At 37.2% G+C, this 489,402-nt stretch overlaps 8 protein-coding genes and 4 long non-coding RNA genes across 25 annotated transcripts; 5 read left to right on the plus strand and 7 right to left on the minus strand.

Moving 5' to 3' along the window:
- Positions 1-9,466: 9,466 nt before the first annotated feature.
- Positions 9,467-29,896, minus strand: GAS2L3 (growth arrest specific 2 like 3). Of its 3 annotated transcripts, none has more exons than XM_039383997.1 (12): positions 29,789-29,896; positions 28,841-28,959; positions 27,064-27,214; positions 26,172-26,300; positions 24,802-24,849; positions 23,642-23,810; positions 23,117-23,235; positions 21,281-21,422; positions 17,619-17,682; positions 16,799-16,937; positions 15,511-15,618; positions 9,467-14,795 (listed from the first exon to the last, which is right to left on the minus strand). In XM_039383997.1, exons 5-12 carry the CDS (start codon positions 24,829-24,831, stop codon positions 13,422-13,424), a joined length of 2,145 nt encoding a protein of 714 aa, XP_039239931.1. In that variant the 5' UTR covers positions 24,832-24,849; positions 26,172-26,300; positions 27,064-27,214; positions 28,841-28,959; positions 29,789-29,896; the 3' UTR covers positions 9,467-13,421. The 3 variants fall into 3 exon arrangements, with proteins under 3 accessions (XP_039239931.1, XP_039239932.1, XP_039239933.1); XM_039383998.1 differs by having other exon boundaries at positions 27,057-27,214; XM_039383999.1 differs by lacking the exon at positions 28,841-28,959.
- Positions 29,897-30,919: 1,023 nt separating this feature from the next.
- On the minus strand, positions 30,920-62,699 carry NR1H4 (nuclear receptor subfamily 1 group H member 4). Of its 2 annotated transcripts, XM_027739211.2 has the most exons (9): positions 62,562-62,699; positions 53,711-54,073; positions 48,492-48,644; positions 44,727-44,860; positions 44,104-44,202; positions 42,887-42,986; positions 41,482-41,628; positions 32,706-32,819; positions 30,920-31,386 (listed from the first exon to the last, which is right to left on the minus strand). In XM_027739211.2, exons 1-9 carry the CDS (start codon positions 62,644-62,646, stop codon positions 31,148-31,150), a joined length of 1,434 nt encoding a protein of 477 aa, XP_027595012.1. In that variant the 5' UTR covers positions 62,647-62,699; the 3' UTR covers positions 30,920-31,147. The 2 variants fall into 2 exon arrangements, with proteins under 2 accessions (XP_027595012.1, XP_039239926.1); XM_039383992.1 differs by lacking the exon at positions 48,492-48,644.
- Positions 62,700-83,929: 21,230 nt separating this feature from the next.
- On the minus strand, positions 83,930-116,490 carry SLC17A8 (solute carrier family 17 member 8). 2 transcript variants are annotated; one of them, XM_039384000.1, is made up of 13 exons: positions 116,449-116,471; positions 116,064-116,271; positions 108,701-108,953; positions 103,983-104,101; positions 98,690-98,804; positions 98,006-98,093; positions 95,046-95,132; positions 93,976-94,115; positions 92,260-92,409; positions 89,320-89,452; positions 87,954-88,064; positions 86,409-86,536; positions 83,930-85,779 (listed from the first exon to the last, which is right to left on the minus strand). In XM_039384000.1, the coding sequence occupies exons 2-13, from the start codon at positions 116,204-116,206 to the stop codon at positions 85,441-85,443; spliced, it is 1,806 nt and encodes a 601-aa protein (XP_039239934.1). In that variant the 5' UTR covers positions 116,207-116,271; positions 116,449-116,471; the 3' UTR covers positions 83,930-85,440. The 2 variants fall into 2 exon arrangements, with proteins under 2 accessions (XP_039239934.1, XP_027595028.1); XM_027739227.2 differs by having other exon boundaries at positions 116,064-116,490.
- Positions 116,491-127,741: 11,251 nt separating this feature from the next.
- SCYL2 (SCY1 like pseudokinase 2) lies at positions 127,742-164,183 on the minus strand. Of its 3 annotated transcripts, none has more exons than XM_027739119.2 (19): positions 164,006-164,182; positions 159,006-159,210; positions 152,866-153,023; positions 150,084-150,228; positions 149,300-149,449; positions 148,585-148,806; positions 147,586-147,702; positions 146,159-146,284; positions 144,466-144,642; positions 140,970-140,981; positions 140,714-140,836; positions 139,347-139,460; positions 138,725-138,857; positions 136,808-136,926; positions 136,095-136,195; positions 135,352-135,418; positions 135,131-135,220; positions 133,933-134,052; positions 127,742-133,381 (listed from the first exon to the last, which is right to left on the minus strand). In XM_027739119.2, the coding sequence occupies exons 2-19, from the start codon at positions 159,180-159,182 to the stop codon at positions 132,731-132,733; spliced, it is 2,802 nt and encodes a 933-aa protein (XP_027594920.1). In that variant the 5' UTR covers positions 159,183-159,210; positions 164,006-164,182; the 3' UTR covers positions 127,742-132,730. The 3 variants fall into 3 exon arrangements, with proteins under 3 accessions (XP_027594920.1, XP_027594921.1, XP_027594922.1); XM_027739120.2 differs by lacking the exon at positions 164,006-164,182 and adding an exon at positions 163,369-163,720; XM_027739121.2 differs by lacking the exon at positions 140,970-140,981 and having other exon boundaries at positions 164,006-164,183.
- DEPDC4 (DEP domain containing 4) lies at positions 163,572-184,009 on the plus strand. 3 transcript variants are annotated; one of them, XM_027739124.2, is made up of 9 exons: positions 163,572-164,364; positions 165,367-165,793; positions 166,326-166,474; positions 166,990-167,176; positions 167,520-167,746; positions 170,153-170,295; positions 170,516-170,641; positions 171,911-171,989; positions 183,855-184,009. In XM_027739124.2, the coding sequence occupies exons 1-9, from the start codon at positions 164,235-164,237 to the stop codon at positions 183,971-183,973; spliced, it is 1,587 nt and encodes a 528-aa protein (XP_027594925.1). In that variant the 5' UTR covers positions 163,572-164,234; the 3' UTR covers positions 183,974-184,009. The 3 variants fall into 3 exon arrangements, with proteins under 3 accessions (XP_027594925.1, XP_027594923.1, XP_027594924.1); XM_027739122.2 differs by lacking the exon at positions 183,855-184,009 and adding an exon at positions 174,384-174,774; XM_027739123.2 differs by lacking the exon at positions 183,855-184,009 and adding an exon at positions 174,384-174,774 and having other exon boundaries at positions 163,572-164,359.
- Positions 177,763-186,290, minus strand: ACTR6 (actin related protein 6). The gene is made up of 11 exons (XM_027739126.2): positions 186,065-186,290; positions 185,285-185,402; positions 183,533-183,601; positions 183,113-183,236; positions 182,146-182,281; positions 181,999-182,055; positions 181,214-181,312; positions 180,948-181,026; positions 180,106-180,277; positions 179,071-179,209; positions 177,763-178,283 (listed from the first exon to the last, which is right to left on the minus strand). Exons 1-11 carry the CDS (start codon positions 186,130-186,132, stop codon positions 178,154-178,156), a joined length of 1,191 nt encoding a protein of 396 aa, XP_027594927.1. The 5' UTR covers positions 186,133-186,290; the 3' UTR covers positions 177,763-178,153.
- Positions 185,999-187,407, plus strand: LOC113997365. Its single transcript, XR_003544088.2, has 2 exons — positions 185,999-186,621; positions 186,746-187,407. It is a non-coding gene; the product is annotated as an uncharacterized LOC113997365 (long non-coding RNA).
- A 3,684-nt stretch (positions 187,408-191,091) lies between these two features.
- On the plus strand, positions 191,092-246,695 carry UHRF1BP1L (UHRF1 binding protein 1 like). 5 transcript variants are annotated; one of them, XM_039383973.1, is made up of 22 exons: positions 191,092-191,272; positions 199,103-199,249; positions 208,193-208,355; positions 209,487-209,525; positions 212,716-212,807; positions 214,325-214,514; positions 217,505-217,645; positions 218,165-218,335; positions 219,533-219,713; positions 221,057-221,140; positions 224,392-224,574; positions 224,681-224,799; positions 226,475-226,616; positions 227,349-227,542; positions 229,518-231,016; positions 231,448-231,623; positions 232,931-233,067; positions 234,620-234,770; positions 238,657-238,913; positions 241,085-241,193; positions 241,817-241,928; positions 243,805-243,879. In XM_039383973.1, exons 2-21 carry the CDS (start codon positions 199,227-199,229, stop codon positions 241,879-241,881), a joined length of 4,116 nt encoding a protein of 1,371 aa, XP_039239907.1. In that variant the 5' UTR covers positions 191,092-191,272; positions 199,103-199,226; the 3' UTR covers positions 241,882-241,928; positions 243,805-243,879. The 5 variants fall into 5 exon arrangements, with proteins under 5 accessions (XP_039239907.1, XP_027594915.2, XP_039239906.1 ...); XM_027739114.2 differs by lacking the exons at positions 199,103-199,249; positions 241,817-241,928 and adding an exon at positions 244,671-246,695 and having other exon boundaries at positions 243,805-243,971; XM_039383972.1 differs by lacking the exon at positions 199,103-199,249.
- Positions 246,696-246,967: 272 nt separating this feature from the next.
- LOC113997360 lies at positions 246,968-261,277 on the minus strand. 2 transcript variants are annotated; one of them, XR_003544087.2, is made up of 3 exons: positions 260,812-261,277; positions 250,743-250,852; positions 246,968-248,496 (listed from the first exon to the last, which is right to left on the minus strand). It is a non-coding gene; the product is annotated as an uncharacterized LOC113997360 (long non-coding RNA). The 2 variants fall into 2 exon arrangements; XR_005564543.1 differs by lacking the exon at positions 260,812-261,277 and adding an exon at positions 255,984-256,603.
- A 570-nt stretch (positions 261,278-261,847) lies between these two features.
- Positions 261,848-486,107, plus strand: LOC113997404 (ankyrin repeat and sterile alpha motif domain-containing protein 1B-like; the record flags this gene model as incomplete). Its single annotated transcript, XM_027739205.2, has 15 exons — positions 261,848-262,060; positions 302,057-302,137; positions 306,219-306,375; positions 315,085-315,381; positions 322,823-322,898; positions 325,941-326,042; positions 334,387-334,497; positions 337,627-337,802; positions 358,768-358,908; positions 375,720-375,885; positions 401,567-401,703; positions 415,559-415,739; positions 462,487-463,067; positions 464,971-465,043; positions 485,975-486,107. Coding segments are annotated over exons 1-15 (2,546 nt in total), but the record flags the coding sequence as incomplete, so codon positions are not given.
- On the minus strand, positions 364,317-365,208 carry LOC120323748. The gene is made up of 2 exons (XR_005564557.1): positions 365,014-365,208; positions 364,317-364,722 (listed from the first exon to the last, which is right to left on the minus strand). It is a non-coding gene; the product is annotated as an uncharacterized LOC120323748 (long non-coding RNA).
- On the plus strand, positions 447,738-449,317 carry LOC113997359. The gene is made up of 3 exons (XR_005564556.1): positions 447,738-447,808; positions 447,932-448,092; positions 449,141-449,317. It is a non-coding gene; the product is annotated as an uncharacterized LOC113997359 (long non-coding RNA).
- Positions 486,108-489,402: the final 3,295 nt, after the last annotated feature.

Here is a 489,402-nt window from a genome sequence, read left to right on the forward strand (position 1 = left end):
ATATTCAGTGAAGGTCAGGACCCAGCCAGTTCCTCTCCTTCACTGATGCCACAGGAGGGAGACTGTGGCCACCTGAGTCACACACACTGATGCTTTCCTCCAAAAGCTTAAGTGTAGCTGTGGGTCCTCAGCTCACAACTTTCTGGAAACTTCTAAAACCCATTCCCAGACCATCCCACTGTAAAAGATTAGCTTTCTGAAAGGTCTCAACATGCTGGGGAGGACCTGCTACGTCTGGTCACAGCTAGAACAGGCAAAGCAGGACAGTTCTTATCCCTGGGGTAAAACTCCCCCAGCTGTAGTACCTGCTCTGTTTGTCCCAAGAGGCTGATTCTCTGCAGTGCAGAGAAGGAAGGCAGAAGAGAGACAGGAACAAGCTTGACATCAGGACTTGCCTTGCTACCTGCTCTGCTTGTTTACAAACTGACCTGAAATACTTCCTAGGGCTACATGCTCTGAAAAAGGTTCTCTATATTCTCTGACGCTGGTAAGCGGTTAAGGGATTGAGACATCTCATTCCCAAACCTAGTTTCCTTCTTTGAAGTAATTTGTTCTGAATAAACCTTTGCATTTTTTTCCACTGAAAAAATACATTTTGGGAATAGATGACATATAGCTAATATGACAACAAAATTCACAAAAGCAGACCAAGAGTACCAGTTTTTAAATAAATAAATAAATAATCTGAACAAACGAACAAAAAAAACCCAAAAAAACAAAAAAAAAAACAAAAACAAAAACAAACAAACAAAAAAAAAAAAAACCAAAACTTTTAAGTCTATATAGTCATTTTTTAGTCTTGCATATTTCTGGTGTGTTCATAGATATATTTAGCCAAATGGCATAACAATAATTACTTTCAAGAAATTCTGTTCCAGCTAAGCAAATTTGATATTCACACACAGCATAAAACTGAAAGTGCATACATGGGATTTTTTCAAAGTTTGGATTAAGCAGAAAAGCAGCTTTTAGCTCTTTACTATCCGTATGTGCCCCAATTCAAGCTTTTCAGCTTAACTCCTTGTCCAGCTTTCAAATATTGGTGTTAGCTGATAGACTGGCTGACACCTAATCAGATACAAGAAGCATGTTATATTAACAGGGATTTGAAATGACTAAATTATTTTCCATCTTTGCAATCACACTACCCTTTCCCCTTTGTGGAAAGGGAATTACCCTTTAGCTGTCTCTCATTTGGAGATATGCTCTCCAGGGTGAACCAGATTTCCCATGGCCATTATTAATTCACATCTAAAGAACTGAAATTTGTATGAACTTTAGGTAGAAAATTAACACAGCAGTTTACATTTCCTCTGTTAAAAACCTAAATCCCATTTATATATATAGTTCAGAAATTTAAAAATATTATTATTGTGCATACATAAAAATATTATGTGCAATGTGTACTCACATTACACTTGCTGACATGTGAGCAATTTCCTTTGGTTCATGTCAGGACTACACATGCACATCCAAGGATGGAGTTTTGCATTCAAACACAGAAAAGACACAGCAGACCACATGTTGTACAGCAGAAGGGCATATTCTCACTGCCTAGCTTCAGTTAGCTGCATTAGGTGGCCAGTCTTCATAATTTTCCCTAATAAGTGAAGGGAGAAAGATTGACTGGAGTAATTTGTAGTAAGATTAAAACTCAGGTCTGTGAATCATTCTTGATAACACCTTTATGCTGTCTCTATTAAGTAGAGACACAGTACAAGGGAAGTAGCTACCTAATTGAGCTGGCTAAATTAGTTTCCTGAAGACATGAAGTGTAAACAATGACCCCATGTATCCATTTTTTCATTCAGTCTTCTTCCATTTTTTTCTGGATTCAATAAGCACTTAAGATTTTATTCTAGAGAGGCAATTCCACAAGTACTTTTTCTAATTCTGTGGGAAAGAGCAGTACTAGCCTCAATTATCACAGCTTGTCCTCTACACAAGGGATGCATTAAAATCAGGACAGAGTGCAAATCACAAGCAGATGATGGAGTTCACACTGCTTTGATACAGCTCAAGGCAAAAATAATAAGGTATTAAGGACAAGGTCTCATTGCAGAGCAGTGGGCAGAACACCTGGGAGAGCCAGAATGGCCAAAGGGTTCAAAAACTTCAAAAGATTTCCTTGTCTTCTTACCTAAGGATTTTGAGACTGCTTCCTGTGGAAGGAGAGAGTGTAAATATCAGTTTTGGAAATCTCTAAAAGAAAATGGTAAGAAAAATTTTTACTCTGCTTCCACACAGGAGGATCTGTGTCAGTAACAAAAGCCTTGGTCTTCAGCTGATCACCTCAGACTGATTATCTGTCAGATGACTTCAGCTTGATTGAGAGCCCTTGCTGAGCTTTTTCATGTTAGTGCAATAAAGCAGACTGTTATGGATGTCCACTTTATCAGTGGTGTGGTTGACAGGATGGATTTTTTTTTAGGGTTATCTGTTTAGCTACACAAGATGTGATCGGAGCACTGTAAATCACTGCTATAGACATATAATAGAGTGATTGGGGAGAATTTGAGAATACTGCATGGGAAACAGATTTCATTTACAGCAATAATTTACATTTACATCAGGGAGTGCAACTTCATTTAAAATACCCACTGCAGAAAAAGCTCAAGGGAACAATGATTACAAACATCTTCCCTGAAAATGCTTAATGCATAGCCTAATGGAGTTATTCTTACTCACGTCTTTCATATCTCACCAAGATGGCAAAATCACTGCCGAAGAGAGTCTCTAAAAGCCATTTACCTCCCTCCTATGCTGGAGCTGAAATCCACTTAAGTTTCCAGCACTGCAGGCAGTGGGAATTATTCTCTGACTTCTTCCTCCCAAGAACTTCTCCCCTCACTGACCTATTGTGCCATGTACAAAACCAGGCATTTTGCTAGATCCCAGGTAGGAACACAGCTCTTTTTTTGTCTGATCATTATTCCACTTGTAGTTCAATGGCTTTTTTAAGCATTTAACATGAAAAAGTATTCTGCTAATTTTATTGTAGTTCTTTCTTGTTCATGATCTTATGTGGCATATATTTGCTAGGTGCATTCAATTAAGGCCAAGGCACAGAAGGTCAGACTTCTGACCAGAAAGTCTGGAACCTAGATGATTCAAGATGAGGAGTTATTAGTTATCCCCTTTCCCAGTAGTGGGTTATAAATGTTTAAGGTACTTCTATTAATTTTAAAAATATATGTATCAGTAAAATTTATTGGCATTTTAATAATAAGACAAGTAGTTCAAGAAGAGACTGGCTTGCTGCATTCAGCAGCCTATACAGGAAGAAATCTTTAAATGTTTTGACATCAAACAGTACCAAAATGCACAAGCTTAATAGCTTCTCTTCCCATCAGTAACTGCGATATTCTAGCTGAATAAAAGTTAAGTAAATCCTAAAAGCCTTACTTTTTACTATAGAAGTGGAGAACAAAAGATCAGACTTCACAGCAGCATGAAATTCAGTCAGTCCTCTCTATTTAACTAAATTTTCTTATCTAGAAAAAGGAGAATTTTGTTCAGAAAACAACCTTCTTGCAAGTGCTGACAAACGGATAACACAGGTTTTGCTATAGACCTTGACAAGAAATAATTGAGAACATCAATCACAATCTATTTGGAAAATTTCATTGCGTATTAGATGCAAGTTATGAATGTATCTTCCCAATTCAAGCATTCAGTCAACAGAAGTGAAGAGTTAGATGCAGAGTACCAGCTGCCTGAAATATATAACCTAACATCATCATTCACCAAACGGGTCCTGTCCCAAGAGCCTTGGCACCATAGGTCTCACCTTTGGTTGAAAGTATGTACACTCAGGGGCACAAAGGGCTTTGAATTGCAGTGAGGTTTCCTCATAGAAGATACAAGAGACTAAAGTACAAGTTAAGCCTTTAAAGAGAGACCTCTTTTTCCTGTGAGCAAAACAGACTGAATAAAGCCTTCCCATTGCTCAGAGTAGAACTGGTCCTCTCCTCAACTCAGCAACTTCTACCAATTTCCTGTCTTGCACAGACTACACACAGATCTTCACAAGCTCCTCCTAGTCTCTGTTGCCTCCAAAGGTCCAGAAGGCTCAGGTATGTCTGTTTCACATTTGCAGACTGACATTTGAGTGTAGAGCAATCTTGCTCCTCTGCGAGAGGAGCATTATTTGAATGTAATGAGCTCCATAAGGTACCACCCTGGTTTATCAGATTAAATGAGCAATTTTATGGGTAGCAAACAGAGCACCTTGGTTTTTGTTGTCACTGGGTAATGTAGTCTTGCTGGAAATTTCAGACAAATTTGAATGATTTCTCTGCTTTTTTGAACCCTCTCCTGACCTCAGCTCATACCCACATGCAGACTCCTAATGTTTTTACTTCTATCCCAAAACATGTATTTCTGTCCTGTTATTGCATCTTTTAGCCCTAAATTACTGAGCCTTAGGCAGTTCTCATTGTTTAAAAAAAAATAAATCAAAGGATTGTTTTCTGGTTCTTATATATTTTCCAAAACCTAGATTTCTACTTTGTTTTTAAAAACTCCTTTGTGTTTAGATGTGTGTCAAGTGAAAGGCAAGCCAAACACTACCATGATTCATTACCTGCTAGAACATTTGGTGATGAGTGTTTCCAAAGAAGAGTATTCCCAGAGAAGTAAAAACTGAGCTGAGAACAGGCCTGAGCTCACCTACAGACTTGGCTTTACAGAAATCTTACTCAGTCATCCAGCACCCCTAAGGCAACATCCCTCTTATTCAACCCATTGGCAGTCACCTAGTCATGAGATTGTTCTTGTTCAAAATCTCTCTTCTTTTTGGTTTTTGAGAGGTAGACATAGCTTTTTAATCTTCCAAGTGTGACAATGTTGCCTGTATCAGGGAGCAGAGCAAAGTATGTGGCTGAAGTGGTTGTGGGCTGCGACTGGTGTTCTGGGAGTGAAGAGGCAAGGTCTGAACAACGTTGTTTCAGAATTTCAACAAAGCTTTTTGAGACCATAGGTATGACTTCATGACTGACTAATATAATTGCCTTATTGAGAGAGGGGCAAGCAGTAAGAGACCTAAAATAAGTTTACATTATTTTTTTTAAGGCTTTATAAAACACTCTTGAACACAGTTCTTGGAAAACCAATCACGCAATGCCTCTGTGCAGTCTCAGTAAGAGCAATATTCTCTTCCAAATTACAGTTCTCCAGTACCCATTTACACTAGAATGTTCACGAGAAGTTTGTTGACCAAGCTAGTAATCACTGACTAAGAAGACAAATAATAAAAAAAAGGTTAATAATAAAGCATCATCTGTACGTTGTATGCAGCTGCTTTTTCTTAATTTCCTTTCTTTTACCTTTGCCACAGGAACTGTACTGTTCTCTTATAGACCAAACCCATCTGAATAACTCAAATGCTGTCTGAATCTAGCTTAATCTTTCACAGGCACAAGAACCTACTTTTGCTTGATTTGAACAGGAGCTTGTGCCAGTAACATACAGAGTAGAATAGCTAAGTTGGAATGAACCAATACCAATCATCTAGTTCAATGATACTTCCAGTGTGATCCAGAGCTTGTGGAATAGAGATACTGCGGGTTTCATTCTACAGAGCAACATACAAAACTGTCAAATAATATTGGAGTCAAACATAAGCTTGGGAAATAACAAAACTAAATTGGTCAGAATTGCTTGTAGCTCCTGAACTTAGATCCCTTACATGCATTTAGGATGAGATGAGCTGCAACTTCTGAACTACTGGTTCTGCTTCCTTGGGAGTGATAGATGGAGATGAACACGGAGGTAATACAGGAAAGCTGGATTATTTTCTCATCTCTTGCTTCAGGCAAATAATTTCTGTCTCTAGGAACAAGATTTATATATTCTTCTTTTTTTCCTTTGTCCTTTCCTGCACGATACCAGACAAATGAAATAAGCCCACCCTTTCACAAAGAGTTACTTCAATTTCTCATTATGAGTGTCTGACTTAAGCCCATTAGTCAAATTTGCAGTGCTGCTAAGCTCTCCCAGCTGTAAGTAAAGTCACTTGAAATTTCAAAGTCCTGTATCTCACTAACTACTTTAAACACTGAAGTATAAGTCAACTCTAGTTAATTAACTCAACTGAGTGGGTGCTTTAATCTCAGTGACTTTCAGGTTTGACTTTCCTTCAGTTTAAGGAGATAAGCCTGTTTGACTTTATACCTCAAGAGACACTCAGGTGCTGGTGATGAGATCCTGGAAATGCTCATGACAATGAATCACTGCCTTCAGCACAGGGTGGAAAATAAGGTAGGGGGGCACCCACTGCGGTACAGTCAGAATCCCCAATACTGAACAGCTGCTTACGCAGTCAGAGCTGTCTCTTCCGCAGGCTGAGTGAAACAGCATCCTGATGAAATTGTAGTTTATAATGGAAGTATATGTCAAAATTATAGAATCATAGAATGGTTTGGGTTAGAAGAGATCTTAAAAATCATCTAATTCTAACCCTCCTGTCACAGGCAGGGAAGCCTTCCACTAGACCAGGTTGCTCAAAGCCCATTCCAACCTGGCCTTAAACACTTTCAGGGATGGGGCATCCACAAATTCTCTGGGCAATCCATTCCAGTGCCTTGCCACCCTCATATTGAAGAATTTCTTCCTAATATCTAATCTAAACCTACTCTCTTTCAGTTTAAAGCCATTGCCCCTTGTCCTAACACTATATGCCCTTCCAAAAGTCCCTCCTCGGCTTTCCTGAAGGCCCTCTTTAGGTACTAAAAGGCTGCTCCAGCCCACTTATCATATTCATGGCCCTCCTCTGGCCTCATTCCAATGGGTCCAGGCCCCAGAACTGGACACAGTACTCCAGATACTCCATGCGTGCTAGAGAAACAGTTGCACTTACCGTCTGAATTATATTTTTTTCTAAACTGTAAATGTTTGACTTTACAGTCCTAATATGTTACTTTTACATTCCAATGTAAAAGGACTGTGACTTAAGGACCCAAGTCTTGGAGGAAACTTGTGGGTTTTTAAGCAGGAAATCCCAAAGAAACTTCTCAGTATTTTTCTTTAAACAATCAAATGCACACACAGTCTAGCATAGATGTTCCTACGGTCTTTTTCACATAGATCACCAAAAATACTTCTTCATGTATATATTTTGCAAGTAATTTGACCTAGCTGAATTTCCTATACAGTTAAGGGTGTTCTAAAATCCAGACTATACATACAACTGTGTACTCACAAAAATCTCCCAAATCTAATGTATTATACGGGAGCTTAATTCCAGGAATATAGACCCAGACCAAATTTGATTTTTAAATAAACTTATTCTGCTGCTCTTTTCTTTGAATGCAGCAATAAATAATGTCAAGGTACTGCAAGGGTCAATGCTGCAGTGTGTACACAATAAAAGTAATTTATTATGGTTTTGTTTCACAGGTGTCTATAGAGTACTGTACTCAGCAAAAATCAAAAACAAAAAACCTGTGAAGAAGCATACTGTTCATCACCATGACACACCACGGTAATTATTTCTGTTCTTCTGGGAATATAGGGAAATGTAAGTTCCAGTACAAGGTACCTTTTGTTACAGCAGCCATGCTTCAGAAGAGTAAATAATAATGATGATTATATAAAAGATCTGCAAACTACAAGATTCTGAAACTGAATTTCAACAACTACTTTTATTTTCAAATGCAAGACAGGTAAAACATATGCTTTAACACTGTAAAGATGGATGTAACTGACCTTAATATGGTTCTTATGAGGTGCCATGTGTGAGTACTTTGACAAAGACTAATGTATTCTACTTTTCCTGTGTGAATATCCAAGCATGGTCTTTTTTTGAGGAAGCGTGCAACTTTGTCTTTGTTTAGTAGGACCTCAGCTTTGCACAGTACTTTCTGACTCAGCACTAAAGACCGATTTTATATCAAAGTTCTATGCTGCAATCCTACCTCCTAAAAACTCTTAGCACAACTAATCTGTCAATATTTTCTGCCTAGCTACATTCCTTGGAGAAATGGACAGCTGCTCCCATCCTGTAAGTTTTCTCTTCCATCTGGAACATAATACTTCACATAAAGTGCTGTAATAGCTTTGATTTAGACATCAGTACTCCTCCCCAACTAGAAAGTCATCTGCTTCTGCATTCCCACCAGCTGATACACCTTCAAGTTTGTGTATGAGTTAGTGGGGATTACTGGCTAGCTAGACCTGTACTGTGAGCAGATCTACCTCTCAAATATTTTAACTTTTTTTTTCTTAAGATATCTGAAATGTACAAAATGTTCAGCTTATTTACATTTCACACAATTCATTTTTTAAAAGTTTTAGTAAGGAAGTGATCTTCAATCTCAGCTCTTAAAAAAAAAAAAGAATAATGAAAAGGTTTTCAAGAATGTATTTGCCTGAAATGAAAGGGTCTTACAGAATTAAACATTTCTTGCAGTATTTATTGCTTGCCAAGTCTGGATTTTGCTAGCTAAAAGGTTTCATTGGAATCAAAGAGAAAAGTTTTGCCTGTGGACTTCAAGAGAAGTTAAAGAGTTTACATTGCCATAGTAGCCTCTATAAAACTCATAGACACCAGATGGCCCCATAGCTCTCGCTCATCTAACAAAGAGATTTCAGTTTCCCTGTGGGAAATAGAAAAGAAGCTGTAGAGTTTGCTGTTCAAAGCTATAGTTGCTCAAAGTTTTACATGGAAAACTGCCTTGAATTTTATCAGATATATATATGTATGGGTTTTTTTTGGTTAGTATATATAGGTAAGGGATAGGACACTTACCTGAGACAGTCTTGGACTGTCTTCGTATTTTATTGGCCAGCTGTAACATCATGTCTTAAAAGAAAGCTGCAACTAACATCTCTGCAGAACTTGGTCCTGTAGGAACAAGTATGGTAGATGCCACAAGAATGTGACCAGACAAAGCTGAAGTGGAAGCATAAGTATATCTACATGATCAGACACCAGGATCGGACTGGCAGGAACTGAAGACACTGGAACAGGCAGAGAAATGCAGATATTAAAAGATTTTTAAAAAATCAAATAGGGAAGGGGAAAAAACAGTTCACTAGGTGGCTCCAGTGAGAAGACTCAATTCTCTTCTCAAAAAAACTAATTAGGTTTCTGTTATTGATAGCGACAGACACAGAGATGGGTCTAAAGTTTGCTGACAAGATGTAAGCATGGAAAATATTAGCACACAAGTGCTTTATATTTCAAGTGGAGCTGCAAATAATAAAACTCTCAGAGGTATATCTGAAAATACTTGGGCTCTCTGTCAGCTAGGGATAAATAGAAAGCCCCTTCTACACAATTAGTCATATTGAAAACAGGATCAGAATAAAAAAGTCTTGAACTCCAAACAAAGCAATGGATTTGATGCAGCTATTTATGTCTTTATCACAGCCTGAGATACTATTTATGTGGTGGTAGAGAGAAAACATAAGCCTTCTGAAATACATTCTCTTTCCCTTCCCACAAAAAGACATGAGGACTGAAAACATGTGGGCACCTAAAAAGGTGCAGTGTATGTTTATTCAAAATAAGTACTCATACAGAAGGACATTGATATGACATGAAGAATTCAGGGAGATTCTTGCTCCAAATTATCTTTCCCTCACAAAAAGTAGCACAAGCTGAAGATTAGACTTGCTATTTGGCAATATAAACATTGCAAAAAGAGTATGTATTTCCATTAGGAGGTACTTCGTTACATCTTATTCTTGGTTCGCCTCATGTTACATGACACTTATGGTTAGAATATGACTATACAGGTGAAGACTACAATATTCACAGAAGTTGGACCACGCTCAAATACACTATTTTTATAATAAAATCAAACCAAGTCTATCCATGCATAACAGGGGAATGATCTTTAGATTAGCTGAAAAAGGTTTCAACTGTAAAAGCTTATGCTTTTTATGTCATTTTGAACCATAAAAATCAATCTTTTACATGAAATAATAGATCACAAAATGAAGCTATCTGCTTCATTTTCTCTGTAGTTCAAAAAGGTAGATGTTAAAATTGCTTTACACTGAGATCCAAGAGTCTCAGTGTTTAAATTGCTACTAAAAACCTTGTAAATGGTTCAAAAAGTATTGTGGGTTGACCTCAGCCAGCAGCCAAACACCTAGGCAGCTGCTGCTCCCCTTATCTCTCTTTCATCCCCAGCAAGATGAGGGAGAGAAGAGCAGCAAAAGCAAGACTCACTTGCTGAGATAAAGACACTTTAACAAGTGAAGGAAAGATATAAAAAAAATAAACCACCAAGTGATGCAAAGGCAATCCCTCACTACCTCCCACATGCAGATTGATGCCAAGCCAGTTGGCAAACAGCCACCTTGAAAGCCACCCACCCTGCTCCTCCTTCTTTCTCCACCTCTTCCTTGTTTTTATTGTTGAGGTGATGATATATGATATGGAATAGCCCTTTGGCCAGCTTGGGTTGGCTGTCATAGCCATGTCACTCCCAATCTTTTGCCCACCCCCAGCCTACTCACGGGGGGGCAGAGCAGAAAAAAGAAAGACTTGACCCTGGCAAGTGCTGTTCAGCAACACTGGTGTGTTATCAACACCGGTTTAGCCACAAATCTAAAACACAGCACCATATAGGATGCTATGAAGAAAGTTAACTCCATCTCAGCCAGACTCAGAAAGAAACCCCAAAAATTCAGCTATTAATCTGCATGAGATATATCGTATGTAACTCACTATTTGGATGTCCAAAAATCAAAAGCAAGTCATCTATTGTAAAATGCTTTCAGCATATAAAACCATGTGCCAAATTTATCAAACCTGACAGCAATCCACTACAGTCAATACTTTTCTTGACATTCGTAGTAGTGGCTTTGACCAGTGTACTTATAAAATAAGTAAGCCTAAGGCCTTCCCAAACATACAGCTTTGTATGTGAGCTTGTGGGACTTGTGTCCACATTATCAAAAGTGATCTGTTTTCCTCCTACAATTTGCATATTGGTTTTTACTGTTTACTCCCAGCAGGTTGTAAGCAGTATGGTACAGTAGATATGCATAAATAGAATCATAAATAAAGTAAAAAAAGCTAACAAGGTGCTCAGAAAGACAGCTCAATGACTTTGCCACGCATGAGAACACAGTTCATGATGCTTGCTTACTGTAGTTCCAGGGAAAAAAAAACCAACAAACAAAACCAATAAAACCTCATAACAGCAGAAACTGTTGTCCTTTTTAGGAAACTTTCTTGTCTGACCATCCAGGAGCCAATCTGGCAGTCACACCTGTTCCTGCCCATAAATAGACTGGGAATGGAGAGAAGTGATGATCTGTGGAAGTCAGCAGTGTCTCTTCACAGACCTTCACTGCTTCTCAGCGTTTGCAGGAATGACTGTTCATTAAACCCAAAAAAACCCAAACAGTGCTACTCCCAAAGACAGTAGTTTTTAATCTACCATGAAGCTCTTTCTGTTAAAGGTAAGACATTTAACACACTGAAAGCCTTCAGAGTTGAGAGTGTAAACAATGCACAGCTTTCTGGCATTTTAAGAGGTTTACAGGCATTACCCCTCACCTCCAGAAAGTAATAGAGAAGAGTCAGTAAGGTCTCCATAAATAAAACAAAAAAGGCCACCACAGACTAGGAGTGCCTACAGAAATGAACCTGTAGCACTGAGAAAAGTATTTAATGATTCAGCCTTACATGCAAAGGCCATTCCTGCAGAGCAGTAAGACTGCCAGCACAGGTCAGTACTTGCAGCTCAGTGTTGCTGCAGCTGGAGCTGCTTTGGGGCTGCAACGTGAGAGCAGCAGCTGGTGTAGGGCTCCAGCCCAGGGGAAAATGTCCTCCCAGGAACTCAGGAGCATATCTTAACGCAGCAAGAGCTTTCTAGGAAAGCCTGGGCTCACTTATAGTCAGATTAGAGCATGGACTAAGCAAACTTGTCTCCCCTGGGTTTTAAAGGTAGTATTGCTCACTGAAGAGATCTTTTATGAATTTGAGAGACTAAGGCACAATGAGAGCAAGCAATCAAGGTCACGATTTTCCATGTCCAATTTAACATAGACCAAGAAAGCTCCACTTCCAAGAGAGCTGAAGAAGGCATATGGGGGGCACAGTAAACACCGATAACATCGTCTGTAAAATTTAAACATGAATAAAGATTCCTTTCTTTCTAATACAGGCAAGTGACCCAAATTTGGATTGTGGGACACCAGTGAACTAAAAACCGTTGTTTTGTTTGAGGTATTAGAAATGTTACAGTAGAGCACAGCTCTACTGCTTGCCATGGGCCTTGATGCAGACATGCCAGAACCACCAGAGTCACTCAGGCTCTGCCCTGGGTAGATGTTTCTTGGGCAGACTTCGCTCCACTGAAAATGAGCAGCAGCCTTAGCTCCCCTTTCCTCTCTCCCACTGTCCTAGGTACAGGGGCTGGGACCAGTTTATCACCATGTGGGTATAACCAAAACTGTGTCTTCTACACACTCTATGTCATTTGTGATGGACTGTTAATAATGGACCCTTTGCAGCAGCTGCCCAGGGCACACCTGGCACCTAAGGCTACGAGCTGGGTGTTAAATAAACCCTGAGAGGCTGTGAAGTGTTCTTTTGTTTTCACACCAGTGACTCAGCTGTGATAACTCCCCTTCGGAAAGGCATTAACGCCTTCACACCCAGCCTGAGGAGTCACCTCTGCTAATGGGCCATACTGGACTGGCATAATAGGCAGCTGCAACACTTAGACTTCAAAAATCAAAGACTCCAGAAATATCCCATGACTCACAGAGTTAAATCACCCACTGTGAAACTCTCCGCCCTGGAGGAGGAACTGTGCATTTACCATCTGAACTTGAGCATATATAAGCTTTGGGGTTTGGAACTTCTGGTACCACTCATCATATCCAGAGGACCAGAACTCCAACAGGACTGCCATTGCCACTCTCGACAAGACTGTGCTCATTACTTCAACAGAACTGCCACCATCATCTGACCTAACAGGTTTTCTTTTCCTTTTACTTTACAGTCAGGGGGGGCCACGTAGTGATCAGCACAGGGGCCACTAAACACTGTTCTGTTCTTGTTCCAGGGTTATATATCTGTTTGTGGGGGGTGAAAAACAGTTTTCTCTGTATCATTTCATTTATTGTAATCTCTTTTTAGGAAATTGTAACTCTGACTTGTGATCTCTGTTGAGTTGCATTCACTTCTACCTCCAGTTTACTTTTAAACCAGCACACCCACCTTTCTTACAGCAGGTCAGGAATATTTTCTATTCCACAGTGCTAAACAGCAAGCAAGCTCACTTCTAAATATATCCAAATAGAAGTTTCTAATCGCAAAATAAACACAGTTCTTACAGTAAGTTATGCAGCAAAATGTAGGTTACACCTAATATTTCATGTTAAATGTAGTGTTATTTAACATTTTTTTCTTGTCCTCAGTGTTTCATAAACTTATTTTGAAGAAAATAAGTTTACTTTCTGGGCTTTTTACTCCCTGTCATAACAAAATAGTGATCATCTTGCCTGCTCTTCACAAGAGGAACTTTTGACACACCAGGTGTTCCTTTGTTACATGACTGTTCCTTCGGGAGAGGCTTCTTGGCTGCTGGGGCCAGGCTTTTGTTTGTTTGCAAGTTTTTGGCTGAAGGCTGACCTTTTGTGGAAGGCTGTGCCGACTTTTTGGTCATTGCCACTTTGGCAGAAGTTTGAGGAAGTCGTACAACAGATAAGGGGGTACGTTCAGGAGGTTTGGATAAAGAGGGCCCAACCAGACTGGGATTACTGATATTCGGCTGCTTACTGACAGCTGATGATGCGTGTTTGCTTGTAGGTATCAGTGAAGGTGGTGACTTTGATGCTTTGCTAACTGCAAGGGAAGGTGCAGAAGCGGAGAGGACCGATGCACTTTTCAAATTCCTTGCCAGGTCAGAAGTTGTTCGTAGGGCTTTCTGAGGATTCTGAGACGCAGTTCCCGAGATCTGAATAGCATTTTCAGAAGGAGGTTTTGCAAGTTGCTCCTGAGAATGCGCAAACTTGGCAACAGCACGCAGATTTGTCACAGGCGGCCGAGCAGCCCTTGGAGCGACTGAATTCGCTTTGGTTTTAGTGATAGATACAGGTTTGCATTTAGCAGGGACACGCTTCTGTTTTGAAGCCATCATTTCAGCTGTCTCAGACAAATGAGACGGCTGTTTTTTAGAGGATGAGAGGGTAGGATGGAGTGCTGGTGCTGTGGAGCCCTGAGGCGGGGCAAATTTCACCTTGGGAGCATCGGGGGACCAAATACGTTTGCGCACTGTTTCGGAGGGAACTACAGCTGTTCTTGTTCCTGCACATGAAGAACTTTTGCTTACAGGCCGTGAAGAAGCAGAAGCTGGTGAGCTGCATGCAGGAGACTCCAGTTTCTTTGAGATACCAGCTAATGTTTTGAAAGGAGACTGTACACCTGTTGCTGAAGACCCTTGTAATTTGGACCTGACTGTTGATGACTTGGCTGTGGAAGATGGGGGCACTGGCACTCTTGGTGATGCCAGAGCAGGGGACTGAGGATGTTTAGATAAAGCCTTCTTGGCACCAGCCCCAACAGCTAAAACAGGAGTAGTGACTTTTGATGGCTGCTTTTGAAACATATTGACAGCTGACATTGGATTCATAACAGGAGGCTCCTGATTCCTAGCTGATGAGTTAGGGATACTGTCACTGGTGACCCCTTTCTGAAACGCAAGGATTTTTTGTTCCAGAGTTGCAAACTGAAGCACTCGGCATGGATCATATTTGAGTAGAAAACCTTGAAGAGTGTCCCAGCCTCCACCAACACGTACCATCACATGCTTGCCATGTAGCATCTAAGAATGGAGGAAGAGGGGTTGGAAACAGAAGGACAAGAGAAATTTCTATCTTGTTTTATGCAGCAATAGGTCTTCAGCTTACATTACCATCTATTGAAATTAACTAAAAATAGCACCTCCTTTCTTATAGAGAAACCTTTTAAAACAGAGAAATTATGCGATAAACAAGGTTTATGCTTCCCAATTATTTTATTAGATAGTTTCTCCTGTAGAGACAGGCATTACACATCTGCAAATAATGGAAGCATCTTTACAGAAGACATTTTAACCATTCTGTAAGCATCTTCATTTAGTATTTAGAGTTTTGGATACAGGTTTTGTTCAAATTATAGATGCCCCTGTAACACAATCTCTTAAGACTGCTGAAGAGAGTACTCAATTATCCTGAAAATTATAAACTCCAAGAGTTGAGGTTTTGAACAGCCAACATTCTCAGGATATTCCATGACATTTCCTTATTTATATTGCAAATAATTGTTGAAATTTTAAAACCACCACAGAAAAGCATTAACTTTTTTTAATGTGATTGTAAAATGAATAGTTGTAATATCAAAGTAACTACACCTACTTTGAATAGGTGATTGAATGGCAAGTTGTTCCAACCCAAATAATTCTGTGATTCTAAAACAACACCATAAAAATGAGGTATTCCACTTAAAAGCATTTCTCTCCCCAGTAGAAACATAAGTTGGAGTTCTGAAAAACAACTTACTCTTATGAAGAGTATTTTATCTCCCAGTCTATAACGTCCCTCTGATAAGTATTCAATTGAAAACCGATGGGAACAACTGCAGGGAGGATCTTCTGCTATATGTTTTACCTAGTTATTAAAATTGAAAGTATTTGTTAATATTTTGAAAGAAGCATGTGTTGAATACAAGAAAAGACACCAATATCTTCAGCCCATAATATAAGAAAATACTTGAATTCTATTCCTTCACAAGAAAATCTCAGCTACATAAAGATACAAAGTGTAGAATAAAAAATTAAAAGAAAGAACAAATTGTATGTACAGACAAATATTTTGAGTTGATCTAATCCAATTTTTATGATTTCTTCAATTTTCTGTTATTTCCACTTCTGGTATTAAGACAAGTCTATACTTCTATGCATAGTAGCCTCATTTCTAACCGTGACCTTGTAAAGACACTCTTATGGTCTCTAGAAATTGAAACGAATGCCTGGGTCTCTCTTGTGACCAAATCCATTGCTACACCTGGCTCAGAGCTACTTCACCATTCTCCCCAAATTTCTGTTAGGCTAAGTTAATCTTCTGTGACACAACCAAGAAGGAAACCACTGAAAAAAGGAGAAAGGTAGTCCCCAAATATGTGCCAGGTTAGAGAAGATGTGTCTCTTAGAGCCATTTAGAAATGTAATAAATTGGAAGGTCAAGACTATTGCCAAGAAGAAAAAACAGTGAGAGTTTTGAGAGAGAGCAAGGACTTGGTGGCTGACGTTCCCAAAGAAACAGAATTTTTACATTACTACAAAGAGGACCTTTAAAACAAATGAATTTTAAAGACTTAACATGCATTTTTAAGCAAATAGGAAAATTACTCGTAATTTCTTTTGGACCAATTCACAAGCTGTTGTGAGTTTCATCAAAGCCTGTTTTAACATTTGATAAAGTTTTAGGAAAACATCAAATTGAAGAGAAGCATTCGTTGCAGTCATAGGATATTGACACACCAGAAAAATTGAATGAGATTATTTCTTATACTCAAAGAAGCAAAGAAAAGGGAGCAGGGGAAAGGAACTCAAGGTGGGTTATATGCACCAAGGCATTTACTCCAAAACATATAGAACAGCATTTTCTTTACAAAACAAAAACAAACAAAAAAAAATTATAAAAAGAGGTGCATACACTTCTGTTTTCTGTTTAAAGAGGCTAACATATTAGATGAAAACCAGCCAATGCTTACTGAGCCAGATCATACAAGTATGAAACTTAAGAGCTTGATTTAAAGCCCATATCACACTAAGTAAGAAGTACTTACTGCCTCATGTAGCTCCCCATGGTGACAACATGACTTTGCTGTGCTAACAGGTGATGGTGGCCCAGAGGTCATCAGTAGGGTTTCTTCTAGCTCAATTTCCTTCTCTAGTTTTACAAGTACAGGAGGTTCAACTCCATACCTCAAATACCAAAGTAGAGAGTTTTATTGCTAATTTACTAAAGAAAACGGAAAGAAACTGATATTAACAAATTTGCAAAATTCTAAGTGATTTGGCTGACATGGCACAGCACTAAATCAGTCAGAGGGATAACTGTCTTGATAATCCAAAGAGAAGGAGCAGCTCTGAGTTTTTAGCAGAAGTCTTCCCTAAGGTGGCCTTGGTGTTACCAGAGAATGAAGTAAAAATACTGTCAAAATTACATCATTTAGGTCACAACCAATTTAGATAAACTATCTTAAAGTTTCCAGCTCTGCACTAGAAATAAATCAAAAGTCTAAATGTAGAGAACAAAGAGATACCTGCCAAAAAGATGAAAAATTATACCCGTTAAAATAACCTTTAATGTTCAGTGAGTTCTTCCAAGAGGTATACATATCTATAAGCTGAATGTATAACTTAAACACTCAACTATAAAAGGCAGCATGGAACAGTGCCTCTCCCTGAAAAGGTCTGATAATTATTTGAAAAAATATTCATATTATATGATGGTCCTAGAAAAGCCACTCATTACTTTTTGTGAGGAATTAATATCCACTGCATTGCACTAAATGACCACAGATTGTCTTAACTTTGTCTTAGCTTTTACTTAATAGGATGTATTCTTCAATTTCTTGTTAGGATTATGTGCAGATCACGTACTTGGATACAATGCGTCCAATTTCCAACAGACAAAGATACACTTGTCTTGGATCCTTGTGCAAAACTAAAAGGGAAGAGAACGAAGAGGAGTTACAGTTCATATTTATTGCAGCAAGGCCTATGCAATTAGGTACAGAGAAGAGAAGATGAGGTATAGATGCCTACAAATTTCCCATTTTACCCAGGGGCAAGTTACATTATCATTGACAAAGCATTATATGCTTTCCAACTCTAATTTTCTATTTCATAAAGTCTTTTGCATCTTGGCATTCCTGAAATCAAACTCCTCCTTCTAGGAGAATTATGTTTTATTTGGTTTTATGATCTTCTTTCTTGATGAGAACAGGAAAGAAAGAGATCTGAGAGCTTTCCCTACCCCCAAATACATTATCGTAGTCTTAAAGATGAAAAGCATTTGACAACTGCAAATAGGAAAATATGCTCATGCATACAGACAGATAGGCACAGGCACTCTATAGGTTAACATCCATAGGAGGATACACTGTGAAGGACCAAGTGGTTGGCTACATAGCCAGTCAGCCTAAGCGGTTTAGTCCCTTGGCTGTGAAAGAACAATCTGGGTGACTGTTACCATTTCAGTTAGCAACAGATCTTTTTTCTTATCATTTCAAATGTTCCAGGTGCCAACAGTGTCCATCCATATGGCAGATTCATCCAGTTCCACCAGAAGATACCACTTTGTCAGTGGCAGCTCCCGTACCTCATTCTATACCCTCATCATTTTACCCCCTCCCAAGCAGCCCAAACCTCCTGCCCCATCCACCAAGAGGTTTTCTTCAGAATTTGGTATCTTTGTGAGGCTGTATCTGAAAAGGGTGGGCAAAACCCCTGAGCATAAGAAGGAGGGGAGAACAATGCTGGTTTAAAATACAAATGCTCAGATTCAAACATGAGATACTAGCTGTGATCACAGAGAAGCAGCAACACACTTTCAGATATGTTAGTAGCACAGTTTTGCACGAGGCTTTGCTTCTCAAAGACTTGTCCATAGTAACTCAGCTAGTGCCCAAATCAGAGGCTGCTTCACACCCCTCAATTCAGAGCAGCTCTAGCAGCTACGTGCACTTGATCTTGTAGGCACACTAAATGATTATCAGGAGAGCTGAAGAATGAGATGCAAGAGTGATAGCTAAGCAATGTGAATATGACGGTGGCGAGTCTGGCTTTTCTTAAGAACTTTGAAATGGAAACATTCAATTATTTCTACTGTCACACTGAAGAATGGAAGAGGCAGAAGGAAAACAATGTCTGTTTTGGTTTCTTGAAAGTTCCATCTTTAGGTGTGCAAGAAAAAGCAAAAAGAAACAAGGCCAAGAACAGAGGAAGAAAATAGTTTAAAACCTCACGCACAAGCAACTATTTCCTCCTCTGTCCCCATACAAGCCTCAAAATTGAGATTCTTTCAATATGTTCTAAGAACAGTTGTATAAATGCTTTAGAAAACAGATGATCCCTGTGCTTTCTTAACTAAGTTGGAATATTGCCTAAAAACTCAAAAATCAAAGACTGGGAGAAAGGTCATTCAACTTGCCTCAACCCACACACAGCACCATTCCTTCCCCCACTACCATCAAGTATAAGAAACCAGAGAAGTTGTAGAACATTTATATGAACAAGTCTGACTTTCTTCACACCATGTACTAACAATACTCAGTAGAAACTGGAAATTCCCTCTGAAGAGAAACCTGAGCCTGCTCTATATTTACAGATGAAATCTGACATCTTTCTGATGTTCAATTTGATATTTATTGCTTTGATTTAAATAACACTGAAGTGTTTCCTAAAGTATAAGCTGAGTATGAAGTCAGATTCCCTTGTTTACATTATCTACTCCAGTTTGTAAGTCTGCTTTTTAAAAGGTCTGATTATGAAGGATAAATCTAGAATAGAAAGTTGACACAGCCATAATTTAAAAGTTACTAGAGGTCATCTAATATCTTTTCTCTGAGTGTGTGTGTTTGCTAGAAGTGTTTTAATTTGCCTGAACCCAAAAGAGAAAAATCCAAATATACCCCTAGCAGAAATCAAGATACTTATTTTGGCTTGATGTCTACTCTTCCTTTCTGCTGTCTCAAGACCCTCTTAATTTATTTCCTTCATAGTCATCTACACTTTCAGGAGGTGTTGCCATATGTATCTGACGGGAAAAAGACAACTGTTAAATTACCCTTCCCCTATTTCATTTATAAAGAATGGCTTGAAGGTCTGATGGAAAACATCAGTGGAAAGAATGTTTCATCAAGGAGGCTGCAAGTCTGCTCATTTCAACTGCCAAAAAGGCTCACAGAAGATATTTATGCCATAAAGCAAGCCTGTGTCAGGAGTCACAATCAGACTTCAAAACACTTATTTGCTGTGAGTGAAAGCCACAGCACCAGGAAATCCTGTCTGCTTATCTCAGGAAGGCTAAACAGGCTCCAGTTACCCATCCACTTACAGAACCTAAGATGTTTAAGCAATACAGTTCATACAAGGAACTAAAAAAAATTATTAAAACTAATTTCCTTACAGCTCAGTTCTACTCATCTGTTTTTCATGGCACTGAAAAAAGATACACTCACCAGACTAGTTAATCAGAATGAGACAGATGCAAATGATGGTGTTTTCTCAACTATTTTAAAAGATGACTTATCCAGTGGAGAAGGCACTGGCAGTCCAACGAGCATGCAAATGGCATTAAATGGCACAAAGACTTTGAGAAAATCCTGTGAATATTGTGACAAATTCATTTGATTACTGAAAACAAAGGTACTTTTCAATTTTTTTTACTATTCTGCTGACAGGCAGATATTTTGCTTATTTTAAAAAAATTAACAAAAACAAACAAACAAACAAGTATTGGCTTGCCACAGAAAGTTTTGGATTAATTAATTTTTACTGACATAATAGCTGGTAGAAGAGCATTTCTTTATTTACCATGTGATAGAAGTATAGTTCCTCTTAATTAGCAGTTAAAAAAAAATTATTTCATCTGTAAGTATCAGTCTAGAAGCTGTTTGTTATAAGGGACCAACTGTGCACTGGGGCAGGCACACAACACACAACACATAGTTGGCAATATTTAGTTTTATAACAATCTTATTGGATGAGAAAACACAAATGGTTTAGGGGCATATCAAGTAGGTGCTGAAGCAAATGTTAATTGCTAACAGACTGTTGCCACTTCAGGCACAACTCCCTAATGTAGTTATCAAATTTATCTGTTATGAATGCATGATTCTGAGGGATTCCTTCAACAAGAATGAGCTCTAATACCAAATAAAGGATCTCATTGTGAGTTGACTCCATGGCCCTGTGGTCTTCCCACACAGGGAAAGCAAAACCACAATTTTCTCCTCTGTTTCTCAGTGCTTCTTTTTACTGAAGGACAACATGCAAGTTTGTTGCACAGCTGTCAGCCCCCGCTTCACCCCACACAGCAAGTTTGGAAAAGCATCATGCAAGTTAGAGCAGTCACTGAATTGATTTTTCAAGTCTTTTACTTGGACACTGCCTTAAAATTAAAAAAAAAGCATTAGTAGCTTGCACGAGACAGGAACGGTCAAGAGAAAAGGTTCAAAAGACTATACACAAGGGATCTCCCCAACCAGGTAGTTATCCACATACAGAGGGAAGTAAATCTTACAAAAAGATAGATTTACCTAAACCTTCAGATTCAAATAGATAAGTCTCCTCAACTCCAATGGCCCTACACCAGTTAAGAAAGTTGGCTGTATTATCTCTGGCAAAAAAAGATCCTGATGGAGCATCCTTCTTACATGGAACTTTTCTCATAGGAAAATTCTGGTAAGGGAAGAAAACAAAAAGTACATTGTGCACATCAACATTGCCAACAGACTTCAAAGCATAGTTGCAAAGGAAAATACACCCTAAATTCAGAGTACAGAAACAGTTGTAACTATTTTGTGTTCAACCCACCATGTACTCTACCAAAAAAGCTACACTAATATAGAAGGCATTCTATCTTATCACTGTGAACAGTCACTGAGTGAAAAATCCTTAGCTCTGCAGCCTCTCCCAAAGCTGTCCATACAGTTGTTTCCCCATTTCCCCACATGCTGGGGTAGAAGTCCTACTGGTGGTTTCACAGGCCTGGATAATTATTCCCCTTTCCCAAGCTTAAGTTCACAGCAGCAGAATAAGCACAACAAGAGAACGTTAAATCAACTAACTATACTTAGCTGACAGATTTCAACATTTTAGAGCCTGTTCTAGAAAGTGAAAGGAATCATAAGGGAGCAAGGAGCAGTTTCCTTTAAAGCACTTCAGTACTTACTCGTTTTTAAATTGGTACCTTCAAAACTAAAAACGTAGTTCAAAGATACACAAGTTGTACGTTTCATCTTCCTTAAAGAGCCCTAAGGATTTGCTGGGTATCTGATGGACAATGGCTTACACAGTGAAATCCATACAAGTGTGGAAATGCATTGTTGTGTTTAGCAACAGAACCACGGGAATCACTAACATTGTGGATAACTTGCATATTTCTTGTAGACAGAGTAAGGAAGCACTGGGACAGGCTGCCCAGGGAAGTGGTTGAGTCACCGACCCTGGAGGTATTTAAGAGATGTGGCACTTAGGGACTTAGGTTTCACAGTGGACTTGGCAGTGTTAGGTTAGCAGTTGGACTTGCTGATCTTAAAGGTCTTTTCCAACCTAAAAGATGCCGTAATTCGAGGGTTCCTTATAGCTCTTGTATAAATACTGTTTGGCATCTTAAATCTGCTGCCCCACAGTTAATAATAATTCTAATCTTAGTAATTATACTGCTAACTGGTAAATATCCATTATTTAAAACTATTGTTTTACTAGGTAAACCAGTAAAAGTTAAACATTAAAAAAATGGTCTGGATATAGTGAAACAGTTCCTCCTGTCCTCCAGGGCAATTTAGCTGGTAATCTACTGTTTAACAAGCATTGCTGTAGCTATACAGGGTACTTGTACATTCAACAAATGTTATCTTGACCAGTTTACATGACTCTGTACTTCAAATACAGAGAGTTGCTTGAGATTCACATTTCAACTGAGCATTGATTCCCAACCAAAACACTGAAGCCCATCTTCAGGTATATCAGTTTGGATATTTTTATGGCTGATCTGTACACTAGAGTACAGCCATAAAACATACTACCAAGTGCCAACATATATCTCATTATCAGCCCACACTGATGTCAGAAAACAAACTCCAGAACTGGACTAAATCTTCCTCGGGCAAGACTTCTACTGAAATCAAACTAAAGACCAACCAAGGACCTTAGGATTTGATTAACAAAGCAAGAAGGTAATTTGTTGCACGAGGCCAGTTTATCCATCTACAAAAACACACTATTGTTAATCAGTCCCTGGATACAGAGGGTACAGAGCATTACTTTGGGAAGCCTCACTCATCTGCTTTCCTTTTAATGACAACTACTTACTTAACTACCTACAACTGGAGAGTTTATATATGTATTTTAAAAGTCATGATATGACTCACCCTTAAGTTATTTGAGCTACAACATTTTTTAATTGTGTTTTGAAGAACACCAACCAACTGGCAGAGTAATACCCCATTATCAAGTTCTTCTAGCAGTTGTTCTGCTTTGACTTCCATTCCTTAAAAAAAAAACAACAAAAAAGAAGGTCAGTATTAGAGTTACTCTACAGAAGGTGAAGAAGTTTCATATGAACTTAGAGGCAACTCAAACAGCGTTCCAGTGTTAAAGACTGAAAATTAGTGGAAATATATAAGTAAACTAAAATCAAATATTCATTTAATTACATTTTAATTAGACTAACAAAATTCAGAAATATAAATTAGAATTATTAATTATCCTCCCTCTAAGAGGTGGCAGCTAATAAAATCTGAAATCAAAGCATGCATTTTAATGCAATTCTCCCAGCCATTCAGACTCAAATATGCCACATCTTAATAGTAGTATAGATATTAAATGTCACCATTGACTAGAATATTGGAAAGTTCTTTGAAGTTCATTAGACAGTGATTTATTTTTAACCTCACCCAGCAAGCCAGACAGCCAAATGGACAGATCTTCTTGCATAGGCACCAAAGTTGCTTCATGCCGCACAGATATCCACTGGTCATACAGGCACACATCTGCCAAACCCGGCCCGTGTCTGGGAGTCAGAGGACTTCGGGGAGTTAAGGGAGGGTCATCTCCAAACCACACCTGCAGAGGATTTCAGTAAGCTGAAGACAGAAAGCTCTAATACTTGCAGTCAGATGACAAAGAGTCATGGTTCTGAATTACGCTGAAGAACTATTATTCAAAGCGTTCATTTCCCTTCGGACAGGTACACCAAACCAACACAACACCAATCAGATGGTGAAGCTATCATTAGTAACTCCTGCGTCAAAATACTACTGCGTTCGTTCTCTTGAATTCTTCGGATTTAAAATTACACACTTTCTTGAATACTGAATAAAGAAAACATGCATTAAATGTGTGGGTGATTTTTTTTCCTCAGCACATTTTAAGTCTTAAAATCTGAAGTTTATCATATAATTTACTACAGACTACTGATTTCTCTGATCAAACATTTCAGGGGCATTTTATGCTTAAATCATTAAAAATTATGACATTAAAAGAGGAAATCTGTTCACGTACAAGAACATAACACATTTATTGAACATGAATCCTTAGCATTTCAGGACTGCATATTTTCAAAATGACAGGTAACTTACATTTCAAGAAAAGGACCACACTGAAATTTTGTGTACAAAATTCCCAAAGACAGAGTCCTTCTGCTACTCTTAACTACTTTCCTTCAGTTCGGTGTGTGTAAAAAATACATTTATTTATTTATACTTAAGTAATTAACTAGAATGTTTTAAATATATAAGGTTTTAAAAACTATAAAGTTTTAAAAAACACTTCTTAATCACCAAACAGATGTTTCAATAATCTCAGCCTCTGACTTCAAAACCTTCTTAGGTAACAGCACTAAGAAGTGAAAGGGTCACCTGATAGTAACAGTGGGTTATTCATTTTGTCACATTACTCCACTTATAAAATGGAAAATTATAACTTTTTTTTTTTAATTAGAGGTAACTCTGGGGAGTCTAGTATTTCATCTGCCTCAGGGTAGATCTTTGCATTGAAAAAAATAAAAATATATTATACATGTATGCAGGATTGAAACACTTCAAAAGACATTTACCTGAACTGCATTCTGCATGGTCACCTGCATTTACATTCGTTTCTCCCTCTGGGAAAAGAGAATAGATTTTTAATACAGTTTGTCCTGCTTTCATGAAAATCCCAAGAAAAACTCACCAGTACTGTTTTGGAAAAATAAGAAGTCTAATCAGGAAAGGAAGGGGAAAGAGAGAAGTATCTTAGTGACTAAGGTTTTGATCCAGTCAACTTCAGTTCTCTGCCCTGAAATAAAGGCACAATTATTACAGCACAAAGTAGCAACTGCCTTTGTATGTATTAACACTACTCCAAAGTAGCTGTATGGCATTTATTCTGCCAAAGTGTAATACAAACGCTTCAAACCATTCTTGGATTTAACAACACTGGCATTCATCTTTTTCTTCTGAGTTATCACATGTATATCTTTTACTTGTGTGTAGGCAGATATATGCATCCTGACTTCACATTAAATACTCTGAAGATTATGAAAATCTTAAAGCAAGGAAACAATTTTGAAGAATAAGACTTTTTCTTACAGAATCATAGAACGGTGGGGGTTGAAAGGGACCTTAAAGATCACCTAGTTGTTATACGGATACATGAGAGAAATCAATGTTTTTAGTAAATTCTATTGGGATTGTGACTTCCCAGGCAGCATGCATACACCTAAGGTTTCAACAGACAGCTGCAAACTATTGCAGCAATATAGTTATCAGGACAATTCCCTGGCAAAACAAACCTTAAGGAAACTTTTAGAGGCAACCTAGTCAACACTTTCTCTCCTGAAGCCAACAGAGTATTTTCCAGAAATGCTTTTAACTATGGGAAAATCCAGCACAAGCTCTACACTGGCTGAGGATTAGTAAGTTTCTCCATGGAGGCTCCAGGTCTAGAGATGTGCAGCATTGCCAGGTTTGCTAGATACACATGTACTAGAAGGTATTTCTCCATCATAATTCTCCACAGTGGTACTGGGGGGCATTACAACATCAAAAACACCTGCTGTGTCTTGCAGCCAGTTAAAAGACAACTTTCTTGCTCTGTTACTCAATAGCTGCAATAAAGCATCTTACTGATTAAAGTGAAAATCAGACTGAAGACATTATCAGATGTTTTTAACTCATCTGTTTTCCTTTGAAAATAAGTAACTTTCCTCTCCTGTCCCAGATGTTTAAGTTTTGTATGTAGATGGTATTGTTCTCTTGTCTTGCAAAACCTGGCCTTCCTATGACAAAAGGCTTGAATAGCCCATCACAGAAAACACAATTCTTGTAAAAATTCTCCCCCTTCATCCTACACAAAAAGCAGAACAATGTCATTTCCTTCCCCTTTTTTCCTCCCCACACACTACATCAGATCACATGTCAGCCATTTCAAACATTTCAAACTTACCTCTGTGACTAGCAAACAAGCAACCAGTTCGTTTTCAGGCTGAAACCACCTCCCTGTAGCACAACTGCTAGCACTTCTCAGACTTTATCAGAGACACTCCAATTGGTATCTTTCCCCTTCCTTTTATTTCTAGGGAAAGAAAAAAAAAAAAAAAAAAAGACATCCTCTCCTTGATGTCATTTTTCCTTCTATGAATGAACAAGGGAAGGGCAGGGTATGTACCAAGCATTACTAATGAGCATGTTATGTTTCCCAGAGCTTTGTCCACAGGAATACATTTTCCTTTGGCATAAGAAAGCTATTGTCCCAAGAGAAGCTCAGTAAGAGGCTTCATTGATTAAAAAAATAAATAAAACAACAGCAGACCAGCCAGTAGAGATGTTGGTCTCATTAAAATAAGGAGCTTCATATAGGCTAACAAGAGCTCCAGCATATTAACTGCCAAGGGAAAACAAAAGGCAGCCTAATTCACAGGGAGAACTCAAAACAAGAACAAAGCAAAATATTCACACAGCAGCTATCACAAGAATTCTCAGCATCTGCAGTTTTGTGGCATGCCTAACAAAAGCTAGTCTTACAAAAAAAAAAAAAAGGAAGGAAAAAAGAGGAGATTGAGGAAAACTGTGGCACTTGAACTTCAAGGGCCTGTTCTTCTAAAACAAGTTATTTTGTAAACCCATATGCCAAAGGGTTCCCTAGAAAGTGAAACAGCTTCACTTATTATCAGGGCATCTGAATAACACTTAACAAAAAAACCCTCTGATGATAAAGACTACTCTGCACGAATTTTGAGTTGAAAAGGTAATATAGTAACAATTACCCATTTTCAGATCTCAAACAGTTCAGCTCTGAGATTGCAGAGAATACAGATTAATATAGGCTTACCACTTACTGGGAGAGGCATAGGATGAGAAGACCCAGACGTCTGCCACCTTCAAGTAGTCAGCCTGCAAAGGTGCAGAAGGTGTTCTGGTGAGGTGAATGCTGCAGTACCAGGCAGAGTCATAACCAAGTCTGACTTCTTCTAAAACCGGTTGGGTTCCCTGCATCAAAAAGGTGTACATAATGAAGTAAGTATTTGACACTGAAATCTGGCAGTTCCAGCTAGAACTGTATCAATTTCTACACATGCCAGTTTTATCAGCTGGCCTTCATTCAACAGGAATTTGGTGTTCAGGGATCACAGTTTGTGTAAGAAAAGACCTCAGAATGAAAATACACTGTAATATGTCCCCCACATAGCTTCAGGCAATGCCATTCCCATGCCAGCTGATATCCCCAAGGTCTCTTGGGACAAAAGACTGTATAAGCTCATCACAGCAGAAACAATGCTTTTAATAATTCTTTCCCTTCCTCTTACTCTTTCTGGGCAGAAAACACTCTTTCTGGTGATGTTTTCCCTCCCTGCTTCACCCGCTAAAACAGGGGAAACACCAGAAAGCTCTCTACTTCTGTTGCTAATGGCTCTAGGATGGAAGGATAAGAGAAGTGTCACCGAGCCACACCTTACACCTGTATGAACACAGCGACACTGATTTACTGTGAGATGAGTGGTCAGCCCCAAATGATACATTGGGAAAGGCAAGCACTGCCTTCAGCTGGCAGACTAACAAACCTCCAATGAAGGACTAGAGCTATGGATCAGTATTAGCTAAGAGAGATGAGAAAAACATTCCCATCTATTGACATGTGGGGCAGAGGGACAAGCATTTCTCAGGAAAAGGGGTGCAGACACCCCCCGGACATGACCCACACAGCCTTGCAAGACCACAGTCTGTCTCTGCTCTCCAAAAAGATGCCTGGCACTTTGCCCTCAGGGAATCTGAGAAACAGCAAAGTCAGCAAATGCTAAAGCACTTTATGCAAATACTTCAGGGTGCTAAACACATGCTCTTAGATGCTACATGAGATAGCCTGTTTAACATCAGTTGTATCAGGATTTACAGATCATTCACTGGTGCCCAACCCAAGAAGACATGCTACACTAATTACAACCCATTCTGTAGCACAAGATGAACAGAGTCCAAGTCCCATTTTACTTGACTGCACAGTTTACAAAGAAAGAAAGAAACAAAGAAAGAAACAAAAAAATCCTCAACTCCATAGGTAGCTCCAACATTGATGAAGCAGCCATTGACCTAGCTGAAGTGGAACCTAAAGGGATTCACAGGCTCATTAAAATGCCTTGGGTTAACAGGCTCATTAAAAAAAAAATTGGGTAGAAACACTTTTACATCTTCGCCCTATATTTAATATATATAACACATCATCTTCTATTCCATCAACACCCAAAGGCAGCCACAACAGACTAACCCAGAGCAGCTGGAAACTGTAGATTAGTCTTAACAGTACCTACTGAAACCCATGTTTTTAAACACATTGAAATGAAAGAAGCTGTCATTTCAGTATCTGTTGAAACCTACTACAGGATAGTCAAGATTTTATTTGGTACACGTATCCTTACATGCAGAAGAAAAGAGGTAGGCACAAGAGATTCATTGAGTGGAGCATTACTCCCTCCTCACTACAGCAATTACAGAGACTTTTTGTTGCACTACTGAGTCAGCAGGAGCTCTGCTTCCCTGGGGAGGCCTTAGAGCCATGAAAGAGAAAGAACCAGACTAGTCAGTCCAAGGTGATGGGCTTTAAGGTGGCAACCAGCTCCTTACATTCATGCACGCTGATTGCTCTCCTCAGGGACTGCCTTTCCGCACCTCTCCATGAAGCGAGTGAGCACGCAGTGAGCACACTCTCTCCTTCCAAATGGCAACAAAGGCCTTGGATACACCTGTCAAAGCAGAGAAAACCACTTGAAATCAGGGAGGAGTACTTAATCTCAACAGCTGGCATCTCCACAGGAGACATGCAGACGGCTCCTTTACCACAGGAGCATCCAGTCTGGGGAGAGGTTCATTAACACAAGGTGCACTACCCCAGCTCTTCACTCGACTTCACAGGCAAGCTCTTCTCTCTCTCTCCCATTTCCACCTCAGACTTTTGCCAGCAAAGCAGCATTGGAGGGCATCACTGCTAGATGCCCATACAGTAGGCTGCTGACTGGCAACAGACAGGAGGAGTTTATTATGACTTAAATATAAAATCCTGTCTTATTATGAAAGATCCACCCAGTACAATTTCAAATGCATAGGCCAGTTATGCCTTATAGATACTAAAAGAATACATGTACTTTTTGCCATGGCTTGATCTGATACTATGCCAAAGGTGACACACAGCATCCCTGGAACATAGCCAGCTTTTGGGCAAAGAGAGGAGCCAGACGCTTTTCGGCTTATTAAGCAATATGAATGAGTGTTCTAGCCAAGAGCACTGGGGCAAACTTCCTACAGAAACAGCACTGCATCCTCAAACGCCTGTATGGGGCACAGGAGAGACTGGTTTGAAGGCTGTTATGCAAAAACTGTCCCCTCTCTCTTCTCCAAGGTAAGTTTCGCGGCGCTTTCCCTTCCGGCACCTATGCCGGAGACGCTGGATGGGAGCTGCTGCCCCTGGACGGGTGACTTGGCTCAGCCCAACACCGGGCTCTGTCCGCGCTGCTCGGGGTCCCCGACACGCTCAGCGAGTTTCCAGCGCTGACCCTACAGACAAGTGGGACTCACCGAGAGCCGCCGTTCCGGAGCTGCGCGCCCGAGGCACGGACGCGAGCGGGACCCTGCCACGGCCCCCAGGCTGGGCCCGCCGCCGCTCAGGCGCTCCTCACCTTCCACGCTATCCTATGCGGTCCGGTCCGGTCCGGTCCCGTGTCGTGCCTTGCCTGTACTCACCAGCCCCGCCGCGCTGCCGGCCCCGCACACCGGGACGGGACGACCCCGCCCGCCCGCGCCGCGCCGGCCGCTCCTTTCGAAAGCGCCAATCAGCGCCCGGGGGCGGGGCCGCGCCCGGCCCACCTGTCCCGGCGCCAGCGATCCGCGCTCGCTGGCGGGGACACGGCCCGCGGGGACGGCGCTGCTGCCCGGGGACCGCGGCGGGCTCGGCCATCGGGGTGGGAGCAGGGAGCCGGCCACCTGCCCGCAGAGCAGCCGAGAGCCGAAGAGGCCCTTTGGCAGCCGGCGTTCTGCGCCACGAGCCTTCCGGCGCGCTGCTCGCACGGCCGGCAGCGCGGGGCTCGGCTCGCCGCTGATGATGAGCCGTCGGGGCTCAGGGCCCTGGGAGCGGACCCGGGCACAGAGAAACTACCCACCCTGCCTGCAGCCCCTGTTGGCGTCAGGAAGCCTCGCACACCATCCGGACGCATTCGCGTGTTCCAGGGATGTTGCTGATGCTATTTTTCAGAGCCATTAAGCACCAACAGTCGAAGTCATAAAGCAAAATAATGACTTGTGTCATTATTTTGTGACACACTTTCACGAAGTACAGATACTGTATAATTTTTACTTTGAAATAGTAATGCAAATGAAGCTACATGTTATATCATGAAAAGGGGTTTTGTTTTCGTGTGACTTTTCTCCATTTCATAGTGTTTCTTCTTGTGAAGAAATAACATCATGCACACCTTATATGAAAACATTTCACAGCTAAACAGCAAATGACTATGGCATTAACCATTTCATATGGTTTATTACAGTAAATATATGGAATATGGTTTTTAACAGAGGCAAAGCACAAAAAAACCACTGAAATGAAAAATACGAATGGAAACTTGCATTTCCCCATTTCTCTAGAGGAACTGTAACTCCAATCAGCTTAATCACAGAAGGAATTAACTGTTCCTCTGAGGAGCTGGTGGGCTCTTTCTGATCAGACAGTATAAATACAGAAAAAGTTATACTCACATGTGAAGATCTGGTAGCTATACAATATTCTGTGCATAGTGAACAAAATGACTTTTATGAATCCATGTCATGTTTCTATAAAAATGCATTAAAGAAGATACAATGCACTGTGGGATACTTTTCTATGAAAGTAAATGTTATGTGGTCCTTTAAAAAGATATTTCTCCTAAAATAAAAAAGTATCCATCACTGCACATCCCAGATCTCACAGAGAAGTGGTGTGAATTTGTGATCATTCACTCTCCATGACATCAGCATCTCTGCGTGATGATGGTTAAATGTCCGTAATTCTGTGAGACGACCCAGAAGACATGCAAAGTGTTGAGGGTTGTCTGGGTGGTGAAGTTTGCAGAATTTTTGTAGAATATCCAGCAGTGGTTCTTGAAGCTTTTCCACAGAATCTCTGTCCTTTATGTATTGTCGATCTGGTTATGGTTTTAAAAGGAAAGAAGTAGTTAGCAAATACATACTATGATCCATTGCAATTATTTACACTGATAATATAAAAATATTCAAATATTTACACGGACCACTGATGTTCACACCTACCAAGAATATTTATTTTCAAATTAAGAGGAAATAAAAATGCTTAACATTGTATTTTTACATTAGGGTTTTCATGTAAACTTCCCACTTCTGGCTAGGGAAAACTTTTATCTTTCTCAAAAACCAAAGTGTTTTAACTCTGCAATGTTTCACTGGGGTTTTATCATCATATCCCCATGTGGTTCTGCACCTGAGTATGTTTTGTGATGCACTGCAACAACTGAGCAACGCAGCATAAGACCTTGGAGGTGTAGTACTCCCGGGGAATTTGGCCAGTACAGAGAGGTTACAAGTGGGTCACCAGGGCAAAATCAAACATCTTCATCCTCAGATGAAATTTCTTTGTTAGAAAATACTTGTCTTTTTATTTTGTTCATATGGAAGTATGTGTTTGGGTACTTGGAGAGGGAGGAAAAGAGGAGGATGGGGGTTTGTCACTGAAAGTTTTAATGTAAAATAATTTCCTGAGACACACTGATTCAAAGAGTGATAGAAATGCTTCACCTTCCCATCTTCCATGAAACCTGATTTGGAAACCTCACTGTCCATCTTTTACCCTGAAGCATCAAGCTTCTCTTCTCCCATTCCTGTGATAGTCAGTTTGTTTGATGCACTATACAATTTCTCTATATTCTGTATGTAGAGATGGTTAGCTTTGTGTTGCCAAAGAATTAGATTTCATGGCAGAGCCTGTAATGAGGGCAGAGATGCTATCATGCCAATACTTCCAAAAGGTCTGTTTTCAACAATTTAATAGTCAAGAGGGCAACTTGCTACTGTCCTTCTGCTCTTGGCATCTGGTGTTTGTCCAACAAAGGATGAAGACCTTCATTGCTTTATTCTATTCTAAGTTATAGGGTTTCCCAATTTCCCTCTAAAAATATGACATTCCACAATTGTCAGTAGTGATGAGCATGTAACCACATGGGATTTTCTGAAGGAAGAAGCCTGTTGTGCTAAGCAGTGAAAAGACACCAGTAATTTTTTTTAAGCAGAGTATTTAACCACTCTTTTCCTTGTATGCAAAACAAAATGATGTAACAGGACATTTGGTGTTCGGATTTGTGTACTTGTTTTCTGGCTTAACAACTAAATATACTGAATAAGCATGTATGCTCACTCCATGTAGAACACAAGGTCACACTCTGCGTGCTTTCTTCCCAGAATCACAAATATTTAATTCCGGATAGGAACTTACCTGGAGACAGGATAACTATGGCTGTGAGCAGTGCATATTCTTCCTGTGTCATCTTTAGCTCTCCAATGCTTTTGTAAAAATTAAACATGGGAGTTATGAATTCATCTGAAATACCTGTGGGAGAGAAAAAAGTTATAGTATTTCTTAATTATTGAAACAATCCAATTTATTGCTATATAGCAATTATTTTTTATTTCATAATTATTGTCTTGGTGGGAGAAATTTACTACACAAATCAGACCTGATTCAAGACAATTACAAAAGTGTGAGCATATCCTTGTTTTCTAGAGCAGACTAGACATGGGCACCTACTGGTAATTCCTTTTTGCATGGTTTCAAAGTCTTTCAAATAATTAATTTTCCTCTACAGGTATGTTCATCTGGGTCTTCAGGACAAGTCTCATACATGATTTCCTCACTGTCTCATATTCTAACTGCCTCCTCTTTTCGAAGCAGTCCCCATGTTCCCTGTCTCTGCATTAATAATGTGGAATTCTCTCAGGGCATATGGTTTAACTCTAGCCCAACTCTACTCCACAGCTAACTGCCTCAGGCAGTTGCTTCAGTCATCTCCACAGAGACACTTAATTACTCCTTCTATATAGCATGAAACTTTAGTTAGGTCTAGGATTATCTGTAGTCCAAGATCAACTTGCCTGCAACTACTACTACTTTAAAGCATAAAATAGTGTATTATAAAATATAGAGCCATAAATAACTAAAATCCAGCCAAATTTAACCATGGGATTATGTGATTCTCTCACCATCAGCAAACCCTTTTGGGGTTACCAAACTGCGGCATGTCAATGGGGCTTCCTCTTACTGACTTTGTCATCAGGTCACAATGTTCTTAGTTAGCCTTAAATTACAGATGTACTCCATTCTGCTCTTTGGTGTAAAAGAGAAGTAGGTCCTGTGACATCAAAATTATTATTTTTCGAAATGATGTATGAGTCACTCAGAGCAGACACTAGATTATTGACAGCAGCTGCTTGCAACTCTGAAATGGTGGCACTGATGAAGTGTAGACATCCAAACCAGCGGTTCTGCAGCAAAAGCCTTTTGGCCTTCCTTGGCTGAAAAGATGGAAACCTCCTCTGTTGCCATACATGAGTTCCATAGGACCTCTTGTAGTTTTACTCTTATTTCTGAGCTGTTCTAGGAGAAGCCTTTATAACTTGGTGTGGAAATCGCATGAAATAATGCAGTTTTGAGTGCTCAGTACAGCACAAAGCTGAAGTCCAGGACTGGTTATGTTTGGAGTGTCTCCAATAGGGGAAAGTCAAAATGAAACTCACCAGGTGGAACTCAAACAAAGGAAACAAAAAGTCACTTGACTTAACCATGAAACAGTCACATTTTGCTGTGACAATGAATTTACTTCATCCAGTGGAATAGTTATGTGTCCCAACGGTGAAAGAATGGTCTTGCAGGGTGTGGTTTATTTCATGGCTGAGTCATGTGTTTAAACACATGACATGAGCAACCTATATTCACTTCAGATTACAAGCCACAAATTTTGGTTTTGTAATGAGTTCAACACTACTGAGTCTAAGTTAATTAAGCAGATATATATGATGCAGGTCAGCTCGTCCTGTAGAAGTTAGTAACACAGCTGGAGCTTTTTACAGAGCAAACAATAGTCAGAGATTTTAATGTTCTGTGAGGATTATGTTGTTAGTCATCAGCATTAACTATTTCAAATTTTGAACACTTGTTATTGCTAACTTTTGGGGAACCACCTGTCTCTCTCCTGGGCGATTTTAAACACCAAAGTTCCTTACAATATATAAGTAACACATACCTATGGCACATCAAAGTCTTAAAGTTTGCATGAAACTAGAAACAGGAAAAAAATCTGAGCCTTAAAGCAGAGCAAATGAATTCCTTTCATGGAAGTTAATAACTCAGCAATGACATGAGAAAAGTCCAAGACAAACTTGATATTTTTAGAAGTCTCTGTGCAAGGTATCGTGCCGCTGGGCACAATCGTTTTGGCAGCAGACAAGAAATAGGAGGAAGTGGGCTGTGACTAAGACTCCCATCATTTGCTTCTCATATTCATAATTAGATTCTTTTTTTCTCTCTCCTTTTTTTTTTTTTTTTTGAAAGTCAGGTTAGCTTTCAGCTGGATGAATTTATTGTCTTGCTGACCACAAACTCTTGAAGTCCTGCTGTTGATACAGCAGAGGCTGGGTGAAAATGATGCTGGGGAACAAAGTGAGGAATAATTAATTCAGGTCCTCACTGGTCCAAACACTGCATAAGCGCGTAGTAAAACAATCCCTGTCTCACAAAGCTTATAAGCTAACCCTAATAAACTAAAGTATGGATGAGTGAAGCAAAAAATGAGTATAGATGTGGAAACAAGTGAAATTATGGCAGAGAACTTCTCTGCATTACTGTACTCCAAACAGAGAAATAAAACAAAATAGAAGAGAGGAAAGGGAATAAAAAGGGATATTTCGGCAATGCAACTGATTTACCTTTTGACTTTTACTAAAGAGAATAGAATGCTGAAATCTTTAAACCGATAAATCACAAGACAATTATTAACAAAACCATGCAAAATGAGCAACTTTGAGACTAGGATAATGGAATTTTCTATTAGTTACTAGTTTTGTCATCATCCCATCTGTGCTGTGGTTTCCTATCATCATTTGCACATTACGCAAATTGCTCTTCCGTCACAAGAGGGGGCTGTTTTCTAATGTGATTGAAATGCTTCAGTTTGGATTTAATAAGCTCCAACAGAAAGAAAAAAAAGCAGAAAACACAGGAAACAGATGTTTGTGGTTCTTACTTTCTTTTTCTTAGCTACTGTAAAATATGTTGTCACTTCAATTCAGATTATCAGAACAAGAATTAAAGGCGACTTGGCACTTGTAATGGGAAACACTAGAGAAGAAATAAATTACGTGACTTTCCCAATGCCATTGTTGCAACTTATACCCCAAAAGTGAGAAAAAAATCAAATATATATAGTTATATTTCTGGCCTCAATAAGAATAGAAAAATTAGTTCTGTTTAACCCTCTTTATCTAGATCAGCCAAGAGCCCTGCACTGTGCTGTGCCAGGCAGGCAGAGCTTCCTGGTCAGTGCTAATAGTCCTCCTTCCTAATGCTTATTTCAAAAAGGTTTCAAAACTTTGTTTCACGCAGCATTACGGCAATAAGAACATGCTCGTCCTTCACAGGTCCTTGGGCATTATTCTGAATTGCACAGATTTCTACCTGACTACCAGCCCCACTCAATCATCTGCAGAAGATATTACAGATCATTTGATTGATTTCTCTATGTTAATGCATGACTGGCTGTAAACCCAAGTGTAGTCAATCAGAAATATGAGCTTTACCGAGTGCAGCCTTGCAGCATCAGATTAGAGCAGATTTAAACCCATGAACATTATTCATTGAGCACCCCTTACTTGGGTAATTTCATCCCCATTTGTAGGTTAAGACACAACGTTGCTTTAGACCCTGCCTTTTTTAGAGTTTCGTTGCTATGTTTTCTCTATAAAGTTAAGATGACTGATGCTTTCATAAGGTTTGCAGTTTCAGGCCATAAATAATTATCTGGTTAATGTAATCCTGGGGTAGGTGGTTTTAGTGTGATATCAAGTCAGTATTGGCAGCTTTTTGAAACAGTATTCTCACTCCTATCTTCTCTGTTTGATAAAATTGAATAATTAATCTTTTGCAAGAAGAAAGCTTGATAGTATGTACTAATTAACAGTAACTAGCGCTGTGTTATTAATATAGATAAAGAGATCTTTTTCTTGATAAACGTGGAGGTGGCAGTGGATATGAAACCAAGGGTATATTAGCAGCTGCTTTATGCAAATAAAATATTTTAATTACTTGCAAACTTACATTTTATCTTGCACAGTATTTTATCTACCAGAACTACTTTCCGTGCTGCTTATGAGCTCTCCCTTCTGAGCTATTCAAATGTATCAGTGGCCCTTGTATGTATCAGGGACCAAATTCACCCCATTGATGCCGAATAGGGGAAAATCTAGCCGGTAGAGAAGACACATTGGAGCAGTGCACATGACCTCTCTTCTGTCTGTCACCATCTTGTAGGGATTAAATGGCTAACTTAAATGAGAAGTTAGCATGTGTCAAGGAGAACTCAGAATCACGATAGCAAAACTCCATCTCCTTTAAAGCAATCCATAGGACTTCTGTGAACTCAGTATTGCAAGCAAAGAAACCTTAGTTAGAAAAAAAAACCAACCAAACCTGCAAGGAGGGTGCAAATGACATTGTCACATACCATCCTTTGGCAGTAGCCTGAGTGCTTGCAATCAGGAGACAAATTTGGTCTGGCACAGAGCAGTAGCATCTGCACTGCCTTGAGCTCATCTTTGTAGGTAGAGTCTAAATAAGTTTTTGGCCTGGAGAAGCATGCTTACATAGAAGAAAAGAGACTGAGTCCCTGAGATCTGTTCTTGTTTTCATGGGTATAAATCTACTCTGCAGATATAATTTAAATACTTTCAGCGACTTTATTTGTAATTCAGGAACATAGCACTGGCTAACTCAACGTGCAGGAAAGGTATGCAAACAGAAAAGCTCTTTCCGATATTCTGCAATTTAAAGTGGTCCTAATTTCTAAATGTTTTAGGCAGTGTGCCAGTTTTGAGTCGAGTCACAGAATGGTGTGTCTTTCCATGAGGATGCATGTGACTGTTTCAAGGGTTAGACACTTTGGACTCATCAGTGAAGATAATTTCATTTTGTTTCTCTGCACAAACCCCAGTACAATGGGGGTTTGAAACACCACCATTACTCAGTACCAATAACCAAATGATAAAAGCCAAAGACAATGGAAGTTATTAGCTCTCCATGGTTCTGATAGCAAATTTTGCCTTTGGTTGCAGGAATCTCTTGTCCAAATTAATGGGAACTTTGTATCCCCCATTCAATGGCAAAAGGTGGCCTCTTGCCAGTGGTTTGGAAGTGTAGCTAATTCTTTTTTTTCCTTGGATCTGACTGTACTTCAGCACCTGTAACCCATCCAGGAAGACAACAGTGTATTTCACAATGTCAGTTGTCCTGCTGCCAACCTAAAATTTGTGTCCAGATTCTTCCATTTCTGTTAATATCAGATAGTATCTTATTTCCCAATACTCAAATTTGTAGAACAGCTCTGTAGAATAAAATGATGAAATAAAAATCCGTGTCTGTTTATGACCACTGAAAGTTGGTATCCTTAGGAAAACGAACTACAAATGCTCACTGAGAAAATAATTCACTATCTCAGCACTGTTTTTTAACAATACTATACTGCTCAATAATGGGGAGAATTTACCTTCAAAATAACAGAAAAATATCTAAGCATTAAATTACTAGAATGTCAGCCTTTCACAAAAAGAGTCAGTCACAATGTGGTGTATGCATAATGAAGCATCTACTAAGATAAATGGCACAAATTCTCAATAATATTAAATAAAATGTCTGTATTTTTCATAAAGTCTTAACATTAGGGTGAGTAGGAGAAGATTTCAGTCACAGGAGCAGCTAATGTAATAATTTCCATAACACCTTATGAAAAGACCATCAGGGCACAGTCTCTGAGATGCAACAGGACTTGAGCAATATGCGCAAGCTAAGAAATAAAAATGCACCTCATCAGCATGAGAATGAAAATGAACGCTGATAATGCTCAAAGGTCATCGCCACCAAATCTCTGACTTCTATATCAGAAAAAAACCAACAAACCATTCCATACAATCAAACTGGGGAAGGCATAAATATTAATACAAGAGAGCAGCTTCAAAGTGGACTTGGTGGCAGGTGACATATCTGGACAGCTACTGACTTTTAGGCAGGATCACCACCACCCTCCCTGATTTTATGGATAGAAGCATCAAGGCTTGACAATAGGACTTACGTGATATTTAGGCATTTGTCTGCACCTAAAAATATGCAGACAGAAGTTCTGACTAACAGCAATATTTTGTGGCTGCTGGCGTGACAGTGTTTAGGATCTCACTAGGAGCCATGAATAATCTTGATACTGTTTTTCCATTTATCACCTATAAACTTAATTTTTAAACTCTCATTCAACCATCACTGAATTTCTTCTGCTGTTCTCTATTTTCTTTGTAAGTTTCAGTTCACTGCATTTAGTCTTTTTTTTTTTTTTTTCCAGTGAGGTGTTTGTAAAAAAAAATGTTTAATCTCTTCTGGCAGTCTTATCTCTTGGACCAGTCTATAACATAATGGCCAGCTGCAACTTTTAGTAGTGTTTGCCCTTACTGGTTAAGGCCGGAAAAGACTGCTTACATTTCTACCCTGATGTCACGTTTGGTACAGGTTACTATTCAACCCAGAGTCCTGATGTTGAGTCTTATGACATGCATATTTAATATTTTTAACATATAATACTTAATGTTTTTGAAAGCCATATGTGTAAACAACGATAACAGAAGAATTTGGATGCTTTTCTTTAATTTTTTTTAAACTTGCAACACCTGAAAATGATGAGGATTTAAGCCACAAAAATAAGCTATTTCAGTAGTAGGTATTTTAAAACTATTTTTAAGTTTTATTTATTTAAATAGGTTTAGTACAGCAATTAAGTTAACAGTGCTACAATGCAAAGATTTACAAGCTGCTTTTGTTGTTTACTGTCACAGCCCCATTAAATGCAGTCAAGGAAAATCTTTTTAAGTAGGCTTGAATTTGCACAGAGTGGAGAAATAAAATATATGGAAAAGGGTACTTTGTTCTCTATTCTGCCTTTTAATAGAAGGAAAGAATGCAGTCAGCAGCAGTAAGCTAGATAATGCATTATCCTTCCGTAATATAGGGAGGGAGAAATTCTAGCAGTATTTCCTCTTATGTCTCCAACTTGAGCCTGGCTTCAGGGAAGATGTTTTAGAAAACCTTTTCCAAGGGCAAAAAGAAACATGCATATATATATACACATTAAAAAAGTTATTGTGTTTCATTTCTTGGGAACTATTCAGCCTAGGTTTTTGGTCTGATCCAGAATCCATTTTTAATTTACTTTGGAGGGTTTTTTACCCCCAGAAAAAAAGAACTGCAGGAAATCTTTCTTTGGAGTAAACAATACCACATTTGACATGGATACTTGTCTTGACATTTTCTCCTACACAAAATGCTATTTTTCAAATCTGCTTCATAACAAGTAAATAATATTAATGCAGAATGCAATGTAATATTGCAGCTAGCAGTGTTGTGAAGTGTTATCATTAAGTCTAATACAAACTTGCAAAAAATAATATTGCATCTTATCTGGATTCAGTAGTTGCAGAGAATTAACAGAATACTTTAAAATTACGACTAAGGAAAAATTATTGGTATGACATAATGGCTTATGTAATGGTCTGGATTAAGTATTTCCTCTGCTTCTGATTTTTTTATGAACAGTGGATACCTTGAACAAGAAGGATGATACTCACTGTATAGTTTAGAGGAGAGAAGTTTTCAGTAATCATGTAGCCATATGGATTAATTTCTCTAAGACCTATTTTTATAAAAAATTTAGGTTATAAACCAATAGAAAAATCTCTTAATGAAGAGATTTGGATACACTCAATACAGTTTCCAGGAAATACATCTGGCCTTCTTGACAAGCTTATCTGCCTGCAGAACCTGGACAAGGAGCTATTCATATCACTCTGGAAGTCATCATTTCCAGTCCATCAAACAGTACCCTCTTACAATCAATCAAAATGAAAGAAATATAAAAAACTACTAAATATTGACGTATAAATAAGTGTGCTAAGGCAAAATAAATACATACCTGCAACAAATGAATTATTATTAAATCTTCTAACTCCTTTTCAGTGTTTCCAGTATATAAGTATTGGCTTAATTTTGCATACATCAGTAGTACTTTCTGATTAAGAGTTTCAGAACTGAGTTCATGTCCATTTTCATGACTAGTATTGAGTTTACATGTTCTTCTGTCTCTTCTCTTTCTGACTCTTAAAACAGAAAGTCAGAAGCCAGAATCTATAAGCTGACTCTCTGATTCAGAATTGTTGGCATATTCTGTATTCTGTGATTTGAATTTTCAATGATAGGTAGCTGAGGCTTAGACAAAGCTTGCTGGTCAATACAGAAAAATGGAAAACATTCAGTATTACATCAGTGGAGCACAAAGAATACATAATAAGACAAAATACTGCTTTGCCTGCTTTAAGGAACAAGCAATATCTAGAACCATTTGGCTTTTCATAATTATTAAGATTTATGTCTAGAACCAGTGGAATTTATCAGAGTCACTGAGCCTTTGATGGACCTTAAGAATCAGAAAACACACTGAGAACATGCCATGTTTATAATTCTTCTATACACCTTTTGCAGTGTCATTTAGTTTTACCAAACTGGCCCTAAGAATAGGTGGTTCCCTTCAGTCATCTCCAGTAACACCCTAAAATCACTTTTTCTTTCCTTCTTACAATGATTGCTTTTGAAAGCACACTTTATGTGAAAAAATTATAATAGTGATATTTCTTCTTCACTGTTCTTTCATGTCTATGATTGGAGACATGCACTGCATTTATTTGATATAGCATTATTCATAATACTTGCAATGTATTTATAAAGAAACCTTAACCTTTTGAGCTTTAGACTCAAGGCTGAGTTAAGTTTGCTCTAGTTAGTATAAAGAACAACATTCAGATAAATCCGTTTCAGTGCTAATAAACAATTTTACTAGCTTTCCAAGGGCCAAATACTGACAGAGAAGTGTAATGCTGTGGTTTGTTTTTTCCTCATTAAACAACACACTCACCACTGTTGCGAATTCTTTCTTCTAAAAGGACAGTATGTCCTGTAGGAAGTTTCCTGCTGAAGATCTCAGCTGAACGGAGGAACATGGCTTCTACTGCTGAGCCCTTCAGCAAAGCAATCTGGTCTTCATGATCAAGAGTTTGGAAGCCTGTGGAGACATTAGAGATAAGTCAGGCAGCAATGGTGAAAGTTCCCACTTCTTTCTGTCCTGAAATTCTTGCACGTGAGGTGCCACTCATTTGCGTAACCTTGATGTTGGTGTCAGTAGGGTTGCCATGTGCTGCATAAATTCTAACCTGGATTCCAGAAAATGACACATATTTGAACTTCACCAAATTGTATGAGGATTACATGTGTTTCAGTGTTCATGGTACTTTTAGAGGAACGTGATAAGCAAAATCTAGTGGTGTAGCATAACCAGTAGAATTTTGTCTAGCCTTATCCTACTCCCTAATATCTTCTTTCATGTTTCCACCAGAGCTCTCTATACGGCTTTCCCACTGCCATGCTGCTTTCAGACCTTTCCATGCTCTGATGGCAAAAATGAGCATTTGAAGCATCTAATTTTAAACATTTCACCTTGCCTTTGGACTAATATACTATTTCACACAGAAGCTTCCTGCTGTGTTTTAAATATTCATTTCTCTTTCAGTTACAAATCTCCTCCCTTCTTCACTTCCTACAAGCCTGTATCCCAGTTAACATTAAAAAATACAGTTACAACTGCAGTACCAGGCTTTAAAGCAAGCCTGTGAGACACAGAGGAAGGACCAGGAAAATCTTGGTTTTGTACAGCTAAGTGTTAAAATGCACCTTCCTTAATTAAAGGGAATCTCTACCACGTCCAGTGTTCAGTACTGAGGTAACATCAACTTGGAAGTTAAAAAATACTAGTGATAAACTCAGATTTTCAGTGTTTGTCAATAACACACAGTGCAAGGACCATAAATATTGGTGCCACCAACTTTTTGTGTGTGACTCACATTTCAGTGGATATTATGACCCAGAGGCATTGCTAGAAAGGCAGTAAAGAGCAGGAAACAGAGTCTGGCAAGTGTTAGCAGTAATTAGATTGCAGCAATAAATGAAAATAATTATATATACATATAATGTATATGTTATATATATGTAATAATTATGTGTCTCTCTAGAGACACAATCCCTTCTCTGAGCATTTTGTTTCTCAATAGGTAAAGAGTGCTACATCTCAAAGTGGCAGAGTTTGAATTATTCAGCATATTATTCTTCTGAGCACAAAGCACCTTTTCTTTAGACAGTGTCTGAACAATGTGGAGGAAGAGGAGGAATTTTCATATGCTCTTCAAAATATGCACAATTGCCAAATGGCAACTGAAAGGCATTTAAACTTTGCAATAGCAAAATTTGCCCCAAAACACTGGATATACCTGGTAGTTTTTTAGTGAATTCCACAAGAACCTGCACATGACTGGTAGCCATTTCTGTTAAAATCAGAAAATTTCCTTCAGCACTGAATTCCTCGTTTAACTGTTAGAAATCAAACAAAAAAAAAATCTGTTAATTTTCACTGACACTTCACATTTAAGAGTATAAAATATAAGAACTATTAGGCGGGACCAGGCAAGGGTTCCACCTAACACTGTAATTCGTCTCCAGTGGTTGTCAAAACCAAGTATTTTGGAAGGCCATGTAAGAAGTAAAAGAATTAGACAATGTGTCTTTTCTCTGGAATATATATTATTTTCAGTGTCTAGCAATGATTTAGGCACTTATTGATCTAGAATTTTTATGGCTATCATCATATTTAAACAAAGGCCTTGCTATAAATGAATTTGTCTATTTTGGCATTTTTTTCTTTTTTTGACCTCTTCAGTCTCCCACAGAATAAGTTCCACAAGTTAGTTAAGGCTCATTCAACCCTTCCCCTGCAAGTGACTTTGTTCTAGTTTTCAAAGCTGTTGACTTAGGAAATTATTTTCTACAGTAGTTGTCATTTTAAGTTTGTTTTGGTTGGGTTTTTTTGGTTGGTTTGTTTGGTTTTTTGTTTGTTTTTTCAAGATTGAACATTACAGTTTTATTTTAAAAATGTATCTCTTTAAAATCCTTTTTTCCTCTTCTCCCTGTTTCCCAGCCTTTTTCCATCCTACCATGAAAGCTGGGAGTTCTTAAAGGAAAATGGAATTTCTAGAGGGTATAGAGGAAAAAGAAAGAAGAGAGGATTAAACAAAAATCAAAACTTGGAAAATCTTGGAATTTGGGTTAAAAAAAAGTTAAATATTTTCAAGTTCCCAGGCTGGTGTCTTCATAGAAAGGAAGCTCAACAGCAAGTCAAACTCAAATCACTGCCTACACTAACAAGGCAAAAAACAAAGCTCCAATCAACACAGGTTAGATTTGAGCATAAACGTGTTATTCTAGAGTTTAAAGTTTTTCTTAACATTTAAGTTTGATAAAGATGTGGTCTAACTGTTGACTGAATGGGAGAGATTCTGCCCCACTTGCAGCACACTTAAACTGTAAGCTTTTACCCAAAGTTCACTCTACTACTTACTACACCTATTTATGCTGACTAAAAATATTTTTTGCCATGTAATCCTCAGCTTCATTATCCCTATCTCAAAAATGAATTCATCAATATACTTACTAGTTTTTTTGACACCTCCTGTGGTATTTGTTGTTTACTGTATGAATCCATGATATAATCAAGAAGGTTCTGCTGTTCTGGGGTAAACTCTACTTTCTCCTATACTGGCAAAAAGAAAAAAAAAAAAGAGCCCATCATGATATACAGTCATAGAAATGATCTAATATCTCTTGCTTTAGGCAAAAGCCATACCTCTATTTTTCACACTTCAGACCAAGCATATAAGAGGTTTGCTTGTCACTGCGGTTTTTGTAGAAGTGTACAGAAGAGAGGTGTATAATGTTTTTAAACTGCATGGGTTTGTGTAGTTAATTATTAGAAATAAGGAAATGTTTAGCAAATAACTAGGTATGTTCAAGCTTTATTATCACACATCACCATATGTGATATATGCCTGACATATGTACCACAGAAAAAAAATACTGTATGGATTTTACAGATGCTTTACAGCATATATAGAGTTTTGACTTCTCTACTCAAGGTACTTCCTTGGCTTGATGGAGGATCGAGTTTTAACTAATAGAGACGGTTCCAGAGAGTTTGCAATACTCTATTTTCACTATACTAGACACATTTAACAAAAACCACCAGTACTGTACAAACTATTACAAGAATTCTCTTACCCTATATATTTTAGTTGTAGATGTTACTTGTTTCACGTCATGGCTGTCATTATCTTCATTGACTGTCTGATCTGGGGGCTGCTTCACATTTTTCCGGAGCCTTTTTGACTTGCACTGTATCTCGGTTAATAGGCCTAGAACACATAATCCAACACAAAGCAATTTGATTTATATATGCCTCAGGCACTGAATAGGTACATAAGCATGCCTGTGAATGCCCTTTACACCAACAAACCCGCTTACCTGTGCAGATCATTTCCTGCATGTGTCATTATCTTTGGTCTAATGAGTCATGCTGTGTACACACTAATGAGTAGTCTAGCCCAGATGGAGCTCATCTGCAGAGCAAAACAGTTGTTTATGGTGATCCAGCATCCACACAATGAGCATGTTACGGGTCCTGCTTTGGACCAGCTCTAATCTATTCTTACAGACAGAAAACCCGTTAGTGATGGGAGTGTGCTGGATTATGCCTTTGGTTTTGTTTTATCCAAAAAAAATCTCTTCCTGTGCTCCAAGACCAGAACCAAAGTGCAATAAAATAGGAGCAATTGGAAGACTGTCATCGAAAGTGTGCTCCTCATCTGCTCCTCATCTGATCCAATACGGTAATCCAGGTGCATCTGTTTTTACACAAAGGGCACTGGATATTTTCAATAATATTTAAGCAATATTATATCTGTTGTGCAGAATCTTCAGACAGAAAGCCTGCTAAGAAGAGTGGATCCAGGGCTTTATCTACTACTGTGTCACTATAGATAAACCAACAGCTAAATACGAAGAGTAAAAAGTAATTCAGGCCGGCAAATGTACCTTTAAAATGTATTTATTTAAAACTTTACCAGTTGGTCTTGTCATTTTGCTATTCATTGTATTAGAGGACCGTATAAAACCCTGGCTTTATTACAGAGTTTCTCTTGCCGTAATGAAAAAAGATTTTTGCACTTGTGGTTTGGAGGGGTTTTTGTTTCTTTGTTGTTTTTTTTTTTTGTTCTAGGCTTCATTTCAGTACCTCAGACCAGGGAACATCCTTGAGTGGATGTCATAAAAATTATCAATTTGCTTGTGCTAACAAAAGAAAGGGACAATAGGTACCCTACACAAGCTGTGGAAGACAGTCAGAAAGCACAAATGAACAAGTAAACAGCTAAGTATTCATCTAAAAATAAACCCATCAGCATGGGACTGACTTTTTCTTTCTTTCTTTCTTTCTTTCTTTCTTTCTTTCTTTCTTTCTTTCTTTCTTTGCTTCTTTCAAGTATTCTTCCCATTCTTCATCTTTGAAAATGCAGAGCAGGAAAATAAGCTCTTTCGGTGAGTATATGATGTGGAGGAAGATACCATGTAAAGAGTGAATTTCGTTGTGAATGTTTTTAATTTCCTGTTTAAGCCCTATATAAAATAAGCTACCTGAACTGCTGAGAGAAGAGGAAATTTACATGATTAAAATAAGACCAGCAAATAATACCTTGAAAGGAAGGAATAGGAACGATGGAGATAATAATTGGTATTGAGCCATGTAATTTGCGGTGCCACACAGCACCATAGATTTCTTTTTCTAAATTATTCAGTGCATCCTTTGGTAGTGTTAATGGGCTTGTGCTTTTTTCCACCAGCTTAGGGTCTGGTCTACTGCCTTCTTAGGGAAAATTGGCTTTACATTTGCCTCAAGCATTAAGACAAATTTTTCTCACGCTTCCTGCTACTGAGTATTACCTTGACATCTTATTCTGGCTCCATTTAAGTCAGTTGAAAAACTCATGTGTGAGACAGGACTTTACTTTTTACCTCAGAGGTATCTAGGTTTCAATGGGTATTAAATTCCAGGAAGAGTTGCAGAACCAGAGTCTCCCCTAGGTAGACATTTCACCCAAATATTTGCAGTTTAGACCAAAATGACAGCAAATTACTGAAACTGATGGGTAGTAATTTTAGTCTGTCTGTACTTTGTGTATAGAGGGCAGGAGTAGGATTGTTGAGTAGCCATGCCATAAATATTTATAATACTCTACCTCCTTGTTCAGAGGGGAAAAAGAACCCACAGAACCTGCAATTACAATCTTACAAAATGTGCAACTGAAACAAAGTTCAAGGTAACCTTTTATTTCCTAGTCATATTTTTTCACATAAATGCTCTATACTACTAGAAGTTACATGTTATACTGTCCTGTATTGCCTTGAACTAAAAGCAATTATACAGCACACTCCTACTTAAAAGCCATTAAATAGTGCCTTGCCAAACATCCTCATTGCAGTGCATTAGAGCACGCTTATGGTTAAGTCATGAGCAACACGAGATACCCCACGTTTCCATTGCAGAGAGAGAGTCAGATGGCAGTGGCACTCACTGGCTTTTATTTCACATATGCCAGTTTGTGAAAATGATAGACCAGTATAAAAGTTTCATGTGGTCCCAGTCAGTATTATTTACACTGACCTGGTTTTTTTCAGCAATGGGTTGTTTCTTTTGTCACGCTGAGTGAATCAAGCTATTTCAAACCCTCAAAATTTTGGAACAATGGATCAGAGATTAGGTCCACAGGGGAGTTATTTTCCTCTGACACTGCAGGACACATTGAGTTCTGTCATCACAGTGTTGTGTGCTCACATATTTATGTATTGCTCAAGAATATGTCATATCTCAGGATCTTTGCAGCCTGTTCAATTTGCAGAATGAAAGATTAATTACATTATGCTGGCAACGCCTTCCAAATATTGATGAAGCTTATTGTTTCTCACACAACCAACAGTTAATATAGCATCTTCTGATCAGATTAGAGGATAAAAATATATTAAAAATTCCAAGTAGATTAATTTCCTGTATGAACCTAAACTGGTTTCACACATATGTATATGCTAAAGTGATTGGAACCATCAAGAAAAATAAAATGTAGTCCTATTCATGGAAGGCAGAATAGCAGATGTATACAGATTGTTTTCAGGAGCAAGCTTGGAAAAATAGTGCAGTAACTCAAAAAGGAGCTTTAAACATGTTCGAAGTTGCACTCAAATATCCCTGTCATTCTCTGTTATCCAGTTTGAAGCTCAATAAAGTTTATAAACTGGTTCATCTGAATAGAATATTTACTTTAATATGAAACATTATTAAAATCCATCAAGTTCATTTCTGGAGACAGTTCTACCTATGTGCCTATATGCAAGGCAGGAAAATCTATAGTGCCATAAGAAAAGCTAATGAGACTATAAAAAAGGGCTAGCCCTTAGCAGCCTTTTCCTGATTGCTGGGTGAGGTCTGGGAACATACACTTGGCAAGTCCACAGAAACTTCCTGCTAGCAACATTTTTACTCTTTTCTTGAAAATGGCATTGTTTGTGTGCCAAAATTTGGACTTGGCTAGCAAGAATTTGACAGGGAGAGCCCCAGAAAGAGCAGGAAATAAAAGCGCCAGGACTTTCCTGCTCTGGTTTCCCCAACACTGCAAACTCCTCACTCCTGGGAGACTTGCTTAACCTGACTGCTCTTCCCTCCCACTCAAGCAGAGTTGTAGCTGTCATCTAGTGCAGGATAGCCCTTCCTTCACCATTTGCTCAGCTCCTACACCCTTGCATCCCTGACTGCTAACAAAATCTCATTGCTTCTATGTGCATTTGTCTTTTTCAACGGGATTTGATGCAGAGGCATGGCATCATCTTTAATACACCTCCCACCTGCCAAATGACATATTTTATACCTTAATTATTAAAAACAGACTAATTAAGCAAATACAGTATTTGATGCACACTCTGACTATATGATGCAAATACCTGTATACATACATTCAGCCAACATGCCCATTTGCTTGCATTTCCTTAGACGGCACTCCTGGCATTTTCTTCTCATGTACATGTCCATCTCGCAGTTGCCTCCATTTTTACACTTGTATACTGCATTTTTTGTGATACTTCTTCTGAAGAATCCTGCGCAACACAGCAGTGACATAGATGAAAGAAAACGCTCAAAGAAGCAAAGTCATCAAATTGAAGAGCACCTCCATCTGCACTGGATTTTCTGAATGACACATGTTCTGCCACAAGTTTCTTTCAGTGTCTGAATGACTGCCCTCTTGATATTTGTATTGACAACAATATCAAAGTCATATAATTTAATAAATTAACACAATAAATCATGGCACCAAACATTAGACATTAACCCCAACTAAGGTCCTAGAATTGTGGATGTTGTGAAAATCCAGACCTAAATCTGAAACCTGCCGGTAGCAGGTTGAGCACCAGGACTAGAGCCGGAGGGTGACACCATACAAATAGCTGGTGAAAAAAAATATGAGTCTATTACGTCTCTCAAGGTATAGGATATGCAGAAAGAGTTGAGTACCTAATCACCCTTCCCACAGTTCCTGGGAGCAACAGGAGCTCCACGTACTGGTCTGCTCACCCCCCCTCAAGTTTAATGAGGAATCTGCATTGTATTGCCTATTGTACATGTACTCCTCCCCTGTTTACAAGATGTTCCAGCCTTATTCACTAAATATTGTCCACTTGATGAGTTAAGCTGTCACCTAATTCCACCTGCACAGGTAGTCTTTGTTTCCTGAATTTTTAGCATGACTCACTGTACCATCACAATCTTTTTATGTTGTTCTTCATTTAGCAGAGACTATTTAGCATCAGATACAGAGAGAATCAGTTTTCCTTTCCATATGAGGGCAGGTTTTTGAAATAAACTCATGGGAGCTTCTACTGGCACATCACTGATTTATACTGTGCTTCAAACTAGAGCCCTGTGTAAATTTACATTAACCAGAGCTATCCAAAATCTTTTGCTTTCTTATCACCACTGGCTGGTACAATAAACTCATCATTGTCCAAGCTGGCACTTTGATGCACTAAAAAAGGCACTTGATAAGACCCAAACTCCCATATTCAAATCATAGAGAAAATTCGGATGTGAATCTGAAGGATTTGTCTGTGTATTTGCAGAATGCATACAGCAAAGTTACCATCCCACTGAATCTAAGCAAGATAACAGATGACATGATGATTTTGCCATTGTCAGATGACAATTTCCCAAATTTGATCCATGTTCTTATAATTGCATAATCTCTTCCAAGCACCAATGTGTAGCAACCAGTAAAACAATTCCACTACCTGGTAAAAAAAAATCTGGCATTTCTCTGAAGCTGCAATAATTCCTGCTTGAAATCTTTTCCATGCTGTCCATTTTATTGGCTGCTTTTCAAATAAATGCAGTTGACTGGCATCAGTCTCTTTTGAAATGCAAATTACTTAGAATCTCCAGCAGCCCCAGGCATTATTTTTTCTTCATCATTCACATGGTTTTAATACATTACCGTTTACTGGTCAGGGAACGGAGAAAAAGGCCTGGATTTAAACTGTAGGTTCTTACTGTCAGTTAAAGGCAACTGCATCTGCTTTATATCATTTATAAATTCTGTTAACTTTAAATCCTGTAATTTATGACAAATTAATTAGTAGTAAATGCTGAAAAGCTCTGCACAAATATTTATGACATTCTAAGACTGATTGATGACTTTATCACTCAACCTATCCACAAGGTGTGCATTTGCTTCTTCATGGGGGAACAAAGAAAAAGAGCTTTAGTAAATGAATTTTTTTAAGATATGCAAGAATGTGAAAGAAGAATGCAAAATTATGGATACAAAAGCTAGGAACCAAAAAGATTCAAGCAGTCAAATATTTTCTCTTGAAAACAAAGGTTTTGAAAAAGTGAAATAATGTGAAATGAAAAGTAAAATAATTTTGTTGGCAAAAAGTAATCTTAACTCTACTCTTGCTTCAGTTTTATCGTGAAGTGACTCTTAAATCATCTTGTTGAACAGACTTCTTCATAATTAATTTTGAAATTAAATTTTGGTATGAATGATAATTATATATCTATTATTCACTATTAATTCAAAATGAACTTAAACTGTCTGAAATACTTTATGTATGACTATCTATAACAGGAGGAGTTTTACTAAAATTTAAAAGTAAGTCAGAAATGGCAAATGTTAAACTAACAAAGGGTGAGTAACCCCAAAAGCTGAAGGTTTTTCTGGCACAGTCTAACTTTTATCTGATCTTGCCAAATTACAAAAAGCTTATGTTGGCTGGAAATGTTGAATTCACTTTGTTCTCTCAGATAGTCATGAATATGATTAATTATGGTAGAGCGGCTCCAGTGTTACTGATGCTGATTTTTTCTTATGGAAATCATGAAAGTTGAAAGAGGACAGCTGTAAAAAGTGTAGATGAAAGCTTTGGAAATATCTCTGTTTGCCATCCTGATTGGTTTTAAATTTAAAAGTTTTTGAAGTTCACAATTGCTAACAAAGCACCTGCTCTGCTCTGACAGACTATCAAGACTTCTTTCGGCATTCCTTCCCTCTGCCCACAATGGTGGGTGTTAGTGAGGAGAAGATTAAAGCAGGGACCCTTCTTTGCAAGAAAAATTCTCAGTCTGTTGTGAGAGACATCGAGCAGCACAGGAGTGGTTTGAATACTGCAAAAACTCATAATGCAAATCTGCAATGACTCACAGGGTTATAGCATAGTTTGGGTTGGAAGGAACCTTAAAGATGGGGACCTTTTCTTTCAGCAGAACCGATTCTGTGGCTTTATTAAACAAGCACAACATTATGTCAAATTTGTTCTGTAACATCTGGAAATGGCCCTTAAAATCCAATATCGCTATGCAGGCTGAGGCTATACCAGAATGTCTTTGATACCTGTCTGTATAGGTTGTCTCAGAGATGGCCTTTACAGTAGCAGGTTTAAATATAGTGCATTGTTCCTTCTACTGTAAATGTTATATAAAATATTAATTAAATAGTTCATACATATTTGTCAATGGATGGTAATGTATTAAAAAGTATATAGCAGTGTATGCTCCTGCCAATATCTTCAGATGAATATTTTCATGAGAGACAACAAATAAGATCTTAATATTGTTCCTTCTGCCCAAGAAAGAAAACCAAAAAGAATGGAAGGTGTTGCTGAATGCATTACCCAGGAAAGAAATTTTTTTTTTTTTAAACTTAGCATATTCATCACAGAGGGTTGAATCCCATAAAAATATGTGCAAAACCTCTCCCTTTGAATAAGAGCATCCACAGCATCAATGGAGCAGAAAGGGATCAGCATGTTATTTTGGACATTCATGGAGCATGAATTAAGTCTTGTTGCCAAAAAGAAGGGCTAATCTCATACTTGGGAGTGAGACACCGACATAGGAGATAGTTCTTCTACTGCACTGATAAGAGCACAACTGAAGTACCGAGCCTAATTTTGGTCTCCATGCTCTGAAGGTAATGTATATCCATGTGAAAAATTCCACAGATATACAGGAATGATCAGAGGTCTAGAAAACATAGTATCTGCTTCATTTTGTCAAACAGAATTACCGTCCTCAGCATATCATTTTACTGAATCAGCTGGTACTTTAATAACTCCTAAAGTTTATTGTAGAAACAGAATGCATTATCTTTAAATAACTCAACTTTTACTGTGTTTGATCATGGGTACTATTCTTTGTAATTGATGTTGCTGTCATGAAACAGAACAAAAACATAAAATAGATTACCCCAATAAAGCAGTAAAATTATGGTTACATGGAGTGATTCAAACTGAATCAGTAGGGAGGTGGATGCATATCTCCTTTCAGTATGGGTTTTAGTCTGGATAGTTGCCTGGTGGTTTTTAATCTCTCTCCTAGAAACATTCTTTAGAAATTTCAAAGTCTGCAATTTTAAGTCTGACAAGTTGCTAAGACATTTAATAATGAAGTTAATAAACAGTAGGAATAGCTTACTATCAGAATAAATGTATCACTACTTGGAATCTTCACATCAAAACTGAGTTTAATCTGATTTGTAATGACAGCATTCATATGAGTTAATTCATAGTTTTTGACTTGGAGACTATTCACACAGACAGCAGAAAGGAACTAATCTCTTATTTATTGGAATTTCTGAGATAAACTGTGTGACTCTTGACTGTATTCATGTTTAGAGTGGTTGACTAGTGTGGTCTGTTGTTTCCTCACAAATGATTTTGTGATAGATAAAGCAAAAGGCCAAAATTAGTTCAAAGTCCACTGTTTGTGACAGTGAATTCCGCATAAAGATGTTTTAGTGCTTCAGTAGTTTCCATGCTTTAGCCTTTATCTGTAGAACAAAAATGATTATGAAATATTTATTCACAGAACAGAATGCAAAACTGGGGCACTATTTTTCTGTACATCAGCCTTATCACAGAATAACCATCTTCAGGTTTAATAGTTGGAATAACCTTTTTTTCCTCTCTGCTAAAATATCTGGCAATCATGTTTCCAATAATGGCAATGATTTTCTATATCCCATTTATCCTGATACCAACATGTGAATACTGTTCTTCTAAGAAGCAAGATATTTGTCCTACAAATACCACCTGCTTCCTGAAGAAGCTTTCTCCCTGGAGACAGCAGCTATCCCTAGAAGAAAGTCTAGAACTAGAAATCCTCTTATTTAACAAGCCTGAAGACACCGATCATATCCTTTGAGAGGTGGGGGCTGCAGTAGGGGCTGACAGCTTTCACTTCCTTTCAATGCACACTACAGGAGGCACCTGGGCTGGTTTTACAGCTATTTTCTAGGGCAGCCTGCCACTGAACTCCCAGCAGCCTCCATGGGTGTGGTTCCTTCCACAGGCAGAGAATGACATAAGCAGCCTCTGTGAACAGCAGAGCCAGGCTGCTAGGCTCCACATAAAAGTTGTTTTTCAGTTTACCAAGAGCTATTGGTGCTCAAGAGCCATAGGCTGGCATACTGTGATGCATAATCACAAGACAGTGGTGGAAGACACTGCCAATCTGTCTTGGGGAAAATACAGAATAGGGTACAAAATATCAAAATGTAGATCTCTAAAATGCTTAACAACTTGGATAAAATTAACAAGAAAGTAAAAAAATACTCATAAACCACTGTGCTTATTAGCTGAATTGCATTCTGTAATTGATTTCATCCTACCTTTGCATCCTTCACAAGTAAGGGCGTTGTAGTGGTACCCAGAGGCTTTGTCACCGCAGACCACACAGAGCTCTTCTCCTTTCACTCTTCCTGTAGAGTGACCCAGTCTAGGTTTTTTGGCTGCAGGAATATCCATTATGTCTGTCTCCCTGGTGAAAAAGGTCTCTGAGGGTAATCTCCTGAGTTCGTACATCCCAGGGGAATACCATTCCTCATGCTGCGGAGGGTAGAAGCCTAGGTTGGGGTAATAAGGCGGTGACGAAATCTGAGGCTGAACTTGGGGAAATGGCACACTGTTGTACTGTGCATAAGGTGACACATCTGCTTCTTGTACTGGAGAACTCATTGGTTCTGAAAGGACACCTGGAAAATAATAATGCAAAACCAATCTCTATTACTGCTGTGAAACTGTAGTTTTTAGAGAAGTTTCCACTTCCAGACATCTATCTCAAAAACCAGGCACAAACATAAAGACTGCATTATCTGAGCTCAGATTTGCTACACAAGTACACTGCAAGAAGTTTTAAAAATAACTTAGTCATCCTCAACCACTCCTCTGTCATGGGTGAAAATGTCCAGCACTGGCATTTATATAAAAAAAATCTTGAAAGATATTGTGCAGATAATCATATAATTATTCAATTTACAAGAAAGATCAATCTACACCTCATGAAAGCTAGCAACCCATATTAGGTCTTATAGCAGAATAGAAGAAATCCAAACAAATGCCAAAAATCCTATGGCATTGGTGAAAGCTAGATCAAGACTCAAACATCATATTAATCCTTATTTAATTCAGAATGAATACATTATGACAGAGAAAAGCAGCACTAGGGAAAAATTACAGGGGTGAGGCTCAATTAGAAGGCTAAGAACATGAAATAAACCTTCAAGAGGGCCTGAAAGATGGAAGTGAGGTTACCATGAAGGAATAGGGAAAATATTCCTAATATAAGTGGTGAAATGCAACTTTCTCACCATCCAGCTTCCAGTGGCCAGCCAGCCACTACAGCCTGGTCCCCAGCCCCTACGAGCCTGTGCCATTCAGTGCAGTTGTGCAGTTCTCATAGGAAGCACCTCTGTAAGCCAGCATTAATCACCTCTGAGCCAACAACAGACCTGGTAGTGGTATAAGGAGTGGCAACCTTTCCTGTAAGGATCAACACAATATCTGGAGACTACCTTAACTTTGCTCGTTAAATTTCATGTTTAAAATTGCAAACAACTCAAGTCTGCTTTTTTTTTCCTGTACTACAGGTACAACAACATCTAGTAGTCCCTGGATGGCGTAGTTAAAATCAAGCCCATGTCAAACATCTGAAAAGTGGAATTTGAAAGTTATTTGCAAACTACTTCATATTTTCTGTTGGAGAGAGCCACATCTTGCTGTTTCATGAAAACTCTGACTCCATGCCTTTAATAGTTCCAAGAAGAGAGTCTGAGAAAAATAGTGCATATTTCCAGGAAGATGACCAGTCCACTTTTATTTGAGTCAACAGCAGTATTTACAAGGAAATCTTAGATTAATATTCATTGGTGACCATCACTTAACAGTGCTTCAGAAGAATTCCAAAAACATTTTTACTGACATAAAATTGGTCCTGGGTAAGTATCCTTCACTTCTGAGGAATCAGAAACAACGAGAAAATGCTAACAGTTAGGAAGAGGGAACGTCTGCAACGACAAAAATAAATAAAATCTATAGCAGGGAATCCTTCCCTCTCCTTTGTCTCACTTCAGTTAGTGCCAGAAACTAACCTTTTAATTTCAGCTACTTTTTCACTTTCAAGGTCTCACATTTTTGATCTGCAGCCTTCTGCCCTTCCTGCTTTCACATGCTGCAAAAGCCATGCAAGTGTTTTGGATTTGTCGGGTTGCTGTCCTGCCCACAACACATCTTTGCCAATAGCAAATGTTGAGATTCCAGTTCCAGAATAAGCAGCAAGATGTATGTCAGGAAAAATGTGACAAAAACCTGAATGAGAATAATGGTCCCATATATTACTAACAATTAGTTTAACTACAGTTGCATCTGGTTGCTCCAGAAGAGGCCAGGGCCCCAAGTACTATACTGGCAGGAGCAGAGTAACAGAAGGCACTCCCCAAACCCAAGTTTATACCATTTAAACAAACAATATACACATACAGAGGGCATCTGGGACTCTATGAAAGAGCCTGGAAGGGAAGTTACACCTTCATGTATCAAATGCAAACTGTCACTGATACCTGCCAGCCACAGTGGTGACAAAAAAAGAGTAGGACAACAATGTTTTGATGTCTGGTATAGGTTTAAGGAGTGGGTGGTAGGTTTTTAACTATATTTACTTTTTGTTGAGACTGCTGCTTATTAAGACTGGTCAAGGTACTTCAGGTACAAAAACTGGCGTTAATTGTGGGGTGCACAATCATTCAGTGTCTGTTTGGAAAGGAATCTGTTCACCATGGAAACCTAAGCTGTTATTAGCTTTTTAGGAAATTGCTTAGTTGATTGAGTTCACTGAAGGGAAGTGGGACAATCCCAAAATGAAATGAAAGAAATTTTTCACTTTTAATTTTATGCCATCCACAGGAAACTCCACAGAAGCTGTATACCAGCATCCTGAAAGAGCTGGAAGAGCTCTTGCTCTGAAAGAGCAAGAAGATAAGTCAATATTCCTTCCACATCAAAAATCTTAGGGCTGGTTAAAAAACTCAGGACTGCTAAAGAACTGTAGCACATCCTAAGACAAGATTGGGTGTTTATTTAAACCACTGTAGAACTGTTTGTGTTACACATGTATTTAGAAAAATCTTCACCATCATTAATTCTACTCTGCTTCTGAAGGAAAAAAAAATACAAGTCTTAATGCATGAGGTTAAATATGGGCAAATAAAACCCAAAAAGCCTATATCACCTTCTTCCTTCTGTATCAGACGCATAGTTAAAGAATTTAGCTGAACTGAGTCCATGCCCAGAGCAAAGGAAGGGAAAAGGAAGAACAAAACAGGGTTGAGAGAGACTGCGAGAACATGGTCTTGTTTTACGTAAAAGAGACTTAACAGCTGAAACTCTGCAAAGTGGTCAGCATCCAGTATGATTTTTGAAGATAATGAGGTTGCAATTATGTAGGTTCCCCCACTTTAGCTAAAAGTTTTGAGGGGCTTTTGTTTGATTTGTTTTAAGTAGGCTTGAACATGATATACCTGTAGACCTGTACATCAGAATCTAGACCAAATAATTTCTTATCACAAAAGAAAAGTAATCTTATCTTGCCAAGGGGAAGGTACATAAGCTTTTCTCCAGAGACATATTCGTAGAAGTCTGTGATGGACTTGTCTCGTGCGACTAAAGCATAAGCAGTCCAGTAAAATCATTGGAGTCACAGTAGTTTAAGCAGTGAAACTGAAATCAGAAATGAGTGCACTGGACTACACCGACATTTTATGTTTGTGTGATCTCAGCTATTTTGAAACATTTATCTGTTTTTCTTTTTGGAAGCATACCTTTTACATTTTTAAGGAAAGACTGCTTACACACACACAAATGTGATGTTACTTACAGCTGCAGATCTTTTAGATTATGTTTTGCAAATAGATGTTTTTCAATGAAAACATTTCACAGAAATATGGAAAGCTTACTAAAAACCTTCCCATGGATATGATAATTGTCTTACAAATATTTTTCCACTGTCAAATGAAACTCATTGAAGAGTTTTGCTTTTGTTACTTTCAAGTTTACACAGAATATTTTACATAAAACTTAAAAAAATATTTGACTTCTGGAAACTAAAGGTAATTTTCCTTATAGGAACTAAAGAAAGTGTTTTCAATTTGTAGAATTATACTGAGGTTATGTATAGACTAAAGGTGGTTTTATGCAGACTATTACAGAAATTACAATGAGATCGTTAATGTAAAAGTTATTGTTCCACTAATATAAAGCTAATTGAAGAGAATAAAATTCTGGGCAGGTTCAAAATATGAACATCTGGCTCTCCTTTGATATTCATGAAGGAACATAAAGAAAAAACAGTATTCAGGATTAAGTAATTCGAAAACCATGGCATAGCCATTAACAAAATCGCAATTTAATTCCAAACAAATTATTTGCGCATCTTTTAAAAATCTTTTGGCTTAAAAAAAACCTTCTACATCCTACAATTTCAAAGAAGAGTGCAAGAATAGTGGCAAAAACATCCAAGCAAGAACACAGCAATATCCTACCTCAGGCTGGGTTCAATCTGACCATTTCTTGAAGTAAAATACTCTCCTTAAGGTGCCCAGTCTTCCTTTCCCTCTCTTTTTCTTTTTTCTTCCTCCTAAAGACTATCTATAAATAAAACTTTTTAATTCTGCTCTGTCTGTATTTTGTTGCCTTCTTTACTGTGAGAACTTTCTTTAAGATTAGAAAGGAGTGACACAGACCAGAGGTTATATAGTTTACTGATTAACTTCATTACAGAGAAACTTGTTTGTAAATGTCTGAAACAATATCCGTTCCCAGCGTGGATTTACCTGGATAAAATTTGGTTATCATTCGATGGGATTCCTTCAAGCAGCCTAGCCTCGTAATTTTGTACCTATTGTGCTTTAGTTACAACAAAATTTTTATCGATAAATATTTTGTAAGGTCAGATTAACCACTTCCATAGCACAGGAAGCATGTTTTAGCTGAATGGATTAACAGATAAGTACAGAAATTTTAAATTCTCAAAAAGAGGCCAAAGTGCTTTGGCCGTACTGGACACGTCTGTATAAGAAGATAGAATGGTTTGGGTTGGAAGGGACCTTAAAGATCATTTAGTTCCATATCCCCTGCAATGGGCAGGGGCACTTTCCCCTTAAACAGATTGCTCAAAGCCCCATCCAATCTGTCCTTCTCATTAAATTTTTTTTCTTAGATTGCCACTCTGTTTGGTTTTGCTCTTTTCAGAATTATTATACATACAAGATTTTCTGTTTTAATTTGTGTTGGCTTGTTTCCTTTTTATTTGGGGGTCAGTTATGAGCCTAATTATCTTCTCTACAGGGATGAAGCCAGATGTTGCATCATCTGCCAGGTGGTGCTAAAGACGAGTAGTTATTTAACATATCTTATGATCTTGAAGCTGTTTAATCAGTTTGGAGACTTGACCCTACTACCTTTAAAAGAAAAATAGAAAAAAGCATAACTAGAACAAATGCAGATTTACCTAAAAGGAATCAGCTGTTCGAGCTCCTCTTAGGCACTGTTCTATGCCTACAACAATTTTCAATGGCATTTGGTTGTTCTTTCATTGAGAAGCTTAGATGTATTGCTTTCTTTTCCCCTTTGTTAGGTGTAATTTTTTTTCATGTTCTTCCCTCTCCATTCCAAAACAGCTTTTAAAAGTGCTTATTCACCCAAAAATTTCTTTCTCAGCAGGGACATACGTAATGAGGGTAGCATTTCTTGTCTTGTTAATGTCATGTTAAAAGAAAACATTTTCAGGCCGTCAAAAAATGGTTTTCATTCAAACTAAGTGTATAATAGTACTGAATTACCTCTTCAGGTTCCTAGAAATAATTCTATTTCTGATATCTGAAGCTTCACACTTAATATCTTGCATACTAATAACTTCTATATAAGGTGCTTTCACAGAAAACAGAATGGAGCTATTACTTCAGAGGTGTGCTACTTATAATAGAAATGACAGTTTGAGTCAAATGTTGTATATAATTCAGGTGCCATACAAATATATAGGCTTACATTTAAGATTTGAAGGAGAGATTTGTTGTCTGAAAATTAATTCAGTCCCTTGTGAGAAAGGGCAAGTGATGACCATTGAAAGAAATAAGGTAATGGAAGTACAGGTATTTAAAACACATATTGTCCCTAATATGAAAAACTTTCAAAGGTAATTGAAAGAGGTTATCAAATAACTTTTTGCAACAGTCTTGCTGTCCCAGCTGAATTGCCAAGCCTTAGAGCAAGGCTTGTCACAGTGCTCTGCTAATGCACCTCACCATGTTCTGGGTCACAGCTTGTGTCCGGTCAATTTGGAGCAAAATGGAGAAGTTCAGATCAGTCTGCATCTGTTGTAGCTCTAAAGTGAACTACAAAGCTCCCAAAGATTTTAAAGGAGACCGGGATTTCAGTCCTAAATTACAGAGGTTAAAAAATACAGTTTGGTAGCTGTGTCACTTTCTCTTAGTTCAGGGTATGAAACTGGACCACTCTTCACAGAGCTGGCCCTGTTCAGTCCAATGGGGCTTGTGAAATAAAAACAGAGTTTGACTGAGGAAGGGAAGAATCTCAGTGAGAAAGGTCCCATGAAGACCCACACACCTCTGGATTTTCTTGTCATAGAGAGTCCCTTTCCATCACTGGGAAAACCAGAGCTGCAAGAAAGATAAAGTTGGTTTTGCATGCTGATACTATAGAGATTGTATCATTTTATGAATTTGGTTTTGGCCACTTCTTCAAAGATATATTTTCTGTAAAGAGGTCTGGGATGTTTCTAAGTCACCTGAGTAGGGATTTAGATAAAGAGAAGCAGTTTTCCAGGAAGACAGGGTGGAAGGGAACGACTTTTACTAGGTTAAAGATTCTTCCTCATCTGCATTTCTGGACCTTTTTTCCAGGGACTTATAACTGCAGAAGTGAAAACCTGTAGAACACACTGACTCCAAAGACATACAGAGATGCTTTACCTTAGACATATACTGTTAAAATGACAACGTACAACTTCCAGCTACTGAAAGGTAGGAAACCCTTCTTTTTTTTCTTTAAGCTCTTCTGAAACCTCCTGCAACTAGAAATCTTGAGGCTAGGTATATAGAAGTGCCCTGGAATTACCATGGTGATGAGGTTCACAGCACAAGCAACTCACAATTGACGTTTCTTTTGAAAGATCTGAACCTGGTGCTAATGTTTGGAGATTCAATTAAATTTGTTTTTGAGGTCTAAGGACACTCTCCCCATAGACTAAGTGAATCATGATGAAAAGAAAACACATTTCCAAGGGTTTTTTTTTACAGAATGCTAGTATGTATCTTTGAAAAAAGGAAACTGGTTTGTATAAAGGCTAATGTTTGTAAGCCAACGATTTTCACCTTGTGAGCTGTGATGTGTGAGAAGTCCTGAGAGAATTTGTATTCTAAGGGCATTGAAAAGAAAAGCTTTGTTCCTGTTTCCTTGGGTTCACAAGTCACTTCCTGCCAAAACTGAATTTCAAAAAAAAGTAAGTAATTTACAAATATAAAATTGAGACGAAAAACCAATTCCTACAAGTCTTTTGAAGAGAAGAGTCATATTTGCACAATGAGTAACTTTCTCTGTGGACTCAGTTGCATATTATTTCTGACAGGCTTTTTTTCTGCTATAAAAGCAAAAAAGACACCACATAGGAGTGACGCCCCACTAAACAAAAATCAGCTTAAATGAAACACAGCAGGTGTGCTGTGTCTCCTTCCTAATGGGTCCCCTGATTCAACCCCTTAATACATTATTTCTTTCTCTTACAGAAATGTCAGCTTGAATTAAATCTCCATTTTGCTAAGGTCTGAAGATCTATAATGAGAGACACAATCCCTCTTATGAAGGCCTCACAACTTGTAAGATTTCCCTGTGAATGGAAAGTATTTTACACATTAACATTTTTCCTAGTATTTTAAGTTACCTGATCATTACTCTTTAAAAATAATGAAATAATTGCTGATAAAGTAGATACTGGGGGTAAATCTTGATAAAAATCTGAAGTATTTCAGTTATTCAGGAGTTTCTAAATGATGACTAGATTTGACTATCATTCTCCTCCTTGTATATCATGGCCTGAGACTAGAATTAACAGGTTGCGAGGAAGTGTTTTAGCTCTTTGCATATACTTTTTTAACAACTCCAAAATATTTCTCCCACCCAACCCCAACACAGAGAGGGATAAAAAGCAGTAACACACAATAATGGAATGGGTTGTGCTTATCATTAGTGATAGTGCTTTAGTTTAGCTGTATGGAGCCAGGAGACTGGAAGTGGTTTGACTTGAGAGATGTTCCTGACTTCTGAGAGCTCTGCAGCTGGAGTGGCTCTGTGTGTCAGAGTCCTTCCAAGCCCCAGCTACTATTCTTGTTTCAGACAGATAAAACTGGAATGTTTTCATTTTTCCAGCACCCAAAAAGGCAGAATTGTGGAAACTTCTGAAGTGTTGCAGCATTCTGCATATCTCACAATACTCAATGTTTCATGTTAGTCAATGAAGGACCCAGTCAAACATAAAGCTAAAAAATGTGTTATTCTCTCTTTTTTTCTTAGTAGAAGACAGCTACCCCATGCTTACAAAATATTGACCAAGAAATTTTCATTCACTAGCAAACCCATATGTAGCCCTGAAATATTCAGTGGGACCGGAGCAAGGAGAATTTCCCAGCCTGCTTTATAAACTTTCTTGTGCACTGAAGTTAATAGGATAAGTTTTTAATAGTCTTAATAAGAAAAAGACTTTAATTTAGGTGAAATTACTTTCATAAATTTGCATAATATGGCAATGCAAATACATTGCAGGATAATTTTGTTACTAATTAACTGGAAATACATCTGCTCAGCTTGATTTAAACGACTCGCAGGAAGATAACAACCAGACTGCATACAAAGGTCTGTCTTCACTGAATGGTTTTCAGTATTAGAAGAGTGTTACAAAAACAAACTACAGGCTCTGCTATGAGCAGTGATGAGAGCAATAGTGTGTGGGATTACATTAACACCACAGATCCATTGTTATTTCTTTTGTAAGTATTGCAGATTCAAGAAGGTTGGCACATGTCTCTCACATGTCCTTGACTTGAAATTTCAGTCCATTTTCTTCTATGTTCCTGAGTAAAGGACAGCTTGCTATTTCAACCTGATTTGGTGACTTACCAAACAAATGAGGACCTTCAGCAAGAGGAAATCCATCAGCAGTGGCTAGCTGATGATGTCCAACTAAATTCATTTCAGATCCCATTTATTCTTCAATTCAGAAGGAATATGCTGATTAAAAAATAGGTTGAAAGGAGACCCTGAGAACATATAAAGCAAAAAGAATATTTAAAACTTGGTTTTGTGTACCTAATATAAGGCAGGATTCAAGAGGTTGTTTCAATATTTCCTCTGACGAACACTGGCTTGAAGTTATAATACCTAATTCAGCCTTTAAATAAAATGCTGCATTCAGCTTGTTTGTTTTTTCCTTGCTGTGGCATATTTTATTTGCCATCCTTCTGCTATTCATTTTAAACGAATATCAGTTTTTGCTCAGATTTATTCAAATATTCACAGACTGAAGCACTGGCCTGACCTGCTGAGAGCATGCTGCCCAGTCCCCCTTCCACAGAATACCAACTGTTTGAATTATTTTTTCATCACTCTTTCACCATTTCATTGCTTTCACTTACTGGAAAAGTATAATTTTATGGTTAGATCAGAAGACCATAGCCAGGAAACTTGACTTTAATTTCCAGTGACCAGCTCTTTATTTTGCTTTCAGTAATTACTGTCTGAACAAGATAAATGGTAGCAAACACAGAAACCAAAGCCTTGCTCTGGTAACCAGGCTCACCCATCTACTCCCTCTGTAGTCTCAAGCAGTCGTATAACTCTCACCTGGGGAGGCTGGGAGATGGTTGTGCCCAGTCATTGGCATATTTTCCTAGCAGGTCAGATGGAACAGCTTTCTTCCACTAAGGCTGACAGTAGCACTCTACCCAGGCCATCTTTATCCCATTCCAAATGCTAGGCTATTAAAATAGAGGCAAGAGACCTGCCATTGCCCCTACTCTAGCAGAAGCTAGAGCTAGAGTAACACTGCATCCAGGAGGAAGGTGCACAAGAGGCTCCCTTGCCCAGGTCTGGTTCATGTGAATGGAGTGGGGCAACTCCAGATTACATTTGAGGCAGGACCATCAGCAACAGGAGAACATACAGCTCCAACAACGAGATGTCTCAAGAGCTTATACAGACGCCAAGAGGATTCTGCATAAAGTTGACACAAATCTGTTTTGCTTTATTGTCTTAATTATTTATTTGGTTTTATTCCCGTGGGACTGTCCCTGGGAGCGCATTTCCACTAACTGAAGGCATTTGAAAGTTATAGCCCAACTCTGCTTCCCAGTGAGAGCTCAGCATGCTTCTTAAGCAGAAATGAAGTCATCTGACAAAAATGTGAATGCTGTAGGAGGCCCAAGTTCTGAGCAGGCTGGGAAGTAGCTTATGAGACTGGCAAGCACACTCTGTAATTATATTCAGATTTGTCCCTAAGGATTCATTAAGTTCTTTCTTGACATAAACAGCAGCCCTCTAATTAGACAGATGCATTTTAAATGTCTGCCCACAGATAACTTAAACAGTTTACTCAGAGACGTCAAAAGCTACTTGTATCACAGACCAGATAGGGTTCTTGTGGCAAACAACACATAAACACACAGTCTCAAATCCAGCACAGAAACACAGTTTTGCAACAGCAAAAAAATTCAAAGTATCTTGGATGGGGTTTGGCCACCAGCCCAGCTACCCCAGTAGGTCCATATTTACTTCCAATCATTTTACTGCCTTGCTACCACACTTGCTAGGGAAGGTATCTGCTGGACTCAAGAGGTGGGGCTGCCCACATGGCTGCAAAGGTCCTACAGTTCCTGACAGTCTTCTCATGAACCGCCTATGAAAAGCCCTTGGGATGGGATTCCTCTTGGAGCCCATTACAGGTGTTCTGGAATGGGAGAAGACAGCAGCACAGTTTGGACCTTTATAATGGCCAGCAAGAGAAACATCAAAATGAAGCATCTTCAGAGGACTTGTGAATATTTATCTGGATTTTCTTGCTGAAGATCAGAGGAGAGAGGCCATCACCACCTTCTCCCCATGTTCAAGCCCTTCAATATTTTCCTTACAGCCCATAGGAGTGCAACCCTTAGAGTTTCTTGCAGGAATTGCTCTCCCTACACCAAGTATGACGATTATGTTCCATCACTATTACTACTCCTCATGTTTCCTCCTCAGACACTTAATTTTGGTATGTGTGGACTCAGTTCAAATCAAATGTTCATGATGATTTTACACTTCCCACCTTTCTTAATACTTCGTTTTCTTTAATATATTCCACTTATGCAGACCATTTACGGGATTTCTTGGAAAAGACTATTCCTATCTCCTTAGGATTTCTGCAAGGCACAAGACATGATCACCATTGAAAAGGCTGGAAATACATTTTCCATTGCATGTATCTTTGCTATTGTAAATTTCCCTGAACACCAAACTCTTCTGATTGACTGATTGACATTTTGCTTTGATTTGCTCCTGAGTCCAGCCTGCTGTGAGCTGCCTAACCTGTATTAAATTTATCCATACAATTAATTTCACTGATATTTAAAAGCAGCAGATACTGATTTCCAGCTTTCAGACCTACACTAGGTACACAGTATAGAGTATTTAAGCAACACTTACCTACACATTTTTCAGTTCTGGGAATAGGTCACTATAGGTCCGTGTTGCAAAGCATCACAGATCTAGGGGTGGACTCCCTTCCAAAGAGCTGGTTCCACAATGTGAACTCTGTCCTTAACCTCTTCTCAGCCTCATCCTCCTGGACTCTTTCTGAGGTTAAACAACTGTCGTCCCAGCTGGCTGCAGCTCCCATGGAGTCGAGGCATTGGTCTAGCCAGTGGGATAGGCACACCTAGCAGATATAGAGAGGCACCCAAATTGCTACCAGCATGGCTGGGTGAGAAAGGATGCCCATGTGCAGCACCTATACATGGAACCTCTTGGCAGAAGTATTCCTTCCACAGCTAGAGGGGTTGAGGCATTGTTTTGACTAGTAACATATGTTGTGTTAACATATGGTTACATATGTTAACATATGGTAACATATGTTAACTGTGTCATCTTAGCTTCCAGAATGAGTTAATCTACATGAACTGGATCAATAACCAGTCTCTTAATTCAGATTTCTTTATCCACCAAACCCTATGATACGGGAAAGCTTCTTGATATTTTTAGGCATCTTTGGTATGAATAAACATTCATAAGTATTTCTACGTCATGCTTGCTTTCTTATACGAACTACTTCATTGGAGCTACTGCTATCACGATGAATCTAGACTACCTTAGCCAACTTGACTGGTACTCCACGCTAAGGTGTATAAAAAAGCCCCCACATTAGATAGGTAAAAGCTGTAATAAAGGCAAATAGTAATAAAGTTCCAAAGGAAATCAGTAGTGCTCTCCAAAATAAAAGCCCCTTCAAGAGAAAACAAGAGGCATGGGACAAATCAGAAATTTTATTTTTCCAAATAATTATGTTACTTAACTTTTGAAATAAACCTATTCACTCCACCACCTTTAGAGATTATTCTCATAGGCCAAAAATATACAACAAAGAAAAACAGGTATCAGTATGTATAAAGTAAAATATATGCCCAACTGCTTGAGATTATAGTCATCAATTGCATTTTAAGAGATCCAAATTACATAAAATTTTATTACATGTAACCTTTGACATACTTCAGAACAGTCAATCAATGCATGTTTACATGTTCTATGTTTAATTGAGAAAATCGACATGTATATTATAATACATGGGGCTTGTTTTTCCACCGTATGGATACGTACACATTTATTCAGATTTCTTAAGGATATATGTTCATTGGAGTATACAAATATATATGTATACACGTGTGCATTGGGATGCAGGTTTCAGATTTATTGTGGACTCTTATCAGTGCACTGCCTGTGCTATGGTCAATAGTAAAGCTTTCCCTGGCTTCTGTGTAAACAAAGCCAAGTCTGTTAGTAATAGAATTAAAGTTAAATCTACTGAGCTCACTGAAAATAAAGCATCATGGCCTCATCCTTTCAAGTAACAAAATTATGTTTGATCATCAGAAAAGCTCTATGACAGTCTAATTGTGGTTTACCTTCAGAAGAATGATTGAAACTGTTTCAGTTAATCAGCAAAGGAAGGCAAATCAAAGCACTTGCAAAATTTTTCACAATTATTAGTGAGGTACGTTTCTTCCACCTGTCCCATAATATTGTCCCATTCTTTACACATCTGACTGCCTATTGCTCAAAGAGAAATTTCAGTAACATCATAACCTATGGTCCAATCCAAACCATTAACATCAATGGGAAGATGGATTCCCATCTAGTTCATGGGCTTTTGATGTGGCCTCATAGCCTTTTTGTAGAATATTTAAGGCAGTGCCTCAGTTATTTGAGAGGTTGTTTTATTTACCTGCTTGGTTTTTTTAAAGTGTATCAAAGAGACATGAAAGCATTAGGAAGATTCATGCTTTCTGTTTCTAGCCTATTGCTGTTAGGCCATTTTGACAAGCATGGCACCACAGGCAACTACATAGCAACTGATGCAAAATGCAAGCAACAGTATAAGCAAGTCTGAGAACCAGAGGCAGGACTGGTGTTACTGTGTTTGTTTGAAATTTTCTGTTAGATTCCTTAATAGGGAGTTTAAAATTAGAGCAGCAAAGAGACATGGGACACAGAAAAAAACCCATAGGGCATTCTTACAGCTTAGTTAAGAAGCAAAATCAAGTATCTAAGACACAGGTAGAATTTAAAACTATGAGAAGTTTCAATAGCATTCCTGTAGGCAGGCAAGTAACTTCAAAGAGTGGGGCCAGCTTCTGACTGTCACTGGGATGACCTCCTGAACACCATTTCTCTGTGTCTTCCTTTCTCCGGCATCTTTTTCATGTCTCAAATGATAAAACTCCAAACCCTCCATTCCTAACTGTTTTTGGACTCCCATGTAGCCTAGTGGAATCCCAGTCTAGTTTGGGATCTCTAGGTTCTCTGTAACACAAGCAATAGCAATAAAAATAACAAAAGCCAAATGTGTTTCACCACGATAATAGTTGTCCAAAGATAAACAACTAGCAGGAACACTCAGATTAAAATGACATTTTATTAAAAACTAGCAATGGATTCAAATAGTAATCACTTGAAATTTGAAACACCCTTTGCCTTGTGCTAGCTATGCAAAATAAGAGCTAAAGTCCTGGACTTTGGAAGATGCACCTGGAATTTCTACACAAAATTGTCAAAGAAAAAATTACATGAAACAAATATAAAAATACCATAAAATTACATGAAACTGTTCACTTTCTGGATTGTCCTCTGCCCATTAATCACATTGAGAACACTGTCTGTTCCTAAAAGGATACAAAAATTAACAAGTATAATTTTAAAGCTAACGGACATAATTAACCAGATAGATTGCAGGAAAGACTCAATATCAAAGTTACACTTTCTTTTCCAGTGACACACAGAAGCCAGGTTTCTAAAGACAAATTTCAGCACTGTCATTATTTTTTATGACCTTACCATTTTTCCCAAGGGGAATGCCTGCTGTTGAGACATTTTTTTGCATGAAATTACTTCTCCTTATATTATTCTTCATTGAAATACTAAAGCTTTTAAAATATGATTTTTTCTGGTCAAAAATCCATGAACATCCACTAAGTAAGTCAAGTGAGAAAATTGCTTTTATACTACACAACAGCAAGAGCCATCAGTTTAAAGAATTATTACTTACTGTTTTTTTCTGGAAGACTGCGGATGGCAGGATATAAGACAGTTCTGTGCTCAGTTCAGTATCCTAATGATTCTCACATAGGAACATTTTTGTTTTGTTTTCTTTTTAGGTTTAGCAGAAGGCTGCAGTGATAACACAGTGAATCAAAGCTTGGACTCATTGGCTCAGTGCCCTAATGGACAAGGATTACTCATTAACAATTCTTTCTTTGCGAAACTCTCCAAACAAGGGCTGTATTAAAATGTGAATTCCAACTCGACCATCAGCACAGAGATTTGAGATGCTCCTTAATACTTTAATTGGGTGCAGGGGGGAAGCTAACTCAAATAGCAGGGTGATAGTACCTTGCTGCTGATTTTAACACTTTTCTTGCACATGTACATTTTTATGGCATTTTCATCCTCCTTGCCTTTCCTATCCAAAGAGCCAAGATGTCATTCCAAGATTGGAACCATATCTTGATTTCTAAGTAATTCTGTCACTCTTTACACTTTTTAGTGTACACTTTAGCATTACACTGAGTACTGAAGCAGAATGGGCTATAAATAACACCATCTCAGGGATGTAGGGACATTAAAGTTTAGTTCCTGGATCTGCCACAATCTCCAACAGACTGCATAATTTTGATTTGGGCTCATTCCATGAAGTTTTAGATGTGAAAGTGAGGCCCTTAACTTTAAATCTATTAGACTCATGCACTGTTTGTGCATAAGGGGAAGAAAATGGTACCTGTAGATAGTAAACCACAACCCGGGTGGGCTGCACTGCATCTGAAAATGCTGATCTCTTGCCATTGACAGAAAGGGGACCTTGAGCTACTATATCCCCACTTACCCAGTAGAGGAATTAAAAGTCAAGTGGAGTTGATTGAGGCTGTTCTGTTTCAACATCCCACCTACATAGGAAGGGTAATAATTCCTTGGTTTGCATTGCTAAACATATCTGGTGGGGACAAGTTGATCTGGCAATGGTGCTGAGAAAAATTTCAGCCGGAGGTGACAGCTGACAGCCTCACTCATGGTGCATTCATGACTGCCACACAGTATATGGTCTCCATCCTTCCTTACGTATTTGCACTGTCTGAGCAAGACTTAATAGGCAGAAACACAGGCTGTACCTCCTACTTGAGCAGAGAAAGACATTGTGCAGCAAACACAGTCCTGTCTAGGAGAAAGGTGAGAGCTGCTGGTCCTGAGATTACCAAGAGTAAAATTCCCTCACTTTGCCTCATTTTAAGAGAAAATAATAATACTTTTAAAAGATATATTCATCCTCAAGCTTGTATCAAGGAAATTCTCTATCCTTCTCTTGAAAGTATAATTAATAAAGGGTCTTTTTTTATGTGTCCTGTCCCTTGCACATTCACCTGGTAGCCATCCAAACACTTGTGGTACAACAGGTTTCTGAAGAGATCAGTGGGAGAATGATGCCATAAGACTGTCACTGGACACTAATACTCCCAAAGGGGTTCTGTTTTCAGGGATTTTTGCCTACAACTCATTCCAGCAGGCACTGGCTGTATGATAAGTACATTTAAGATTAAGGCTCTCGCAGTTCTCACTTCTGACTCTCTGAAAGCCATCTCACTACTGTAAACATAGAGATTTTTGTTTGACAAATACATGCTTAGCAAAATTGCCAAAGTATTTTCATATAGGACAATTCTTCCAAAACAACCCTATCCATAGGAGGCAGGTGGTCTCCTGAATTCCAAACATGCCAAAATCCCATCTAACACTTTCCAATACACGTCCACTCCAGTGGAACCTAGAAAACACATGCCAAAAAAATCATTTCTGAAGCCAATGATGGGTTTTGTCCCTTATCCAATGAAAAAGCAGAAGCAGAACCAAGAAGTCCAACAAATGTCATATGTCTCATGGAGCTTTCTGCCTCTTGGCTAGTCCTGCAGTTCTGAAACCTCTTTTTCGCTTTCAGCTTCCTGCAATGTTGGTCTGAGACAGTTGATGCCACAGAGTGTGGCTATTTAGAGGTCCCTAGAGACCAACTTTCAGTAAAGGTTCCTTCCCAAAAAGCATTTTTCTCTGTCTGGGTGCTGTTTGTCTGATAGCAAAGAGCTCAACACAAAAGAAATGGAATTTAATACCCCTATTCACCAACAAATTTGTTGCATGAAAACATTTTTCCTTTCCTTACAATAATAAAAAGGCAAGTGTCAAAGTAGTGCTTTGTCTGCTAATCAATACTTTCAAGACTTTATAGGGAACAGCAAAGAAAGAATCCACATGATCAAAAGAGATGTTGCCTGTAGCAACGACATGTGGCTTGTTCAAGCCAGGTGTTCATATTTATTGTGGTTCATGTACAAATGAGAATTGAAGAGAAAGGAATTAGAGCAAATCAAATATATCTTTTGTAGTGTTGGGAAAGACAATCTACATAGCACTGGGGGGAGGAAAAAGAGAAAAAGAGAAGATTCAAATACAGTCACTTATAAATGGAATATCTTTGAGATCACTTGCATGCTATAATTTTTTAAATTTCAGAAATTTAACTAACATCTTAAAATGAGTAAACAGTAGTAACATCACATCAGTATCTGATAAAGAGCATGTGTTCTAAAGTACATACATGCCATTGTCAGTGTAAATACATGTTCAGCAACAAAACTAGGCATACAGATAACATTCAGAGCTAGAAATCTGTCTGCCTAGAAAATACCACTTCGTAAACTTTTAAGATTAGTTTAGCTTATTCAATAAGTCTTTCCTTAATCAGAGCCTCTTCGTTATGAATTGCTCTCTGATTATTCGGTTTCTGGAAAGCGTAAAATTTATTCAACAATCCTGTGTTGTGCCCCCATGAAATCCAGTAGTCTGTCACTCACATATTTTAAGTAGAGTGTCAAGAAGGGTAAAATGACCACAGCACAATCTCTCCTAAGAGGGGGAATTCCTCCCTGATGGAAGGCAGTTAATTTTTACCTAATGTGCTCTAGCAAGAGCATATATGTTGTTAACAAGATACCATCTTACAGCCACCTGGGTGCGAGAGGAGAGCTGAGCACATGTGGAATCAGCTGCAGTATCAAATACTAAGCTTCAGCAGGGGGGAACTTGGTCTATGTCCCTCTAGCTGACCTCAACAGAAATTCAGAATGTTTTTCTAAGAATAAGTTCTGGTATTCCACATGTCAGTTCTCTCTCATTATTTTAAATTTTAATTAAGATGCTGATATTACATGCTCTTTCCCACCAGAGTTTACAAGTTTGAAAGTTCCTAGAGAAATCACAGCTTTAAGTTAAACATGCTGGTACAGTATTAGCTGATAAGAAGTTTTACTAGAGGCCTTGGACTAAATATACACTTTATTCTAACAAATTTTTTTCTCTTGACATTTTGATGTTTTACAGTATGGTAGTGATTGAGTTCAATAAGGGTTAGTCTTCATTTATATAAATATTTGGAAAGATAAAATTATTAAGGAATGTTGATGTTTTCCAGCAAGTGAAAGCACTGTCCTTTCATTAATAAGTTGTTCTCTTAAACTGAATGTCAAAGGTGACAAATGAGTTATTATTAATAAATAAATATTAAAATATTTTTAGATTTTTTTTAATTGTTAAAATAATCACATTAAGTAAATTCATTCTGCAAACTTTGAAACATCTACTTTTGTCTCAGTGTCAAGAAAAAAAATATGTGTAAAAAGACTAGTTCAGTAGCTAGCAAGAAATCATTTATTTCAGGATAGGAGAGGAAATGTAGTCTAGACATATATAAATGGATACTGTAAGCCATTGGAGGTGCAGGAGGAGCCTCTGCTAATGCTACCTGGCAAACTGGAGTCACTGTTAACCTTTTAAACTCTCGGTTCTATACTTTACTGTTCTACAGGAGGCTCTACCATACCTTGAAGCGTTGCAGGCAGATGACTGCTCTCATTATTTATTGAGAGGGAGGGCTGCAGAACAGGTACCAGACCCCCAACAGGTACCCAGAGGAAAGCCTAGGGGAATCTCCCCACCCTGCCTCAAGAAGTCCACTGAGACCACCAAGGGAACAGTGGAAACATCAAACACTCAGCAGCTGATAGGAAGCTCATTACATCTGCCTACCCATCCAGGAGAAAGGGAAACATCAGGTTCTGCTACAAGAAATCATGCAGGAAGCTGTCTTCTTCCTTCTACAGGGGAGACACTTGTACATCAGGGAGGAGCAGGAGCAGGTCTATTCCATGAAGGGATAAAACAGAGCTGAGGATAGCTCCACAGTACCTGATGGGTCAACATGCAGATAGCAACAGACCTAGAGAAGGCAACATGGAGAATCAGGATGAGGGGCCATCCAGGGATCAGCCAAGATCAGCAGGAAGAAGTAGGGCTAGATGCAGCCCTAGAGACACACTGTTTGCAGCATAGTACAGGATCCTTCCAGGAGGCAGGGCGGCAGCAGGACTGGAGATAATGTAGGTTACAGTCAAACATCTGCAGTCCGCCCAGAGAAAAATACAATCCTGAGCCAGATTATGAGACAGCAACACCAAGCACACTTCCAGCTCATCACAAACCAGGAACAGAGGGCCAGGCTTGATCTTAAATAGCTCATCATAAATAACCCCTCAGCCCACAGTCAAGGCATGTGGGAGGTCCCAGATGAGGCTGGTCAGAGTTATTAAAGCCTATTAATGCCTCAAGATCCTGATATAGAGCAGTTCTCAAAGGTTTTTTTGACTCCTCCTTGTTCCCTAACAGAATTTAGACAAATGATGAACACAGTTACGATCACTTGTGGCAGGCAACAGGAGTAGCAGCAGGACTAGCCCCTCAATGTCCAACTTGTACTGAAAATACTGAGATATTAAAAAGCCAGTGCCACTAGTTCAGCTGAAGAGTACTCATGATACCACCCACCTAAGGAAAGATGAAAGGGGTTGGAAATTGGATAATGTTGGGTCCTCAATATAACTGAAATACTACCAAGCTCAGAAAAGTACTTTCATGGACTAGGGCCCAGGTCAGTTGGATCATCCTCTTGGTTTCCACCCTGCTAACAGTTGGTACTGAGGAGAAAAGGGGATTTGAAGGCCAAGAAAAGGTATGGTGTTTGAAGAGAAAGTGAAGGAGATATTGAACAATAGATCTTGGAAGAATTAGTTTATTATTCTTTCTTTCCTAATCTTCAGTTTACATCATTGCATTCTGAAAACAAATTACTTCCCTTTTTAGAAGAAAGAAATTAAATGCGGTATAAAGTTTATTAAATTTAAACAACACATATCAGGAAATGGAGAGGTTACTTATCTCATAGCAGTATTAGCTTGGGCTCACTCTGAAACAAAGCTTAATTTATCAATATCTAATCTGAATACTGTTTTTGTCCAAAATTGGGTCATATCCCAAAATACAAATCATTTGCATTGGCAGATACCTCATTTATGTCAAATCTCACTTGGCTGATATATTTCATCTGCCCATCTCATCCCAAAACAGAAAATATATAACAAAAACAGGTTACCTAGAGAATAATGATAAAGTAGATTTCATGCATGGGCAATCTGTCTAATTCTGTTTCTTGTCTTTGGTGACCCCTCCTCCCAAACCTTCACAAATGAGGAAGTCTTACATATCCATGAATTTTAGGCTTCAACTGTTTGTCCAAATAGGTGTGTGGGATAAGGCAATTTATGTAGAAAAGGGAAAAAACCAATCTGAAGCATGGCAGTTCACCTAGTCAGCAACATAAGCCATTGTCCCTCCTTCTGCACTGGCTCCTCACAAATATAGAGCCAAATTAGAGATTTCTGTCCTTTCCCTCCAGCTTTCCTCGAAATTGCATCACGCTATTGGGGGACCATGCCTATAACTCTCTGAATTTACAACCCTTCCACCAAAACTTGTATTTCCCATGAGCAAAGGAGTTGCCTACCCAGAGAATCTGTCATGCTCCTACTGGAGATGGCTCTTTCTCAACTGCTAATTGGTGGTAGAATAAATCCTCAAGAGCCTGTGGTATTAGTTCCTATGTTTCACCAGCCAGTTTTAGCCATATTTGTATTTCTTGGACACAGAAACTGATTACCACAATGGCAAATGAAAAGGAAGGTTACAGCCAAACATCTTAGTTACAGAAATACCAGCTAGGAAGTTCTTCAGAGCAGTGATTGGACCAAGCAGCCAGCCCTGGTGTTAACTGTTTTGTGTGTCAGGAACCAGCAAAGAACTGGGTTGCAGTAGGAATCAAGATCCCTCCTACCAACCTCTTTGATGTACAGAAGAACTGTTTAACAAAAACATCCCCGGTCCATACGAACCAGCTGCCATGTAGCACAGAGAATAAAATTCCAGTTTCTGATCTTTTAAATTTGAGTGAAAAATTAAAATAAGACAGCACCAATGATTGATAACTATGGAGCTGCTGTTCTAGTTATCATGAGGACTACAGCTAACTCTTAGCTGCAGCAAACTACATATGTACTTTTTTTGGCCAAAACACATGGGTGTCTGTGTGTAAGTGTTGCTATTTCTACTCAAAGGAAACAGAATCTCTACACATGATAAAATTAATGGCACTGACAACTGAGGGGCAAAAGTCATGCCCTATTCTTTTTCCGGTAGTCTTTCCCCGTAACAGCTGCTGCTGATAAACACAGTAGTAGAAGCTGACAGAAGCATCAAAGGTACCAAATACTGTAATAATACTGTGATTATTAGATGCAACTGCTGCTGTTCTAATATCATTAAACTGATTACATTCAACAGTAATGCATACTTCCTGAAAGTGATCCTCATGTAAACACAACAACAAAAGGGATTCCTTCCTGTGTGCATGAAAATTACCGAGATACTAGCAGATGACTCTGTATGTCAGATTGTGTCTCACTAATGTGCAGCCACTAAAAATGCATCCTGCCAAATAAAAGATTGATAGAGGAGAAGAAAAATAATGCATGTGGCAACATTAGTTTTCCAGAACAGAAATACTTTTCTCCTGGATATATGACATCAACCTGGAAATGTACATAAAGCCTGAACTGCATTTTTTTTCCTCCACAACCAGGTCATACCAGAGAAGGCCAAGGAAGGGTATACCTACCTGTTACCACTTTCAATTTAGTCCAAGTGAGGTAACTCGAAGTTCAAAAACGCAAGGGAACCTCTATTTTCTGTGACAGAACTGCTGTTCAAGTGCACTGTAATCTTAAACTATGCAATCCCTTTATGCCACTGCTATAGCATGATACTCTCTATATTCAAAAATATTTCCTCTGAAGAACATCATCTTAAATCTTTTGGGAAAATTTGACAAAGCATAACCAAGCTGTATTGTAAAGTTGATCTAAAAGTGAAATTTACTAAACATATGCCTCTCCTCAGACATTAAAGATTATACTAAAAAAATTGACGGAAAAAGAAGATAATAATAAGTATCAGAGACTTTAAATAAGCAGAACAGATAAATTTTAGTACTTCAATTTACTTACAACTCAGAGAACTGGTTTTTTTAAATTCTTCTTACTTTCTAAATATCTTTTAAAACTAGCAGAGTTGATACTCATTTTATCAGTTTAATCATTGACTTCTTGCTTAACTTGTCTTGTTACCTAGGTCTTTAAAAGTCAACAGATAATAATATGAAATAAATAAAACCTTTGTCACTCATTCCTACATCAAGTTTTATGTAACCCTTCTAAATATGAGTTGCAATAGAAACCTTTGAACGGCATGCCAGTAAAACAGAGTGTATTGCAAAGAAGCTGATAAAGTCTTGTTTGGAATACCGTCAATTTATTCCAGGAATTTAACTGCAATTAACCAGATACTTTAGGCTTCTTGAATGTAATAAATCTCTGTTCTGTAAATATTCTGTTCCTTATTTCTTCAAGTGGAAAAGCTTGATCCATAATTCCGCAGACACAGTTTTTTGAGATTGCCAGTAAAAGTGGGCAGATATGATGATTTCTCTAATAGGAGCGTCAACCAGCAGGTGCTAAAATGAAATGAGACCTTGACTGCCTTTATACCCGACCTTGGATTATTTCAAGGCAGTAACTGAGGTGTGGAAAAGCACTGTTTTCTTGTACCTACCTTGATCCCTCCACTTAATATCACAATTTAACAGCATTTTAGCAATCTGCTTCCTAGTCCAGAGTTTTAGAAATTAATTTAAAATTTGATGTGTCTCCTTTTTTGCCTTTAGGTAGCGGATATTCATATACCTCCTGCTGTAAACTTAGCTGATCCCCAATGCAGCTTGGGGTGGGAGGAAATAAAAGGAATTAAAGGTCTGTGTCCCTCACAGGGCTCTGATCTCTTTGGGATCATGGAGTCATTGTGGGATAGCTCATGTCACTGGAGTGCTGTCTTGGGTGGATATAGGTCAGCAAGGAGATGAAATTGCCCTGTATGTGAGAGTAGCAAGTATGTATGGACCTCTGCCCTGGAATGGAGTCTGAGCCAGCTAAGATTTTACAGATGAGGATTAGAGGCAGAACAATGAGGGCAGTGTTGTGGTGTCTCCCACAGATTGCCAGAAGAGAAAGAAGTAGATGAGATCTTCTTCAGGCAATTGGAAGAAGTCCATATATGCAACTTGTGGTTCTCATGAGGGAGTTTAACCACCCCAATATCTGCTGGATGCAGATATCTGAGCAAGGACAAGAAATTCAAGTAGTTTCTGAAGTGTGTGATAACTGGTAACTAACTATATGTGATAAGAACTGACTGAGAGACATGCTCTGCTGGACCTGATTCTTTGGAACAAGGAAGAACTGCTTGGGAGGATGAAAGTCATGGACAGCTTTGGCTGCAGTGACAATGGTACAGGGATGTTTAAGATCTGAAGAAGCAGAAACAAGACAAAAAGCAGGATCATAACCCTGCACCAGGAGGGCAGACTTGTTTGGAAAAATCTCATGGAATATAGCCCTAGAGAGAGCCTGAAATGAAACAAAATCATCAGGTGGCCCATATGGATGAACAAGGAGTTTCTAACTAAAATCAAACAGAAAAGAAGCACGCAAGTGGTAGAAGCAGTGTTACATGATTCGGGAGGACTACATGCATGCAGAGATGATGTTAGCAAAGCCAAAGCCCACCTCACTGCATATGGTGAGAGGTGTGAAGGGCAACAAGAAAGACTTTTATAGGTATATCAGCAGCAGAAGGAAAACTAGGGGAAATTTGGGATTGCTGCTGCATGGGACAGGGGACTGGATGACGAAGTACATAGAGAAAGCCAAGTTGTTCAATGCCACCTTTGCCTCAGTCTTCACAGACAAGAGCAACCTCCAGGAATTTCAGGTACCTGAGACCCGCGTAAAAGTCCAGAACAAGAAAGACTTGCCCTCTTTGGAGTAGAAGCAGTTTAGGGGCTATCTATACAGATTGGACATGCACAGGTCTATGGGCCCTGCCAGAATGTACTGAGTGTTGAGGGAGCTGCTGGCACAACTCTGAGGCCACTTTCAATTGTCTTTGAAGGGTCATAACTATTGGGAGAGGTTTCTGATGACTGGGCAAAAAGCAAATATCACTTCTATCTTTAAGAAGGAGGTAAAAACACTGATAGACTTCTATGACAAGAAGACAGGCTCAGTGAAGGGAGAGCTTGATTTTAACAAGGCTTTCAGCACTGTCTCCTATAGAAACTTCGTGGACAAAATCAGAAAGTTCATACTCGACGAATACACAGTCAGTTGGATTTGAAACACGTAAAAGTGTCTCAAATGTTTGGGATCAGCAGCATGAAGCCCAGTTAGAAGCAGTAATTTGTGGTATATCCCAGTGATGAATACTGGGACCAACATACATCCATTAATAATCTGTATGATGGGACAACAGCTTTGCAGATGATGCAAAACTGGCAAGAACATTGATACAACAGCTCCTTGTGCTGCCATTCAGAGGGGCCTTGACAGGTTGGAGAAATGGCCTGACAGGAATCTCATGAACTTCAACAAAGGGAAATTCAAGTCCTCCACCTGGGGAGAAGTAGCTCTGAGAAGTAAGCAAATTAACCTTTGCATCTTTCGCTAAGACAGTAGCTACAGAAATCTGTCTCTTTGAAGAAAATATAACATCACTAAATAAATTAAAATGTTAAGCCTACTCCCAATTTGGGGAGCACACCAGGTGCTGAAACTAAAACTCTACACCAGTTTGGTGGATTTTAGTTTCTCATCTTTAGTTATTTCATAGTTTCTTGTGGGAAGCACTAATGAAATATTACTGAAAAAAATTCTTTTCTTTCTAGAAGGATTTGTCCCAACAATTCATGATAAGGAAATCTGCATGTGTGTTGTGTTGGGGTTGAGGGTTTGCTGACATTCAGCTGCTGCAGTAATTTGATGGCTCAAAAAACCACCCTGTGATATTTTTTTCAAACTAACATATGCCTATGTTCTCTGAAATCAATCCCAGCCATTGGCACAAACCAAAGAAAAACCTGTTAACAAACTTCTCCTACATGCCTTTTTGAAGAGATGATTATTTGTTAAACTTTGGATGAGTCTTTCCCAATAACTGGCATGAGTCAGTACTGTATCTTCTCTGAAAGATGTAAAATTCCCCAAGAATCATAGAATCATATAACAGTTTGGGTTGGAAAGGACCTCTTAAAGGTAATCTAGTCCAATCCCCCTGCTATCAGCAGGGACATCAACCAGACCAGATTGCTCAGAGCCCTGTCCAAGTTGATCTTGAATGTTTCCAGGACTGATGCATCTACCGCTCTGGGCAATAAAGAAGGGGCAAAGTGCAGAGAGGTGTACGGGCCAAAGGTATAACTCAGGGGTAGTGAAGGAAGGATGGACTGGGAGCACTGAAGGACTCTGGGGTAGGGATACAGCTTAGGAGAGAGAAGGAATTAGCTGTGGGACTGATCCTTGTTATAGGTAAATATAACAGCAGAAGATGCCAGTTGACAAGGGGCATTTTGAGCTGCTTACAGCTTTTTCATGAAATTGGAATAGAGGTGGTTGTTTGGGAGTAGTGAAAATATGGATGAGGAATGCAGAAAATTACCTGGAAAGAACAGCTATTTCTCATGATCTGAAAGTTCATGTAACCTGCCAACCAACAAGGGTAGGGGACAGAGATCCTGACTGCAGTTCCCTTCCCAGCTTCATCAGCAACTTTGCCCTCCAGCCCCATACAAGCCTGACAGTTCCCTCTGTGCTCTGGCAGTGCAGAGGGAGCAGGGCAGGTCAGCACAGCCTTGACCTTTGGCCAGCCAGGGTAACATTTCAGCTGCCTGCCGTGGACTGGTGGCTCCAGCTGCTGCTGCCAGCAGGAACCTTGGTAAAAAATGCAAAATGCTCTTTCTAGCAAAAATAAAATAAAATAAAAATAAAATAAGGAATATGCTAAGAAGTAAACCCTTGCTATTTTTGACTCTGTGTTGTCCTGGTGTCTTGTGCACCATTCCATTAGTTAGCAAGGGTCAGGAGAAGCCACATGTGGAAACAAGGAAATACAAGTTAAAGATAAGGGTCTGGTGTGACTTTTCTGCACTCTGTCGAAAGCATTTTAACAGGCAAACTAGCAGCCAATACGGGCCACTGGGAAATGTTCCCAGTGAACAGTGCAGGACAGAGGATATTCCATTGAAGTCCCACGCTGAGGGAAAACCTACCCATTGGGGTACTCCCAGTTGCCCCTGAATGCTGCACACAGCATCGTTATTCCACAAGAGTAACATTACATCCATTCACACAAATTGCCCTTCACTTGTTTGTCCTGAACGTTAATCTCTTTCACATCTAAATTCGAGTTTCATGTGAGTAGTATGACTTCCCCTTGCCCACCGTGGATCAGCAGGGACCCTGAAGCCCCTTCCAGCCCCCTGCACATTTGTACCAGCACAAACTGCAGAACTGACTGCTGTCAAGTGATAAATTAGGTCTCTCGGGACATGCAGACATCTTTTTTTTTATTACACACTGGGGAGGGAGCAGAAACCAAGCAGATGGGATCAAAGTCCCCTCCCTAAAAAATGCCATTTCCCTTGTCTTAATCACTGTATCAGCAAGTTTCTTCAACTAAGTCCCTCACTCTTCATTCCAGCTATGCCCAGCAGAGAGAGAGCACCTGGCAGGGTGATGATTGCCATCTCTAGAAAGCAGAGCTATCTTTATTGGGGGTACTCAAATACTTCCTAGTTTACAAAAGTTGTTGTCTTCCTGGTTGGTGTTCCAATGATATGTGAAACACCTCTGGACAATCATAACTGAGCAAATGGAGATTTATTTCTCATGAGTTCCAGTGTTTTTCTGATACATATTTAACAAAATGGCCATGAACTGCTCAGAGGAGCTCTGAGTTTGTCATGCAGGTAGAACTAAGCCTAAAATAAGCAGTGAAGTAGTTGTCAAAAGTCTGTACAGCACGTGTCTGAGCACTGACTTTATTGAGCAGATAAATACGGTTATACATAAACAAATGTAGTCTGCTACATTATCTGCAGATATCCGATAGATTAATTGAATAGGGTGGGGGTGGGGTGGGAAGGGGGGGCTGGGATGAGGTGACGTAGGAAGAGGTACAACAAATTAAATGGGTCAACTTTTTATTACGGTCAAGACTTAAAATACCCCAGTGGTATGCTTATGTGGAAAAAATGTGTGGCTCTTATGTTACAGATAGTTCAACATGAAGAAGTACAATCTTACTACATTTCTTACACAATTTTCTTTCTTTACTTATGTAATTTTGCATGCAGAAGAATTGTAAAAATGATAAGCAGTATAAACACCAAAACAAAAAACGGTTGAGGCAAAGAAGGGACAACTTTTTCTGTCACAGCTAAACAGTGTTATCAAATGGAAGATAAGAAATAACTGATAGCAGTATATAAGTAATTGAAACCATTTTTACAAAGAAGCCTGCCAGACTGTCTTCTGCATGTATCTATAGAGCTGCAATAGTATTACTAGTGTTGCCTTGCTAGCAGTGTTATCTAATCCAACATAAGCATTTGGAAGACATAAGGATGAGAAGTTTTTAATCTCTCTATTAATTCCTGATTTCATGAGAGTTAAGGTTTTACATGAGACCTGAGTGAATTCCGTGAACCCTAGGATGGTTCAGGATATCAGATCTTGGCCCATCCTGTAGGGTTTTAACTCAAAAATGTAGAGGACTCCAAGTTCTGTTTCCAGGATTTGAAAACTGATTTCTTAATCCAAACTCAGCCCTCCCTCTGCATTGCCTCGTAGCTGCAATTTGCTCTCTCTTTTTGTCTATTCTTCAAACCACAAGAAATACTTACTCCTCTCTCTTAAAGTATGAATAATTAAATAGCACTATAAAATTAAGACCTTTAATGGAAAAAAGGAAGAAAAATAAGGTAACAAATCTGATTTTTTATGAAATTTTATTTAAAATAGTGACTAAACTTTTAGATCTCTGTAACTACCTGTCAAGAGGAGTCAACTGGAATCATACATGTGAAGTCATATCACATTTTGCATGACCTTGTGTTCATTTTTACCTTCCTACTTTCAATTAGTTATGTTACACATGAGACTCCTTCTGGCTCCTTGTTAACATCTGGATGCCCTTGTTATATATTTTGCCCCAAAGTCTGTACATTCTTTTGTACTAAGTGATTATTTCCCTGAAGAAATTCCTACTCAGGTAAATTTATATCATTTCCATCATTAATTTTTCCTTTTTTCATGACAAGGAACATTTTGTTTAATTCTTACATAAATATAAGAGCAGTATTAATTATCATTGAACTTCTGCTAGTAACACCTAAGAAACACAAGCTGCCAAAGAAATAAAAGCTACAGCTTTTTTTGTTAAGAAAGATAACAACACTGAACAATACATTCCTGTCCTGCTTCTTCTATCCTCAAACTTGAATTCATATTCTGTGGTCTATCTTACTATTTCACGCTATGGAGAGCTGACTCCTCCTCTGGCTTGCTTAAGGTCTCTATTCCAGTATAAACTAAGTTTTGCTCCCTTTTGCAATCAAAAGCCATTTTCAAATCCAACTCTGAGTTGTATGAGCACTGTCATAGCTGAAAATATGAAGAACTTATTTTGGATGTGGGGACAAAAAAATATGCAAAAAATGTGATGAATGAAGTTTAATCAAGCTACTATTTTTCCTTAGAAAATATCTTTTGAATTGTTCACATCCACTGGCATTAGAGACATGACTTTTTGGGGACTCAAGGCTGGGATATGCCAGCTGTTTTCCTGATTCTTTAAATGTGCCAAGCTGAAACATATTTTAAGAAGTCAGTTTTAGGAGAAACACCCTCAGTGACTGCACTTCCTTAGATTCCACAATAAAATGTTATTGGAGCAGGTTGCAGATAGAGACATCCAGCAAAACTGGAGTTACAGAGTCAGTTTGTTCTCAATAAGTTGTCTGTATTCTTGGTCATACATGATTGTGGAAGCCACTGTGTAAATCAGAGTTGATTAAGTAACAGAGATTTCCAGGAAAGAAAACTAGTTTCCAACCAGTGCTGCTGTTTATGCTTTATGCAATGTACCTGAAATATTTAAACAGATGAAAAGGAAAGTGAGAAAGGCAGCCCAAACATCTGAATGTGAGTGTCAGGAAAAGCACTGTGCCATGCATATAACTTCAGCTGGTCAGAGCTGATACTAGGTCTCTGGGAGAAGCTAAATTTGGAAAAGAAAGAAAGAAAGTGGGGTTTTTTTAAATGCAAAAGCTTGTCCAAAGGTTTTTAAACCATTTTTTTCAGGGTACTAAATAATGCTCAGATGTCCTCTGAAGTCAAACTTCCACTGCACTAAATCAGTGCAGTCTGGATACAAAATGATCCTGCTAAACTGAGCTGCTCACTGTCACTTGTGACAGCTGTGGCGCATCTGTAACACTAAGAAATAGGAGCAGAGAGGCAACTGAGCTCTCATGGGCTAGTTGGCCATTTCCCAAAATTTTGGGATGTTTGTAGTTCTTTGTCATAACAACAACGTTCACTCCCTTTGTGTTCCTCTTAACAAGACAGGAAAGTTACCCTTTATCATTACTGGGAAAATGATGCTGCTTCTGAGAAAATGTTACTGTTTCTAGAATGGTATGTTGTCTTGTCTTCTCTTTCCTCTCTGTCAGATTATACTTACACTGATTATTATATTAAATCCCTTCATAATATGGTTTACTCTATTAAGAGTTCCTGTAGTAACTATATGCATGTTACATCACTGGGGAGGGAGAAAGAACCTATTTGCTCTGCACATATGTAACGCAATGGCCCTCTTTCCTTTGTAAATTGTGGTAGGCATTGCAAAATATCTTGACAGTAGCTGGACCAGCTACTGTGTGATAGACTGATGAAAATATTTGACTCAAGTTCCTGCCAATTAAACCCCCAAATGTTGACTGTAAGCTGCAAGAAATAAGATAGATATTTTCTTATACCTACTCTGAATATCAGTAGTGAAATAAGCAACTCTAGTCTAAACTAAAGTTTAGAATTTTGGAAAAAAAATATTCTTTTCTGTCTTAACAGAATAAAGTTAACAGATTTTTTTGAAGTGGCTCATTAATAAACTGCATTTTTGTCAAAGTAGGATTGAGCTGTACCATAACAATACCCCTATCATTAAATTATCTGCTCATACCAACTAAAGTCTTCACTGTAGTCAAATTTGGCGTGCATTCATTCAACTCACTTTCCATCTTATTTATGTACAGTTGTAGATTGGATTTTGCCGAGTAGAAAAGAAATAAGAGACAAGAACGAGAATCAACTAACTTCCCAGTCTCCCTTTTTAATTACATTTGTAGGGAAGATAAATAATCTGTGGATTCAAATTAATGTACAAGTGTAATTTCACTCCTGGGATTCAATTGCATTTCAAAAAAATACAAAAGTGGTTATGAGAAATATTCAAAAACTTGTGTGCATCACAGTGGCTATATACGGTACATGAGAACAATAACGCTGAAACATCACAACGCACAGCATAGGCTAGACATCATAGTTTTCACTTGAGTTTAATGAGGCAACAGTCATGATGAGAGACAAATTAAAATACAGCTTACTGAAATTATCCATTCTGAAAAGAGTTTTGATGTTACAATGAGTGTCTGAGCTGCAGCTAACTGCTTGAGATGACACAGCATACTCCACTGGTTGATTCTAAAAATGGTAGAAAAAGGCTAAAGCCACTTTATACACTCAAACATGTACCAATGACAAAAGAGAATTACTTCTGGACATAGGTACCCTCATAACTCTCAAATGGTACAGTGCTTCATTTGTAGCAAAAACAAGACTGAGGCATTGAAAAGTTACAGATCCAGAACTAAAGATTTTACTCCTGTAAGGAAGCTCATTCACCTAAATGAGGACTGTTGGTGTTGAGACCAGGAACTCTTATCAGTATAATACTAGAAAAATATATTTAAATTGCTTCACAATAATGAATTGAGTGAGAATCCTAGTCCAAACAGGACTAAGATTTCCTTTCATAAGGAGTAATAATATTGCATCACTAACGATGATTTTTTATTCAAAATTATTTCATGCCAGCACAAAATCTTTGCAGAGGGTGAAATTTTACAAGTATCCATTTTATTGCCTTATCCAGACTCTGTGGGTTATGCGCATAAAGAAGATTTTCAATCAATTTGTACGAAGAATTGAAGCAACACTGCCACTTTTGCTACATATTCCACTCCCTCTTGTTGAGTGACCATTAGTAATTAATTACAGCTGACTGTTATAAATCTGCTTTTCCCTCTACTCTGATCTTTTAGTATGGGCTAGTGTTTTGACACGGCATAAGCAGTTCAAATATCAATCTAGAGGAATCCTAAAAAGGCAAAGCAGGGTCACTCACAGCAGACTGTCACACCACTGGAGCCCCAGTGATTACACAGATCACCGTGGATCCATCTGATATGAATTGTCCTTTCTCTGTTCAGATGAGAAGATGAGGGAACTCCTTGCTCCTGCAGTCAGTCTTACAGTTTGCATCAGGCAGGAGCCCTACTGGCTGGTCAGCTAATGGGCACAGAAACACTTCCAAGGGCATACAATGGCTGGGAGAGGATTTAGTATCAATTCTCCCAGTTGCATTGCCATGAGCCCTCTTCCACATTATTAGGAGGGAACTATCACCCCTTGAATCTGGCCAAGTGGTCAGATGTTACATAATTGAATAAGAGAATAAACATGGATACCTGATGATTTGGGGCAGCTAGGCAGGAGTCGTGGGAGTAGATGCTATACAAATCTTACAGTTTCAAGTATTAAGACAAATCTTGAAAATTTCCATTTTCATAATGGTAAGAAGTCTGTCCTTCCATGTCTTGAGTTACTTGCTTTTGCTTCCTCCATTCCCTTCTCTGTACTTCACTATTTTGACTGGTAGCACCGTACATTTTCTTTGGACTTACAAAAGTTTCATTGTTCAGCTCCGTTTCTTCAGCCAGTTCATCCTGATCAATTATGCCACATTTCTCTTCATTGAGGTTTTCAGGGTCAGCCCATTCCTGCTTCTCCCCAGAAGCAAAGATGGCATAGAATATCACACCACTGTAATGCACCAGGGCTGCGATCAGAAAGACGTTCTGCCATTCTTCACGGGTCTGAAAGAATGGTGCAGGTCTCATTAAGTTTCCAGTAAAAAGAAATATTACTCTCTGAATTACACCTTGAATTAGCGTATATTGAATAAAGATTGTGATCACTGTTTGATTTCTGATGTTGTGGATAAAACAATTTATAACAATCACTGTGAAGAACTTTTTTTCTTTCCATAACAACAGCTAAAATAATAAAACTTGGGTTTCTTTGGGTTTTTTCCTCATGTTGAAGTTTCTCTCTTGCATGTGAAATATTCATGGAGTTAGAAACACAGGGATTTCTCTAACAACTAAGTTAATCTTATTGTAGATCAATGATTACTTAGGAACCCTACCAGGGATGCATTGTAGAGGAGTTTCCCAAGCCCTATAAACATTGCACAGTTGTATGGAGATATTGCAGAGACTCAGCCTCAGGGGTATAAAATACTATCTCCCTACACAAATAAGTAGTTTATAATAACTAAGAATCAGGTCACCATGGTACTATAAAAGTGAATGTTTAAGACAAACAACAACAGAAAACAGCTACAGAGACCAATGATAAAATGGAATACCCAGCAGTCTTTGAAAAGTCTTAACTTTCGTTGCACTACCCAACGCTTCTCCTAGAAAACATGGAGGAATGTTACCTTATGTTTTGTCATTGCACCAACAATGAGTGGGCACACCATTCCTGACAGTGTCCCCACGCCGTTTGAGATCCCCATCAGAATGCTGGCATAACGTGGGGCTATGTCCAAGTGATTCACATTGAATCCTACAAAAAATGAGAGACAGTGGTCAGCTATGCAGTGTTGCTCTACCAGGCCCACAGGGCTTTCTACAGCCATTATGGCTGAAGGAGCCTGAAAAAGGTAGGAACCCTACTACTATAAGTATTAAAAAGAAGAATAGTATTTTCTTGGTGATAAATATGGAAGACATTGCAACTCTATTCTTTCTCAAAGCTCCCTTTTTCCCCCAACTCTGGAGATCATGTTGTATATAATTTAAAGTTCTAAGTGCTTGTACATCACATCTTCTCATCCTGAAACAGCACTCCCAGAAAATATTTTTAATAAAGAAATCAATACCTCATATTAGTAAAATATCTTCTACCTTTTTTACTTAGGTAGTGGTGGTTTTTAACACATGCTTTTTGGTATTTTAAGTAGCAGTTTAACAACGTGATAAAAAAGCAGAATATAAACCAGTAGGAAAAATATAATTACCCTTACTAGTGTGTCTTCTGGGTACATATTTTATTAAGAAATAAAAACAAATAATAAAAATCCAATACTAAATACTCAGAGAATTGTCATGCCTTAGATAACAAAAATTAGTCATACGAATTAAGGTTGATCACAAGAAATGATGGTGAATTCCAAGTGCATGGTATTAAATACAGTAAGAAGTGAACTACTGGGTAAATCCTGCAATAAAAATTGATTAAGAGAAATGACCTGCTATGCAACAATCTCATAACTGAGTTATAAAACCACTTCCCATCTGCATAATCCTGAAATAACTGAAGACCAGCAGTTATTTTTCTGATTAATTTGGTTCAATAGATCCATCTTCCTGGCAGTCTTCTTAGAAGATGTTGTCCTTCCGTTTTCACAACAGAAGGTTTTGGATTTTTTAGGAATGATGATACTGTTGATGTTACAAACCAGCCTGAGATTGGTGAGACCCATGAAAGTGTTAGAAACAGCTGTTCTGGAGAAGGGCTGGTTGTAGGACACAAGAGAGAGAGGGCTGACCTAGAAAGCAGAAACCAGCCACTAGGGCTTGGGGCAGAATTGCAACTGATAGCCCTTGTGCAGCTATTCATTGCAGAGTAATTCTTTCCTTCTCTCTCTCTCTCTCTCTCTCTTTTTCTCCTTTTAGGGATACAGTTTAAACAAGAAGAAAATGGCAACTGACTCTGTAAAATTATATTAGAAAATAGCAGAATGCTGATGTAAACCGGAATCAATAAAAAGCAGGTTCTCTCAAAGTTTCATGTTCTGTGTGCAATATGTTTTATAGATTCTGAAGTAAATTATTTCTGATACGGGAAGAAATAGAGAACAACCCATAAGTAGCCACATTAAGTGCAAACATAATAATAGAAATTATGACAGTAAGAACAGCAAGGATAATAACATCACTTTTATCAGGAACAGTAAAACCAAGAATAAGATAATTCTTACCTGAAATGGCAAAGCCACTGAAGCCTACTGCTAACACAAGAAAGGAAATGGCCACTCCTTTTGTATGAGAGTAACCAACCACCAAAAGTAAGGTTGCTTCCATCCCAAAGCCTTCAAATGAAACACATAAGAATGAATTACATTTAAATTACTATTGGTCATGGAGATGCTAATAAGGACTATCCAGATTAGAAGCTTAAAATGAGACAAAATTCTTTTGTATCTTATAGCTATTCTTAAACATACTTAGGAACTTTGTGGATTTGCAGAAATATTTGTATATTTATTGTTTGAGAATATGTTGGGTTTTTTTACTCCTCATTCATTGCTGTGTAAACGACCCAAGCAGTTGGTGAAGTTAATTCACTGAACAGTACAGGCAAACAATGAGAAAGTAACTGTGCAAAGGGCAGAAAATTCACAAACACAAAACCATCATGGGCAAAGGAGAAAAACACTTGCCTTCAATTTCTCAGGGTTGTAGTGATGCAAGGTGCTCTTGGTAAATGGAACAAAAGAGTGTTTTACATACAAGTGTGCTACCAACACCATAGGACATCCCTGGGCATCACAGGACACTTCCAGTCTTTACTGTGAATTCACATTTTCTCATATGTAACAGTACAATCCTTCTGGTTTGTTTTTTTAATGACACTACTAATATGCCCTGAAAATACAATGAATTTGAGCATCTTCTGTGAAGATGCATAGCAAGTTGCGTGGTCTCTCTAATTGCAGGCATCTCTGTTTCTAGCAGCCCCTACCATCCATAAATAATGTAAGCCAGCAATTGACAGTGGACAACTAACTGCACCACAGGCTATCTGGCTTGAAATCTTTTCTCTAACTTAGTATCAACCTTACAGGTAGATGCCACTGATTTTGCAGTTCAGTGACTGAACTGGAAACAAGTTACTTTGTGCTGACTAAAAATGAGCCTGTCCATCCTTCAACTTTTTTTTGTCCCAAAGTTTCCAGATTAAACTTGCCAGTGAGTTCTGCTGGAAGTATCAAATGGGAACATCACCAGTTATTACAAGACTGTATCCACTGAGAAAGGGTCTCTCCAGCACCATGGTACAGGGTTAACTTTGTCTGTATGAGTTTGCAGTATGAGGCCTATTTGACCATACTACTCTATTGCCCTTTCAATTATTAACCAGACTTTTTGCCTCCTCTGTTTTTAAAAGCATGTTCATATGAATAAGGATTCATGCCATGAGACATCAGCTCTCCATTTAATGTTTCAGATTAATCAGCTGTAAACACAATCTTGAATAAATCGCTTCATTAAAATTAAACACGAATTAACTATTATATTTGTAACATACAATTGAAATATCATATTTTCAGAGTCCAATAGTACCTCCACAGTTCATGACCTTCCTTACAGTGGTGGTGGTTAAGATCTTCCTGCTCCGTAGGAAGTCAGCTAGCTGCCCTCCGATGGGTACAATGATTGTCATGACCATGTGAGGAACAGCTGACAAAAGGCCAACCTGCAATTAGACAAATGACTGCTTACTGCTCACATCCTCCTTCAAGACTTAGGGGGAAGAAATCAGGAACCATAACTTTCCTTCATCTCTTTCCACCTTATTACCATTAGACACTTTTTTATCCTAGATTCTTGTGTGGGAGGTTTGCAGACAGGTCCAACAGGAACTGCAGCTAAGACCTGTGTGACCTTAAGCTACCTTTATCCCATCTTTAGGGATTTCTAGGAGCTTGAGAGACTCCAGCAAACTTTTGTCCAGTTAATAGAAGCTTTCATCCCAGACCTTCTCAGTAACGGCAGTATATGAGCCACAGCATGGTTGACCAGTGCCTAAGGCACCAGGGAAGTGGAAAGAGTCTGGGCACCTTCCTTGATTTTTTTGGGACTAACCTGGTTGTTTTCCTTCCTTCTCCCCCTCCTGCCTTTCTCCCTCCATCCCTCCCTGAAGGAGAGAAGGGCAGGTAGGGTTTTTCTCTGTTCCTATTTATTTCCTGACAGTAGAAAGAGTGCTGCATATTTGTGCATATTTGTACATATTCAAGAGGCAGGGGGAAGAGACACAAGCTATAATAAAGATTAAAAAGAGAACTCTAACTAAAAAGTCTGATGCTTATGCTCTGATGGAGTTTTTCCTCTCTCCAATAACCAACAAAGAAGCACAAGAAAACTGCTCTAATTTATCTGTAGACATCACAAAGTCCTGTCTTATGTGTCCTGATATTGGAGTGCTCTATCTTGGTTTTCAAATGCTTTTATATATTTTTGTTATTCAGGTTCTCAAGGAGTTCCTTTCTGAATAAACAGTCTATCCCCACCACCTGCCACTATGTAAAGGAAGGAAACGCCTGCACATTGTATACGGCCTGAAGACGGTGCAGCATAAAACCTGGCAATAATTTAATAATTTTACAAATTATTAAATAAGCATATGTGTAAAGGTATGCATGCATTTTTATTCTTGTGGATTACAGCCTACAAACTGATGTTCATCTTCTTTAGATTTCCATAGCATCCCAGAATCACAGAGTGGTTGAGGTTGGAAGGAGCCTCAGGAGGTCATCATCTTCAATCCCTCTGCTCAAGTAGGATCACCCAGAGAAGGTTGCCTAGGAATGTGTCCAGATAGCTTCTGAATGTCTCCAAGGATGGAGATTCCACAACTTCTCTGGGCAACCCAGAGAAGTGCCAGTGTTGTCACCCTCATAGTATAAAAGTGTTTCCTGATGTTCAGAGGGAAACTCCCATGTTTCAATTTGTGCCCATTGCCTCTTGACCTGTGATTAGGCACTACTGAAAGAGCCTGGTTTCATCTTCCTTAAACTGTCCCTTCAGATATTTTCACATATTGATGAGAATCCTGCTGAGCCTTTTCTCCTCCGGGTTAAATAGTCCCAGCTCTCTCAGCCTTTCTTCATAGGAGAAATGTTCCCATTCCTTAATCATCTTCATGGCTCTTCATTGAATTTTCTCCATATGTCCATGTCCCCTTTGTACTGGGGAGCTCAGAACCAGACACAGTACTTCAGGTGTGGCCTCACCAGTGCTGTGTAGAGGGTAAAGATCACCTCCCTTTTCCTGCTGACCTTTCCATAATGTAGCTCAGGATAGCATTAGTCTTTACTGCAAGGGGACACTGCTGGCTCATATCTAATTTGGTGTCCAGCAGGACTCCCAGGTCCTTTTCTGCTAAGCTACTTTCCAGCTGGGCAGATCCCAGCATGGAACTGTTTCTCCCCAGGTGCAGGATTTTGCACTTTCCCTTATAATACTTCATGAGGTTCCTGTCAGCCCATTTCCCTGGTCTGCCAAGGTTCCTCTGTATGGCAGCACAACCTTGTATAACCTATCAGACACTCCTCCTAGTTTTATGTCATTTGCAGACTTGCTGAGGGTACACTCTGCCCCATCATCCAGATCATTAATGAAGACGTCAAACAGGATCAGACTCAGTACATCCCTCGAGCTACTAAATTTTAGTGATCAGCATGACATCATCTAGAAGCCTTTCCTTGAAGCAGTAATTTAGTGATAAGTTTGAGTTTACTTTCTAGAATGCACAACCTCATTACATTGACAGTCAGTCAGTTTTATGTTGGTTTTAAGTTAGTGAGGTACAGAGGGGTGCAACTCCAGCATTAATGAAAAGCATCTCAGAATAAACAAATCTAATTTTTCTTATATCCATGATCTTCATCTGTATGTTGTACTTGGCCATTCAGAGTGTCATCACTACCATGTTGTAACTTGGACACACTGTGCTCCCAGAACACATAAATAATGATTAACTTTGTTATCATTATCAGTCATAGAGTTGCTTGAAAATAATTACCACATAGCAAGTAGGTTTGTTAAAGGAATGTTTTTTTGAAAGGGAAAACTTTTCTGAGACAATTATTCTGAATTCCTCATTCATGCTCTGAAGAGGGACTGTAACAATACTGATTTTAATGAAATGGTGGTGGCAAAACATTCTGGGAATAATCTACTGGAATTATCTGATTTCTCCTCAAATACTCTGCATAGAATCATAGAAACATTATGGTTGGAAAAGACCTCCAAGATAATCGAGTCCAGCTTTTGACCAAACATCACCATGCCAACTAAACCATAGCTCTATATTTTAAGTGCCACGTCCATTCATTTCTTGAACACTTCCGGGGTGATGATTCCACCTCCTCCCTGGACAGCTCATTCCAGTGCTTAACCACTCTTTCAGTGAAGAATTCTTCCTGACTTTCAACCTGAGCCTCCCCTGGTGCATCTCCTAGGGTGAGGTCTGAAGGTCACCGCTTCATCCCAGACATTTACCTTGCTTATTGCAAATCCAAAGACTTCTTCAAAGTAAGCAGGCTGACTTATAAGGAGCAAATAGAAGGTCCAGCTTCTGCAGAAGTTTGCCACAATGATTGCGTAAACTGGCATTGAAGTGAAAAATCTCTTCCAGGGAGTACTAAATTTCTAGGGAAAAAAGCCACAAAAATTGAGTAGACAGAGGCAGAATAAAGGACCAGTGTTTTTTATTATCAAGCCTATCCAGAACATTACATGCAACTAACATTGCAGATCACTAAGAATGCAAGTGAAATATACCTCTTGAATTAATGGCAAAAACCAGGTAGAGACATTTTCTTAGAATAGTTAAGATTTTTAAGATGAATACTGCACTAATATTGCCCTGCTTACCGAAATTACACGAGGTCTTCTGGAGTCCTGCTATTGGGATAACAGGATCAGTAACAGAAGCAAAGAAAACTAGAGAAAACCTTGTGTCATTCCCCACCTTTTGGCATGATGCAGTTTGACACTTTCTTCTGAAAGGAGTGTGAAAAAAGCATTATCCAAGCTAAGAGACATAAGTAGCACAGCAACAAGCAGCTACCTGCTTCAAATTAATTAATTTAGTTAAGAAAAAAAAGCCTGTGGTAGAGAATTTAATTTCTGTAACTTGCTTTTGGCATTTTCAATTTCTATTTATGCTCCAGTACTCCATACATAAGGAATAAAACGCACTTCAGAGACCTATTCATTTGTAATAGAATTCAAATCAGAAGGTGAAATATGTAGCTATGGCAACATGCATTGACATTCTCCTTTTTTAAAAAAAAAAGTTATCTGTGTTTTACAGGTGACCGTATGCCTGCAGTTGTGTGCGAACACATGAAAGTGGTACTAGTGTCCTTTGCTTTAAAACCACCATACAGCAAGGAAAATCCATGATATGGAAAAAGGATGTGTGTTTCCAACCAAGACCTCATTGACTTCAGCCAAATCTCAGGAGCATGCTCAAAAGCAGAGCCTTGTATTTTACACTCTCAGCAAGGCTATTACCCAAAATATGTAGAGGAAAAAGCTTGGAGTTACTTTGTTCCAAAATGTTCAAGACTAAAAGCCAAGAAAGAGCAGTTTAACAAGAAACATCTTTGGTTTTTACTACTAGCAAAAATAAGTTACCTAAGGGAATGGAGAGAAGTTCGATGGCAAAATAGATTTTAGCTCAAAGTTTCCAGGATCTTCCAGGATCTTCCCAGAGAGAGGATAAGGAGCCTTAAGGAAGGACCTGAGCTGCTGTGAGAGTGAGCAGGGCAGAAAACCTGTCCATAAACTTTCAGATTTGCAATCATCCTTAATAGGAGATCAAAAGGCAGATGGATAAATTAACATCTGCAGCCAGGTTTCTTATTTAGTTAAATACATTAATGTTTTTTAGAACAAGCATGACAGTTACTCAAGAGCAGGAGACCAGAATGTGTTGTTCTCCCTTGCACCCCATGCCTTCCCTCCCTAGATTTGGGAAGCTCTATAAGCCATGGGCTGAAACAGCATTATGTGTTTTCCTGTTGCTGTACTCATCCTCTCCAGCTGCATGAACCTGATCCTGTAATTTTCATAAAAGGAAAAACCCCTAAACATCAATAGAAACTAGTTCTGCCACTCTTATGCAGCTAACAGTATCCATCCAGTCTTACGCTCATCTTGTGCAAAGTGCTCACAAATTATAACAAGAAAGGCCTTTTTTTTACTTACACTTGCATTAGCCAGGCTAGCTCCTTCTCCTATACTTGTTTCTATATATATTCTTTCTTCATTGGTTATTGTTGGATGCGCAGCAGGACTCTCATAGGCATGAAGCAACCAGAACATGTACCAAACAACCCCAAACATTCCTGCAGAGGCCAGAATAGCAAAGCTTGATTTTAAAAGCCAATAAAGCTACACTTCAGTATCCGCAAGTCTTGAAGTTTGTTTCAAGTGCCAGTTAAACCAAACCTGCACAGAAATTATGCCCAGGGAAGTAACAAAGTACTGTAACTAACTCTATGTATATTGTATGCCTGCTGGCAAAGTATTTGAGCATTTTGTTGCTTGTATTACATGTTATGCACGGGGCAGAGAAAAGGCAGAAGGAAAGCTCTGTGTAGAATCTGGGAAAGGAAAAAAGCAGACAGGCCATAACACGATCAAAATCTGCATAAAGGGATTTCACAATCAGACGGTGTTGGCAAATCTTGTGGTGTGTCCTGTATCTCCAGAGAAAACAGAGAAAACCTGTCTTAACTGGGTCGCTGATATGCAAGGCTAGGTTGGAGCCAGCTCTTCCACATACTGGAGGGGGGAAGAATGAGGCACCACAGATCAGCAACAAGGCCATACCTGTGTAGTAGGACCACTTTGTAGGGGTGGCATTGCTTTATTGAAGATGGGCAGCATGGGGAAGATTTGTCAGGGCAGAAGTTTTCAGAGGTATTGGGCTCCCCCTCGGCAGCATATGCTGTGGCGTTCACTGTTAGTGTGCATCTGGGGCAGATGCCACACAAGTGTTTGTGCTACAAAGGAACCTTTGCAACTGTATCCAGCCCTGTCACTGGGTAACCGTGGGCTGTAGCCTGGTCATGACAATTTTACAATCTTTTGTAACAGATGATTACAAAATGAAAGCTCTCAGAATCTGCAATAACTAGAGAATAAATTGGAATACCCATTTGCAACCTCTTCATTCATCAAAACAACTTTGATCCATACTTGTTAGACAGGTTTAAGTGAATAGTTGGCAGTACCAGTCTAGTGGCAGAGGTCCTTTGTGTTAAGCAACTCACCATAAATGTAGAAGACAGATGACCATCCTATATACTGTACCAGCACACCTGCCAATGGCATGGCGACCACCGCCCCTGCATAAGACCCTGAGGAGAAAATGGATTAGTAAAACGTATCAGTCATGATAGGTGTGCCCAGCTTTCAGAACAGATGATCCAGACAGGTGTTCATGGGGGAAGAACCAGAGGGACATGTTTGGCTGATTTTTTATGAACGTGGAAAATTGGATGGAAGCTCCAAAATTTTGCTTGGGGTGGTGGGAAGGACTGACCCTTGTTGGTGTGAGATCACCAGTCTCATTTTGCAGTTAGAAGGGTTGTACCCTGTAGGTAAATAAGATCTGCAAATCCAAGACTGATGACAAACCATCACAGAGGCATAAGCTGTATGTATGCACTCGAGTGGGAAATCTCACCTAACCCCATGGTATATGAGGTGAGTTTTGGAGAAGCTAATGACCCAAGTTTTGGAAGTCTTCCTTGGTGCCAAGGAATCCTGATGATTGCAGATATTCGGGGAGGCTCTTGTCATGGCTCTAGATTCATGACCACGCAAGGGCTAGCGCTGGAGAGAGTGTTCAAACCAAACCTGTGTCTGTGTAGCCATGTTTAGTTCATATCAGTGGCATAAACAAACAGCTGGAATAAATAGGCAAATATTGATGGGAAAAGAAAGGATAAAAACATGGTCTGTGCCAAGGTTTTTGATTGTGAAATATATAATAGTGGTGAAATATATTTCCAAGTGACTTGTAGAAAGAGATGGGTATTTAAGTGCAATCTGGACAGCAGGTTTCAGTGCAAGACAGTGCCAGTGGCTTCACATGTGAAGAGTGTTGCTTTGAATTATTCTAGGAAATGAGATACTTGTGGTTTTGAGAGTATTACATACTTCACTAATAAACACTTGTTAATAATCTACTCATTAGCAAATATTCCTCTGCAATGGTTCACAGTGATCCTTCTCCTCACCTCCATGTAAATCATTTTTCCTACAGCAATAGAAAAGCCCTAGGCCAGAATGTAGATAGAGAAACCAGGAACCTGGTTAATATGGGGTTTCCTAATTTTTCCATTGTTCCTATGCATCTTAGAAGTGCAAGACTCAGTGATCTGTAGCCGCTAAAATTGGTGTTGAGCTGAAGGAGTGGTGGTGAACGGTGCTGCATCCAGTTGGCGGTCAGTCACTAGTGGTGTCCCCCAGGGATCAGTGTTGGGCCCAGTTCTGTCTAATATCTTTATTGATGATTTAGATGAGGGGATTGAGTCCATCATCAGCAAATTTGCAGATGACACTAAGCTGGGGGAGTGTCGATCAGCTGGAAGGCAGGAGGGCTCTGCAGAGGGACCTGGATAGGTTGAAGAGTTGGGCTGATTCCAGTGAGATGAGGTTCAACAGGGCCAAGTGCCGGGTCCTGCACTTTGGCCACAACAACCCCCTGCAGCGCTACAGGCTGGGCACAGAGTGGCTGGAGAGCAGCCAGGCAGAAAAGGGACCTGGGAATTGTGGATTGACAAGAAGCTGAACATGAGCCAGCAGTGTGCCCAGGTAGCCAAGAAGGCCAATGGCATCCTGGCCTGGATCAGGAACAGTGTGGCCAACGGGTCCAAGGAAGTGATTCTTCCCCTGTACTCGGTGCTGGTGCAACCGCACCTGAAGTACTGTGTGCAGTTCTGGGCCCCTCAGTTCAAGAAGGATATTGAGGTGCTGGAGCAGGTCCAGAGGAGAGCAACAAGGCTGGTGAAGGGACTGGAGCACAAGTCCTATGAGGAGAGGCTGAGGGAGCTGGGGCTATTCAGCCTGGAGAAGAGGAGGCTCAGGGGAGACCTCATCACTCTCTACAACTCCCTGATAGGAGGTTGTAGCCAGGTAGGGGTTGGTCTCTTCTCCCAGCAAGACATGGTCTTAAGTTGTGCCAGGGGAGGTTTAGGTTAGATATTAGAAAGAATTTCTTTACAGAGAGGGTAATCAGGCATTGGAATGGGCTGCCCAGGGAAGTGGTGGATTCTCCATCTCTGGAGGTTTTTAAGATGAGACTGGATGTGTCACTTAGTGCCTTGGTCTAGCAACTGTAGCGGTAGTGGATCAAGGTTTGAACTTGATGATCTCGGAGGTCCCTTCCAACCCAGCTGATTCTATGATTCTATGATTCTATGATCTTTCTATATCCAGTGCTAGGGTTTCAAGGAGAGAGCACTGAGTGTGGAGAGACTTTTCTTTTGATCTGTTCTTCTGCAGAAAATGGAAACACTTAAATAATCACTAAATCCTGAAGTAATCTGTAATAAAAATAAAATTCCCATAATATGCAAACATGGGATTTTCCCTCTTGCTTCACTCCTCCTTTTATCCCTTATCTCATATTTTAGTGCTGTATTTTCCCTAGCCTTACAACTCCACCGCTGATGGACAGAATTTTTTTCTATGATTTTTACATTTTCTATTGAACATTTTCTCCTACAGACATTCATCTTCAGCTGTCAGCATTGGAAAGGGACTCAGAGAAAAGGCCAAAGTACGTGCTTGATCATAACTCAGAATGAAGCAGAACGGCTACTGGCGAGAAGTTACATCATCTCCACTGCAGTATATTGAGAAGCCAGCCTAAAGCCCTTTTAAGATAATTTCTGAGTATGTGTTTGTTTAGGAGCATCCATTCAGTATGTATAATAAATGGAATCACTAAGGATGGAGCAGATAAAAAAATACAGTGTAATTTCTTTCATGTGACACCTTTAGACCCATTTTAGTTTACTATGAGAGCCATTATGAGTGTTGGCTTCAAATGATAAAATGGTGACATATTAAACAAAAAGGACTCTCAGGTTCCTGAGCTTAGAGTACAATTTGATTGTAGCAAAGGGCAGAGGGTTCGTATTTCTCTTTCAAATAATGAAATTAATAAAATACATCCAGTAGGAATATGTACTTACATAAATCACATAAACTATCAACTTACCACAGAATGATGTGGTAGCCAACCTGCTCCTCTCCAGCGGCGGAGCCCATTTACTCCACATCCCATGGCAGGCTGGGTAGGTGACGCCCTGGCAGACATTTCACACATCATATGATTTGCTTTCACTGCATTCCGCTTAAAGTATTACAGAATCACAGAATATGCTGAGTTGGAAGGGACCCACAAGGATCATCAAGTCCAACCCCTGGCCCCTGCACAGGACCATTCCCAAGAGTTACACCATGTGCCTGAGGGTATTGTAGTTTCTCATACTATCCATACTGTCTAGCTGTTTGTCATCATGGAATGATGTAGGAAGGGTTACTTAAGTTTGGAAGAGCTCAATTGTTTAGGTATGAAGATGTCAAACCGATCTTGATTACTTTTTACTTCAGTAGTAATACATACATTCTGAGGTAAAAATGCTGTTTAGTATATGCAGTGGATGGCACAAGTAAACTAAAATAGCTCAAACTGCTGCACCAGAAATATAATTTTTTCTTTACTTGTAAGTAAACTTAAAATATAAATCAGCATGATTAAAGAGTTATCATCTAAAAATAAGTAACAAGTTAAACTGTAGATTGATCAGAAAGCTTGATCAAAAAGATCTTACAATGTTTTAGAACCAAATCTCAAAAAACAAACTATGCTTGAAAGGATCAAAATGGTGAGTACTCCTACCTCCACCAGACCTTGAAGAATCCTTACAAACATCACACAGCCATAATGCACTCTTGCTGCAGAAGGGATGATCATGTTCAGTGTAGATGTTAGAAAGATAGCTGCTCCAAATACCCTGTGGAGAAAAGTACCATGAAAGGGAATACAGTTATTGTCTATTTTTCAGAAGTAACTGTTTTCAGTTACAGTTGCAGAGACAATTACACTTAACCACCATCTCAACAACCCAAACACTTATAAAGTCCCCTTATTGTTAAAAGGGGATAAATATTCAGGTGGTCTATACATTTTCTTCTCTGAATGGAACAGATTTTTGTACATGCTTAAATAAAGGTGCTGGACTTCTATTTGTATCAAGAGAATTAGGTATGGATGTAGGTACTGGAGGCCCGGAGCTACTGTTTATATGAATCCTGACCTGAGAGAAGTATTGCTATCCCAGGAGGTACTTAAATTCTGTTATAACAAGAGGGTTTAACTTAAATTAGGTATGTCCTGGTTTAAGTGCCTCTGTGAACATGCTCCCATGTGCTGGTCAGTTCCACTTGCTGCTGCTAGAATGGGTAACAGGGCTGCTTAAGATCACTTCCTTTCCAACATCGCTTCTCTAAATAACAGCTACAAATGTCCTTTATGACTATGACATAGAAGGGACATTTCTACAAGACAAATTCTGGGAAAAATGTTTATAAATATTATATAAATATTTTGTTACCCTGCTTGGGAAGAGCACTTGCTGCAGCTGGACATTAAGTCAGTTGAGGATCTAAATGTACCTGGGGCTCAGCACCTTTGGGAAATCATTTGCAGCCTCCCAAAGGTTAGCACCTGTTAGAGAAACAGGCAGCAGAAACCTCTGTGTAATGGTAATGAACGCAAGCAGCAGTCCTGAAAGTGCAGGCTACACAGAGGTCCCTAGGGTAGCACTCAAAGCCGTGTCTGCTGCACTCACCACAGTCTGTGGGAGCTTTTCCCGACATGGACATGGGCTTTCCTGTATTTAACTGAAGAGTGGTGCACACTTAGTGCCCAGTGTCAATAATAAACAACAGTGACACTAGACATGGAAGACAGCTGGACTACAAGGCAGTCGTTTCAGTATGGCAGAGGCTCTGGGTTTGCCAGGCACTGATGCTGCAATGCAAGGGAAGAGCATCCCTGGGTTCCCAGCATGTGCCCAGAAAGGACATCTGGGAAGTTCATTTGAAAAATGAGACTACTGCATCATGAAAAAAATCATTGGAAACCAAGAAAGAGGCTGGGAAAAACCAGCTGGAACCATCACTGAAATGACTACCATTAGTAGGAATGAGCTGTACTTGCTTGATTAGATTTCACATATCTTCACATCTGGCTGAGTGAAGCCTCAGGTTTCCTTTCTGTGCAATGAATGGGGTTCATTCAATAGCTGTGTCATGAGTGCTCTGAACATCAGGAGTTCATTACTATAGCATCTGTGGAAGTTGATATACATGAGGATCCCCTCTGAGATCCTGTTACAGCACTGAAAAATATCAGAACTGGCAGTCAGTTCTCCACAATTGCCAAGCACCATTTAAATTGAATGGATTGCTACTAATCTTCAGTAGTTTACTGTCTTCTTTGTGTTGTCTGCAATTGCAAGCAGCCATGCCTGGCTCCCTGTGGACAGTCTTTGTATGGGACACCTTTTATTCTGCAGCTAGAAAGTTGCAGCAGTTGGTGGCCCTGCAGACCACAGCACAAGGACATGGGACATCAACCCAAAGCTGCCCTGCCTTGCTCCAAGACTCAAGGTGACACCCTGGGAATAAAGCAGCCTGTTTTGTTCAGGGCCCTCAATTCCTAGCAACACTATTAGCTACCAGCATGCTGCTGTTTGTGAACTGTAATTCATGTTTGTTTTTCAAACCACTCAAATTCAGTGACATTTAATAAGCTTTGAATTGTCTTGTTATGTGTGTGGCATTTCAGGAAGACAAGCTTCATTCTGATACATGAATCATATTAGACAGATATTTGATCAGAAATTTTGTGGTTTGGACAACAGCAGTATTTCTCTCCATTTTGATTTTTTCTCGCAAAGACATAAAAAAATATTATTACAGATAGCTCTTTGTCATGTTCCACTTCAAAATATTCATAAATTTTTAAAACTTTTTGTTTCAATTCCTCTTTTATTTTATTTTTTTTTAATAAGGATTTCAATTGTTTGACTTTCAGTCTCTTTTTGAAAATTTATTCACAGGAAATATACGTGATTTCATTTTTTTTTTCTGCTCTTAGTTTTTGCCGTAGGATTAATGGTAGTATTATACTGTGAGGAATCTACAGTCAGAGATCAACACTGTTTTATCTAAATTCTCTACACCTATTGACAAAACCAACTCACTACCTCAGTGACAAGAAAGTACTAAACAGATGAGCACAATAGCAAAGAGGCTGAGCAGGCTGGCAGAGAGAAGTGACAAGGGAACTATATAGAAACCAATCTGAAAATATGAACTAGAATAAAAAGGCCACAGTCATATCTTGACATTGAGAAGATTGCTTTCAAAGCCAAGTAAACGTTTAACTGAGAGATAAGTATTACTTATCTATTATGATCAGTGAAGACTTTTGCACCTTGCTTTCTTACCACTAATAGAAATATCAGGTCGGTTATCATAATGCTGTTGACTCATGGAACTACAGCAAATCATGTAAATTAATACACATGTGAAAGAATAAACTGTGAGAAAGAGAATGTGTTTAATTATCCAAACAGGTAGCTCTGAAGACTGAGTTTCCGAACTCTGCTACTTCTTTTAACGCCAGCTGTTAATATGCCTGGGTTATAAATGCATCATTTATACTGAGTTAGAACCAGTCACTCTTCTGCTACTATTTAAAAAGCTGAGTATTGTTTCCACAAACAGGCAGCACCTTTTCAGCAGTTCACTGCCATTTATCCCAAAGAAGTTGGTCTCCACTTTGATTAAAAATATTCCAGTTTCTTTTCACTTCATTCACATATTCTTCTCTCCTGACTACCATGACCCTCAGGCCTCTTTGGGATCAAAATGGACTTCTTCAGCAATACACTCCTCTGCCCAGCAGGGTGCTCTTACCAAACACCAATATCAAGAGGTGCCTTGTCTTTCATGTATACACCAAACAATGATGAAATTACATTTAGTCGCATATTTGAGGATAAGCAGCAAGTCAAAGGGATGGTGTCACTAAATGATTCATGAACTTTTTGGTGGAATGCTGACCTACATCAATTTGGATCAATGTATAGAGCAAATTATATAGTGTTAGATGGTTTTGCTGCAAAACCATAAAGCACTCAATATTTTCAGCTATTCTGAGATCCATTTGAATTCTACATTATTACAGATAATTATGTCCAATAGAGAATTGCCTGGGGTGGAGGCATCCGTGTATATTCAAGGTTGTACAGTTCAAACAGGTGGCAAAAGAGCCTTTGCCTAAATCTGCAACGTCACTAGTAGGATACAATCTCAGTTCCAGAGTACAGATGAGACAAAAGACAGCATTTGTCTTTCTAGGGATGGTGGGTTCACCGGCCCCAGAACTGCTGTTTTCCTATCCCATGTCTTAGCAAATAACCCCTCTGAAACAACAGCTTGGCACCACTGATGAATCTACCTAAGCTGAAATTGGTTGGGTAAACAAGGAATAAAGGAAAAACATGGACTTAGCCAGACCTGTGAATCCTATTACTGCAAGCAGAAATTCTCTTCAAGCTCAGTTTTTGAGCTATTTTTGTTCCTCAGCAAATTCTACTCCTAAATCCAGTTGTAGTGGAGCATTAGATTGAGTTGGAAACATTAAGGACTTAAGCACTTAAGGAAGTAAGCACTTAAGGAAGTAGTCTGCTGACAGAATACATTGAGTCACAGTGTAAATGTGGTTGATTTTACTGTTTGCAAGTAAATTAAGGAAACAAAAGCCAAACTAATAATATGCTGAATTGTTCAACCACAGTGTGCACATCTGTGTTTTGAAGCCCTTCTGCTGCAAAAGCTGGTGGCAAGACTAGAAAGGCTGGGGAAATTATTAAGCTTAGCTAATTTGTTTGTCTTATTTGTCAGATGGAAAAATACTCTGCTTAGGCACTGTTATGCGGTAGAGAAATTAATAATTGAGGATGCTAAGAGTGTTGAAGAAGCAGTGCAAACTGAACTCTGAGTAACTTTTGGTTATGGACAGAGGGGATTTGGAACTGAACAGTTTGGGCAATTCTATGGGATGACTCTGTTCTGGAGTAATTTCTGCAAGGATACATGGTGGGAAGAACATCCAGGCAGTCTTGTAACCCCTATAGCTCTTTGCAGAAGGCAGAGCAAAGTATTTTGATTTGGGGAAAAACAACATATAAATGGTATTAAAGACTTTTCCAATTCTGACAGTGTTTTTAGCTAAATCACATCTTGTTTGCAAAGAATGAAATTAGTACCAATCATCTTGTTTTTTTAATCTAAAAATCAAAAATGCCCCAAACATGCACATCTCATGAGCTTATTCATAACCAGCTGTCTTCAGACAACCTCCCTCTCTCTTCTGAGAGACCGTGTTCCAAGTTCTTAAGACTTTTTGAAGTAAAGCCCAAACCCAAAGTTACTGTTGACAAAATTAACCACTTTTCTTACTCATATTTTCTAAAGCAGTTGAATTTAAATAAAATAAAATAAAATCAGCTGACAAACACATTGATCATAAAAGAAATCTGTATAGATGCTCAAAGGTCACCAAACAGAAATCATGATGCTCTATTACAAGTTCTATGCAATCCTAATTACAGTCAGTACTAGATCCAGCCATGTCCAGGATGTTTGTGTGCACTAGGATAGATTCGTGGCTTCAGAAGACAAATAGCTCTGCAATTCCTTCATGTTTCAGTCCACATGGAATTTTTAAAGCAGAAAGGTCAGATTTTGTTGGAAAATTCTTGTTTGGTGTTAAGTCGAGCTAAAAGGCACTAAGGCAATTTCTGAAAGACAAATGCTACAACCATTATCTGAAGCACTAGGTGTGATTTTCCTAACACTCTCCAGATAGCATTATTGTTTAGAGAAGAAACTTATAAATATTTGAGACGAACCAATTAAATTGGAAGAATCACTAATAGGCCTATAATGGAAATTGAGTCCCATTTTTAATTATAGGCATAAATACTGCATGTTCAGTTTCAAATGTGCATTTCTGAAACACACTAATTCACTATTTTGCTAATCATAATTTAAACAGAAGTGTAAAACTGTCATCAGGCTCTAAAGCTTAATTCTTTTGCTTATTTTTTTCTTACCTGTTAGCAGCCAGTTTGTTTGCAATGAACCCTCCTGGAATTTGTGTCACAATGTAACCCCAGAAAAAAGAGCCATGAATGAGTCCCACGGTCTCTGGATCCCAGTTGAATTGGGCTGTCTTTAAAGGAAATGGGAAAAATGCTGTAAAATGAAGCATACTCACTGGAAGATAACTATTGTTTGGAAGTCACACAGAAGTCACACCATCCTCCAAATAAAGGCAGCCTCTTTACACTGGCTGCTTGGGGTTGCTGAGCTTGAAACCCCCAGTTAAGGTAGAAGGATATCTGATTTCCATGTGAGATTGCTGCTTTTTTTCTTAGCTTTCAGCTGAATGGATAAGAGAGGGAGAGGGTTCAGCCAGATTGTAGTTAACACTGGACCTTCATCTTTGCCACTTGCCACTGCTTCCCCCTGGGCTGCTTCATCCTGAAACCTTTGCTTTTGAGCCTGCTCAGAGTTATAAGAAGGACCTGAAGCCTTTCAACGGTACCTCACTAGGTGTTATAGTGCCATTCACACTCCCTGCTTTTAAGATGAAAACAACAGTGACCAGGTGCTGCAAACTGGTAAGTAATGTTTTCCACTGTTCTGGCACATAAGCTCCCCAGCTTGTTCTTCACTTCTTTCCCTCTAGTGACCTGCCTTGTGCTCCAACACCTTGTTATCACAGAATCTCTCAGCCTTAGGATGACTTGCCTTTCTTGGTGACTCCAGTCACATTCCAATGGCAAATCAGAGCAGGAGATTGAGAGTATGTCCAACACTGGTGGTCTTGAGCAATTCTTCTGGTGGACTGATCGTATTGGGAATGTAAGTCAGACCATTATCCCTGTGTGTCAGTGATTCATCCAATACCTGTAGTCCAATAATCAATACGAACCTTTCCTTATTTCCAGCCTAATGTTATTGCTAGATTTCAATCTATTTTCCCAAGATTATCAAGGTTGCTTACGTTCTTTGGACTCAACTCATGGTCAGACTTATCCATAGTTCTCCCTGTCAGGCCAAACTCTGACCATCCACAATCAGCACTAAGTGGCATGGGAGCAGAGAAGGTGGGGGGTGAAGGACGTAAGACCTGAAGACAAGGAAATCTGAAAATAAAACTAGGTAACACTAGCTACTGACTAGTTTATTTTTTATTAAAAGTGATGCCAGTTGTAGCGCTGGATTTGGATACAAAAGGCCAGCCACAGGCTGGTCATAGGTGGTTCCTAGACAAAAATGCCTGCAGCCAAGAGAAGAGCTTTCCTCATACTTGAATACTAAGCAGTTTCAGTCTTCTCAAAGCTCTTCCTGCATAAGGATTTCCCTGTTTTCTGATGACCTTGTTTGACATACCTTGTTCAGAAGAGGGATAGCCAAATTCCAGGGCAAAACATAAAGAAAGTGAAGAAAAGGAAGGTGGATCCAAGGTGCCCTTACTGCCCTCCATTCTGTGAGGTCAGAAAGGGTCTGGCTCAGTATAAACACACTACTGTAAGGTCAGTGTCAAGTTTTTCTTAATGAGCCCTCAGTTCTGAAGAACTCTTTTCAAGCAATAAAAAAACACTGTGTTTTGCTTCATGGTCATTTTCATGCTAATCACATGGCAGGGAAAGGTGGCTAAGTATGATCTGAGGAAGCAGCACAAATGTCCTTTGGATTCAGGATTAAAACTGTCACTAAAATGCCACAGAGAAATGACAACTATAGTGATAAACCTTAACATCTCATTTTTTGGTATTACTTTCTGCGTGTAAAAAGAACAGTTTTTCCCAGTAAATTGCTTTTTTCTCCCAAACAAACTAAAAAACAGCTCATTGTTTAACCTGAAGGGAGAAAGATGGCATTAATTAGCCAGACATGTTTACAGAGGGCTGAATGTTTTCCCTCCTCATCAACACGCATTTTGACAAGAGACCCACTTTCCTGTGTTGAGCTACACTTCTGTATAAATACCTAATTTTCTGCTGGTGATTTCCATATGAGTTTCCAGGTAGTGTTAATTTCTGAAGGCAGAAACACCATGTGACATCGAAAAAGTTTCTGATTCAGGAGATGCTCATGCCAAACAGTATAAGTTTAGACTTGTGAAAGGAATTTATCCCAATTTCCTGAAACTACCTCTTCTGAGCCTCCCAACCTATGCAGGCACATCCTTTCTCTTGCTTCAGGGTTAAGTATAGAACTGTGAAATCCCAGCAGGATCACAGGGAGCAGGGATTATAAAGAATAAATACAAATCGAGCAGCAAGTCTAAGCAGGAGCTGGTCAGAGGAAATTGCAGCTGAGGAAGAACTAGGATCATAGAACCATGGAATACCAAGTTGGAAGGTGGATCTCAAGGACTGTCTGTTTCATTCTTTCTTGGCAAAAGAAACACAATAATAAATACTGGAGTGTGATGATAAGGCCTCCTCTGTGCCTTCTTTTCTCAAGGTGACCAAACCCAGCCCCCTCAGCCTTTCCTCACATGGCAGGCTTCCCAGTCCTTTATTAATCTTTGTGGTCCTTCTCTGGATGCTCTCTAGCCTGTCTACATCTATTTTGAGCAGGGGGGACCAAACTGAACACAGTATTCCAGGTGTGGCCTGAAGAGTACTGAGTAGAGTGGGATAATGACTTCTTTATCTATGCTGGTGATGATCTTGCTGATGCAACCCAGCATTCCGTTGGTTTTCATTACCACAGCAGTACACTGTCCTCTCATATTGGTCTTGTTGTCTACCAGGACCCCTAGGTCCCTTTCCACAGAGCTGCTCCCCACTAAGAAATTCTTCATTCACTTTGGTTAATCTTTTGGGGGTTTATTGAGTCTCATTAGAAATACTCTGCTTGATAGCTAGGAAGGAGAGAGTAAAACACTGTAGGACTGGCCATGGCATAATGTGGGAAGGAAGATTCATTTAAACTCCAGTCCTAGAATCATAAGCATCATCTCTGATCTTTGCAGATCAAAAGCTCCTATCATCATGAGTCATGAAGACAGGCGTACTTTTAACTTTGGTAATTTACTATAGACGCCTTCTGAACTTTTCTTTACCAAAAGTTAAAATATCTGGGAGAAAAGCTGATGAATAATTGCACAGCATTTCATTCAAGAGTCAATATTCATGTCAATTTGTTAGGACAAAAATATTAAAAAGATATCAAAAAATAAGTCAGCAAGTAGAGCAAATGTAAAGATTCAAGTTTATAAAGTCCATTAGGATACTCAAGATATCACAGCCATATACCAAGGCAGGACAGGCAAAACTAAGGTATGAATTGAACCTGCAGTTCCTTGGGTGCATTGATAAAGATATGTAAGCATCTGCTGTGGACCACATGCAAATTTGAAAATAGTTTGGTACCTAGCTCTGTATCACCTCTAGGCAGCAGTCCACACTGCTGATAACCCCATGCCTTATTGCCTGTGACTGCTTTATGATCTGGAAAACTATCCACTGATCTGAATAGAGTGGGTGCAGCCCTACATAAAACAACTAATAATTCCTCTGGTAGCAGCATCAGAGCATGTTTCTATGAGAGATACTAAATAGTAAAAGCTTCTGCCACCACAGCAAAATCTGTCTACAACTGAAAAATCAGGGACCTGGTAGACATGCAAGCCAATTCAGTTCTCCTTTTGCAACTTACATCCTCTCTATGACGCTGCAAATCCTCAGATCAGCAAATTTGCAAATTACACTAAGTTGGAGGGGAATGTCAATCAGCTGGAAGGCAGGAGAGCTCTGCAGGGGGACCTGGACAGACTGGAGAGTTGGCCTGATTCCAGTGAGATGAGGTTCAACAAGGCCAAGTGCCAGGTTCTCTACTTGGGCCACAACAACCCCCTGCAGCGCTACAGGCTGGGGACAGAGTGGCTGGAGAGCAGCCAGGCAGAAAAGGGACCTGGGAACTGTGGACTGACAAGAAACTGAACATGACCCAGCAATGAGCCCAGGTGGCCAAGAAGGCCAATGGCATCCTGGCCTGGATCAGGAACAGTGTGGCCAACGGGTCCAAGGAAGTGATTCTTCCCCTCTACTCAGCACTGGTGAGGCCACACCTGAAGTACTGTGTCCAGTTCTGGGCCCCTCCATTCAGGAAGGACACTGAGGTGCAGGAGCAGGTCCAGAAAAGAGCAGCAAGGCTGCTGAAGGGACTTGAGCACAAGTCCTATGAGGAGAGGCTGAGGGAGCTGGGATTGTTCAGCCTGGAGAAGAGGAGGCTCAGGGGAGACCTCATCACTCTCTACAACTCCCTGATAGGAGGTTGTAGCCAGGTAGGGGTTGGTCTCTTCTCCCAGGCAGCTATCAGTAGGACAAGGGGGCATGGTCTCAAGCTGTACCAGGGGAGGTTTAGGTTAGATATTAGGAAGAAATTCTTTGCAGAGAGGGTAATCAGGCATTGGAATAGGTTGCCCAGGGAAGTGGTGGATTCTCCATCCCTGGAGGTTTTTAAGATGAGACTGGATGTGCCATGGTCTAGTAACCACGGTGGTAGTGGAAGGGTTGGACTTGATGACCTCAGAGGTCCCTTCCAACCCGGCTGATTCTATGATTCTATAATTCTACAGATTTTTAATGTGACTTCATCACATAAATAGGAATTAAGTACTTGCACATCTACGTGAATCGAGACTCATGTGTCTCCCTCCCTCAGATTTTTGCCACACTACTTCACTATGTGGCCCTATGATTTTGCAGTGGGATCTGCTCAGAAGAGTGAAAGAAAGATGCTTTCTCACCTGCAGCTCTGGTTTCCCATTGACATAAACAGTGCTGTTGTTCACCATTTCCACAATGGCAACACCTAGGTTGCACCTAATTCCGAAGGAGATGCAAAAGCCCAGACCGCTCATGATGGCGATGATGTAGCGCTTGGGCAGCCCACAGCAGTAGCATTCACACAGCGCTGGCTTGCGGGTGCTCGCCTGCACGGGCCGCCCCTCTTCTGTCAGCTCAATGTGATCCTCCGCTACATTGATGCCATCGATTTTCCTAAATGGATGAAGAAAGAAAAATTGAAAATGCTTTATTGTCTCAGTAAAATTTGCTGAAATGTGGATTGACAGTTACGTGCTCCAGTCACCTGCTAACTCACCTCCTTGTGAGGCACTTGTCTCTTGGTGGTATGATGAGTTAGTGCTGGGCTAGTGCTGAGACTACACTTCTCCATGAATGACCCCTGAAGTTTATAAATCTGAGCCATCTAGCCAGACAGCTAGCTGCAAAAATGTTCACAGGCTATTCATGAGCATAACTATGAGAACTAAATGGAGGTCTGTTGTGATGAATTCCACCAGTTCTTAGACAAGTATACATATGACAAAATTAACCATAAGTTCTAACTAGATCTACTAATAAGAGGTGCCACTAGATTTCAAGAAAAGGGTAAATACAACACAAATAATGGTTTTGTTCAGCCCAAAATATCTTGGAATTTGTTTTCTCCTGTGAGACAAAAACCAAGGCTGTACTGCAGAGGAAAAAAGTCTCTGGTATCAGAGCTCCCACTTAAGACGTGGAAGAGACAGGCCCAGACTTTCTCTTCCCAAAGGGATTTGAAGCCACATGTTCCCCCTTCTCTGAAACATCGCTCTCACCACAAGGACTTAGGCCACTGTACAGTGAATTAATGCAACTCCTATTGTTGAACATATTGCCCTTTGTGTAAAACACTCACTGTTAAATGAGATCTGAAGGAAGACAGGAACTTTCTGGGTTGTTGATTCACCATTTCTCAGCAGTGGAGGCTGAAACAGTTTTGCCTGGGATCAAATTTGGTGTGGCAACTGCAGTGCAGCTGGGAGGAACTGGGAAGGAAGGTGCCAGGGATGGAAGCTCCCCCATTTACTCGGAATAGGAGCAAATGGCACCCAGCTATATCAGCCTGTGAGAGGTTTCCCACCAGTTGCTAACATAGGAGTGCAGCTCCTCCAGCTTTGCATACCCAGCCTTTACTAGTCCTACAAGCAATGTAGCTGAGAGATTAATATTAAAAAAATTGGCATTTCCATGGCATCTGGAATTGCATGATAGTGCAATTAAAAATTAATTTGGTCTCCCAGTCTGATTAGGGTTATTAACATCATGCTGCAGGGAATGTGGAAAATCTCTAGTAGAAAAGGTGAGGTGCGAAAGAACTGAACACACCCTCCCAGATCAGAGCTAGATAATTCCTTTCCTAACATTAACTTTCCAAGCATTTGTTTTAAATACAGGATATGGGTTTTCTGACATGCTGAAACTCTTAAGGACATGACTGGCCATGAATACATGACTAGCCCACTAAACACTACCCGCTATCTTAATGTTAAGTGTTTGCTAAGGGAGGCCTTGATCAGTAGCTACACTATAAAGCCTTTCAGTTTTGGCATCACTTTGAAGAAGTGAGCTCAGAATCCAGCTCCTTTCGTGTCTACCATGAAATTACATGGAGTACTGTGAAAACAGGAACAGTTAGTTAATCTAAAGGAAGCCCAGCTTCCCATATAAGATGAGGAAATTATTTCATTCACTCTTTTCTGATAAGGAATAACTTACATCCTTCTTTCACACATCCGGCTGAGTGCATTTTAAATCTAAGGCACTTTGGTTTTCCATATAAAAATAGACTATAAAGAAATATTGACAGAACATACATGGATAGGTTACACCTGACTTATCTACACGGTAGGTGGTTGGGTTTTTTGGGTTGGTTTAATCACAGCTTTGTCCAGTTGCTGTCTAACGTACTACCCATAATCTAATAGTTAGTACTCTGTACTAAAGGGTTTGCAAATATAGGTGGTAAGTATAGCTTCCCGGGGAGCTTCTTGTGGACCTAAATATATCTTTCCAATATAAAGTTCCACTTAAAAATCTTGTCATTTTTAGGCTTTAGAGCTAACTGGTGCATCATTTGCTACATTATCCCCTTTTACATATCATAAACCCATTACTTCAGCCTTAGTCTTAGCAAAAAGAAAAAAAGCATGTTACAGGCTGTCAGCTCCCATTTTCAAGAAACACTAAAATCCCAGTGCTTGGGGTAAAAAAGAAAGTCCCATAATTATTTGATTTGATCCCTTTCTCAAACCAGTGCTCACTGCAAAGTAATCATTAGCTCATGGTCAGGCTGGAGCAGACTTTGCATTAATGCAAGATAACACAGGAAACATGATATTGCTGTGGTGTTATTGAGGGTGACTGAGAACTTATGATTCACTGGCAGGGAAACAGCATTTGTTAGTGAAATGAGAGTACAGCGAGTAATGCAGTCAGGCACTTTAAAAAGGAGACACCATATATTCCATGCTCTGTGTGTTAATATAGGTAGATGTAAACAGAACGAAATATCAAAAATAAAGACATCTGGAAGTGAAAAGACAATTGAATAAATATTTTTTTCAGTTGCTGTCATCTCAAAAGTGTTATTAACAAATTGAAAGAAATAAATTAGTTGTCTTCCTCTAAAATAATCTAAGATATTGATTGAATAAAATCGAAGCACAATTTTTAAATTTTTGTACCTTTACTGGGCTCTATTTATAAGAGAGACATTAGACTTTAATTGGTTCATTATTTTGGGCAGTTGGCAAAGAATAGACACATCATGCAAAGACAAAACATCTGTTCTGAACTGGGTGTTTTCAGCTGGCTGTCAATTCAGATAGGCATGAAAACATCCTCCTGCTCCAAATTCACTGCTGAAAGTGGTGAGCTAAGACTAACACTATGGACCAATATTGTCTCTACAGGAAAATTAATTGCTTTGCTGTTGTATTTGACTAATTAATGGAAGCAAGTTGAGCACTGATCTATGATACCACATCTATACAATATATTTTATACCCCCAAAGATTAATGCTAAGCCCTTTATAGCAGGTTTGTTTTGGAGAAAACTATATTGCAATAGCACTCCAAAAACATAGGCATTAGAGCAGTGCAGACACTCACAGAGCCAGTGTCTGACCTAGCTTTTGGTTTTATTGTATTGAACAGGTATATAATGAAGATATGGCAACCCCACGAAAAGATGAATAATATATCTTCCAATTGATCCATATATTTTGGTAGTGTCACTGAAAACTTTCACCAGTGATTTAGAAGAATATTGCTTCAGGACCAGTGCTGTTCTATAATTACCTGCCTCATGCAGAAGAGCACTGCGCTGCGCAGGAAATGTTCACTCCTTAGATGTATGTTTTTCCCTTTTTCATCAAACATACAATACTTGGCAACTAAGAAGAGCTAAGCTATTTGAAGATATCTGCTTCCATGTTTTGTGCCCAAACATCATAATTACTGTATGCAACATTTCTTTTCTTTATTGAATGGCTACTCTGGCATATACAGAATTTTGAAAGAATTAAAGACATTTCAAAAATTCTTATCAGTAATAAATAAAATCCCTAGAGCTCATTTACATTTGGCAACCTGTATTTATGGGATTTTTAGCCTAGGAGTTAGTTCTTTCTTCAATTGATAAAGTAGGTAGATTAGAATCATACAATTTAATTTAATTGGATTAAAAACTCATCAATTCTACAATAACAGGCAAATGTTAATATTTGCCATGTGTTAAAACAGACTCGAGAACGAATTTCATCAGATCTTGTAGTCTTTCACAGGCAGCTGGAGCACCATCCTACACAATACTCAAACCTCACATCTACAAATTCAGTAATTATGATGATCCCTGCATAACTTCAGAAACCTATACACTGATTACTGAAAAACATCATTTATTCAAAAGCAGATACAAAACTTCTGAGACCTTTTTTACTCTTTAGGGATTTGCCCAGGTGATAATTTTCCATACCAAATGCTGGAATTGACGCACTGGTACCAAATCCCAGTACAGACAGGCAAACTCTCTTAACTCAGTCCATGGGACCTCTCTTGCTGGTTTCTGTGTAGTATTTCCATGAAACTCATGGCATGTCTCAAACACCGAGGGACTGCAGGGCAACCTTGCAGTTTCTGCTCAGCACGGTCTCAGTGCACTGAAGGGATGGATGCCCTTTGGGTGCCGCAGCGCCGCACGTGTGCATTGTGCCCTTGCTCTAACCCCGTTGCACAAGACACCTCACACAGCTCATAAATCAGCTGAATCTGGACCCCCCACATTGTGCTCACAGTGGTCTGGAAGGCACTAAACTCTCTACTTGTATGCAAAGGGAAAATTTGAGAGTCCAGTGCAGCCAGAGAAGCCTTGCCTGATGCAAGGGTGTATCATTCACCTTCAAGTTGCAGCTTTTAGTAATTCAGGCAAATTCACCAAGCGACATCTGCAGCAGCCAGAGCTACATCTATCAGGGCCCAGACTTCATACAGCAGCCATGTGACATGGCCTATATGACTTTTCACATCAAAAGTGATATTATTTAGCTGTAAACCCACTTAGTCACTTCCCACTTCATCAGTAACCCCACGGTTGCCTTTAGCTTGTCCAAGACTCCTGAAAACCTTAAGCAGGGAGAGCCTAAGATTTTACTTCAGTTCATGACTTTTTCTTTGACTGCACTAAGTTCACAGAAGGACCAAAGGGTTTGTGCCTGCCAAGAAGCTCTGCATGAAAGGATTTCTTTTCTGGGGAACATAAGGTTTACAGAGCCACAGCTCTGATATTCATCCACCCAAGTCAATTTTATTCTTTTTTTGCTTCCTCGCTGTATATACTTAATTAACACAAAAAATTTTTTTTGTGTTAAAAATATTTTATACAAAACACTTAAAACATTTTCTAGAACATCTTCTAAGACCTCACAAAATGAAACTGCTGCCAAAGGCCTAAAGAAAGGATGTCTCTTGAGTCTCCCAGTTCAGTCCCCCCTGCTCCCTTCCAGGATCCAGACACCCTAAAGTCACCTCCTGTGAACAGACTTATTTTGCAGCACTCACAAAATAATTTGAGGTTGTTGCACACCTGTGAGGAGGCCAGTGAGTCACTTTATGCCGCCTGCACTTGAGCTCGACTGCGGACAATCACTATGCAGCAGCCGGTGTCTGGCAGCTGCTTTTGCCAGGTACCAGCTTCTGGGTCTGCTCTGTTGTTTGCAAGACAGAGGAAATGTGGTGGGAAGGCACAGAATAGTCATATTTACCAAAGCTAAAAAGTATTTTTCTATCCACTTTGCTAGTTTTGACCCCACATCAACACACTGCAGTCAATGAAATCACACTGCACAGCCTAATCAAGAATACGCATAAATATAATTTGTCATCTATCAAATGATAGAAGAGAAACCAAATTCTTTGCTGATTTACGCCAAATTAAAGCAAATTGGATTGGATAAAGAGCAAAGTCAAGGTTGCAGCTGATACATATGTACAGGCACCACCATGTAAAAACACAAGTGTATGCTCTCATTTGTAGACTAAGCTGTAGAGAATGGAGTTCAAGTTAAAAACATGCCTGTTTCATTTGTTTACAGAAACCTTCAAATATGACTGCGTATTTCCTTCAAGATTGCTAAAGTTGCAGCAATTATTACTTACATCTGACTGCAAACACAGTAAAAAAGACTTTATAGTTTGGATTATTTCCTCCACTGGCTAGTACATCTAAGGAAGGCATTAGGATATGTATGTTTAAAACAGAAAATAATTAAGCTTACAAACTGTCTTGTATCTCAATTGGTATTTGATTTAATTTGATTCAGTAGCAGTTTTGCTGAAGTTGGATGCCAGTACTTATCAACTGTGTAGGAAACCAGCATGATATCCTTGATACATGGTTACAAGAGGAGAGTAATCTGGATAATTTAAAGTGAACTCAGTGTACTGCCACATCACATACTCATTAGATAGAAACCCTACATGGTTTTGGTTAAATTTGGCCAGCAAAGTCCACAGCAAAGAAAATTTATCATTGAGTAAGTGACTTAATCTAACGTTCCTAAAGAAAAACTGATTCCCTGGAATTACTGTAGAGCACTGTAAAGGTAAAAAAAGCAAAATGTCAGACTTCATCTGTAACGTCGTAAATGAAAAAAAAAAAGTTAAGTAGAAACTGTGTAAAACACAAATACTTTGTTCACATAATACAGAAGTAGAGTAACTGGCAATCTACCAGTTCTTATTACGCATCTCTTAAAAGTGTACATTCTTATTCTCTTGCATATATGTTCTGCAGCATAGTATATGTAAATTATTACACATTTTCTTGTTATCAGAAGCATGTTTATATGTGCCAAGAACTGTATCTGGAATCAAAATAGCATTCCTAAAAGAAGGTAAAGGGATGGATATGAAAGCAAATTCAATTCAGTCACTAGAAACACCTTCAGTTCAAATGTTGTTCTTATCCACACAAAGATTTAAAACACTTAACATCAAGCATGCAAGAAATGCCACTGAACCCTCTGGCTCTCATTTATTGATTAAATAAGTGTTGTCAGTGGCCATTACTAAGAGAAATAGTCTTCCATTTAAATGAGAGATCTCTTTCCCTTTATGAAACTGGTCATTTGTTACAACAGATTTTCATCTATCTAAAAATAAAAATCCTCCATTTCTTGTTTCATAAAACTGTCAGATTAAGATGAAAATCTTTAATCTTTTCTATCTTTTTACTAGCAAACAGCTGCTTCTCCTTTTTCTCTCTCTAATTTGCTAGTCTCAATAAACACACACATACACATCTCTATTTAATATATTTTCTCTTACTGACTCAGAACAAGATTTAAAAAACTCCAAAACCTGTAATTTAGGAACATTAACCGAAAATGCCATTCAGGAGTGGCATCATTTGGGAGTGTGAATTCCCATTAAATCATTACTTTTTCTCATGCATGCTAAACTACAGAATTATTCATATGTAATTATTTAAAAGTTTTTAATTAAACAGTTTTTCAAGCTCATTGTAATATTACAACATGATTTCATAACTTATTTTCACCTTTTTTTGTTTAATATAAATATTCTATGATCTATAGTCATATGCTGTTGTAACAGTGTTCCTTCTACATCTTCTGTCTTACAGTAAGGTGTCTCACCCTCTAAACTCAGATATTAATTTTACAACTCTAAATTCTGTTTCACGTTTATACGTTTTTCTATACTGCATTTTCTTTAATAGATTGAAGCAATGGATCCATCTGGGAATTTTCTGTTGGATTTTACCTTCTCAGATTCCCCAGCGAGTCACTAATGGTGTTCTTCACCTTTTCCTTTCCTGGGTTAAAAAATCTTTCTTTCAGTGAACCGAGCCCTTTGAAAGGCATTTTGTCTTTCTTCTTCAGTAAATCCCTTATGTCAACAAGCATTCACTTCTGCTGTCATATCTCCTGATGCCAGATTCAGGAGCCTCCACAGGTCCCCTTGGCGACCTCTGCAATACCAACCAGTTGCTCAAGAAAGGAGCATGGAAGAAAAAAAAATAAAAAATCAAACCAGATCTTCCAAATCCAGAAGGGCAAAGCTCTGGAGCGAAGCCCCCTCAGAAGCACTCAGGGACTCGGCGTTGCACTCGCAGCAGCTCGGCTGTGCATCTGTGCACACTCGGTACCTGTACGGGGTCAGTTCGTCTGGGGGCTGCAGCTGGGGAGCTGGAGGTGCTGCTGAGGGCCAGTGTCCCTGGGCAGGATGAGCTGCCTGCTCCACAGGCGAACCTCAGGCTGGCTGGCTGGGGCTCATCCTCAGTGCATCCCTCCCTCTCTCCTTCCCTCCCTCCCCTGCCTCTTTCATGCCGAGATCCTGTGCAAGGTGGTGCTATAGTAACGGACACAATACCTGTCCTCAAGCCACTCCAGTTCATTAATAAGACCTCATCTATGGCAAGGGCCAGAAGTTTATTAAACATTTATGAGTCCTTTCTGCAGGGAGGGAATTATTGCAAGCTACAGTTCCCATTCACTGTGTACCCCCCACCCAGGGGAGCCCCCTCACCCCAATGCACCTGCTGGTTTGAACCCAAACTTGCCTTCCCCAGCCTGGTCATTTATTATTGATGTTGCTGGGCCCTTGGGCAGATAGATGCAGAGGTGCATTGGTGCAAAACTGTTTGAATAAGCAATGGAATTCTAGCTATAAATTAAATCAATTACATTTTTGAAACACAGTGTGGCTCAAAGAGGTGAACCAGTCCAACTCTATGTGACTTCATGATGGTAATGCTTCTCCTAGCACTGCAGAAAGTACTTAATGAAAACTTGCGTGGAAATGCAGCCTACCAGTATGCTCATCATGCCTGCACATTGGCTGGAGTCAAATGAAGAATTTCTGCTTTTGGCAAGGCTTCAGTTATTGGATGTGGGTTATAGACAACAAGTAAAGAATAAAAAAAACCACCAAAAAACAGAACAATCAACCAAAACCAAACCAAACCAAAAAACAACAAACAACCAAACAAAAAAACCCCAAACACCACCAATCAACAAAAAAACCTCAAAGCCCCAAAACCAAAAAACCAAACTATTTCATATACTCCCTTCCCTGTCAGCCCGTCCCTGTTCTTTGGGTGACGGGGAAGGCAGAAACCTCACAGGTTGTTAGAAAAAGGGAGAGCTTTGTGTTTGGCATATTACCTTACTCTCCCAAGAAAAGTTAAAATAAGAACCCACCAGTGCCTCATCAGGCCACTAGCAGGATAAGAATTGGTTTCCCCTGGAAGTCCCCAGCTGAGAGTTGCCATGTGGAGGGCAGATGGGCAGGCTGCTGCCCAACCACAAACCCCAGCTCCTGTTCTGCCTCTGGCCACCTGGTGTCCCTAAGCAAGCTGCCATGGTTCTGGTAATCCTCCTCCTGACCTACACTGACATTATCCTTCCAGGCACAGTGGCCTCACTTTCCCTGTAACTTCTGTTCAGAGCTTGGTCTATCCAAACTCTACAGACAGAGAGAAGAAAAAAAGAAAGCAAGAAAGTGATTCCTCCAGAGAAATAAGCCGTATCTGAATTGTTTTCCCTTACAAACTCCTCATTTGGATGTTTGAACTGAGTGCGTAGGATTGAATGGGACATAAATATGGGCCAAAGCCGTGCAAGGACTATACATCCACCCATCCATTCCTCTCCTGGCTCCTTGCACAGGCCCTCAGTCTCTGGGTTTTAGATGTCTCCATAATCCAAATACCAAATGTCTGGATTGTCCCAGCTCCACTTTGAGGAAGGGGATGTTGGAAAATACACTTCCTCATGGTTATGTCAGGCAGGCGAGTAGCTTTCACTGAAATCCTTTACTCCTGGTACAAATCAGGAGCAGAGAAGAGAGGGAAAGAAGAAAGGAGAGAGAGAGAAGAGAGAGAACATACCTAGGAGCAGAGAAAGTTTTGCTTAGCTGGAGCAAAACTGGCTCTGCTGTTGCAGAACTGGTTACAGTTTCTTTCTTCTCTTTGAATAATTCATATGATGTAGAGAAGCATCAGAAAACTCCAGCCTCTGTCCTTGCAGACAGTCCTCCCATAGTGAGCAGTAGGAACATGGGACCACCAGCTCCCAACATTACCTACCCACATGCCTGTAGCAGAGCTTCTCTGGGTGTATTTCTATCTAGTCGGGTGGAACAGCAACTGCTCTCACTGCCAACCCAAGGACTGCCCAGTGACTCTCCCTGCAGTACATCCTGCTGCCCTGGGAGCAGCTGCAACTCCTATTTCTCCTCTGCCTCCTCCTCGCACTGCTCAAGCTTGAATCTGGCCATCTCCAAACTGAGCAAAAGGAAGTAAATCCTCCTAATTTCTCACTCCAGATCCCTGGCCCTGGTTTACCCTGGCTCATTGGGGCCTGCAGACAGCCCAAGCAGCCAGGTCACCACTGTGGAAAGGCCCCACACAATGCATTAAAACAGTGTCTCGCACACAGAAAATGAACCCTGGCAGGTCAACTGCCAGACATCAGAGGTATGTATGGTTTTAGGGATATATACATATCAAAAATAATATATAATCAAATTGTCTTCCATTTAAACAAACATTAATTTGCTAGCATTTGAGAGAGTTTCCTGGATGTTCTTATGGCAGCTGAACACCTGAAACCGTGTAAGAACCCAGCTCTGAACTGAAAATGGTGCAAAGTCTAGTGCAAGGAATTCACTTTGGAAGACTAGAGCTCAGGTTGGAAAGTGGTGTTCAAAACCCATACCTCCCAGCAGCTGTGGAACAGAGGGTTTTAGCGTGCCCTTCTTTCCAGGGTTCTGGTCCTGCTTCAGATAAAGAGATCACAGAGTAGACACAAGAAAGAAGTTATGCTTAAAATTCAGGGCTTTATTCATTTATCCACTCATTCTCTAATTGCATGGATGTCTGAAGTCTGTCCTTCATGCATTTGGGACTGATTTGAGTAGCTTCCTCAGAGATATATCCTGGCTAGCCCCTGGCTAGGTATGTTCCCTTCGTGCAAGTAGGGCCATTAACAGAATTACACATTTCTCACAGCAGGTTTCATCCCTCCCTCCTCTTTACTCTTTGCAATTCTTCACTGCCTGCCCTTCTGCAGTGCTGCAGTAGTATCCCATTTTCAAATTCATATACTGTTTCCCTAAGGCTTAAAGAAAGGATGTTACTCACTCTTGCTTTTCTTGCGGGGGGGCAGCTCCATAGGAGCAGTGCTGCTTCTCTGTTTCCTCCTCCTCAGGTACAGACTAGTAAGCTGCCTAGATTCCAAGCTGCAGAGTGTGCCACAGCAGCTTTGCAGTGCCTTGATCCTGCTGGGGCACCATCCCTGGAACACCACCCAAGTCCCAACAAGAATGTACTGGATGAGGCCATGGCATTCCCTATGTGACTAATCTCAGTACACATTTTGGAGCATCAGCTGAGGAAATCTCTCTTCCTTAACAAGACCTAACATTATAGCCCCTATGGACCCAGCTGCCATTGTTACTACTTTTTTCTTTCCTGTTTCAAACCTATGTCCTAATTTTCTTTTCAGAAATTATACTCCATTGTGATTCTTCTTTTGCTATCTCAGACCTTCTTAAAATACAGTGTATTGTATTATATAATTTCATTTTAAGTCTGCTGCTTGCAAGCTGGAGTTTAAGTTCAAGACACAGCATTTGCCTGCACTTGCAAAGAAATATTTTGCAAAATTAAAACTTTATGGTTCTCACAACTTGTAGCCACTACTGAAACTACAGACTCATATCCTCAAAGAACCCTAGTAAGGCCGTATCAAAACTGCGTTTTAACACCAATACAGACCTAAAACCAGCATGCAGACAGCCACTGCTGTGGGCTTATATACCATCATTACCTCAGGATAATTTTCAAGAACAAAATGAGTTGTAAGAAAACTTGGAAACTGATCAAGTGCACATAGAGGAGATATGCCCCCAAAATAACTGCACCTTGCAGACACAGGGCTTGATTCAGGGTTGCAGCAGCCCCTTAAGAAAACTAAGCAATCAAACATCAGAGTTCGCAATAAACTATGTGGAAGAGTAGTTTCTACAGGTAAAAGTACACCTAGAGGCTATCGAATTTGTTAGTTATTTCTTCTGTTGAAAGGCCTCAAAAAATCATCTTTATGCTACTCCTACCAATGATTCCTCAAAATAATGGTTGGGGTAAAGTCTTAGCCACATTTAAAGGACTTTTGCTATTGGTTTCAGTGCAGACTGGATAGCATACACATTTCATATGCAGGTGTTTTTCAGACAAGTGTGCTTCTCATTAATATGATTCCTGATACAGCCTTGCAAGCAGCCATTTTTCCCAATCCTTGTAAAACATAAAATTTTGAACTCTTTACAAATTATCATAGTAATTGACACCCTGACACTAACATCCTGAGAAAGTCAATTTAACCTTTTGGTGTCTCTACTGAATTAACATAGAGATGCTTCACTTCATGCTGTGTGATCAACCCTAACAGCAACCAAAGGCTGCTGGGGTCCTCCAGTGGAAACACACACAAGTGCAAAGCATTGTCACAGCCTGGGCAGCCAAGGTCAGACTAGAATAACTTTGTTAATTTTTAATCAGTTTCTTTTCAGTTCAAGGCCATGTGATCACATCCCTGGTGCTTGTGGGCTGCTTGTTGGATCACAGTTTGTTCTTGTTATTTGGAGGAACCCTCCTTTGGTAAAGCGAGATGAGTTTGTCTTTTTAGCTCTTACCAAGAGCTCAAAGGCTAGAAAATCCTGGTGACCTGTCTTCCTAAGTGAAGATTTCTTAAAATTAAATTGAATTAAAACATTTCAATGTTTCAAAATTAAGTCTCTTCGGAAGTTTTAAATACTTCCTTTTCTTCCAAATGGAGCAAAGTAATGAAGCAGAAGTGATGAATGTTGGTTTCATCTGCATGTGGGCCTTACAGTTGGTAGCAGTGTGAGTTTGACAATTCTTTGCCCATGGACAAGACCTAACTCAGAATTTTCTGTGATTCTGTGAAAAAGTTGTCCGGTAGATTTCATAGAATCATAGAATCATTCCTTCAGGAAAAGACCTTTAAGATCATCGCATCCCCCTGTTAATCCAGCACTGCCAAGTTCACCACTAAGCCATGTCCCTAAGTGGTGCCTTAAAGGTCCACTCAGATGACAAGCATATTTTATCATTAGGCATGAAACTTTGGGGTGAAATCAATTATCCCTTTGTATAGTGACTGGTGTACTGGAGACTGTATTTCTATTGGCATCTGTAAGAGTCTCTCAGCCTTCAAGATCTACAGCATCTGATGTCAAAGATGAAAGGGGTGACCTGGGATCCCATGGGGTTAGGAATAAACGATCAATATGGTTCTTCAGGTTTTGAAACCTATGGCTTTACATCTATAGTTTACCTCCATAAATGAAGACGGATTCAAAGACTTCAGGATCCTGATTTCTATTTTACCATACATGAGAACTGAGTGCTTTCCTGATGGCTTAAATGCTTTGTGTTGAGTCTGCTCAAATCAAATTTTCAGATGCTATGTTTGATTCCCTAATGACTAGCAAAATCAGCACTAATTTCAAATGGTTAAAAAACCTCATCTTTGGTTTCTAGTTTCTGCTTCCTATCAGATCACTGATAGGAAAGGTATTTGATCACAGTTGGACACAAAATAAAAATAGAGGCTCCTAGGATCTAGCAACAAGTAAAACAATAATGGAAATACGAATTCTTATTTATCATTTTCATTACTGGAAACTGCTAATTAAGAAGTAATTTCCTACACCTTACACAGTAAGTAAGAGAGCTTTAAAGCATTTCTATGTGGAAAGTTCCTGTGTGAAGTACGTGTCTTTCTCCACCAAAAAAAAAAGACAGTTTCCACATCATTGCACTAACTAATACAAGATACATTGATGATAATTTCTGTGCATACAGAAATAGAGTATGTTTTTTTAAAAATGGGTCCCTTTTTACTTTCACAAAGCAGTATAAGTAAAGCCTTGTAGCTGGATAAGAACATTTCTATAATGTTTGCAATTTATTTGAAAGTTTCTTGGGTTATAGTGACACCTTATGGCAGTTTATTACATCCTACAGGTCATTTTGAAAATTAACATCTCTTATAACCTTTTATATACAGCCTGTCACTATCAGTAAGAAACTGCTTTGATGTTTTTAGAAATCTTTTTGTTACAAGTTACTCAAAAGATGATTCCATCTCTTCAAATTTGTGGTTTCCCTTTTGCTCTTTCTACATTTTAGAGGGGAATAGTCTTTGGTATTGTCTTCTCTTCATGTTTAACAGATAATCTGTGCCAGGTAGTATATACATATCATAGTAATTATAAATACCTGTAGTGATACCCTGCTTGTAAATAGCCTCTTGCTTGATTGATTTACCAAATTATATCACATAGCTCATTGTGTTCCTCTAATCCTAGATCTGAACTCTTTAAAAGAAAGCATTGTAATAAAAGCTAATGAAAAAATTCTTCCCTTTTAAATACTGTTGGAAAACAAAACTGTGGGATATGTAAATAAAACTGGCTTCTTTGTGAAGATCAGAATGTATAAAACCTGCCTTCCCAGGGGTCTCCCTCACACGAATTTTCTAGTGCCTAACCAGAGTTATCTCTATATACACCCTTCCCTCACTTGAAGGGCAAAGTTGGTCCCTCTGGTGAGGTAACAGTTATCCTAAAACTTACATTAATTCTTTACCTTTAGTATTTTAATAACACTTTCATCAAACAAGGGTTGAAAGTGGGCAACAGGTTTGAAGTTGCAAAGGGCTGAGAAGGAATGGGGGAGAAGGATGACTGAGTAGTCACATTAATCTTAAAAAAACAGCTGAAAATCTACATATGCTATAGTTTACTTGAAGGGGGAGTTGCACTTAGGCTGAACTGCAGTTAGGGCTTATTTATGTTAGAAAAAAATAAGCTCCAGAATACCTTTTGTGTAACCCTTTCTTGTTTAAAAATTATTACATAGAGATGCAGTTTAAAATTATAATCAACATTTTGTTTCATCAAGCAAAATCATTCTGTTTAAAATTAATATTTTAAGTTCTGACGACAGATATCAGTGTCTAAATATGTTACCTCTTACAACCTAGAAATTAAAAAAAAAAAAAGCATGCTTTTGTCAGACTTTTAAAGATATTCCCATTGCTAAGCTAGGTGAAATCACTGACTAAATACCCAGCACTGCCTGAGATTTTTTTGAAAGAGTGGAAAGGAAATCAGTTCTATTTCAATTTTAAACCCACTAGTTTTCCAAGTTAAGAAATTGAGAAACACCGACAAAGAAAAATCTTCTCTTCTCTTACAATGCATGCATTAAAAGGAACTGAACAAAAATGAAATTAAACAACTATGGTGTCTTGAAAGACACGGTGACCAGTAATGCACAGTTCAGCCCAGTGCTTTTAGTTCAAATAAATTTGTTTTAAAATGCACAGCTTTAATAAAGTTGCTTTTTAATAACTCTAATCTGTATGTATACGTATTTTAGCTATTGAATATTTTACCTACCTCTCTCCAGAAAATGTCTGCTACAGCAAAACAAAGAGTGGAAAAAAAGGGATTTATTCAACTTCCTAATCACAGTCATTCAATTTAACAAAGTAACCTTTTCCAGCAAAAATAATCATAATGGAACATTCCAATAAGTGTGTTAAGATTAAATTAAATCTGAGCTCAAGCAGCAGCCCAGCAGCAGCAGTAGTTGTCAGGACCAGTTAAGCTCTTCCATGAGACAGCATCAACCAGCACTTCTGCACAGGCACCAGGAATGTGAGCAGAGCAGTTTGGCAGGGGGTACCGTTTCAAAGAAAATAGGTCCAAGCCTATGGAGTTGGCACTAGATATTCCGACATTTTGGAGATGACATTTTCCACTGTCTTTCCTCCTTTTTTTTTTTTTTTTTTTTCAGGTATGCCCTGAAATCTGCCTCTCTGCTCTGAAGGGTTGCTGTATCACTCTGGGATCTGGATTCAGTAATCCTGCGGATCACTTACCTGCAGCTGCTTTTATCATTTCTCCTTTGGTCTCATGCTGCCTGTAAAAGAGCTAGCAAGGGAAACAGAGGCCTACTCATCTGCCCTCTCCATCAGCTTGCCAGAGCTAGACCATCAAGCCGAGATGCAGAGCCTCATGTTAGGTTCCCTTCTTCAGCCCCTGATGGCAAAACAAAAACCTCCAGATAAAACGTATCAGGCACAAAATTCAGACTGTCACTGTCATAAATTCAGCATTCCCTTACCAAGTATCACCAGAAAAACAAAATTGTCAAAGCCCCCTGCTTTTTGTTGCCCTTCTATTACTTTACACAGCCATGCGCTGCTTGGGAGCATGGATGCGAGAAAAAAAATGCAAGAGAAAGGACATGCAAGAGATGGCTACATCAGAAAGGGTCTGGAAAAGTAACAGGCACATGACCCAACAGAAAATTCTGACAAAAGAATTGCTATACATGGGATTGAGCTCAGTTAAGTTGGCAATTATGTGTGAAGAGACCTCCACTTATTTAATCTCTCCAACGTGCAGAAAATCAAGGCTTTATACTATCTATGACATGAAAAAAATAAGGAAACAGCTCCTACCCAGCTGCCAGATAACGATGTGATTAGCTTAAGAAATGTTTATAGTGCTTGTTTAAGCAAAGAGCTTCAACTGTATGGTTCTGGTTTGCAAAATGTGGCAGTGAGGATATTGCAAAGGTGTTATTTCACTGTAAATCCTTCTCTCATAATGGTTGTCAATCAGTAACAATTCACAAATTAATTCTTTAGGAAACAAAGCATATATGCACAATCAAACTGAAAAAACCCTCAACTAATTTAACAGTTTCCTGCTTGCCAGATAATAAAAAAAGAACAGATTAAATATTAATTTAATCCTGCACAGGATAATGGTGAAAATACAATAGTACTTTATATTGAAATCACTTCAATTGCAACATGACATTTAGTATCTATCAAGTCAGAAATCCACACAAAAAACTACTTCTCTTCCTAGTTTTATCCAACAGATGAAGGCTTTGAGCAATCACTGTAAGACATGATTGTTTCTAGAAATTTAAAAAAAAATAAAAATAATTAAAAAAGCTGGTGCCATGTTACGATAGATTCTTCAGATGAAATTTATTGCTGTAGTAACAGTCTCATCTGATTGCTTCATTAGTATTTTTGTTTATTTGCAGTATTTGAAGTCACTTCTGTGACATCAGCTAAACACAGCTTTGGTACTATTACGTAAATGTTTATTTCAACAGCATGGTAGGGGCAAGATTTTTATTTCTAGTTTTTTAGTTCTCTGCTCTAATGTTTGAGTTTTCTGTTCAGAAAATCAGCAGTTATTCTGCCTTGTGGTGCTTGGTTCTTAAGTAACCTGCTGGAAAGAAAGCTCTAAAAAGTTTTGGTTTTGTTTGTTGTCCTAAGCTAGCATTAAGGATACATGGAGACAGACACGAACAAATGGTGCCAGTATAGTAACTTCAGCTCCCAGTCCTTGGTTTTCAGGTCAAAGATAACAATGTTTTCATTGATGTGGTTTCAAATGGAGCTGCTTCTTTCATTATCCTTGATTTGAATGGCTAATTACTGCAGAACAGTGTAAAATTTAGTCTTTTGAATGTTGTCCAACAGGTGAAGCGTTTTAAGAAATTCCATTAAATAAAGGCCAAATAATAACTATGGCACAAACAAAAAAACCTTCAAAAATCGGTATGCAGATGTAGGCAGGTCATTAAATCTCTATAATTTCTAAGTTTCCAGCTGCTTCACATCCACAAGTCCCTTAACTTGCAGTAAGAAACTGCACTAGAGCCATAACAGTATAGTTCATAGGCAGGTGTCCTACAGAGGAAAAAAAAAAGATTTTTTTTTTAGCATTTTACAGTTTAAAATTTATGTCTGGAATACTTAGTAAGTTTTTTTAGAGCTTGAATAACTAGTACTTATTTAGCTGCTCTTAGGTTTGTGCACGAGTAGGAGTATAAACTCAGTTCCTTCTTTGTAAGTTTGGCACAAGAAATCAGAATCCCCCTTGTCACTCTCAAGAGCCAGTTTTTCAATCTACTGAGCAAGTGCAGTGGCCTCCGATAGGTGACATGAGCACAGGGAATTTCTGAGATGCAGGATAAAAGTGCATTTCTGTCTGGCAACAGGAAAATAACATTGAATGAATCATTTCTGTTTGCATAACTCCTCACAAAGAGCCAATTTCCTACATCTACTGAGCTGCATTCCTCACAGCTGCAAACTCCATAGGATAACACAGCCCTATAAACACCGATATAAAAAAGATTAACATAAAGCTCTGATATATGACAAATCTAAAAGGTGGGACTAGAGATACTTAAGTGATGAAGCAGAGATGAAAGAGTTTCATGAAAGAGTTTATGAAAATTTCAACCTTAAGCCATAACAAACCAACCCAAAACATCTGGATTTCAGCACCTGGGACCTTCCTCCAAAATAAACAGGTAAGTTATGGATCCTGCCAATATCCAGAAATAGAGGGACAAAGAGAACATTACCATAGTAAAGGACATAAAAGTCAGATCAGGACTGTGATCTGTTGAGCAAATTAAGGCAGGTCTTTTCTCAGCAGTGACAAGGCTGTAGTCACTTGACGGATACAGCTGCAGAAGGAATGGGGCTACTGTCATCCTCAGCAAGTGAAGAGAGAACTGAAGCCCCCTGATGCTACCTTCACATTTTCACCTAAACTATCTTTTTCCTTTTTTACTCTCTCCTCCCACACCATTTCCAGCCAACGATACTTCTAAGCAGATCAGATGTCTCATACTTTATCAATTTATACCATATAAAGAGCTGAGAACTATCTTCCCTCAGAGTGCTAGAAAAATAACCTGACAAAGCAGTGTATTTTGAAATCCAGGTTTAGAAAAAGGGCTGGTTTCTGGGTCAATGAGCAGTGAAAATGCCAATTGAGATTACTGTGTGGCACGAGGACCCCAGATTCCAGCATGGGCTTAGCGTGCCTTCAGAAAAAGTAATTTTAGAGACATCTAGTGCATCAGGTTTTCCCCAGGACTTTTATTCTTTGCATGAAGGCAATATGTGATGACATTTTACAAATGTCTGGACAGCAATGACTCTAAGAAATGAACTCAAAAGTATGCAGGATAAGATGCATTTCAAACTAAATATACAGTGAGAGTTTTCTGCAGAAGTTACCATTAGTTAATTTAATGGAAATTTTAAATAAAAATATCCTTCAACATGAAGATATGAAAAGTTCATTTATTTCCATAGGCAACCTAATTCAGAGTAAAAAGTGATGTGAACTTCTCAAAACTGCCACCGTATCTTTTACATATTTTTAAAGTAACTGATCTAAAAGTTGATACAAGAATAAATTTGTTTTGGAAGAGCTGTCCAATAAACTGGATATACACTAATGCCATGCTATGACAGTTCTATTTATGAATCACAGCCGACACTACAGTAACGTCACTTTATAAATCTCATGAGAACTTTAATATTTTACAATCAAAACATAAAACTGCCACTCATACAGAGATTGTACAATTAGACAAATAAACAAATATTAAATATTTTGCACATGGCCTGAGTTCACTGTAACATATTTTGATTTACAACTTCATCTCAGAAATCTGTACAGCAGTTAGAACTGTTTTAGAGAACTTAAAGACAATACAACTTCAGAGCTTATTTGTCCTGTTGATACAAGTGTGAGGCCTGGAAGGCAAGAGGATTTGTTGTATGAATCCAAGGTTTTACTGCCTTGTGTAACCTCCTTGCAAAGCAGTCAAAACCTAATGGAAAGTAAGGTACAAGGCAGGACCTCACTTGAAAATAAGCTAACTCATCTGAAATTCTCCAGATAGGTTTCCTCACAGCTATTTCAGAGTAAAAGTTCACAATGAGTATATAAAATGCAGCATATCTCTTAACAAAGAACAAAAAAGGGGTCACATATACAACAAGGTACTTTTTCTGTATTCTCCCTCCCTATATTTCTTTCATTGGAAATGGCACAAATCAGCATCCCCACCCATCCCCAATAGAAAACTCCTAATCAATAAACAAAGGTCACTCCTAAAGTCCAAAAACTTCATTGCAATGCAAGATCCAGTGTTCACAAACTTATGTTTTAAAAACTTTCTTTTTATGCTTAAGTCACATAGACATAGGCAGATTAAGCACGTACATTTATAATAGATAACACAAGTATCATGTAATTCTTAACCTGTATGGAAGCTTTATGGAATTTGATTAAAATCTAACTTCTCATTTAATTTTTGGGGTTTTTTGGTGCAGTTGAGCTGAAAAATCTAAAGTCATATAATCTACACACAGACTTGTCTATCTACAGACACCAATAACATTACAACAGGGGTTATAATACAAAAGTTAACATATGTTTTCCTTACTTTAAAAGGCCATCAGGGTATTTATTAAGGTTCCACGTAAATGTGAAACAGTTGTTGCTAAAAAGACAAAACTTAACAGAAAAGTTTTAAAGAATAAGGCTTGAAATGTTGTGTACCTACACATCCAAAAATCCAGCCTTCTACTCAGCACCTGTGTAGGCTACAACTACCCCACAACACTTCTTACTCACAGGGAGGAGATCACAGTATCTTCATTAAAACAAACTAGGGCATACTACCCATGTTCCCAGTAAAAAAATTTTTCTCCACTTCTCCCAAATAATTGGTGGACTCTTTTACCTTTCAAAAGACTCTGGTACTGCTGTCTTCCTGCATGAGCAGGTTCCATGGGCTGTTCTGTGCCTTATTCACACCACCTGCATGATGAAAAGGAACAGAAAATCTGCTCCCTCCTCCATCCTTGAAATGACACCTCCTGAAAGGGTCAGAACTAGGGGCTTATAAATTAATCTGTAACTCAGTAGTTTTAACATTCCTCTCCACCAGCCTAAGCAGAGAAGGTTTTTCAAGCCTCTTTAATACAATCTTTCCCTCTAGTAAAATAGTTTGCTTTCTGAGTTTTCAGAGGGTACTTCAGATACTTTCATACTTAAAACCAAATGGAACCAACAGTTCTAATACAGCAAACACTGCTGTCTTGGTGCAGTCATGTTCATTTAGCATACACCAGAGCAGCTAAAGCACAACTGATGTACATATGTAAGATGTGCAGCTGTTTTCACTTCTTTTCTCCTTTTGTGGTGAATACAACATAGATAAATCAATTAGAGAATAGGAACTTACTCCCTTCTATTTACCTCCCCTTTAAAATTAATGTAAAGTAAGCTATCTGGGCTGGGCACTTCAGCCCAGACTCTGCTCTAATTTCCACAGTAGAATAAAGATATGCTCATAACTTGCTGGGCTTCCACATTTTTTCCTTCAAATTAGGTTGACTAAAAAGGGCAGAAACTTAGTGTACTTTACAGTCTTGTTCAAGGCATTGTAAAAAAGAACTTATTTTTTATCAGGTTACTATTTCAGTAACAGCATTTGTAATTTCTTAATCAGATACCTATTTCAAACCTGTGTTCTCCATTTTATTTTACATTAGGGCTAGGCAGACCCTCTGCTTCCGGCCAAGCTAGATGTAACACTGCTTTCCGTCCAAGTCCAGACACAGAAGGCTCCTGGAATATCCACACTCTTTCCCAAACAACAACTTGGATGTGAAGTATAACTGCTGCTCTCAAACAACAGTATTCCCTCTGGACACAATATGAGTCTTCCAGCCTCTTGCAGGGCCTCAGGACAATCACTTGCAAGTGGAGAGATTAACTGGACAAGGTTTCCTAAAAACTACTGTAGTAGTACAGTACTGCTACTACTACACAGCTGCAGTGACTTACCTCTTGCAAGTCCTCTTTCCTCTAAGTAAAGAAGAAATAATTAGAGAACCTCACATACACACAGTTTCCTGACACACTGAGCAGGAAGCATCTACATGAGAGAGGGATTTGACTCTCTCATTTTAACTAGTTACCTTTTATTTTTAAGTAATTGGAAGATTTTGTTATGACTTTCATAAAGCACCCTTTTCAGTTTTCTTTGTTGTTGCTATTCTGTTTTGCTCATTCTGAAGATTGTAGCAAACAAGAAATCGAAATTACGTTTCAAATATAAATGGAAAAAATCCTATTGCTTGAGATAGATAAAGACCTTATTCCATTGTACTACCAGTTCATACAAGAGCCTCTTTTAATTTGAACTTGTAGGATTTTTTTGACTTTATTCTTACAAAATAGATTATGTTCTTGTGTAGTCCACGCCAAAAGCACATACCCCAAGCCCACAGTTTAGGAGGTCTACTACATGAAATCTTACCAAATATTTTCAGTTAATATCCCCTCAAAAAAGCTAAATTAAAATCCAGTTCTGAAAAGCCCACAGTCCAGGGAGCTCAGTGACTGAAGCCCTAGATCTAGAGACTGACATTTAAGACTGCCTTTGCCATAGATGTATTAATCTAATATATTGTAGAATCCTATGAGATGTTGCTTTTAATATAAACGCATTTTCCAAATAATTTAGAGAATTACAGATTCAAGTAATTCTTCAAAGGCTTGTTTCAAGTTATCTTAACAAAACGCAGATTTCAAGAGTTGACATAAAAGAAGACATTAGTGTGACTGAGAGTATAGAGCACTAGTAACAGCAAATGAACTTATATAGTTTAACAGTTCTAGTATTGTACTTAAATTTACACAGATCTCTTAACATAACCTACAATGTTTACCATGAATACTAACACCACATAAGCATTACAGTGTGTCAGGGATTGTTTTCTAGATCAGAACTTCATTGGTCCCAGGTGTTGTAAAATAACAGGACTAAGGCAGCAGCTGTAACACATAAATGATTCTTTAAGAAATATGCTTAAATGCTATTACTGCTTGGAACTGTGGAAATATAATAAAATACAAGTCACATTTACAGCATAAGGCCCTTTGGTTTCTTAAGCAGCAAATGAATGAACAGGTTCTTCAGTGAAAGGCTTTGAAAAATAAAGCAGGTAGGCTTTCCATAAAAAAGGTAACTAGTTCTTTCCTTCTCAAAATAGCCATCTGTAGTCTTCAAAATATTATGTAAGAAAGCTCTTGAAATTCTTAGGAAAGAAAAAGTTAAACCTCAACAGTAGTATCTGACAGAGCAGAGATTCGTTCCATCATGGGCAAGCTGAACATACACCTTCTGGGAAGTAGAAGAAACTACTATTTGGATTTCTGGAGAGCTTTATTGACTTTAGAGCAATACAATAAAAAGGATCTGAAATACCTGTGTATTTACCATATATTCTAGAGCTTACAAATCCATATTTGAGAACTCACTTTATGTCAATCTATCCTTCATAACGACTTGAGTTAAAACAAAATTAAATAGTTCATTCTCGTCAAGGCAATTTACGGCAGTCTGCTTTTTCACACAATCATGTGCAACTTGTACAAGGCAATCCTTTTCCATCTTCTTAATTGAGCCAAAAATAATGGATTAATTCAAGATATTTCTGTGTAACTATATGATGTGTGTTTGGTTACACAGAACTGTTTAGCTACACAGTTGTGGCAATCAATATGTGAATTTTACAGAGAACATTCATTTTGTGAGGTTTCATATCTACCATTACTCTTTTTTACACATCAGTTAGAAGCAGTATCCGATAAGCCAAAACACTGAAATATATAATAAATGTGATGAAGTCACCACATGTATTTTAAAATCCTGCTTAAGTGGTATGTTGCTTTTGCTATGGGGCTTGTAACAAGGATCTGGCATTATAAAAGAGATTGTAAACAAGCATGACCTTTGAAGCAGTGTTCTTACCCTGTCCCAAACTTGTACAAAATTTTAAAACTTCTTATGCCTGATGAATCTTGTTGTAGTTTACCACCATATTAATTATAATTATCCTATATAGATAGAAAAGAAAGTCAAAATATGCTCTCTTAGCCTCTTTCACAGTTATTGTTTAGAGCTCTTTCTATATAACATGGCTATTGAAATTTTTGGGCTAGCATAAGAATTTCCTTTTTACAAACTGTCATATGCAAAATGACAGTTTGTGCCAAATGCAGGCAACACGAATAATTGTGGAGGGTTGCATTCACTAGAATCATTATACCCAAAGCATTTTTGGTGAGCCTAAGAAACAAAATTTTGTATGAAACTTCATAGGAGTTGATTGAGTACACCTCTGAACAATTCTGATATACTTCTTTTTCAGTTGTATATATACATCCTACATTCATCATTCTCATTTTCGGTAAAGAGACAGGAAATCTTTAGCATGTAAGATGACTTTGCACTTGCACAATTCCACTGCAGTACCAGCTGAATGCAACATCAGCCTTTTTTCCAGTGCAGAAGTCTTTACTTTGCTGGGCTGAAAGTTTCCCCAAATCGTGCTTTTACTAATCAAAAAAAGATGTTAATCAGCTTACCCATGATCCAAATTTCATCAGTCTTTGAAAGAAGAAAACAAAACATTTTACCCAAAAAGATCTTTTAAGTCATTACTAGCTGAGCTGCTGTTTGTCATTGTGTTTGCTGGCTGTGCAAAGTTCTGAGGAGAAAAGAAAGGATTACCCTGTATACCAAAGCCAGGCTGTCCCATCACGTTCATCTGAGGTCCCAAGACTGAACTGCTCGCATTCGGGGACCCTGGTGGTGGTACAAACTGATTAACCCACTGGCTTGATTTCTGTTGAGCCAACTGTTTCATGCTGACTTTGGGTTTTTGGGGACCAAAAAGATTATCTAAAGCAGACATATCTGGGGGTCTGTTTTGTTGTGTCAGTGGAGAGACTGCAGATGCAGCATTCATAGGACTGTAATTTGGCATACTGGCAGTTGGTACAATGTTCATCTTGGTTGCTCCTGCTGCACTTGGACCACTGAAGAAATTCGGAGTGGCAAGACCTGCTCCCATAGTGAATCCAGCAGTCTGAAAACCCATATTTGTATTCAGTCCATTTGTCATATTTCGCTTTGTGTTGTCAACGGGTGATGAAAATCCCATTCCAACACCCATAGAAGGAACAGAAGAGAAGCTGTTTGCAGATGCAACTTGAGCTTTGTTGATAGGATGGCTAGTCAAAGATGACATGTTATCTATCAAGGTATCTGTCAAGTCTTTTGTCTGCAAAATATATAAAATGCAGTTAAATGGTCTTCCTGTACAACACTTCTCTTGCAACACTTTTAGCATTGCTCCAGTAGAACTGGCATTAATTTTTCAGAAATTAGAATTTACTGCATGGAATTGGGCAGAAAATGTAATTATACACAAGAGAAATGAGGTTTTTTTCTTTGCTACTTAGAACTAATTGTTATGCAGCTTTAATTTGACAACTAAGACTACACACAAAGTACTACTGTGACTATCTGCTTTCATGCCCCATTTCTATCCCCAATTCCTTTACATATTTACTTAATAAACTCTTCAGAGCAAAATCATTTTAATATGTCCTTTTTCCTTATCTAGAACAATGGCCTTCTGATAATAATGATACCCTAGGAAACTCTTGTAATATTGCTAATGAAGCAAACGTCAGACACAAAAATTTAATTTAGTTTTTCTCAGCTGTGCCATTGTACTACCAGAGAAAACAGAAGTGACTCAGAGAAGGAAAAAATGCTAAAAGCATCAGAGATCCAATGGAAGCAGTGCAGTAGTTTGTTCCTTCTCACCTGCTTCACTGGAGGTGTTATTGCAGTTGCTTGTGGCTTAAGAGGTTGCTGGCTTTTCAGTTTTTGTGCCTGTTCTTGTTCTTTAGCTAACTTTTGCTTCTCTTCCAGTGTAAGTGATGCCTTTAAAAGGAAAGGTACTAAGTTGCAAGAAACGGTGATTTGTACATTCATATTTGTATTGCATAAATAGCACTGTCATTTCAATACATGGTAGAAAAATACAATTATTTAGAAAAAGACATAAAAGAGAAAGTAAATAAGCACAAAATCTATTATAACATTTACCACATTACTAAAAAGTACTTAAAGCAAATAAATATAAGAAATTTGGGCAGTCAGAAATAAAAGAGATATATCAACAAAACCACTTTAGCTTTGTCTCCTTAATATTGGTCATAAGAAAAAGTGTTCTTCATAGTTTTTGGTTTTATATGGTTACTAACTTGATATAGAGCTGCAATTGACCATGAAGTTGAAAAGGAAATTTTATTTTAAGATTGCTCAAGAGCCTTTTCAGAATTTTAACTCTACTTTTGTTAATAATGAAGTATAAAATAATGAAATCATTCCCCCTTAGTCTAAAATTAGTGAGAGGATTCAGATAACTAGAAATGAAAATTATAAAATATACAGATTCTGGGAAGCCACTTCCATAATTATAAGTATGAAAAGAATTTTACAATAGTTTATGCTTATGTTTACTATTCTATCTCATGTCGTTTTTCTCTGCTTCTTGTATTTAACCCCATACTGACTGCTTATTTTCACTTAACTTTGAACTCTACAGTGAATGTTAATCTCTGCTACTACATGAAATTCTACATTCTATCTTCATTTCTCTTTGTAATTTTACCAGAAAGGTCCCTAGTTTGTTTTCCTACCTAAATCCAGTGCTGAAGTTTCATTGAAATCTATAATTAAGGAGAAAGAAAATGACCACAGATTTATAATCCTAACTGCTGCCTACTTTGTATACAGCTATTTCCAAGGAAAGGCTTCCATGGAAATTCAAGGATATAATTTGAACATTTTTCAATGGACCTGCACATGTGACTATGTATGTGCCATACAAAAGTAGTTAGTTTTTCTATTAAAGCTTTAAAAAGGTAAATATTTACACACAATTTTTTATGCAACCATATCAGCCTTATATTAGACAGCTGGACACAACTGAATTGCAAAACAAACTAAAGCCCACCTTCTTCTGTACTGATGACACCTCATTCTCTTTACTGTCAGATCCACTAGTTAGAAGGTCAGTTCCACTACTATTAAATACCTTGTCGATCTGTTTAAGTTCAAAGAAACAAAACTTCATTATTTGAAATGTTGCAAATAAAGGTAACATAAATATGAACCAAGTAATTTTAAATTTCAAATTTCTATGTGTAAGTTACATAATAAAATATTGTTGCTTACCTGATTGCTTGTACCACTAGATCTTGCCTCTTCAGACACGCTCATTTGGTTAGCTATATCCAAAGATCTACATAGTGTAGAGTATATTACAAAAAGATAACTTTGAAACCACATCCATCACTAATATAAAAAAATTTCATTACGAGACCACTGCCATTTTTATATAATGCCTTTAAAGAGACTGGGAAATGTTACTATGATGAATAGTAAAGCTCTCCTAACCATTTCATGTGGTTCTTAGTTCCTCCTTTTGAACAGAATGACCCAGACTTGAGATAGTCCAAGTTAATTTGTCTCAGAAATCTCACCTCATATCAGACTCCATAAAATAGCTCTAAGCATCTTAAAATATCACAGTCTTCTAAAAGGCTGCAATGTTTATGTTTCTCCAGTATGATTTATTTCTCAGCAACTAGAGGAAAGCAAGTTAGCATATAGAAGCAAGGCATCAAACAATACTAGTAGAGCTCAATATGAACTTTCAAATTTAATGAATTAAAAATTATTGACTTAAAATAATAAACTGTATCTGAACTGTATAGAGGGATTTTTTTCTATAAATCCACTAATATCACAATATTATCATCATTTTAGGACTAGTAAATCTTGACAACTGTGCTTATTTGAGGTAATTCTCAACTACTGAACTAAGAATTGCCTAATCTTTTTATTGTTATGGCTAGAGTTTTCTAACATTTGCCAAAAAACCTGACTACTTCTTTAATGTAAACATAAACACTTACTTCTGTTGCTCTTGCATGACATGAAGTTGTTCCAGTTTTGTTTTATGTTCTGCCTCCAATCTGTTAAGCATATCTCTTATAACACAAATAAAAGAATTGAACTGGAAAAGAAATATATAAGAAGTTCGGATTTTGGAGAGATGGAATTCAGACAGATATAACTTAACAGGTAACACCTCATAAAACCTACAATATATCATGCCAGATAAGCTGCAGATTTTTAAATAATTTATCACCTTCGCTATCATGCATTAGATACAAAACTACAAGCAGAGTGCATATTAGAACAGGGAAAAATACATTCCACTAAATAAAAAAAAAGGGACAATGCAGACAAAACCCCTCACATATGAGTATTACCAGATTAATTTTCAAACAAACAAACAAACCTACTAGGTATTCCCTTTCCAAATATTTCATAGCGACATAGTATTTTAATTTGAATTCTTATTATGTTAGTAGCTAACTGCTTTTGCAGGATATTTGGAGGGTGATAGCATTAATTTTGAAATTTTATACCAGATCCGTTAAACACACTGAAAAATAACATGCTTTAAACATACAAATGCAGTAAAACTTGAAAGGGTTTTGGTACTGTTTGTTTTTACAACAGATACAGACATCCAGTAATGTATGAATTTCTCATGACAACAGTTTAAATTTATTCTTTGATAATTATGAAGAAAAAGCAAGCAAAACAGTCATGTTCCTACCTGATTGAGATTAAGATTGTTCTCGATACTAAGAGGAATCAGATGGGGCAATACTTTTCCTGCAAGCTGTTCTTTGGTAATTCCCAACTTCTTGTGAGTAAATGTACATTTGTAAATACCTAACATACAACAGCAAAATAGCAAAAATTGTTAAGCTTAGTAAGCAATGTGAACAAACTCCAGGTAACACGCTCATGTATGTACTGATCATCTGAATGATCACTCTGCGCGAGCAGGGACAAACATGACCAAGAGAATCATAAAAAGTACTCCTTCACAACAGAAACTTATAACAACAAGAGGCTTTGCTACAGTTCAGAACAAGAGGATGTCCAAAGTCATACTTAGCAGTTATGAAACCTGTTATTAGTCAAGGTATTATTCTATCCAATTATCTGGGAATATGCATCTTTGAATAGATCTCGTGCAACTGAGTTACCACAAAGTGACAAATTGCCACTGAGAAATCAAGCTATGTTACCTAAGGATATGTTCTCTCCTGGCACACTGAAGTGGCTAGGATTAACAATCATACTGCTCTCTGATGGTATTTTACAAATATTGTTACCTAGAAGTATCTGGCTGTGTTACATTTGGGATCAGAAATCATGTATAATCTTTATCTGTTCTAAAATCTCTGAAAAAAAGAATCCTGACAGGCATGAGGGACACAGTGTTAAGCCCACAAGTTCTATAGTGTTTCTGACAGGAAGAGTCCTCTGCTTAAATAGTCCAGCTCTTGTGGCAAATGCTAAACATATTAGCATGAAAGACACAGCAGCCTTCTTCACTTTCTATGGTAGTAGAACAGAGCTGTCACCAAGACAAAGAAGGTATCACATACGAGTAAGACGGTATTATGATTCTGGAGAAAAGGACTGCCTGAGTATATAAAATTGATTTCAGTCCGCCATTTCCAAACAACCGTTCACTTATTCCCTGTATCAGAGTAGAATTCAGCAGTAACACAACTAAAGTAAAAAACACAGTGTCCCTCTTCTTAGACAGCAAATATAAGTCAAACCTGCAAGGATTAAGGGAAACAGGCAGTTCTAAATCAGTACAGATAGTACAGTTCTAAAACAGTACAGCCTCCTTACTGATTCTGAGCAAATCAAAATAATGCTGCCATCACATATTATTACAGTGTTTAATGAGGGCTGTTGCTGATACACCTCAACTGTTACAAACGGTCTTACTGACAACTTACTGACAACACTTCTTTGTCAGTAAGAGAAATGGTCACTGTCCTCCAGACTTGACCACGCGGTTACACCTCTTTCTTGGCTGTCTCTCTGGTCATCTGGTCTCCTTGAGTGCATTGAAATGGTTAAAATCACCCACCCTGAGCTAGGCAAGCACCAAGTGACACTAGAAAAGCACAACTGGGAGTGAGGTCTCCCCTTCCATAGGAAACAAGCCATTAGGTTTTGTTAGTCATTTTGTGAGACTTCACCCAGCTCATGTTCAATTTCAGTGCAAAAGGCAGCACTGTTTGTTTAAACATCCAACAAAATGAGTCTAACAAAACCTGCAGTAAAGAACAGCAGATTTGTAGACAATCATTCATAGTATCTGACATGAAAGAGTATCTGAAAGAAGGCAGATCATACATTCTTCTGAGGAAAACAGCTTCTCTGGCTCCATGGAGCACAGTCCATAAAGTGTCACAGCCCAAGAACTGCAGTGAGTACTCAGAACTGCACTGGGCCCTGAAGACTAAAAATATGTGTACTAGTGTCAGATGTACCTGCAATACTTAAGGTAACTGAACAGGGACGTACTTAAGAACCAGAAACAGGAAGTTTTAAATAGTCATTTTAGAAATACACTATGTAAACATGATCAATGATGAGGAAGCTCTCAGACTTACAACATGAAAGAACATAAGACGAGAAAGTGGGAAGTATTAATTACCTAGAATTCCCATGAGCACTGCAGGTTCCTTTGATGGAATTTGTTGTAGAAAAGGTAAAATATCATCAAGCACAAACCATTTATCCAAATACTCCAAAATCTTGCCTAAGCACACTAGTGAGTTTACCCGGACCTGTGAAGTATAAGAATTAAACAAACTCTTCATTATATTTTTGTCCAAGAAAAAAACCCCAACCTTACAAAACCCAGAAGAAAACAGGTGCTACTGAAACTACAACCTTTATATCTGAAAATTCAAGAGAAGTTTAAAAAAATCCTTTTGTGTCATGAAAGTAAAACACTTGTATATTATGCATAGTTACATAATGCTCACAAAATCTTGGCTTTTCTGCATGACAAACACCGTCAGTGTATATTATTGTGGAGCACACTTCAAAAATTTTTCACAGTATTATTAACACAATAAGATAACAACTTTAAAAACTGTTAAAAAAGTAAATGGCACTTTTGCATCGGTAAAAAGTATTTTACAAAATTAAAAAAAAGAAATCAGAGCACACTGATTGGATTTTCTTTAAAGACACAACAGCAGAAAAGCCAAAGCAATTAAAGGTAACGACATATTCTAAGGACTGAGAGATAAAATTACTAGGATACTCACAGCAAGAGAAGAAGTCTGCAAACATGCATTTTTAATTCTTGGAATTAATGAATTTTTCATTGATGGGTAATCTATTAAATTGGCAAACGTGGGAATTATGTTTAGGCAAAGTTCCTACAAAAAAAATTCCATACAAGTTTAAAAAGAAACATGTACATTTATTACAAAATTAGTACTAATTTTACTCAATATCAAAGTCAGTTTGAAATGCCTTCTTAAGCTTTCCTTTTAAGGAAATATGTTCAACTAAGCTGACCTTAATCTATCAGACTCACTTAAAAATAGCTAGAATAATAAAGCATCATTGTATGTACACAGAAACAGTCTTTAGAAAAGAGAGCATTCATAAAGTCATAATAAAATATTTGGATAGCAAGAATATCTTGTATTTTCACAAAACAACTTTACATAAAAACTAGCTTTTATTACATCAAGCTAATATAAAGCAAGCAAATTTGAATGAGTACTATCAACAGCAATACAATGATAGGGTGAAAGATAAAAGAGCATTAAACATATTTTAGCAACAGAGAAAAAATAAACACACAATTTCAGCCCAAAGCAAAAAACAAGAGACAGTAATATTAAGTAGGTTGCAAGTAAATACCTGAGTAACTAAACTACTGACACAGAAAAAACTCATGCCAGGTACTTTAAAACCAAAAATCTTTCTCCATAATATTGCAAAGGTTTTGCAAAGGCAGAAGTCAAATCTGATTATCCAAATCGTTCTTTAGGAAATATTTTTAGGTTTCTTTATCTCCCCCTCCCACCCCTGAATGTTTTTGGGTAACTGGAAGTTAATTCCAGTAGAATGATTAGGAAAAAAAAAAAACAGACAAACTTGAGAAAGGTAGAGAAAGAACAAAGAGAAAAATTAAAATACAGATACATAAAAATGTCACCAGAAGGTATATTAATATGATTTTACAGCAAATCAGGTCTTCCAAGGTAACTGTCAGCACAGATGTTCTTACCAGAAGGACCTCAGTACAAGCCACCTCTCACTGACAGGTAAGAGCATGCATGCCTGCATAGTTTCTGCTGCACAGTCAATGGAGTATAAATGCATATCCTACTTTTTGCTATGGTGGCTAGTAAGATTTTAAGATAGGAGTATTAGAACACCAGTCAAGTGGTTACCCCCTGGAAAATAAGGGAACTAAATTTTATTTTATTAAAACCAAATTATTTTATTAAAACCAAATTTTCTTTAATAAAACACTCATCTCTTTCAATATTCAGGAATATTACACAGCTTTATCTTCTTTTTTTTTTCCAATGAAAAAATACATCAGTATACAAAAAGTTGGCACATCAGCTGAAAGAGAAAAAAATGTTTTAAATAAATGCTGCAATTACTATACCTGGATCTGAATTGAAGGTGCTTCCAAAGCTCTATAAACCATTGGTAGAACGCTGTTCTTTATTTCATCTGGTGGAGTTTTGGTTAGAAGTAAGTCCATTTTTTGCAGGAAGATTAACAATATCTATTAAAAGAAGGACAATTCAGAAGCCAAAAGTTTTAACTCCAGAAGCATATATTTACAACTTAAAGTGTATTGTAACATATCATAAAAACTTCACAAGTTTTCTTAGAACTCAGTAAATGCGATCACTTACCATGTTGCTTGCCTGAAGGCATGGAAGACAAAAAACACTTTGACATATTATTGCATTTTAAAAAGAGCAAATACAAATCAAACAAAATATACATGTTCTAGACTGACCTCTCTAAAATAACAAATCCAAATAGCTAAGTAAGGAGTTCTTGTTTCTATTTACTCCATGGTCTTTTGTTAAAATTCACCCACATAAAAATCTTTATACATACATCACTGTTGAAAAAGCTAAACTTTCAAAAACCTATGACTCAAATTCTGACCTCAAAGCACTTGATTACAACTCCACATATAAAAGCTGTATTCCACGTGTCTAGAATAAATAGGGATGTAATGAAAGCAATATTGCAACTACTAGATGGCCACAAAATGCCTTTATTTTATTTCACATGGAAATTGTATATCATAAAATAAAAAATCTCAAACAAAACCCCTCACATTGCATTAACCTAAAAAATAACACTAGAATAGCACATATATATAGTGCGATTCACCTTGCTCAGGCTTAGCCATTTAAAAATTAGTCACTATTCTAAGTCACTCATCCAGGCTCAGTCTCAAATACAGAGAGTGTCTCTAACACATAAGGTTCATATCTCAGCTTGGACAGGCAAGACAACTTGCTAGAGGTGACACTGAGTATCCACTGACACATGGACCCATTTTAGCAAAACATAGTTAGACTAGATATATAAATTATGTTGAATGTAAACATATTAATAACAAAATGCCAAGTATTTTATAGGAGGAAATTAGACTTTACTTTTAAGTCTAAAAATACATAGCAATCAGTGCCTATATGTCAAACAAACGGAAGCGTCAAAATGTAGAAACAGAAGTATATCAAGAGCAAATTACAAACTTCCCCCATTTATTTGCCTTCCTTTACAGGGAAGAAAAATAGATTTTTAAACTGCAGCTAATACGTGTTTTCTCATTGTATATTTATAATTTCCTAAACTGCACACACACACAAAATCATTCATTCATTCCAAGAAAATTGCTTCTGATGAAATATCCCCATATGTGGGACAAAGAGGGTAAGACGGACAAGATCAGTTTTAAAGTTAGATTTTATAATTTTCTTCAATATAGAATTTTTGTTTGTCCTACACTTGGCTTTTTGAAACCTACATGTGCTCATAACACATGTTCTTCTCTAACAGCTCTGTAATGCTGTGGAATTACAGTTTCTATGTTAGTTACATCTATAGCTTTGGAGAAATATCATTCGATTGTTTTTGCAAATTTGGAAAGAATATGAATGAAACCTCTTATTTAACAACTAGTAAATCTCCTCTAAAATAAGAACCAAGTACTATACAATAATTTAGACTTCACAGAAGCAGTTCAGCTCTTTTCCACTGCCTGTCAATACTTTTCATCTAAGATAAAGCTGAATCATTTCTATCTCTCTCTACCTGGGTTTAACTAGAATGTAGTTCATGTTGTTCCAAAGAATACCTTTTATTTTTAGCTTCTATGGTCATATTCATTACTTTTTATCTATTTAGGTAGAAACTAAGATGCTACAGTCACAGATTCACACACACCATCTAACAAGCAAGTAGTAGCAGTTGCACTCTAAACAATAATGCATCTTTTATTAGTGCAGAGCCCAGTATTTCTCCGGGTACACTGTGGTGGACTGAATTAGAATATGGATTTACAGCACATCCTATGCTAACTCTCCATGGATTCCTGTAAATATAAATTAAGGGTTTGTCTGGGCAGCTATGCCAGAGTAAGCTACTATGTTAATTTACAGCACACGTTACTCCACACTAACCTCAAGAGTATGATATAAATGAGTAGTTTAACTAAATATTTAATTTTCATATTATAAATTTCCTCATACAAAGACATTGTGAACACTAATAATGTCTTCATACTGAATTACAGTAGCTTCCCTATGATATGTTTATTTCCTAACCCAAGTATCCTATGAAAGTCAAGCAACAGGCCCCTCACACAAATCTACATCTCAAGACAGCATTTGGAAGAAACACTGGCACATTCTCTGTCTGCCCCTCTCTAGGAGCAAACACACAGAAACTTTTTTGCCTTGCACAAAGATAGTCAGACCTAGAATTCTACCCTCTAGCACTCTGAACCTTTGTATTTTTTTCTCAAATTCCTGGTAAATTAATTTTGAAAACATGACCTAGATTACTTAAAGAAACTTTACCATATTAAAAAGACCACAGAAAGAATAGTTGAATAAGCCACGGAGAACTTAGCATTGAAAATATCAATGTAAGAATTTAATACATAGTATCTAGACAGCTACAGAAAAACTTGTGGTCAGCTCATAAAGAGTGAGCTTTGCCAAGTTTGTATTTTGCTTCCCTCATTTCTCAAGACATAAACCAGCTTTTGTGTCCATTATGCTCCTGATAAAACTTTGCTACAAACTTTTTGCAGTGAAGATCTTTCTCACAAATCTAATGTTAAAGGCAGCAAAACATAGTGTTACCTTTTAGGATGACACAGCACAAATGAGGTGTTCACTGACTTTTGGTTGGTTAAATGTTTACTTTTTTCAAGACAACAACAAAGCTAACATAAAGCCTCAGTGTACCAAAAGTAAACAGTATTAAGCAGTTCAAATTTTCCAAGGTATTCTCAGTTACACAGTTGTTCCCTTTCTCCCCCTCCTCAGTATAATGAGAATTCTTTGGTCCAGTTTTCTGAAACCCAGAAATAAAAAGTCTACTTGTTCATTTCCATGTTTACCTTGCCCTTTGGGTGCTCTACCAGGAAATAATGGCATAAAGCAATAAACCAAGGTGAGTTGGAAGGAATGCATACATGCCTTTCATCTGTGGAGGCACAATGCCTAACTTAGTGACAGAATTCTCAGGAATCATCAGGCACATGGTGATGATAAAAGGCTGTAAATTTTTGCTCCTTTACAGTAACAGTGGTGTCTTACTACTTTTATGCATTTAAACTACAGTGAAAAGAGCATAACTATCTTACATATCACATTTGACATACAGAATTAAATAAATTTCACAAATTTGTGCACAACCCTCAAACACTGTTCTTATTATCATGGATAAACAGCAATTCTAAGAGAGTGCTAGAGTTACAATTTTTTCACCCCATGATCCCAATGTCAGCAATCTGGACACAAAAAAAAAAATCATAGGTACAACTTGCTCAGATTGGCTAGATAAGTGATAAAATGCTTACAAATATACCTTCTACAATCAACCAAAACCAAGAATTGAGTGGTATATTAAATGTTTCCTTTTCTGCTTCTCTAATCTCATTAACAAATATACCCTCAAAAAATTCATCTGAAAAAGCAGAGGCTTTGTATATTTCCTGGAAAAATCTATTTTGCATGAATCAAGACTGACTGCTTGGACAACTACAGACAGGTTGGGCAATATGTGTGAAGCTGGAAAAGGCAAATAGAACAATTAGTCATTTTTCAGAAGAAAAAAACACCAAAGGGAAAAATTGTAATCTGAACAATATTAACATACCTGGATTGGTTCTTGCTGCTTAAAAACAGGACCAAGATCAGGCAGTATGAGCCTGATATATTCCTCTTTGGTACATTCCTCAGCAATTAAGAGAACATTAGGCAAGACGAAGGGTACCATATCAGGATTCACAAATTCAGAAGTCAAGCAAGGCAAAATTCGCTGAATTATAACACGCTAAAAGAAGAAAAAAATACAACAAAAAACCAAGTATGCCTCATGTCATACTGCACTGCAGTAAGTCACCACTGTGCCAGCTCAGCAGCTTCTGTATTAACCCAATATTTACAAAAAAGCAGACAGACAATTTTCAGTTTTGAAGTCTTGTTTTCACAGTATACTGCAGCTAATTTATACTGTGCTACCCTGGTTACTTTTCTGTTAGCACTCAAAACATAACTGGAGACTTTAACAACTGTGAAGCTCAACAAAGCAACGAACTGTACAACAAACTGTACAACAAACTCAACAAAGTAATAAACTATACAGAAAAAAGGACTTTCAACCACATACATGAATTAAGAAAACTTTATTCTATACGCTTTCTTTAAAAAGACCCTTAAAAAAGACCCTACCACCCCCCGAAAATAATCCCTTTTTCTGTTCCCCATCATTCACTCATCAAACACATAATGATACTATACTTCCCAGTAAAACTCCAGGTACATTCCCTAAATAGGATTTTGTTGATGAAACAGGTATTTGCACTGTGGATGTCTACTGCAGAGTCAGACATCCTTAAATGCTTTTCAAGTCAATAAACAGAAATATACAGTTCCAAGGGCACAGTCACTTCCCTCATAGAACATACTTTCAAGACAGGAAAAGAAAAAAAGAATGCCCTGAAGATGATTAGGTCAGCCCGTGGCTGTCTAAAGTTAAGTGAAATACATGCCATCTATTTTCAAATTCAAAGCAGCAACCATTTCTGATCAAAGGAGAAAATTACTAAATTAAAAAGAAGAGAGTATTAAACATGAAGTCTGAATTTTGCACTGTGTAGTGCAAAACAGAATTAAAGAAATTTAATGCAACGGTTGAGAAGCTCCCTTATTCCATTAGGTATTAAACTAATACTATTTTTCTATCACATATGCATTATGGTTTATATAAATTAAAGTATACTATAAAAGGAAAAGGAGCGAATCTAGACATAGTGTCTAACAGCACACAGAAGAAATCTGTAATGACAGGCATTTGCCTTTGAGATTTCTGGGCACTGTCAGCACAATAAAGCACTTAGTCTATTAAGGGAAGGAAGCTTTAGACTATTCAACATTAAAGTACTGCCTTGCTATGAAAAAAACTTGAAGCAATCTTATTGGGAGAAAAGGCAGCAAGATGACTTCCAAGAGCTATGATAGTACCTGGAAACAAAAAGAAAGCCTTGTAAGTGAAGACAACTTGCCTTTAAACTGGGGTGAACTACAACAGGACATGCAAATGATGGTTCCTTACACATATTGATAGCACGATTTGCCATTTTCCATTTAAAGTATTATTTAAAGCTGAGGAGTATTTCCAAACTAGTTGTTTTCTAATCTCCCTTTCTTTCCTACTGCTCTATTCTGACAGTCTCGTTGCAGTCTACTATGGTACAATACTAAAGAAATTCCAGCTTCCAAAAATCAGAATGCTAATCGATGTTCGCATATTTTCTAACTCGCTATTTCAAGACATTGTTCAAACATACCTTGGGTAGTTTTGGCAGAACCTTTGGTAGTCCTTTAAAAAACTGTGATTTCTGCAGGTTATCCCTTTGAAATAATGAATCAAAATATTGAAGTGTCATTGCTCCTACATCATCGAAGAATGGTATCTAAAGATAAGATTAAAAGTTTGTGATCTGGAGGGAGACGACACTGACACTGCTACAATAATTTCAAAATATAATCATCTATTTACATTTTCAATGCCCTATAGGAAACCTTTACAATGATACATCTGCGACTAAAAATGAGAACATTTTTAGACACCAAGTAGTATAATATTCACAGATACAGGTTGATTCAGACAGAATTTTCTTGGTATTTTTCAAAAACCCATGTATGTTATGTGCACCTAAGTTAACTTATTGTATATGAAATAATGTTTTGTCTACAGAAAAATGTAATGAAAAGTAAAAACTTCGATTAAAAGTTCTCCTAGGAATAATCATGCTATTTAATATTACAATAAGGGATTACCTATTAGGTCACAGAGATCTGGCTACCACCCCTGGAAACTCCAGGAAACCCTGGAAGCTCTAATATCTCTACTCTACACTTCAGTGTGCAGTGTACCTGTGGCAAAAGAGACTTAATATCTTTATAAAACCATACTGCTTAATACAACCATTTACAGATTTGTTTTATTCCTTCAGACAAGTGAGTTGATACTGGAGAAATATTTGCCGATGCCCTCACTTGCCATCTTTCAGCATATATGCTGACAGAAGTCATTACCTGCTCCCCCTCTCTTCTTCACTCACTATTTCTTCCAACTGTTAAAACACTGATTTCTCTCTCTGCGTACAATCTTTTTATATGACAGCAAAAGAATAAAATTATTTAGCAAAGCAAATCTATAAACAGAAACCTGAAAGGCTATCAGATATAAGAAAAAGGAGTATAAGACAAAGGAAGAATCAGGCTTTAAAGTTCCACTTTCAGATAGGAAAGCAGAGCAACAGTTTGTCAAATGAAAACTTACATTATCCTACTTGCAATTAATTTCTGAATATACTTTATTCTTCTGCATATTTAAATCATAAGACAAAAGTTAATCCTTACATTTATAGCCCTTGATCATTTTATCGTTTCAAAATCCTTCCAATACAGTTTTAAATACTGAATTGTATAAAAACATAGCATAGAGAAGCTTCCAACTGTATTGGAAAGGAGTAAAACAGTGTTGCACTGAATAATTATTCTAAATTCTGTCTCAGCACCCACTTTTTCTATATAAGCAAAGGTCAGCATAAGGACAACTTCTGGCATCAACAAATATTATTTTCGAAATAGTTCAAAAACATTTAACATTTCAACTAAAATGATTAACAAAAAACACTTTAAAATAGATCTACACATCCAACACTATTTCCCCTCTATCCTATGGCTACTTTATTTTCCATGAACTGACCTTAGTCATTTGATCTGCGTCTGGTCTGACTGCTGGAGCTACATTTAAGAGTAGCTTTACATGTTCACGCACCTCCTCTGGTATATTCTGAAGAGTAGTGGAGCTTAAACGGCTCAGCTGCGTAAGTAATTTAAGCACATGCACCATGAAGTCACAAAATCCTGTATATAACTATTTCCAGTATACAACAGGACTATACTTGATGGTTTTTCTACCCACACCTTTGATATCCCTCCCGTCTCCCCTTCTATAACCCATTTGTTTCTGAGTCCTCATAGTCTTCTCTCTGTTTCCCAACAGTCTAGCTGTTTCAGGTCCCATTCCACTATTTTCAACTTCCCATTGTAGTTCAGGTTATCAGAGAACACAAACATGGTATCTTTAAACAGGCAAATGTCATTACATGAGGTGTTGTCTGCGAACATTAAAACACAGGGCACATAGCAATGGCACTGGGCACCCAAAGAAGTTACGACAAAGGCAGGCTGCACATGAATGGACATTATGTCAGCTGATCCAATTAACTGCTTAAACCATGACACTGTCTTCTGTTAATGTGCACAGTCCACAAAGAATGCAAAATAGTGGACTATGTGGATACCAATTACAACGTCAAGTGATCAAATCACTCCAAACTCAGCCCTCTTTCAATGGTCCTACATAGGTAATTCACTGCCATATGTTTCATACTGTTCACTCCAACAAGTAAACATTATTCCACAAGACCAGTATTCAACAGGTTTACAGAGAATTCAGATGAAAAATGCAATCTGTAGTTTATAAAGTAGGTACATGTAACTTTCTCTAGACATGTTTTTATTTCCCATATTTTTCTAGGATTCTTTTTTTCTTGTTATAATGACAGTATGCAAGGCAAGATACCATTATCAGATGGTTTATGTTGAAGCACTGACACTGTGTTCTACATATTTAAATCTATTTTAAAAGAATAAATTTTCAAATATGAAAATCAATGAATAATAGTCACAAATAGAATACCTGATCCAGCTGTCTACTAAAGCTTTTATAAATATCTTGCTTGTTGACCTCAAAAATTGGTTTCCCTTTATTAAACACTGCATACATAACAGCTCCTAGAGAGTACATATCACTGGCTGTCTCACAGCTCACAGACAGAATATATTCTGGTGCCAGATACTCAGGATTTGGAAGACACAAGGATGGCAAATTTGGATCCCATTCCTTACAAGGGAACTTTGGCTACAAGAGAAGGAAGAAAAGTAAAAGAAAGTACATTTATTAGGGATTTTTAAAGACTATTTTCAATAAGAAACTCAAGCAGCAAAAAATAACTAAGCTACTCAAATCCAATTATGAATCAAACAGAATCAGAGTAAGGTAAAACTGTTAGGAATCTCTGTCTGTAGCTTAGAGTGGATGCAACAGATTAAATTAGGTAGCTTTGCATGTCATCCAACATGCAGGTGAGTACAAGTGGCATAGGCTTCAGCCTCTGTCTGAAAACACCACTAGTCTATTTTGACTCCACTGAGCCAACGCAGACTCTTTTTCTGTGATGACCAAATGCAGCAATTAAATCCAGACCTGTGCCATATGTTCAAAATTCCTGCCAACAAAATACAGAGGTGAATATTAAATAAATGATTCTGTACTGGAACGCAAGGTCATGAAACTGGTTTCAGACAAAGATCTGAATTTGAAATTTAATGATGATAAATATAAAGATTATTACCTCCTGTTCAGATGGATTTGTTGATTGGATGCAAAAATCAAAGCCCATAATTTTCCATGCTCCGCTCTTATTCAAAATTATATTTTCAGGAGTAATATTTCCATGGACCATTTTCACACTACTATGCAAAAATGACAAGCCTTCAGAAACCTGTTAATAAAAGATCGTTATTTCAGGTTAAGTATTTCCCCAAACATCCCGTAAGACGTTTATAAAAATTCTGTTCCTACGGTCACAATTAAATTCATAAATTAACTAAGAAACAATTTTTCACCACTATTTTAGCCTATGTCTCAGAAACTATGCATGGAGAAAATTAAACACAGATGGGTAATTAGCAGATGAGATTACTAACGTCCATCACAGCATAAGTGTGGTGGTGCATTCCCCCCTCCCCTCAGGCCGCACTATGATCTTAGAAGAACAAAAATGCTGTACAAAGTTGATCAGTATATTCACCAAACAAAACCTAGGAGCTACTGGTCCTCCACAGAAGGTAAAGTTTCACATAGAGGAGAGACAGCTGTAGCATGGACATTTATACGGAAAATAAAAATTAATTGAATTTTGTGTTCTACATGTCAAAATAAGGAAAAAAGAATAGTAACTTAGAGCCTCCAGCGTTAATCCTCTCTCCCACTAAGAGTGATCAGGGCATTATTATCTCTCACTTTGCAATTATTTGATTTACTAGAGGTAGACAAAACTTTGTCAGTTTACAGACTTCATAAAAAAATTATTAATACTAAATGCACATGAAAATTGTATGGGCAACCTGTCATACCTGAAGCAAACCATATTTGGTCTCCACATCATAAAGTTTGTATTCTTTAATATCAGATGGTAAAGGAGAAGGTAGGTTGTCCCAGTTGCCAAGAACATTAGCTAAACTTGCACAGACTGGTTCTGTACAAAATGCCAAGCAATCCCTGTATAGGAAATGCATTAAAGAATTTCTTGTAAGTAAATGTAATAAGTCCCCTGATTGTGAATAAAGAATCACGCAAACATCATATTATATATTACCAGTGCACTTGGTGCTACCAAAAACCATATTGTATTTCAGGTTTTGAATTCTTATAATATTATACTAAAGAGAAATATATCAATACCTGAAGTATTAAAAAAATACTAGAATTAAGTTATGTTATTCTCTAATATTCACATAAATCACTAATGATACACACAGTGCTTCATAAAAAGTTTTAACAAAAAAAAGATATTCTTGTCCTGATCCAAGAAGATCAAGCAAATAAGTTTTACTACTATTAAGACTTGTAAAATCAGGCTTTTACCCTTGCCTAAAATTGACATGTCCCTGATTGAAGCAATACTTAATGTGGTCAATGATCAGAAACAAAATTAATATAATATAAAGTAGCACCTGAATATTCTTTTTCTTTGCAAAGTAGTAGAAAAGCAGAGCTACAAACACAAATACACTTGTTGTATGAACTGCAGTTTGCATGTGAAGTGACTGTTTTCTAAGTTGTTTTATCGATTCTTTTCTTCATGTAAAACTACTGGTCTTATTTATGCATTTTTGTGCCAACTGTGTTTGAAGCAAACTTCTGCACATATAACACTGTGCTTCAAAATTCTAAATTTCTAAATTGATCCTGAAACCAATATATGTCTTAGTTTCCCAAACTCCAACACAGAGTCATTCTTTATATCCACATTCTTTATACTGGTCTGCACAGTGGTGGAGGCCCTGGACAGTCATTACAAATCACTTCCTAATTGTTTTAAAGTTGTTTTTGGAGAAAGCATTACATGGATGGTAGCACACATACATGCTTTAAGGACGATTAATTCATGAGAACACTAAATACTGCATCAGTATGAATAGAGAGAACAGACACTGAGTAACAGTAACAAAGATATATTTTTGAATATAAAGTTGCAGGCAAGAAGACAGAACCTAAATTTTTGTTCTTTCCATAAAGATATCACAATGTCTCAGCATGGATCTCCCACATACTTTTTAAGTCTTTTAATAATTAACAAGCTTGGCCTTTGAGGTAAAATAAGGCTGCTGAAACATGCAAACCTCCTATTACTCATCAGATTTTAGTTTTATCTACTGCTTCTCTAAAGGAAAAACAACTGAAAAGTAAAATATACTAAATCATAGGTGTCAGCCAACCCGACAGAACTTCTTTGCTTGGTTTCCTCCCTACCATTCTGTTAATGACATACCTTTCACTTGTCTATTAGCACAACCAGGGCTATAAAAGCTGTTTCTGTTGAAATCACAAGGAAGAATCAGAGCACAGAAAGACAGTGTCGTTCATTTTCAGTCTGACTTCAGCTTTACCACAGAGCTTATACATCTAGTTATGGTTGAGGGCACGGATGATAGAAAATACCTAGGGAACTATTAAGTGGTTTTCATAGCATAAACTCTGTGATTACTGTTGTTTTGAGGGAATAAAAAGACGAGTGTTTATTTTCTGCTTTAGAAGCTAATTAAAGGGTCCAAACCAACGTAATGGAAGGATGCAGTAAATCTAATTAAAGTAACTGAATATTGCAAAAGCTGATGTCTGCCATACAGTGTAGCTTCTCTAACGGTTCCTGAATAATATCAGAATGGAATTAATAGTAGGATAAAAAAAAAAGAAAACACTTTAAAAATAAAAATGATGCCCAAAACCACATATGCTTTTTACAGGGAAACAATGTAACAAATTGAATGTCTTGTAAATTATCTGGGACTCCTCACACTACTATTTTTAATGGGTAGCAATGATATTATGAGTTAACTTTCAACTTGTTTGTTTAATCCTTTTCTCCAATAACAAGTTAAATATAGATGAATATTGGTTACCAGTTTTGTTAATGGAATTAACTGACAAGTTGCAAGTAAACATATTCATATTAAATATTTAGTATAAATAAGGAGCTATTCATTATATAAATGCATGTAAAGATCTATACATCATTATATATATTATATAAATATAATTACATTGAATACCAATAATTTGTAGTAGACACATGCTATTAATAGTGGGAAAACTACCTACACACTAGGGTCAGAAAGATATGGTCTTTCTTTCTTTCTCTACTTCAACTGTGCAGGTACATCAGGTATCCATTTGCCCCATAAAGGAGGAATAAAGTGTTCAACAGTTCAACACAACTGTATGTTACTTGGGAGACACAAAAGAAAAAGACCAGGTACAGTGTCTCCAGGAGGAGCCCATGACGGATTTCTTCAAGAATAGGCACTCTGGGAAGACCTGAAATTCTAAATAAATCTTGTAGCATGCTTGCACAACGTTACACATACAAATATTCTAAGCAAACCTTTCTTTTATGAATCCCCTTCAAAAACCATTACATCACTTTCTACCACAGCAAGCAACCGGACGGGTTTTGTGCTTCTGGTGTTTCTACCAGTAGCTGAGCGTGCTGAGTATAGAAAGAACAATTCTCCTATGAATAAATACAGTAAACTTGAATCTCATCACATGTGTGGGTTCAGTGTTCCAGATATTTTACATCCAATACCAAAACAATGATTAAAAATGTCTCTTCTCAACTTTACTAGAGCTTACCTAGATTCTTCCAATGGATGTTGAACAGTAAGTAGTCGAGGGTGTCGAAGCCTGGTCAGCTGTTGAACACCTCGTTTTAAAGACTCAATAATCTGATCTTTTTCGAATTTTTGATACTTGTCTATTAGCTTCTTATCAAAGACAAAAACAGCCACTTCCTAGAAATAATCAACAAAAGTTAATCAGTATATTACATAGCCAAAACCCAAGCCTATACACAATTAGACACACACACAAATTTTTTGATTCAACAGTACAATGCCACAAATACAATAAACAAACAAAAAAACTTATTGTTCTTACTTTGTCCCAGTCATGGGACAGGTTACTGTATATAACCTCTAAAGTATGTACTTTAAGAGTTAAGGTACTAATGCTCCTGATTTTGCAAATAGTAATACATAAACTATACCCACTACCTACACAGTGACAAAGCAGCAGATCCATAGGACAGAAATCAGCTTGATTTTAAGTAGATGAAAGCATTTACATCAACTATGAACAGTTAAAATATTCTGAGTATATATGCAGTCATTTGACATTAAATATATCAAGTGGTGCTTTATTAAACCAGATCCTGTCTCAGTGTTCTGCCCCAAACCAGTACAATCTATATTAAACTAAACTTTCATGAGAAATAATTTATAGTCACAGTAATCTATTAATCTGATCAGACCATTCACATGATAGAACATTAAGAATTTTTTAATGCTTAAAGATGTGTGAAAAGAAGTCACAGAAATGTTAAACCAGAGAAAACCTCTCCAACCTCTGCAATGGAGTGAGAGAAAATCAAGTTTATATTTATATGAAACCTTGAAATTACAGAGGTCGATGTGAAATTAAAAACTACATTACATCACCATCTTGGAAGTCATTAAAGAGAAGTATATCGATTGACAAAAAAAAGGAATTAAAATCTCTATCATGAAACAGTGACTTTTATATGCTGCTACAACAGCATTATGAATAATAATAAATGTTAGAAACAACAAAAAAATATGAAAACACAGTTTTCAGTCCCAAGAGGAACTCTATGCTCTTCTACTGCCCATTTTATAACCATTACTCTAATTAAAATCTCACAAAAGTTACATTATTAATTTAAAAACCCTAAAAACTTCTAGAAATAGTCTATATAATATAAGAAATTCAGCTCAATACACAAAAAGTTGGTTTTTAGCTGGTTTCATTAAGCCATTAGCAGGTGAACACCTATAACTAACTGAACTAAGTACACTTTTCCTGCTTCTATCCATACTAGCTCCCTGATCCAGCTCTAAGTGTGATGGATGAAATATTAACATTGACACAAGGCAGAGAGGAACCAACGATGGGTATGAAAGACATACATTGAGTAGTACATGACCAATAACAAAATTTCAAACCAAGATGGCACTTCTGAAAGCACTTCTGTTTGATGGAAGTTAAAACAATCAGAAAGTGAGTATTTAAATTGGACAGCATAAGACATCAGCTATGGTTTGAATACTTTATGATGGCTCTAAGTTCTATTGGTGCTTGATGCAATCCTACATGGCTTGTTTGAACTCATCATTCCCTGCAGCTGGGAGGACAGAAGAGAACACAATTTGTGCTCCAGATCCCCTGACCAGTTGACCCAAGGCCCTTTGGTTCCCCTTGACTATCCATAGCCTTCTTGTTGAGACTTCGCTGGTACCCACCTGGAAACCAGTAGTGGGGAGTAACCAGTGGGCTGTACCAGACTGGGAAGTTTCTTCATGATGCCTCTTACCCAGGCCCCAGGGAGGCAACACACCTCCCTGTGGGTTGGGTCTGGTTGACATATTGGGCCGTCAATTCCTCTCAAAAGGAAGTCACCAATGACTACTATACTTCTTTTTTTCTTAATTGAGGAAGTGATGTGGGGGGTTGGTTGCCTTGCCCTAGGCAACTCCTCCATGCCAGAAGAACCTTCATCTACATTCTCATTTCCCTGACCCTCAGATTCCAGAGCCTCATATCAATTGTATAAGTGCACCGGGAAAGCTAAGGTAGGTTGGCAGGGAATTCACCTGCCACGCTGAGCAGAAACCCGTTTCCACTCCCCTCAGTCTCTAAGGTCCCCTCCTTCTGCCCAGTGGTGAGAGGGTAGGGGATTCATTATTTCTTGTGAAGTAGAGGGAAGGTTCATTTGTCTAAAGTATGGCAGGGTGTGGCTCCACTAGTCAACCTCTTCCTCAGAGTCTCTAATACTTCTTAGTCTTTCTACTTTCTACAATCACCACTAGGCTGAGCAGATTGTTGACTTGATTGTACCTCACGCAGCTGTTCTCTTTGTTGCCCTCCAAGAGCAGCACAAATTTTCTTGTTTTTCTTCGTATTTTCTGTCCTCAGCCTGCTGGGGATAGGGAAGTGAGTGAGTAGCTGTGTGGGCGCTTGGTTGATGGCTAGGGTTAACCTGCGACATCCTCCCAGACTATTTGCAATCCTGAAATCTTAATGAAACATGCACCAGTTTGAAACACACGTTGACAGTTTAAAATATGTGTCCTTATTTACCCACATAAACACCTTTCAAACTAAAGAGAATGCAAAAATCCTGCTCCTATCTTAGCCAATGCAACTACTACAAAAAGAGAAAGAAAGGGGGAAAGAGAGAGAAATAATTTTTTCCAATCAAAAAAAGGCAACCAGGTAATCAAGGCGTGTGCCCCTTTCTCTCCTGACCCCAAGAGGAAGGCAAACATTCAAAAAGACAATGGGTTTGTGTGTCAAAAGAGATGCAAACAAAACTAGAAATTATTTCTGAAGTAAAGACTCCAAAATCTGTAGAAATGTAATGATATTGGAACAATATCTCTTCCTATTGATCCCACTGGATATTGAGGAAGCATGTTAATAAAACATGTAAAATATTCAAGCACTATATATTACAGAAACTCAAATCCTGAAATTTTTAATAGCATGGAGTAATAATGACAGCATCTAAGCACAGAACATGGAAGCAAAAAAACCAACTCCACAAAATGTTTAATAAATACAGTTCACCATCTATCCTGCGAACTGAATTAATGTAGCGCTCTCGTGGAAAAAAATCAAATTTGATCATGTTAAAAACTACATTGTAAACACAAAAGCAAAGGAAATTTAAAGGTAGCAGTCAAAGTGCTTGATTTTAGAAATTTTATGTTTGCTTTCTCTTTCATTTTTGTCCTCTGTTTTACTCATATGCACTCACACATTTTTTAAATGAAAAACTAAATGTAACTCAACATGCAAACACGATATTTTACCAAAGCCTCCCACTGAGATAAGCAAAACAGTCTCTGAACTAAAACACTGGAAAGCATTCCAGTATTACTCTGGTCTTTTGCCAGAAAAAGATTTTCCTCCCTCTTTTGGGGGCTTTATTTTCTATAAGCTTGTCAATGTTTTTTTATAACCCTACTTTCCCCCTAGTTTCTTTCAGTCATAAGGTATGCAATACAACTATTTCAATTTTAAAATTTATCAGCCTTTAAAGTTTGAACAGGAAGCTTTAAGTTCAAAGTTACTATATGCACAGGCAAAACAACAGAAAGTTGACTTACCTACCTACCATAATACATTAGTACTACCACAATAAAAGTTAAACACAACTACAGTAGTCTTGAAGTGCAAATCATTATTTAATGAATTCTGCTAGTTTTACAACCGAGCTGCCAACAAGAACTTGGTGACCTCACCCCATCTATTCATGAGTGCACTTTCAGACACAGAAGCAGAAGAAACAAGTGCCATATTATGCCAGAAAACATATAAAGACTAAGTTAATTAATCCAAGATGAGCTGAAATGCATACTGTAAAATTATACGCCTATATATAACCAGAGAGTCATAAATCTTTCAAACAAACAGCAGCAAACCAGCTACAGTATAGAACCAGATAAACATGCACACAGGTAAGTAATTTCCTCACATTCTGTTAGGTTCAGTCACCTACAAAGTAAGCAAGAAAAGACAAGGTACATTAAAAAAACCCCACACAAACATTCAGAAATCCTGGAGAAACAACTAGGCAGGAACCAGGACGAACTCAGAAAAAAAGAATACAATCATAGATATCCACTGTCACCGGAGATGGAATATTTGTAACTGTCCGCTGACAAATTCATCCCGAAAACAAAGATTTCTGATGGGATCTGCTGTACAGCTAAAAACTCCAAATTTAGCTGTTTTATCTGGCTACAATGACTTAAACTATTACTTGTGTTGTTGTAAAGTCACAACAACATGGGCAATTGAGCCCTTATATCCTGCTTCTCCGAATACAATACACATTTACTGCAAAAAAAGCTAAATGCTTGTAGCTTCAAGTTAGATATACACACTTGCAATACAGCAAATATGTGCATCACTTCACAAAAGTGACTGCTACCACTTGGAGAACGACAGCCAGCCACTTCCATACTGCCCAGCAAACATTCAAAAGGTACACATGAAAGAAATGAAAAGTTAATATTAAAGAATAGACATACCGCATTACAACACACCATAAACTGTTTGCATTGCTGCACTGTTTTGTTGTGCAATGGCAAACAGAATGTTGTCATGATGTTACCTAACTGGTAATATTAATAATGAATGATAACTTCATGTCAAATCAGCAGCCACCTAAATTCCCAGCAGTACAACTGCTGTTGTATTTTTAATGACCAATGATGGCACACAAATGTACAGATGTTAGTCAGGGTTTACAGAGATACTGTAGGATCACATGTGGTAACAACTGAACTAAAGCTCCGTAAAATAACTGGTCAGAACAGCCATTCCAAGCTTGAAAAACATGATCAACAGGTACCCAATTACATATATTCTGTACATACACAAGGGAAGAAACTTGCTACAACTCTCCAGAACTTAAAGCTACACCTGCTACAGGTCAAATGCTTACTGGACACATAGATTGTATAAAACCTATCAAAACTACCATACTTCCAATGTTACCACTTATTTGTATAGTTGAGTAAGACCAAAAAAAAAGCCCTAACCAATTGGTATGTTGGGTAAACTCCATAAATACTAGATGCACAGAGCTCTGCAACAGCTAAACAGATGCTTCAAGATATGGTAAAAGTACCTGATTAAACATTATTCCAACACTGTCACAATCAGATCATACATTCTTCATAGATTATTTATTCTGCATATTATATCTCTCCTCTATTTGCTACAGTTTATTTTTCCATCATCTAATGGATTGTATATACATCTTCCAAAGTTATTCCTTTGTGTCCATTTCTTTTTGGTACATCTGAAGCAAGCTGATTCATTGTCTAAGTGACTTCACATCACTTCAGCATCAAGTTTAACTGAAGGCCACAATTTATTAACACTTCCACTTACATGTTGAAAATTCTACTTCCTCTCCAAGTTTGAAAAAAGACTTTTCACATTTCTCCAGTACAACAAAATAATTTTCTATAATAACAATTCTTAAACTCTGTTTTTGGCAAACCTTCTTCTAAAGTCACAATCCCATACTCATTTACACATGTGACTTCAAGTGAGTCAGAAGTTTGTGTATTAGTGCTCTAAACCCTAATACTTTAAGGAAACTAAAAGGGAACAATACTGATCTGAAATCAGCACAGAGAAGGCACAACCAACTTCCTCCACAACCTCCTCCGCTATTCCATGCCTTCCTGTTACAGTATCTCATGACTTAACATTTCTAACGTTTCAATTTCTGTATGACAGCTGAGCAAAAAACTACAGTGTCTTTTGCTGACAACAAATTATGACATACTTCACAATTATTTTAAACTTAAAAAGCCAGTATTGCTGCCAAAAAAATGTTGCAAGGTACAACCAACTGGGGAGCCCATCCATGTTTAAAAAAAACCTCTTCCTTTTGTCAGATCACTTTTAACTCAGATGAATTCTTGACCTTGGTCGCAAATTCTATGTTATGAATGCAGAACCACTTCTTTCTCCAGCAGTGAAAGCTTAAAGCAAATATCACCTACATAGCTGAGAACACTGCATTTAAATAGTGTTGAGGTTTTTGTTCCCCTTTGCTACTCTTAACCTGACTTTGCCCAGTTGGATTTTGGTTTTAACTGCCACTTACCAACTGCTATCTATCAATCTGTTATCTAATGCCTATAAATGCATGTCTTTACTTGATAACTCACCTGTTTTGTTGATTTTTTAGTTCCATTAAATATCTTCCATGCAAGACCATTACCTCCACTGGCAATATGACGGCCCACATCAAATTCCCTGGTAACAGGGTTTCCCATGACCGCACTGGTGACATCAGCCGTTACCTTTGTAACGGTACTCTTCAATTTATTCAGCATGGACTCCATGGTTTCAACTGTGCACCGATGTATTATCCTACAAAGACAAGAAAAAAACAAGGGTTCACAGTCCTCTCAATTTCTGCTAACGAAAGGTGCATGTTGAACACTACAACTTCTAAGGATCCAACAGGATACAGGAGCAAGCCACAAAAAGAATAGTGAAATATAACTTCCAGGGCACATTCACACTGCATACATGTATCTGTGCCTGCATTCCTATGGGATTATATGTCATTGCTTCTACTCTTCCTCAGAAACTTCTGAATCTCTTGATTGTTCTTCGTTAGATCTAACAAAGAAATTCAATCATTTCTGGGAAATGGGTAACTGAATAAAGCAGAGAATCTATATACTGTCCCCCTGACAGGAAATGTCCACACCTTGTGTATCAGTATAAATCAACAGAGAAATAAATCTGAAGGAAACCAGACTCCTTTATTTCCAGTGCTCATGGAACTACACATTTTCTGAAGGGAAGGATTACTTAAGATCCCAGACTAGCAAAATAATAGATGTGTATTATACAGATGACAAGCAAAAAAAAAAAAGTGTTCTTTCCTACACTGTGCTTTTCAAAATACAGGCTCAAAATTCAGTATTTTACCCATTAGATTGCTGGCATTACTATTTGTATGATCTAACTATTAATGAACTTAAGTATTAATGCAGGGGAAGGAAACAAGAAACCATCTTTTTATACTTTATCAAAATTGCACAAGGAAGTTTTTTTACGTCACCTTTCAAATTTAAGAGCTAAAAGACTCTGGCAGCTTCCAATTTAGTTCATCTTCCCCTGCAGTGTATACTTCCAGAGTTTCCTAAATTGTCATAAAAAAAAGTCTGACTTGCCTATTCTGCGAGACAGAAGTTCTGAAGCCTATGTCGCATTTATACAATTGTCTCTCTGATAATGTATACACAAGAAGGAACAAAGGCAGCAAACAAACCATGAAAAAATGAGATAGACACTCATCTTCCTTATCAGTGTGAGCAAAGATGAAGAGAGAATGCAAGAAGAAATTATTTCCAGGAGTCAGTATCATGCAGTATATTCAAAAGCAACATTCAAGGATATTTCTTCAGTCTCTCTTTCAAATAAGGTGTAAAGAGCACTATTTCTTAAAGGTAAAATAAACCTAAAATAGCACATCAGCAAATATACTGAAATCTGCAGAAATACTTTTTTCAATTATGGCCTTATTTGTCTTATACTCAACTCATTGGCATACTATTGTGTAAAACTGCTTCTTTGAAAAATAGAGAATGTTATTGCTATCTAAATGGAAGCAACAAGATTCTGTTGTGATAAAGATGATGTTTACCAAGTCAAGGTAACAACAACAAAAGAAGCAAAAGGCATAACAAATAATCCAGTGAGCACAGACAAATCAGCCCAAATGTCCTTCTGATCAGATACGAGGAGCTTACTTGTATGACCTAAAACTCTTTCCACGGTATTACACACATTTAAAAGACAATATTTTAGCCTAAATAGGTTATCTGGTGTCTATCAATATATGCATTTACACCACAGCTTTTTCCCCATTCAAGACACAGATGGAGTTTGTTTCCTCTTCACAGCTCCTTAGTCCCAAAAAACCTGTAGCAACTTTCTTTTGACACCTGTACACCTCAGTCAAACCTGATTAAAATCAACCACACTAACATTATTTGGACATGCACGCCTTCGCTCCCCGGTACTATTAATTTGATTGCATTAGAAATCTGGACAAATAATCAGATTAGTTTTAAAACGCAAATATAGGCTTTTTTTTACAAAAAAGGCAATAAACATACTAAATAAAACTCCTTAAAAGTTACGTGTGTTATGGAATAATTCACTCCAGTGCAGTTGTGTGCAACAGTATAAGCCAAGCCCTAAGCAAACTTCAGCACAGTGCTGGAAGCAGCACAGTTGTGCTGCTCTGCCTTAACTATTGCTGCAGTTATATTCCACCTTCACTATTCCCCCGGAGGGAAATGCAGAAATACACTAATGCTGTGGCTCCATAGGTACTTCTCCAATTTCCATGTCAGCTGAAGTGACATAACTTTGTTTGAAGAAATCAGACTAGGAGTTTTAAGAAAATATATTATAAAAAAAGACAGGAAATCCAGGAGCAGAAACAGATATGACTGCAAACACGTTAAGGGTGGAGTTTGTCTTAATTGCGGGGACTTTTAGATAAAAGAAACTGTGTCTGAAATCAACAAAATAATCTCCAGAATAACTACATACTTGTTTGGTAGCTGATGTTTGGTTGAGAACATACCTGGAAATAAATTACCAAAACACAGAATTCCTTTATTAAGTAGTTTCATTACAGTATGTGACATTTTATTATTACAGTTTACTTTATAAATTGTGCTATGGAAAAGCACCTGAAACTCCTAACTTTGCAGCCCCAGACCAAACAGTTATTAGACACAAGCTAATGTCCCTGTATAAAGGAACTTTTCATTAGTCTGATAAATGGTAGAAAAAAGGATCATGGAGTATTCTAAAAAGGAGCTATAGGCATTTCCAGCTCTCAGAGATTTTATTCTGCAGCTACTCTATGGGCATACTCTATATGCTAAAGGACTATAAAATCAATCCTAAGGAGTTTAAGATAATCACAAATCTAAATTTATTTGGTTTTAGATCTTGTGCTTTTTCCATTGTTTCATTCACTCCCAGCCATCGAACCTTCCCTAGTAGCAATGAAACACCATCTTGTGCTAGGATTCTCAAAACTATAAAAGGCTCTGCAAAATTAGCTGCAGATATATTATGAAGAAAATGCCTGTGCGTGCATGTTCAAATTTCTTTGTGTAATTCTGAAAGGGAGCTTCTCTACACAGGCGGTGGAAAAAAGGTGTAGTATTCATTAAATCAGAAGTGCCCTCTGCTATGGGTGACAGACTAACTGCAGTGAGTAGCCTGGAAAAGCCACTAGGTGAGAATGTTAACAGCATTCCAGTGTTTGAAGCGTTAGAATCTGAAATTCAAGCCTGGTAGACCCTGTCCAACCTGTTCCTCTCCAACTTGACAGTATGCAAACTATTGTTTAATTTAGCTACTGAGCAAGGAGTACCATGAAACTTCCTTCTCAAAATAGTGTGGTTTAATGTTTACATCCATCAAACTGCAAATTTGTAGAAATTCTCATGTCAACACTTGACTATAAGCTAATAGTACATTTTGCTCCATAAAAGTGATTGCTATTACCAACTTCAGTAAAAACTCTGTATTATGCCAACAAGAACAATGCACCTAGAAAATCCACACGCCCCCCCAAATATCTATTTTGTGTAGTATCTATGATACCACAAATCATGATAATTTAACCACATGAGAAATATGCAACTTTAGTTCTCTACTGCAGGAAAACTGGTTTGTTTGGTTCTTTTAAGACTGGTCTGCTAATTCTAGAAAAATTAATATCCAAATGGCAATAAAGTCAGTCACCCACAATGAAATTTTCATTTAAAATTAAAAGATAATAAATGAGACAAGTACAAAATCTGAAGAGTAACAGTGTTTGGACAAGCAACACAGGACATGCAACAAATGATTAAGAACTCAGATTTCTTCCTCTTTGAATTTCACGGGTAATATTAATGCTACTGATACTAAGTCCATGAAACCTGGAACTAATCCTAAAAAAATCTGGATGATCAATGTGTCCTTTTCATGAATACCCCTCACAACTGAAAAAGGGTTTTATCTTGATGTACATCAGCAATGATATGTCAGCATGATGAGGACAATTACTTAGCAAGGTAGTAAGCAACAACCAACACTGCTCTAAGAAATGAGGCAAAATATCCAAAATGTTGAAATAAAGGCTGTTGAAATCCAAAACAAAGATTCCCCACCATTCTTTAATTCTCACTCATCTAAAACAATTAACTGCAAGATGTAAATCCATTAATTTATGTTTGAACTAATTCATAGCTTCATCTGATGTATGGATATGGGTGCATACCGTACAGCACTGCAATGTACATTCTACCACTATTTTGACTATAATAAGCCTGGATTCCTCTTTGGGAACCAAGGCAACAGGCAGATACATGGGTACTTCATGCCACCCAACCCCTATCCTGTCCCAAATCAGGATGAATTCATAGAAAAAATAAATGCTGGAAAAACTGAGTCACACCAAACAAAAGGAGAAAACCCCAACATTTTTCAGGCACAACCAACCTTTTGCATTTGTTATAAAAACAACGGGAAGACCAAATGCAATGAAGCACCGTGCACGGGCTAACTGCCCTCACTGCGAATCACCTCCGCGACTTTTATTCCCCATTTCGGTACTGAGCTGCAGCTGAATCCCTAACGAACACTCACGGTACGAGATCCACGAACGGGGATCTGCCACCTGCCGACAGGCGAAACTCAGCCTATACGCTGCACAAACCCCAGGACAGCCTCATGAGGGCCAGTCCTCCGGGCAAAGTATTTACTGTATTTACAGCGAGCCCGGGCTCGCACCGCTCCGCCAGCGGCACAGGGACTCCGCTCGCCCCCGCGGGGCCGGTGCCCGGGCTCGGCTCCGCGGGGCAGGCCGGAGGCAGCGCGCTCGGGGCGGGGGCGGCCGCGGTCACAGGCGGCAGGTAACCCGCGACCCGCCGGCTCGGGCAGCTCAGCGCGACCCGCCGGGCCCTGCCCGCGCAGCCATCGCGCCTCCAGAGCGGCCCTTCCCCTCCACCCTTCGGCGCCGGGCACCCGGGACCCGAGCCCGCCGCCTCCCGCCCCAGGAGCCGGCCGGCCCTGCCCGCCCCGCGCAGTACTACCAGGCCAGGGGCAGTCGCTCCTGCCCCGGGCCGCGGCCTCTCACCTGAGCCCGCGGGAAGCTGCCAACACAGCGCCCGGCTGCCCGTCGCCCTGTGGGCCCGGCGGGCCGCCTGTCACGCCGGCTCCGTCTCTCGCTCCGGCCCCGTCCCGCTGCAGCTACTCCATAGCGACAGCGGCGGCCAGAGCGGCGGGGCGGGGGCGGCCGGAGCGCGGCTCACTTCCGACCCGCAGGGGCGGTGCTGGGCGCGGCCGGGGGCGGCGGGCGGGAAGTGATGCGCTCCGGCGGCTTCCGCCAGCGGCTCGGCCGAGCCCATGGCGGGGTATTTGACTCCGCGCTTCAGGAGGATCCGGAGTCGGGGCGAGTTGGAGCCGCGGCGGGGGAGCGGGCGGCGGCAAGGTGGGGTAAGAGCGTCGTCCCCGCCTCTCCGCAGCTTTTCCTCCCGCAGTGTCTGGGGAGCTGGCGGCGGCTTCGCGCCTCGCCGGGAGCGGAGCGGGCTCCCAGGGCCGGCGTCCGTACGGGCGGCCCCGGCTGCTGGTGCTGCGGGAGGGACCCATGGCCGGTCGGCGGGCGGGACAGGGCTAGCGGGGGGCTGGCAGCTGACCGGGAAACAGAAGAGCTTCCTCCGGCTTTATGCCCCGGCGCCGGGGTTGCGGCGGCCGCCGCTGGTACGACTCGGCGTGGAGCTGTGGCCAGGTGTTCCGACCGGGAGGCAGTTGGGATTAATGCATTGCAAGCGCTGGTTTGCCATCTGCTGAGCTTGTAGCTATGCGTGAGGTTAAACTGGGGACTGGGGAACACCTCCCCCAGGTGAAGCTGGGAGCGCTGGGACTACTCAGCCGGTAGCTGTCTGTCACCTGCTCAGGGGGTTCTCTGCAAGTATCTGAAGGGAGAGTGCAAAGAGGATAGAGCCAGACTCTTTTCAGTGGTGCCCAGAGAGGCTGTGATATCTTACGTGGCTCTCTCCGCTTCTGGAAATATTCAAAACTTGTCTGGACATGGTCCTGGGCGACCAGCTCTGGGTGGCCCTGCTTGAGCAGAGAGGTTGGACCAGATGGACCCCAGAGGCCCCTGAAAGTCCTGGCCATTCTGTGATTCTTTAGTGTTTTAATGTATATGTACACAGCCCATTCATATAGTATGTATGTGTGGTCATAACAATGAAAAAAAAGCTTCCTCTCCTGTTTTTAGTGTCATTTTGTTATCTTGGCTCTAATGGGTGTGAGTTAGCTTACAAGACGGACTGATTCATGAAGCATTGTCTTTCTCTGTCTTTGTAAAATTCAGCTGATTTTTGAATATTTTTTATAATATATAGATATAACTAAATTCAGAGTGTTAAAATATGGGGGTTTAAATGTTAAAGGTTTATAAATCTGTAAAACTCTCATATAAATGTCTTGCAGATTGCAATGGTCCTTTTCAAGCAACTCAGCTGTGGAATGGTATTATACGTGCCCTCCACAATCAACTGGAAATCAAAAGACGTAGACAACATCTGAAAACATATAAAAACTGTTTTACTGGCTCAAATGCTGTCGATGTGGTACTGAGCCATCTTATGCAAAGCATGTACCTAAGCTGTAATGATATTTCTCGACTGAAGGGAGTCCGTGTATGCCAAGCATTGATGGATCACAAGGTGTTTGAGCCAGTTGGAGCAAAGCTTTGCTTATTCAAGAACGGGAAAGAAACAGAGTTTGAAGACACAGACACTAGTCTCTATAGATTTGTAAATAGCAGTCTTGATCCTCCTCTTCAAGGAATGAATGAGAACAATGAAAGCTTGTCTCCTGAGCAAATCTGCAAACAAAAAACAGTCAGATGTTCCAAGTGAGTTACTCCAAACTATTCTAATTTTTCTTTTTTTTTTTTTTTTCAATAAGTTAAGGTGGGTTACCTGTAGGTGAAGTTATGTCTGTCTAACTCATGTGTTGGAGACTTTTCAAAGCTATCTGTCAGTTTTGAGAATGTCATGCTTAAATTGCAGAAGCTACCGGGAATTTCTTGGTAATGTTAAAGTGCTTTGATTTGCCTTTTGTTATTTAGAATAGAGTCTGGCACAGTAGCATAAGCCTAGGTAAAATTTGGTTATGCAGTCGATTGTGCTGAAATCTGAGAATTAGCATGAATGAGGTAGGTACTGAACGCTGGTTAAGGAAATGGAACTAATAAACAGTATTTGGAATCAATATCCTTGCCCTTTCCACAAAGCAGATGTGGATGACTGGAATTCTAGCAGCATAACAAACCCCAGATACAATGAAGTCCTAAAGTTCTGATTTAAGAGCAATTTAGGAAGTAACAGACACATGTCCTAATCATATTTGTTATACAACTAAGTTTTTTTTTTCTCCCTGAGCAGAACAAAGTGTGACACACTTTCAAACCCCTCAGCATTAGAAGCAGCTGATAAAAAGAGGGTAGAGGAGCTTCTCCGATCAATCTATGTTCATGCATCTTTACCTCCAAAGATCATGGTTAATGAACCAATTCATCTGCTTTCAAAAAGAGGTGAGGATTGAATTTTTTCATTTAAAAACTTGATTGTTCTTCACTGCATCTTGGAGTGAGTATCCCATTTCTGTTAAACAATGCCCCTCGGAGTCCTAAATTTAACATATCACTAATGACAGAATATCTAAACGAATGCTAAATGGGTAAATGCTTGTAGTAAGTAAATTGAAGGAAACACAACAGGATTATGTTTTTGCAGAATGGTGCTGTTTATGCAAATACTACTTCAGAAGGAAGTAGGGTTTAAGACTAAGAACTTTTTTATTATATGATTCCTTTGCTATTCGCTTCTACTAATTAGAATAGATTATTATGAATTCTAATATGATGGGAGAGATATTTTTTTAGCATTCCTATTTTGGTCCCTTCTTCCCCAACAGAGAAACTTCACACTGTGCTGTTGGCGTGTTTGCTTTGAAGACTTAAAACATTCTTGAGTGAGGTAAAAACAAAGGTTAGTGGTTTACATAAGATCTTGTTTCTGAGGATTTTTTGTTTGTTTATGGTTTCAGTAATAGAAGATGTTTGGAAACAGCAAACTCTGTTGCGATTGCTGCAGTTAATTGATATTCCTCTTCTAGAAGATATCTTGGTGTCTTCAGTGAAGACAAAACCAGACTGTTTTGGCAAAGAAGAAGACCTAGTTATCTCAAATACTTTCCTGGACAGAGAGGTTACATGTAGCTTAAACTTGCCTGAGTAAGTTTGTACACATAGTGGGTTGGTGTTTGGTTTTAAATACTAGCTGAAATCCTGGGGTCGGTGACAGTCTAGCATAAATACAGCTTGTTTTGATTTGAGTGTACCTCAGGTGTATTGCCTGTAGCATAGGAAAACAATGCAAATTGCTTATTTTGAGCAGGTCCTTGAACTGCTGTAGTGAAATAAGTTACATCAACTGCGTAAAAACAAGCTCAGTGTTGTGGTTCAAATACATGACTATACCTTCATGGTTGTTTCTATCTAGTTTTATTTAAAGGAATAAATAAGAATAGGCAGAGCATTTTAAAGTAAGCACTAAAACTGACTTTTCCTTCTACAGGCTTGACAGATGGCTCTATGCTGCAATTGAATGCTTGGAGTATTTTCCCGACCAATTCATAGTGATGATTAGTCAGCAGTTACCTCAGAGCACTGACGAACCCAGCAATCTGAATACATACAAGAAGATTCTTTTTGACATTATAATGAAGTATTATAGTCAAAAGAAGGAATCTCTTCTTGCTGCTCAGGATCCCCATATTCATTCAGGAATTATAGAACTTATAGGTAAGAGCAACCTGGAACAAAAAATACGGGTGAAAGCTATGTAGAGGATGTAACTTGCTAAGCATCAATTGACTGAATCGTGACACCGTTTGCAATGCTATTGCAGATGCACTGTATAGCTTGGAAGGAAATGTTCAAGATCACTATTAAGAACCTCTGCTCAAGACAAGGACAAATTTCAAAGTTAGATCTCTGGGTTTCCCTTTCCCCATCCACGACGTGGGGGAGCCCAGCTCTAGTTCCTTCTCCGTCTGAAGAACCATTTCCGACGTGTTGGTGGACGGGGAAGGGGGACTCCAGTGTCTGAGGGTTTTTCAGGCCCCGAGCCTGGAGGGGAGAGGTGCCCCCCCCTCCCCCCAGCACCCACGTGGCTCCATGGCAGGCACAGAGACAGCACACCGGGCGTGGAGAGGAGGCAAGAGTTTATTGTTGGGAAGGGGTTTATAAGGCTTTTAGGAGGGTCAAAGGGGAACCAATCACAAGTTCAGGGTCACACAGAAAAAACCATCAGGTAAAGGGTCAACAGCCAATAGGAAGGGGTTAAACAAAGGACCAATGGGACACCTCGGGACACCTTTCCCAGGACATTCCTGCATGGGAGATAACAGTTGCTGTGGGGGGTGTTGGGAAGAAGAAACACGTGTTTGCAAAGGGACCACAAAGAGCCATTTTAAGACATGTTTAAACAAGTTTCTCATCAGATATAGTGCTACATAGATCAAGTTTGCTTAGGGCCTGGGCCAGCTGAATTTTGAAAATCTGCAAGGATAGAGGTACACCGACCTCTGTGGGTAGTTTCAATTAGTAACTACTCTCATTGCAAAAATTTCTTACCCCAAGTCAGAACTTCCCTTATAGTTACTTGTAACTAATAACTTTGTGGCAATGATTTTAGTTTTATGTTTTCGTGTTAACCAGAAAACAGTTTTGTAAATTCTGGATTTAGGGCACTTTTTAGTAATAGAAGTTATTTAAAATTATTAAAGGGACTGTTGAGATTGTGATTCAGGCTGTGATCCCCCCCTGCAAAACCCTCCTATCATAGGCTTACAAGTAAACCAGAACAGTTTAAGTTAAATACAAGTTTAAGATAAATCTTACCCTAAATAGGCTTTGTTACTTCTTCAGTTCTATAGGGTTGTTGTGGCTTAACCCCAGCTGCCAACTAAGTTCCACAGAGCCACTGACTCGCTACCTGCCACTACCTCACTCCTGGTGGAGGTAAAAAGTAAAACTTGTGAGTTGAGAAAAGAATGCTTTAATAATTGGAACAAAATGAAATATAATAATACTAATTATAGTAATAGCAGTAATAATAATTGTAATTATTACAATAATAACGAGATAGAGTGGAATAAAACCCAAGAGAAACAAGTGATGCACAATACAATCGTTCACCACTGATGCCCAGCCCATTCCTGAGCAGCAGTAAGTGTCTCTTGGCCAATTCCCCCGAGTTTATGTACTGGGCATGATGTTCCATGGTACGGAATATCCCTTTGGCCAGTTTGGATCAGCTGTCCACTCAACCCTAGCTCCCTCAGCTGCTCCTCACTTGCTTACGCTTTTGGTGTTCTTTTTAAACAAAGGTGGTTTCAAATGGCTTGTGGCACACTCCTGAAAGTCCTGGATTATTCCTTGTAAAATTCAAAGTCTGTCTTAGAAGTAGGACAGAGGCCAGAAAATCTTATGTATGTTGTATTCGTGTATCTGCCTTTGTCTTACTCTTGCTTTAAGAAAGTTAAACTTTTTCATAGCTTCTCACTTTCAAAATGAAGATAACTAGAATTATCATCTAGAGGGTTTGGAGATTATTTTCACTGTATGATGTTTCTTTGAGACTCTCATAGCCTAATGGCTTAAAGGAGGAGGGGGGAACACAGAGACATGATGCCTCACCAACCAACAGTAACAAAAAAAACCCCAAACAAACAAAAAAAGGAAAAACCCCAACAACAGCAAAAAGAAACCAAACCAAACAAACAAAACCCCCAACAAAACAAAAAGAAAACAACAAACTAAGAAAGAACTGTCAAAGCAATGAGTGTTGGAATTGTTCAACTCATTAATTACTTAGAGATGAATCCTAGAAATAATATGAAGATGTGTAAACACCAACAGTGCAAACATCACTTCAGTGTTTGCACATTGTAGACAGACTATAGTAATGTCCTGTATACATTGTTCAAGCACAACTGTTCCCTGACTAGCTATGGGACAAAGACTTTAAGCTTTTATTGATTAAATGCTGTATAAACCTTGCAAGGTTTTAGAATTCACTGAGATAACCTGTTTTGCTTGGAAGGAAAGCCCCCCAAAAGTGGGATTATTATTGGGATTTAAATATGTGTTTGTGACTCTGAAAATGAACAATTGCATTGAATATGCTGCTTTACTCCATTGCAGAAAAAGGAAAAACAGATCAAGCTCTAGAGGCATTACAACTTTATTTAAAATTATTAGCACCAAATATCAGAGAAGAACTACACAGGCTCCTGACATTCCTAGCCATTGCATCAGAATCTGAGGGCTACAGATTACAAAAACAAGTAAGTATCTGCTATGTTTAATGTAGAAAATAGCACTTTTCTATAGCAAAGCTAATGTTTTTGTCCAAAGGTAGAAGTATTCTATTTACTGCCTTTCAACATGATCTGTTTTAAAACAAATATCAAGATGTTTTCCCACTGATAGCATCCTGTTATATGTAGTCTTTACTAGCACATTGCAAGTCAAGCTAATGCCAAATCTGGGTACTTCTTTTTCTAGTTTGAGAACAGATTGGTGATCATCAGGACTTGCACAAAGTTCATCTTGCAAAATAGAACACTGTCAAAACCACAGGCAGAACTGCTGACTCAGTTTCTGATGGACAATCACTCTGAGCTCTTCAAGGTATCATTTTCCTTACATCATTGGCATTTTAAATGTTAAATGCCATGAACTGCGTTTTTTCAAATAGGACAAGTCTGAGGAGCAGTATTTAATGTTTTATCTGTTACAGTTTAACAGTACAGCCGAGCAGGGTGAGAAGCTATTCTAGACTATGAAGGACAGATTTTTGAGAGCTTTGCAATCCTTTATAAATTATATCCTTTCTCTTTATCTGCATCGTGTGTATTCAGAAAATATTTAAAGTATCAATGTTTTGTAGAGGCCTTTTGGGACCTTGTTTGTAATGGCTGCCTCCTAAATCTTTAGGCATCTTAGCGTCTTTCTCTTTTAGAAGCTCGCTGACATACTCTGAGTTGTATATAAGATGGTGTGCTCTGGTGCCCCAGTGTATGTGTACAGCTCTGATAGCTCTAAAGTTCCTTTGGTATTTTGAAATGTTAACTTGTAAATTAATAAATAGAACCACAAAATGAAATGACCTTTCTATTAAGCTTGATCAGCTATGTAAATATACAGATGTGCTTTATAGTCTCTTTTGTTTATGTTCCATCATATTGTCACAAATGTGAAAAGATGGAACTTTCCCATACTCTATACAAATAAGATTCACAGAAACATTGATTTGGTTTCAGTAAAATATTGGTTTTAATTCTTATGCAACATATGCATTTCCAATTCTGACTTTGGGTCAAGAGACACGGGAGATTTTACTTTTTTTTAAATTAGCTCCTGTTTAGTTTGAAAGTATCGAGTGGTTAGTGAGAGTTTTGTATGCGTTAATACACAGCCAAACCCCATTTTATTTTCTTAAATTTTTTTTTTCCTTTTTCTTGATACTCTTGTATCAAAAGTTCTGATATAAACGTTAGGGCTTTGATTCCTGATTGGAGATGGAGCCAGAACTGCAGAGCAATGACAGCAGAGGAGATGGTGGTTTGCTCTTTCATAGCTGCAGTTGAGAGCCTAAGCTGAAATCAGTTTGTTTTATGCTACAGTTTTTGACATATCACTGGAAAACATCTAGAGATTTTTGCTTCCTATTTCTTTGGCCAGAAATACCAGAAATAAACATATGTATCTTAGTAAAACTATGTGTTTTAGTCTAATTGTATGAGAGATTTTGAATGTGTACCTAAATAAATGTAGGCATAGATTCTTCTGCAGTTAACTGTGGGTTTGTTTTTTTAATTGGTCATCTGAAAGCTTTAGATTATCAAAACAAAGAAGTATTGCTTTTGTAATTTTTCCCTTATTGGGTTCTATTTTCAGACTCCTTTAACTCTTCTGGAACTAACAAGTAGGAGACTTGAGAGTTTGCTAGAAGGACAAGATCCAGATATCAATTCAGGTAGATGACGTGATAAACATTTTTATAGAAACTATTCTATACAAACTGGTTCATCATTAGTTGACTATAAGTCTGCATAGACTGTGTTCCTTTGTTGGAAGTGAAAGGTGAGTGATTAGCAGCTAATGCAATAAATAATTGAATTATAGGCTATCAGCAAAACTCTTGTCTGAATATTAGAGAACAAGGGTTCTAGTAATTACCTCGTTTGAATACATTACAATTTTTTTTATTATTTCTGGAGATAACAGTGCAAAATGTGCTTCCTGAAGTGACTTGCTTATTATTTGGTTTGTGAATGTGATGTGATTTTTGTATTTAGGAACAGTATTCTTTTATTTCTTCCACAAGACACCTACAAATTCTCGTAGAGCTCAGTAGTTACAGGTTCTGATAGATGTCTTGAGCACAGACTTTGTTCAGTGTTTTGAAGAACTCTCTTCTTCTTCTAGGTAAGCACAGTTTATTAAGAGCTATTTGACACCAAGTGTCAAATGCCTTTTTTTAAACTACACTACCTTTGTGAATGTGGGATTAGTGTTTTTCAGCTTATTTCTTTTATGAGCTAAGATTCCATCTGTCTTTGCTGCCAGAAATATCTTGAAGCACTGATTAAAAGGGTTGGCTTAAATAATTGAATTTCTCTCTGACTACCTTTTTTTCTTTTGACTTCTGTATTGCCAGTGTTTATGTGCTTAAACATTGAAGAAAAATTGAGTCGGGTACTGATAACACTAAGTTATTTTGCTGTGTAATACTACATTTAATACAGCATCTGCCTGAGAAGTAGTTTAGTACTTCTTTGGTAAGAATCTCTTAACATCTGTGGTGAGTTCTGGAATGTATCCAAATTCCCTCCCATTCAGTGTTCTGAGAATCACATTGTGTAGCCAAAAAATTCAGAGATGAACAACAGAGGAAAGAGCTGCTTGTCTGCAGTATTCTTGGAGCCTGTGTCGTCTCCATCAGCACATTGAACAGACAACTGGAAATACAAGCCCCATACCATATTCTTTCTACTAAGCTTTAGAGTTTCAATCTGCAAATGCATATAGGTTCCATCTACTTGCTGAAATACCTAGTTTGATCTAATTGTAAGCTCTCTGGCATGGCATATTTCTGTTTTCCTGTGTGCCTCATATTCTGGTGTCATTTTCCCTTTTCTCATAAAGGAGACATCAGGAAAATCTTTCTTGGGAGCTACTGAGCGTGCTTAGCTGGTGAATTTCTCAGGTGTGGGTGGGAGCAGGAGGGAAGGCTGGGGGACCCTGATAAGAAGAGGAGTCTGTCTATTGCAGGAGGGTAAACCTTAGGTCTGCTGGAAATACAGAACACCAAAACCACTGAGAAAATTCTGGGGTTGGTTTTAATCTAGTGAGCCACTTATACCACCAGACTAAAGGATCCATGCTGAAGTTTGGATAACTTTGACAGAAGCTTTCCCTTTTGAAGAACTATCTTTTTCTTCATTTGACCCTATGACACCATAAAAGGTACTGGTGTTTGACAGACTCATTGTAAAAGATGGGAAGGACACGTCCGTGTGAAAACTCTGACAGCTCAGGTTAATAACTGCTCTCTATGTGAAGTCTTAAGATGATGGTGTTTGTACAGAAGGATTACTAAGAATTTTTTCCCCTTTAGGCAACTGACAGTTGTTCAACCAAATCACTTTCTAACACGTATAGGAGGAAAAAGTGTCTGTGGAGTAGCTGAATGCCAGTCTTTCCTCAAGCCAGAACTCACCTGCCCAGTGATGGGGCTTGAATTCTTGCAGGGCAGTGTTGCATAGATTCCCAATCTTTTTATGGCTAAGTCGTGCTTGAGTTGCATATTTCTTGGGGTTGTTCCTGGCTCTGCCCTCACTCTGAATCACTGCCTCTTGTATCACCTCTGCTTCTGGTGCCCAAACTATGCTTAGCTGTCTACTCGTTTAGAAGCTCTTAAATTCTATTCCTGATTTCTGAAGTGTGGTTCAGAGGCAACTGTTTCTCCACAGTATTTATTCACTTGTATTAAGTACTGGACCTTGGTACAGATCTGATTCATTCACAGAGAATCATTGGATCATGACAATGTAAAGTGCCATTCTTGTTGTGTGATGTTCTTCATTATGGTTTCTGTTTGTGAGAACTGTATTTGCTCTTTGTCTTGCATGCCTGTTTGCAGTATAGAATCATCTGTGATACTGCACTTGCAACACTGTTTTTCAATTTTATTTTTGCAATAAAGTTTAGATGTCCCTCTGTGCTCAGTGGAGGGCTTTCACATTGTTTGGAGATGTAATCACATCTGAAGTGGAATATCTGTATATCTATGTTTCTGATCATATTTTTTAACAAAGCTTTTACATGATAGGTGAAGCTTACTCTGAACCTCTCATTTCTTACAAAGGCTTCACCTTCTGTCAGCGCATTACAACTCAAGAGTATGAAGATCAAAAACAACAAACCAATCAGCATCTTCTAGCATTGATTCAAGAGATGGACAATGACCCTACTGTTCCTTTGAAGCAAAAGAAGAAATTAATCAAAGAATTCAAAAAATATCATTGTCTATTGTAGTGGTTGTAAAACTACATGTGAATTTTGTACTCCAAATGGTTTGACAGCAATACAACCTTTTTTTATCTCTTTTAAAAAAAGTGGAGGATGCACATGAAAATTGTTCATCATAAAAAAATGTTTTCTTCTTATGTCTTTACATCTTCAGTTTCAGGAAATACAACTATCAAAATTACTATGGTGCTAAAAAGCATTAAATCTAATTATTCTTTTAAGCAAAATGTACTTAATTAGTCATAAGTTAATACAACACTGCTTGTGCTGCTTTGAGTTCAGGGTTTGGCACTTTTTTCCTTCTGTCCCATAACCCCATGGCACGCTATCTGAGCCAAGTCTACATTCAAAGCCATGTTTGGGTTGATAATCAGTAGGGGATTTTAATCTTTTCTATCTGTAATTAATAATAATTGAAACTGTAGATTATGACTCCTGCGGGTGTTGTAAAAGCGTAAAAAGTGTGTCAAAAATGTTAGAAGCAGGTAACTGGGTTTTGAATCTAGCAGGCAAAATTTCTTAGGCAGGGAAACTGTGTGTGCTTGCAGGCATTAATTACATCCTGTTGTTACTCCCTCTCCACTATGGCAGACTGAGCTGCTGCTAATTCAGCAATTATGCAAAAGCAAGTAAAAAATTACATTTTGAAGAAACCTTAGAAATAATAATCTGGGTTTAGATCTCTTGGTATACTTAAGTAATTTATTTTAACATGAGGACAGTTTGAGAGTGTCTAGTTATTTATCATAAATACTTTGATAATGTTTATGAATTTTTACAGCAAAGGTGGAAAGCATGTTGGCCCGTCTTGACACATTGATGGTTAACTGTACATTAACAAGAAAATGTTGATACAAGTCATACAATCATAGAATGGTTTGGATTGGAAGGAACCTTAAAGATCATCTTATTCCAACCCCCCTGCCATGGACAAGGACACCTTTCACTAGACCAGGTTCCTCAGAGCTCCATCCAACCTGGCCTTAAACACTTTCAGGGATAGGGCATCCACAACTTCTCTGGACAACATGTTCCAGTGCCTCACTACCCTCACAATGTGAAATAAATGATTTCCAGAGGAAAAAAGACCACATTTCACCTTCCAGAGGTGAATGCCCTAAATCCTAGACTACAGGCCCATGTGTTGTTTTCCTAGCCTTCTGTGGGATTTCTAGCCCTATGTCATTCTCCCAGAAGAGGGAGCATGTACAAAGCAGGTTATTGAGAATTTTAAAAAGGAAAGTATTTCCCAGTTAAGTGCTTTTGGTGTTGAGTAGTGGGAGAAAGGGATTTTAGTTGCCTTTTTTTTTCCTCTCTTCTCTGTCTCTGTCTTCAGTCCTTTTACTGGGTCTTACTCAAAATACTAAACCTGGTAACAGGGAGGGGTGATAACATGGTAATTTGTAGGCTAGATGAGTGGTGAACTGCTTCAAGGAAAACTGTATTTTTAAAAAACAAACTCTTGCACTTTGTGACTTGAATTTTTTTGTGCTAATCTAAAGAAGATAATAAAGAACTGTATTAAAAGTGACAAATCTATCATTTCATAGTCCATTCGTACAGAAGAGGCAGCTAAGGGGGTGTAGATCCAGGTATCAAGTAGTAAGGAGACGTTCCAAACAGGCATTTATAGCTGCCATGTGGTTCCTGTCAGTTCATGGGACAAGAAGTCGAGATTGATCTAGTTCTGGGAAGGGAAGGGAAGGAAGAGCTTTTGAAAGCCCTGTTTTATTCATATACCCTGACAGGAGAATTTACTTACCATTAATCTTCCGTTGAAAGAAATGTGATATTTTACATTTAATTATGAGGGCCTGCTGAACAGAACAAGTTTGGTGAACTATAGCCTACTGGTTTTCGTTGTAACGCTTTCAGTTAAATTCCAAAATTAGAAAAATGTTATTGGACTTCACAAAGTTTTGTCACATATTTTTAACAATATTCGACACAGAATCATCTGGTAGAGAAACTTGGGACCTCTCATTCATTTCTGTTTATGATTTCTAGCAGAGAGCTATCAAATTAATTGCCAGTATAAATTTGTTTGAAGTAGAAAATTTCCAGAGCAAAAAGTTTAATCTATAGGTACTTTTCAGTACAGTCTTACCAAAGTGCAAGTGATGCCACCTTCAAAGTAAGAAGGCTTACTTCTACATACAGCTATCAAAATAACAGTGGACTAGACTTATTCACATCCTACACAATGTAATACAAACTGTGTCCAACAGTTTGTAGGTGTTGGTCTCACACCTTCATACCCCAGCTGCCTCCTCTGTGGCTCATATAGCTGTTAGCAGCAGGAGGAGGGTACCTCTTTCGTTCCTTTCAGTAGGTTAGACTAGAGGAAAGCCAACATGAGCTGGCAGTCCAAAGTAAAAAAGATCATATTCAAGAAGAATGATCATCTCTCATTCTCTGAAGCATTGGCTTCTCTTCTGTGTTGCCCTTATGCAAGGCAGCCAGGTAAGTGTACTGTGTGAGTATACCTACTGGTATTATGTTAGGGCAGACAGCAGAGGGAATGAGACACAGCAGGGTACTCCTCTGCAAATCTGAGAGCACTGAGTACCACCAGACCTAATAAAGAGGCCATTTCCCTGCTGCAGTGAGCTGTATCAGCTCAAGGTCAGTGTCAGCACCATGTATCTATTATCCACCCTGTCCAAGTGACCATCTCAGTCTTGGCAAGCAAGCAAGCAAGCCGGGTGGGACACCCCCAGCTAGCATGGCCCTCCCAGGTTTCTATCTGGCTATTAGCCCATGCTGTGCTCTTTCTCCTCCTGCAAGCCACGCTGCACAGACTGATGGCACAGTGACAGAGCTTCTGATGCCAGAAATAAAAAGTAGTGGGGTATTTGTGTTTATCTAGGATGCATGGAGAGGACAGAGATGGGTTATCAGCTAGGGCACAGCTGCAAGCTTTTCTCACCTTTGTGGCTGCTTCTGATGTCACCTTTTCAAACAGGTGAGGGGAGTGACACAAAGCTTATTTGCCGAGCCATTGTCCAAAACAAAAACCAAACAAAAAAACCCCACAACCTAAAATCCCTTTAAAAAAAGGAATTGTTCACTCTTTTCTCAAAGCCTAAGCATAGTTTCAATAGGAGTGGTCACACTAGAAGTATATTCCTCTCATAACTATTCACTAAAATAACGAAAAATAAAGCTCATGTATTTCTTTTCAAGATAGGCAATCTCAAAGACTCTTTTGGAGATGTGTTTAACGTCCATTTAATTGCATGTATGATTTAGAATGATATTCAGTTTAAAAAAAAAAACAAACCATTTCTTCTCACTATGTATTAATGTCACACTGGTAAAAGCAATTGGTATTTTTATTATCTCATGCATTGAGGTTTTCTGCAATAAAGAATACAATGAAGCTCATCAGTAAAAGATGAAAACATTATGAAATGACAAGTAACATATTATTTCATAGTATTAGGCTTGTAAAACTTTATTTTTAAACTCTGAAATTATTTTTTCCCAACCCAATTAAATACAGGAAAGCTAAAACACAATCCTAGCTGATGGAAAACAGGTTGTAGTTCAAAGAATTCCATTCTGAGTAAAACAATGGAATAACAACATATCCAACTATGCTACCTATATATCAAATTTCTCTTCACAGATGTTGTGTCCATGTTCTTCATAATCTTCTCTAGTTACTATCATGTCTTCAAAATCGTCATTTTCAGAAATGAGCTTCCCACCTTCCCAAGAATAAGTAATAGGGCTGAAAAATGAAAAAAGTTATTGTTACTCATCTGTAAGTTCATTTAGAATAGAAGTATGCAGTGATGATTTCCAAGACTTTCATTTAATCATATCTATTTAGAAATACATTTTTGATTGCTAAATCAAACCATCCAGCTTCTGAGAAGTTATGAGACAAAGTTTGAAATTTTAGCAGGGCTAGTTGACTTTCCTTTTTAAAAAAGTGCCTCTTTGGAAGTATGTGTGAAGAGGGAATGGCACAGACATGTCTTTGTATTTACTATGCACAGATAATGATTCTTTAATAATATTTAAAAATAGTCTTTAATAATACTTTTTAAAAAGTAGAGATTTTTTTGTACTTTCAAGGTATATTTGTTTTGTCTCAGTTCTCTCTGCAAAGATGTTACCCCTTCCAAATCCCTGAAGTAGCTACATTAATAATGACATGACAGCATTCAGATGCTGAAAATTCTTCTAAGTAAAAGTCTAAATTCATTAATCTTGCATACTTGCATATCCATTTAATGAAAATAGTCTTATTTATCTGTTTACAATAAAAAGGCTGATCCTAAAAACACTTAACTTTATTAGCCAAAGTACAGAGCAAGCAGGTGGTATCTAATTTATTTGGTTTGTCTGAAAATACACTGATTTAAAATATTCTTTTTGTACAATTTTTGTTCACTTAATATTTAAATCAACACCTTTACTCAGTCTATCTTTTTAATCAGCAAAAGAAATCCTACTTTATAGTTTGTTCTACTAGAAAGATAAAGCCTTCTGTTTAGAAGTTTAGAACTTACTTTTCAGGAAGAACAACAGAAACATCGTAATCAGTTGGAGTAAGACATCGAACTTCCGAATAAACTCTATCTCTAAAGCCTGGAAAAAGGGTGTTTCCTCCAGTCAGAACTATGTTCTTGAAGAAATGAGGCTGCATTTCTGTAAAATAAATAAGTAAATCTGTAGTTAGAGACTAGTTAAAGATTAAAGGGGGTTTTTTTTCCAATTTTGTTATGAATTGGAACAGAAGTAGGAAATATGCATAGAAGAATTTTATGATCATCTAACCAGTTAAATACAAGAAAGTGATCAATCACCCTATGTTCTTCCTGATTGTAGAATTTGGCTTTGATAACTACTGTTTTCTTACACTGTCTGTTAAATTTCATGTTTGCCAACACAATTCCCCATTCAAAAGGGGTTTTAAATAACACAATTTTTAAAGAGTATACATTAATAGCCTAAATGCTGCCATACTTATGTGGTATGATAACGGTAATCAGCTGTACATCATCTATAAAATGAAAGCTTTAGTATTACTTCTGACAAACAGCAGTCAGGAAGGTTCTACACTTTGATGCTTAATTTACTAAATTTGGCCACTTTCATTTTTCTCATCGGTTTGATTTTTCTCTTCCTCCAGTAAAGAAAGATATTTTAAAAGATAAGTAAAACTAATTTCAAGTTTATTCCACCATTAGTGTCAAAGACAGACAGGTTATGTTAGAAAAGGATGTTAAGAAGAATTAAGTCTACAGAGATTAGCTGATTCAAGAGTAGAAACCTATCAATAAATCACCAAAAAACAGGGCTGGCCTAACACAGACTTTTGCAGACAATCAGTTCTAGAGTATATAAAATGCATCAAAAGACAGAACAGTTCACCAAACTGTTTAACTGGCATATTGAGAGTTTTAGCTTTTCTAAGACTATTTGGATCCTTAAAAACAAAACAAAACAACAAAGAAATCCAAAACCAAACCAACAACAAAACCCACCACAACATCCCTCCTTCCCCCACCTCCCATCCTTTTCATAATATTTTTAGGTTATACCTTCGGGTAAATTCTGAATAGAATAAACAATGGCTTCAGGAATTCCCATCTCTTGAATACCAATATCCGAAGGATGGAAGAGTATTTCTGGAACTGCAAATCTTTCATTCGTTAGACGAAGTATTTGTTCCCCAGTCTTGTATTTTCCACTTAACACCATCTCTTCCCTCGGCTACATTAAAGACATGAATAGTACCCACTGCTTAAGAAAAGCAATCACATTCTAGAGTATTCAGTTAATCTATTTCATGTACTGCAGAGGTAGGCAGTCATATTATCAACAAATCTTTTAAGAATAATTCATACTCTGGTATTAAATCTGAAGTGACTTTGCTCTTATCAACCGCAGTTTTGTCGGAAGGAAAACAGAACTGGTATGCATGAGAATGGCCCTAAAATATTGGGACTACTTTCAAAATTATGTCCAACACAGTAAATGAGATAAAACTGTTAAATTGTCTTCAGGCTCTTCTATAAAATGACTTTGAACTTTCTACCTATTAGGGTATTTAAATGAAATTCAGAGAGATTGACAAAAAAGCATAAGAGCAGAGAAAACATTTTCTAACTTAATGTTAAAAACCCCCAACAATAATCATATGGATAGGCTGTATGACAGAGCACAAGCATAGAAAGCTACAACTGTTCAATAATAGAACATAAAATGCTATGCTGAAAAAACAATATTTCATTTTCATCTCAACTTACTACGGAAAAGCTTTACCAATTAATGCATAGCAATGAAAGATGTTACAGCATTAGAAAAAAATAGAGTATTTTTAACTTCTCTACTAGACTTGTGCAGGGGAACAGTCCCAAAAAAATTTCAAAACTATTATTACCTTACAAAATCCTTTTTTGATTGTGCTGAAGTCTGGCAAAACATAATCTACCATTACAGTATTTTCCTCTCCTTTCAATCTGAAAGAGAAGAATGTAAAATTCAACAGAATAAAGAACAGGTTCTAAATTCCAACTATTTTATACTAACAAGACTTTTTTTCATTTAACTGGAAAATTTTCTGATTAAGAGTATAGTTTTATTTGTTTGTACAAATAGATTATTCAGAAGTACCAACATTTACATTTAGTACTGCTGCATACATACTTGGCAATGTCCATGTCCTTGTAAAAGTCTTGAGAAACATAGCACACATCTTCTTTCACTTGATTAATTACATGCGTTTCATCCATAACATGTAGCTGTCTGACAAAACCAAAAACCAAAAACACTGAAGTTTGAGAATAATCAAGTCTTCCATTTCCTGTCCAGTTTTCCACTGGAGGTGAGTAACCATCATTTTCATGTCACAGAAAACTAGTGCCTCAATACCTAAAACTCATATTCAATTTACAAATGCATTCCCGGCCTACTGGAGTTTAGTATTTTCCTATTTCACAGTTCAGTAAATACAAATATTAACCTGCATTTGCCCATTGTCTTCCTAACAAGCATAGCCATAATCCTGCAATTAGCTCTCTTAGCAAAGACCTTGACCTAGATAAAGTTCTAAGCTAAAGCATCCCAGTGAAAAGTTGACCCTATTGAATTTTATTTGTGTTATTGATAATTGGCAAACTGACTGATGATCTACTGAGACACCTCAGAAAATATGTAAAGACTTGTATAATTGTGAACACACAGCTAACCTCATCAACTTCAAAAGCGCGGGCACTTTGAAAAATAACAGCCTAATTCTTCAAAGAGTTTAAGCTCATCTTAATTCATCCTGAGCTGAAGGTCAAGATGGCAGTTAGCAGATTATAACAGACAAAAATTCCCTTCTCCTTTAAACAGCATTTAATCTAAAATTCATAGAACCAGGAAGAATACCCCATGAACTTTTAGCTCATTTCATACCAAGTTTCATAGTGAAGATCAGCATGCTTTACCTGTAAGAGATGATCTCCTTTAAATGGTTGGTTAAGAGTTTCCCTCCAACATTAATCCTACAGAAAAGGAGTAACACAAGGCATTCTGTCATTATTAACTTCAGGCATAGAAAACGATTCTTCTAGAAAATATATACTGCAGTTTACCTTATGATTGCCTCTTTCTTCTTTTTACTTCTACAATAAGGTACAATGTGTGTAAAAGAGTATCCACTATCCACAATGATACAACACAGCTCAGATGGATTATCTCGGAAATACCTGTGTGCACTAAGAGCTCCAGCTGAAATACAGGAAATTTAATTCAATTTTTATGTGAATATACACTTTTAGAATTTACAGTGATCTGAAAGTGTACTTGCTTCATATTTTAAATGCCGTTGACAGACTTCCAAGACCTCAATACATAATACTACAGTCAACACATGAATTCATTTTGACAGTGGATAAAATTACGTGTTGTATATGGCCCCATTTAATCTTTTTCAGGAATTCTGGGCCACATTCAGTTTCCCCTCCTAAAGTCCAAGCACATTGATCACATCACAACTTATCAAACATATATAAAGGAGTATCTCATGTCCTGTTACCTTTCAGAAGGGTGGCGATGTTATTTACATATTCCCTGTGAGATACAATATATTTCATGATTGTAATGCTGCATTTGATTTGCTAATACAAAACAAAACCGAACAAAAAACCAACCTCAGGCCCCCAAAAATAGAAAGCTACCAAAGACTTCATGCAAATTTTTGGTAGACTTTTTCAAATGCTATCCTTTTTTAAAATCCATCTGTTATTTCTGTCATCCTTACTCTCCTCAAATTTCTTGTAATTCCATACCATGACACTCTCTTCAGAAAATAGGGCAACAGTACAGCTGGAATTTATAAAATAAATAACTTTTAAAATTTTAATACAGTTAAGAGTACATGTACAAGTATATTACTCAAGAGCCAGGAAGGAAATTAAGGAATTTTTATACTATCTTTATGTAAATATATATATATATGTATTTGCGTACGCATGTATGCTTTTTATGTATGTATTTATTTATTTTAAAAGGGTTAAGCTTCAAGATATATAAATGCAAACTAGAAGGAGACAGACTCACCATTTACTCTAAGAACCGCTTGAAATTGATATTCTTCAAATAGAATTTCATTCATAGATTCTTGTATTGAACTGAAGTTAAAATAAGGTTCGGTAATAATAATATTGGTATCTACAAAATCCACCTATGAAAAATATATTAAGATTGTCATTACATAAAACCAATATATTTTGGCCTACTGACCTAGTTCATCTCTTGTATATTAAATATTTCTTGATCTCTAAACCACACTGGATCTGTCTGTGATTATTGTTTTTCTTCAGTTTGCAAAAACATAAATCCCTGTGATTTCTAATTGAAGACACTTTCAAAGAGAATAGTAAACTCTCCAGTTCTATTTTAATATTTGAGGTACTTATGTTAATTTCATTAGTCAGTATTTAATCTACACAAAATAAGTAATTAAGAAAAGGCTCTTACTTGATACATTTCTTTTCCAAAAAGATAATCCCAAACCTGTCTCTGGACATCCCAGTTCACCAAGTAACCCTGTAGGAATTTAGAAAAAAACTTTCACTATTTAGAAAAAATAAAATCATACTTAAAAAAAGGTCAAATGATTGATAGACTGATAATATAAAAGGTTTGGAGAGTTAAAATGTTTAAATTTGCATTTCTAGGCTAAGGAGTAAATGTTACATAGCATAAAGTATGTTAAAAATATTCCTCAATGATATGTTAATTACTACACTACAAAAACAATGTAAACTGTGTTTTCTGTATACATTATTCTCTTTGGCAGAAGCCTGTCAGTCTGCCCATGGTGCCAGAAGTGGTTATGGAGCAGATTATCTGGAGTGCCATCACACAGCACATACAGAACAAACAAGCAACCAGGTCCAGTCAGCACGGGTTTATTAAAGCTTGACTAACCTGACCTCTTTCTTTGACAAGGTGACCTGCTGAGTGGAGGAAGGAATGGATGTGGATGTTGTCTACCTGGACTTCAGTAAAGTCAGACAAGTCTGAGCTGGCTGCTCATGGCTTGAATGGGTGTGCTCTTTGCTGGGTAAAAAACTGGCTGGAAGGCTGGGCCCAGACTGGTGGTGAATGGTGCCACATCCAGTTGGCATCCAGTCACCAGTGGTGTTCCCCAGGGCTCAGTATTGCGGCCAGTCTTGTTTATTATCTCTATTGTCAACCTGGACAAGAGGGTTGGGTGTACCCTCAGTAAGTTCACAGAAAGCACAAAGTTGGATGGAAGTGTTGATTTGTTGGAGGGCAGGAAGGCTATGCAGAGGGATCTGGACAGGCTGGATTGATGGGCCGAGGCCGGTTGTGTGAGGTTCAATGAGGCCAAGTATTGGGTCCTGCACTTGGGTCACAACAACTCCATGCAGGGCTTCAGGCTGGGGGCAGCGTGGCTGAAAAGCTGCCCAGTGGAAAGGGACCTGGGGGTGCTGGTTGACAGCAGCTGAACATGAGCCAGCATTGTGACAAGGTGGTCAAGAAGGCCAATGGCATCCTGGCTTTTATCAGAAATAGTGTGGCCAGCAGGACCAGGGAAGTGATTGTCCTCCTGTGGTCTGCACTGGTGAGGCTGCACCTCAAATCCTGTGTTCAGCTTTGGGCTCCTCACTACAAGACATTGAGGGGCTGACGTGAGTCCAGAGAAGGACAACAGAGCCGGTGAAAGGTTCAGAGAACAAATCTTATGAGGAACAGCTGAAGGAGGCTGTTTAACCTGGAGAAAAGGAGGTTCAGGGAGGACTTATTGCTCTCTACCACTACCCGAAAGGAGGCTGTAGTGAGGTGGGGGCTGGCCTCTTCTCCCAAGTAACAAGCAACAGTACAAGAAGAAATGGCCTCAAGTTGCCCCTGGGAGGTTTAGATTGGCTATTAGGAAACATTTTCTCACCAACAAGGCTGTCAAGCACTGGAACAGGCTGCCTAGGGAATTGTTTGAGTCACCATCCCTGGAGGTATTCAGAAGATGTGGCACTTAGGGACATGGCTTAATGATGGACTGGACAGTGCAGGGTTAACAGTTGGATTTGATGATCTTAAAGGTCTTTTTCAACCTAAACAATTCCATGACTCTTAAACTTCACACTATTGACTCTGATTCTTGGATAATACCACTCACAACCCTGCAGCTGTGGTATATTGTATGAAAACTATTCCTTACAAAAATTTATGTTTCGCTTTCATGTTAAACTGAGGATTACTTACTTTCTGAAAGGGAAGAATATAAAAAAGACCAGAAGGATCCTTAATTTCATCCAGTTGATTTGCTGTAAAGGTTTTCAAACGTGCAGTCTTTGATCTGAACTGACAGTTGGGAATAACGCTGGAAAAGATTGGGAAGTTTCCTATTCAACATGGTATGAGACACATTCATTCTTTATGCCACTTGCATAAATAGTATACATTCAATAATGTTTTTGCTGCTGTATTTTGGTTTTAGTCCATTTACTGGAGCTAGTTACGAGGGAAATCTCCAATTTCTGACACCTCCGGTACAGACAAGACACCTTTTCGAAAAACAAACCCCCCCAGCCACTGCGCTGAGCTGCAACCACCACCCCCCGGCCATCAGTACAATCAGAAAAGTGCCAGGGGCTCTTCTCCCACCCTGGCCGGTGGGGTATGGTGTGACACGAAGGAACGTGTTGTGACACGGCGGGGCACGGCAGGACATGGTGTGACACAGTGGAGCACACCGTGGTACAGTGTGACACGGTGTGACACGCTGGGGTACGGTGTGACACGCTGGGGTACAACATGACACGGCGGGACACACCAAGACAGCCCCGCCGACAGACCCACGCGCGCCGCAGGGGCGGGGCCCGCAGCCGCCGCAGGGGCGAGGCGGGGCCAGGCCGCGCCTCTCGGCGGCGGGCGCAGGCGCGGGCCGGTGAGGGGCCGAGAGGCGGGTTGGATCCGCGCTGGGGCCGGCGGGAGCCGTGAGGGGACGCGCAACGCCCCCCCGGTCCCGCCCCGGGCCCTCACCTGACGTTCGCGTGGCTGTAGCCGATCTTGGCGTTGTAGGCGCCGTTATCCAGCACCAGCGTCGCCATGTTCCCCACGGCGCCACGGCCGCCGCCGTCCCAGTATTGATCCGCCACCGCCGTGGATCTCTACGGTGACCATAGAGCGGAGGAGCAGCGCGCGTGGCCCGTCGGGACGCGGAGGTGCCGGCAGCGCTCCGCCTCCGCCTGGGGCCGCCCGCCGTGCCGGTGACGCTCGCGGGGCTGCGGCGCCATTGGCCGGGCGTGACCCGGCAGCGCTCGGCAAAGGGGCGGGCGGGGCGGTGACACGGCGTCACCGCGGACAGCGCCCCTCACTGCCGCCCACCGCGCCTGCCTGCGCGCACAGACCCTGCCCCGGCCGCCGTCAGCCCCGCGGGGGCGGCAGCGACCGCTGGGGACCGGGCGGGGCCGTCACGGCGAGAGCTGAGGTCGGGGGTGTGTTACAGTTACCGCGCGGTCGAGGGAATGCTGTGCCCTCGGGTGTTCCTGGCAGTTCGGGGCGCTGCCATACGGGAAACCCGCGCCTCGGGGAGAAAGGTGATGTTCGATAATCACGTTATGTGGGAAGTGAGCAGCAACACGGGGCTGCGCTCTGTAAGCGTGACAAAATGAAAAGAGAGACGATTCTTTAAATCCCACCGTCGTTATTTTAATGTTACAGAATCACAGAATCAGTTAGCTTGAAAAAGACCTCTGAGATCATCGGGTCCAACCTGTGAAAGAACACCACCGTATAATCTAGACCACGGCACCAAGTGCCGTATCCAGTCCTTAAACACCTCTAGGGACAGTGACTCCACCACCTCCCTGGACAGTCATTTCCAATGCCTAATCACCTGTCCTGTGAAGAAACTCTTCCTACTGCTCAACCTAAACCTCCTCGGGCACAGCTTAAGACTATGTGCTCTTGCCCTGTAGCTGGTTGTCTGGGAGAAGGGGCCAACCCCCACCTGGCTACAACCGCCTTTCAGTAGAAAGGAGGTGTTCTAAGCATGCTGTGATTAACACTATTTTATTATAAATAATATTAAAAGCAGTGTTAGAGTTCTCTGTGGATGCAGCCCAGGATCTGTTTTGCCTTTGCTGTTGCAGCAGTGTACTGCTGACTCCTGTTCAGCCTGCTGTCCACCTGGACCCCCAGATCCTTTTCCACAAGGCTGTTCCTCCTGCTACACAGGTCTGAGCCTGCACTGGGCTCTGTGTGTATGTTGTCTCAAGTGCAGTACCTTGCACTTCTCTTGATGAATTTTGCTGTCTTTATATGTTTTACTTACCATCACTATCTTTTTTCTTATCCAGTTAAAAAAGCGCACTACTGCTTTGCATCTGTGTGTAATTGACTCTCCTTTAAATATGAGAACTTAAAAATAACTGCTGCTCTCTATGACGACTCTTTACCCTAACAAATATCAAATGTCTTTCTGTGAGCCAGGATGCTTATTGGAACACACAGCAATCTGATTTTAGACAAATCCTCTTTATGTGCTTGTAAAGGAAGTGTATCTTAAGGACAGCATCCTTAATCCTCACTCTAGCAGACACATTATTTGGTTCTTGAGGAGAGGTCAGAGGAATTATCAAAAGCCTGTTTTTCCAGTTCAGGAGTTTCTGGGTGCATTTAAAGAACACCGTAAAGTGTTGTTAGTTCTCCTTCTTTGCCTACTGACAGGTATAGTAATAGTAAATTTGGGGGTTGTAATTAAAATCCAAAATACATAAAACAGAATAGTAACAAATTATTTAAGTATTCAGTGTTAAAGAGAAGCATACAATATTACTGTTAAAATTACATAACTTTTACTTCATCCTTTTACTCATATAAACTTCTTAAAAGAATAGTTTAGACTCAAAAAATCATAATAGCTATTGCTAACTTTTGCCTTGTAAAAACAAAGGTGAAACCCAGAATTTTGTAAATTACTTTTTCCCTTCTAGATACTAGCTCCAGTTCTATGAAACTTCATCTGTTATCATTAATGACTTATGTTGGATTCAGAGTTAGTTTCACTTTTTTCTTTCTTTTTTTTTTTCAAGACCTACAGGACAAGTGCCAGGCTATTAAGAGTTCACTTAGATTTATGTGTAGTGGTTGATATACATAAATATTTTAAATCTCTTGGAACTAAAGTTGGTATATTTACTGTCACTGCTACCTGAGGGCAATTCATACATATTTATTGAGTTTGTTTAAACATTCACTGGTGTATTGCAATGGCACTTCTGATAATACTTTCTGTTGTTGTTAGAGTACCTAACAAAGTCAGCCACACAGCAAGGACACATAAATAGGACTTTCAAAAGTCCATGCAGCAGCAAACCTTGTACCTTGCCCCTTACAACAGTGAGAATTGATATTTTGTGATGCTCTTTGAATAATGGTCTGTCAGACTACTCAAGCCTTGCACATCTGCATTTGAAAACAGACCATTATCTTTTGCATTATCCATGTGAAGCCATGCCAAATTTCTCATTCTGCAAATATGGTACAAAGCATTCACTGAAACTTAGGTCACATTTAATTTGCTGTGTTTTGTTGTTTTTTGTTTTTTTTTTTTTTTAACCACATCTCCTTTATTAGGGGAAAAAACAATTTTTTTTTGCTAATTCTGTGACCTTCATGTTTCTGAAGTTGCTTGAGTTCTACTTGGTTTTGTGTTTTTTTTCCCTCTCAATTCCATTCCAGTTTTTATAATTCAGAAATCCCTATGACCACATGAAAAGTCAAACTCCCTCTGCACACCCTATACAAACCACAGGTGCTTATTGGCTCTGCTCTGTGGGAACACGCAGCCTCAGAATGACTGAATGGTGCCACGTACAGAATTTGCAGGTTGTTTAGAACATCCAAAGGAAGTTGCCCTTGAGGAAGAAGTTATTGCGCCCTTTGACAGAGAGGGCATTATCCAGGACTTCGAATCCTTCTACTTTATTTAGGTGACAGTGAGGGGCAGGTTGATGGGTGAGGTGACTGCCTGATGGAAAACTCTACATCCGCGCCTTCTTAGGTTTTCTGTTAAATTAAAAGTGTTCGCAATTTGGCCCTGAAAATACCTATGGGAAGCATAAGACAATTTTTTTCTTTGAGATCATTTTAGTATCCTGGACACACTCACAAGTGGGGTTCTTTCTTGGTAACATGAGTGCCAGCTGCTAGATAAGGGAGGGAAGCCAGGAGCTGGGAGGGATACTGTGGCCAGCAGGGTAGGACCTTGCTAGAAAGGGCCTGTCCCACCACCAGGGAACAATGCTGGCAAGGGTGGGAGCGAAGCCCAGAGCCCAGGTCATCAAGCTGATGATAAAGCAGGTCCAACATCAAGTTAAGTCAATCCTCAAGTCAGGGGCAGGATCAAGACTACTGGGATGAGTAAGAATCAGACATAGTCCAGAGATCACCAGGCAGGTCCATGGTGACTGGGTAGGTCTGAAATCAACATGGAAAGCTGGTGCCCTTCTAATTCCCTAGGCGGTGGGGAGAATGTGGTATGTGGTTTGTGTTGATCTGTGCATTTTCCTCTGTTCCTCCATTCAGTGTGCTCCAGGAGATGGGAGGGATAACATGAGGTTACAATTCAGATCAGCCCTGCTGCACAGAAATATTTCTGCTTTTCGGTTCTGACATTGGTGAAGAGCCTCGGGACTTCCCCCGTTCTGTCAGTGCTATGCTTGCAAGACATTTGAAAGAGAACACGCAGCATGGGTCCTGTTTTCCTTGCCCCTCATATTTTCTCTCTTGATAAGAACCTGATCCATCATGATGATGAGCATTGTTTCTCCATGATACTGGTAGATTTTTTCCTAGTTGAGAAAATTGAACTTAAAACAGGCATAAAGTGTTAGCTTTCATACACAGCTCATTTCTACTTTATAAATCTCTTTTAAGAATATAATGAGGTCAGTATTGCACAACTGACTGTTTTTTAAATGTCTGGAAAAATCAATTGAAAATGTTCATCTCCTGACCTGTTTTTTCTATTACTGCTTCATATTTCTGACTTAAAGGTCCTTGGGGTTTTGGTTCATTGCTTGTAAATTATTAATGTTATGCATATGAGAAGCAGAGAAAATACTATCTGATGTCTTTCCTTTGCAGCTCTAGACTATTACAGAGACAGCAAGCCATCCTTCATATGGAGGTCACATCTGAAAAGCTTGTTAGTTTTCTAACTGATAATTTTTTTTTCTTTTCCCAGTTAATACTACTTTTTAGAGTCCTTGGTTACCTACCACTGAAACTCTTCAAGATACCTTTTCTGAATGAGGGACCACCAGACAAGAGGGTTACTGGATGAACAAAACTAATACAAGGCAATTATTTTTAACTAAGTTGGAGATTTTGCTACAGCATGATAAGCTGTTCTTTCAGAAGTAAAATAACTCATAGCTTTTATACTTGCCACAGATACCCAGTGAAATATAAGCACTGGAGAAACATGATTTTACAAGTCTCTGGGTTTGAGAAATTCAGCTCAAGGGAAATATTTGTGTGTGTATATATAAGAATGTATTGCCAAAGCCTTATAAGTTTCGGACAGTAAGCACTTCACCTTGCCATGTTCCATTTGTCTGGTGCTGTAGAAGCTGCTGCCATCCTATCTTTTAGCTCGGCCAAGATCAGGCCCATGCAAAGGTGTGCGGCTGTTGGGACACGCTCCACAGGCGGGAGGAAGGATAGAGCCACAGGCGGGGACGCAAAGAGACGCTTTCGGAGTTTTGGAGATGGGAAGGCTGAAGAGGGATGAAAGAAACAGCTGGCGGAGGAGAGCGGGGAAAAGGGGGGCGCTGGCACTGGGGCGGGCGCTGGCACTGGGGCGGGCACAGGCTGTGGGCGCTGAGCCCGGCCGGCGACGCTGCCCAAGCTCTGCGAGCGAGCAAGGGGAGGAGGCGCCGCTCTCGCTGCCCCGACCCTGCCCCGCTCCGCCCGCCGGGGCCGCCTCTCCCCGCGCGGGGCGGGGGCTGCGGGCCCGTCCCGCCCCCGTCACCGGGCGATGCTGCAGCCAAGATGGCGGCGGGCACTGAGTGAGCGCGAGCGGGGACAGCGGCTCCGCTCCCGGCGCTCTCCCCGCCTCGGGCAGGGGCGCGCAGAGGGATGAGGCGCGTTCCTGGTCCCGGCTGGTTGTCGTGAGGGGCGCGGGCAGAGAGACACCATGGCGGGGATTATCAAGAAGCAGATCCTGAAGCATCTCTCCAGGTCAGTGGGGCGCGATGCCCTGGGCAGGCTGAGAGGTGTGCAGGGCGCGGGTGGCGGCGGGTCCCTATCCCAGAGAGCGGCCCCCGGGGCCAGTGCGGGGCGGAGGGACCGGGCTTCATTCTGCCCGCGGAGGGTGGAGCATGAGCCGCCTCCTCGCAGTAATTTGGAGGCGGACGGGGTGGCCGTGTGCTCGTGTGGGACTGTCCGGCGGCGACAGCCGCTTGGCTGTCCCGTGGCCCCCTCAGCCGGTGCCCGGCGGGCGAGCGGGGGGGGGTCGGTGTGCCTGGCGCAGGAGGGAGTCATCGAGTGAGTCACTGCCGGGCTCCGGCCGCCTCCCCGCCGGGCAGACGGTGCCCGCCCCCGCTGCTCGAGGCGTGCAGAGGGAGAGGAGCGGGGAACACCCCGAACCTCGCCGTGGTTCCGAGGCGGGGGGGTGTTACAGCAGCCGCCCCCGTGCGCTGTCTGGCCGGGGCTGAGGGAGCTCGGCCTGTGTCCTTGTAGCTCAGGTCGCGACATCTGAGCTCTTGCAGACACAGGTGAAGCTGGGCGACAAAAAAGGTGCGTCCGGGTGCACGCAGAGGGATGAAAATAAGTTCGTCGTTTTCTGTGTGACTGAAATCATGTCTAACGTGCCTCGCGGGTTAAAGCAAAAAAAACAACCAAATAAACCTGCGGTAAAATTATGTGGCTGTCAATGTCGTGTGTTTGAAAGATGGAGAAACTGCAGAAAGTACACAATCTGACTGATACAGTTTTGAAAAGCCACATCACATTTTTCTCAAGGTTTTCTAAAGAGAGGCAAAAACCTGTTAGGTACTTGATATGTCATGATACCACAGCGTTGCTAATTCTTCAGAGCTTACTTTTGTATCTTAAAACATATAACCTGAAATATTGTTCCATTTTTTGCTTATTTTTTTCTGAAATGTTTTATTCTACTTTTGTGTGGTATTTCTGAAAATGTTTATAGAGGAAATCAAACCAAATGAATTGACAGATTGTCATTTGACTAATCTGTTATTGATGCACATGGAAAAACACAATTCTCATTCCAAATCCTTTGATATCTATCTGCTAAACATGATGTATGAAGCAGTAGTAGAATAATTTTTCTTCTTCATCCTATTCATGAGGTATGTAGCTGGGAATGCTGATAAAGAAATCTTGTCCTCACATGAAAATAGCTGAGCACTGTGTGAATGGAAGTGCAGTGTGAAGATGTCATCAGCCTTGAGTCAGCTTTCTAATCAGAAGTGTGCACAGAATAGCTGAATTTAAGTTTGTGTCCTATAGTGCTATATAGCAAGCTGTATGGAAAGAGGAGTGAACTCTAGACTCTGCACTACAGGTTAGACTCTGAAATGTGCCTGGGACCTAGGCAGCAGTAAGATGAGCTGGTTTTCGTCTAGTTTTTCAAATAAACAGCTGAGTAGATTAGAACTAAGTACTTTTTAGTGTTGATAAATCTGTGTTTGCTTTCTCATGTGTTGTGATAATGCTTACGCAACAAGGCTATGTCAAGTGATTATGACACATTTCATCACTTTTAGGAAGCTTACAGAACATGACAGATGATCTGAGGTTTCCAAGTTGAAGTTGAGGCTCATGATCCATACTGTGTTGACATTGAAAGAGTGTGTTTGCTACCTAAAATACGGACAGCATTGTTAAGCCCTTGTTATGAGTGTTTTTAATCACATGATCAGGTGATGTTTTCTTTCTGCTTTCTTTCGCTGTGCTTCAGTGGTTGCAGAAGTGGGTTGCTCAGAAAAACAGAATTCAAGTGACACAAACACCTGTAAATCTGGTGGCTTTTTAAATTTCAGGAGCTCAGTATTTCAACAAAAATGATAATATTATTTCAGGATTTTCTTTAATATGTTTTGTAAGAACAGGATTATGGAGCCAAATGCATAAGGAATTTCCTGCAATACAGAGACACTTTCACTTTTTACTCTGTTACTATTAGTTTCTGTTCTGCAATTGTCATAGTTCCTTGAAATTGCTGCCTGTTTGTCATCTTCAACAAAGCAGGTATTAGTGACAGGATTACAATCTACTGAAAGAAGGAATAGTGGAAAGAATTACCCTGTTACCTCAATTTACTTTAATTTTTAATGACTGTATTTCTCTTTATGTTTGAACTGTTGCCTGTGTATTTTGGTGCTGAAAAAATTCTCCGGAGCAGTTAATTAGGGGTGAGAGAAGAAAAAGGGTTTATTTGCCAAGGCAGTAGATGGTATAGACGTGCGCCCGCCGTGCCTGAGAGGTTACATTTTATAACACTATCCATCCAATCCCAAATGTGTCCACCCTGTGGCCTTTACTCTGGACTGCCCCGGGCCCACCCCCTTAGAATTGGGTCTGGGGACTTTTTGGGACCACCTACTTCATCATTCTCATCATCCTCAGAGCACAAAGGGTACATAGTTACCTAATTTTTGACCGTATTCTGTGGTTTAGGCCCTGATATGCTGTTCTGTCAACTGTTTAGGCCTTTGCCTTGACAAAAGACTAAACACTCTGCTGTATTCAGAAGCAGGTTTGATAGGAAAAGCATAGAATGGGGTAAGAGGGTTAGGGAATATATAAACAAGGCTGCTGGAGAGAGGGAAAGGAACAAGGGATAAAGAAGGAAGGGGTTTCTGCTTTTTAAAACCTACCTATAAAACTTACAAGTCTTACAAATATTAGAAAAATAAAAAACCATTAGGGGCTTAAGGCATCAGAACAAAGACAAATCTAATATGTACTTCGAAGAACAAGTAGAAGATAAGAACTTGTTCCTTCAGTTAAAGAGAAGTTCTTTCATTTTATGCCACGAATCACAGACCAGTTGAGGTTGGAAGGGCTCTCTAGAGGTCTTGTCCAGCTCCCCCAAGATCATCATTGATTTTGCAATGTTTGCCATGAAGATTGCTGCAATATCAGTTAATCACATGTTAGCAATTTGCAGCTTTTTTTAATATCTAGATACTGTATTTGCAAATTTAAAAGCATTGTGTCATTTAGTAGTACAGTTTCCATTTAGCAGCTCACAGTGCTTTTAGATGAACTGATAATGGTCTCTGGTGTTGTGAAGGAGCCTTATCATTCTACATTTGTTAGCCAGGAAAAATTTTGCATAGGTATGAGTCTTTAGGATCTGAGAACAAGAAGAGGAAGACAACCCAAACTGCATTTTGAAACAGTTTTGATATCTAAATTACTTTTTATCTTTATAAAGGGTTTTACTTATTGCTATGTTACATCTTAAGAACAGTGAAGGTAATAAAGCTTGTTTTACTCAACTTGTAACAAACTTATGTCAGGATCTGGTGATGACTTTTTTGCTTTCTCAGCCTTTTAAAATTTTTTAAAATGTCCTCTATCTTTGACATGCACTGCTCTTTTCCGAGGCTGTGGTAGAAAATGAGAAGGAGGGAAGGGGTAGGAATAAAATACATGTTTTTTTGTTACTCTTCAGATTACGTGGTGCATGCTGTGGAATATGAAACTAAATGTAGCAGCTAAACTGTAGAGATGAGTTTGTCATTAGGAGGCTTGAATTTTCGTCAGCTCCATATTGTGTTAGGTGAGGTTTTGGTGAATGCGGATGATGGAGTGTCTTTGTTTCGTAATATATGTGCCCTAAAATGAAACAAGTGTCTGGATAATGGCATCATCCTTTACAAAGGTAGGAAAGACACACTGTGCCTAGGAAAAGTCTTCTCTGTAGCGTTGGGATCATTACTCTGTGAAGAGTTCCCAGTGAACTGAAACTTGTGTTGAATCTTCATGTATGCTGTTACATATTTTCAATGGGTGAGAGATTTCAGCACCTTTTCTTGCAAGTTTTTCTGTTATGATGATATCATCTGTTATGATGATAGCAGATATCCTTCGGCATTCCTTCTTTTTTCCTCAGTTAGACTTTGTGGACAACTGTATGAAACAATGATGTTAAAGATTTCCAATAGGAATCTAGATTGCCCTACACAAGCTCACTGTGGTGTTACTATTATACTGTCTGTGGTTATAAGGGGATTATCTCTATGTTAGGGCTTTCAATCTTGAGTTGTGTGTATCCAAGATATAGACAGAGATCAGGTGTTATTAATACAGACTTGTATGAGGGTATTTCCAAGTGTTTTTTTGGTTTTGACTTTTAGTATCACTGAAATTTACTCTCTAGTTAATGAGCAGTCTGACTCTTCTGTGTATCTGCATTATCCATGTTATCCATGCCTTTCTGTGAAAAACAGTTTTGTTTATCAAAATATGTCTAAGAACCATGGAGTTCAGCTTACAAACTTTGCCTCTATGAATATGACATTCTTCATCTCAATTAGATATTAACTCTTAAGTTTATCGATGATAGCACATAGTTCAACTTAAAATTACATTCTTTCTTTGTGTCTTATTTGCTATTTTCACAAAGAAAACAGTAAGACCTTTAAAACTCTTTGGTATGGCAGAAACCCAAATTGTTTTCGGCTGTGTCATTAGTTAATGTTCTGTGTGAACTTAGACCTTTGCTTTTGCTCACCTGAAGCAAAGGATGTGAGCATACTAAGATTTCAGTAGAAAAAAATTGCATGAATTTTGTGACAATTGTTTTCACTTCATAGTCAGGAAATCATTGTAAAGCTCATATGAATGTTGGGTTTACAAAGAATAGCATACTAATTATGTGGATATCAGGATCATCTGATCCTGATATAAGCAGTGATATCCTACATGATTTGGTACAGCTCCACTGATGTATGTCTTACCTAAATATTTGCCCTGCATATTTCCCTGCTTTTATACCAGTAAGACGTGCCTGATTGGTGAGGGATGTTGCCATCTCAGGAGATCTGAGGTGACTCCTTTTAGAATATACCGGTGTAACACCTTTATTTGGCTAGAATGTAGAATGTATTTGGCTAGAATTCCTTCCTGTGAGTAAATTACCAAAATTGTTTGAATGAACTTTGAAGCTTCTGTTAGTAGCAAAATAAGAGGGGTTTTTTGCTTATTTTCAGTTTTGTGTATTCCACCTCTATGTCACTTTAGTTTTGTGGAAGTTATCTACTTCATTTAGCAGCCAAAGCACACAAAATGTGTACTTTGCCGCTTCTCTCTTTGCTTGTAGTGGTTTTACAGAGTGTATTCTACGTGACTGACTTTACTGGCTTGTGTAGCATGTGGGAAAATTGCAGAACACACTGTAGGCATAACAACCTATGTTGTCCTGAATGAATCTGTATTGAATCTGAATGCTTATGGAGAGTGTTAGCATTATGTCTGTCTTAAACAAGTGCTGCACTTAATGAAAGAACAAGCCTGAAAAACAACAGGTGGTAAAGCAGAACTGCTTGAGACAGCAGAAGAGAACGAGGAGGAAGAGCAATTCAAAGTTTCATTATTATCCTGTATCTCTTAAATTTCCATATGTTTGAAATTCAGTACTATTAGTATTTAAGTGGAGATTTCATACCAACAGTTTTGTCTGTGTGAATGTGTTGGTAATGTTTTGATGAGCCTAAAGGAATCAGTAAATGTTTTGTTTTGTTTTTTCAAGAGAAATAGAAAACTTTCACTTTCTTCTGTTTTTGTTGGTAGCTTCATGCATCATATTGCGTTTTAAGCTTCTGTGACAGAATATCTTCCATAATCTAAACTGAAATTGCCATGGTGCTTTATGAAATTATGAAGGTATTTTGGAGATAAACAGGCAATAATGTATTTTCTGGTAGAATTCTTAATCATTACATTTATTAGAGTTGATACTGAATCTTCTGTTACATCTCAGATAGATCTCAAGCTTTCAGTATTTGACAGAATTTGACTTCTACTTTTCAGTTTGCTTTAGATTATTTTTGCAAATGTATTATAAATCTGGATGCTGAGTCTACAGACATTGTATTTGTACAACTAAAGTTCTGCTGAAGCTTTGTTGAAGTTGGACAACTCCTATGTACACATAATACAAATTAGTGCATTTGCACAATCAGCGGAATTAATCAGCAGCATTTTACATGTCTGTAATCATTTTTTTTAAACAATTCTCAGAATAGTTTTAGTGGGAAATAAGTTTCACATCAAAAATAATGTTGAAGATCACTGTATTCAAGTAGCTGGCATGGTAGTATGAAGTATTCTCAGGGAAAAAAAAGATATTTGAATAAGCCTGTGAGGAATAAAATTGTCTCTTAAGTTCAAGTGATTGTTGAGTATGTAAGAATCAAAACAAAGGCCACAGTTACATTTTTTTGAAATGTGTTATTTCTCCTGCCAAAGCCTTGGTGCATTTGTTTTTGTTTTTGTTTTGTTTTGTTTTGTTTTTGTTTGGTTTTTTTTTGTTTGGTTTTTTTTAATATCAAAGGAAGATAAAATTATGTACTAAACTTCCAGAGTGAGATGTGCTTGTTAAAGTGTCTTGTTTTATTTTTTGCTTTTTTTTTCCTACAAGCAGGTTGGATAGAGGAGATTAGATAATTTCTGGTGAAACGTTAATGGAATTATAAAGGCCTACACAAAGTGATTTACTTCACAGGTTTTTTGCAAATCATGAGAATAACTGCTAACAAGTAACTGCTTAACATATCTCAGGTTTGGCTTCTTGCGAGGCAACCCAGGTTTCTCAATCCAGGAACTTATGTGGGAGTTCTGTATGCCTTTGTGGAGCTGGTGCTAACCAGGATTCAGATCTTTTCATTGTCCCTTTTTTTCATGAGAAAAAACAGGAGAGGAAAGAGCTCCAGCTCAGGCTGTGGCTTTTGGTACTTCCAGCCTCCCCTGGGTGGATGTATGAGCCTTGCTGTCGGAAGCATGTCCCCAGCATGGATTTCATGGCAGGTCTGCCATGCAGCTTTACTATATAGCATGAGATTACCAGAGCTTTTTTTTCCTCAGAGTTGTTTACTACTTCTGTTAAGAAGCAACCTTGGGATACAGCTACTCAGGAATGTGAAAGTTATTTGGTTGCTTACTTCTAGGGCAGTTTTCATGTTGTAGTTTCTCCCATTGCTGGAGATCTGGAAACCTGAGAAAAATAATAATTTGTAGCTAAGTGTCTGTAATTCACTTTAGTGATAAATCTTTTAAATGCTGTTCAAGTATCCCAGCAAACTGCCTACCAAGGGCACTGTCCAAATGCTTGGATTTTATTGCACCCAAAAGTGCTGGAATTAATTATATTTAGGCTGAGACATCTCTTCAAAGTGAAGACAGTTAACAGAAAACTTTTTTTTTTTGAGAAACATATTTGCTAAAATTTCGTAGCCTGCAAAATCAGAATGTCAGATGTGTGCAGGTTTTTGTAGCGCCACCCCAAATACAAAAACAAATCCAGAAGTCCCTGTAAGGTGAGGTTTCTTAGTGTGAATTTTGAATAGCTGAGGTTGAGACACTGTGAATAGGAACAAATAATGTGGGATGAGAAATCTTAGGATAGGCAAAACAAAACTGAAAAGTTGCATCCCATTTAAAAATAAAATAAAACCCTCTTATGCTGCATCTCTGGGCTATCTTCCTTCTCATCTTCCAAATATACTTACTGAAAATATATCTCTGAAACCACTTGGTTATATTATATAGCTCTTTTCTACATAGTTACAATTTTCTCCATAAGCTATTCATTCAATGGGGCTGCAGTATTGCAGTATCAAACAGCAAGGGATATTCTTATGGGAATTTAGTATTTTACATAGGTCTGTTTCCTTTTGAGTTCTGTAATGTCATGATGTGTAACAAACTGTTGTAACTGTAGTTATCTTCAGCTAAAACTCTCTTACATTATTGTATCCCTCCTTTTTCCCTTTGAACTTGATCCCTTGTGTGTTCCCTGTGTCCCATTCCCTGCAGCGATCCCAGATGGCTCTGGTGGAGATTGGTTTGCTGTGAATATCCTTACTACCAAAATGAGTACCAGAAGCTTCTCAGAAGCCATGGCAACTGACCACTTACTTTCACCAGGAGTAGGGGCCTTATGTCTGAATACCTTGCCCTCAGGTAATTTCCCCTCTCCCACCTTTGTAGAGTAAATATAAGAGGTGGTATGCATTTATATACATTTGGGAGTGAAATGAGCTCTGTAAAATATTACTTGGATTTTCTTTTCTTTTTGTAACTTACAGTTCTGCAAAAAGTAATTGTTTGCCATGCAGCTATGTATTCTGATTTCTTTGGGGTTTTTATAAGTCCTAAACTAAATTTGCAAAACTCATTTATGAAGTAAATCAGCCACCCCATTATAAAAATACCTTAATGTGTATTTTCTAAATGTAATCTAGGTGTTTCTCAGTATCTTTAGGCTATTTGACATTTGCTGTTTATCATTTGTATCTACTTAATTCCTTTTCATAACTCAATGTTTATTACCTCTGTAATGATATATTTGAAGGATTGGTCAGCTTTTTACCTAGTTTACAAAAGAAAACAGCTGATTTTATTTCATTTTTTAAAATTAAAATAGTTCTTATAGCTAATGTCTTATCAAAAGATCTTATTTTCGTGTGAGATCTGATCAGTTAGCATTAAAAAAGATACCTCCTAATGTCACATAAATAAAGGATGCAGTTTCCAAAAGGCAGATGTTGTCGTGCTTTTACTCTGTATCATTATTTCTTGATTTTAAATTTCTAAAATTATTTTTTATCAAATGGCTTTTCTTTGCATTAGGTACAGAATGTTGTATTTTAAGTGGAATTTAATAGTTTTCAAGTATTAGCAAATTCTCAAAATGTGGTTTTTTTCCTACCTGCAGTGTGCAAGTTGCATGTACGTTGCACATGCGGTTTAATATATTAAGGATTTTATGTTTTCTTGTCCTCAACATATCATTAAGGCCTGACACGTACAGGATTGACACATTTGAAAAAAGTTCTTTGGGTTTGGTCATATTGACCATTTCTACGCTGGATGTGAAAAGACTCACGGAATACAAAAGCTAATACTGGTCTGTGTGAGGATATATCATAAATGAAAGATAAATTGCTTGAGCAATATTTTGCTTGCAAGATGATTATCATTCATGCAGTGCAAGCTCTTCATTTATGCACAGGGCTTGGCCGTGTCTGTGCAGATCTGCTGCATGACACATAATTAGATAATAATCATTGATGACAGCAGCTGTCTCAGTTCTGCCTGTACCCAAAAGGCAAGCAATACAGTTTTTCCAAATAGGAAGAAAATAATTTCCTATATGTGTTATTACAAGATTAACTAGGGGAAGCTTTATATACTGTCAAGAGACTTGGTAGGGATGTCAGTATTTGAGAAAGTAGGAGTGTACTAAGATGCCTTTAGGAAGTCAGGTGGAGTAGAAGTCCATGCTGAAGTCCTTCTGTGTTGTGATGAAACGGAAGCAATTACTTGGAAAGTGTCAGCAAACAGATGTACTATTCAGCGCTCCACCTCCTAGGATGGGAGAGATAAGGAGGGTGTGTGTGAAACTGCACCAGAGGCGTTACACAAGTATGGGTTGGTTGTTGAGCCAGGGTCCTAATAAGTAATTTTCCTGGAAAGGAGGACCTGTCTTTAGACTATGATAACTCAGAAAGCCTGACGAGTGTTAGATGGTTTAGGTCTTGTATAGTAGCCTTAAAAGTCCCACCTGAATCTGTAGGGGTGTAGGTAGTGTTTTGTACTTGTTTGTTGTGCAATAACTCGTGGCCAGATGAGAGTAGTAGGTCCAGGCTGGGTGTGTGAACAGGGGAATGCCCTGTCCTGCTACAGAGGGTTGGACTGTGAGCACCTTCACAAGATGCTTTGTAGCAGACGATGCAGATCCTCTCCATGCTGGGCATCCAACAGGCCAAGGAGGGTTCTCCTTCTTGCACTCAGCCACCAAATACACACCTGACAATGCTGCAGAAGTTCAAGGTGTGATTAAACAGAGCGTACATGCATTTGTGTGCATTTTGGTAAAGGGGTGATACCCTTCTCTTGTACAAACTGATGTTGGAGGTTATAAGAGGGTGCCAGTTGAGTATCATAGATGGTGAGGGGTGTACCTGAAAGGTCTGGTGGAGGTGTGGTTTCTGCAGTTGGTATTGTCACTTAGGAGTCCCCTGTGACTCCCTGTAGCTTACAGAATGAGGGAAGGGTAGTCCTTGCAGTTCGTCTTCTGACAGGAGCTTCTTGGGAGAAAATGGCATGGTATTTGGGAATCCATGCAGGACACAACATAGCTGATACACATGACTTCTGGATACGGGCTGGAGGATGGCCTCTCACACCACCGGAGTTGTGTCCACTCTTGCCTTGTGTACTGCTCACTCACTGGCTCACACTGTGGTGAGATTTTACAGTGCTGCTGTGGCAATGCTCTCTTCCTGGTGCAGAAAGTGAGAGTGCCACTGTTTGTGGGAGGACTTTTTGTCCAAAATTAATAAAATTTATCCTCACAAGTGTTTATTTTCAACTTAATGTATATTCATAAATAAAGAACTTAAGCGTTTACGTGTCAGAGTGTGTCTAATTAATCCTACTATATTGTAAACATAAAAGGTGATGCCTCTCCCCACAAACCCTACCACAAGTGCCTTAAGTTTTAATTTTTTTTAAAATTCTTTTGAGCTTTTGACTTTGGTACTGTATTCTGTCCTGATGTTTTCATGGGCATTGCAATGTTCTGCAGCTAGTTTCTTTTTGCTTGCGTTCAAAGTGTTCTCATTAGTTTCATGTGTGTTTTTCTTCTTATATTAAAGTAAATGAGCATCCAATTAATTCTTTGTGCTAAAAAAACCCATCAATTGCTAATTTTTATAGTAAAAATTGTAATTTTTATTTCTAAATATTAATATTTTAAGAAACAGAAATAGTGTCCAAGATGAGGACGTGCCATCATATTTTGTGGTGATATTTAGTACTACTTACCATTCATTTTTTTATACATAGAAGTACTCAGATACTTTATGTATCTCAGGCAGTTTTTCATCAATTGTCTCTTATCTTCCAGCTTTATTGCCTAAAAATGTACCTTTCACTTGGAACCCAGTAGTTTCCATGCATTATATCTTCGGATGTTCAGTATCTTGCATCAGCGATGAGTCAGCTGTTGCTGCAAAGCCATTTGCTTCTGTCTTGTGTTCCTCAGAAGGACAGTTTTCTGGGGACTTGAGGAATGTAACTTTTATGCTACCTGTCAACTTTTACACATTTTAACTCAGCCTGTGGAGCTAAAAGTTTTTTATTCCAAAACTTATATACAGCACAGCTAATGGTTTTTTGCTGGGGAAAATACTACTTTAATGCACTTCATAAAAATTAGAACATCCCTAGGACAGCCAGGATTCACTCAAAGGTTTCTGGTACTTCACCAGCTTTTTCTAGGGCATTACTAAATATATTCAGAGCCTTTGGCTTTCTGCATATCCTTTGGACAATGAGGTGTGAGATAATGTTGCTCTTGCAGTCTTCTGACACATACTAACGTTAAGCCTTTACTGTTTTGTTATTTTTTATAGCATCTTTTATGATGCTTTTTGGTTGAAGTTTTTTGAAATACCAAGAGAAAATATCAGTTGCCTGATTCTAATCTTATTTCTTCTGTCTTAAGGATTAAAATAGACATCTTTTACAGAAGTTTGGTTTTTTAAATTTGATTGGTTTTTTTCCCCCTGGTCTATCATGTCCTTGAAAAATTTTCATTAGTGCCTTACGTTTTAAATAAAGGTCAAGTATATGTTGCATCTGTAAAGACTGTCTAGCCAGTCTGCCATTTATTTAGTGGCAGCCAAATCTTTAATCCTGCGTGACTGTAGTGGATCTCGCCCTTTCTGTCCTGTCATACTTGGATCAAGAAGGGATGCTACCAAGAACTCTTCTGAATGTCATTGTACGTAATGTAACTGGTACATAGATCTGTATTTTAATCTGGGGAGTCTGTCTTTTTCTCATATAAAACTTGCTGCCTTCTAAATAGGTCTAAGGATCTTGGTACTTGGGACTCGAATGATGAAGTGCTACCATGGGAAAAAGTATAGCAATACTCCTGAACTCACAATGTGGAGGTGGTATTTTTTTCCCTGAGACACTGATATTTCTTTTGGCTACAGGAGAGAAAATATGAGAGAGGAAACTGTTATGTTGCCTGCAGCATGCTATTTGCCGTAACTTTTCTTTTTCTTACTTAAAGCTGGGAGGGATTTAGATTTATTGAAAATCAGCTTTGGTTTGTGGTGTTACACTGGATGAGAGAAACTTGCTTATAACAGTACACACTGTTGATCCCAATGCTTTGTTTCTGTGGCAAATTTGACAAAGACTTAGTTTTGTTCCTCTTCTACTTAAACTTGAAATCTTAAAATTTGAAGTGGTGCAGCGAGCAGAGTGATAGTAGGCCTCCTTCTCTCTGTTACCTGGAGTCATGGGAAGCAAATATCTTCCTGAGAAACTAAGTTGAAAAAGACCATTTTTCTTGCTTCAGAAATCATATACTGTTCCTTAGTGATCTAATAGCATGATTCATCCAGGTGAGACAGTAAAATAAATGAAGCCAGTTATCTTTGTGTGTTCCATTTCTGTTGTTTTGTTATTGATACAGTTGCCAGTGCTTGGTAGGTCATGTTTCCCTTTTTCAGAGCCTGTTGTTTTCAATCATACATTTTTTTAAGCAGTTTGAGTTCATAACAAGGAGATGAGCAAAACATGTGGCATATTATGATTTAATAGTCTGTCATGATTAGAGCACACATGTAGGATCATATAGTTGAGGGAATTTTATTTAAAAAGCAGGGGAGGCACATGGTAGAGCTGGGGTAAGCAATTGCATGTTCAGGAGATTTGCAAAATAGCTGAGATTCCTGTGTCCAAATGTGATCCAAACTTGTCTTATTTTTCTATTAAATCCAGAGGTTGGAGTTTCTGTTGTTAAACTTGACAAGGCATCTGGTATTCACTCCATACCTTTATGGAGCGCTGCTGTAAGCTTCATGTGGTCTGTGGCCTTCATTATACAACCCATAAGCTTGTGACTTCAGGGAATTGTTTCCCCCTGTCCTCTCTACTCGTTCTTGGTTGATTTTTGTTTCTGTTTTCACTTCTTGGCTGTCTTCTCTGCAGGCATGGTGGAGTGCTCTGTTCAGAGCTCTAAGCCTGTAGTGTCACAAACAAACCTTTAGAAAATAAATACTTCAGGCAAAAAAAACCGAATCTTCTATGTAGATTTTTAATTATTTTAGAAGGAAAAGAATTAAAAGAACTGTTGTGGTCTTGACAAAATATAATGATTGTAACATTTTACTCTGTGATTCTTAATACTCTGCTCTTACTGTGCAGTCTTTTACACTTTTCACTAAACTCTTAGTCTGTACTTTGTAAATTGAAGTTGAACCATCTATCTATAACTGCATAGTAATAATTAGTGCATGTGTGTGTATGTACTCAAGGGAGCTATGTCAGGCTGCTGGTTATATTTGTAACTTCCTATTTCTGGGTTGTTGCATTTAGAGTAAAATATCTGCAGCACTATTCTACTAACAGAATGCAGTATGAAAACGGTATTTGAAGTTCATGCTATCCCACAGTAATTCAAACCTCAAATATGTTTTGAGAAAGGAAGGGTGGTTTGTGAAATTGAAACTCTATTTATGAAAACAGTTTTGCTAAGGATATTTTGTGGTATTAGCAAACCAAGTGGGTATTGCCTCAGTAACAGTGATGTCTTACTGACACAGCAAAACAGAGTGACAGAAAGCTTTGGTGAACTCAACCATGACCTTTATTTCCTTTTCTCTTGCCCTTGCCTTTTACTTTTCTCTGTTCTGCTTTATTCACTTTTTGTACTGAGTAGTGGATATTAACACTTAGTCTGTTCCCTAGAAAAGAAGCATCAGTGACAAGTTCATGGGATGCTGCGCAGGGAAATAAATGGCTGTGTTGTCAAGGCCTCTGCTCCCAGCTTGACCCAGTTTTTGAGGAGTAATTAACTCATTCTAAGGAATGAACACCAGGGTAAAAAACAAATGGCAAGCTGTGTGGAAGCTGTTTGGGTGTGCCTGGTCGGAGAGAAGTGTGTGTGCATGTCATGAAGTTGGTGACATTTTTAGTTCTGAGTAGTTACATGAAAAGGTCATAAAAATTTTTTAAATGGTTTTGCCCAATCAAGGATTTCTAATTGTGAAACATCATGACACAACCAAAGATTTCTAATTATTTCATATTCAGAATTACATGATTCTACACTAACTTTGTGGGAATCACCTCTCTACTTTACATAAAAATCGTATGGTAAATATGATAGCCTAATAAGTTCTCCAAGTTTTAGCAGTTAAGCATTGTAGGTTACAGTAGTAAGAGACACAGTAGTTCTTTAGATACAGAGATAGCTTGCCAACCTCCAAAGCCTCCTCCTTAGATTTTGCTTAGCAATAAATATTAGAAAAAGTCTCCAACACCATAATATTTAGAATAATATTAACATTTAATTTAATTAAAAAATTAGAAGTTAATAATATTAAAATATTAAATTGCAGATTTTATCTGAGTAACAATTTCGATGGGTAACAGTGATGATTATTCCAGTTCATTGGAACTTGCAGTTGACTCACAGCAGTGTGTCTGTGGTACATCTCCCTGAATCTGTTAGCTGAATGTGAAGCACACCAGAAGAAAAAGTCAAAGCACATTGGCTCAGTGGGGAATGTCCTGGTCTGGTGTACCATGGGATCCTGGAGCAGTACCATTTGAAGACTAGTGGTTGCGCTAAGGACTTTTTAAATTTTTAATTCAAAACACTGTTGTACTTGTCATCTGGCTGTGCTTTCAATTTTATGCACAAAGATCAGAATTCTTACAAAGTCTAACTAACAGGTATGGTTACCTTGTTTTTGCAACAAATAGACCAACTTCTGTTTTGTTTGGGTTTTTTTTCTGTCAAAGGCCACTGTATAAAAGTAAAAGGTTTTCCTACTATATCAAGCAGTATGAAACAATTCTAAAGAGCTGAAATTATCCAACAGACAAACAAGAGTATATTCTGTGGAACAGATGAATTTAGAAGGAGCAGAGAATTGGCACAGATGAGTAAAGTGTTGGCATCCTCAGTGGAAAATTGGCTCTGGACAAAGCAGATGGATAAAGCAGATGTGGTTGTCATGTATTATGAAGTTACTATGGGTTTTGGGGAAACACCACAGTCTCCTCAGCATTTGCTCATCAGTAGCATTCCAACTGTGGAAGTGGAATGAAGAGACCTACTAGAGGTGCCTGTGCCTGAAATAGCTTCTCACAGCTCACCTGTTGAGAGTTTGTTTCTGCGACTCTTGACGTGAAGGGTACAGTCTTAATAGGTGGAGATCCTCTTATGTCGGTCTGTTCTGAATGAAGCAGCACTTTGAGCATTTTTACTTTTGCTGACTGCAGGAGACGAAATAAATTCAAAACAACCCTCTTGGAAGAATTTTTTAAAAAATATATATAGAAAAGCGATAGTCCTTTTTGAAATTTCTTTCCCTGTTCTTCTGTTCCCTGTTGCGACAGACTGGCTCATATTTTGTCTGATTGAAGGATATTGGAAGTAGCTCAGAACTGGCTTTGCACTTTCTTCCTTAATGGTATTTTGGTGTCTTTCTTGCTGTGAAATTTGAAAACCTGTTCCTGTAGATCCTCTGTGTTTCACTGTGCTGTGTCTGCAGTTGGGACCAAGGTAACGCTTAGATCTCTCTCCATGTTGAGTGGCATTTCTGATATGGCTGAACAACAGGGAACTCTGAGGGGGACTTCTTTCACAGAACATGAGTCTTAGCAGACTTGTATGTATATGTGTGTATGTAATGGCAGAATGTTTTGGCATTTGCTCTATAAATGTGACTATAAAATAACACCAATTTGTAATTCTTATGTTGACTCTCATCTAGAAAGTCAAGAATGAGAGATACTATCATGCAACTGTGAACACACAATGGCTGCTTTTTTCTTCTAGAAATTTGAATGAACTGAGTCATATGAGACTTCTCAATGATTTCTGAGATAGGAAGCTTTATATTTTGCGGTTACTAATGGGACATTCTAATGTCTCTGACTGCAGAATGGCAGCACCGGAAGATTTCGGTGGGAAAAGTCGCAAAGCATAATGCCAATCGTAGTTTCTGTTACCTAATCTTGTAAAATTAGACTCAATTCGTGAGCAGAAACAATTTGCCATGGCAGATTAAAAGTGTGGTTAGGTATATCCTGTTCTTACCCTGTGGTAGATAAAATGCTGCAGCTGTTGGTTTTAGGGTAGAGTTTTATGGGTTCTGTCACATGGTCTCACGAAGATGTGAACCATTTGAAACAGTCACATAGATTGTTCTATTGTATCAGCAAATCATACTGCCTTTGAGGTATAATGAAATTTTTTTGCATATGTACTCCTTTAAATAGTTACATTTTTCAGCCCATGGATATCATTGAACTTTCAGGTTTTCACCCAATATTTTATATACCTCATGCTGCTATGTATGTGTATGTGTACTTCTAATTTATGTCATTAAAATCTATGAGTAAACTTAATATTGTAAATAAAACTTTTCATTTCAAGATTTTAACTAAATGTATGTAGAAAGGTACTGTTTATGACAGTGAGTTGCAGAGGTTTTGGATTTTTTTCTCCTTTTGAAAAATGAAAGAAGACTGAAATAGATGCAATTTTACCTTACATAGCTTAAAATAAGTAGTTCAATAATTTGAATCAAGGATTTGTTATTGTGGATGATGCAAAAATTAGAAGATATCTCGTAATATATTTTTGCTTATGTATTTGTAAATTGAGTTAATGAGATGAAAAAATTTAGAGGAACAAATCATTTCCATCATACCATTTTCTTTTTAGGATGAAATTGTATGTAAGAACGATTGCATCTAAGATGATTTCCTCAGCCCCAGACCGCTGCTTTAAGTTGTCACCAACAGATAGGACAGCTTTGATTGCTTTATATGTGTTTACTTAAGGTGTGTGTTTGTTTTTAGGTTCACCAAAAATCTGTCGCCTGACAAGATCAACTTGAGCACATTAAAGGGGGAAGGTCAGCTGACCAATTTAGAGCTGGATCAAGAGGTACTTCAGAATATGCTGGATCTTCCAACATGGCTGGCTATAAACAAGGTGTTTTGCAATAAAGCATCCATTAGGGTGAGTATTTTATTTTGCTGGAATGGTGTTTCACCAAATGTTTCTTTTCCTTCTGTCTCTGTAAACTTTCAAGCAACTTTGTATTAATAGAAAATTGTGAGAAGTGCTTGATAAAATTTTAAAGACAAAGATGTTACCAGCAATAATTTTGTACTAATTTTTGTTTCTCACGTGATGACATGAAATACATATGGAAATAATGAAAATAAGCAGCGTTTTTTTTAATTATTATTTTTTCTTTCTGAGTAGAATTTATTCTTGCATGTTCTGAAAACCAGGTAGAGGTAAAAGCTTGTATTTGTCCTTGGTAATTAATGTATCATATTTACTGCTCTCTTTTTTCTGTGTTCTTTCTTTGCTCCTCTCCGTTTATTGCTTTCCTTCCCTCGTGTTGTGTTCTCATTTCCAAAAATACCTTTCTTAGGGATTCTGGTCTTTGGGAAATGTGGAAACACTCTAAAGCTAGTAGACATGGCTTTTTGGTCGGTGTGGCTGCTAATAATTGAATCAATGTATATCATCCCTCCCACATTATACTGATGTGGGAGTAAGAAACTAAGCGGTGGCTTGTTCTGGACAGAAGTTACAGTGTGGTCAAACATTGGCACCTCCTCAGTCTTTTGGAGAAGTTTGTTTGTGGCTTTTTTGTGGTGTGGGGTTTTTTTTGTTTGTTTTGTTTTGTTTGGGTTAGTTTTGTTTTGTTGTTATTGTGGGGTTTTTTTGCTTACCCCTGGTGGGACATCGTCCTGATTTTTCTCAAGGTAGTGAACTTGGTACCTTGTTGCAGGCACCCAATCAGCTGAAGGTCAATAAAGGGAATGTGGAATTTCCTTCGTGCTGCTTTTTGTGATACTTGACAACCAGTATTAAAGAGACAGATTCTATTTTGTTCCTCTGTTTTTCTGATCAGTGATAAGTAGATTTGGAAGCTCTGGGTTTTTTAAGACCTAGCATGTGTGTAGAGTTACTATATGGTATTTTCAGATAAACTTGATATTTTGAAAGTAATATTATTCCAAGTTCAAAAGTTAGAAATATAATTTTTATACATAAAATGCATTCTAAACAAATGCTTAATTTTAATGTATTTTAAATATTTACTTTGCTTTAGAATACTGTTTTCTCTTGCAGATACCATGGACAAAATTGAAAACACATCCCATCTCTTTGGTGAGTTCTGAAATAACTTCTAAATATACCATGTGTAGCAGAATCTTAAATATTTATATAGTTCTCTTGACTTGATGCTAGAAATAATTAAAACATCAGTGGGCCTTTACTTAATGTCCTCTGGGTAGCAACAGATCAAGACAAAATGCCTTTATGTTTTCTATGTTTGTTTTCTTAATCTCTATAATGTTTGACCCTTAGCTACTTCTGTCAAGTTTTCAGTCATTACATGTTAATTTGGGTTATTTGTCCAGTTAATCCCTTTTAAAAATTCCTGCCTGTCTATTGGAGCTATCTTTTCTAAGGACTTCTCTATTCTACGTCTGTACTCTACCTGATGTTCTCAGCCTCAGCAGGTTTGATACAGATAGCATTTACAGGGCTTCTGTAACACCTTAGGATTCAGCCTGGATATAAATAGGATGTAAAATGTAAAGAACTCAACAACAATTATAAGTAATGGTAATTATTGCATTTGTTTAATTTTGTTCTTTATTTTTAAGTACACTAAGAATTTTGTAGCATTTGAAGTACTTTACTTGATGATGACTAAACTTCCTTAGCTGTATTTGCTTAAGAGTGAATATTCCCTTAACTGTCATGCTTCCCAGTCTTGCAGTGGATTTCTGAATGTGCTTGTAATTCCTTAGTTCTGAATCAGATTTAGAAAAGACATGTTGTTTTAAATATTTGCGGCATTTGCTGGTGACCCAGTTGTAATGTACTAATGTCTGTACTGCTTCTTCTTGACACCCAGAACTTAATCTGGTAATGCCAAGGTAGGATGATTCAACCTCTTGGCTCTATGATGCAACTGCCAAATTAGGAAATCGGTTTAAGCTGTGCTATTCTTAAAGATTACACACTTTGATCTGTGGTAGCAAGGCATCGTTTCCTTTGTTCCTGTTGAATTTAAATTAGAAATCTTTGAGGCTAACATAATTTTCAAGGTAACCTTTTTTACATAAAGGTTTCCTTGAACAAGTTCATTAAATTGGTAACAAAAGTTCATTTCATTCTTCAGTGGTAGAATATACAACACCTCTTTTGATTTCTAAAGGAAAGTGAATTCAGTGGCCTAACTGTCAAACTTCAGCCCTTCATAACATCACTGAACGTCCACTAATTTGTGGGGGCATGGGGGCATATTTTTGCTACTGGGAGTTTAATTAAGTTGGAATGGCATCCTCTGTTTGCATAGCTTAGGAGGTGACTAGAACCCACGTGTTTAGCCAAAGGTCCTTTCATTCAGCTGAGTTGCCCTTTGTGAGAATCTGTCTGTTAACATAGTGGCACATTTGTAATAATCAATTTCTGGTTTTATATGATGAACAAGATACTTTTGAGGAGTGATCTGGGCTCTGAGGATGCTATGCAGAAGTTTTTGCTCTATCAAAGTACAGTAGTTACCAGTGAGAAAAGACATATATCTGCATCTTCGTTACCTCTTATTTATAGTATGCAAACTCCTTGGATCACTGTCCTTCCTACTGCTCTTTACACTAGTCACGTAGTGAAGGAAATTCTTGAAACCTTAAAAAGAATGGTCAAACACCCAACAATGTTAGGATAACAGGAGAAATCTTGGTTTCCCCCCATCCTCAAACTGTGGGATTTGGTTTTTCTTGTTTTTTTCCTCTGTTATTGTTTTGTGAGGCAAGATAATAATCAGGCATTGGAATGGGCTGCCCAGAGAGGTGGTGGATTCACCATCCCTGGAGATTTTTAAACGCAGATTGGACGTGGCACTGAGTGCCATGATCTAGTAAATGGACTGGATTTGGACCAAGGGTTGGACTCGATGATCTCGGAGGTCTTTTCCAACCCAATCGATTCTATGATTCTATGATTCTATGATAATCATTGAGACAGCTGAGAAAATAATTGTAAAATGTCCACGTTTACTGTTAACAGCTAATGCTTCCCTTTAACCATCAAAATATAGTGAAGTATAAATAAATCCAGATCAGACAGTTTAGGATTTTTAATTGTAGTTAGGTTTTCATGGGTAAGAACAGTACAGGAAAATGTTTGCGAAGCAAGCAGTTTATGAAGACAGGCACAATTAACCCAATATAATAATAAAGTCTAGTAGCTAGGGCAGATCGAATCATGAAAAATCTAAAACTGAGGACAAAGGTTCTTATTATGTTTTGTCTGACCTAAGAGCATAAATGCAGGAATTCAGAAGGGGTAGTAGAAAGTAGAATTAGACAGGGACATAATCTTAACTGCTGTGTTTTGAATGGGCATCCAATGGGACAAAATTTCAGGACTATAAGCTTTAACCTAAGAGCCTTCCCAGGTTGTAATGATAAATTTAGGTCACAAATATTGCAATATAAGTTTGGAGATTCTTGTATTAATTCAATTGCTAGGAATATGGTTTTGCATTTGGTTTGTTCCCATTCTGTTCAAGCTCTGTTAATATGCCTGTTATGGTTCTGCTACTTAAATAGGGCCTTCAGTTAAAGCAGGATTTAGATGTCTCATTCCCTTAATTCTTAGCTCCATTTGTAACAGCTACTCTTCAAGTACAAAGAATGCAAAAATAGAATACAATTTTACTACAATATAATGTGTTGCAAATTATACAACAATATATCTGTTTATAAATTACTTGTTTTACTAGATGTACTGAAGATTCATATATATATATATGTGAGTGTGTATTCTATTCAGGTTTTATTTCAGAGATGCAGCACAAAACTTCGTAGACTATCATGAATTTCAGTGGACTAGTTTCAAATATTTTCCGTTAAAATTTTCTGAACTTACTGAACCATTCAGGAAACTCAGGAAGTATAAGTATCTCACTGTAAACACAGCCATATAGAAAGAAAACTCAGATGACTACATTAAAGTCCATTTTGAAATGCAATTTTTTTGAAAATGAGTGTGATGGATAAATAATACTCAGGGATCAAGAATTTTGTGATACACTGTTTGTCTGGGGATGTCTGCTAGAACTCACAAAATTAAAAAACATGAAAAAAGTTAAAAAAGATAATTCTGGTACATTACAAAAGTTTATGGGAAAAACAACATGGTAAGAAATGTTTTATGTATATTTCAGAAAAAATTCTCAAGTTTTTTTTTTTTCGTTTCAATTTCTATTCTTCATATGTTGTCTATTTACTTTGTTACCTCTTAGATGTCCAATTTTTTTTGTTTTGTTTTGTTTTTCAAGTCCTTGGATAAAGTTATAATGGAAATGAGCACATGTGAAGAGCCACGTGCCCCTAATGGACCCTCTCCTATAGCAACTGCATCTGGACAGAGGTCAGTGATGATACTTACATGTGATCGGTCAAAAAAAATGGATTACTATAAAACAGTTTGATCAACTGCAAATTTGCAGAAGTATATAGGGTTCCAGCTTGCCATGTCCATCTCTGCAAAATTTTATTTTATTACCTGTGCATGAAGTGGTTTAGTGATAATGGAACTATCCAGACCCAAGCCTAGAAAATGTGTGAACTAGGTATGGAGCTTCCTAGGCATGTTTCATGTGGGGGCAACTGCTATATCAGATATTTACCAACTGTAATTGTTAAGTTTTTTTAAAATTAACGATATCTTGCCTTCAGCCTTTTTAGAAAACATATATAATGTTGATGTGGCTTTTAAAATTTTTTATTTTTTATTTATTTTGTCTAAAAAGCAGTTTTAAGGGTTATTTGTTAGTGTGGTGTTTTCAAGTTCTCTTTCCTTTATTGTATTGGCCAAATCTTACTGAGAGATTTCATGCACACTGTATATCCCAAAACTCAAGTAATTTGCTAGGACAATGTAGCATTACATCAGTGATTTCCATCTCACCACACCCCCAGTCATTTCCTTTATATGGACACAAAACGTTTTTCAGTGGTCACAGTGACCCATATACAGAGAAATGAATGTGGTGATACAATTGCTTTTCTTGTTTTAACTTCTGTGTAATGTGTAGAAGTAGTCCATGGACCTCTGTGTCTCCTGGGGTATATCTTGAAAACCATTGCCATAGAGACCCTGTGTAGAATGCAAGTTATGAAAAGGAGAAGGAATGACAAACCACACAAACTGTACTTTTAAAACAAGCAGAAAAGAACCCAAAACAACAAAAGGCGAAAAATTTTAGATGTTAAAATAATATTTAAAACATAATTTTCCATTCACTAGTCTAAAACATTCAGAACATATAAGATTTTCTTTAAAAAAGTAATTGCAACTGCTTTATCTTTTTTAATGCTGGAATGCATGTGATTTGCTGTAGAAGCATAACCACCACTGTTTTATAGAATGAAACAAAGTGAATACTTTATACTATTTTGAATATATGAAAGGTATTATTTTTAATGGATGGAATAACTTGACTTATAGAGCTAAATACTAACCAGACTGGAATTGTCAAGTAATTAATTTGCTGTCAATTACTCCTTATGTATGCATAAAGAGTAAAATTTCTACATTATGCTGTAGACTGCTATTCTTATATATGTATTATATATATTTTTATACATTTATATGTATGTATAAAATATTTAACATAGCAGGATCGCATTAACTGTTATACTTCATGTAGATTGATCTTAGTCAAATATATGTTCTTTAATCACTATGTAGAGATTAGGATCATAGGGTGGAAATTATTATAAACTAGATCAAGTATATTGAGTAAAAATTGCTCACTGGAGAATACACTAGGAACTTAATTTATTTTAACATCTGTTTCATTATTTATTTCACATGTTTAATATGCTTAATTTTGGTCCCTTTCCCTGGGTATGTATTTAATATGTTGGCATTTCACTTTTTAGTGAATATGGCTTTGCTGAAAAAGTGGTAGAAGGCATTTCAGTTTCTGTGAACTCCATTATAATAAGGATTGGTGCAAAAGCCTTTAATGCCTCATTTGAACTTTCCCAGCTGAGAATATATAGTGTAAATGCAAACTGGGAACATGCTGACCTCAGATTTACCAGAATACAAGAAACTCAGCGCGGAGAGGTAAAGAACACCTTTTACTAACTTTTTTCCCTTGTTTTTGTCATAAAGGAGTAAGCTGAATTGCAGCCTTATACAGTGTAGGAAACATGCCATTACTAGAAATGGAGGCATTCTGTGCTCAGTAGTTTCAGCTGTCCTCTAGGAAGCCAAAGATGTAAAAGTGGTGGATGTGAGTCAGATCAAACGTCATGTTTCTAGCAGTGGCCGAAACTGCTTAGGGATGCTTAGGGAAGAACAAAGGCCGAGGAAAGCAGGTGTACTGTTGTTTTGCTCTTATGTTCCCTGAGTTTGTGACTATTTTAAAATTCAAACTGGGCCAGACTTGAAAAGTACTGAAAGAAAAAAGAATAGTATATTAAATGTGGAAGGATAAGGTGTTGTGCTGGGTTTTATTATTATTATTATTATTGGTATTGGTATTATTTTATTATTTTTAAAGACTCAGCTGGTTATTTGCTTGTGAAGGTTTGCCTGGTGAGGATTTTGTTTCCTAAAGCAGTTTTAAATGAATTTTGGTAAGTTCTTGTGCAAGAATTGGAATAGCTAAATCATGTGTATGCAAAAAAGTAATAGCAGTAAAGTGCATACATTTCTACTGTCTGGGAGAATTTAATGTGGAAGTCTGAGAGTGATGTACACCATTGGTTACCTGGCTTTCTCCCAGGTAACCAAAGTAAAATGTATGCTGAGTGCAAGGTTGATTCTAAATACTGTGTTCAGAGAGACTTATTTTAGCATCATACATCTGGCCTTGGATAAAAGGGTGTTTTAAGTTTTGCCCATGATTGCCTATTTAGAGATGATTATTCCAGAAGAAATAGAGTTTACTCAGAGTCAAGAAGTCTGGTAGTTGTTTTTATATAGCAAAAGAAAGCCCAAGAGAATATCAGTTAAAAATATCACAAAAATAAGAAGTTGAAAACTGTTTTTCTAACAGTTTGCCTTTCCTGTAGCTCAACTGTATGTGTTAATGAAGTCTAAAGAGGAAGAATTAAAGTTTGACCAGATGGAATTTTGAATTGGCATATTTTTTGCTTTTTAGGAAGAATTTGGTTCTGAACAGTTACCCCATACACAACAGAGCTTTCCCTGGGGAATGTTCCTTTTAGGGCAATGAATTCTGTAAACATAAATTCTTAGAAATTACAGTGAATGATTTGTTAGCAGTAAATTACATGAGAAGGTGAAAAAACAAATGAAGTGCTGTACTATGAAGATAACTTGTGCTGTAGCTTTACACTGTAGCTATACGCTTAATGTGAAAAGGAATTTCCTTAGAATTTTTTTAGAAGCTTTCAATCACACTTGCATCTCCTGTATGAGAAGGGTAGGTACTCTGCTTTTCTTCAAATAGTGTTTCAGGATACTTTGCACTGGGCCTTTCCATCTTGCTCACTTGATTGTGTGTGTCTCCTTCCCAGATATATTGGGAATGTTTTACTTAAGTCTCTGCTTATATTCTCAGGACGTATGCCATAAGATTTTCAAATTAACAAGAAAAGAATGGCTGATGAAAAATAAGACGCATACCAAACAAACTCTTCCTTCTTGTGCTTTTCTTATGGCTGATCTTTTTTTCTTCAGAGAGTTATCACAGAATCACTAAGGTTGGAAAAGACCGCCAAGACTGAGTCAAACTTTTGACCAAACACTACCATGCCCACTAGACCGTAGTATTAAATGCCATGTCCAGTCATTTCTTGAACTTCTCCAGGGATGGTGACTCCACCACTTCCCTGGGCAGCCTATTCCAATGCTTAACCACCCTTTTAGTGAAAAAATTCTTCCTGATGTCCAACCTGAACGTCCCCTGGTGCAGCTGGAAGCTCTGTCCTCTCATCCTGTCACTAGGTGCCTGGGAGAAGAGGCTGATTCCCACCTTGATACAACCTCCTTTCAGGTAGTTGTAAAGAGTGATAAGGTCTCCCCGAGCCTCCTTTTCTCCAGGTTAAACACCCTCAGCTCCCTCAGCTGCTCCTCATAAGACTTGTGCTCCAGACCCTTCACCAGCTCTGTTGCCCTTCTCTGGACCTGCTCCAGCACCTCAATGTCTGACTCGAAGTGAGGGGCCCCAAACTGGACAGTCACTCTTCCCCCAGCCTATAGCGCTGCCTGGGGTTGTTGTGACCCAAGTGCAGGACTGGCACTTGGCCTTTATGAGCCTCATAAAGTTTTCCTTGGCCCATCAATCCAGCCTGTCTATATCCCTCTTCAGAGCCTTCCTACCCTCCAGCAAATCAACACTCTGTACCAGCTTTGTGTTGTCTGCGAACTTACTGAGGGTAAACTCGATCCCTTCATCCAAACCATGTAGGAAGGACTAGAATTACTGTTTCTTCCTATTGATGTCCTGTTCATTTGATGTTCTCCATCATGTTGCTGTTGGACAGTCACTGTTTTTTCCCTTTTTGATTTTCAGTGTCCAGCTGTACTTGCTGCTCTTGTATCATTATTCTTACATTTGTTTACTGTGTCTTCTAGAAATCCATGTAGTAGATTCAAAGCTTGTGGGATCTACATGGCATGCAGTGTGCTCAATGTTTAAGTTTCTCTTTTAATTGAAATAAAACACTCCAAAAACCCCTTTCCTATCCTGTAGCTTTGCTTCCCTCCCTGCTCTTTTTCTATATACTATGATTTAACATTTTGAAACTAAACTACACAATCTTTTTTTTCCTCTCCCAAAGGCAACCTAGTATGCAATAGTTGTGACCTTTATTTTCTTCTGAATATTTTAAATGCTGCTTGTTACCTTGGCCTGCTTGGAAGTAGCTAAACATTTCTGTGACATTTTGGAGGTAGCGAGAAGGGTCAGGGCTTTGCTTCCCGACACCTGTAAGTGGAATAACAAGTGACTTGTATTTATTCTGTTCATATAACTCATGTGAGTTTGTGTATATATATACAGATATATACATACACATGGTTAGGTGCAAGTAAACCATCATATTGCATGAAGTTTGTTTCTTTCTCTTTTTCTCTCTCTAAAGGTTTTGACTTTTAAAGAAATCAACTGGCAGATGATCAGAATAGAAGCAGATGCAATCCAGAGTTCCAAGCATGAAATCATGAGTGCTCCAGTTCGACTCATTACTAACCAATCCAAAATTAGGGTCACGCTTAAAAGAAGGGTAAACTTGAAAAGTTTGAAATCTTTTATTATTTTATTAATTAATTTGTAACTCATGCCCTTAATGCATACACACACATTGTAAAGGTTTTAAATTTAGACTGTATAAAATGTAGAATTCCCTGAACTAAATTTTTAATAACATATGATTGGTAAGACTGTAGAGTTTATGAGAAATACTGCAGGCAGATTTTGAAAATGAAGACCTTGTACAGGTCCTACTAATGAAACTGTTTGCTCTGCAGAACTTTGTTTATGATGATGCCTGTTTTACCTCTCTAGATTCGGGTAATATTTACATTGCTTGTATTTAGAGAAATGCAGCAGTTTAATATCCAGTGCATGCCAAACACGTAAAGTGAGGCATAAATATACTGTGTCTTAGGTAATTCTTAGTTAATGAGAGCAATACAATTTAAATTAAAAAATGTTATTGCTTTTTGCATTCTGCTTTTTTCCCCCCCATGTATATAAGAAACTTAATGAGCCCATTCAACTTCTTTAAATTTTTATTCTACAGTTAAAAGATTGTAATGTAGTGGCATCCAAACTGGTTCTGATTCTGGATGATTTGCTGTGGGTTTTGACTGATTCCCAATTGAAAGCTATGGTGCAGTATGCCAAATCTCTTAGTGAAGCTATAGAGAAATCAACGGAACAGAGGAAAAGCTTGGCTTCTGAAACAGCCCAGGTATGAGAATTGAGCGTCTCACTATATCATTATCAAGTGGTAATTTATTTTACAGAATGTTCAGTTACTAATTTTCATTCAGCTATACATCTTGAATTACCCTGGGAATGAATCGTAGTATAAAATAGACTTTATTTTACAAGATTTTGCGTATTGATGTTAGTTGCAGAAAATAAAAAAATGTTTTCTTTCTTTATTCATGTACAGAGTATTTAGATTTCTGTATTTACTTAACCCTTGATTAACTATTTAGTAAATTTGTTCTCTGAATATTTTCTGGTTATGAATTTAAATAATTAAGACACACTAAGGTAACCTTAATGTGTGGGTAGATATGCTTACTATAATGATTTAAATTTCTTGTCCAGTTTGTTCTCATGGTACTGAAAAATTAGCTTTTAGTAAGAGCTTACTCTCATGCAGCTCTCGTTGGAATATATAGCAAAAAATGATTCTATTTTAAACATATTTCTGCTGGCATATCTGTGCATATAAACCTTGGTGGTCTTCAGCAAACGCAGCAGACTAGACCAACTGGGCTTTGTGAGTGTTGAGGGGAGGCACTTCTTGTCTGTGAAGAAGCCGGACAAATACACTTGTAAAAGACACTGCTATAAAAATAAAACATGATTTATTAGTAAGACTGATTACCGTCAGTTATGTACTGTAACGGAGAGTTCAGTTCTTGTGGTGGTCCTGATGCCTTACAATGTGGTTTGATGGTTTAGCCACAGCAATCTAATGGTTAGCTGGTCTTGAGCAGGGAGGTTCCAATGCTTCAGTGCCCTGTACTTGCCAGTTCTCTGGTACTGGCACCAACTTATGTTTGATCCTATTATGATTTAGTTTGAGGAGCTAAAGTAGCAGAAGGGAGCCCACTCTTGGTTTAGTTGCCTGAACAACTTGCAACAAAAGTTAGAAAAATACCAGTGCTGCAAGTGACAGGCGTGTAAGGAAGTAGGGAGGACAGGGAGAATGGGGATGCACTGGCACTTCCTCTTTATGACGCACACCCATTAGTTCAACTTAGCTTTATTCTAAAACAGTACACTTAAACCTCAGTAATGATCCAAGGTGAAGGTACATCATGCAGATTTTTTCCTTATTTCAAAGACTTGTTTTGTATAAGTAACTGGATACTTATGCTTGAAAGAAATTATAAACATCATAAATTGATACAACTAAATATTTTTTCAGAGCTCTGCCCCTGCACCCAGCTCTCAGCAGGTGAAAATGCACCAGACAACAACAGCGTCTGATCAAAACGATGCAATAGTAAAATTATTTAATGATTTTGATGTTAAGGAAACTTCTCATCACTTAGTAATTTCCCATTTGGACCTACATATATGTGATGATATCCATTCTAAAGAAAAAGGTAATTTTTTTTTTTTTAAGTAACATATCTGTGACTTATAATCATCTTTAGAAGACATTTTGAGGAATACAGTAATGTTAATCAAGAGTCTTTATTTTAGTGGAATAGTCAGAATTGTCTCCAGTGTCTGTGGACACGTGTAAAATTATCTAGATGGCTCTACCAGGACAATATGTCATTATTGAATGTAATTATTTTAGAATAAATGCAATAACTGTGCTAAGAGCGCTAATAGCTTCTGTGTTTTTTCTGTCTTCTAGAAACTGATCCTCTCAGTCTGATTGTTACTGCTGGGGTTTTTTTCTTTTATAAGTTAACTGGGTTATGAAGATTGCAGTGGCAACATTACCATGGCTTGAAGGGGTCACTATACAATCTGCTTCTGTAATACTCATATAAATACAGACTAATAAAAGAGCAGTCCTCTTTGTGTTACTAATTTAGACAATTTGGTATGGTCTGCAACATGGAAAGAATAGAACAAGTGTCCCATGACCTTAAAATTTTGTCTGTAAATTTGATACGTTGTTTTTTTTTTTTTTTTAACAAAAGGCTATTGCATGTAGCCATATTTAGAATCAGAAAAACTGAAGGCAAATGACACTTCTTTCATGTCTTTTAAAAGTCATCAGAAGAGAGTGACATACTGGTGTATATCCAAGGAACTGGCTAGTTACTGAAAAAATTATGGAAACATACAAGGTCTGCTGAAGAAGAGTGTGAAAAACTGAAGTTTTAGCAAATGTGTTTCCTTGATTAGGGAAGGCACTTGCAGAGCAGCAGAGCATAAGGTTCACTGGCTAGAGACTTACTTCCTTACAAGCTGTGTATCCACTACAGTTGGAATTTATCATTCCTAGTGAGGTCTCTTTATTGGTCCTTTATTTCTGGCCATGATGCTTAAATTGAATAATGGAAAAAATCAGAACAGAAGACTCTCAGAAGATCTCTTCACTGCAATATTTGTCAAATAAAATATATTATATTTACAGTATTCTTTAATGTAAATGTTGACTTCAAATGACTGATCATAGTCGCATTCAGTGTAAAAAGTTTTGTTTCAGAAAAACCGCAGTGATACGTGTTGAACATGTTGTCTGTTTAATAACATTTAGAACAATACGCAATTTGCTAGTAGTGCCTGAGCACAGAGTTCTGTGAGTTGACCTTTAGAAATCAGTGAAGACTACCCGAATGAAAATTTTGAGGGAAGATAATGAGGTTGTAAGGAGAGACAGTAAAGGGGAGGAAGAAGTAGCTGTTGGGTGTTTAAAGGATTGCAGCAATTGAGAACTAGCATGCTAACTGCAACCTGCAGAGTCAGTCATTGCTTTATTTTACAGACCCAAATAGACGTGTTACAGGAGGGGCCATGCAGCTTTCCTTCAGCTATTTAACAGTGGACTATTATCCATTTCACAAAGCAGGTATGAAAGTGAACATTTTGTGAATTACCTCTGAATGTAACTATCTTGCTTGAATACTAAAAAAAATTGTGTTTGTCTGTATATATTCAGCTTGGATAATAATGCTTAAAGCATTTGAAATGCACACCTTTTTATTTCCTTCTGTATGCAAAAACAAAACAAAAGCAACAACCTGGGAACCAATTTAATTTCTGTGAATGAGCTGTCTGAGGCCACACACTTTTCACTGTTCTGTTTGGTCAGCAAAATGGTGTTTACACATTTCTGACATGAAAAGAATTGTGTGTTGACAGAGGAAGGCAGTATGTCATATTGAGAATTCACTAACTGCATATTTGCAAGAGTCCATCTGCTAGATTTTTTCACATAAACAAGTCTATTATTTTACGTCCATATCTGAGCAGTGTTTTGCTTTTTATTTTGCTAAACAAGAATCCTAGTGTGGTAGAGGTTTTTGTCCTTTTGTTAAGAAATGTCATTAAACAAATGTTAGCAATTTCCAAAGAAGCATTTCTTACAAATAATTTCTAGTATAAATCTAAAAAATTTAGAAGAGACAAGATACATGTTACAAAGCACGTGACAAGAAAGTGGAGAAAGTCTTGCTAAAGCTGAGGTAAACAATGCTCTACCCTATCTATCCATCAAGCCACTTGTCTCATAGTAGAAGGCTGTAAAGTTCCCCAGGGATGACTTCTTCATAAAGCCATACACATGTACTTCCAATTACCTGCCTGTCACTAGTGTATTTTGAAATGATTTCCAGGATTATTTGGTCTGTTGCCCTCTTTTACCTTCTTCCATTACCTTCTTTGAGGTGAGGCTGACTGGTCTGTTCTTTTTATCCTCCTTCTTGAAGATAGCAATAACATTTGCTTTCTTCCAGTCCTCAGAAACCTTTCCTTTCAAAGATAATTCAGACTGGCCTCCTCATGACATTGGCCAGCACTTGACATCTCTCAGCACTTGTTTCTATGGACTGGTGGATGTCTGATCAATAGATCAAATGTTTCCTAAGTTAATGCTCTTCTGCTGAGGGGAAGACTGCTGAAGTTTTCAAGGCCTGGGAATCTTGAAGGCAAGTGTCACCAAAGAAGGCATTGACTGTCTCAGCCTTCCCCATGCTGTTTTTCACCATGTCCCCCGTCCATTCAGCAGCAAGTCCAAGCTTTCACTGCTCTTCCTTTTGCTTGTGATACACCTGTAATGCTTCTTATTAGACTGAACTCCAGGTAGGCTTTCCTAACCACCATCCACCGTATTCTTTTTGGGTAACGTGATGCCGCTTCCACGTGTTGTACAGCTCCTAGTTCATCCACATGGGCCTCCTTGAACATTTTCTAGACTTCCTGCTTTTCCATTCTTTGGCTTGGAGGCAATTCTTCACCCAGCTCTCCTGAACTCTGCTTCTGTCCATGTTTATATCCCATATTCTTTCAGGAGATCAGAGGCTGCTCTCTTGAAGGTCTGGGCTGTCATTTGTCTTTGTCTCATTCCTTCACCTCAGAATCCTGAACTCCACCATGTCACGGTAACTGCAGCCAAGGCTGCCCCTGACCTTCATATCCCTGACCAGTTCTTCCTTTTTTTGTGCTCTCTTTGGCTCCTTGATTAGGAGGTGGTCATCAATGCACTTTCAGAAATCGCATGGATTGCTTGTCTTGGTGTGTTGTCCCTGCAGTAGATGGTGGTGTGCCTGAAGTTCCTAATGAAGACCAGAGTCTGTGAACATCATACTTCTTTCAGTTGTGTGAAAAGGGCCTCATCATCTTTCTAATCAGATGGTCTGGAGCAGAAATCCATCAAATCATCATCCTTGTTGGTCTGTCCTTTAATCCCAACCTGTAAGCCATCCCAAGGTTGAGCTCAGTTTCCACTGATCTTGCCCTCCTTTCTCTCTTGACTTGTGCTTCCCAAAAGCCTGTACTCATCATTTGCAGCACTTCAGTTGTGTGTGTGCTGTCTTGCTACATGTCTGTGACCCCAGTGCAACTGCATACAGATTTGTATTTCCCCCTGCTCCCACATGTAGCTCATGCTGCATGTGTTAGTGTGCAAGCACTTCAAAGAGGCAGCTGCCCAAACTGACTTCCGAGAAGCGGTATGAGAGCTTTACCTGTGGTGTTGCTGTACTGAAGTCCTGTAGGTACTTCAGAGTTTGTGTGCATAAACTTGGGGTGACCCCACTTTAGTCCTGTTTTGGAGAATCCCAGTTTCATGGGCTTCAGTTTAATGCATCTTCGCCCTTTTGTTCTTTCTGGTTTCTTCCCTGTTCCTTTCTCTTCTTCCTTAGCTATAAAGATGTGAATAACCACCAAAGATGTCTGTGAGGTAGTAGGGTGGGGAAAAATATCATGTCTTGTGATAGGCCCCTCCCTAAAAGTTTCTTCCATGCTGAAATATTTGCATTTAGACTTGATGTCACATTTTTTTCTGAAAACATTTTCCTGTTTTAATAGCAACCATATCTACTCATCCCCAGTGTAAGTATCCAAAGGCTTGTTAAGTCCCAAATAAAGTAAGTTTTCACATGGTGGTATTTAAAGAGTGATGTACCAGCTGGTACAAGTTATTTGTATTGCATCCTTATTATTGAACAGGTTAGTAGAATGTCTTTACAGAAACTGAAGATATCTCAATTTCTTTCAGAGGTTTGAATGCTTGACCAACAGACATGCTGGAATTGGAACAGGAATTGGAAAGAGGAATAAAAAAATTTCCATTTGACTTGATTTTTAAGGCTGTGTGTGCTGCAGCACTGCTTGAACTTACCTTCTTGTTTGTGTGCCATAAAGGTGCTAGAGAACTAAGACAAAAAGAATACATTTCTGGAAAGGGACCAGGAACTTCTTAGGACATAGTTCTGGCAGGAAAGATAAGCTTGGAAAAAGTGACCGTGATTACTTGCTCTCATTTTTTTTTTATTAAACATTTTTGCATGTTCTCACATATGACATTAGTGTGTCATCAAATTTCTCTGAACTGCAAATATTTGATGATGTTTTGAGTGTTAGTGGTGTTAAAAGGCAGGTGGTAATATTATATTCTGAGTGATTTTGTGAAGTGCTGAGACTTGTGTTTATGTAATATGTAACTTCTGTTTTAAAGTCTGTTATGACTTCTGTTGTTCTATAATTACAGCATGCAATGAGCTTATATTTTGAAGAATTGTGAAATAGTGCAAACTTGTTATCCTGTTACAAGCAAACTTTCAAATGAGTTAATATTTTCACCATTCCTCTTATTTGCAGGAGACAGCTGTGACCACTGGATGCATTATAGTGATGCCACTAAAACCAGAAGTGGATGGGCTGAAGAATTATTAAATGAATTTAAAAGCAATGTTGAATTGCTTAAGCAGGCTGTGAAGGATCAGGTTGTAGATTCTCCTCCCAAATCACCACCCGATGTATCTCCCCAGAACCTACAAACAGGTACTTTGTTTACATCACTAATGTTCTAATTCCATGAAATGTTAAAACTATTAAAAAAAAAAAAAAGTGTTCTTTTCAATGATTCCATCACTATTCTTTCCTACAGGCAAAGAACAGATACCGAAAGGAGCATCTAGGTCTTCCTCTGTATCTTCCCAACAACCAAAGGGCAAACTGATGTCTAGTCCTATTGTGGTTAGACTTGCAGATTTCAATATATATCAGGTACATTTCTTAAAGTTAGTAAAACTGGGGCTACTTCACCCTTCACTGTTATCTGTGTTTTTTAAGGGACAATTATGAAGCCCATTGAAATTAATGAGACTATGCATTCGTTATTGGATTAGACCTTTATGGACCTGTTTCTGCTTTGTTAAAAAAATTGGTGGATATTTTCTCATTGACTTTATATTGTGGCACTATCACAGTTATGTGTTGGATCCTAGTTCTACTATTCCCCAAATTATGAATTTGAAATTTAAAAATGGATCTTTTCATTGTACTATGTTAGGTACCCGATATTTTAATATGCAGTTTTGTATACCAGGCTTTATTGTTATATTTTCAAAGTAAATTAAAAAATCTTGAGGGTTTTTAAATTTTTAAAATTTTTCTTCAGCCCCTCCCTCCCGTGTGATATCTTGAGTAGACACTTTAACCATTTCCATCCTCCTCCCCTTTGTTAGAGGGGGTAGTTTGAGTTGCTGGTTGTGGTCCAGATTCACTCTTTTGAGGCGAGTGGAGTAGAGAAGGACTATATTTGTTAGGCAGAATGGTAGGGATATGGGAGGATCTACTCTAAGTCTCAGGTCCTAACAAAAATGCTTAGTGTGTGCCCTTTGTCATTGTGATTTCTACTTGCTCTTGTTCCAGTTTTCATCACATTTTTTCCATATCACTTCTGGTATTGTGAGGGGTTGCAGCTTGCTACTAGGAGCCTTCATCTGGGTTTGAAGTGATTTTATAATATTGTTTTGTACTGTTGGTGTTTCCATTTGCCTTCTACTCTTCAGATGCTTATCTCCTCCTCCTCTACAGAAACACATTTTCAATTTTTTTAATCGTCATTATTTCTATGCAATTTCCAGTGAAACTCATTCAAGTAGGCATCATCATATATTCAATATTAATACACTGGGTAATTTCAAACTAGCAGTTTCACCTACTAACTGTTGAATGAAAGAGCTTTGTTTTGACAACATTCTTTTTAAACTGGGATGCATTCAAAGAAATTTAATACATATCCAATCGTGATTTTTTCCATGTTCCATAATTTACATTGTAAGGAGACAGGAATGGAGGATTACTGTTCCGTGGTGTTTTGATTCTCCTGTGAAGTAGCCCTTCAGGCATATCGAAGCACACATATCTCTGCCAGGTGCATGCTGAACACCTTGCCTAGCACGTATTTGAGAGTTGGCCTGTGTACTGGAATCTGTCCTTACAACAGTACAAGGACTTCCTAATATGTGTGTAATAAACTTACCTAGCTTATCTATCCCTTATCTAGTTATGGGATCCTTTGGGACAGACTGTATGCAAACACACTAAATCCGAGCGTAACTGCTTAAACAGGAGCTGTAGTGTTTGCAGTAAAGATAATCAGATCATTCTAGGCTTCTACTGAACACCTTTGAAAGTGACCTGCTACCTCCTGCCTCCTATGAAGGAAGGGGATCTGATACCTTTAAAACTATATAGTTTTCTTGTGAAAGTGTTCTGTGTGGATTGCTTCTGCTACAAGGCAACTAGGTGTTTCGCATTGTGTGTTGTAGTTGGGGATCTACAGCTGAGAGCAGGGGAATATGACCCTGTTAGGGACAGTACCTTGCAACTACAAATGCCTAATGATTCATAAAAATGTAATATATTAATGAAATTAATCTTTTATCTTTTACAGGTTTCGACAGCAGACCAGTGTCGTTCTTCCCCTAAAGTGCTGATCTCTTGCAATAAAAAGTCACTTTATCTTCCACCAGAAATGCCAGCTATTCATATTGAATTTACTGAATATTACTATCCAGATGGAAAGGACTTTCCTAGTAAGACTTCTCTTTTTTTTGTACTGAAGCATAAATTTTGTGTGTTACTTTCACCTTTTTGAAGCTTAAAGCTTGGAAATAAGTAGTAGCTTTCTAAAGTGGAAAAAAACCCACAACACTGTTCCATTTCCTCAGTGCTTGCTCCTGGCAGACTCTTAGTAATACTCTTTTTTATAAACATGGTTTGTAAGTCTGGAAACACAGCATTTTTACTGGCACATTAATTATTCATTCTCCAACATCCACATACTGTTTCTGCAGTTTCACTGTCTGCCTACATAAAATAACTCAAACTATTGCAGTAGTATCTAAGATGCAACAAAGATCTGCTGGAGTTATTTGTAGGAATGTGTTCTGGGGCTGGCCCTGTTTTATATACAGAAATGTCAGTGGATTTCCTGGGAATGGGACTTGAGGACAACAAATCTCTGTGGTCTTGCCCTTCCTCTGTAATGAGGACATTCTCTCCCTCTCCTCAGACTTGATTCTATTCTAATATTAGTTTTTACATTCAAAAATTCAGTCACTTGCTTGAAGTGAGAGAAAGAAGCATCACTTCAGGTATCCCCTAACAATTTATTCTTCCGTGAGACTAAAGGAGTGGGTTTGTGTTCTTTCTCTGATGAAAAATACTGGTGAAAATGTAAGTCCGCACCCATTTAAAAAGCAAACAAAACCTGACCCATAAACATTTTACTTATTCTTATAGTTTTGTTTTCTCTTCTCTTTTAGTTCCATGTCCGAATTTGTATGGCCAGCTGAATGCTTTACAGTTCACCCTGGATGAGAGAAGTATTCTTTGGCTGAATCAGTTTGTGTTGGATTTGAAACAGAGTCTTATTCAGTTCATGGCCATGTACAAGCTAAATGACAATTCAAAATCAGATGAACATGTTGATGTTAGAGTGGATGGACTAATGTTAAAGGTATGCTGTCATTGAGGAAGGTTTTGTGGTTTCTTGGAAAAATGTTTTTTGTCTTATTCTAAAAAGCTACTAGCAAGCAACTTAAGGAATAAATACACCAATGAATGAACAACAACCCATGCAATAAGCCACGCTGCTCTCAAAAACTATGCAGAATATGATGGTTTGAAGACAGACATCTGTCTTCTGTACTATTTCATCTATGTCCTAGGGGTATTTTGGTTTTGTATTTGAAGACCTGAATGGGAGTATTAACAAAATATTTCCCTGTGTTTGGTGAACCTGACATAGCAGAAGAAAAAAATATTGAGCACTAAAGTAAAAGTAACTGGTGAAAAAAGTCGTATTTTTACTCCATATTAATGCAAGGGCCCTCTCTTGTTCCTCTGCTTGTAGTATATCTCTTTCATCTTGTTAGTGAACAAGAGTAAAGAGTAAAAGAACAAGAGCCTGGAGCAAAGAAAGCAGTTCATCTGAAGGTTTATTTCCTTCTCCAAAACCCATTCTCACTGTTTTCTGCTTCATGCTGGCTGTTGGCTGTAGTTCAGGTACACAAGTTCTCTATATTCCAGAGAAGTGATGCTTTTTAATGCAACTGAACATCAAATTTTTGCTTCCCTTGTATTTTCCTTCTTTGTAGAAAAAGAATCATTGAGCAGATAAACTTCCCACCCTCCCTCATCCCCCGTTTGCATTGGGCATTTCACTGCATGGTTTCCAAGGTTCAGAGGTGAACAAAATGAGTCTTTTCAATGGTGCTCACAGGAGAGGTTTCAAAGGTTCTAAAAAGTCGGTTTATGGAGAGATCTTTATCTTCCTAAGGCTCTTGGTACATACTTAATGGAACTTTAAAAGGACATGGTTTGTACTGAATAAAAGTAGTTATTAAGAGTTAAGAGCTGGACAACTGCAAATATAGATTGATCTGATATTGAATTATTAGTTATGAATAGCCTACTAAACTAAGAGAAGTTAAAGTATTCTTAAATACCTCACCCCTTGATTCAAATTATTTATATCATCCTTGTATTAAGAGCATTGTTTTTAATCTAGCAAATGATTACTATTTTGATGGTGTGCTCGATGTTTATATATCATATAGTAATTATTTCATTTTTTTATTTTGTTCTGAGTCCTTGTATGGACTTGAAGAAGCTTCATTACTCCCATCTTTAAGTGTCATTAAGATGACTTTTTTTTTACTCCTGCTTTCTAGATTCAGCATGGAGATGTGACAGAAGGTAGTATCACTGATAGTACCAAAACTAGTGTGACCAAGGTTCATGTTAACAACATCAGATACAGGATTTGGCATAAAATGTGTTACCGTTAAAACTGGCACTAAAAATACTCAAGTTAAATAAAATACAGTTTACCGAACTCTTTTGATGGTTTTTAGGAGTTGGAGTATATTGTTATTTTTATGATGAAAAAATGTATTATTATTATCAGATAATTGTCAGAAATACCTATTCTGTATTCTGCAATATTAGGAACATTAGCTGCATTAGCACATTTAAGTGTTTGCTTTTACCTTAATATAGAAATAAAATATTGTAGTATTCAGTGTAGTGAAAAACCTTATTTGACAAATCAAATTGAACTCCAAATTATAATTCTCTGTTTTTCAAAGTTATAAATTTTTGAAACACTTGAAGAAACTTTCTACCAAGCTGTTTCTGAGTTGAAGAAATGAGACACTTCAGCCTAATGTAGCTGAACTAAATTTAAGACCTTCAGATAAGAAAAGCCTGAGACCCTTACATTCTGTACAAACATTGAGGTTTAGATGCCACAGCATCCTTCTTGAAAATTAGAGGAAACATAAATCATAGACTGTGAGCCTGTCTTATCCCTGCTCTCATAAAGTTATATTACTTCGTTTTAGCTGTCGTGGCTATTATTTTGTTTCTTTAATTGTATACCTTCTGAAGCTACATATTTCTAACTAGACAAATATATTTCTCCCTTGCAGATCATCATCCCATTTGAAAACAAATCTGAAATTCATAAAGATCAACCTCGTGCACTTTCTATTCAAAGTTCAGAGATGATTGCTACGAACACCAGATGCTCACCAAACTGCAGACACTCTGATCTAGAAGCTTTGTTTCAGAACTTCAAAGACTCTGAATTTTTTAGTAGAACTTTCACCAGTTTTCCTAAGTCCCAGAAAAATTTTAATCTTTTGCATCCAATCTTCCAGAGACATGCTCACGAACAAGACACTAAAATGCACGATGTTTATAAAGGTTATATCATCCCAAAATTGAATAAATATGCATTAAAGACATCTGCAGCTACTGATGTTTGGGCTTTGCATTTTTCCCAGTTTTGGATAGATTATGAAGGAACGAAAAGTGGGAAAGGCCGACCAATAAGCTTTGTGGACTCATTCCCGCTTTCCCTTTGGATTTGCCAGCCTGTAAGATTTGCGAAGTCACAAAAAGAGCTTTTATCGCATAATCAGACAGCTTTGAACATTCCAAGAAGTGAATCTAGTGATCTTGCTAATAGATTGCAACGTAAAAAACTTCTAAAGGAATATTACAGCACTGAGACAGAGCCCTTGACCAATGGCATTCAAATGTCTGAGACTTCAGGAGTGCTTTCTGAAAGCTCTTCCTCTGATGCAGATGTACATGTTCTTGTCCATGTTCAAAAACATGTAAGCGTGCAGATCAATCACTACCAGTATCTTTTTTTGCTGTTTCTCCATGAATCTCTTGTATTGCTCTTGGAAAACTTAAGGAATGATGTAGAAGCAGTGACAGGAAAACCTGCAAAGCAAACAGATGTCTGCATTGGGATCCTACTGAAAAGTGCAGAAATAGCCTTACTACTCCATCCAGTGACTCAGGGAAACCCTTGTAAGTCTCCTGTTGTGGAAGAAGGAAGTCCCGTGGCATCAGAACTCTCCCCTGTGGGAAATGGGGAAGCTCTTACTTCAGAGAGTAAATTAGTTGGTAGTAAGATAGTGGAAGCTGGTATTACTAATTTTAATTATGTAAATGACTGCAAGCCTCTGAATGCTGAAGTTAATAAAGGAATTTTAATAGATCCTCTTTTGTTTAAATCAGACAGTAATACGGATTTTCAGAAAGGAATGTCATTTTCAGATGATGCATCAGATAAAGGTTTGGGAGATACAAGTGAAGGAGGAAGCAGTGGACTCTTTAGCAGAAGTGATTCAGAGGAGGTCTGTGGACCTCTAAGTGAGAAAAGTAGCTTGAATCCTAGGGATTCAGTGTCCATTCTGAATAAGAGAGAAGATTCTACTGAATTTTTCATTGATAAAGAGGATGACAGAAATATATTCTCAAATAAGTTAAATGAACAGGAAGGCACAACTGAAGGCTGTCCTAACCAAGTCAGTGACTTGGAAACAGAAACTGCCTTAGAATCTGAAGAGCTTGAAATCAACAAAGACAAAGTGACTTCAGTTAAAATGTTTGCATCCCAGTCTTCATCAAGGTATAGAAGATTTAATACTAAATCAGTTTTCCTACTCTTTGAAAATATTTAGCAATCTTGTTGGCCACATACTTCTAGTATTTTTAGCAGTCTGGAAGTGAACATCTAGTAGATGAAAATTTTTAAAGTATATAGCAAGATATGCAGTATCCAGCATTCAGTGAAAGCTAAAAGGAAGTGTTAGTTAATTGATTTAAACTATTTACTTTCAGTTCAAATGTTATAAAATATGTATTGAGAAAAGTGTTGACACAAATACCCAGAGGAATGCATGTAGTTTCTACATTTAGTTCTTTTACTTGTCAAAGGATTATTGAATAATCAGAGGGTTTTTTTTATATCTTGCCTAGTTTAGAGCAAGTTTTTTAAGTAACTTCTATGTCTTTCCTTTAATTTGAAATAATAATTTCCTAATATCTTTAATTTTAAAGTGCTAAGCCTAAGGAACGCTGCTCATCCAACCTCCCTGCATTCTCTGTTTCTTACAAAAATATGAAGAGAAGTCCATCACAAGTCTCTCTGGATACCATCTCTATTGATAGTATGATGCTAGAGGATCATTTGATAGAGAGTGATGGAAGTGACAGTCAAAGCTTTCTGGAGAAAGGTAAGTAGGTTTAACAAAATATTTTTAAGCAATACACGAAAATGTTGTTTATAACTAAAATAACACTCAAAAGGATTCTAGTCCAGCAAAACCTGGATACTTTACGAGACTATTTCTCTTGCCTTCACCAGTCAGTAATACTAAGTATATTCACCAGACATCGTTTCAAGGGAAAATAAAGTGTGCTACTTAAGCAGTGGTACTTAAAACTACTTAATTTTTTTCCTCTCTTGCGGAAAGTAAGAGCATTGAAGTGCTGTGTTGCAACTTTGAATTAAGCAGAACTTGTTCCTTGCTTTACTTAAAACCTGTTGCTTTGGCTGCAAGTATTTACAGGTTGTACCCTGAATCAGTATTATGCTTGAAGTGGTAAAGAAGCTTTCAGTTTAAAAGTAGCTGAAAAAGAAATAGATTTTCACTAATACTCACCATGCTAGTTACCAGGCAGATAGATTTGGTAGTCTCCTTGCAGTTTGTTCCTTAAGGAGCAGTTCCTAGCTGTTGACTGTCTAACAGCATGTATTTGTCCAATTTTTGCTCATCTGTGCATATACTGATTAAATAATTTTCTAAAGTCAGGAAATAGAGTAAGAAGACCTTATTGGTACCTGTTTTCTGATAAATTCTACTTTGAATAAATAATGATTACTTTTTTTCTGTAGGATTTCTCTTCAGTCTAGAGCAATAATGAGAAGACTGCTTCACTTGCAAACCTGTTATATATTTGAATTGTAGGAGTATTCCTGTATGTGCTTATGTGGGAGTATGCCATAAAATATATTTTTCATTTTAAATAACTTTATTTGTATTTTTGGCTTGTTAAACAGTATTTAACTGCAGGTTAAGTCTATGCTTTCTAGTTGTCAAGGAAACAATATCATGATTGCTCTAATGAAAATATATGTAGCTTATTTCTTTAAACATAAAACCACAAACATTTGCTCTAAAGGCACTGTGCAGTATTTTAGATACACAACTTGGAATCTGTAACCTTTTTTTTTCTGCTTGATCAGGTTTATATTTGATTTGGAAGATTAAAAACTGCCCTTCACAATTTTTTAACAATGCATGTAGACTGCTGTTTTGGTTTTGTCACTATATTCTGCTTTACTTGTATAGCATCTAGAACTTTGAACTCTGCAAGAGAAATGGATTTGGCAGTTCAATCACAAATATTTGTTTAATAAGCCATTCAACTCATCTTAAAAAATGAATTAATGTATGCATACAGTAACAAACACTGACTTTATTCTTAATGTAGGAGTGCAAATGCTAACTTTGCATTTTTTCTGATGTATATATGGAAGGTATTACAGCCACAAACTATCAAAGTCCATCAGAAAATGCCCATGAAGGAGGCACAGTGATTGAAAATTGTGATGGGTCATCTCCAGATGCCATGAGCGCTGCTTCAGAGAATGCCCATGAGACCAGTGAAGAAATGGTAATATTGTATTCCATGAGAATACATGCTTCAGTAAATTAAACCTTAAAATAGAACTAAAACGATTGTTTTTAGAGGTGATTTTTCAACTAATTTTGGCAGCTTTTGTTAGTGCATTATGTAAGCTTACAGGTCTAGTGCACTTGTGTTAAGTACAAATGAAGATTACAATCCAAGTTCCACTGATCATTCTCTTTGTTATTTTCTCTATAGCCACTGTTGAGAAATGACAGCAGCCACTTAAAAATGTCAGAAAATATTTATGCTTTAGTATATAACAATATTTTTTTAATACCATCACATTCGTTTTATACTCTGTTGAATCTGATATTTAAAATGAGCTTTTCATCATTATCACATATAGCTAAGAGAAAGCACCATAACTCTGACATCTCTAATATGAAGATATTTCCTAAGCACTGGTAGCATTTTGTAGAATTTTCAAATACACTGTAATAAGTGTGCTGCGGGGTCAGATCAGAGATGCCTCTTGTCCAGGATTATGTCAGGACAATGCCCAGTGTTTAGAGAAGGTTATAAGAGTAGCACATGTAGAAAGAGATTCCTTGCCTGAGACACCATGCAGGGTCCAGTTTTTTCATCTGCCTGTGTACTTTTACTCCATGCTGATCCTGGTCCTAATCGATGCTTCTCAAATTGTGTTCTATCAGTTAAGGTCATGAACTGGAAACCTAGGACAATATGGGCCCAAAGGAAGACAGTGAATTTACTGAAATATCTTGTGTGCTTGCTGATGTATTTTCCTTTTCAGTAATGTTAGTCATGTAATCCTACCTTTGCTTTGAAATATTTGTGGATCGCCTTCATTTTTTAAAAAATAAAAAAAAGCAGCTCACTTGAGTTATTGATTCCTTTTAAGTAAATTCTCAATCACCTATGCATATAGGTAATATGGAAAAAACATAATTCATTCAGATTTTTATGCAAATACATTTTAGCATATTTTTCTACTTGTAGACCGTAACTAAAAGTCATTAGAAAAATGAGCCCAAAACAGTAGTAATGATGATGGACACATACCTTCTGATACCAAAGCTGATTTAAAACTGGCTTCTACTTCTTTTAAAAAAAATACTGCAACCCAATAAAAAAAGGGCTGACTACTATGCAGATAGCTAAAGTTTAGTACCCTCTCCTGGCTCTTTAACCTGGTCTGATTCAGCACCACAAATGCTTGGTTGTGCTTATGATATGGGTAAAGTTGAATACAGCCTTAGGAAATTTCAGGTGTCACATAGATCATATGCTTCTCTGTCAGAGTGGAAAAAGTCTGTCTCACTTTCATGGCTTTTCTAGCCAATTCTGAATTGGTGTCAGTGGGTTATAAATACAAGTGTCTGTCTTTGGACAGTTGAGCATTATGAAGCCAAAAAGAAAAGAAGAAATGAGAAAACTTTGTGCTTTTCTGTGAGTTAGGGTTTTGGATACAAAGGGGCTTGTGATGGAAAAGGTTTAAACAGATCCTAGAAACAATAATCACTATAAATTCATCTTATAATCTTATATTGTTTTATCTTGGTTTTATTGACAGATGTCTGTTGTGGTTTTTCAAGTATTTGGTGTTAATGGTGAAATCGACATCAGGGGTGAAGACACAGAAATATGCCTGCAGGTCAACCAAGTGATACCAAATCAGTTGGGAAACATTAGTGTTCGACACTATCTGTGCAACAGAACTGTTGGTAAGAACTACCAATTCAGTGTTGTGAAACTGAAGCTGGAAATATTTCTTCTAAGTAAATAAAGATGCAAACACAGTTTTATATTAGTTCAATAGCATCCGTTTTTATGCTGGTTTAGAACTCTGATTTCTTTCCTGCTTACGATACATTAAAAGGGAAGATAACAAATAAATGGAACCATCTATGATCGTGTGGGTAAAAAAATGCATTATATATTTAATTCTGGTCATTAGTTTGCTTTTTAAAAAATGAAGTTAGTTGCATTATGTGCTGGTTTTGGCTGGGGTGGACTTAATTGTCTTTGTAGTTGCTGGTATGGGACTATGTTTTGGATTTTGCTTTCCCTATTAAACTGTCTTTATCTCAACCCACGAGTTTTCTAGCTTTTACCCTTCCAGTTCTCTCTGCAGTCCTGCTGGTGGGGGAGTGAGTGAGCAGCTCTGTGGTGCTTGGCTGCTGACTGGGGTGAAACCACAACGCGTTACACTGCATTATTGTTTTGTGAAGATGGAACTCCCTTATGTCCCTAATAACACTTTGCTTAATGTACCTTTGTTTGAAGGGCTGTTCTTTTTTTTCAAGATCTGTTTTTCTAGATTAAATTACACCCACAGTTTAAACAGACTTATAATATTTGGTTTAAGAAAACTTTAAAAATCATTCTCTATTAAGAAAGATTAGCTGTGAGGACAGACCACCTTTTTTTGGGGGTGGTGGTGGTTTGTTTATTAAAGCTTGATAGAAACAGAGTGTAGTTTCATGCCAGACATTTGCACAACTAAATCAACCAGTGTATTGTCAGAGCTTTTCTTGGGCATGAGTGCAACACATACATTCTTTGCCAGAAAACCAAGTTCTCATACAGTGAGGTTCTTTCCTTGGCATGAAGTATTGGTATGCCACTTCATGTCACATTTCTTTGCTCCCCTTTGCCAGCCTTCCACATGGATTGCTGGATGCCGGCTCTGCTGTGCCATATGGTTTTTGGGCAGATCCCTGATGCACCTGCTTCCTGCTTCTGGTTCATCTCCTTTCCTGGGAAATAGCTATAACAGCTGTAGGCTGCTATGTTTTATTTCAACCTTCTAGCAGCATGGGTTTTGTTCAGGAGGTTGTGCTTCAGCTTCAGAGGTGCCACAGCCTCTGATGCCCAGGCTAAAGAACCCCCTTACTGGTCAGCTGAGCCGTTGCCAGCAGCTGCTGCCTGGAGCAGCTGTTCCACCATATTGTATTCAAGTATCAAGGCAAGTAGGAGGTCTAGCAGGGAAGACTCATGGCTGACCTTCAGTTCTTACAGCAGGCAAATTGATTTCTGTTTATCTGCCATATCCTTTGTAAAAGCCAGAGGGAGTAAACAGTATGAACATATCACCTTCCTGCTCTCACGTGTGTTCTACAACTAGAACCTGCTTCCTCTGGTTTAGCTGATTATGAGAGGTTTATGCACTGGTTGATTATTTTGTGGACAAAAGGTTAAAACATGATTGGGATCTTCAAATACTTCCTTCCTCTTTCTGGTGGGTACCTGAATGGGTGGGCCAATACCACTTTTTTTGTACATTGCTAGTCACTCTGATTCTATAATGTACATCTCTCCACCGCAGGGCTATGCTTTCTGTACTGAGTCAGGAAATCTTCTGCAGCCACTGCTGCTTCCCATCTCCTACATTTATTCTATTAGAAGAACAAAGGGGGAAAAGCTTGAGAATCGGATCAAAAAAAACCATTTAAATGAGTTAACAGTAACAAAATACCACTAAAAGAACAAGTGAGCAAACGTGTACGATAATATCCCACTAGAGGCAACTCTTCCTCCATGACCTTTAATAAAACTTAAGTGCTACATTAACAACTGTAACCAGTAAACTGAAGAACTATGCAAAGCAGCGAATACTCAAGTTATAATTACAGTCTATGAAGGTGTTCTGGGTGAAAATAACCATTTAAAACCTATTATACTGTTAATGCAGTAGATGTAGAAAGGGAAAAATGTGCCTAAAATCTAGAGTAAGTTGAGGGCAATGTGGCAGCCGTGCAATTCCCTGCAGGCCTGGATGCAGGACTATGCCTTTATCAGATCTTGTCTGGCAGCAGTAACAAAAGAAGGGGGGATGGAATATGGCAGAGGTTCTGTGGGAAGGACAGTGATTTTACTGAGACCTTATCATGCTTGACATGCTTGTGAGAAGGAAACAGCAGTTCATAGCAGCTTCCAAATTGTTTAACGCAATTTTTACTCCATCTTCCCTTGATTCTGCCTCTTTCAAATATCTGCAAGATAACTAAAATTGACTTAATGGCTGAGATTGAATGTGTGGTCTTTTCCTCTGCTGTTTTTCTGCACTTTGGATTCTTCCAGCAATGATGCAGGCATTTTCTGGTGCAGAAATGCTTAATGCACGTACTGCTTATTTCTTTATCTGTATTTGTGGGAAGAATATAAATCCTTGAGGGAAACAAATTTTCCCAAACCAATTGCAGAGATTCATTGAACAGTGGTCATTGTTCTCCCATCTGGAGAGCCACCCTTCTTCTTTTTCTCCAGGACTGTTGGTAGCTTATTTGCTTCTGTTTGGACTAGAGCCAAAAGAGGTAGCTAATACTTGCAGTGGGGGTATTTTTTTGTTTGGTTGTTTGTGGGTTTTGTTTGTTTGTTTTTTGGGTTTTTTTTGTTGTTTTTTTGGAGGGGGGGTGTGGAGGAAGAATATGAGTTTTAGCAGTTCTTAAACTTTGGAATGACTGAAGGATGGAGCCATGGCTGCTGGTGTTGTGGAAACCTCTATTCACAGAGGTAACAAATGGAAAGATTCTGGTTCATAACAGAGGCTGAAGATTCTCATGTTCATTTACAGTTCTTCTCATTGTTTTTTTGTCAGCCCAGATTGACAATGTTTCTATGTGCTCTCACTCTAGTGCCAGTAGATAAGACTCTACTGCTGTGCCAGGTCGTCCATGAGAACTGGGCACTATACAGAAAGAGGAACTCAATTAATCTACAGATAGGAAAGCAAATTAATTATTTTGTCAGGCTGTGGTAGCTCCAGGCAGCGTCTGTTGCATGTTGAACTGACATAATTCAGTTGATTTTACTTGAGTTAGTTTCCTGAGCTGTCTTTCAAGTTTCAGTGCTTGCTTTTGTATAGTTACTGCGATTATGCCTTTCGTCTTACAGATAATTTCTGCAGGTTAGCCATCATAGCGATCAGATGACTTGAGAATCTCATGGTGTAGTTATGTCTGGCAGTGAACACGCTTTTTTGTACAAGAAATGGATACTACTCCCCCCACAATCTGGTTACCTTAAATTATTATCTAATGTATAATGTAACAGATTTTTTTAAAATGTTTTTTAGAACTTTGTAGTTGAATGTTGTAGTTATCCTTACTGATTAAAAAGATAATGAAATTAAGAAGAAACTGCCAGGGGTTTTTAAGGTTCAAATCTACTGCCACTCAGAAAATGGAAGCACTATGCAGCCACGTTCTCCATCTTACTGCATTGCTATTCATGTTTTCTGAGTTAGGAAACTCAGCCTTTCCAAGGAGTTAGTGGAAAAGTATGCGAAATAGTTGGTTTTCCATTGTCAAGGCACCAAGGAAACACAAATTTTTTTGTGGATGGTGATACTTCTGCATTGTCCTTTCTGTTGTCACAGTGAGGTACTAGTCCTTGTATGTGTTCTTAGTTTATTTTTTGTACTTTGAAGTGATATGCTTGGAAATTTGCTCTGAAGTTGTGTATTTGTAATGCTGCCTATTATGGATAATACTTTTAAGGTACTTTTTGGACAATCAGTTGGACAATAGAGACAAAAATAATTAGATCATAATTGGTTTTCTGTACGGTGCTAAATTTTAATGCAAATTTGTTTTCCTTTTGCAACAGGTTCTGACTGTAAATCTGTGACTGGATCTCTTAATTCATCACCTGAGATTAGTCTGAGATGGGAAAATGGTCCTAGTGCTGTTGTACATTCACTGCTAGCTGTGAAAAATGGTTTTCTTCAGTGTCATGTGGAGAACTTCAGTGCTGAATTTCTAACATCTTCCCTCACAAACATTCAGCATTTTCTAGAAGATGAAACTGTTGCAGAAGTGATGCCTATGAAGATAAAAGTTTCTAATGCAAGGATTAATTTAAAAGTATGTTAACAATGAGATATTTGGCTGCTTTAAAAGAAATTGCATTCTTGTTTCTTTGATGATAAACTACTAATCTGGATACAGTTAACTTCAAAGAAATTGCTATCGCACTCTGGAAGGTCTTTAGATAACACTAAAACAATTTAAAAATCCATAGATTTGGTTAGCTCTGTGGTATGCCTAGAGGGGAATTATCTGCATGACCAAGTTATTTGTATGAATTAACATTTTATACTTTTTCCTCCTCTCCTAAGTCTCTCTTGTAGAGTGACAGTGTCTGGTAATTTTAAATGCAAGGTGTACCAAGCTTCTAGAGGCACAATGTGGGTTTTCCTGGTTGGGCTTTTTTGCTTAGCAAAGTAATGGTTTTCTAATTACAAACCACGGATTTTAATGGTTATTTCTCTCTCCTGCTTGGAGGATAATTGAAATTATCCTTAGCACTTGCCAAGCAATGAAAGTTCAGTACAAAAGAAGGAAAAAGGTTATAGAATTCCAGTTCAAATCACTTATACACTGTTTCTTACAACCCAGATTTCATGTTCTGCTCTACCTAGAAACAGATACTAAATAATGCAAGCTTTTCTCACCACCGTAGTTTAAAATAGTAACATTAAGAGGACACTCCTGCTAAACTCTCCTCAGGGATTTTCTTTCAGCCATGTAAAGGGGATAATGAGTCCTGTACTGCACAACCATTGAATATAAAGATAAGGACACTTTTTGGGGGGGTGTGGAGCAATAGTAACACAAAGAAACTTAACAATAATTGTACCATTGCTTTAGAAAGTATTAATCACCCATATAAACTCTGAAAAGAGTGAGGACTGGAAGAGCAGCTCCAGTTCTACATCTGAGGCTAAGGCCTTGATTCTACTAAGATCATTCTTGATTGGAAGGGCATTTGTTATCTCTATCCTGTTCTACTCAAACTGCATCAGTATTCCTTCCCTCAGTGATACAGGCTTTCCATCCCCTGAGGATCCTTAGGCACTCCTGTAGAGCTGTTTTTACTACAGGATTAGCACAAATACTTTGTGTAAGAGCTGTGGATCTGTTCCTCAGATTTCAGTGTATCACAAATGTGGACGCCCAAACGCAAATAGGAAAGTCTTTACATATAGTCATTTGCATTTAAACCCAGGATTGTGCTGGGTTATTGGCAAGAAGGCAGACTTAAGCAGCTGCTTGAGGTGGGGAATGTACATTAATAAACTGGCAACAAGAGTCTCCTTGGCAGCAAAAGCACTGAAGTGCTCGCTCAGCAGTGCACACAAGTCACGGTGAAGTTATTCATGATGGTTGACAAACTGCAAATTTGACATACAAATGATTCATTTCTATAGAGTTGTTGGGTAATAAGGAGCAAGAGGATATGTTTTAAATGTTTGCTGCATTGCCTATTTGATGTAGTGTGTTCTTCTCTTGTTTCTGCATGATACGATGCAGTGTGTTTTATGGCAGGGGAAGAATTTAAGAAAGATTATTTTCTTGTTTGCATTTTCTACCGCAATCTCGATGCTGTTTCAAGAAACTTTGGAAGTTATATCTCAATATCTTTGTTGGTATGTGTTTAATGCTGATATGTATAGTTTGTGATTATACTGGCTGCATTACTCTGCTTGACAGGGGTAATGAACTATAAAGACTTCCTGGGGAGTCCCCAAAGAACTAATTTGTGAAGTTCCTTTTCTGTCGAGTACAGTAATATAACTAAAATGCAGCTGGTGGCATCCCAAGCTAAATTCTAAAAAGACAAAATCTGCTCAAGAATGATAGCTGTACCCATTCAATCCTTAAAACAGTTCAAGGGAAAATCAGATACTATGTAGTGCAGGCTTCTTATCTCTGACTTGGAAGGCTCCTGAGCTAAAGAATGTCTTGAGTTGGGATATAATCTTATTGAGATGCCTGTGAAAACACTTTGAAGTATTTTAGTCAGACTATATATTGAGTTCAGCAGACTTATTCCACAGATAAATTTGAGCCTTTAATACGATCCCTGGGGGAAAAAAATGGAGGCAAAGTTTAGTGAAGATCCTGTTAGAAAATTCTACTTTGAAATATGTTCCCTTTCAAGTTTCATTAAATCCACTTATGTTTAAATGAACATCCTAATTAGCTATTTTGATTTCCTGGTAAACTCATTTTCTAATACTTGTATTTTTTAGGATGATAGTCCACGTGAAAATCTCAAGGCATCTGAGGTGGTACCCATAAAACTGCATATTGACATACTCTGGATAGAAAGAAATGATGATGGCACTTTTGTCATTAGAGGTTTGTATAATCCTGCACCTTGATATCTCAGTTTTATAATCTTACTGTTATTTCCTTTGTGCGTACATGTGGCTAATAATGAAAAGATAACTGATGATAATTTGTGGAAGCTGTTGTTGCCATATGCCTTAATTCTAAGTGTTGTCACATAGAGGAAAATTACCTTTTTGAATAGTATACTGGCTGTGATAACCTACGGCTGAATCGGCCTGAAAGAAATAAAAATATACATACGACATCATCAAGAAATGTTTCATCAGTGCCTATCACTTCATCATGGTAATTTTAAGGTTCCTTTGAGCACAAACCAAACAAAAAAAATGCTTTTCTTTACAGATTACCAGGATGGTTACCATCTTTGTGGTTTTGTGTAATATTTATTTTGTAAATAAAAGACTATATAAGAAGTGCAAGTAGCAATTTCCAATTCTGTGTATCACAGTGCAGTCCTGGCAGCAGGTTGCACTGAGATTTGCATTTAGAATAGTGATTTAACATTCTACTTTTCATGAAGCATGTATGTGCTTACAGGATTGGGGTTTTTTTACATGCATGGGCAAATACTAAATACTCACAACAAGGCAATACATATAGAGCTGGAACTTTACTGTTGTCTTTCACAGATATGTCAAAGAATCATAATCTAGGTTGGAAGGAGCCTCTAGAGGTCATCTGGTCCTACTCCTAGCTCAAAGCAGGGGCAGATTAGATCAAGTTGCTCAATGCCCTGTCCAGGCAAGTTTTGAGCATCAAAAAAGGATACCACAACCTACCATAAGTAATCTGTCCCAGTGTTTGCCACTCTTATGGTTATTTTTTTTTTGGTGTTGTGTAATTGGAATTTCCTTTGTTGCAGCTTGTGTCTATTGCCTCCTGTCTACCCTCTCAGACAGAGGTGCTTGAGCACTTGCCAAGCACCTCAGGGACATCTGGTCCATCTTCTCTATACCCTTTCACTAGGCAGGCAAAGGTGGCATTAAGATCACTCCACAGTCTTTTCTTCAGATTTCACGAGTGCATGTTGCTGGATCCCTCATTTGTACATCATGTGCTCTTGGCCACAATTCTCTTGGTGGTCCTCTGCTGTCAGTATCTATACTTTCTCACACTAGGGAATCCAAAACTGGATCCAGTATTCCAGATGTGGTCTCACCGGTGTGAGTATTGGGGAATAATAACTTCCCTCATCTTGCTATCTATACCCTTGCTAGTACAGCCTGCAATGTCCCTGGTTTCTGCTGTCAGAGCTCACTGCTGACTCATGATAAAGCTTGTTGACCAATGCCTACAGGTCATTTTGTGCAATTTTGCTTTCTGTTCAATTGGTTCCCAACCTATAGCAGAGCAAGAGGTTATTGACTCTCAACTGCAGGACTTCACACTAGCTTCAGCTCAACTTCATGAGGCTCCAGTTAGTCCATCTCTCCAGCCTGTCCAGGTTCCTCTGAAAAACAGCTTTGCCCATCAGTGTGTCAGTCACCTACCCTTCAATTTGGTGGAGTTCACAAAACTGCAGAGTGCACCCACCCTTTCATCCAGGTCCCGAATATGTTAATCCAGCAATATGCAATGTATTGCATGACTTGAGGAAGGCTGAGATTGGATGACTTGAGAGGCTGCAGGGTGATCTTAATGCCCCCTTCATCCACCTGATGGGAAGATATATCAAGGATGAACCAGACTTCTCAGAGGTGTGCTGTGGCATGATTTGCTTGTATTTTAATTTTTGCACGTTATCTAATACATTGTGTGAGTTCTTAAAGATGTACAATGTATTTTGGTCATCTTTTTATACTAAACATTGAAAGTTTAGTAAGATAGAAAATAGTTTTAAGGTTTCTTTCAGCTTGTATTTTTTTCCCTTTTTGCTGAAGTGCTTTGATCCCTATACATGTCTTGGATTGCTCAGGTACAGTGACTTCAAAGGCATAGGTTAAATGCCATCTGCACATCAGCGATACATGTTTGTAGTGCTACATTTTTTGAGTCCTCAGTGTGTGTGGTGAGAGGAGGGGGTAATGAACAGAAAACTCTTGTTTAGAAGGAAATGTTTAAAAAACAAAACAGTCACAGAGTATTTTTTAGACTACTGAGAACCATGACTCTCACTTTTCCTCTTGGTGTACAACAGTATATTTTAATAGATATTATAGTGCACTTCAGTTACAAATGCTAGAAAGCTTCTTTAATGTCAAGTAATTAAAGGTATTATCTAATTTAAAAACTTGATCCAGCAGGTTTATCTCACTGTGTCTTCAAATGTAAATACAGTCTTCAGAGAAACCTGTAGACAGTATATTAATAGCAATATTAATGGTTCTCAAACTTTTCATTATTCAGAGTGAATATTCTGTGGTGATGCTATTGGTCAGTATAAAAATGTGTTTATTTCCTTCAGGCTGGAAGTTACATATTGCTCCTTCCCTCCTTTTCTCTAAAAGGTTATGAGTTTTAATTTTTTTTTTATTCTTAAATTTGATTTTGAGAGGCTAATATAAAAGTACTTAATATCATAAGTATATTTCTTTGAGATGCTTTTAATTTTGTACTGATAAGAACCAACCTTTAAAAAATTTTGACAAAACCCCTATGCACTATTTCTGTGATACAGATAATCAAAAAGTAAATGATGTGTCAAAGATGAATTCAAGTAGTGCATTGCAGCAAGCAGTGGAACCTGTTGGACGTAAAACAAAGGACCAAGCCACACAGATTACTTGTGAAATTCCCAGACCTTCTAAATCAAGCAGAGATTCAGCTGACTTCCTTAAAAATGAGGTATTTAGAATTGATTTTTACTTCCCCCTGCCCCCTCAAAATTATGTTACAATCCTTAATCATCATAATTGTTAGGTTATCTGGGGGTGGGATATACTTCTGTTTAGAAATCTGTTTGAGATGGAAAATATGGATCACGGATATTATAGTATGGCTCAGCAATTTAATACTGCTTTCTAAATAGGGTAGTAATACACTGCACACTGATTCTTTTCCTTTACATCAGAGGAAATCTTATAAGGGAGTTTTCTTCTCCCCATCTCCCTCATCCTTGTACAACACAACACATCTCTGTACAAACACATGGGACTAGACTGTTTAGTCAGACCCTTACTAATCTAGCAATCATACCTGGGTTTTGAATCGATGAGGACAGAACACATCCACACATCAATTTGGTTTTTTCTACTGCGTAAGAATCCGTTCCTGGAGCTCAGAACCTGGGGTCATTTCCACTCCACTCCAGAATAGAAATGGCATAGCTAAAACACTGGCTATCCTGCCTTTTGAGCTAATTGCATCAGCTCTCTCTTGTGTTCTACACTCATTAACTGGGAATCAGTTGCAATTGACTCAGTCCCAGCAAGCCTCTGCCCAGGAATGATTGTGAGCATATAGTATTTTAAAGTTACTGTAATGGAAAAAGTTGTCAGTATGCAGGAATACTAATAGCTTTGTCTTCTCAACCGATCATTTTAGCTTATTGAAGAAAATGAATGTCTCAAACGGGAACTAGCCAAAGCCAAACTGGCTCTTGCTGAGGTCCAAATGGAAAAAGATGCCCTGCTTCATCACATGAAGAAGATGAATGTTGATCATCAGTAGGACACTGTTCTGGCAGTGCAAGAACATCAGAACTTCAGGTGATAGTGGCATCTAAAATACTGTCTGTAAATCACTTGAAGATGTGGTTATTTTTTTGGTCACAAAGTTTTCTCATTACAAAAAAATGTTTGTGAACTAGGTACTATTCTGAATTTTTCATTAAACATTGTAACTTTTTTCAGCTCATTTTAAACTGAATTGACTTGGGAAAAGTCAGTTTGTACTGTACTTTATTAATTTAAAAACGAAAAAGTCATATCATCTACTTTTAATATTATCAAAGGAAATGGTATTTTAAAAATGTTTTCTGAAAAGTGGATGGCTCAGCTGTGAAAAAAGGTGTACCACATGTACCACACCTCACTAACAAACTGTACCTCTGTTTGTTAAAGATATGTTGTTTGATTGTTACCAGAAGGTATCCATACAAGATGTTACATTTGCACTATGATGATATGGGCTAGATCCTCTAGAATAGTATAGCTACTGAAAATTAAAATACCAGCCCCTAAACTGGCCCTAAATTCAGTGTAATTTGCCCAGAGAGGATTTTAAGAATAATCCTCTGGTGCTATAGACTTCCCTATACCGTTTCCATATGTGCTCCTAAAATACCACAGTAAATGCTGGAGAATTTAAGTAAGAGGACATACTACTGGGCTTTCCTTCTGCGTGAAGGTCCACTGTATCTGTATAGCTGATGTAACTTAGACATTCACACTTTATTTTTCCTCTCTCTGTGATGAGGATATAGCCCTGCACTAGGATCCAGCCCTTTGTGACAGGTCAGCTTGGAGCCATTTTGCATGCATGTCTGATTTCTGCACAACTCATCAGACATGCCCAAGGATTCGGTTCAATGTATTTAAATATGTAGTGTCAGTGCTCGTGAGGGGGGAAAATCCTACAGGGATTTATTAATTGTATATTGCTTTTTTTTGATAAAAAAGTTGTAGAGAATCACTTAATTACCCAATGAAATTGTGAGATTACATGAAATGTAATTATACAGTTTAAATTATGGGTGATTTGTACAAATTGAACAATAACTTTCAGCTAAAAATTGGTACAGATGGATAAGTAAAAAAGCACAACACTGTAAAATAGAGAATATAAGAGTGTGCTTTTAAACAATTTAGGAAACAACATATAAAACTATAGATGCCTGTAAGAGATTGTCTTTGCTAGAAGTAAAAATGACTGAATAATTTAACTAGTGACCTTGAATCTGACAACTTAAAATCTTTTAATTGCTACCACAATTGTTTCTGCTCCATTGGATGTTGGAGGGAAGTTTTATTTGTAGATATGCAGGCAAATTTCCTAAAGTATTTAGTATCCTGTGGTTTGACTTTGTATATGCAGGCTGTCAAACTAGTTTTAATTAAAATAGTTTTCATTAAAACTTTTTGGAGGACACATAATTTGCACTGCCGAAAATAGTTATTGAAACTGTGTAGATTTTAATGAAGAACTCTGTGGAAGAACTGGTTCAGGCACTATTTTAAAGCCTGCCATATGAACCCTCATTGAAACTCCCCTTAATGCCCATGGAAATTTTTATTTTATTATTCTGAATAAGGTGAAAAAATATACATACAATGTTTCTAATAGAGAAATTAAATATTTGTATTTCAACAGTTATTTAAGACAATATAGCAATTTCACATAAATGCAATGTCAGATTCAGGGGAGTATTTCTCCACTGGTTTAATTCTGGTTGGTACTATTAAAGTAATTCTTACTTGGTTTATCCTTGCCAAGATCTAGTTAGAATTATTCTGAAGAAAGGAATGTACAGAGCGCTTAGTAGCATGTTGCTAGAATATTACATTGAGAATTGTCTAATTTTTAGAAAGAAATAAATAGCAATATCAAATGCCTGTCTTTATTACTGCATAAACTAGTACCTGCTTCTTTTGAAAAAAGCCAAACACAAATCAAACTCAAAACAACAGCCCAAACCAGCCCTTCTCAGATGTTGAAATTCAGGGTATCACTTCCTAGCATTTTGTTATAACTGAATACATTTCTACTTCATGGCAGTTTTGCAGTAATGAGCATCATATGTGCACAGTTCAGAAGAGAGAGGTGTGTTTGGTTGTGAGCTTGACAACACTGAGAGTGATAGTACTGTGTCACTCTGAAATGAGTTTTGCTATTGAAAAAAATGCAGAGGGAAAGTCAATTTATTAACTTTTGAAAGTGCATTTAGGTTATACTAAACATAGCTATGAAAAGACTCAGATTAAAAACAAAGAAAGGCTTAATTCATCCTCATGCTCTGCCAGTGTACACAACCTCCTTAAATCCTAGATAGGAAATGTTGTGCAATCAGTAGAGCTTCTTGAATGAATCACTGCTTTTATTCTGCAAAGAACTTGGAGAACCTCAGTGTATACTGAAAACTGACTCCAGAAGTCCTGCAGGCAAACTGTTAGCAAGTTTTATTTTTATTTTCTATGGAAATTTTAACTGGTCTACAGTTGAACACTTGTTAGCTTGTTTAGAAATCCTGTTTTAATGCCTAACGAAGCTTTCATGTTAGCTCACCCTGAAGAGGCTGTGCCCTTTCCCAGGCTCGGTCATTGAATCATTCTGGCACACCCTGTTCCAGTTCTCACCAACTCCTACCGTTGTTGGTAAGCACCAGTTTTAAATCAAAATTATGTGGCCTTACAGTATTACTTATAAAAGGCCTGTTGGAGAGGCAGCTTTGTGGAGATCATGCCTGTTCTCTGATGTCCCTGCTCCCTGGATTAAGCCCACCATGGCTGTTGGTGCAAGGGACCATGGCACTGGCTAGGAGGGAACTGCCTTTTTTTTCCCCCTCCTGCCTAAGTCCTTTATTTCCCAGTCCCATTAGCAATGTCTGTTTGGACACTGTCTTGATTAGGAATTTACTTGGGAGTCTTAAACTGAGATCACAATTGATCTCTAAAGGATAACTGCTAGCTATAGAACACTTCCTACAATCTGACATGCTAATGGTTACTTTTATTCAAAATAATTTTACAATAAATGTAAGGGGAATGTGATAATAAAGGTAAAGACTTTATCAAGCATCTACAATTCCAAGAGTACAAAATGTATGTAAGGTATTGCAGAAGCAAACTCTCCACAATGACCAGATTTCATGTAAGTAATGATGAGGAAAATGTTTTCTGTATGAAAAAAAAAGTGCTTGTCTAGTTCTTAAAACATTCATCACAAAATGCTTGAAGTAGATTTTCAGCTCACTGTTGCCATCTGCAAATTTTAAAGAGTACTTCAGATTCCAATTCAGCTGTTGATACAATTCAATGTCTTTTTATCTATTGTAGGGACAGAACATGACCTTGCTAATATGTTAAGTAGCAATGAAATTGTGGGCACTTGCTGTGAAATCCACTAATTCATCCCTCCCAGTAGGGAAATGAATTTTTGACAGCCCTGCAATACAACTTTATCTTTTTTTAATTCCAACCCATGCCACTTCACTTTTGCTGACTAGCTTTTGAATAGCAGCCCCATTTCCTCTGCCTGAAGATACCTGTCAGTGTGAACCTAGTGGCAGGCTCTGTAGTGCTGAAGCACATCTCTCATGTCCTGAGGCTAACACGTGGTTTCAAGTGGTGCAGGCACTAAGGCTGTGTTCAGCTATACTCTGATTAGTTCTGTGGCAGTGCCTCTCCTCATCTTGTACTGCTTAGTATGGAACCTGAAAGCAAGAACAGCACAAAGATCACGCTAATCAGTATTAAGGGATGCAAAACTTGTATAGGAATAGTGGTCTTTGCTGAAGGAACAAAGCTCTATTTCTCGATAAAATTAAGAAAAAGTGTTAATCATAAGACTGATAGTAAATAGAAGCTGTGTAGTTACAGTTCTAGGTATTTTTAGCATGCTTATATAAAAACTTAAAAATCAGGAACAATTTTAATTATGAAATATAGTTTTTTAACACTTTAAAATTAATATTTAAAAATTACTTTTGCAACTGACAGCTTTTAAATATTATAGAATGTCTCGCAACTATGTGTCACACTACTTGCTAGCTGAAACAAGTTGCAGGAATTGAATTTTCAAAAATCAACCTATACTCTTAATAGCCTGTGTTCTCTCCCAAAATAAGGGGTAAATTTTGCATCCCAAAGAGATGAATCTTTCATATTGCCACTACTTAAATGGGTAAATATTAACTATTTTAAAAGGTCATTTTGGTTTTGTCTACCATTGCCCAAGCCATCCCTAAACAGTTACATTAAAGTATCTGTATTTTGTTATTTTTTCACTATCTCTTGCCTTCCCTTTAGTTGCCATCACCCATTTTCATATGAGTGAAAGTGGAATATATGTATTTCCTAAAGCTTTCAATCATGTAATGTCAGTATGAAATCTTGCATTGTCTAATTTCTGAGAGCATTGTTTTGGAAGTAAAAATAAGATGCACTTATGCCTTATCTTCTGTGAGAGTAAAGCTGGTAGTGAGTGTGTGGAGCATAATGCTCGAACTGGTTAATGCAGTTCTCCTAGGACAGAGTATGTCCTACCATTAAACCACCATGATTTAATTTAAGATAATTGGTAAGTAATTTAAACATTTGACAGAGACATGAACAAATGAGCACTTCAGAAGTGGTCGTCTGAGCCAGCAAGCACTGAATAAAGAAGCAGCCTCTAAGCAGCTTATCTGTGGAACAAATCTGGATATCTTCATATTGTCTGCAAACCTCAGTACACCATTACCACGGAAGGTGCAACTGTCCTAAATACTTCTAGCAGTGTAATTATATTGTTCTAGTAACTTGAAGTTTTTCAACACTGGAAAAATACTTTTGCAGTGAGAATTACCATACTGCGGTCTATGACGGTTAATGTTTTACTAGTAAGAAAAACCGTGCTTAACCAGTTCCCAGAATGCGAATTTTTTAGTAGTTTTTCGTTTAAAACCGCGACTGGCGCAGAGCGCTCCTCCCGCCGCCGCCGCTTGGTGGCAGTGCGGGAGTCACTGGCGGCCTCACGTCCCCGTGGGTACCAGCGCGCCTGGCGCCTTCGCCCATCAACAGCCGCATCGCGCTAGAAAATGGCAGGGGAGAATCTCGAGTTCTTATAAATTTTAAACCAGGCTTTTTTTTTTTTTTTTTTTTTTTTTTTCACTTTTAGTTTGGATGGCTTACCACTGTTTCTACTGCCTTCTTTATGGCACACTTCCTCTTTAAATAAATCACATGAACTGCCTGAACAGTGTTAGCGTTTCTTCCCCCCTTTAGCTTTAAATAAATTCTAAAAGCTTATTTTTGTACATATTGTCCCTTTTATGGTAAAATGTTTACCAGATTTGTTGTTCTTTGTCATTATCTGTCAAAAGTTTGGATTATTTTGTCTGGTTTTCCTGTCACTGTACAGATGAACAACTCCACCGTGATATCAACAATTTATTTGTTCAATTTTCTTGCTAACTAGGAACCCCCCCCCATTTTTAATAAACTGAGCATATAGAGAGGTTTTCTGTATTTCTTTGGGAATAAACAAATGTAGTGCTTTACAAATGCTTACCTTCACCAGATGGTAATCTAACAAGATACTTTATATTAACACTATAGTGTGTGGTAAGTGATCTGGAGTTACTTCTTTTTATATCCCGTTTGGTTATTCAAAAACTTACAGGCAGAATGACTAAGCAGAGAGAAAAGCATTCTATATAAAATTTACTGTAGGAATGGGGTCGCTTTATTTTTGTCAAATAGAGAAAATAGCACAGAAAGCAGCTGTCTCTTCATTCCTCTGGAATCTTGATGTGGTTTGTTCCTTCCACTTACTTTTTAATTATATTTCTAACAAGAGAGTGCAACTCAGGATAGGTATGATGGAGAGTTTTTTAAGGTCTCATCTTGCAATGCCACATACCAAAATGTTGCAGAATATGACAATATACTGGACACCAACACAATCACAGCCACTTACCTGAACGGACTTTGATGCAGAAATGAGGCTTCTCTGCTCAAACTTAGCAGGAAGATAGCAAGAAGACTCCAGAAGAATCATTTCCTTCTAAAACATGAGATTTGATATTTCTGCAATATTCACAAAAAAAATATAATCTATTCAGATTTTTGAGTATATACATACTTGAAAATATTTAAACAACAGCTTTTTAAAAAACTTATAAAAAATATATCACTTCCAGCATTTCATTTCCTATCCAGAAGTAATGTAAGAAATACGGTAAGTTGCAAACAGTCACTGAGAAATTCTTTAAAGCAGTATCAGAGCTATTTGCTTTAACTGGATCCTGAATCCTTTCAAATCACTGACAGTTGGCAATGTAACTCATGGAAAACTACAAGTTAAATTTCCAACTCATACTCATCTGAAGATATATCTGGGAGTGGTCATGACCTGAACGCTGTTCTTAAACCTTCCTTTGCAATTATCAGAAGCATTTTCTGCTTATGCAACAGGAAAGTATTCCTTCAAAGTCATAACGTTAAGAAGATTTAAAGACTCCTTGAAATGGGACTTGGCAAAATATTTCAGTAGGCAAAGACAACCTAGAGTTAATCTCTTTTGCCTTCTCATTATGCAAAACATGTCCCTTATTTAGCTACTGTAAGTCACCGCTGTCAAAAAGGAGGAAAAAGGGAAAGTATTTGAAATAAGCATAGGGAAAACGATACACTAGAACAAATTCTGGGCACCTTATTCATGAAAACGTGTTCCTGTGTGGCTGAATAGCTGTCATCCTTAATGTCATTGTGGCTGCCTTTAAATCTGCAGCTGCTGGAGTCAAAAGCAATGTTTTTACCTAGCAGCAGTATAGGCAGTAACAGATTTATTTTTTTCTTCTCCATCTGGTGATAAAACCTGTATGTGGAGCAGTATCTTACTGTATGTAGTAGCTGGCTATTAACTGACAAACACCATCATAATCTCCACTTTGCTGATGTTCCTTCACTTTAAGGACACTTGGACACTTCTTATGCCAATCAAGAGAACCTAGGTAAAGTGGGATTTATGAATAACAGGAGACATAGTTATATTAGTTACCATGAGATCTCACCCACTGTATCATCCCTGATATCCACTGGAAATGGGCCTGCTAGAAGAGTCTGAGACTGAAGCACTGGAGGTGAACTTACTGTCAAAACTTAACTGAAGCTGCACATACTTAAAAAAGGATGAGGCAGAGCTCTAACACAAACATGTCCTAGGCATGATGTATGTTTTCACTACAACCAGCCTAACAGGGTAATCTTCCCTGTGAGAAAGATGGTATTATATTGTAGAAGGAAGTAGAAAAGAGAGACTAAGAATTTCCATGAAAAGAAGTTTAAAAATTGTGGCAAGAGAGAAATGTGCAATAAACAAAGAGAAGCTGAATACTAACTAAATCAGGTGCTATGAATGTTTAGGTACTGTATACACGCTGTGCATTAGATCAGGTGCATTACAAAATGTATCAAGACATTCAAAATAACTGTAAAATGTGATTTGATGTAAACACAATCCTACTTGAAACAAAAGAAATTGACTTGGCTTCTACAGCAAATCTGAATTTTTTACTTGCTCAAATGGTGGTGGTGGGGAAATGCCTCTTCTCCCAAGAAACAAGTGATAGGAGAAGAGGAAACAGTCTCAAGTTGCACTAGGGGAGGTTTAGATTGTATATTAGAAAAAATATTTGCACCAAAAGGGTTGTCAAGCACTGGAACAGACTGCCCAGGAAAGTAGTGGAGTCACCATCCCTGAAGGTATTTAAAAGACGTGTAGATCTGACACAGTCCAGTGGTGGACTAAAGGTTGGGCTTGATGATCTTAAAGGTCTTCTCCAACCTGAATGTTTCTATGAAAAGGGATTAGGCTTATGCATGGTAGTGTCTTCACTGGGATATTGCTCAGAGAAGCATTAGTTTGATAAAATGCTTACATCAAAATAAAACTGGGCAGTTCCGTATTTTGATTTTTCAATTTTAAAAATGTTATACGGTATCTTCTTGATATACGGTATCTATAAAAAGGAATATGTGATACAACTGTAGTGTCACAGAAGCTCACTGATTTGCCATCACAAAAGCCGTTTTGAAGAAACTACAGTGTGCAGCAGGTCCACAGGTGTGAAAAGAGAAACAAATGGAAGAAAACAGCAGTTATCAGATTTATGCAACTTCAGGATTTTCCTACTTGAATTATTCATCCTACCTTAGTTATTCAGCCTTCTTTAATACACTCCCCTTATCCTGCACCTCTTTACTGGAGGTGGATCTTTTTAGCTCCAATTTGTGCTATACTTAATTATTTGATTAAAGATTACTTTACATTAATTATTGCATATTTTTCTAGGATGATGCCAGCCTATTTGCATATCCACAGCAGAGGGTGTCTCTGTACTCTATTTTCTTAATACAATATGGAAATAGAACATCTGTCATAAATAGCCATAGCTGTTTTCTTCCAATGTAAAAGAATCCAGATTAATGTCTAAATGTGTTTTGCTGAATCAGTTCCAGTTAGAAGAGTGTCACAGATAGGCTGATCTTCCTGTAATCCTCTCTGCTACCTTTGCTACTGATGCTCTGGGGTAGGTCAATATGCTATTGTGTTCTTAAAACATAAATCTTACATGTAATATTTTTTTGTGCATGGTTCTGCCTCTGAGATATTAGCTTTAACTTAGCTGCTGAATTAAAATTAGTAGGGCTTTTTGCCTGGGGTTGATAGTCACCTTCGGTTCAGATAAATAATAAGCATAAGTTAAATGAATTGGCTGGTTTAGCCATAGACTTTACCAATTATTATTTTGGACCAAAATCTATTGTATTGTTAGAAGGCTCAAAATGAGGGAGTTGCATATTAGGAAGCAAATTACTCATGCTAATATTTTCCTCTGTAATCCAGTTACACAAGAGGTAAATGAGATTTAGAATTTTACTGCATAACCACATCCTCATGCAAAAAAAAAAAGCAATAACTTTCCTCCCTAGGCAGTGCAGGAGTAGCTTTCAAATTTTAATAAACACTCTAGAATGTTGTTTTGTGGGGCTTGAAGAAGTAATTAAGAATGAAGAAGCTTTTTACTGTTGGGCTAACGGAATAAAATATATAAGGACCCTAATCTTGTGCTAGGAGCAAAGTATCAGCTTCACAAAATCGCCATCTCTGACAAATTTGATATTAATTATTCCTTTTGGCAGATAGCAGCAGTCCTCTTAACATCAGAGTCACTGTGCGGTTGTGCATTTACTGCACAAAACCACAGTAAACAATGTGCTGTGTATTTTAACTTACATATGAAGACTACATTCTTATACAAGGCAGTAACCTGAGATAAGACAGATTAGCAAGACTATAAGCAAAGCTTACATACCTATTATTTGTGCTGTGTTGCTATCAGTGTGCACACATACGTAACAGTCTCTATGCTAAAATATCATTTATCAAAATAAGAGCACACGCTTCCAAGTGGAATACAAAGCAACCCTAAGCCTATTCTAAATTAAAATATTTCAGCGAAAACAGTACATTAATGTGGTTTAAGTCTGTCTCCTCACCACTGTGATTTCTTAGTTCTTGTTTAGGAAAAATAATGGATAATTGTTTTATATTTAACTTTTTCGTATCACTTATTTTATATACCTCTATCTTCCTATGGTTATAATTTTTGTAAACCCGAAGTGGCGCAGTCTATTTAGGCTTTATGAAGGCTGTACATACTATACATCTGATTATACCTCTTCTCCTTTACTGTACCTTGCCTAGTACTGATGTAATGTTTTTGATACAGGACAAACTCAGTGGTTTTATACATGCTCATGTCCTTTCCTAGCAATTCCCAATGATTTTATTTGCCATTTTGATTACCATATAGCATTAAATGGACATCATTATAGAACTGTCCCAAATAATTCAAGATGACGGAGATGTAACAGCAGTTTTGGAATTGAAAAAGGGGAATCCAAAATCTCCCTCCACTAGAGAATTATTCCTCTTTTGTCAATATTGAATTCCACCTTCTGTTTTACTATCTACTATAACAATGAACTCTTCCATACTCAGTTTTAGTCCAAACTATTCTGAAACCTGCTGTTTTGCTAGCAAATTGTTATTATGAGCCTGCTGGACAGTGCAGGTCCTAGGAGAGACCTCTCCATGGCTGTCCTGACAACCTCTCACCGTTGTGAAAATTGGCTATTCTTCCTTTTTACTTTCCCTCCCTTAACCAATTGTCCATTCACAAGAGAATTATCCCTCTTAATAACAATTTGGTTTCTTTAAAAGTATTCTGTAAGGACCTTGTCAAAAGCTTTTTGGAAAGCTAAATACAATCTATTGATTGAATTGCAATTTTCCATATGCTCTTTGACTCCACGAAAGAACTCTAATAGAAACATGAGACATGACTTGATTCTCCAAAAGCTGTACTGAATCTTCACTATTGTGAAGATGTCTACCAATTTGCCAGGCATGGAAATCAGACTCAGTAGTTCTCCAACTCTCCCCCTTCAAGTTCCTTAAGAGGCATTAGCATCACATTTGCTACCTTACACTCATCTAGTGCCAAGGCCAATTGAAGCAATAGCTTGCACCTCACCATTTTAATTTCATGAGTATTAGATTTGAGGTTTTGCAGAGTATTTGGCGATCTGAATTTGGTCCAGGCAAGTTATTTTTCTTTAGTTAGTTGCTTCAACAAACCCTTTTCTTATGGGATGGTAACTTCAGTTAACACCTTGGACTTGGCCTGGTAGTTGAAATGTCCACCACAAATAGTTATGTTGACTGAAAAAACCCTGGTCAGACCCAAGAATCCAGTGCAAAGTTAGCTGCCTGCATCATTTGTGTTAAGAATAAGCATCAAAGCTAGAATTTGCAAGGATTTGGTAAATTAAAGCTAGTAAGAGAATCAGTGGAAGACTGTTTTTCCTCATATATCTGACAATGCTATATCCACTGGATATTGAGAAAAAAGAGTGCTGTGTCCATTTGGTTCCATGTTAATTCCCACTGTGATATTAATCATAAATTTATCTGTCATATATTTCTCCTTTCAAGCATCTTCCCATTCTTCCTAGTTGTACACCTCTTACTGCCCAGCTCTCAGTCTGACAGTTACATCTTTTAAGTATACATAGACAGTTATGAGCCTTCCCAGATCGTTACCTATATATACTCTATTTTTTTCTGCATGCACCATGCATTTCCACTCACCATGCTCTCTTCTGGACCCAGTGAGGTCTGAAGCTATGTGTTGCACAGCAGCACGGTTAAAATTTCAAATACATCCTGCCTTATTGGTCATCACAATGTGTATCCACAAGCACAAACACCTGAAGAATGTATGATGTATGAGTGTTTGCTCAACCGTTTATATTAATTATGAGAAGTGATTTACCACTATATATTAATACATAATGGCTATTAGAAGAGACAAAACCAGAATGGAACCCCCTGGCAGAATACCTCCAGCTATACTACTGCCTTACAGTGCACCAGTCCCCTGGTGGTGCTTTCCTGGATGCTGACAGAGAGCAAGGATAACACTTGTGCACAATTCTAACAGCTGTCTGTACTTGCAGTTGTGGTCCCTCATCACTTGCATGTTGCAGCTGAGACTTCTCTATGATCCTTCTTTCAGGCAGTCAAAATCTGATGTGTAGGCAATGTTGTACACATCTCAAAGGGAAGATAAGAAGGGGAAAATATTTTAAAGTCCGAAAGGGGTTGCAATGCATCAAAGGTAGAAACAAGTTATTTTTTTATGCAATAAGTTGTGCATTAAGCAGCACAGGCAAAGCTTTAATACTGTACTATATCTGTCAGCACACACTGGATTGGGGCATCTAATCAGCATGCTGCTCTTCTCAACTTGTATTCACATTTGATTGTGCATTTCTCTCTAATGCATGAAAAATAGTCTCAGGCATATTTTGATAGCAAACTGGTGTAAACCTAGCACAGAGCAGAAGGATTGGATGAATAAACATACTGCTAATCCCACCTGCTGTCACACAAGAAATACATGTAAAGATATGTATAGATATACGAGTTAACCTTTGCATCTGCCATCAAAGCAAAATTCCAATTGCACTGGAAATGGCACGGCAGATGAATTTGCCTTACTGTCAGCACTATCCCATCACATATCCTGGAGGTTCGGCTCTCCAGTGCTGACCCAACCTGCAGTCTGTGTGTGCTTGTGACTTTCCAGCAGTGGGACATTTCAGCCCTCGGGAATGCAGCACACTTCCCATGGTATATTCAGATGACTCTATAGGTCAGTGGCTGCATGACAAAATAACAGTTTAATTTCTTGCCCTTTTTTAGTGTGTTCAGAGCCCCATAAGAATGATGTTGTGGGGTCAGCACACATGCTGAGACAGCATCCTGCTGTTGTCATTAAGGGACCATTTCCTGGCATATTCTTTTCCATTGCAAATTTACAACATGCCTGAAAGGAAGTAAGTGTTTAGAGAAAATGTGATCTAGTCAGAATTGTATGGTCAGAGACAGGATTGTTGCGGGTAAGTCATCAAAAATGGCTTTTTCTTTACACGCTACTTTAGCTTCTACTTAACCTCGTGAGTCCAAGAATCCACGCACTCTTTTGAGACCATAGCACCCTTGATGTTTTTATATCCCTCGTGAGTTAGGCTTAGTACCTTCAGTTTCTATAATTTTCTTTTACAGTGGGGGAGGATGCAAGTCCTTTTGCATATTTCAGTGGTGAGAGCTAAACAAAGCATCATGTGAGTATTATGGTGTGTCCCAGTTATCTAAACCGAAGATATGTCCACTGTGCCATCTCCCTTCTGAGCCTATCCCTGAGGAGGGCCTTCAGAGGAAGGCTGATGTGTGTCTGGGTTTCACCTTGGCAGGGAACCAGGACATGGTGGGCAATCACGCCTGGCCTCAAGAGCTCAGATGTGCTCCTGGGACCTCCATTTTGGACTTAGCCTCTGAGCCTGATGTTTAGACATCTCCTAGATAAGCAGTGCAAACACAAATACAGTCATGGCTGTTTGAAGTTCACAGCTTCTTTTTTACACTATATATATATATACCATAAAGAGCAAAAGGCAATATCAAGACTGAAAAATTCTTGCCATCTAGGTGCATGAAAAATAGTACTTCCTCTTGGGCAACTTTGCAGTCTTTGTCCCTGACTTACCATGGGTGTAAAAAAATTAGAATAATAATCAGGCCTATTTAATGCTAATTTACTTTATACCATCAAACAGAACTGATGGTATTCCAGCATTTTGAGCTCTCTTGCAGAATATCCCTCAGAACTTGTAATAGGAATCTTAGACCTTCCTTAATCTTTACAAGTGTGAATTGATAATAGATAGTCCTGAAATAAGATGTTAGTATATTTGCTATTCTACACAACTATTTTTTAATATCACAGATTTAGGGTTTTTTTCAATACTTGCAACTCAGTTTTTCATACTCCTCCTATGCTTCTGCTTGAAAATAGAGAGGGGAAAGTCACAGAATGTCAGAAAGCCTTTAAGTCTGGGAGTTAATTTGCCTTTATGTCTGGGAGACTGCAGGAGGAAGAAATGAAGAAGTTGTCACGCCCGTATGAGAACAAAGCTAAGTGATAGTTGCACTGTAAAACATTAAGGAAACTCCCTGCTTATTACAGTCACTTCCAGTCCTTTCAAATGACAAACCAGTTAAAGAATTTCTAGGTAGGCTAACTACTCTCTCTGGTATTTTAGAAAATGGAAGAAAACAGAAGGTAAAGCATATGTTGTGTTAAGAGGAATTTCAAGATTGAAAGTGTGATGCCACTTAGACACTGACAGCTGCAGTGGTCATAACTTAAAATGTCTTCAAAAATACTAAAATCATAGAATCAAAATTCTGCTGTTCAAAAAGCATACAATGTTTTGAAAGATCTCTTGGCTGTTTTACAAATTATTTCTCTCATCTGTAACTGCTGCAAATTATAAAGCTATGTCTCCACTTTCTACGTCTAGTTCATATATTTATCATACAAAAAATTTTTAACTCTCCACAGTGTTGTCCTGATATTGCCAGGAACAAAGATGTAAAACATTTAAAACACAAAGGAGCCTACTTAATCTAATGGGTTTGACCATTTACCTTCAACTCAGTCTTGATTTTTTTTTTACTTACTACAGTCCACTATCAATTTCATCTCTGGAAACAGACCAACTCATGTTCTGAATTCTTTGCTTTGGTAGCCCTTAGAATTTATCCATGTTTAATCCTTCCATTAAATAGTGCTGCCTACATTCCTTTTTCCTTTTCACATTGATATAACTGTGTTCTGCTCTATTTGCTAATGAAACTAAATCCTCTGTTTAGCCTTTGCAGTTTTTCATTGGACACTAGGCTGATGAGTTTACTGGGGTATGTTTTGAGCCTCACTACATTCATAAAAATCTTCCTCAATTTGCTGGCTACTGCATGCATCTGCTCCGTTGATATTTCTATCCCGATTCTCCATACTGTTCTTCAACAGCTTTCTGGATGATCTTTTCAGTTAGAGCACAGTCTTGAGATTTTGTTTTCCCCAAGAAGAATTATGTAACGTTTATACTGAGTCATATTTGCCATCTGCTGATCCAACCACATCAACAATACAAATTCCTAAAGACCCGAGTCTTTCCTTAGTATCTGCTTCTAAGCTAATTTTTCATAAATGTGCAGGTTTATGCACATACGCCTGCCTTATGATTAGCTCTTCATGGAATACTGGCACCTCTTCAGAGGCTCTCAGCAAACTTGAAGAAATCGGTTCATGCAGAGCACGCATGTCAGAAGGTATTTATCAAGCAATGCATGTGATTGCACACAAAATCAAAAGCAAGTGAGAAATACAGGAAAATTACAGCTACCTTAACAGAGGACATCAAGACGCTTCAGAATGCAGGGGGTTTCTTAGTTTAAGGCTAACTTTTTTGGAACTAGTTAAAGCTCAAGTGGCTGGTAACAAGATACAACCTTTTAGTCAAGTTTTAAATTACTGTTTTCCACTGTGACTCTGCTGTGACAAAGGACTTAAACTATAAATCCTAATTCCTGTGATTATACATTTGTTTATTTAAACCATAATAAAACATTTGTGAACACAGAATCAGGCCTTAAAATTACTTATATCAAGTAATTTTATACTTATTTTTTTAAGTATATAAATTTATACAATTTATATACTTTAAATTATTTATATCAAACTCTTTCAATCAGAAAGACTGTAGTTATAGAATCTCTCCACCTAATAACTTTATGCATGTGCTCAGTTCTGTGTCCTGCTGACAATATCGGAGAAGACATAATTTCATGTCCTGAAAATTCCAAACTATGTAAATTACATTTTGTAGCTAAAATATACTTCACTGTGGACAACTGTACTGGAATGATAGGTCTCCATAAGGATTATTTTTTTTATCCTTTGTAAGAGAAAATCAGATCCCAGAAAGAAATTTCTACTTGTAAGATACTAAAAATTTTTAATTAGCTAATAAAAACACAAAAACATCTGCAGAAGTGTTACTGATAGGGATTAAAACAAATAATTTGTGAAATCAACAAGAATCTTTCCACTGTCTCAAATGTACTGTAGGTCTGTAGTAATAAACACTCTCTAAAAACATAACATTAAAATCCTTGTTATTTTGCCATTGCCGGACTTTACCTCTTGTGAGCACAGTTCATGGGAGAATGCCACTGATGCCACTGATGTGGGGGACCAGTAAGGGATGATAATTTATTTGCCTGTTGTACCTATGGTCCTACCTACTCAAATCACTAAACTGAAACAGGAACCCGGGGCTGTAATTTGGGTTTCACATATGCACAGTGTCAAACGATGCATTTATCAAGGATGTGCCTATGGCTTGGCCAGCACCGAGTATTTTCAGCATATCTTGAAAAAACCCAGTATCCACAAGGAATGATTAATTTTGCTGCCTGGAAAAGTCATACAATTTAAAAGGTCTCTGTAACAGAACCAGAAACTCCAGAAGGGATGAGTGGATCTGATACCAAACATATTCAGTTATACCTCCCGTCCGTGGAAGTACTGAAAAGCCACGATCCTGGCTTGTGGCGGTGCCAGCAGTCCCGCCTGCCCGATTCGCTCCTGACCTCCGCGGGGCCCGGGTTTTCCTTTTTGCCTACATCGTTTCGCTCAAGGAAGCCGGCCGGTGTGTCCGTGCGGAGCGTCCTGCCGCGTCCCCGGATGGGGAGGAATCCTTGCTCGAGCCACCTCCTCGCACACACACACACACGGGCACAGCGCCGTGACCCCACCAACCCCGCCCGCACCTGCCGCCAATTCGGCCCGGGGCGGGTGTCCCTCAGCGCCCGCCCTCCGCCCCCGGGGCTCGTCGGCGAGGCCGCCCCCCATCCTCGCCCCCAGCCATCCTCGGCCCGGCACCGGGTGCCTCCCGTCACCTTCCGCAGCGCGGGGAGGCGCCACCGCCGCAGCGCTGCCCCGCCGCCGCCAAGCGCTCGCTGCCGCCGCGGGGGGCGCGGCCGATGCACCTGGCGGGGCGGGCGGCGCTCCCGGCTCCGCAGTGGGGCGCGGGCCGGGCGGGGCCAGCAGGGCGGAGGAGCGGGGCCCGCGGAGCGCCGGGGCCGCCGGAGCGGGCGGAGGGGGCGCCGCGCCCGGGCAGCCACTGGGAGCGCGCCAGGCGCGTCTCCCCAGCAACGGGCCTGGCAAGGCAGGGCTGCGCCTTCTCCCTCCCTCCCTCCGGCCGCCCCTCTCCGCTTCCGTGCGCCCGGCTGGTCGCCCGTCCGGGAGGGTCGTTATCCTCGTCAGCCCGACACGGCACGGCGGCTAACACTGCCCGCTTCCCCCGCCCCATCCTCCGGGCCGGGGCTGTGTGTGCATGGCAGTGTGGGGGAGGTTCTTTATTGGCCTCGTCCTCCTTCCCTCCCTCCCGCCGCCCCCCTTCACCTTCCACACTCCACCCAGAAATGATCCAGTGAAACCGGGAGGAGGTGATTCTCCTCCTCCCTCCTGCTGCTGCTCCTGCTGGTCTGGAAGGGACTGCAGGAATCTGCCGTGCTCTGCTCTGAGGCAGGGTCTGGGGAGGGGAGGTCGTTCTGTGGAGGGAGGGGGCCGCTGTGGCCCGGGGTACAGCTCTCTCGCGGGGGGCTGCTTGGTTTCCGACTATGGGGAAGGATCAGGAACTGCTGGAAGCTGCTCGCACTGGGAATGTGGCTCTGGTGGAGAAACTCCTCTCTGGGAGGAAAGGAGGGATCCTTGGCAGTGGATCTGGAGCTATCCCCTTATCCAGCTTACTGAGGTAGGGACATCGTTCCCCATCAGATGCTGGGGATATTAACCTCTTCTTCTGTATCATCATCATCGTTGCCCCTCTCATCTTCATTTCCATTCCCGCATCCTTCATAGTAACAATAAATCGTTCACTTTCTCGCCAAGTACAAGCGTGCCAGTGTTTAAAGTCACAGGCAGTCATTTTCTTAATATAGTGGTACTGAATTTCCTGCCTTCAATGCGTCTGTAAGGTCCATGTGTTCATTCTGTTACTAGCTGTGGTGCAGAACTTATATTTTGACTGCTGTGCTAATATGTACGATGTATTGATTACCTTTCCTTTGATATTTCCATCTTTAAATTGCTCCTTGTAATCACAGATGAAAATGTTTATCACAGACAAGGCATTGCATTGTGGAAGTCTGTGTAAAAAGACGTAGCTTCACCCCATACCCTCACCCATAGTTACAGCCCTCACTTGCAGAAGAAATTAGGCATGCCATAGTAATGAGCCTACAAAACAAAGGGGATCTCTTTTTTGTGGGAGATAAATCATCGAGGCCGAGGAGATGTAAAACTTATGGAGCAGCATTACTTTCAAGGTACCTGGGCTTAGTAGAGTGAAACTGGGTTACTGGCCATATTGGGTGAAAGGGCTTAACTTTAGTCATTATTAGTCATATCTCAGGCGATCTACAGCATAGCTTTGATGTTAGGTTTCATCATGCTCTTAAGTCAGAGCATTGTCACAATCATTTATGACATTTGACTGTATTCAAGCCAGAGAAGGTCTGCAGGACCCAGTCCAGTGCTAGTGTTCAACACTACATTAGGCATAGCAAAAGAAGACAAAATGAACCAAAACACTGTTGACCTAGAACTTGAATAAATTGGAGGTTTGGTTTGGTTGTTTATTTGGTAAAGAAAGAAAGGCCTAGTGCAATGGAAATGGATTTAAACAAAAATATATTTATGATTCTATTGCCAGTGCCTTCTTGTCAATGTTTTTATATTATTTCTGTGTCACCTGTCAGGGAAAATTTAGTGTTAACTGTCTGAAGTATACCTGTTTAAACTCTATTATAAAGTCTTGCTATTTTAAAGCTGGCTTTAGTGCTGTAAACAACAACAGTTCAGATATTCATAGTTTACCAAAGTTCTGTGGTGTCCCAGTTCAATTAGGTATTGCACCATTGTTGAATTACTAACTCATTGACCAAAATCAAAACACACCATGTGATTGCTTTTTGTACTGTACTCAAGTAGGCTGCTTAGCAAGGAGTATGCCAGATAGTTGGTTGAATTTAAAATATGAGTCTTCTTAAAATGTGATACCCATTTTTCTAAGTACAGAAGTAAGTTCACTTCAGTACAATGACTAGCCATTTATAATCTAGTTCTACTGCATGATTTGTGTAGTGACTCTCTTCAGGGCTGGTGCTTGTGCTGTATTCTTGCTCTGTTACTTTCATGTTGTGTATCGTAAGTTCTGTATATCCAGAGGGAGCGTATTTGCTTGTGCTTTCCTTTCTTTATTAAACAGCAGTGGTTTACATTGTGTATATGGAACACATGAGCCATGTGTTTTGTATATACAGATGGGTCACGACAGTCATTGTTTATTACTCAGAATTTAAGTATTTTAGGTTGTAAAGTCAACTGGCTTTCCCCCCCACCCCAAAGTGCCCTTGGCTTAAAGAGAAGTAAAGCAAAATAAAACATGTACTGTTACATTTATGATATTTCTTACAAATGTTGTAAAGAATGTCTATGGCTTCTGTTAATGTAACTTCAAAAATTAAAAGTGAACTTTTAGCTGTGCTGCATACTTTAGCTGTATGCTAAAGTATTTCTAATTTAGGAAGAATTTAGAATTCAGTAATGGATTGATGCATAAATGTTCACAATCTAACACACTATTCAACATAACACCTTTGGGAGGGTTCACCAGGAGTGCTCAAAGTAGAAACTACTATGCATTATAGTGTTTTCAAGAAAGAATTATATGTCCCAGGTATTTTAACATACCTTTTTATTTTGGAGATGTTCCCTGATCTAACTAATGCCATTAATGATGAATTAAGTCCAGAATGACATGCAAGATTAAGGTTGGCTCTGTCTTGGTACAGGACACATGGAAACAAAATGAAGTACTGAAAGAGAGTTATACTAACATCTTGATCTTTTTTAGGAAATCAACACTTGCTGAAAATAGTAAAGTTGTAGAAGAGCCATAAATGTAGAGTATAAAAGTTTGCATTTGAGGTTGGAGGGGATCTGAAGAAGAAGATTCTTCAATCTTCTATTGAAGAAGCTTACTAGTAGAGCTAACTGGTATTTTTGCATGCAGTTTATTAGAGTAAAAACTGATTTTGAAAGTTATAATAAGAAGAAAGCAATAGAAAAAATATAGGAACATATTTTTCTTCATTTTATGTAATTTTTAGGAGTCATTGTGTTTGATAATATCTCCTGCTCTTTCAGTGGTTGTAATTAATGCTCAGTTTCTAAAATGGTTCCGCAGAACTTTATGTATCCCATCATGGTGAGAAAGGTCCATGTTGCTTTTTCTTTCTCCTTTTCGCAATGCTGTTTCTAGCATTAGGTTGGAAAAGTCCAACTTTTTCAGCATACAAATGGACTTATACTGTGCCTTATACATTGGTCTACATAGTAGTAGTACATTTTCCCTTTGGATTTCTTCAAAGTGCTAGAGGCAACTCAGTTTGTGTGGCTGAACTCTCCATGGCAAGATGCCTTTTTTGGTGGAAACTGGCTTTGCAGTAATGATGTGCCTTGTGAATGAAATTTAATATTCATGAATTGGCAAATATGCATTGATTGTTATCTGAACCAAGGAACAAACTACCTGAGCTCTGGTGACCTATTTACAATTTTATAACATTTTTTTTTTGACTTAGTGTATTTTATGGTCCTTGGGGGGAAAATAGGGCAAACCTTTGTATGGTTCTATAGTTGGACCTATTAATTGATGATAATTGCAGGCTAAATTATCTAATTTTTAAAGGGCTGGTTTCTAACTCCTAAGTCATTATATTAAATTATTACAACAGTTCAGGAAAACAGCTTTGTTCCAGAAGGCTATTTAAACACATGTATAAACGTATGAATGAATTCCTGTGAGGATTTAAACACATGCTTAGAGTATGTGCTAAGAGCATAAAAATTACATATGCTTAATTAAGACATCATATGCACATAGATATCTGCAATAGTCACTATATAATACCTCATGCCCAAATTGATTTATCTAAAACAATGACAACAAATCAGTGATGTTTGACTGTGTGGACTCTGTAACTTGTTTCAGTTCAGGAGAAGCACTGAAAGGCTCTGGGTCAGTTTGTGCTCCCCTACCTCCATACTTTGTTCTGTAGCATAGAGATTGTGGGTGAATATACTGAAGGTGAATTCCTCAGGTGCAAAAGTCAGCATAAGGCATTGCAACCTCTTAGAGCAAGAAACCTAAGTAAACACTTGGAATAGAGTAATTTAGTTGCTTAAACCTGGGTACTTATTGGTTTAGATGCCCATGAGTTTCTGAGGCATGTGATTGGACTGATGGAATTAAACAAAGAGCCACGAACTGTGGAGTTTCATCTAAGTTTCAGGTGTGATACACTAGGACATCTAAAGCTCTGTTACGTCTGTGTTGCCTACAGTCCCCAACCCCAAACATTAGTGCAGGACTGGGATCTTTTGCTATGAAACAAGAATATTTTGAGATGCCTCATAAAACATTCAGAGTTTAGAAGACTGAAATATAAGTTTATTTTCTCTGTTTCTTCTGGGATTCCACTGTCTGGAACTGTTATACATTGGTATATTAACTATGCTTCATATTAAAAAAAAAAGTTTTTTAAGTTTAGAATTAGGGTTTTTTTTTAGATTGCAAAGAGAACTTTCACAGATTTTTACACAGTTTCACTGGCTTTTATATTATTTCAATGTAAACACAAAAACTTGACAGTAAAATCCCACAGTCCCTCTAACAGAATGTATCATTCAGTTCTTGTATCCCAAATTCTTAAATGCACATTAAAGGATTTAACACGTAAAAAGAGTAAAATGTTTCTAACAAACCTGGTATTTTTGATTTACTTAATTTGATTACCTGTGTATACATAACATGTTTTTATTGACCAACTAGTTTTTCATTGTTGGATAGAGACAGGTTTCATTTCTTTCAGTGTTATTAGGAAAAATAACTTTGAAGGTTTTACTGTCTCTCAGAGACCTTATCTCATTTTGCCACGTGTGGTCATGTACATACCTATTTACCCTACTAATATGTTACAAGCTAAAGACTGGATAGTTCTTGACTAGATGCTAATTTTTAGTCTTTATAAACTGTACATGTTAAAAGAGCTTTGGATTTTTAACAGGACTGTGGGATTGAATATTAATTAATGTGCACTGGCACACATAGTAGGAGAGGTTGAATTGGCCCTTTTTTGCTCTTTGTTGGCTGCTACCATTACACAGCATGGGAAGGCGGAGCACCCGGCCTGGAGCTGGTTTTTTCCTTTTCTACGTTTGGCAGACTGTGGCAGGGAATGGCTCCATTCTTTGCTTAGCCTTACTTAGTGCAGCTACACTATGTCTAGGCCTGGCCCAAGTTATTTCTCCTCAAAAGTATAAGAAACGCGGCAAGCAGATTGTCAGTCTGCGAGTTGCAATCTGTTTCTTCATCTGTTTCTCAGAGCAGTGTCTTGCTTGTAGCAAAGCCACGGTTTAGCCTGATGGCCTCAGTGCACGCTGAAAACCACACAGATCCTCTTCTGTCCTTGTGCAGAGCCCTCTGATTCATTCAGCTTTCTTTGCGAAAAGAAATCACTCTTGGATATGGCTTGTAGAGCAAAAAGTATTTAAAATGTTGGAATACTTGATGAAGCTTTACTTAACAGTTTTAAAAAGTTTTTTTCATGTTATAATTTAAATAGCAAACGGGGCACCTTATCAACAAAATTAAGGCAACTAGTTCTGTTCTTCATTACAAATAGCATTGTTTAAAGTAAGGGAAACTTTCTTAGGTTGATTTTATAAGGAGATTGTATTATGTGAGACTTGAAGTAGCAGGATTCTGGGCTCATATAATTCCGAGGTCACTTGTTTCTATATTAGAAGGTATTTATTTCAGACAACCAGCACAGTTATTAAACAGAAAGTATTTGTTACATAGTTCAGTGGGGCATCCGGTTAGTCTATTTCAGGTAGTCTATTTCTAATTTTAGTTACACTACTTTTACTTAATAGATTGAGAGGTTTGTAGTGATGTCCTAAGCAGAGACCAGCATTCCCAGATTCCCCAATTAACCTTCTTTAGAGTAGGAAACTTAAGTTTTTTGGAGACATGTTTAATTTTTCTTCCTTTTGTCTTTCAGTTTGGAATGCAAATTAATGGTCAGGACAACACTTAGTTTATGCTGTTTGGTATTAGTGACAGTTAATTGCTGCCTTTGCTCTGCATGTTTGCCCTTTCAAATGTATGAGCTTCTCTTAAACTTCATTTTGTTATTTTCTACTTTTCTTAGACTTATTTTTATTCTCATTTTCGATAAATGCTTTCAATCAAAGTTAAGACAACATTTTATGTATGGAATTCCTTAGATTTCTTTGCAAGTTTGAAATATTTACAATATGTAAAGGTAGCAACATAGCAGAGTCTGGGACATCTGGTAGGTTGTTAAGGGCAAGGCAATTTGCAAAGTCTGTGTAGTGAATCATCCCTAGGAGTTGAGTGTGATGCTGGATTCACGGTTTTGTAGTTAATTTCTATGGATAAACTTCTCATTTCTTACTCCAGAACTTTTTTCCTGAGTATTGTTCAACTGTATGCTCTATTAATTTTCTAATATGTTAGAGTAAATGCAAAAAATGACCAGCAAGAACGCTAGATCTAGGCTAAAATCTTCCAAGCTCATGTTTATCTGCCCATACGTAGGATCAAGATATGGTAACAGCACTGGGAGGACTACTGGAGTTTATGATGGAGTCAGGCAGACTAGTATGAGAAATTTTACAAACACATTGAAAGGAGAAGGTTAAGAAAAAGCCTTCAGGAAGCTGAAGTGTCTGTAACTTAAAACATTTCTTTTAGAATTCTTAGCCACTACATGGCTACTGTCTAACTCCACAGAGGACCCTATAAATGCATTGTGATCACCACCTTCTTTTCCCTCTTGTCTAACATTTCTGATTTTAGTAGTTCAGTAATTCAATAGAATTAATGCTGCTTTATATATCTTAAAATTTACATATGATATTGCTGGTTTTAAGTGGTAATGTTATAGCAGAACTAAGGGGAAATAAATAAAATGGAGAATGATGTTATCTGAAAGGTCTGCTATGTTGTGAAGGTTGAAAACGTTATGAAGAGCAAATATGGATGCTTTTAGGACAAGCATTTTCATAGTCAGTGCACTAGTGATCCGGAACATAGCCACGTTTTTAAAAATTTACAGTAGATTCTTTTATTTGCCTCATTTTCAGTTTACATGGGCATTCATGGATGAACTGTTAAGGAATGCTTAGAGCTCTTGGCTGTTTTCTTATTGTCGTGATGTAGGCACTAGTTGAAGCATCCTATAAACTGCTTTAATTTATGCTACTGGTATATAAACCCTAAGGGACAGTGTAATGTAGAGTGCAGTTACAGTCCCTTTCCTTCAGTAAGCTTAGCCTGCTCATCTGGAGAGGTGACCTATACAAGAGTTTCACAGCTGGAATTCCCTTCTGCCAAGGAATTTCTCTGCTGGCCGCTTCCAATCAGACTACACATCCTAATCCTATACTGATACTTCAAGGTAAAATATTTTGACAGCTTTTAATGTTAAATATGTAAGGCATAGTAAGTAGTGTTAATTTCTGCCTACTGATATGACATTTTCATGTACGTGGACCCTTTTGGGAAATAGGGAATAGAGTTTTTTTTGAACCTTATAGCCTTTGTGGGAAGACTTTTTTAATTTTAATTACTTTTTCCTGATGACAGTATTTTCAACTCTCAAGGATTCTGCCTCTTGACATAACTTCAACTCTCAAGGATTCTGCTTTGGTTTTTTTTGGTGGTAAACTTTGACTTGCCAGGTTCTTGAGCCTGCTAGGAAAATTTGTGTGGCAATGAAACATTGCCCAGTGTAGAGGAAGATTAGGGGAACACTTAAATTCAAGGGGCCAATGTTACTGTGAGGCCACTGTCAATTTTTGGAAGATCATGTCAAACATGACAAGTTTCTGATGACTGAAAAAGGAAAATGTGATGCCCATGTGTAGTGGGTTTCTGTGGCTGGGTTTTGGTAGCAGGGGTGGGGGCCTACAGGGGTGGCTTCTGTTAGAAGCTGCTGGAAGCTTCCCCTGTTCCGTGGAGCCAATGCCAGCTGGCTCCAGGAGACTTCCTGCTGCTGACCGAGGCCGAGCCAATCAGGAGTAACAGTGATAACATATTTAAGAAAAGAAGATTGTTGCACAGAAGAAATTCCAGTCAGGGAAGAGCAGAGTGAGAACATGGGAAGAATAATGTAGACACCAAGGTCAGTGCAGAAGGAGGGGCAGGAGGTGCTCCAGGCACGGGAGCTGTGGCCCCTGTGGCCCGTGGTGCAGACCATGGGGGAGCAGCTGTGCCCCTGCAGCCCATGGAGGACCATCGAGGTGCAGAGACCCATCTGCAGCCCATGGAGGAGCCCATGCTGGAGCAGATGGATGCATGAAGGAGGCTGTGACCCCGTGGGAGGCTCAGGATAGAGCGGGGTCCTGCTGGAGACCTGCAGCCCATGGAGAGGGAAGCCCATGCTGGAGCAGGTTTTTCCTGGGTAGGACTTGTGGCCTCTGTGGGGGACCCATGTCAGTACAGCTCATTCATGAAGGACTGCACCCCATGGAGGAGTGACCCATGGGACAGCAGTTTGGGAAGACTTGCTGCCTGAGGGACGGACTCATGCTGGAGAGATCCATCAAGGACTGTCTCCCGTGGGAGGGACCCCACGGGAGCAGGGGAAGGACTCCTCTCCTTGAGAAGTGACAGAAACAACAACTGACCTGGTATCTGGCCAGGGTAAGCCCACTACACCATGTTCAGAAAGAGCATAAGGAACGTTTTGGTGTCATCATGCTCATCCTAGGGAAAGTTACGGAGCATATCCTCATGGATGGAATTTTTACTTGCATGAAAGATAAGAATGCGATTTGGAACAGCCAGTGTGGATTTGCTAATCTTAAATCATGCCTGATCAACCTTAATTGCTTTCTACAGTGAGGTAATTGCCGCTGTGGACAAGGGGAAAACTGTGAATGGTGTTTTACTTTAGAGCAGTCTCAGTCAAAATGGTGAGCTATGGACTGAATAAGAGGATGATAAGATGGGTTGAAACCTGGCTGGATTGCATGACTGTGAGGGGTTGTGATCAACAGAGGGTTTTCTCAGGGCCAGTATTGACTGTAATGTATCAAGTATAGCAGGTTTGTAGATGACACCAAATTGTTGTGAAACAATTCATATGAAGAATTGCTGCAGTCCATAAGGAGGGACAGGCTGGAAAAATGGCCTCATTGGAGCCTCATGAAATTCAGCCAAAGATGTCGTGTAGCCTTTCAGCAGGAAGTGAATAACCACTTGCACCACCACAGACCCTTATGCTGGAGTTGTACAATTTTTTGTGTATTACTTCTTTTTTTGATGTGTTTGCCATTACAAAACCACAAATATCACATTTAGTCTTTGAGTTTACACATCAGTAACTCCTTTCTCCTATAAGAATGTGATTGGTGCGTGGATTTTCTCTTAATCCTTTGTAGCCTGGACAAGTGCTGAAATAGGTTAAGTTGTAAAGTATTCATGTTGTCACCGTATGAGAAGTGTCCAGGAAATAGATGCCTTTTGGAGAAGGTAAAAAAAAAGGAGTTTTATAAATCAGAATTGGGAATATCTTTTGGACTAGGTATTTTCCCTCTGCATATTGCTTGAATTTCAAACCTTCATGATCATAGAATCATAGAATCAGCTGGGTTGGAAAGGACCTCTGAGGTCATCAAGTCCAACCCTTGATCCACTACCGTTGCAGTTACTATACCATGGCACTAAGTGCCACATCCAGTCTCATCTTAAAAACCTCCAGGGATGGAGAATCCACCACTTCCCTGGGCAGCCCATTCCAATGTCTGATTACCCTTTCTGTAAAGAATTTCTTCCTAATATCTAACCTAAACCTCCCCTGTATAACTTACTAGTGTCGTTTTTACTGGTAGTTCTGAGAATTAACTCTTGAGTTTCGTGTTTACTTACTGACTTGTCAGGGTCATTGTTTTCAATTTTTAAGTGTCACTAGATATGAATAGTGGATCTCTATATCTAGGTTATTTTTGCAAATTAACCTCCCCAACATATTAATATTAGCGGTTCGACCCCATAATCTCAATTACGTCGTTGGTAAGGTTTCCTAAGAACATAATTTACACTTATTTTTAGTTTTCAGTTTTCTCGAGTAATTATTTATCCACTTCCGTATCCTCCTTGTCATGTGTATAGTTAATTTGTCAGAATATGCTCATAAGTGATTTGCAATCACTCTCCTTCCTGTTTTGTGCACATTTGTTGCAGAGCAGTATCTTGTATAACCGAGTGGAAATGATCTGCCAGGGATCTTATCACAGAATGTGCACAAGTAACATTTCAGAGAACGAAGTATTTAATTTGTGGAAATAAAGCATACAGCATGTAGTATATGTATATGTTGCAAATCCTGTTATTTGCCTGTCACGACAATTAAATCTATCCCCTCTATTTTTACTTTCATGTAGTCTATGTAAGTCTTGATTTCAGAGGCATAGGAGTCATGACATAAGCAGAAAATGAAGCCTCTAAAAGTATGGAATAGGCATGTGTTGTGTGTGAGGAGATGTGGGTAGAAGATGGGTAGAGCAAGAGAAATCTGAATCGAGGTATTTGGAGTGTTTTGGCAAGTAGGCTGTATATAAAAGTCTGAAAAGGCTGGAATGCTAGAAATAGTTGGTAAAGGAAATGGATATAAGCATTGAGACTAGGAATAAGAGCTGAGACTGATTGACCAGGGAGGTTAGCACTGCTGAGGAGAGTGAGGCAAGTTCAGGAGACGAGCTACAACAAACAAGACAGAATAAAGACAAATTCATTCAGCAGAATAAAGAGAACATGTATGTGCACTGAAATATAGTTTTCATTCAAAGCCTGACATTTTTGTATTTCCTTGCTATAACAAGTATTTGTGAAATGCATTTGCAAACTGTCATTTTCTTTTAGTGTTAAAATAAACCGCTATAATAGTGGTTAATAAAGGGCCACTAGTCATTCCATTAGTTTAAGATGACACTACATGGTGAAATTTCAGGAGTTCTAGTTTGCTTTTTTGTTAGTTATGAAAATAAGGTTGCCAGTGCAGTTTTTATGTAGCCCCTTGAATGTAGGCATTGCATGTTTTTTTTAATGACACAGTCCTGTAGTCTTTTTTTTTCACAAGACTTTTACCTCAGTTGCGGCCCAGGGTATACAGTGCTCATTAAATAAGCAGTTATTCAGCACTTTTTACTTACTATTTAATATTTAGCCCTGAGCCTTCTTTACTGCACACAATTCAAACTCTTCTCTGGAAAAAGAATGATTAATTTTTCTCCTGGGCTTTTTTTTTGGTGGTGTTTGTCACTGTGGTATCTGACTGCTTCAGAGCATTACTGAGTTTACTGTCCTAGTACTTCTGTGACTGGGTAGGGGTTTTTAATATCTCACTTCACAAGTGCTGACTGAAGCACAGTTAGATAATGACAAGTATACACTGACTTGGTGTTTCTATCTGGTGACTTCATTTTTCACAGTATTAATATAGTTAGTGTAAAATCACAGGAGTGACTCTTCTTGATCAGAAAGAATATCTGTCTAGCAAAGTACTCTTCTCCAGTTTTGACTCGGAGTTAAGAGCCTGATCTTAGAAGAATGTAATAGCAAAACAAGCATATAGTAAGTAACACTTTCTCTAGTGTACTCTCGCAGCTTTTAACAATTTACAGCAGCTCTCCGAGACAGATGTATTGTCTTTGTATTTAATACCTCTGGTGGATTTTTCTTCCATGCGTTTGTTCAATTGGTCTTTGAAGTAGTGCAAATGTTTAGCATTAATAGCATCTCACAGCACGGGTTTCACTTCTTAATGAAGTATTATTTGAAGAACATTCTCTATAAATTAAGTAGCATTTTATACGTTTAAATTTATAAAAATCTGTTCAGATGTTCAGGGATTTGTTTCTGAAGTACAGACATGGATAGAATTCAGTTCTGTGGTGCAGCATTACACTGCTGTTTAATCGATTTAGTAAGTACCACTGCACCTTTTAATACCTTTGATTTTCAAAAAGAATAGAGTTCTTATTCTATCATCCCCATTCTAGGGGATAGGCCTTCAACTGTTCCAAGATCAGCATTCATTGCACAATAATAGGAAATCATGTGATTAATAAGGCTAATTCATATTTGTAAAAAGGATGACTTAGCACCAGAACTTTAATCCTTGCATTTGCAATCTCAACACTTTTTAATACACTTTCCTATATATAGTTTTGTATGTATTTCCACAGAATTTTTTTTTTCCACAGAAAAATACATTTCTTTTGACAATGTAAACTACCTGTATGGTGGTGAACAGAACATAAAGAATTTGGAGATGCCTCTAAGAACTTTTAATGAATACAACTCCCGATGTGTATCTAATATCCTTATTAAAAATTATGTAGAATTTGAAGTGCTGGAGGATATTTTTTCCTTTTTTTTCTTCTTTTCAGCAAGTGATGATATGAATTTGAACAAGATTCCCATTACATTACCTGAATGAGCAAAGATGAGGCAAGAAAAATCAAACTTTAATTGTTGAAAGTACTGTGTGAAGATGGAATGAAACAGCCATGTGTAGGGGAAGGATGTTATTTTCCTCTCTTCTCTTGTGGGAAGAAGTTATTGTAGAAAGAGCAAGGTCATTACCCAGTGATGTTTCCTCCTATGCCCTAGAAAAATAGTTTGAGGCATAAATGGGATGTGTATCATTTCCCACTTAAACTGGTGAACTGGAATTAATTAGTTACTTCAGGAGTAAATGCAGCCATTCCTGGTCCAACAGTGCCATGCTCTGTTTAACCAAAACAGAGAAGCTTCAGCATTGAGTCTTTACGTCTCTGTCATTCAAGGAAGAAACAGTTACATAGGTATAAATGGCATAAAAAGAGTAAAAGCAACAGAAATCTTGTCATGTGTCTGCAGTACAGGAATAGTTCTTGCTATGACATGAACTGTTGCAATGTTTGCTTCTCCTTGTCTTGCCTTAAAGCTCACCTGATTGTAACAGGGCACAGACTGAGGAGATAAGTTTTGGGAAAAGCAAGTGAGGTTGCTAAGAAATGTCTGCTTTTTAAAATGCCAAGGGAGCATCCTCCTTGTTAGGCTGCCTACTTCAGTAGAAAACCTTCAGGGAATAAATCAGCTAATTATGATGGTGGTAAAAGACAAACAGAACTTTCTTTCTCTTCTCTCAGTAACTAAATATTGTTACCATAGAATTTTTTCTCATCATCATCCCTCCTTTTTCTAGTATAACTGTGATAGCCAGCTTGAAAAGGGGGGAAAAGTTAGGATGTGAAGAATCCAGAGGTTGCTTATGCCAGCCTTGAAAAAGAGAACCTTGCTGCAGATACTCACCCTAAGGCCAGGGAGTCCAGTATGGGGGAAAAAAAAAAAAAGAAGATCTAAGTTAATGCTTTTGGAGAATACAGAAGGCACTAGGTTTGAAAATAGCATGGAAAAAATTGGACGTAATCAGAGCAGAATTCATTGGGTAGCTTGAAAGAACAGACACAGTGCTGGACAAAAGTGTAAGATCAGGGATTTTTGAGCGTAAGACTGATTTGCAAAGTGTGGGGCATGATAATTTCTGGACAGAGAGGTAGAGATCTACTTTCAGAACCTTCCTCAAAGACTGATGAAAACTAAGAAGTGGCAAATAAAGTTATTTAGAGAATGATAAGAAAATACATGGAGATAGTTGGATGTTGTCTGGTCTTTGCCCAAGAGACCTATACCACATGGAATAGCTACTTGGGAAAATGCCAAAACCAAAACCACTATCTCTGAAAAAAAGTTGAAGGAAGGAGCTGAGTCCTGTTGTGGTACTTCTGTTTAAATGTGTTCTTGGGTTAAAAACAACTCAGGAGAGAATGAGAAAGCAGGCCTCAGGGATACATTTTAAAGGATCGAGCCAGAATGTCTAGACTTCTTTCAAAGAAAGTGTACTACTCGGGTAGTCTTCATAGAACCTAATTACCCAATCTCCTTTGAAAATAGGATTTTCTTAAATGACACGATATGTCACCATTTCTGGGTGTGACAATTCCTAAAGAAGAATTAAGAACAATTATTGCAGAAGGTCAGCTCCTAATACCCATCTCACTTGTGAATGGCTGTGGCATTGTCAGCAGTTTCAGCAGCTGTCATGCAGAATGCGTTGTTGCAGTCTTCTGGGATTCTTGGAAAAGTCCAGAATACAGTTGAGATCTTCCTGAGGAAAATAAAGCTTTTGGTAAAATTGAAAGTTCATTATATTCCTGAAAAGCTGGATCTTTGGGGATTTCCTTTCTCAGCTCCATTGAAAGAAATCTATATACCAGATTCACTTCAGAGTATTGCACTACCAAACTTACTAGGCATCAGATGAACCTCAGATAAAGCATATGAAACTCTGCAAAAGATTGCTTTATTTTCTAACTAAAGGCAGATGATACCGTTCAAAGCAGTTCAATTGACACTCACATAGAGTGTTTTGAGGAACTATTTTAAATGAAAGCAGATTTATCAGAGCAGCAAAGAAGGCTGTCCTGACTGTGTTAGCACTGCTCGGGGCATACTTCTAATCATCTGCAGTTTTAGTCACATGGCCTAATATTCAGATCATCACAGGTAAACCCACTATAGCTTTGATGACAAATCTCTTTCCCTTTGCAACTCCATTAGGGCACATTATTACACATCCACACATATAAAACTCGACAAAAATATGAATGATTAAAACGGTTGCTTTTCATTTAAAGTTGTTATTTAAACCACTTTTCATTAATATATGAAGAATTTCTTTCTTTCCAAAGGTGCTTTGGGTTTAGTTTTCATGGGCATTTTGCAAAGAGTTTTTAGCTAGATTTGAAAATGCTGAGAAGCCTGGGAACAAGCACAAGACTAAGATTAGTGATTTGAAACACACCTTAAAAATTGTCAGAAAAGGAAATAATGGCCTGACTTTAACTTCTCATTTGAAGTATGATACGTCTCTTAATTTGGTATTGCATTGCTGTGCTGAAGTTGGCTGTATGTAATACAGTATCTGATTTTTTCCATCATATTCAAGTGGTGGTTTGTTTTTTGAGCAGATATTTTGGTCACTAAGCATATGCTCTGAATAGCAATTACAGTATCCAAAGAAAGCTTTGCCTGTATCCCTTCAAATGGATTTTCAGGCTTAAACTGTGATCGTTTATGTTTAACATAACAGCTGAAGACTTGCACACCTAAACGTTAGTTCACATTCCCACTGAAGAAAATGTATTTTGGCTACCAGCAACTTCTGTAACTAGACACTGAACATATTAATGGTACCGTGTAACTGAGTGTTACTGTACTAAATATGACACATCTCAAATTCTGTTAGTGCTCTGATCATTAGATTCTCTTTTCCATTTGAAACACTATCAAGTTGTGTTTATGTGTTTCACTGTTGATCAATAGCGAGCTAGTAGCCTATCAATTTCTCAGTAGGTCAGTATTTTCCACTACAGCTTAAAAACTTAAATGTAAATAACTGCTTACCTTATCTTCCCACTTTTTTTTCTGTTGAGGGATGTTACTTAAATACTGATGTGACAGGCCTGGGTATCACCATCCTCCAGAAAATAATGCAAGTGGGAGAAAACATACTGAAGAAATATTGCAAATAAATTTGAGTGGTGTTTTGCCTATAGAGGAAACCTTGAAAAATCTTGAAAAGAGCTCAGTCACAGTTAGGTAGTTATGTGTCCATTTTATAGACCAATGCTTCAGTGAAAACAGCCAAGTTCCTTTCCCTAGAGGCACACATTCTCAAATGACACAATGACGGTAAGGTACATGTTCTCTTCCCCTCCAATGATTTTTTTTTCCAGAAAGTAGAGGTGTTGGTTTGTATGTCTGTAGTTGTGCATGAATGTTTGACATAGCTGTGAAGAGGAGCTAGTCCTACTGAATCAGGTAGTAAAATTAAAGTGGATAATTTTTTTCTTTTTTTTTTCTTTTTTAAAAAAGCCAGATTTAACGAAGAAATACCAGCTTTTCCCCTCGAACTGCACTAGTTTTTACGATAGTTGTAGTGATCTAAGTTTCTGATAATAGAAATGGCATGGAGTGTAACAGAGTCTGAAAAAGTAATTAAGCTGATAACTGTGTCACTCACCTCTGATGTGGAGACTCAGGTTCAAGTCTCTGCTCTGCCATTATCCCAAGAGAGTTCTGTAATCACTGGTTTACCCAACATACACTTTTCCCTGGTCTAAAGATTGTATATAGTTACATAAAAATATTGAAATAGATTAAAGATATTAAAACCAAAACATACAAGTGATACTGGTCAGGACACTTGCTTGGAAAACAGAACAATGGTGCAGGCTTACTTTAATTTTAATCTTCCCAGCAGTGTTGAGTTTCACATTCTATTCTTTCCTGTTTGAAAAAAGTGGACACAAAAAAGTAGACACTTCAGAATGATTCTTGGTTTAAGTTTCACATAGGAAAGTGGAATTATCAGAAGCTCAAAATTTGGAAGTCAAATACTTTACTGGATTCTAAAGGCAATATGTTGGAAAGTAAGGGAGTGTTCTGTTTGTACTGTATTGAATCCTTATAGGAACATGAAGTACAGTGACTGACTGGTTTTGTGGTTTATAAAAATCTGGAGAGATTTTGGAGATGATTTTGTTAGTTAAAACATAGGCATGAATAAACATATTCTATTAAGAGGAGTTATAAAAAGAAGATATGGAAGGGAAGTAATTTACAGTCAGTTTGCAATTGTCTTGAGGTAGTTCACGTGAAAAAGGTGGGTGAAAAAGCTGTCTTGCAGAGATGGAGGTCATGTACTGCAGTCCACTTCATAATCCTATTTTTCTCCTTAAAGATCTTATGTCTAGGCACAGAGCCATAGAAGTGGGAAGAGCAGATTTAGGGTCTCTTAGACCTAGAAGACTTAGAAAGCATGGTGAGGTAACATTCAGCAGTGTTATCTCGGATGACATTATCTGTGTCAAGATCAACAGAGCCAGCTAATAATCTATACATGGTTCTGTTTAGATTCACATAACATGGAGTAATGACACAGAGCGAGCTTGAGTCTAGCAGGACTTCATAGCTCAGATTCAGTGTCATGCAAATGTGGCTACAATTCTTCCAGACTTCAGCTGGCTTGGAGCATTATAAATGCATGCAGTAGGCTAAGAAGCACTGTTAGATCCAAACTGGCTTTTGCAGACAGCCCTATGCCTCTGTACCCATATTTGTGTGCAGATAGTCTGCCCATGAACTGGGGCGTGTGGGATGCACGCTGATGGCATGTCGTATGTATCAAGGAATGTCGCACATTATCACATGACATTCTTTAGATAAGATTCACTCCTCTTTAATCATATGAGATGGATGATGCTCCCTTAGTTAGTTGTTATTTAGTATTTTATTTTCTCATTGTTAGTATGAGCTAATGCCTTTGTAGCAGTGTTTGCATGTGTTTTTGTAAAGAGAATTCTTTTTCTCACATATTTCACGGCAGAGTTTTGCAAATATAATGTATTTATTTTCAAAAACAACCTCGTTTGATGGCAGGGTATTATTACTCCATTTTACAAATGTATATGTGAAGCCATGAGACATTAAGGTCAACATTATTGAGTAATTTTAGATGCCTGGTGCAAAACACCTAAAACCTGATTTCCAGTTTTGCAGCATATTTGTCATCACAAACCATTTGAAAGTGCAAAGCACAATTTCCCCTGACTACCAGGGCAACTGCAAATAGTGCTTTTGCAGTTAAAACTCAGGATATGAAATGAGCACCCTGAAAGTTACATGCTCAATGATCATTCTTGCAAAGTTAGATTTAAGAGACTTTCTTCTTGTCAAAAAAACGTCTGTGGTATGAAAAGTCTACGTCTCTAGGGCAACATTGCACTACCCTGCATATGGATTTCTTCTTTTTCTCCTTGCAGTCATCTAGTTAATTCAGAATATATTTCCCTTTCTGTTTAACTTTACATTTAGCAGGCTCTGTTGGTACAGAATCATGACCTACCTTTAGAGTAGGTTACAGAGACAGGTTGAGGCAGGTTTACTGAGGAAAAAAAAATGCATGCATAATCAGGAATTGAATTAAGATAATAAAGTTTTATTTGTGCTATTTCTTGACTTTTCAGTGTGACTTGTCATAATATTTTTATATAATTATATCTCTGTAATTTCCTTTTTCTTTTCTTTCGCATTTTTCAGAATGAACTGATAAATTAGCAATTCCATTATGTTTGTGGTATCAACACCCAGATACATTAGGCCTGTGCAGTTTTTGCATCCCAGCTGACCAGCTGCATGGTGGCAACTCCTGGGGCTAAGACCCTAAGTATTCATGACCAAAGAAGTCAACTTTTAGGCCTGATCAAGCTTGTAAGTCGCTAACTGGATGAACCTGATGTAGGTCAATAAGAGATGGCACTTCAAGATGTGCTGCCCGGAACTCTGTGTGCTTTACTAGAATGCTTGGTAGGAGTAGCCAGTGGTGATATGAATTATTATTTTGTTGAAAGTGTTGCTCACATTTGCCCAGTTATCATGGGATTCACTTTAGGAAAATGTGTTCTAACCAATGTTTCTGGTCACTAGATGAAAGTTCAACTCTTCTAGTCTGTCTAGCTGTCTTCCTAGCTTCAGCCTTTATTCCAAATACCTTGTGTGTCTTTGTGTCCTTTCACATCTCTTAGTCTTACCCTTGGAGGCTAATGCCTCTAGTCTTTTTACTCAGCTATTTTAACTATTTCAGTGCCCCCTCTCCAAATTTCTGGTCTTGCCTGTGTGAGTTGGGTCCTCATTTCTGTCTTCTCATTTAATTTTATTTTAATTTCCTATGACTTTCCCTTCACATTCTAGCTCTTGTTTCCTGCCCTCATAAATCCCGTATTTTCTCCTACAACTCTAGATCTCCTTTCTTAGAACTCTTTAGTCTGAGGTAGATATCTGACGTGAAATTTGAATCTAAATAAAGCAGTTGTAGTTATAAGCAAAGTAAAATGTGATTTTACACTGGGGAGTGGACGGAATGTGTAAGAAGAGGCAGTGTTACTAGGGCACTTACTAAATTTACTGTCCACAGAGAAGAAAAGTTAGCCAGAGAAAGAACATGTCTGAACCTGCTTTTTACTGATAGGCAGTAACTTTTTAGCATGGTTTTTACGGAAGACCATGATTTATTTAATTGTGCACGGTAGGATGAACAGAGTCTTAGAATGCATTAGTGTGTAAATAGTACACTCAAGGGACTTACTGTTTATAAAAGACAATCTGATTGTTATAGTAGAATGAACGGAATGCTGTAATCAAGTAGTATGGAAATAGTTTTAGAAATCTGAAAATAATACTGAGATTTCCGAGCCTTTTCAAAAAATCATGTGTGAAAATGCAAGGAAATCTGTGAATCAAAGAGCTTTTGGTTGAAAGGGTGAGAAAGAGCATTTATTTATATGTGTGTGTGTATATATACGTATAGCTAAAAGAAAAAATTAAATCCCTCAGTAAATGAAGTTCATTTTATTGGTTTGACTAGTTATTCTGGAGAATGATCGGGAGAATTCCTCTATGCCATTAAAAGCACTGTTTTGCTCCCATCCAGCATATGTACATGATAGAGGTACTTTGTGTTACAGCAGAACTGCTGCACTGGTGACATGTTTCAGATAGAGAACTGTCTTCAGAATTTCAGTACATTCAACACTTTTATAAATCAGCCTTGACTATGAAAGATACATTCTCAAAGTATTTGATTGATGAGCAGTGGGAGAAGACCTTGTAATATTTCTTCCCCCCCAATATGCAAATTTCAGAATACATGATACCTAAGTACTTTTTTATTATATAGGCTGGATGTTTTATTTTATTAAGAATATTAGCTTGAAAATGTTTGCCACATCTGAGAATTCTTTTTTAAAGGAATTGTGAAAATTGAAATCATCCCTCGGTATGGTTTGTAGTTCTCAGGAAAGAAAAATATGATCATAAATATTGCTTTCTATAAGTCTAATATAATATTTTACTATCATATAATGTGGAATATGAAGAAAAAACCCATTAATTATCTAGAAGCATAATTCCTTAAAAACTAAGTTCCATCCTAAAATAGAATTATAAAGTTGGATAGTGAAAGGAATACAGAATATGCAGCATTTTTATTTTAAATAAATAATTGGATTTAAGTAAATCAAATGATATGCAATTCTTAAAACCTTAATTATGAAAAAGGCAAACATTGCATTGGCTTGAATATGAATGTTATGAAGGATTAAAGTTTTACTAGATAAGAGACTTTAAACACAGAGACTATAAATGGTAGCTTATTCTACCAAAATTTAAGGTTAGAAGCTAGAGGGTTACTCTAAGAGTAAAACAAAGAGGAAGATGCATTTAAATGTGGCTGATTCCCAAATTAACCTCAACAAAGTCTGATATGAAAGCTGTCATGTTCCTCCAACCTGTTTGTTTCCTTTGTTCAGTGTCTTGAAATAAGTTGTCACTTAGAGACACGCCAAAGTTTGATTCTGCTGAGTATTTTTATTTCAGAGGAAGAAGCTAAAATTGCATTAGTCAAATTGACAGATGCTGAAAAATCTGGAAACTATTGCAAAATATGTTATAAAACAGAGACTATAGTAAAACCTTGTTAATTCTGCAGGAATGGGTTAAACACAATTAAACATTTTGATAAGTGAAGAATATATTTAGGAACACAGATATAATTATAAAGACAGAGTATATAAAGAATAGTGAGTAAGGAGAAGTTGCTACCAGATACTTTAGATAACCACTCTATACAGATAACTTCTGTTTATACTATCAAAAGGATTGAGAGGTCAAGAAAGCTCAGGGAACCTAAATTCTCTAGCAACATACAGTAAGAACACTCCTAATCCCAGTTTACTATACAAAAAGCACAGGCAAGCCATAGTAATAGAAACTCCCCCAATATTTTATGTCATTTTTTTCTCAAGGCTACAAAAGAAGTGTCTGCAAAAATTATGATTTTTTTCTCGCATCTATTAGTGTGGGCAAGTAGTTCTTATTTATTTAGAGTATGTCTAAAGTTCCTCAGATGTCTGCATTTTGATATTCAGTTCCCATCTCAGAAAAAGTGGTTGAATCAGATGATTCCAAAGGTCCATTTCGTATATTCTGTGCATCTTCACAGTTATATTCTATGCATGTGATTTCCAAAATGTGTTTTCTTTCCGTAAGCTTTCTGTCTTTTCTGGCAACAATATCTGCAGCTGCCAAGTTCTTTTCATGCTTAATGTTGGTTATGGGATTGATCATGATCAATCATGCTTGCTACTGTTACTCAGCTTCTTAAGCAGTGAGATTCTTGGACAGGAGTGTTATTCTCCTCCCTAACTATCTTTTTGATAGTATTTTTTTGTTATCAACTAGTTTAAGGTGTACTGATTTAGTAACTTTCCTCATCTGTTACTTTTTTCATTGAAAGTTGGTAAAGGTGAATGCGTGTTCCCTTAGTTTTCTGCTGCAAAGTCTGTCATTGTTAAAGGTGGCATTCTTCACAAATTATTTCACAGTAAAGCAGTTCTGGTACCTAGAAGTTCCTTCAGCCTCTGAAAATTAGAGTTATTTTTTAGTTGGGCAGAGCTTCTGTTTTCCCAGTCAGCCCATTACCAGCATTGTCACAAACACTCTGAAAAGATGAAATTGTTCAAATTGGCTTGCCATCCAGACCCCAAATATTTATATTTTCAGGAGAAAAGTATGTTGGAAGTTTGCTTGGATATTGTCATGTATTGTGGTCTTATTTTTATTGCAAGTCACGTGACCAACTTTTGATCAGTCTTCTAATTCTTATCCCAGTGATTACTGGGAGTACTTTATGGCAGTACTGAATGCAGTTCAACGTATCTCCTATGGTTCTCTCTAGAACAGCCAAAAGCAGCTTAGATGTTATGAATGTTGAACTTAATTTCTGTTGCCTCTTGTCCTGTCATAGGGCACCATTGAGAAGAGTTTGGCTTTGTCTTCTCTACATCCTCCAGATACTTTCTGATGAGATCCTCCTCAAGCCTTTTCTAGCCTAAACAGTGGCAGAAGTCCCAGCTTCTACTTTTATGAAAGATACTCCAGTCCCTTGGTTTTGGAAGTTAAATTATTTTTTCTTTCAGTAACAATTGGAAAGTAACTGTGCTGATGGTTTGACTTAAATTTGTAAAATGTTTTTATTTTGATTTCTTTTATCCTGAAAAGATAGCTTTATTTAAAGCAGCTTTATCCCTTTACGTAAAAGAATTCAGGAAAATATCAGGGAAAAAAAAAATCAGTGTTTTATTCATGTATTATACAGCTATAACTTACCCTCATTTTATGTTTTCATCTTAACTACATGAATAAAGAAACAGTAATAGAAGCAATAAAAATAGAACCAAGTGCTGTTGGAAGCACTTATACATGGGGAATTGCTGTTCTTGTATTGCCTGAATTATTGACAATGTAACTTCGCTCATTCAACTTCAAAATATTTTATGCATAATTTATGTTTTATAGTATAGTACCAAATGTTGTAGTAAAAACTAATTTTATATTGCTGTCTTTACAATGCTGAAATATTGATGATGATTTGATAGTAACTATGTTGACTTTGGTATAATATCTTATTCATTCAACTCTTAGGTTGTGTTCAGCGTAGTAAGACTACATTGGTTCACCTTTGTAAAGATAAAATCCACATATTTTCTTTTGGAGAATATGAAACTTTTTTCCTCAGGTACATTACATATATGTTTTCTGCTTGATGTAGCTCAATATCTAAGTATGAAAATGATTTCCAAAGAAGGGAAATGGCCTTGAGAAGAAGTGAATAATCATAGTATGTGTATATATTTTTTATTTACAAACCCGTTCACAGCATGTAACATTTAGAAGATTATTTTTATCCTGTGTTTGCAGATATCTGTCTTTGCTTATAGCAATAACTATATTTAAAATTATTTCAATTTAAAATAAGGTTACATTATACAGTGTGCCAAGAGATATGTAGTTTCTAACTGTGGATTGTATATATATGTATTGTCATTATTACTGTGTATTTCATTTGAGATCCATGGGTTGCAATCTGAGTTTAGAACTGTATACTTCTTTTATTTCACCGTGTAGAAAGTGTAAAAAAAGAATAACAAAATAATATGAATTTTATACTGTAACTGAGTTCTCCTTATTATTTTTAATCTTGTGGTGGACCACGAGTTTGTGGTTGATTGATTTCTGCACGTGTATGTCCCTGCAGCTGAAATCAGAACTCCTTGACAAGCAGTGTCTGTAGTTCAGTACATCCACTGTGTACAAGTGTAAAGAAGATGGTACAGCCAGCTAGTGAGTCTGTGGTGTTTTAAGGCTTGTAATTACGGGATTGAACTAGTAGGAGCTCAGTTCAAATAAATTTCTTTCTTCCTTTTTCTTGTGTTGTATTTATTTTTATTTCTAATACACAGTATTAATTGCATTTACTTTTTAGAGTTGTTTTAGATTGTATCCATTCTGTACCTTTTAGGGCTTCAAGTCATCAGAAGGGAATGGAGAACTGTAAAAGCTTCAGCACTTTCTGCTAGATCTCTTTCATTAAAACCAAGTAGTGACACCACTTTTGTAAACTCTTCACAGTTTGAGAAAAAGAAATCAGGAATCTTTAGGAGCATGTTTCCAATGTGCATGGTGGTCAGGACAGTGATCTCTTATCAGCTACTCTGAGCAGTTGCAGCATATAGGGGATACTGGGGAAAAGCAGTAAGAATTCTGGACTTATCATAGTAATTCTTAATGCTGAGGCTGAGGATGTTCTCACAGCACTCACCTGTGTCCAAAAGAAGAGGTATGAGTATTTCCAGTTTCTAGTTGTCGATGCCAAAAATGTTAATACTGGAGTTTTTCAGGCAATTATGATATTAAATGGATGATCCCCTAGGTTAAATGAATGAAAACTCATCTCATTAATTACAAAGCTTAGAATTTACAGAATATCAGCACAAGGAAAGTGCCATATCAAGAAGACCTCATACGTCTGAAATGTTGCTCTTTAGTGCATGGGGTCAGGGAAATACACATCTGTGCTACAAACATTGCTGACAGTTTGCCTATATGAGGAAGGACACTGAAGAATAAGATTCCCTTGTGGTTCTGTGCACAGCCAAACTGCCAACAATGTTTGAAGCATAAAATGCTTCTGTATGGCTCATAGACTAAGAAACTGTCATATCCTTTTTTTCCCCCCCAGAAATAGTGAGAAATAATAATAGAATTCACTTCGAATTTATCAAAGTTACGTTTAGAATAGGAGGACTCTACTTTTCTTGTGTATCTTCGTAGTGGCATTGGTTAAAACATCCATTTGAGTGTCTCCTCCCAGCCCCGTTGTTGTACAGAACCATTCCCATTTTCCTTCAACTTTGCGTGACAGTGGCCGAGAAATCATTTCCATTTTTGTTGCATAAGAAACCAATGGTAAACAAGCTACTTTCAAGTTTGAAAGAAAACAGAGTCCATCTTGAACTTAAAGAAGAGTTCAAATGATAAAATTCAATGCTATTTTATGTTTATATTGACAGGAGTAATTTGTATCTCTTGGTTTTGTAAGATAATTTTTTTACGCAATTTAATTTATCTGTGAGAAATACCCTTTACTTAAAATTGGTTATAAACAACGCCAGTATATAACCCTACAGTTCAGACTCTTCGTGACTTCAGTGACAGTTTCTCATTCTCAGGGGGACTGGAGTGCCTTTTTATCCTCACTGTGATGATTAGATGTGAAAGTGTAGCTCTACCACAATGTGATATATAAACAAGGAGATACGAAACTTTATCTGCCATATTGGGAGCTGGCTAATCTTTCAAATCAGTATATCCAGTCTAAGATTTGAATTCCTAGAAGCTCTGAATACACGATCAGACAATTTGACCTACTTTAGGCTTCTGAACTCTGAGTGGGTGATTTAGGACAACGTTCTGTAATTTGATTTTATGACCTCAGCCTTCCAAAAGCTGCTATTTTGTCTCAGAGATCAATAGAAAGTGTCTCCTGCCCTGCTTTAACTGTGGTAAGGCCTTGAGGTCTCCTTCTTCTCTGTATAAATGCCCTGATTTATACTTTCATTTCTTTTCCATTTTTTTAGGGATTTGCAGAGACAATGTGACAGGCAGGGACTCTGGAAGTGCCTAGTTCCAGGATATGCTTCATCATGGGTCTGGATATCCAACTCTCACTTTCATCCTTGACCTGTTGTAACAAGAAAGAAACTTGTTCTTCCTTCTGGAGAGACCATTTAATTAATTACGGAAAATACCATCTCTGATAAGTGGGACAAATTTCCGGTGTCTAACTAGGTCCCTTTCACTTAAGAAGGTTTCTTTCTCCTTGATATGTGATGACTAGGAAGTCAGAAATGAGAAATCTGCCAGTTTAGTAAGGGCTTTGACTGTCCGTAATTTCAGCTCGTTTTGTACTGGTGGGATTAATTCTTTTTTCCCACCTAGTCACTTCGGGCTTCCTCCCATACAATTTGGGAGTTTATTTCCAAGAGCCCCTGTTTATAGAACTTAAATTTAGGTATTTTTCATGTGAAAATTTTTTAGGTCTATGCCTACTTTGTCTTTTCTGAACCATTTTCTAAACACTGCTTTTTTTGGTAGGTGTTCTTTCTGTGAAAAAGTTGAAGAGATTCATGCCGATGTAGCCATTAGCAATCTTTTCCTGGAGTAAGGTCATTGAGTCCATTGTGGATTCCTATCTTAGCTTGTTAGCAGAATGAGACTCCTAGACTGCCTTGCAGGTAGTATGTGCAATTATGGATGCACTGCTAGGAATTTCTATCAGTGTGAGTGTGCATGTGAAAGGAGAAAAGAAGCAAAGAATTTAACTTAACAGTAGCAGCTTATTGTTTGGGATATTCACATCTACAGCTTTCTTTCCCCTTACCCTCTATCCTGGAGTCAGGCAAAGGGCAAGAAAGGAGGTGAGGGCAGTGTACCAGCACTCCCCCCTTCTGTTCCCTCTGCTGGGAGAGTCAAAGGGAAAAACACAGACATGAACTGTGGACAGATGCTCATCATCATCTGTCTGGACCCAAACTCAAACAGTGGTGCTCTTGTATTCTCTGTTGAGAGACAGTCTTCTGCCAAGCTTATGACAGGAGTGTGAAGCTGCATCTAACTTCAGTGTGCCAGGGAACATTTCTGGGTACTGGAACGTGCCATGTGGCATTGTCCCAGGGAATGAGCTACCAGGCACAGCTGAAGAATTAGTATGTGCCTAGGGCCTCATAGACAATCTGGATGCAGCTATCCTGTTCGTGAGGTTTGAGTAGTGTAGGCGTGGAGCATTCTATGCCAATAGGACCTCAATGCCAGAAAATAGTTCCAAACATGTTTTATTTACTACTTCTCGTGCAGCCTGAGTTCCTAGGTGGTTCAGACTGGAAGTGATAAGAGAACTGACATGTCATTCAGAGTCTGGCAGAATGGAGAGTCCTAACCTGCATAGAACCCATGATGGAGCTAAGCAGAGTCAGGTAGTTTTAATGATCTAGACTGTACTTTGATCTCAACAGTATATAAACATTCTAGATACCAGATTGTCTGCTGCCAGTTTGCAAATCAAAGTGAGGACTGAAAAAATTGTGCCTCTGTTACATGGAAGAAAAGTACACAAAACTCCACTGTCTAAACATGATTATCTGGAGAATTTGTTATGGATTTTAGATTGTTCAGTCACTGGGGAATATAGGAAAGCCAAAAACCAGTTTCCTTTGTCAAACTTAAAAAGACAATCCTGTATCAGTTTACCTTTATGTGAAGATTTTTGTAACTGTGGTGGCTACAAAACTGAAGTTGTAAAACTCATTCTGCCATTTAAAAAAGCCCCCAGGCTGTTCTGAAATAATTTCATGCCCTGCTCTGTTCCTAAGTTTTTCTCTTCTATGTAGCAGAACTATGTATCAACTAGGTTGAAATTTGTATTTCACTGTAATGAGAATCTATTCCTTCATTGGTTATTGAACTATTAAAGTTTTCTGTTTTACAAATAAAGTTCAGAAGTTTTGTTTCTGGCTTTGTAGTTTGGTATAGTTTTAAAATTTCTACAAACAGAAACTGCATCCTGGCATTCTGTTTCTGTGCCCAAGGAGAAATTAACCTTTCAGCTTTGCTTGATTATTCTTCTGTTGAAAATATTTACATATTCTCTGTGCATTCAAACTAGTCTGAACTGGCATGATCAAAGTCCGTATGGAATCATGGCTGCATAGAATCTCTATGCTAATAATGTACTCCCAATTAATTCAGTTATCAGTAATGCTGTGGTACAATCCTTTTTCAAAACATAAGTGTGTTGTCAACAGAGGTCTTTCATATAAATCTGGGATGAGCTTTCATGTCTTTTAAGATGCCAAGTTCCTTCAGGTTGCTTTGCACTCTTTTCAGCTGGCTTCTTGAAAATACAGAGGAGATGGATATTCTAGTAACTAAATGGTTTTCAAATGTTTATCTTTTACTAACAGCCCCCTCACACTGGGAAAGAAATGTTGCTGGAATTGCACTAACTTAAGCTATGTCAGACACATCTGTATGAGGTTCTTTACTTCGATAGTGGGACCGAGGGAAGCCAGCCATGAACCACCAACTAGTCAGGCCTGAGCAGGGCAGTTTGAGAAATGAATCTCTTTTTCTGTAGTTCTTGATGAGTATCCAGCTACTCAGGAAAGCTGACCTAAACAAAGTATTAGATCAATTTAATGCTTTTGTGGGTGAAGCCTTGGCCGCTTTTTAAATTTAATTCCACTAGAAGGATATATAAGTATTTTCTAATATGACTCTAAATATGACAAGTGTAGTTTTGACCAGGCTTGAGCACTTGGGAGGAAAATGTTCCTCTTCTTCCTACTTGAAATCAGATTGTGCACCCTCTGGTGAAATGATCATTTCATCATTTAACTCAATAATTTTACTGTCAAGATCGAATTAACTATCAAATCTACTTGTGAAAAGTGCCCTTAGAATGAGATGTAGAAGAAGCTCTTTCTTTCCAAGATAAAGATAATTGAAATTTAATGAGAATTCAGTATTAGGTAAATTCAACTGAGGTCTCTCAGGGGTTTTGGGGTCTGGATTCCTTTAATAGTTAATATTAAGTAGCTTCTAGAGAACCTATCCCATATATGTGTCACAGGCCTTCCATCTCTATCATTTTCTAAAAGCCTACACCTTTCTAGAGATTTCACAAACAAAGATGCCTTTCTCTCTGAAAATATATGACTTTTAATGTAAAACAACAGAATAAATATGATTTATATGTCCAATAAAGGAAAGAAAGATGGAATCTGCCATCCACACATGGTGTATCAATTCCCCCTTTTTTCTTGTAGGCCAGTCTATCCTTGCATGTTACGTTTAGTTTTGTACCTAAGGTGTTTAGTCAGAGATTGTTCTTCTACTACTATATTATATAGGGGTTTAGAAACATTATTTGCATTAAACACAGCTGAACAAATCATAGTAATTGTTTCATGAGTCCTGCAGGTACTGTAGTGCTGACAGTAGATTAGAGAGAGAGAATTGCAATGAATTATTTGGATGGTGTCTTATTGTGGAACTGGGATTTCCTCTCCAATGTTTTTAAAAATCTGTGGTATTGGGAGAACTATTTGCACCCAATTTTGGGTTCTCCAGATATCTCTTACCAAACAGGCAGTTCAGAAAAAACATTAAATTATTCCTGTTATGGCTGAGTCCTATAATATATTTTACATAAAGGTATTTGCCAAAACAGATTTTGTGGGGTATCCTATCAGTTCTTTTTAAAGGAGCAGAAAAATGCCAAGATAATTCAGTTAACGTTCTTGAAATACTTTCCCCCAAATTTAGCATTTTTATTTTAGTATTGCCGAAAAGTTCATGTTCCATAGAACTGCAATTTTCTGCTTATGGAGTAGGTGACAGGTTCATTTTTTAGAAAACATGCAACAGTAGAGCTATTTAAAGTATAAAGAATGTTTCTTTGTTAGTGTTTAATTGTTTTTGTAAAATTATAAAACACACTGTTCACTTTAGATGCATCTAGAAATAAGTGATGGGTTATTGTTCTCATCAGTCAGATCTTCCTTTTATTATAGGAGCTTCTGTGTCATTTAAACCTCTTAGTCTTGAATTTAATTTCTGCACTTGATAAGGCTTTTAAATAGAATAGAAACAATAACCTCTAATGGATTTAAATAGGGAATTCTAACATAAATAGACTGCAGTTTTACTGAATATTCTTATTGTAATAGCATTTTGCCTTCTAAGCTATGTGTCATAAATTATTTTGTCCGATAAAAGGCATCATGGATGATGAATTTATTTTTTTCTTAGTGATACAAGTGATTGCTACTATATCTTACCAAATATTTTGTCAGTGATGTGATGAATATGACATTTGTAGGTTTTTCAGTAACAGTGTTCCGTAAATTTTAAGTGGTGAAATTGCTGTTACATACCCAGAAAGTTTGGAAGACCTTTGTAATATGTAGCTGTGAAACTTCAACCTCTCTAGTTAAAGTATGTTATTTGTCTTTGCAGAAGTAATTTTGTGGTGATAAAAGTGTTTCTAGTCATGATCATAGTAATGCTTCGGATGCTGCTGAGGTAATTCTGACCTCTGTTGGCAAAGCACAGCAAATGAAATGTGTGCTCAGTAGCACACTTCTGTTTTGATATTATTTATTTCAAACATGACATGTTGCTGAAATTAAGACATTAATTATGTGTTTTTATTGTTGGAAAGCTTTTTTTTTGTCCTATTGTACCAATTAGCTTGAGCACAGGATAGAGGATTTATGCTCAAACTGTCCTCAAGTAATAACATTTTCTGATTTGATAATTTTTGTACCAGACAACAGCTTCATCCAGTATCTTTCTTAATCAGATTTTCTATACAATGCCCAAAACATCCGAACATATCACATTATAATAGCTCTGTGTGTTAAAGATTAGGTGTTGCAAAAATTCTGTTTGAGGTTTTCAGTATGTCTGATACAGCCATCATTCACTTTAAGTCTCTGAGAAAACCTAATCAGTGGATTGGTTTTACCCAGTTGTACTTTCTGCAGTAGCTAATTTCACAGTGATTGACTTCCTTATTTAACTTGTTAATCCATTTAAGAGAAGTAAGAAATATTGATGTAATCTGAACAGGTGCTAATTTTTTTTCTGTGCAGTAACTATAATTTCTATCATATATTTGTCATATCAATATTTGTCTTTCATATGTCTTTTCTAGGTTGTGTTCTTGTTAACAAAGTTAATACGATGCTGATGGAAAGAATGAATGTTAGCACTTGGATGGAGCCAGGCAGCATGCAGATACTTCATGCTAGCATTCTAGCAAACACAATAAATGCACTTCTGCTTTAAAACTGTGTTGCTCCAGAGGGCAGACTCAAATTGTTTCATATTTTATGTTATGGATAGGAAAAGGTTTTAGTAATTTTTTGAATTCATTTTCATCAAGGTTACTTTCAGTTACCTTATATCTTGCAAAAATGGACTGTTGCAGGCTTCTGATGTTCTCTGCCTTGCTCATTGCCTGCTTAGGGCTATGGAGTCTGAATAATTGAGAAAATATTCTACTCGAAAGTACGAATGTTGTGTACATGTTCTACATATGTTAAAGGTCATTGATAGACTTCAAGAGCCTTAATATCTCAGGATAGTGTTGCTGTTGTGAGATGAAGATATGGAAACTTTGACTTGAGAATATGGGGAATCATGTTGATGACTGATTTGATACCATGTGAATGCAAATGCAAGATGTGAGACTTTTTCTTACGTGTGTTACATTCTCATATGTCAAGATAGCTAGTGATTAATTTAATTGATGCAGGAATTAATACTACTATAGGTTGATTTCTGAATCTCCTTTTCAATTCTCACCATAAATTGAGATGTGAGGTGGCCTTCAAGAATCAAGAGGAAATGGAGTAATGTATTTTTTTCTAGTGTCTATTTTGCTGGTGTCTGATAGAATTACTCTACTTTTGAGGAAACCCAGATGAGGAAGGGCAAGGTATTAAAGCCAGCTGAATTGCAGACTCTATATATAGCAAACTCTGTTCTGTATGTCCTAGAGCTATAACAGAGTCTCATCTCAGGTTGGTTTCTAGGATGAACAATCTTTAATACTGAAATGAGGTCATAGATCTAACAGCATCCATATTAAATTTTTTTTGATATATATTGTTACTCTTCCCAGTGCTGCTTTCAGTGCCAGAGCTTCAGGAATTTTTATTCCACTTAAACAAATGTCAGTAAGTGTTCCAGGATGCATAATTAATCATTTAGAGGTTTTAAAATCTCCTTTTATAGTAAATATTGACTTTGCCTGTCTGCGATAAGAATGTATTTAAAATTGCAAACACCATGAATTTGTGATGGATGGGAATACTGTGTTGGATCTCCAAAATGTACTGTGGAAAAAACTCTCTTTAACTTTTCTTACTGAAGATTCAAGGTCAGTTACATTAGGAAAAAAATGGCTTAGGGAATATCTCTCCTAACAAAATATGTCATCATATCTGTATTCTTGAGAGAAAGAGAAATAGGACTTTGCTTCAGTTTGTTTCTGATAAAAAGAAAATACTGATGTATATATATATATCAGTGTTCATAGATATATTCATGTAAGTGTATAGAATCATAAAATCGTAAAAAAAGTAGATTATGCGGAGTTGGAAGGGACTCTCAAGGATCATCGAAGTTCAACTCCTGGCCCTGCACAGGACCATCCCCAAAAATCACACCATGTGCCTGAGACTATCATCCAAATGCATCTTGAACTCTGTCAGGCTTGGTGCTGTGACCACTTCCCTGGGGAGCCTGTTCTAGTGCCCAACCACCCTCTGGGTGAAGAACCTTTTCCTGATGTCCAGCCTACATGTCCCTTGACTCAACCTCATGCCATTCCCTCACGTCCTGTCACTGGTCACCACAGAGAAGAGATCAGTGCCTGCCCCTCCTCTTCCCCTCATGAGGAAGTTATAGACTGCAATGAGGTCTCCCTTCAGTCTCCTCCAGGCTGAATAGACCAAGTGACCTCAGCTGCTCCTCATATGGCTTCCCCTCAGGGCCCTTCACCATCTTCATTGCCCTCCTTTGGACACTCTCTAAGCACTTAATATCTTTCTTATATCGTGGTGCCCAAAACAGCACACAGGACGCAAGCTGAGGCTACACCAGTGCAGAGTTAGACCAGGACAATCACCTTCCTCGACATGATGCACTTACAGTCATGAGATATGCAAGGGCTTTCACAACACTTCAGAAGATACACTTCTGTTGGGCTTACAGAAAAATAATGATTATTTATATAATGTCACTAAATAGTAGTTGTCTAGGAAGAACTGAAAGAGTCCAGTATTTGTTTATAAAAGGAGTTCCATATATGTATGTACCTATGTATATAAGTATTATATATACACTGAAAAAAGATATAATCAAGTATGTCTGATTATTTGTCTTTATTTTATGGCCTAATATTATCTAACAAAGTGGAGCTGTGTTCCTGGTTGATCTTGATAATCTACAGATCTTATACAAAGTGGATAGATCTGATTCATAACAAGCCCATGTACCTCATATATGTAGGGAGACCAAACTCATGATACAAAGAGTGTGGAGTTGCCCTCCAAAGGAGCAGTTAATCTGATGCACTGATTTCCAGCATTAGCCGTATGGCATCCCTGTAAATTGCTCGGATCGCATAAGATCATATATGGAGATATCATTGGCAATGGTTTTAGAACATGATTCATATTGCTTAAACATGAATGACTTTACTCAGTAAAGGTATTGCCTGCTGATCTGGTTTTGGACCGAATATTTTCATAATTTAGTAGCAGTTCTTACAGTGTTCTTGTGCTGGATGATGCCAAATAAGAGGTAACATTTTTTCCAGTCGGGATGACTGGATTCTGAAGGACAGAACTCTGGAGTGAATCCAAAGATCTGTCTGACTCATCATTGACAAGCTGGAGTTGCTATGGTTCTCTGTGAAACCCCAGCTTGTCCCTATAGACAAATGGAATACAGAGGAACTCTGCTGTCATAGCTGATGAAAGCTTTCTGTCTTCTAACCAATCTAGGCAAATTGGTCTTGACTGTAAAAATAAAGCTAACCAGTACTAGTCAGGAACATATTGCTTTCTGAATATAGCCACAGTGTTATGTAGTATCCTCAGCCAGTGTACTTCCAAATGAGTAGTCCATAAAGAATGAAGGAGCCAAGCTGGTTAGATGAAGGTCAAATGCAAAGTGACCTTATATATGACAGATTTTTTAAATAAACCATGACTAATTGATTGCCTTTTCCTTTGTGTAACATCATCATGAAGTCAATGTGTTTCTCCTTTGCATATTTGCATATCAACTGATTTTTTGCAGCATTTAAACTGATGTAACTATTAAGACTGTCGGAATAAAATTATATACCTTCAAAGGAAATTGATTCTAGCTTCAAGTTATCACAGTTCTAATTCATTTAAACTAGTTCACTTTAGTTTTGTTCAGGTTTAATTTTTTGGGTTTTACCATAGGGAGTACTTAAATGGGGAAACTGAGTGCTCATCAACATGTTTTTCTAGATAGATTCTTTCCCAAACTGAACATACCTAAATTTGCATGTAGTTACATGTGCATGGACTGTCTAATCTGCAGACTTCTAGAACAACACTTCCCAGTGGCCTATGTCAGCCGTACTAGACCACTAGTTCTCTAGTATTTTTCCAGAAGCCTGCTGGTTATCTTTTGGTTTGCAAAATTTAGCTTTCACCCTGGTCTCATGTGACATGAGCTCATGTGACATGAGCTCCTTGCACAGTCTCAACCTCAGACACATGCTGGCTCCCAGGCTACTTCACCTACTTGCTGGCTGATCAGCTCGGTCTTCGTTAGCAGTCATATGCTGTCTCACATACCCGCCCTACAGTTGCAGGCTCCATGGGCACACACAAGTCCTCTGACCCATGGTCTCTCTCAGCCTGAAGTGCTCCCCAGCATTGCTTCATGTTGATGTGTGTCACCTCTGGACAGTGGGGTGGAGGCTCTCACAGTACAGTTCTGAGAGGGAGCCCAGCAAGGTGTGGTTTTGCCTGCTGTTGTGCTTCTGTTCTCTGCTGGACTCGTAGAGATGACCCTTTAGTGTACTGATGATGCTTCTGTGATGAACGTCAGAGTAGTTGGACTAGGGTATTACTTAATTCTCCTCCTTGCTATTACCTCTTTGTGTTCCTTTGTGGATGTACACGGGAGCTGTCTATCACATAACTTAACATGTATATAAAAATTTGTATAGTTTCCAATTATCTCAATACCATTCTGACTTATTCTTTGGGTACTTCACAATAGTAATTTCCTCATATAAAGGTTCTGGAATTTCTTGCCTCAGAAGTTCCTTTCAAGTTGCTTCTTAAGTCCTAACTCCATCAAAATATGCTTTTGTAGGATCTTTTCTTTTTCTTTCAATTGCAATTCTTTTATGCTGAACTTATTCAAAGGATAAGGCCACAGTGACTTTGCAAGACTCATTGCATCTGAATATCTGGATATCCAGGACTTGGGTGTCTCTGTGTCTGGCATTCTTCCTCTCCTCAACCACACAGTGAACTTCTCTAATTTATAATCAGCCTTTTCATAGTTCCTTCCACTGGATAAACTATGGATGACAGATTGGACTAATGACTGTACGAGTCTCATCCTTCTCCAACAAAAAATGCGGTTAGTAACAGGGAGAGTGGCAGTGGACAAGTATATTAGGCTATCTATTTGACATTATTTGTGTAGTTCTAAATGGTTCCACCCTACTCCAAATTTTAGTCTGGGCAGGTGTAGTCTACTAAATCTATCAGTGCTCATTTAGCAGTGATATTTTACAAAAATTGAAAAATAATAATTACTGGTGAGATACTAGGTTTTGAGTCTTACATTGTTGGACATGATCCCTTTCTTCCACATGCTTTTTTAAATCACCCTTTCTTACTACTTAAGTTACCCTTTTTACTTATGCCTTTAAGTGTTGATCCTGCTGTTTGTATATTTGGAAAAAGATCTCTTTCTAACACACTGTTGTTGTAGCTTTTCATATAGGAAAGAAGAATGATACACAGAAGATAAAAATAATAGTAGCTAAATTCATAACGTGAGTTTATGAATTTTTTCCTTTTTTTACTGCTTGATATCTGTCTTTACGGATATTACTATTACTGCACACGTAATTCCTTAGGCAGGTTTTCAAAAGCAAAACGAAATTCTGAATTTGGTCATAACAGGAATGTTCTGTTTAGGTGAAGATTATTAGGTAGCTATTGATCCTCATGACTTAGGTGTACTAGATGGAAATGATTGACTCTATCTAATTTCTCTTCACATTTCTGTTCCCAGTTAACATTCAAAAGGAACTATATGTATACTGGACGCTTCCACAACAGTGGAAGAAACCTTCTCTGCCTTTCAGAGATGCATAGAATTACAGATAGACACCTTAGAACCATCCCAGAAGTACTGTTTTGTGAATGTCTACTATATCTCCCTAATGAGGGATCAAATATACTCCTTGATATGAATCAAATATATATACTCCTTTGTTAACTTGTCCCAACTATTTCTTCAAGTTTCCAAGTTGAAGTCCATAATTCCTTGATGGTAAGGGAATTTAAATATCTGAGCAGAATCTTTGTATCTTACACATATGCGGCATGGGAGAATTTCCTTTAGCTCTGTAAGTCTTCATTGCCAAAGAAGAGTGGAAGCTGCATTTACCTTTAATTACCTCCATTTACCTGTAATACCTTCGTCCAACAGTAGTTTTATGTTCCCGTGATAAACTTACGGAACATAGACCATACCTGTAGATCTTGTACCACATTTACTGAAATGATACTCTTCTATATTTGATAAGTAACAATACTAATTTATATAGGTTAGAGCAAGATAGTTGTTAATTTGGTGTACTTGTGCATAAAATAGAGAATGGGAGCTATTTTTCTGTTGTTCACAGTAAGTACCATTATTGTTGTGTGTCTGAATGATGCTACATATTATTGTGTAGAAGTTTGCATTTTCAAAAATTCTCTGTAAAATTGTCCATGTGCTTTGTATAAGCTCACCTTACACAACTGACCATGTGTATGAATGTAGGCAGAGCACTAATGAATATAGTAGCCTGGCTGTGTGCTCAAATAACTTTAGCCAATGTGTTTCTGTCAGGTTAACAGTTAACATGGAAATTTTGGAAGATTTTGGCCCAACACAAGTTCCACAAGTTCTCCTGTAATATAAAGAACACCACAAGTTCCTGTAATATGTATTTATTCCATGGAACAGAGGAACAATAAGGAAACTAGATATATCTGGTTGGTGTTTGCCACCAACATCAATGGAAAGAGGGTGAAGCTTAGAATTTCTCGCTATTAAAACTGACCTGGCGAGATGAGATTCATTGCTTCCGTTGAACTGAAGAGCCAGGGTGTCTCTAGGAAGAGCTTCCAGAAATGCTGAGGACCTAGGAGAGAAGGTGAGGAGAGGAGTGGGAAGGATGAGGACTAGGCTGTGTGAGCCTCTCAGCCCTCAACAGGGTTTAGACCCTAAAGTATGCAGGCTTGAACACCATGCTTTATCTGTCTTCTCTGGAGGAACTGATTCCATCCAGTGTCATCCTCCTCCTTGCTGCTTCATTTCAGAGAATAAATAAATTCCAAAGAGTTACAAGTCAGTTATCAGAGAAGGTTTAGTGAAACCAATGGGCAGACAGACACTCATGTCATCAGGCAGCCTTCTAAGGCTTTTAAAGACTGTTATCATCGTTTACCAAAAATATTTTCCTTTCACCTTAGCAAAACTACCATATAAAGACCAGAAGTATTAGTTCATGGATAACTAAATAGTGATGATATACTACAATGATAATGAAATAATATGATGAAGATATATGAACAGAGAGGAAATGCCATGGAAAAATTATGCATACCTTGCATGCATAGTTCTTACACTGTCGATGGGGAGTGTGCTTGTGTGATGATTAGCTGAATTAACTTTTGGTTTCCTTGCTTTTGTGTCTGTATGTTTTTAACAACAGCCACTTCACAATTATTTCTTTCCATATGGCAAAAGGTGTAGCAAAACAAAAAATAAATCTACTGACCGTCTTTTTCTTTAGTCTGTTATTTTCATGTTTCTTTTGAAATACTACTCTTTATATGTAATTATCTTCAGCTCATTAAAAAGAAAGAAAAATACTAATTTTCTTACCAAGTAAAGAGTATTTTCAATTAATATTTGATGTCAGTTCAAAAGGTCCAAATTTCAAGTCAGTTTGATGTCATCAAATTTGATGTCAGTTCAAAAGGTCCAATTTCAAAAGGACAAAATTCTTTGTCCACAGTGAGAGCAGACTGTAATAAGGAGGTCTCTGCTTTTGGCAATAATGTAAATAGCATAACAGACTTCAGTTTCTTTGTGCTGTACTTTGGCAAGATGAAATGGAAGAAACTAATTGATAATCATGTTTTAATTAATTGTTGAATAAAAATTGATTGTTTGCACAAAAAGTAGGTTCAATTACTTTAGTAAAATTCATGAAGTGATAGGAAGATTTTCCTAACTTACTGATGTACATAGGAAAACAAATTCCTAACTTACTAATGCATGCCAATTTAAGAAGTTTGATTATTGACCACATCAAAGTATTAGAAAAAACATGGTTTTTGGAACATTCAATATTAACAGTATTCTAAAGAGCTGCTAATCTGTCAACAAATATCCTTTTCTGGTGGTTGAATGGTATTTGTTTTGTGCCAGCTTCTCTTTAGTGTTGCTTTCGCAGGTGTTTTAATACACAGATAAATCAATATATTTGGTAATTCTTCATGAATGGTATATGTTTATGATATCAATGAAGGGCTCTTTAGGATTTTTCTCAATCTGCACTCTACTTTTCTTTGAAGTCGGGTGCTTTTTATAGAGCTAATATGGAGACTGGACATTTGCCCTCTGTATTCTGATGGCAAGAGAAGAGCTTTAGATGAATCCGGAACTTTTAGAGTGTAAGAACTTGCATTCACAGACTGTCCAATTTGAATTTGATTCTCAGTTATTAATGCATAAATAGGCCCTGTGTATACTGGACCTGCATCCCATTTGTAGAAGATAATGTTGCAGTACTGTAGAATGCGAGACCACCTAGGAGGGAATTTCTGCACCAGTCCAAGGGAAAAGAGGTGCTTGTAGCCAAGTCCTGCTCTCGTTTGCTGCGTTCTTTAGTTTGTTAACCAAGGTGTGATTTTGAGCATGTCTTTGTGTACCGCTTGGAAGCTGACAGTGATTAGTTTGTCCATCCTGTCTTGTGTCTCTGAGTCATCGGTGACACTGTCTTTTGTCCTTTGTCTCTCAACCTCCCAACCTGTGTGTCCTGAGGAGTTTCACATAGGTGCATTTATATACTCACTAATAAAGTTTCAGAGGACTTTTTTTTTTAAAATCAGTATAGTTTCAGTCGAAAAATATTTCCTAAGACCAGACTCAGGAAGTATAATAATGTTTTAAATAATGCATGAATTAAAGTAGAAAAATAGGGGAGAAAGAATGCAGATTTTTGGGTAGGGTTTTGGATTTTTTTTTTTTTTTAGTTTTTCTTTGAGTTTTTTTAATGTTTTTTAAAAATATTGTTCGTGATGCCCAGTGCATCATGAATAATATATGAACTCATAGATCCCTTGCATTTTGAAAGAACAACCAACAGACAAGTCCTAACAACTGTAAGGCAAAGCAAGCAAGCTAGCAAAACCAAGTAAATTTTATTCTGGTTGTTTGTGTATTTTTTTAATATTTAAAATGCTACTTTCTATACCACCTTTTTTTCTTCATTCTCCTATTAATTGGTATAAATAAAGTGGTGAAAATATAATCCAGTAGATCAGAAAATAATGAATAAAAATTATGCAAAAGTGTGAAAGGTTATAGAGTATCAATAGATAAGGACTTCTTTCCTTCCAATAGATAAAGACAGTTTTTCTTTGCATATAAATCACATCTGTCTGTTACAGAGAAGCTATCAGTTCGAGGACTCAGTTTTTACTATTTCATGAAGTTAAAATAATTTCCTTGAATTGAAAAGGTTAGAGTGACTTTTCTTAGCTGGAAGTTGCCTTCTGTAGAAAAGAACATCTGTAAGTGTCTGAGCAGATTTTTTAAAAAAAGTTACCTATTTTTTTTCTTCTTTGCACCCAAGAAAATAATTCAGTTGTGTTCTTCCAAGAAATTAAATTGCAGGGAGAGGTGAGATACCTAGCATTATGTAGAATTACACTCACTGCAGAACACAGTGTATCACCCAAATAATTCTGTATGCACCCAGTATTACTTGCAGAAAAACAAGTGCTTAAGTTTATGAACTAATGAATCATTCAAACACACACAATGAAAAAGGGACCAGTCTACATCAGTATTCCGTAGTGTGTGTGTATATATGCATATATTCCATTTTCTAGGTAGTAAAATACAGATTCTGTAGTATATAATTCTTAAAAAACATATGTTAAGCATACCATGTCATTTTATTCATGTAGATAATGAAAAATGTCAATATGAAGAATTCCTTTTCCCTATTAGCTTCAGCTTATTTTCTTTAAACTGCAGCACTTGATTCTAAGGTACGAAGTGAAGTAAAAATGTGGCTTGCCAATGACTGTTTAACACTGTATTAGAAACTAAAGAAAACAAATTGTAATTCAGGGCTCATAATTTTGTGTCCTGGAAATTTTAATACTAATGATTGGAAACTGTGATGCAGAAGAATAAATTGCTTCTACAAAGGATACAGTTAGTTTCAAATGTAGTTGGTTAGAAAAATACCTGTGGGTATTCAATATGCCTCTGTTATTCAATTTCCACTATTTGGTTTTGTTGTTGGTTTTGGTAGATTAGCAGCCATGTTTTTCAACTTTGAAACAAAATATCTCCTTTAGTGGTTTTTGAAGAGTCCATAAGAGGTGGTGAAACTGTTTACACCAGACATAAAATGAAGCTGACTGTAAAATACAGAAAGATAACAAAAGGGAAAAAAAAAGGAAGAAACATAATTTAATTAACTTATTTTAAAGGCATATTTAATTTATTAAAAAAATATAATCAGTTAAAGTGGGAGCTAAAATATCAAGTCCAGCAAAAAGAATAAATTTACTGCCCCTTTAAAGGGGTTTTCACTAATCTTATGTTTGTTTGATTCTAGACTAACTGACCTAAAGTCAATGAAAACTTGTGAAAAAGTAGTGCAAAATCAGATTATAAACTCAGTGTAATTACCAGAGTAATAGGAGGAGAACAGATCTAATTGAAATGACAGAAGAGTCATTAGTCTTTAAGACTGCCCTACATAAAGTTCATGACTACTATAAAAATGAATGTGTAAAATTATTTTTATAAATAAATTATATTGATATCAAGATGACTTTTGCTATTTTATATTATTTTTAAGGTAATGAATCTCTTAAAGTTTAATCACACTTGTTGCAGAGATCTTTGGATTATTTGTACATCAAATTTCTGACACGTCTGTACTTGCCAAGCCAAAAAATTAACTTCACAATTTTGCTTTATTTGCAGCATCTGGCGAGGACCAAACATAAACTGCACAGACAGTTCAGGTTATACTGCTTTACATCATGCAGCTTTAAACGGACACAAGTAAGTGCCTCACATTTGTTTTTTATGTAGAATGGTATTTAGCTGTGTAACATAGAATATATAACATCGCACTGAGGTTTTCACTGAAAGTTGACAAACTTTGACTTACTGAAATAGTCATTTTTCCCATGGGATATATTAATATTAGAGTGCTTTGACACTGTCATCAATATCAGCACGTGGTAATGACAAATGGGAAATGCAGTTTATAAGCTGTTGATTATGTAGTCTTTCTTCCAAATTCTTCCTCGATTTTGAGTACATTTATTATTGTTACTAGTTGTGGCTCTTGTGCTTTTTGGTTGCTGGGAAACTGCAGCAGAAAATTTTGTAGTATACTTTTGTGTGTATGTATACACGTATAATGTGTTGAACGTTTAAGGAAGCAATTTCGTTAAACAAAACAGTAAAGATTAATCATCATCAAAGCAAATTAGCATGAAAAGAATATTTAGTAATTATACACTTGGAAGCAGAGAAAAAAAAGGCTATTACCTCATATGGGACCTTACAGCTTTTCTCGAGGTGCTGCTGTCCATCCAAGCTGCCACATGCATGTCTCAACAATTTTAGGGGAAAGCATGGAAAATCCCCACTGAGGGGCACTGCACAGGCCCACCAGTGCAGGTGAACTACTTAGGGCATTGAAAAAAATCTGGAAACTTGCTAGGCATTTTGTTTTAGACACTGTTATTTTGTTCTATGTTATCTCTGCTGTTACATTTCCCCCCTGCTACATATTACCTCCATTGTATTTTTCTGCCAACTGCATGTTGTTATTAAGGCAGAACAAGAAAGAAAGGTTTTAATGAAGTCTAGAAATTTCTAATGGGGTGGACCCCCTTGTAACCACGGTAAGAGCTGCCCCACTTAATGCAGTCCAACTATCCTGTTTGCAGAGTGATGGTATTAACACTGACTGGATTTTCACTAAAGAAAATTCTAACATAAAGCTTTGGTTAATTCCTCTGTGGGAGATAAGGAAGTGCCCAAAAACCAACTGAAATTAAGAGTGATTTGAACTAACTTTAATGTGATTTTGGACTGTCCATAAGATATACATAATAATTATGTGTTTAATTTACTCATTGCACCATTTTTGCATTCTTTCATGGAAAAATTAAGACATTAGGATGTGTCTTTAATTATATTCTAGAAACCTGCATATTTTCTTTAGGAAAGATTAATCTTTTGGTGAATATAGGATATTCTGCTTCTAAATAAATATGTGAAGTTAAAATACTGTTAAATTAGATACCGTGCCTTTTCCAAAGTTTGAGCTCTGTAGGAAGATCAGAATCATCCATTAATATATTTCTACTTCCATGGAATTAGGTCTAACTCCTTAATATGATCTGTTAAACTCAGCCTTTTTGTTCATAATTTATGGATTGTTTCTTGTGCTGTTGCTCATTTTTGGCTGACAAAAGCTGAAGTGCTAGCTCGCAAAGATTGCTGGTTTTAAATAGACAAAAACTGAGTTTAGTATGTTTAATATTGGCAACAAACCAATAGTTACGCAGCAAACTAAAAATATTACTTTATAAACACTGAAACTCTCAGAGACTTCAAGTGAATTCTACCAATATAAACTATAAAATCTCAAACCATACAATATACAAAAAACCTATAAAATACCAAAACATTTCAGACACAGTGTGTGCCAAACTTCTCCTGAGGTTTGGGAGGACTTAAAAATATGGACTTATGTTTAGCCGCATATATAACTGCAGCTTTTGAAAAGTCCAGTGCTGGCTGCTATGACCCCTTGCACTCCCAGCAGGGTAAGTAGCAGTTACTGATATCCCATTTATACCTTGTTATATTAAAGTACACTGAAATACGTCATGAGGTATTTCGTGATGAATCATGAAGTTTCAGGACCTGTTATCCAAGCCATCATACTGCTCCTGCTGCAAGAGAATTGGACAGACACCTGGTGGTTCTAATTTTGTTAGTCACTACAAATGACAAATAAATAACTTCACTCTCTATTTCAGATTTCAGGCTTGATATTCAAAATCAAAACTATGTACAATCTTTTGATACAAGAATCTTCCCCCTTAGGGGACGTTCTTGTCCTTTTAAAATCTTTGGGGTTTTAATTTTTCCCACTTTACATTAGGTTGAACCTGAGATATTTGAGTTTTTTTAGGAGAAGTGAGAACATGAGACCTAATGACCAAACCAGTAATTTTTGGCTGGGATACTTATTGGACACCAGTATTCAAATCCCTGCTTGATCACTGTATGTGATGAATTCCCTCTTCCTTCATTATTCTGACATAGTTCTCTTTCCTTCAGAAACTATTCTGCTTTATATAAGTAATTAAATCATATCTGGGGCAATCACTGGAATCTCAGTCTCCCTAAATAATTTTACTTAGCCCAATAATGTTACTGGGCTAAGGACTCTCAGTCTTCTCTCTGAAATTTATTTCTACAAAATGAAAAAGTTCTGACAAAGTGCTAAAAAAGAACCACCCTAGATAAATGTGGTGGGTCAGGGCATTCTTGAAGGATGAAGGAGATGTATGTTCTATTTTGTAGCTTGAATCTTGCAATAGACTCATCCCGATAGTTCCTGTGTATTGTTATCTATAGATTTCAGCTGTGGAGGGCTTTTTGATAATTTTCTCCCACTTAGCTAAATTTATGCTTCTTTTGGTTTGTGTCCCTTTCAAACAACTGTGTATCTAGCTTTCATTAGACCATCTATTACATCATCAACTATTATGATATGAGAAGTCTCTCAAACCTTATGTGTGCTAAAATGTTTCCCTCAGGATTCACTTTCCTGGAAGTTTCTGTGTAGCAAAAGTCCTTCTATAGTGGAGCTGCTCTTTCTTGGTTGTTTTCATGTTATTTGACCTTGTCAGGAATAACCAAAATCCAGCTTAAATTCTCCTCAAAGCTTAGATGTGATGACTCCATATCTTTTGAAGTTACCTGAGAGTTTCTTTTGACCTGGTTATAGTCCCTCATAACTCACCATGTTTTTTTCTCAATAGGAAATTAAATAAGGTTCCATCAAGGTTGGGGGAATAATTGCCTCAGATATGTCTTCTGTCCTAATTTGTAGTCACAGGTTTAATTTTTAGACATAACATAGGCTACACCGAGCTTCCTCCCCCCCACTGATTTTTGAGCCAAATCAGTAAGTCAGTGTTTCCATATTCAGTAAAAAATATGTGTAGAACTGCCCACACTGGATCACAGATTCTGTTAGCTTAAGAACTAATGAGGCCTGACTATGTCAAACTCTGAGACGTCAAGTGCAGCAATAAGACAGAATTTATTTACTTTCTGAAATACTCGATAACATTATCATACCACACAGTTAATTTTTATGTTTAGCTTGTGAACTTAAGTGCAGGAGACTGCTTAAAAATCAGGGATGGAACATACCAACTTATACCAGTCTTTCATTTAATGTGTGATAAGTCACACCAAAAGTACTGAAAGTAATATAAAAAGAATTAAAATGATAATAAGTCACTTCTTCCCTCACTATTATAAGGAAGCTGCATGTGGGAAATGAAAATAGAAGCAGTTATTTCATAGAAGATAGTATATATCTAGCTAGATCATCATTACATTGTTTTTTAACTATCTTTGAGATAATGTTTTAAAGAAGAGGAAAAATTGTTACTTAAGCCTTACTGTGAGAATCATGTCCATAAAACTACCCTCTTGTCTTCCTGCCTCCAGAACTCAGCAATGCTGGGGACAAGAGTACTTCTCTGCCTTTAATGTCTGAGGGACATGCACATTGCCTGGACTGGCAAATTCTAAAAGTGATTCTTTGGCAAGGTGATCCTACTGAAAGAAACAGATTCAGAGAACTGGTGATAATATTGGTGGTATTCATAAGAAGTAAGAATCAATAAAATTTTGGCTATGTTTTACTGTCTATTTAATTTTTTGAAATTATTGATCTTCACTTATTCTACGTTTCGCTTGACACACAGGTTTTTTTTTCTATTATCCAGGATAAAAATTTTGGTAATATGTATGTTCATGTAAAAACTTAATAAAATAAGCTTTCTGTCAATTTTTAGATTTACCTCCTGTTTTCCAGGGATATAGTTCTCAAATTACTTCAGTATGAAGCATCAACTAATGTGGCAGATAATAAGGGTTATTTTCCTATTCACTTGGCTGCTTGGAGAGGAGATGTAGATATTGTGAAGATTCTCATCCATCACGGACCATCACACTCCCGAGTGAATGAACAGGTGAAGTGTGATAAAAAATATTTGCGTACATCAACGGAAAAGAGCAGCAAATATTCTTTAGGTCTGACAAATTTATAGCCAAGTTAAAAAAACCCCTATTTTCCATTGTTTCAGTAATTTCTTCTCCAAGACTGATAAAATCTTCCATTATAAGCATATCAGATACCTTTATTATGGATGGGCACTGACCTAAAGAATATTAGATTTAAAAAGTATGGAAAAACCTTTTACTTGTTTTTGAAAAATTGTGTGAAGACATACTCTATGCATCTTTTAATTATGGATGTAAATTTGCATAAACTCTGCATCTTTTTTACTGTATTAAATATTAAAGTCCTGAAAACCTTTGAGATAAAATTAGCATCCTTGGTATATTTTAAGTGTACTGTAAATTAACAGATATGAAGAGATAAATGACAAACCAGATGGACTGCATCTATGCATGTGCAACAGAAAGGACACATATATACCAAGAAAAAATAATGAGAGTATTACAGTGAGTAAGGGCAGTATAAGTATGTTGCATTCTGTTGTCAGACATATGGCACACCTTCTCTTTTTATTCTGTATATTTTTATCTGGTCCATTCATAGGGCCAGCATTAAAAAGAAAAAGAAGGTGATTAAAATTTGACACCATCTATAGTAGGCTGAACTGTTTAAGGACTGGAAATAGGCTGTGAAGTACAAGTAGTAACCATAAAGCTATTGAATTTGCCAGGGTAATCAGGGAGTTATTGGAATGTAGAGGTGGGAGTCAGCTCTAGATTCAGATCTAAACTGTAATTGCCTACATTGCACCATTTGGTTCCACAGAGGTCTGGTCAGTGTAGTCACAGGAGCCAACAGGGTTATTCAGGTGACCAAAAGTAAGGCAGGATTCAATTGCCCAAACACAGGTCCTGGTAGAGTGGGTGCTGAACTCCAGGTGGGGTAACACCTGGTAACCTACAGCACCTCAAATGGTAAAGTGCAATCTGAGAAATGAGTTGTACTCTCAGTGCCTCTATTAGTGTGGCCAGTAGGCAAATGGTTAGAAAATAAGAAATGTGAGACGTACATTGCAAACACTTAACTAGTGTGAGATGCCTTGAATAATCTATTTGGTATCTGAGGTTATACAGTTAGCCATTTGAATACATACAATAACTATGATATGAATATCAAGTATTAGTGCAGGAAATATAGGAAAATAATGTAATAGAATATGCCCATGTGACAGTCTTCTGGGAAATCCTATAATACTCTGACTTATCCAAGAAAAAACATAAACCCCAAAATTTGTCATTCTGTGCTTTGAGTTACAGATTAGGAGTTTCTTCAACTTTCTCATTCTCATTAGCTATTTTATGTAGGATGAAACTAGTTGAATTGTAGGATTACCTTTTGTCAAGGAGAGAATTTTTTTCAGTTTTATTTATGCAACAAAACAAAAAGCAACCTTCTGATTTCGTGGTACCCATTTCTTGAAGAGATTGTATACTGACAGAAAACTGGAAGCTATGTAGGAACTTCAGAGAGGGGGATAGTGAAAAAGATATTTTAGTGAGATCAGAAAGAGAAATGTAAATTCAAACCTACTTCTCCCCAGTCTCACATATACATCCAGACTTCTAGAATATTCTTGAACTTGATTAGATGTGCTGTCTCTGGTTTGATCACTGGAGCAAATAAGCAGGGATACATCTGATTATATACCCCAATGACTCAAACAGATCATCCTGCCATCTATTAATTTTACCCAAAAACTTTATAATAGAAAATTCATGAGCGATCCTCATAAGAAATGTTACACCTTAAGTCTTTTAAGGGAATCTTGATCATATTAAACTTTGAAGTCAAGCATACAGAGTTTTTCTGACCTTGTAAATTCCTTGGTATTCCACTGTGGACAATGGCCAGCTTTAGTATGTGGACTACTTTGCTGGCACCTACTTTCCCCTGCTAATTAGCGCTCTGCGCAGGAGAATACTATCTGTATCAAGAAAAGAGGGAAATGCCATCTTGATATAGAGCCACCTCCACCCACATGTCCTCAAATAACACCTAAGTGGCATCCTCCCTCTAATACCTGTTGTACATTCTTATGAGCCTGTAGGCTTCTGAGGCTTTTGCTTATTTACAGATAGGCTTTATAAGGCAGGTGACTCTTCATAGCTCTCATAACTTCTCTCACATCTGTGGAACTGAAGCTACAGCTTATAAGAAATCCTGGCCTATTTTTCTTCCTTCCTTTTTCTTCTGAAAGTTGGAGAGAAGGATAGCCATTTTTCATGACACTTTCTCACCACAGCAAATACTGTACTCAAGTCAGTCTTTTTTTCTCCTGGTTGGTTGTTTTGTTTGTTTTAAGGATCACATTAAAAGCGTAATTGTTTTCAGTTTGAGAAAATAATTTTTTTCATGATTTAAAATTAATTGCAACCAATTTGTAATAAATGTTTTCTTTTCCTCTACCTTCCTAAAATTCTGTGTAAATGAAACTCTTCTAAAAACTTAAGTGAAAGTAATGAACAGCAAATGAAGTAAATGACAAGCTCATGATGGTATAATGTATATTACATGAAATAATGAATTTAATATGGTATACTGTAAATTGATTGAACTGCATTCTACACTTCTAAATTGCAGTTAAGTAGCATCATAGGATCATATCGAGCCATATCCAGCATCTAAAGCTCTGAATGCCCCCTACTGTTCCTATTACATAAAATTGGAAAAAACCAGTAAAGAGTCAAACAGTTAAAGGACAATTATTTTGTGGGGGTTGTGGAATATAGACTGGCAACTACACAAAGAACATGGTTACAGCATAACAATTATGTAAGAAGAATTCTGTCACTGTTTAATACAGGATTCTTAATTGACAGGTATGTTGTATTTTTTAAATTACAAAATATGGTGAAATTACAAAAATATACGTGTTTAACTTCATTGATGAAGACTTAAAATTATGTAAATTATCAATTGAATTAATTTCAAATATGTAGTATGAGATCAAGACTTGTTATTAAATAATACCAGGTAAAACAGTCAAACTACTTACATGTTTATTTATATAAGGACATCTGGATAGCACAAAGATTTATTATGGCAATTCTCATCATAAATTAACATAACTGATAACAAATCCTAATCTATGAAAAATGGTTAATAAATAACAGCCACATACAGGTCAATAGGTAGTGGTTTTTTGCAGGAAAAAAAAGATGAGTGACATCAGGAATAAACATAAAGCTCAAAGTATGATTTTAGTATATATATATGTACGGAAAATGAATAGTGAAAAATTTACCAGAAAAAATGTGAATGGTTCTGAAATTTCTTGGTAATGTTCTCTCTTTTTCTTTATGCACATAGCATGTCTTTTATCTTAAATTGATGTATTCAGTGTACTGTAGAATTTACTGGTGCATCAAATTGTAATGGTCACAGAAACCACTCCCATTTCTTTAATATTGTTTGACACTTCTGAAATATGAAGGAGAAAAGTTCAAGATGCATTCATAATATGTAAATACCTAACATCTAACTTATTGACTGACTTCTTCAAAACATCAAAATGAAGCACAGACATTATGCGCTTCTCCCAGTGACACCTCAAGGACTTCCAGGAGTACAATTAATTTCCAAAATAGCCTGCAAAACCAATATTTTTCAAGTTCTGCATTTGATTTTACCCCTTCCCCTAAAATTAGAGACTACGTGGATGAATTTCGATTTCCCTTGCAACTCTTACTCTACTTTATTCAGAAGACAAAATATGCAGGAGCCATCTTTTTGATTTGAGCCAATTGCAGAAATAAATTGGAAGAAAAATTTTTTCGTCGTAGTCAACTAGATTACTGTTTTATACAATGTTTACATAAGTAAAGGTGAATTTCAATTGAAAGTCAGTAGATTTGATTTTGATTCCCACTGAGTACTTTGCAGGCAAACTTCCTTTATTTTTTCAGAATGATTAACTTATTGGTGGAACTTCTCAGGAAACTGTCTTCCTGATTTAATACATATGGTAAGACCATCCTGACATCATTCCTCTCTCTGTCTTGGATATATTGTTTCTTTTTTTTTCTCCTCTGTTTAATTATTTAGTCATTAAAGCCTTATTTTTGTATTTTTTCCCTCTCTAGTTGACTATTCTTGAGTATACTGAGTATACGGTTAGATGTTTTCAAAGTCTCCCATTGTTCTACCCTTCTTTAACTTTAACTGAAGTGCTTGTTTTGTAACTGAGAAAACAGCAAAAAGCTTTTCATAACAAATGTCTCATTTAGTTACTTGACATTGGGCTTATGTGACAAAGAAATGGCTCCATGATTTAGGAAGTCTTCCTTTTCAAGTTCATCATCAAAATGCATTGATAATAAAGAAGTTGAACATTCTTTGGGAAGGTCTGTTAAATCACTACTCGAGTCATTATTGGTTGTACAGTACTTGCATGGACTTTAGGAGCTTTAAAACTTGCTTGACAAAAATATCATACTACACAGCTATACAACAGAAGTCCTAAATTTACCCACAGTTTAATAGAGGCTTCACAAGGGCCTATATAATATTCATGATAGCCATTCATTCTCTTGATATGTCCTGTACTACTTCACTATCAGACTGCCAAGCTACAAAAGCTGTCTCTATAATGTATTTGCTAATCTGTCCTCTAATGAATAGACCTCAAGATCTGTTCTACATTTGGCAGTGGCATGCATTCTTAGTAGCTAAATTTGTAGTACAACCTGCAATACTGATGAGATGCAGTGCTGCAAAGGCACAATTCAGCCACACAAGCATGAGTTCTGGCTGCATGTGGAAGAGAATGGATTCAGAGAAGGACTACAAAATGTCAGGATCATGCCCACAAAGAGACCCATGTAACAAATAAGGAAGAAGAAAATTTAAAAAATATTAAAAGCTGAATCATAGAATGGTTTCCTTATTTCTGAAAGAGGTCCACTGGGCCATAAGAGTAGCCGCTTGGTTAAAATATTATTAATTGTGAATATTAGAGACTTCTGTTTTATATGTGTTTGCATAATGTTTTACTCTTTTTATCTTACATTTTGTATGTCTTCACTTGTTTTGATTTCTTAATTTTTTTGTTCTTAGAATCACTCATTCGTAGGGTCTATCTTGTAGTTTCTAACATGTAATGAAGCATCTGAAATTCCTTCAAGAATTCTAATCTTTTTCTTCAGCACTATGTATTATTTAGCGCTTGGATATCAGATTTGAAGCTCTAATTACAGAATGGTAACTTGCATTTACACATTTTATAGCAGATTAACTGCTCACTGCAGTGGCTGTTAACACATAAACTTTCTGTATTCCAGGAGCAGTTGTTTACACTTGGGACTGAAAATATAGGCAGTAGTACTAAATTATTAGTAATTTCTTCAAGAATATTTTTTCACATCTTTCATATATTGCTTCAAAATAGTGTGTTACTTTAGAAATATGAAGACAAACTACCTACCTACTACTACTACAAATCAATAGATTTACACCTGAGTTAGCTTTGACCGTACAAAAGACCTATCAGAACTAATAGCATTTGTGGGAGCAGGGAAATCACATCATTTCAGTTGTTAAAATAAATATCTTCATATGTTGGAGGTTTTTTTCAATTATTATTCTTACAGTATGTCTTCTTTAAAAAAATTTCTTAAGGAGGAAACTCATAAGGCTGACAGACATTCATGGCCATCTTTCCCTGAGGGGTGAGAAGACGAACATAGTTTCTTCCAGTCCAGGAAATACACATTAGAGCCTCCATTATCTTAGGGGTCTCTCTGGGAATGCTGAACCAATTGTGTCTCTCTAGTCTTTCCTAAATTTGAAGATGGCAGACTCTGTCAAAACCTACATAAAACCTCTCTCCTCCCTCCTCAGAAAAACCTCATGATTCCAAGGTGATTTATATAAGTAGTACTAAATTGTCAAAGCAGATAAATTTAGAGGGCAGTTAAACAAGTTTTAATTTACTCTTTGAAAGTTAAAAATCATTCTGTCTTTGATTAATTTACATTTTGAAGAGGGAAGGATGTTTTATTAGAGTTCTAATTAGGTAACACCTCTCAGCTCTGATGACACAATATATACAATGCCTGTTCTGACTGCATATATGTAGGTAATTTAATTATCATGTTTGCCCAGACTGGATTCTTCTGCTTTATTTCTCTGATACCTAGTACTTTATAATTTTGTATCAGTTGGTCATTAAGTGAAATATAGGTTTAATTTGGCAAATACAAACCATAGAAAAATGTTCAACAATGTATATTTGAAAATAGTAACATTTTGTTACCTCTGTGCACCATGCTGTTTTAAAATATACTTTTCTGTAAATATGCCCTTGCATGAAAATTCAGCTGGATATTCTTTATCTAGAGGGAGCAAATTTCAGTTGGCTACTCAGCAACAGTGATATCTATCACCACATTTTGAGAAAAGGACCATAGCAAATTTAATTTTTATGTCTCTTTAAACATTTAATCAGAATACTTTTAAGCTACAATATTGGATCATTGGCATAAGATTCCTAAGACTTTAAGTAATATCCATAAATTCTTGAAAAAAATTCAAACATGAGCAGATATTGGACAGATAGTTACAGTTGTAAGCATGTATTTTGCTATTCACCTCACAGAATATGAATATACTTATACATCTAATTTCTTTGTGTAACTATTTCCATTGGATATATAGAGTAACTGTAGGCAAAAATAACCATAATTGGCCATTTTATGTGCAGTTATCTGATTTTCATACTTAATTGTACACGAAGTTAGGCTGCGATTGCCTATTCCTCTATCTGTCCATGAAGTATTGAAAACCTAAAAATAGATTTTAATAAACTGTACCTGTGATTTGTGGGTATACCACTGTACATAAGAAAATTGCTTTACCTAGTCCTGTGTAAAGGATACATTAGAAGTCATTAGAGCACAAAAAGCTTATCACAGGTGGTTGATAGATCATTGCAACCATGTAGTATTGTGATGTCTTTTAATCTGAATTTATGGTCTACGTAATAAGGAAAGAGCACATGGTGGTCTGAATAATGCACAATGATTCAAATACTTACTATTCATCAAGCTATATCTGCCAATGGAAGCTTCTCACTTTCTACCTGGCTTTTCTCCAGCCTATGTCTTGCAGTTTAGAAGGAAACACATTCCGGTCTCTCGGATTTTGTGTGGTGGTGCAGACGCCAGAAGAGTTTAACTGCAACACTGTTTTACCTAAACGTATTTATCTGTCTCTTCTGTTTCCCAAGTTCATCTGAGTCACTTTAAATTACAAGAAGAGATGAAAATGACAGCAATGAAGTTAAAACCCCAAACCCAAGCATTAAGTTCTTGGTTATAGAGTTAGAAACACCGTAACCAAAAAGAAAAGTTTTTCCCCTTTCCATCTTTCTAGTTTGTACTGCGCAGGATGGATATTCTTTTGCTCGCTGGCTTATGAGTAAGAGTCCAAAGCCTCATTTCTCTAAATCTCTCACTGTTTTTGTCTTTCAAAAAGACAATTTTTTTTCCTGTTTTTAGTTCCCTGTCCTCTGAACTTTCTTCAGTTGTTTCCTTGAGAGATAGAACTATGGATTCAGATTTATCACTTCTCCTTTCTTTAGAATTACATTTCTACCTTTCTTTAGTATCTTTTCTGAATTTACATTAATTTTTTATTTCTTTATATGACACGTTAGCTTATTGGCTTTCTACTTTTACAACATTTCATAAACTGTCATAACATTTTATAAATCATGTATCAGAAGAGACATTCGGAGTACATACTTTTAAAATTTATAGAGTCTAACCTATTTTAAGGCTATATAGAGATTATATATAATATATTAATAATATAGATGGCATATAGAATCTGGAGAGCTGTATAAATTATTTCCTTCCTCTTTGCCTGAAGTTATTTGTCTCTTTGGGATTGCAAGTATACAGACAGAACTGGAAGAAAACAATTAAAGAAGGTACTGCTTAGCCTCAATATTTATTATTAAATTTATTGAATAGTGTTTTGGGAAAGACTTGGAGGGCATTGCTTTATAAAGGAAAAACCTATTCAGTCCACAGCATACACATACTCATGTACCCTAAAAACACACACATATATCTCTCCCTGGAGCGCTGAGAAGACTTAACTGCTTAAGTGAGGTGTTAAGTCTTTCTACAGTTGCTATTTTGTATTCTTCCAAACTTTAATTGTTGTCTCAATAGTAGCTTTTTATAGTGATACATGAAATTAACTTGTGCCTGATATATTTTCATTGCACAGTTTTTCTCCATAATTCACTTATCTAGTAACAAACTGCTATGGTACAAAACCAGCAAAAATGAGAAGAGAGACTTCAGTGTCAGAGCGTTTCTAAGAGAAGGACTCATATGATTTCAGGAATAGTTGAATCAAGGAGTGTTACAGATTTTGGTGTATCATGAGCCTACAAGGTTTTTGGGAGCACATTGTTAAAAATGGATTGGGAGCAATGTGGACACATAGGGACCTGGTCTTCTTGAGAGCCACAAAGCTGAAGTAATAATATATTATTAGTAAAATTTTAGTGGAGTAATTTTGAAGCATTTAACATACATTACCATACATTATATTAGAAACCCTGCTTCTGTAGTGATCTCATGGAAGCTGAACAGTTCTATTATATGATTAAACATGAATTTCTGAAGCTTTTATTTTGCTTTAACAGAACAATGAAAATGAAACAGCACTGCATTGTGCAGCTCAGTATGGTCATTCAGAAGTTGTTGCTGTTCTGTTGGAAGAGCTGACAGACCCTACAATAAGGAACAACAAACTGGAAACACCTCTGGATCTGGCAGCACTTTATGGACGTCTACGTGTTGTAAAAATGATCATTAAAGCATATCCAAACCTGATGAACTGTAATACAAGAAAACACACTCCTTTGCATCTTGCTGCACGTAATGGCCACAAAGCTGTCGTACAGGTGCTTCTGGAGGCTGGAATGGATGTCAGCTGCCAAGTTAGTGTGTAATTTCTTTCTTCTTCCTTTCCTACTTTCTTCCTTTCCTTCCTTTCCTTTATCATTAGAATATGATTCAAATGAAATAACTTCTTACTTTTTTCTTTAAAATAGACTTGCATTTACTTTGTTAGAAATGCTGCAAGGTGAAATACAATACAGATTTATTTTTTACATTGCAAATGATGTGTTCAAAGGGGTAACTCAAGAAAGATGCATGTCTTCAAAGCTGAGTGCATATATTTATATTGTCTTGAGACATGTAGATACACAAATCATATCAACTGTTCATGTAGGTGTATATAACTATATTTTCTACAACAGTGGCTGTAATGATACCAAACTGATTTGCCAAAGCTATGGCCTTTCATGGTCATAGCAATCTGAAACAGTGCTTGACTGAGAACTCCTTTTCCTAAGGTTATTAGGTTCCATGCTAAACCCAAAGTTACTAGGTAATAACCATTTTGATTTTCTGCATTTCTAACTTGTTGTCTAAATCTGAAAGAAAATTCTATAGCAATACACTCTTACAGCTACTGACTCCAAGCTGTTAGGTGCTTGGTGCATCTAGTTCTATGCACAATAAGTTATAATAATGTAAAAGGGGTAACTATAAATAAAATAGACATAGTTTGGAACAGCTACAAGGTACAGCAGCAGTAAATTTTATGTTCAGTTCTTTCTACTGGAAAGTGTCCAAGCCCTTTAACAAGAGAGGACTAGATTCTGTTATGTGTGACGTGTTGCTTCAATCTTATGATTTCACTTGATTTAATTGACGACACTATATTTCTGTTTAAAGTGTATTTTATCTTCAGATTTAAAGTAGCTTTCTTGGTGTGTATATATATATATCTATATACAAAAATATACTTTGAATTAAGGTTGTTTCAGGTTTATATCTATGTTCAGATAAACAAACAAACTAAACAATTACATCTAGTTTAGAGTCACATCCAGACATTCTCACCAGTTAATAAATCTTGGGAACTTTGCCTAAACTTTGACTAAATTTTATATCCACTTTAAGCTTTATGTGCATTTAATCAAACACCTTTGTACATAAAATTCCCTTTCATATAGAAAGATTGCACCTGGATTCCATGTATTTTCATTTCTGAATTCTTCCATCAAGGTGCTGTTTTTCAGCTTTTGAGAAAAAGAATGTGAAGTGGGGAAGAAAAAATAGTCTAAAAAAAAGAAAAAACAAAGAACAAAGCAAACCATAAAATATTAGCATATTTTAAGATTAAAAATGGATATTCTTAAGTGCCTTGCAGATGAGATGTGGTAAAATTGTTTTACAACTTTTATTCTCTCTAGTTTGTTTTGAGTTGGCGTTGTTGCTTGCTTCAAACTATTTTAAACTGAAACACTTTCCTGTGGTTTGCCTACTTGTGTATTTGCCTACCATTATACTTTCAATTTAATTTGATTTTGATTTTCTTTACTAGAAAGAGATACACTCGCAAAGGTTAATACAAGCAGCTTTTTTTTTTTATCTGACTTTTACTACATCTTCAGTAATTTAGAAAAGGTTAATGCTACAGAACTCTCAAATGCATGTTTCTGAATGTACAATTTCTATCTCTAGCAAATGAGGAAAAATTCAGAAAGTGATGCCTGAATTGATATTTAAAACAGAATAATTGAAGAAAAATAATCTCTGTCATGGCAACTTACAGACTGATGGTTGCATGAGGGCAAAATATTATGCAATGCTTTTATGAAATGTGTTCTTTCTCTTATGTAATCTAGATAATTTTAGCACTACTGTGAATTCTCCTAAGCCATTTTTATTTGTAGTTATACCAAAAGTTTTTCATTGGCCTTTAAAAAATACAGTGGCTGCAATTTTTTTTTACAATCTTCTTTTAAGAAATAACAGATTCTTTTAGTAATGGTGATATGTTTGGCATCTACACTAAAATTACAGGGCTTACTTGGTTTATTTATTTATTTTTATTCTAATTGCTTTTAAGGAATTTATGTTCTTGGGTTTTTTTCGTAGTTATTTAGAGGCAGGGCAGTTATTTTATTTTATTTTGTTTTATTTTTTGCACTCGGTTGTCTTGTTTCTTCTATGTTTGTCCTCCTTGCCATAAGGAAATATCACTTATTTATTTTCTCACTGGTGTACATATTCTCTATCAATATGTTCCTTTTCATTCAGCATCTTAGCATATTGACAATTTGGCTCTGTACATATTGTTGACTTATTACTTCTATAGCCTCTGAAAAATTCTGTTGATGATTACTGGCAGGTAATTAAACTGAGCAGAACATGCAATGAACCTGTTACTTAAAACTGAACTCGACTTTTGTTATTAATTAAATTGATCTGCATCACTTATTGGGAAAAAATAATATACAAAGTAACATCTTATGTGGTAAATAAAATTGTACACAGTTTATACACGTTAAATAAATTCAGTTTATCACCAGTAGAGAGCTCTCAGAATGTTGAGAGATGATTATAGAAGTAGCCTGTCTCCTATCACTCTGTAATTGTAAAGATATATTTATTTAAATGGGAAGTTTACTTTAGCCATGTTATCTTTCTCTTCTGTACTCCCTGAGCACTTTTAATATTAACAAATACTTGGGCTAATAAAAGACAGCATTTAATTTTTGAATAAATTAATCACACATTTTATTCACTTCCCAGGTCTATCCAATATCCTGCAATCTGAAATTATTTAGAATTGGGCAAATCTGCTTCATCTCTTTATGTTTTGAAGTTTTCATTTAAATTGAAACACTTGAAAAATACAGAGGTTTTGGGTGAGTGATAGATTTTGGGCCCTTAGTAAAATAAGGTACTGCACAGTTTCAGTCTGTTTCATGCAATAGTAGTTTAATAATTGTAAATACCTTAAAAACTGGTCCCCTTCTGCTTATCCAACTTTCATCTATCCCTATCTGCCTTCCCTGTCTGTTACAGTAAGGATGGCAATTTCCACTGTTTATCACTGTAGTTCTCTTGCAGAAAGCTGTGCCCCTTCTTCCTTTTTGATGTCACTATGTATGGAGGATATTCTGTGAATCAGTTTGCAAAGCCACCATTCTGTCTTTCAGGTTCTGTCTGAAATCAGTATCAAAACTATAGCAAACTGCCTATAAATAAGGACTAAACAAGTGGCCTTAATTAAAAGCTTTTGCATATTTGCATGATTAAAAAAAATTAATTTGTCATTACTGAAACCCTCAATGCTTCTATATGAGCAAATTATATGCAAAGTTGATTTATGTATCCTAGTGTTCCTGCTGACAATGTCCTTCTGTGCTTGCTTGCTTTGTGTGTCCAGCTGCGACATTGTACCTGTATTTGGCTGTAAGCTACTTGGGGCAGGTACTGTTTTGTTATACGCTTAGCACAATTTGTGCTCCAGTTCTCTGTAATTCATATACAGAAAACTTATGGCAGGTAATCAATATGTAAGCCATTGATGCAAACTCAAGCAGACTTTAGCTCAGTGTATTCATGGAAAAATGCCATCATTTTTTGTATTATCAACGGGAAAGAATTTCCAAATATAATGGTAGTGTTCACTTTGCCAGAAACATAAGATCCAAGCCAGTGAAAGCTTCAGGAAGTAAAGCAGTGAGTATTGTGCATAAATCTTAAGCTCGCTTGCTGTAGTATAGAAGAGTATGTTAGTGCACAAGTATGTCATTGTAAGTGAAAAAGACCTACCTAAAAGTTCTATCACATTTGAAATAATATATAGAAATTATTTGCAACTATATTTTTTAATCCTCATGATTTGTGTAATGCTCTGCTGCACAAGAAGAGAACATTCCAAACTACTTCTGCCTTCAAGTAGTAAGCCGCATGTACATTTACAAAGAGAGATATATCTACTCAGCCAGTCCTCAGAATTTCTCATGGCCCTGTTCATCCTGAGGCTCAGCATTTTCTCTATGTTAAAACGGAGTTTGGTAACTGAACTCTCTCTGGTAACAGGGACATTTCTGCCTTCTGGATAGTTTTTGGGTCAAGGGATCTGATTCAGTTGTTAGTTATTAACTATTACCGTGAAATCCTGCCTAGGGCTTTTAAGATTTATGTCAGCATTCATCTTTGTGACATCTTATACAGGATTACGCATCTGCATCTTAAAAGTATGCTTTCAATCTCCATATTCTCAGACTGATTTTAGTTCAATTTCATGGTAATATTTTCCCTCTTGTTCAGAGAATCACCTTTAGAGCATACAGATCATTGCACTGCTTATATGGTGTGCCTTTTGAATTCCTCTTTTGAGTAGACTGTTTGTAATATGTATCTCATTTCCGGGATATGACATTCATTAGCATTGTCTGAAAGCTCAGTTGTAAGGCATAGGCTGCCCCAGAATGCAAGGCAGTGCAGAATGCCTGTAAAGCATTTGAGGATTGTGTTCAGATATGACAGGAAATATCACGGTAGAATAGACCAAGAAGCAAGAAAGTATATAAGGAAAAAACCTGGCAGTTGGCTTTGGATTCCTCTCCCAACACTATGGATTACGTATGTAGAGGTGGCTTAAGGTTTTATACTCCTTTATGCATAGCAGAGCTTTTAGTTCATTGTTACAGAGCTGTCTTCTGGCTTTCAAGTTAGATTTGTTTGCCTTAGACATCTACAGGAAATTTCCTCTTCTCATGTTCGTTTTCATTCCATTTCTTTTGAGATATGTGCTTTCATCAAGGAAAATATTGCTTACCTTTCCTCCAGTGGGGAATTTTGATTTAGAAAGGACTGCTGCCAGTGACAATTATCATATCAGGATCTTTTCCACCCTTTAACTGAGTAGTCTAAGCATAGATCCTCTTCCTGATCCTCAAAGCTGTTGATTTAGCATTCCAGAACATTGATCTTTCTCACTCTCAGATCATGCTACAGCAATGGATTCTAGATAGCTGTTTTCATTAAAGTATGCCCACTTCTTCCATTAAAAAAGGTTCCTTATTAGTACAGAATGACCTCTGCAATTTTAGTCAAGGTGCAGCTGGTTTCCATCTCTGCAGTTCATCCTCACAGAACTAAAATTTAGTGCTAAGGCCTTCTGTAACAATTGAACCTCTGTGGATTTCATTGTTGGTGTATACATCGCTAATTATTATCCCTGGCAGAATCACAGAATGGTTGAGGTTGGAAGGGAACTCTGGAAGTCTTCTATGCCAACCCACCCTGTCCAAGCAGAATCCCATGGAATAAGTTGCCCAGGACCACGTCCAAGCAACTTTTGAGTAGAGGATTGAAACTCTACAGCCTTCCTGAACAACCTGTACCAGGTTCAGTCACCTGCATAGCAAAAGAAATGTTTCCTTGCGTTCAAACAGAACCTACTGTGTGTCAGTTTTTCCCCATTATCTATTCTGTCACTGGACGTGCCCAAGCCTGACTCCCTCCCTGCAGATATTTGTACACATTGATGAGGTCCTTCTATAAGCTTTCATTTGTCTAGGCTAAAAAGTCCCAACTTTCTAAACCTTTCCTCATAAAAGAGGTGTTCCAGTCTCTAAATCATTTTAGTGACTCTCTCTAGTAGCTCCGCATCTATCTTGTACTGGAGTGCCTGGAACTGGACAGAGTATTTCAGGTGTGGACTCAAGTGGTGAACAGGAGGGAAGGTCTCCTCCCTTGACCTGCTGTCAACACTCCTCCTTGATGACAGGGAACTCTACAGGTCCAACTAAAAGTCTTGAGGTTTATTTATACCCAGTAAGTGACTGTTCCAAAGGAAATGCCATATCACACACAGAGAATAATAGGCTGTGTCAAAGTATTTTTCGAGATTGCTGATGTCAAGCCTCTTTTTGTAATTGGAACTATTTAGTTCAATGACTTTTCTGAGAACTGTTGTTATTCTCATAAATCTCTGAGCTGCACTTAAGTCTCTGTGTGTACCTTTGTGGTTACACTGTCATTGCAGTTAGCTCATGTTGAAGTTGACTGCAGTAACTGGAAACATCCTGTAGATATTGTTTGAGTAAAGGATTCTGAAACTGTGTCTAAGTATATCTTAATATTTAGTCTTCTTGTTCAGAATAAGCCTGTAAATGTTCATCTGGACTGCTTCTGAAAATGGAAAGATTAGAAATTGTTTTGAGAGGTGTGTTTCATATGTTCATTCTCTACTGACTTCCTTCTCCTCTGTTATACTGTCACTAGACCTGATGCACGGGATGTAGATATCACTGGGCATCCTCTACTTGTTATGTCCATGTACTAAGTGTGAGGAAAGATAATAAGTGAGCCTTCCTATTATGGACCGAGGAAACACTTCTCAGGCTCAGTTGGTAGGGCATGTATACCCTTACAGTGTGCTCACACCTTATCTCAGGATCTCTGATTACTTCTGAATATCCTGTAGTTGCATTGCTGTAATTCTGATGCATTCCGACACAAGTAATTAATAATGAATCACTGTATTCTTTCAGAGTTGGAGTTTTTATGTGTGTGTATGTGTGTGTCTTTAAAGTCTTTCCACCACAGCAAGTATGACAAGGGTGCATTTGGATAAAATATAGAAAAAACAAATTCAAGGAGTAAAACCTTTAACATTTGCCCATAAATAAATCTCAAAATCAAATTTATTATCAAAAAAGGAGATAAACCAGATATTCAGTGAGATTTAGTAGTGCTTTAGCTAGTGCTAATGCTATTGTATGGAAAGATGTGTTGTTCAGAGTTTTCAGTTACAGTCAGCAGGATAAAATACTACAAAAAGTAACTTATTAAGAGAGGTATCTTGTTATTCAATACTGTAAATTTTATTTCAGCAAGAGTCTGCTCTTTTTTGGGTCAAAGAAACCTGCAAAATCAAGTTCACAGACATCTAAGGTAGAATTTAAATGTTATAAACATAGGCATCTAATGCTGTTGGAGATGCCTTAGGGTATGCAGAGCATCTGTATGAGGCAGATGTGAGGCAGATCAAATGTGAGCATCAACTGGATCATCAGCTGGGGGCCAGGTGGGATATCCTGGGGCATCTCTCACCCTGCAACTGATTTGACCTTCTAGGGTGTGATCAACTTTCACATCAAAACTTGTAATTGTAGATATCCACATGTAAACTGTCTGACTTTGCTGAGCAGCTGATATATTGATGATACTGATGGTATTGACTAGATTTTCACTGCCTGTTATAGGAGTCTAGAAATTTTACACAAATGCAGGCTTGTTAACTGGGAATTGTATTACATTCCTACTATATTTTCTTATATAGGTATTAATTTTATAGTAGAACTGACAACATTTATGTTGTTACCTTTAATAATAATAAAAAATGGTAGTATTTGTTCTTGCCCATTCAGTGTTTTCTATGTATAGATAAAATAGAGAGGAAAAAATAATGAAATACTTCTTTTCTTAATGTATTCTTTACAAAAAGATTCATTGGTATTTTAATTTGCATTTTAAATGTCACAATATTTCTTTTTCTAGACAGAAAAAGGGAGCGCACTACATGAAGCAGCCCTATTTGGAAAGGTGGAGGTAGTACGCATTTTGCTTGAAACAGGTAAATCTGATTTACAGGAAACACTGAAAAATACTCTTAATTTTCCTAATCTCTGTGTGCCTCATCAACTTTTGGTTATACAAATTACTTTGATCTTTATCAGCCTTTGCAAATCTAATCACATGTACTTCTCTTTAAAACGCAGTTCTTTTAGAATAAGAAATTGCTATATGCAGAGAACAAAGGGGATTGCACTAAGACTCATAAATTCCGTATATGACTCAGTGTATGCCACTGTATTCTGAGAATAAATGTATTCTGAGAACAAAATGGCTACATAAAATTTTGTTATTCACTCTGAAAGACAGCCAAGAATATTCTTTGATGTAGAGACCAGAATACTCATGTTCACATTTATTTCCTTCCGTTAGCTATTCCTAACAACCACACTATCCTGCTTGCTCCTTCATTTCCTGAATAAACTTTGAGTCCCTGTGAAGAAAGGGGGAGGCGCTGTGTCTCTGAGAATTGCATTTGTCCTGAAAGGACAGAAGAACAGGGATATAAAGCCCAAACAAACCCATCTACTACATAATAAGAGTTTCAGAATTTTTTTGCAGGTAAATCACTCATCTAGACAACCATCTTAAATAAATGAGATCAACAAAAATAAAAATATCTAGAAATAACTTCTCGCTGATACGTGAACTTTTGTTACGCTGAGGGATCTCATTAATCTTTCTTATCAGTGCTTGTGGGGTTATTTATATATTGCAGAAGAAAGTATGTCATAATCACAGCTCCTCATCTGAATCTCAACCTCATCTGAGAACTGTTTTCAGAAAAAAAAGTCCTTCCAAGTTGCTTTTCTGTTTGGATGAATGAGAAGGAGGCTGAAAGGGGTCTTCTCGTTTTTATTTCCTAAAAAAGGAAGGACTGGAGAACATCACAGAAACATAGGAAGCCCTTTAGACTACAGAAAAAGAGCACCTCTTATAGATTAATACATGTTACAGCCTCTGCCAGCATATAATTGTACAAGACAGGATAGTAGAATGTTCATGGTGAACTCCTTCAACCCCAAATGCTCTGCAATTCTGCAACACTCCCCACCTTCTTCCTTTTTTACCTCACAATGCCCTTTTCTCTAGTTCTGCTTCAAAAGGACTCAGATGATGTTTTAAGTAGCTATTGCGAAGGAAAGGTGTAAGTTGATGTCTGGCCTCTTACAATCAGCTGCCAGTGCTAAATTAGCCCAGCAATATTTTGGCTTTATTTTCAGTGAGAAAAAAAAAAAAATCTCTTTCTTACAAAACGAACTAGGAAACTATCCATTGGGTTAGGAAATTACTAGAACTGCAGCCTTTTCCAGTGAATGCTTTCAGAATGTGCTTATAAATCCTGCTTCCTCTGATCTTCTCTGTTCAGTGTCCTGAGAAGAATTTTGCTTTGTCAGGACTTTTCATGCCTTTACTTTTTATGAAAGTAGATCCAAACTGAAAACCAACTTGAGTCTTCTACCATACGGCAAACATTTCTGAGGTAACCCTACAAGGCAAAGGTAGAGAGTCATGCAGTATCACATACAACAGGTTCTGATTCAGGGCAGGCCTTAAACATAGTGGTTACATTCACAGTTTGAGCCAATTACTTTGTCAGCAGTCTGAGCAGTCAGTGAGGAAACGCTGTAGCTGTTCCCAATGCCCACATACTACACATGGGTATTTCACTCTATTCAGAGCATGAATTTCAAAAATGTTGCCGTGAAGTACAACTTTATTAACATAAAGTTAAAAACTTTTTCGTATTTGTCATGCTAAAAAGGGGCAGAAAAGAAGAATTTTCTGTCCAACCTGTCTTAATTTATTTTTGTCTATCAGTGTTCCTCCAGGAGATCAAAGCCTTTTAATGTCCAAAACAGTCTGTTAGTGTCTCATTAGGTGAGACCCTTTGCTTAACAGGTTGGCTGAGACAGACAGGACATTTGATACATTTTTTTATAGAGACTACACTTAATAGCGATAGGGAAACCCCTTAGCAAGTTTCTCCTGTGAGTTAATTCGCCGTCAACGAAACTATCAGCACCTAGAAACAGACTCACTCTAACAGTTCACAAAATAACACATTTATTAATACAAATTTGTGACAATTTATAGGGTTCATTTCGTCTGGAACAGGGTCTAACTGTAAAAACACATTTAAACCATGTAGTAATAATAATGAAGCAAAACATAAGCAAAAACTTTAAAGCAAAACAACTTACTAAGAGTACTATAAAGCAAAAGTAAGCTCTAGCTATTTATGAGCAATTGGCATGCCTAAGATATGTCTCACCTTCCAGGCATCACCAGAACTAAAGGGAGAAAGACCAGCTTGTCAGCCATCTCTGGCAGTGTTGATGGAACTTCTCCCCTATTTTTGCTTATGTCCTTTTTTCTCAGGCACTTTGAGTGGCTATAGTCAATAAACTGATTTTGGAGTGATAGACAAATGACACAGGCCCAAGGGGGGTTTTTGTGTGTTCCCATCTGGCAGGAGGTTTGCAAATGAAGGCCGTGCTATCTCCATATCACTCCTTTCTTTGTCTAGTCCTCTTATTAGTTTCTGGGAATGTCTCCCCAGGAGCTGGGGTCTTCCAGGAAACCATCAGGAGTTTTTTTTCTCCTTATCTATCACCTTACAGTATTGTTCCCAAAACACATATTTGTACTATCAACTAGAAAGTCCCAGTGAATTAAAGCAGTTTGGAGAGGAACATAGGACAAACATTCAGAGAATTTCTTGGGTCTATAAAATATTCTTTTCAGGATGCCTGTTTCTGAGAAACAGATTGTTAAAATAATTCCAAATTTGGTTTAAGAAGCTTACTTTATATCCCCATGAGTTACAGAAACATGAAACCCATCCATGTCAGCATGTGAATTTTAGGCTACTCAAGCTTTAAAGAGTCTGCTGTACTTCAGCTGTAATGCAGCTGTTAATCTGCTGCAGTTGTAAGAACACTTGCTTTCAATTTGCCAGATAGTTGAGTCTGATACACTACATTTCTAATCCAAAGCACTTGGGGTTAAAAATTCCACCACAGATCATTTTCTTTTTCAGGAATAGATACCAGCATAAAGGACAGTTTGGGTAGAACGGTTTTGGATATACTTAAAGAACATCCATCTCAGCAGTCACTTCAAATTGCAGCTCTACTTCAAGGTAAGTCATATTCAGTTATACATTTGTTAGAGATGAATCAGAATAGCATGGAGAAATATTAAGGCATATAGTAATTTCTAGTCTTTAAATACTTTGTTATAGAAAAGAACAGTCTTTTCAATTAAACATACAAAATTCTTGTTTGCTAGTTGAACAAAAATAAGCGGTTCAGTATCTGAAATTCAGAGTAAACCTTTTCTTTTTTGTGGACCATAGAAATTAGCATGGTGTGTCACTTAATAGTTACTCTTCATTACCCACTGTAATGTTTCACTTCATTTCTATTAAATTGTAATGATAACCTACAATTGAAATGCTTGATTCATTCATAAATAACAACTATATGACTGAAAGATGATGATATTTTTCCAAAACATTTCATTGTATTTTTCTCAATTTCCTTAATTATAAAAACCCAAAACTACAAAACAACAACAAAAAACCCAAAACAGACAAAAAACCCCCAAACAAAACAAAACAAATAAAAAACAAACCAGGCAGTATTGCTTGTTATTACAGCAGAAACAATGTTTTTTTTTTTCGTACATATCTTCATTGTCATTCCTCATCTTTCTTTCATGGTGTAAGACTCTTGGAAGTCCATTGTTTACTTCAGGTTTTTACTCTAGAAGATGGCAGTAAAGTGATGAAACATGAATTAGGGCATAACTCAGTGTTAAATATAATTTATTCTCCTCTATGAAATTTTTTTCCTGCATCTTCAGAATAGTCTTTCATTGACTGTGTTTGACAGAGGAGTTCCTGCAGGTATCACTGCTGCCTCTCCCTCTGTATTGATTATCCCACCTTTAAAGAAGCCATTTTAATCAGTTCAGTGGTGGTTCTACATATGAACAAGCTCATGCTTCAGTCTCCTGCATAACTATATTTTATAAGAGCATTTCCTAGAGAAAATGAGGTCATGTGGCCATGCTGCATCCTTTCTTTTCTGAATAGCTTCCAAACTTGTTGACTAGCTTCAGTAAAGTTTTCCTGTGAGATGATAGACTGAAGATACAAAGCTCTTAAAAGTATAATGAAAATTTTGCAGGATGGAGGACAGGTATTCCTATAAGAAGCAGATTCATGTTATAGCTGAACTGAATTAACAGCTTGCCTTGAGGTCTCCCTCCTTCCTATTTTCCTTTGCTGTTTCCCTCATTTCCCCCTTCCTCCTCCTCTACTTCCACCTACTCAGTTCCCTTACATATTCCCCACATACAGGAGATTTCACAGTGACCTGATACAGTTCATGAACCATTAAAATACAAAAATGTATTTATTGTATTAAATATATTTAATAGTGCATAAAATATTAAGAAATAATATTATAAATATACTTTTTGTTGTTTTAATGAATCTGCCTTCTATGTGATTCAGGTCCTAGAGTTAGCTCTGTCCCAGGTATCTGGCAGAATCAAAAAGTGGGCAGGAGGATATGCGTGAGGGATGTAGGGCTTCCCCCTGTCAGCAGAAGGGAGTTCCTAATTAGACTCAGACTCAAACTCAAGCTTCAACCTTTATGTCCTCACTCAGCTGCAGCATGAACATACCACTGTGTAGAGGAAAAGAGAGTTAATGTTATACTGAAACTTCTTCAGTGACAGGAAAAGGGTCAGTCAGAACTTCCACTTTCTTAGACATCCAAATCAATCATCCTTCAGATATTAATCTAGGTTTTATCATGAAGTTCCATCACCAACTAAACTAATTTTCATTTTAGTATCTCTTTATTGTTCCATTTTCTCCTTAGTGTGATAATCTTGCAGTCTCAACCCCACTGATGAACAGTTTCTTCAAAGTACGCTTGCTCTATGAATAATAAAACACCCAGACCCCTCTCAGGGGTTTCTCATGTTGATGGATCAGTACCTGCCCTCAGTTTTTAACCACACACACACACGCAAAAGAAATATATCAATTTCAAGGCTTTTTGATGCATTGACATAGAATCTTTTTCAAATGTGTGCCTTGAAAGTATAAAGATGACTGCTTAGTAGTTTCAGCTCATATTAGTGTGATGAAACTGTGCTTTTAATGAGCAGCTGTTTATTTTTGCTCTGTCTGCCTTATAGTCAGAAGTGAGGTACAAGGATGAAAAATGTTACAAAGATGTCATTCTGACTCTTAAGACAACCTGAGGAGCCCCTTCAGAACACCCTTAGAACCCACTTAGATTCTTTTTCATCAGCAAAATGTTCACTGAAGCTTTGTCCATCAAAGATAAAGTTTGAACTGTGAACTGAAGTTGAAAAATAAAATCAGTAGTGGTAGGATTCAGTACTAGCACTACTGATGATACAGTTGACCCTCCCTCCTCTAAAAAGCCAGCTGAGTATACTCTTCACTAAAGTGTGGGTATTTATCCTATTGTAGCTGAAAAGTCAGTGAAGCACTGGGATTTTGGCAATCCTGAATGTACTGTAATTGAGTTTTGATGATGGGTAATGAATTCCATGCAAAGAAAGGGCAGTTACAAAGAGAGATTCAGTGGCTTCCAAATACGTTCCCATTAAAGCTGCTGTCTTCAGATGATTGTCTAGTGAAGCTTATGTATCTCCTTCATGTAGACTTACAGGAAAAAGAAATTAAATTAATGGTGTCAGACAATTACTGGCCAGATTTTGTAAGTGTCTTGCTAATTTTGCTCTTTTTACAGACATAATATCATTGAATTTATTGTTTCACCTTGTTGCCAGGATAGAGTAAGACTTTTATCACCTAGCATTCTCATTAATTTTTACTGTTTACCCCTTGCACTGTTATGAGTGTTACTGCACAGTTTATAGCATTAACAGCATAATGTTTATCCCTGCCACAAAACATTAGCTTTCCACATAGGCTGAAAGATGCATATGAACAGGCTGGCAAAAATTACCGAGGAAATAATGTGTCTGGTATTACTAGCGGGCCTGATAGATTCTTCAGCCCTATATGCAGAGGGTTAACAGAGTTGTAAGGAAAGTTTAGAAAGAACATGGTTTTGAGGATATTTATGAGAAAGTTCTTTGAAGAAGATAAAGTAATTTATATGTTTAGAAGCAATTAATGGAAGCAGTAATGCAAAATTCATTGAGCTGATCCTGAAACCTTCAGGGCTGATAGCCAGCTGTGAATGAATGCCCTCACAGTATTTAAGAACTGTGGATATAAATTGTTCTCTCTTTTTAAAAGAATATTTAGAAAACTACTTTTTACAGGTTATGGGTTTAAAAGAAACAAAACCTTTTGCTAATGAGGTTTTAGAAATTATCCTAGTGTTTTTGTGATCTTTACTTTACATTTTTTCTCACTATCCTGAGGAAATAGCAATGGAAGTTCCTGTAAAAATATTTTTTTTTGTGTTTGCAAAGTCTGCCATCTTTTTTGAGATGTTGACGCATTATCTGATAGAAAGAAAATAAATTAAAAAATCACTTTAAAGAGCAACATGAAAAAGGCTGAGTAAGCTATATGCCACCTGAATGTTTTTTTTACTGCCTGTTAATTATAGATGGAATTAATAGAAATGACAGTTCAAGTTTTAATTCTAAACATGTCTTTCAAACATGTCACTTCATTTTCAGTGTCTTGCTCAGGTCTGAGTTGCATTGAACTCACTTAAAAACACTTATTAGAGTTTAGATTTTTAATTTGATAAGGAAGAAATAGCTGTATAGGCATTGTGTACTCAAAGAGCAGAGAATTAGGATACTGTGCCAAGTAAGGCCAGGCTACTGAATGCATTTCATGCGTGCAGTGAAACAACAGCATTCAGTGCTGAAGCAGTTAACAGTATTGGCACTTAGGACTTTATAATTAGGCATTGAAGATAAAAGGGATGTTGCCAAGGCTAGTAGGCCTAAAATTAAACCAACCAGCTGTGTTTTAGTTTTAGCACATGTGAACGTGACGCAGGTGCATGCTATACTGTCTTTCAACTCTTTCTCCACAGGCCACTATGCTTTCTATTAGAATCTTGCTCTTTTACTATTTCTGGAAGCAGAATTCTTGTTATTATGGAAAAAAAGAGGAGATAGTAGATAAACAGATGAAAAATGGCATGAGCCCCAGGAAGGCACAGTAAGCGTCGCTGCATAGACATTATGGAGGGAGATGCAATGGAAAGCTGTTTCCTCTCTTCTGCTGAAGCTGCTTAGAAACCTAACGTTGTTTGTACCTGTTACCGAATTATTCATAAACAGAAAATGTACAAGCAGCTGCAGAACCAGGACTCCTTTCTTCTGCTCTCTGCTTGAATAGCTTTGGTGTCATTAGCACTGGCTTTCTTTTGTGTATTCTCATTCGCTCTTTCTCTCTTGCTCTTTGGACAAGTAGATCTTCCATTCCCTTGAGTGCAGGAGGCCAGCCTCACTGGAAGGATGGAATAGGTTTTCAGTAAAGGATTTAATTACAGCTGTGTGGGATGAAAATAATTGAAATCTCAGCCCCCCTTCATTGTTTTTGGGTTTTTTTTAGTTATGTGTTTGTTTTTGGTTTGGGGTTTTTTTGTTTTGTTTTTTCTTTTTTTTCCTGAGGACTTCTCATCTCCTTTTATGGGCTATTGTGCAACAGCTGTAGAGTATTAACTATGCTTATGAATTAATTTAACTGCTGATGTTGTGGCGACTGACAGTTTAGCTGCACTCCGAATCATACTATCTGTGAATCATAGTGGTACTTCAGTGTTTGTTTCTGTTTGACTTCCCTGAACACATGCACAAAAACCAGCTACTGATTTCAGGTTTCTCTGGGATTAAATTAAACTTGAGTCATTCAGAATTGTCCTCTGAAATTTAGGAGGTTGAAGGCAACCAGCTTCCATCTCGGCTCAAGTCTGTTACCTTAGCACACCTGACAATAGTAGTTACCAATCAGTTTTCTGCTACTGCAGCTGCTGTAAAGAGAAGGGAAATTGGGTCATGAAGCCTCAGGTGGGCTCCTTCCCAGGGGACCAAGTGAGCTGTTTTGAGCAGAGATTCTTGACAGCTCCCAGGCTGGGACAGGACTCAGTGGAGCTGCAGGATCCTCAACCAGGTTCTGGAAGAGCCTTGGGGAGGGCAGAGGGTTTTCTGAAGATTGCTGCTCTTCATGAAGATGTGGAGTGATGGAGGAGTAAGGACGCCTCTGCAGGGCCATCGGCTGTGGAGGGGAGTGGTTTCTAAACAAGTTTTATTTCTCTGATCTAGTTACTTGGAGAGCCTTCTATTTGAAAAGGTGAGTGTTCAGATTTTTATTCTAATCAAATTTGGCCTTTTTTTGATTTCTTAAAGTTTTAAAAAGCCTTTTGCTCTCTTAGAGAAGATTGCTCTAGAAGGAACTCTGTGAATCCACCCATGGCATGGCTGACGTAGTGTTTGAAAACAAAAGGGAAAGGAGCTCATGCTTCATTTAAAGCAAAATAAAAAAAAAAAATTGGTTGTTTTTTTTTTCCATTAAAAATAAAAACTTCTCTGAGGTGAATGTAGCCATTACTCTAAAAGCCAGGGTTTGTAAATAAAACAAAAGTCTTAACCCTCTCACCTTAGAGAAATTGGGATCTAAGAGGTGCTGAAATTAAAGCAAGTTATGCTTTTACTGTCTCTGGACAATAGAGAGTGGCTCTCTTCATGGTGGAGAGGCAGCTGTGTTTCTCTGCTTACAAGGTAATTCTTTCCCTTCTGCTTGGCTTTGGCCTAACCAGTGTTACAGAAACTGAGAAAGCTGGAGTTCCAGCTGTTTGAACTTTCCAGAGCTTGTTACCTTCTTTGGTTATGTTCTTATTTCCAGTGTTCTTCACTGTTTTTATTTCCACTACTGTAAGGCCGCTTTTTTATGCTGTTACTTTTTGTGCACATGACCCTATTTAGGTTGATTGGGGCTATGTCAAAATCTAATCAAAAAGAATTCTACTAAGCAGGCAAAGTTTTTGAAATTCTTAGTGTTAATCCTCACTGAACTGTAATCTGCCGTTTGGGTAAACAGAAATAAAATAGTCCATTCTTCCCATTATGAATATGACAGGTTGTGTCCCAAACAGCCTTTACTCTCCTGTATTGTAGGAATGAGAGGCTTTTCTTTAAACTCTATGAGAACACAGCTGGGGAAACTGTTCTGGTCCTGTAGTGGTATAATTCACCAAGCTTGGCTTTGTTCTGAATTGTCTTTATTGCTTTGGGAAAAGTGATACAACCTGAGCAGTCTCTGAAGCACACAGCAGCCAGAGCAAACGATGGTAACAGAATCACCTTTTTTCAGTAAGTTTGGGCAGGCTTTGAAGATGAATTCCTAATCAGCTGCAGGTGAAAGCATCCAGTGCTCGTGTGTGCTTTGTCTTTGGCTCTTAATATAGATCAGCTGTTTTGTGTCTGTTTCCCTGCCAATATTGTGGGTAAGTATACATTTGCCAAGACTAAAAGCCTCTCACAACTGAGTCCCTGTCTTTGTCTCGTACATATCTGGTAGAATTTTCAATAGCATAAAACAAAGTTAGGAGTAGAAGTCCCACAGGTGTCCAAATTTTTAAGGGTTGCACTCTTACAAGGATGGCACGCTGCTGGCCTGTTGTAAACCTTACCTTACCCCACCACACCTAGTGTGAGACATTTGTGGAGGTTTTCTGGAAAGAACTCTGCATTTTTAAAAGTAAGTATTTAAGACTTATGCTGAACTTACGATTTCCTCCTCAGAACTAGCCTCCAGCAGGTAAGTGCATTGGTCTGGAAGTGGGGCCTGACAAAGAATAAAAATAGAGAATTATTTTAAACCCACAGTCTTGTATGATGACAGCAAGGTTAAAGTCCTTCACAATCTCTCATTCATTCCTCCTCCTAATAATAGCTGTATTGATCTAATAATTGTAACACTCGCACCTGATAGAATTTCATTTTAGGTTTGCTTTTGGACAGTTGCATAATTACCAAGCAAATATTTTCAGACACAAATTGAATTCCTTTTTTCTTTTTGTTTTCTTTGGGTCTGTTTTTTTTTTTTTTTTTTTTTTTTTTTTTATTTCTTCTCCATCTTGCCTATTAACTTGACAAATACTGTAGCTGACAGAGCTGGAAAACATTCCAGAGCATTTTGTCATGCTGCTAGTTTTCTCGTGGTCTCTTACAGCTCGTCTTTGCTTCTTTGCTTTCAGTATCACACAAAAAAATTGAAGTATGAAATTTTCATATGAAGAAATGTATGACATTATCCAGGGGACCATAGCCAACCATCAAACTTAATATATGGCACTTTCAAATCATACATTAAAAAAAACCCCAACCAACAACCTGCACAGCATTCTGAAACTGCATGCTGTTTTATGCCATTTCCAGTTTCAATTTCTTGGATGTCTATTTTATCACAGACTGTATTTGGGTTTTGGGATTTGTTATTTAATCAGGAGTAACAGCGAGCTAACAAATACATTGTTGACTGTAGAAATTAAATCAGGGAGATTTCAGTTCCCAGAAACTCCTTAGTCTTTCAGTGTGATATTGATGAGAGCAGTTGCTGTAGTTTGGTTTTGTGTGTGTTGCAACATGTGCTATTGTGGTTACTATCGGTATCAGAAAGAAATTGTTTAAGCAACTTCAGAAACCCAAGAAAATGCAGATGCAGAATAACTGCCAGAACTGAGAATCAGTCACTGTGCTGGAAAAAAAGTGCCACTATTGCATAAATAAATTTCTAATTATTAGGTCTTGGTTTTCCATTAGGTCTTGGTCATCCATTAAGGTAACCTCTGTACAAAAGCACGTGAAAATAATGTAGATATTTTTATGAAAAGAACAGTAATGAAACTGAAGTTCATATTTTCATGTTTTTCTGTTTGTATAAACATTATTGTGAATGAGGTGCAAGGGAAGTTTTAAGGGGGGAAAAAGCACACTACTTTTTGGCCTGCTAGTTTTAACTAAATTTTTGAATTTGCATTCTTTTTTTTTTCCTCATATATTATTTCTGTGATGCAAGCAGAATATTTGGGGTTTTAAATAGTATCAATGTTTGTACTTATTGTGAGCATCCTGAATACCTGAATATCTTGACTAAAAACTCTGCACAAGTTTAGAATAAAAACCTCTTTCAACAGTAATAATATAAAGGAACAATTGATATTTCAAGGAGACAGGAAAAAACCAGGAATAGTCTCAATTCATTACTCTTACAATGAGAATTCTGTAACAGTTTCAGCAGATTAGAGACCTGGCCTTTATAGTGTTTTGCAATACTTTCAGCAAATGATTGCCTTGCAGCAGTGTTTATGAATAATTACAAGGTTGTAATATGAAAAATTAGAAAGGCTTTAATGAAAAATGAAGTAGCAAATATTTTTAGATTGGAATAAACCCCCTTAATTCAGCCATTTAAGCATTTGTGTATCTTTAAATTGCAGAATATATGGAAACAGGAAATGCAAGTATTTCAGAGGAACGCCCACTGGAATGCGCAGAACGTCAGTCTTGCATTTTGTCCCCAGAAGTTCCTCCATCTCCAAAGGCTAAAAGTAAATACATGTACTCTGTGAATGCAAAAGCTGTACCAAACTTCTCTTTAGTATTAAAATTATATTACTAAAACATTGATACAGACATGAAAAATGAAAAAAATAAGAAAGTTACTGATATCAAGGAGCTTTTTTTCTAGCATCAGTTAGCTATCTTGACTACATACACTGTAATCCATGTCATATAGAAGAGCAAGGAGTTGTATTCTCAGAAAGGACAAGTCACTGATGAATGTGTTGCATTATTTGATCTTAAATCTTTTTAATTTATCTGACGTTACACATTTCATATTCAAGTAAAACAAAAATGCTAAATATATCAGAAGTACTCTGCAGGCATCGTTCACATTTAGGTTAAAAATGGAATTTACTTCATCTTTCCCAGTGAGTACATCTTCCAGTGGTGTTACATTTGGAAGCCTCTTTCAAAGATCACGTGTACTGTTCTTCCATTCATCTTCTCACACAGCTTTTGTACACTGTGGTGATCACTGTTGTCTGCACGTACTTTCATTTTATGTTCTGATTCACCACTTACACACACATCCACTAAAATAGGGCATTTTCTGAGTGTACTGTCATCCTGCTCTTTCATGAAAATCATCCTCTTGTAGAACCAAACCTGACTTCTGCCCTCAGTAATCATCCAGAGTGAATGTAATTGACTGCTGGCAAATAACTAAGCCTCTCTTTCTTTTTGTTGTGTGAGTTGTGGTGATGTTTTGTTGTTGTTCTTCTAGGTTCTTCTTATTTTTTTTTTTTTAAACATGTTTGCAGGGAGAGTTTTCATTCATGAGAAAGCCAAGCTTCCTGCTGTGTGTCACATTATGATCTTCATGATTCTTCATTCATGAGAAAACTAAGCTTCCTGCTGCATGTCAGATTATGGCCTTCATGGTGATAGTGAACAAATGCTATAGTTCCAATCATATTTCCCATTGGGGTACTTAACAGATATGTGGTATATGAAGATAAATAGTTCCTTTGAGATTAGTTCAACTGCCATATGCAATAGGAGTGTTTGTCCTGAAATAAAGTAGTAAATATTTTTAAAATATGTTTTACTTCTTAATGATAAGGTCATGATCTCACATTCTTTATAATCACTTTCAAATTATAAATAATGTAAAACGTGCTAGCTGGGTTTTGCTTTGTCTATTGTGTAATCTGATACTAAAGGAAAGAAATTGTACTTGATTGTGTTTCCCATCCATCTGCCTGCCATTCTCTTACAATCTAATTTCAAATAATTTAAACCAAATTTGGAAGTGGAATGGCAGTATCAATTACTTTCTGTGACTTTCATGAAAGTAGGTAGCTAGATAGAGGAGAGAGACCTTAATAAGTACCTACACTGAAAGAAATAGGCAAAATGTGTCTATTATGTGTTCATTCTGGCGGCAAACAGCCAGTCAGTTAGTGCACTCTCACTCACAGGTCAGTCCAGTTTTGTCACACGGAATTCATTCTTGCCCAGTGAGAAGTACTGCAGGCCATATGTAGGAAAACATGGGATTGGGAACATGAACATAATTCTGTAGGAAGCAGTAGTTCTGTTTCTGTATAGGGCACTGTATCATGATTTTAGAGTAGATTTTAATATTTAGGTATTTTACTTCCAATTTTTAGTTATTATAATATTGATCTGGATTAATTTCAATTTTCTAATTAAAAAACAGACTATAAATAAACTTGATTATATTTTTGCTGAATTTACTTGTTTTGTGCAAAGTTACCATTGAATAAGAGTAACGAGTTTTGAATGCAAAATTTCTGTTAATTAGATATTAAAAGGCAATTAAATGCTTTTAATTAACAACTGTTCTTGGCTCAGAAAATTTCAGTTATAACTGGCCATTGGTGTAATTTTAAAAATATTTTTTGAGTATTTTTGTTTACTAAGCATAGCAAACAGTAACTATGAAGAAAAACAAACAAACAAAAGCTCTAGACCAACCAGATACAGTCTCATCAGGGGATTCTTTAGTTATGTGGATATATTTGTCTGTTTTATGTATGCTGGGCTTAATATGCTCACTCTCTTTTTTCTTTTCAGCATTTTATTTCCAAAGATGGAGTAACATGGAACTATCTGTATTTTATCAAGTCTAAGCGCTGTAGTTTCCAATAGTATGACTGTTGGAAACTGAGTCAAGAGAAGGGGTTTCCTATTTGCTCCTGGAAAAACTTGGGTTTCGCTTGTATTTTCATTGCTTTTACTAAAGGTAGCTGTGTAACACACATGCAGTAGATAATCAGAACATAACACAGTTCATAATGAGTAGCTTTTTAGTCTGTGGAGGTCTTGCTGCTGACGGTGGACTATTTGCAGAATAGTTAGCACTCAGTGTGAGTCTAGTACTTACTACTACTACTGTTTCTAATAGTGGCCCTCAGTTAGTGTAGACATATAAAGCCCATTGCCTTACTGTTCTTTTAGATTTCCTAACTAAAGATTTTGGATAAATAAAGGAGAAACCGTGAAACACAATGCAGAATGCACTAAACATAGGTTTCTGGTAGGCTGCTGCAGGGAGGCATGTTTTAAGCGTGTGGGTTTGTCCAGTATATCCTTCCAAGATTCCATTTAATCCTAGGAAAATGAACAAGAATTGTTTATTCTTGCTTATTATTTATTAGCTACTTGGATGGGACAGATGTGCATTCTTAGAAACTGAGTTCCAACCTAGTCACCGTTTATGGAACCTATGTAGTGTATTGATTGATTACAGCAGCAAAGGTGAACCTGATGTAGAGTATGGGACGTTGATTTTCTATGTTTGTAGAAACTTTGGATTCCTGGATTGATTTTACATTCTTAGATAGTTGCTATTTCTAGACAATTTTCAGGATTAGAAAACAGAGAAAGGGTAAGTATATGTTGTAGTTCATTCTAATTAAATGCAAGGTATAGGGCAATGCAGAAGTATGTAGATTGCCTCTAGCAAATTCCAACTCTGGAGTGAGATGCCATTATTTTTGAGAGAAGAATTGTGCATGAAGATTATTGTCTAGAAGATAAGGCATGGAAATAACAGATAATAAATTTAAGGAATGTGTATTTCCGTTTTAGGCATTAATTACACCTGGTATTCTAATTACTGACTAATGGTGTGTCTGTTTTTAAAGGTGAAGCTGTGACTGGAGAATTATCAAAGCTCTTAGATGAAATCAAATTGTGCCAAGAAAAGGAATACTCTTTTGAAGATCTGTCTCATACAATATCAGACCATTATCTGGATAATTTTAGTAAAGTATCAGAGGAAGAACTTATGACCAGTGGAAGCCAAACCAAGCTTAATGTAGTAAGTAAGATTGGATACAAAGACAATATATTCAGTTACATCTGCTTTATTTATGATGCAGTCAAGAAAAAAATAGTGCAAGAGTGAGAATAGTACAAGGTTAACATTATAATAGAAAAAATAATATAGCATGTGCTTCTTACAGATTTAGACTGTAATGTTCCCCTTATTTTACAAAGATATTGCTTACCACACCTCAGAATGTGTTTTTATGACACCACTAGTATGACTAATCATTTGGGTTACTTGTTTCGAGCATGGGGAGGACATGGAAGGGTGTTTTTTGAAAAATAAATGGAAATCAGTATGCTCAATACTGTATTGAATACTAAATGTTTGCAGAATCTGATCAGATGTGCCCCCAAAAGAAGCAGCTTAGCATCTTCAGTTGTTATTCTTATATATTTTGTTACTATATAGGTTTCTCAGTAGTCTAATGATATTGAAGACTGAGTCTCTAATACTGAAAATTGTTGTGGTTGTGATACTTCAGTACTGGATTTTCAAATACAATGAATAAAGTGCTCTGGGATGCGTTTTTTTTCGTACTGTAATAAACCTTTTTTTTTTTTTAATTGAATTCTCTTCCTCAATAAGAAAATGGGATTGCCCAGGAAATAAAGGAAAGAACAGAGGAAGAATGCTAAGCATTAAATTTCAATTAGTGTTGTTTGTAAATTAAGAAAAATTATGCTCTCCTATATGAGGAAAACCATGGCAAGTTATGGACTTCATGTTCTGGAGCATTTATTACAGTATATGTAGAAAAAATGAGATGTACAGAGGTGGTTAGCTGCCCTGAGAGGCAGTAGATACTTTTGTAAAGCCCTTCCAGATGTTTGAATGTTTAGGTATGTAACTCATATTGAACTCAGTTTGAACAAGGTACTAATCCCATTTAAACATTTTAGACACTCTTATAGCGTCTCTCTGAATTTAGGTGCTAGCTGCTATTTAAATCTGCTCAGCTGCTGTTTTGCAGAAAATGTATTCCATATAAATCTGTCTACTCTGACTGAAATTTTTACAGACCTAAATGAAATACAATGTGAATAGAAAGTATTCAGACACTAAATCTGTAATTTATGTGCAGCAGGGATATACAAAGGTAAATTAGGCAATACTTTTTTTGAGATTTCATCTATTTTATATTGAACTAGATGTGAAAACAAATCTTCAAAATTGGGGACTGTTTAAAGCATTTTATGGGCTCTCCTCCTAATGCATCCAGCTTTTCTTTCTAAGAAAACTGTAATCAGGATGATGGGTGCATACTCCCAACATGAAGTCAGGATGGAGGGCAGAACATATTTTCCCTTAGAGTAAACCCAATTATACAGGCCTATATGGAGAGGACTCTTTGTTGTCATGTGGGATTTTCCTGTTTGTTCTAAAGCATCCATTTAATTTTTAAGTGTATTTTGGGTGACTCAGTCTGTTCAGTTGCCAGTTGGCTGCCTTGCATCAAAAAATGGAAGACACAATGTCTTTTAATTTTGGGGAAGTGCTGCCTTCCCTTGATGCTTAGGCTCCCTGTGTAGTGCAGGGGTAATACAAAAACCTACATGCACTGTAAGGAGCCATGAAAGAGTAATTGGGAAGAAGCACTAAGAGATATGTTTAGCTCTAAAAATGGTTGCAAAGGTGAATGCTGCCAAACTATTCAGGGGGCGGGACCAGCAAGCATGGTTGTGGAAGACATGTGACTGTATGGTGATAATACATAAATATTCATTTAGGTTTCTTCAATAAGAACATGAAGATACGAAGAGAAAGAAGTGGAGATGTATATAGATGTGGGGAGTCAGAAATAGATTTCTTGGATATATATTAAAGAAGAGAAAGATTCTTGCAGCTTATTCTGACTTTAGTTTTCTCCTCCATGGGAATCTTCTGTAAAAATCTCAGTAGGTAAAGTGGGTTTTTCTCTGATGTCTGCATTTGTCCAGCTTGCATTCGTTTCTGCTGCACATGCCAAGACCCTATGGGAGGGGCAGCACAGGAGTGTGGTAATACTGGAGCACAGACTCTTTTTGCCTGCAGGACCAATTGTTACCTTTCTCTGTTACCAGCTCCAACACAGGGCTGAGAACTGCACCTAGTGTGCCTCCATGAGCAAGCAGTTACTTCAGGTTCAAATCAGCAGTTTTCCCCCAACTTTCATTGCTGGCTGTGCCAGAATCTGCTCTGAAAAGGTGTAGAAATCAAGTCCCTGCTGATAATGTGTTAATAATGCCATGTCTTGATGTTGGTTCCAGAGATGATGACTGGTGCAGGCTTTTCACCTTCTTGTAGTCCAGTGGTCTGAAGAGGTTCCAAACCCCAAGCTATAACACTTCATGACCTCAGGGAGATTCTGCAAAGGAACTGGCTGCTAGGAGACATATGTATTTTTTGCATCATGCTGTTGTTCAGAGAAGTAGGAGGCCAAGACTGTGGAATTTTTGATCAGAATAGAAACTTGAGGAGTTGGAGCAATGAGCATCAGGAGCCAGCTCCTGAGCATAGCACGGGCTTGGGAAAGAGAAGGCAACAGGAAACAGAGTGTATTTTAAAGCATTTTTTTATAGCAATTGGCTCTTTTGAAAGGGTCAAAACCACCTGTGGTACTGCTCTGGCTAAATAAGATTTATGTCGGTTTAGGACTGCAGAAAGTGGTGTTTGTCTATCCACGATCCATCGCCTGGAATTCTCTCCTGAATCTCAAGAGCCAAACTCTTTTGTTTGAAAGAGCAGGGCTTACTGTTTTTGTTTAGTGTAAGGGTAGGGGGGATGCCTGCTTTTTAATGCAATAACTTGACAGTAAGAGGCTTCATCTGGAAGAGTAGCATTCAGTTCTTTCCATGGCATAAGAGTGAACTTTAACATTGGTTTTATAGTCTCCCAAATAAAATACTGATTATCAGGCTATGATCCCATCTAGTATTCTTTCTGAACTGTATAACCATTGGAAAAGTACCAGTGCAATCCAGAGAGCAGGACTTTGGATGCCTTATACACAGGCAAAGTCTTTACCTTTTCTGGTCTCAGGTGTCTTGCACTGTTTGTTGCTCAGTGATACGGCACTTGTAGAATACTACCTTTTCTTTTGAAGAAGCTGTGGTTGGAAGTTTTTAGGCCAAGGACAGAATTGAATCCATTCTTCTGTTTGCTGTGTTATCAGAAAATTAGTTATCCAACCACACAGCAAGTTGTTCTGGAATGATTGGAATAAGGGACTACTTTTCATCAAATTTACATCGAAAACATTACATGTTTTTATTACTTTATATGTTTCTATTGACCAGGTGTCTGATGTGTGACATAAGGCATTAAAACCTTAGAGATTCATGTGCTCACAGTATTTTAAAGTCAAATAGGAAGCAGAGTCTGCACAGCTCTGAGGTTAGGTGAAAAATTAAAAAAATTAAAACAACTTTGGGTTTAGTCTTCTGAGTTCCAAATTACTAGTCAGATCTGACTCCTAAGTTTCCTTAGGACATGGAAGAGCTGAATAGGAAAAGTGAAAGTCAGGATCTTATGAACTGGAAGGCGTGAACATCTGGGAGAGGGAGATTGCAATGGAGTGGTAAGTAAAAGTAAGGAGAGTAACAGGAGACGCCACAGTGAAGACATGAATAGAAACAGATCTGGAGATGAAAAAAAATCCCCACAGGACACTTCCATTCCAAAAATTGAAGGAAAACTGTGAAAACGTTGGGGTTATGGAAAAGATGATTGTGTTAGCTTCCTGAATGGGGAGAATGTTTAATGAAGAGAGGGAAAACTGTGAATGCTCGTTTGCTGAATAGCACAAAGTTAGATGAGAGTAAGTTAATGTTATCTTTTATTTGAAGAGTACGTTATAAAGAATAAACTAAAGGAAGTCAAGTTAAAGCTGCACTGGAAAATTATAATTTCAGTATTTTCTTTCTCAACTCTGGCTGTGTTTAAATGTACTTCTGATGTGCTGTCATAGAAAATATGAATTCCATGTTTACTAGTACATACCAGGCAACAACTCCCTGTTCATTGTCTCCGTGAAATTAAAGGTCAGATTGGACATAGTTTTGTGATTCTGCTTCAGAGAGAGCTCAAAAAGACCTACGTTCACCTAGGCATCATTTTAGTTGGAATTCCTAGTTTTTCTCAAAGATGTGCAGGTTGGGTGGGGTCTGACAGTGGCTTTACAGATTTTTACTCCCAATTCCTGTCTCTGTTTTTCCTATTTCGGTCATTGTGACTTGAATACACTCTTTAGTCCCCCTATGAATGCAAAGACATGGAAAGCCCTGACAGTTGCTGCTCAGGCAAGCTGGGAAAGCTTTATACTTTTGTATTGCTCAGTACTGACATGCTACAGTTGTTGTATGTTTACTAAATACAAATCTTCCGGAAAAAACTAGAAATTAATTGTTCAACAAGTCAGAAAAGGAGCTGTGCTTCAAAACACATTCCAGAAAACATGAGTGGGAAAAAGATACAGGAAAATCCTTGGTTTTATCACAGTTCAGTTAGCTAAGGTGTTTCCTTTTCAAGCTAAGTTAAGTATGATTGCTAGCAAAATCAGTTTTGACAATAAATTATAGCAGTTTTAGTTTTTTAAAAAAAGCTTAATTAAAAAAAATATTTATTTTCCAATAGATGGCAGTCTGGTTCAGTCGTTTCAAGAACAAAAGCAGCCATCTTATATAAAGGTTTTCCAACTTTTTTTCATTGCTGTGTAAAAATCATGTGTTTTAACACGGTTGATAGTACAAACTGCTTCAAAATGAACACCTATAATTTCTCTAGGAGAAAAAATTATGGAACATCATGACATCCATTTAAACTACAAACTAAAACATCAGGGCTAAATTTAGAGGTGTATCATAGCAAAGAGGTTACACAAGTGTGTATTCAAACAATCTCTGTGAATTGAACAGCAAGCAAGAAAATTTAAATAGGTATAACTTGCAAAGCAGGGATCCAGAAAAATTAAGTGTGTCAGAAAAAAGAACAGAAGAATGTCGAAGTGTATATTATGAGAATTCTGAACTCTGGCAAGTAAATTGCTTTAAATTCCTCTGTCATTGGAATACTAAGATCATTACCAGTTTCTTGTAAGGTGTGACATTCCTGTGTATGTATTCATGTGAGAACAAATTATTCTAAATGTGATATTAAACAAAGAAATGTGCTGTCTTTATTGCAATGCATTTGCAGATTGTGTATGTTAAAAAAAAAAAAACCAAAACAGAAAAGAGAAGTATGGGCTTTTTGTACTTGCAAGAAAAAATCTTGTGGATACCAGAGAATATGTTGCTTTTTATTTGCTTTGCTGATTGCAAAGCAAAAAATAGGGTATTAAGAACTTCTACACTTCCATAGTTGTGTGTGTATGTGTGTGTGTGTGTGTGTGTGTGTGTATATATTTGCCAGATGTACATGTTGGATACAATAAATCTTAATCTTTTTCTTTCATAAACTTGATCTTTTATTTTCATAATACTTTCTTAAAATTGACTCTTAAAAAAGCGTCATCTTACTTTGTGTTCAGAAATTTATTCCAGTCCCTACTTTGAAAACTATTGAGGTTTTTTCCATGCGTTAACCATAACTATTCTCCGTATTTTTTGAGAAGTCTTGAGATTTTTTTTGAACTAAAACTAATTTTAAAATCTGCCACTTCAGTAAAACTGAAGCTCCAAATTGAAGTATTTTCTTCAGAACAGTCGCTTTAATCTTGTGTAGTTGGTGGTTGCTTCCAATATTTGCTTTTACATTTATGCTGTTGTGTTCAGAAGCATAATACAGAAATTTATGTTATTACTTTGCAAGTACAAATGCAATATCTTACTGTCTTTGGATTTGTGACGTGAGGTTAGATTAAAGAAACAGTTCCGGAATGCTTTTATGTTAACAGCAGAGTATATGTTAAAGAATTTTACTTAATTACCTGGAATGAACTGAGAATCTGAAGTTATAAGGTGCCCCTATTTTTTTTTTTAAACTGAAGATAGTAAAAACATGTAGTGACTACACTACAGAGATATTTCACAGAAGTGGCAGTAGTATATCTGATTAAATTTAATGTGGTTATATAATAGATAATAAAGGCTGGCAGCAGTAATTTAAATTTAAACATGTGGAAAGGTTCTGTGTAGTCTCAGGAAAAAGATTTGGATTTCATCACAGGCATATAAATGTCACTTGCTGCTCACTTCTGTCATCCAGAAAGGGAAGTATGATACTTGTGCACATTAAGAGAGAGTGGAAAAAAATATAGTTAAAAATATAGTAACATTGTTAAAAACAGTAATGGTATGTATTCAAAGAGAAGATTCACTTTTTACTCTCGTGTCAGAATATCAAGAAGATGAAGCAATATAAAGGCAATAAAATATGATCGTGTTTGGTTTATATCTAATGGGAGATTTGAAAGTGTAGAATTACATGGTTTTGAAAGAAGTGGGTGAAGAATAGGTACATTAGAGGTTGATAAAATGCATGGTTGCTCAGAGGTCAGTTATTCTGATTAATTTTTTTCTCTAAGGAAAAGAACAATTATTTTTGATAAAAAACTTTACTTAACAAAATAATAATCACTGAAGAATACTGAGGTAAACAATTTAGTAGCATTATTCAAGAACGCTGTTTTGGTTTTTACTTTTAATATAACAAATAAATAATGGCTAGACAGAAATCTAATGGCTAAGAATAACCAAACATGCTGAAGTAAAATAATTACTGTCTTGGATCAACGTGGTAGCCTTTAAAAATATCACACACTTGCATACATGCATTATTGAGAGAGTGATACGAAATTTCACATGACGATGATAAGCAAGAAGTATATACAATTGCTTACTAATGAGGATACATTAAAAACACATTCAAGAACAATTTTGGTTACTTATTCATTAAGGAATAGTAAAATAATCAGACCTAATTGTTTGGGGCTCCGTGGACAGAAGCAGATAAATTTTAATTATTTAATATAGTAATACTTGCTCAATTTAATAATAAAGCTTCACTGTATTTTGCAGGTATTTATGATGTGTTAAAAAAAGGGAAGAGAGTTGTACTGAGACACAGCGTTTGCAATATTGTTGCTTTACTGAATTCCCTTTTTATAATGGAGTTAAATAATTTCTGTACTGTCAAATTTTGATGTTGCAAGAATTTTGTATTAAGTTGCTCTTTTGCACCCAGTCCAGTAAAGAGTCTTATTTTGCAAGCATATACTGACTCTTATTTCTATAGGAAGTAAAGATATGAAGGCCATCTCTCCCAGGATATGTAAACATTACTTTTTAAAATTCCCTTGTTGCAAAGGTCTACCCACTCTCTGAAGATAGAGATTATATAACTTCAAAAATTGTTTTTAAAAGCTACCACCCAACTAAAAGCCATCTGTTAGTCCTAATTTCTAATACACGCAGTGGTATTTCCCGCTGAGAAGAACTGGTGTTGCTGTTATTTTTTTTCATTAGGTATTTATAACGTGACATCCAGTACCAAACATCCACTTGGTCAATACAGAATGATATATTTTCTGAAAGCTACTTTACAAAATGCTTTCTAAATTCTATTTAAACATGAGGTGGTTACTACAAAGAAGCAGAGGGGAACATACCAACTTGATATAAGATTTTGTCCCCTCTTTTGGGTAGGTTACCTAGCTGAGAGGACTTCAAACGTTTTTAATGTATGCTTTCCTAATCTGTGTTCTATAGCTATTAAGAAAGATTATTTTCTGTATCTGTATGTTATGTTATGCTTCAGCACAGTGTTGTAAAAATTTCTGTGTTAGAGGGGTCCTGATAGTAGCTATGTGGCACTCTAAGCAGAATAATTTGGCTGGTATCATGCTTCACAGCCGAGTAAATTAGCCTGCAGCTCCCTGCTGCTGTGATTTCTGGTAGACGGATTGCTAGACAATGCTCCAGTGTGCTGCAGAGACCTACCCTGTGAGAAAGTCAGCACTTACTTCAGAATATAAAATCTCAAAACATGACAGCTCTTAGTATAATTTAAACTACGTGGAGTTAAGTATAACTAGGGGAAGGTGCTGACCAAGCCACTAGTTAATCTGATCTGCACTAAAAAGTACCTACTCCTTTTTCCGCTATAATGATTTTCTGGAATATTTAACCAGTCTGTGCAATTACGTCTGTGTGTGGCAAATTCCTTGACTATCAGGTACTTGCAGGAAAACAGCTTACAGACAAATACATCTCTCTGAATGCTGTTATGTGTTTAGCTTGCATTGGTGAATCGTAAATGAATCTAATCCTTTTGCTCCACTCTGTCACATTGTTTACCACCATGACCCTGTATTGCTAGGTTTTGCAGAACAGGTGCTGTATATACAGGCATTTTATTTTATTTGCTGAGTACATGCTTCCATTTATTCTTGTATAGTAAAATCTGACAGAGTAGAAAAGAAAAAATACTTTGTGCGCACCCATCCATAACTTGTAATACTTCAGGCTTGTTCTTTCTTAAAGCTTTCTTTTTCCTAAGTAAGTAATCTTAGCATTGTCAAGTTTATTTTGTATGTAAATCTTGCCATGCTGCCAACCACTTCTGCTTGCCCTGCTGCAGACTCTTTCATCTCAGCTAAATCTTCTACATAAGGATCTTGGATATGGGTGTAGAATTTTTTCCATATAAAGTAATTAAAATATAAGCTTTTCAGATCAAAGAGCTTGTTTGTCTTTATGGTTATAAAGCTGTGTGTAAATGTGGGGTGCTCTGGAAATGATGAGTAATATTTTGTCTACTCAAAAATTCTGTTGGATGGCTATGTTTTATTAAATTGACTACAGTAGTTTTTTGGTTTTTTTTTCACAAGGACATTTTTAGTTCAATACTGAGCACATGTGTAATTTGAACACTAATCTCTGTTTCATTATACTTAGAGGAATACCAAAGAAATCTACTAATATCAATAGGATTAGCCAAGATCTGAGGACTCTCTCAGAACTGATCCTAAAATCAACTTCCCAATATGAAGTATATGTACTTTAATTAAGTATCTTTTTTGTGTGTGTTATTCAGTGATTTAGAGAACCTTCTTTTTCATCCATATTATTTCATTATTTTGTTCTTAACATCCCTGAAGCTTCCTGTGACATTGTGGACACTGTTGCCAGGCATGCACAGCAGAACACCTGTCTCTTCCCTCAGTGCCCATTCTCCTGGGAGTATTCAGTAGTGTACAGCACAATGTCCATTTTTAAACTGCAGTCTCCAGCTTCATTTGGGATCTTCTGAGAGAGTTTCAGTGACTTTCAGAGACCAGAATGAAGAGACAATATCATGAGATTTCCACCCAAACTGGTGACTTCAATATTAACATCAATTCTCTTGTTGTCATATTATAAAACGAAATCATCAGGAAGACTGATGAGGTTTTCTATTACTAAGTTATTAGTCACCAGAGGTGCTTCCGTTGTGCCTTGACCCTTCCTAGAGGTCTGCCAAAAAAATTTGTCATGGACTCCTGCCCTGCGTTTCCCTTGGGTTTCTCCTCTCCTCAAACTGTTTGCTAGTGCTCCAGTCAGAATAAGAATTTCAACTTATTTTTCACAAGAGAACAAAAAGTTCTTTTCATCCTCACCTTGCTTGGTTTTCTCAAAATACATTTTTTCCCTATTTGATGAGGACATCAGCAGTAGGGGTGCTGATACTCCAAAGGTGGGATCCAGCTGCCTTAACATTAAGTATGTTGTATCACTGGATGCAGGAGATGCCTTGCTACATAGGACTAACGTGGGCTTAGTCATACCTTCAGGAGCAGTGATTAAGGGCCAACTGCTACCCTGTAGTTTCTGAAATGATGCTGGATGCCTGTGCTTGGCAGCTGAATCACTAGTAGTTGCCCTCATGTAGTTGCATAAGCATATGCATCTAGTGCTGTTCTGGTCGGTCAGTAGCCAAGACATCTACATGGGGCTGGCAGATGTGACAAAGGACTTGGAAAGTCACAGTGCTCTGCAGTGGCAGTTAAAAGCTAGGCAGGGTGCCCAAAGTTAGACACTGGACCTCAGCACAAAGGCAACTTAATTAAGATCCAAATACCCCTCCAGTAGATTAGGAGTTTTAACATTAAGGATTGAGAATTGTTTGTGGTCTTTAGTAATCTTTTTGATTTAGCACATTTGAGCAATAGAGTATGTAACAATGTGTGAAGTCCAGAAGGAATATGAAGGAATTCACCAATGTTTTTGTATGGTTAGATTTTAATTTCTGAAAATGTATTTTTGCTCTCTTGCAAAGTTAATTTTGATAGATTGTAAGAAGACTGAGCTTGAATATGTGGGAGATTTGTTTTTCACAGTCATATGTAGATATTTACCTGAGGGAAAAGATAACTGAGTTAATGAGGAAAGAAGAAGAAAGAATGCTTGAAAGTGTACTCTTTTCTATCCTGAAATCTAAACAAGGAATACATAATTCCAGAACTGTTTAGGTTTTGATATTTCTCCATGTTTAAGAGATAGAAATTTCTGCAAGATTTGTAGAACTCTGTCACTTTTGTCAGCTGGTACCAATGCAGGTTTGACTGTGTTTTGCAATACATAGTGAGCTCAGAATAAATGAGTGTTCTACCTACATATCAGTTACAAACAGCAGAGGGAAAAAAATTTAAATATTTTTGTGTATAGCTAAGTCAACACTGATTTCATGTCTACTCCACTAGTGTAAGAATGAGGTCATTAAGCTTGGAACTGATAGTAAAGCCTGATGATCACCATCTGACAGGAAACACATGAGAGGAGTAAAAACCATATGGGTGCCTCTCTGAGTTGTTTTCTGTAGTGAGGGGAACAACATCATTTTATTGCAATTGTATAAACAATTGTTTAGTAGCTGAGATTAGAACATTGGGTAACCACTTTGGACTAGTTGCTTAATTTCATTTTCATTCTATCCTAATGGCAACAAGCAGATCTATTTTATAATTCACATATAAAAAAGATTCAGTATTTTTGTCCTTAAGTCTTGATGTAGTTGACCACTCGTGACATAGAGTTTCATTGTATTCTGTTAACAGATTTTTTCAGTCCCCATGAATAAGCTCAACAAGTATGAAATGAATAGCAGCAAAATATATTGAAACAGATTCCTATGCCTCTATAAAATACACAAGTAATTCAGAGTAAAGGGCAACTGCCTAATGTAGAAAAGTTTGCCCATGGATATCAACAGTGTGCTGGAAATGCACCCATTAGCTTTTATGTGACTTCACTATATTAAATCCTTCGCTTAGTTCAATGTTATAAGTTTTTAAATTGAGATAAGAATCAGAAACCAATTTTACTTAACCATACAGGCATAGGTTTTTACACCAGTTTCTTTTCCAGAGAAATGTGAGAGTTGAATGAGTTACACAATTTTTGATAATCTATTTTCATTTCTCTTTTCTTGGCATCTCTGCTCCCTAAACAATATAAATTTCAGTTTAGTACCATGAGGGAAAATCTCAGAAGAGGCTCTTCAATTTTATTTGCTTCAGTGGTTATTTGAGATTAACCAGTTTCCATTAATAATACTGCGATTATTTCTGTTGATATCTCTGAAATATGGACTGTTCACAGCCTACAGAGAAGCAGCTTCAGCACCGCCTGTCACACTTAGACAAAAATCATATTAAAACATAGGGTTTTTTATTGCTATCCTGGTCTTTTAGTTATTAATAGTTACTTACTTATGGGTATTGGAATATTTACTACCTTGCCCTTATCTCTGTCCAAAATGGTATTTCCTTTAAGGAATCTCAATAATTTTAACAGATCATGATCACTTATTGATACTTCATAAGAAATACAATGTTACACAGGAGTTATAGATGAAAGCATATTACTGACTGACTTGTTTATCTGTATTTTACAGGACCTTTGAGATACTATATGATGACTGGCTGAAGAAAGAATTTAAATATTAGCTCTTCAGCTACTTAGAAGTGTGTCTGGAAAACAACATAAAGCTGTGCTTGTGTTGTGGTGGATCTGTACATTCTATGTTGAATCTACCACAGGCAAAAAGAACAGTACAGATGAACTAGCGCAGGAAAAACAGCTACTGTCCTAAATCTTCTGGTAGTACTGGTTATTGAGATGACTGCAGTGACGTCACTGGTTTAATTATATAAGACAGGAAAAAGCAGCAGCTTGCAGTATGTGAGTTTCACACTGGCAGATTTTCCTACCAGCCATGGGAAAACCGTTGCCTTCCTAGTGAAGATGATTTTGAATGCTGCTTCCACCTACTATGTAAATCAAGCTGCATCAAGAGCTGTTGTCCAGTCTATATTATTCTGCATCTCTTACGGGGAGTGGGTGTGTGTGATCTGTGTGGTCCTTTTTCAATACCTCTAGAGGAGCCTGAGCTCTTGCTTGTGCTACTGAGAACAAAAGGTAGATTACCCTTTGACTGATCTTTTCCAGTTAGGCCTTCAACTTCTATAGCCTGTCAAGAGATTTCAAGTGTCAGCTATTCTACTGTGCTGTGTTTATATTATGTTTAGCATTTGGGTGACAATACGGCAAACCACTAGTAATTTGTTCCTGATGGATCTGTAAAGGTTCTACTGCAAATGTTCTTCAAGGCCACTCTTATCCACTCTTAACCAGCATTCATCTTCAGATGACTCACTCAGTGCTGTATATAGTTCTTCTTTAGATTGGATTTGTCTGTTCAGGTATGATACAAGCCAACAGCAACTTAATGGAATAATAACTGCATTTTCAGTAAATGCTTTTACTGAGAATAGGAATGCTAAATAAAAAACTGCACTGGAGAAGTTATAAAGTGGTGACTTCTGCCTACTCACTTACCACCTGATTTTCCCCCTACTTTAATTTCTCTTCCTTCTGCTCTATTTCATGACAAATAATGTAATTTCTATAGGTTTCATCATACTGCCACCTACTTATCCACCCTCTCTTTCACAACTTTAAAAAAGGAAAAAATACATGTTTAACAGCTGATTTGCGTAGCAGTTACATTGCACTGAGTTTTTCAAATGTTATATGACAACATTCAGATAGCATAGGGCTGTTAAATGCAGAGATACCTCTGTAGTTATTCTCTAAGCAGTATTTTCTTTCTGAGACATTTAAAGCCAAAAATGCTGGTCATTACTTTAAATTATACTTTTTTTCTTTATGCAAAAGCAAATATGCTGAAGCTTTTAATTCTGTTTAATATTTCTGAAATTATTAACACTTGATTTTGCTTTTCTGTAGGCTCCCATGCCTTTCATTGTCAGTTTCTTCTTTTTCAACTGGTACATGAACTTTTCAGTGAGTCACATTTTGGAATGAGTCATGTGCATATTGTTTCAGGGAGACACATAAGCCTGTCATTAACATGAGAAATCCTATTAACTTAATTGAAGCTATTTATGTGCTTAAACTTCAAGATTAGTTAAAAAAAAAATTTAACAAATTCCTGCCTTTTTGTGCCACCTATGTTTGTGTATACTCTTCCTACATACCAACTTAGGTCAAATCTACAATACCTGTGGGATGGAAAGGCATCCCTAGAAACACATTCTGTAGCACAGTGTCCTTGCACTCCATATGACTTGCTGGGTAGAATTGTCTTCATGCTTTCTGCTTCATGTGCTAAGTTGTTTTTCTTGGTAAAGTAAAGCACTTGCAGTGCTTTGATACTAATCATTTAAAATCGATACTAAGTGTGCAATAGTCTGATTTATTGGTGTTAAGTACATGCTCAAAGTTAGACAAATGTTTAAAACGGAAGTTCACTTTATTTTACCTGATGTTAAGAGAGAGAAATTAATTTGGCAGTTCAATCCTGTTCCAAACACAGATACTAGAGTGGAGTAAGTTACGGAAGTGCCTGTATTTCCATGCATTAAAGAGAAGTAGTTTAATCCATAGATTAAACAAATACCTTGTAACAAATGCTTACTTTGAAACAGTTGAAACTAGTTTGAATGATACCCTAAGTGCTTTTTCGATTCAGGACAGTGCATGTTGTAGCTTCAGGCAGCTAATTCATGCTGTTAATTTCACACTGAAAAAACTGCACAGTATTTGCTTCCCAAGATACTTAAAAATGACAATTCTATAGGCTCCAACTACTTCATAATTCTTAAAAAATACTATAGTTAGATTATAACTACTAAAACCACTTAGTCATCCATTCTCTGCAATTTTTCAGTTTATTGAATCCTTGAATTTTCTGTCATTTGAAAATCTTCACCTACGTGGCAAAATTAAACAGGAGTTAGAAAAGAGTAAAGAACATTACTGAAATACACTGAAGTGTCTTTTGTTTTGCACTTAAGGTATACTCGCAAAGTATTAGATCATGAAATATGAGAGTCCTGGTAGTGGCTTTTATGTGTAGATGAAATACTCTTGTTATGAAGATCACGACACTCTGTTCAAAAGCTTCTATGTTTAGTGAAAAAGTAATTAGTGAAAATTAACCCTTTTATTAGTAAGTGACTATCCATTGATTGGTCATTTTTTCTTTTATGGTTATTTAGCAAATCAAAAGCTATCTTAGACTTGAAAAATAAAATTCCTTTATCAGCAGAAGAAAAGGTATCCTTTTCAGTTTATGCCTGTTATTTTCTGATTAATTTATAGCCTATTAGGTTCTTAAATCCTAAACTTTTGTTTTATGTATGTTTGCATCCTTTTATGAGAGTAGTGCAAAGATTATTAATTGTCGTTATTTATGTTACATGCAAGAATGAATTAAAAAAATGGAATACGTTGCCCTGCTTTCAATACACATTCAGATGTACTCATTTTATAATCTAATTTTTACTTAAAATTTTGACCTTATTCAGTTTGCATTTTCCTTGCCATCTGATTCAGGATGTATTTCCTGTATACTCTCAGATCGCTCTCTGGAGACAGAGTGATTAATTTCTTGGGTGCTCATCATGATAGGTGTCAGTAGCACTTGCCCACTGAGGGGCAGCAACTACACATTTGTGTAGTTTTTATCATGTATGTGAATTACTTATGTTTGCCTACAGTTAATACATTTTACACAGAGTCAATTACCTTGACTCTACTGACTTCATGTTACAGGAATTTCTTCCCAGAATCAGGCATCACTGTTCTTGAGTTCAAAGTGTGTGACTTCTTCAGATGAGGTGGGTTTTTTTGGAACCCCAGTCAAAAAATACTGTCACATGCATCTGGGCAGATGGGCAGTGGTGTAGAGATCAAGATTCTGCATGTCTGAAACTGCTAGAGCTTGGACTTTCAGAGCACTTAGGCTTCATATGTGACTGAAAATGGTCACAAAATCTCTCAAGGTGATTCCTGCTGTAGCCTGGCATGTCTGCAAACTTGCCTTCATCATTTTAATATAGCCAGCAGACACGGAACTGAAATGTAGAGACCATCTTGGAGAAGTTTAAATGACATGCCCAGCATCCCACAGGGATTATGACAGGGGCAGGTACAGAGTACATATCTCCAACACTGAGCTGCTTTAAGTACAAGACTAGCCTTGTCCTCCTGATAACTCCCTGATAGAATACAGGAGGTACAGTGAAACTCTAACCAGAAGTAAACTAAGAACATGTTTGTGGAAGAATGGCAGCAGATGAGCAGTGTAAGGTGAAGGACAAGATAATGAGGATGGGAAACAGAAGAACACTAAGCAGGGAGAAGGCCACCTTGGGGGATGTGGAAAAGGTGTGCCCAGGCCACCAAAACATTTCAGTGTTGTTTGTCTGTGAGACACAGGATGTAGTCGCAAATGAGGCTCCTCCTTGTCAGGATCCTTACTGAATTTCAGAAGGGCACTTTTGCTTAATGCAAGGATCCTGTTGTGGAAAAATAGTATCCGATGGTGTTATACTTCATACCCAAATGCTGTGTTTTTTTCTCTTCTGCGTACCTCAGGCATTTTCCCCTGGGAGCAGCCTGGGCAGCAGCAGGGGGAGCACTGAGAGCACAGAACCCTGTCCCGGCTCCGCTGTCCCTGGCTTTGCTGCCACAGCTGCTGGAAACAGCTGTTCATTCTAATTTATAGAAGACATTCAGGAGCAGTTTCCCACTCTATTAGTTCTTAGCATAATGTCGAAATAGAATACGAGACAACAAATTTAATTTTTTACTTTTGTTTCACGACATAGATAGGGTCCTTTGGGCCCAGCAAAGGAGGAGTAGAGGCATACCTGTGTTAGGATCATAGTAAATACTTGCATGGCCCTATGTCTGGGAAATTATTTCTTCAGAAGAAACCTACTGACCTCGTTGTTACACACTGAATGCTAGCATTTGGCTTATCAAGTGTCTGGTTGCTTTCTGTCTTCTGTAAGTGGAAGGATTCTGATTTTGTCTTTGCTGTTCCATTTCAAAATCTCGTTTTCTTAATATGCAATATGCTACAAGATAAAAATAAGTTAGTGTCCAGGACTATGATGCAATAGCAAATGGTAAATGTCCTATTATTTTGTACCTTCAGTAGTTTGCTGATGCTGTCTTGCTCTAGTGGATACTGTCTGAGAGGTTATGTGCAATACTTCTACAAATGGATGATAATATGAAAAAAGCAGAGATACAAGAAGTAAAGATTTTGATGTTTGGTTTTAAGATTCACTAGACTCAGGAAAGTCTCCTCTGTATCCTGAAACAAGGGAGTTGAGTCTGGTTTTGCCTAGCAGTGGCTGCTTACAAATGTCAAGGCAGAAAGCAGACCAGTTTTCACTAAAAGCTGAGAAAAACAGGGACTGAAAGGAAAGAAGAGGTTTTTTATCACTTACTGTATTCCTAGAGAAAACTTGTCTAGATAATAAGGTCACATGGTAGACAGGAAGTAGTTGATATCTGTAAAAAGAGACCAGAACTTTGTGTATGTTTTATACATGGTGTACAGCTGCCTGAGCTGTGAACTTGGTAGCTGTGAGTAATGGTTAAGATTAAAGCTGCTCTCTCCTTCTCTTCTTGTTGACTTTTAAGAGTGAGACAGACTTTTTCTGCTTTTTCTGTCTGTATTCATCATTCTCTCTGTTGATAAATATTGGCTTGTTCTCTTAGATCAGGAGAGAGATATCAAGTTACTGTGACAGCGAATCTGATGTACATACATATTCTGATAGAATAAATAGCCTCTTTATAGAATAAAGAGTCCTTCAGTCTAAAGTATCCTACTAGGCAAATTTTACCTTTTATGTAGATGGGGGCATGAAGAGGAAGGCTTCCATACCTAAATTTTCAAATTAATCTAAATGATCATGAGTTATGAAAATGAGAGGTAATGTGTCAGGCCCAGTAGAGTCTGAAGAAAATTTGCCATTAATTGTAGTGGTCCAATGTCCCTACACTACATCTTTCTACTCTTTCACTGCTATATCATTAATATTACTCTTTCTCATATACATAGAGAAATTACTTTGTTAGCCTCTTACTACTATAAGGAATGTTTAATACTTAATTCAATGTTTCAGTAAAAACTAAAACTTTTAATAAAGCTTTTATTCCCTATTAATATCTTGCAGTTTCTCTACTAATTTTTCCTTTAGCATATCATATCTAATATCATGTAGGATTTTCTGTCTGTTTTGTTTGAGGATATATGATGCTTATACTCATGTCTCTTCTAACTTAGGCAGAAGTGGCCTTTTGGAAGGTTAGTATTGCAGTTTATATCGACTTTGCCATTTCATAATGTCTAATTCAATTAATTGAGCAACTGTGATTTAGGGGGCATTTTCTAACTACGTTAACTTTTACTTTTTTTCCCCTCAAAACAGACATAAATAAAAGGTTCTCATTTGTGTCTATTTTTCTTTAGTTGGCAGAAGTATCTTCCTCTCTATTTATTTATTTATTTTCCGAGAAGTGGGCATAAATAACTTTGGTTTCACTAAAACTCTCCCTTCAGGGCTATTTCAAGGCTTCCCAGCAGCACACACAGAATTAGATTTTCATGTTCAAAGGATCTCTAAGGAGGCAAAATTAAATTATGCAACAGAACAGAAAAATTAGGGAGTTCTGGGAAAGGAATGAAGACTGTGAGAGGATAACAGAAAACAGAGTGGTCTGGGTTTGGAGTTTTATGGGTTTGTGTGACAGTCTGAGGTCTGTGAGTTGATTTGTAGATCTTTCTGTATCTCGTTTTTCTCCTCCTAACGCATTCCTCTCCCCAGGCTGTGCAAACCTGGTCTATGAAATTTGGGGCACTTGTGCTTCCTGTTTCTCTCATACAGCTGTTAACTCTTTCCCTGCTCTTTGCAAATGCAGCTCTCTTTCCCCGCAGTAAATCCAACGTATCTCTTTGTGCCTGTTTTCTGGGAAGAACAGGGCTTCTCATAGTGGGGATGGGTGAGAAAATGATAGCAATAACTGTTTCATGACCCTTCACATAGGTTTTCCCTAATGGTTCCTTTTTAGTGCTTTATCGGTAGCAGAAATCTGAGCAAGACGAAAATTCAGTATAAGTAATTCGGTATAAGAAGAGCTAACCCTACTCTGCAGTAGTCTGTAAATTAGCCTATATCATGTTCATACTTCAATTGTCTACTGGCATGGGAGTACCAGTTAGTTTATTCCAATAGTGTGTGTAATGAACTCTGACACTGACTGATCTTTTTTTCGAGTGATCAGGAGATCTGACTATATAATATTTCCTACTTCTCTTTCATATCAACATTAAATTTCTGTGATTCTCAGTCTATCTTAGGCTATTTATATAGAATGCATCTAATGGAAATAATAGAACTCTCATTCTGCTTGTGTATTTTTCCCCTATCATTCAGTAATTATTTGGTATGGGTTTTTTTCACTCTGTTCCTGAAATGGCTAAATACTCATATGTTCTCCCTTCAGTGATTCAAATATATTGAATTTCATTATTCGTCTTCCTTTAGTTGTGTTGAAAAATTCTTACTGATGAGTGTGTATTTTTTTCCTTTAGAAGGTACAGTGACATTTTTCTGTGACTTTTGTCTTCATTCAGTTTCATTGGCTTGTAAGGTCACAGCTAATATTTATTACCTGCTTTCCTGTGCCGAGCACTGCTGCAGTTCTTTGCTTTTTGCTCCAGGGGGCAAGAAGTGCTTTATTCTCTGGTACAGCAATTCTGAGATTTAAAATATAAACGTAGGGCAGCCACCATGAAAGATGGCGTCATAAATAGAGAGGAAAGGCTTGTAGTCTGCTTCCTTTGTCTATGCAAATACATAGCAATAATAGTCTTTCACAACCCACACTCTGCAAAATTAACCCAATCCTTTTAATAATCAGTGTGAGAATATTGGTTGCTATGGCAACACATTCTGTGGTACTACTTGAGTGTCAAAATAACCTAATGAAATATCATGCTAAGAATGTTTCAAAATTGACTTTTAAAATAAAAAGTAAATAAAGCCACCTAACTGTAGAAGATACGACTAGATTAATGAAATCTGCAACAAGGGAACAACCATTTTCTAACCAAGGGGAATCAGACTAGTGGAGATGGATATATTGTGTTTCTCATCTTTGGTGAGCAAGCTGAAATAGAATTTAGAACTATTTTCCATGATTCAGTTAATGGTATACCAACCACACCTGTGTTAAGAAGTTACAGCAAGAGTCAAAAGTTAAATGATCCTCAGATGTCACACAATTTAAGTCAGTGCCTGTCTGTGTGGTGCTTTGCTTCTGTTACAGTTTCCATCAGCTTGTGTTCATCTTGAGAACTGCTGCTGTTTCTGTACTTCTTTCCCCTCTACTTTTCTTTCACTTCTCCATTCCCTTCCTGGCAGCAGACTCCATGCATTTATTTATTCTGTTGGCTAAAATAATCCACACTTATGTGTTGGGGCTTTGAAAATTATTTTTATATGGGGCTCATAGCGGTGTTTTAGATTTGAGGTTAATAGTTGTGGTCAGCCATTGTCTCAAACAGCATTATTTTGGTCGAACAAAAATCCAGCCACTTCTCAAAGAAGCATTCCTAAAGACAGCATTTAGTATCTGAACATCAGGTCGGGTGCTCGAGCAGCTGTCAAGCAGGCTAGAACAGCTATTGCCTATTCCCGTTTAAGTATGGGCAAAGAATTAAGATGTAAAATTTACTTTTTTTTTAACTTGTAATAATTTTCATTGACATGAGATTTTAAAAATCATTTATTGCTGGGTTAACTTTCCTCCTTCTTCTCCTGAAATGAATAAAAGTTGCTCCTGTAATTCAGTTGGGATGGACTATCTTGTGTAGCAAAATAACATAAATATATGGAAACTGTTATATCTTTCTACTTCTCTGTCTTAGAAAATTAGGGTACTGGTTTAAGCAAAAATCAGGATTTTCCCCCTTATCACTGAGGCCAATATGTAAGTCACAATGTTCACATCTGAATGACTTTTCATGATACCTTTCATTCCTTTCAGACAATGAAGCAAAGTAAGACATTTTTAAATACATTTTTTGCCTACAAAATAAGCTAACACATTTATTATTGATAAATACAAAATAAAAATCAAAACCTCGTATTTTGATTGATTTGGTCCTTTTTTTTTCTGCAAAAACCTTGGACTCATACAGGCAAGTGTAGTACAGCTGTGCTTTTCTGAACACAATAAAAGTGCTAAAATAAGATCCTCTCATCTTATATTTTCTTTCTTGGGGATTGTATTTTATTTTTTTTAAATGTTAGTTTTTGTTCACTGTGGAATATCCTAAACTTTATGATATTACAGCAAATTTTAAACTAAAATGAAATAAAAATTGCCAATTTCTTGATAATAAAGACAATAAATACATACTTTTACTGTGTGTTATGTTCACTCATCTTTAAAGTATAATTGCAGGTAGCTCAATATGCACCTTCCTTAGAAAGTGTGATTTTCATACAGCATTTTAACAGTTGAGTAGGAACCTTGTATTAAAATAGCAGTTTATCTTTTGGAATTTATAAATGGAACATTCTTAAGTTCTTTTCATTAAGTAAAAGGTTTCTTTACAATATATGAGTATATGTAATTTTAAAGTATTGTTTTTTAATGCACAGAGGCCTTCTTCAATGCGTTTATCACCAAGGGAGGAAGATGATGATGATGCAGGTGAAAATACATGTGGTCCTTCAGGTTTATGGGAGGCATTGACACCGTGTAATGGATGCAGGAACCTCGGATTTCCCATGCTTACACAGGTATATATTTACCTTCTCATCATAAAACTTTATAACTATGAAAGAGCTGCTTAATCTTTGCCTTAACTCTTACAGTCATGTCTAGTCTTGCCTGATTCCCTTCAAAATTTTTACCTTCAGTCTTCATTTTAATGTCAAAATCTGGTTCTAAAATTAAATGTTGAGGTTTGGTCATCCTGATGTAATACTTATCCAGATGGGTTTAATATTGAGACTGCTGTTTGTTTCTCCTATTTTAGATATCTAGTTGCTGTGTTGGATAGCTTTCTTTTCCATCTGAAAAGAAATTTGAAGTCATATAGTTTCCTTTTGGATAAGTACTCAGCTTCTAATTAATATAATGACATCTTAACTACTTTCTTTATAGAATTGAGGACTTCGTGCTTAACTCAGCTGATGTAAGAATATAGCCTAAGACTTCTCTTTGAAGATTATATAAATTAAAAAAGAAGTCCTCAAACATTTTCAAATGCTCATGACAATACAGAAGAGAATAAATAAAAGTAGGTAATATACTTGGGTCTCAGTTGTAGCAATTCTCAGAGCAGACCAGCCTGCAGTGTCCACTGAAGCCTTCCAGCAGCTGTGTCCTGAACAAGTGATACTGTATCGCTACAGAACAGGATGATGCTTATTGCTGCTTCTAGGGTCTCCCTTGTTCTCTCCCTCCACTATAATTTACTACTCTCCTTTCTGTAGCATTTTTCCTGCGCTTTTTTTGTAGTATTGAATGAAGACCTGCCAAATTTCGGCTTAGCAGTCTGGTTTTTTTCAGTTGCATCCTTACTTGGCACTGCATTTAAATAGCTTTGTCAGATTCTTGTGTACCAGATTGGAATTACATATCCTGTCTCACCACACTTTATACACTGTTGCTTTCATATCGTGACTGTACGTTTTATTCCCTTTAAGTCTTATGGGACTTGCACCTGTTTGAAGTCAATGCTAAAGCTTTCCCTGCAGTCAATGGAAACAGGATATGGCAGCTAATGTGCTTGAATAACAATGAGCACTACCCTGTCTTTTTATAAGGAGCTTTTATATTCCTTTCCCCTTTCAGTAGCTGTTTTCTACTTCATACTATCTATCATTTTAGACATTTGGCAAAGCGCAGAGCTGTCGGAATTATCCTGATTTACAATAGGAGTGTTATAGTTAGTAATTTCTCATTTTTAAGCATTTGTTTCAAAACATATTTCCTAAATGGAACTTTTCTTCTTTAAATATGTATCACCTATGGTTTAATTATTGCTAAATTTTCTTATGATGAAAATGCATTTTGATGTGATTTTCTAATTTTAAAAAATGTTTTTGTTTTCCTTGTTTGTTTTTAATGTAAGATATATGTAAAGGGTGTTATAAAACTGAGAAATGCCCTTCAAAAATAGAATCAAGCTAGCTTGATTGGTTGGTTTCTTTTTCCTATATATAAAGAGAGATTAATTTCAAGAACAAAGTAAGTTGTAAGGTAGTGATTCCTGAATTAGTTTTATTCATTGTACTTAAATTTTAAACTCAACCTGATGATATCTCATCTTCCTTGCTTTCAGAACTAATTAGATTTTTAGTTATAGGTACAAAAAAGATTTTTTAAAAGATATTTATTATGTGTTCATTCATGATATGGTAGATTGCCTTTCTAGGTTGTTTCTATCCATAAAAATTGAAGACAGAGATAGTTTGGTCTTTTGTTGATTTTATTTCTAAGAGAGAAAGGAAAGAAATTAGGTAGTGAAAAATCTTCAAATAAAACCCAGTGAATTTAGTTTATAAAGCGTTGCCATCACTGTATGCAGTCTTTCAAGCTGTTAGCTAATCTGTTGGATCTTTCACATTTACTTCAGAATGCAGCAGAGAACATCTTGTTCTAAGGGATTGAGAACACAAAGTATATGCTTCAATTTTTGGATTAAGAACAGTATGTTGAATTGGTCTAAGAAATTATGAGAGATACGATGTGCAACAGCACGTTTTAGGTAAAAGTACAAAAATGTGTTTCTGATACTCGTGCCAGTGCACTAACATATCAGAAAGTGCAGACTTCATCATGAAGAAGCAATGAGATAAGGGTACTTGATATTATGTCTTGAAATCCATACTCTCCTTAAGATCCAAGAATAGGGAAGAATGTCTGTCGGTTACTCTTGAACACAAATGACAAGTTCAGTTTTACACTTTTCCTTTATTTAAAAATAGATTTTACTGTTATATAAATGTATTGTGTTTACACATCAGAGGTGAGCAAATGTAAAAATTGAATCTTGCTTTGTATACACAGAGGCACAATGATAAAATGAAAGTGAGTTTTAGGTGAGATTATGAAAATGTCCATCTGGGACATAGTGAGCTAACAGTTTTCAATATGACAAAGAAACAGGGCAGTTATCTCCTTGACAAACTTGGTTTCTTTATTGCAGTCATGGAAAAAAGCTTGTCTGGAGGTACTTCTGGCATACAGTATGTCATTGCTGTCTGTACTGTGCTGGGAAGTGTCATTTTAGCAAGGGCTGTTATAGAAAATTCTATGTAAGTTATTCTGCAGATATCATTTCTAACCTGACATAGCAGTTATACAGGTATTCTCAGAACAAGCAACTCTCTTCTACAGTCTCACAATTGGTGAAGTCCTGGAAGAGCTTGATGGAAAATCTTCGTGTCTTTTCAAAATGTCAGAGTTTTATAAAGTGCCCAATTCTACATCGAAATGGACTGAACAACTAGTTTCATCCACCCAAAAAAAAAAAAAGTAGAAGAAAAAATCCAGAGAGCAAGGATACACAGCTGGATTTTTGGAGACTGAAGTTTAAACATATCTTCTTATTTTAGCAGAGGGTTAAATTCCATTTGTAGCTTATGATTTAAGGTTAATATGGAGGCTGTTGCTTTTTTCTGGAGTTAATCTTTGGTTCTGGGCAGAAATTCCATCCTTGCTAAAACTGATGCATGTTTTTGTGAAAAATTTTGTCTTCCAGAGATGAATATTTTACATCTGAAAAATAGCCTTTCTCAGGAAATTCCAGATTATATGTTTTCTGGCTCTGTCAGTACAAAAGAAAAACTATTTTATCACCTGCATAACTGAATAATTGTCTTCTACACATTCCAGAATTTCCAGTAATCTTAACTATCAGCACAGTAAAAACAGTTTTAAAAACTTTCCAAGATGTAAAACCTCAAAAGTGCTTCTAAAGAACTTTCAAATTCTAATATTGCAGGCTCTCTTGGAAACAGTTTACTCTGAAATGACATGTCTGTTAAACTGAGAGAAATCTTTTATAATGGTATGATAGTACTAGAGCCTCTTCCATGGATCTCTAGTTCATGTAAAATCTTCCTACAGTAACTAACAAGATTTTTAATGCTTCAGTGGTTGCATTTCTGCCAGTCATAAATACTATTGAATATCCTTTCTGTCCAAGAGCTAGAATAAAAGAATATATTTCATATATCATTTTTCTTCAGAGTAGTCACAAAAATAAGAGTTATGTGGCAAAGTATGTTTAGCTGGAGAGATTTCACTATGCTGTAGGTAAGTATGGGAAAGAAAATGGGGATATGATCCTTAAAAAAACTTCTTGAGCAATGGCTACTAATGATAAAAAAAAACCTGGAAGCATTACAGTATCACTGTTGACCATGTTCAAATGAGGACAGTTTAGTCAAGAAACTGATAATTCAGTGAAATATAGAATAGGAAAGTTTAGAGGTAGAAATAGAATAATCAACTTAATATGTGCATGGGTATATAGTTATTAGGATGTCCAAAGAAACACAGGCTGCTGTAACAGAGTTTTGCAGATAATTGGGTTGATACAGTAGCTTTGGTTAGTCAGTCAATGGAGTTAAGTTTCTGTCCTTACAATGGCAAGAAGAGCAAATTTAGGTTGAATAAGGATTCACCCCTTTATAATTTTGATAAAGGGAGTTAGAATTCTGGTCCCTGTTCTGTGTTTGTATATTTTTATAACAGTTTACGTGGAGTGCCATAAGCAGAAGACTACACTTATGGTCATCTTACTCTAATTTCTGTATTATTTAGTGCAAGAGAGGCGCTTCACAGAATCACAGAATGGGTAAGGATGGAAGGGACCACAGTGGATCTGGTTCAACCTTCCTGCTCAAGCAAGGTCATCCTAGAGCACATGGCACAGGATTGCATCTAGGCGGTTCTTGAGTATCACCAGTGAGGGAGACTCCACAACTTCCTGGACAATCTGTTTGAGTGTGTAGTCACCTGCACAGTAAAGTTCTTCCTCATATTCAGGTTGAACTTTCTGTGCATTAGTTATTGGCATTGATGAGGTCCCCTCTCAGTCATTTCTTCTCCATGCTGAACAGGCCCAACTCTCTCAGCCTTTCCTCATAAGAGAGATGCTCCCAGTCCCTTAATCATCTTTGTTGCCCTCTGCTGAACCCACTGCAGGAGCTCCATTTCTCTCTTGTACTGAGGAGACAAGAACTGGACACAGTGCTCCAGATGCAGAGCAGGATGCTTCCAGACGGGACAGGATCATCTCCCCTTGACCTGGTAGCAATGTTCTTCCTAATGTAGGCCAGGATACCATTGGCATTTTTTGGCCACATGGGAACACTGCTGGCTCATGGAGAGCCTTGTTGTGCACCAGGATCTCCAGGTCCTTCTCCTCAGAGCTGCTTTCCAGCAGGTCAGCCCCTAGCCTGTGCTGGTGCATGGGGTTATTCCTCCCCAGGTGCAGGACCTGCATTTGCCTTTGTTGAACTTCAGACAATTCTTCTCTGCCCATCTCTCCAACCTGTTGAGGCCCTTCTGAAGCACTGCATGGCATGCTGGGGCATCGACCACTCCTCCCGGCTTTGTGTTGTCAGCAAACTTGCTGAGGAGGCATCGACCCTAAAGGGTTATTGATGAATAAGTTAAAAATGCTCAACCCAGTTTTGAATCTTGGGGGACACCAGTAGTGACAGGCCTCCATCCACACCCTGTGCCATTGATTATGACCCTCTGGGATTTAACAGCCTAGATTAAAAATAAAAAACATAGCAACCAACCAAAACCTAGCTATCAGTTTCCACTGCATTCTGGAAAAAACTTCATCCAGTAGGGGTGTGATGTATTTTCTAGGGACAGGAAGATCACAAATTCCTAAGGAAGACATTGTGCTTCTGTCTAGATAGCATATTTCTATCTAGATAGTTCACAAAGTTCCAGGGAATTTTGGTCTGCCTTGCTTTAATGCAAACTAACATTGAGAAAAATTCACTAAGAGAACTTTGAGAAATGCTCAGATAAGGAAGGTGGTGCCAAACTGTCCTAGCACAAGCAAAGCTTTTATATTCTTGTCTTTGTATAGATGAGCTACACCAAGTTCTGCCCCTTGATAGAGGATCATTCAGTGCACATAGGACAAAAGACAAGATAGAATGAAAACTTCAGAGTTTCACATTTGCTGTTTTATTCAAAGGAAAAAAGGTTTAGTAAGTGGATGTTGTCAGGGCTGGCGACGCCCTGGGAGTGATGGCGTCGGGACCCACAGGGGCTGCCTGGGGTGGCAACACAGTTCCTCACCATCCAGGGCTTGTCCCACTTCTCCTGTGAGGGAGCAGGGCAGGCTTGTGGGGGGAGCAGCTTAGGGCCACCCTGAGTGCAGTACATCAGGCAAGTTTGTGATGCTCAGGCAGTTCCCATGTCAAGCCAGAAAGTCAGTCCACATATTGGGGTTGGGATCAGGACTGGTAAGGTTAATCAGGAACCGGGAGTAGATCACCAGGATGTCTCTGGTGATGAGGCAGGCTGGGAAGCCAGTCAGCCAGTCAGGGTCCAGATCGCTGGGGTCCCTGGATCAACACAGGCAGAGTTAGAGATGAGCTCTCATACACCTTGTCTCAGCCAGGAACTGAGGGCCCAAGGCTGAGGTAAAATGAGACTGCTTGGGCCCATGTGCACAGTGTGGGTAAGGGCACCACGTGAGGTTATTCAGGGACAGTAAGAATTATTGCTGCATTCAGCACTGTGACAGATACTGATAAAAGCAAGAAAATACGTAAACTGGAAGCTGAGTTGAAATATGGTTCTTACTTGACCTGTTATTGCAGCAAAAAAGAGTAGGACCAAGAAGGAACACTTACTGATGTACTAGATTGCTTTGTATGCGCTTCTTATACAGATTCTCCATATATGTGTGAACGTATTTCATCTGCATTTAGCTGTGTATCTTGGCTGACATTTGTATAGACAGAGTATTCCAACACAGGAATATTCCCAATGGAGCATAATGCAAGAGCAGACAGGTTTGGGGAAAAAAAAAAAGGTTTACATGTCTTGTAATGGTCTAGCTATGCATTACCAAACTACAGGAGCAATTCTGGTAACAGTAGGGCAGGTGTGGTAGTTTGGTCTAGGCCTTCCTTGGTGACCAGTTTGTAACCAAGGAAGGGCCCATATTTACCCAGTATTCCCTACGATTTTTACGTAAGCCGGGCTATAAGAAGAAAGGAGGAGAGACCTTCGGTCTCTTTCCTTCCGGCGGCTTGGAGGTGCGGGTTCCCTGCTGTTGAGTCTGCCGTGTTGGGGAGCGAGGCCTGGTTAGGCCTTGTCGACCTTGGGAGACGGAGGTTGCTGGCGATCGTTCCAACGTGACTCTCCGTTGTCCCAAGGAGAGTAGTAAGACAGTCTTTTGCTAATTCTTTTAGTTGCTAGATCTCGGGCTACTGATTGGGATATATATATATTTTATTTTGGTTTTGTTCCTTTTTTCCCCTTCCCCCTTCCCTTTCCCTTTTCCTTGTGAAATTGTATATATATTTCAATTGTATATAACTGTACATAAGTGTAAATATATTTATATATATTGCTTTAGCTGTCTCTCTCTCATTTCGGTTTTCTTGGTTGTTTTTTCCCTCTTCTCCCTGAGAGCTGGGGGGGGGGGGACACGGGGACTTCTTGTGGTAAGGTTTGGAGACTTGGCAGGGAGCCAGCTTCAAACCATATCAGCATGAATGATGGAGAGTGCTGTGCATGTCAGTCTACTTCTGTTTCTCACTCCTTCCTTATGGAAAGACAGAAATGTAACTTATATTTAAATGTGAAATAGCATTAAGCAGCTCCGGCCTGGAGGTGAAGGGACTAAAGTACTTCAGCCGTTTCTCTCATAAAGTCTCCTTATGGCAGAAACATAGAAGATTGGACAAGGGATGGGTCCTTTCTCTCCTACTTTGCCTGAACATAGGTTTTGGTAAAGTAGTGGGAAGCAATTTGAATAAACATCAGTTTGGTTGAGGGCATTTGTTTGCTTTATCGATTGGTTAAGGAGGGCAAGGTTAGGAAGGTGTAAGGAATGTGGTAATAAGTGTAGAACACTCTTGTTTGCCAGTAATAAAATAATTTCTTGTTCTTAATAATCTATTCTGCAGTGCAGGTTTATTTACTATTCAACTCCTAGTATATTTATTTTATGAAGTGTATCAGTACCCACATACAACTTTAGAATAAATCATTATACTCCAAATATACGAAACTGTAGTTTTCATTACATTTTCTTTTTCATGAATAGTGTGCTTTAAATATTTCTCTGCTAACAGGCAAACAGGGCCTGATGTACAGGGACAAATACAGGGCTGTCTGCAGTGTCAGAGAGATGAGTGCTGCAGTCCTGTATATGATCTCTGCAGTATTATCAGTTTAAAGCAACCAGTTCACACATCTTAATCTTGACAGCCATGCCAACATGTTTTTCTAATTGTGATATAAAGTAGTTGTGAGATAAGGTAGGTTTAGCTCTGTCCCATTTAGGAAACTGATGGATCAGCTCGACTACGCTGTGTCTTGAATTGTGTTGTATGTATAACTTAAAAATCCTAACAGTTATTCCCAGTGTTTGACATGATGACAACTAGGAACACCTCATTTGTCTAACTATTACAAAATAAAAATAATGTCTGTAAAGAGACCAATGCAGTTACTATGGAAAAATTGAATTTTGATTTAAAAGCCATAAGTATAAATTATCGTGTTGCCAGTGGCCAGGAAGCATGACTCTTTACAAAACTATAGCCAGATATGGAATATTTACTTAAATATTTAAAGAAATGTTACATTTCTAGCTTAATGTCAGATTTTCATCTTTTTAGAAGGAATGGCTTCTGGAAGACCTTCACATTTTGCTTCTAAGACTGATCTACATTCTGCTTATGTAACTCTAGGATTCCTAGTGGTAGGAACTCTAGCAACTTTGTCACATGTTCTCCTGTGGAAGAGAGATTTCCTACCAGAATGCCTCTTATTTAGAGGGAGGGAAGAGAAAGTGGACTCCTAACTACATTTTTAGGAGATGAACTGTATATAATACTGTTTCTTTATCAGTATAGGCAGTGATAGGAATATTTAGAGCTTGGAGTCTGATGCATCAGTTAATGGGGTTATGTAGTTCATGTCTGCCTTCCAGAAGATCATCTTGTCTGTCTACACTTCTTTTTATGTAATTTTAAAAAGTAATTTTTAATGGGAAGAAATGTTGTTTACGGTTTGTATTGTAGGAGCTGTTAGGGTTGTTCTATAGAAAGCCTGACATTGAAAATAATTATGTTGCAATTATGTTTACATTTTCAACGACAGTTCTGGATACATGAGGGTTGAATGAGGTAAATAAATAAGGAGCTAACTCAATTTTCACATAGGGATCAAGTCTATGCTTGAAAAAACCTCTGTACTGACACTCTATGGAGAGATGCAGTATGACTATATCTTGTCTTTTTCTGAAGAACTTTAATACTGGGAATTTTTTTTTGCATTATTTGTTTTCATTTTAGTGTATTCTTTCAGTTTGAACCGGTTCTATAAATTTGCCTTTCAATGTATACAGTGGAAGCACATTGCAAACTAGACTAGTAAAGAAACACACTTAGCTGACCTTACTTGGTGTTAAAGTTCTCCAAAATTAGAAACAGAAAGTCTTGCGGCATTATCTAACTTATATGTTACACAGGAGGAAACATGCTATCTTGTTTAGTGATGTACTAATTTGATAGATGATGATATAGACATAGTAAAGAAAACTTTGACATACAGTATACCTGAGCATGAATAGCCACAGTAAGATTGTTATATTATCTATAATATTTTTCTATAGTTTCTAACCTTCAGTGAAAAATATTTTTTCTCTTCCTAATTTAGTGGGTTAAATGATGAGTTTACTTAAATAGGATTGACATGGAGAGCTATATTGCCCATAAAAAAATATTTCTGTTAAACTCTTGATTTTCAGTGTTGCCTCTTCTGCAGTAAGTGTAAGTTTTATTAGTAATTTCAGGAACATGCCACCCACACACTGAAGCAGCTACTGAAAACTGCAGTATGCATTCTGCCTAGAAAGAATCAGCAGGTGATGATTATACGCTGCTGAACAGTGATGGGAAATAAGTATATTGAAAAAGATTGTAGCTTATTTTAGTGCTATGCTACATTTTCTGATGGTGTTTTAAGGAATGAAGCTGTGTGTTTTGTTCCTGTACATAGTCCAGGGAAACCTAATGGTTAAGATAGCTCTGCTTTGACTGAAAATTTGGACGAGATGATTTCCAGAGCTCTCTTTCATATCATTGTTAACATCTACATTTTATAATTCTCTCTAAAATTCTAGCTATGTGACCTCAGATGAGCTAATTTTTTTCAAAATTTAGGATTAGCTTTGCAGTTTGTAAATGACTGTGAAAATATGGCTATGCCTGTCCAGCACTGTGTACATTTAGGCACTGCTGGGATGAGTTGTCTCTTGCTGTGGTCACAAAAGAGCACAATTAAATGGGATGAGAGTGAAAGGAGAGAGGTGTCAAAAAATATGGGAATTGTTGATATATGTCAGAAATAATCTGAAATATTGATGTCTGTAATTTTTTACAAGATGAAATTTAATTCTGATTAATGATATTCAAATTAATGTAGAAATTAATGTTGAATTGAACACTGTCACATTCCTAACTGAAACATGTCACAGTGATCGTCCGGGAAGATCTCAAATAGTATGTATGTCACATTTTGTTGTTTTGTGCTTTGAAACTTAGCGGTAACCAGGAGACACACTTCCAGGGAATGTTTTTACTTTCAGTACCACCTGACAAATTATAAGAAAACAATAACAACAAAAAAAATCAATTTGAATTGCACAGCAAATGGATAGCAATAACGCATAGCAATTAGTTTTGTATATGAACAAAGTTCAACTTTGTGTTAAAAACTTCACATTTGAGCTTCAGCTACTTCATAACAGAAATATTAAAGCAGTATATTGAAACTTGAAAATTTATGTAGGAGTTCCTCGTCAATCTGACCAAATTGGGTTACTGTTCGGTATTACATTTTGTGGGGAAAAAAGCCATCCTAGGTATGTTGTATTTGTTGTTCCTCTGATAGCAACAGAAGCAAAGGAGTTTCTGGGCAAAAAATCTGGTAACCAAAAAAGCTGATAATCAAAGAAGCTCCACCACAAAGGAGTTGTGGTGCTATCTGAACACGGTTATTACTACATGGATTTACTATATCGATTAGCCATTAAGTCAGGCTTTGTCTAAGGTTGTATTTCTGTGAAGGACTGTTTAAAGGCACTTGATATTTTGGGACTTTTTTGAGCCTAACAACTTATTTTCTATTTTGGCTTGTTTATTTTTTTTTTTATATTCAGTGGTGGTACAAATATATTTGGGAACTAAGCTAATACTGGAAACTGTGAGGGATGGTTTTACTACTTCAGTTTTTAGTAGTAGGGAAATTCATGGCTTCATAGAGTATGTCCCTGAAGAAGTCTGTAAAATGTATAGAACTTGATTTTGTTCTGAAGAAAAGACCTGACTGACAGCTGGGCTTTTAAAAGAACAATTCTGTAGTCTGTACCAGTGAATCTTCTCTTGCTGTGCAAAAGAAATTGCATGCCTTGGGTTTAAAGTCATGTCTGGCTGCTGTATTTCACTAAAAACTTCTAGTACTTGTATCCCTTATACTGAGTCTGAAAATGAGATAGATCCTGAAACAACAAGTTACTTAAGCATAAGCATTAATGGGCTTAATCCCTCTTGAGTTTCCATACAAACATAACTTTATCAAGAGATACTTATATTTTTACCAAAATTCAAAACTAAGGCTAAGAGTTTCTTAAAATCTCCAAATGATTTTATGACTTTTTCGCTAGATGATGAACTCATGAATTAGATGTAAAATAAAATGAAACTGAGGTTAAGGAGAGTCCATATTTTAGATATCAAAGGGAAATATCATAGAATCATAGAATCAGATGGGTTCGAAGGGACCTCTGAGATCATCAAGTCCAACCCGTGGACCCTTGATATGTAAGACTACACCATCTCATGTTTTCATGATAAGGTATTTTGGATTTCTTTATTAAAGTCTTTAGACTTTAAGGTCTCTCAGAATGGCAAGTCAGCTAGGAAATGAGGAATCTCATGTTCTGTGTTCTATGTTCTTCTATCTAGAATGGCATTAATAATATATATTGCTGTAATTCTTGTCAAATAGACACATGATTCTGTAATAGTTGTTCCAAAACTGGAATCTTGCAGTGAACCTATAGAAATTTTTTAAGTTCAAATTTCATTTAAGAGGTGATTTTGGTTCCCTTATAATCCTTATTCATTCCATTTTATATAATCTTCACATTCTGTTTTCATTTTACAATAGCTAAGGCTGAGTATTTGCAATGAATAAGTAGATTATCACACCACAGAAATTATTATAGTAACAATTAAAGCAGTAGAGCTCTGATGTTAAAACAGTGGAATGTCTTGTTTAAAGAGCCATAAGGAAGTGACATGTTTCTTAGCAAAATGTTTTTCCTTCAGTGATGAGTAGTGAATTATGTAATTATGCTCATTGGAAAGTCTTAGCTACTGGAGTTCAACACGACCACGTCAGTCCTCATAAATTTGCCAAGCATATAGGCAGTACAATGAGATGGAACTTACTGTATCCCTAAGGCTAAATACCCATGATATCAATGTTAGTGGGCTTTGGCACATTTTTGCCCAGGAAACAGCAGAGTTCATAGGGTCCCATTCAGAACTATGGTTTGAAATAGAAAATTACTGGGTTCTTTAAGAATATATAAGGATATATGGACAATATTCTGTTAACTTTTGTCTACCGCTATGATGCTTATTTCTCCTGTTGTCATGGAATAATTTGTTTTATGGTTTTTATGCACCAGTTCTAACTTAAAGTGTGAATTTACTTTCCCTCTGATTGTCTCTTACTCTCAGACTCAGTTCTCAACACTGCTGAAATACCATACATACTGCAGACAACGTTTTTATTTGGTCCTATTTAATTACGAAGTAGTAACTTTTACAAACTTTGCGTGCATCCTGGGATATTTAAAGAACAATTTAAAATTCTTTTGCTATTGATTTTTTATCTCATTTTTCTCTTCAGTTATGTGACAGGTAAAAGTATGATTCACAACAAAGTTTTTAGTTTGTGATAAAATGACTCTCAATAACTTCAATATTTTGAAAAAAGTTTTTTTTGTTCTTTCAGTTTTACTGTGGGAGCATGAAAAGGAGAGATATCTTCTTGGCTTATGCTATTGCAATAATAACTTTTATACCAAACATAATTAAATTTTTATTTCTTCAGTGCCAAAAACTTTTAAACACAGGAGATTCCCTTTCCTGAAATAGCAGATTTTTATTTGTGACTTCTATCAAATCCATTGTGTGTGATATCAGTTATTTGGTTTCTGTTGTGCAGATATGACTTCAGAACAAGATGGGCAGATACAGAATATTTTCTAAAAATGCATAGATTATTCATAATAGATAGTGAATTAACACACTGATGTTAAAGCTTTCTTTTCAAGGAAAGTGTCTTTCATAATGTCTCATTTTAGTGATGCTATCTGTCCTCCGATCAAGTCAGTTTACAGTTCTAGGGTTACTGTTCACACAGATGTGTTTCATGTCAAGATCTACTTAGGTGTATTCAATTCCTCTCTCCCCTCCACAGCAAGCCATACATTTTTCATTTACTGGCACAGTAATTGATAGAAATTAAGCTATAAAATGTGAGAAAGTTTTGGCCAGTCTGCTTAACATAGAGTAGTGTATGAATGTTTTCTGCATTTGCTGTCTGGTAAATATTGACTTCACTTTAAAGTTTCTCAATATCTAACATTTTCCATGATTTGGGCCCTTATAATGTGAGGAAATATTCCTACTTCATGTTTGCTGTTTCCATTAGAACTCTGTGTGTGTGTGTTTAAAACCTAGTCACTAGAGCATAAACAACTTGCAGAGAAATATTGTTTCCATGGAGCTTAGGTTTCAGTTCATTTTGTCTTTTTTAGTATAATAGCCTTTATTTTAAATAGGCATTTTCCTATAACTTGATATTCAAACAAGATGTGATTTTTTTGTTTAACGTTTTTCATGAAAACACAATGGGATAAAAAGGGAGAATATTTAACCTGGAAATTACTTTCTAGTTTGTAATTGTATTTTGTTTGGCTAAACTAAGAATCATTTATTAAACTAGTTATTGTATTATGCTGCATTGCCACACACAACCATTAGCATTTGCATAAACCAGATTATGTAACTTTTAGTATATTCTTTGTCACAGTGAGTTATTTATTAGAGGAAGCATCTGCTTTTTTTCATGGCCTGAGCATTGTGTGCATGGGAAAGCGTGTAACATGACTAAAACAATCTAACTTCATTTTAAATGTTGAATATCTGCCAGTTAGAATTATGAAAACTCTACCTAAAATATAGCCATATGTTTCTGCTGCAGAGGTTAACAGTACTGGCCATCACTCACTATTAAAAATTTAGCAAAAATGTAGACTACCACCTGGTCTCAGTTATAGGGAGTTTCTGCAGTAGAAATTATAAAGGCAGATATATTCTCTCTACTGGGTATGGACATAAAATTAACTCCAGTAAAAAAAAAAGTTAACATTTATTCTCTAATGTAGCTCAGACTTCATTCAATGTTTTTCCTAAATAAAGTATATGACATCATTCATTATGCTCACAATTTACCTGTGTTTTCAGACATTTATAGTTTAGGCCATATTAGTGAGTTTTATGTTGTAAAGGCTTTGTAGGAACCCTTAGCTTCCAGGAATAGATGTCTGTAGAGTTTTCATATGAAATTCTGGATTCTAAACAGGATACGTGAAAATATGCATTTGAAAAGGAGAAGATAAACCTACTACATTTGGAGTGCTACGTAAATAATGTGCTTTTTTTCCCAAAAAAAAGTTTGAAAAAGCAAATCTAAATTTTGAACGGTTTCTGAAAAATTACACATCATATTTGCATTTCTAACTATATACACAGGACAACAAGTCTAACATGATTTTTAGAATTAATGTTTTTCTCAACTCTGTGGAAGGCTTACTGAAACTTACTCACAAAGGCTGTTTCAGGTGCTAAAGGGTAACTCTGAACATATATTATCCTACAACAGCAAACATCATTTCAGATGTTGGGTGAGAGGGTAAAAGAGAATACTGTCTTAAAATCTGTACTCTAAATACTTTGTGAAGACCAGAGTAGATCCTCTAGTGTCATTACCCTTAAATGAGGTTATTGGTGTTTTTCCAGATTCTGTAATATATCATGAGCCCTATTACCTGTTCTATGACAAATCACACATTCATGTGTTTCTAGCTGTCATAACAATGAACATTTATCGTAGTTTGACTCATGAAAAAATTATTCTAATTACATGACACTGTGAAACCTTCTTTGGTTAATTTATCAGTAATAGATAAATGTGTTTTTATTAGCCATAAATTATAGTAATATTTCTGATATCTTTCACTGGGAAGGTAGTCAAAATAAGTATTTCACCATCTATTTGTAGGTTTGGGTTATTGTGACATAGGAAATACTTTCAGTTGGTTTTGCTTAGTGCACTATTGTGGAAAACTTGCACAACCACCTTCAGGTTCAGTTCCTCCACAACTTGCTGCATGTCAAAAAACTATCCTAATTATCTTTGGTCACTGGTCAGAACTTCTTTCTTTCTTGAATTCTTCATTCCTCTAAGCAACCTTTGATTACTTATCATTAATTTTTCAGTGTGAAATGTCCCAATTCAATAAGGTTATACATCAGTCTGTTTACAAATGTCAAGAAATATGTTTGATGCAAATACACTCAGACTAGATGTAAGGAAGAAATTTTTTATGATGAGGATGGTGAGACACTCTTAACAGGTTTCCCAGGGGAGGTGGTAGATGCCACATATGTGGAAACATTCAAGATCAGATTGGATGGGGCTCTGAGTAATCTGGTCTACTTGAAGACATCCTGCTCATTGCAGGGGGCTGGACTAGAGTACCTTTAAAGGTCCCTTCTAACCCAAACCATTCTATAATTCTATGATTCTATGACATAAATCGGATAAATGCAATATTCATTGCTCACTCTCATTGTAATCATCAGCTTTGGGTTGACGGAGTGTTGAGAATCAATAATTCTCCACAGTTTTAATTAATTAAGTCTCACAGTACTCTCTTAAGAAGAACTAGGCAGAATTTATCCCACTATGGTAGAAGGAAAGTCACTTGGATTCTTCATGCTGGTCCTCTGGCATGCATCAAGCCAGGGGAAAAGGATCTCAAGGGGTATGTCAGAGTTTAGTAGCAGTTCTTCATTGTCTACATAAATGAAAGAAAATATTTTTAAAGATGTCAGATGTATTGCATTCCTTCTTTCTACATTTATGAGATTATTTCTCCTTTAAGAAGAAAGTCATGTCTGACTCTGGTGTGTTGTCCCGTGTTCCAGGGAAGTATTAAAGCTCCAACTGACCTGATTTCTATAGGAAAGGAGATGGAAGAATTGAAAATTTTTTGTTAAGTACAAATTCTGTCTTCTTGTCAGAGTGTCTGTTCAGATTGGATGCTTGCTGAGCCTCTGTCATTTTATTCATAGCTCATACAAACACAAATTTGTATATACTGCTTATATCTCAGTCCTTACGTATACATTATTCAGTTTGATTCTTAAAAGAAATGCAACAGTATATAGAAGGCAGAAGCAAGAGTAGATAGAAATCTGGCAAAAACATGGGAAAAAGGTCTAACTCAACATCATGTAGTTTTTGAAGATTTAGTCGTGTTATATACATATTGTTTCACAATTGTATATAACCCTTTGCAATGGACATATAGATATTTCAGAAGCAAATTCTTTCCCACTGATAAACACTCTTTTAGTCCTGTTAATGTTTCAGATAACATTTCATAGGTATTATACTATCAAGCATATGCTCAGAAAAAACCCGGAGGCCTATGAATAAGGCCCACAGTGTGTCCCTGGCATGTGCTCTGCAACTTCACTGTCACATTGCTGTTTCTTTCTACAAGACAAAAATCTACTTTAGATTTTTTCAGTATGGGTGACTGTTCTCTAATGCTTTCCCAATGACTCACCCACTCTCTATCTCTCTATCTTCTCTTTTTTTTATTACTTCTATTGTGTATGTATTTTTATCCTTTCCACAAAAAAGACTTATTTTGATCTACTAGAAGCCCAGCAAGACCAGTTATATAGCTTTCACTAAATACCAAGTTTGATGAATAAAGTTTTTCTGTAAATTAAACAAGCATTATATTACACAAAAATTTAAAGAAACAGAAATGTTGTCTTCTAGAATCCAAGTAATTCTTCCAGTCTGTTACAATTTGGATTTCAACAGAATGTGGTATTTAATTTGCTGAATTTTAAACCCGACTAGCTAGAGTTATTGACCCTGGTTCTTTTCCTGTGTCATCTGAGAAATATCTCTCTTACCTGCTTGAATTTTTGCATTTCAGGAATCTTATTCAAAGAAGAGAGGTTATGCATTGGAAGCAATATCCTCTGTACCTCTGGATGCAGTTCCTTCAGAAAATGACAGCAGTCATTGTGATTCGATAGACGTAGCAGTGACCAAAAAGCCTTGTTCCCTAGAGATAGCAAGAGTTCCTTCCTCAAGACCAGGTAAACCACCAAATAATCCTTTACATAGTCATTGGTGTAAGTGTAATGTTATAGAAGGTATAGGTTTATATTTTTAAGCATACAGTACTCTGTTTACTTACCACAGCATGATTATAGTCTTCCATTAGCTACCATGAGAGCTTAACGTCAGAATAAAGATTAATAGCAAAAAGTTGTAGAAGGGAAAACAAAGCAGAGGTTTAAATACTTTCCTAGATAGGAAGGTTGCAAAAAGCCAAATTAGAAATAGAGTTTCTTTAAGCCCAGCCTTTTGCGGGAATCTATTTACCAAGCTGTGGTTTTTTTTAATGAAGTGCTTAGCAACATTATAGAACTAGTTCAAAATGTAAAGTACTTTGCGTTTTCATGTTACATAAAGAAGATCTGCTCCATTTTTGAAAATTAGTGACTGAGAATTGAGAAAAATATTAAATGACATTTTGACAGACTGTTGTTCGTATTATATAAAGGTTTGAACAGCAATGAGTTAAAGCAGTTTAAAAACAATAGAATTGTGCTAAGTCAGATGCATGATATCATCTGTAAGGAGTCTGTTTATATTCGCCAAAATTATATGATCTCTTCCATCACCCTTGTTTGAACTCTTGATTAGTCACCACCTGGTACAGAAATTTCAGAATATAGTCATTTCTCTGTAAGTAATTAAACTGGGAGTCTGCTTTGACAAATGACAGTTCTCAGCAGCAGAGACCTATTTGAAACAGGCAATTGACTTTTTGACCTGTGCTATCTTGATTATGAATCATGATTTGGGTAATATACAAGAGTATAGGCGAATGACAGATACTTGTTGACTAACATCATGTCTGTGTAAGGGGAAGCACCTTCTTGATCTCACAGCTGAACTAGTATTGGAAGAGTGCCAGAGCTATATTGGGCATAGTATTTAAGGGCAGATATGAAGACAGAGCTTCGGAGTCTGCAGGGTAAGGTGAAGTGGATTGTAATTGCCATCTCTCCGCTAAATTTGGGCTAAAAAAGACTTGAGGGAATCTACATTATAAACAGCAATCTAAGAGGCGGCACAAAATAGGATAGGAGCTTTATAGCATATTGCACAGAATGGACCAGAATCTGACTTGAACATCAGCATGACTACTTGTGTCACTGAAGGCTTACTTTACTGACTGTTTTGACCCTGATAATCTAAAAAATAATCAATCTGTGTAGGACAATATCGTGGGTTGTTGTTCAGTAAAGGAAGAAAATGCCAAATTATCTTCCCCCCCCCCCAAACTTCTACTTGATTAATCACAATAAACATATATATTGCACTGGAAAGACTGCCATACCCCTATCCAGTAAATTGGTAGGGAGAGAGGCTCAAGAAGAAAGTTTTCCATTGTAACTAGTATTTTAAGAAAAGATAGAGTTTTCACTAGTTAAAATACCAGGATTTGGAAGCGTGCTGTCTGCTGAACACAAGTATTTTTCTTAGACACAGTCAATCCATTAAGATCAGTCTGAAACACAGATCCTAAAAAAAACATTTTTAGGTCTTAATCTGGAAATATGTTTTGTGTAAGGTTAAATATAGTGTGTATCAGAGGCCCAGAGTATAACCTCAGAAGCTGTAGGACAGTCATGAGGGCACCCATAATATTTATAAGAACTAACAAGATCAATGAGTTGACAATACAAATGTCCTGTAATTCCTTCTGTCTTAGTTTTCCATATACCACTGTGATATTTTCCTTGGCATTTTATTGGGAAGAACATTTGGATGTGTAGATAAGCAGATTTTAAAATGTGATTTTATTTTAAGCTATAAATGTTAAAGTTTTCTAACTGGCCTGGCTTGCAAGCCATATCTGGAATCATGTTGGCGATTATCTTGTACTGCAAATGGCCCAAATTAGTAAATCATGTCACCCTCAGTTATAAGGTATTTAGCACTATGTGTACGTGAATGTCGCCCTGCCACTTTAGGTCATATAAACTTATTGCTTGAATAAGTTATGTATGATTATAGAGATAATTTATTTAAAAGAAATATCAGATTTGCGTGCTTTTATTTCCTGAATTGCCCTGTTTTTGTGTCACTGAGACATGCTGACTTTGGGAATACTCTTTCAAAGTTCTGTACTATGTCATAATGTAGAGCTCTTTATAGAGCATGAAGTAGCACTTCAAACATAAAATTGCATCTGTCAGTCTCCTTTCCCTAGGTGGTAGGACAGTGTGATCAACTTATAACAGGTTGGGAATAGTCACCTTGCCAGTTGTTATTCTCTGATCTGCTGGGGAAAAAACCCAGGCTGCTCTGTAGTTCTCCAAAATTTTGTTGTTGAACTGGTAGGGAATCACAGAGGATGAGAACCCCATATACTGAGTGGTAAATATTTCTTAGATATCAGGGAGAAAAACTGAATAGAAAGCAAATAAAAGTAGTCATAAAGTTCGTTATTTCTACTTCTGAAATTCTGTGTTGTGTTAGTTTTATGTCTGTTTGTAAGAAATTAGGTTTATATAGGAAGATGAACAGTTACATTATTGGTTTATGCTGGCAGTTAAAGCACTTGTTTCTAATTAGGACAAATGTAAGAGTAATAAAGACCGGAAATGTGACTGAGTTCAAGTTAAACTGTTCTTTGTTTCTGTGATAGATTGATCAGGCAAGTTTGGCAAATTGTGTTGGCATCTCTTGACATTTCTGCCTTTAAACTAATAATTAAGATGTGATAGGAAGATTCTTGAAATACTACAGTCTTTGCGATAATTTTTTCTGCTAACTAAAATATAAATTTGGGGTTAAAATTTTGTAGATCAATGTCTTAAAATTAATTTTACAAAGTAATTGATTCACAAATCAGTCTTACTGATTCTTCTGTTGGGCTGTTCCAGGTCAGTATTCTTATTCCTTAAACTAGATATTTCTGCTGCTCATTTTAATTTTTACACTGCCCTTCCATTTAAAAAAGAAGTCACACGATATATTTAACCTTGAAAAATAGTCATAAAATTTTATTAGTTCGTAAGGCATGCATTAGTATTGCCCTTTTGCTTTTAGGGATGTAATGAAATTTTGTGAACTATAGCAACAAATCATCTTGGAAAAGGTGTAAACTTTTAATAAATGGCTAAAGCTCAAACCTCTGGATAATTCTAATGGTAAAGTAGGCATTATTAAGTATTTTCATCAAGTTAGTGTGGTTTTGATCAGCTATCTAGAGTCCAGAATACTGGTAGCAGCAGCTTAGGTGCATCACCATGCTGCCTTTGGGTCTCTGCTGTTGAAGACCCTAACAGACCTAACTTGAACCTTTGGTAGCTTGGACATTCTGTACCACAGTCCATCCTTGCACCTCATAATGTCATATACTTTATTTAGGAAATGTTGAATGAAGTCTGAGCTACATTAGAGAATAAATGTTAACTTTTTTATTTCTTAATTGGAGTTAATTGCATATCCCTACCCAGTAGAGAGAATATATTTGCCTTTATAATTTCTGCTGCAGAAACTCCCTATAAGTGAGGCCAGGTGGTAGTCTATATTTTGCTAAATTTGTAATAATAGTGAGTGATGGCCAGTACTAATTAAAGTATTTTTAGTCTCATTGAGTATCATTAGGAGTCAGAAAGGACTTTTAAAACTCTGTTTCTCATAAATAACTTGTGGAAAAAAACCCCCACAACAACCTTCTTTGGGAAATTTTATCTGTTCATGCAGATTAACAAAGGTTTTAATAAAGCATCTCAATAACAAGATGCATGAAAATCATGCTTGGATAAGAGAATCCTGGTTCAAGGACCCATTTTTTTTAGTTATGTTACTTCACTGTGGCAGCAGGTTTAGGAGACCTTAATGAGCCATCTTCAACTCTGGAAACAGCTGAGTGTAGCAATTCAGAACTCAGTGTGGGCTGCAAAATTCAGCCGAGAAGTAAGGTAAATGCTGTGGGGCTTCACTTATGCTGAGCTCTCAGCCACTGCATAGTCAGCAATTCCCAAGTCAGTGATTTTAAAGATAGCTCTCATATAATTACCCAGTTATATGTAAGATATGGCTTCTGTCAGGGATAAAAATTGTCCTTAGGTATGGGACGTGTTGCCACTAGCCTGTAGCAGGCAAACATGAGGCAAGAAGTTGAAATGTAAAGGAAGAGATAGTAGCTATTAGTGAGTCCTTCACCCAGCTAAGTGTACTTTGGAGCAGTCTTGCTGTTGTCAATCATGATGTTTTTGTTATTTAAAAAAATCACTTGATTTGTGCTTAGATGCAGGTAACTTTTAAGGAAGATCATACAGTTAATAAATCTGTAATTAACTGTATCTTCTTCTTATAGCCTCATAATCACAGCAGGGAAATTAACAAAAAATAGTTGTCACTGAATCTTTACAACATATCAAACTGTCCCCAAGTTGACCAATCTATTGCAATATTAGGGTTTTTTTTTTGCTTTCTCAGCCTAACATCCCTCTCCTGTCACTATGGTGAAAATGAACCTGAAACTTTGTAGCCAGTATGTCAGATCACCTCTGCTTGCATTCTTGTGTCTACTTGTATAACAGTGTGTTAGCAGTCTTATATATATCTAGGAGACAATTCTCGAGAAACCTGAATTGGAAAAAAGAGCCTAACTGTGATAACATTTTTATGAAAATTAAAATTAAAACATGTGTCTTTTACCTGGTTTCCAAAATCATCAAATACTTGGCTTGCTAAATAAACTTCGGTTTCTCAGATCATCAGTTTCTGTTTGACTTCAGTAGTCCTCAGTATTTGGACACTTCAATTCTCCAGACTGATACTATAAGATTGCAAATATATATTTTCTTACTTGATGAATTTATACCTTCACTTTTGTGCAGTTATATTCTAGTTATAAGCAAAGCAGTGCAAAGTGGCCACAAAAAGGAATTGTCACACTGCTGGATATACAAAATTGCCTGGATGACTGGAATTTCAAGAGGCTAACCTTAGTTACCCATGCTTCATCACTTTGAAACTCTAATTGATCTGAAGGGTCACACACTAACCTTTCTAAAGACCACTCACACAAATTGCTTCTAACAGAAGGACCAATAATAGAGCTGTATTTCATTTAAGTATGCTTTTTAAACCAGAGATAGCAGGATATAGTGCATTTAAACACATGACCCGAAGTAAAACTCCCCAGGATTAAATATTTTCTGTGATCAAGAAAAATCATCTTAGTTGTGTAGAGAAGAACATATTAATGGAGGGAGTCTCTTATCAGAGTAACTGCAATTCAGTTGGTCTAGAACCAGCTGAAACTAGCTAGAGTCTGTGTAATTCAGCCTAATGTGACACAAATGTTTCTTAAGCAACTGATCATGCATGAAAGCTTTTGATATTGCAGTGCATATTCAAAACCGGTACTATCTACTATCAGTGCCGAATTTTCTAAGCACTAAGACTCAGGCCTGATGTGTTAAGGAGCAGCAGAGTCCAGGTGGCCCTTCAGGGAGGGAGAGGTAGGAGTGAAGGGCACTACCATGGCTGACAGGGCAGAGGCCTCACTAGGCAGAGCCCTGTCTCAACACCCATGAGCAGGGTAGACCTAGAGATCATGGTGAACTTCAGCCGAGAGCTGATCAACAAGCAAGTTTGTGCTGAGGAGGGTAGGTCTATATTCAAGCTAGAAAGTCAATACGCAGGTCAGGATCGAGTTTGGTGATGGCCAGGAAAGTTTATGATGGCAAGTCCGAGTCCAAGATCATACTGGGAAGTCAGCCCGTGAGTTGAGGTCTGGATACACAGAGCAAAGGCCTAAGCACAAGATGGGCACTGCTTCAGCTTAGCTTTAGCAGGAGCTAAAGGCCTCAGACTGAGCTGAAATGGTGTCCTCAGAAAAGGGGATGTGAATGAAGAACCTTGGAAAGCTGGACCATTAAAGGCAGGGCCGTTAAAGCTTACCCGTGCTTCAGGACCTCACAGCACCAAGCCTGCCAGTGTTTGGACAATGCTCTCAGGCACATGGTGTGATTCTTGGGGCTGTCCTGTGCAGGGCCAGGAGTTGGACTTTGACGATCCTCGAGGGTCCCTTCCAAGAAATTACTGTCTGAATATTCTGTGATGATATATGAATGATAATCAAATATCCCTTAGTTTTCTGTCTATTACTCAAGCAGACAGCATCTCCAAAGACTATAATTCATCTGTACGTTGAATGAGAAGTGAAGAGCCACTCAGAGCTTGTCAATACAGAACACAAAGCATTAGTGTGTATTGTAATGTGAGACGTTCATTGGTTTGGTGGAGTAGATCACTGATTAAAGAGGCTTGTGTTTCCATAACAACCTAATAGCTGAATGTTTTCTTAGGCAGCAAGTGGTTTCTCTTCTAAGGAATTTTTTGCTTTAGAGAAATTCTCCCATTGTTAACTGAAATTTTGCAGTCTCAGGTTGTTTTACACTATGTAGTCCCCCTTTATGTTTAGCACAGAAAGAGTAGCACAGACCATGAAAAGAATGAGCAAGAGTCTCACAGTGCCCTGACATGATGACAATACTCCCTGTAAAGAGAGAAGAGTTCTAGCCTTTGTGTAGTTCCTTTAATAAACTCTCAAGATTCAGCTTAAAAATAGCTGGGATTTTGTGCCTGTTACTCTGTGTAGAAGTCTATATTAGAACCACTGATTTCTGTGCCAGTGATCAAGAACCTTTTCATTTCCAACCTGAGTGTATTCATGGCCAACTGCAGTCAAGACAGAGTAGCCCTAATTGGCTAGATCGGAAGTCTCCAGTAACTCTTCAAGAGGCAAATTTGGGCAGCCTGTGATTTATTCTGAAAATCTCTTCTTACCCTTATGCATATCTGTTTGTCTATACTGCCTTGTCTTGGTGGCTATAGAACTCCAAATGGTTGTGAAGTGTTGCGTGGAGGTATTCCAAAGGTGTGTTCTCTGTATCACAGTGTGTTCAAATAATTTTTTTTTTTATTTCTGTATGTATGCCTCTATTTAAGGTAGTGGGTTCTATAGAAGTCTGGATTATGTTATCTATATACAATGCCCTAATAACCTTCCCTTTTTCTGTTTAAGAAGAGGAGAGTGAGATTATAAACGTTATTTGCTTTAAGGTGAAAATTAAAAATTATCAAACAGTTTTTCAGCTGTATTTTTAGTCAATAACTTATTAATAGTGAAATCTAGTGCCCATTCTTAGTTATAAGACCTGTACATACTTTTCTCTGCTATTATTTTTCTTCCTTTAACCTATGTTTGAGCCATAAGGAGCTATGGTACAGAATTTCTCAATTTCCTTCTTTTAACACGTTAATTTATAAAATTGTAGGGGTCACATTTGGAGCTTCAAGATACAAATCTTTGCCAGAACACTGTATCAGAAACCAAACTAACCTTCTCCTGACTTTCAGTGATGACACATTTTGTAATTGTCATTCCTACTACCACAGTATAAAGTGCGTGCTTCTTCTCAGAAGCTGTTTTGTCTAATGCACTAACATATGTTTACAGTTCATATTTTTAAATTTCTTGTGACATTTTAATAAAGATTAAGAGAGTACTGATGGAAGAGTAAAATATACAATTGTTTTTCTATCTTGCATTTTGCTGGGGAGAGTGTTGCTGATATAGTTGTTCCTATAGGAGAAATTATAGAAATATAATTTATTTTCTGGTTTTGAGTATTTTCTGGCATTTTATAGTTCTGTTTATTTTCTTAAAGTACAAATCCCCCAAAATGTGGTGAGCTTGGAAGATTTGCTTAATCATAATGACATTTTCAGACCTATTTTTGTATTTCTGATATTATTATCATAGTTCTGGAATACAATTAGGATACTTTCTATTAATACTCTATCTCCTAGAGGAGCACAGTTCACCTGTGGTCCTGTGTTAATTACTGTTTTGTTGAGAGGAGTTACTAACCTGCTGATCTTGTTGAGTAGGTATTCAAGTGATCTGAGTCTCAGACGCTGACATATATTCCTATTGTCACTGATGTTAGGACGTGTTTTACCATTAATTTCAGTTGGGATAGATTTTAACTGTATACATTATCTTCCAGAAGAAGAGTCTTTATTAGAATTAGGAATTAGTCAATTAAATGAGATCAAGAAAAATGTCTTGTACTGTAGGATGAAAAGTGAGGTATTGTATGTGGGAATAATTCCCTTTTCTTCTGATTTTGTCTGAAATCAGTAGGTACCTCTTAAAGGATCTATTCCGGTGTTGTAGTTGGAAGTGGCATAGATGGGTAAGTGAGGTATGCAACTGATTTCTGCCCAGTTAGCTACCTCCCTAAACTCACTTTGTGATAGAATGTTAAAGCTGTGACTCACTCTAACTGTATTTGGGTAGGTTTCAGAAGGTGAGTGAGACAGCCTGAGAATTCTTTCTGCAGTGAAGTTTGTTCATAGGTCATTCAGGTAAGGCAGGTTTCTGCTATTATCCAAAAAACAGGTCCAGGTGATCCATATAGACTTTATGTAGACAGGTCCTGTTCCATATTCTTGACATAACTGTAGCTTGCTCTCAGTAGATATACCAACAGTGCACTATCTAATGTTTAAAGAAAAAAGCATATCCATGCTTTATTGTTTTGATTTCCTGTACAATGTGGGAATTGGCTTTCTTGGTAGAAGTTACAAAGGGAGAGAAAAAAAATAACTTCTGTTGTGCAAAATAAGCACCATTTTCATTAGGGTGTGACTCCATTACAAATGTATTAACAGAACAAAGGAATAAATGAGAGAAGATGAATGATAGAAAATTTCTATAGCAGTTCATCCACTGTCTTCTTCCCCTCTAAGCAGTCCTGGGCAGTGTGAGATAAAGCCATAGGTTCCCCTAACACAGTTGTTCCCTTAGTTATTCTATTTTAAGCAGAGCAATTTTGTATTTGGACAAACTTGTGTTATCATAAGATTCTCATATTAATAACTAGAAAATTGAAATCCTCCAGTTTTGTCATTATTTGAGTGGCGAAGCACTGTGTTAAAAAATGATTCTTTGTTATGCTGGGAATAAAAGAAGTTCTGCCTTTTTTTTTTTGTTTCACTTCTTGCCTTCTGAAAAGATCAGAATTTATCCATCAAAGCTAAAATAAAACTTCATTGTCACAAACTGAGAAGCAGACAGTGAAAGCATTCAGTGAATGCTGTTTCTAATATGCTTTCTTGGCTGATTCTTGCCCATTTAACTGGCAGCTTTCAGAATCCCAAGGAGCATTAAAATAAATTAGATCTATGCAGACTTTTTGACCCATCTGCTACCTGCAGTGGTATTTGTAGGATAAAGAGGGGTAAAACTGTTACCTGTTGTTTCATTTGGGTAATGCATACTTCTCATGCACATATATCTGGAACCATACAGTATTAAATTTTTAAAATTATCTCCATTGCAAACATAGACCATTTGAATAAGGTTTATTAACCCAAATGTAATAATTAACCCAAATGTATTATAAAAGAGAATACCAAATTAACTCTATTTATCTGTATTAAAAAAAACTTACAGTTTTATTGAAAAAAGGCAGGTTAATTAATAAGTTCCAGTTTGTCTGAAGTAATGCTTATTTGCATGACATATGTCCCTACCATTTATTATTAATGGTGATCCATATCAGTTATTCCATTATTTCTGATCTCAGGCTGAAAGCTTATAATGACTAAGGTTCCTCCATTAGCTTCCTTTTAGTCTTCTCAAATCTTATCAATATTCCAGATGCTATTAAGAAACAGCTGCATTTGTTGAGATAACTTCTGCTAGATTTTTTAAAATTCTTGGATACAAATTAGATGGATCTGTTGATTAAAAATTTCTAGCTTTAGTAACTTTCTTTTAACATTCCCTTTGGATATTTTCATGAGTATAGTTTCATGTGAGTTTCTCTTTGATATTTAGGGAAAATATTTCACATCTCTTGGTTTATAATATCATTTCTCCTACCACATTTCTAGAGTAGTATGCCATAATTTCATTTGTTCTCTTGTCCATTTCCCCCACTTCTTTATGTCCTTGATGCAGCAGAGGTCATGTGGAGAAACAGCATTACAATCATAAAGACTTCTTCAGAATGCATATGCACAGGAGACTGAATTGAGGTTGCACAAGCCACATCAATTCATACATTTCGCAGCTCTAATGTACTTTCCTTTAGAACATTATCATTCCTCTAAAAGGTTTTTAGTATATAATTAGGATAATTGCTTCCCATCATATGCTACCCTGGATAACATCTTTGATAATATTCTGAACAATGAAATGTTATTCCTAAAAACACTCTGTCATTTTTGAAGTTAGAGCACATGGGGATGACTGACACCACGTGACCAGTTCATTATAAAAAGGCATGCAGGTCTCTCTGGCCATCCAATATGTTCCAGTAAATATGTTTATGTTGTTAAAATAGTTTAATTTTCCAAAGGACTAACTTATATCTTCTCTGCAAACGGAGAGAAAAAGGCTGCTGCTTGACATATGTTAAACATTTTCCGATGTTTCATTGCTTTTTATTTAAATTCATTAAAATACATTTGAAAAAAATTAGCTCTCACAGGAGTTTTGGGCAATTTTTGCAAATGAGTGCTCATCAAAGTGTGTGCATTCTGACCAACGCTCAGTTTCATCCATCTTGGTGTGATTACTGTCTAGAATGATCTCATTATACACTTGACTGCATGCTGTCAGACAAAACCCCTTTTTCAAACCCAGACAATAATTCAAAGGAACATAATTATTTTCAGGTATTTTGCATTTTAAAGCTCACATGCAAATATATTTAGTACGATTCGAGTTTTTCTTTGTTAAATAACTATTAGTTGCAGCATCCTTTGCAAGTACTTTTGAGTTAGGGCTGAAATATATTTAGATCACACAGAACATATTCCATTCTGGTAAGTAATCCTACACCTCAGAATGCTGCAGAGATTGTTTGATGATTGAGCAGATGTAAGTGATAGTACCTTTTATAAGTGGCAATAATTTAATAGGTGTATGAGAAATAATACTTTTATAAAATTCATCAAAATGCTAATATTAGCAGTGATGGTAAAACTTCATCTTAACATTAATTTGTTTACAGTTTACATGCATCTTTTATATTCTAGAAGAATATAAGCTTGAAATGGATATAGCACTGCGTGGAGATTTTCTGTAGGTATTTAGCTAATATTATGTGTCTCCTGATGCACCTGTGCATTTTCTACAAACCTTAAATTGATATTTCTACGAAGCTTTTCATTTTGAATCTTAATCCATATTAGAAGTTGGGAGGAACCAGTTGTCTGGACTTCATACTTTTTATTCTGTTATATTCAAGACTTTGCACACTTCGCTATTTTGCATTAAGATGAAACTGAGTCCTATAATTTGAGAGATCCAGTGCTCAAGAGTTAGTGCTTTACTTACGTCTGTAATGCAGTAAAGTTCAAGTACTATGAAAAAAGCTAAACTGGTTTTCAGAAACACTGGAAATGCAATATAGATATATCTTGAATCACAGGAAGAACTCAGCTGTCTTTTGTGGAAGATTAATTTCTCCACTATTTGGTCTCTCAATTTCAGATGCTTCTCAACTCTGAATGATTAATTGATAGACACTGCAATATACATATCTGAGGGTCATCTAGACATTCTCAGCTGTTGCTGGAAGTTATGACATTAAAAATGTTCCTCATCTCTCCTGCTCCATGTATAGTTTTTCAGGTTTTTTTGATATTTTGTATTAAAGGTTGCAAGTTTATTAATACAGTTTATTAGGGAGTATTTTGTGACTTGCTGTAGATGTAGTCTATATGTCTTGTAGCACAATTTTTACTATGTGATTGCCTTTGATTTATGTATTAGATTTGATGAGTTGTGCAATCCCTTCTATTTCTGTGTCCCGTATAAGGGCATTTATTTGAGATGTGGAAGATCAAGCTGAGAACCCTAAGTACCAGGTATATGAGCAACTCTATCTGTATCATGGGACATGGGAATTCTGTTCAGTGGTAGGTACATGCCAGACCAAGAAATATGAACTCAATCCCTGCCCTGTTCTATTAGAATGATGTTGAGTTTCAGCAGGACCCATGAACTTTGTGAGAGAATCAGCTTTGTGGGATACCTGCCCTGCAGTGTTTTTTCTTCCTAGTCTTTCTTGCAAACACACACCAGAACTTCCATCCTGCTCAGAGAAGTATTTCTGATGAAAACGTCCTGAGATATTTTTCCAAAGGACATCAGTTTGGATTAATGGGATTTTATATGGTGAAAAATCATTTGTCAAAAGATTCACTATGGGTTGGTGGCACTGCTAACTGGCAGATACTGAGGCCTTTGCATCACAACTGTGCCTGCTACCCCTCCCTGCTCTCCATCATTTCTTCTCTTTAGGGATCATCTACTGCCACACAGTTACTGTGCTTTTACAAATACTTTAGTGAAGAGTCGATGGCTTTATATGAATGGAATTGGTAACCTTGCTTTCTTTTCTACAGTTCCAGTAGCCGTAGAACAACAATAATACTTCCCTTTACTCACCATCAGATAAGCTATAAAAGATTTTCTGGTTCTTCTGAATGATAGTTTTTAGGAGAATATTTCTTGTGACTGACTGTGTCAAAATTGGGATATAATTTTAGCTTATATCATACAATCAACTGAATTTTTTTTCAGCATTGACCTGAATCAGATCTGAAATACTATCTTTTAGTATGAAAAAAAAAAATCCCATTTCTAGTGTCTTTTCTTCTCCAGTAAGTAACAACTTAAATGTGGTAGTTTTGTGAAAAAAGTTTTTATATTTAATATTTTAATACCTTTAACTGTGTTCCACTGGGAACTCACTTTTTAATGGGAATGGTATGTTCTATGCAGTTTTTTTAATAAACTTTTGTTTTAACTTTAGTACATTTGGAAAGCGGAAATCTTGGCATAGCTTGCTAAATTTTGTTAAAATCAAAATATTTGTGAAAATATTAAGCAATTGCTAAAATAAAACAATTTTGTACATAATGAACAGATTTATTTGTTTTATTCAGTGTCAGAAATGATTAAAAAATAGAAAAACATTGATTCCTAGTGAAAGTAATCAGTGTTGCATTTTGTAAAAAAATAAAAAAAAATCCTTCCTGTTCTATTTTAAGTGAAATAAAAAACACTCAATTACTTCCATTTTCTCTGCTTCTGTCTCCCTTTCTACATCTGCTAGTCCTGATGGCAGTCTGTAGCTTGCTGCCAAAAAGTTTTCTTCTGTTACTTTACAGGGATTTGATTTTTGTTCTTTTTATACCATTTTCTTTTTATGCTACCTCAAAAGCAAATTAGAAGTATGCAAGAGATGTAGGATTTTGGTACATATCAAAATGGAGTGGGAATGGATTTGTACTGCCAATCCACAAACATATTGATGCAGCATATCTTTAATAGGAATTAATACTAGAATAATTTGCTCCTGCAGCGGGATATCTAACTAGTCTTTTCCTTTTTTCACTGATATGCCTTCAAATACTGCAGATTTGGAAGAACTCACATGAAAGAGTATTTTAACAGTCAGTTGCTTTATTGTTTCCCAAAAGCAGGAGAAGTCTTGAGAAGGACCATTTCAAATTTTTTTGCTCCAGAGCAGGATTCTTTCTGTAATACAGTATATCATTGTATGTAGCAGTAACTGTTCTAGGTGATGATATTAAATGTTATTCTGTTAGTAAGAATATGCCTTCTGGTCTAGCTCCAGCTGTTCACTCCATATCCTTTCTCTTTCAGAAATCATTCCCTCCATGCTGGAAGATACATAAATAGTGCAGCACAATTAAAACCATTTTCTTACCAGTAATACAGGATTTGAAACTAAATTTTTTTTCTAAGTGCATTTCCATTATTTTTACATCTGTTTATATCTTACATTATGCTGAAAAGTTATAAGAACTTTCTGTGAATATTGTGCAAGTAAAATTTGAAAAAAACCACTTTTTTCTGATCAATTAAATAAGTTGTCTGTCAGACTTTTTCTCACCCAACCTGTAATAACTTCAACAGGGATTTGCTATTAATCAATATAATGAATGTGTTAAATGCCTTGTGAAGTCATTGCAAACAAAAAGCAATACATTTTATAAATTACTTGTCCAACTGCTAGATATCAACCTGATAAACACAGTGTGGAATAAATTTGTGATGCATGTTCTAATGGAATAATGGCATTTGCACTAGGAAGCTGTTAGTGGCTAGGAGTTCTGGCAGTAAGAGTGACAGGACTAGTGTGAATCCTGCCTTTTGTTTTAGTTAAATTCTTACCTGTATTCCAGTGGGATTTAATTGTAATTCTTTGATGTATTTTAAGAACTTGATGTTAAGAAAACTTGTCAACTGCCCATATTTCCACTTAATTATAATCCCTCTTTGTTTCTGTCCCACTGTCCTGCTATACTCCTCCTTGTCTGAATATACTGATTTGGCTCTATATCAAACAAGTGGGCCAAAGCTGCTTGGTCTAGAAATTGAGATTTATTCCTTTGCTATTGATAGCAAAAAAAAATAGCATACCTCTTCATAATATGCAAAGTTTGTGCTATCTTTATCATTCCTTTATATAGTTAACAGCAGCTCTCAAAAATTCCTTGGTATATCCAAACTCTATATCTGTGGTGACTGTGAGAAATGTGGTAGGTTGTATTAGTGGTAACACTTAATGGGAAGAATTTTAAAAAATCTGCAAAGCTAGCCTGTGGATCTTAGAGAACCTAAAACCAAAATAAGAAGAGAAAACTGTGACAGTAGTGAAATTAAATATGCTGAAGTGTTGAGAAGATTCTAAACACTCAGAGCAGAAGTTATGTAAATCCTACTTTGTCAGTCAGAAGGTAAGCTTAATAATGTCTAAATATATAACAGTGTTATAACATATAATTTCATCTAAATTGCAGAAGATAGAAAATAAATTAATGCAGGAATATTAGTATAAAGGGTAGAATTTGAGTGTTTTTCAGAAGAAAATGCTAAGTATAAATAAAATACATAAAATACGGCAAAATTGTTTTGGCATATTATAAAAGAGATGATTTGGACATTAAAAAATACAAAGTTTCAGGGGTTTTTGAGTTATTAGAAACTCTGATGCTGTAGTGCCACAGATTAGCTGTTAATGGTTGGAAACTGCATTATGATATTCCAGAATTATCCACAGTATTTCCTTTATCTTTTTAAAGTCATTTGGGCATCATCAGAGCAATATATAAGACTAGTTAGCTGGTCCACTCTGGTACAGATGTTTCAGTATTCCTTTCAAATTGAACAGCAAAGACTTTAAAGATTCCCTGAGTTTTGGCTGCGTATTGTACACTAGCAAACTAAACACCATTTCTGTCTCTCAGGCTTAAAATTTTTGTTTAGCTCTTTGACTTCGGTATTCTGATAAAGAGCTTTATTAATAGATTGATACTTCAGAAGAACTGAAGCTCATGAAAATATAGTTTTTCCACTAATTGCTTTTCACTGCAGCTGTAGGTAGATAAATATTGGAAGGTTTATCTTCAAGCCTGCTTAAATTATTTACTAACTGAGCTTGATCTCTGGGGTGTATGGCTATCACCAGTATTATTTAAATTATTTGAGTGTATTTATTCTCACCACCTTTTGTGATTTATATTCTAAAATAATTTGAGCCTAATTCATTAATCATCTATTGCATTTGTAATAGTAGAATGCTTTTTCTGCACAGCACAGTTTGGTTATTTATTTGGGTTATAGCAGAAGCTTTATGATATATTAAGGTATGCATATGACCACATGTAGTGGTCTCTCACTGATAAGTGAAATTTAAAAATAAGCACAGACATCCCCAATATGTACCATTCTTTTTTTGGGTGATTTTTTTTGTTTAACAAGGCTACTAGGCAATCCAGTTTTTAGTGGATGGCTTAAATAAAAAAAATATTTGGCACCTGTAACTATACCCTATGCTTTTCATTTAACTTCCAGTAATATGATGCCTACATGCTGATCCAGACAAATGTAGAAATCTATGAAATATCTGTCATAGACAAGTGTAACCATTTCACTACAAACCTTTTAAATATGGAAAAACAAACAAAAAAGCCATTACACACCGAAAAAAAAGGTAGATGGCAACTGTGTAGCATTGTTTTTGAATGCTCAATTAGACATCAACAGCTTGCAGAGACAGTCTCAGAAGGTTACTCAGGAAATGGTGGAAATCACCCATCATCTCTCATTAGTACTTAATGAGAGATGTTTTTCCAGACAGTTGCCTGGTATTACAAGGGTTATGCAAGCTTGAAGCAGTTCCAAAGTTCTATTTGTGCAGGTGGGTGATTAGAGGAAATAAAAAGTTGATAATAGTCATACCCAACTCTCTTGGATGATGCAGAAACAACTAAGCAGACCCCCTGCTGCCACTGGAATGCACTTCACTGGTAATTAATTCCAAATACAATCCTGAAATAGCTGCCACATCCAAGATTGGGTCAGGTATAGCTTTGAGTGCTTTCAGCAAGACAGTTGCAGATATATATTTACAGTCCTACTCAGAACAATGGTTATTCAGGTTTGAGTGTGTGGAAACCAAGCAAATTCAAAAGAGCAAATTCAAACAGCTGAGTCCAACTGTTCTCTCTCTGCATCCAGTGTAGCTACCTACTGATTCTGTTATTCAGTATTCCATCTGTTCTTTTGAAATGTCTCTTGTAACGTTTGTTCCTTGAAATCCTGAAATACATGATTGTCCTTATCTATAGTTCCTAGAGTTATGCCATGTTTTAAGTTTAGTCAACTTAAAACAATTTTAAAGCTGAATCCTATGCTATGGAAAATTGCCTAGTCCCTCAATCGAGGCTACTATGTAACATGAACATTTTTGTTATCTGCCTGACAAATAGGAGATTTTCTAATATTTTCCGGGTTTCTGTATAAACTGCTTAATTTACTGTGTACAATTGCTGTGAATCTTTGCAGTGGGTCCACCACTTACAGGAGACACCGTTTTTTTCACACATGCTATCCAAGAAGTCTTAAACATGGCATGCCTATATCAAACCAGGATGACTCCTACTATTTTGTGACCTACTCTATTCAGTTTTGAGTCTTTGTTAGTTCTTTTCTACTTGTTGCCTTGGGCTCCTGCTTTGTAAATTTTCTACTGCTGGAATCCAGCAGCCAAGATTGACCCATAATGAATGGACTGAGCCCAAGTAGTGCTGTCCTCATACAGGCAGACATACTGTTTTAAGTCTTTTACTGAAATCTGTCCATGGATATGTTTTAGAGTAATGGGGTGGTTCTCCTTGCTCTGCCTTAGAAAGGGATGTGTTTTAATGAGCCCTCTGTAAGCTTCAGGGTTCAAATTCTTTTTATCATAGAGAATCGGATTTTCATGATTCTTCATGTGGACCTCTCTCTCTCTCACTTTTAAATCAAGCTCAGCAGCAATAGGAAAGATTCCCTGAGGCATAATCGGGGCAAGTTTCTTGGTCTTCTCCTCAGTATGAGGATATCAGCATATCCCTGATAAAACTTCCATATATTTGATTATCACAGGAATCAGAAAATACTGTTTTATGACTCCAGTGTGATTAGAAGTGGCAATTCTTCTTTCATTCCAGTTATGAAGCTTATAAAAGGACTTGATGATCATTCCACCTTTATTGAAAAGCACTAAAACCTGCTCCTAATGGTACCACACATTAATGTGGACCTACGTTAGTGTATTAATTTCTTAATGAGTCAGTGAAACTAGCCATTCTGGTGGCTCTGTCCTCTGCAAGGAGATGTATGTAAATTCAGTCACTGGTAACTGATCCTCCAGAAATAGTACTATTTCCATATTATCTCCTTTTGTACGTTTCCAAGATTTCTACTGTGATGATGATTGATTTCTGTCCAAGACAGAAGATTAACATTGCCATATTCTTTTCAGAGCTGTTTGCATTCATGTAATACATTTGATGTTAAGAGGACGTATAACATGTACAGACAAAGGCATTCCAGCATTTTTTAATAAAGACAGATCCAAGGCCATTGAAATTGCCAGACTGGATAAGAGTTTCCGTAGTAGTTTTCTAATAGTCTAGCAAATTGAGTCTGCTATAATTGATCAAACTTAAGTCTGTCTTTATACCACACTAAAAAGCATTTTGAGCCCTGACAACACCAAGCTATGTGGACCTTTATTCACATTTTTTGCTTTATTCTGGTGCTGGGGTGTCCAAAACAGATGCAGGATTTTGACCTACCTTCAAGTAGTTTGAAATATTGCATGAAATATTCTACAGGGAGCAGAGCTTGAGGAAGTTATTTGCTAGTAATAGGGTGCCTTTGGAGTTGTTGTCTATTTATGTGTGCATATGTATCTATATGTATTTATGCATATGTATATACATGCATAATAATTTTCCACCCTTGTCTTTTTTCTCTCCCAGATTTGCAGTGTACAAATCTGTTCAGGCCCTGAGGTTTTATTATAATGCTCTACAAGGTCATAATGATTAGCCTTTTTGCTTTAAGTGTTTTGTTCATGACTAATATTATATTTTCAGATGTTTTAGAATTTGGTATATATATTTAAACACAGCATTAGATGTGTAGTATATAATGTGGTTCTAGGTTATTACTGGTCCATACCTCTAAAGTTAAATACACGTTTCTTCCCCTTTTATAGCAAATTGTAAATCTGAGCATATAGTATTTAAGTGACTCCACAAATAACTGGAATATGGAAATAAAATAGGCGGAGTATACATTTGAATTTTGGCTCAGAGCACTGGATGTGAATATAAAATAAATCATCATCCACAGTTACTATTCATTGCTTCAGTCACAGGCTGGTTTTGGAGCACATAAACTAGACTCCTTTGGATCTGAAGTTCCGTTTCAGGTGGTCCTTCTGGAAGCTGTGAGGATCATATATGGTGGGGGTGTTTGATAGAATAAATAAGAATGATGTGTAGCGCTAAAAGTTAAAAGCCACATGTATTCTAAATAGAAAGTCATGCAGATGAACTGCTTTTGATCTGCTGATCCATTGCCATTACACTAAATTGTAGAAATAACTGATGTAATAGCTAATACAGACATAACTGTAGATTTTGATAAGGATCCTAGCATGTTTCTGTAATGAAAGTAGGAAAATAGATTAACTGTGTTCCATTTGAAAGATTTATTTCTGAGGTGAAATCTAATTATATTTCTGGAATATGGGCTGCCTCTGGCTTTTGATATTTTGCTTCCTGAGATGTGGTAAGAAGTGTTCTGGTTGGTATACTTGGCATCTGTTTGATAGTTAATATTGTGGCATTGTATACATACAGTGCCTTTTTTCTGAGTACATTGTGAGAAAAAGTATTTATTAAAAAAGTTGCAGTGAACAGTTTGTCCTCACAGAACATGGAGAGTGGGATGAAAATGTCGCTGAAACACTTGTTGAACTGTGGTGTTATGGTCTGTTACTATCTACAAAAGCCATTTTTCCCTGTGCAGTGTTCTGTGTGAAAGAAGACGTGAACGTGACTGCTGATGGCACACAGCACAGGAAAAGGCAAAATTCCCAGGGCCTGAGTTTTTTATCATTTCAGTTCAATAGTTAATATTTTTATATTTTTGCCTGACATCTTAGGATATACTCCTGGAATAACACCTTAGTTTGCTCTTACAATATACTAGAAGGAGAACACATTCACTTTTACCTTGCTCTCTCCAGACTCAAATCTGAGTGATGCAGTCACCATATCCATGAATCAGAGCTCCTTGCACTCCCCTCTTTTGTTGAAATCCTGTTATCCCGTACACTTCAGAAAAAAAATTACCATAATTATTTTACCATGATGGTTAAAAAATCAGTATTATTAGATAGACATATATAACATATTACATAATTTGTTTTCATTTTATTCAGAAATTGTTCTTGTACTGAAAAACTGCATTGTGAATGAATCACTGAGTACTTATAATTTCAATGATAGTAGACCCATCTTTTATTCCTGTGAAGGGATTGGTTATGATGTTAATTCTTATATAATATATTTTCTGTGAGACATGAGGTTACTGTGCACTCAGAGCTAAACGTTTTTATGACCAAGATAACTATGCTTACATTAATTAGGCTTCAGTAATATTGAACTGGATAATAGATAAAACAACATTATTCTCAAAAAGCATCTCTCTTTTTTGTAATTGTATTCTATACAAAAGTTGGGGGAAAATAGATTTTCTGAGATTTTCTGTTTTCTTGATGCTTCCTTCCTCTTTTAACATTATCATAAAAAGGTCCTGTAAAAAACTAAATATTTCACATATGAAGTGACTTAAAAACTCTTGAATTTGTAAATTAAAAAAATAATTATGTGAATTACTTCTTATTCAATGCTATTCAATTTCTATGTATCATTTTCCTGTAAGAATATGTAAAACAATTGGTGAAATGTTGGAATCACTGGAAAAAGCCAGTGTTTTGTGGTTTAAGCCCAGCTGGAAATTAAACACCGCACAGACATTTGCTCAACCACTCTCTCTCCCTCCCAGTCCAGTGGAATGGGGAGGAGAATCAAAGTAAAACTTGTAGGTTGAGATGAGAACAGTTTAATAATAGAAAATAAAGTAAAAATACAGTAATAATGGGAAATGATAATGATAATAATAAGTGAAAAAACGAATTATGCCCAATACAATTGCTCACCATGGGCTGGCTGATGCCAGACCCCCCTTTCCCAAACCCAGATTGGCCCCATTTCTGAGGGGTAACTCCCCCCAGTTTCTATACTGGGCATGATGTTCTTGGTGTAGAATATCCCTTTGGTTAGTTCAGGTCACCTGTCCTGGCTGTGCTCCCTCCCAGTTTCTTTTGCATGCCTCCTCACTAGCAGAGTATGAGACAAGAAAAAAGATCTTGGTCTTAGGACAGATGTGACAAACGTGACTTAGAGAAAATGCAAAACATCAGTGTGTTATCGACACCATTCTCATTCCAAATCTAAACCACAGCAATTTAACAGCTACTGAGAAAAAATTAACTCTATCCTAGCTGAAACCAGGACAACCAGTAAAAGCCTAATCTGGGTTTCTGGATTTGGTGGCATTGATTTAATATTATGAAGTTCTAGTGTAGCTGAAGTCAAGGCAGAGGTTTATGTGTTGCTGTAATTTAAATAATGCTAGAGTTGCTTGAGAGTAAAAGGTTGTTATAAAGTGGTAGGAACAACCTGACCTTCAGCTTTTAAACAAGTTGTGTGAAGCACTAGTGTGACCATTGCTGTGAATATTGAGTCTACTCCTCCTGTAAATATTTAAAAAATTAGGAAAAGTAGCAAATAGAATGTCAGGAGACATCGAGATTTGGAAATTAAGATTAAGATGTGGAAACCTGTCTAATCCTGTGAGAAATTTAAAGAATCACCATCTTCTTTCATATGTCCATGAGATGGTTAATAATAAATGAGATTGTAATTACATTGTAACACTTTCTATCCTTTAAATCTTGTATGCTGAATCAATCAATCAATCAATCAATCAACCAACCCACAAACAAAGGAAATTAGTAAGGTTTTCCAGGATGTAGATCAGCATAGCAATTTTCGTAGTCCACATTACATGAGTCCAGTTGATCCAAAACCTGAGTTCTTCTAACCTTTAAAAAATCATTTTGGTTATTGTGGACATAGAAAACATAATGTAGTGTATTATCCTTGTTCTATTCTGTTTTCTTTGCCCTGAAACAAAGGAAATGGAGAATGGCAAGTCCTCATTAACCATTTTTAAAAATCAGAATAAACTCCAATTACATAAACCTTGTGACAGTTTCTCATGTGTGATGGAGGCAGGAGGGAATATTGTTAGAGCATGCTGCAGTTCATTAATTTTTAGCTGCTAGATATCCCTGGAGCCTGGTGTTATCTGACTTATACAAAAGCATCTTCTAGTTTGTTCCAACCTGAGCCAGGAACTAGAAAAGAATGACAGCCATAAATACTTCCCTGTTGTCTCCTTCTATAGCACCTATCAGAAACTCAGCAGGAGAGCTAATCTTTTCTGAGTAAATTTGGTAGTTTCTCAAGTTTCTAAGTTCCTTTTTCCATTAAATGTTCCCCTGAAACTTGCAGTATTGCCATTATGGTTACCGAAAGGGGAAAAAGAAGCTTGCTTTAGTTTTGTCACCAGAGAAAGAGAAAATTAAATTATATAATTTAATTACAAAAGAAAATACATTTAAATATATTTTTAATGAAACTATGAGTACTGTATACATAAACAGACAAGTCCTCCAAATTGGTTGCAGGAACTTATTTGATGGTGATATTGTCTCTCTGATGGAGACCCAGGTAATAAATCATTATTGGTTGCCTAATGGGAAGATCCTACTGTGAAAATAAACAGCTGTCCACAATAAAGAAATTGTTTACAAGGAACCATTACATGTCAGACACTTATCCTGTTGAGAAATGAGGGAAGGCATGAAGTACTGAGCAGTTGGATTTTTTTTTTCTGGGTTGTTTATTTCAAAGAAAAATATTTGGCTTCTTTTTGCAAAGTTTTATTATTTTTAGATTCTAAAACACGATCCTTTTTTTTTCTTTTTGTGTTGCCACTTAATTTTGCTTGGAAGGAAAGACTGTAACTACTCTTTTCTGAGATTGCTGCATATTGTGTACGTTGCTGAATTGGTTATGGTTGTACTCACACACTGTAGTTGGAGAATTTCTTCTTTTCCACTTGTCTAGTGGAGCCCTTCCTCCCCTCATGAACGACTTCAAATAAATTTCCCTTCCAAGAACATCATTCCCAGTCAGTTTGATGCCACTTGTGTGGGACTGTATTTACAGGCAAAACCTAGTCTTCAGTGAGCTACCATTGAGCAGGGTCAACAAGAAGTCTTTCCTATGCAAAGACAAAAATCTTGCTCTTATAACTTGATCCCTCTATTAACCTCTTAAAGTGTGGTTAAATTGAGCTGAGGTGATTATTGAATAAACTGGTGGGCAGACAACTGTATTTGTTACCAACAGCACCAGTCTGTATTTCTCTCTGTCCTTTGAGTGATCCATCTTTGAGATACTTCTGCATCTGCAAGACTCCCTGATTTCACTTGCAAGGCTTTCGTGTGCTAAATAGCTCAAGGGCAGCTGTGCTAAGCTCACCCAGGGAAATAGTAACAGAAAGGGCCAGGGACTGCTGAAGTAGTTTGCAGAAGAGTTTGTGCTCTTTATAGATTTAGCTGTTTGTCAGAGACAATAATTCTGTTTGTTTCTCGCACTAGTGAGTAAAGAAGTGCAATAAGTACACTTAGCTAGACTCATGTGGAGCATTTCTCACTCTAGAATGTACTTCTTACCTTCCAGATGGTGCCTGTATTCCCACATTTCTTGACAGCAGTATAGTCCCTTGTTTAATATTTGCCCAAGCACAGTGCAGAACTCTCTTAAAGCGACTCTCTTAAAGCAGCTCTCTGATTCCTAAGTCAGGAGATTCATGGATGGTTATCTATTGATGAGTCTCTCCATAGAGTGAAAGAAGATAATATTTCATATTCTGGAGCAAAAGAGGCTGAGACTTTCAGCTTAGCTAAGGTGCTACTAACACTTCATCCTCACTATGAGATTTTCAGAGTATGGCAAGGCTTTAGGGGGTCTCTTCTTGTCAAATCCCTATCCCTCCTTTGATGAGCTGGGCTTTCAAATCACAGAATACTCATTTACATGGTGCACGTGACCAGGTTTAAAGTTAGGGATCAGGTCAGATGGGAAGGCATAAGAGGGACTTAAGGCTTTCTGAAATGCTATCAAAAATCTTCCACATCAGGTATGTTATTATGAGGATTTACCGTAAGTTCCTTTCTAAGACTGTGTAAAAATTGTTTTGACTCATTGTATTAACACATATTTATTAATTTCTGAAATAAATTACTTCAGATTCAGGATTTCTGTGCGCACTTGCAATGGTTCAGGAAGAACTGATCCGTGTGTTAAGACTGCATACCTAAAGGACTGGCAGTTTCGATGACATACTTTTTAAAAGAGTTGGACTTGTCTTTCTGCGACAGGGAGGGTGACTGTCAGATGTCAGGTAACACCTGTGGTTATCTACAGGATGTCTCCATTCTCGATGTCTGCCGAATTGCCATCTGAACTTTTGTTTACACTTTCAATAAGTGTAATGGTATTGCTGAAACATTCCAGCCTGATGTTATTTTAGAAGAGTAATTTGTCAGTCTGTATTTGATTAGAAACTTTAAGACCTCATCCAATTACACAGTATTTCTGCAGGAAGTGTATCTTAGAATCATCCGTGCTATGAAAGTATCTGTAAGTTGGAAAGACCATCAAGTCTACACTCTTGAAACTATTCCTCTTTATCTTATGTTAATGTAACTGGATATTTCCTTCCCTTCGATCTCTCTTTTACACTTCCAAGAATTCTTTCAGGTAGTAGGGGGAAGCTTCTGTCACGGCTTTCACAGAGGTGTTTCTGACTTGTGCAGATGGAGGAGCTTATGTGTGTACCTGCAGAAGTTGGTCAGGCAAAAATTCTCCAGCTTAAGAGAACTGCTTTTGCTTATTGGTGTTTGGGTTCTTCTGGAGATGATTTGTCCACAGAGTGGAAGCACATGTTGGAGAACCATCGCAATCACAAGTAAATTACCTTTCTTCTGTGAACTCTGCAGGTTGTCAGTTGAGGCACATAAGATTTGAATGTAATCATTGTCTTAAAGCAGAGCCACAGCTGTTACAGCACATTTAGGAGCATGAGCACATGTCTTTGTGATTGACAAAGAAAGGTAATTGATAAATTCACAGACACTGTAAAGACCACCACAGCCATGCACAGGCAATGGCATTTTCCCCAGAATCTGAACTAAAGCATTTATTTACTGATACAATTCTAAAGGCATGAAGTAATGTGGAGTTTTTGGCCTCCTGCTAAGTCATTCTGGTGCTCAGCTACAATCACAGCTGGGAAACTATTTCATAGTCCTCTCTATACTCTGATCTAATTTTCACTAACTTTACATTGATCAAAAAGCACTAAGAACATTTAGAGAAGGTAAGAATGATATTTTAAGTCCTTTTAATGGTCCTTCACAGTACCATAAAATGGTAAGAGCAAAATATATCCAGACAGCACTTTTCCATGTACATGCACATGTTTGTAGACATTTTTAAGCCAGCTGTACGTTCTCTAGCTGAGATACTGTTGGAAAGGTAGCTAGTGCAGTGCAGAGCTCTATGGAGGATGCAAATTTTAATTGAGAAACTGAGTATATTTTCATGTAATTAATATTTGCAGGTCAGTCACACTGATCACAATGTTCAGGAAAGCTGTTGATGATGGCTAGTAGCATGCTCTAAGTTGAATATGTGTTTATATAACATGTTGGACTGGGTTGTATGTGTTATGGTTTAGCAGGATGAGGTAGGAGTAAATTTCCCTTTCAAGTCACCCCTGTTGTAGTGATAGTACTTGGATTCAGAGTTGCTAATGCAAGGTAATGGAAGTAAAATATTTGTGCTTAGTTTCTACTTCATTTTGTTTAGGTACTGAGAAAATGGTGTATCTTGCCTTAACATAGAATGAATGTATGCATTGACAAAATAAGTGTAGAGATGCAATATATTCCTTAGCAAATATATTTAAATTATAATAGGTTTTGTAAGTTGAAACAGTGTTCTGTTTTCAAAATTACTTTTTATTTTAAAATGTATGAAGTATTTGTAAGTTCACATAAATTTTATTTTTGTTCACAGATAATGCACCTCAGGTAGCAATTACCGCACCAGGATCTGGTAACCATAGAAACAGCTCTACAGGCCCAACACCTGACTGCTCTCCTCCATCACCAGACACTGCACTTAAAAACATAGTGAAAGTTATACGTCCTCAGGTAGGTGCTCACCATAAGCATCCTCTCATTAGCTGTAATTTTTGTTTTAATAGCAGGCTATGATGCATGCGTTCTAAGAGGGTGTTATTGCTTTACACATGCAAGTAGGCCAAAGACAGATAAACAGAACACAAAATATGTTTTGTATTTAAGAAGCAATCTTGATAGCAGGAGAAGATAAAATATTTTATGAATGAGCCTGAATGTACAGAGAGCTAGCAGTACATTTTTCTTGTAGCACTAATTATGAAGTCCTTATGCAATATTTTGTAATTTTACATACTATTAGTTTTCTTTCCAGTATATGTTCTGATCTTATCACTATTAATTCCATATGGCTTTTTGGGTTTACTTTCCTCTTTCTACATCTCCATTTACATGAACTTACAATGTTTCATAACTTCTTTAGTTTACCTTCCCATATAGTATTTTTTCTCAACTTTCATCCTTCCCAACTATCCATATTTCTAATACTGTTTGGGAAACAAGATGCATAATTTGTTGGAAACCTGAGTACTCCTTATGATTCTTGAAGGACTGCAGCCTTTAAAAATAAAAACTTTACAAGAAATACATTGTAGACCTTGATTTGATGGTATAGAGGTAATTAGCACAGAGCAGTTCATTTTAGAACCACAGGATCATGGGATAACATAGGTCAGAAGAAACCTTGGGATGATCTAGTTCCTTGTTTAAAAAGCTGTGACATTAGGTGTGCCAAAGCTAGCTGTGACAACTGCATGATTAATTGAATAATTGCAAAACTTTTTGGTGTGAACCAAAAGAACTTCTATTCCTCTTCTACCAATTACTGGGTTCAAATGCAGCCATCTCTTCTTTATTGCTGAGCTGCAACTGAGCCACTCTGATGCTAGTGATGTATCATCAGCATGTCACTGGCATTTGTTTTACTTGAGAAGTAAGCTGACGGATACATGATATTTTCAGAAGAATTATATAGGACAGATTGGTTTGGTACCACACAACTGTTACAATGTTGGAGGTGAATCTTCCTTTCAGTACTCATTGGAGCACAGAGTTCAGCAAGTCTTGCAGAGTTGAAGGTAATCAATCACTAGGTGTACTAGCCATTTGTGTCTAGGAGCCCTTGAGTTTCCTATGGCTGACACTGTCACTGCACGATAATTGTAGTGACTGGCAGGTGCAGACCGTCCCTCTCTTGACACTACTGTAGTTTGGGTTCCACATTCTGGTTTAAATCTAGATCGCGGGAGGTCTAAAATAACAGTTTCTTCTCCTTTTTTCTTTTTATAGTTGTTTCTCACTTTGCTTGTTCCTGTAGTGTCTCTGTCCCTCCCACCCTACATCAGTTTAGTACTGAAATGCCTCCTTCCCTCTGAGCTGTTTTTTATAGCAAACAAACAGAAAGGTATTGGAATATTGTTGGAACAAGCTGTTGTGTGATAGCTTATTGAAAATAGCATTTAAAAAGCTGTTTCCATCATGATATTGCCAACAGATGGACCCAGAACACTGAATGGTGATGTTCTCCTGCTAGTTAACTCAGATTCTGGGGAGCTATTTTCAAATTTAAATCATACCATACTGACTCCCAGTGTTCTCATCGTTTTGCAGAACAAAAGCGAGCTGTGTGATATATATGGTCAGAACTTTACCACATTTTCTAAAATGTCTCTTATGTGGCCCTATATATGGAATGCTTTCTATACAGAAAACAACAGCAGAAAGGCACATGTAGACTGGTGCATAATATATGTTGTAAGTCTGTGTGCTAATACACGAGAAGTTGGATACACTATAGCATTCAGATACCACTATGCTTCTCCTTTCTGCATGTTTTTAATCCACATCCCCTCAGTATTCTTCTTTGTTTTTGTTTTTGTTGCTTATCTGATCACCTTCCCCCAAGATCCTAACTCCAGAATTTAGACAAAGAAGTTGTAGATATTTGCAGTGTGCTGTTTGCTAACTGCTAGTGTTAATTCTGCCTGCATATTTAATTCCTTTATTCCATTCAATTACATGGCAAGCTCTTTGAAGGTTAGCACAATGGGATTCTATTCCTGACTGACCTCTCACCACTCATGTAAAACTAATGAATAGTGTTACACAATGTATGCAAAATAATTAATTTTCTGTTGGCTGCCAGGGCCTCTTTGCATTTTTCTAGCCAAATGAATAGATTTTGAACAGATCTAAGCCAGGGATAATATAAATGTCCAAAACAGCTGTCATTCCTTTCCCATTTCATGTCCAGCAGATCCAGCACAGGAAAGTGCCAGTGAAAGGCAGAATGGGAAACTCTTCAGCAGCCAGTTTTGCACTAGGCAGGCTTTGGCAGCTTGGATGAAACTGCCAGGGAAGTCTGACCTTTCAACCCTTATTTTTATTTTAATTTATAACCTTATCTTTCCTGAAAAGTTGTACATGTAATGGTTTACTAGCCGTGAGGCGAGACACTGTGTTTCTGTGTAACCAGGACAAGAGGACATAGTCTTAAGCTGTAACCAGGAAAGGTTTAGATTGGACATTAGGAAGAATTTCTTAACAGAAGGGGTGATTAGACATTGGAATGGACTGTCCAGGGAGGTGATGGAGATGTCTGGTAAAATCAGACCATCTGTGAAGGTGTTTAAGGAAAGACTGTACATGGCACTTAGTGCCATGGTCTAGTCAACATCCTGGTGTTCAGTCATAGGTTGGACTCAATGATCTCAGAGGTCTTTTCCAACCTAATTGATTCTGTGAACTAGCAGCAAAAAAACCCAAAGATTCTTTCCTCCCACCAGTCTGGTGAGGACAGGTGGTGGCAGAGAGGGGAAAAAGAGAATTCTGAAGTTTGAAGGCAGAGGTGGGGATCATTCTATCTCTTTGGCCTTTTCCTTCTAGGATTATGTGCCAGCTCATGTGATGGCAGGGCATATATACAGGCTTTAGCACATGACAGATTTTGAAGATGCTTGTATGAATATGGGGTTTAGCACAGCGCAGTGCCCTCTCCTCACAGACCAAGTGCATCTTGTGGGGACCCCTGTCAGCCACACGTGCTTCATGGGGTTCCTGAAGAGGAAGGAGGCTGTGATGCTGCACTGACAACCTACAGGGTGAAAGTACCACAGCTGGGAAGCGTGAGATAGGAACAATCTCATACACAAAGGGTGGATCATGGATGTTAAGAGATTCCTCAGAGCGGACTCAAAACTTGTTTTTTTCATTTTCTTTCTAGTTCTCTCTTAACCTGGCCCTAATTATTCCCTTCTTATATAAAAATACATGGTATCCCAAGACATGGCTGGGAATTTCTATTTTCCCCCAACCTTTCACTTACTTTTCTGAAAATTTATCCTTTCTTCAATTAATTATGATTGAGATGAGAAACCTGCAATTTGTTGTGACCCACTGCCTGTCCCTTATGAGATCCCATTGCTCTCTACAATCTATTTTAAACTCTTTGGATATGTCTCAACTATTCAATTCAGTGTAATATTACTAAAACTGAAGGCATTTTAATGGAAATGGTTTATCTCCCTGGCACAGTGCAGTACTCTGGAGGGATACTAACTGAGCTCTCAGAAGCAGTATTAGGTTCAGTGCCACTGTGCCACCCACCTGTACTACCTTCAGTCCTGAAAATGGCACAGTATTTAACAGTATTTGAGGGATCTGTGTACTCTTTTAGTTGTGCATCTTAGCTAAGGCTTGTACTTCTGCTCTAGCATTTTGCAAATATATTTATTTTCAAATTTTCCCATGGTGAGTCTCTAAAAAGAAGGGTTTGTTGAAAAGTTGCATGTATGCACAGAAGAAGCAAACAGAATGTAGCTCAGGTTTTTAATTGCTTGATCTTTTTTTTCTGGATTGTCCAGACAAGACTTACTAAGTTTTTAACTCGTGAATTGCTAGTTAGTGAAGACTTTGAAAAAATAATACACTTTCAGGTTAAAGATACATGCCTCTGTGGAGTATACTAACAGCACATGGGATCAAAAATGAGATGTGGTAGGAGACCAAGTAGGTAAAGTCTCTCTCAAATTTTAACTCAGTTACGTTAGTACATATAGTCAAATATAACTTGTCAGACTGGAATTTTAGTAAGTGATAGTAAAATTGAACTTGTTCTATCACAGGTCCTCTAGCTCTCAGTTTGGATGAAACCTGAACAAAGTTGGGCTACTTGTGATGCTTCATGTATTTTTTGTATTAGCTACTCAATTTAGTGAGATTCTCCTTACTTATTTACTTGTTCAGCTCCATTTGAACAAATAAGCTATATCCATAGAGGAAGGAAGACAACTTTTTTTCCCTAAGAGACTGTTTCTTTTGCTGGTGCTATTCACTTGTGGGTATTGGGCCAATTCTTGGAAAACCGAATTTTGACTTCTCACCTGCTTCATCTAGGCATAGGGAAATACAGGGACCATGACATTCCAATGCCTGTATCAGCCTGGACATAAATGGACAGACCAGCTGTTAGGAGATATGTGCTCCAGAGCCTCTCTGGTTGACTTAAAAAGTGGTAGTAATTTACATTCAATGAAATTATATATAATTTTTTTTTTTCAGATAGGTGCAGGAATTACTTTGAACACAAACAAACAAACAAATCATCTTAGAGGAAGCTCTGGAAAGTCACAGTTCCAGAAAATAAATTTTCAGAACTAATGGTTCCATAAACAGGATTTTCGAGTGGATCAGTGTCTCTATATCCCCATGGTGAAACAGTGAAACTATTTCCACCTGGTTTCTCCCCCATGCCGGGACCTTATTGCAGTATCCTTACTTGTTCACAAATGAAATGCATGCCTTTTAACACTTAGCTTGAATTGGCACACCCGTGTCTCTGCCCGCTGTTGCACCTGTGCACAAGTGAGAACTCATTGTTGTATCTACTGTACTTGTTTTGCAACACACAAAAAAAATCTGTTTTGTTACATTTTATCATAAAAAGGAGGGCTGGTGAACACAGTTATGCAATAAATTCTCTCACTTATTGAATGAGATCACAGGACAGCTGGGGTGCAAGGACCTTCTTTCTCCTATGAAGTGCTTTTCATGCTCAGCTCCAGTTACATGTGCTCAGCCAGGCAGGGAATAGCCAGGAAAATTACCATGGAGAAATGCTGAGTGGGCACACTGTGCTTCCTCTTCGGGTGCACACTTCTTTTTCTGCTGTGTTTTGGTGCTGGACTTTGTGCAACCATGTGCAGTGTCCATGCTTAGCACAACAGGTAAATAAGATTTTAAGAATCTTTACTGAGAGTAATGATTTTTGGGGGATCAAACCCATCATATCCAAGGTAAAAGCCAGCCCTGTGTACGTGCTTTAATGAAGTTCTGGAAGTGCTGAGTATTCCCCAAACCCACCAAAATAAAGATGTATTCTACAGTCCACAGGTGAGTAGTTTTGGTCCTCATCCTTTGTGTACCTGGTCTGGAATGTTTTTTCTGGATTTCATAGTGTTTCCAAGGTTGCATGTATCTGTTAGGCTGCAGACACATTAAGGTAGTTAGCAGCAGTCAGTGTCCTTGATTCTAGGTATTGAAATGTATTTCAGAATATTCTCTGTCTATGTGACAGAGAATGTCTGTACAAATCTACTGCACACGGTTTGATGTATTCTCATTCTAATGATGTCGAAATAAATAAACAAAGAAACAGATATATAAAGCTCCTAAATAGCCCTTTAAAAAGGAGAGCAAAGCAAAGTTAGAGGTATACTGTCAGTGCCATTAAGATGTGGTTAGCAATTCATCTCTACATGACTGAAAATAGGACAGGCATTAGGAAATTATTTTATTCTGGAATACTGAGTACCAAATACAAAAAAGAGGTTGTGATTGTAATTGTCTCGCAGGACTGATTCCTAAGCACACACACACCCCACACACTCCCACACCCCCCACTCACCCATTTTACCACAGAATTAATTTGTAGAAGACATGTAACAGCTCCAGAGGAGAATATTAGCAAAAAAAATAATCCTTAGAGCATAATGGATACTTTATGACTACTTAATAACAACATTAAACAAAGTATTGTTAAAGAGATGCATTGTAAGAGATCTCCTTTGACAAGTAACTGTAAAATATAATTCTATTTAGATTACTTTAATTAGAGCTGAGATAATATGAAAACATAAACACATCTACCCAGTACACAGTACTAATGAAAACAGCAGTGTGTGTGAGTGCATTTAATTACAGGTTCAACAGGATGCTAAAACACAAGTATAAATTAAAGCAGAATAACACTCTACTGTGAAGAGTGTTAAGTTTTTAGAGTATCACTTGTACATGCATATGTCTTCCTTAGTTGAAGTTGGTGGCTTACCTGGAGAGATTCTCTAGGCTGTGATTCTTGATTCAATATAAACACAAGTCATACGCAGAACAGAACATTTTTCCTATCTGAACTTAAAACAGACCAGGTGAAATATTGAGCATAAAGATAGTTCGGATACTGAAAGTTGCATACAACACTAGTAAAATGGGCTTTTAGCTCTGTAAGGTTGTCATCTACACTGTTTAATTGTTGACATGGTCCTGGGTATAATTTTGGTCCTATGCCCTTCTCTTTCTCCAAACGTTTCTGCTGTCGGGCCTGATTTGGGATGTGAATGGACCAAGCACCATTCCCAGTAGGTAATTCTGCTTTAAAGACCCTTCTCTGACACCTAATGAAGTTTAATGGTAGGAGTGTGAACAAATCCATACCAGTTGCCCTGCCCTATTACACATAATGCTTGAAAATAGTAACACACTCAGAATTTGGAAGATTAAAGCCTTACCTATAATGCCTTGATGGGTACCTCACCAGATTCTTAGCACTTTCCTTTGTTTCTGTGTAGTATGGGATGGTATTGAGCACCTTAGTTATTCACTAATCCTTTATCATCATCTGAAAATACACCCCATTTTCACACTTGCATGTTCTCTGTAGCATGCAGCTTAAAAAAACAGCCATCAGCTTGGCCCTTCAAAATTTGTGGTATAAAAATATGATATAAGCAATTTTCATAATCTGCAGGTCAAAATAGGGTGTTACAACTAGAAGCTGAGCTTTTTTGAAGAAAATGGCTTTACATCCTTTTTCCAACTGTTTCAGGCAAAACAACACTTCTTTTTTTAATCTTTGAATCTTAGGAAATTTTAGTAGCTGAGACATTCTTATTTATCAAATTTATCTCTTGAAATTTGAAGCTCGTTTCAACCAATGTTTTCCAGGATAGGTATAGTGGTGTATCTTCAAAATCTGGTCACATCTGTCAAGGAGGGAAACCTCTACAAAGGTGTTGCAGTTTTTAGCATTCAGGACTGCTACTCCTCACAACCCACAGCTGCAATATGGTTGCAACTGAAATAAAAGTAGAAGGCAAGGAAAATGGAAACTGGAGGTAGATCAGTTTTTTCCTGTATTTATTTCCAGTCTGATTTGTCATCTGAGCTAAGAGCACAGGTAGAAGGAGGCAGCAACCCTCTGACGTTTAATTACATACTCCGGTGGAGGGCTCCTAAGGCAGGAGCTGGGATATCATGCACAGGGGAAAACAGAAAGTGCTATGTCTGTATGGTACCTGGAGTCACACAGCATGACTTCCTAACCACAGGCTACAGAAAAAAGCTGAGTCTGTGCCATTCTTGAGCATGTCACTGGCAGTGGAATGATCAAAATGTGCTGATGGACCGTGAGATTACTATAAAAAAGTATGCACTTGCTGCTCATGCAGGATGCAAGTGGTGTCTGTCTCTAAATTAAAAATCAGTCAAACAGAACTTTCTAGGACTTTGACACTATGATGCCATTAAAAATTACAGAACACATAATGCTCTTAGTGTTGAAAAGGATCTACAGTTAAAAACCAGTTAAAGCATTTTTTTCCCTTTTTCTTTTTTTTTTTCTCCCCGCCATGATCCTGTAAGCTCCCTGGTATGGCTGCTTGAGATATATTAGTTGACAGCCTCTGTGTAATTTCTGCTTTCTACTTTTAAACTAAATTAAGATGTTGGGAAGTAAAAACAAGAATGTCAAGATGGGTGCTGAAACTGCTTGTATTTTATTTTTAATTTTTGTCATAATTTAAGATAAGATTCTGTGAAATGAAAAAAGAGAAAATTATATTACCTTATTAAAAAGACAATGTGTCTTCAACTTGTTTAAAATGGTATTTTGAGGCTTGACAGAATAATTGATTCAGTATTCTAGTAATAATTCGAGGTAGTCTTTCATTTCTAGGTGACATAGATGAATCAAACCCAGATGCATTGTAATCTCCAGTTTTTGCAATTTCAAGGGTACTTGATCACCTTAGTTCAGATCCTATAAATCAAATAATTCTTGGCAGCAGCATTGACTGATGAGAATGTATCAGGCCTGATGATTTCTGCAAATCAAACTGAGGTACTGGAGACAGTAGTAAACAAAGAAGCCTGTCCTGTCACAGGCTGTATTTTACCAAGAAAATTATGAATGTTTTGGGCATTTATGTAAGTGTACATGAGGAAAAGAGACAAAGAGAAATAGAGATGGTATGCTGGGATGTTGAGACAGAAGACAGAAACCATAAAAGTGATGTGAAAGTTGTATTTGAAAGGGAGGACAGAGGCTAGAATTGGATACATTGAAGGACAATGAGGGATATAGTGACTGATAAGGTCAGTGTGAGATAGGACCATGTGGGAGTTTGTTTGAGGAATCTTGATGACAAAACCACAGAGAAAGCAGAGAACCAAGTTTTGGAAGACCAAGTAGAACTGAAATCAGCAAGGATACTGTGAAGGGTGTTTTAGAGTAACATAGGTAGTTATGGAAGGAATGTCACAAGAGAGGTGCCCATAGGGGTTGTGAATGCCCCATCCCTGGAAGTGTTCAAGGTCAGATTGGACTAATGGCCTTTAAAGACCCCTTCCAACTCAAACCATTCTGTGACCCTATGAAAGGGGAAATGAGAACATAGAAAGAAAATGGGATTTTAGAAGGAAGGAAGCTGGTGAATGGAAAATTTCTGAAGTAGGAGTGAGTTGATCAGAGAATGGAAAGAATGGAATCATCTGGGCGGGTACCAAAATGCGAGATTTATGTGACCATGTGACTCCCCTCATACTGTATTATATATGTGAGATGAACCTGGAGGAAGAGGCTTGCTTGTTTTGGTAAGTCTGTATTTTATGTGCTAGCAAAAATTTGAGAATGTGTGTTCAGTTCTCTATTCTATCATACATTTTCTGCATGGTATAAGGCAACTGAAACCAGTTTTTACATTATGTAGGGCAGCTGGAATTTGGTAGCCTTTGCCAAATGCAGATTTCCTTAGGCTCATTCATTCTCAGTGATTTAACAAACCACACATTTATCCCCTGGGAAAACTCTGTACCCTAGTTCAGCATCTGTAAAATGGGGCAAATAGCTTTGCCATAGTAGAGAGTGTTGTGAACATTAATTTTTTTAAGGCTATGATGGTGCTATGTACACAAATCCCAAAGATAAAAGAAGGCGAAGTCAAAAACTGGAGAAATATTTTATCAAATTGAGAAAGGAATTTTGCCCTACTCCCTCTGCTAAATGTTGTAAGAAATATTTGAATGATCCCTTCCATGCTCATAGTGTTACATGCCAGTCACAGTAGCATTACATGCAAATTTCATTCATGGAAGCATTAAATCCTTACTTGTCTTTTTAATAGACAGACAATTCAATATGTGTATTTTGATGCCTTTCCTGTGTTTGCAGTTTCAGGATGGTATCTTTCATTGATATATGTTCACTACAGACAGAACATGAAAATATTCTTCTTATTAGACCTGTTTTGAATGTTATTTAAATCTTGTTCTTGCAATACCTTTAAATATTTGTATTGGTACATTTTTGCTTTTGCATTGATAGGGTTTCTTCATTAACCTGATCTGGTATGCTGTTTTAGAATACTCTAGAGTTTTCTAGGTTGGTATTATGACAATTGAAATAATAGTTGTGAAGAAAAGTCTTGAAAGTAAATGTGAGTCATTAGAGAGATTTAAACATAACAAATAAATTAAACACATGATTGTAATGAATAAAAATCTGCTTAAGGACAAATTTGCATGCAACTATGCAGCATACGTATTGGGGTGAAGTTAAACCATAAGTATGCTACAGTTTCAGAAGGGTTATCTAAGCATGTCCAGACTTTTTGAATAGTACAAAGAAGGCATGTAATGACTGACAAAACTGGCTATAAAGAATGAATTAAGCATCATCTCTTTGGGACAGAGTTTTGTGTTTGTACAATCTCTCCACTAGGAGATCTGGACCCCTGAGTAAGTTACAGTATTCCATATAGTAAATAATCTTCTTAGAATTTTTCAGAATCTATCTCGAGTTCTTGGTAAATGTAGTTAAAGGGTGGCTTTGGCAGATGCAATCCATGAAACCAAGGCTTCTGCCGGTAAGGCTGGAATTTGACTTGAGATTCTAAAGAAGGAAGGTTTCTAGAGTATGTCTAGATGTGAGCTAGAGGGAGGTGTGATTCAGTCTGGGACTAAAAACCCTGTGCTTTCATTTCTATATATAAGAATATCTCTCTGATTTAGAAATCTAATCTCCTATCATGCTTAGTACAAATGCAGGATTGAATTCAGTTACCTAAAAATAGGAATCTAATGTCATTTGAGTTGCTGTAAAGTTGTCTTTGAAGTGTACATGGAGGCTGTCTAGTATGATACAGAGCAAACACAGGGGAGACCTGCACTCTTCTGAATGGCAGCTGGATGCCAGGTGGGATGTCACAGGGAATCTGCAGTGATGGTGGATACCTGCATTAAGGCAGGTGATTTAATACCAGGGTGGCTGGAGTGAGCCAAAGTGTTCACTGGACTCTATTGATTTTGTCAACTAGATCTCAATTGACTCTTATAGGAGCTTAAATAACTAGTGTAGATGTAAATAGCTATGCTGTAAATTTAGTTATCTAAATCTGCAATGGAATTTAATCCTCCATTTCTACTACTTTTTTTTTGTGCAAATGGTACTTCAGAGAGATAGCAGGAGAGGGATGCAATAAACGCATACTGGTTTACTGAGTCTCTCTTAGCATATATTAGTGAACAATTAGTGTACTTTAACAGCATAACATTTTACAGGACCCAGCAAAGGTTCAAAAGGCTCCTCTAGTTAGCTATAAAAGTTCAGATGCTAGATTCTGGTGTAATTATGTAGAAGAATTATTGGCACATATTGACAGATAGACCTTGTTAACTCTAAACAATATAGCAGAAGTGTAATGCTGTAGAGTAGCAGAGGCTGAGTGAGGTTCTGTTCAGAATCCTTAGATTGGAAAGACGTATTCAACTGAAATATGTTTCTCTGAATTAATAATAATAATGCCCAAGAAATTATATAGAAGCTATTTTGTATCACCCAAGTCAGCAGATGGTTGCATTTTAGCACAACAAACATAAAATATATTTCTAGCTTCCATGATTGTCTTTGAAAATCAGTCTAGAATTATTTCTTATTACTAACCCATGTCCCCAGAGCAGATAATAGTTTTTTTGTTGAGAGACACACTTACAACCTGTGAGCATTTGTAAACTAAACTGATCTGTAAAAGAAGATTCAGAACAACTTGGTGGTTTTTTGGTGTTTTGTTTACCTACTTCCCCTTCTCCCTCCATCCATCAAGACCTCACAGATTTTTTTTTGTGGAACTTTTAAAAGATATTAGAGTAGCTTGTAATACTACACTTAGGTGTAGTCAAACAACTATCAACCTTAATAGGAAAAGGCCAAATTGGGTATCAGATGCTTCTATTCTAGCTTCAAGAAAGGGGCACACAGTCAAAGCAGTGGCTGGAGATAAAGGCCAGAGCAGTTGCTTTTGAAACTGCTTTGGAAAACAGAGCTGGACCATTCTAGCTGCCCATTTAGGTAGAAACTGTCTCAGCTAACGCATGATGAGGAATATCACACATCATGTTAATTGAAGTGGCCCCTTTTCATCTCAGGAGTTAAGTCCTGCAAATCTGCAAAGACACCATTGCTTGGGAAAGGGCCAGAAACATGCTTCTAAATGACTGGATATCTTTTTCAGTTTTAGAAATAGGTCATTCATGAATCTGTTGTCTAGCAAAAGTGTGCCATTTAGGTTTAAATACACGTGAATGTTTTTGATTTGATCAGAGAGTTTTTTTGGCTCAGGTCCCAAACAATGACTGTTTGATATTGAAGTCTGTCCCTGTTCACTGAACTCTCCCATGAAATTACTAAACTTAGGAGTCTACCTTTCAAAGCAGAAACTGGTTTTAATCATTAAAGTAAGTAAATCCCCTCAATAGACCATAGATGAGTTCCAGATGAATGCCCAAAACTTTCCTTTGCAGTTTTTCTCAGTTTTAACAGGACACAGTTAATTCACATGATGCCCAACACAACTTTAAAAAATAATCCATTATATAGACCTAAGTCTATCTGATTTTTTTTTTCTGACATTCCTATAGAAAGAGTGAATTTTTACTGAAAGCAGTCTGGTTTGGTATTTGTAACACAAACATTGCAAGACTTGTAACCTAAATATTAAATAGACCACAAAAAAAATTGAAAATTAATCCACTGGGATAGACTATATTTTAACAGCTAGTTCTAAGTAAGAGATGGTGAATAGCTTCATGGTCCAAGAAAAATCTTATTGCTCTCATAGGCAATAATTTGGTCTTGACACTAATAAGTATAAAATTCTTGACCTTTACAAATATTCTGACTTGTTAAGCTTGACGTGCTAGAATAAGAAGAGATAAAGCATCTTTTACTCTCTTTTTTTCTATTTACTTTTTCCAGCTTTAGTTATTTAAGGCAGAAGTTCCTGAAAAGTTTTTCGCTGTTGTGAAATAAGTATATAGACAGCAATAAACCTGGATGCAGGGCTTTCTCTCTTTTGGAGATGTTTTATGTTTCAGGTCATTGGTCCTGAAGTGGCAAGGAGCATTGTGGAGTCAAGGTATTTTGAATATGAAACTAGATGAGTGGTGCAACTGACTGTTTAGCATGATATTGCAAAACAGCAGTGGTCTGTGGCTTATAACCCATGATATCGAGCACTAAGGTTATGTCTGTATTAATAAGTAGTGCAGTACAACAGGAACAGGGCTGTGTAGTGAAAAAGTTGTTGCTGACCTGGTGATCACACTATATAGATTTAATTTCTACAGCTTATGGTGTAGATCCACCTGAAAGAAATGAGTTTCTCGTGCTCTGAAGCTACTCTGCAATCCAAAGCCAAACCGTTAAGTGGGGTTTGTTCAGAAGTTCACTTCAAAAGTAAATGTTTGATATAAGGTAGTAGCAAGTTTTCACACTGTTCCATGAAAACTCATGAAGAAAGTTTGATTTTCATGCTTGTTTTTGAGGCTGACACCGTTCCCCTAAACTTTTAGACATTTCAGTCTTTGAATATTTAAGGCGTATTCATAAATGGAATAAACAGCAGAGGGTTGCTTTTGACTGATGAGTGCTTGGTATTATTTAGTAAACTTCATTATACAGGCATCAGCAGGCTAATTGTTTTGCAAGATGTACCCAGCAATGCAGCTGGTGAAGAGTTCCCTTTCTTATCAAAAGATGATTGCAATTATTATATGCAAGAACGTAAAAGCCTACTTTATGTTGAATTAAATTGATTAGAATGAAGACATGCATTTTTGCTAATGAAGATTAATTGAAATTTTGGAAGGAAATTATCTCTACACAGCTTGTCACATGGAATGATTTTTATTAGTATAACCTTTGAGCCAAATAAAAACGGTAAAAAGAGTGAAACCCTATCTAGATTTGTGAAATGTTAAGTAATGAAAATGATACAAAAAGTTTCTGTTTTTTCATGCCAAACTTTTGTTTCTCTTGTAGCCCAAGCAACGTACATCCATAGTATCTTCTCTGGAATTTCACCGAATGAATCACAGCCACGATTATTTTGAAATCAACTCATCCATTGGCTGTGCAAGTTTTATTTCTACTCCTGCAATCAGTCCAGCTAATTATTCCTTTGGACCTCTGGAATACAGTCTTGAAGAGAAAGAACTTCCAGGTATAGAGAAAAAAACACTTTACTTTTTCTGTCAACAAAGCTTTATAAAGCCATAGGTCTTTGGGTTTAAGTTGGAATTGCTGTTTTCTCTGGTACTGAAATACAATTACCATAAATACACAAAATTATTCCTGATTTTTTCCTGCTGCTTCACAAAGGGCTCTGATATTTCATGGCCAATATTATTAAAACATGTTCCCCCTCATTATATTTTAAATAAATCAAATCTTTTTTTTACATACTTGCCTAGAATTTAGGTATTGTAGCTATCTATTTTCATCATTTTGTGGTCCATATAATTTAATAAGAATTTTAAGTTGAAAAAATGTAATTAGAAGTCATTATGCAATCACCAATAAAGATGAGGAAGGGGACATTTCTAGGAAACCTGAGATTGTTTCTGCAGTGCGAATGGGATTCAGTAAAGCAAAACTTCAATGTATTTACTCAGATGGTAAGAGTTGAACAGAGTGATAGTGTCATCATAATGGTGAAGGTTTTATCTGTAAATAGAGATTCACATCATGAAAATGCTTTAAAAAAGATGTAAGTATTTTCTTTTTCACAGATCAAAACTTCAGGAGTGGGAAATTGTTGGTAACCCAAGCATTTAGCTTTGTCCCTTCAAATTTCACATGCAAGTCGATTATTTAGGCTAAACTTGTAGCAGAAGAGTATGGTATTTGGGAAAGCTGATGTATTGAAACAAATATCTTTAATAGCTAGTTTATGGGATCTGCAGATGGAATTTTAAAGAGATACAGTATTTAAGATATAAATAGAAGTAGGTTACTGCAAAATAAAAAATAATGCAAGTGTTGAAATTCAATGCAAACATATCAATTGGCTTCTGTAGCATTGATCTTGAAATTAGATGAATCCTCTACGTTGCTTGTTGGTAGGGTTTGAAACTTCTCAAAATTGTTGCTTTTCAATGATTTAAAAAATAATTCATAGCTAGATCAAAGGAAAACTATATCGTTAGAGAACTGTTGTGAAATAAGAGTGAGAAATTCTATCTGCTTTGATAAAGAAAGAGTTTAAATGGTCAGGAATTATTCATATTGGTTTTGTGGACTATAATATATTATAATCAAAGATAATGTACCATTATCTTTGAAACTAGAAGAATATGTTTATATTCATGGATATAGCAAATCTTTTCAAACTTAACCGGAAATAATTAATTTGAATGGTATCTTTTATTTATCTGGGGTAATTTGATTCTTTAGGGCTTTGTGTGTTTTTTATTTTTATTGGGTTTTATCTACTGTAAATTCTCTTCAGCGATCACAGGTTTTTTCTGGGTAGTCAAATGATGCTAAATACTTCTTGATGTTTAAAAGCAAAAATAAGAAAACAGAAAGAACATTGACATTAGATTTTAACTTCTCCAGATTTCTGCTGTTGCACAGTTCTTGTTAAGTTCTTAATAGTATCTGGATTCGCTTTACTTTTATCTTCTTTGGTTAAATTTACAACGGACTACACTCAGTAACTTCTAATTTTTGCATTTAACTGTGTGAAATTGGAACTATAATCTCATGTTTATTAGAACTAAATGTTTCTAATTTGTGGATGATTTGCTTTATGGATTGAGTGAAAGCTGAATTTTCTCTTATCTCTGCTGAGAAAGCTAAGAAAAAATAACAAAGGCAAAATGACTGAAGTTCAGATCATCTTCTACAAGTTTTTCAAGAGTATGTTTTACCATCAGTAAATCATTAATTTACAATCAGTAAATGAAATAATTATAACAAATTGAAATTCCACCCTCCATTCTCAACTGGTATCTTAGAATTATTTTAGTAATATAGGATAACAGCTTAGGCACAATCTTAGCCTGAATGAAAAAAAACCACTTTATTTTACTAATTTAATTCTTTTTGACTACTTCATGATAGATGATGCACTGTAATTCTGCAAGAGACAAGAAGTACTAATGTGAAAAGAGAATAACAAAATCTGGAAAGAACAGATCAAAATTGTGTCTAATGGAAAATTCACTGATGCTTGTCTCTTACCTAGGTTGTTAAAAGCTGAACTTTGAATAATAATGGTCAGCAAGGAGCAGTAAAAGTAGGGTTCTGTGTTTTGCTACAGCTTTTTCCTGCTTTAGCCAGCTGTTGTTTCTCTGAAAGGTTCCTTGTTCCCTTTCCAGATCTACACTGACAACAATTACAGTTCATCATATTTCTTGATTATAATCTTCTGAATTACCAATTTGTTCTGAAAATTTGTGGAACATCTGCACCTTAAAAGACTGTTTCTTTTAATAATAATTGAGGATTTGTGCACATTTGAATGTTTCCTCCTTTATTATATTCCTGTGTCTCGCATTTTATTTTCTTAAAAAAAAACATCATCAGCAAAAAGCGGTGAATTATTTTATCATGCGTATTGATGTCAAGGGCCTGACCAGAAAGAAACGATATACAGAAGGGACTTATTTTCATAGTATCTGCAGCTAGTGATTTTCTGTTCCCTTCCTTGAAACAATCACAATACTTTTTACAGGATTTCTAAATCAAGAATTGACACCTAAATAAGGCATTAGTATTTCCCTACTTAATTTCAGTGCTTTTTATGTTTTCTTCAGAAAACTTGCAATGATTCATTATCCTTCAGATAAAAATGAGAGATGAATACAACAAAATAATTATTCTGTTTCTAAAATCTTTATCATTTTACCTCTACCTCAATAATCTGCTACCAAAAGAATCAGTCAAGCTCTTGTAACTGCTGATAACTTAGAGAAAATTCCTTTTTATGTTTGGTGATTGCAGTTTTACTCTTGATGTTTGCTAATTCCCTAAATCCCCTGATTTGAAACAGGGATCCCGATTTTTGAGAAGTATATTTCTATCGAGTAGAAGATCACTGAACTCTACCACAGCACTATATTATCTGAATGACAGCACACGACAACATTTTCTAATTAATTAGCTGGAGAACAGGCGTCATATAGTGATAAGTATGTTCTTTAGCTTTGGCATCAGATGGCCTTGTAGAGTAAACAAAACTACATATGTTGCATGCACGGATGGCAGGAGATACCTTAATACCAGGTTGCCTGATGTAAGGATAAAGGTTGTGTTATTTATTTTGAACTTTAACTGGTGGAAGAACCCGCAACAAGTTGATGAAAACTCTGTTTTCACTCCAGTATGTGTAAGGCAGACTATGTGAATACAGCTTTGGCGTGACCTGCTTTCACAGCTTTATCTGCAGCAAGAACATTGACTTCATAGAAGCATTCTTGAATTCAGAATGAATGGTTATGCTTTTATAGCATTGCATTTCACCTCAAGTTGGAATGCATATCAATAATGTCAGCTATTACATATACTAATATAGAAAGTTACTATACTGAAAGTGAGACTACTCCATTGCACAGAGAAGTCATTACTGTATGTAACTCTGTCCTGCCAAGATGTAATTTTCTTGATCATTCGAATACATGTTCAGTAGGTGTTCTGTTAGATAACACAAATGAAAAATTAAATACCTTATAGTCAGGTGATTGTTTCGTTTGTGAGATATTCCTCATGTAACTTGACCATGAACCAAGACCACTAGATGTGCAAGATAATAAACTCCAGAAGAGGGCAGCCTGGGCTTTCAGGGAGATACCTCTCTAACATAGCTCCGTGCCTTGTTATATGCATCCCTCAAGATCTCTTTAAACTGTAAATCTTAAAGATTGAAGCTGACCAAATTGTGGCTGCCTTGGTAATATCAACTCGGCACAATCAACACCTGCAGCTGAAACTGTAACTCTGGATGATTTTCTTTCTCATTTTTGCTTGACCAGTCAGAATAATTATCTTTCTCTAACCCATATAACTTCTTGTCCTGACTATAATTGGGCCGTGAAATTAAAAAGACAGCTCTTCAGACGTTCTTGTTCTGTTTCAGATCACAAAATAGGTCTGTACTCAGATGTATGTATGCAGTAAAAATGTCAGCAAATGTCTGAAGGTGATCTCATTACAATCTTTATTTTCAGTCCATGAAAGTCAAAAAGTTCTGTATACCACTCATTGTCAAAGAGCATACAGTTTTTTCCTCATCTTTCAGTGGTACTGGGTTTATCTCTTAGTTAGAAAGGCTGTCTCCACCGTAGGACCTTAAAGTAGCTCTTACTCTTTTTACGTGCCTTGTTTTCTGACCGTGAGAAACATTTCATTCATCTAAGAAGGGTACATTTTTCCTTAAAACAACCCAAAATGTACAATTCAAGAATTGAATCTTTAGTATATGGGCTATAATTTTTTCTCTTCTACAATGAAAAAGTAATATTTGATTCACACCTTAGATTTCTTCTAGAAGTGTCTTCAGATCTTTCTTTACAGTAGGTATCAGATGAAATTGTTCTGTCTCACAAACCATATTTCTGAAGCAAAAGCAGTCCTACTCTTAAAGCTTGCAGTTTTGTTTTTCTTTTTTGAGAGAATTAGGAAATTCAGCATATTAGATTTAGAAACTTGTTTTGGAGGTCTGGTCTAGAATTCCTGGCTGTGTTGCAATCCTAGATACATTCTGCTGCAGGAATGTTCCTTTATGTGACAATAGGAAAGTGGCTATTTGAAGTAGGTCACATATTTGTCAGCATTACTTTCTCATTCAAATATCTCATTTATTAAGAGTTGATACAAAAAGATTAAACCTGTGATGTTTATGTAGACTTTTCAAGCCTTGTTTCTTCAACTATGAAAAGTTTTGGAATTACTAGAATTGAAATACAGAATGAAAGGAATAGAAAGAAAAAGAAAATAACTCCTATTACCAGAGCATTTTTTTAGATGTGCTGTATGTAAGTTCATGGTACACTGTCTTTGTCTGTTAACAATAACTTTCTAATTAGCAAAAGAATGCATGGTTGACAGAAAAAGGGGAAAATATTGTCTTGTAATGAAATAAGAATAATCAACAAATACTTTAAATAAAGCATTCTCATCTCCTTTATACAACCACTTGCACTTCCAGTGAGGGAACATCTCAAAAAAAACTAGTATTACCAGTCTGTACCAATGTGTCATTGATTGAGAACTCTTCTCCAGATGAGATGCCTGAGAAGGTCAAATTCAAGCCCTCTCTTCTCTGGTTTTTAATTTTTTTCATCTTCTTGATTACAATACAACAAATTCTGCCAAAGCATCCTTCAAAGCATGTTAATTTGAACCTTTCCATCTGTGAAGATTGTCTTTTTTTTTCCTGTCAATTTATAGCTCAGTTCAACTGAGTGCAAATAGTAAGATGTAGTAGAGCAATTCCAGGAACTGCTCCTGGGGATCATACTCACTCGGTACTGTCTCATACAATTTATTTTTTGTTCTAATTAACTTGTCCAGCAGATGTAGCATGTTCAGGTCTCCTTATGTTGCCCTTCTTTTTGCTGCATCTAATTCCAGCCTTTGCACAGTTATCCAAGGCAAGATGTGATCTGTTCCACATGAACAGAGAAATGTAGGGTTGATTAATATTACAAACTGCTCTTTGTTAACTATTATTGTCTTTTGCACAGTCCAGTTTCAAAGCAACATACTTCATGAAGCTCATTGTAATTATATTTCAGTGTTACAAGTATATCAACATGTCCAAAAATCTGATGGCAGAAGGGTCATGTGAGGCAATGCCTGGAAAGCTGTGGATGAAACTGATTCCTGTCATTCCATTCAAAAACAATATGTGTTTTTGCAATAAACTGGTCTGTGCTAGCACATACATGAAACATTAGGTACAATATGCCCCTAAATATCATGCTACCTGAACTTAAAAATAATCTTCTTGGAGGCAGCTATATTATTCCAACTTAAAGTTCATGACAGTGTCACCTAGCCTTCAGTAATGCCTCTATAGTGTTATCAGTCAGTCTTTTCTCAGGCTTAAATGAATTACTTGGGCTAAACCCACTTAGCTGCTTCTGTGAACCTGCTCTCCAAACATACTGTCTCACGTGTCACTAACTATGTGGATATTCTGATTGCTAAGACAATAATAAACTAATATGAAAATAAAATTATTTTTCGCAAGCATATTGAAGGGGTAAAACTGCAGATGGGTCTCGAAGCCCTGCTGTCAGATATAGCACTGGATGTGTTAATCAAACAAGAAATGACATGAACAGCTTCTCTCTTTTCAAATCAAATTCTGAACTATCTGGCCACATGTGGATAGGCATGTGTTGAGCCATGTGCATGCCTATCTTTTTTTCAAATGGCTATTCTTCACAGGATTTGCCCTTTTCCCCCACATTATTTGCTTGCTATGAATAAAGCCAGTTAGCAACTGTTGACAATACAGTGGGGAAAAAAATCCCTTGTAATATTTAAGATACATTTACTAATTTTGGAAACCTGTATTTTTAGACCTCAGTCTGGCAAACGGGAAGGTAGGAAATACAGCAATGCCATGATGATGCTGGAGATAAAAATTTTAGAGACTGTCCTAAAACTGGCGAAGAAACACTATGTTACACTGCTGTCAGGTTCAGGTGTTAGCTATTTCTCAGAATCTTTTTTTACCTCTGAAGTAAGCATAATGTAATGTATGCATGTTTGTGTACATGTCTATTTGCACTATTAAAATCTTTTACACTTCACTTAGCTGCATACATCCTCTTCCTTGTGAGATGCCAGCACAGATAAATAACAGAGCTTCATCACATCATAAAATGCCTTCCTGTAGAACCAATAGATATTACAATATTAATTCAATAAAGACTTTTTAAGGATCTTCTTTTGAGGAGCAGGTAATGAATACAGTTGTTAGAAACAATATAATTACAAATTTTAGTTATATGTATCCAATGTAGATTTTTCCAGTTGTAATAATTATCCTGACATGTAAGGTCAAAGAGAAAAATATTTTCCATAATGTTTCATTTACAATTCTTAGCCATTTCTAGAAGCACAGTAACTATAGACAATATTCATATTTATCTGATTGTCATGTTAGTCAGCTCTTTACTTTGCTGGTTTCATTTGGGTTTTTTACTGAGCTGAAATCAAAATAACTCATGAACTTGTAGTAGGATCATTTTCAGAGACAGATTGTTTCACTCTTTGGACTGTCACCATGCCTTATTGTTCCCTTATCTTTCTATTGGATATTTTGTAAATAAGATTGACCAAACTGTGGGGGATGCTCATGAAAACTTCATCAGTCAGAAGAATTGCCCTTGCAAGATAAAGGCAATGAGCAAAGAGCGCTAGGATATTTCAGTCTTCAGTTCCTCACAGCATTGTTTGTGATAAAATTTTCTTTTCACTCTATGAATGCATTTAAACTGATTGTAACGTTATTTAGGGTATTTAGTCTTACATTTCAATCTATTTCTCTTGTGTCATGTCCTCTTATTCATATTGCTTTTCTGCTTCTTCTCTGTATGAGAATGTTTGTACCTTTCAGAGAGCTTTCTACTCACCAGCTATATTTCTGAGCCCTGTGTGAGATGATTAGAACTGAAGGAAATGGCAAAAACATTCCTGTTTTTTTTTAAGGACTTTTAGTCCTCTAAGCATACTTAGTCATGTTCAGTTTTAAGAAAAACAAAAAGCTGTCTGTATTGCATACCAGCCGGTTTTCATTTCTTCTAAGACCATTCTGAAATAAAAGACAAGTTTTGTTTCTCTTTCTTGCACACAACTCACTAGATCTTCTTCTTTTTTTATGTTCCTTGCTGTCCAATTGTAATGCTACTAACATTTGATGTAATAAATGTCTCCCTTTATGTTCTTCCACACTGTATAAAAAATGTTCTATGTGGGTGGGAAAACAAGCCGCCTTTACCTTTGGTAAATATCCAACAACTAGGGTAGAGTCGGTCTTACTCATTAGCTAATTAACTAGGTATTTTATAAACAGCTCTAGTTGAACAACATAAACGTGACACATATCAGAGTACATTGCTGATGGTAGTATTCTTTTGGAAAATGAAAATTTGATGCCATTGAGTGAAAGGAGAAAATTGAATATCTACCTGCCTCGTTCTGCAATAGCCACTATCATTTTTTTCTAAAATGGAGATGGTGCTGTGAGTTCTAGAATTTGATTCTGACCTTGAAATCCCTTTTTTGCAGCAGGAATCAGTCAATAAATCTGAGACAATTTCATGAATGATTTCAGAATGACTGAGTAGATCTTACTGTAAACCAAAATGAGGTATTTATGTCTGGGTTTTGCTATATTGTTGAATAGCTTCTACAGCAGCTAGTTTGATGATTTGTAATTAGATAAGAATTTTATAAAATACCTTATTTAGCACTTGATCATACAAGTTCTGAATATAACTTTTCAATTTGTATTTCTAACTGTAACGTAGCTCTATCTGTAAAGTTGAATTAATTGAAAGGGTTTTTTTCCATTTCTAATTTTTAGATAGTGAGAGCTTGATTACCTTCTTAGAGTTATGCAAAGGATTCACTGAGAGTTTGGACTTACTCAATTGAAGAAGATAGAGGCAGATGGCCATGTCTGGGGAAGATAAAAAGCTGCACTCTGAAAATATGTCAGAAATGTCAGATACTCAAATGAATAAATTCTCATGAGTTTAGCAAAAAGAGAAGGACAAAAAAATAAAAAGTTTGACCTGAGTAAGAGTAAAGTTTTATCTATCCTGTACCATATTTGACCAGTTATGAATGCTTTTGGGAAATGTGTAATTGCACAACAAATGCATGGTGACACTTCTTCAGAATGTCATTACAGCCTTCAACTATTTGCAGCCCAGGGTCCTCCTAAGCCCGAGTACCTCCTGGGTGTTTTCTGTGTGTTACATAACCTTACTAGATTTATGTTCTATGAATTTGTCCATTCTCCGTTGAATCCATATATAATTTTTGTTCCCAGAAAGAATTTTTATGAGTAGTTCCACACTTAACTAAATATCTAACCACCATGAGAAGGTTGCTGCTTTTGTTTCCAGGCATTTCAAAATTCAGAAGGCTGAAAAGTGGGTCCATTGCTTATGTTTAGAGCTTTATGTTTGTGTTCTAGAGCTTTCATTTGTGTGACTTGCACCCAGCAGATTGTGACACCAGCTAATGCCAATTTTTTGCATTTCAGCAGCATTGTTCATAGAACTAAGTTCCTTAATTCCTGAGACATAAATTAATTTTCTTTTGGATCATGGCTGTCCTTTTGGATCATGGCTTTTTTTTTTTCCACTTATGCATATTTTTCTTGTATCAAGAGAAGCCCTTTGTTAAATCATTTAAAAGGAAAGTCTAATTCTCACTTTTGTTGATGTTTTGTATATCTCATTAGTGGCTGTGCTTGTATACAGGAATGAAAGTATCGAAGACTTACTCTGTAGTGGCATTATGTATGTTCTTTCTTACATTTGAGTCATGCTGAAGTAGCCTGTTAAGAAAGAACTCTGGGTTGATCTTGTACAGCTTGCGAGGAATAATATTACTTATCTCCTGTGGATTTTTTTTTTTAAAGAAAATATTTAAGAATTGGTGCCTCCAGACATATCTCATAGAATGGCAAGATTCTCTTTAATTCTTCCTCCCTGAAATCCATTTTGCCAACAATAGAGGCAACACACGTCTCCTGTCATCAAAAAGATCAAACACAGACTTCCACATAGTCCAACCAAGGAGTTTGTGTCACACTTGTGATGATCAATAACTTATGATGCTATTTGCAGTCTCTTTTTTAGTGTGTCAGGTAGCTTGTGGTTTTAATAATAGAATCCATGCTTCTTACATTAGTCAGGCTTTAAGTGACTGTAGAGAAGTATGTCCTTGTGCAATTGTTTGCAAAATGCTTGCTTGTCAAGAAAAAAGAATCTTCATGCAAAACATCAAGCTATATGTGAAAACCCAAATGCATGCAAAAAATAGTTTTGTATTTGCAAAAAATAGTTTTGCATTTTTAGTGCAACTTTAATTAAAAATCTAGTTTAGTTCAAATACATCTTAGTTGGATTCTCTGGGGTCCGGATGCCCGCTTTTTAAAATATAAAATTCAGTTCTTCTTCAAATATAATGCTTCCCAAGCAGCTTTTGATTTATCAAACTATCAAGATATCATATATATATATATATATATATTCATGCTTGAGAACTGTAATGTTAATGTTTTGCTTAGCTTACATGAATTTTAATCAGGAGAAAGGTAGATGTAGATTTATTTAGTTTTAATGTTAGCTGGATTCCATAGAATAGTATAAACCAATACTATAATTGAATAATAATTCAATATTTTAATAGAAAGAATTCAATAACAAATTATTAAAAGTTAATTTACTTTCTTGTTACTAGTTTTTGTGTTTCCCATAGTAGGCCACTGTGGTTGCCATTGGGGACTTCTGTTTCTGTTAAATGGGTTTAAATTATGAAAAATCAACATTTTCCTACACAGCAGACCTCTAAGAGGCAGTTTAATATTGCTGTTACTAAGGCAAAAGTAAAAACTAGGTATCCTTCGAATGAATCCTGTATGTCATATACTTGCGAGGTCTTGCTGCAGATGTTTGGTGGCACCTTAAAAATGGTGGAAGAACAAATCGTGTATTTTCTACAAGAAAAAGTCAACAAAGGTATAGTGCTCACATGTAAGCCCACCTTCACATTTAATTTTAGATAGAAGGAAGACACTTCATGTGCTCCAAGATAGCTCTAGGATGTGAACAAAACCAAACAAAACTAAATAGGAACTGTGGGGAGATTTCCCAGCCAAACTAAAACACTGATGTGGATGCACCTGTAAGCCTTCAGTACAAATGAGCTCCTGTTAACCACGAAAAAATCAGAAGAATGAAACAAATGAGAATGAGAGATTCTGAATGTTTCAGCTGTTGAAAAAGCTCTAATTGTCCCTTCTACTGTGTCAAATATCAGAAAGCCTGACTATGAGACACAGGTCTTGTATAACCAAGCCTATTGTTATACTTTTCTTTCTGAGAACAATTCCAGGAATTAAATGTTAAAACCATAAATATTCAATTATTTGAGTCGCTTGCTGTCTATTCAAGCAATTAGAATAACCTCTACCTTCTTGCCGGCTAGCTCACAACCCTCAGAAAAATTGAGATGATACTCATAATTGCCTTCCCCTCCCTCCTCCTCTGGAAAGTATTCTATACCATCCTTATAGGCAAGAGAAAGGTGTCACTTAAAAAGAAAGAAATTTAATAAAAAATAAAAAAGAAAAACACTGCTGAAAATACTGGTTCGGGGAACAGAGAAGACTGTTTTTCCCTGTATTACTAGGCATTTTGCACAAATCTAAAAATAGACATTATTTCTCTGAGCAACTATATGGACTATATTCCATAGGAGTTAGTTTTATATCATGACCACAGAACAATAAATATTAATCGCAATTTCTTTTCACATGGTAAAATGATATATGGTCTGTCCATCTTTTCTTTCCCTTTCTCTGAGTGATGCACTCCCCTTCAGAGCTTACCATACTCTAATAATGCCTATGGGCAAAAAACCCCTTTGATGTAATTCCAAACCAGTGGAACTGACAGCCTGTATCTGCCTACATATCAGGGTAAGTTCTCCTTGGATAGTGTATCACAGAGTTACCGATAATTTAGGCAGGCAGCTAAGTTTTTGTGGTTTAACACCTAGCTGGCCCTCACCCCATCTGCTGTATTTTCATGCTTTTACTCTACAGCAAATACTGAATTTATGTGCTTCACAGTGGAATAGAGATGGAATACTGTTCATTAACATCCGTGTAGGAATGCTAAGAGTAAACTCCTGATAAGAACATTGATGTTCAAATGATGTGTTGCTTTTTATCATGTAGTTACATGAGGAAATGGAAATATCAATAATCTTAATTAAAGATAAGGTGAGCAGCACCAAGGTGCTAAGTGCCTCTTAATTTAATAGAAGATTTTGGAACAGACCTTTTTCAAATTCCAATCAAGTGTCCTAATTGGATTTAATGATTATTTCCAGAAATAATCACACTTAAGATTATTTTAGGATTTCAGAAAATTCTGAACTGAGATATTCTTTCTTTCATGAACATTCTTCCACAGTAATGCAGCAGTTGAAGCATCACCTATAGCAACAGTAGCCATGGGGAAATATTTTTTCTCTGTCAGTGGAAGCAAACTAGTATCACAAAATGAAGTACACACAATAACATCGAAACAAGAATATCTCGTGATGGTGCTTACCTAGAATCCCAGTGAAATATGCACTCCTAATGAATACTTTAGTTTTTAAATTTTTAAATTATACTCTTTGAGTTTAACAATGTCATATAGTTTGGTCTAGATTCCTCTGCCTCTTATTACTCCAAGGAAGATATTGAGTTGCCTTAAATACTTATATCAGCTACATAAATAATCAGCACAATTACTTCACAAAGTGTCATATAGTTATTGCCTTCCTTCACCTTTTGGGATTTAAATGATCACAGATTATTACATCTGGAATAATTTTTTAACTTTCATTATAATTAGATGTCATGTTGTATTTTCCTTATGAGAGCTTGATTTCTCTTTATGGGAGCTATATGCATTCTTCTCAGCACTTGGAAACCAAGCTTTGCTACTGGATATGCACTCTCCTTCTTTTCTGATCTTTTACATCACAACCAGTGAGACCAATCATGCTTCCAAACACCATATTCATATACTGGTATTGAGCTACAGTAGTGTGAAACAAAGAAAAACCCACCCATCACTGTGTATAATTAAGTTCTGGCTCAGCACCACAGACAACAGATCTTGTATAATTAGCATCCTATCTGTAAGCAAATTAAGCTTAAAGAATTGATTACTAAATACTGTCATTAAAATAATATTAGGAAAAAATACACAAAATAAAAAGAAGACATAAACTGTATTTCACAGCTACTAGTCATCTTAGTCCTAAATCTGAGAACCCAAGGATAATGACACTAATGATAGAAAAAAAGAAAAAGTTTCTAAGCAAACAATTCTTAATGTAATAGAAATGTAATTCTTAGCATTCCTTATACCCCTCATCCCCTGGAAACTTGAGAGGTAAGATTGAAATAAACTAAAGATACGGCAGTAGGTCCAGTGGTTCTCTTAAGTAAATGTCAATAATATAATTATACTTAATCTGATTAGAAATTTAGAAGTATTTTGTATTCTTAGAAGTACTGTCACCTGTCAAAACTATGAGAAGGGGAACAAGAAAAATGAGCTAGGTAGGTCAAAAGCAGGAGAGAGAAAAGAAAGTGAAAACAAATACTCAGCAGCTTGATTGTTAGAATACTCATCTATGCCTTAAAATCCTTTCTTCAAGTACCCATTTTTTTAATGTGTATAGCAAATTGTTCTGCATGCTACTACTCACTGATTCATAATCTGAAAAATAAATTAGACTTTTTATAAAGGAATTTTAATTACATGGTGTAGTTACATATTATATAGTATTCTTTGAAGTCACTGAGTAGACCAAATTGTGCAAATGTATTTTGCAAAATAAAATATTTTGTAAGATATCTATAGTTATAACTATCTTTAGAAGATGTCATTGACTATTTGATACTGACAATATATGCTTTTCAGTAAAAAAAAGTGTTTAAAATGCTGATTACCATTTAAAATTCTCTGTGGGCCTGATCCAAAGCTTATTGGTATTAGTGGAAATACTCATACTCAGTTTAGCAGATCTCAGATTCTGACTCCAACACATTAAAAATTACTAATGTGGAAGAGCTTTTTCTTTCTAAAAACACTAGAGGCAAATACATTAGTTCAAAACCAGTGAGATATCATTCTGAACTAAATCTCTAATTCTAAAGTAGAACATGTGCGGGATAGGACAGAACAGTGATTTAAAACAGATTTGAATTGGACTGGCACACTTAACTGACAAGACTTGGGATTATTCTGTGCTCTAAGAAGCATTTAAATCTGCATGCTTCCTGTTTTGCTAAGGCTAGCAATCAATTTGGGGCATTTTAGCACAGTACATAACTTATTTCTGTTTCAGATTCTAAAAATTGCTTTGAAGTATATGCCAGAAGCAAAATTATTTCTGCCCATAGATGAAATAACTCATTCTCTGTGACTTCCTCAGATGTGAAGTCAATCTCTGCTCAGGAAAAATACAGTTTTTAAAAATAGAATAATACGTATCTCCCAATTTTAAGTTTAGCATTTAACATTCAGGAAACCTTATGGGCTAAATTGTGGCACAGAGTCAGCAAGCTTTTCTGATGGAGGTGCATCAAAGACGTCTGTTGGGCACAATCCGCTTTGGGAAATAAGAGAAATAGGAGTGTCTGTTGTTCATTGCATGATATGCCAGTGAAAAGGTTTACTTGAATCCTGCTGGATAAATGGTTATTAGAAAAGCATGGAGGTTTTAGAAAAAAATTGTTCAATTTCCAGTATTTTTTACTGCTTCTAAAGAGTGCAAGTTAATGCAACCTATTTTGAGCCTGTTACCTCTTCGACTAGTTTTCTCAGATATGTAATGTATAACATGCCAAAAGAAAAGAGGATTGGTTTATCTCTTCAGTCCTTACCATGAGAAGAGTTCAAGGAGGGTTTCTGTCTGCTGTTCTTGAACAGCTGTCTTGCTAGCTGGTGTAAGGTCTTGTGGCAGGCTTTCACACATATGCAGAAGATCTGAAGAAGTACACAGTCTGGCCCTGTGTAGATTCAGAGTCATATATAAATAGAAAATCATAGAATTATGCTGTATTTGAAAGAGATATCTAGTTCAGACCATCACAGCTATAGTCACATTACTACTATCTGGTTTTCAGAACATTTTATTACCAATTTTATGCATAACTCTTAAATATTATGATGTCATCACAATGAAGCACTGTATCATCATTTCTGTTGCTGAGGCATTTAGGGTCAATCGTATCTACCTATGTTAGACTGGATTACAAGGAGATTTCATATAAAGTAAATGCAGGGCAAAATATTACCACTAAGGATAGGATCTGTGAATCATGCTAGAGACAGTTCTAGCATCTTTCATTAGTGGCTAAGGTGGATCTCTGAAGCTATTGATTTTGCCACTGTTCTGTTTACAACCCTCCCAGGTCTAGTACAAGTCCCACAATCCCTTCCCATTTTGGGATTGGGAGGACACATTTTCTTTTAAGGATCCATCACTGGAGCTTTTGTGTATGTAAAGCAGTAGTGAATTTGGTGGTGATATAAAATCTAAAGTACAGTTGAGAATAAGCATATTAAACATGTAGAAATTATTGTGACATTCTCTTCAGAGCATCCAGATTTCTGGAATGAGTAAACTGAAAGTAGTGATAAATGCTTAGATATGCAATAGGCTAGAGCATGCTTATACAAAATTTGGAAGGTGTTTGCATTGTGTAATGGTATGTGATGTTTGGGAAATGAAAGTTTTTAGAATATTCTCTTTTGGCACTATCTTTTGGTGACTTTGAACCTCTCTCTGGACCCAGAAATGCACAGTAAATGTGAAGACTCTTTTAAAAAGTATGATTAACAATAGAAATATACCTTTCCAATTAAGTATTTACTAAAGCTGCTTGAAGCTCAAAGCCTGAATAAGCAAAACAGATGCAAAAGTTGTCCCAATTATGGTTCAAGTGTGATTCTGCATATTTTTTTATATAATTAGATAGCATATTGGAATTACAGAATTGTGATAAAGAAAGGTTTGGTGAAAACTATGCTGCCCTGGTATTTTGCAAAGAGTTACTGAAAATAAGTTAAGTGTGAAGCATTTCCCAGATGGTAAAAATTCACTCCGAGGAATTTAAATTGATACTCAAAATGTTGCTGTGTTCATGAAGCTCCTTTTTCCATCTTTAAAAAGAACATTGCAATGTACTCTAATCACTGCTAATTGTACTGTAATTTATTACAGGGAAGATTAAATGAACAAAAAAATTGCAGGTGGAAATTTGATCTCTGCATTAAAAACTTACAGTATAATATTCTCATCTTTCAAGTTTTGACCTGTGTTTGCTATATTGTCATGAAACTGAGCTTTCTTCAGGGAAATATCAGTAAAACACCATGCCCTTATGAAACAACTATCAGTGTTAATTTAGTTACAGAGACATTTCCTTCAGTGTAAGCAAGATTTCTTATGTTCTCTTGATGCAGTGCTAGTTTCTAAAAAATATTTTTATTCAAAGGATTCATTATTGTGTTTGAAATATTTGAGTCAGTTCAAAATACCAGTCTAACATAAACCTTTCTTCAAATTCCATAAGATTGCAGTAGTTGTATCATTTGAAACTGTTTTATTGTCTAAAGTACTGGACTTTTTTGTCCCAAATTTTGCATATAATTTTGTTATCCAGTGTTTGATATGTGCTTAATGCAAACTGAGTCAAGGCAAGTAATGCTGATTTGATTAAAGAACAGAAACATACATATTTAATTTGATATTGTTGGCATAATGATCTGGATTAATTAATATAATAAATGGTACATTATTGAATGTGACATATTGAAAAAAACCAAAATTAAGTGTTTTCTTAATTAAAATATCTATAAAATCAATGCAGAGAAAGAATCAGAAGTTAAACAAGTACTTGTGCATACTCCTGCATAGACAAACACACAAATTCAACTTTTTATGAAAAACAAACCAGGAACAAAAGGTCTTCAGTTGTGACTGATCCTAATTCTGTCCTTGCTCCTGCTTCATTTAGAAGCCAAACACAGTTTCGCCAATATAGGTCACAGTAGTTTGTCTATCTTAAATGCAAAGCAAGGGAAGTATATTGTTTAATTTCTGTGGCAGAAAAATATGTGATGCTCCTCATAAGTCTGCTGAATAGTTGCCATTGTGTTCTTCAGAGGTAGCTGCCTGTTAGTGGTAGTTAAAATGTGTTTCATGATGTTTGGATCAAAGAAGTTGTATGAATGATTGTGCTTCTAGTTATTAATTTATTTCTGTGCAAGGAGAATTATCACTAATTTGCAAAGAGAATTATTGCATACATTTCTGCGTATAGATAGTACAGCACTGTGAAAGCAAGCAATATAAGCCTTTCAGTTTGTGATATTTAGAAATGAATGTGCTGTTCAGAGAAGATTGTTCTGGTTTTGGTGTTTTTCTTAAGCTAGCAGTAAAATACTAGAGAAAAATGGAGAGATTAATGCAGTTTGGTTTATAACGCAGACGAAGGTGTGATTCTCAGATCAACCCTATTTAAAAATAAAAAGTATTAGTTTACGTTTCTCTTAAAAGCTGTAGTATGGATTCTGACTCCTTGAACATTTATGTCAAATAAAGAGAACATGACAGGCTTATATCCAACAGTAGAGGAATATGTCTGACTGTAAGCTAACCTGTGACACATCAGTAGACTAATAATTGTTTTCTCTTTAAAGAGACATAAGCTCGTGTCTACATTAAGTATAAAATATGAAATGCAGCCACTACTTTAGGTGACATATTATTGTGAGATTTTTTATTAGTGGAAATCATACATAAATAATCAAGTATATATGTTTAGCACGTAGCTGAGAAACGGGGTTAAATGCCAATTCTTAGAATTTTACTTTTAAACTAAGATATGAAAAGAAGATCTGTGAGCAGCTTTAGTATCTACTTCAGTATTTGCCTCATTGTTATGATTTAGCTTTTTCTTCTGTGTTTGATGTTTTGAAAATTACTTCTAAGACAAAATTGATGAGAATTAATCACTGTTGCCCTAACATCTTTATTACTGATCCTCTGGTCTTTAGAAGGACCCCCTCCTCCTTTCTAAAACACAAGGAGTGACCATGCATCTACTATTTTTCTAATGCAATTCAGTATGCTAAATACAGAGCTCTTGGCTATGAACCTGTGTCAGCTCTTCAACTGCTTGTATTGTCCTTCTGTCTTGACAGTACCCTGACTATATTTTTTTCTATGTCTAATGATATTCATTTTCTCAAATGAAATTCAGAGTACTTAGGAAGACCAAGCTCTGCAAAATACAGCTCTACAGAATGATTGCTAAAATTAGAGCTAGCTTTATTGCAAATACTTCTTTTAAAATACTTGAGGGGAGAGGTAGCATTACTGCTATAGTTAATATTCTTTATTCCATTACTAATTCATATTTAAAAAGTGCAGTAGGTCACTGGAATTTTTTTTTGTGAGACATCACCAGAACCACATCAGTAAAGCGAAAGCTGGTACCAGGACTGTGCTATAACTACCTTGATTTGTTGCAACAGTGCTAGTGTTTAGATGGCAGTGATTTTATACAGAATATGCTTTGCTTGTTGCAACAGTGCTAGTGTTTAGATGGCAGTGATTTTATACAGGATATGCTTTGCTGTTCAGTACATTGGCTGGGTAATTCGGCTCAGAAGAGCTTATCTATTATTTCTTACTGGCATAAAACTTCCTGTGAAATTAATAAGATAATGACTTCCATAAACTTTACATATGTATCACAGAAATTAGTTCCAAATATTTTAATGCTTTGCTTGTTATGAAGATGTTGCTAAATATCAGTGAGTATTTTTTTTTTCTGAACGGCAAATTTAAAATTCAGCTTTCTTAATGATTCAGTGCATTTTGGAAGTAGTATAAGTTGTTGGTACTGGTTCTTTTCCAATTTTCTTGATATAAAATATGCATCAAATCCAGACAGTTTTTCTGATTGTAAGTAACATCATACTACCTTATAAACTGGATACCAATTCTGAATTAAGTGGACTCCTGTTCAGTGAGATTACTTTTTCCATGTTTTATTTCATCACAGTGGAACTGGGTTGCCTAAGCAACAAGTAAAATACCAAGACTGGAATGCTTTCTTCCTCACTTCTAGCCTGAATGCAGTTAGTGCTGTGCAGAGCTCCCAGTCTCTGGTACCCATGGAAGGAAAGCATTGTCCATCACACTTTACAAAGTGAAAAGTGAATAAACTCCCCTGGAGTACACAAAATCTGTGCTATTTTCTGTGAGGGATTCTCCTAAAAAATATGAAGCTGGAGCTGATGCATCAGATGAGGTCAGAAAACTAAGGTTGCACATCTGAGGACATGAGCCTTCATTAGCCTCTGTTCTTATAGGGGAATATCAGATAGAAAACTGAAGCACTGACAAGTGGTGTGATTTGTTAAGAGTAAGAGTAAGTGGCATAGAGATGTGCAGACAATTGAAAACTCTTGTTAGATCTTCACATTCTCTGCATACAGATCAAGTCTTGCCCAAAAGACAAGTACCTCTGCGAAGCAGTGTTCCTGGGTGAAATATTTTCAAGAGTCCCATTGATGGTTCTCACATTTTAGCTTTTGTGAGATAAAAAGGCACTCAACTGCTCCTTCTCTTGGATTAAACAGAAAGAGGATGGTAGGCCCAGTACTTCAACAAAATTTATCAGTCTGATTTGTTCTACTGTAAATTGAAAATTTTGATACCTCTGTTTAATCTACAGCAAAATTTCATTGGTAGAGTGTGTTGAAATATGTGGAAAATCAGAAATAACCATGATATGTTCTTAACTGTTTCTTAAAGGTATTAACTAAATTAAGTACTCTCAGGTCAGATGCTATAATATGAAAAACAGAGTAATTATATATTAGAAATATTTGGGGGGGTTGAGTTTATAAAATGGAAAAAGATGAAATTCTTACACTAACATTTCCTTTCCTGAGGTAGTAAGAAGGTATTTGAAGAAGATGCTTATATGCAGGGAAAGGAAAAAGGAAATATTTTCTTCCTTTTTTGTTCCTTTTAGTGGTGAAGAAAATAAAATGAGATTTTAGCTCATTGGAGCATAATTTTCCTGTACATGTGGATAAGGAACTCAGATGCTTTTAGCTCACTTGTTGTGTGTACAGTTCTGCTACCCAAAGGGAGAACTGATGGGTTTGAGGGTGAAGGTTCCATTTTTCCTTCTTCATCTTCCATCATCACAATGATCTGTAGTGTAACAGTCCCCAGATTTTACATTTTTACATTTTACATTCCTCAGAACATTAAAACACTGTGGCGGGGACTCTCTACAAGTTTTTCTTACATAGCCAAATGGAGTGTGAGTATTAAAAAGCCATATCCCTGTTCAACATGTCTGCTACCAAAAAACTGTGTAGAGAGGTAATTTGTTATTTGAAAACTGCCCCTTTGCTAAAGTACATGATGATTTTGCTTTTTGCTTGTATAAAATTTCCCTTCTTTATGGGGGTGGTGGAAGTGATGTGTCTTCTATAACACTTACAGCTAAACTGAAAATCCAGACCTGTGGCTATTTTAGTATCAGGAGAAGACAGTCTTTAGAGATACACCAGTCCATGTACCAGTTTCATACACAGGTGGCCTTGCTCACATTGTAAGTTGAAATTAACTGGTCAGTTCAAATGAATGAAGTTACCCGTATGCATATTTAGGTATAAACCTGATCTTTTTCTCAAAAAAAAAAAATTCAAAATACGTTGTTGCTTCTTGAACAAAAAAAAAGTAGTTTTCCACAATTTAATTTTTAATAGTATTAATTAACATAAGAAATGTCCAGCCTACTTAAGTAGTAATTGCCAGGATATACAATTGATGGCAAAATTACTGCTCTTAGTTTTTTTATCATATTATTAGCCACTTCTGCATACAGACTGGACAAGTCTGTTTTATATTCCTGATTGCTAATAAGAAAGATTAATACACTTAGTGCAGGGGAAAACACGGACTAATCACTTGCAGACCACATTACAAAAAAAGTCTATACTCAAATGTAAATACGAAACAGAATTGGATTTATGGCTTTATTTAGTTTTCAATATTTTAAAGCATAATAAACTGCATTTAAACCATGTACAGGTGTGCATTCTATTTCTGAACAGTTCCATTACACGATTTGCTTTTTAAAGACTTGTGTGTCTTCACAATCATAGAATCATGAAGTTTGGAAAAGACCTCTAAGTTCATCAAGTCCAGCCTTTGACCAAACACCACCATGCCAAATAAACTATAGGACTAAGTGCCACATCCAGTCATTTCTTGAGTGCTTCCAGAGATGGTGACTCCACCACCTCCCTGGAGAGCCTGTTCCAATGCTTAACCACCCTTTCAGTGAAGAAATTCTTCCTCATGTCCAACCTGAACAGCTTGAGGCCACTTCCTCTTGTTCTGTTGCTAGGTGCCTGGGACAAGAGGCTGATCCCCACCTTGCTACAACCTTCTTGAGCAAATGGTCATGTTTAGAAATAGAGTCCTTAAATGTGTTCTGAGGCAGTATCATATATCCATTGACTTCAGTAGGCTTTGCACAACGCTTCATGTGCCACAGTTAATGTCAGTTCATCACCATTTCATGTTTTCCCAGAAGCAGAATTATCATAGAAATATTACTTTGTAGTCATTCATGCTATCTATGGGAAATGTGACACTCTGAAAATGAATATTGTATTGAAAATTGGCATATGGATTGATTGGGAACAGCTTCATGAATGTTAGGTGTATCCGAAGAGCCTCTGGGTATTTTCACATAAAGAACTCCATAGGGATGAAAGAGCGAAGGATGTCTGAAGTATTCTTGATCTCTCCTGCCAGTTTATTACAGTGCAAGCTCTGGGGTTTTTTTTGCTTGCTGTATGTCTTAAATTGTTTTGAGGAGCTTTTTGAGGATCTGTAGTTCATGGCATGTCTACAGATGGTTTCTGAACTCTGAACTAATATTCTGCAGTACCAGTGCAGAATGTTCTTATGAAGGACTAGGTGCAGTGACCCCATCCTGGGTTCCTTGTGCAGCCTTTAATGGTGGTATTCCTCCATCAGTCGCAGTCTCCTATTGGAACTGATGTGAATGGATGGTAGTTAATACAAATGGTGTGTTTTGGTTCAACACAAGCATCTTCTCTTTGAAGTTTTAGCCACTATTGGAATAAGAAAAAATGAGTCTAGAAAACCCAGAAGAGAAAGACCTGAAAGTAAATAAGCAGTCACTCTGAATTAATATAAATGTCTTATATTCTCCTCAATCCAAAGACAAATAGACACTGTTCAGTAAATAAACGACTTGTAAGATGGTTTGATAATCTTTAACACTAATGATCATAGTGGTAGTAGTGTAACAATATCTGATTCTTAAACACGTATTTGTATTAATTATTCCTTATACCATGCTACAAAAGTCAGTCATGTTGCCATTTAACACTATTTCTGATTGTACAATGAACATGTGAAGATAAATCCAACAATTCAGCAAGTAGAAACAATTCATCTGTACAGGTCCTGTGTGAGGACCTGTTAGTCCTGAGAGAGGACATTGAATAGACAAAAATTGACAAATAAGACTGTATCTCAGACCTGAACTTGTATTTTTGCATTATGATGTATTCAGAGTTAGATAAAAGGTGTTACACAGCTATGCAGCGTTGTTGCTTGGTGCACTTACCTTGGTGAGGAAGTTAGATAAGAGGTGTAAGAAAGCATAGGAAAGAGTCAGTTTCTGGAAAGATGAAATGCGTAGGAGAGGAGGAGGCAGATGATATGGTTTGGGATCATAATATGGAACAATAAGGAAAAAGGCTGCAGGGCATAGGGTTGGTACCCCATTTGGGAAGCTGGAGCTGTGCAGTGGGAAGATTAAGAATAGTGTTTTAAATGGTAGCTTCAGAGATGCATTGAGAGTCTCTCAACTCTCATATTTTCTAGGGTTAGCTCTCTCAACAGTATAAAATCTCAGGTGATGTGACTTTTCTTATAGAATTAATTCCTTAGGTTATTCAGGTGACCTTAAATCATATCAGGCTCTAGGCAGTAAGCTCAATGACTGCCTAGTTACCTAGACATGTAATCTTATAAGATAGTTTCTTGAAAATGTCTCTTTTAAATAAAAATTTTTTTTTTTAAAAAAACTGTATGGTAAGTACTCATCTCTGTCATAGTTTGTTAGTGTGCCAGCCGCATCTTCTGAAATGAAGTTATATTTGCAGAGATAATTTGGGGATTTTCAGGAGGATTTAGTTGCCAGCATTAAAGAATATGAATGCAGTTTTTATTACAAAAAAATGATGATGAATATAACTCTAAAATCTAAATGGGTTGCTGTGGGAAAGGTCATAAAAGGGCAAGATATTTAATTGAACTTGGCAGTAGTGACAGCATTGCAGACTGTTGATGCAGTTTTTCTCTGTACTTTTCTATGTGTGCCTGCTTCAAGCACACTAAACGTTTTAAATGAACACTGTATTTCTAGCTCCCCTTCCAGTAAAAAATGGCTTTCAAAGACCCTAGAGACCCTGTTTGTCTTAAACAGAACAAAACAGTAGATTCATCTGACATATCAGTCTTCTCAGTTGTAAGAATACTGGGTACCATCTGCTTCTGATTTAAATTCATCGTATCATACTGTGTGAAAAATCATGTCTTGCAAAATAATATTTAATCATTTAGATCTTTTAAATATTTTAAATTCATTCTGTTAGAGTTAAACCATAACCAAAAAACTTCACATTTTCTTTTGAAGTATATGTGCCTAGAAGTAACACATAATTTTTATAGCCACAGGGCTTTATAAAACATTCTCTAATTTTTCGATTTACAATATATATAATGACACTTTGTATACTCTGTAGTTAAATTTGTTTTCTCAGGTATTCAGTTCCTTTCATCTTAAAAAAGTTTCCTACAAACACTACAGAAGTATAAAACCACAGGATAAGTATTTTTAAAGGACTTCTGAAAAATTCAGGATTTATGGTAAAGTCTGATAAACATCTTAAAAGATGGTGATAATACTTAGCTTTCCTATAGTGCTGTTTTTATTAGCAGGTCTTAAAACCCTTTAGAAGGATTGGTGTTATGACAGCTGAGGAAATTCAGGCAAACTAATATTAAACTGATTTTTGAATGTCACCTAGTAAACAACTGAAAAGGCTAGGAGTAACTCCTGAATCACAATACAGCAGTTTATACTTTGGACTACAGTGTTTTCTCCTACATTCTGATCTGCTTTAGTTAGACAGTCTTCTATTAAGAAAAGCAATTGCTTTTAATAATTTGTAACATTGTTCTTGTGGACAATTAAAAACATAAAGGTTGGTATTTTTAAAGGTATCTGTGCATAACAGGCAAATTGAGGCAAACCCTAATTCCTCTAGTCTTTCTTGGCAGCTCCAGTATTTTACTTAAATTATTTGAAATATTTCTGCAAAACTTGCCTCCAGCTTGAGAATTGGTGTTAAAATGCAGCATAGCATAGGCTAATTTACTCTGGTTTTGGAGCAAATTTCACAGTCTATTCAGCGCACTCTCATGATATTGCAAGGTTTCTGTAACTAGGTAGGAGGTTTTTTTAAGCTATCTTGCTCCGTACAGAACACTGTAGTTATTGTTGTGAACGCAATGTGATGTGACCACATCTCATGTCCCTTGAAGGAATTTTGTTTTAATTCCTCTCTCCTGACCTTTCATATCACCTCTTTCCCCCCTTGTCATGTTTCGACTGCAACGTTAAATACTGATGAGAGGACTTGATGAAAAGGTATTGGTTATAAGTTAAAATAAAGAGATTTTTATGGATTTTCTGTAGGTGTGCAAGTATGCAGCCATTAAACATGACAATTTTGAAGTGTTTATGTCTGCAGAGTGTACACTTGTATTAATACTTAATACTTAAATGCATTTTCAACAAATTAAACTTTTTTAAAACTTTTTTCCAGCATCTGAAGAATCTTTCAGACAAGAAACAAATTTGCCATTAAACTAGGTAATGAAAGCATTATCTATGTTTCATGGATCAAGTCAGTTTATCCTCTTTTTTATCTAGAAGGAGTTGTGTAAAACTTTATTTCCCCTTAGTAGAAGGGAAACTACCATGTCAGGTAGTTCAGATTTTTCATTGGATATACCACAATTTATATTTGGAATGGGCAATCTCTTAGCAGAATACTCTCAGTGAACAGCTGGTACACAGTAAATTTTATATCATTACAGCTGTCTTCAAAGTGATTTTATGACTCAGCCTTAGTTTGATACCAAGACTAGAAGCTTAAATTATGTTCAAATTTTCTTTCTTCATACTTCAAAAAATGTCTACTTCAAAAATAAATGAACAATATCTTAATCTCTTGATTTATGTAATTCTTGACAGCCTGAAAAATCCTAATAAATAATTGATCTCCTTCAAGAAAATCAATTCCTCTCCAGTGGCTTGTGTAAAAATCAAGTTTCTTTCTAAATATGTAAAATCTTTATTCTAGTGTTGATTTAGTAGGTTTTGAATGTTCTACTGTGAAAAAAAATGCAGCACAGAATGCCTTCATATTTTTGACTGTAGAAGAATCATTATTGTTCAGCTAGTCTGTATCACATGTTCATTCCCACATTCTCAAGCAAAAGCAGTTACTACCTTGAAGACTCCTTTTTAATTAGGAGAGTGAAAATTTGTCACGATGGAAGATTTATTACAAAAATATTTGCCATGTACTTACTGACAGATCTATAGTATTCTCACTGAAATTGTGGGAAGAGATTTTTTTGTAAGAAGATTGAAAGCTTTAAGGTGAAGACAAGATTATGAGAAGCAACCGCTTGGAGGCCACTGTAGAGAGTGGTGCCTTTTATGCCAGATGTATCATTGGAGTGGGATGTGAGAGAAGATGTACCACATATAAAAAATTATTCTTGGTGTCTCTTAAGATCACAGCTGTCAATTGAGTGCTCTTGATACTGTTGCGAGTGCTACAGTAAAGGCTCTGCATGGTATTCTTACGTTAGTATGGTTTAGTGCTGTTGGGAGCGTATAAGTGCCAATAGCTACATCGAGCACTCAGTTATGACTAACGCTTTCAAATCAATCATAGTGTTTATACATGAAATTGAGAAAGAAGTCTGTAGTTTACCCATTTATATAAATATGTGGGAGCCTAATTGTATTAACAGGCTTTGAAGTTGCAGATGAAGCAGAACAATAACGATCTCAGGCATAACACTTCCAAACTTTTCTTGAACTCTATCACAAACATTGGATCTGCATATTAGCAGTGTTTCCATTTTCTGAAGAATGCAGTAGACAAGGTATGTAATTTCATAGCTCATCAAATAATCTTTTTCTCAAAGGGCTGAAAGGCATTGTGAAAAGGCTAAAAGTCATCCTAAGATTTTGTAATATTCTTTAAAGTAATAGAACCTAATGACTTCTTTACCTGCTTAAGTTATTTTCCTTTTTTCCCTCCATCCCAATCTGTTTCTTTTCTGTATAATTTCCATGAATGCTTTTGTAATCTCATGAGGATTTGGGATGAAATTTAACATTTTTAGGTTAGAGTTCTCCCTGTAAAATTAGTAGAAGGAAAAGTAGATTCTATAAGTGTGTGCATTATTATGTTTTAATTTAAAACATTTGTGATGGCAAATATAAGTCTATTTAGTAATGGACATGTGTGTTTTGGATTTTTTGAATATTTTTTATGTCCCCTATAGGCTACCTCCTCACAAGAAAGGCATGGAACAGATTAAAAATACCTTTGGTATTCTATTCCTTCTCTTTGACCCCTTCTGTCTTCTATTCAGGATGTTGTTTGGTTGAACTTTGCTTCCTTTGTGTTTGATTTTTAAGATAATTTTGAAATTGTTGATGATTTTTCTTTAGGGCCCCAAAGTGGTGATTTCTCCTTGAGCTGGTCCAGAGATCAGCTATGATTTTGGTATCTACTTCCAGCTATGCCAGAAGCTTGACTTCCAGCTTTTTCCTTCTTGAGCTTTGTACTATTTCTTAGGGTTTGGGATGTTGTTTCTTTGTTTGTTTTCATGTGGTTCTGGAGACTTACAGTGAATGAAGGAGAAGAAAAACACTTGGGACTGAAGATTTTGATCTGAGGTCCATGAGTATACTAATTCTTCTTTGGGAGTCAAAGCACAGGCCATATTGTGACACAGCAAAGAAATAAATACATAAGGACTGGGAAGGTCTCTTTGATGACCTTGAAAAAATTCTGGATTTGTGACTGAAGGTTATCTTTGTTTAACAATAACATTGATTTTACAACCTGGATTACAACTCAAGAACAGCATGACTGAGCTTCCCACGTGACATAGCTGAAAGGATTGCTGAATGAGTATGGAATATGCTAAGAAAACTCACTATTGATACAGCTAAACATTTGAGGAAGCTTTAATTGAAAAAAAATATGTCTGTCATAACTGTGATAGCAAAGAAAAACTATCTAAAATGAGTAACTAAAAGGTATTTTGGGTTATTCTATTCTTTATCATTGAATCAATATATAGTTTTTCAAAGGTACTTTAGCTACTGTAAATTTGACCTTGATTTTTTCATCAGTTTTCCTGTGTGTGTCACTGAGGACATTATTATGACTTAGTCCAGAAATTGTCTATGACAAATCTATAGGTTTAATTAAAGCAAGAAAATCAAATGTAATATCAAAAATAATGTAATTGTTATTCGTGTAAGAAAAGTTGCATTTAAACATGATTGACTGCAGGCAAAGTACACAGTACAACTAAAAACTCCATGCAATTCACTTCATCTATAGAGAGACAGCAAACTGAGCGTGTCCAGTCAACAAATATTTGAAAACCTCAGCTTGTATCTGGGCAGTAATTTAGAATTGAAGTGGCTGTGATAAAAAATATGGGCAAGGAACACAGCAGAAATGAAAGACAGATACATCTAAATTCAATATTTTGATCAAATGAGTATCCTGACAGGAGAGACAGATGTAGCAAGAATAGTAAAAGCACTTGCTGAGCAGTGCAATTCTGGTCATAGTTTCCTGGAATTCAGACTTCCCCCTTGACTTCTGCGTCTGTGTTTTCCCTCTCTCCTTTCCTAGCTCATTATTCTTGAATATTTTTTATTTCTCAGGCATTTTAGCTCTTCCTTTAAGTTCTCTCTCTTTTTTTTTTTTTTTTAATATCTTCAAGCAACTTTTTTGGTATATTGGATATATGAATGGAGTGTAAAATAGAAATTGAGTTTGTAGGGGCTTTGCCTTTTAGAAATACTTCAACAAATACTAATTTGTGAAAGAACCATCCCATGATTAAAACTGAAAACTAATTTTTGTACTTAGTGTCTTTAGTGTCAGATGTATTTTCAGGGAGATGAACCTCCTTATTTTATGCTCTTATATGCAGGACAGGTGCAATGACACTTTCTGATCCCAGAGTTATGATTTTGAGTTATCAGCTGCTCTGTGTGTTCTTTTAAAAGACACTGTACACCAGTCAGCTTCAAAAGAAGACAGGCCAGCATTGCCGTAAACTCTAGTCCACTTTAGCCAGCTAAGAACCTTTGTCTGATGCCTACCTTTAAAATTCATAGAAAGGTTTGGGTTGAAAGGTGCCTTTAAAGGTCATCTGGTCCAGCTCCTTTACAACTAGACCAGATTGCTCAAAGCCCTGTCCAAACTGACCTTGAATGTTTCCAGGGATGAGGCATCCACCACCTCTCTGGGCAATGTGTTCTAGTGTTTCACCGCCCTCATAAAACATTACTTCTTTATATCTAGTCCAAATTTACCTTCTTTTAGTTTAAAACCGTTACCACTTGACCTATTGCAACAGGTTGTACTGAAAATTCTGTCCCCATCTTTCTTATAATCCACCTTTAATTATTGAAAGGCCACAATAATGTCTCCCTGCAGTCTTCTCCTGGCTGAACCACCCCAACTCTCTGAGCCTGTCTTCATGGGAGAAGTGCTCCACCACTCTGATCATTTTTGGGGCCTTCCTTTGGACCCACTCCCACAGGTCCAGTGCTGAGGACTCCAGAACTGGATCCAGTACTTGAGGGGGGGTCTCATCAGAGTTGAGTAGAGAAGAAAAATCACCTCCTCACTATACACCTCTCACATCTTGGTGTATAGCAATACTTCCACCCCCACAATGAAGATGAAATATTTTTACTTGCTCTGAATCAGTCTTTCTAACTGTCAAGATAAATTAAGAAGAACTCAAACCACAAAGCTCAGAGTTCTTACTTTCCCACAGTTCTTATAGGATTAGCCATGCAGGGGAAAAATATTGCTCTTTAGCCCTTCACCTCTGAATTGTGAAGTAAAGTCATACAAGTGTGATGGTCTTTCTTTTTTAATAGTCTTCCTCAATTAATTGACTTCAAAAACTGTCAAAAAGTATCAGACCTTGGAAATTACTGATTTATGCTGAATTTCTGTCTTTCGTGTGGTAAACATTGCTGTGTTGGCTTTAATATAAGGTATGATTTAACTGAAGCGGAAGAAAGATGCCGTTTTTATTAAGCAGGCAGTTACTTTGATTGAAACTTCTGTACATCTTTGTGGTGATTGCTGCATGTCAGGCTTCTATAAAATGACAAAAACAGTTGAAGTTCAGATTGATTAGAGATAATTTGAAGGCACTTACAAACTGCAGACTTTTAGTCATTATATTGATAGTCTGACTGTAAGTTCCACTTAAGATTTACTTTTAAACTTCACTGGTCAATTTTCATATCTGTGGAGTTAATTTTGTTTTGGAAACACATGGCATATCATCATATATGTGTAGATGGTTTGCAGGTTTTTTTAGGTTTGTCCAAGTTATGGCTGAAGAAAGGAAGCTGCTTTCAAAAAACCCTCTGTGCAGATTTACTCTTTGTTTACCAGTACTGTAGCTATCCCAATTACTTTAAATTTTGTCTCACCCTTTATTCTCTGAGCAGAGAAGATTTTCATAGCTTAATACTTTGTTTTCCATCTTGAAGAAAATTCAGTTATGTGTTAACTGGGCTAGAAAGAGGCTAATATACATGTCTTACATGGTAGTTGGCTCCTTGTTCATTTAAGAACTCCTGTCATTCTCCTTGGAAATACCTAGTGCATGTCATTTATTCCCACCACCGTCATCAGCATTCTTTCATTTAGGTTGGTGCAGATAGGCAGAAAAATTAAATAACATAATCTGAAGTACTAATAATACTATAATTTTCAATGCAGCCTATTCCAGGAGTGACCATCTTGACTTAATGTTTTGATTGTGCTTCTTTATATTAGGTCGTTCCATAAAAGTGCTTTCAGGAAAGAAGTATTGACTAAATACATGGCATTTCATCTTTGTATCTTCATGAGATTTTAAAAAACTAATTTAAAAAAAAAACATAAAAACACATTGCACATTAAATTATGCAATGGTGCAATGGTCCTTTATAGGACCAATTTAATTTGAAAATCTCATCAGAAGTTTCTGGGTTTAGAATCTGTGGTCATCAGGATGGCTTCGTTCTTTTTCCCTGTTCTCTCTCTCTCTTCCCTTCTCTCTTCTGTTATTGCAGAAGAGGTCGTTTGCCCACTTTTAATCAGAAAAGTGCTTAACATTTTTTCACGGTAATTTCTCATTATTTTAACAATAAAAGCTAAAAAAAAAGAAGAAAGAAATCAGTCTTTGTTCTGGTATCTCTTACAGTGCTGATATGTTGAGCTTGCTTGCTTTTATAAAGAAAGCAAATAATGATGTAAATTTCTCAGGAGACCATGGTCATCTGATTTTCAGTTTATTCCAAATGAAGAATATGCTAATTAAAACAATTGTAATATTTTTCCTGCAATTATTTTTTAATTACAACTGACTTAATGAACTACTTCTGCATACTCAGTTCTCATGGGTGTGTTTGGTAAGTTAGAAGACTTGCCAGAGCAAAACTTCATCAAGGAAAACACTGGGAAAATCAGTGTTGTTTCAGAGCCAGTCGATCCTGAACCTTCACCAATCTGTGTAGTAGCATCAGTGGCCTTGAGGCAGTGAAAGGAATTGTCTTTTTCAACAACATTATGTATACCAATATTAATTTTTCTACAGCTGAGAATGTAGTTGAAATACACAGTTGTTTTACAATCCCTTTCAGTCATAAGAAATTGGAGCAATTAAATTCTGCTACATGACTTCTCAGCAGAAGTGAAAATAGCAAAACAATAATAATTGCCAGCACATGAAAGACGGGAATTGGTTATTTGATGTCTTTGAAGATTTATTAAGAAAGGACTTGTATTTCCACAAATCGCCTTAGAATTAACACTGAGAGCCAAAGCATGTAACGTGCTGTGTGCAATGGACCAAAAAGGTGACTTTTGTAGAAGAGTTCTTGAAAGGGACAAGAGCAGGGGGCCTGAAGTTTAGTAGATACAAGACAATGGTTTGTGTAGCAATTTTTAGCTGGGCAGGTAGAAGCCCCAGTTTAGAAATACACTGTGTTGAGTGTTAAACACAGTACAAATGTATTAATTTGTGTAAGTAAGAGACAACACCCAAGTTACAGAACGTATATGAGAAAATCATAAATCTGTTCTCTCCTACTGTGTATGTAACACAGAATCACAGGATAGGCTGAGTTGAAAGGGATCCAAAAGGATCATCGAGTTCAACTCCTGGTCCTGCACAGGACCATTTCCAAGTCACACCACATGACTGAGAGTATCACCCAAATGCTTCTCGAACTCTGTCAGCCTTGGTCATGTGACCGCTTCCCTGGGAAGCCTGTTCAGTACCCAGCCACCCTCTGGGTGAAGATCCTCTTTTTAATATCCAACCTAAACCTCCCCTGACACAACTTCAGGACATTCCCTTGGGTTCTGACACTGGTCACCACAGAGAAGAGACCAGTGTCTGCTCCTCCTCTTCCTCTCACAAGGAAGTTGTAACTGCAATGAGATCTCCCCTCAGTCTCCTCCAGGCTGAACAGACCAAGTGACCTCAGCCGCTCCTCATACGGCTTCCCCTCAAAGCCCTTCACCGTCTTCATTGCCCTCCTTTGGACACTCTAAGAGCTCAAGATCTTTCCTATGTTGCAGTGCCCAAAACTGCCACAATATTCAAGGTGAGGCAGCATCAGTGCAGAGCAGAGCAGGACAGTCCCCTCCTTTCTGGCAAGGAAAGTCACCCAGAAGGATAAGGGCACTTGACTTGGAAATGTCCCTTATTTCCTCAAAGAATAATTTGTCGTCCTGACTGGGAAGTTTTTAGTAAACTCCGATGATGACATACACATTATTTGTTGATTCTTACACAGAGGCTTTCAACTGTGTCATTGTCAGCTGTGAACTCCGTGCATTCTAACCCTTCTATTACGTACAGTGCCACCCCTCTGCTTCTGCCCTGCCTGTCTCTCCTGAAGAGCCTGTAACAATCCAACAGGCCTCTCCAGTCGCAGGACTCGTCCCACCATGTTTCACTTATGTCAGTGATATCACGTCTCTGGGACTGGGCAAGAGCTTTGAGCTCCTCTTGTATGTATGACTGATTAAGAATTTGGCCACTCTGTCAGTTTTATTAACTTCTCTTTTCTTTGGGGCTAAGCAGGGCAAAGGAAAAGAGAGTAGAGAGGGGCAGGAAAGGAGTGTGTACTAGGCAGCTGAATCAAAAGCTCAGACCTTTTTTCTGGAGCAGCTGAAAACACGGATTCCAGAAGGGACAGTTTGAACCATGCCATGCTCACCAAAATTAATATATACCTACCAAAAGTAAGTACCTTTCCAGAACAGAAACAATAGAAAGAGAGATCCTAAAAGCTCCAACATTTTGACTCTACCATCCAATACTGGCGTGTGTTTGAAATCATTGTCTGGAAGATGCCTTTGAAAAATACTGAAGTTTGGAAGTTTGTTGTCATGTGAAATGAATAAGCAGCATTTCTAAGCTTTCAGTGAGGGAAGCTGAGAGAAATGCAGCACAGTCTTTCACCTTACCCGCATGAACTCCAGAGTCAGGAAGCATACCATAAATGAGATGAACCGTCTCTCTCCTGACTGACCAGAGTGATCAGAGCCAGAAGAATGGAGGACTGTTATACCTAAAGGGCAGATGGTATCTCAAATACCTTTGCAGGCAATATTTGCCATGTACAAAACTCTGATGTGGCCAATAGACAAATGCATTGCTGCAAACAGAATGTCACTGTTTGCTGTTCTCAGTACCAAGGAATTCCAAGTATCTCCTATGCCCCCCCCACTAGAGAAGATCCTAATGTTCCACTGGATTAGAAATAAAGTGGTGCATTCTCAGCTCTCTGAATCTTTGAAGTAGACAGATGAGCTAGCGAAATTGTTTCAAATACAAATCTTCTAGCTGTTGGTTCATTGTACAAAGATTTTGAAGGGATTCTTCTAAATAAAAATAAAAGACTTAGATGATCTCCTAATTATTTTTCCACATTCATACAAGTGTACATTTCATAGTAGCCTCTCTGAATAGCAGTCATGGCTTTACAAAGCTTTTAGGAAATCTCTATTACTTTTTTGCCTCTCCTCTATCCTCTTAGATATATAGTCCTCCTTTGAAAAGGCTGTCACTTTAAACTGATGCATATTACAGTTCATAAATACGGATTATTCCATGCAGTTTTTGAGCTCTCCTAATTGCAATTCCCTGCCCTTTGTCAGAGTTTTCTCCAAAGAATCTCTTATAGCAAGTGAAATCTTCTTCAGCTTCTTGTGATGTTTCCAATTGAAAATGGGAATCCCTTGTCATGAGATTGTAAAACCAAAATAGAATTCACAACTCTGTCTGCAGGAGGAATATGATATCTGTTCACCTTGTGTTTGCGTGGAACTTCCCTGTTGATGGAGATTCTACCCGTCTATGTATCTACAAAACAGGATCACAGTGATCTGTTCTTACCTGATCTGTTCCTCAGGTGAAATGGAAGCACACTTGCTTAAATATCAGAAATACATGATAGGAAGATCAGATCTGACTGATTTGAGTTCTTAGTTCACAAATAAACATAATTATTGATGTTTGTTCATCCGTCTTCCCCATACCAAGTGAAACATAAAAAAAATAAAGCAGAATGAAGCAGTAATAACATTCTAGGCCTGCCTTGCTTCAGATGTATCCGGTTTAAGGACCTGATGAACTTGTTAAAACCTATCTTGAAGCATTCATTTCTTCTGGCATAGTAGATAAGAAGTAGATAACTCTCTATATAACTGTTTTCCAAATCCAAAGTATAAAATTACATAGTAAGGAAGTTTCATTTACTTGTTAAAGATGTGCCAACAACTGGGTGTGGTTCTCTGGTAAGGAAGAGTTTCCTACAATCTGTTTTTCCTGAGATTCTGACTAGACTGTTACCTGAACAGAATTTGGTATATTAATTACAGGACTAGAATGTGATAATTCCCACTAATATTAATGTATTTTCTGATCCCTTAGGCTCAAAAAGCTTTCTGTTTTCCTGTTTACAGTTCCTACACTCTCAACTTTATGTGTTTCTTTTGGTCTGGAGGATGTTTTTGAAAGCTGTACCATCTTAAATCCTTTTAGCTTGGTAAATTATTCCTCTTTATTAGATCATGCTAATATTTATTGTCATCATGCACATTATTACATGTATCTAAGAAAATGTCATTCATAGTATGTGTAACATATTTGAAAAGCAGAGCTGTTTGGTGCCTTAAGGGGATATCTACCTGCTGTATTTCAGAGAGGAGAACTGACCTTTATATTGCAGAGAAGCATCATGCTTTCAAGAATGGCAGAATTCTGTGTAAGCAACTGAAGATGTTACCAGCACCTCCTTGTGATTGCACTTCTTTCATAGGCTGTCCCCAGATCTGGCTTCCACAGAAGGGTTTCTGAGAGAACTTTTAATCCAACCCAAGCAAAATAAACAAGAACTCAACTACTCTACCCAAACTGGGGCAGTTGATTTGCCCTATAAGCAGATTAGAGGCCATTCTTACAGCAGCTCTTGCTGTGGAGCTGTTCAATGATACCTTCTATCTGAAGAGCAGCAGGGTGAGTGGTAATGTTTTCTGTTGCCACAGCTATTCAGTAGATGAAACTGTCCTCTAACTTTCATGTGATCCTAACAGAAGATAAATCCTTCAGGGTTTCTATGTGTAGAACTTGTGTGGCGTGACTTTTCAACCAGTTGTGTAAGAGTTTAATTGCATTAAACTGTGCCTCTCTGTCTCTGTGGGAGCTTCTGTCTCACAACTAGTTTATGATTCATACATTTTTCATAATAATATTTTTATTTATTTATTTGTATTTCTATAGTGAGAAAACTTAATAAAGTGTCATTTGTGATAGAGCATGAAAGTTTATAATTGTCTTCCAAGTTCATTCACTGCTTTTCCATCTCTGTGCTACTGCAGTCTGATGCTTGTTTTTCCTATAACTATATCTGAAATTGAGCAAGTGCTTTTGTGCATCCTGATAGCTTAATAAAGCTACACATTGACTCTCCTAGCAATCATAGTTAATTCATAGCAGGTTAATTTATTGTCCCAAATGCATATATGTTTCCAAAATGTCCTGAGCTGATATCTGGGGTCAGCCAACCTTTTGTACTCTGTGTCACTCAGGTGATCTGGCTTCTTAACGTGAATGCTGTTTTGGTAGAAGTATCAGCAATTACTTAAAATGCTAACAATTTGTCAGTTCCTATCTAAGGTAAGTGGATGTGAGTCATCTGAAGGTGGGGTCCATGCACATATGCAATTATTTATTCTACTGTAATGGATTCTTTGAAGTGTATCGTCTACATGGTACTACCATCAGTACTCCTTGTCTGCTACGATTTGACCTCTAGGAAAAAATTCAAGTGCCGAAAGAGATGTTTAGAACAACTTGGACACACTACTGTTTCTGGCCTCTTGCTACTTCACCAGAAAGACACGAGTTTCCAAGTTGTGTGTCACATCTGTCAGCCCTTGCCATCACCTTGGATATCCTATAGCGTCTAAAATGGCTGTATATGTCTGTGTATAGTCACCTGCATCTCTTATATTCTTTTCACAACATCTGCTTTTAAGCATTCTTGTGTGTAACATTACTTTTTAAAGCAACTACAGTTATTTGTGAAAAGTAAACAACTTTTAGAGATTCCCAGTCTGCCTCTAGAAAGTTATTATTCTTAGCTAAATCATTTTGCACATAATTGTGTAGATTTATTTTTTTAAGATCATTTATGTTTTGTAAATACTTTTCAAAAGAATTTATGTGGTTATCCTCTTACATTTGCAACCCCCAAATAAATCATTAGGAGAAAATAGATGTGGGTAATGTGTTTTTTATTCTTAAATTTTCCCCACTCGGTATTTATAACTAAAAGACTATGATTTTTAGTCATTAGTTTAAAAACAGTTACATGTGAGCAATTATATAAAATTTCAGTACATATTCCACTTGGGGTTGAAAAACTTTTCAGTTCTGGATGTAATCTTCCATGACTGTATGTACCTACATCTAGAACTGGACTGAAATTCTACAACCAGAGATATTTTTTAGACATTTTTCATTTTTATACACTCTTTGTCCCTACAGATTTGTTTCTACAGCCTAACAAGAGATTTAGCAAAAGCTAAATGAGGTCACTTGGGGCAGAGGGCCTTTATTTTACATTATGTCTTATGAAAGTACCAGTTCCACTCTTTCTGGATTTAAAACGTAAGTTGAAACAGAGCTTGTATGTGGAACGAGGAGAGGAGAGGCAAGCTGAAGTATCTTAAAAATACTGCTCAGATTGGAAACATTCTTTACCAAGGTTAGAAAAGAGAAATGAATGATCAGAGCAAAGGACAAAACATATATTTTGTTTGTTTTCTGCTTTTGTCTCATGCTTGGGGAAACTGAATTTTTACTTGGACAAACCCTTCCTTTCAAATGAAATTGTTGAGCAATATCTCCTTTTAGAAACATTATTCTAAAAATCATCCATTATTTTGCCAGTGTCTTTTGTCTTGAATATTAGTAAGTTTTGTTCCCACTTGGTGAAGTGGGAACTTGAAATTCCTTCTTTGCATTTGGTGTGTAAAATATCAAGAGTGGAACATTTAATGAGGTTTCATTACAGTCTTCCACAAAAGGATATGGTTTCAAGAGCTCATCTGTCACGTTCATAGTACTTTGCACTGGTTTTGGTTATTAAGTGTCACCCAGTTTTCCTCTTCCCTGCTGTACTACATTGTTAAATGAACATGTACTTTCTGAGCACAGCCACAACCCACTCAACTGCTAACTTTCTCCTGCAAGAAGAGATCATTACAGAATTTCTCAATGCAAGTATATGTGATCTTTCTGCAAAATTACGTTTTACATCTATTTCCATTCATGTCTTGAAAATTCTTCTGAAAGATTAACTGAAAGTTACAAAGAAATACTGAGTTGTTTTGTTTTTTATTTTTGGTGCATGGTAGAGCTGAAATATTCTAGTAGAATTTTAGCTTGAACAAGTGTATTGAATTTGTCCAGTGTTTCACCTGAGGGATGTTGACCATTATCTTATCTGTCTGATATTTTTAGTCCATAAACGTGTTAACATTTTAGTTTTCTGAACGATTCTTATTTTAATGTGGGGGTATAAGGCAGACTCTTGTGCTGTAAAATGTGGTGATTCGTGAGAGCCTGTCTGTCATTAAGATGTCTAGGAACCATGCCTTATATAGTCACATAGAAAGAAATTCTCATGGAAACGGCATTATGGAGGTGGCAGCTGCAGCTCTTTATTTTTGTCTATGTTGAATTTTGCAGTAAAAACTTAACCCTTTCTGTGATTGATGCAAAAGTTACATTTATGTCCTCCTCAAGTACAGAATATATGTATATCCAAACAAATTTCTGAAAATGTACAGAAGAGTCAAAACAGCTTAATAGGAGTTAAAATTAACTCTGTTTTTACCAGATTACACTGCTATTTCTGAAAATTTGGGCAAGAACTATATTTGGGTATTATAATGTGATTAGAATTAGCAGTAATTACTGACTAATATCCTTCCTCACTGAAAGCTTTTTTCTTCATTAGAGGTTGGCAAGCAATGTGCAGAAAACACCATATGGAGATATCTTTCCCCTGAAATCTTTCTCAACTTTTCTGTTCCTAATAAGTCATTGTGAAACAGATGAGTAAAATGTGGACAGTGAAAATATGAAGGTACAGCTAGTGAGGCAGCAAAACCCTTCAGTACACAGTCAAGTGCAGACTGTGATGTTAAGGGGGTGTATTGGAGGTTGTGAAGCTAGTAAGGGCAAACATAACCCACAGAGACACTCAGTGTGATTTCTAAGGGACTGTATGTTTTTTGAGAAGCTGGCAGTTTTGGAACCTGGGCGCAGAGCCTGGAGACCACCAACACCAACCTTGCCAACCACATCCTGGTGGTTTCTTTAGATTTAGGAAGAAGCAGAAGAAACTGTAATGTGGCTGGATGCTATTGCTCCTTTTCTGTGTTGTTGCTGGTGACAGAAGAAGCCCACATTCTTCAATAGTTGCTTAGTAATCGTGTTGTTATATTTCCCACATAGGTCTGTGGTACCTTGCTGTAATTTTTACTAGTGAGAAAACATTGCTCTGCCTCATCTAGGATACCAACAGCCAACATATTGTCATCAAAGAGCTGGAGCTTGGTCGAAGCACCGTGTTGCTTGCTGTGTGAAACAATGCCTTCCTGAATATTGCTATTTCAGTTTTTAAATACTATGAATTTTCTGCCTTACACATTTTCTTGCTGATCATCCCATTTGGTATTACTTTGGCAATACAATTGATATCCTCACTACTGAAGGTATTCCAATGTCTCCAGAGCAATCTTTACTATGCAAATAAGACTTCTTTGTTTACCATTCTTCTCTAAGAGGGTAGTCTGCAAATATTACTCAGTTTTGACTGTTCATTTTATCAATCAACTGAGTGTGGAGAAAAGGGAGTTGAAAATACATTTTTGGGCAAATATTACACGTGCAGAGTGTGATGCTTAAAACATCTTTTTGGATCAAATGAAAGCAGAACTTGAATAGATTAATACTGCATGTGTCACAATACAGTTGTTACCATAGCTATAGAACAATTTTCTCATGGATTTTTATTTTACATTAGAAACTTGTGCCATGGCAACAGCAATGCCTGTGAAAGATCTAGCTCTGTCATTATAATTTGTCTATTACAGCTCTTTTCATTAATATTATTAACAACTGTTATTCTCCTGAATGTACTTTAGTTTTGAACATGGAATCTCTTGAGATGTAAATGGGAATAAGATGATTTCCAACTTTACATGAATGCAAAATTCACAGTATTCAGTATGCCTCTGATTTTCTTAATGTGCTCCACAGTCTTGGAGTCAGATTCAGAAAAAAATTATGTGAGTTTGATGAAGCATCTGTAAATTATAACTCTCAAATACTGAAAGTGAGAAATGGTATTCCATAGAGTTCTATATATGTACCATGAGCAACTGTGCTGTGGTGCATCAGTGTGAAAATAAATAGCTGATTGAATTGCAATCTGCTGCCTAAATACCAGTTTGGTTGTATATAAACTGGTGATAATAGCAATATGTATCTGTGGCTTTCAGATTATGGCAGAACTGAATTTATTTGTAGTTACAAATGTAAATGTTTTCCATGTAACACAGATACAGCAGTATCACAGTGATTTTCAGAAGTAATCCACTCGGATAAGCTGTACGTGCACTTGTAATAACACTAAAGTTATGTAGAAATGACATCTGTTTATGTTTTGGTATTTATGATACTATTTACAAGTAAAAAGATAAAGTGGTAAGAAAAGCAGTATCTGGTGAGGAAGTAAGATTTTTTTCTATTGGCTTTTTTTCTTTTTTATGATTACAAAAATAAATGTACTTGCAAAAACAAAAAAAACCTTATTTATAAGCAGAAAGATTCTCTCCACTGGGATTCAGTCCAAGAGTTTGAGCTTCCCCTATTAAGTCTCCCTTGTATCTCCACCCTCTTTCTTAAAGTCTCTTCTCAGAAGGTTTACTCAAATGCTTGTGAGAGAGCAAAACTGGTATCGTTAAATGACTGTTCACTGACTAGAGACCTGTGCAATGTAATTGTATATCATATAATTTCTTCGTACCAGTTAAGTTGGCTGAAACAAATAAAAATAAGAATCTTATTTAGTGTTCAATAGCATATGATGAAGTTAGGATATAGAACACAATAGAAATGGAGAGTCCAAATTTCTCCTATATATCTGTAGATTTAAAGTTAATTTTAACCAATCAGAACATTGATCATTAGTATAAGCAACTTAATGAAATGTTTTTTTTCAATGCCCAGCAGTATTCAAAAGACCAAGAATTACTGTGATATGTTTATAAAACAGGCAGAAATTAATACATAAAATATTACATTTTATGCATTACTACTGAGTCTCAGTGGAAATATTTATGTCAGTATCAGTTTTCTTGAAATTTTTGACAGAAATGTGCAACAATAAAAAGACATCAGTCTCAGATATGGGTAATTACTAAAAGCTAAGAAATATTCTTTTTTATTAAAGTTGCCTATTTTAGCAAAGATATAGGAGTAGTATTATATTATTCTGTTTGAAGTTTTTCATATTTAGGTTCACAGAATCAGAGAATCACAGAATATGCCTAGTTGGAAGGGACCCAAAAGGATCATGGAGTTCAACTCCTGGGCCTGCACAGCGACATCCCCAAGAGCCACACCACGTGACCGAGAGTATCATCCAAATGCTTCTTGAACTCTTTCAGCCTTGGTCATGTGACCACTTCTCTGGGAAGCCTGTTCAGTACCCAGCCACCCTCTGGGTGAAGAACCTCTTTCTAATATCCAACCTAAACCTCCCCTGACACAACTTCAGGACACTCCCTTGGATTCTGACACTGGTCACCACAGAGAAGAGATCAGTGCCTGCCCCTCCACTTCCTCTCACAAGGAAGTTGTAACTGCAATGAGGTCTCCCCTCAGTCTCCTCTTCTCCAGGCTGAACAGACCAAGTGACCTCAGCCGCTCCTCATACGGCTTCCCCTCAAAGCCCTTCACCATCTTCATTGCCCTCCTTTGGACACTCTAAGAGCTCAAGATCTTTCCTATGTTGCAGTGCCCAAAACTGCCACAATATTCAAGGTGAGGCCGCATCAGTGCAGAGCAGAGCAGGACAATCCCTTCCCTCGATTGGCTGGCGATACTCTGATGCTCCCAGGACACAGTTGGCCCTCCTGGCTCATCAGCCACTGCTGATTCATATTCAACTTGCTGTCGACCAGGACCCCCATGTCCCTTTCTGTGGCACTGCTTTCCAGCATCTCAGTTCCTCAGTCTATATGTACATCCAGGGTTGCCCCATCCCAGGTGCAGAATCCAGCACTTCCCCTTGTTGAACTTCATATGGTTGGTGATTGCCCAGTCCTTTGATTTGCCAAGGTCTCTTTGCAGGGTTTCTGTGCCTTCAAGGGAGTCAACAGCTCCTCCCAGTTTTGTGTCATCTGCAAACTTACCTAGTATCCCTTCCAGTCCTGCATCCAAGTCATTTATGAAGATTTTGAAGAGCACAGGGCCTGAGATGGAGCCCTGTGGAACCCCACTAGTGACAGGTCTCCAGTCTGATGTCACCCCATTCACTATTACCCTCTGTGCTCAACCTGTGAGCCAATTGCTCACCCATGGCATGATGTGTTTATGCAGCTGTGTGCTGGACGTTTTGTCCAGAGTGATCCTGTGAGAGACAGTATTGAAAGTTTTACTGAAATCCAAAGTGATTACATCAACTGGCTTCCCTTGATCAGCTAGGTGGGTTACCTTGTCATAAAATCAGGTTTGATAAGCAGGACTTTCCCCTCACAAAGCCGTGCTGGCTGTGACCAATGACTGCATTGTCCTGCAGGTGTTTTTCAATACCTCCCAGAATAATCTTCTCCATAACTTTACCAGGCACTGAACTGAGACTGACTGGCCTGGAGTTTCCACAATCTTCCTTCTTGCCCTTCTTGAAAACTAAGCCAGTGTTTGTGAGCTTCCACTGAATTGGGAGCTCTCTGGATTCCCAAGACCACTCAAAAATCCTCAAAAGAGGTTTTGTGATGACATCTGTCAGCTCTCTCAGGATTCTTGGATGAATCCCATCAGGCCTCATGGTTTTGTAGGGATCCAACTGGAGCGGCAGATCCTGCACAAGTTCGGGGTTGATTGGGAGTTGATCATTTCTTCCTACAGCAGCAGGCAACATCTGTAAATTCCTCCTATGTCACTTGACCTTGCTTCCACTGGGCATACACCTTCCTTTTCTTCCTTATTTTCAAGAGAAGATCCCTGCTCAGCCAAGCCGGCCTTCTGCCTCACCTGCTTGACTTTTTGTGGATTACCTGCTCCTGTGCCCTTAGGAGGTGATGTTTGAAAAGTGACCAGCACTGATGGACTCCGGCACCTGCAAAAACATTTTACCAGGGGACCTTAGTTCTTGAGACTGAGATCTTTGATATTCACATGAGCAATGAAGACACATAGTTTTAGTTTTAGATAACGGTGCAGTTTGGAGAGGTTATTAAATATCTTATTTTTCAGGTCTTAGGTCAAGAAATGCTGACTTGGAATAAGAAAGAAAAGCATACTCTGGGAAATTATTTTATGGTTATCTATTGAGGGGTTTATTTTTTTCCTTCTATGATTTCTGTAGAACATTATAGTGAGTGGTAGGCTAATATACTACTTAGATCAGTGGTATTGTCCATCTCTGTGCTTTCCTTATTTCCTGAACATAAAAATATTAAGCATTAACTGCATCAAGAAGCTAAAATAATAATACAAGTCTATATTTAAAGAGCACTAGATTTAACAGTTGTTAATTCAAAATATTCAGAGTTGTAATTGCATCATGAAAGTGTTGGTTGGAAGGCACATCCAGAGGTCATCTAGTCCATCCTCCTGTTTTGAGCAGGACTGTCGTCATGAGATCAGACATGTCTTTCCTAGACAGGTCTTTAAACCCTCCAGATGTGGAGGTGCCACCACTCTGGATAACCTGTTCTAGGGCTGCAGTGCAGCATGCAATGCTGCTTGCTTCTTAACCTTTATCATGACCACATGATGTCTTTTTCCTGGCGATCCCAGTCTTTTTTGTTGCTCGATATAGATGTTGTTTGCATTGCTCAAAATCATGGGGTGAAGAAGGCATAACTATGAGATCTTCGCATACTTTGTCTCATAATTAAGAAAGCTCTTATTGAAAGCAAAAATTACCAAAGAGAAGAACCGACAGCAGAGTCAGCTGAACACCACAGAGAGAATACTCTGCCAGAGCTTTTGTTACACTGATCAAGACAGACCAAAGTTTATCCAAGTAGTCATTAACAGTGTTCCTTGTTTTTTTGAGTGCTGACTTTGACACACTAGGGGTCTGATTTGTTTGAGCTACTGAAGTCAGTTGCAACTGGGCTTTTTCAAATGCAATTTCAAATTGGATGCCCAAACTCTTGTACGTTTTCAGCATTATATCCTTGTGCCTTATCTCCTGTTTATCAAATTAGTATATTATCCTATTATAACCTCACCCTAAAAAGATACATGAGTTCATGTTTGTGAACCCTTTAGATAATGGACATCATTAAAAAATTGAGGAGCTATTGAATAGCTTGATGTACAGGGAAGAATTTATAGGCTGTGCAGTAAGTAGGTATTAGGACCACTCCTCTTTAAAAAAAGAATATAAATCCCTGGGGGTACTTAAAAGATGTTAAGATGTGACACTTAGGGACTTGGTGTGCAGTTGTGGGGCCCTCAGTTCAGGAAGGATATTGAGGTGCTGGAGCAGGTCCAGAGAAGAGCAGCGAGGCTGATGAAGGGACTTGAACACAAGTCCTATGAGGAGAGGCTGAGGGAACTGGGGTTGTTTAGCCTGGAGAAGAAGAGGCTCAGGGGAGACCTCATCACTCTCTACAACTCCCTGAAAGGAGGTTGGAACCAGGTAGAGGTCGGTCTCTTCTCCCAGGCAACCAGCAGTAGGGCAAGAGGGCACAGTCTTAAGCTGTGCCAGGGGAGGTTTAGGTTGGATATTAGGAGGAAATTTTTTACAGAGAGAGTAATCAGACACTGGAATGGGCTGCCCAGGGAGGTGGTGAATTCACAGTCCCTGGAGGTTTTTAAGATGAGACTGAATGTGTCACTTAGTGCCATGGTCTAGTAACCACGGCGGTGTTGGATCAAGGGTTGGACTTGATGGTCTCAGAGGTCTTTTCCAATCCAGTTGATTTTATGATTCTATAGTTCTGTGACTTGGTTTTGTGGTGGACTTAGCAGTGGTAGAGTAACAGTTGAACTTGATCTTAGGGGTCTTTTCCAACCTAAACAGTTCTATGATACTACGAAAATATTGAGGAGCTGCTTTTTCACTAAGCAGACTTCATTCTGAACACTAAGTGAAACAGGCAGGGTGTTTTTGAAAGCTAGTAGTGATCATATAAAAAGTGAAATACAGTGCTTGCTAACACATGAGAAGATTAATGGTTGCACACGCAACCTTTGTTTTAATCTTTCCTAACTTCACTGAAGTATTTGTCTGGGTATTTTAAAGATGAAAGCTGTACCTAGAGTAGATTATGTATATACTTATATGTACACAATGCCATAACTGTAGTGAAAGAACAAACTGAAAAAGGCTCATACAATATAGTTGGAGTCTTTGAATACATTGTAAACTGCTGCCACTTTGACTAACAAAACAACCAGAAGTAACGTTTTGATATGCTGTCACTGCATCACTGCTAGAAAGTAAGACATACACACACACACTTTCTAGTGGTCACTACATATACTTACTGACCACAGAGGAATGAGAGTTCTCAGTAAGAACTTATTTTGTTTACAGTAGTAAATTGAACAAAATCAGGGCATGAGATGACATTGGTTCTTGGCAGTCTGTACTGTTAAATTGTTTGGGTTTTTGCAGGGTTTGGCCAATACTGAGTACCCACCTAGAGAGTATCCAAACAAAGTGCAAGTTTTAGCTGAGGCCAGAGACCATTCCCAGTAATTGTTTGGATGGGCCAGCTCTGTCTTGAGAAGCAGAAGAGTTTAAGCTAAAGGGCATGAATCTAGTAATTCCTTTAGATCCTAATAGTAGCTGTTGACCAGTATTATTTAGTAGTATAGATGTAGCAAAGATATTAGTGAAGTTAATGTAGATATTAGTGAAATTCTTGCAGTCCAGGTCTGTAAGCTTTTCTCTCTTCTGATTTATTCTTCCTGATTTACTTTGCCCTGACAAAAACATTTATATCTTAAATGAGTTGAATACACAGCTATAAGACACATCTCTGGAACACCAGAATGGGATTCAGCTCATGAATGAGATATCTAAATGTAGGCATCTGAACACAAAATGGATGCTGTCTCCCGTAATAGTCATTGGCAGTCTAGTTAACACAGTTTAGAGTGCAAGGAGTTATAAGATCCATTGATTTTATCTGTCTGATCTCTGACTGTGGTGGAAGCTCACATACTTCTTACCCATGTGGATATGTAAAATGAGATGTCTTAATCTGGAATAGAATCTCATCTACTGAGTTTTTTATTAAAAGGAAAACCACTAAAGCCAATAATTATTTGCATCATTTATTTCTTATTTTAAATTCACCTTCAAAATTGCAGACATACATATAATCGAGCAACTTTCAGAAATCAAAGAAAGTGAGAATGCTTGTCCTCCTTTTCTCCTGCTTTTTTCCACCAAACCAACTTTTTCTGCATTTATTGGTCCCTTAAGCTGTGTCATGTCCTACATTTAACCTTTCTCCATAACAGCTCACATCTTTTTAGTTGCAAAATGTCTGAAGTGTGTATTCTAGTCAGTTGTTTCCCAAAGAAGAAAAGTGTATTTTCTTAGGTTGCACTCTTAAGCTTGATTAGAATTTTATCATGATATTTTAACAAATAATAAAAACATTTAATTTTATTTTTTTACGCTGCTGACTAGTAAAAGAGTTGATGATGTTTTGAAGAAAAACAAAACACTGAAGCAAATAGAACACTGCTTTCTTTTAGAAGTCATATTTTGAGATTTAGTTGTGGGTTTTATTGCAAGCAGATATTTTAGCTAATAGGAGAAAACTGCTCAATTTCTTTGCAAATTATGACATGATTTATGTTTCATTTCTTCTGGTAGCTACTGCTGTGCATATAGTCCTACACTTGGAGTCTATATATGAACATAAAACTTCTAGCAAGAATGAGATGAATGTATTTATCTTTAATTAAGTAGTTATAGAGATGTGACCATTAGCGGGGACACAGTTATTCTGAGTAAAATTTACTAACTTAATGCTATGTGGATAAAGTGATGTTAACCACACCAACATTTTCTATGAGGCAGCATAGGTAGAACAAGTCTTTTTTTTTAGCCTCCTACTTCTTACAGCAGCAGGCATAAAAAATAGTTATAAACTTTTAATAATTGACTCTGAAGTGTACCAAAAAGTGCATTTTTCTGTAGTTCCTTTTTGTGTCTATATCTTCTAAATTACATATAAAGCTTGTTTCAAAAAACTAGTTTTTATATTCTTTTTTCCCAATGGTTGCTATTACTAGTCTCAGAAGTTCCTAGAAATAAAAAGAACACTCAGATCTATTCTTTAACAACTGTCAGTAAAAAAGCATCATAGTGTAAATTCACTATTATTATAATGACTATAAAATGAAAAATTACTAAAAATGCTTCTGGCAATACTGGTTCTTCATGTATTTTACCACCTACAAAATAACTACCTAATTCATCATACGAAACTGTATATAATAACTGTATATATAATTTTTACACATTTCAACTCAATAACAAATTAAAAGAGACACCATTATGATGATGCAATAACAATGGCCTATTTTATAAATTTGTTTTTTCATGGAATTTATGTGTAGCACTGAGCATTGTTTGTTGTTCTTCAACCAGTCAGGGTAAAATAGTCGAGTTTAAGGAGAGATTTATTTTTTTTTTAAAGAAACTAATAAATCAGTTCGTTGCATATTTATCTTTTGTTTCTTTACATAAGAACCAAGCAGCATACAAAAGTAATGTTGAGGAGAGTAAAGGTTTTGTGGTTTGCAGTATTTTATCATCCTGTTCTTCTTTACAATGTACTCTCTCGTTTCAGAGCAACTTTGCCAGCGTGAAACATCCACTGAAAGTGAGTTTCCAGAAGGACACCCCGCTGAGCAGTTTGCAGGTTTACTTCATGGATCATCACCTGCATGTGACCCACCTGAAAATCCACTCCAGCTGTACAGCAAAGTAAACCTGTGCAGTGGTCCGCTAGAGAAAAGCATTTTGAGCAAGAGCACAGTGCAGCAGATACAGCTACGAAAAGAAAGCAGCTCTGATCCTCCTGTTAAGAAAAAAAAACCACCAATTGTAAACAGAACCATATTTCATACTAAAAATAAACCAGTAGAAAATCATACACTGGTTGGTGCCCCAAGGATAAGTGAACAATGGGATATTAGCACTGGGGGATTTGTGGAGCGAGCATGCACACTTGGGAGAATACGATCCTTACCGAAGACTTTGCTTGAAATGCATCTGTGCAAAAATGTTTCTAAATCTGATTCTAATCTTATCACCCGTCCACCAAATGACAAAAAAGCAAGAAGCAATTGGAGTGAACCCACACCAAATCAACAGTGCTCCAAAGGGAATTCAGAGAGAACACCTTCTTTCACATCAGAATGGGAAGAAGTAAGTTTTGTTCATTTTTTAAGTACTAGCAAATGGTCTTGTGAAGATGCTGTTATTGTTTTCAGTTTCAGAGATGAAATAAAAAGTGAATCTTTCACACTGCAAATCTTCAAAGGGAATGTCACAGTGTAATGCAGGGTAGTTCAACAGCTGGCACAAAATGCAAAGCATTTCTATTCCAATGCTGCCCACTCAATAAAGTCTATTGTTTCCATAGTGAATGAAGTTAACCAGAAGTAATTCTGTAATTTGTTGTGGCATTGAAATTATTGTCTACTAAAGCCCTCACCACTGACACTAATAAAATTGGTAAAATCCTTTGTAACTATGCCCATTATTTACATATTTGCTAATTATTTCCCACCATGGCTGTGTCTGCCAGCAAGAGAGAGGAAAAAATGGCGGGAATAGAGAATTACATTCTACAAACCCTCCCTGTATATCATATCCTCTAACTGGTATGTAGCCTGTGTACAAAATGCTTGGCACATACCTGACTTGTGTGAAGTGGGAATACACTTATAGCTGCAATAAATTCGGGACTATGTCCACATAAACATAAATGTCCACACTGAATTTGTAATGCACATGCTTGCTCATATGAGAGACTTTATTTTAGGTTTAGAACTCAATTTAAAATAATTCTTAGGCACCTTATGTTTAGCTTTTTTTCTCCTGTGCTGAATTTCAAGAATGTAAAAGGTTCTTCATAAACACAGAAGTTCCCATCGCATTGGAGTGAATTAAGAGGGTAAAATATCTTTCGTGCCCCTACAGAGAAGTGAGCATTTCTCTTTAAAACAACTGCACAGGGGAAAAGTATCTATCTCCAGGGTGCTTTTTCATTCAGAAAGAACACAGAGGTTGATTATGTGATTGGTTATTTTTCTAGAAAAAGGTTTTCAGCTCATCTAGATGTCTAGGTTTTCAGCTCATCTAGATGTCTAATTTGATAGGGCATCTAAAGGTAGTTTCTGTTTTAAAGGAGACAGTTTCTCAGTGGAAATACACTAAGGATCAGGTTTCAATCTTTATAACTTTGTTACATTATTATAAAATCCTGTCCTCTAAAAAATTAGAGTCAGTTCCAAGTTTACCTCTCTAGGGGAGCATCAAGGTTCGATTGTTCTTAAGAGTAAAAGAATGCAGTTCATATATATTAAAAAAAGGTATGGATTCCCAATCTGCAGATTCTGTCATAAGTGCTAGATTGTCTCCTGTCACCAGTGACTAATACATACTTTTTCTACTAGTCCTAATATTAAGCTTAGTAAAATATGCTTCTCTGTGTCTGCCTTCTTAGTCCACACCAGCGTTTTGATTCACTTTTTGTTCTGTCCTGTTCTTATAGAAAATAAAATAGGTAAAATGGTTTTGACATAGTAAGTTCAATGTGCTTTAAAAACATGTAAATAAGTTTTGGGATCAATGCAGTGCTGTTTCACAGAGAATATCATTCTGCAGTGTGTGGAGGGACAACAATGTTTCATACCTACTGAGTAGCCTTGGGGCAGATGAAAAAAAGGGAGCTAGGAAATTCTCTGGACATCTTACTTGAACAATTGCTTTAATACTTAAGAACACACAAAAAATATTTTTATTCATTAATATTACTGCTTAAATAGACCACTAGTGATAATACCTAGATGGCATCAGTATGAAAGGAACTCTACTGTAGAAAAAGAAATACTAGTTCCAAGCTTTAGCTTTTGCTAGCATAAAAATATTGCAAAATAAAAATCAAAGTGGAGAAATTAATTTTCACCTTTGATTTTTGCTTTTTGCTATTTTGATTATTGTTTTCTGAATGAGAGTAACAATGCCATAAATTGATGCATGAAAATTAAAATAAAATAATGAAGATGGGATCCATCAGTTGTTTTCACTGTTGTCTCTTTTGTAGATTGATAAAATCATGAGTTCAATAGATGCTGGAATTAATACTGGACTGGGGGAGATGAGTGATCACACTACAAGTAAGGAAAAACAACCAACTATTGTTTAATTTTGGTTTGATTGTCTATAGGGAAACTGTGGATAAGACATTTGTAAGTAACTCATTGTGGTGAAATCATTTGTAGGTATTTTGAATAACCATGAACAGAATCAATGTTGTTTAATGTTAGAGATGCATTAGGCCCAGTATCCTGGAGCTGTTGCTTTAAATAGCATAATGGAGTTATTGATGTTGTTTTGAAATCTTCCAGAAAAAATACTCCATTAATGTCTTTGTACTGAAGCCTTTCTTCTATGGGGATATTTTACAGTCTTTTTCAGCTGAGGTTTTATTTGGAATGATGGGACTCTGAGTATATATAATCCAATAACTGCTGACACTTTTTGAAACATTTTATTATCTAATACTGCTTCGAAGAAATATTTGGCACAGGGCTGAAAATGTTGCTGACAGCCAGGGACTGGTGTTAGCAGTGATGAGAAAAACCTTCCCTACCATGGTGGATTCTAAGAACTCTAAGTCATGCCTAGCCTGTTGGTCTGCCAGCATAAACCTGTGCAACTGTGCTGATAAGAATTTTGAAATCATTTTACTACATCTTCTCCCTAACTCATGGAAAGAAAACTTACTTGAATGTCTGAATAATTTAGCGTGGGGCAAAGCAATGTTAACTCGCCTGTACTCCCCTGCTAAAGATTGCATTGGGTTTATGTATTGGGCAGGAGGTTATGTACCTTATTGCTTAAAATTTGAAAAAGAATATATTTTAACAACTGTCCATTTTATGGAACTTTATATGTATATAGGATGAAACTGTGTCTCATCAATTAAATAGAATTGACACAGCTATTTTCACTTGTACAGTGAAAAGGGACTCTAGGTAAAAGAGAAAACTGATTTGTATACAAATATAATTGCAGATAAAACAAGCAGATTCAGATTGTTTTTTTCCTAAAAATAATGAAGGGCAATATAATGAAAAGTGCTAGACATGTACTGGCAGTCTGTTCTTTGTTTCTGAAACTTACAAGTTTTGAAAGTAGAATTATTCATAGACGAACTCTAGGTTAGGAGATAGTTAATAATTTCCGAATGTATTATAAGTAATTCAGGATTTGTTGCTTATTATGTTTTATCATGGTAGTTGTATTGGGTCGGTTTGAGATGGAGTTCATTTTTGCACAGCAGCACTCATAGTGCTGTGCTTTGCTTTGGTAGCTAGAAAGGTGTTCACCTTTAAAACACCCCAGTGTTTGGCTACTGCTGAGCAGTGCTTGCACAGCACCAAGGCTGCCTCTCCAACATTCCTCCCTCACCAGTAGACTGGGGGTGGGCAAGATCTTGGGAGGGGACATAGCCAGGACAGGCGACCCAAGCTGCAGAGGGATATTCCATACCATACAGTGTCTGCTCAGCAATAAAAGCTAAGAAAAAGGAGGAGGAGCTGGATATCACCTGTAGATGAGAAGTAGACCATAAATAGTTTCCCTTTGGTTTCACATAGGCCTTTGCTTTTGCTTTATTAAACTGCCTTTATCTTGACCCAAAAGGAGGGGGTTTCCATCTCATTTCCTCCCCTGCCCTGTCCTGCTGAGGGCAGTGATAGAACAGCTTGGTGGATACCTGGCATCCAACCAAGGTCAGCTTACCACAGTAGTACACAGGCACCAAAAGTAAAATCAGGCATCCATTAAGAAGTTGCACAGCAAGTAAGAGGTATGAAAAGGAGACAAAAACAACAGTATGTGTATGCAAAGTTGCATAACTTAGTGATGTATGAATACCACTCTCTCCATTCCTCTGACCACTGCTTTTCTTTCTCTACTTTTTAAAGATCAAAATATATCTCTCAGCTCTTATCTTCAGCCATTTTGTGGCTTCTACTGGATGCATTATTTTTCTTGGCATTCAAACATGGCATTTGGTGTTTCAGCTGGCAGATCTGTTCTTTGCTTCACTACTTCTTTTCCCAGAGTGGACACTGAGTCCCAGCTTACTTTCTATTCAGTGTGAAGCTTTTTGAAGACCAGCATTTTTTCTTTTCTGTCAACTCCTTAATGGCCTTTAGCTAGTTTAGGATGATAATTTGACTTTGGTCTTAATTAAGAAATCAAGCTACAATCAATCAAAATACAACTGTTTCTTTAAATTTCATACTTTTGCTTACATGCAGATTGCAATAAACACCTGTCTTTCTGCTGTAGACCTGACTATATTCAGCTTCACATGTATGTCTTCCACTTTTCATTCCTTCTGTCTGTTTCCAGGTTCAGTCAAACACAGTTTAGGCAGAAAAGCAAAGGGAACTATTATCATATCAAATGCATAACATGCATTACATCAAACATTTCATACTTCAAGTATATTCTTATTTTTATTACCTAAGTAATAATCAAGTAATTGGTTATCTAGGAGGAAGTAAGGAATTTTCATTTCTCACTGTTTGGAGGCTGGAGTAACCAATCAAGTAGAGCCTTATTACACTGATGTTTACATATTTAAGAATAGATTTTTACTTGACTTTAGTTGTTAGCTCATGTTATGACTATGCTTACGAATATAAAAGTAAGTAGTATGGTATCACGTAATATAATTTTGAAATAATTCATCAGTTTATATATAAATATGAGTTTTGTTATTTTTTCCTTGAATACGTGTATAAAAAGATTATACACTAAAGCTTAATGTTTTTAATGTTCAGAGTGTATAAATCAAAGAGACTTCTAGTGTTGAACTGAAAACATCTAGATTATTAACAGTGTTCAGAAAACTTCACTTGTCTAATAACTTTTTAGCAAATAGCAGAATTTCTGATAATACTGAAGAGCAAATGTAGCTTCAGATGGAATGCTTCATTTTAGTATTTGCTTAATCCTGTAATTCATATTGTACTTTAGTTTTTTAACTGCCAGTAAAAACAAAAGTGTATAAAAGTATATAAAAAGTATATAAAATTCAAACACAATCATGAAGAGCTCCTTGTACATAATATCTCATTCTCAGTAAAAAATATTTGAGAGGAAATGTGTCATATACTCATGATTCAGTAGCTATATTTAGAATTAGACAATGATGACATCTTGTGATGAAATTCTTGAATGGATTTGCCAGATCTTTGGCCTATATTTTCCTACTGGTGACATGTGGAAAGACTGCCCTTAGATTTCTAGGGAAATCTCTTAAGAAGCAATTAGAGGAGCACTGAAAGAAGAGATTCAAAACTGAGTATGGTGATGAGGACTTCACAGCATGCATTCAGAAACAAAACAAATTGAAGCAGACTTTTCAGTTGGTAGCAGTACAGGTACTGGAGGAATAAACTTAAAACTACAGAGAGAAAGCTGGCTGTTGATGTCCTCTGAGGGCATGTAGCATTCAACATCTGAATAACTTAACACTGAAGTCAAAAGAAAAAGTACTGACCAGGAAACACGCAAGAACCAATCTCAACAATAACAGACAAAACCCCCCAAACACTAGCCCAAGGAATACAGAACCTCTTGGTAATAGAGGAAATGAAAGATGCTGCTGGCAAGTGATGTTCTACTGAAGCTAATGTGGAAACATCTATACCACCTGGCACTTAAATTATGGCTGATTTGTTTCTTCACAAGAGTCAAATTTTGCCACAGCTATTTATTGGGAAAGAAATTACATTACTGCCTAGAAAAAAAAAGGCTCAAAAAGGTAGATGTCAATAAAATTCAGAGAATTTATTTTAAAAAAATCTCTAGGGTACAAGTTAAAGAGAAATCTGTGGGCTTTTCAACAGAACTCTGCTAAAGACCATAGTATAAGCTTCACCAATGGGAAGAAAAGAAAGTGTAAAAGACCAGCTTAGTTAAATTTTCATCTCTTCTTGCAACTTAGGCATAATGAGGAAAATTCCTCTCTTTACTAAGCGTGGTGGAATAACATGCATGTAGAGAAAAGTCAGAAGTGCCAAAGCACTCAGTGAGATGCAACTAGCAAGAGAAATTTAAGATTTAATATAACATGCATATATCAGTACATTAATAGATAGAGGAACAAAGAAATCTTCAGCACCTAAGAGAGGTACTGCAGGAAAGGAAAACCTGCTTGGAGTAAGTGCAGAGAGGGCAAAAACATACAGTGATTTTTTATTACACATGTTTATTGAAGAGGTCTTCAGTGAACATATGACATGCAGTTAATCCTAGAGGGAGAACCTCAACTGTAGATAAGGAAGGAACAGATTACATAGGTTAGGGATCTTGCAACTTATTTAATGAACTTCAATTTGTGTCACATAGCTGGCTGAAAAACTTAGTACTGTTAGTGGGTTTCTGTGAGAATTCTTGGAGGATGGTATCAGGTACTAAAAGACTAAACACGAATGACATTGAACTTATCTGTAAAAGAGGAAAGGAAGGAGAATGTGGGGAACTATTTTCGATTCACAGAAAAGTCAATGAACATATAAACTACTTAAAGTAGCTAGAAAATAAAAAAGAAATACATAAGAGGCAATATGGAGTTGCCAAGTGCAAACATATTAAAGCAATCGAATTCCATTCTAGGAGTGGCTATCAGATTTTGTAGGTAAGAAAAGAACAGTAGATGTCCAGTATTTGGACTTTAGTTAAGGTTTTGACATTGTCTCATGTGGTTTTTTTGTAAATTAATTAAGAAAGCATGAGCTTGATGGAAATGATGGTAGGTCAGATGGATGAATCTTACTCGTAATGGCTGAATTCAGGCTTCAGGAATGTAGGGCTGCATTGAGTACATCTGAGCCACTAATACTGAGTTAGATAAGCAGGCACTTTGTTATTGTTTATCATATCTAAATGCCTGAAGCATGGCAAATGGCACTGGAAGTGCCTTAGAGGACCTCCTCAGATGTAGCTGTCTAAAACTAGCTAAAATGAAGCTTCCCCTCATATCCCCAGGACAAAATTATGAAGGTGATATATTGAAGCATCCAAATAGATTATTAAGGAGATTATAACCTCGGTTACATTCAGCAACATCTTGAAGACTTTTGAGTATTTGCTAGAATGAAAAGAATAATGGTTGGGGGATAACTGCCCTTGGTCTGAATCTGAATGGAAATGTTCACTGTTTTAAATCCCTTTGCGTCTATTTTGTAATGATTCTGTGACTACTGTAATAACATGATTTAGAAGGAAAGTGTCTACAAGGTAAAGTAAAAAGAAGAAATACTACAGTTTGCTATTTTCTTTGCCTACAATTTTTTCTCTATAATAAAAAGTGTTTCAAGACATGCGTAGCAGTATTTTTGTGTTAGTTGGAGCTTGGTAGCTGTTCAGAGGTTTGTTATTCAGAGTTTACTTATATTTGCAAATCACTTCAAAGGGAATAATCAAAAAATATTCTACTTCAGAAAAAAAAAATTAACGTGGGTTATGGATATCATATCATCACGATTAAAGCTAGAATTGTTTCAAATCAGAGCAATTAAAATAATGACTAAGGAAATAATTGTTGAAGGTCATTCCACGTCAAAATAATCTACAATCGTTTTAGCACTGTGCTGGGCTTTTGAGAGAGCCACTTCTGTCAGATATGTTCCAGCATATGGAGGGTGATTTACAATTTTATAATTCTACTAGGCATGAAGTCTTTTTTGGTTACTATCCATAAATGCACTAACCAGTTGCTGTGTGTATACAAGTGCACTGTAGTCAGAATTTTTTTGGTCAGCTGAGCGTGTACCTATCCTCAAGTGCCCTCATCGTTTCACCTCTCAGGGTAGAGTTTACGGAATTATCTTCAGTTTCTTGATCTACAATTTTAGTTTAAAATGTAATATACGGATAAGCCTTTTTCTTACAGCTGATGTAAGCAAAATTCTTTTTGCATTTAGCAAGTTTATATTTTACTGAAGTTTTTTTGTTGCCCTTTGTGAGAACAGTGCCTTTTCCTCTGCTTGGAGGTAATCCTAGCATCACATGCAGCATCTATGTCAAGTTCTTCCACAAACAAGATCTGATTGCTTTTTGATGTGCCCACTATATATTTGTGTTTCTACTTCATGTAGAACATATTTAATGCCAGAGATTGACAACAGGTCACAGAGCACTGTACCTTTTGTACAGTACACTGTACCTTTTGTACATTTTGTGGTGTACTTTCTCAAATCTTTCATATCAGGATGAAAGTTGTAGACAGTCATCATACAAAACTTATTTTCTTTGTTTATTTTTCCTTTTCTACTGTTACGACCAAGGTTATTATTGATGATTTCTCTTTTGCAGTATGGGGAAAATGGTAAGAAATCTTACTCTTCAGACATGGGACATGAGTTTGAGCACAAAGTAGACATGACTTCAGCAGCCTAGGAAAAGATGGAATCAGGTGGGGCCACAGACAGAAAAGTTGAATGAGAGGGATAAATGCTCGTGTTGTGCCCTTTATATCTGTAATATAATTAGAATTGGATAAACCTTTGACTACCCAAAGCTACATGGCTTGGTTTACTCTCTTTCTTCCATCTGTTCCACTGCCACTACTCAGATATGAAGCCTTCATCATCCCTAGTGTGGTTCTGCCTCTAAAAGCTAAAATCTCACTCAGAAGTCATCAAACTTTCTTAACAAATGAAGCCTTGTTAGATTGGCCCTTTTCTATTTGCTGCCATATGGTTGCAGTTTTGGCAAAGTGGTCTTCCTCCAAAGCTGTTAATATCCTCCCTCCTCCAAGGGCTGAAAACAGATAAAATATAAGTACTTAATTAAGGCAGAATTTTAATTGGATATGTGTAGGCATGTTGGCATAAGGCAGATTTCACAGTGGTAAGTTATATACTTGAAATTATATATTTTTATTGCAATTTAGTCCCTGTTTTGCAGCATTTATCTTTTCCTTTTTAAATCTCTGAGTGATTAAGCTAAGAGCTTTGATAAGGTGGATTTCATTAATAGAATTTAATAAAATGAGCCATGCACCTTCTCATAAAGCGGGAGACATCTTAAGCTTACAGTTTTGAACACATAACTTTATAATTTTGCAGTAGCCAACCACAACAACCAGACTATAAAATAAGGATAACATTACTTCCCTCCCAACTTCCACCTTTCCTTTGAAGCTGATATGCTGTGCAAAAAGACAGAAATATCTGTAGCATCATAGATACCAAAAAAAAGTAAAAGGCAGAGGGAACCTGACTCTGTATCTGATAGAAGAGGGACCCAAACAGAGGAAACAGCTTCAGCAGCTGGTCACTGCTCCCAGTGCTGTTTGAAGCCTCTTTAATAGGAAATGCAGATGCAGTCTGAAGTTTTTAAGATGCAAGTCTTTGAACTCTTTAGCATCAATTATAGGACTGCGCTTTAGGGAAGAGAGCCACACGTTTGGGTTTGATTCTACACTTTCTTGTATCTTATTAATAACTGGAAAGTGAAGGTGGAATTTTAAGTTGCAGTGGTAGAACAGCTGGGGGGAATTTGTGTAAATGAAGTCAATATGAGATGTTACGGAAGGTGAAATTGATTCTTCTTTTAGGCAAAACTGGTTTCAGTCACACATTCTCTTAGGGACTTTCTCACACTCAGGACCCAAAAGCACCAAGGTGTGCATGTGTGCATGGCCAAGGTGCCTGTCCATGGTCATTTATGTGCGTTGTGATAGGCTGACTATTGCATTCTTATTGTATTTGTAGAGTTCCTTTTGATTAGAAAAAGTAAACTAGTTTTTCATAGATCTTTAGGGATCAACAGTTGCTATGATGCAGTCCTTTTGATACAAAATTTTCTTCAGTGACGCTTATTGATTTTGCTTCCTTTTCTCAGATATTTTTAGGTCATCCTTTTGGAATAAGAGGAAGATGAATATCACATGCAGTGTGCTGTAGTGTTGTTGCTGTAGCATAGGGTCTTCTCCTGATAGGTTGACTGAGCTGTTGTTTTATCAGAGCACACTCCTTCTCATCCTGACAGAAACATACTCCCTAGTGTTTTGCCACTGGCAGCGATGTCCTTGGTTATCAGTACAGACTATACCTTTAATTCTTCGAGGCACTGTTTCTTCTGGTGCTTTCACACAGATATTTCTATCCATGCATTATTCATACCAATCTTCATATTTCTGTTTCTATTATCTGCATTTCAAAATATTTGAATGGTAATTTAAGTGTATGTAATCATCTAGATTATAAAATAGTGGAGAACAGAAGCCACATGTAGCTGCAAAATATGAGGAAGAAATATTTTTGGCATCTATTTACTGAGAACATGATAAGTCCTAATGTATTGCATGGCACTGAACTTACCAAAAGATCATATAAATTCTACAGAAAATATCACATATAATTGGGTTGATGTTTTCTTGACTTCTACGCTGTAAAAGCCTAAACAAGAGATAAAGATACATCTGTTTTAATGACCCATTGAATCCCAAACCAAACCTTATAGACAACTGGGCAAACTGCAGGATAATTGTAGAGCTTTTAGCTGTTTTATAGTAAATGCAATGGAAGTTGGATGCAAAAAGCTGCAGGCATTTACTTTATTTTCTGTTATTCATGTATTCCTATTATATTAGTAATTTTACCCTATAGTTTCATAAATGTAATATTCAGCTATATGCTCTCCATACACCAATTAATCAGAGGTGTGTTTGAAACAGACTACAAAGGAAGACACAGGCTAAGCAGAAAATAAAATAAAAATATAAGTCATCAGACCATATTTGTCCATGGAGTCTTTAACTCTGATACATCTTCCTTTTACATTTCCACTCTCTCTTTAAGTGCCTGTTAACATAAACCTTTTATCTCTGTCCATGCTTTTTGCTTTTTCTCTTCAGTGTTAGGCTTCTTTTTCCAAAACTGTTGCAAAGGAACTCAGTCATTATATTCACAGACTTAAATAAATGATTTCTGGTATATGTCTTCTAGAAGGAATAGAGAAGATTGATAGCAAACAAAGAAACTTAGAAAAATGGAGCTACGATATTATAAATATTGATATTCATCAGAGAGTAAATGTATAGCCTAATTCTTGTCAATTTAGGTTGTAGTCTACTCATAGCCATCAGACCTGGTCATGCCAAATTTAGATACTCTGCAATAGGACTGCTTGAACAAAGGAGTCTTCTACAAACTTTCTTTTAACTGGAGGATTGACATGTACTTTTGACTTAATATGCTGAGAGTTCTGAGGTATTTCCCCACATCAGATATAATATTTTAGTGAAAAAAGCATAGAAAATTCAGACCCCATTCCAATAGTGATATTTTTTCCCTTTTAAAAAGTAAAAAGTTTGGCAGTCTGGTCTGCTGTACTGTTATTTCTGAGAAACCAAACTTCTTCCCCCCCCCCCCCAGAATACAGTGATGTATTCTTCCTTGGAAAATATATACTAAAAATTTTGTCAGATCTAAAGGCACTTATGTTTTAATTTCTAGAAATACTTTTTCTCAGAAAGAGGAGTAATGCATACCAAATCCCTACCATCTCTTCTTTTATTTTGTTATTAAACTAATATCTGATCCTTATGTTCTACTATTAAATATGGTTAAAACAGAAGTCTTTATGACCACAAACATGAACAATTTATGCACAGTTTGAATATACTACTCAAATCTAAGAAAATTCAAATAGTGTACTTACCACTGTTTCTAAAGCCTTGTTTCAGTATTTTTAAAATATTCTCACATTAAATAATTTCTCTTTAGAAGATGTGAGAGACATTGAGTTGCAAAGAAGACATGTATGTTAATAAGTAGATGTGTCATGATATAGACCTATACTATATTCATATAAACCCATATTATCTGTTTTGAGACAGAGTGCAGAATAGTGTGAATACACAGAATGCAAAACTCAGAAAATCAGATTTTCATTGACTTCCACAGTCATGAAACTCAGAATATATTGACAAATAATAGTAAAATGGAGAATTAAGTAGCACGATGTTAAGGCATGTTTGGGTACAGTGCTTAGAAGAATTGTATATGTTTCTGTACAGAAGATCAGAATTAACTGAATAACAGTTATTCTCACTTTAAAAGTTTGGATATACCTGCCTATGGCCTAACCTTACAAAATCACACTGATAAAAACAAATAAGGTTAGATCTCAAATTAATCGGTTGTGAAAGTTGCTTAAAAATATTACACGTATTACTTCCTGGCTTCTATTGGTAGTAAATGGGTCCCTAACTCAAAAGTGGATTTTAAAACATTTCTGAGGATAATAATGTTAATGCTGCAATCTGCTCTTCCTGGTCAATTCGCTGCTCTGTTGGACCAGTCCCTGAAGTCACTGAGCTGTATAGAATGTATCTTTTTGCACTATGAAGTTGAATACATTGCTGAGCTTTGCCCATCTAGAAAGGAGATAAAAGGATCAACAAAAGTAGATTGCAGATTTCAGAACTTGAAAAAAGATTGATTAAAACATTTTCAAAGTTATTTCCAGTAAGACTGAGGCCTTGGCTATGTCTCCACTGAACCACAACAGTACAGGAGGGGTACTAATATTCTTTGTCATTTCCACAAGGACAGTTGGGCTGGATTTCACAAAGTTAATGCCAGAGTGTTTGTTGTTGTGCCTAAAAAGTAACAAGCCAATGATGCCCTCATTCTATAATGCTCTCATAATCATCCTACTGTAACTCTAGAGGTTGATACTTTTTTCAAGCCATGATAAATGACATGAAAAGAATTATCAGATTACTTGAAAGTTTTAGAAGCCACATGCTTAGGTTCAGCTTTTTCCTTGCTGTTTAATCAGTACCTTGCAACTTTGTAGCCATTTACAGACATGTATATTAATATTTTATTCAACTTTTTTGACTAAATTGAACAGCATTTATTTCTAAAGCAGAATCAAATTCAATATAAGGTTGAAAAATGTATGTAGCATAGGAATTAGCACATCAGTGGAGTTAAAAGTATCTGATGAAAAATGAAGCTTTCACAACCTCTGGCCAGGAAATACTTTAAAGGCAACAGAATATTCCTAACGTCTAAAATAGATTTTACAGATTTGCCCTTATTAATCACTTTATTATTTTCATATGTGGTTGCTAAGGGCAAATCTCTAAAACTTTGTACACTATCTCTGGTGGTGGTTTATATGAGATGATAGGGATGTTAATCGTACAAATATATTAGGATTAAAGATGTTATGACAAGTGAGACTATGATGAAGTTTATCTTTCATGAATTATATAGAGATCTAAGTCTACTAAAACTGAATTAATAACAGTTTCTTGAAAGTTCAGCTGATTCACTCATGTTTCCTTCTAGTAGTCCTTAGATTTAAATAGATAGGGATCCTTGGAAGCTCACATTTCTAGTAATCACAAGAACATCACATGCTAGTTGAAAAATCTTTGGCTTGTTATAGACTTTACGGCACACCAAATTGTTTCTAGTTTTAATTCCACCTACAGAAAATGAAGTAATTCAGAATATTGAAGTTATTAAAGTGAATCCGTTTGCTTTCTAACCCAGGCTGTTAACCTGATTTCATGATTGTACCACTAGGATCAGTATCTTCTTGTTTCATATCCCTATTTTCAGGAAAACAGTGTATTTGAATGCCTTCATGTCCTTCAAAAATTATTTGCTATTTACTACTTACCACCCCTACATCATAACTTACGATACCAGGAACTTCACAAAACTGCTTTTCTACTTTTATCTGTTGCTGCCTTTAGCTCTTTATTTTAGGTTATTGCGTTATTTCAAGTCTGGGATGGTTGAGGTTAAATTATTGATTGCTAATATGAATTTCCATTAAATACTAATAATAGCATTTAGTTTAAAGTGGTGAGATTTTCTGGAATCTATTTCTAAAGTGTATTTATTATTCATGACTTCATGCATGAGTTTAGATAAATATTTCTTATGAACTCTGCTGTTTGACTGCTTTTCTATTTACGGGATATAATGGCCCCTCTCAGTTACTTAATGCTACTTCTGTTCTGTGATAGGCTATTTGAAATGTTTTATAGAGTATAATTCCAAAGAATATATTATCTTGTCAGTAGACAAATCCCCTACTTCCATATGAATGTGGCATTTATGTAGAGACCAGCCATTCTTCTCAGATTTATGCAAGAAAGAAATCCACGTTTGTGAGAGTTTTTGAACTATGAATAGCAAGAAATATAGACAGCTCTAGACCGGAGTGTAAGAGAATAACTGTAGGTGTTGGGTTTGCTTATTAAACCAGCTCAAGTTTTGATCTGCTTTGTAATATAGGAAATAATCATTAATATGTTACAAAAAATTAGCGGAATCAGTCTGATGAGTGTATTTTCAGCTAACCTGTACCTGTAGGACTACTTGAGCTCTTGCTGAGATCCATTAGTCTTAACAAATGAACTATGGAAGGAATGATTCCTGTAGTACAGTTTATGAAACTTGACCAGAAAGTTGCATTTTTTTCATTCCAATTTCTAAAACAAAAAGCCATGCAGGACTAAGTACAATACCATGAGATGTATTTGCACTTCTGTAAGCATCAACACAGATTCCTGAAGCAAGATCCTGGGCTCCAGAGGTGGGAGAGTGAGAATAGAGTTATCGGCATGAGGGAGCTCATAGACAGGATGAACAGGGTTTATATAATCTCATCCATATGCAAGCAGTCCAGTGAGTTGCCAGGGCTGTGCCAGCATGACACCCACTCAAGTAACATCTTTATTATTCATTGAAAGATGTTGCAGTTTTCTTTTGGTGCTGCAGAGCCTGTGTTAGCAGGGGATAAATATTACAGAAGGTCGTTATAGGGTTTTTGTGTAATAAAGTAAGTTGCTGTTGAGAACCTGACTTCTTGTCAGGGATGGTTGTTCCCTAAAGGCCAAGAGCTGTGCCCTCACCCACAGTCCCATGGGGTCTGCACCCAGTGAGCTGGTAGCACACTCCACTGACCACCCCAGACAGGCCTCTGAGAGATGACTTGGTCCAGGGTCCGTTGAGGGAGCCCAGCCAGGAACAAAGGGAGACTGGGTTAGGGATAGAAATGGAGATAATGCTGTAACATGGGTTCATAATTCATGCAAGAGGCAGGGCTGAAGATGGGGCTGGAAAAAAGACACAATTTATGTCTGAGGGGTCTATCCAGGAGAAAAACTACCTACATCCATCTTGTGGTTAGGATCAGAGGCATGGCCAGAAACTGGCACTGCTTCGCATTGCTGGGGCAGTAACCAATGGTCCCAGACTTACCCGAAATGAGGTCCTGGGCTGTGGGCAGGGTTAGGAAGACCTGCGGAGATACTGGGCATGGGCATCAAGGCCCATTGGTGCCCTCAGAGCACAGATGCCTCTGGTTTTTGTTCATTATTATAATTTTGTTGTATCATATCAGTGAAATATGGTTGTGTCTGATTTATATATCATTATTTTCTAAAATTTTGGGTGTTCTAGAGAAGAAATAAATGAGGGGTAGTTCAGACAGGTTTTTTTAGTAAAGAGTTTCAAGTTACTTCTGCTTCCATTTAAACATACTTTTTCTACTACACATTTAGAGTATCAACTTTGCAATTAGCTGCTGGTTAATGTTGAAGAACTAATGCATGTAGCAGTTGTCGTGCTGTATCTAATCTATACCTCAAATACCTAATCCAATGTAGTCTCAACTCTAAAGAAATCTCAGGGGGTAATTTAATCTCAGATAAGTAATTTCATCTTTAAATGAACAGTTTTTTACCTGCTTTAAAGGATTTGAAAGGGGAAGTGGGATTAAAAATTAAGGAAAAGGAAAAAGGCAGATGCAAAACAAAACAACAAATTGTTGTAGCTGGAGGTGAAGGATGACAAAAGAGCAAGTGTTCATACTTTACAAGGAGAATAAGTAGAAGTGGGATAAGTAGGGAGCATAGAAAATGAATTATAAAATGAAGCTAGAAGAAACAGAGAGAAGAGAAGAGAATTCTCTAATCACCTGAGGAGTTCACTCTAAAATCTGGTGCATCAGGGGCAAGGGAGCCTCTGAACCCAGCTAGGCAAAAGAAAACAAAGTGTCACACTGTGTAAGGTTGAATCTGATTTATAAAATAATCCAAAGAGAAATATTTAGCCTTCTATCATGTATACTTTCAAGATTCAGAATTTCAAAGATATGTGTCAGTACTGGCATCTCATTTCTACAGCTCTCCACAGGACCTTGCAGAGTTACCAAATCTATGAAATTGTTACCATTTTTTATCAGCTGTATTTAACTTCTTGAGCTATGTCTACTCTTTTTTGAGCACTTTCTTCGAATAGATCTGTTACCCAGTTCTGTGTTACCCAATTCTGCTTGTTTGCTAGTCCAGTGTTGCTCAGCACAGAGCTGTAAAAATATTTGCTCAAATTTGAAATTACATAAATTTGGGTTTACGGTGCCAGGAATTATAGTGCAGAGGGTTGAGCTTGCTTAGTATTTTTAGCAAAACTATGTAATATACATTTTATGTATATTTATACACTCAGTGTACTAGTTTTTAACAGTAGTCTAAAATCTTTACTGAATTAAATAAAATATTTTGATTGGTCATGGTGTCATGTAAATTTTCAAGGGTTTTTCTTTTTTCTTGCTAGACAAAAACAGTGAAAATGATTACTCATGGGTGGTGAGTGTAGTGTTACTATTATCCTGTAGAACGTCCCAAGACAAGCACAGAAATTGCTCTGAGACAGTAAGTCCTTTTTTCAGAAAATATTATTAACTTCCATTGAAGCCAGAATAAGGATGCACACATTTACCCCTTGGATGTGAATATGATTCCTGGACAAAATCACAGGCAACTGAAAGCTCTTTGTCCTACCAAAGGAATTTGCCTGAGATAGAATATCCCCATAGGATAGAATATCCCCATAGGATAGTGGGGATCCACTGAGACTGGGATTCATATCAACACTGCCTCCAGAAGTAGGAACTCCTTCAGTGCTCATGGAGAGGGGGGGAAAAAAGCAGCTGAATTCTAATTGCATCTTAATGGTGTCTTTCCTAAGTGCAATACAAGATTACAGTGATCTATTACCCTTGTGATGGCATTCAAAATGCAAAGAGACATTCCCTCAATTTCCTCCATTTCCCATGGATGGAGAGGATGACAGAGGAAGGATGGAAGATGAATCCAGCTCTCCTTTCAATCCTCTTTCTCACAGCATATTTCATCAACCACCAAACTGTCAGAAAAATCCATAAAGGACAATTAAGCATAAAGACACTATTTCTCTTTCAGGAAGGCATTGAGCTGCAAATTGCTGGAAACTGGGAGAATGCTAGGAAAGAATCACTCCATCTTATTCTTATGCTCTTCTGTAGTGATCTAATAGTAGCCACTGTGAATGAAGCTGATGAATGATGAAGCTAGATGAAGTTAGATGAACTAGATGAAACTGTGTTGTGATCCAATAGAGTTGAACCTGTGATCTTGCAGTGAAACATCTGTCTGTTTTAACTAATTTTTGCAATTCAGTAGCTTGCATCTTAGATTTCTGTTCTGTAAGCCAGGGATATAAATCTGACTGAAGTTAGGACTAATACAATGCTATATAATATAGTTTGATTATCCTGATGTCTTTAGAAAGAAATTATCCCCCAGATCGGAATCTGGAAAGACTAACTTTATCTCAAGCAATCTTGCTGCATGTTACTAAATAGCACATATATATATATATATATATATATATATATAGCTTGGCACTATAGGAATGACAGTCTTGAGTAGAACAACCTGCCCTGAGTCCTAGTCCAGTGGCTGTGCTCTAGAAAACAGATATTTTAATTTTCCAGTATGATCTGTTCCTCGTTCACTGAACAGGGTGGGTTCTGAAGGAGACTAAATTAAAGTTGCCAAAGTGATCACCTGAACATGAAAAATACTCTAACTTTGAAGTTTCTGTAATAAATATATGTTTTAGGAAATAGTGGAGTACTTTGACTGAGCTGTTTCTGGGAAAATAATACATCAACAGTCAGAAATCCAAAGTCGTAGAAAGGCCAGTGGGGTCCACAAAGTACAGTTCACTGTTGACAAATAATCTGTCAAGTAAAATGAATTGTCTTTGTTGAATTTGTAGTTATAGTTATTATAGATACAGCTATTGTACTTACATAGTGGTAAGGTAGAGTTATAATCAATATTGATGTAAAAATCAGAAAAGAACTGTGAGGATGATTTTCCTGGTCAATAAGGGTTGTTCCATTAGCTTGATTAGCTGTGATCTGAGAGCTATTTTTGTGAGTTCTGAGCTACACATAAGCAATGGAATGTAACCTTTAGATTATAAATACTAGATAGTGTTATTTAAATTCAAGCTGTTACTATTGATTTTGTTTTGTTTCTGTATGTCATGAAAAATGTCTCTAAAAGCACTTTCAGAGAAATATTCAGCATCACCAAACATGATCTTCCACAGTGTCATCATCATCCAAAGAGCCAGGCTGCTGACAGAAGTTACAGATTTTATGTAAGGCATCCAGGTTTTTCAGAGTTTTATGAAAAAGACCGTTTAAAATCTAAGCCTTTTGAGTAGCCTAATAATATAACTGAAATGCATACGATAAAGCAGAACACTGCATACACTTCTTGGAACCTACTATACTTCTCCCATAATAAACTTTCTTTAATTATAGTGGCCTGCTGGATGTTAGGCACAGTTGTTCTGATACAACATCCTGTTCCTAGCTATTCTTATCTCCTCTCAGGAATACATGTTGTTAGATTCATTTGTTCACTAGAACACCCTGTCATGCTAACTGCTGTAGCACAGGTTCTGTCACAATGTCGACAGGTAACTTTTTTATCTGGCTGAAATAATATAAAGAGAAAAATTATATCCTGTTTAGCGTTGGGTAAGGGTGAAGGCTTTAATAATAATAAAAAAAAGTTTACAGTACTTACTGTAGCATCCGTTTCTTCTCCAGCTCTGCTAAACTCTCTACCAGCTTACCTAAATGAACCATCCTTCCATATTGTGATATATTCTCCACTCAGAAATTTTTTGGTCAGTAGCTACTGAAATTCTCCGGATTTTGATTCCTTAAGACCAGAAGTGTTTAGCAATGTTTGAAAGGTATTTACCTACTAAAAAAAGAATTGTTTATAATAGTCTATTCATAATGACTAGGGGAGCACCTCCTCTAGAAATAATCACTGCAGTTCTTTCTTTTCCTCAGTCAAAAAACAAATAAAGAAAAATCAAGAAAGAAGAATCCATATTGTTAACAGAAAATAAAATTGATGAGACCTTAAATTACTTAGCATTTAGAGCAGATATGCCTTACAACATATTTGAAATCATGTGCTCTCTGATATCACAGATTCAGTCAATTCCAAACCCCACAATAAATATATTCTGAGTCCCCTTGGGAACAAGATGTCTTGTAGAAATTGTTGTATAGTGTACCAGATGGCATATTTCTTGTAGACATCACTTCACTGTGCTTCTTCTATTGCTTTGGAGAAGGAAGAACCAAGTGCTGCTATCTCTGTAAGAGACTTACATGTCAGTTTTCCTGTGCGGGAAAGGGTACATCTTTTTTGATTGTGGTATCACAGAAGGATTATCATGGCATTTAGGTCCTTTGAAATCATAGGAAAGCACAGCAATATGTAGATGTGTTGCAAGTAAGACAATCCCATACAGTAAGTTTTTCAATGTCAGGACCAGCTTTAGGTATAAGCAAAGTAGGCACTACCTGCAGCAGCACAATAGTGGGGCTAGCACCGAGTCATAGACTAGCAAAATTAAGAGATAGCCTTTAGGCTCAAAGCAGTAGCTTCTGCTCTAGGTTACAACTGCACTGGCTCAGAAAAACTGTCCAAGCAGCCCCCCTGAGGTAAGACACCTGAACTGGCTAAAAATCTGAAGATCTAAAGAGCTGCAAGTTCCCTAATACAAACATTCCTGTCTCTGTTCTGTGCTCTCCTTTGCCTTGCTACAACCTTTGGCTGAAGAAGGAGCAAAAAAAATCTTGCACATCCCAAGATGCTTCAGCAATAAGACAATAGTCAGGGATGAGGACTAGGCAGCCAGCTGACTGTGTTTCTCCCTAGTTTCTTTCCCCTTGCTGAGCAACCTTATGTTGTGTTGATGGATTCAGATGTTTAGTTACACTGGCAAAGGACACTGGGACGAGCAGCTATAATCATCCAGTGCTGGAGCCATGGAGATAGTTAGACACAGTACCAACAGCTACATGAGGAAATGTGTCTGGGGAGCCACTCAAAAACTGAATTTTGCCTACACTGTTGCTAGGCATAGAGCCAAGCACTTCTCATCGTTGGCAGCATAACTTCCATGCTGCTTATAGTAAGGTAAGGAAGAAGCAGTTTGACCATGAAACTAATATACTGATTATTGTCTGTGCCTTACTGTGGGCAGAAAATTTTTGTTAGTGTTAGTTAGGGTGACACAGTGCAGAGACATTTGTGTCTATGCATATATAGGAAATACAGGCACCAGTCATGTATAATCCTTTCAAAGGGACTATGCTTCACTAGATCTCTTTCCAATATCAGTTTTTCTGCTTGTGGGGGAAAGGGAAAGACAAAATCTGGATTTTTTTTTTCAAAGAAGTTTATGATTTCTCAGCCGACTAAGAAAAATTCAGAAAGGATTTAATTCTCATCTTATTTAAGATAACTTTGTTCTCAATTTGCCCTCTTAAGATTTTGTCCAGCCTCTCAGATTTGCCTATTCAAGGGAAGTCCCCTATATTTCAACTCAACATAGCCTACCTTTCTCCTTGCTACTGACTGGGCACAGCCTATATACAAAGGTATTGATTCACAGTAGAAAAAACTCTGCAAAATAGGGATGATTTCTAGACAGGTGTGAACAAATGCATTTGGATCTCCATGAGACATAGACTCCTATCAACTTGGTGTACCTACTTTCTCTGAGAATAAATTAATTATCCATTTGTTTATTTGAAGTAAATTTAGCTATTAGAAAATTCCTAAAAGTTTCTTCAGCAATTGCAGATTTACTAGTGCTTGATAAGTCTTCAGTACTTTTTTTAAAGATCTAGTAAATCTTTCATACTTTGTGTAGTAGTATCAAATCAGTAAGAATACATAGAGTAACGTATGATCTCATAACAGACTTGTTTTGGGCAATTTTCCAACCTCATGGAAGATCTTCTATGGCTCAACTAAAATTGTTCTACAAAACATTATGGACTTCAGTTTGCATGAGTTGTTTCACAAATCCAAGCAGCAATATCAGAGTGAAAGGTCAGCCAGTTTTAGTCCAAGGACTAATCAGATTGGAGTTGAAACTCTTATAATATTCCTAATTCTAAATATCCAGCTATATTTCGGATCTGTTCTGTGACTGCTCAGGGATTCTCTGCATGGCACTTGCAGAGACTTCGTATTATAACATTTTGGTCAGACTATAGGTTTGGATTTCTATGAAACAGTTTTCTGCTATATCTACCATCATCAGTCCCAAATGATGCCCTTGACAGATATCTATAATTTCCTTATGCCTGGAATTAAATTCCTCCTTAGAGATAGTTGTTGCTCGAGATCTACAATGGACAAGAAAAACAAAAAAAGTACTTAATGTGTTCAATAAATGAAGCTCTGCTGAACAGGGTTCCTCTTAGAATTTTATCCTGAATATACCCATTTTCTGCCTTTTTTGCTAAATCCTTTCATCCTGTTGTGAAAAGCAAAAGTTTAGTACACATTCCTTTCAGAACAAAGGAGTAAAATATTTCCATTTCTAGAAAAACTGTCTCAAAAATGGAATGTAGATAGAAAATACATCATGAGGAGTTTGGTTTCTTTTGCAGAAAATGAACTTTGCTTTCATTTAAAATTCATCATCTTTTTTTTTCAGTTATAGTTGATAAAATATACATCCTCTCTAGAAATCATGCAAATCTTATATGTGTGCTTGCTGTCATTCACGTTTTTGCAAGAAAGGATATAAATTCGCAATTTTATTTAGTAGAAACATTCTTTTAATTATTCATTTGAAATGGTGACCTTTTCAAGTTGAATTATTATATGTCAGCATGAAGGTTTTCTTGTGTCTTATTTTATGGTTGAAGAAATCATGCAGATAATCTAATTACTTTGACTAAAATTGTTGTGCCATTTATGTGTTTTTCTGTACTACAGGAGAGAAACTGTGAAATGTATTCATTATTGATTCATTAAAGGGTTTTCCTATTATACAAGCAGAGATGCAGACCACTACCTATCTTATATTAAAAGGGGTAAGGGGAAGATATAGTAAACCGTGCCATAGGCTATGGTTTATATATTACATTTCTTAATGTCTTGTGAAATGTAAAAATCTACAACAAACAGATATGTAAAGCGTAACTGGTATGAAGATTTTATTCAGATTTAAGTGCTCTAGGTTGCTTTTGAATCTTGCTATTTTCTGCATTTGTTTTGACTGCTCTCATCATTCAAGATTGACGCTTGGATGGGTGTGTAGGAGGAAGCAGCAGCAGCAGGCTTACAGCTTGCAGACAAAAAAAATCTGCCTTATCTGATGGCTATTATTGAAAATGCGAGGTGTAGCCTAGGCTGGGTAATGAAGGGGAGCGAGCGAGGGGGAGCAAGAAGCATGGGGATGCATACTGATGAGTGTAGGAGTACTTGATAAAAAGAATTCTTGCTGCTGGCAGTGCATTGCTCATTGTGGAGTATTCCAACAATCGCATATAACGGAGAACAGCTTAGCTGACAGCTTGATATGCTTTTTTTTTTCCTCCCTACTGTATGACGTACTGGTCTGTAGTAAAGATTAATAACTAAGAAATGTAGAGCTGCGATCAGATCTTACGCTATATACTGCCCTGAAAACTATGTTTTACTTCTGACTTTTCTGCTTGCTGGAAACATTAATCTGTCAAGCTGGCGGGCTCGTTTGATACCAACTTTTCCAGGAACACGATGTGGCAATGCCACCTCTCAGCCCAGGACTACCGCTATTATCCGGTGGATGGTTATTCGTTGCTTAAACGCCTCCCTCTTCACCCTCCTACAGGACCCCGATGCCCTGTCCAGACAGTGGGACAATGGTTGGAAAATATTGGGCTACCTCAGTATGAAAACCACTTGCTGGCTAATGGATTTGACAATGTGCAATTTATGGTAAGAAATCTTCTGTGCATAGCTGTGTATATACACTGTAGCTCTGCCTTTTTTTGTCTGTCTCTTATGTGCTCATAAAAACCTTAAAGCTATTCTGCATTGCACTGAGATCTGTTTGGTGTTTCACTTTTCTATGTGTAGCTGAATTAGTATATAAATTGTCCTTGTATAAACTTCCAAACTGTACACATTACAAAATATTCTAGCCTGAAATACGGTAAAATAAAAACTGAATATTAAGGTTCTTTCTCTCCCTCATAAATCTTCAGATTAAAGAAGAAAAATGCACCATTCTTTTAATCCATTGAAGGATTTTCATAGTATGTAAAAGCTGCAAGCACCCCTTTCTGCACTACATCACATTCTTACTTTTATTTCAACATTAACTTGCAATGATAATTAAATAACATGCAATGCCATTCTTGCCTTGAGAGGTATTTTAATAACAGAAAATTATTTAATGAAGTGTGCTCTCTCTGCAAGTGATTCTGAATGTCTCAGTTAAATATTTTTGCATCTTAGATAGTCAGGCTATGGGATTCACTTGTTGAAACTTATGCCCTGGGAGGAAAAGTAATGCATTCCTATTAATTGTTCCATTTTCATGTTTTAACTGTAGGCATTTATCAGGAATATTTGAATGAAATGAAATGTTAGGTACTTCAAGATTTACAGTATCACCATGTGGTGTAAAGTAACAGAGATCTGTCATGCACAAACTTTCAATTGTAATGAATATTGACAGTAAAGCGAGAAGCTTACTTGTAAGGCTGTTATATAATCACTTTTCTATCTGCTTCAGTATTCCCATTACCTCAACCTCTTCCAAAAATCCTGACTGCATTTCTTATAAAGTAGCAGACCCTAAAACATCTTTTAAAATACCTTTTAAAGATATTTTTAATAACCATGTATATGTTGGAACAGTTCTAACTTTTCATAACTTGCACACATCATATAAGAAACAGAAGTGAAACAGCATGAATTATGACTATAAAATCATCACATGAGTTGTAGTCTTCCTATTTAAATTATTTTGTGAACAACATTATATGCCATTACTGATCAGAAAATTAAGGCACGTATCACTGTCATTTCCACATAATAATAGTGCAGAGGTTTCTTCCTGTTTTTACATGGCTGCCATGTGATCATTTGCTTATTCATTAAAAATCATTAGAATCTTTGCCTTTAAGTATTCTTGAAAACAAAGCCGTGCTCAGCAATGTGAAAAAAAATAAAATCCAAGATGTGTTTCATGCTACGGTTTCCCAAAATGTAACTACATATTCTCATATGTGTTGTAGCATTAGTTACATAAGTAGATGACCATTTAGTCTTAAAGAGGTTACAGAAGGAAATTTTTCACAAGAGGCTGTAGGTGGCACAGCAAATGCAGAGGGGTACACCTACCACAGGTAGATTATGAGCACAAGAGAAGCCAGATAAACTACCCTGGAGGGCTTTTCAGTCATACCCTGACTCTGGAGGGGCCTGAACCACATTCTCTGGGAATTCATAAGACTTTCCTACGTCTCTTATTAGTATACTTATGTAAACATACAAATTATATACAAGATGTTATTATTCAGTATAGAAATCAAACTTTTAAGGTATCAGAGAGAGTAAGTTATGCTTGCATACCTATCTGTTAGCCAGTGTTTTCTGATAATTTTAACCTTTTCTGAAGTGCTTTGTTTTTAAATATATATTGCAGGTAAAATACTTAATTACTCTTAATATGAATTGACATAACATACATGTGTGAATGGAATAATCCAAGAGTTCCTAATTTATTGATTTCACACTGTTCATCCTGCTGTTACATATTTCAGTTTTTGTTTGTACCAGAAATTTTATAGTTCCCATATTTTATTGAAAATAAGAATTATCAAAAAACAGTGATTTCTTTTTATATTATTCCTTTGAATATATTAGCATTATGTAAGAAAAACCTCCTTTGAAAAATTTAAATGAGTGCTTGAGAAATTATTTTCCATTCTAGTCAAAATGTTAAAGAGAAAATTAAACTCGGAAAGTATATAGGAAAATGAGAGAAGAAACACCTGCTATGCTAAGAGAAAAAATCAGATTACTTCAATGTGTTGTAATCTTCCTTAATATGACAGAAATGCTTTACCTTTATTACAGTGGTTTACATATTAAGCTAGAGTTTTCAATCTTATTAAATTAAATGTTTCAGATAGGTTAGCTACTTTACAGTGAAGAAATCTAATACTTCAGTGCAGTAAAAATCAGTTAAGACATATTTCTTATTCATTCTCTACTATATTCCTGCTTTTGTTTTTCTGGAAGCACATTCTGACCTGCATTTATTCATTCTGTTGCCTAAGCAACAACCATCACACTCCTATTAAGTATGATTTAGTAGTACAGGTCTTACTAGATGTTCAGAACAGAGGAGAGAATATCACAATGTTATAATTAATGTCCATGGAATAACATACATCTGAGAACAAATATATTCTATATATACTACTCTAAACAGCAAAATTCTATTAATTAAATTAGCATTTTAATAAAAAAGTGGTTTTCCGATAAAAAGATTTCATGGTTAATTATTCATTAGATCATGGAAATTAACTCTTTATGTTTAGTCCCCTTGGGCATTAGGAAAGTTATTCACCAGACTGTACTTAGAATTAGGGAGATTTGTTTATCTTACCTGAAGTATGTGGACTTAATAGGAATCAGGTTGTTTCCTAATATAAACTTTACAGTATTAATATTTTTAAATGCTTTATGAATATGGTGTTTTAAAAATATGTTGAAACATAATATTAAAAAATTAGTATTATTTCATTAACTGCTTTATTTCTAATTACAGCATGTTTGCACACATAGCAAGTGCAGTTTCTATCTACTATTAATGTCGTGCAGGAACGACACTTCCATAATATTTAGTAGGCCCCAGGCAGATTCAATCCCAAGGCTTGGTTCACACGTGCTTGTAATAGTATCATACTTGAATATGTATACGAATATGCAATCATTAACTTTGATAATTTGTTGTGTAATAGGCTGCAGTGTCCTTCAGATGTAAAAATTTGTAGTGACTTTGTGCAGATACTCTGAAGATGCAGATGATATTGCAGTTTCATAACATGAAGGCTATTTTGTAGGTAAAATAATTCTGAAGTGCAAGAAAACAATTAGATCAATCATAAATCACACTATATAAACTAGATATAAGCCATAATGAAACCTATCCATCTTTTTGATGCATTGGTCCCATGGACAAGCTATAAATTTATGCAGACTTGCAGGCCTGCCTCACTTAGTATGCTGAGAAAAAAAAAA

The sequence above is a fragment of the Pipra filicauda genome, unplaced genomic scaffold (genome assembly GCF_003945595.2).
Source record: "Pipra filicauda isolate LSUMZ 115617 unplaced genomic scaffold, ASM394559v2 scaffold334_size1588553_pilon, whole genome shotgun sequence".
Lineage (NCBI taxonomy): Eukaryota > Metazoa > Chordata > Aves > Passeriformes > Pipridae > Pipra > Pipra filicauda.

Bases quoted from the DNA above. Each gene is read 5' to 3' on its own strand.
- SCYL2 (XM_027739119.2), bottom strand. From the start codon at position 159,182: ATGGAGTCCATGCTGAATAAATTGAAGAGTACCGTTACAAAGGTAACG. The intron at 136,196-136,807 runs GTAGGAACATGA...TTTCTTTTCCAG, and splicing joins ACAATCTTAATCTCAATCAG to TTCAATTCTTTTATTTGTGT. The intron at 134,053-135,130 runs GTGGGCTTTAGT...TTCCTTTTAAAG, and splicing joins TGTCATCAGTACAGAAGAAG to GCATCACTTACACTGGAAGA.
- UHRF1BP1L (XM_027739114.2), top strand. From the start codon at position 191,229: ATGGCGGGGATTATCAAGAAGCAGATCCTGAAGCATCTCTCCAG. The intron at 218,336-219,532 runs GTATGAGAATTG...ATATTTTTTCAG, and splicing joins TGGCTTCTGAAACAGCCCAG to AGCTCTGCCCCTGCACCCAG. The intron at 224,575-224,680 runs GTACTTTGTTTA...TCTTTCCTACAG, and splicing joins TCCCCAGAACCTACAAACAG to GCAAAGAACAGATACCGAAA.
- SLC17A8 (XM_027739227.2), bottom strand. From the start codon at position 116,206: ATGCTTGTTGACATAAGGGATTTACTGAAGAAGAAAGACAAAATGCCT. The intron at 108,954-116,063 runs GTAAAATCCAAC...TCATCCATTTAG, and splicing joins TCGCTGGGGAATCTGAGAAG to GAAAATCGATGGCATCAATG. The intron at 85,780-86,408 runs GTAACATTCCTC...CCATTCTTTCAG, and splicing joins GTGCAATGACAAAACATAAG to ACCCGTGAAGAATGGCAGAA.
- GAS2L3 (XM_039383999.1), bottom strand. From the start codon at position 24,831: ATGCAGGTGACCATGCAGAATGCAGTTCAG. The intron at 16,938-17,618 runs GTACGTGATCTG...TTGGTATTTGAG, and splicing joins ATTGGACGCATTGTATCCAA to GTATGGAGTTGAACCTCCTG. The intron at 14,796-15,510 runs GTAAGTTGTTTT...CTCCATTCTTAG, and splicing joins ATAAAATACTCTTCATAAGA to ATGCTACATGGCAAGCATGT.
- DEPDC4 (XM_027739122.2), top strand. From the start codon at position 164,235: ATGCGCTCCGGCGGCTTCCGCCAGCGGCTCGGCCGAGCCCATGGCGGG. The intron at 170,296-170,515 runs GTAAGTATCTGC...TTCTTTTTCTAG, and splicing joins GCTACAGATTACAAAAACAA to TTTGAGAACAGATTGGTGAT. The intron at 170,642-171,910 runs GTATCATTTTCC...TTCTATTTTCAG, and splicing joins ATCACTCTGAGCTCTTCAAG to ACTCCTTTAACTCTTCTGGA.
- ACTR6 (XM_027739126.2), bottom strand. From the start codon at position 186,132: ATGGCGACGCTGGTGCTGGATAACGGCGCCTACAACGCCAAGATCGGC. The intron at 185,403-186,064 runs GTGAGGGCCCGG...AATCTTTTCCAG, and splicing joins TACAGCCACGCGAACGTCAG to CGTTATTCCCAACTGTCAGT. The intron at 182,056-182,145 runs GTAAACTGCAGT...CCTTTTCTGTAG, and splicing joins AAGAAAGAGGCAATCATAAG to GATTAATGTTGGAGGGAAAC.
- NR1H4 (XM_027739211.2), bottom strand. From the start codon at position 62,646: ATGGGATCTGAAATGAATTTAGTTGGACATCATCAGCTAGCCACTGCT. The intron at 54,074-62,561 runs GTAAGTCACCAA...ATTATTTTCCAG, and splicing joins TGAAGGTCCTCATTTGTTTG to GTGTCCTTTCAGAACCAATG. The intron at 44,203-44,726 runs GTAAGAGAATTC...TTGCCAGTATAG, and splicing joins CTACAACTAAAATATATAGG to GAGAAAGTAGAGTTTACCCC.